The 574,826-nt window shown below is 47.0% G+C and overlaps 2 protein-coding genes, 3 long non-coding RNA genes and 1 other non-coding gene across 45 annotated transcripts; 2 read left to right on the forward strand and 4 right to left on the reverse strand.

The window, feature by feature from the left end:
- The first annotated feature begins 22,535 nt into the window (after nt 1-22,535).
- DOCK8 (dedicator of cytokinesis 8) lies at nt 22,536-275,667 on the forward strand. 4 transcript variants are annotated; one of them, XM_008256091.5, is made up of 48 exons: nt 22,536-22,959; nt 78,567-78,669; nt 88,869-89,044; nt 91,869-91,940; nt 109,262-109,385; nt 116,683-116,895; nt 124,207-124,292; nt 129,048-129,114; nt 131,398-131,547; nt 137,032-137,112; nt 138,017-138,176; nt 140,740-140,876; nt 142,280-142,373; nt 143,792-143,954; nt 174,309-174,426; nt 175,756-175,826; nt 177,196-177,334; nt 183,380-183,481; nt 185,866-185,961; nt 186,618-186,852; nt 187,801-187,965; nt 189,657-189,826; nt 192,637-192,732; nt 196,024-196,119; nt 202,107-202,256; nt 203,889-204,002; nt 208,494-208,649; nt 210,952-211,091; nt 217,791-217,960; nt 223,497-223,642; nt 225,750-225,932; nt 227,002-227,134; nt 227,944-228,031; nt 233,693-233,789; nt 235,138-235,272; nt 236,817-236,969; nt 237,997-238,155; nt 240,156-240,256; nt 241,003-241,195; nt 246,148-246,291; nt 247,520-247,651; nt 248,444-248,578; nt 249,919-250,008; nt 255,757-255,993; nt 259,491-259,634; nt 260,813-260,919; nt 273,945-274,115; nt 274,566-275,667. In XM_008256091.5, exons 1-48 carry the CDS (start codon nt 22,907-22,909, stop codon nt 274,624-274,626), a joined length of 6,306 nt encoding a protein of 2,101 aa, XP_008254313.4. In that variant the 5' UTR covers nt 22,536-22,906; the 3' UTR covers nt 274,627-275,667. The 4 variants fall into 4 exon arrangements, with proteins under 4 accessions (XP_008254313.4, XP_008254322.4, XP_089193230.1 ...); XM_008256100.5 differs by lacking the exon at nt 22,536-22,959 and adding an exon at nt 23,570-23,943; XM_089337104.1 differs by lacking the exon at nt 22,536-22,959 and adding an exon at nt 53,525-53,574.
- Nucleotides 155,334-155,894, reverse strand: LOC149128730 (uncharacterized). Its single transcript, XR_016237212.1, has 2 exons — nt 155,771-155,894; nt 155,334-155,539 (listed from the first exon to the last, which is right to left on the reverse strand). It is a non-coding gene; the product is annotated as an uncharacterized LOC149128730 (long non-coding RNA).
- A 41,813-nt stretch (nt 275,668-317,480) lies between the features above and the next one.
- KANK1 (KN motif and ankyrin repeat domains 1) lies at nt 317,481-535,155 on the forward strand. 36 transcript variants are annotated; one of them, XM_089337121.1, is made up of 14 exons: nt 318,911-319,274; nt 360,464-360,620; nt 396,171-396,294; nt 473,473-473,592; nt 506,029-508,704; nt 520,573-520,761; nt 521,530-521,638; nt 522,755-522,997; nt 524,167-524,254; nt 528,319-528,538; nt 531,258-531,400; nt 531,835-532,035; nt 533,636-533,913; nt 534,257-535,155. In XM_089337121.1, the coding sequence occupies exons 4-13, from the start codon at nt 473,556-473,558 to the stop codon at nt 533,909-533,911; spliced, it is 4,182 nt and encodes a 1,393-aa protein (XP_089193247.1). In that variant the 5' UTR covers nt 318,911-319,274; nt 360,464-360,620; nt 396,171-396,294; nt 473,473-473,555; the 3' UTR covers nt 533,912-533,913; nt 534,257-535,155. The 36 variants fall into 36 exon arrangements, with proteins under 36 accessions (XP_089193259.1, XP_089193258.1, XP_089193247.1 ...); XM_089337140.1 differs by lacking the exon at nt 360,464-360,620 and adding an exon at nt 368,833-368,938; XM_089337133.1 differs by lacking the exons at nt 318,911-319,274; nt 360,464-360,620 and adding an exon at nt 317,481-317,597.
- LOC149128731 (uncharacterized) lies at nt 527,201-533,627 on the reverse strand. Of its 2 annotated transcripts, none has more exons than XR_016237296.1 (2): nt 532,256-533,627; nt 527,201-527,373 (listed from the first exon to the last, which is right to left on the reverse strand). It is a non-coding gene; the product is annotated as an uncharacterized LOC149128731 (long non-coding RNA). The 2 variants fall into 2 exon arrangements; XR_016237295.1 differs by having other exon boundaries at nt 532,219-533,627.
- A 539-nt stretch (nt 535,156-535,694) lies between the features above and the next one.
- On the reverse strand, nt 535,695-539,990 carry LOC149128732 (uncharacterized). The gene is made up of 3 exons (XR_016237297.1): nt 539,786-539,990; nt 539,194-539,273; nt 535,695-535,814 (listed from the first exon to the last, which is right to left on the reverse strand). It is a non-coding gene; the product is annotated as an uncharacterized LOC149128732 (long non-coding RNA).
- A 31,907-nt stretch (nt 539,991-571,897) lies between these two features.
- LOC138847941 (small nucleolar RNA U13) lies at nt 571,898-572,002 on the reverse strand. Its single transcript, XR_011385817.2, has one exon. It is a non-coding gene; the product is annotated as a small nucleolar RNA U13 (small nucleolar RNA).
- Nucleotides 572,003-574,826: the final 2,824 nt, after the last annotated feature.

Consider the following 574,826-nt stretch of genomic DNA (forward strand, 5'->3'; position numbering starts at 1 on the left):
ATGAGAGAGCTTGGATTCGGTCTGTCTGATTAGTAAGACGATAAGCACCTGCTGGCGGCTAGTAGCTTACCTGCTGCAGGTCACCGAAGATAGGCACGTTATCAACATCAATAAGTCTCCCCACAATATGGCAATGAGAAGGCTTGGATTCGGTTTGCCTGATTGGTAGGGCTTGTAAGCACCTGCAGGCAGTTCTAGCAGAGCAGAGCATGCGCTGCAGGGTACCGAACACAGGCACGCATCAGCGCCTAAAAACCTCCTCACAACATGGCGAAGAGAGGACCCGGATTCGGTTTGCCTGATTGGTAGGGCTTGTAAGCACCTGTGGGCAACTCTAGCAAGCAGAGCAGAGTGTGTGCCACGGGGCACCGAAGACAGGCGCGTATCAACGCCAAAAAATAAAAAGAAAGGGGGATCTGTGGGGAGCAACTCGGACTAGACTAAGTTACTGGAATTAAGACTTATTCTATGCATCTGCTCTCCCACAATATGGCGCTGGGAGAGGAGGAAACAGCTTCTACACAGCTGCCTCCAGTTCAACCAATAAACAGCAGGACCTGCTCCTGATTGGAGGAGAGCAGCATACTCGGCGTGTGGGTAGCAGAGTTGGGATTGGTGGAAGAGGACTATAAAGGAGGAGAGAGACAACATGCACCAGGAACATCTATCTGAAGGAACACCTGTGCAGCCCCCGGAGAGCCGGCCAGCAGAGTGCTGCTCCCCTGCGGAAGTGGGGAAAGTGGCAGGGGGAACCGCCCTTCCACGGAGGTGGAAGGGACGGTAGCCAACCCGGGAAGAACCAGCAGCAAACCCGGGAAGGGCCGAGCAGGCGAAAGAACAACGCAGGGTTTAGTGTCGTTCCTCCACAAAGAGGGGGAGCGACATAATGGTGCCGTGACTCGGATATGAAGCCTAGGCAGGGTTTAGTGTTGTTCCTCCATGAAGAGGGGGAGCGACACCAAGTGTGGCATGTATTCTCCAAAAGGTGTCTTTCTCAGTGAGGGGCTGTCGTTTACTGTAAAACAGGACCTCAGAAAGTTCACAGGAAAATAGAATTAAAAGATACATTTACTTTGGTTCAAAAAACTTTTAAATCCACGCATAGTTTTCTATATCTTCCTTTTCTGTGAAGTTTTTGAAGATACTCCCTACATGGTGGAAGAGGGATCTAAGAATCTAACCCCTTCTTGAACAGATTATTACCCACGTTTCTGTTCCAACCCCATCTTTACCCTCATGACATTCCCAAGCCCTTGGGAAGGTCCGTGATGCAAGCAGGTATTTCCCTGCTTTCTCCGAGGCAAGACTAGAGGTCATCTTTCTCAGTCTATTAAATAAGTTACCTGTTTATCTATATGGGCTCTACATTCCACAGTCTTGTCATTCTTGTCCTCCATCCTGATCCCATCATCATTGTAGTTTCTGCCTTAAAAACAGATGTCTTCACTGTCATTTTATTGGGTTTCAGGAGACAGCCAAAGTTAATGCATATGTTTAACCGATGACTTCTGCTCGGAATTCCATTTTGCATTTTCACAATGGAAGGAAAAGCTGGCTCAGGAATGTTTGAAGATGAACAGCACTGCTTTGTAATTTTACCACCAATTCCTGCACTCAGTGTATCTGGTCAACAATTGTGCCCCTGAAGCAGAAATTACAACTCTGACACCTGCTTTTATCCGAGGAGCCACAAGTTCATTCACGTTCATGGCTCACTCGTCATCTGGAAAGGAAACTACCTGCTGGTAGTTCTAACTATAGCTGAGGGAATTTTCCAAAACTCTTCCTATCTTCCTGGATTTAGTCTTTGAAAATGATTCCTGGTTACCGCAAATCCTGAGCCCACTTCACCCCCACAACCCTGATTTTCTTCTCAAACAACAGAATTCAATCAGAATTCTCAGTGTGTGCCTGGGGCTAGCACTTTTACATGCTTTATCTCTTTTCATCTTCCTTACAACTCTATAGCACCCATGTTTTCATTCCCATTTTACAAAGAGGGAAACTGAGACTCTAAAAAGCTAACAGGTTCATTCAGCTCCGCCCACCTATTAAACAATGAAGCTAAGGTTTGAACCCAAGTTGGCCTCACTCCCAACCCCTTTCTCCTTTACTACATTGTCTTAATGATGACTCATCTTCTTAAATGTTCATTTTGATGTCCCAGGCTCATGTAATTATCTTCCCTTCTCCTTTTCTAATCTAGTCCCCAATACTACTCATATATTCCTTGTGTTGATCAGTGGTGTCCAGCGGAACTAGCTTTTGCCAGTATCTAGCCCTGCTTCCATTTCAACATATAAATGGCTACCTTGCTACCCACCTTAAATATCACTTCCTTGGGAAAGAGTCCATGACCTCCCAAGGATTGATTCTGTGCTACTACACAGAACTGTTTTCCCTATCAAAGCAATAATTAATCTGTATAGAGATTACTGATTTGCTTATCTATTCTGTAATTACGTGAAACTACAACTCCTAAGGACTAAGGCAATATTCATTTCATTCATGTGATGATGTGTTTATAGCCTAGTACAGCAGTCAGCTTTTTGTTGCTACAACAACAGTTCAGCTATGAAAGCTTTTGTAAGCTCACAGTTTTGGAGGTTAAAGGCCCAAGATTGAGTGGCCCCATTGGTTTGACCGCTGATGAAGGAGAGAGGACAGAGCTTGTACAGTGGAAGGGTCACATGGCAAACCAGGAAGCAGTGCTGGGATCCACCTGGGCTGTATCAAGCTTCTCAGAGGAACTACCTTCCCAGGGCCCTCAGTGGTCTCAGGGCCTTCCACCAGGCCACATCCTCAACTCTGTTATGAGACAGTCACTCTCCTAGTACCACTCACTTACAACTTTGGGATTTAAACATATACATAGGGTTGGGAGTCAGATCTTATTAAAACCATAGCACATAGTACAAAATTGGGCACATAGGAGGTGCTCAATAAATATTTTATTGAATGAATGAACAATGAGTGAAATTGTACACATTGCTCTGTCTGAATTAAAATACTTCCTCATTTAAAATATGTTCTTAGAACAGGTCTTCAAAGAGGGAGGTGCCTTTCTCTGAAGGGAGGAGAGAACCTCCACTTTGACTATGACCGTGTCTAAACAAGATAAGAATCGGAGAACTCAAGGGGCTTCCATAGCCTTGGAAACTCATAACTGGTGCATAGGGAGATTACTGATGCCATAAACAGGAGTGTCAATTGGTAAAGTCAACAACAGGAGTCACTGTGCACTTACTCCTCATGTAGGATCTCGGTCCTTAACGTGCTGTACACTGAGGCTTAATGCTATAACGAGTACTCAAACAGTATATTTCACTTTGTGTTTCTATGGGGGTGCAAACGACTGAAATCTTTACTTAATGTACACTAAACTGATCTTCTGTAAAAAAAAAAAAAAAAAAAAAAAGAAATTTTCAATTCCCAACTTGACTCTCACTGGGATTAAACATGACAATAGGTCTGATCTGATTTCATCATCATTTAAAAAAAATCATCTATTATTTTTCACTTTATGTTTCTGTGTGGGAGCAAACTGTTGAAATACTTACTTAAGGTATACTAAGCTGATCTTCTGTATATTAAGATAATCGAAAATGAATCTTGATGTGAATGGAAGGGGAGAGGGAGTGGGAAAGGGGAGGGTTGTTGGTGGGAGGGACGGTATGGGAGGGGAAGCCATTGTAACCCATGAGTCGTACTTTGGAAATTTATATTCATTAAATAAAAGATAAAAAAAAAAATAAAATAAAATAAAAAAACAAACTTGAAAAAAAAATAAAATAAAATATGTTCTTAGGATATTTTACTATTTATCAAGTAAGATTTCATAAAAAGAGTTTTAGTGCTTTTCATTTAATATACAAAGCATAGACATTGTTTTAATTTCTATAAAATTGCAGCATGGATATTAATTCATGAGGTAAATTTTAAAAACTTTAAAGTGTCAAGTTCTACTTAAATATTAATTAAGTTATCTTATTCTTAGGTGAAATTCTATCATGTTTTGAAGGCTTTCATTTGAATTGAAAGAATATATCACATAGTTAGAACTTACAATGCAAGAAATACCTTATTTATTTACTTATTTATTTATTTGAAAGCATGACAAAGACAAGGAGAGACATAGAGAGATCTTCCAGCTGCTGGTTTATTCCCCAAATGGCTGCAACGGCCAGGGATGGGCTAGGCTGAAGCCAGGAGCCAGGAGCTTCCTCTGAATTTTCCACATGGAAGACAGGGGCCCAAGGACTTGGGCCATCCTCCGCTGCTTTCCCAGGCACATTAGCAGGGAGCTGGTTCAGAAGTAACAGAGCTGGGACTTGAACCTAGGTCCACATGGGAGGCCAGCACTGCAGCTCAACCCACTGTGGCAGCACTGGCCCCTAGAATAGTATTTCTGATCTCTAGTTGTTACTATAAATAGATCTGTTACAATTTTTCTTAGGGCCTAAGTAACGAAATTTATCATAAGGAAGTAGAAATAAAAAATTCAATAGAAAATTGAAATTCATACATTGTCATCAGAATTTGGATGGGCCCAGAGGCCCATGTGTTAAAGATTTGGTCCCCAGGGTGGCATATTCGGAAATGGTGAACTTTAGGTAGGTGAGGTCTCATGGGAGGTCCTTAGGTCATTAAGGATGTGCCCTTGGAAGGTAGTTTTCTGGAGAGAAGTTTGTTATAAAAACCTGAGCTGGGCTTAACCTCTCTCTCTCTCTCTCTCTCTCACACACACACACACACACACACACACACCGCTTTCTGACTCACCATGTGATCCTCTCTCTGCACATACCCTACCATTGCCATCTGCTGCACTCACAGAGGTCACGTCAATGGTGCCCGCCTGATGTTGGACTTTGAACCTTTGCTACTGCAAGCAGGCTAGTACAGAATGCATGCAAAATACTTCTCAGACAGTAAAGCTTTCTCTGGCTCAAATATCCATTTACTCTAAGCCAAATTTAAAAGGATGGATGACACAAAATAGAAAGAACAAGGAAAAATAGCAACTTCTTTTAAGAGCCTTTTTTTTTTTTTTTTAAGATTTATTTATTTACTTCAAAGGCAGAGTTACAGACAGAGAAACAAATAGACAGAGAGGGAGGTCTTCGATCCGCTGCTTCACTCCCCAGATAGCCACAATGGCCAGAGCTGGGCCAGACCAAAGCCAGGAGCCAGGAGCTTCTTCTGGGTCTCCCAGAGTGGTGCAGGGGCCCAAGCACTTTGGCCACCTTCTGCTGCTCTTCCAGGCCATAGTAGAGAGCTGGATTGGAACAGGAACAGCCGGGACGTGAACTGGCGCCCATACGGGATGCCGGTGCAGCGCAGATATTTGTTTATGCCATGGTGCTATCCCCTATAGTTTTTTTTTTTTTTTTTTTTTTTTTTTGGACAGGCAGAGTGGACAGTGAGAGAGAGAGACAGAGAGAAAGGTCTTCCTTTTTCCATTTTTTCACCCTCCAATGGCCGCCGCAGCCGGCGGGCTAAGGCCGGCACACCGCACTGATCCAAAGCCAGGAGCCAGGTGCTTCTCCTGGTCTTCCATGGGGTGCAGGGCCCAAGTACTTGGGCCATCCTCCACTGCACTCCCTGGCCTGGAAGAGGGGCAACCGGGACAGAATCCGGCACCCCGACCGGGACTAGAGCCCCGTGTGCTGGCGCCACAGGCGGAGGATTAGCCTAGTGAGCCGTGGCGCCGGCCTCCCCCTTAGTTTTTACAAACTGTAAAGAATCCAGTTGCTTTGTCCTGCCATTCAACACAAGCCACAAGAGAGATCTGAGAGTTGTTCTGTGGATTCTTTTGGAATCAGGGATGGCCTGGGAAGAAAGTCGTTGATCAAGTGTTCGCTCTTCAAGTATATTCACACCTTGGCCATCTAGTAATCAGAATGAACTGGCTCCAGCTGGAGGCAACAATAGGGATGAAGTTCACAGACACGATGTTGACTGGACAAAGGCTCCACTTACATAAACTTCCAAAGACAATAAGACTGCTCTATGGTGTGAATAGTCAGGATATTCATTACCTTTAGGTAAACTCAATTGGCAATTCATAGGATAGGGGCTTTTGGAAGCTGGTAGTGTTCTCTTCCTTGATCTCAGCGCTCATTACGTGCGTTTGTTTACTTTCTAAATTAATTCAGAAATTTATGGGGGGGTGACAAAAAAAGGGAAAGCTAACCCTTCCTTCCAGGGATTCTAATGTATTTATCACTAGGTACCTATCTCCAAGTATGTGGTGCACTGAAAAATATTTTACTATTAGAATAAAATAAAGCATAGCTTTAACTGCTCATTCCCAAAAATCTACTCCTTTCTCCAAGAGGTTTCCAATCTAGGGGAGAGAATGCTCCTAAATATGGAAATGGCAGGATATCTAAAGCTATAGCAATAGAATATGGAAATTTAAGTTGGCCTGGGATGACCAGAATAAAAAAAATAGAGCATTCCAAAAACAGATCATGGCAGAATTTGTCAAGGTAATTCTGAGAAGCATTCCATAACTTTCAGATCCCACAGGATTTTTTTTTTTTTAATTTTTAAAGGCAGAATGAGAGAGAGAGAGACAGAGAGAGAGATAGAGGTCATCCATCCACTGGTTCACTTCCCAAATGGCTGCAATAGCTAGGGCTGGGCCAGGCCAAAGGCAGTAGCTAGCAACTCCAACCCAGACTTCTACATGGATGGCAGGGACCCAAGCCCTTGGACCATAATCCTCTACCTTCCCAGGTGCATTAGCAAGAAACAGTATCAGAAGCAGAGCATCTGGTACTGGAACCCACATCATGATATGGGATGTTGATTACAAGTCCCCACGGGAGTTTTGAAGAGATGTTTACTTAGAAGAGTTCTCATTTCTGCTAATGGGGGGGGGGGGCAATAAAAAAGGGAAGGTTAAAACTTCCTTCAGGGATTCTAAAATATGCTTCAGAGAGCTTGAAATGTCCATTTTCCTGTCGATGTGACTTGGAGGAGGCAGCCTGACTCTGGCCTGAGGATGTTAAAAACAGTCTGGGGCACTAGGGCAGAGGCTGTACTGGAATCAACCAGGATTGTTTAGAACAAGGCTTATGAGCATTTTCAATGACCAAACTTAGATCACATGAGACCAGATAAGGGTCATTTCTGACCAGGCCAGTGGGGTTGCTTAGAGGACAGAGGATTCCAGCAGCTAGGTGTGGGGAGCAACTCGGACTAGACTAAGTTACTGGAATTAAGACTTATTCTATGCATCTGCTCTCCCACAATATGGCGCTGAGAAGGGAGTAACAGCTTCTACGCAGCTGCCTCCAGTTCAACCAAGAAACTGTAGGACTTGCTCCTGATTGGAGGAGAGCAGCGTACTCGGCGTGTGGGTAGCAGAGTTGGGATTGGTGGAAGAGGACTATAAAGGAGGAGAGAGACAACATGCACCAGGAACATCTAAGGGGAACACCTGAGCAGCTCCCGAGAGAGCCGGCCGGCGGTGTGCCGCTCCCCCGCGGAAGTGGGGAAAGTGGCAGGGGGAACCGCCCTTCCACGGAGATGGAAGGGACAGTAGCCAACCCGGGAAGAACCAGCAGCAAACCCGGGGAGGGCCAAGCAGACGAAAGAACAGCGCAGGGTCCTGTGTCGTTCCTCCATGAAGAGGGGGAGCGACATAATGGTGCTGTGACTCGGATATGAAGCCTAGGCAGGGCTTAGTGTCGTTCCTCCACAAAGACGGGGAGCGACACTAGGGACTGACGGGGGACTTCATGTGAATCACATGAAGTCACACAACAGAAATGCATGAATCCACTGAAATGACCGAGGGAAAAGAACTCTTCAGGAATGCAGTCTTTCAAAGGTCCCAAGAAAGTCCCAAGAAGAATCGACTTTGAGTATCCACCAGCCACAGAAAGAGCAAAATCTGGACATTTAACTTGTGTCAGCTCTGTAAGAGCTTTCTTAGGTTTTTTTTTTGTTTGTTTTTGTTTGTTTGTTTGTTTGTTTGTTTTGACAGGCAGAGTTAGACAGTGAGAGAGAGAGACAGAAAGGTCTTCCTTTTTCCATTGGTTCACCCCCCTCCAAGTGGCCACTACTGCCGGCGCATTGTGGCTGGCGCGCTGTGCTGATCTGATGGCAGGAGCCAGGTACTTCCTCCTGGTCTCCCATGCAGGTGCAGGGCCCAAGGACCTGGGCCATCCTCCACTGCCTTCCCAGGCCACAGCAGAGAGCTGGACTGGAAGAGGAGCAACCAGGACAGAATCCGGCACCCCAACTGGGACTAGAACCTGGGGTGCCATCGCCGCAGGTGGAGGATAAGCCTAGTGAGCCGTGGCTGCGGCCTAGAGCTTTCTTAGTCTTAACATTTCTGCTATCTCGATGTCACAAACTGCCTAGTCTGCTGGAGCGAGAGAAAAAAAAACATTTGGCAGACCAAGTCGGGAGGAGCCAACCACACACCTTCCCTTTCTTTTCCACCACAGACTGACAGCCTGAAGCACAGCCTAGCTGGGGAAAGATTTTCCATGAAAGATAAGGAGTTTTGGGTAACGTCTGGTTGGACAGCCTGGCCTCAGACTTGAAAGTCTGTTTGTAACTAAGGCCTTACGTAAGAGTATGGGATCTAGCCATATTTCCGTATGAGAAGAGCCAAGGTTACTTCCCTGAATAGACTCCAGTGAGAAACCATAATAAAGGTGTGTTTGTTTGATTTCATCTTCCAGTTATATACATTTACTGCCTGGGTTATGTAGGCTTTCGTACTAGTAAACTCAGCTGTTGTATTTTTTTTTTTTTTAAGATTTATTTATTTATTTGAAAGTCAGAGTTAAACAGAGAAAAAGAGAGAGGTCTTCCATCCGCTGGTTCACTCCCAATTGGCCACAACTGCCGGAGCTGCGCCAATCCAAAGCCAGGAGCCAGGAGCCAGGAGCCTGGAGATTTTTCCGGGTCTCCCATGTGGGTGCAGGGGCCCAAGGACTTGGGCCATCTTCTACTGCTTTCCCAGGCCATAGCAGAGAGCTGGATCGGAAGTGGAGCAGTTGGGTCTTGAACCGGCACCCATATGGGATGCCAGCGCTTCAGGCCAAGGTGTTAACACACAACGCCACGGCTCTGGCCCCTATACTCAGTTTTTTACAAGCCAGTTTTTAAAAGATGACCTAGTGCTGGGAGAGAATCATTTCAGCATCCTGAGTTCACAGTATGACAGCTGTGTTAGCAAAAATTCCTCTTTGGTTCTGTTTCTCCTGTCTCAGCTGTCGTCTCCATTTTAGGTACCCTGCCTCTATTTTATCTGCCATTTATACAAGTTATTCCTCTTAACTCTGTTAAAATGATCCAAGACAAAACTCTAGTGAAAAATGTTTTTAATCACAATCTTAGGAATATTTCAAATTATTTGATAGCTGAAACATTGAGAACAATTGTTGTCAAACTTCGGTATGTAACCGAATTGCTCAGGGAAGTGTTTTTTGTTGTTGTTGTTGTTTTTGTTTGTTTGTTTGTTTGTTTTTGTTTTTTGACAGGCAGAGTGGACAGTGAGAGAGAGACAGAGAGAAAGGTCTTCCTGTTTCCATTGGTTCACCCCCCAATGGCTGCTGTGGCCGGCGCACTGCGACCGGTGCACTGCGCTGATCCAAAACCAGGAGCCAGGCACCTCTCCTGGTCTCCCATGTGAGTGCAGGGCCCAAACACTTGGGCCATCCTCCACTGCACTCCCTGGCCACAGCAGAGAGCTGGACATGAAGAAGAGCAACCGGGACAGAATCCGACCAGGGCTAGAACCCGGTGTGTGCCGGCACCGCAAGGCGGAAGATTAGCCTATTGAGCCGCGGCGCCAGCCCTCTTAGGGAGCTTGATAGAACTAGAGAGATCTATACCTTGCTCTAGTTCAATGGATCTGGGCCTCTGTGTTATCAGCTCTCTAAGTTATTATAATACTCTCAAAATTTGAGAACTTCTGTCTTTTAAGACACAAATTGCTAAGGGGTAGGCCACTGATTTGGGAACTTGACAGTCATGTCTCTTGGATCTAACACTCTAATTCTATCTCTTGGTTTGCACCAGCACCACATTGCTGATTTTTTTAAAATAAGAATCACAGAGACCACACAGTTGGGCTGTACCATGGTATGATGATGAGTCAATTGTTCAGTCCATTGTGTGCTAGGACTAGGAGGGACTGAGCCAGGGAAGTCTGGCCAGAGATCACTACATAGTTTGCTTTTCCATCCTCTATAATTGTCCTAGTGTCTGTCTGTCCTAGACCTTCATTGGTATGGTGATATGTAGGGATGTGAGTTGAGAAGTGAACTGGGAAGACATTGGAGAATTTAGAAAGAGGTGATCCAAGTGCTTGGGTCCCTGCCATCCATGTAGAAGTATGGGTTGAATTAGAAGTCTGGGTTGAATTTGCTAGCTCCTGCTTTTGGCCTGGCCCAGCCCTAGCTATTGCAGCCATTTGGGAAGTGAACCAGTGGATGGAAGACATCTCTCTCTCTCTCTCTTTCTGTCTTTTTTTTTTTTTTTTTTTTTTGACAGGCAGAGTGGACAGTGAGAGAGAGAGACAGAGAGAAAGGTCTTCCTTTTGCCGTTGGTTCACCCTCCAATGGCCGCCGCGGCCGGCGCGCTGCAGCCGGCGCGCTGCGGCCGGCGCACCGCGCTGATCCGAAGCCAGGAGCCAGGTACTTATCCTGGTCTCCCATGGGGTGCAGGGCCCAAGCACTTGGGCCATCCTCCACTGCACTCCCTGGCCACAGCAGAGAGCTGGCCTGGAAGAGGGGCAACCGGGACAGAATCCAGCGCCCCAACCGGGACTAGAACCCGGTGTGCCGGCGCCGCAAGGCGGAGGATTAGCCTAGTGAGCCGCGGCACCGGCTCTTTCTGTCTTTAAAAAGAAAAAAGAGGAAAAAAGGATATAAATTTCTAAAGATTGCACAAACATGTCTGACTTTCATCCTTCTCCAAAGAACTCACATTATTTATGGAGATCTTAGTTGCTTAGAGACATATCTCATAATAGTGCCATACAATTATTCTTAAAAGGTAAATTCAAATGAATAAGAAACACACAAAGACCGTACTAGACTATTAGGAAAAGGAATTAATAGGCACAACAGAAAAATATGATTATGTGTTGGACTAACATGAAAAACACTCAACTCAGCTAATGAACACAAAAAAGGAAAATTTTAAATGTAGTTTTAGCATATTAAAGTTGGAAAATTTAAAACAATATAATATTGTTAGTGAGGGTGTTGTGAAACAGGATGTCATAAATTGGTAGGCATCAACAAAAGCAGAAATTACAATTGTGGTATTTTGTCCAACTTTTTACTGTGAAAATGTATATATAGCATCAACTTCTGCATACTCGTCATCCAAATTCATGAATTGTTTTTTTAATCACCAATTATTTTATTATTATTACTTACAGGTTTATTTTAATGCGATTGATATTACTATCATAATAATGATGATCATCATTGTTGATAATCATCTAACATCATTCCATTCTGTCTTTTTTTATCTTAAGTAATTCATTGTGTGTGTGTATAGCCTAAGAAAAAATATATTTCCTTAATTAATTGCAAGGTACGTATCACATTCAGGAAATATAACTTTCACATAGAACTATTATCAAACACACAGTCCAGATGTAGAGTTTGCCAATTGTCCAGTATTTTTTGTATTACATTTTCTTGATTCAAGACCTAGTCCAGGAGCCCTCATTGCCTATGTTCACTCTGCCTCTTCAGGCAGTCTCCTTTATCTGTACCACTTCCTTACATTTTTTTTGTCTTTCATAGCATTGACATATATGTGTATATATATTTTTCTCCAAGAGTATAATCAGGGGCTAATAAAATGTCCTTCACTTAAACTTGTCTACTATCGCCTCATGATTAGATTGAAGCACTTTTTAACAAGAGTTCACAATGTTTTTTAAAAAATTTATTAATTTATTTGAAAGGCAGAGTTACAGAGAGGCAGAGGTAGAGAGAGTTCTTCCATTTGCCATTCACTCCTCAAATGGCTGCCACGGCCGAAGCTGGGCTGATCTGAATCCAGGAACCAGGAGCTTCTTCTGGGTCTCCTATGTGAGTGCAGGGGCCCAAGCACTGGGGTCATCTTCTACCGCTTTCCCAGGCACATTAGCAGGGAGCTGTACTGGAAGTGGAGCAGCTGGGACTAGAACTGGTGCCCATGAAGTATGTCAGCACTGTAGGCAATGGCTTTACCCTCTACATCATAGTGCTGGCCCCAAGAGTTCATAATTTTTAAAAAAAAAATTATTTATTTATTGGGGCTGGCACTGTGGTATAGCAGAAGGTAAAGCTGCCGCCTGCAGTGCAGGATCCCATATGGGCACCTGTTTGAGTCTTGGCTACTCCTCTTCTGATCCAGCTCTCTGCTATGGCCTGGGAAAGCAGTAGATGATGTCCCAAGTCCTTGGGCCCCTATGCTCACGTGGAAGACCTGGAAGTAGCTCCTGGCTCCTGGCTTTGGATTGGCACAGCTACGGCCATTGCAGCCAATTGGGGAATGAACCAGTGGATGGAAGATCTCTCTCTCTCTCTCTCTCTCTCTCTCTCTCTCTCTCTCTCTGTCTTTCTCTTTCTGCCGATTATGCTGTGGCTGCTTGTAGTCACGGAAGCTGTCTTGTGACCAAGAAGCCATAAGAATGATGACAAGAGACCAGCATTGTGGCAGCAGGATAAACCTCCAATTCCAATGCTTGCATCCTATATAAGAATGCTGGTTCAAGTCCTGACTTCTCAGTTTCCAATCCAGCTTCCTGCTAATGTGTCTGCAAAGGCAGCAGAAGATGGTTTAAGGACTTGGGCCCTTGCCAGCCATGTGGGAGACCCAAATGGAGTTCCTGGATCCTGGTTTCAGTTTGGCCCAGCCCTGGGCTGTTGCAGCCATATGGGGAGCGAACCAGCTAATGGAAGATTTCTCTCCCCACCCCCCTTCACCATCTTTGTCTTCCTTTAAAAAATAATGACAAAAGGCCAGTGTGCTAAGGATGCAGATTGAAGGGACAGAAAGAACTCTAGTTCTTAGTGGCATTACTGAGTTTCTCACCTAGTTCTGGGGCATCCTCCTCTGCTTTCTTTGGATAATAAATTTAGATATTTAAGGCAATTTTAATTGAGGTTTCAGTATCTTACTGCTACAGACATTACTGATGGATACAGATAATAATAATAATAAATTGACATGTCATTCACCGGAAATGCATATATTCTTTCATCTTTATCACAATCTTGTGAAAAATATGTCACTGTTAACCCCATTTTATAGGTGAAGAGGTTGCTCACAGACATTAAGTAACCTTCCAAAATTTCCAGAACTGGAATTCAGGCTATAAATTCAGGTGCTTTGACTTCAGAATTCAAACTCTCATCACTATGTTATCTTGTCTCCTCTCAAGTAAGTATGCCGTTGCTTACATCCTGAGATATGCGAGGCTACTTTGGAGAGCTCCTGGGAAAGTGGGATTAAAAGATAACTTTATTTTAGTGCAAAAAATTTGAAATCATGTACAGGTTTTTCATGATATGTATTTTCTATGAGCTTTCTGAAGACCTCTCACATAATCAACAGAAAATTGGTAACAAAGAGTAAGTTGAAATGCTCACAAGAAAATATCATTCCTTTTAAATTTTTTAAAATTAATTAATTTATTTGAAGGGCAGGGTTACAGAAAGAGAGAGAAAGAAAGAGAAATCTTCCATCCACAGGTTCACTCCCCAAATGACCACAATGACCAGGACTGGGTCAGGCCAAAGCCAGGAGCCTGGAACTCCATCCAGGCCTTCCATGTGAGTGCAGGGGCCCAAGAATTTTGACCATCCTCTGCTGCTTTCCCAGGTGCATTAGCAAGGAGCTGGATCTGAAACAGAGCAGTCAGGACTCGAACAGGAGCCCACACAGGATGATGCCATTGCAATCAGGGAATAATCTATTGTGCCACAATGCTGGCCCTGTCATTTAAAAAAATTTATGTGTTTTTTTTTTCTGTTTCATTTTATTAGTGGAGTCTATTTGCAAGTCACTACCTGAAGAAAAAAAATTATCAAAAGGCAGTGTAGTGTAGTTACTGAAAGGGTTAGCTCCTGTGCATCAATCCTGACACCACTAACTGGCCGCTTTGTAACCCTGGGCACATAACTTTATCCGTGCCTCAATGTTCTCCTTCATAAAATGGAGCTAAAGAGAGTGCCTATTTCATGTTTTTTAAAATGATTAGCAGAAATAACACATTCTTTAACAATACCTGGCATACAGCATCAGTTGACGTTAGCTTTTATTATTTACTCACATAACTGAGATTCCATGTGTGCTCAAGTGGAGTTGATCAAGAGTCTGTCTCTGCTCAGCTCTGTCTCCGCCCCTCAGCTCTGCTTTCTCTCCACCTCAGGCACCTGTCCCTGCCAGTGGGAGGGGCCGCCACAATTCCAGGCTGTCTCCTTCTCAGCAGATTGAGAAGGTCTCTGTTCCAAATGTTTCCCACAAGTGTTCTGGATGTGAGGTCCACCGTCCCTGACTTAAGTGTGGGGTCAGGGCACAATGCTGTGACACGCCAGGCTCCTCTGGGACACCCATAGTTCACACCTAGTGTAGTGGCAGCTTAGCTCAGACCTTGATCTGAACGGGAAGAAAGCCTGTTCCCCATGGAAAACGGAGCTGCTGTTTGCATCAACATGGCAACTTGTCTGCTGTCCCCACCTCATTCCACAGAGCCAGTGGCAACATGTACACTCACACAACAAAAACAAACAAAATAAACATCTGAAGGTGTCAAGATAAAATCAAAGGACACAAAAACCATAAATACAGAAGTAATGTTAACAGAAAAAGGAATAAGTTCAGCAAGTGTAAAAGGCAAAATATGGAATCTTTATAGTGATGTGACCATAACATGAACAATGAACACATTTTCTATAACAAAGAAAAAAAAATTGGAAGGAGATAGTGTAGCACGCTGACTGCTTTGTCATGTTACCAGGAGGGCAGAGGTGGGTGGGCATGAGTTTCTCTATTAGTGTAATGCGGTCCACACTGCTAACTTACCAGTAGTAAGGTCGAAATCAATGAATGGGAAGAACATAGTCTTTTTCTATAGAATTGACAGGGGGATTCAAAAGAAATAGTTTCTTTCCTTAAGAGAATGTCAGGGGCTACCTGGACGAGAAGGAAGCCCACCACCATCCCCAAGAGTGGATCAGAGCTCAACTTTTCCAATTGTAGGGACAGCAGAAACTAGGGGCAGTTGGGGTTCACTGACAATTGGTGAGTTGTCCAGGCCTAAGAACCAACCAAAGATTGGGTAACTTGTTCTTTCTTTATGGAGAAGAAAGTTGACTGATCAGAAAAGCCTTAGGGAAGTGCTGGGAGAAATGGGAGTCATGTGCATCGGCAATTAATGGCAGGAGTAACGGCGCAGAGGGCAAGTGCTGATGGTCTGGTCCCCATAGTCTCCTCTCTGTGATATAGGCTTCGGGAATATTACCTACAACATTCTGCAAAGATCTATCTGTTTCTTCATTAGTGCCCAGCATGTATGCCCAGGTTTCAGAAGGAGGGATTGGCAGGACCAGGTCTCCAAGGCATAATGCCCTCTCCCACTGCACTGGGCTCCTACTATGGACTGCCAGGTGGCAGGGGGCCTCCCCCAAGAGACCGTGACCTAGATACAGAGTCATCCTCTTGTGGTGGTCCTCTATGGCCTGTAAGATCAAGCTGGAAGTCCTTGGTGGGACCCTCACACATAGGCACCGCCTGCCTCCTTGGCTTCACTCTGTGTCCCTGGGCTCCTCTCATACTTCCATTCCCGGGTGGGCTGTGGCAACCCTGTCTCCCTACCTTTGCAGACAGTGCTCCTTCTGCCAGGAATATCCTGATGACACCCTTCTCTGCCTGGTGAGCCTGCGGTTTAGGACCCAGGTTCAATGTCATTGTGTTGGTTAAGTCATTCTTCCTCAGCGTCACCGTCTCCACAAGCATAGATCATTTCCTGTGTGTGCTTCCTCCCTCTCCCAGAGCTCTGTGGGGCAGAATGTTTCTGTGCTGTCATGAGGAGTTCAGGCCTCTTCTTTGCTCCTTTACAAGTGCTTCATTCTTGGACCATGAGGTCTGAGAAGTCAGGAAACCAGGATCATTAATTGTCATGCCCATGCTACGGGGACAGTGCTACTTGGTTAATGTTTGTGGAACGAATAGAAGGCATTTGAATGAACTCACACATTCACTGATGAATTAAGGATGAACTTGTCCTTTTAGTTATAAAATGCTATGACATGAATATTGCTATTGAATATGAAATATCATTTTACACTAGAATATATCCTAAATTCTATACTTAAAATACTAATTGTACATATTAAATCATTCACATGAAAATATACATTGTGAGCGCATATACATAAAACATGATAATTTTTCAAAATTTTTATTTATTCTTTTCATTTTAGAGATGAAGAGAAAGTTCCAAGCATTTGTCCACTCCCCAGATGCTCCTAACAGCCAGGGCTGGCTGGGGCTGGAGCCAGGAGGCAGAAACTCATGGATGGCAAGAACCCAGTTACTTGAGTTTTACTGCTTCCTCCCAGAGTCTACATTGGCAGGAGACTGGAGTCAAGAGCCAGAGCCCAGAATCAAATTCAGACATTCTGACATGTCAGGCAGGTATCTTAACCACGAGGCTACATACCTGCTCCCAACAATAACGTTTAAAAACTTCCTTCATCTTTATTCTTCCCATGTTCACAGATTTCTTGTGACAAAACAAGGAATGAAGTGGATAAAATAAGGAATTCCAAGTTCTGTCTAAACTGTGGCTGGTTTTCAACACAATCAAATCTTTCCGTATCAGCTTCCAACTACAAGATACATACTTGCCTCTTTCTATCCTCCCTCTACCAACCCCTTCCCTCTCTTTCTGCCTCTGAAATAAATGATTATAATAAAAGGAGCAGACAATTAGCTAGTGGTTAAGATGCCCACGTCCTACATTGGAGAACCTGCGTTCCAGAATAGCTCTGGTCTCTTCTCCAGATTCCAGCCAGTGCAGGCTCTGGGAGGCAGCAGTGATGGCTTGAATATTTGGGTTCCAATCCCGCATCTGGATGCCTGGATTGAGTTCTTAACTCCTGGCTCAGGCCACTGCAGGTACGCGGTGAGCGCAACAGCAAATGAGAGCTCTCTGTCACTGTCTGCCTTCCAAACAAAATAATATCAATTCAGAAAGATACATAAGTACTAGTAATAATCTATGTGCTGCTTTTCAACCCAAGAAATAAATACAAAACAGAGCTGGAAGATATTTAAAAGAAAACAACTAAAATATTCAAGGGAATAAAAAATAAAGTTCTTTCTTCTGATTGACATATCAAACATGGCCATTCCTTTTCAAATTCACTGTAACAAATATTTGTTGAATGTCTGCTGTGTGTTCAGTATTGAACCAGTTATTCATTCACTTATTCAATGGATCCTTACTGAGGATCTGCTATGTGCCAGGCATTCTTCTAGGCACCAGAGAAAGATTAGTGAACCAAACAACAACGTCAAGGCTGGCGTTGCATCACAGGGGGTTAATCTGTTGCTAGCAATGCTGGCATCCCGTATTAGAAAATGGCTTTAAAAAAGATTTAGTTATTTATTTGAAAGTCAGAGTTATAGAGAAAAGGGAAGAAAGAGAAAGAGAGGGAGAAGAAGAGAGAGTGTGTGTGTATGTGTGAGAGAGAGATCTATCTATTGGCTCACTCCCCAAAAGGCTGAAATGGCTGGAGTCAAGCCAGGCCAAAGTCAGGAGCCAGGAGCTTCATCTAGGTCTCCCACATGGTGCAGGTGCCCAAATGTAGGACTTGAACCTGTGCCCTTATGGAATGCAGGCATCGCAGGTGATAGCTTGGCCCACTACACCAAAATGCTGTCCCCTGGAGAATGGTTTTGAGTCCCGGCTGCTCCTCTTCCAGTCCAGCTCCCTGTTAATGTGCCTGGAAGATAGCCCAAGTGTATGGACCCCTGCCACCCATGTGGGAGATCCAGATGGAGCTCCAAGCTCCTGGCTTCGATATGGCCCAGAACTGGCCGTTGCAGTCATCTGGGGAGTGAACCAGCAGATGGAAGATCTCTCTCTCTCTGGTCCTCTCTCTCTGTCACTCTGCCTTTCAACCAAATAAAATAAACCTTTTTTAAAGAGTGAAACAGAAAGACCAAAAAATTTCATAGAACCCGTATGCTTAGAGGCATGAGAGATACTAAACAAGGAAATAAGTATAAAATATGCTAGATGATGGTAAGACTATGGAGAAAAACAAATTTGGAAAACAAATTAGGAAGTGTGACTAGGGAAGTGGATATTGTAAGTAGACATTGTTTAATAGGTGGTCATGCAAGGTGACATTGAACAAAGCGTGTAGAGGTTTTGAATGGTTTTTAGGAGGGAAGAGATGTATAAATCATCACACTGCTCCCCCTATAGTCCTGTTCTCATGAATATTACATCCACTGGGTATGTTTATTGGTGATGATTGATACTTCTTGACTAATTAAAGGATGCTTTGAACTGAAAGAGATATTCCTTCCGGGGGAGGTGGGACATGACAAGGTAACTAAAGCTTTGAAGCATGCGGAGAGGTGGCATGTGATCGAGGGAGGGGCCGGCAAGGATAACCCGGGCAGGGAGAGGAGCATTGCCTTCCCTAGAGACGAGTCAGACATGTTTCCTGTTTGCCAGAAAGCTGAGGGATCCATCTGGTGGACCATAGGTCCACCTAGGTCATACTTGGTCCTAGACGCTATGAAGGCCGCCAAGGCTAAGTGAACAGGGGAGAGGCATAAGGAAGTAAACTTAACTCAGCAGTAGGCAGACCAGATCGGAATAAGAAGAGGGCGAGGCATTAGGTGCAGCAGTGAAGCTGCCACTCGGGAAGGCTGCATCCATATCAGAGGGCCTGGGTTGAGTCCTAGCTCCAGTGCCCATTCCAGTTTCCAGCTAATGTGCACCCCGGGAGGGAGAAGGTCATGGCTCAAGTACTTGGGTCACTGCAACCCATGTGAGAGACCCAGATGGAGTTTCTGGCTGCTGAGTTTGGCCTGGCCCAGCCCTGGCTGTTGAAGGCATTTGGGGAGCAAACCAGTGGATTGGAGAACTTCCTCTGTTTCTTTCTCAATCTTTCTTCTTTTCAAGTAGAATGAAAATAAATGCATGCAGATTTTGAAAAAAAGAACAAGGAGAGGCTACAAGCAGAAAAGGCAGCTAAAATCTTATTTCTGTTATCCACACATTAACTTGTAAGGGCTAGATCTGATGGGAGCAGTGCGACTAGTGATATTTATAAGACAGAGGGTTACAAAGAGTGGCAGGCCTTGGTAGGTGATCAGATTTGAGCAGTCAGGCAGACGAAGAAGTTTCAGCTGATATACTCATGAAGTAAAGAGAGATCAGCGGACAGTGCTGCTTCAAGGCTAGACCTCTGTGATCCCAGGAGGGAGTGACTCACCGGTATCACACAGTCAGCCAGAGGTGAAGCCAGAACCCACTTAGTCAATTCCAATGTTTAAATGTAAGAAATGGGGATGTAGCATGAAGCAGGTGATTGTGGAGAGGCAGGTGGCTTCCGACTGAGTGTCAAAGATGCAGTTTTAGTTTTGTATTAGTGGAATTTGAAAATATTCAAATGGGGGCAAGTGCTGTGGCTTAGTAGACTGGGCCTCTGCCTATGGTGCCAGCATCCCATATGGGCACTAGTTCAGTCCCGGATGCTCCACTTCCAATCCAGCTGTCTGCTAACGGCCTGAGAAAGCAGTAGAAGATGGCCCAAGTGCTTGAGCCTCTGCACCCGTGTGGGAGACTCAGAAGAAACTCCTGGCTCCTGGCTTTGGATAGGCCCAGCTCTGGCCATTGTGGCCAGTTGGGGAGTGAACCAGTGGATGGAAGACCTCTCTCTGTCTCTCCTTCTCTTGGTCTGTAACTCTGTCTCTCAAATAAATCAATAATAATAATAAAAGAAAATATTCAAATAGAAATATCTGGGAGATAGGCAAAACTTTAAGATAGGAATTGGCTCTGCCCTTTCTAGTTTGTCATCTTGTACAAGTCATTAAGTTCCTGAGCCTCAGTTTACTTCAGATGCAAAGAGGGTATAATATTATTACTTAACCATTGATATGAATGGATTAATTAATATTTATAAAAGATTTGGGGCAGTACCTGATGTAAAGTAAGTGTTTTTTGGTTGTTTATTTATTTATTTGAAAGGGAGAGCTAGAGAGAGAGATGGAGAGGCAAAGAGAGAGAGCTTCAATTTGGTGCTTCATTCCCCAAATGGCCACAATAGTCCAGGCTGGGCCAGGCTGAAGCCAGGAGCCTTGAACTCCATCTAGGTCTCCCATGTGAGTGGCAGGGTCCCAAGCACTTTCTGCTGCTTTCCCAGGCACATTAACAGGGGACTGGATCAGAAGTGGAACAGCCAAGACTCAATTAAATGCCCAAATACAATGCTGCTATCAGAGGGATGGCTTACCCCTATTTAGTTGTTTATTAAACTGAATAGTTAACATGCAAGAATGAGATTGGTTTTTCATGGAGTAAAGGAAATGTGGAGAAAACTGGGAGAGAATTTAGGATATTGATGTAGATTCTGTCATAGAAAATAGAAGAGTCTTACACAGGTGAAAGACAAAGTCAAATAACACACAGGTGCAGAGAAAGCTGAAGGCTTGAGAGGCCACTAGCCACAGGAAAGAGGGCTCCCAGAGTCCATTTCAGGTGGGGGGAAACGAGTAGTGAAGTCTCACTATTGAGAACCTGGAAGCAAGGCATTTGGGTGGCTCTTTTTGCAAGTTGTCCTATGACCACCTTAATGGGTAACATATTCCTGGTGAATTGTTAAAAGGCCTCTGAGAACCTTGGGGTTACTGTCAAGCAGCACAGGGATGACAGCCCTGAGGACCAAACCTTCACAGCAGGGTGCCTGGTAGTGAGTTGGATGCGATGTGATCTGGGGAAAGACAGAAAAATTTAGGACACCCACCACCCACGCTGGGTTTTCCATCATTGCCAATTCTGAAAATCTGAAATGCTCTCATTACATTGCATTTGTGTTCTATGGTTTTATAAACCAGTATGTTTGCTCTCCACCCGAGTATATGTCATAATCACTCAGAAACTCAGAGAGAAGCCCCTCTGAGAGACCCACTTGCACACAGTGGACTCAGGACTCTGAAATCACAGTCTTGAAGAATTACTCATGTGCTCCCCATTTGAAGAAGTACGCGGAATTGTTTTTCAGTATTTTCCTAGTCAAATGTTTATTCTTAAATTCCAAAATAGTAAATACATTTGGGAGAATTTTCAAAGTCAGACACAATACATTTAAAAAAAAAACTTTCTTTTTTTAGATTTGTTTGTTTTCATAGTCTATGTAAGGTAACTTATGAACTTTGTCATATATGCTTAAAGGCATTGCTACTGGGCAGGGAAGTAAGTTACCTAGCCAGACCTGCAGAGTTACTAAGCCACCTGATGCATCCCAAACTACACAGAGAAAGGACAGTGGAGCAGAGACCAAATTCCGTTCTGGGGAATTTTAGTGTTAGGGTGTAAATTACTTTGTTTGGACTGGCACTATCCCAACAGGAATATAACATGGCCCACAAAGGCTAGCCACATACTTAATAGTACATTTTCTTCATAGCAAGCCAGATTTTACAAACTGAAAAGCCAACAGGTGAAATAGATTCTAATAATAGAGATCTTATTTACTTTATAATATATCCAAAGTATCATTTTAACATGTCATCGACATAAAAATCACTAACAAGTTATTTTTCATCGTCTTTCTCTGTGCTGTCTCTAAAGGGCGGTGTGTGTTTCACACTTCCAACAGTCAGACCAGACTACCCACAATTTCAAGCACTCACAGCCACACGGGGCTAGTGGCTGCCACGGCAGACAGTGGAGCTTTGAGCCAAAAATACACTGCTTCGGTCCTTTTTTTCAAGGGCAGGTAGACAAATAGAGCCCTCCAGCGCTGCACGGCTTGCAAGCAACAACTTGAAACAGTGGCTTTCTACGCCAGTCAGGGCTGGGACTTTTGTGATTTTGGTCTTGAGTTAAGGCTGGGCTTTTAGAAGACCTGTCAACCTGAAACTGAAACGGGGATGCGGTGCACTCTTGAGTTACAGGAATGCTGTGCGCCGTGTTTTCCCAGAGAAAAGCATTTCTTTCAGGTTGCAAAAAAAATTTTTTTTTAAGTAACTCGTAGTATCTCTTCCTTGGATGGATCCATTATACTTATTCAAAGCGTTCGAGCAGGGTGGTGGGCATTATCTTTGGCAAAGGTCATTCGTACGCTCAGGGATTTCACCGATTTTTAAAATTTGCCTTCTCCCAGGAACGCTGTCGACCTTTCCTAAAGAATGCCAGGGTTCGTTTCCCGACCTCGCCAGCTTCGTGCAGCGCGCGGAAGGCGCGGGCTCCCCCCGCTTGCGCCCGTGCCCTGGCAGCTTCGTGGCTCCGGGCAGATGGAGTTTCCGGCCTGCGCTCCGCGGTCGCCGGGTCAGTCGCCCGCTCTCCTCTCTCTCCTGCGGTCGGAGTCCCGGGAAGAGCACGCCGTCGGCGGGAGGATCCGGAGGGCAGTTCAGCGCGGCGTCCACACCCTCCTGGCCCGCCGCTGCTGCGTGCCAGACCGGGCGGCGGGCGTCTGGGCCGGGCGCCGCAGCCCAGAGCGTGGGCCCTCCCCCCGGGGTGGTTTCAGCGCAGAAGGTGGAAATGCGGAAGTTTCCAGGCCGGTCTGACAGATGAGGCTCGCGCCGGGCTCGGCATGCGCTCCAGCGGCTCTGCGGCGCGCCGGGCCCCCGCTCTCCTCACCCCGCGACCCTAGAGGGCACCAAGCCGCCGGCGGCCATGGCCACGCTGCCGAGCGCCGAGCGCCGCGCCTTCGCGCTCAAGATCAACAGGTAAGACGCGCTTCGCTGCGAGGGAGTCCGCGGCCGCACTGCCCGGCCCGCAGAGCGCCAACCTCTAGGCGGCTGCGGAGCGGTAGCCGGCGTGTCCCTGCGAGTCCGCGGCAGGGCGCGCCTGAGCCCCGAGGCTGCCACGGTGGAGCCGCCGAGCGCGCGACGACCCGCGCGCTGCGGGCTCAGCCCCGTCTTGGCTGAGAGTAGCCGCCTTCTCGGTTGTCTTCAGCCATCCGTGTCCCTGCCCGGAACCCTCCACCGCACGTCGTCCGCGCGGCCCTCAGGGCTCTGACAGGTGGCCCGGAGGGTGAGGCGCGCGGGGTTAGCCGGGTTGGGCGCGCCACGCAGGTTCTCAGACGTTGAGAGTGGAGAGAATGAAGTGGCTGCGAGGAGAGCTTTGCTTTGAGAGGCAGCAGCTTCAAGACTTCTGATGTCCTGAGTAGGGCTCTTCCCCCTCCCCACCCCCACCTCGTTTTATTATGCCCGAAAAAAAGTTTGGCTCCTGTAACATCGCTATTTTTAATCCCTGGTCCAGAAAAGCCATGGAGTGGAAAAAGTGATTTTTAAAATAATTCTCCATTTCAATAAACAAAAAGGAATGCCTGTGGCTGGCATTTTTGGAGCTACAGCCCTCCAGCAAGGGACTAAGGTCTCAGGGCTCCCAGCTTCCCGTCCAGTTCGCAGTCAGAATTGCACGTGTATGGAAGCGCAGACACTGTGGAACGTTCTCTGCACAGGTGCTCTCACTGCAGCTTTTCCTCCACTGAAAACTGCCGACAAGCATTTTGGGGCACCTGTGTTTTGCCCGGAGAAGTCCAAGCTATCTGGTTAAAAGATAACGTGAAACTAATCCTGGGTCTGCAGCGCTAGGGTCTGTTAGTCTCCTTTTCGCTGAGTCTGGGGAAGGCTGGTGCCACCTGCTTCGTGCTGCCGGTGTCCAGAGATTTGAGCTGTAACGAACTAGAAGTCCCGCAAAACTAGGCGGTAAGGACTTCCAGGGGGCATACTGAGCTTTACTGGAGCGCTTATTTCCACCTGCTGTGTAGCTGGGAGCAACATCTCCCTCACCTTCGTATTTCTTCATCCACAGCAGGACTTTAATTATTAATGTGTCCTGGATGTTAACGCTGAAGGCCTAAAGGCACTGGTCCGAAGCCATCAAGTGCGTCAGGGAGTTTTTCCCGCGTTGGGTTTCCTGGTGGTTACATGCTAGGAGGGGCAATCCATTTGGGGAACATGGGGAAATCAGACAGAAGTCACTGGTGGTTTCGCCACGTGTCATGGCCACTTCTCCTCCAGGCCTTGTCCCTGTGGATTTGGAGTCCGGAAGTGTGGGTTAGAAGAAGGATGTTGCAGACTGTGGGCTTGATCTGGGGGAGCGAGCAGCACCAGGACTGATCTCTGAGGCAATCTTGCAAGCAACTCGGATTCCTGTGGCCGAAGGGTTAAGGAGAAAGGCCCTGTGTGGAATCAGTTCTGCTTGCAGGTTGGCGCTGCTACCAACTGTGACGCTGGCCATGTCATTTAATTTCTTTAGACTTTCGTTTCTTTGTATGTCAGATGCCTCCTAGGACTGTTTAGAGGATTAAGTGAAATGATAGGTACAAAGTGCTGATAGTGCGTGGCTCACAATGAGTGTTAAAGAAATGTTGGCTTTCACCATCAGTCTCGTCGTCATTTCCATCATCACCGTCTTGGTGCTGTTGTTGAGAGCTGAAGTCAGAGTTCTTTCCCCGGGGAGGCCAGAGTGGACTGGGTTCAGAGACGCCAGTGGCTGGTGGGGCCGATGTGCTGCCTTCCAGTCCGGTGCCAAGAACACCAGCCACACTCCATGAAACAGAATGTGTGATGGAGCCTGACCAAGAAGGACCCACATATGTTCAAGAAGATAAAAAGTGTTCCCTAACCCTCAGCCCTGAATAGAGATGGGCTATTTCTGTTGCTAGAGTTCTATTTTCCCTCTTGAAGCATTGTGTTCTGTATGGAAGAGTTATACTAAGGAGCTTGGCAGAAGTTAGTGTTTAGAGGAATGGATTAATGAAAATTTGTTAATATTAGAATGCATCATTTATTGATCGTTTACTATACCCCAGACACTGTGTTATATCCTTAATGGATTATATCACTAAATTCTCACCAAAGTCCTGTGAGACACAGGTGAAGTTTCATGTGGAAGAGGACAGTGAAGCTTGGAGACATCTGTGCACAAGGCTGGGTGGTTTGTTCAAGGCTATGCAGCCAGCAGTGGCAGAGCTGTGACTGCAAACTGTTCCAAACACTGTGCTCTTAACTGGGCTCCTGCTGGTGTGATCCATGTAGCTGAAAAATTTCCTTTAAAAGCAATTATTATTATTTTTCTAAAGTCATCATTTCAAGAGCAGCACTGACAAAATTGTTCTGTTTCTGATCTATGTTTAAGATAAAACAGGCAAAAAATGTGCTTTGCCATTCTTAAGGTGCAAAAGAAAATATTTTCCTTGCATGCCTATGTAGTAGTTTTTAAATTACTTGTTCATTTCAATTAATTAGATCAAATTACAAAAGTAAGATAGTAATAAAATATGACCATTAGTGCATTAAGTGCGTGTTCATGGCTTCTCACTTTTCTGGTTAGGATGATATAAACAAACCCTTAAAATTAATTAACACCAGTGTGCTTCCTATTAATGAAATAGTCAGAGCTGATATATCTAAAACTGCGCTTACAAAGAGCTCTTTCTACATGAACCTCAAGAAGGAGTGAGCAGACTCTTACAGTCCAGGAAGAGAGCCCCCCACTGTTTGTACATTCTGTGGCTTCCTGCACACAGCATTGCCTGCTTCAGGAGCAGTGCCAAAGCCAAAGAGGAACCTGCCACCGCCTCCATGACTGCCCGTGTTCTCTTGTGCCCCTACAAAACCTACAATCTACTGTTGGAGATCATTGGGTCCACTTGCTTTGATCACCCAGCCTGACTGTGTAACTTGTTACAGTGAAGCATTTCTCTGGAATCCACAACTCAGGAAGATGTAAGAAAAAGACCCACCCCTGAGCTTTTCTGAGTTAGAAAAGTGAAATTTCATTTCTCCTAAGTGTTATGTACTTGTGTTCATTTCAATTTAGTAGTTGGTAAACGACTAGATGTTAATTAGGCAGTTCATAATAACGTCTGTGCTTGGGAGTTCAGGCACTGCTGCATTAAATGTCATATTACAGTCCTTATAGGCACACCTAGTCTTGTTAGTTTCCTTCCTTCCTTCCTTCCTTCCTTCCTTCCTTCCTTCCTTCCTTCCTTCCTTCCTTCCTTCCTCTCTTCCTTTTCTTTCTTTCTTTCTTTTCCTTTTACAGAGGATAAAATACACTACTAATACATTGAAAATTCATTAAATAAAATCTTGGTTTATTTCCAACACAAAATAGGTCTAGGTCTTGATCAAATATTAAAGTAAGAACCTTGGAAAAGTAGAGAGTATAGAAAAAGCATTAATGATTAGTGTTGGAATCCCGGCTGCTCTACTTCCAATCCAGCTCCCTGCTAATGTACCTGGGAAAGCAGTGGAAAATGGCCCAAGAACTTGGCCATCCACGTGGGAGACCCAGATGGCTCCCGGCTTCGCCCTGGCCCAGCCATAGAAGTTGTGTCCAACTAAGGAGTGAACCAGTGGATGGAAGATCTCTCTCTCTGTAAAGCTGCCTTTCAAATAAAGAAATAAATCTTAAAGGAAAAAAAAACAAGGTACTAAGAAAAGAGGATAGAGTTACATAGAGATTGCATTCAAAAGCAACCCTGATAATTTTGGGCATTAAGGGCCAGAATAGGAGGAGGTGTAGAGGCTTCCTGAGAAGTGCTAACTAATTCTGTGTGTGGAGATAATGCACACATGAAAACGTGTGTGCTCACACATACAAATGTGACTCTGCAGTGGAAACAGTGCTGTCTTTTAGCAGCGAGGTTGACAGGTTGGAGGAAGTAGTGGTGCTTTCGGGAATTGCTTCATTTGTGTGATACGTTCTACACCAGAGTCCAACAGAGAGTCACAGGCAATTGAACTCGAAATATTTGGTCTTTCATGCTTGTTTCCTTCTAGAATCTTGGTAAATCTCTATTTGAACTGCATGCACCTAGTGGTACTTCCAGAACACACATATTCTGTGAGGATGAAGTTTTCTTCAGTGGGAGCTTTTTGAGCTTCAGCAGTATTTGTGAAGCTAGTGTTTATTACTTCATGGGCCTGTGGCAAGAAAATATAATAACATCATGTGATTATCTAGGGAAAGAAGTAGAGCTCAGGGGACCAGGTCTCCTGTCTCAATTCCTCATAGAGAGCCAGAGGTGGAATGAGATGGTGTTAGAAACACCTGCAGCGGGTCTTTTTGCATCCCATATCAGAGTACCTGGATTCAATTCTTGGCTCTGGCTCCTGGCTGTAGTTTCCCACCAGTGCAGACCCTGGGAGGCAGCAGTGTTGGTCCAAATAATTGGGGTTAACCCATGTAAGAGACCTGGGTTGAGTTTCCAGCTCTGCACTTCAGAGCATTTGGGAGGGAAGATTTTTTCTCTCTCTTTATCTGCCTTTCTCTGTCACTCTGCCTTTCAAATAAATTAATAAAAACTTTAAAAAAATCATGATCAACTCTCCATGCAAATCAATGTAGCTCTGCCTTACAATTTACCTAGATATATGATGATTCATTGAGTTAATTCTCTATTATTGGATATTTGGAAATGATTCAGTTTTTCACAATAACGTATATAGCTTGATAAAACAGTCTCATATTTATATGTCTGTGCTAGTGCACACACCTCTTTACAAATGTCTTTTTTGTGTTGTTTTTGTTTATTTGAAAGGCAGGGTAACAGAGAGATATAGATAGATAGATAGACAGACAGACAGATCATCCATCCATGGTTTACTCTCCAAGTGGCCACAACAGGAGCCCAGAATTCCATCCAAATTTCCCAAATGGGTGGCAGGGATCCAACTGCTTGAAATATCATCTGCTGCCTTCCAGAGCGTGCATTAGCAAAAGCTGGAATTGGATGCAGAGGTGGGACTTGAACCCAGGCAGAAATGGTAAGTTAATCAGCTGTGCCATAACACTGGCAACCTACAACTTTGTGATGTTCTTCAAGCTTTTGACTGCCAAATTGACTCCTAGAAGCGTTATATGTATTTATGCTCCCACATGACCCTAAGAACACTCATTTCCCCTCATCACCTACTGCCAGACCCTGCCGTGGGCTCTGTCCTCTTTCAAATCCTGACCCCTTTTCTTCAATGTCTCTAACCTCTTCCTGTTTAGCTTTTGTCCTAGGTTGCTGAGTGACCACTGATGTCATTCTTTAGGGATTAAAATAGTTATGCATTCCTCCTTTTTTGTTTGCTTTATATTTGATGGAAGATGGTGATAGCCTCTATCTTTTTTACTGTCTGCCCTGTTCCTTGAACAAACTTACTGATAAAGGTACTAGACTATTCAGACAACTTCTTTCTTTACAGATTCTTTTGTAAAATCTAGTTGTCAGACCTTGAACTTACTTTGCTTAATCCATTCTAACTTTCCTCAGGGGGTGTAATCCCAGTGGCCAATAGAAAACCAGAATCCCATTCTACTCCAACGTGAGGTTCCAGATTACATAAATCACCGTATGTTTTCTCATGTGGATGAGAAAATAGATTATGGGTTTATTTCATACTTTCTTCTGGTATTAGCTTTTGGGGCTAATCTAACACAGTAGGGTCACTGTTCTCAGGAACCTCAAAAAACCTCACAACGTCTGTCTTTCTTATCACTCAAGGGAGAAATTTCATTGTTCTCCTATAGTAGATACCAACAATACCAATAATTAAACTGCACTAGAGAAATACAAAAATCTATTAAACTCCTCTCTCTTTCTCACATATCAAGATAAGTTAGGCTTGTAAACTCGTCCTCGTTGGTTCATCCACTCACTCCAGCTAGTGAGGATTATTATGTGGTGCTATGCAGGGTCCTGTAAATACAAAGACAAGCAAGTAATGGGCATTGCGAGCGTGGAGATTAGGCCACAGTTATGTACTGTTAAAGGAGGGAGTGTTCCCTTGCCTCCTAGCCCTTTAAGCTGGGTGGTTTGTGTCTTCAAAGCAGTCATCAGTTCTCGTCTCCTTTCTGCACCCTCAGAAGTGAGCACTGTCAGAAAGTTGTGCTTTGAGGGTGTGTGTGCATGTGTGCAGGTGCATATCCATGAATAGCATATTGCACAGTTTCTGGAAAAAGACAAAGTCATTAGCATTCAAGCAAGCCTAGTAAGTTAAGCAATATCATTTTGAGTTAAAGATAAATTGTAACAGTAAAATAATGGAGCTGTTTTTTAAAACACTTCTTCAAATAACTCTAAGGGCAGTTGCAAAGAAGAGCTACAAAGTGATTTCAGGAAGACAACTTTATTAGGATAAATTGAATGGTGCTACTCATGTGAAATGATAAGGAACAAGTTGTTTAGATGTGTGCATTCTGGTCATTTTTCCCAATCACTCCAAACATTACAGGCCCCTTACTCACTTCCTGGGACAGGCAGGAAGTCTTTCAAAAAAACAAATTTTCTCCCTTGGATGAATGTACCCAAGATTGGTATTTGACCTGAGATAAGCCCTTGAGTTGGTAAAATGTTTATTTTAAAATAGATGGTTTCATTTATTTTGAATTTTTATTTTTTATTTATTTTCATCTACTTGAAAGGCACACACACACACACACACACAGGGAGATACAGAGACCTTCCATCTGCTACTTCACTCCACAAATGCTACAAAAGCCAGGGCTGGGCCAGGCCAAAGACAGAAGCCTGGAACTCCATCTGGCCTATGTGGGTGGCAGGGTCCCAAGCATTTGAGCCATCATCTGCTTTCTCCAAGTGTGCACATTAGTAGGAAGCTGAATGGGAAGCAGAGTAAGTAGGTGGACTCAAATAGGCATGCTGATGGAATGCAGACATTGCAAGCGGCAGATTAACCTGCTGCACCCCAACTCCCACTCCATATATATGGTTTGAAAAGCATGGAATAAAGATTGTGTCTCATTGCCTGGAGATGTAATTAGGAAGTACATGTATTAGCACAAGAAAGGGTGGCATTTGCTCAAATGTCTTAGTGTGGGCCTTGTGGACTTGGTATGACCAGGTGGCTGGACTTGATTCTCCCCTTTTGTTAAGGGGGCATATCCCCTTATAGCACCATAGCTTGAATCAGACCAGCTGGAAAGAATGGCTGTGGGTAGAAACACTTTTCCTCCACTGTCTGCCTCCCTTTGTTGCTGTACCAGGCCATAGCCAGCACCCAGAAAGCAGCTGCTTTGGTTCGACTGTTCGATCATCTGTACTTGGCTCTCTGCTGTGTAATGGGAGCACGTGAGAGAAGCCAGGCTCTCAACACAAAGTTACTACTGGGCTCCATGATCCACTAGCCAGGCAAAATGGACTTCTTAACAGTTACTACTCATCATACAATCATACTACTCATACATACTACTCATCATACATCATAGTGTATTTTCCATTCACACTAGAATGACATTCTGCTTTGCCTTATGCTAGTAGAAAAAACCAGGTTCAGAGCCCACTGACAGTGCAGGAGTCCTTAAGCAAATGGTGTTTCTCTTTTCTTTTCTTTTCTTTTCTTTTCTTTTCTTTTCTTTCCTTTTCCTTTTTCTTTTCTTTTCTTTTCTTTTCTTTTCTTTTCTTTTCTTTTCTTTTCTTTTTTGACAGGCAGAGTGGACAGTAAGAGAGACAGAGAGAAAGGTCTTCCTTTTGCCGTTGGTTCACCCTCCCATGGCCGCCATGGCCGGCGCACTGCAGCCAGCCCACCGCGCTGATCTGAAAGCAGGGGCCAGGTGCTTCTCCTGGGTCTCCCATGGGGTGCAGGGCCCAAGCACTTGGGCCATCCTCCACTGCACTCCCGGGCCGCAGCAGAGAGCTGGCCTGGAAGAGGGGCAACCGGGACAGAATCTGGCGCCCCGACCGGGACTAGAACCCGGTGTGCCGGTGCCACTAGGCAGAGGATTAGTCTAGTGAGCCGCAGCACTGGCGCAAATGGTGTTTCAAGGCAGGGTGCCCATCTATTCTTGGTGGGGGTAAAACTAATGCCTCCCTGTTGACATTCGGGTGGGCATGCTTCACCTTCTGATATCTTGCTTTCTTTTCAAATCTACCTATTCTCACATATCCCATTAGAAGAGGTGTCTAAGTTATCTGCTGTATTGTGTTCCCTATCCAGTAATTCCATTCAAATCCACAAGATTATTTTAGATTGCCAGGCAGTATGGCAGGTTAGCAAATAGTCTGTGCCCTCAGCATGAAGGCTGAAGAGCACAGGGTAACGTGAGTATACGAGCTAGAGACTCTAGCTGGTGACAGTGGTTGAGTGGCTGCCTGCAGGTTAAGGGCTGGAATGGCAGAACTGAGCGGGGGCAGAAGCTCGCAACCCTGGGGTAGGGACACTGAGGAGGTGAGGCTTCAGCCAGGCCTGGAAGGACAGGGTGGTGGCCGACAGCTGAGACTGATCTGGTGGGAAAGCAAGCTTGCCGTGTGCCGAAGGGACTAGAGGGCGTTCCTTGAGAGCTGCAGTCGTCCTAGTGCCAGGCACTGAGATCTGGGATAAGACCCAGGGGCTGGGGATGCCAGAAAGGGGCCTCCTCTGCACACATTCCCCGGGAAGCAGCTGGATACATCACACGTGTAGATTGCAGCCTACTGTGTGCCCAGCACAGTTCTAACGTGGAAATTGAGCTATGAATCAGACGAGGGTCTTGTTCTAAAAGTTTATTCCAGTAGGGAGACAGTAAAGGAATAACTCAATAAACACATGAGGAAATGGCAGGAAAAACAATTGCTGTGTGGAGTACGAGAAACGGCTGAATAAGGGGCCAGAGGCTTTGGATAGGATGGCCCAGGAAAACACTTGGAGATATAACCTGTGGGCAAGACCAGGCAGGGGGAGCAGTGAGTGCTGTGGCCGAGGCAGGAAGCAGTCTGGCAGGCTGGAGGGCAGTGGGGGGCGGGGGGTTGGTGTGCTCAGTGCATGAGTCGAGAGGAGTTAAAGGGAGAAGTCTGGAGAGACCCAGTCTCACAAAGGCACCACAGGCAAGGGAAAGGTTTAAGTGTTATTCTAATGCAGTGGAGTGGTTTCTGGAGCTGGGGTGTGATGGGACTGACTGGTGTTTAAAAGATCAGGCTGGCTACTACTGTATATAGAAGCAAGGCGAGAGAGTGAGGATGCCAGCTGGGAGGTAGCACTGTATCCCGGGATAGGTGATACAGGTGATGGTGGCAAGACCAGAGAGCTGAATGGAGACACACACGGGGGGCGGGGGGGCAGACAGAGAAAGAGGGAGAGAAGCAGACAGCTGTGGGATACTTTTCGGAGCTAGGGCTGACAGATTAAATGTGGAATGGTGAAAATGAGAGAACAAGAGAAATCAGGGTACCTCCATGGTTGAAGTTGTGAGTGAATATGCCTTTAACAGAAATAGAAAAGACTGGAGGAAGAGCTGCCACCTTTAGGGTGAATTGAGAGGTTAATTGGGGACATATGAAGTCTAAGATACTTACTGACATTCAGATGGAATTACATACTATGCATTGTATTTGGGAATCTGAGACTCAGAGAAATCAAAGTTAGCTACTTAAATTTGCAAGTTATTATCATACAGAGTGCATTTTAAACTCAGAATGAAAGGAAAATATTGAAATGGTAAGTTAACAGCCACAAAGCTATATGTATAGCATAGGATCATTTTTATTAAATATACATGTTCTCACATTGTTCTCAGTAGATGAGTAGAGCAATACATTTGATGGGGAAAGGACCAGAAAGACACAGACACCAACATATTATGAGTGTTTATTTGTATGTGGGGTATGGATATATGCATGCATGTATGTGTATCCTCTAAGTTTTCTTCCAAGAGTATTTTTGTAATTAGGAAAAGTAATAGTTATAATAATGCCAAGATTTCCATCCTAGAAAAGTGGGTTAAAGACATTGTCATGAGAAACTATGAAAATTGGGTATTGAAGTTGGTTTTGGAAGGATAATTTTGTACTTCCTGTATTAAGGTTTTATTTTAGAAAATCTAGTAGACTGCACATTTTTCTTTTAAAGATTTATTTATTTGAGAGGTAGAGTTATTGACAGATACAGGGAGAGACAGAGAGAGAGGTCTTCATCTGCTGGTTCGTACCACAAATGGTTGCAACTGCTGGGGCTGAGCCAATCCAAAGCCAGGAGCCAGAAGCTTCTTCTGAGTCTCCCACATGGATGCAGGGGCCTAAGCACTTGGGCCGTCTTCCACTGTTTTCACGCCATAGCAGAGAGCTGGATCTTAAGTAGACAGCTGGGACTTGAACCGGCACCCATTTGGGATGCCGGTGCCGCAGGCGGAGGTTTCATCTCCACCACAGCGCTGGGCCCAGACTGTACAGTTACAAATATTTACACATAGTTGCTTTCCCTCTCTGGGGCATGATTTTACTTGTCGCCTTGTAGAAGGTAACTGGTCACTTGAAAGAGAGGCTGTAGAGCCAACCCTGGGCCCGGCCTAGTGGTTTCCCTATTCTGTACGAGCAGCAATGTTTCACTCATCTGTCAGCCTGCGTCCTGCAGTAAAGAACTAAAGTAAAGGCCTATGAGGCCTTTCTGTAAACCTCTAAGACTTGGAGGCTCCTTGTGAGCACAGCATACCCTAGCCTAGCCTGACTGATCTGGTGGAGCATAAAATATGTCACATTTCTATTGAGCAGCTTGAGGTGTAGGCTTAGGGTAGAAAACACTAACCAGAAGTCATCTGTGGAGCAGGGGGTGGGGTGGGGGACTGGGGAGTGGACACATTTTCTGGGAGGAACAGCATGGTGGGAAGAGCAAATGAATGGCTTGTGAAAAGGTCACTGCCAAAGGTCACAGTACAAGAGGGAAGAGCTATAAAGAGAGGAGGAAGTGCTTGTCCACAGTGTGGCAGATGGCTGTAGTAGCAGAAAAAGCAGCCAACGGGGCACTTACAAGGGTCAGATGCCTTATTATGTGGGAAAAGAGCCACTGGATTTCTCTTGAAAACGAGTCCTGAGAACTTCGGCCGCAGCAGTTTTGGTGGAGTTGTGGGGAAGGAAGTCGGATTTCTTGAGGTTATGGAGGGAGTTGCTGTAGAGGAAAGAGAGGAAGCTCTTGCAGACCCCTCCTTGAAAAAGTCTCCGTGAGGCAGAAGAGAAGTGGGACAGTGGTAATCAGAGGCTCTCTAAGGTTGTGGCTTTTCCAGAGACTTGGCACACGGTGTTGAACAAGGATGCTCTCCCCTTAGGAAGAGTGGGTTTTAGTCCTATAAAATCTCTCTTAACTTGTGGGTAAAGTTATTTGGAATACGTGGTGCTGTGTAACATGTAAAAGATTTTGCTTTGTACTGGCATTCAGGCATCTAACAGTAGGGGTGGATGTCTGGTGCCGTGGATAGGACACCACTTGGGACACCCATATCTTATATCACAATGTCTGGGTTCAAGTCCTGGCTACACTCCCAATTATAGCTTCCTCCTGCACACCATGGGAGGCAGCAGCTGATGACTCAAGTAGTAGAATCCCTGCCACCTACATGGCAGATTGAATTCCTGGCTCCTGGTTTCAGCCTTGCCCAGGTCTGTCTGTTGTGGGCATTTGGAGAGTGAACCAGCAGAAGGGAGATATCTGTCCATGTTTGTCTCTCTGCCTTCCAAATAAATAAAATTTTAAAAATTTATAACAATAGTAAAAGATTTTATTTAGATACCATCTTCATTGGAGATCTTTTTAAAAAAAAATTATTTGAAAGAATGAGTGACAGAGTAGCAGGGAGGGAGGCAGAGAGAGAGAGAGAGAGAGACATATCTGATCATCTATTGGTTGTTCACTTCCCAAATGTCCAAAACAAGCCAGGCTGGGCCAGGTTGAAGCCAAGAGCTGAGAACTCCACCCAAGTTTCTCATGAGTGTGGCAAGAACCTAAACACTTGGACTATCATCCACTGCCTCTCAGGCAAATTAGCAGGAAGCCGGGTCATAAATGCAAAGTGTCTGGCACTGGAACGAGCATTCTGGAACAGCAGCTCACCTGGCTGCACGGTGACACCTGTGAAGCTCTCAGTCGCACTGTCATATGTTATCTTTAAAGATTTTGTTATTTTTAAACTTATCTTCATATTTGAAACAGAAAAATTATAGGAAAGAATGCTTTTTAAAACATTTTATTTATTTGCTTTATTTGAAAAGCAGAGACAGTGTGTGTGGGAGGGTGTGGGCAGAGAGAGAGAGAATCAATCTCCCATCCACTGGTTCACTTCCCAAGTGCTCACAATAGCCAGGGCTGGGCCAGGCTGACATCAGGAGTCAGAAACTCAATTTGGGTCTCCCATGAGGGTCACAGTGACCCAAGTACTTGAGTCATCATCTGTGGCCTCCCAGGATGTCCGTTAGCAGTAAGCTAGAACGGAGAGCAGAGCTAGGACTCAAAACCAGAGCTCCAGTGAGATGCAGGCATCCCAAGCAGTGTGGTAATCACTGTGCCGGATGCCTGCCTGGGAACAGGTACTTTGATGGCTATATTTTGCTGTTTGAAAACCACTTGTTATGGGCTAAATGGTGTCGCCTCTCAAGATTCCTGTGCCCCTAGTTCTTGTGAATGTGATCATATTTGGAAATAGTTTCTTTGCATATGTCAGCAAGTTAAAATGAGATCACACTGGATTAGAGTGGGCCCCACATTACGTTCCCTGCTGTCCCTATAAAAGAGACACATAGAGACAACCACATGAGGACAGGGGCAGAGTCTGCAGTTAGGCAGCTGTAAATCAAGGGGCATAAGGGACAGCAAGCAGCCGCCAGAGCTAGAAGAGGCAAGGAAGGATTATTCTTAGCACCTTTGGGGGAAACGTGACCATGCTGACATTTTGACTTCCAGATATGTTAGAGAATAAATTTGTGCTTTAGGCCATGCAGTTTGTGGTAATTTGTTGTCGCAGTCCTAGGAAACTAATGTACCATCCACAAGTTATTGATTTAAACAACAGTAATTTGCTGTTTTTCATGATTCCAAGCATTTTGGGTTGGGTCGGGTGGACAGTTCTGGTCTTCCTGTGGTCATTCCCATGGCTGCAGTTAGCTGATGGCTCAAGTGAAGCTGTAGGGTCGACAGTGGCCTCACTCACAGGCCCAGGGCCTTGGTGCTCACTGTCAGCCAGGCCTGATCCTCTTCCCGTGATCTCCCATTATAATGCAGCCTTGCTGTGCTTTTTTACATCCTTTCTCAGAGCATGAAAGTGGAAGTTGCAAGGCTTCTTGAGAGTTGAGCTCTATGAGGTCATGCCCACCATATTCACTGATGAAAGCACGTCATAAAGCTACTCAGCTTCAAGCAGTAGGAAAACAGACTCGACCTGTTGATGGGAGAAGCTGCTAAGTATATGACCACTTAAAATATTTTTTAATTTATTTGAGAGAGAAAGAGAGAGCGAGAAAGAGAGAAAGGAAGTCTGGTTCCTGGTTCACTCGCCAAATGCCTGCCATGGCTGAGACCAAAGCTGGGAGCTGGTGACTTAACCATCGTACTCTGATGTGGGATGCAGGCATCTGAACTGGTAGCTAAGCAGCGTCCCTATTTGGCCATTTTATCTGCCGCAGCATAAGCCGAAGGTCATCTTGTTCCCTGCTCCCATCACAATACCTATTTCATTAGCTGAGAAACTGAGAACAGATTAAACTGCCTCCTTCAAAATTGCCAAGTGAGTCACACTTTGTCCGAGACCAGCCCATGGAAGACAACTCTCAAGTGTCTGGAAGAGCTAAACACGGCCCTGCCTGGAGGCAGGTGAATGGAGTTAATACCTTCTTGAGTTTCTCTTAAATCTCATAATTACATGGATGGAGCCCAGATGGCAGAGCTGTCTGGTCCAGAGATGAAGAAGCAGTTTGAGAGTCTCAGAGAGAAGGTGCCTGAAAATTGCCATGTGTCACTCAAAGGATCAGGACATAGGACGCAATTGATTGACTAGGTAAAAGGCCAGCTAACACATGAATTTCCGGAGTCACCAGATGAGCTTAGAAATTTAATGACTGCTGCAGTCCTGTGTCTGCTCTGGGATGGGAAGAATTAAAAAGGAGTTGAAGAAGCGAAGTGGGTGGGGACATAGACTGACATGCCAGGAAGATGTGTGCTGTGGGCAGTCTCCGGTCACTCCAGTATTAGTTAGCACTGTTTATAGGTGCAGTAAGTAACAGTCAAACCATGTAGTGGCTTGAACAAATTAGGGGTTTATTTATTTTCCCTTACATAATAAGAATTCCAGTGGCTGATAGTTCAGGTCCAAGGTGCCCCTGGAAACTTGGGTTCTCTGTGTCTGTCTGTCTCTTCTTTTGCATGTGGCTTCAACCTCATGGTTGTAAGATGGCTCCTGGAAGTTGGTACATTGAATTCATAGCAGAGACAGAAAGAAGCAGGAAGGCAAAAAGAGACATGCCAGCTGTCTTTGCTCCCTCCAGAAGTTTACATGAGTTTTGTTACCTCTTTGTACAAGGGAGGTTGGCAGATGTGGTTTGTATTAGCCCAGCATGTTATCCCACCCCAGTGCTCCCAGGATTGAGTTACAGTGAAAGGACTCAGGGATCCTGATCACCACTGTGGGTCTCTGAAGGAGCTTCAGCTCCTGCTGCAGCCCCCAACAGTCATTGTGGGTATGAATTGGTGACAGAAGTTGTGTTTTGGCATCATGGCACCTCTACCCTGTTACTACTTGTAGCAGATTGTAGCTCATAGAATCCTAGAAGCCCGACCTAATGAGGTGAAATATTGGGCTGTTCCAATATTAAATCAAGGTAGGCTAATTGTTAAACAATCCCTAGATCTGTTTGTTAACCCAACAAGGACTTATTTCATATTCATATCCCTCTTATGCAAGTCAGGTGGCTCTCTCTCTCTCTCTCTTCTCTTTCTCTCTCTTAAGATTTATTTATTTGAAAGGCAAAGAGAGAGGAATACTTCATCCACTGGTTCACTCCCCAATGGGTTTCAACAGCCAAGGCTGGACCAGGCTGAAGCCAGGAACTCTATCTGGGACTCCCACGTGGGTGGCAGGGACCCAGCTACTTGGCTTATGTTCTTGATTTTCCCAAGTGCTTTGAAGGAACCCAGATACAAAGTGCAGTGGCCAGGACTCAAATCTGCACTCTGAAATTGGATGCCGATATTGCAAAAGGTGGCTGAACCTGCCTTGCTACAATGCTGCCCTCAAGTAGCTCTTTTCTAAGCAGTCACTCAGCGACCAAGGCTGCTTCCATCTCATGGCTCCACCACTGTGTGATGCTCAGGTGACTCTGCAATCATTCAGCCCGTGGCCAGAAAGAAGAAAGAGTGAATGACTGCGGATCCAGTTCTTTAAATTCCTCAACCCCAAAATAGTGCTCATGACTTGCACTCACATTCTGTTGGTGAGGACTACCCACAAGAACCATGGTCTGGAGTCAGTGCTGTGGTATAGCAGGTAAAGCCACTGCCTGCCGTGCCAGCACCCCATATGGGCACTGGTTTGAGTCCTGGCTACTCCACTTTCAATCCAGCTCCCTGCTAATGTGCCTGAGAAAGCAGCAGACAATGGCCCAAGTGCTTGGGCCTCTGTGCTCATGTGGGAGACCCAGAAGAAGCTCCTGGCTCCTGGCTTTGGATCGGCTCACCTCCAGCCATTGTGGCCATTTGGGGAGTGAACCAGCAGATGGAAGACCTCTCTCTCTCTGTCTCTACCTCTCTCTGTAACTCTTTCAAATACATATGCTGAGGGCATATGTGTGGCAGCCACTTTCCAGCAGTGATGCTTCATGGTGACAAGGGAGCATTAGTGTTGAGAGGTCAGCTAGCCTTCTGTGCCACCAAGTCTCAGTCACCTTTAATTGCTGGCCACTAATTTCAGTGCATTCTGTAAGTATGTATAGGCCTGTTTGGTTTGCTTTTGGCAGATAGGTCTAAGTCACTGGGTTATGGGTGACGGGGGTGGGAACTACAAGGGAAGCAAAAGCTAAGAGTCCATCCAAAGCACCTGAGATTTTAGGTGACAGTAAGAATACCCAGGAACTTCAAAAAGTTTGTTGAAACATAGAATTAAAAGGTAAGTTTATCTTATTGCAAATACACCTCAAAATCCATGCATAGTTATTTCTTAGTGTATGTTATCCATGAACTTTTTGAAGACCCCCTTGTACAAGTTATAATTAAACCATAAGGAAGCATAGCATAGCAGCATAGCAGGTTAAGTCACCGCCTGTGATGCCGGCATCCCATGTGGGTACTGGTTTGAGTCCTGGCTGCTATACTTCTGATCCAGCTCCCTGTTAATGTGCCTGGGAAAGCAGTGGGAGATGGTTCAAGTCCTTGGGCCCCTAACCCACTTGGGAGACCCAGATGAAGCTCCGGGCTTTGACCTGGCCCAGTCCTGGCCATTGCGGCCACCTTGGGAGTGAACCAGTGGGTGGAAGCTCTGTCTCTCTGCTGCTTCTCTCTAACTCTACCTTCCAAATAAATAAAGAAATCCAAAAAAAGAGGAAGTAAAACAGTTGGTAGGAGGGAAAAAATTTAAAATCTTATTATAATTAAGGATACCAGAAATATGTGCAATTGGATGTTTTTGGAAATCCTACAAATTGATAAAGATCCGGATTGCTCTTTTTTTTATTAAAACAACCAATGTAAAATATTTTAGGAAAAGCTGGAAGGTTGAGATATTTTTAGACAAGTTCTGTGTGATTAGAATCGGTATTGTATCTGAGAGGAAACAAGAGCTTCTGATCCAAGAGACAGCAGCATTCTCAGAGGTTCACTCCCACGTGGGGAGTAACTGTGTCACAGTCCATGCTCTCCCTGAGAGGGGAATTTATGCAAGAGGCTGACTCACTTTACTTGATGTCGTTGGCTCACTTTGGGTTTGTTGGTGCCTCTTGTTTTATTTGTCTTTTAATCATTTAACAAGCTGTGAAATAGGTCCTTCTTACTGATGTCTGTAGGTGCAGTAACAAGATCATAACCACTCGGTGCAGAGAGGAGCAGTGTAGACAGAGCAGTGTAGCAGTGAGTCAGAGTCGTGGGAGGCACACAAGTCAGATTCCCATCCCAGCTCCACTGACCTCGGTGGGAGGAGCTGTCACAAGTTCTTTAATGTTCCCAAGTCTCGGTTTTCTCATCTGTAAAACAGGAATATTGGCGATAGCCAATCAGAAGAGTCAGTGAATGAATAAATAGGAAAATACTACACAAACGAAAAATCGCTAAACACACAGTGAGGAAACACCTGTACCATGGGGAGAAATGCCAGATTTCTGTCATTATTAAGTAAGGTAACATATAATTCACCTAACATAGGGTCTCATACTTGGTAGGTACTCAAAAAAGAAAAAAAAAACACAAAGTAAAATAAAGTGATTGTGAGAGATGGAGAAGTGTTAGAACAACGGACAGCCCAACAACACAAAGAAGGGTTTCAATTCATTTACAAGTCGCAGGGCTTATATTCAGAATTGACAGAAGCCTGTCCCCCTAAAATGCATACACACACACATTCATACACATACACACATACATACACAAACACACACACGGCACACTCACTCACACATACACACACACACACACCCATGGCACACACTTAATGCTGAGCTTGTAAGAAAAGAGGTATAATAGCAAAAGGAAAATTTGGACCTTAAATTTCACTAAGACCTCAGATTTTCTGAGCGCTTAAAGAGCGGTTGCTTTTTCCAAAAGGTGACTTTTATGGGAAATTCTGACAGTTAAGAAAGATGACAAAGAGGACCTGAAGGAGCCACGTAAGGAATACCTGGGAAGCAAGCATCACAAATGTTCAGATGAGAGATGGGAGAGGGACACAAGTTGAGGAGCAGCAACTGAGCCTGAAGAACAGAACTTCACGTGGGTGTTTGGCCTTGCGGTGTGACTCAACTTAGGAGCCTGCGGCCCATATGGGAGTGCCTGGGCGTGACACTCAGCTCCAGTCCTCACTTCAGTTTCCTGCTAATGCAGACCCTGGGAGGCAATGGTGAGGGTTCAAGTGACTGGGTTCCGGCCACCCACGGGGGAGACTTTGCTGGAGTTCCCCACTCCTGACTTCACCCAGCTCCAGCCTGCTGCCTTTGTGGGCATTTGGAGAGTGAACCAGTGGATGGGAGCTCTCTCTGTCTTTCAAATAGATAGATAGATAGATAGATAAATATTTCAAAAGAATAGCACTATAACTATAGATTGGAGACCTGCAGACATTTTTCCTATTCTTTTCAAACATGAGGGATAGCTTCTTATTATAAAAGCTATCATATTAATTATAGAAAAAGCAGCAGTGTAGATAAGCAATGTTTTGTCAGATACACACACATGCATGCTTATTTTTCTAAATCATTGGAATCATGCTTACATGCAGTTTTATAATGTACTTTGTTTAAAAATATAAATGACTTTTCAAGTCATTAAATAGTCTCATGTTATCTTTATTTTTTTCTTTTTTTTTTAAAGATTTATTTATTTACTTGAAAGTCAGAGTTACACAGAGAAAGAAGGAGAGGCAGAGAGAGAGAGAGAGAGAGAGAGAGAGAGAGGTCTTCCTATCCATCTCCCTGCTGATAATCTGGGGAAAGCAGCACAGGGGGCCCAAATACTAGGGGCCTTGCCACCCATGTGGGAGACCAGGAGGAAGCTCCTGGCTCCTGGCTTGGGCCTGGTCCAGCCCTGGCCTCTGTGACCATCTGGGGAGTGGATCAGTGGATGGAAGATCTCTCCTTCTGTCTCTCCCTATCTCTCTCTGTCTCTGTAACTGTCAAATAAGTAAATAAATCTTTTTTAAAAATTAAAAAATATAGTGATCTGAAATCATTATTAGAATTGAGTCAGGTAAACTAAAGATATATTTGATTTGGACAACTATTATTAATTCCTAAGGTTCCCTGGTGGCCACTGATTTTCAAATGAACAATTTTGTGGGTAATCTTGGTCCTGTTTGAGGCCCCTTCATATGAATTACCAACATTTCCAGCTATACTCAAGAACCTATAATGTAGTTCTTGTCAGGCAATTAAATGTGTATTTTCTTACAGCAAGTAAATTAAATAAGTATACTTAGAAGATAAGAGTGCAGTAAGTGTACCTGAAAGAAACTATTAATTTGTTATACAGAATTTCATTTTCATTGCGTTTACATGCTACCTTCACTTAAATTTATGTTATATTCCCTTATTACTTTATTGATCCATTATATAACACTTATGAGCACTTACTATGTGCCAGGCTTTGGTGAGGTAGAAAGACCCTACTGTTCTGGCTGGTGTCAAGGCACAACAGGTTCAGTCTCCACTCACGATGCTGGCATCCCATATTGGAGTGCCAGTTCAAGTCCACGCTGTTCTGTTTCTGAAACAGTTTACTGCTGTATGTCTGGGAAGGTAGTGGATGACTACTTGGGTCCCTGCCATTCACATGGGAAAACCAGGTGGAGTTCCTGGCTCCTTGCTACAGCCTGGCCAGGCTGTTGTGGCCATTTGAGAAATGAAGCAGTAGTTCAAGATTGTGTGTGTGTGTGTGTGTCTTCCTCTCTCTGTGTCCTCTGCTTTTAAATAAGTAAGAAAAAGAGGGGCCGACACTGTGGCACAACAGGCTAAAGCCCTGGCCTGCAGTGCCAGCATCCCATATGGGCACTGGTTCGAGTCCTGGCTGCTCCACTTCCAATCCAGCTCTCCGCTAATGCGCCCGGGAAAGCAGTGAGGATGGCCCAAGTGTTTGGGCTGGTGCACTCATGTGGAGACCTGGAAGAAGCTCCTGGCTCCTGGCTTCAGACAGGCCAACCTCTAGCCACTGTGGCCATTTGGAGAGTGAACCAGCGGGTGGAAGACCTCTTTTTCTCTCTGTCTGTATCTCTATCTGTAACTTTGCCTTTAAAATAAATAAAATAAATCTCGAAAAAAAAAAAAAAAAAAGGAAAGACCCTACTGTCATGGAAGTTGCATTCTAATGCACAAAACATGTGGTCAATAAATGAATAAAATGTCAGATCAGGCCTTAATTTCCTTATCTGTTCAATTAAAAGATAGTATTTTATTGCAGAGGGCTGTGATGAGTACTAAAAGATTCTGTGGAGATTATTTACCACAGAGGTGTTTAATAAATGTTATTTATCTTTTTTCTTAGGAAATTAGAAAGTGATTTAATATGAAGATATTAATAAATTCTGTATTCCACTATGAGTGGTTTGTATCATTTTCTGAGCCAAATTACGTAGCAGCTGCCACCCTGCAGAGAAGGGCAGCATAAGCCCTCAAGTCAGGGAGTTGTGCTGAGCCAGGTTTTCATGAGCCATTTCTTGCACACAGATGTCTTGTGTTGCTAGGGCCTCGGAAGAATCGTACCTTTGATATCTGGCTCTCAGTTTTCTGCAGAGATAATCTGTTAGGTGGTTTCTAAAGTTCCTTTCAGACCTAAAACACTTTTTCTACTCTTTTTTTTTTTTTTTTTTTTTTTATTTGAAAGTCAGAGTTACACAGAGAGAGGGGAGAGGCAGAGAGAGAGAGAGAGTGGTAATCCATCCGATGATTCACTCCCCAATTGGCCACAACGGCCAGAGCTGTGCTGATCCGAAGCCAGGAGCCAGGAGCCTGGAGCTCCAGGTCTCCTACGTGGGTGCAGGGGCCCAAGGACGTGGGCCATCTTCTACTGCTTTCCCAGGCCATAGCAGAGAGCTGGATCAGAAGTGGAGCAGCCTGGTCTCAAACTGGTGCCCTTAAGGGATGCCAGTACTTCAGGCCAGGGCGTTAACCCACTGTGCTCAATTTGCATTCCCTCTGTGTTCCCAACCCTGGAGCTATGTTTTATCTTGTCTCCTACATTTGCCCCTAAAGCCGCAAGTGGCTCCAGATGAGCGGGAATTGGCTGCATGGTATTCTGTGGATCTCATTGCCTGAGTTGAGAAGACTCTGATTCCCAAATGTGTCTTTGACTTTACCCTCTGGAAGAGGATGTCAGTGCAAGGGACCCTTTGGTCCATAATCCCTTGTTCTCTCTAGAACTCCCTCATCACTACCCTCAAAGACAGTCTGTGGTACTACTACTCCAAATCTTATAAACTTGGTCTTTACCTTTAGCTTTCAGAATTTGTCACTATAATCCATGGAATGAAATATACTTTGCAATATCTCTTGCTGAAACAAAAGTTTCAAGAAACCATCAAGTTAATTGTACACTTGCCAATTCATTTTAGCATTTGCTATTCTATTATATTTTTAAATTTACTGGTTATATCCCACTAACTTCATCTCAGGTCATATGTTAATAAATCAGATCCATTCTTTACACACACGGAGTACTCTACCTACCACCTATCACATCCGTGACCTTTATTTCATGTGATTGCTTCCTGCTGTCCCCTATCAGCTGCCCTGGTGGGCTGTAACCTTTAGGTCTTGCTCACATTAGAGCCTTGCACATTGCAGATGTTTAATAAATATTTATTAAAATAATAAACTAATGCATGTGGCCAGATTTCCCAAGGTCTGCATGTTTCTTCCCCAGAATTCTGTCACAGTTCTCGAAGTCTAAAGTTTTTTCCCAGATGTGTGGAAGTTTGAAGCTCAAACTTGCTGGAAATACTTCCATCCACAGCCCCTGAAGTCTCCACTGGGATTCACTCCCCAGTCCATCTGTAGATGACCCATCAGAGATGGACCAGTACTTTTTAAAACATTTTTAAAAAATATTTTATTTATTTATTTGAAAGAGTTACAGAGAGGCAGTGAGAGAGAGAGAGAGAGAGGTCTTCCATCTAATGGTTCACTCCCCAGATGGCCACAATGACCAGAGCTGTGCCCATCCGAAGCCAGGAGCCAGGAGCCTCCTCCTGGTCTCCCATGTAGGTACAGAGGCCCAAAGACTTGGGCCATCTTCTACTGCTCTCCCAGGCCATAGCAGAGAGCTGGATAGAAAGTAAAGCAGCTGGGACTTGAACCAGCACCCATATGGGATGCCAACACTGCAGGTGGCAGCTTTACCCAGTATACCACAGCGCTGGCCCCCTAAAACATTTTTATTTATTTATTTGAAAGGGAAAGTTACAGAGAAAGAGACACACACACACACACACACACACACACACACAGAGGGATCTTTGATCTACTGGTTCACTCCCAAAATGACTGGAGCTTAGCCACACTGAACCCAGGAGCCAGAAGCTTCATTTGGGTCTCCCACGTCGGTGGCAGGGACCCAAGTCCTTGGGCCATCTTTGGCTGCTTTCTCAAGAACATTAGCAGGGAGCTGGATCAGAAGTGGACCAGCCGGGACTCAAACCGGCCACGTGAGGGATGCTGGCATCACAGTGGATTAATCTGCTGTGCCACAGTGCTGGGCCCAAGGGCATTTTAAAGAAGGCTTACTGCTGCCTTAACAAGTTCTTGGGGCCAGTGCCTCTGTTCAAGGGAGCTGAAGGAAGGGCTCTCCAGGGCACATAGCAGACTCATGGAGGAAACAGAATATCTGGGTTTCATGACTGCTGGCCACTTGAGTTGGCCATGTCAGGCAAGTTTATCATTCCATACAGATACAGAAGACTGAGTTTTCCAAAGGTTTTGAATGCCCTGAATATTTTCCTTTTGACAGTTAATAAAAATATTTTCACTCTTACAGCCAAAATAGAAAAATAGTTCTGCATAAATTGTTATTCACACCTGATATGTGGAAAGAAGTGTGTTTCTGTATTTATCATACTATTAATTTAAATTCAGTATTTTCAATTGTCTATTTAAAGTCAGATAAAAAAATAAATTGCTATTTTATATTTTTTCTGTATTCAAATTTTGTGTTAATCAAATATTTTAAATAAATGAACTCATAGAATTTACTCATCTTTTCACTAAAAAGATTTTTTAATGAATTAATTTTATTTGAAAGGCAGTGTTACAGAGAAATGGATATAGGATATGCAGAGAGAGAGAGAGAGAGAGAGAGAGAGATCTTCATCTCGTTCACTCCCCAGATGGCTGCATCGACCAGAACTAGGCCATATGAAAGCCAGGAGCCAAGAGCTTCTTTCAGGTCTCCCACGTGGTTTCAGGGACTCAAGCACTTGGGCCATCTTCTGCTTACTTCCCAGGCACATCAGCAGGGAGCTGGATCAGAAATGGGACAGCTGGGACTAGAACCAGCACCCATAAGGGATGCTGGTGCTGCAGGCAGCAGCTTAACCTGCTATGCCACATCACTGGCCCCAAAGATACTGTTTTTTTTAAAAAAAGATTTATTTATTTGGAATGCAGAGAGAGGGAGAGACACAAGGAGATCTTCCATCTGCTGGTTCACATATGAAACGGCTGCAATGGCAGGATTGGGCCAGGCCAAAACCAGGAGCCTGGAACTCCATCTGGGTCTCCTGTGTGGGTGGCAGGGGCCAAGTACTTGGACCATCTTCTGCTGCATTCCCAAGTGCATTTAGCAGGGAGCTGGATTGGAAGTGGAGCAGCTGGGACTTGAACCGGCACCCATGTAAAATGCTGGCATTGCAGGTGGTAGCTTAACCTGCTGTGCACAACACTGGACCCCTAAAAAGATATTTTTTGACAGTAAACCTTTTTTGATGTCCATTTGTCAAACTAGTCTCATGGCGAGAAGTCTTTGTTTCAAAAGTGTGGCAGGTTCTGGGGCATAAACATTTCCAGTCAAAGTTCTAAGTATTATTACTTGTAAATTGGCTAAGAGATTTCTAGTTATTTTTCCTTGTTCTAATGCACGTTGTATTAAAACATTCACTTTTCACCTAAACTGTTAAAAAAAAAAAAAAACACAGGTGGTTATGTGGTGCAGCAAGCTAAGGTGCCACTTGGGACGCCCACATCCGACTCACGACTCAGAGTGCTAGTTAAGTGGCTCCTTGGCTTTTTTTTTTTTTTTTTTTTTTTTTTTTTTTTTTTTTTGACAGGCAGAGTGGACAGTGAGAGAGAGAGAGAGAGAAAGGTCTTCCTTTGCCGTTGGTTCACCCTCCAATGGCCGCCGCGGCCGGCGCACGGCGCTGATCCGATGGCAGGAGCCAGGTACTTCTCCTGGTCTCCCGTGGGGTGCAGGGCCCAAGCACTTGGGCCATCCTCCACTGCGCTCCCTGGCCACAGCAGAGAGCTGGCCTGGAAGGGGGGCAACTGGGACAGAATCTGGCGGCCCAACTGGGATTAGAACCTGGTGTGCCGGCACCGCAAAGTGGAGGATTAGCCTAGTGAGCCACGCGCCGGTCGGCTCCTTGGCTTCTGATGCAGCTTCCTACTTATGTGCCTGGAAGGCAGTGGAATATGGTCCAGGTGCTTGGGCCCCTGCACCCATGAGGGAGACCAGGGTGGAGTTCTTGGTTCCTGGCTTCAGCCTGACCCTGGCTTGTCTATTGCAGGCATTTGGGAAGGGAACCAGTGGATGAAATCTCTCTCTTCTGTGTATATTTCTGTATCTCTCTGCCACTCTGCCTTTTAAGTAGATGAAAATATACAAACATAAAAAAAGAAGCAAAGCGGAATAAACTTCGTGTTGCAACTCTGTTACATTGAAGAAAAGGAATGTTATATTAAGCACATGACAGGGTCTGGCCATTGGTGGGGTTGGAGCCCCCTGTGAGGGGAGCTTCCGGAGTACACCCTCACAGAGGTGTCACCCACTGCCACATCCTCCGCCTTGGGCCTAGAGCCCAGGACGGGCTCACTGCTCTTGCCTTGGCTTTTTCCACCAATACCCTTCTTAGCCTGTGCCTTTCACACAGAGCAGATAATACCCTTCTTTAGCGTCTGACATAGAACTTTCCATCATTGTATGGCCTGGCTCATTACCACCATTCTTTGTTCAGTTTTTACTTTTCTTCCTTTCAGAGAAACACCATTCACCTTTGTTGGGTGCTTTCTCCTCCTCCTTCTCATTTCTTATATCTGATTGGACTATCAATGCCTAGAGAAAATTGTGACAAATGTGGTGTTGCCTTTAGATTTTCTCCTTTCTCGCTTCCATTTACCATTTCCAGCATGTCTGAGAGTCTCATTCAGATGTGGTCTTCAGGGGTTCTCCTTGTATCTGTCTGTCTTCTCCCCCCAAACCGCCTTGAATATCAGCCTTCCCTGGGTCCATCTGTCAGTAGGAATCAGCTGTGGCTGGCAGGTGCTCAGTGTGTGATTGCTCATGGACCTAGTGGCATTTTCACTGAGATAACAGCACTGAGAAACATAAGGTCACTGCCAGAGAAAGCAGAACTAACTCTGGAAAACAGGGACTTCCCAGGAATGCAATCATCTTATGGATTCTTTGTGGCTTGCTCTTGTTACCACATGCTAGGTGACAGAGTAAAGTGAGAACGAAACTAAGTATGCGCTCACGGAAAGAGGACTGTGTGGACCACAGGCAGGGAGCAGGATGTGGCCCTCTCCCAGGCTGGAGGCAGCATCCCATCTTCTCACGTCTCTGTACCTGTTACTTCCCTTACCTGAGACCTCTTACAATGGGGTGGAGCTGTAAGCCAAAGACTGCTAGGAAGTGTCCCAGACTCTCGAGTCAATGTTAAGGAATGGCAGGCATCCAGGTCCCACGGCATGACTTTCGGGGACATGACTGCCTTCACCGGAGCATCCACATTGTTCACAACTTGCCACACTGACTCTCCCATCTGGTGACCAAGTCTGTGCTGCATTTCAAAGCAAGTCACATCCAAGGCTCTGCCTGCCCCTTGCTCCATAAGCTAAATGAAGAGAGAAGTTAGTGTGTTTATGCACTGAGAGCACCCATCTGACAGCCTCAGGGACTTTACCTTCCAAAGTTTAATCTCCAGCCTTTCTGCTCTGTTCCTAAGAGTGTATCCCATCTGCCAGGCCACAGCTGGCCTCTCAAAGGATGTCGCATTGTTGTGAATTGCGTCTTGATGGTTCCTCCAGTCTGACAGCCTTCTGAGTGGCCGTGGGCTTTGTCAGAGGCGCTGTGCTGGCGACAGTCTCAACTCTGTGCCTGGGTGCCGCGCACTGAGGAGCTTCCTGCTTGTCATGCTGTCCCGGCACAAGCACTTACCACATTGTAGGAAGCATGTGGGGTTCAAGATGGGGCAGCAAGAGCAGGCTGCGTTGTCTCTTATTAAACTGGCAGGAAGTGGCCAAGGCTCGTGTGCTACTGATTTCAGTCGGGCAGAAGAGGATAAAGTAATTGCTTTATAAGAATTTCTTTCTGCATTTTTTAGGGAGGATTTTTCCATGTGAACTAAATGACCAGAAGGAGTGATTGAGGCTCAAAAATTTTGACATTGTCCCTTGAAGGAATGAGATAATTAAACTGATTTCCTTGGCGGAAAGGCCTTTTTAAATAGTCTATGTTTTCTTCAGAAGATATTTCCAGTAGACTTATCAAAACAGGACACTGTAAGGGCTGGCGTTTGACCTCATGGTTAAGACACTGGTTAGGGTGCCGGCATCTCATATCGAAGTGCTGGGATTAAGTGCTGGCTGCTGACGTTTGCTTCTTAAGTAGTGTGGACTCTGAGAGGCCTCCGTGATGACTTAGACATTTGGATCCTTGCCACCCACATGGGAAACCTGAATTGAGTTCTTGGCTCCTGGCTTCCACCCAGCCCAGCCCTGGCCATTGCAGACATTTTGGGAGTGAATCAGCAGAAGGGAACTCCCACACCCCTCCCCTATCACTGTCCCTATCTCTATCTCTACCCCTTTCTCCCCCTTCACAAAAATAAGTAAATAAACAGTGCCCTCTAATACCGCGGGGCAAGATTGCTCCTTGCGGTCATTCCCCTGCCCTGCCGCATTTTTTCTTGGTTATTTCCCTGTTTTAGGAACAAGAATTCCTTACCTGGAACATTCTACCCTGAATTCCAAATGTATCCAAGTGCTACTATTTGGTAATAAAAACTACATTTAGGAGGACTAAAGGGGATGAAATTCAATTCAAGATACCAAGGGCAATTGTCTAGTAGGGTAGATAGAATATGTATGTATGTATGTATGTATGTGTATATATATATCTATCCCAGTGGGAAGTTTCGTGAAGGAGACAGAAGTTCTACGGTGTCTGGGGCAACAGAAAGTTCAAGTCTGAACAGGACTGGCTAGCAGTCCTTGGCTGTCCAGCAAAAGGACGTTAGTGGCTGTATCGAGAGCAGCTTCCGCAGGGGGTGAGGGTAGAAGCCCAGGAGAGCTGGATTAGGAGAGAGCAGCAGTGGAGGAAGTGAGAAGCATAGACAAGGAGTTCAAAACAGGCCACCTGATGAGGGAAGGTTTTCTTCTCTGATGGGAGTGAAGTAAGCAGTCTTATAGGAAGCAGAGGGGGCATCTGGAAAGGAAGTGTTTTTGTTAAGATAACATATGAGGAACCAGCACTGTGATGTAGCAGGTAAAGCTGCTGCCTGCAGTGCCGGCATCTCATATGGGTGCTGGTTCAAGTCCCGGCTGCTCTACTTCCGATCCAGCTCTCTGCTATGGCCTGGGAAAGCAGTAGAAGATAGATGGCCCAAGTCCTTGGGCCCCTGTACCCACATGGAAAACCCAGAGGAAGCTCCTGGCTCCTGGCTTCAGATCAGTGCAGCTCCTGCTGTTGCGGCCATCTGGGGAGTGAACCATTAGATGGAAGACCTCTCTCTCTCTGTCTCTGCCTCTGCCCCTCTGTAACTCTGCCTTTCAAATAAATAAATAAATCTTAAAAAAATATAATATATGAAATAGGTGACATGGACAAATCTTGAATAACAACTTGAGTAAAATTTCTGCCTTCTTTATCCTGTGTCCTGGAAAAATATTAGACTCATTAACAGATTTTGGACCTCAAAGGGCTCAGCTTTTTTTTTTTTTTTTTTTAAACTTTTATTTAATGCATATAAATTTCCAAAGTACGACTTATGGATTACAATGGCTTTCCCCCCATACCGTCCCTCCCACCCACAACCCTCCCCTTTCCCACTCCCTCTCCCCTTCCATTCACATCAAGATTCATTTTCGATTATCTTAATATACAGAAGATCAGCTTAGTATACATTAAGTATGGATTTCAACAGTTTGCTCCCACACAGAAACATAAAGTGAAAAATAATAGATGATTTTTTTAAATGATGATGAAATCAGAGCAGACCTATTGTCATGTTTAATCCCAGTGAGAGTCAAGTTGGGAATTGATAATTTCTTTCTTTTTTTTTTTTTTTTTTTTTTTTTACAGAGGATCAGTTTAGTATGCATTAAGTAAGGATTTCAACAGTTTGCACCCCCATAGAAACACAAAGTGAAATATATTGTTTGAGTACTCGTTATAGCATTAAATCTCAATGTACAGCACATTAAGGACAGAGATCCTACATGAGGAGTAAGTGCACAGTGACTCCTGTTGTTGACTTTACCAATTGACACTCCTGTCTATGGCATCAGTAATCTCCCTATGCTCCAGTCATGAGTTTCCAAGGCTATGGAAGCCCTCTGAGTTCTCCAACTCTTATCTTGTTTAGACAAGGTCATAGTCAAAGTGGAGGTTCTCTCCTCCCTTCAGAGAAAGGTACCTCCTTCTTTGATGGCCTGTTCTTTCCACTGGGATCTCACTCGCAGAGATCTTTTGCCAGAGTGTCTTGGCTTTCCATGCCTGAAATACTCTCATGAGCTTTTCAGCCAGCTCCGAATGCCTTTAGGGCTGATTCTGAGGCCAGAGTGCTATTTAGGACATCTGCCATTCTATGAGTCTGCTGAGTATCTCACTTCCCATGTTGGATCACTCTCCCCTTTATTTACTCCATCAGTTAGCGTTAGCAGGTACTAGACTTGTCTATGTGCTCCCTTTGACTCCCAGTCCCTTCACCATGACCAACTGTGAACTGAAACTGATCACCTGGAACAGTGAGATGGCATTGGTACATGCCACCTCGATGGGATTGAATTGGAATCCCCTGGTATGCTTCCAACTCCACCACTTGGGGCAAGTCAGCCTGAGCATGTCCCAAATTATACATCTCTTCCCTCTCCCATTCCCACCACCATGTTCAACAGGGATCACATTTCAGTTAATTTTCAACACTTAAGAATAACTGTGCATCAATTACAGATCTAAACCAGTCATATTAAGTAGAACAGATAAAAAAACTACAAAGAGGGATAATGTATTTAGTTGTTCATTAACAGTCAGGGCTATGCTGATCAAGCCACCATTTCCCATAGTGTCCACCTCACTCCAACAGGTTTCCCTCTTGGTGTTCAGTCAGTCGTCACCGATCAGGGAGAACATATGGTATTTGTCCCTTTGGGACTGGCTTATTTCACTCAGCATGATGTGTTCCAGATTCCTCCATTTTGTTGCAAATGACTGGATTTCGTTGTTTCTTACTGCGGTATAGTATTCTAAAGAGTACATATCCCATAATTTCTTTATCCAGTCTATCGTTGATGGGCATTTAGGTTGGTTCCAGGTCTTAGCTATTGTGAATTGAGCTGCAATAAACATTTTTTTTTTTTTTTTTTGACAGGCAGAGTGGACAGTGAGAGAGAGAGACAGAGAGAGAAAGGTCTTCCTTTGCCGTTGGTTCACCCTCCAATGGCCGCCGCTGCAGCCGGCGCACCGCGCTGATCCTGGCAGGAGCCAGGAGCCAGGTGCTTTTCCTGGTCTTCCATGGGGTGCAGGGCCCAAGCACCTGGGCCATCCTCCACTGCACTCCCTGGCCATAGCAGAGAGCTGGCCTGGAAGAGGGGCAACCGGGACAGAATCCGGCGCCCCAACCGGGACTAGAACCCGGTGTGCCGGCGCCGCAAGGTGGAGGATTAGCCTATTGAAGGGCTCAGCTTTTATTGTGCTTCAGATTTGTTCTTTTGTGAAACACAAAGAGGTACAACTCTACTCCAGAAGAGAATTGAGGCAGGTGTTCAGCCTAGCAGTCAAGAAGCCAGTTGCTGTGCCCCTGTCTCCTACTGCAGTGCCTGAGTTCAAGTCTCAGCTCTGCTCTCGATTCCTGCTTCCTGTTAATGCACACCCCAGAGAGAGCCAGTGATGGCTCAGGTACCTGGGTCCTGGCCACCCATATGGGAGACCTGTTTTGTGTTTCTGCCTCCAGGCTTTAGTCCTGCTCAGTCCTGTCTATTGTAGGCATTTGAGGAATGAACCAGAGGATGGGAGCTCTTTCTCAAATAATCAAAGAAAAGAAAAAGAACCGTAATTGATAAAAAAAAAAAATCAATATTCAGCAGTTGCTTCTTAAAATCTTACCCATTGCTAATATGGGTGTTTGGATTACTTTTGGAACATGTTCCAGGACTACTTAATCATGAAGGGATTAAAGATATTGGAGTTGGGTTCAAAGTCTCAGTACCAGGCTAAAACCTGTTCCTGGCAGTAGAGAGGGTAAACCTTAACAGCTTCTCTTTGGAATGCTTTCACGTGCTCGGCTTTCTGCTGTTAAGCTCTCAGGGAAGGAAACCAGCAGCAGCTGAGCTCCATGAGTGACTTTTCCTGAGATGCTCGGAGTGGTGACGGTGTTTGAGCAGAGCTGTCACTTTTCTGTGCTCACCAGCAAAGTCTTGGGCAAATTACTTACCCTTTCTTCACCGCAGTTCCAAGATTCATCAAAGGGAGGTAATAATACCAACTTCACAGGGTTGTTTAGAGCATTAAATGAGCTAATTAGAATAGTCTCAGGCAGTAAGCACTCATGGTGTGTGACTAGCATTGGTAATTGTAGTAATAGTAGTTATGGTAGTAGGCTTTTCCAGGTTATGTGGCTTGTATATACTCTCATTTTGCCTAGTGAATGTGCATTATTTTATTTTTTTAATAGTATTTTTTATTTGGAAGGGAGAGAGGGAGAGATGTCTATGTATGTGTGTATGTATGTCTCTTCCATCTGCTGGCTCACTTCCTAAATGCCTGCAACAGCCAGGCTGAGTCAAATCCAAGAGCTGGGACCTCATTGTGGGACTCCCATGTGGGTGTCAGGGACCCAAATACTTGAACCATCATCTACTGCCTCCCAGGAAACCCATCAGTAGGGGGCTGGATCAGAAGCAGAGCCATTACTCAAACCCATGCACTCTGATAGCGGCTGCAGGTGTCTTGAGCACTGTGCCAAAGGCCTGACCTGGTGCATGGCTGTAAGGATACATCAGGAAGTAAGGAGAGCTGGAAACTACTGAGCCAGCATCTTGGGTCTGTAGACCCCACGGCGATTCTTACAGCCTGACACAGTTAGGACTCTGGGTTTCCCTCTATCTTTCCTTTCTTGATCTGTTCCCCTCCCCTACTCTGCCAGCCCTCCCATGGCTTCTGCTCACTTGTTTCTTCTACTGTTTCATAGCTTCTGCTTCCTGCCTCCTCTCTGCATATCTGTGCTTCTGCCCATGCCAGCTGGGTTTAGCAGGGTCAATTTATTTGCCCAAGATCACACCATTGGTAGATGATGAAGCAGGACTTGAACCATGGTTATTATTGGAAAATGATTTTTATGTGAATTAGCATAGAGATATTAGAGGTAGTTTCTTATTATATATGCCTATTTTTTAAAAAAACAAATTCCTGTGTGTACGTCCTTGTATACATTTGGAGAGGATTTGTTTTTAACTTCTATTGGTAGCCGACATGCATTGCAATGATTTGTTATTTTCTAATATGGAGAGAACTGGGAACCAGACAAAGCTGATCCTGGGGTATCCCAAGGCACAGAGTGTGTAAATCTGTCCTGCGGACGGAGGTTTGATTCAAAGTGACTTTTGTTCCGAGACCGGTCTTTAATACCTGATTTGATCAGTTTTTCTCTCTATGCTTCCTGGATCCCTATTCCCACCATTGCCTTTGGGTACCCATCATCTTCCTTAGCTCTTTATGACTCTACAAAGTGGCCTGGACTTCATTTCTTCAGTGGTTTTGTAATAGATTGAATGAAATACCAGGAGATTGATCTGCCACTGCAATAGGGTTTACTTAGCATATTAGTCTCTCAAGCAACTTATCATCCAACTCAATTTAGCACTTCCTTTGTGCCTTAGGATGGTAGGAATTATAAGCATAGCAATTACAATAGCTCTGGGGTTTCCTTCCCTTTTAAATCATGTTGGAGATTCCTACTCATTGTTCCTACATAAAGCAACATTCTTTAGGGAAAAAAGACCACAGTCTGCTTTCCTGAGCATTAGGAGAACTTCTTTCTTTCTTTTTTTTTTATTAAATTTTTAAAACATCACACTTAAAAAGAAATACAGATTAGTAAAAGTGTATGAACATAGAACACAGAATGTAGTTTTTACTTAAGCACTTACATGAATGAGGCTGTTTTTGTTTCTTCACTGAAAACCCCATTTTAACCATTGACCAAATTGTACTTAAATTAACAGTAAAAATGTAAAAAATCAAATTTAAACATGAAAACATGGAACAATGACAAAAAAAAAAGGACATATCTTCATTACCAGACAGATTAATAAATTCGCAGACACTCAGATACTTTCTGAGGCATATCAGAACACCTACATCAAATGTTGCTGAGACTATTTGTAGCACCTATAGTATATACACACCAGCATTAGACTACTGTGGTTCACATTTGAGAAACACAGATTTAAGCTTTATGCTACAATTTGCCAATTTAACATTATAGCTAATGCAGTGACAATTATTCATTTCATTTTTTCTTCTGAAACTCAATAAGCAAGTTATGATTTAAGCACATGGAGTAATGCCATGTCTTCTCCTTATAATAGTAAATTTTAAAATCCAAATACTTTGTATCATGGAAACTTTACCTAGCTGTACAAAGGCTCCCAAATACAGTCCAGCCATAAGATTTCTTCTTCATAGATTCCATTAACTTCAAGTTATTATAGTACAGATAAATGTAGGATGGTACTCCAGATTATTGGGCAACAAAAAATGTCAGTGTGTCACTACCTGTATTTAAGTATGAACACACTACAACCACAACCATGGCAAGTAAATGCCCCTCACATGTCCTCCACTGCTTCCGGTTCCTTTCCGTATCACAGGAGCTAGTTTAATGGATGCTGTCAGGTCTCGACCTATCTCTGAAAGTTCCTTTGTTAAAAATTTTGAAATTTAGCTACTGGAACATCTACAGTCTCAGTAAGCTAGTTTCTTCCCTTACTCTTCACTCATTCAAATAAATATGTAATGTTTTAAATTTTTATAGATACCTTATTAAAATGATTAAAGGTAACTAAAATGCCATTAGTGGGTAAGATATTAACCAAAAAATGACACTAAGAGTGTTTTTGAAACTTTTTTAAATATTTATTTATTTACTTGAAAGTCAGAGTTAGAGAGAGAGAGAGAGAGAGAGAGAGAAATGTCTTCCATCTGCTGGTTCATTCCCCAACTGGCTGCAATGGCCGGAGCTGTGCCAATCTGAAGCCAGGAGCCAGGAGCTTCTGGTTCTCCCACTTGGGTTCAGGGACCCAAGGACTTGGACCATCTTCTACTGCTTTCCCAGGCCATAGCAGAGAGCTGGATCGGAAGTGCAGAAGCAGGGACTTGAACTGGCACCCATATGGGATGCTGGCACTGCAGGTGGCGGCTTTACCCAGCATGCCACAGCGCCGGCTCTTTTTAGACTATTTTTTTTCCTAACTAGAAAAGCTATAGGATTCATAATGAACACAGATATAATGACACTTTAACCCTGCTGTTTTACAACATCAATCATAAGAGTAAATGCAAGAAGCACAGAGAAGAGCAGGATTTCAGGAGAAAAATCTATAAACACTTGAATTTTGGATGCCTCAAATACAAAAGGGTTCACATGCTTATAAGCACTATTGTCATTTCATCTTTAAGTAGTTCAAATTTTTATTTCATTTCTACTTTTATCCAGAAATAAAAACCCAATTCATTATATAATGTATCTTATCAATCTCAGTTTTCAAGTATTCAAGCAATGCAAACCCAAGTATTTTCTCTGTGGCAACAACGCACTAATGGACTGAGCTTCAAAGACAGGGGAAAATTCATTTAAAATAACTGATACACTCTTCTGCCCAAAGACAGAAGAACTAAGACTTAACACTGTAATCACACAAATGGATGTAATAAGAGAAGGAAAAAAAAAAAAAAAAAAAAGATGGTCCAATATAATCAATGCCTTCTTTTTAAAAAGATTCAAAAACAGATTCCCAGTAACAGGATATTCTGAAGTCTAAGGAACTGCAGAAGAAAAACCAGAGTAAGTTCAATTTCCCTGCTGTTTTCCATAAATGTTCTGGTTGTTTACTTTGGATTTCCTTTGTACTTTTAATGGGAGATTTTCTGCCTTTACATTCTTTCATAGTGATGACTATGTTTCTGGGTGTAGCACATCCTTAAGCATCTTTTGTAAGGCTGGACAAGTGGTGACAAATTATTTCAGTTTATGTTTGTTATGGAAGGTCTTTATTTAACCATTATTCATAAATGAGAGTTTTGCAAAGTACAGTATTCTGGGTTGACTTTTTTTTTCTCTTAAGACTTGGAATATATCTCACCATTCTCTCCTAGCTTGTAGGGTTTCTGATGAGAAGTCAGCTGTGAGTCTAATTGGAGATCCTCTGAAAGTAAACTGGCGTTTCTCTCCTGCACGTTTTAGAATCTTTTTTTTTTTTTTTTTTTTTTTTTTTGACAGGCAGAGTGGACAGTGAGAGGGAGAGACAGAGAGAAAGGTCTTCCTTTGCCGTTGGTTCACCCTCCAATGGCCGCCGCGGCCGACGCGCTGCGGCCGGCGCACTGCGCCGATCCGATGGCAGGAGCCAGGAGCCAGGTGCTTTTCCTGGTCTCCCATTGGGTGCAGGGCCCAAGCACCTGGGCCATCCTCCACTGCACTCCCTGGCCACAGCAGAGAGCTGGCCTGGAAGAGGGGCAACCGGGACAGGATCCGGCGCCCCGACTGGGACTAGAACCCGGTGTGCCGGCGCCGCTAGGCGGAGGATTAGCCTAGTGAGCCGCGGCGCTGGCCTAGAATCTTGTCTTTATGTTTTACTGTGGAGAGTTTGACCGCAGTGTGTTGTGGTGAGGATCTTCTCTGGTCATGTCTACTAGGAGTTCTATGTGCTCCTGTACTTGGATGTCCCTTTCTCCAGATTAGGGAAGTTTTCTGTAATTATTTCACTAAAAAGGCCTTCTGTTTCATTCTCTCTTGCCACAGCTTCAGGAACTCCTAAGACCCATATATTGGGTCATTTGTTAGTATCCCATAAATCTCCAACACTGGTTTTTAGTTTTCTAACTTGAATATTCCTTTTTCTGCTTCACCGAGTCTTTTAAGACTTTCCATTGCATTTTTTATTTGTTCTATTGAATTCTTCATTTCCAAGATTTCATTTTGATTTCTCTTTAAAATCTCAATTTCATGGAAAAGATATTCATTCATGCCATGTATGGATTTCTTTAATTCATGGATTTGCTTCTGATTACTTCTAAGTAATCCTACAATCAATATTTGAATTCTGTTTTTGGGGAGGCAGTCTCTCAGTCTGTGCTTGTTCTCAGAGAGGCTGTAGGTGGGCTGCAGCTGAACTCCCTGGGCTGTCAGGGTGCTTATTCTGGTTCTGCTCAGACCAGGGAAGCAGAATCTCGAGGTGGGGCCCAAAAACCTGCATCAGACTACTTTCTGGCTGATTCTTACGGATCCTGAAGTTGTAGGAAGAAAAAGGATTTCATGACAGGCCTGCAAAGGAGGTGTCCAAAGTTTGCTAAAGTTAGCCTCGGCACAGTACTAGCTTGAGTATCAGTAACGTTTGTGTTTAAAATCTGTTTAAGTGTAAAAAGAAAAAGTCTGATATAGTCTTAATATATAAAAGGAAAGATTGTTGTATATGTGCCAAATTATAAGTATCTTGCATAATTTTCTAGGAATCTCAACAGAATGTCTATAGGTACTCCTTTTAATGATTCCAAGACTCTCTGGGCTGTTTTAAGATGTGGTAAGAAAGAAAAAAATCATGATCAATTCATATAATTTTCATTATATGCCATCTTCGCACTTGCATACGTCTCTCAAAAGAAGTTCATATACATGTACCATTCCCATCCTCTGGTCTCTTACCATTTCTCAGACTTACGAGCAATTTAGACTTCATAGTATAATTTTTGCTATACTTTTACATAATGATTATGTTATTCCAATATTCATATTTCATATGGAGAAAAATGCTTCATAAGATCAATCTTCCCAAAAAGTTAGGAGAATTGCAGTTTTTACTCAGATTCTTGACTTAAAATACTTCTTGGTTCATAATTCAAGACAATTTCTACAAAACAGACACCATGGTAACTGTTATCTTGAATAGCTGTTTAGTGTGCAGAATATACTCTTGTTTAAGGAGTGATTGAAGGGATTTTCACCTCTTCATATGTCACACTAACATGACCAGCACTTTAGTAGAGGATGAGAAAAGGAATTTAGTTTTGCATCTAGATAGAAATTTTTAAAAAATTTTATTCACGGGCTGGTGCTGTGGCCTAGAGGGTAAAGCTGCCACCTGCAGTGCTGGCATCCCATACGGGCATCCCATATTGAGTCCCAGCTGCTCCACTTCTGATCCAGTGCTCTTCCATGGCCTGGGAAAGCAATGGAAGGTGCCCCAAGTCCTGGGCTCCTGTGCCCGCATGGAAAGACCCAGAGGAACCTCCTGGCTCCTGGCTTTGGATTGGCGCAGCTCTGGCCATTGCAGCCAACTGGGGAGTGAACCAGCAGATGGAAGACCCCCCCCTCCCCCGCCTCTCCTTTTCTCTGTGTGTAACTTTGACTTTCAAATAAATAAACCTTTAAAAGTTTTTATTTAAATTATACAAGTTTTATGTGTTTTTTTTTATTTTTTTAAGATTTATTTATTTATTTGAAAGTCAGAGTTAGGAGAGAGGAGAGGCAGAGAGAGAGAGAGTGAGAGAGAGAGAGAGTGAGAAAGAGAGAGAGAGAGTGAGTGAGAGAGAGAGAGAGAGGTCTTACAACTGATGGTTCACTGCCCAGATGGCTACAATGGCCAGAGCTGTGCCAATCCAAAGCCAGGAGCCAAGAGCTTCTTCCCGGCCTCCCACGTGGTTGCAGGGGCCCAAAGACTTGAGCCATCTTCTACTGCTTTCCCAGGCCATAGCAGAGAGTGGGACAGAAAGTGGAGCAGCCAGGTCTCGAACCGGCGCCCATATGGGATGCAGGCGCTTTAGGCCAGGGTGTTAACCCACTGCGCCATAGCGCCGGCCCCTAAGTATTTTATATATATATATACAGATTCAGGAACATAGTGATACTTCTCACTCTACCCTCCCTCCTGCTCATGCTCCAACCCTTCTTCCTCCTCCCTCTCCCACTCCAACTCTTAATTTTTACAAAGATCTACTTTCAGTTAAAGATCATAAAGTTAACTCTATACTAAGTATAAGAATTCAACAAATAGTATGAAGAGAAAAAAAACTGTTCCTCAGCAGGAGAGATAAGGGCTGTAAACAATCGTCGAATCTCAAAATGTCTATTTCACTCCAATACATTACACTTTATATACTCTATTAGTTACCCTGGATCAGGGAAAACATATGGTGTCTGTCTTTTGGGGACTGGCTGTTTCACTAAGTATAATGGTTTCCAGTTGTGCCCATTTTGTTGCAATAGAATTTCTTTTTTATTTTTGCTGCTGAGTTATATTCTATAGTGTATATATAACACAATTTTTTTATCCAGTTATCAGTTGATGGACATCTGGGTTGATTCTGTATCTTAGCCATTGTGAATTGATCTGCAGTGAACATGGGGGTGCAGATTCTTTTTTTTTTTAAGATTTAATTTTATTTATTTGAAAGGCAGAGTTACAGAAGGGCAGAGAAAGAGAGAGAAAGGGAGAGAGGTCTTCCATCAACTGGTTCACTCCCCAGATAGCCACAATGGCAGGAGCTGCGCCAAACTGAAGCCAGGAACCAGGAGCTTCTTCCAGGTCTCCCATGCAGGTGCAGGGGCCCAAGCACTTGGGCCATCTTCTACTGCTTTCCCAGGCCATAGCATAGAGCTGGATTGGAAGTGGAGCAGCAGGGACTGGAAGAAAGCCTCTATGCCACAGCGCTGGCCCCAAGGTTACTCTTTCATACACTGATTTCTTTTGGTTTGGGTAAATTCTCAGAAGTGGGATGGCTGGATCATATTGTATGTCTATATTCAGATTTCTGAGGTATCTCCATACTGTCTTCCACAATGGCTGCACCTAAATAGAAATTTTAAAAAGGATGTGTTCAATTTTTAAAATTTTTTTATTTTAAAAAAATACTCATTTGTTTGAAAGGTAGAGTTACAGAGAAAAAAGGAGAGGTGGAGAGGGAGAGAGACGACTTCCATCTGCTGGTTTACTTCCCAAATGACCACAATGGCCAGGACTGGGCCAGACTGAAGCCAGGAGCCAGGAGCTTCTTCCAGATCTCCCATGTGGGTGCAGGAGCCCAAGCACTTTAGTCATCCTCCACTGCTTTCCCAGGGACATTAGCAGGAAGCTGGATCAGAAGTGGAACAGCTGGGACTCGAACCAGTGCTGATGTGGGATGCTGGCGTTGTAGGCAGTGGCTTAACCTGCTATGTCACAATGCCTGCTTTTGATTTTTTTAAAAAAAGAAACATATATTTTATTTATTTTAAAAGCAGAGACAGGGAGAGTGACACAGAGACAGAGAGCAAGAGATCTCCCGAGCACTGGTTCACTTCCCAGGAGGCCACAACAGCCAAGACTGAGTCAGGCCACAGCCAGGAGCTGGGAACTTAATATCGGTTTTGCACATGGGCAGCAGGGACCCGGCTACTTGAGCCATCTCTGTTGCTTCCCAGGATCTGCATTATAAAGAAGCTGAAATTGGGAGCAGAGCCAAGACTTGAACCTAGGCTGTCCCATATGTGCTGTAGGAATCTCAACCAATGTTTTGATCACTGAGCCACATACATTCCCTGCATCAGGTTTTATATGGCAAGAAGTGGATAGAACACAAGAATGCGGCTCCTTCTGAGCCCAGCAGGAAAGGACATTTGCAGAAATGATAAAGGATGTGGTGGCTTCCTGGAAAATATTGGCAGAGAATAGGGTCTCACTTCCAGAAAAGGGTAAGTACTCCAGTTCAGTGAACATAAATGTGCCTATCTGGGCAAAAACGGTGTGGGAGAGGAAGCCATTAGGTCAAACAGGCTCTGCTGCAGAACCATGTTTCTGCACCTCTGTCCTTTCTGTGAGAAGGAGATACTGTGTATCCCAGGGGAGAGCTCTTGTGTGCTTGGGTTTGGCCTATGCACTACGCATAATTCCTGGGACACATCAAGGTCAAAAATTTGGAATCCCTAGGGAAATTTCCTTTGCAATTGAAGACAATGCTGGACTGGGGTGGCACATGGATATGCAAAGTTTTTGAACAGTTTTCCCTCATGTCAGTGGTGTCTTCCCCTGCTATGAGGGAGCCCATGGCTTCTCTTGCCTCAGCAACCTGCTGTCATGAAATGGCATGAACTGAAAGCTGGCTAGACGGGGCGTTGCTTCACACACCAACACAGAGGCAGCTTGGGCCTCAGTGCACCTGGGGATATGAGGATAAGCTTCCTGGAGGCAAGGGTGTGTCTGTCTTCCCCACTGCAGGATACCCAGAACATTCCAGGCTCATAAATCTCCATTCAGTGTCTGACATCTGGGCTTCATTCTTTCCTTTCTATGCTTCTCAACTAGGAGGTTCTCTATATGACTTTCCTAGCCTTTTGTCTCCAAAACAGTCACCCTTGTAGGCTTTGATTCACCCCATGTTAGAGTTTTTCCCTGAACTATGTTAACCAAAAATAGAAGCAGTGTGATTTTCTTGGTTTAAGAAGCATTGTTGGGGGCCACCACTCGTGTCCCTGCTCCTCCACTTTTGATCCCTCTCCCTGCTTATGCACCTCGGGAAGCAGCAGGGGATGTTCTGAGTGCCTGGGCCACTGCTGCCCACATGTGACACCCGTGGTGTTCTAGGCTCCTGGCTTCAGCCTAATCTAGCTTGGCCATTGCAGCCATTTGGGGGATGAACCAGTGGATGGAAGATTGAGCACTCACTCGCTCTCTATCCCTCTCTGTCACTCTGCTTTTCAAATGAATAAAATAAATTAAAAAAAAGAAAAGAAAGATGAAGCATTGTTTTCATCCTCCAAAAGTAGAATAAATTTTGAGAAAAGAGGCAAGTGATTGTTTTGGGTTACATTAACTATTTGTGTGAAAGTGGGATATCTTAATTAAAACCTAGCTAAGTAGAAAATACAGGCATCATTAAATCTGTTACGATCTTGATCTTCAACTTAAATACCAGGCAGGGTTAGTTAGGTTGAGGAGGGTGATTACACAGCTGAGTCCTAAGTCCCTGAGGGGGATGGGCAGTGGTCCAGGGAGGACTGGCAGGTGGCGCTGGCTTTTATCTGCCAACGATAGACCAGTGGCTCTCTAACTCGAGCGCACATCAGAATGATCTGGGGGCCTTTTAAGACACAGATTGCCAAGCTCCCATTGGCGTTTAGGATTCCACAGGACTGAAGGAGCCCCGATAATTTTTGTTTCTCACTCATGGAGGGGGTGTTGATGAGACTGGCCCTGGGTCACCTTTTGTGAATCATCACAGTTCAGGTGTATGGACCTTTCTGCTGGTCCTCAGCTTAGTCCTCCCGTCACTCACAGACCCAGGGCAAACAAAAGTTGTCTCTCAGCGATCTCAGTAAGTCGTACAATTTAACAAAGCAGACACAAGAAAGGAGCAGGTGAAAACCACTCCACTCCCCTTTCAGGGAGAAGCATTTGTATTGCTCCACTGCAATGAGGGCAGAGGGCTGTGCAGGTCCTGCTGAAAGCACCTGGGCAAGTCCCTCGCGTGCTGCTCCCTGCCTGCCTCGGCCAGTGCCACCAGAATCAGACAGCCTCATTGTGGTGGCCCTTCATGGATGTGTGGCATGTGGCCTCTGAGTGGCCACAGATCTGGCCACGCTGGGACAAACAACTTAGATGAATCACCAGTCAGCGTGGAGAAATAAGATGGTCTTTTTTTAAAAAAGATTGATTTTATTTATTTGAAAGAGTTACAGAGAGAGGTAGAGACAGGTCTTCCATCCACTGGTTCACTCCCCAGATGGCCGCAGCGGCCGGAGCTGAGCTGATCTGAAGCCAGGAGCTTCTTCCAGGTCTCCCAAGTGGGTGCAGGGCCCCAAGGACTTGGGCCATCTTCTACTGCTATCCCAGGCCACAGCAGAGAGCTGGATTGGAAGAGGAGCAACTTGGACTAGAACTGGCGCCCATATGGGATGCCAGTGCTCAGGCCAGGGCTTTAACTTGCTGCGCCACAGCACTGGCCCCAAGATGGTCTTTTAAAAAGATTTATTTGTTTATTTGGAAGAGTTAGAGAGGGAGAGACAGAGGGAGATATCTTCCATCTGATGGTTCACTCCCCAGATGGCCAAGAGCTACTTCCAGGTCTCCCACGGGGGTGGCAAGGCCTCAGATACTCGTGCCATCTGCCATCTTCTGCTGCTTTTCCCCAGGCCATTAGCACGGATGTGCATCAGAAGTAGAACATCCAGGACTTGAACCAGCCCCCATATGGGAAGCTGATGTCGCAGGAAGCAGCTTTACCTGCTGTGCTACAACAGCAGCCCTGGAAAGAAGGTGTTTTTAATGAATGTCATCTAACAATGGGTGCTGAATTTAATTGAACCCAAGTGCATCAGGAAGTGGGTGAAAGGCTGAGAATGTTCCGAGAACAGTTTTCTTGAGCACCTCCAGGAGAGTTAGAAACAAAATCGTAATGATGAAAGAAGCCCTCAGGAGACTCTTAAGATGCTCTTGTGATAGGGTAAAAGTGTGTGCGTGTGTGTGTGTGCATGTGTGAGCACTTGCACATGTGCACACAGTTTCCATCAGTGGTTCTCAAAATCTAGTCCACAGACAGTGACATCAGCATCCCTTGGGCTGGTTGGGAATGTACATTATCACACCTCCACCCACACCTGGTGAATCCTCAGTTTTGGAGGTTGGGCCCGGGCATCTTGTTTTAACAGGCCTCCAGATGATCCTGGCGGGCCCTCAAGTGTGAGACTCTCTGGTCCATCCCTGACAGACACATGCAAGCTGCACAAGAACATCTTCAGAGTCCCCCTGCTTCCTGCTAGTACACCCCTGGGAGCAGCGATAGGATAAATCGTTCCGTCCCTCTCACCCTTGTGGAGACCTGGATTGAGTTCCCATCTCCTCGCTTGGGCCCGATCTGACCCAACTGTTGGAGGCACTTGGGCAGAAAGCCAAATGATGGGAGATCTCTGTCTCTTTGTCTTTCAAATAAATAATTTTTAGAAATGTCTTCTGTAAGCAGTATATTATTTTTTTTAAGATTTATTTTTATTGTTACTTGAAAGGCAGAGTTACAGAGAGGTAGAGGTAGAGGTAGAGAGAGAGAGAGAGAGAGAGGTCTTCCATCTGCTGTTCATTCCCCAGTTGGCCCCAATGGCTGGAGCTGGGCTGGTCTGAAGCCAGGATCCATGTGCTTCTTCCTGATCTCCCACGCAGGTGCAGGGGCCCAAGGACTTGGGCCATCCTCCATTGCTTTCCTAGGCCGTAACAGTGAGCTGGATCAGAAGTGGAGCAGCTGGGCCTTGAACTGGCATTGCAGGCAGTGGCTTTACCTGCTGCGCCACAGCCCCAGCCCCTATATAGTTTTTAAAGTATAATCTGATGATATTTGCCTTTTCTTTGGAGAATTTAATCTACTTACATTTAAGGTAGTCACTGATCTATTTACATTGAAATATACAATCCAACTGTGGGTTTTTTCCTACCTGTCTTTTATTCCCATAGTCATTACAATAATACATGCTTGACTTATCAGAATTCTACTATAGATTAGTACTGTTACCTTATCTCAGATAACACAAGGACTTTCTCTTTTTTTTTTTTAAAGATTTATTTACTTATTTGAAAGTGTTACACAGAGAGATAGGGAGAGGCAGAAAGAGAGAGAGAGAGAGAGAGAGAGAGAGGTCTTCCATCTGCTGGTTCACTCCCCAGTTGGCCGCAGTGGCTGGAGCTGGGCTGGTCTGAAGCCAGGAGTCAGGAGCTTCTTCCAGGTCTCCCATGCAGATGCAGGGCCTAAGGACTTGGGCCATCTTCTACTGCTTTTTTTCCCAGGCCATAGCAGAGAGCTGGATCGGAAGTGGAACAGCCAGGATTTGAACTGGCATCCATACAGGATGCTGGCACTGCAGGCAACAGCTTTACCCGCTATGCCACAGCGCCGGCCCCACAAGTACTTTCAAACATGATCTCTATTTACCCCTCTTGCCTTTTGTGTTATTGTTGACATGTATTTTAGTTCATGTATATTTTGAATTCCACATAATTATCATTACATTTTGAGCCTTCATAGTCTTAAAATACAAAATCCAAATAGTGCTCTAAAATATGAAGTTTTTTGATCAGTGACATGATGCCACACGTGGAAAATTCCACACCTGAACTTTTGTGATGGATTACGAAGTGCAGGTGTACTAAAATATTGTATAATGTTACCTTTGGGCTATATGAATAAGGTGTATATTAAACATAAATGAATTTTATCTTTGTACTTTTATTCCGAGTTATCTCATTCTGTTTATACAAATGTTCTGAAATCTTGAATACTTCTGGTTCCAAGCACTTTGGGTAAGGAGTATACTGTCTATTATATTAATACTGTATAGTCACTTTGATGTAGATTTACCCTCCTGTTTGTTAGTATACTTCATTGACTTCAGCATTTCTGTGCTTCTGTTGGGAATGCTTTCCTTCTGCCTAAGGAACTTCTTCACTGTTTTAGTATGCTTCTGCTGATAATAAATTCAGGGTGTTTTTCATTGCCGGATAGTCTTTACTTCTCCTTTATGTATGAAGGGTATTTCACTCGCAGAAAATTCTGAGTTGGTAGTTGTCTTCTTTTGGCACGTCTTCTTTAAGACATCATTGTATTCGTGTTTGGCCTTCGTTTTATGGATTGAAAAGTCAGTGATCAGTCTACTGTTAACCTTAGAGTTGATGTGTCCTTCCCTTGGGGGTTTTGAAGATTTTTCTTAGGACAGACATTTAGCCTAGTGCCTAAGATGCCAGTGAAGACGCCTGCCTCCCAGGTCAGAGTGGCTGGGTTTAACTTGACCCTTTTCCTGACTCCACCTTCCTGCTAATGCAGACACCAGGAGGCAGCGGTTGTTGATTAAATGACTGGGTTCCTGCTATCCGTGTGGGAGTCTTGGATTCTGTTCCCAGCTCCTGACTTTGGACCTGGCATTTGGGGAGTGAACTAGCAGGTGAGAGCACTTGCACTCTCTCACTCTCTGTCTCTCTGTCTCTCTCCCTCTGACACTCTTAGAAACTAAAACATTAAAGTTGAAGGTTTTCCCCTTTATTTCCAGCATGTTTCTTTTTTTTTTTTTTTGGACAGGCAGAGTGGACAGTGAGAGAGAGAGACAGAGAGAAAGGTCTTCCTTTTTCCATTTTTTCACCCTCCAATGGCCGCCGCGGCTGGCGTGCTGCACTGGTCTGAAGGCAGGAGCCAGGTGCTTCTCCTGGTCTCCCATGGGGTGCAGGGCCCAAGCACTTGGGCTATCCTCCACTGCACTCCCTGGCCACAGCAGAGAGCTGGCCTGGAAGAGGGGCAACTGGGACAGAATCTGGCGCCCCGACCGGGACTAGAACCCGGTGTGCCGGCGCCGCAAGGCAGAGGATTAGCCTAGTGAGCTGCAGCGCCGGACTCCAGCATGTTTCTTATACTGTGTCCAGGTTTGACTTCTGGCTTGATTCTGATGGGTGTTTGCAGAATTTATGAGTCCATATCGTTGGTAATTTTTGCCAGCAGTGGTTCTTTAAATGTCACTTCTGCTCTTGCCTTGTCTCTCTGCTTCTGTTCAGGGACTTCCCTTTACATGGGTTAGATCTGTTTTTCTTGCCACACATTTTCGGGAGAAATTTATTGTTATGATTATTATTCAAACAGTTTTGAACAGAGTGCACTCAGGACTCAGAGGCGTTGTGTTAAATGATTCTGCTGCCTTGTCGGTAGGTGGTGATTCTGCCAGGAGGGACTCTGAGTGCTGCACAGGGAAGCTGTTTTAAACAGACAAGGAACACACTGAGTAATGCGTCTGCTCTAGGCTTCCTGCTGGAACCTTCGAACACTTAGGCCATCTGAAAATATCTGTCTGTTGTCACAGGAATTTTCCCAGTGAAGGGGATTCAGGACTCCCCAGTGAGGAAGAAACTTAAGCTCCACGACTTCTTAATAGGAGGAAACTCCTCTCTCGAGTTGTGTTTCCACCTGCTGAATCAGAAGTTTACATTTATGGTGTATCCGTTTATGGGAAGGCATGGAAAATATGAGGAAAACCCAAAATCATCTATTATGAGGTCTCAGGGTGAAGACCTTTTAGGAGTTCATTACAGCCTTTATTGCTCAGAACATACGTGCATGTGTGTGGATGTAGGTTTGGGTGCACACACACAGATATGTGTGTGTGTGTATGAATAAATGTATACATGGGCAGATGTTTGGGGTGTGAAGCCCCTGGTTTTAATTACTGCCCCTCTGCTTCCAATCCAATTTCCCGCTTTTGTGCACCCTCAGAGGTGGCAAGTGACTGCCCCTACCACCCATGTGGGAGACCCAGATTGAGTTCAGGCCTCCTGGCTTCCGCTCGGTCCAGCCTGGATGTTGTGGGCATTTGGGGAGTGAACTAGCAATGGAAGATCTCTTCCCTCCAGTTTCCTCTCTCTCTCTCTCTCCCTTTCAAATTAAATGAAAAAATCATAAATAATATTATATATATAGTTTGCTACAGAACTCATTTTGTGGCCCTTTAAATTTAAAAGTGTACTTTACTGAAGTTATCTAAGAATGCTTCTGAGAGAAAGCGTTAACTCACTGTTGAATGGTTAACTCAAGGAGCAACTCAGTCTTTGTTTGCAGACTTTATCCAGGCCATGCACTTCAGATTTTCTATGTACGATACATTTCAAAAACTTGCTATTTTAAGAAGTGCATTTCTCTAACTTGGAAATTCAGGAGGTTTGGGGGGTAACATTCTTTCACTATTTATTGTACAAATCGTTTCTTGTCTTAAAACGAGAGCTATTTTGCGAGGTTTAATTATACCATATGCTTAGGGGTGCATCCACATACGTGCCACCCACAAGTGTTATAATTATTAATTATTTGCTCTGTACCTAACCCTTTGCCTTTTTTTTTTTTTTTTTTTTTTTTTTACTGTTTTGAGTGTTTTATAGAGAGAGAGGGAGAGACAGAAACATATTTCATCTGCTGGATCAGTGGCTGCAACAGCCAGCGCTGGGCCAGGCCAAAGTCAAGAGCTACATCTGTGTCTCCCTTATGAGTGGCAGGGTCCCAAACACTTGGGTTGTCTTCTGCTTTCCCCAGGCCACTAGCAGCGGGCTGGATAGGAAGTGTAGTCAGGACACAAATCAGTATCCATATGGGATGCTGGCATTGCAGGTGGAGACTTTACCTGTTATGCCATAACACGAGCCCATTACTATTGTTTCATGCATGCCAGATTCAGGAAAAACCTCAAGGATTCCCCAACATGTTGAAATCCTCATGCACAAGGTTTTTCCATGCAAGAGGTTCATTTTCATTTCACTATGTACCAGCGTGTGGTGAAGCCTGAAAGTCAGAGAGAAGACCTCCTGGGTCAGTCAGGTTTCCTAGCACAGCTGCTGGTGTGGATCATGGTGCTGATTGTTCTGCTGGGAGGTTCTTTGGCATCTTTGCCAGCTGGAGCTAGAGAGGTGCCAGGAGATCAGAGCACCCAGCCCCTTCTGTTTATAAGCAATGAAACACCCAGCCTGTAAACTAATGTTTAACTCAGACACCTGGCAAGTGGCAAAACTGCAGTCTGTGTTGCTGAGTTTTCACTTTTTTTTTTTAATGATTTGTTTATTTATTCGAAAGGCAGAGTTACACAGAGAGGAGAAGATCCTTTATCCATTGATTTACTCCACAAATGACCTCAATGGCCAGGTCTGGGTCAAGCTGAAGCCAGGAGCCTGTAACTCCACCAGGTCTCCCATGTGGGTGGCAAGGGCCTAAGTACTTGGACCATCTTCTGCTACCTTCTGAGGTGCATTAGCAGGAACTGGATCCTAAATGGAGCAGCCAGGACTCGAACCATCACTCACATGGAATGCTGACGTCACAGATTGCAGCTTAACTTGCTGTGCTCCAACACCAGCCCTTGAATTTTCACTCTTAGCCCTTCTAATTTCACGTCCACAGTAAACAAATAGGGCAGAATGGTGGTTAAAATGGTTGAGGTAGGGGACAGTGCTGTGGCATAGAGGGTAAAACTGCCATCTGCAGTGCCAGCATCCCATATGGGCTCTGGTTCAAGCCTCAGCTGCTCTACTTCTGATCCAGCTCTCTGCTGTAGCCTGGGAAAGCAGCAGAAGATGGCCCAAGTCCTTGAGCCCCTGCACCTGTGTGGGAGACTGGGAGGAGGCTCCTGGCTCCTGGCTTCAGATCCTCTGGCCATTGTGGGCATCTGAGGAGTGAACCAGCAGATGGAAGACTCGCTCTCTCTCTCTCTCTGCCTCTGCATAACTGCCTTTCAAATAAATTAATTAATTAAAAAATAATAAAATGGTTGAGGTAGGAATGAAGAAATCTGTCATGAGATAGTAAAAAAATTAATTAATACATTGTCTTATTTTCCATCAGGCTTTCTTCTCCTACTGTTTTTTTCCCCAAAATATGAGTCAAAAGGTGTTTGTGAGGTGGTTTGTTTTTGTTTTTGTTTTTTTTTTTTTGTTTTTGTTTTTTTTTTTTTTTGGGACAGGCAGAGTGGACAGTGAGAGAGACAGAGAAAAAGGTCTTCCTTTTGCCGTTGGTTCACCCTCCAATGGCCACCATGGCCGGCGCACCGTGCTGATCCGATAGCAGGAGCCAGGTACTTCTCCTGGTCTCCCATGGGGTGCAGGGCCCAAGCACTTGGGCCATCCTCCACTGCACTCCCTGGCCACAGCAGAGAGCTGGCCTGGAAGAGGGGCAACTGGGACAGGATCCGGCGCCCCAACTGGGACTAGAACCCGGTGTGCCGGCGCCGCAAGGCGGAGGATTAGCCTAGTGAGCCGCGGCACCGGCTTCAAAAGTTTTATCATTCCAGAACCTTCCTAACTATTACCAGGCTGAATTAGTGACTCCTCTTTGTGCATAAGGAACTGTGCCCATTCCTGTATTCTGATGTTTAGCATGCTGTACTTCTAATTATTATCCACTCCTGCCACTCATCCGCTGTGCCAAACTTCTCGGGAGCAGCAACAGCATCTTCTGCCTCCATCCCTAGTGAAATGGGGAGAGCCTGGTGTTTTTTGTGCCATCAGCATTTGATGAATGAATAATAAACCAACCACTCTCGCACAGTCTGGCAGTTTCAGTAAATGTTGTGTTTTATTGCACATGAAAATCACCTGGAGTTACTGGCCTCAGATGTAGTTTTCCAGGCCACCTCACAAAAGGTGGTAATTCAGGCCTAGGGTAGGGTGTTAGAATCTGCATTTTTGTTAAGTGGCTGAGATCACACTTGGCTAGTTCTGTGTTACTATTAGTTCCACTGATTCTTGGTCCAGCTGGGTATCACAGTTATCTCTTGATCTCACTAAAAACATAGAGCGGCTCTGTCCGCCCCTACCAACAATGCTTCCTCACCATTCTGACTCCCCAATATGGGCACTGGCCTTTTTCATAAGCTCTAAGGCTGCCTTCCTGGAAGACTTGTGAAATGAAGAAGATAATCGTTATAAAACATCTGGAGTTCTTTAGAAGAGGGTATCTCAGCTCATTCAGGGAATATCATCACAGTGTAAATTGAGCCTCTGGGGCTCATCAAATTCACTCTGAGAATCAAACACAGAGGGGAACAAAGCCCACATGGAGTTCCTATGTGGCCACCTGGAGGAGCCTGTGTGAGCTCTCATCCTGGCGCTGTGTAGGCAGATGTCTCTTTCCTGAGGACCAGGGGAGAGAAGAGGGTTGATTTGAGCACTGAGTGTGAAATGTTCTTTTGGGACTGAAGTTCCAGATTTTTAGATTTTTAAATAATATTTACTTATTTGAAAGAGAGAGGGAGAGATAGAGAGAGAGAGAGAAAGAGAAAGAGAAAGAGAAAGAGAAAGAGAAAGAGAAAGAGAAAGAGAAAGAGAAAGAGAAAGAGAAAGAGAAAGAGAAAGAGAAAGAGAAATCTTCCATCCTCTGGTTTACTCCCCAGATGGCCACATTGGCTAGCACTGGGCGAAGTGGAAACCAGGAACCAGGAGCTTCTTCTGGGTCTCCCATATGGCTGGCAGGGGCTCAAGTACTTGGGCCATCATCTGCTGCTTTGCCTAGGCCATTAGCAAGGAACTGTATCAGAAGTGGAACAGCCAGGACTCAAAGTGGAGCCCATATGGAATGCTGGTGTTGAGGGTGACAACCTTATCTGCTATGTCACAATGCCGGCCCCAAATATAAGTAGATTTATTAGCTGATGTTTACATAACTTTTAAGAAATTCTAAGTAGCACATCCTATCTGCATGATATATGTATCCATTTATTAAAATTAGAAACTTAAGTGATTTCGCAGAAGGAAGTTGAATGAAGTGATCATTAAACTCCCTTGAAAAGATTTATGATCCTTGTGCTATGTTTCCATATACATGTGGTCCATGACTTACAAAAGGTTTGATGTAGGAATTTTGGATTTAGCAATGGTGCAAAAATGAAATGCATCCAGTAGCAACCGCATCTCAGATTTTGCATTTGGATCCTTCCCTGGGCCATGGGTTGGCGGTGTGCCCTCTTGAGTTGCGGTGCAGGGTAGCAGCACTGAGCACTGTGCCCAGACAGTCCCACCATCAGGAGGGAGATGCTCAGTGCCCTGCAGTGCACTGTGTTGCCAAGCCAGCTGTTGGGGTAGGGGGCGAAGGCATTTCTGACTTACAGTATTTCCAGGGCACAATGGGTTTGTCAGGATGTTGCCCCATTGTAAGTTGAGGAGCATTTGTGTATTGTTTTGTGTTCATATTCAGTTCCTTATACTGTTTTCACTTGTCGCTTGTTTTGTATGCACATTTCTGTGGGTCAACATTGTGTTATTTTAAATGGTAAAATGATATCCTGTGTGTTTTATGCCCTTATTTGTTCAATGTCCTCCCTAGTGTTGGATGCTTATGTTGTTTTCAGTGATGTGCTATCATGCTGTTATATACAGAGTTCATATGCTCTTTTCTGTTCAAATTATATTTTTATGGGTATGAATTCCAGGGGGTTCTGCTCTCCATATGGGAAGGTTTTATCATTCTTTTTTTTTTTTAACAGGCAGAGTGGATAGTGAGAGAGAGAGACAGAGAGAAAGGTCTTCCTTTTGCTGTTGGTTCACCCTCCAATGGCCGCCACGGCTTGGCGTGCTGCGGCCGGCGCATCACGCTGATCCAATGGCAGGAGCCAGGTGCTTATCCTGGTCTCCCATGGGGTGCAGGGCCCAAGGACTTGGGCCATGCTCCACTGCACTCCCTGGCCACAGCAGAGAGCTGGCCTGGAAGAGGGGCAACCAGGAAAGAATCCGGCGCCCCGACTGGGACTAGAACCTGGTGTGCCGGCGCCGCTAGGTGGAGGATTAGCCTATTGAGCCACGGCACCGGCCTAGTTTTAGCATTCTTGATGCGTATTACATTGTTACTTTCCAGAGACCCTGAGCAAATATATAACCCCACAAGGCGTCTGCGACATGCTAGTGTCCTTGCAGCATGACCAACAGGAAATTGTGTCATTCCAGTTTATTTCTGCCAGCTGATTATGTGCAGGGGCTCACTACAGATAGCTTATTTTGAAGTTCTTTAAGTGATACAAAGTGATTCTTTCCCACATAGGATGACTCACTCTTTTCATATAGGGAGTCAAGTTATTTCATATTTGACAAGGTTTTTTTAATTAATTTTTTTGAAAGGCAGAGAGAGAGAGAGAGAGGTCTTCCATCTGCTGGTTCACTCCCCAGATGGCCACAACAGCTGGAGCTGGGCTGGTCCAAAGCCAGGACCCAGGAACTCTATCTGGGTCTCCCATGTAGGTGTAGGGGCCCAGGCACTTCAGCCATCTTCCACTGCTTTCCCAGGTGCATTAGCAGGGAGCTGGATCAGAAGTAGATCAGCCAGGCCTCAAACCAGCGGTCATATGGGATGCCAGCACTGCAGGCAGCTGCCCCACATGCCACACCACAACTCCAGCACCAACAGTTTTGATATGACAGGCTTCACTGCCTTTTGTGTGGCTGATTGTGTAGATGTTGGGTCAGGCGTGAAGTCTCAGGGGAGGTCAGTTGTATAACTGAATAGGAAACTCCTATGTAGAAGACTGGAGAGTGGAGACATTCTTGATGAAAAACATCCTGGCTCTTCAACAGATTTTGCTGCACATGAAAGCGGGAACCTGTCCCTTTTGCCTCTGAACCGCTGCCAAGGCCACTTCCTTTTGTGATCCTTCTCTGGTTTCCCCATTTCAGACAGGCTGCTCTGGTTTAGGACAGGATGGCCTTTAGGGTGGCCATGAGGAGGGTTGGGGTAGGACCTGGGGACAGGAGTCTCAGGGAAGTCGCTCTTGTCTGTGAACAGGTCAGCGTGAAGGTCAGGAGAGATCAGAATCTGTCCTTTGCCTGGTTGCCTTGGCCCTGTGTGCCTTGTGAGCATCTGCGTAAGTAAACAGATTCTCCTAAATGCTCCTAGCTTTGGCTTGAGTTCCTGTGTTGCCAAATGCAAGATACGTTGTTGTCTATGCAAGTGGGCCTTTTGTTTCAAGCAGTGGTTCAATCTGCTGATTTTTTAGAAACTGTCAAACTTGTAATTAAAATCATTTATCAAATACTTGGAGATGAAATTGGAAGGTTTTCCTCCATTCCTAGTTGTCAGCATAATGTCTGTCTATCTTGAGGCAGGCCATTAAGTGCAGTGGTTATATACTGCTTGGGATGCCCACATCCCATATCTGATTGCCATATCTGAGTCCTAGCTACTCCACTTCTGATCCAGATTTCTGCTAATGGGCACCCGAGGAGGCAGGTTTAGGTCTGGGTCCCTAGCTTTGGCCTGGCTCAGCCCTGACTGACCAGAGAATAGACAATATCTCTGTCTCTCTCCATCTCTTTCTCTCTATGTATGTGTGTGTGTGTGTGTATGTGTATGTGTATATATATATATATTTCTGCCTTTCAAATAAAATGAATTTAAAAAAAAACCCATCTATCTTGTTTAGATATAATCCACAAATGACACATTTTATTCACTTAATGTGTACAATTTGGTGATTTTTAATACATTCAGGGTTGTGTATCCATCAGCGTAATCAAGTTTAGAACATTTTCATCACCCTAAGAAGAAACCTATGCCCATCAGTAGTCACTTCCTGTTTCTCTACTGTAAACCCCTGACCCTAGGCAACCAGTACTCTGCACTCAGTTTCCGTAGCGTCCCGTCCTGGGCATTTCATGTAAGGAGCTCTATCAGGTGTGGTCTTTTGGTTTATGTTGTTTCCTCAGGTTGCTTTCCAGGCTCGTCCCTGTTGTGTGTGCTGGTGCTTCATTCCTTCCTGTTGCTGAGCAGTAATCCGTTGTTTGATACGTTTTTTCTTCATTTGCTCCTCAGTCGATGGTATCTGGGCTCTTCCACTGTTTGGCTGTTGTGAATAGTGCTGCCATGATCACTCAGGGTTCAGTTTTTGTGCTGGAGTTTTCACTGCTCCTAGGTCTCTAAGAGTGGAGCTGCTGGGACATGAGATCTCCCCGGGCTTAGATTTTGCAGATGCAATTGCTTTCCAGATTGAGTACACTGTTTTACATTCATGCCAACAACATGTGAGTGCTCCAGGGTCTCCACAGCCCTGCCAACACTTGCTATGGCCCGTCTCTTTCCTTACAGCCATCCTGGAGTTGTGAACTGGTATGTCCTTGTTGTTTGAGTCACTTTTCCTTGAGGACTAATAGAATACTTCTTTTTTTAAAAAAATTATTATTTATTTATTTGAAAGTCAGAGTTACACAGAGAAAGGAGAAGCAGAGAGAGAGAGAGAGAGAGAGAGAGAGAGAGAGAGAGGTCTTCCATCCAATGGTTCACTCCCCATTGGCCGCAATGGTCCGAGCTGCACTGATCCAAAGCCAAGAGCCAGGAGCTTCTTCCAGGTCTCCCACGCAGGTGCAGGGGCCCAAGCACTTGGACCATCTTCGACTGCTTTCCCAGGACATAGCAGAGAGCTGGATGGGAAGTGGAGCAGCCAGGACTTGAACCAGTGCCCAAATGGGATGCCGGTGCCACAGGTGGAAGATTAACACACTGTGCCACGGCACCGGCCCCAATAGAATACTTCTTATCCTAGTATTTTCTTGTATTTAAAAGAAAGAGAGAAAGAAAGAAAGAGAGAAAGAAAGAAAGAGAGAAAGAAAGAAAGAAAGAAAAGGTTGTAGGAAATTAGGCAATGCATTTCTTGCCGGCGGTGACGACTTCCCCCGGGACTTCACGCTTCACTGCATCCTCCTGGGTGGGCTGCCACAGCATGCTATGTCCCCTCCATTTTCTTCCGTGGTTGCAATGCAGTCATTGCTCAGCACCCTGCGTAGGAGAGACAGCTGTCCTACCTTGGGTCATGTGCCCACTCTTTTATTTATATTTCTGCTTTTGCAGTCCACAGCTTGAGTCTGGGCATCCTGAAAGAAAGGGAGGTGCTCTTGAGGAGAGAGAGTGGGCACCAGAGTTGGGACTAGAATCCAGGTTTCCTGCCTCTCCAGGTATAGCAAATGGCCCAGGATGGGAGTCGATACAACCATGTTAGAAAACTCATCAGGCAGAGTATTTCATAATTATGCCATAGCACACATTACCAAGGAGAAAATGTAAGAATCTGTATATATAGTTATATTTAGTACTATAATTTTATTTATAATATTTAATATTATGCTTAGGGGTAGATGTTGTGGTGCAGCAGATTAAGCTGCCACTTGGGGTGCCTGCCTCCTCTATTTGAGTGAATGGGATTGAATCTTGCCTCTTTTGTTTTTTAAGATTTATTTATTTATTTGAAAGGCAGAGTTATAGAGAGAGGACACACACCCACATACACACTCACATAAACACACAGAGCTGATGTCTTCCATCTGCTGGTTTACTCTCCAAATGGCTTCAACAGCTGGGGCTGGGCCAGGCTGAAGAGTTCAGGAGCCTGGAACTCTATCCTGGTCCCCTACAAAATAGCAGAGGTCCAAGCACTTAGACCATCTTCTGCTGTTTTTCCAGGCACTTTAGCAAGGAGCTAGATCAGAAGCAGAGCAGCCAGAACTTGAACAGGCACTCTCACGTGTGATGCTGGTGAAGCATTGCAAGCTTCAGCTTAACCTGCTGTGTCACAGTGCTGGACCCTCCACCTCCACTTCTGATTCAACTTCCCGCTGATGCACACCCTGGCAGGCAGTAGATGATGGTCCAGATACTTGGGTTCCTGTTATACATGTAGGAAATCCAGATAGAGTTCCTGGCTCTTGGCTTTGCCCTGGCCCAGTTTCGACTGCTGCAGGCATCTGGGGAGTGAACCAGAAGATGGAAGATTCTGTCTGTCTGTCTGTCTGTCTGTTACTCTCTCTTTCTCTCTGTCACTCTGCTTTTCAAATAAATAAATAGATCTTAAAAATACGTAAAATTATGTTTGAAATTTATCTAAGAACTTGTTGTTAGACACGCAACATGTTTCAGATATATGACTCCATTTGATCTTTGGTAATCTCTGTTAGTCTGATTCTATGCACTAGTGGTATTGGTGTTATATGCTGTGGCCTTATTGTGGCTAAATATATTTTTGTAAATGGGCCTCCGAGTCCAACCATGAACATAATGATGTAATAGGAAAATGTGTTGTGAGTTCCAAACCAGTGGCTAACAGATGAGTGCACAGTAGTCAGCCTGTTACTGAGCCAGGGTCATTGGCTAGTAGGCTCATGACAACAGGTGTGAGTAGACAGTGGAAAACAACTTGCTCGCATAAGTGTGGTTCTTGGCTACCAGCATGTTGGCCGAGAACTCAGCAGTGTCAACATGGTGATAGAAGGAATCATTCCACTAGTTCAGTTGGAAAAAACACAGTCCTTGGGAATTCTGGGTAGCACCTGTGATGCCCACAGGAAAGTGTAGTGTTCGTGTATCAGTACTGTGGCATTCTCTGTTAGAGCAGCCAGATGGACTCAGCTGCTTGAAATGGGAGAGGATGGATCGAAATGGCAGCTCAGGACTTAAAGGACTCTTGTCACAGACCAGATGTCCTCACAGAGGGCCAGTGCCCTGGACTGGCCTGGGATCTCTTTCTCGGCCTCAGACTTCATTCTCCTGCCATCCTCTGTCCAGTGTTGAGCAGGAGTCAGATTACATGGCCACTGAAGGCTACCGGGAGCGTTTTAGTCAGTTCTACCACTGTCCAGCCAAGAAATTGGTTTAATACTTGACATCAGAGACTGCATCTATAATTGCAATGATTTTTTTACAAAATTTTTTTTTAAATTCATGTCGATTATTTTCTATTTTAATCCCAGGTATTCTTCAGCAGAAATAAGGAAACAGTTTACCCTTCCACCAAACCTTGGCCAGTACCATCGACAGAGCATAAGCACCTCTGGCTTCCCTTCTCTTCAACTAGTAAGTATGTGTTACAGCACTTTTTAGCAACTGGTAAGGTACACAGATGCCTGGCCTGTGTGCTTGCTTCCTGATTTGTCTTAGGTCTTCTCCCTCCTACCTGAGGCTCTCCAATACCAGTTTATAACTCCTTGCCTGCTTTTTTACAATTTTTCTGTCTCTGCTTTCTTTGACCAGGGCTTAGGGTGCAGACAGGACCTCTCAGGGCTGAAGTTCTGACATCTCTGGACTTAGCTGGTTTCTAAGATGCTCACTTCCCCCTAAATTGTAGTTCATATACAGGGGGGAGGGACTAGCTTGGAAACTTTCCACTATTAGTAGCATTCATTGTTGGAAAAATTTCTATTCCAAAATCTGAAAAGCTAGGGCCAGTGTAGTGGTGTAGCAGGTTAAATTGCCACCTGCAATGGCCATTATCCCATATGAGTGTTGGTTTGAATCCTGGCCACTCCACTTCCAGTCTAGCTTCCTGCTAATGCTACTGGGAAAGCAGCAGAAGAGGCTGAAGTACTTGGGCCCCTGCCACCCACATGAAAGACCCAAATGGAGTTACAAGTTCCTGGCTTCAGCCTGGCCCAGCACCAGCCATTGCAGCCATTTGGGGAGTAAATCAACAAATGGAAGATCGAAGCGCTCTCTCTCTGTCTCTCTCTCTCTCTCTGAATATGTCTTTCAAATAAATAAATCTTTAAAAAACAATCTGAAAATCCAAGTTAAAAATCTTTGTCCTGTAAAGTCATTTTCTTGCAAGTATAAATTAAATATGGTAAAATTTACCCATTTTAGGTATACAATTTGATGCATTTGGTTAATCTGTAGTCTTCTGTCCTCTGCTCAATCAAGACATAAAAACTCCCTTTATCTTAAGAAGTCCCCTCATGCCCTTTCGCAGTGGCTCTACTCTGCCAGCCCCAGACCCTCATCCCCACCCCGACAGCCCCTGTCCCCTTGTTCCCCTTGTCGGTACGGTTTTGTCCTGCAGCCACACAGTTAGGTGCCAGCACAAGCCTTCATTTTTAAGACATCTTCCTCCTTTTTAGGTTGAAGATTGCCTGCATTTGTTTTTATATTGGCACTAATTATTGAGTGTGCATGTATGTGTTATATGATTTGAGGTGAGATCAATCTGACTTGGATGAGATGGTTTATAAAACCAGCAGTTGAGTCCTGACTTCCGCTGTGAGCGAGCCCCAGCCCTCCCTCTGCTCACTTCCTCACGCCCAGCACAGCGGCACTTTCTGGCTCGTTCTAGCGGTTATCTTGAGGAGGTTAGAATACTTTTTGTTTCTGCATATTACTTCAAAACCACTTCTGCTCTTAGAAATTTTGTAACCTTCCCCTCTGTTTCCGGTAACCGCCATTTTGCCTCCTGTAACAATTTACTCGCCGTGTAACTGTAGCTTTTAAAGGTATGTTTTACTGGAGTGATTTGTGGTTATTTCTGAAGGATAATTTCTGTGTTGTATCATTACTGAAACAGCAGTACAAACAATACGTAGCACCTTTTACTGCAAGAAGTAACTTGCAATGACATTTATTCAGAAAAATCTATTTATGACTTCCGTGGCTGGCTAGCTTGCCATTGTTACTTGTACGTTTCCTATCTGTTTCAGAACTGCAGATGACAATAAAAGCACAAGGAGTGCATAATGTCCATGTGTTCAGCTGTGTCAGATGAGATTTAAATCTGCATCAACTAGGTGTGCTTCTTGGTTTCATTGGGTACTAATAAGTATTTCATTGAAAACAAAACCTTTTAAAACATTTATAACTGAAACTATGTTCCGAATTATGAAAATGCAGTTTAAAAGTGACTGGCTACATGTTTAAATTTTAGATAAGGTGGGATGTTTGCTTTTTTGTGAGTCAAGAGTGCAGTGGCTGTCTTGGAAGTAGTGTGGACTGGATTTTGAAGAGACTTTAGGGAAGTTTAGCTAACGATCTTTCACCTCTTCCTTATCACCACAGGAGCATTGTGGTTTTGTTGTTGTTATTTTACTGAAATGCTTTTTTTAATGTAAAGTTACAAAGTTAAAAAATGCTTAATGTTTGCAGGTATTCTTATGATAGTTTGTTGTCTCTTCAGTAAGTTTTGACAAAAGTGAATTTTGATGAGTTTCTTCCTTAACTGGATGGTGGGTTAACACGTGGCTTAGCTATGTATTTTCTAAGAGAAGATATCAATGAAGTAGTGAAAATGTAACACAAGAATCAGTCATGTGTTCTTACCTGTCATCCTTTACCCCTCGCCCTATTTGTACATGAGGATCCTTTAGAATACGTTACTATTGGTTGCTCCAAGTTAGGTTTCTGAATCTCTCTCCCAAATCTCTACTCAGCTACAGCATAGTCTCTTGGCCCTGTTCCTCTGTCAGAAGAGCAGATGTGTGAGGAAGCAGGAGGCCTGGAATCTGTTCTTTTTTTGTATTTTATTTCAATAGATGGTCTGCATAGAACATTCCATCTCCTAATCCTTACGTGCCTGGTATGTTGTACTATCAAAATGCAGCAGCTGTCCTTGTCCTTGAGTCATCTCCTTGAGTCAGGTCTCCCCTAAAGGAATCATAAATTGAAAAAAAAAAAAAAAAGTCCAAGCACATTTTGGCCTTTGTTTCTTACTTTTATTTATGTAGTAACCATTTTAAACAAGTGTACTTGCTAACACAAATTGGTCGTATTTTTAAAATACATAATCAAAGTCAACTTTTTTTTTAAAGATTTATTTATTTATTTGAAAGACAGAGTTACACAGAAAGAGAAGGAGAGGCAGAGAGAGAGAGAGGTCTTCTATCTGCTGGTTCACTCCCCAGATGGCCGCAACAGCTGGAGCTGGGCCTATTTGAAGCCAGGAGCCAGGAGCTTCCTCCAGGTCTCCCACGCAGGTACAGGGGCCCACGTGGACTTGGGCCATCTTCTACTGCTTTCCCAGGCCACAGCAGAGAGCTGGATTGGAAGTGGAGCAGCTGGGTCTCAAACCGGCACCCATTTGGGATGCTGGCGTTTCAGGCCAGGGCGTTAACCTGCTGCGCCACAGCACCGGTCCCAAAGTCAACTTATTTTTAAAGCCAGTTGTTCACATGTTTATTGTTGCTGTTTTTGTAAGAGTGACAAATGAACTTGGATTCAGATGGACCTGAGTGAGGTGTAGCTTGAGACTAACAAGTTAGCTAATTTCTCTGAATGTTTTGGTTTCCCCTTTTGCAAAAATTGGGATAATAATGCTACCTCATTTGGGTCAACATAGGATTGTGCCATAGATCCTGTGTAAAGAAATGCTATCATTGCTGTCATACATGCTTGGCTCAATGGAGACCCTGTGGGAGATGTAAGGAGCAGATGAATAGGGACTGGTTGGGGAATGAAAAGCTGTGTAATCTATTTGGGAGAACAGATGACAGACTGGCTTCACATGGTGGGAGGCATTCAGAAGAGAAAGGAAGAAAACCAAAATAATCATAAACATTCTAAGAAAAAAAATAGTTAGCAAAAAAGATGATAAAAGGATGCCTGCTATGATCAGAGGTAAGGGCCAGACGGAGGAGCTGGGAAGACGTGGAGAGGGACCCTAGTTCTGACTGTATCTTGGCATCACCTGGGACCTGTAAAACACACCTGCAACCTGGCACAGCTTAGAGCAGTTGCATCAGAATCCCTGAGCATGGGGACTAAGCATCAGTGTTTTTAAGTTCCCTGGGTACTTTGTCGTCTGGCTCAGGTTGAGAATCACTTAAAGGACCAATATAGGTAGAAATATTCTAAATAGGAGAAAGAATATAAAGAAAAGTAAAATTTTCTCTTGTTTTGTGTGCTCTGGATTGCAGAATTTGTGGTAGGCAAAGACCACTTGCTAACCCTGTGCATCTCTGCTTATCTACCTGTAGTGGCTTCTCTCATAAATCTGATAAATCAAATGACAGGAAGGGTGTGTGCTTGCTCTTATTTTTGTTGTTGTTTTAGTGTTTTTTTTTTTAATTTAACTCTACTTGTAAATGTTAGATGTGATGATTGTGTGTACACATTTTTTTAAATATTTATTTATTTATTTATTTTTTTGACAGGCAGAGTGGACAGTGAGAGAGAGAGACAGAGAGAAAGGTCTTCCTTTTGCCATTGGTTCACCCTCCAATGGCCGCCGCAGCCGGCGCGCTGCAGATGGCGCACCGCGCTGATCCGATGGCAGGAGCCAGGTGCATATCCTGGTCTCCCATGCGGGTGCAGGGCCCAAGGACTTGGGCCATCCTCCACTGCACTCCCTGACCACAGCAGAGAGCTGGCCTGGAAGAGGGGCAACCGGGACAGAATCCGGCGCCCCGACCGGGACTAGAACCCGGTGTGCTGGCGCCGCAAGGCGGAGGATTAGCCTAGTGAGCTGCGGTGCCAGCCAATGTGTGTACACATTTTTAATGTAGGCAAACAGTTGGGCATTTGACACTGCAGTTAGCACACCACTGGGAATGCCCACATCCCATATCAAAATACCTGGGTTCAGTTCCTGGCTCCATTTCCAATTCCAACCTCTGGCTAATACACCCCCTGGGAAGCAGGAAGCAGCAAGTAATAGCGAAAGTACATGGATCCCTGCCACCCACATTGGAGAACCAGATTGAGGTCTGGCTTCCTGATTTTGGCTTGGCTTACACCTGGCTCTTGCAAGCATTTGAGGAATGAACTAGCAGTTGGAAAAGCTATGTCTCTTCTCTGTCACTCTGCCTTTCAAATACATAAAATAAACTAGTTTTAAATTTTGCCTTTTTGACTATGATGGGATTCTTCATTTAGAGTATTTTCTTTTTTGTTTGTCTGTCTTTTGAAAAAGAGTTAGAGAGGTAGAGACAGAGAGAGATCTTCCATTGCTGGTTCACTCCCCAGATGGCTACAATGGCTGGAGCTAAGCCAATCCTAATGCAGGAGCCAGGAACTTCCTCCAGGTCTCCCACTTGGGTGCAGGGGCTCAAGGACTTGGGCTATCCTCTGCTGCTTTTCCCAGGAACATTAGCAGGGAGCTGGATCAGAAGATGAGCAGCTGGGACTCAAACCAGTGCCTTGAACTGGCACACATATGGCATGCTGGCACTGCAGGCTGGGGCTTTAACCCACTGTGCCACAGCACTGGCCCCTAGAATTGGTTCTCTAAGTACAATGATAAACCCTGCCCTGGGTCTGACACTCGCTCCAAAGTCCTTAGTGAGCAGGACCAGAGAGAGTGGCTCTTGGTGGTGTGTAACCCTGGGTGCAGACTCACCCATTGGCCTTGCCATTCCCCATCGGCATAGCCCTGCAAACACTCTTGCGAGAGACCTTCTGCCAGCCACCTTTAGAGGTAAACAGCTCTCTAATCCATGTTTCTGCTAAAATCGAACAGTAAAATACTAAAACTATCTTATGATCATTGAAAGCAGAAAGGGGAGTGAAACACACAAGAGAAGAAAGGTTGGGATTTATGCTTTAAGATAGTAAGGACTTGAAACAATATGTACATGGTTAATAATGTTAAGCTACATTTTTATGGAGGGAAAAATACTATCTTTAAAAATAAGAATAGAAAATTCTGAGGTGAAATGGAATGAATCAGCTGGACCGTAACGGCTCTGGCTACAGGAAAGGAGGTTGAAAACCACATCCTGGATGAGCACCAAAGCACCATGGTTACATGACATGTTTGTATATGGAACATTTATGTTAAAAAAAAAAAGCCTTATACCTTGGAGGGCATTCGTTCTGATTATGTATATAGGCTTCCCTTTTCTTTTATAGCTAAGAATGACTCACATGATGAATCACTTGATCAATAAGTTATTCCTCTGATACTATTATTCTCTTGCACTTGGTCTTTCAAGGAGCTGGGCTGTCCTGAGGTTGCCTCAGTTGCACCCGAGGGGACCTGATGGAAAATAAAGCTCTCAATATAGTTGTCATGCAAATTCATAATGGAAGGGAAAATGAAAGAGTGGCAGGATTCTGCACACAGAGCAGGTGTCTCCTTGCTGCCATTGTCAAGCAGAGGAATCAGAGCAGTCTTGGCAAATACAGATCAGTGCCCCAGAGGGCGGGTCAGCATCTTCTGCTCTGTGGCATGACTGCCAGGTTGCGATTGGTAGAAGCAGGAAAGCATTGCCTTGTCTAGGCCATGAGGTGTTTCACATCACTGAAGCCAGAATTCTGAACACTATGCCTTCAGCTCTTTCTTCTTTCATGCAGTAGAGAGCCCAGAGGATTGCAGTGTCTGTTGGTTGGGGCTCTCTCGCTGCCTGGGACTTCTCCTGGAGCTGAGGACGCAATAGTGACCATAGCAGAGTGCTCTCATGGAGCTTACAGTCCCAACTCAACAAGGCTGCTGCATGAGGGAGCCAGTCACCCACTTCTCCCTGCTCCTTACACAGTCTCTTTTTGAGACAGAGAGAAAGGTCTTCCTTTTGCCGTTGGTTCACCCTCCAATGGCCACTGCGGCCGGCATGCTGCAGCCGGCGCACCACGCTGATCCGATGGCAGGAGCCAGGTACTTATCCTGGTCTCCCATGGGGTGCAGGGCCCAAGCACTTGGGCCATCCTCCACTGCACTCCCTGGCCACAGCAGAGAGCTGGCCTGGAAGAGGGGCAACCAGGAAAGAATCCGGCGCCCCGACCAGAACTAGAACCCGGTGTGCCGGCGCTGCAAGGTGGAGGATTAGCCTAGTGAGCCGCGGCGCCGGCCACAGTCTCTTCTGTGGATAACAGGTGCTGCTGTCAGCTAGATTGTTCATCATTCATGGCTTTGAGTTTCAGAGACATGACAAATATTATACTTCGGTTGGAACTGAATTTTTTTCTGTCTGATAATTGCACTGGAATGTCAAATGCTTAAGTCACATTGCTTCAACTTGTGCTTCAGTAAAATTTTTAAAAAATATTTATTTATTTATTTATTTGAGAGTTACACAGAGAGAGAAGGAGAGGCAGAGAGAAAGGTCTTCCATCTGCTGGTTCACTCTCCAATTGGCCGCAATGGCTGGAGCTGTGCCAATCTGGAGCCAGGAGCTAGGATCTTCCTCCAGGTCTTCCCACACGAGTGCAGGAGCCCAAGGACTTGGGCCATCTTCTACTGCTTTCCCAGGCTATAACAGAGCTGGATCAAAAGTGAAGCAGCCAAAAAAAAAAAAAAAAGGCCGGCGCTGTGGCTCAATAGGCTAATCCTTCACCTTGCGGCGCCGGCACACTGGGTTCTAGTCCCAGTCGGGGCGCTGGATTCTGTCCCAGTTGCCCTTCTTCCAGGCCAGCTCTCTGCTGTGGCCTGGGAGTGCAGTGGAGGATGGCCCAAGTCGTTGGGCCCTGCACCTGCATGGGAGACCAGGAAAAGCACCTGGCTCCTGCCATCGATCAGCGCGCTGGCCGCAGCGGCCATTGGAGGGTGAACCAACAGCAAAAGGAAGACCTTTCTCTCTGTCTCTCTCTCACTGTCCACTCTGCCTGTCAAAAAAAAAAGTGAAGCAGCCAGGACTCAAACCAGCACCCATATGGAATGCCGGCACTGCAGGCGGCAGATTTACCTACTATGCCATAGTGCTGTCCCCTTCAGTATAATTTTTAAATATGTATTACCAGTGCCTCTGCTTGAAGAATTAATTGATATTCTTCATAATAGATCTACATCTATTGTTACTTTATTTATTTACTATTGCTATTTTGAAAAGTCAATCTTATAAGAAGCTCAGAGCAGATTTTGTGGGTAGCAATAAATGTATTTTTTTACTTACTTCCCATTGCACTTACTATTATCTTATATTTTAATTATTTCAGAAAATACATATTCCCTAAAAGACCTATAAGGGAAAACAATCAAAATTACACTGGTTAAGAACTTGAGCCTGCCTAGGTTTGGTTTCCAGATGGGTTCTCTCTCAGCTGTGTAATCATCGGCAAATTATACAATCCCTAGTCCTCAGTTTCCTTACCTATAAGATGGGAATAATAAGAATGTATACCTTAGAGGGTTTGAGAGAGCATCAAGTGAGATAATGTCATAATTTCTTGGCACATAGTAAGTGATCAGTAATTAGTAGTTCATTGGGTATAAACTGCAGGAAGGAGGTTTGGGGGGCAGGCATTTGGCCTAGTGGGTAAGGTGCCTGTGTTCCACATCTGATGCCTGGGCTGGTGTCCCAGTTCCATTTTTTATTCCAGCTTCCTGCTATTGCAGACCCTGGGAGGCAGCACATGATGGCTCAAGTGATTGGGTGCCTGCCACCCACAGGGAAGATTTTGATTGAGTTCTGGTTCCTGGCTTTGGCTGAGGCTCAGCTCTAGCCATTGCAGACACTTGGGGGAGGAAACAGTAGATGGGAGCTCTCTGAATATCTGTCTGTCTCTGTTTTTCAGCCTCTCAAATAAACAAAAAAGAAAAATAAGTTTGGGGATGCAAAACCCCAGAGTTTTCTTCATTTCCTATAGAAGCCATTTTGATCTCTGTTAACTCTCAGTGCCATGCAGTGGGCGCAGGGGAGTGGGAGAATGGCCTCATCCCGGGTAGGTTTTGTGTCAGTGTCTGCGGCGGACTGGCTTGTTCTGTGCACAGATGAGAGCTGCCGTCCTTTCCTCTGGCAGAGTTCTGCACTCCCACCTGGCTCCCACATAGGTTGCTATCTGGTTCCTTCAGCCCCTGCTGCTTCGTGTTACTTTGTTTTGGGAGATCCTCTTAGGACTAGGGTGCTCTTCTCAGCCAACTGCCTGATCCGCCATCAGAACAGGGGGTGTGGGGGGAAGCTCCTCTGGCCCTTTCACTGCGTCTGGCGTGACCTAGAGGCGCGCTTTGCACTCAGCTACTGAGGAGTGCCCTGTTGCCTTCTCTCCTGCCCACTCCTTCCTTCAGAGCATAGGACGTCAGTAAGTCAGCCACCCTGCGGCATCCCAGACACAAAGTAGAATGGATTGTGCCCAGCTCTCAGCTTCATCTTCACTCCCTACCATGAGTCATTCGCGTCCCTATTGTCATCGGGCCAGCAAGGGTGGAGAGGGGACAGAGCAAGCCGCGCTTCCCTTGCAGTGTTACTTGCTTTTGGCTCTCCAACAGCAACTTTGTTGCTCCACTCCTACTTGCTGCCTTCACTGGTGTGTGGTTTCAAGGAGAGGAAAAACCGGTTTTGTCAGCACTTTGGGATCTGTCCTTGTCTCACAAGACAAGACTCTGGGCTGTTTGTCTGTTGGTCCATGGGAGGGGTCAGAGGGGGGAACAGAACAGAACAGTACTCCTTGGGGTGATGACTCCAGGTAGTCTGCCATAACCGACCACTGCCCACTGCATACCCTTGCAACTGTGCATAGTAGTATTCCTACACAGATAGGCCTATCTAGGTGACTCTTACTTCCTTAAGGCACTGTTTCACCACCGAGAACACCGAATATTAATTTAATTGGGGACTGACAAAGGGTTGCCAACTTTTAATTTTATTGACCAAAGAAAAATATTTTTAAAGTTACCATCTAGTTCTCTCGTTTCTTTGGTTCCCTCCCTCTGCCACTGTGGAAGGCTAAAATTGAAGAGCAAAGGACAGTTTTCTTAAGTGAGTAAACTTTGCCGAAGCAGAACCCAGCAGATTGCCCCAAGTTAGTTCATGTAGCTTCAGTCCAATGAAAATTTCTTGCAGGCCAGCGGCGTTTGGAAATCGCCGCCTTGGAGTGCTTCAGTCACCTCGTCTGGCTCCCTGTCCACTATGATTATGCTCCAAGTGCTTTCAGAAACCCATGTATAGCATAACTCAGGCCAAAGGCGACCCCGTGCCTCCATCCTCAGCCAGAGCGGTGTTGAGTTTGCATGAATTTCTGGAAATGTGCCTCCATTCCCTCCTTTGCTGTATTTGGGCAAATAAAACATGGCCTCAGAGAGCTTTTGCAGGAGAAATTACAAAAATTCAGCAAAACCATGTGATCTCATTTTGGATCTCCTCAGGATTCCTCATCAAGATGCAATTAAGCAGAGAAAAATTCTGCCTTGGGGTGTGATTTTAATTACTCACCATGTTATGACTTGACTTTCCGTGCTGCGTTTCTCTTCCTTGCCCTATCACTGCTTCCGAGTCTGGCAGCTCCTCCAAAGAGTCACTTCATTTTAGGCTGAGAGCAAAGTGCTAGGTTGAAAGGAAAGAGCAGGGCTTACGTCCTCTGCCGCCTTAGCGCTTTCTCCAGGAGAACCCGTGGGAAACTCCTCTTTGTCTTGCTTCCCCCTCCAGCCTCCGTTTTATGACCCCGTGGAGCCAGTGGACTTTGAAGGACTTCTCATGACACACCTCAACAGCCTGGATGCAGACCTGGCCCAGGAGCTGGGAGACCTCACTGATGACGACTTGGATGTGGTGTTCACGCCAAAGGAATGCAGGACGTTGCAGCCGTCTTTGCCGGAGGAAGGGTAAATCGTGGGCTTGGAACATAGATGGGATAGTGACTCGTGACTGTTATCAGTGCGGGGGAGGTGGCCTGAGTCTGCACCTCTTTTAAAAATAAACAAAATTACTGAAGCCATAAGAGGAGCAGATAACCACGTGGTACCATCATGTAGATGTACATAGTTTTTAAACTGATTTGGCCAAAGGCTCTGAAAAGAAGAGATGCGGTGCTCCAGAAGGGGTTCAGTGTGCAGGCCCTGGAGCTGGACTGCACGGGTGCCAGCTCGGTGAGCTGGAGCAAACCACATGACCCCAGGAAGCCTCAGCTCCGAGTGAGCAAGCATCATGTTCAGTGCACACTGATTTGCAGTCTGCTATGTGCTGAGTAGAAAGGTGAATCAGGCAAAGTCTCTTCCCTTAAAGTTTTTTCAAGGGGAAAAACTTCTTGGAGTAAACATGTTTAGAGCTGCAGTCTCTACACTCGGTTTATTTATGTGTTTAGAAGAATGAGCATGAGTTCACTCAAACTATGGACTTTTGTCTAAATGAAACTCCTGTTGCTGCCATGGTGCGAAAATCAATGTTGCCTGTAGAAGCTTAGCCTGAACTTTTATTTGCATTCACTTTAAAAGCTGAACTGAAATTTGCATTCTCTTGGACATTTTCAGCCTTCTCATCTTCCCCAAAAAGTCCCAGTAAGGTGGTCATGAAACAACTCCTTCCATCGTTTCTGTGAAATATTCCAGTTCTGTTTTGGACTGTGTTTCATCACAGTGTCGGGAGGCTGGGTAGCAGTGAGGAGCACTGCTAACAGCCCTTTGCTCCCTTATTCAGACAGTTCTCATTGACACTGGAGGCTGATGAAACGCACAGTTCTTTCCTCCCTGGGACACATTTTTCCCCTGTTGTCCATTTATTCAGGTGTGACGTTAGCATAAATCCCATCTGTTATTCTCACCTTTGGAAAACAATCACAAAATTTGTGTGTAATTGTTCTCAAGTATGGTCAGAATCTTGGAAAACCCCATTTAAAATACTTACAGTAAGTTTAGCGAGAGGAGGATGGGGGGATTTAATAGAGGAGATAATTTTGTTTTTCACATCAGTTTTTGAAATAAGATGTGTCAGAATTTATCCCTGACACATTATCTACATGGTGGCTTTCAAACAGCCTCTACTGTTTTAATTCATGCCAAAAAGTCTTCTATATAACTAAGCAGAGGAAGTTACCGCTGTCACCATGAAGGTCAACAACAGTTGAATCCTGTTGAATCCCTTTGTGCTTAGCCTAGCAGTTTATATGTTGAGCTATAACAGCACAGAGGTTATAAGCCTGGACTCCGCAGGTGAACTGCCTGGGATCAAGTCCTTACCTTTGCACTTGCTGGCTGACTCGTAGCAACACTCTGATCATCTCAGTCTTCAAAAAGAAAGTAACAGCAGTGCTTGCCCTGCAGGGCTGATTGACAAAGTGAATTAATACCTACAGAATTAAAGTGATTGCATCAGACCCTAGTGCACAGTTAACGGCACCCAAGTGTGCACTGTCACTTAGAGGACTTACCGTGAACCAGACACTCTTCTGCGCGCTTTGCACTCTCCCTTATGTAATCTGCATCACAACTCTCTGATGGAGGTACTCTTCTTATTAATATCACCATGTTCAGCTGGAGCAACTGAGTCATAAAAGGGTTGAGTGATTGGCTCAAAGGTCACAGAGGGGCCTGCGCCATGGTGCACTAGGTTAATCCTCCACTTGTGGCACTGGCATCCCGTATGGGTGCCGGATTCTGTCCCAGTTGCCCCTCTTCCAGTCCAGCTCTCTTCTGTGGCCTGGGAGTGCAGTGGAGGATGGCCCAGGTGCTTGGGCTCCTGCATCCACATGGGAAACCAGGAGGAGGCACCTGGCTCCTGGCTTCAGATCGGCATAGCTCTGGCCGTGACGGCCATTTGGGGGAGTGAACCAATGGAAGGAAGAACTTTCTCTCTGTCTCTCTCTCTCACTGTCTATAACTCTACCTGTCAAATAAACTAATAAAAATCTTTAAAAATAAAAAAAAGTCACAGAGATAAGAAGGGGTGAAGCAAGGGTCTGGGGACCAGGGTCCAGAGACTCCACGTTTGGCTTTTACAATGTTTCACCAACTACTATCAGCCAATCTACAGGTGGGTGAGTACTGTTCTCGTACTCTTTCTACAAATGAAAAAAATAAGACTTGCATCACTTGGACCTATTTGTCACTACTAAGAACATGTTTGCAACAACAGCAAAAGCCTTACTACTCAAGACTATCACATACATGAAGAGTATCCTCACAGCACACTCCTGAGCAGGCGTGATGGAACCACCTGAATTAATGATCCCCAACCAAGGCCATTGGCTGCAAGGTCATCAAATCATAAGACAGCTGTTCTTCTTGGCTTTCAGAACAGAGAACACGCATGTCCTAACATGGTTACACCTGAGCTGAAAGTATGTCCAAATTACCTCTGCTAGGAATCGGTATTTATACTTTGTTTTCTTGCTTTGCTTTTGATGACAGCTGGTTCTCCCCATCTTTTGTCAGAATGCCTCCAGGCACCCAGAGATAGATATGGTTTAACATGATTCTCTATAATAAAGAAAACCCACAAAGCATAAAATGCTAGCATGTTTGTCTCATCAAAGTAAAAATGTTATTGCCTCAGGCATACTTCAGATGCTTGAAATGACGGCCAAGAACTCCTTTAGCTTTCTCTTAGGTATGGATTTGAAATCATCTTGTGCTCCTTGCTGATGATAGGGATTGTTCTGTTGTTTTCACCTGGCACTAATTTTTTTTTTTTTTTCATTTTCCACCTCGTTAGGGTTGACCTGGACCCTCATGTCAGGGACTGTGTCCAGACTTACATTCGGGAGTGGCTCATCGTGAACCGGAAGTAAGTTACTTTTCTTTCTTCCTCTTTATAAATATTAAATGTATATTGTTAATTTGTTAATAGGTTTTTGGAACAGTGTTATGTTTACAAAAAAATGTGCGCAGAAAGTACACAGAGTTTCCTCCCCATCACCAGTTTCCTCCTGTTGCTAACATCCTATCCGCAATCATTGATGAGCCAATATTGATACATTCTTTATTGTTACATAAATCCTATAGCTTGCATGAGTGCTGATTTTGTGCGTAGTGGGTTCTGTGGGCTTTAACAAAGGTATAATGCCGCCCACCTGCATGACAGTCTCACACAGCGTGTTTTCAATGAGCTAGAATTCCCTTGGTCCCCTGGTTCATTCCTTCCTCCCTCTCTCTGACAACCACTTAAATTTTTTTACCATTTCTATACTTGCATCTGGTTCTTCTGTGTCTTTTTGTAGTTTGTTGTCTCATTTCCTTTTATTGTTGAATCATCTTCTGTTGTATGGATAAACCACAGTTTATCCAGTTCCTTATTGAAGAAAGTTACATTTTAAACTCAAAGAATAGAGCCTTGTTGTTTTATTTTCATTCTAATGAACTCCAGGGGAAATAAATGAATTGAAACTTGGCCTCAGATTCAAAGGTCTCATTCCAATCAAAAGGGGTCTCCTGTGCTGACCAAATGTTTGGTGACATTGTCCTGAGCTCCAGCCCACTCACCTGGACAGCATTTTCTGATGAGAAGCATCTGTGTATGCTAAAATGCTCAAGCTGTGTGTTTGGGTCTGTTTGGGGCTAGGATGGGGGCTGTTGCAGACTGGGCCCCCCACCCTACTAGCAGCACATCAGAGAACCTTTGACAAAACCAAAGTGTCTTGAAGTTCTCATAGCCACACCTCTCCTATACCTAATAAGAATAATTCTTTTCTGGCACAAATAATGAGTGATTGGAGATTGGATTTTATCCAGTTCCTGGAAGTGTGCCATGGAGTTTGTATTACTTTGGAATAATAACAGTGTGCAAACTATTTGCAAGCAGTATGGGAAACAAAGAGCATCACTTATATAAAGTAAAAGGCAGTTAGATGATAATGCGTCATATGTTTTACTACAAGTTGAAAATGAAGCGTACTAGGCAAATACGGTTGTGCTTTGCTGGGGATGAATAAAAGATTCCAGAACAACTTGTTCTGGAATTTTTAGAATGTTAAAATTAGAGTTATTTTCTGGATGTTAAAGTTCTAAAAAAACCTGAGTGGGAACAATAAATAGAAAGGTCCATTTTATTACATTTGGTTTTCAGATTTATTTTCTGTTTGGGGCACTGCATTTTTTCATTCCCCATGGCAACACAAAGCTCTTGGAGTCTTCTTTTTCCTCTACCTTACACAAACTTAAAAGAAACAAATATTCTTTTTAGAATATTCATTATAGGAAGCTTAGAAATTATGGGAAACAAACTGAAAGTTACTTCCTTTCACTACAGATGGATAGCAACCATAAATATTTGATGTGTAGCCTTTAAATCACATTTCTTTTTTTTTTTTTTTAGATTGATTTGTTTATTTGAAAGGCAGAGTTACAGAGAGCGAGGGAGAGGGCGAGAGAGATAAAGAGAGAGAGAGAGGGAGAGAGAGACACTGATGCTGTGGTGTAGTGGTAAAGCTGCTGCCTGCAGTGCCACCATCCCATATGGGTGCCAGTTTGAGCCCTGGCTGCTCCACTTCCAATCCAGCTCTCTGCTATGGCCTGGGAAAGCAGTAGAAGATGACCCAAGTCTTGGGCCTCTGTACCCACGTGGGAGATCTGGAAGAAGCTCCTGGCTCCTGGCTTGGGATTGGTGCAGCTCCTGGCCACTGTGGCCATCTGGGGAGTGAACCATTGGATGGAAGATGTCTCTCTCTCTCTCTCTCTCTCTCTCTCTCTCTCTCCTTCTGCTTCTCTGTAATTCTGCCTTTCAAATAAATAAATCAATCTTGGGTTGGGGGGAGGAAGGGAGGAAGGGAGAGAGAGAGATATCTTCCATCCACTGGTTCACTCCCTAGGTGGCTATAATGGCCTGTGGGGGCAGGCCAAAGCCAGGAGCTTCTTTCGGGTCTCCTACATGAGTAGCAGGGTCCCCAAGACTTGGGCCATCTTCCACTGCTTTTACCAGGTACATTAGCCAGGAGCTGGATTGGAAGTGGAGCAACCAGGACACAAAACTGGCACCCACATGGGATGCTGGCCTTGCAAGCAGCTTTATCCACTACACCACAGCACCAGCCTAAATCACATATTTTTAAAATTTGTTTATATAAAAAAGAAATCATATTATGATACCATTTTGCAGCATGAATTTTCAGTCTTCACAGAAAGTGGTGATTATCTCTTTCCTACTAAATGTTATTCCTTGATAATATTATGATTGCATTATATATTTATACCAAAATTCATTTAGCCATTTTAAAGCTTGAATGATTCCCTGGTTTTCAGCCTTACAGTTAAAACAGCAGTATCCTTCTCAGTGAGACTTTGTTTGGAATAAATCCCTACACAAGGAAGTTGGGTCTAGGCATATGTGCAAATTTAAGGATCCCAGATGCAATATATGCCTGAGTCCTCAAGAATATTGGATATTATTAGATATTGTAAAAAAGTTCCTTTATTTATATTTCCTGTGGGTGTTAGACTGGGTGTTTTTTTCATAGGTTTATTTTTAGAATTTGCAGTTTGTCCTTGGTGCTACACTTATTCGTGAAGTTTGTGCATCTCTTTTATTTTTGTCTGGTCTTGTTTAGGAACACTGTGATTTGTTACAGGTATTAGCCCTTTGGCTACATACTATAAATTCCTACTATGCCTTTTGTTCTGTCATTGTTTATGTAATTAAATCAAAGTTGATATTTTTCTTATGATTCTACTTTTGGTGTCATGTTTATAATGTAAATCACAAACCTAATATTATTGTCTAGGAGTTTTGGATTGAAGCATCAACCCAGGCCATGAGTCACTTGATTGTTGCTTCTGCTCCCTATGTGTTTCCCTTTATTTGTCTCTCCTCTGTAGAAGCAGCAGGTATCCATGTATTTACTCTATGTCTGTTTTTGCATCTTTTTATTCTTACTAAGCTCAACAGTATCTGTTTTAACTTTCTGTTTGGTGACATACAAGGAGTGAGGGTGACCACTGGCCCCATCCTCTGCACCTTGGTGTAACCGCCCAGTTCCCTTCTCTTCTCTTCCCTTCTCAGTAGTCAGGTAGTGTACAGGTAGAAGTGTTCAGCTTCAAAACTCTTTGTCAGTCTCTGGCAAGCCTTGACTAGTGCTTTAGTGAGGCTGCATTTTCTCTCCCCTACTGCCTGGTTCTCTGAATCTCATACTCTGGACATGAAAACCATACTTCCTTGCGCATATTCCTCGGAAGGATCACTCTGTCTCCGTATGTACCCGTTGTATTTCATTTGTGGGGAGAATCCAATACACTATTTCCAGACACCCTTCATCTCCTGGTCCCACATGCATTTTCAGCTGAGTTTTTTCCAAGTTGCTTCTGTAAGGTTGTAGAATGAAGGCAGAAGGAGGACAAGGGGGTGTGGGTACATGTGAGTGAAAAGGTGCAGCCAGTGGTGCCTGCATAGACAATAAGCTCCTGCCATGCAGAAAGAGGGTTTGAGTTCCTGCGCAGTGTGGACACTGACTGTTCAGGGACTCGCAGGGAGGAAGCTGGACAACATCGTCCTGTCTGATTCAGTGAGTTCCATCTGGGGGAGATGAAATACGTGCATAGAGATTCTGTCCAGATTCAGGCATTAAGTTATCTGTTAGTGGGGAGGAATTTTCATTTCCCTGTGTCTTCATTGGGAATATGCCAGGGAGGCAGAGGACACAGCAGTAGGGGTTGTTGGCCAGAGACAATTATCACTTAGTTCCCAGTGTAGATTTTTATTTTCTGTGATTAACAATACATGCTTATTCTTAAAGCAAGTCATACTGAAGTGTGTTAGGTAAAAAGCAAGTCTCTTGCCAGACTATTTGCGTGTTCTCTGCCTCCCCAGTGGTAGCCATGCCACCTTCCTGACCTTATCCTGCTCTCACAGATATATATGGATATTCATAACATTTACATAAATCTGTATACACGTAAATAGAGTATATAAATACATGCATGCAAATGTTTATGCATTGAAATATAGAGATTATTTTTTAAATAATAACTGACTTTTTATGTCAGAGAACTATATTAGTTTTTTTTTTTTTTTTTTTTTGACAGGCAGAGTGAACAGTGAGAGAGAGAGACAGAGAGAAAGGTCTTCCTTTGCCCTTGGTTCACCCTCCAATGGCTGCCGTGGCCGGCGCGCTGCAGCTGGTGCACTGCACTGATCCGAAGGCAGGAGCCAGGTGCTTCTCCTGGTCTCCCATGGGGTGCAGGGCCCAAGCACTTGGGCCATCCTCCACTGCACTCCCGGGCCACAGCAGAGAGCTTGCCTAGAAGAGGGGCAACCGGGACAGAATCCGGCGCCCTGACCGGGACTAGAACCCGGTGTGCCGGCACCACAGGCGGAGGATTAGCCTATTGAGCCACAGCGCCGGCCACTATATTAGTTTTTAAAAGTGTCACCTAGGTGCCCAAGCGTTAAGGAATGTTCCCTAAGTCATTGAATCTGTATGGACTGGCTTTTCACCAGTCCCCACTTTTCACTGTTCGAAGTAGTACCAGAACAAACCTCTATGTGAGCATTTCTGAAGGCAAAAGTGGAACCAATGCACATTCTGACAAGCATTGCCAAGCTCCTCTTCACAAAAGTTGGGCTGGTTCACTGCACCACCAACAGGGCATGAAACTATCCTTTCCCTCTGTATCTTTGCCAGTATAATCAGTATATTGATGAAAATTAAATTAAATTTTCTCTTATCTCCGTCTACTTATTTTAATCAACTTTCTGAATACTGGTTTATTTTTTTTTTTTCTAATTTTTTGACAGGCAAAGTGGACAGTGAGAGAGAGAGAGACAGAGAGAAAGGTCTTCCTTTGCCCTTTAGTTCACCCTCCAACGGCCGGCGCGACCGGCATGCTGCGGCTGGCGCACTGCGCTGATCCGATGGCAGGAGCCAGGTACTTATCCTGGTCTCCCATGGGGTGCAGGGCCCAAGCACTTGGGCCATCCTCCACTGCACTCCCTGGCCACAGCAGAGAGCTGGCCTGGAAGAGGGGCAACCGGGACAGAATCCGGCGCCCCAACCGGGACTAGAACCCGGTGTGCCGGCGCCACAAGGTGGAGGATTAGCCTAGTGAGCCGCGGCGCCGGCCTGAATACTGTTTTATATCACTAAGTTTTCTTCCCTTCTTATTCTGGTTAAATATACCCTTATACAACCTGAAGTCCTACAACCAGCTATTTATCCAAGTGAAGGGAAAATCTTTGTTCATATAAAAAGCTGTATGCAGATATATACATGTGTATATATATATATATATATCTTTAAAAAGATGTATCTATTTATTTGAAAGTCAGAATTATGAGGGGGTTGAGAATGGGGAGGACAGAGAGAGACCTTCCATCCATTTTTCCACTTCCCAAATGGCAGCAACGGAGCCAGGACCTTCATCCAGGTCTCCCATGTGGGTGTTGGGGCACCTGGGCAATCTTCCACTGCTTTTCCCAGATCATTAGCAGCGATCCGGATCAGAAGTGGAGCAGCCAGAACATGAAGTGGCACTCGTTTGGGATCCTGGCATTGAATGCAGTGGCTTTACCCACTACACCACAAGGCTGGACCCAGTATACAGATATTTGTATCCGTTTTATTTGTAGTTGCCAGAAAAGCTGGAAACAACTCAGACTGTACTCCACTGGGTAACGAGTATCCAAACTCCAGAAAGTCTATGAAGGGGGTACTGATCAGCAATAAATGAAACAAGCTAATGATGTGTTTGGAAACAGACAAATTATGCCAGAAAGAAGCCAAACCAAAAATCAAACTTCATGACTCCCCTTAAATGACATTCTGGAAAAGGCAAAGCCAGTGGTGGTAAGGGTCTGAGTGGGAAGACGTGGACTACAAAAGAGTTGGGAAAATTTGGGGTTTTCTGGAACGGTTGTATAACTGACTGGAGTGGTGCATGTGTCAAAAACTCTCAGAACTGCCTCCAAAAGGGATGAATTGGAATTATACCTCACAGTCAGCGTTGTGGTGCAGTGGGTAAAGCTGCCACCTGTGGTGCTGGCATTCTGTATGAGCACCAGTTTGTGTCCTGGCTGCTTCACTTCTGGTCCATCTCCCTGGTAATGACCTGGGAAACACAACAGAAGATAGCCCATGTGCTTGGACCCCTGCACCCACATGGGAGACCCACATGAACCTCCTGGCTCCTGGCTTCAGCCTGGTTTAGTTCTGGCCTTTGTGGCCATCTTGGAGTGAACAGCAGATGGAAGATCTCTCTCTCTCTCTCTCTCTCTCTCTCTGTGTGTGTGTGTGTGTGTGTTTCTCCCCCTGTCTCTGTAACTCTAACTTCCAAATAAATAAATGAATCTTAAAAAAAAAAAATTGTACCTTAAAAGCAATGATGAGATATCTAGGATAGTATATGACATGGTAAAGACTCATTAAATGTGGCCGGCGCCGCGGCTCACTAGGCTAATCCTCCGCCTAGCGGTGCCGGCGCACCGGGTTCTAGTCCCGGTTGGGGCGCCGGATTCTGTCCCGGTTGCCCCTCTTCCAGGCCAGCTCTCTGCTGTGGCCAGGGAGTGCAGTGGAGGATGGCCCAAGTGCTTGGGCCCTGCACCCCATGGGAGACCAGGAAAAGCACCTGGCTCCTGGCTCCTGCCATCGGATCAGCGCGGTGCGCCGGCCACGGCGGCCATTGGAGGGTGAACCAACGGCAAAGGAAGACCTTTCTCTCTGTCTCTCTCTCACTGTCCACTCTACCTGTCAAAAAAAAAAAAAAAAAAAAGACTCATTAAATGTAAGGTCTGTTACTTTGCTCATTGATTATTCTGGGTTTTTAAAAATATTTATTTATTTATTATTTGAAAGGCAGAGTTACACATAGGCAGAGGCAGAGAGAAAGAGAGAGAAAGCGAGAGAGTCTTCCATCCACTGGTTCACCCTCCAATTGGCCACAACAGCCAGAACTGGGCTGATCCAAAGCCAGGAGCTAGGAGCTTCTTCCACATCTCCCAGGTGGGTACAGGGGCCCAAGGATTTGGGCCGTCTTCCACTGCTTTCCCAGGCACTGGAAGCTGTACTGGAAGTGGAACAGCCAGGACTCAAACCGGTGTCCATGTGAGATGCTGGCACTGCAGGTGGTGGCTTTACCTGCTATACCACAGCACCAACCCCTTATTATCCTGTCTATAGCATGATGGTTTCTCTGGATCAGGAATAAATGGACTGTGGTCCTGATTTCCCTACTTATGGCTATGTGACCCAAGGCAAATCAATTTATTTCTTTGTGCCTTGATTTCCTCATAAGGAAAATAGAAACTTGAACAGTGCCTACCTTATAAATAAATGGACAGTATAAAGTACTTAGAATGTTTCTTGACATATAAATAAATAAATATTAGCTACTATTTATAATATCATTAAGTAATACTACAGAAGGTATCTCAGTTGTGTCTGCCCAACTGACAAATAATTTAAATTAATAATATACAAATATTATACGCAAAGTGGGAAAAAAAGAGGACATCTCAATGTCAGCAAAGATTTCTTTTAATTTAATGATCCATGGAGGCTAGCGTTGTCCAGAGAGCTAATAAGCCTCAGTTGCAATGCTGGCATCCAGTGTCAGGGTGCTCGTTTGAGTCATAGCTTGTCTGCTTCCTATCCAGCTCCCTGCTAGTGTGCCTGGCCCAAGATGGCACAAGGAGTTGGGCTCCTGCCACCCATGTGGGAGACCCAGATGGATTTCCTGGCTCCTGGCTTCCACTTGATCCAGAGCTGGCCATTACAGTCATCTGGGGAGTGAACCAGTAGATGGAAGACCTCTCTATTTCTCTCCCCATCCCCCTCTCTCTGTCACTGTCTTTCAAAAAATAAATCTTTTTAAAAAATAAAACAGGATTGATTTCCCATCATATTACTATAATTAATATATTCATGAAATAAACATTTGGAAAATCCCAAAGCTCGTGCACTGGGGACTATCTAATTCTCATGTAACTTATCCATTTATTCCTTCCAAATGAAATATGCTCTTGTGACGATGTTATAAGCTTATGGTACTTCAATAAATATTAGCTACTATTATAGTATTTATTAAATAGCAAATATCAGAGAAAACACTTACATTAGCACATCAGAGGAATAATGGAGCATCTGCCTTCCTCTGGAGGACCATATTTAATGAAGCCACTTTGCCTTCCATGGGCAAGTCTTTGTCATCCAAAACCATGCAGTCAAACACTGATTTAGTTAGCTCTTTTATTCCTCAATTATCTGCTTGCTGATATTACATTTCTCTTTAACATCTAGAGATAGGCTTTTATGCCCTTGCTATCTCTGATAATGGCTTTGAATCCCACTTAGGGGGCAGAGGAGAGGAGTAATGGCCACTTGTGTTCCCTCCCACTGTCATCATTCTATAGGGCATTTGCCACTCATGCTTAGTAATTGAGATGTTTAAATCAGACAAGTAGTGCTGCCCGTTGAATATAGAGGACAGTTTGAGATTTTCTTTTTAGCTTAACAGGAAAGGATTTAACACAGAGACATAAATGCATGATCTCCTTTTGGGAGAAATATGTTTTTTATGTTACATGTTTGTCTGTGTTACTTACACTGGAAGATTCTTTGAGTGAATTCCTTTCTGTCTCCCATGTCTACAGCACCAAGTGTGGTGTCCTTGTGGTAAAAATAATGAAACTTCTCCGTTTGTGACCTTTGAAAATGACCTTTGGTTTACTAGCTGGATGGTGCTGTTTTGGCTTGTTTACCTCTATTTCTATGTATTTTGATAATTTTTTGAAGATTGATATTTGATAACATTCTTTGGGTGATATTAAGTATTTTGAATGTTATTTTCTTTTTCTCTAAATGAATGTAAGGATGATTAACTGTAGAATGTTTTTGATATCTTGGTGAAGAATTGAACTCTTCAGTGACTAAACTTGTGTACTTGCTATTTATTTTTGGTGTGTTAACACAGCAACAATGAAACATTTCATGAGTGCTGTGGAAAGCATCGTAAGCACCCAGAGACTTTGTCTTCATCCTGGGTGATTAAGGTGATTCTGAAAGAAGGTCATGCTCAAGGAGAGCTGGGACATCAAGTATAGGGTATCATCTGTTTTATTACTCCATATTTTACTCCCAGTGAACTGGTAAACAATTAAAATTCAAACACATCAGTGCATATAATTCAGTTACTCCCAAAACATCATAAAAATGTCTTCCTGATCAATAATTGCTTATTATGACATACATTTGTTGTGCGAGCTGTCAAGGTGCTTAGCATCTGCTTTCTGAAGTATGGAGAGCAAATCAGGATCCATAGCTTATGGGGGAACAAAGCAAACCAGCTGTGGATATCACTGAGCTGTTTCCACCTAGGCCTAAACTCCTGTCCTCCTAAACCCAAATCCATTGAAGCACAACTCACAGACCAAACATTTGAGGAAGCCTGGCCAAGCCAGAAGTACTCACTCCCTCCTCTGAATTTTCAATGTATATTGTTTGTATTTCACTTAGTAGCTTGACTTGTACTCTACTTTAAATTCTAATTACATGTCTAAGTTTTTATCTCTACTGTTGCATATGGGATTCCTCTCACTAGACTATGAATTTGTAGAGTGCAGGAACCGTTACAGAGCTGGAATTGTGGTGTATTCCTTTTTGCATCCTCTGCAGTGTCTTAGTCTTGGAAAACATATTACAAATGATTGTTGAATGGAAGACTGAATGCAGTTCTACAAAGGAAATCTGCATAGCATTTTCCACACCATAGTTGTAGCTCACACCTAGGGAGAGAACTTCGAGGAGACTTCCTGGAAGGGATGGGATGGAACATGTTTAATCAGGGTAACAGTCTTACTCCATTGTTTGTTTATTTGGTAGAGGGGTAAGGGGTAGGGGAGAGAATACTACCTGTAGAATCTCAGGCACTTTTTAGAGCTCTCCTGTTGTTGCTGATAAGTAAATTCCCCCCATGGAAATAATATAAATGTTCAGAGACTTTAAGTTCATGTCCATGAAATAAGGTTGTCTAGACGTATACTATATGCATTGGTATCACATCTAATAGCATTGTCACTGATGCTAGCAATACTAGCTGTCATTTATGGAGCTGGTGTTCGATTATCGTAGTTGAGATGTTCTAGAAGCAGAGCCTGAGACAGAGATTCAGATGCACGAGGGACTGAGGATGCAAGATGGGAAAGTAGCAGTCTAATACAGATGAGATCTCAGATACATTCTAGTCTTCGCCTGATCCATAGGGTGCCCTGGACAGTGAATCATTCTGTAATGTGGCCACACCTCCCCACCTCAAGGCAAGGGGTGAGCTAGTATACCTTATACCAAACAGGCATTGGTCACCACTGAGCCAAGTGGGAGGTTGAGTAGAGAGGTAGCGTGAAGTGCTCAGGTGTCTCTGGGCACAATAGCTGCTGTGTGCACAGCAGTCAGCGAATGCATGCCTGGGTTGGGTAGGGGAGCCTGGGTGGAAGACTCGTAGTCTACTACAATGACAGGCACCTGACCGATTTTCTTTTGCTTTAGTTTTGAAACAATACCAGATTTTTGAAGTTGCAAGTGTATTACAAAGACCTTTCCCCCACTCTCAGTCATCTGAGAGCAAGTTGCTGACCTGATTCTCCACCACCCTGAATACTTCAGTGTGAAATTTTTTTTACACAAGGACATTCTCCATTGTAATCACTGTATAATCATCATACTCAGAAGATTAACATTAATCCATCATTATCGGTTAATCCTCATCCTCATTCAGCTTCCACCAAATATCCCAGGAATGTCCTTTATAGCAGAAGAATTCACTTCGAAGTTTTATGTTGAATTTAGATGTCACCTGTCTTGAATCTTACTTACGCTGGACTCATTCCTCATTATATTTCTGTGACTTTTATGGCCTTGAGATCATAGGCTAGTTATTTTTAGAAAGCTCCTCTATTTGGATTTGATTATTAGATATACCCCATTCTTCATCAAATTTCCAATTTACTGGGTTAATTTATTTATATCAATCTGTAGTTAGTTTTATATTTTATTGAATATACTTGGATAAATTTCTGTCATTTATTTTGATGTGCAAATTTGCTCTGTTTGGCACTCTCAACCTCTTCAACTGAGTGTTTTGTCTTTATTTATTTATTTATTTTTTGACAGGCAGAGTTAGACAGTTAGAGAGAGACAGAGAGAAAGGTCTTTCTTTTCTGTTGGTTCACCCCCCAAATGGCCGCTACGGCCAACGTGTTACGGCCAGCATGTTGCAGCCGGCGTGCTGTGCTGATCTGAAGCCAGGAGCCAGGCGCCTCCTCCTGGTCTCCCATGCGGGTGCAGGGCCTTCCCAGGCCACAGCAGAGAGCTGGACTGGAAGAGGAGCAACTGGGACAGAATCCGGCGCCCCAACCAAGACTAGAACCCTGGGGTGCCGGCGCCGCAGGCGGATTAGCCAATTGAGCCACAGCGCTGGCCTATATATATATATATTTTAAGGAATAGAGATAAAGAAAGAGACAGATAAAGGGTGATCTTTCATCCATTGGTTCATCCTCATACGTCTACAACAGGCAGGGCCATGCCATTAAGAAGCCAAGAGCCAGAAGCTCAATTTGGGCCTCCCACGTGGGTAGCAGGGCTCAAATATTTTAACCATCACTTCTGCCTCCTGGGGTGTGCATTAGCAGGAAGATGGAATTGGGAGCAGAGCCTGGACTTGGACTCACGCACCCTGATATGGGACTCAGGATTTCTGAGTGGCATCGTAACTGCTGCACCAAACTCCTTCCCCTTCTTAGGTCCTTTTTCAAGGCCCCACAGTCTGGTTACAAGCCTGCTTTCTGACACAAGGTGTTCCAGGATGATCTTACCCTGTTTTGCTCAGCCTGAATTTAGTCTTTTCTCCAAGATGCTCTGATTGTGTTTCAGTGGAAACTGGGATCAGGAGCCAGATTGGAATCGTGGACGTGCGGGTTTTTTTAAGGTGCTGCTCCTCCCGTGTCTCTGAGTGAACGGAGCTCTGAAGTTTGTGTTGATGGTTGCAGTTCCAGTCCAGCATCACAAAATTTACTCTGTTTTCTCCTTTCCATATTTGTAACTCCTTACTCAGATAGTCAGCAAGCTGGCTCCCATCATCCTTCTTGCGTTTCCGTACTTGATTAACCCCCCAGATGCAACCAGTGCCAACACCCTTCCTCCATTCTCTTGTAGTCGCCCACCTCCTGCTATCCTGACGCTGACACCCTGCACCAGGCTTGCCCACCTTGCCTGGGAGCTCTTTTCAGCTTGCAGGGACACTTGGTGCCAAGCCACCCTTTCACAAGGACACCCTCGACTCTTGCCTGGTGCCTGGGCTCTGACATCATGGAGCAGGCTTACCCTACGCATGGATGCCCTCATTCTGCTGAGGCTCCATTATTGCATGCCAGGCTGCCCCAGGCCTGGATGCCCTCCTCCTACCATTTGGGTTCTTGTTCTTCATGCCAGGTAGTCCTGTTTACGTGGGAGTTCTCCTTACACTGTTTGGCCTTCAGGTTCCCCTTCTGGACGTTTTCCACCACTGTTGCCCTGAGGCACCGATGGCTGTCTTGTTCCGATGCACCTTGCAGTTTTAGCAACAAACTGTACAGGAAGGAGAGAGTAAGGGCAAAAGGGTGCAGGTTTGGGGAAGAGGGAAAAGAAGAGGAACACCCACTATTTTCTAATCCTCACCAGTGGGCCCTCAAAATGAATAGTTTTCCCTTTTCACACTTGAGGAAACAGTGGCTCCGTAAGATTATGTCACTTATTCAAGGCTCTTAGCCAGTGTGGGAGAAGCCAGCTCTGAACATAGCCTCTTGTGACTCTCAAGCCCAGGTTCTGCTTGTTCTACCATGGTCTCACGCTCTGGAAATCTGGTCCTCAGAGTACCCCCAAATGTGTAGGAAGAGTGCTTTGAGGGAAGGAATGCAGTTCTGGAAGCCACTGGTTGTGCTCCTTCCATGAGCATAGTCTCCTCCTGCTGGTTGCCCTTCCATCTTCTTCCCACCTGCCCTCGGGCTCGGCAGGAACCGGGCTTCATTCGACTCTGTTGCTAGGGTGGGGTGATGAGGCTGGGACACTTGCAGCCAGGGGCCCTGAGCCAGCGGCCTCCCCACCTCCCCAGTGATAGTTCCTCTGCGCCTGGCACGTCTGCAGTGACTCATCTTTCATGCTTGCCAACCCTGGCCTCTCCTCCCCAGCCCATGCTACCCTTGCAGCCATGAGGGAGCTTTGCAACTTGCTGGGATTTTAAAATGGAGTATAAGGAAGGGGAAAAAAGGTTGCTGTGTGTTTAAACACACAGTCATGGAAGATGCTAGTCTTCACGCTTCCCATAGCAAAAGTCCTAGGGGCTGGTGCACACAGTAGGTTAAATGTGTATATTGTGAAATGAGCCTTTAACCATATCCCATAACTGGTTTTTAATGCCCATTTGCCAATGGCCCTGAGGTCCCTGTGAGGAACTCCAGAACACTCTAACAAAATAAGGAAAGCAAACAAGCATTTATTTGTATAAAATGGCAAAAAACAAAGCCAAGCACATTTCATATCCCCAAGAGTTAAGCATCATCTAAGAAGAAAATTTGATTTTATTTTTTTCAGTGATAGTACATATGCTTACATCTTAAAACTAGGGAAAAGGCCTTAGAATTTGCCTCATGCAAATTCCTTTTAAATGGATGCCCTCCTTCTACTGTTCAGCCTTCACTCTATAAAGAAATAGGAGGCAAGCGACTTGAGGGGCAGGGACACAGGCACACATCTGCATGTGTGAGTGAGTGTGATGTTCACTTGTAACTAAGCACACTGTGAAATTGATGCACTTCCTGAGACAAAAACACAGCTAAAGCAGATGCAGTTCTGGTTGCTAAGGCTGCCACATAACAGTTCTTCAGCTGTTGGCTGATTTTTATTTTGTTGGTCCAAGGTTTCTTTATAGGGAGACGTGTGATGTGGACCTCTGGCGTCAGTCCCCTTTGGCACAGACAGGACCTAAAAGAGGGAAGGTGCAGATACCAGTGTGGGAGGTTTGAATTTTATCCCAGTGCTTGCCTTTCATCTGAGAATGAGTTAATGTTAGTTAACGTCTTTGGTAACTTTTCCCTTAAAATTGGATTTCTCAGGAAAAAATAATTACTGATTCAGTGTGTTGTCATTTGGGATAGTGCAGTCTTGGGATACAAATTATTATTTGCCTATATTTGCGATTATTTGACTCCATTTGCCTCTCCCAAGTTGTTGAGTTTTTTTTTAGTTTTTTTTTTAAGTTTTTAATTATTCTTATTTTATTTGGAGGAGAGAGAGAGAGAGAAAAATCTTTCATCTGCTGGTTCACTCCTCAGATGCCAGCAGCCTGGAGTTAGGAGCCAGAAGTCAGTCAGGGTCTCCCATGTGGGTGGCAGGGACCAGAGTACTTGATCCAAGATCTGCTGCCTCTAAAGGTACACACTAGCAGGAAGCTGGATTGCAGGTGGAGGCTCTGGGACTCAAACCAGGCACTGCCATCTGGAATGTGGGTGCTCAGGGCAGCTGGTCACTTAGCTGCTGCACCAGATCCTTCCCTCTCTACCACCCCCTCCAAGATGTTAGAGCACACGTAGCTCTTTAAAAAATCTGAGCCCTTAGGGAAGCCCCAAACAAGTCATGGTTTGTGCTAGGAAAGCCTTCCACCCAGCACACACACAGGTGTCACTGCCTAAATTTATAGAAATCCCATGTAAGGCTGTCTCTCAGAGAACTCAATAGAAAATACATCTCATAAAATAAATTTTTACATGTATTTCTACTGTTTTTAAATGTTAATTTATTTCATTTATTTGAAAGGCAGAGACAAAGAGCATTATCTCCCATCCTCTGGTTCACCGTGCAGATGCTCACAACAGCCTGGGCCGGCCTGCAGCTAGGAGGCAGGGACTCGATCTAGGTCTGTCACCTGGGTGGCAAGGACACCAAGGCTTGAGCTGTCATCTGCTGCTCCCCAGGGTGCGCATTAGTGGGAAGCTGGAATTGGGAGCAGAGGCAGAAGGCAAGCCAGGAACCCTGATGTGGGATGTGGGTGTTCCTAGCTGAGTTTCACTGCTAGGCTGAGCACCTGCCTCTGATTTCTGTTTTAATTGTTTGTTCTGCTGATATTTAAGAATACCCAAATCAGGAGGTATTGTAGATATTTCTCACAAAGCTTTTTCTAAATGTTTACTTGTTTTCTTTATTCGGAGTACACCTTATTCATCTGCTTTATTTTTTCTCAGTTCCCCAATTTGGTCTTTTTTTTTTTTTTTTTTTTTTTTTGACAGGCAGAGTGGACAGTGAAAGAGAGAGACAGAGAGAAAGGTCTTCCTTTGCCGTTGGTTCACCCTCCAGTGGCCGCCACGGCCGGTGCGCTGCGCTGATCGGGCGCTGCGCTGATCCGATGGCAGGAGCCAGGAGCCAGGTGCTTTTCCTGGTCTCCCATGGGGTGCAGGGCCCAAGCACTTGGGCTACCCTCCACTGCACTCCCGGGCCACAGCAGAGAGCTGGCCTGGAAGAGGGGCAACCGGAACAGAATCCGGCGCCCCCGACCGGGACTAGAACCCAGTGTGCCGGCACCGCTAGGTAGAGGATTAGCCTGTTGAGCCGTGGCACCAGCCCAATTTGGTCTATTTTTATGAAGTTTTATCAGTACACGTTAGGGTCAGGGCAGTTCAAGTGGCCAGGAGACAAAGGTGACTGGTCCCGGTAAACTTCCACCTGCATTAGTCACCAAGCTGATCTTGCCTTTGTTCCTAGGCTATTTCTTGTCTCCTTTTGCAAAACAAATCGCCTGCTTCAGAGCAAAATGAATTCCAGGGAAGAGACACTTCTGGTTTCCCTACACATGATGCTGGGCCAGCTCAGCCTTCATGTAATTAAATCAGCTAAAATCTGCTCAGTGCCTGCTCTGTGCCTGCCACCCCCTTTCTCTCCAACACCCTTCCCTCCCAAAGCGTTATGAACTCTGTGTTTGGATCATTCCCGCGGCTCTCCTGCATTTCCTGGTGTTTCAAGTCTGCCATTTGATGCGCTTCACTGATCTAACCTCACTGCATGTCCTTTCTCCAGCTTGCTCAGTGGATTTCCTCCTAGTGCAGGAAATAAACAAAATGGGCGCATGTGGTTTTTTTTTTTTTTTTTTTTAAGATTTATTTATTTACTTGAAAGTCAGAGTTACAGAGAGGAGAGGCAGAGAGAGAGAGACAGGTCTTCCGTCTGTTGGTTCACTCCCCAGATGGCTGCAATGGCTAGAGCTGCACTGATCCGAAGCCAGGAGCCAGGAGCTTCTTCCGGGTCTCCCGCGTGGGGCAGGGGCCCAAGGACTTGGGCCATCCTCCACTGCTTTCCCAGGCCACAGCAGAGACCTGGATTGGAAGTGGAGCAGCTGGGACTCGATCCAGTGCCCATTTGGGATGCTGGCACTGCAGGTGGCGGCTTTACCTGCTACGCCACAGTTTGTAAACTTGATATTGAAGTGTGTCTTCCAAGAATCCTTGAACTAGGGAGTACACTCGTTTGTGTCTGTAGTTATACTGACAAGTTACATCTATTATCCATTTCATGCTGGTCTAATTCCTCCAGAGGCAGTGCTACACACTATTTTGAACCTTTCATTTTTTGAGCACCATTTTATGGAGTTTACTGAGTGGAGATTGAAAATGTTAGAGATTTTTCGTAGCTAAATCATTCATTTCTGTTTTTTTCTTAATATGTCCTTTTTTTCTTCATTATTAGGAGGAGTGCTGTGTCGGGATTAAAAGTTTCTTCTATTTTTTATCTCTAAATGATCTCTATTTGCTGCTCTGTCCACTGCTAGAGTTCTTCCAGTCTCTCACACTAGGGTCATCGTTGGGCTGCAGCTTGGAGCCAAATGCCCCACAGCTGAAGTGACCACACCTCTCTAGTGGATTTTCCCAGGCTGCCCCAGCCTTTAATTACACACCAGCCAGGAGGCGAGTTTGTATCGCATTACAACAGTGCCTTGTGGAAGGCCTGGTACATAATTAGTCGTGAGGAATTACAGCTGCTCCTCTCCCTGGGCGCTCTCTCAGCACCATGCATACACACTTAAGATATTACTTTTATTTTTAATCTCATGGTTTTGCTTCTCTCTCTTTCTCCCTGTCTCCAAATTAAATAACACCAACGATACAAGAAACCAAGGAAGTTCAGAGATTTGCGGCTTTAAGAAGACTGGATCCCGAAAAGATTTTCACAAAACCCTTCAGAAGCAGACTTTTGAGTCCGAAACCTTGGAGAGTGCTGAACCTACTGCTCAGGTATTTCCCATCAGCAAACATGCTTACCTGGTTACAGGGCTGCTCTGCCTGCCCCTGTCAATCCTGTTGTTGTTTTCACTAGATTAAGGTTGCAGTAGGACAGACCCCACCATCTGGGTTAGTGATTTTTGTTTTCAAACTTTTTTTTTGGAGGCTGCAGAAACTAATGTCCAATGAAAACCCAGGAGGAGCTCCATGAATAAGAGTCAAACGTGGAACCGGGCTGTTCCTGCAACGGTTCAGCAAGGCCCAGCAGTGGCCCTAAGACTGGCTGCAGAGTCAGGAGACGCTCCACAGGGAGCCCAGCACGGCCTGGGTTCTCTTACTGATTCTGCCACCTGCTAACTCTGGAGCCTCCAGCAGGATCATCAGTCTCCTGACCTCACCCTGCTCCCTCCTCCCCTGGAAAACCAGGAAGATAGCATTAACTCACTCATGGGACTGAGTCTGAAATCATTTTGTATGCACAAAGAGAGCAGTTCCAGTCACCTGGTTACCGTTACTGTTGTTGTTCCTAGTACTGTAAAGTGTAAAGTGGCCACAGTGCAGGTCAGTGCCCTAAACGCCCATGTTTTCAGCAGCGTCATTCGCAGTGTCTGAATGGTGGGAGCAACCCCAGCACCTGGTGACGAACAAGTGAATGAACCAAATGTGACATCCGGGAGCTGGGCGAGAGAGGAATGGGGAGTTACTAGTTCCCGGGCACAAGGTTTCAGTTCTGCAACTTGAAGGGAGTTGTGGATGTGAGGTTTAGGATTTTTTAGGGTTCTAAGTAGGCGAGGAGGCAGCCACTTAAAAGCAGGAAAGACTTTAGTTGAAGATAGGACAGCCTGTAGTCAGATTCACGCCCTGACAGGGGGCAGGGTCTGAGAAGAGACTCAGCCCCTCAGGCAGTGGGCAACTGCCTATTTCTGCTGTTTGTTGGGAAGGGCCAGGCGGACATGCAGAGACCCACGTCCACTGTGAAAAGCTGTGCTTGAACCGGCAAAAGACCCCTGATTTACAAGGTGTGTGAGCTTGTCAGTTTGGTATGTCCAGGGAGAGGCATGCAGCAGTTGGAACTGGCCCAGCAAGGAACCAGGGAGTAAAATTGTCAGGTCTGAGATGAACTGTTTGTGCCCCATTTTGGAATTAACTATTTGTGTCCCAATGGCCTAGCAAGTCCTAACAGTGGAAATGGATAGTATTAATGGCTGTACTAAAACATGACTGTACTTAACATTACTGTAATGTACTCTAAAGATGGTAACTTTTATATTATACATATTTTACCTAAATTGAATTTTTGAAGTTAGTGTTTTAGTCCAATCTGCCCATTTTATAATTGAGGAAAATGAAACAGAAAAATTTGTGCAAACTTGCCTAAGACTTGCAAAGTCTAATAGCTTTCAATTTCCATGTGTCATAACACAGGCACCTCACCATGTTTAAATACTATCTGTTTTTCAAACAACAAGGTCCCACCAGCCAAGCTAAGTGTCTTTTGGGAGATACACAGAAGAACCAACCTTCTGGTCCAGAGCTGAGTGTGGCAGGTGTGCTGAGGGATGGGAAGCCAGGATGCTTGGCTCTGTGAGGCCTTGTTCACGGGTGATCTCCACCACATTCGGTTTTCACCCTCTCCAGTGGCCAGCTGCATTGTTTTTTATGTTGGTTGGTCAGAAGCTATACTAGGTATTTCAACAGAAGAAGTTTTTAGGGGATTGATTAAACAGGTTGTAGAGACCTGAGAAAAAATACAAGGAAAAAGTTGAGAGCACGGAGAGATGCACACTGGGGCTGGGGGCTAGGGCCTTGGCTTTCACATGGCAGCCTCATCAAAATCCCCTGGAGGGCTGCTGCACACCAGGTGGCTGGGCCCTGCCTGCCGGGTTTCTGCTTCAGTGGACCTGGGGTGGGGCCTCAGAATTTGTATTTGCATTTCTAAGAGTGCTGCTGCTGCTGCTGCTGCTGATCTCAGGACCAATGGGCTAGCAGGAGAGGTTGGCATTGTCAGAATCCAGTAAGCCCAGAGAGGGCCCTCAGAGCAAGGCTTCCTGTCTCCGAGAAGGGGACACTGCCAGCTGCTAGAGGTGTTATGTCGGAATCTCGGAGGAAGGATCTCCTGAGGGAGGAATGGACCTCCATGGAGGTCAGATGGGCTGAAGGCTGGAGCCAGTGGCAAGAACTAGAGGCAGAAAGGAAGGGGCCAGTGCCCACTCCTTCCTCCAGCCTTCCAGGCTCCCTGTGGCTCCCCCTGTCGGCAGAACCTAATGAGAACAGCAGGCCAAGCACAGAGTTTGCTGAGTGCCCAGCCCAGCACCCCAGGGCGGAGTTGACAGGGTGAACCTGCAACTGAGGTCCAGCACACACAGCAGACACCCACTTCTGCAGCGGCTGACAGTGCTCTGGTCAGCCAGTTGGCAGGGTTTGAGAGCCATGCTGTGCGTTTGAAGGAGCGGACAACTCCGCATCGTGGAGGTGCTGTTAGCCTGAGTAAAATGGCGAGGCTGAACACCTGAACTGATATAAGTGAAATACATAAAGTGAGATGACTGTACGGTACACATGCATGAGGGAGGGAGCTTCAGAACAGTCATAGAAAATACACATTACCTCTTATTTGCATTTCTCCATGAACCTTTTGAAGTTCTTTTATATTTTATAAAATTTAGATATTATCCATAATGTTGTATAATTTCATTTTTCATATTAGCAATATAGTATGATTATCTTTCTCTTCCAATAAATATATATTCTTTTTTTTGATGGCCACATGACATTGCATTGCCTAAAAGTTCTGAAATTTCCTAATGCTTCCTCTTTTGGGGTGGCATTTCCCTTGTCTCTCTTACTCTGTTTTTACATGCAGATGCTCCTTACATCCTTGTCCAGTTAGGTACCCTGAGGATAAATTCTTAGAGATGAAATTTCTGTATTAAAAGGTGTAAGTTAATAAGATTTTTGACGTACATATATAGAGAGAAAGAGCAGGCAAGCACACTTGGCATTTTTTGTTTTTAAAAATTATTTACTGGCTGGCACCGTGGCTCACTAGGCTAATCCTCCGCCTTGCGGTGCCATCACACCGGGTTCTAGTCCCGGTTGGGGTGCCGGATTCTGTCCCGGTTGCCCCTCTTCAAGGCCAGCTCTCTGCTGTGGCCCGGGAGTGCAGTGGAGGATGGCCCAAGTGCTTGGGCCCTGCACCCCATGGGAGACCAGGAGAAGCACCTGGCTCCTGGCTTCGTTCAGTGCGGTGTGCTGGCCACAGCGGCCATTGGAGGGTGAACCAACGGCAAAGGAAGACCTTTCTCTCTCTCTCTCTCTCTCTCTCACTGTCCACTCTGCCTGTCAAAAAAAAAAATATTATTTGAGAGATGGAGAGCAAGCTCCCATCTGCTAGTTTATTCCTGAAGTTCCTGCAGTGGCTGGGGCTTGGCCAGGAACTGGGAACTCAATCCAGGTTTCCCCATGTGGGTAGCAGGGACAATTACTTGAGCTGTCACCTGCTGCTGCCTGGGGTCTTTGTTAGCAGGAAGCTGAAATTAGGAGCAAAACCAGGACTCAGATCCAGGTGCTCTTACATGGGCTGTGGGTGTCTTGACCTGAGTCCTAATTCCGAGGCAAAATGACCACTCCTTGATAGCCTTTAAAAAAAGAACTGGAAAGCCATTGTAATCCATAAACTGTACTTTGGAAATTTATATTTACTAAATTAAAAAAAAAAAAAAAGAAAAGGGAAGTGTCGCTCCCCCTCTTCGTGGAGGAACGACACAGAACCCTGCCTAGGCTTCATATCCGAGTCACGGCACCATTATGTCGCTCCCCCTCTTCGTGGAGGAACGACACAGGACCCTGCGCTGTTCTTTCGTCTGCTCGGCCCTCCCCGGGTTTGCTGCTGTCCCTTCCCGGGTTGGCTACCATCCCTTCCACCTCCGTGGAAGGGCGGTTCCCCCTGCCACATTCCCCACTTCCGCGGGGGAGCGGCACACCGCCGGCCGGCTCTCTCGGGGGCTGCACAGGTGTTCCCCTTAGATGTTCCCCTTAGATATTCCTCTTAGATGTTCCCCTTAGATGTTCCTGGTGCATGCCGTCTCTCTCCTCCTTTATAGTCCTCCTCCGCCAATCCTAACTCGGCTGCCCACACGCCGAGTACGCTGCTCTCCTCCAATCAGGAGCAAGTCCTACAGTTTATTGGCTGAACTGGAGGCAGCTGTGTAAAAGCTGTTTTCTTCTCTCCCAGCGCCATATTGTGGGAGAGCAGATGCATAGAATAAGTCTTAATTCCAGTAACTTAGTCCAGTCCGAGCTGCTCCCCACAGGAAGGACTTCAAATGAAGACCATAAATGAAAAGTCTGAGAAATTTGGTTCAAAAATTTCAAGATTTCTGTTCAATAAAGATCATCATGACTAAGGTGGATAAATTAAAAAAAAAAAAAAGAACTGGAAAAAAAAGAAAAACAAAAGAACTGGAAACTAAACTTATTTTCACCAAACTTATATAAATTCAAAGACAAATAGCAGTATTAATAATTAAAGTGTTAATACTAACACATTCAGCTTAGGTGAAATTTATGATGTAGTAGAGTAACCTTTCTATGAGGTGAATACCTGTCACAAAACACGTGAGAATAAAGAACAGAGAGATTGTAGTGTGGTATGTCCAGTTAGAACCCTGGGAATAACATTTCACCATAAGTATTTTTTTTTTGATTTTTTTTTGACAGGCAGAGTGGACAGTGAGAGAGAGAGAGAGAGACAGATAGAAAGGTCTTCCTTTGCCGTTGGTTCACCCTCCAATGGCCGCTGTGGCCGGCGCGCTGCAGCCGGCGTACCGCGCTGATCCGATGGTAGGAGCCAGGAGCCAGGTGCTTTTCCTGGTCTCCCATGGGGTGCAGGGCCCAAGCACTTGGGCCATCCTCCACTGCACTCCTGGGCCACAGCAGAGAGCTGGCCTGGAAGAGGGGCAACCGGGACAGAATCCGGCGCCCTGGCCGGGACTAGAACCCGGTGTGCCGGCGCCACTAGGCGGAGGATTAGCCTAGTGAGCCGCAGCGCCGGCCTTTTTTTTTTTTTTTTTTTTTTTTTTGATTTTTTTAAACTTTTATTTAATGAATATAAATTTCCAAAGTACAGAATATGGATTACAATGGCTTCCCCCCATAACGTCCCTCCAACCCGCAACCCTCCCCTTATCCACTCCCTCTCCCCTTCCATTCATATCAAGATTCATTTTCGATTCTCTTTATATACAGAAGATCAGTTTAGCATACATTAAGTAAAGACTTCAACAGTTTGCTCCCACACAGAAACATAAAGTGAAAAATACTGTTTGAGTACTAGTTATAGCATTAAATCTCAATGTACAGCACATTAAGGACAGAGATCCTACATGAGGAGTAAGTGCACAGTGACTCCTGTTGTTGATTTAACAAATTGACACTCTTGTTTATGGCATCAGTAATCACCCTAGGCTCTTGTCATGAGCTGCCAGAGTGGACAGTGAGAGAGAGAGACAGAGAAAGGTCCTCCTTTTGCCATTGGTTCACCCTCCAATGGCCGCCACGGCTGGCGCACTGTGGCCAGCGCACCGCGCTGATCCAATGGCAGGAGCCAGGTACTTCTCCTGGTCTCCCATGGGTGCAGGGCCCAAGAACTTGGGCCATCCTCCACTGCACTCCTGGGCTACAGCAGAGAGCTGGCCTGGAAGAGGGGCAACCGGGACAGAATCCGGCGCCCCGACCAGGACTAGAACCCGGTGTGCCGGTGCCGCAAGGTGGAGGATTAGCCTAGTGAACCGCGGCGCCAGCCCACCATAGTCTTATAGATGTTTGTCATTGCTCCGCTATAGTCTCTGCACATTATAGGTTCTTTGCCACGTCTTTGGCTGGGCATGTGGTTCCCAGTTACTGAGACATTCCAAATGGAATAAAGTGTCCCCTTTGTGCCTGACAGCTCTTTCAAACACACTGCAGCTAAAAGCGGACTGTGCTTGACTAGCAAATGCTGTCTTTCTTCCTCCCTCCCCCTTTCCTTCCTCCTTCCTCCCTCCCTCCCTTCCATGTGTGTGTGTGTGTGTGTGTGTGTGTGTGTGTGAGGGTGGGTGGGTGTGCTTCTGCTTGTTTCTGTAGCTGTTAACTTCATGTGTTGTAGGAAAATGTTCACGCCTACATCCCTGTCTTTGGAAACAGAACATCTAGCTTTGGGGTTTCACAAAGCTTCGTTTGGAAGGCTCCTCAGAGATCATCTTCTTTTCCAGTTATAATGACCGAGTTCTGCAGTTGGGATTGGGATGCGTCTCTGCTCCCAGCCCTTTCCGTCACACTTTATTCCATCTCTGTTTGGCTTGAGTGTGAGACATGAGTGTGGTCACTTAGAGACTTGGCTCCCAACACCCGGAGGAGAACAAGCCGACTGCCACCAACAGGAACATGGTGCTGCTTTCAGGCCTTTCTTCAGGACTGGTTTAGCTATATCCCTGCTCCCTACTCTCCCCAGCCCCTGGTAACCACCACTGTATGCTCAGCTACTATGGGATCAACTTTTTAAATAACTAAATAAAAGATTTATTTATTTATTCAAAATAAATAAAAAAAGATTTATTTATTTATTCAAAAGGAAGATTGACAGAGATGGGAGGAGAGAGAAGGGGGGAAGAGAGACAGAGATAGAGATACAGAGAAAAATTTTCCATCTGCTGGTTCACTTGCCTAATGGCTGCAACAACCAGGTCTGGGCCTGGCTGAAGCCAGGTGTCAGGAACTGCTCCCACATGGTCTCCCCTATGGATGCCAGGGGCCATGTACTTGGTCCATCATCCACTGCTTTTCCAGACTCATCAGGAGGTTGCTGGATCAGATGTGGAGCAGCCGGGACAGGAACTGACACTTTGTTGATGTGGGATGCTGGCCTTGTAAGCGGTGGCTTACCCCACTGCACCACAGTGGCAGCCCCAGGATGAAACTTATTTAGATTACACATATCAGTGAGGTCATGTAGGGTTTGCCTTTCTGCGCGTGGCTTATTCCCCTTAACAGAATGACCTCCACTGTTACCTGTGTTGTTGCAGATGACAAGAATTCCTCCTTTTTAATGGCTGAGTGTATCACCTTGCGTGTGTGTACCACGCTTTGTCCATTCATCAGCGGGTGGACACTTCAGTTGTTGCCATTTCTAGGCAGTAAATAGAGCTGCAATAAACATGGGAGTGTTGATATCTCTTTAGCAGAGTGGTTTCATTTCCCCTGGATGTGTGTTTCCTCTCATTTTATGCCGCTCTCTTTCTCTCTCCCCGGTACCCACTGTCTTCTCTCATAGGCAGCCCCCCGCCACCTAAACGTGCTGTGTGATGTGTCTGGAAAAGGCCCTCTTGCTTCTTGTGACTTTGACCTCCGCAGCCTGCAGCCTGACGCGCGGCTGGAGAACCTCTTGCAACACGTGAGCTCCGAGGACTTCGAGAAGCAGAACGAGGAGGCCCGGAGGACCAATCGGCAGGCCGAGCTCTTTGCCCTCTACCCGTCGGTGGATGAGGTGGGTGCAGCGGCGTCCGCACCAGAGGATTTCAGAGATGAGAGAGACACAAGCAAGATTTTATGGTTCGCTCTTACTGTAGTGCAGTCCCTGATGGCCCGGTGCTTAACCGTGTGATTGCTGGGGCTAGTTGTTTTTCCCAGGGCAAGCCTATGACATAGCAGACCCAACTGTTCATCATCCAGGTGGATGCTGATAATAACAACAACTAGGATTCTCATCGCACTTTTCAAACCAAGATTATTTGCTTATTTAAAAGGCAGAGCATTAGAGAGAGAAAGAGAGAGGGAGAGAAGGAGAGAGGGATATCTTCCTTCTACTGGAATCAAATAGCCACAACAGGCAGGGCTGGGCCAGGACCAAAGCCAGGAGCCAGGAGCTCCATCCTTGTCTTCTACATGGGTGTCAGGGGCCCAAGCACTTGAGGCACAGTAGCAGGGAGCTGGATGGGATGTGTGGAGCAGCCAGGATTGAACCTTGACTCTGAGAGGGGATGCCGGCATCGCACACAGCAGCTTGACCCCTCTGCCACAACAACAGCCCCTTTATCACTCCTTAGAAATCACATTCACCCAGCTTACGTCTAGGGTCTGCATGCAACAGCCCTGGTCAGTGAGTCAAGCCATTCAGTTCTGCATGGGCATGTTTTGTAACTAATCGATGGAATGTATTCTTGAAACCTTGATGTTCTTTCGTGGTTTGTTGACTGCTCTCAGTGTGCAGCTGGAGAGATCTGCTTTGTGAATGTTTCATGGTAAGATAATCATGGTCATACTCCCAGTCTGTAAGACTTTGGGATCTTGGGTCTAGCGCTGTGGCTTAATGAGTAAAGCTGTTGCCTGCAGTGTCAGCATCCCATATGGGAACTCATTCAAGTCTTGCTGTACCACTTTTTTTTTTTTTAAGATTTATTTGGAAGGCAGAGTTACAGAGAAGCACAGGCAGAGAGAGAGAGAGAGAGAGAGAGAGAGGTCCTCCATCTGCTGGTTCACTCCCCTGATGGCCACAATGGCGGGATCTGTGCCAATTTGAAACCAGGAGCCAGGAGCTTCTTCCAGATCTCCCATGCAGGTGCAGGGGCCCAGGGACTTGGGCCATCTTCTACTGCTTTCCCAGGCCATAGCAGAGAGCTGGATCAGAAGTAGAGCAGCCGAGACTTGAACCACCACACATGTGGGATGCCAGCACTGCAGGCAACAGCTCTGCCTGCTATGCCACAATGCCAGCTTCTGCTCCACTTCTGATACAGCTCCCTGCTGGTGCACATGGGAGATCAGTGGAAGAGGACCCGATTCCTTAGACCCTTGCACCTACTTGGGAGACTTGGATGAAGCTCCCGGTTCCTTGCTTTAGTCTGGCCCAGCCCTGGCTGTTGCAGCTGTTTGGGGAGTGAACCAGCAGATGAAAGACCTCTCTCTCTGTCTCTCTCTGTCTCTCTGTCTCTCTCTCTCTAACTTCACCTTTCAAATACGTAAATAAATAAACTTTGGGATCTTGTTAATCCACTTCCATATGTAAAGAAGCTGGCTCAGAGCCTTTGGTCAGTTCCTGGGGCAGGTGGGCTGGGATGAGAGAGCTGTTCTTCGAGGCCTGGAGTCTCTTTAGGCTGCTAATACTTTATTTGAGACTCACCATCTTCGCTTTCGCGTGTCAGGTCGTGTACACTTTGGGGTTTTACCAGAAGAAATTACCAAACTTTATCTCTGCTGGTCAAATTTCACTAAAAGTCCACTTGCAAGAAGTAGGCTGTGGGGAAATTTTGTATAAAATATGTGCCATCTTTCCATGTCTCTAACATTTGAAACTTGATCTTTGGACGTGGCAAGATGGTCAGGGAGCCTGATGACATCACTACCCCTGTAGGCCGGGTTTGCTGTCCTGCCTTTGATGAGTGTGCTGCTGGTCAGCAGAGAGGACCATAGAAGGAACAGCAGTCCTGGGGTGTGCCATCAGATCCGCCGTGGGAGTCCTGTAGAGGACAAGGGCCTCGCCATCCAGCACCCCTCCTCCGTGAGGGCCCAAGGGGAATTGTCCCCTCCGATGCCATTTGCCAAGGGAGAATGGGGCTCTCACTAAGATAACGTGTACACGTCCTGTCATCCACAATCCTGAATTTTTACTGAGTCAGATTTCTGTTCCTCTCAAGAGTGGCAGCTTCCTGATTGGTGTCCTGAGTTTACGCCAGCTTTCTTCTCTTTGCTTGTCCTTGTTTTCTAAACACCTGGGTTGTCTCATGAGTTGGTTTTATTTTCAATTTTGTATGCAGACTCAAATCATTTTTTTTTAATTTTTTTTTGACAGGCAGAGTGGACAGTGAGATAGAGAGAGAGAGAGAGAAAGGTCTTCCTTTGCAGTTAGTTCACCCTCCAATGGCCGCCGTGCCTGGCACGCTGCGGCCGGCGCACCGCGCTGATCCTATGGCAGGTGCCAGGTGCTTCTCCTGGTCTCCCATGGGGTGCAGGGCCCAAGCATTTGGGGCATCCTCCACTGCACTCCCTGGCCACAGCAGAGAGCTGGCCTGGAAGAGGGGCAACCGGGACAGAATCCGGCGCCCTGACCGGGACTAGAACCCAGTGTGCCGGCACCGCAAGGTGGAGGATTAGCCTAGTGAGCCGCAGCGCCGGCCTCAAATCATTTTTGAGGTAGATTAAAAATATGCCAAGTGGGGGCCAGCGCCATGGCTCACTTGGTTAATCCTCCGCCTGCGGTGCCGGCATCCCATATGGGTGCTGGGTTCTAGTCCTGGTTGCTCCTCTCCAGTCTAGCTCTTTGCTGTGGCCTGGGAGTGCAGTGGAGGATGGCCCAAGTGCTTGGGTCCTGCACCTGCATGGTAGACCAGGAAGAAGCACCTGGCTCCTGGCTTCAGATCAGCGCAGAGTTGTCTGTAGCAGCCTTTTGGGAGTGAACCAATGGAAGGAAGACCTTTCTCTCTCTCTCTCTCACTGTCTATAACTCTATCTGTCAAATAAAATAAAAAAATAATAAGCCAAATGTCTCACTTATATGTGGAATCTGAAAGAGTTGATCTTGTAGAAACAGAAAATGGAAAGGTGGATCCCAAGACTGGAGTTGGCAGGAACTAATGATTGATGGGTTCAAAGTCTTAAACTGGAGGAATACATTTTAGTTATTGATTGGAATGTAAGGTGATTATAGTTAATGATGATGTATTTTATACTTTGAAATTGTTAAAAGAATATAAAATGATAAATTGGTAAAGTGATAGGTATGTTAATTAGCTTGATGGAAACTTCTAGTGTTTACATAGATAAAAGCATCACATGCTACCCCATTAGTAGACACAGTTATCATTTGTCAACTAAGGAATAAATTTTTGAAATTATTAAGTATGCATAATGTAAGCAATATCATCATCTGAATTCTTCAGTTTAGAAACTAAGAACCAGAAAGGATAAATTACTTGTTCAAGGTTCAGTTGGTAAATTATCAAATGGGGACCCTGCCCATTAACTCCAGATTACATGTTTGCTTGTTTATCTGTTGATGATTGCATGGTATATTAACACCCGTAACTGAAATCCAAAGGTGATCATTTACAGAATTAGGTGACCTAACTTCTCAGTTTCCATCCATGACAGTAACACTCTTTGTCAGCTTCTCAAGAATTCTTAAATCAGACTGATTTGACCTTTACTTGCCTTCCTCTTCCTCTCAAGTCCATGACGGAGGTTCTAACGTGCGGCAGAAGACTTAAAGTGGACCCCAATAGGAGGAAGACCATTCAGGCAGGAGAGAGTACGTCCAGTGAGACATTCACTCGCAGTCTTCCAGCGGGATGACATGAGAGGGTGCCCACACTGAACTGTAGCAGAATGAGCTGTAGACTGCTTTCAAAGGAACTCTGTCTTCTGGTCTTTTCTAGTTAGGGATGAAAAGTGTGATTAAGTGAGGTCCTAACAGGCTCTGTGTTGCTTTAGCAGAGAGGAGTGCTTTGAAATCAGGGTATCAGTTGCTGGTAAACTGTGCATCTGAGACACTGGAGGCCCTGTACCAGCCCTCTAGTAGTATTTTCGAACTGTCCTAGCAGAAATTGCATTTAATTTGTACTTTTTCCATGAAACTCCTGTGGGAGAAAGGTAAATTTTTCCCTCACCTGAAATAATTACATAATGCTGGATTTTTTAAAAACCATACATTAGTGAAATTATTTTACCATTACTTCATTTCTCAGTGAGGAAAATAAATAAGCTAAGCTATCCAAATTATGACTAAGTTTATAGCAGAAGCAAAAGCCTATGTAACCACCAAGCTTCCCTGAGACAACCTCTTGCCTGATTCACGGGGATTCAATGCGAGGCATCTTGTGTACTGATGCTAAGGACGGCTGAGACTGTACTGCAAGTCACACAAGAGGTGGCTGAGGGCTCCGTGGCTTAGAAGTGACAGAGCTGAAGTGAAAACTAGTTAGAAAAAATGAGAGTGGGGATGGCATTTGTTGGTTCACATAATGAAATAGCAGGTAGGCAAATGTGAAGGTGATGGGTGCATGCCACCCGCTGGGGAGACCTGGATGGAGTTCCTGGCTTCAGCCTGGCCTAGTCCTGGCTGTTGCAGGCATTGGGAGAGTGAAGCAGAGGACAGGAGCTCATTCTCTCTCTCTCTCTCTCTCTTACTTTAAAATAAAGAAATAAACAAATAAATAATTTTTGAAATGTGGAGTTGACCTTGTTGGGTCAGTAGATGGAAAGACATCATCTCTCTTGTCCTTTCTCTCTCTACCTCTCCCATTCCTTTATCCCCATCTTACTTATGTGCATGTATTTCCAAGCAAGATGAAAGCACCAGGTATCTACTTAAAGCTTCCCATTCTGTCTTTCTGCCTTTTTGGGAATTAGTTCCTATTTTAGATAGCTGTAAGGCTCCAGGCAATCTTACAGATTATCAGAGACTTGGGAAATACATGATCCACATGCAATATATAAACCTTGTTTGGATCCTGATTTAACAGACTAACTGTAAAAAAAAAAAAAAAAAAAACCAACAACTTTAGACTTTTAGGGGAAATTTGAAACTGACAAAATTTTTACTGGCAATAAGGAATCACTGTTGATGTTTTACAACTAATATTAACATTACTGTAGTGTGCTTTTAAACGTCCTCATCTTATGGAAATACTGTACTAACATGTTTACAGATGAGATTTATGGTATCCAGGAGCTTGCTTCTCAGGAATCTAGTCTCGGGTAGGGAGAGGTGGTAGTGCGAATGCAGAAGAAAGCTTGCTCGGCAGTTGCCATTGTTGAAGGTGATGGAATCGTGGTGGTCCATGCTTCTTTTATTAAAAGATTTATTTATTTATTTGAAATGCCGAGTTACAGAGAAGGAAAGGCAGAAGAAGAGGAAGAGAGAGAGAGAGAGAGAGAGAGAGAGAGAATGAATCTTCTGTCCGCTGGTTCACTCCCCAAATGGCCACAACAATCAGGGCTGGGCCAGGCCGAAGCCAGGAGCTTCCTCCAGGATTCCCACATGGGTGCAGGGGACCAAGCACTTGGGTCATCTTCCACTGCTTCCCCAGGCCATAGCACAGAGCTGGATCAAAAGTAGAGCAGCCAGGACTTGAACTGGTGCCCATATGGGATGCCGGCACTGCAGATGGCTGCTTAACCTGCTGTGCCACAACTCTGGCCACTGGTCCATTACTTCATTCTCTCTATTTTTGTATTTGTTTAAAATTTTGCAAATGAAAAGCTCTTTAAAAAGAGATCCCAAATTTTAGAATACAACCCAAAAATAGCCTTAGAAATACAAGAGTAGTTGTAAAATATGTCTTGAGGCTATTTTCAAATTAGAGGTTCTTCCCTTCCATTGCGTTTGTTGTGATTGCCCTGAAACTTCCAGCTTGCCCTGAGGGAGCTGAACTCACTGGAGACATCAGAACCCTGCCTCCTCTGGGAAACCCAGCAGTGCTACCCAGCAGGATGGCCAACTGCAAGTACAAGGACTAGAGCAGCAGTGAGTTTACCACTTCAGTGATTCCACCAACTGAGTACAAGTTGAGCAGGAAAGTGACTTTCCTACTATGTGTAAAAGTCTTACGCTCTCTGTGCAGTATCTTGTGGGACGCTTTCAGCATTTCCAGCCTAGGGGAAGACCACCAGACATGACCCTGTTCTTTGAACTCTTGGGAGCATCAGACCATTGGGTAGTGTTTGGACAACCTGCTTCAAGAGTGGGACTTAAAGTGCTCAAGAATTTGCAGGTTTGTCTTTGCATACATGAATATGCATGAGACATAGTCACAGTTTGTGTGTAAATGTTAAGGTCCCTGGGGCCGGTGCTGTGGTGTAATGGGTAAAGCTGCCACCTGCAGTGCTGGCATCCCATATGGGCACCAATTCGAGTCCTGGCTGCTCCACTTCTGATCCAGCTTTCTTCTGTGGTCTGGGAAAGCAGTAGAAGATGGCCTGAGTCCTTGAGGCCCTGCACCCACATGGGAGACCTGGAGGAATCTCTTGGCTTCTGGCTTCAGATCAGCGCAGCTCTGGCTGCTGCAGTCAATTGGGGAGTAAACCATCAGATGGAAGACCTCTCTCTTTCTCTCCCTCTCTCTCTCTCTTTCTCTTTTTCTCTCTCTCTCTTTGCCTCTCCTTCTCTCTGTGTGGAACTCTGACTTTCAAATAATAAATAAATAAATCTTTTATTTTTAAAATGTTAAGGTTCCTTTCATATTCCTCTGTCTTTAGTCTGTCTGGTAAGATAAGCAGGTATAGCTCTTAATTTTGTCATTATGAAGCTTTCCTTTTCTTAGCACTTTAGCAAGTTCCAGCTGGATATGTAAAGGTGGATCCCGTAAATTCAGCTCCAAATCTCTGTCATCTGTTTAGGAGAGCAGTGGAATGAGAAAGAGACTGTATCAAAGGATTGATGGCAAATAGCCTTAGGTGAACTCTTCTGACTCAAATTTCAAGTCTGAAACCCCTGTGTTTACTAAAGTCCTTGGCAGGAGAAATTTTCCGAGTATGTATTTAGAGCAGGCAAAGAAAAAACAGCCAACAATAGGTATAGGAATTTGTAATGCCATCTGGTGGATATTACTAAGCAGTGTGCATTTCCTTCCTTCCTCCCTCCCTCAGTCTTTGTTTGGGTTTCTGCAGTTGGTGCTGAGTTTGGAGGTTTGGGGGTTGGATGAGAAGTTCTCTGTAAAAGGCACAGTGTCGTTCTGCCACTAGAAATAAAGCAAATGCTTGTGGACTTGAGCCATGGAAGGTGCCTTCCTTCCCTGGGTTAACTCCAAATGGAATTCGTCATGGAAATTTATTAATGATGTCTTTGCAATGTGATTACTAATAGGAGGATGCTGTGGAAATACGTCCAGTACCAGAATGTCCTAAAGAACATATGGGCAACAGAATCCTGGTCAAGGTGCTGACTCTAAAGTAAGTATCAGCTAATACGGTCGTCAACACATTGATGCTTGTTTGGCCTCTAGATTGTATTCCTACCAAGCCTTTGACAGTCACCTCTCAACAACTGGGAAGAAGCACAGGTATCTGCCAAGGTTAGGTGTGTAAGGTGATGGCCAACGGGAAGAAAAGTGGCAGTAATCCAGTGGTGTGCTGGAATTGGCTCGTATGAACTCACAGGAGCTGACACTGCACTCCACTTCCATGTCTGGGTTCAGTAAAGTCACACTGGTAGCCTGGAATTGGTCATGATGAAAGTATTCACACATAGAAATCACCAAGCACTGTAGATGAGAGCCTTTTCTGCCCACAGACCTGTGTGTTAAACATTTGCCAGTACGCCATTGCTGAAACACTGATAAACGCAACTGAAACCCAGTCTCAGTGCAGGGGTCCGTGGGGAGTAGTGGGGACCGTAGCCAACTATGCAAGGGGGAATCCACTGTCCACTGCAACTGCCCAGCAGGCCCAGTTTTGTTCATTTTCTGATTTATTTAAGAGAAACTGGAAATTCGTATTTTTTAGCACAATTTCCCGATTACTTAAATATCTTCTCATTTCTTTTTCAACACCACACAACTCAAAACTTATGTCAGGAGTCTGGTTTCAACTAGTCAGTGATGTACTACATCTGCTTTGAAACACTTGTATATAAACTTCTTGACAGTGTACTTTTTTAGTTAAAAAGGGTCACATGCCCTCTGTGTATGTGTGTTAATTTTGTCCTTGCATATTAAAATAGGAGCTACGATGTGAAGCATGAACTGTACCCATCTAAATCCATTCTAGTATTGTCTTCCTGCAGTCTGATAAATTGTCTAGTGTAATTCCTGGAGTCTTTGCACACTGCTACTTTAGAGAATTAGTCCTTCCATTTGGTTACAGATTTTTTTGGAAGTACTAAAGTTGTAAATGTTCTATCTAGGCAAAAGCTCATAAGCATAACCTTTCTTTACATGCTACCGGGAGGGTCATCCATCTCTTGAAGTTAATTCATGGATCCCTTAATCAGCACCTGGTTTGCAATTAAGCATCTTCATTCTGGATTCAAGGCTGTATTTGAACCCTGAGAACCTCTTAACTTGTAAATGAGGTTGTCAGACTCTAGGTCTCTCTTCTGTGATCCTCAGAACTTAAGCTAGCGTGGTGACTCACAGCTACAGCGCTGACTGTGTGGTAGCCCTTCCTCTGGCTACTTTCACTAGTGGAGGTGTCAGGGCCTTTTGTCTCGTATCCAGAAATGAGTGGCCTACTCACCAGCTGTGCATCAAGTGATGGGCACAGAAAGGCCAAGCCCTGCACTTCCAGCCAAGCCGGAATTGGGAGCCTCCTAACCCATCAGCAGGAGGACTGAGCGGAAGTGGCCGTTCCCCTCTCATTGTTCATGGGCATCACTCACCGGGACAGGATGCACAGCCAGGCCACTTTTAGATGCAGTGAACTGTGCCATTTGGGATCGGAGGAATTTTCCCCTCTGATGTTTGTCACCCAGCCTTCTAGACCTTTCCAGTAAATAAATGCAGCTGTTCTCACAGGTGGGAAAACATGGCCCACTAAGATAGACTTGTTTTATAAACGAATAGTGGGGCCGGCGCCGCGGCTCACTAGGCTAATCCTCCGCCTAGCGGCGCCGGCACACCGGGTTCTAGTCCTGGTTGGGGCGCCGGATTCTGTCCCGGTTGCCCCTCTTCCAGGCCAGCCCTCTGCTGTGGCCCGGGAGTGCAGTGGAGGATGGCCCAGGTGCTTGGGCCCTGCACCCCATGGGAGACCAGGAAAAAGCACCTGGCTCCTGGCTCCTTCCATCGGATCAGCGCGGTGCGCCGGCCGCAGCGCGCCAGCCGTGGCGGCCATTGGAGGGTGAACCAACGGCAAAGGAAGACCTTTCTCTCTGTCTCTCTCTCTCACTGTCCACTCTGCCTGTAAAAAAAAAAAAATAAATAAATAAACGAATAGTGGCTTGGGTCTCTCTTAATCAGAAGTGTGAAGTGCAGTTTCTAATGACTTTTCCAACTGCCAAAGCAGAAATTAAGTAGCATTGACCATTTTATGCAGGGACCTTGGTCTGTTCAAGTGTCTTAAATAGTTCCTGCAGAATTTATACACCTGCAAGAGGAAAGAGGGATGGAAAAAAGGCCCTAGGTATAACTACCTTGAGTAAACTGGATACAATAAGCAAATTCTTACAGTAAATACTAAATATGAAAATATGAGTAGTAAAAATTTAGTGACAGTATCAGAGACACTTTTTTTTGCTGACCCTGATATGCAGAGTTATATTTATACTACAGATTCCAACAGCTAGAAAAAAATGTTTACTTTTGAGAAATAGGCAAAGCTTCATAGATGCAGAAAGAATTAATCTGATGCTAACTCTGCACATGTTTGTAGCAACAAGAAGAGGCTGACAACAAAGTATTTTTCTGTTTTGTGTTTTAGTGGGAGAAATCTTCTAATTTAAAATTTAACATAATCCTATGCAAAATAACCTCAGCTCAGAGGCATCTTCTGGGTGATGAGACTTCAGTGTGCAGGAACTTCCCGATGATAGACTTCAGTAGGTTCAGGTGGAGTCAAGAAACCTGAGTGCTGACAAACCACTCATCTGCCTCAAAATATGTGCTTTGGGGACTAAGCTTAGCAAAACACGAACAGAAAAAGCCTAGGTTCTGTGCTCAGAAAGGGGTTGGCTCAAAACCTGCATGTGCCACTTCCTAACTTTGTGGCCTTTGGCAGATTACTAAACCTCCCTGATCCCGTTTCTGCATGTATGGGGTGGGGATAAGATCTGAATTACACTGTTGTGAGCAGTATAGTAAAACACTTCATACACAATTTGCTCTGTTGAAAACGCATTATTTATTCATCCTCATTTTTCCCTCTGAACCACAGAGAACTTAACACTGGGTACCTACCTGAGTATAGCACATCAGTGTTCTGGCCCTGTGGGTGTCACACAGTTCAATCCATGTTGAGCCTGCTGGGCAGGAGCTGGTGAGCCCAGGCACTGTACAGGCCCAGGTGAATGTGCTGTTACCTAACAAGGGGAAGAATAATCATAGAAATCCTCAACACTCTTTGTGTATGGCAAAACTTGTAACAAAATCTACCATCTTAGCCATTTTTAATGGGCACTGCAGCGGCAGTAAGTCTGTTTTCATTGTGGTGCAATAGTTACCACCATCTGTCTCCAGAAATTTCTTTTCTTTGTTAAACTGCTAAACAACTGTTCCCCACTCCTTCCTTCTCCCACACACCAGCCCTTGGCAACTTCCATTCTACCTGTGCTAGGTATGTCATGTAAGTGGGATCATATAATATTGATGCTTTCATGCCTGGCTTATTTCACTTAACATGAGTTCTTCAATGTTGATCCGTGTATCAGAACAACTTTCCTTTTCAAGGCTGAATAATACTCCTCTGTGTGTGTGTGTGTGTGTGTGTGTATCATTGTTTCTTATCTGTTTTTCTGTCACTGAACACTTGTGTTGCTTCTGCCTTTTAGCTCATGTGAATAATGCTTGGTGCTGGTTTTTGTAAGTCTGTTCACACACATAAGCTTAAGTGGTGATTACAACAACCCTGGAAGATGGGAAGAGCAAATGCCGTTTCCTCGTTTTGCATATAAATAAATGGTACTGGGAAAAGTAGGTGACCTGATTAGGATCCCAGAATTAGCAGGTATGGGAAAGGAAACAGAGCCCAAATCTGCAGTGCCCTGTGTGTCTACTATTATTGCAAACTGCCTCATTTACAAATACACTGTTTGACCAACCAACCCTCTTGTCTAAGCTTCTTACATTCTGTCCAAATATTCTGCTAAAAGGTCCTCTTTAAAGACCAAGCTGTCCAGTGATGAGGCTATCCTCTGACACACACACTGAAACACAATGTGATGTGATTTGTGTGACATCTGGGGTAGGGGTGGTATGGGGCTTCTTTCCCAGTGCTCGCAATGGGCAGTGTCCCAGGTCATGGGTTGTTATGCTGAGAAACTTGGAAGATGGTCATGTATTCCAAGTGCACCTGTAACAGGTGCCAGGATTGTTCTGTGGGGATGTGTTCTTTTCAGACTCACTATGGTAGACTGTCAAGGGGAACTGGCATTGAGGGCCAACACGAGTTCTCCGCTTCCTAGCTCTCTTGGGGTCTAGGTACCTCCAGTGTTTCTCAGTTGTGCCCAACGTCCTCCCCCTTCTTCAACCAGCAGCTCTGCAGCAGAGGAGTTAGGAAGGGCCAGGCATTCATCCACATCGTGACCCCTTCTTCCTCTCATTGTTCTATTGTAAATCTAAGAAAAAAGCACCTGGATTTTTCTTTTCCTACTGTCAGAAATACCCCCGTCCATTAGAACTAGGTAACAGAGATTCCTATCCCAGAAGTAAAACCTAAGTAGGTGCCAAGAGAGATTGCACTGTCTGAAAACACGGCAGCTACAATGGTGGGTGCTTGTTTGGATCAGATCAGTGGCACGTTCAGCCCACCGTCTTGCAGTGCCACCAGCAAGCGTTTTGGGAAGAGGCACCATCCACCATGATTTAAAATAATAAGAAAATTTTCATGACTCTCCTGTATTTCTCCATTAATATTCCAGTGTTGTTCTCATGTGCATGGAGTTATTTGAAAATTTCTGGAAATGGTTTATGTTTTTAACCAGTGTGTAGATCTAGGCAGTGTCAGAAAATTCAAAATTATCGAAGTTAATACTATGTGGCTTTCTCCCTCTGGCAGATTTGAAATTGAAATTGAGCCCCTGTTTGCCAGCATTGCCCTCTATGATGTTAAAGAAAGGAAAAAGGTAAGAAAGCAAAAGTTCCCCTGTCCTTGAGGCACATGTAGTGGTCATGATTCTTTAGGCTTGCTTGCTTTTTAAATTTCACTTCTATGCAGCAAAAAACAAAAACAAAAACAAAAACAAAAAAACCACATCAGATTGAACAACAGATGTCCTTTTGATCACTTTTTCAATTTTTGAAGGAAAGGTCTAGGACTGTTTGTCATTTATATTCTTTGAAGAATCTTTAAGGGAAAGGCCTGCCAGATGTGGTGGCCTGTTTGAGCTAAAGAAATAGAGTGGTCAGCGTTTGGGGTTGTGTGTAAAACAAAACCATTTCAGTAGACTGTGGACAAGCATGACTGTGTACACAGGGCTTCCTCAGGTTGAGAACTTTCACTGGAGGTGAAAGGCATCTTGTGATGTAAAGACAGGCATTTGCCGCAGGATGAAGACTTCCTCAGATGTAGTGTGGTTTTCACCGAAAAGAATTCCGAGACCCAGAGGCTTCTCCATGACTGTCTTATGTTCAGTCATTTTGTAGTTTTGAGAGGAGGACAGTCTCAAAACGAGGGGTGGAGGACTCTTCTGCTGCTTTTTACCAGGGCCACTCGGTGTCTCTTGAGTATATACTAGTGACCACAGGTATTTCTACTAGCTGGGGTAGGTTAACCTCTAAAACAGCTCGATGCCCTGGTTCAGTGCTTTGAAACCATGGTTTTCAAATGGGAGCCTGCGGCAGGATCACCAGGAAGACTTGTGATGAAACGGATGGCTGGGACCCAACCAGGAGTTCCTGGTGCAGAAGTCTGGAGGGGATGAGAACGTGAATTTCTCAGTTTCCTGCTGGTGCTGAAGCTGCTGATCGGGGGACCACACGCCGGGGTGTCGGGGGCGCCAGGCCAGCAGTGCCTCTGCACCACTCAGCCATGCAGGAATTCAGGCTGCTATGGCTCCTGTGTGTTCAAGAAGTGCTTTCCCCAAATTGTTCTTCTCACTGCCATCGATGCCCTCCCCAGAGAAGGGGGAAGCTGGGTGGAGAAGGCCTGGGCGTTGGACACATCACTTCCGCTCACAGCTGAGTGGAGACAATGTAGCCTGATGATCAGTGCTACCTGCAAGGACAGCTGGCAAACAGCATCTGCCTGGCAGCCGCTTCTCACGGCCACTCTGCTGGTGAGGGAAGGGCAGAGTCCCACGCTGAGGCTCTTCAGTGACACTCAGGAAGCCCAGGAACACCGGTCGTGACACGCTCTTGCTCAGACTTCAGACTCTTGAGCGGATCCGCACAATCTAGAACAAGCTCTAGGTTCTAAGCCATGCCCTCATGGATACGACTCTGTCCCCTTTTCCCACTGCAGCCCAAGCAGGGTCAGACTGGACTAGTCACTGTTACCTGTGCTTAGTGCAGCTGTCCCAGCCTCTGAGATACTTAACTGAGCTGTATTCCCTCCCTGGTACACTGTCACCCTCCAGCTCTACCCATCAGAATCCCCTGCTAAGGATCCATCCATTGCCAGAGCCTCTTTACGAAATGCTTTCCTGGTCCCTGCAACTGGATGTGATCTCCCACTCCCTGGAACTTCCATAACACTCCTTTGGATGAACACAGCGACTCACATTTTGCTTTCAATTTTGCTTTTGTCATTCTCAAATGTATACTAATTGAGAAAAGAAGCAATGTCCTTGTACTGTTAAGAAATACAATAGGTTGGCCGGCGCCGCGGCTCACTAGGCTAATCCTCCGCCTAGCGGCGCCGGCACACCGGGTTCTAGTCCCGGTCGGGGCGCCGGATTCTGTCCCGGTTGCCCCTCTTCCAGGCCAGCCCTCTGCTGTGGCCAGGGAGTGCAGTGGAGGATGGCCCAGGTGCTTGGGCCCTGCACCCCATGGGAGACCAGGAAAAGCACCTGGCTCCTGGCTCCTGCCATCGGATCAGCGCGGTGCGCCGGCCGCAGCGCGCTGGCCGCGGCGGCCATTGGAGGGTGAACCAACGGCAAAAGGAAGACCTTTCTCTCTGTCTCTCTCTCACTGTCCACTCTGCCTGTCAAAAAAAAAAAAAAAAAAAAAATACGATAGGTTAACAAAAAATTAAAATGTTTCAAGGAACATCTCCTCAACGGTTCCAATTCATCTTAAAATAGTGACAAAACATTCATCCATTTTTCCAGTAGCCACTTGTCATAAACCGTACTTGTAGGTTTATTCCTTGGGTGAAAGTCCTTTTAGCTCTTTTGCTCTTTCTCAGACGTGTTTAGAATATGCATACAACAGGTCTCATTTATTTTCCCTTTGCTGCTCATTTACAGATCTCTGAAAATTTTCACTGTGACCTGAACTCCGACCAGTTCCGAGGGTTCCTGCGAGCCCACACGCCCTCTGTCGCCCCATCCAGTCAGGCGAGGGCTGCCGTCTTCTCGGTCACCTGCCCCTCCTCTGACGTCTACCTGGTGGTCAAGGTATTCACGCACAGTCTGGCTGCGCATTCTGATGTTGCTGTCGTTGTGTGGCTCCCAGCGCATGTTTGGGGCGAAAGGGATGTCAGGACACGGCCGTGTGCCCTCACTTTGTGTGCCTCTCAACTTGCTCCCTCTTCCCCTGCCAGTAGATTGGGTCGTGGATACTGCAGAAGACCACAAGTTCTTACAGTCACACAATCCTAGGTGTGAATCCTGGCTTTGCCACTTAGTAGCTGGGTGACCTTGGCAATGACCTCACCTTTCCGAGACTTCTTCTCCTCATCTGTAAGGTGGGGCTGATCACCCTGACCTCAGTAAGTTGTCCAGATGACGGGATGAAGCCTGGCACCTCACAGGAAAACGCCCTCGGCTCGGGGCTCTGGGCGGCTGCCATGGAGAAAGGAACAGGGTCTCTGCAGAGGAGCTTCCTTGCTATGTTCATGTTTTCTCTAGAGAGCTGCAGTTAAATGTTCCCAAGTCCAGGCTCTGACAGCTTGAGGGCTTACCCCTCCTTGTTACCATGTCTCGCTCACTGAGTGTGCCTGGCAAGATCAGAGTCTGTTCAGTGTAAGTAGAAGACCCTTTCTTTGCCTTGCTCTTTACACACATGCATACACACACATGGTGGGGGGGGGGCTTTTTCTACACCCTAGAATGATTGGTTAGAAGTTAGAAGCATTGTGGCTGGCATTGTGGTACAATGGGTTAAGCATTGTGGTGTAATGGGTTAAACCCATATGGAGTCCGGCTGCTCCACTTCAGATCCAGCTCCCTACTAATGCACCTGGGAAAGCAATGGGAGATGACCCCAGTGCTTGGGCCCCTGCACCCATGTGGGAGACCTGGATGAAGCTCCTGGCTCCTGATCAGCAGATGGAAGATATGTCTCTCTCTCCTCTTCCTCTTTCCCTCTCTCTCTTTCTTTATCTCTCTGCCTGTCAAATAAAATAAATATTTTAAAAAAAGTTACAAGCATTGGCTATTTTACCTACCTTATGCCAAATAAAGTCTCCTTAAGTCAGTATACCAAAATTGTAAAACAACACAAAGTCAAGTACATGATTCTGGAAACGCTTAGCCTTCCATGTTTGGGACATCTCTAGTTAGCACTGCGTTTTGCGTTTTGTGTCCATGGTGTCTCAGTGATACTCTCGTGGTAGTATTGTGTAGATCCTGAAGAATTCAGGTATTTTAGAGGTCACTCAACAGCTAGCAGGTGTGTTTCTATTCTGTCTTCCATTTTACAAAGATTGTGAGAGGTTATTACAGCTTGAAGAGAACTTACTGGAGTTATGGAAAGTACATAGCTAAAATTCTTCTGTGAAAAGGAAACCTCTGTTGCTGTTAAGTCCTTAATATGCATCATTTTCATTGCAGTGTTACTTAGACATATACAAAATTAGCTTAGCTGAAAGCTCACTTTGGTAGTCTTGTATTTAGATTCCTGTATCTCTGGCATCCTGGGAAACCAAAGAGACCCACGCTAGTTCTACAGCACTACATCTTATTTCAAACTCTGCTTCTCAGAGGGTGACTTCTGATGAATCAGAACTAATTTGCCAAATAACTGTGGTTGCCTGTTGGCTGCTACAACTTATTAATGTGTTCCCAAATTTTCAAATGTGTAAATGCATTCATTTAACAACAACAAACATACTCTAAATTTTCTGAATGTGGAGCCGATGTTGTAGCACAGTGAGTTATGACACTACAGTTTGAATCCCAACTGCTCCATTTCTGGTCCAGCTCCCTGCTAATACCCCTTGGAAAGCAGCAGAAGTGGCCCAAGTACTTGGGCCCTTGCTCTCTTGGCTCCTGTCCTTGGCCTGGCGAAGCTACAGTCATTGTGGCCATTTGGGAAGTCAAATAGTGGACAGAAAATCTATTTCTCTCTCTCTCTCTCTCTCTCTCTCTTTCTCTCTCTTTCTCTCTCTCTCTTTCTCTCTCTCTCTTTCTCTCTCTCTCTTTCTCTCTCTCTCTTTCTCTCTCTCTCTTTCTCTGTAACTCTGCCTTTCAAGTAAATATTTTTGTAAAAATTTTTCTGGATTTAATTGGGAAATTTAAATGTACACAGCACAGCAGTCTTTTACTTGCTCTCTTGTTTGTTTTTCTTAAACCATATGCTGTCATCATTGCTTCTTTTCCTTGAAATACTATATATAGTGGTGCTGTAATATTCTGCACATGCAGACAGATGCCGTTCAGTGAAGAAGAGCTTCTTTCCCTCTGGTCTGTGTTCCCAAACTGGAAACCAGGATTTTACCTGGGCTTTAGTAGAGTCACCTAGTTCATGTATTGCATGTAATATTTAGCTTTAAGGGATTATTTCAAACTGAAAGGTTTCATTGAAAGCTTTGTGAAGTAGGTAAAAGGATTTGTGTCATGATTAAGGAATGTGGAGTGAGAAAAGGAGTTTTAAAAACTGTTTACTAATGTACATGCCCGGCCTTGAACCTGCACCTTCCAAGAAGGTGAAGAAGGCGGCTTCCTCACCTTAAAAACCTCCCACATGGCTCTGAAGCGCTCCTCTGCCCTCCTCCCGCAGTGCGTCAGTCAGCCCTTCACCACTGTGCCCGACACCTGAGAGAATCCACTTAGGGAGGAAGCTTTTCCTTGCTCACAGGCTTTGAGGTTCTCAGTGCAAGTTCCAGTCTGTCGCCTGATGACAGGGTGGCTGGTTGACTATGTGCAGAGCAAGGATCACAGGGAGAGCCCGGAGAGACAGACAGAGTGCTGCTCTCTGCTTAAGCTGCCACACCCAGCTTTCTTGTGAGAACTGCCTTTGGAGGGCACACCCCCCGATGACCTAAAAACTTCCCTATAGCCTACCTCCTGGACTCCATAAATGGGTCAAGTCTCCATCCTTACTCAGTAACCACTAATGGCTAATCCTTAACCATTAACTTAAACTTGGGGGACCAAGCCTTCAACACATGGGTCTTTGAATGGCACCCAAACTAATTTCCAGACTGTAGCACATGGTCATAGAAAGCCCCTGCATTTCATTACCCATGCATCATGCAGGAACATACAATGGGCTCTCATGAAATACCTGATGGTCTCCTTGAATCTGGATTCTCCTGTTTCCAGATTCTGGGGCAGCGTCCTACACACTACTAGTGCATGACGCCAGTTAGCATGCTCTAACTGAAAGGTTCTTCATGTATTCATTGACTTTGAATTTATTCGACAGGCTCCTGACTATGAGCTTCAGGACACTAGGGACCATGTTTACTTTATCATTTTTGCCATTTTATCTCCCCAGCAGCTACCATGTAGATAGCACTCAGCAAATATTTTTTGAACAAATGAATGAGTGAATGACTGTTGACAGGAGTACTAGTCAGTGTCTTGTTCAAGTGCTGTGTGTCTGTGTTTTCAGTGTGGTGCATCCATGAGTGGAACCAACCTTCTCTTTACACTGTGGGCATGGAGTAAGGTTTTTAACTTCTTTTTTGAGAAGAGAGACTTCCTGGTTGGAGTAACATCTGGGGCTTCCCATGAAACATTCCTGCATCTGTAGAGTGTTCTGCTTTAAATCTGTGATGTCAGGGGCCAGCACTGTGGCATAGCACATAAAGCCGCTGCCTGCAGTGCCGACAGCCCATATGGGCACTGGTTCAAGTCCCGGCTGCTCCACTTCCTATCCAGCTCTCTGCTTTGGCCTTGGATAGCAGTGGAAGATGGCCCAAGTCCTTGGGCCCCTGCACCCACATGGGAGACCTGGAAGAATTTCCTGGCTCCTGTCTTCGGATCTGCACAGTTCCGGCCGTTGTGACCAACTGGGGAGTGAAGCAGCAGATGGAAGACCTCTCTCTCTCTCTCTACCTCTCCTTCTCTCTCTGTGTAACTCTAACTTTCAAATAATAAATAAATCTTAAAAAAAAAATCTATGATGCCTGAGGCGAGCATTTGCCACAGCAGTTAAGATGCCCATATCCCATATCATGAGTCCCAGGTTCAAGTCAGTTCTGCTTCCAATTCCAGCTTCCTGCTAATGCACACTGCAAGTGATGCTCAGGAGACTGCAGGTGATGCCTATGAACCTGAGTCCCTGCCACCTATGTGGAATTGAGTTCCAGGCTCCTGGCTTTGTCTTAGCCCAGCCCTGGTTGTTGTGGGCATTTGAGGAGTGAACGAACAGATGGAAGAGCTCTCTCTTTCTATTTGTCTTTCTCTCTTTGCCTTTCAAAGAAATGAGAATGAATGAATGAATGAATGAATGAATAGATAATAAATAAATAAAACCTGATAGTTATTAAGAATGTGTGCCAGAGCTGGTGTTGTGGAACAGTGGGTTAAGCCACTACCTGTGATGCTAGAATCCCACGTGAGTGCTGGTGTGAGGCCTAGTTACTCTACTGCTCATCCAGCTCCCTGCTAATGTGCCTAGGAAAGCAGTGGAAGATGGCCCAAGTACTCAGGCTCCTGTCACCCACATAGTAGACCAGTACAGAGTTCCAGGCTCCTGGCTTCAGCCCATCCCATACCCAGCCATTGTGGCATTTGGGAATTGAACCAGCAGATGGAAGTTCCCTCCCTCCCTCCCTCCCTCCCTCCCCCTCTCTCTCTCTAACTCTGCCTTCAAAATAAAAAAATAAATCTTAAAAATAAAAAGGCTGTTTGCCTGTGGAAAATGGTGACCCAGATTTCATCTTCATGGATTATCTCAACTAATCATACAAGCCAATGAAGCTAAATCCACTTGTTTTTGCCTTTAATATCTAAGTTGAATTAAATTTGGAGGAGACAGAGAGTTAGGAAATTTCAAATTTCTCCTTTTTTCACTTAAACATGGAGGCAGTTGGCCAGCCAGCTCTGTTATCTGATGCAGAATGGAAGGAGACACTTGTCAACAATAGCATTGTTCATATCCCAGCCAGTTAGCAAACTGCATGTCTCATGGCTTCTGAGTTTATTTCCAAGTCTGTTACATCCAGAGAAGCAACCCTAATATGAAAAGCAAGGGACACAATTACAGACAATTTATTGTGTTCATTTATTCATTTTGTGGAAGGTTCTAGTCCCAACCTGACTTTTACAGAGACCATATCTCTTTTTTACATTGTAAGCAATAATAAAGAAAATGAGCTTCTCACTTCCTACATATGTCTCATGGGTTTTGTTTTATAAAATAGCTTTTATTGCATTTTTATTATGGACATAATACATGTTTATTGTTTAAAAATAGAAACTACACGTAAGCAGAAGGAAGAAAATAAAAATCACATATTACCCCATCATGCAAAGATAATTACTGTTAACATATGCTATGTATCCATTATCCTTTTAATATGCCTCAATAATTTTGTTTTACAAAACTGTATATTGCACTGTACATATTAATTTTTACAATCAAATAACACATATTGTGGACATCCTATGTCATGAAATACTGCCACTAACATGATTTTGGGGATTGCAAAGATGTCATTATATGAATGTAATTATTGTGCTGTCTTTTAATATTTTGTTTGTTGGTAGATTGAAAAAGTCCTTCAGCAAGGAGAGATTGGAGAATGTGCAGAACCCTACATGGTTATCAAAGAAAGTGATGGTGGAAAGGTAGGATCATTTGAGTGTTGTTAAGTGGTGTCATCTTAGAATAAGCAGAGATTTTCAAAAATGTCCCACAAAATAGCTCATGTGGTTTAATCTGTAATATGTCTGCATTTCAAACACACAAAAAATGTATTTAAGCAAAATAAAGGGAAACTGGCCATCAGTGATAAAAGAAATCGCTCGTGATGGTCTACACCAGTGTGTGACTGTCAGATTTGGCCGGAAGGTCTGACCCAGCTGATATGACCCTTACAAACCGAGGGGTGCCAGAGCTCCATCGACCCCTGCCAGCAGCACAGGCTGCCGTCCCTTTCTGTCCTGGGGCTGGGAATCGGCTCTGACTGCTGCACCTCAGAAAGTAATTAGCACAGTGTAAGTACCAAGTCATGAAAAGCACATCTGCTCAGCACCATTTTGCAAAGGTTCTCAATATGACTTTAAAATCACAACCTTTCTGGACTACGACTTCCCTAAGCTGTGTCCTGCTATAGACTCAATATTTTTGTTTCTTTAAATTTGCCACTTAGTGTGAACTCAGAACACCTTGGAAGTGTGGTCAACCTTATAAGGAAATTGTTAAGATTCGTTCATAGATCTTTATGGAGTCTTCCCAGATGATAGACTGAACTTTTTGTCCTGGTTTTCTTTCATGAAAATCCAAGTCATGCACCTAGACCCAAAAGCAGTCCTTGTGGATTGGCTGGTGTAGCAAGCTGTGGACACGTTAGTGGCCTTTCTTTAAACTCTTGCTTCTTAGACTCTACTTTCTTATCAGCTGGCCTTGCGGCCTGAATTGAATCATTTTCCTACAGACTCAGATGGCTATCGCATGCATGTCCGAGGGTCCTGCCTGGTGCTGATGCCTTATTGTCTGTTTTGCCTCCTTCTCTTTTCCATTTTCCTCTAGAGTAAAGAAAAGATTGAAAAGCTGAAACTTCAAGCTGAATCCTTCTGCCAGCGCTTGGGGAAATACCGGATGCCCTTTGCCTGGGCTCCCATCAGCTTAGCAAGCTTCTTCAATGTCTCCACCCTCGACAGGGAGGCAGCTGATGTGGAACCCGTGGTTGGTAAGATTTCCATCTGCAGTGGGAAGGGGAGGGCTCCCCAGTTTGCCAACCCTGAGGTCAGAGGCATATGAGTGGGGTTTGGGGTGTGATAAGGTGTGGGGAGTGGGAGGGAGGAAAGAGATAAACAGGACGGAAAACTATCATGGCTGAATTTCATGTGCTTCATTGGACAGTGGTCCCCAAAATGATTACCATGACAATTTGTGGAGCTTAAATGTGCTCTTATAATAAGACTTTTGATTGGGATTTTCTGGATGGTTCGACTCTAAAAAGTTAATTTGCAGTAGCCATCCTCTGCCCCCGCCCCTGTAACTTTCTTAAAAATAAGAGGAAAATGTGATAACCTTGTGTCAAACAAAGACATCGTGGTTGTCTCTTAAACATACAGGGAAGCCACTGTTTATTTGGTTTTTTTTTTAATGATTTTATTTATGTATTTATTTGGGAAAGTCAGAGATACACAGAGAGAGGAGAGGCAGAGAGAGAGAGAGAAAGAGAGAATCTTTCATCCTCTGGTTCACTCCCCAGATAGCTGCAACAGCCAAAGCTGTGCTGATTCTAAGCCAGGAGCCAGGAGCTTCCTTCAGGTCCCCTACATGAGTGCAGGGGCCCAAGGCCCCAGGCCATCCTCCCCTGCCCTTCCATGCCCTCCCATGCCATAGCAGGGAGCTTGATCGGAAGTGGAGCAGCTGGGACTCAAACTGGCGTCCATATGGGATACCAGCACTGCAGTCAGTGGCTTTACCCACTGCTTCACAGTGCAGGTCCCTGGGAAGGCACTGTTACAAAGGCTTCCTAAAGCTGCACTCAGGATTCTCAACAAAATTGCCTGTCTCTTAAAGTTTAGTTTTCCAAATGTGATAGAAAAATAGGCGCTTGGGGCAGGCACTTGGCACAGTGGTGAAGACACTGCTTGGGACACCCACATTCCAGATCAGAGTGCCTGGGTTCGAGTCTTGACTCTGCTGTCAGTTGTAGTTTCCTGCTAATGTGGGTCCCGGAAGGAAGGAGACGATGGCTTGAGTGCTTGTGTCCCTGCCACCCACATGGGAGACCAGCTTATGTTCTGGCTCCTGACTTTGGCCTGATCCAACCCTTGGCTGTTGTGGGCATTTGGGGAGTGAACCAATAGCTGGAAGAGCCTCTCTCTCTGTCTCTCTCTCTCCCCCCACCTTTCAAATAAAATGAAAATAAATGAATTATTTGTTAAAGTAAAAACAGATGTCAAAAGAATAGTTATTGTTCAATTCAGCATATTTCTGTTTCCTATCACCTCACCCTCGGCTAAGTCATGAATTTTAACTGTCCAAGTGGGTTAGAACTTTCAGATAGACCCACCCCAACCACCTGTAGCAGGATTTTTGTTTCCCCAAGCGCCTTTGTACCCAGCTAATATTTAAGTCCGTGTTCACAGTTCTCATGCATTCCTTAGCTCTGCCGCTTGTGAAATGTTGCCTTTAGCAACAACTAGAGGAAAGGGTATTGTGTTATTGCTGCTACTGTTCTGCAGTTCTTACTTCATAATTACTGGTCAGAACTCCAGGGTTATTTCTGGCTTGTCAATAACAAACTTCATTGCATCTGGCCCTCCATGCCACAAATCTTTGTTAACACCATCTTCATGTAGACCCAAGTGGCCTTAGTTGAAAGCTATGTTTGGGGCTAAAAAGGCCCTATAAACTGGGTGATTCAGGCATAGGACTTGCTGAGGCCTCAGTCAGCTCTAGGTCAAGGATAAATTAACGTGACCACAGAAGCTGATTCTTAAAAAGCAGTCATAGATACAGAACGTTATACTGAGGCAGCATGCAAGCTTAAGTGGGTAGGTAGGAAGAAGTTCTAATTCAGCATGATAGTGCAAATGAAGGTTAAGACAACAATCAAAGACAGGAATCTGTCAAGGTTCTAAGCAATCTGAGTGTTCACACCAGAACTCTGCATTTTGCAATATAAAAGCATCAAGGTCCTCACGTGAATCCTAGAAGGGGATGAGAAATAACTAAGCAGAGGATCAGGGTCCCAGCCCCGGTTTGGGTGTCATTTAGGCAGGTCAGCTAAGGCAGAAACTAGGTTTTGCTGCCTCGTCCACACAACCAGAGCAGACGAAAGCCAGGATTCAGAGAGTACACAGGCTGGCCCTTGCATGTTTAGGTCACAATCCCAAATGCCTTCAAGGGCTTCTCAGTACATGCCTCTCCCAGTGGAATGCAAATGTAAAAATAACAAAAGCAAACACTGTGCTGACTAAATAAAGCTTTTCAGGAGACCATGGTCTGACTGTAGCTCTGGGCTCTTGCTGAGTGGCATCTGCCTACCCTGGGCTCCAGGTGGGAGGGACGACCCACTCGGGCTTCTCTACTCTGTGGTCAGGTGAGGACTGTGGATTCCCACAGGGGATTAAGAAAGGGGTCAGAGGAGGGAAGTTTTCCTTCAAAACAAGGATGGCCGTGTTCAGTGTTCTTGTGCAATGACTTTAAAAAGATCTTACAGGTGGTTAAGTTAATAATTGCTGTGTATTCCAAGAGAAACGCATATTTTAGAATATCAATTATTTACTTTAAAGGAAGAAGCTCTGTGGGTGAGCGGAGGACTTTGTCCCAAACTAGAAGACTTTCTGAAAGAGCCCTCTCCTTGGAGGAAAATGGGGTTGGATCCAACTTCAAAACCACCACCATGACTGTTAACAACTTTTTCAAGCAGGTATTTGTCTGTGTCACAGAGTGTCTGGATTTGTCCTCATGTGTAGCACTTAAGAAAGCAAGTTAGCTCGCCTCATCTCAATTCAGTTACCTACCAAACAGTAATACGGACACCTGCTTCGTGTGGCTGCTGGGACAGCTGGACATGAGGCATTTAAGAGTGCCTAGGATACAGTAAGGGCTCAAGTAGTGTAGCTGTGCTCATTGAGAGAAGGATTGGTCCCCATTAATACTAGCTGTCTGATGAACTATTTTGATGGAGTAATTGACAAGGCTGTGACTGAGAGGTCGTTTCCTGCGAGTCTCAGGTGTCCTGGCAAGGCTTTGTCCTCACTCTGCTCCCTGTGCAGCCCTTCCATGGAGCCTGCTTGAGGGTGACCATTCCAGGTAGCTCAGTAAGCATTGTCACTATCTGAAAATGAAAAACCTTTCTAGAGTTGTCAGATGCATACGGACAGAAAGTAGAATGATGATTGCTAGGACCTGTGGGAAATGGGGAAAGGAGTTGTTGTTTAAGGGGTATAGAGTTTCAGACTTTTTTTACAGGATGAAAATGTTCTGAGACTGGGTGTACAACAGTGTGAACATCCTTAACACAACTGAGCCATGTACTGAGAAATGGTTCAGATGATGCTAAAATTTTATTGTATTTGTGTTTTACCTCAATTAAAAAAAAAAAACAAACCTTGACTTAGACTGAATTTGACCCTGTTTTGGAAAATTTTCCTTAGCTTAAACAGTATAGGGCATGTAAAAGGGTTGCATTAACAAACTGAAATGCACCATGCCATAGAACAGAAGTAGGAAGGGACTGTGAGGGTTTCTCTTCAGGGTACACTGCTTCCTGATTGTATTCCCCTGGGGCCAGGTAGTTGACCAGGTCTGACTTTTCTTACTGGGAGTAAGACATATCTTCCTACTTACATCCCTGGCTTGTTAGGAGGAGGAGAGATAGTGCATTTGGGTCCTCTGGCAGACTGCTGGGCACACGGAGGGGAGAGTTTATGTTTAACCTGTCCACCCAAGACAAGTATGAAGAAAATGAGGTGGGGATGATGGAACGATGCATTCCCCATGGTCAAGTCCCCAGTGAAGAAAGTGAAGTCTGTACTGCCCCAGGGTGGTGGCAGTGGGGGGCTAGCATCAGGGGGTTGGAGGTGGGGGAGAGAACTTTGGCATAGATTCCTGAGGGTCAAACAGAGCCCTCTGAGGCATTGGAAGCCCCATCCTGGAAGGACTGACAAGAAGCTGTTTAAGAAGGGATGCTGGACAAGAGGTGGCACTAAATGACTCAGGAGTTGCCTTTTTTGAAAGACTTGTGAAAATCAAGATTACAGGTAAAAATCTTCCCGGAAACCGGAGTCAGTGGCAGCTGTGCACTCACCCTGACGTTTCTCCTTGCAGGAGGGAGATCGTCTCAGTGACGAAGACTTATTCAAGTTTTTAGCGGACTACAAAAGATCCTCATCCTTACAGAGAAGAGTCAAGTCCATCCCAGGTATCCTTGGCTTCTCTTTATCCCTGTTAGCTGTGCCCAGTTCATTTAAGATCAGGCACATGATTTGGCTAATGCTAGAATTCATAAAATCATGTTTGCCAAATAAAAGGAGGGATTTTGCATTAGGAGTTAAGAATGTGGGAGCAGGCATTTGGCCCAGTGGTTAGGATGTTTCTTGAGGCACCTGCATCCCAGAATGGAGTGCCTGGATTCTAGTCCCAGCTCTGCTCCCTATTCCAGCTTCCTGATATTTTGCGTCCTCAGAGACAGCAGGTGATGGATGGCTCAAATACTTGGGTCCCTGCTACCCGTATGGAAGAACTGGATTGAGTTCTGGGCTCCAAGTTTTGACCTGGCCTAGCCTTGACTGTTCAGTGTATTTGGGAAGTCAATCAACAGGTGGGAAATCTCTGGGTCTCTGTCTCTCTACCTATCAATAAAATTAACTAAATAAATAAATAAATAACAGAGTTAAGAATCTGAATTGGTCTATATTTTTGGCCAGTCCCTAGATGTTTTATATTTTTCTTAAAGGATTGCTTCTATAAGCATTGTATTTCAGACATGGTTTCTCAGATTTTCAGCTAATTGCACAGATCAGCCCCTTTATCAAATAAAATATTACATGGAGCCCCTTACTATAAGAAGACTGAATGTGGGGCCAGTGCTGTGGTATAGTGGGCTAAGTATCAGCCCGTGGTGCCGGCATCCCATATGGGTACTGGTTCAAGTCCCAGATGCTCCACTTCCTATCCAGCTCTCTGCTATGGCCTGGGAAAGCAGTGGAGGATGGCCCAAGTGCTTGGGTCCCTGCACCTGTGTGGGAGACCCAGAAGAAGCTCCTGGCTCCTAGCTTCAGATTGGTGTGGCTCTGGCCATTGTAGCCATTTGGGGAGTGAATGAGCAGATGGAAGACCTCTCTCTCTGTCCCCCCCACCCCAGTCTGTAACTCTATCTCTCAAAGAAATATATAAAATATAAAGAATACGAGTGAATGTGAGAAGTTCTGGTAGAAGGTGAAGGCACCCTCCTCGTCCTCAGCCACCCAGCCCCTGCGGTCCTTCTGCTGCATTCCAGGTCCCAGGGAGAACCGCCCATCAATGCTTCCTGCAAGGCAGGGCAGTTACTTCCCTGAGTGTACTGTTGTAGTGCAGTAGCTCTGGGAGGAACATCAGAGACCTTCAAATCCATTCCTACTCACTTTACAATTGCTTGCTTTTTATGGTGTAGAAACCAGGTCTTGAAAGTCATCATGACATTGTTTTCTCAAACTATTGGAAACCAGCTGAGAACTCCCGAACTCTCGCTCTCACTCTCTATCCCTTGTTCCATACAAGAGGTGCGGTACTGAAGTGCTTCTTGGCTCCATCAGAACATGACGAGTTCTTTGCTAACACGATCCTGTCTGCTCTTTGAAGGCTTGCTCAGACTGGAGGTATCGCCAGCTCCAGAGACTATCAGCTGCTGCCTGACTCCTGAGATGTTGCCCGTGAAACCCTTCCCTGAAAACCGGACACGTCCACACAAAGAGATTTTGGAATTTCCAATCCGAGAAGTATATGTCCCTCATACTGTGTACAGGTAAAAAAAAAAAAGAAAAAGAAAAAGAAAAAAAAGACAAGACTCAGGCTCTTGGAAAACTGTTGAACTTGCATTCTGCTTGGGTAATGTTTTCATTGTCTTTCAACCCATCTTCCTAAGTTCAGGGGAAAGTGAAATGTAATGTTTATGTAGCTGTGGACAGTTGGTGGATCTTCTGCTAATGCCTTATCTAATTACCTTTAATAAGAAAATGGTTATTTAATCATAATTCTAATTGAGGATTATAATTGATTCCTAGTCGATACTTTGGCTTTCCTCTGTGCTTTAAGACATACAAGGAAAAGAGCAGTATGACCAGATGTCCTATGAGTCTTAAAGAGAGGTCTCTAGCTCAGGACCCGCTCTGTCCAGTAGAATGTATAGCGACAGAAATGTTCTGTAGGCTTGCCACCCGACGTAGTAGCCACTAGCCCATGAGCCATTCAGTACTTGAAATTCGGCTACTGCCATGGAGGAACAAATGATTTAATCATACTTAACTTTATTTAAATGTAAGTAATTCAGTTAGCAGCATGTGGCTGGGAGCTATTATGCTGGACAGCAGTGAGCTGGACACTCAAGGTCTGAAAGGCTGGGCTGGCTCTGGTTCTTAAAATTGCCACCTGGCCCTTCGCGGGTGCTCGGAATGGTGCTGTCCACACCTCACTGCCAATGGCAGAGCTGCTCAAATTCTTTATTTTCTATTTTGAGCAGGGTTTTTGAAATTCAGTAAAGAATAACAAGTATTTTTCCACCATCCAGAGATGAGATTTTATTGTTTTGCATATTTTATATGAAATGTATAAACTCATACTGATAAGTGATGTACAGTCATAGACTTCTCGCCTTCAAGTTATTACTGGTTTCCTGAATTTATATGTGTCCTTTTTTCCATTTTGTTTGGTTTTACACACACACACACACACACGCACACACAAGGTACGTGTGGGATATATATCTATGAATACTTAATGTTAATCTTTATATTCACTTAAAATTTACGTAATGGATTCACACTATGTATTATGCACTTTGCTTTTTCTCATTCTGCAGTATGAATTTTTCCTTGTATATTGTTTGACTATTCCTATGCAGTCACGGATTTTATTGTTTTAATGCACTAAATTGAGTTGCAGTCATTATTCATTTTAGTTACTCATATTCTTACCAATGTAACCACTGGGAACTTCTGGGGAGCTTGTCTTTTAAAAATATTAACCCATTTATTAAAATACTAAATATATAATATTATTAAATATGTAATAGATATAACATATTTATTAATAGATTAAATATAATTTAGTTCTCAGAGCATGAAATTGTTCATGTTAACTGCTATATAGTATTCCTTCATGTGAAGAGGCCATGCTTTATTTATCCATCTTATTCCTGACACACATGTTGCACATGTCTTCAGTTCTCAGCTCTTAAACACACTGTGCAGAGGGTTTCTCTTGTCTGTGTACTGTGTTAAAGTTTTCCTAAGGAATAAGCCCCAAAGTGAAATCACTGGGTCACAAATGAGACACACTTTCAGTATTCATACTTTTTCCCCAAATTGTACCAGTTTGCTGTCCTGCCCGCAGTGTAAAAGAGTTACCCTCACCCGGTTCTTTACCCACGCTTTCCATTACGATGTATGTGGGACTAACATCAAGAGAGCTTTGGAGCTTACCTGATCCAGGGACCCCACCCCCACATTTCCAGATTTGCAAAGCTGGGGACCAGAGAGAACAAGTGAATGGTTCGTGGCTGTGAATACATATACATGTTATATATATAGTGAGAGAAGCGGACGGCCATGAAGGACTTAGAGGCAGACCTCTTCCCTTCACAGTTGTGACATGCACACTTACCTCTCTGCTTATCCCTTCCTGAAACAGCTCTTTTTTTTTTTTTTTTTTTTTTTTTTTTTTTTTTTTTTTGGACAGGCAGAGTGGATAGTGAGAGAGAGAGACAGAGAGAAAGGTCTTCCTTTGCTGTCGTTTCACCCTCCAATGGCCGCCGCGGCCGGCATGCTGTGGCCAGCGCACCGCGCTGATCCGATGGCAGGAGCCAGGTGCTTCTCCTGGTCTCCCATGGGGTGCAGGGCCCAAGCACTTGGGCCATCCTCCACTGCACTCCCTGGCCACACCAGAGAGCTGGCCTGGAAGAGGGGCAACCGGGACAGAATCCGGCACCCCGACCGGGACTAGAACCCGGTGTGCTGGCACCGCAAGGTGGAGGATTAGCCTAATGAGCCGCGGCAACGGCCCAACAGCTCTTCTTTTAAAAACCTTTTTATTTATTTTCATTTTATTTATTTATTTTTTTTATTTGAAAGAGATGGAGAGAGATCATCCACCTGCTAATTTACTCCCCAAATGCCTACAACAGTCAGGGCTGGGCCGGGCCAAAGCCAGGAACCAGGAACCCAGTCCAGGTCTCCCCTGGAGGTGGCAGGGTCCCAGGTAGTTGAGACATCAATTGCTGCCTCCCGAGAGTGTGTTAGCAGGAAGCTGGATCCGAAGCAGAGGAGCTGGGACTCAAACCAGGCTCTGATAGGGGTGTGAACCTAACTGCTGCGCTGAACGCCTACTCCACAGCTCTTCTTTTCTGTTCTCATTCCTGACATCAGTAGTCCCCAAGTCTTCCCGCTAGATTTCACAAGCATTCCTAGGATGCAATCATTTCAATTCTCCATTCTCCAGAGGAAGAAGGGATGAAACTGTTTGCCTATAGACGCTGTGTTTGTAGCTTTTTAGAACCCTTATTATCTAGATGGGGGTGGGGGGAATGCTTGTGGCATTGGAATAAACTTGCACCAAATGAAATCAATGGTTATTCACCTTCCCCTCAGCATTTACTCACCCATGGGAGTCATTTACAACTCTATTCACTCCTAGCTGCCAATATTATCCCTTAATTACATCACAGTGGGACTTCGAATGCATTAGTGCGCTGAGTGATTCAGAGGTGTAGGAGTGCTGAGGACAAGTCTGGACGGATTACTGTGGACGCCAGGTCACATCCCAAGAAGGGAACCTGCAGCCACAGAGGGAATATTCTTGAGCTGTACTGGACTCCTCAGAAATGCCAAGGTCATCCCATTTGAAACCAGGTTTTTGCTCTTGAGAATCATAGCAGATACCTCCCGGTGGGCTGATGCAGCTTCCCTTGGCTCCCAGGCCAGCATACTTTATAGTTTGATTAAGGAAAGGGAGCTGTGATGAACTGGATTCAGAATCACCACATGAAAACTTGGGAATTTAGAGAGCACTGTGTCTGAATCTCTATTTTTATATTTTTGGTGTGTCTTCTCTAGTCCTGACATGCCTTTTTTTTTTTTTTTAAGATTTATTTATTTGAAAGAGTTACACAGAGGGAGGAGAGGCAGAGAGAAAGAGAAAGGTCTTCCATCCATTGGTTCACTCCCCAATTGGCTGCGACAGCCAGAGCTGTGCTGATCCGAAGCCAGGAGCCAGGAGCTTCTTCTGGGTCTCCCACACGGGAGCAGGGGCGCAAAGACTTGGGCCACCTCTGCTGCTTTCCCAGGCCATAGCAGAGAGCTGGATTGGAAGTGGAGCAGCCGGGTCACGAACCGGTGCCCACATGGGATGCTGGCACTTTAGGTCAGGGCGTTAACCTTCTGTGCCACAGCACCAACCCCCACCTGACATGCTTTATAATGGTTATAAACCAGTCCCAGTGAATTCTCCATTTTCCTATACCTCCATTCCTGGTCACAAGTGGAAATGGTGAGAAGCCAGGTCTGAACACTAGGGAGAATTAGGAAGTGGACCAGGTTTGATTTGGGTGACTTCATTTCTGTCAATTTTCCCCTCTTTTTATTACTTGCCATCTCCCTCTACCTCAGGAAACTCGCAAGCTCCTGGCTTTTCTCTCACTATAAATAAAAGCCTCTTTAAGGGAAGACTGCTAAACTCATTGCTTTGTGGAATCAATAACAGGTATGGTGTAAAACCTCACCTCTCCCAGGAGTATTATAATTTTAGGGGGTACAGCTGATCCTATTTCTTTTGGAAAAGTTTTCCTTTGACTTAACTCAGGAGTTCTGGATGCCATGCTGAGGGTTTGGCATTAGGGTAACTTTCCCTGTTGACACTGCTTTTTCTGTGCTACTAACGCTGGTCACAGCTGCCTTTCCTTCAGGAAATCAAATAAATACAAATGAAGATTTAAGTGCCGATGACTTACATGAATTTGAAGTATGGCTTGACATATAAGATATTCATGTACCAGGAACACGTGGAGACCACATCTGTTGGGCCAATGAATGCCCGCACTGACAAAGCCAGCATTTGAATCTCAAGCTAGTGTATTTTTAACAAGTTGGAAAGCTCCCTTGGGTGCAGGGAAACATCACCTGGTTCTAATGGCAGATGTGTGGCCGAGCGTGAGTCAAGGGCAGAGTCACAGGTTTCAGGAAGCTAATATTGTGAGAGTTCCAGTTCATCTCCATAAGAGTAGAATTCAGGTTAGCTATACCTGTACCTGCCAGAGACCTCAAGTAGAGTTGGCTTGAGATGGGCTCAAATTGCCATCCAGCCCTCAGCCTCCCCTTCCTCCTGTCTCTTCAGGGGCCTGCAGGCAGTGGCCCTCGACATTGCCATGTCCCACTGCTGTAGGATAGAGACAAGGAGCTAAATTAGCGTCCCAATTCAGACCCTGGCAAACGGCTTTGAGAAGTCACAAGCAACTGTGGAAGTAGAGCAGAACAACTGGAAAAATTCACTTAAGAAAAAGGATTATCCAAATCTGAGCTTGGCATTCCTTTCTCTGTGCCCAGATTAAGAAAATACTAGTTGTTTGCCTGGGAACACATTTGAACCAACGCTTGGCTTATTATCCACGTGACCCAGCAGCTGGTAATAGAAACACCAGCTGCCTTGTGTTGGGACCAGAATGACAACAACACAGGTTGGGCCCAAGACCCAGCGAGGCCCTCAAGGGCATTTTATCCCGGGGCTGCCATGGGTGCATGGGCGGAGTTCTCAGGCGCTACAGAAGTAATGAGCTTGTTAAGCTCCTTGCTGTCCCTTTAACTGGTGATTGCATTACAGAAAGCCACATAAAGTGCATTTTCATCTCTCATCCCAGCCCTGAGAGCCTCTGAGGTCTTGTTTATCCAGTTACCAGGCTTGCTGAGAATAAGCCTATCAGTTGGAACAGGATTGCTTTGATGGATAATTAGCCGCTTCCCCAGCCGCCTCCTATTCAGCTGGAAGCTCTCACACCAGAAGTCTGATCTGGCCTAATCAGAAGGTGCCTGCCTTACCTCAGTTATCTCTTAAGGGATGTGACCAGACTCATGTCCTACAGGGGGAAGAATGATAGAATGGAGGTAGGAGCTGATCTTGGATGAGTGTCTGGGAGTTATGATTTAGTGAATAGAATTTCTAGGGAAAGGAATGAAGCGGAGAGAACTCTGGATGAAGAGTGAGGGAGGAGTCTGGGCATGGGACATGTCAGTTCAAGCAAGGCTAGGGAGCCTTTGTTCTGCCAACGGTCATTTGGGAATTTATAACATCATTTGCAGGCCACACAGAATTATCAACTTAAAAATTAGCCTGCTGTAGATGTATTGAATTTTGAGTCTTGCCTGCAGTTGCCTTGGCAGAGCAAAACCAAATGATTCCCAGACCTTATATGGCCCCAAAGCCGGTTGTTCCCCATCACTGCAAAAGGAACTTTATTTTTTAAAAAATTTATTAATTTGAAAGGCTGAGTTATGGGGGGAGGGAAGGAGAGGGAGATAGAGATAGACAGAAGTCTTTCTTCTTTTGCTTCACTCCCCAGATGGTCCCAAAGACCTGCACTGGACCAGGTTAAAGCCAGGAGCCCAGAACTCCATCTGGGTCTCCCATGTGGGTGCAGGGGCCCAAGCACTTGGGCCATCTTCTGCTGTTTTCCTAGGCCATTATAGCAGGGAGCTGGATCACAAGTGGAGCAGCTGGGACTCAAACTGGAACTCCAGTATGTGATACTGGCAACACAGGCAGCAACTTAACCTGCTGCACCACAGTGTCAGCCCCGAGAACTTCGTCCGTCCAAGGAAATGGTTCTGCAGCTTAAACCCTATTAGCTGTGTATCCAGAATGGGTCTTCCCAGTCGTGGGGGAGCCGTGTGCAGAGCAGTTGTGTCTTACAGGAAGTGTGCAGGCCACCCTGGAGATGCCTGTTGCGAGGGCTGGGGTGGGGCTCTGGGGTCTGACGCTCTGCTTTACCAAGAATCAGCGCTTCTGCCTGCTTCTCCTGGAAGAGAAGCTTCCATCGTCCTTTTTTTAAATTTTTTTTTATTTTTTTACAGGCAGAGTGGACAGTGAGAGAGAGAGACAGAGAGAAAGGTCTTCCTTTGCCATTGGTTCACCCTCCAATGGCCGCCGCGGCCGCTGCACTGCGGCCGGTGCACCGCGCTGATCCGATGGCAGGAGCCAGGTGCTTCTCCTGGTCTCCCATGGGGTGCAGGGCCCAAGCACTTGGGCCATCCTCCACTGCACTCCCTGGCCACAGCAGAGAGCTGGCCTGGAAGAGGGGCAACCGGGACAGAATCCGGCGCCCCAACCGGGACTAGAACCTGGTGTGCCGGCGCCGCAAGGCGGAGGATTAGCCTAGTGAGCTGCGGCGCCGGCAAAACTTCTGTCGTCCTTAACGGGTTCTTCTTCTGCATGGAGTCGACCAAGGTGCAGGACGTCCACCTTCATCCAGCTCATTGGGAAGCAACTTCAAGTGTATAGCTGAGTATGGGGTGAGGTGGATTGGGACAAGAGGAAGTGCTTGTCCATCAGAGATCTGTCACAGAGGAGAAAGCCTCTTCGTGTGAGGACAGTGATTTTTGGCAAAGTGCTCCTGAGGTGCTAGAAGTACTCCGGACTTTTGCTAATTAATGATTGGTAGTCTGGGGCCAGTGCTGTGATGTAGTGGGTAAAGGTGCCGCCTGCAGAGCCAGTATCCCATATGGGCACTGGTTTGAATCCTGGCTGCTCCAATTCCCATCCAGCTCTTTGCTGTGGCCTGGGAAAGCAGTGCAAAATGGCCCAAGTTCTTGGGTCCCTGCACCCGCGTGGGAGACCCCGAGGAAGCTCCTGGCTCCTGCCTTTGCAGCCATCTAGGGGGTGAACCAGCGGATGGAAGATTCTCTCTCTCTTTTCTCTCTCTTTCTCTGCCTCTCAAATAAATAAATCTTCAAAAAAAAAAAAAAGAAGATTGGTAGTTTATGATGGACTTGGCCCTTAGCTCTTAAAATCACCATCAAAACCATGCTTTATTTAAATCACTATCAAAATAATAGCTTCCCATTCATTATTGCTTTTTTAGTTATTGGGTTTTTTTTGTTGTTGTTGTTAGGACATGGGTGAACAGATCATGATTGAGAGTCCTAGACTGACAGACATTCAGGCCTCACAATGATGTCACACTGAAGTCTCATATTTAGCTTTCACACAGAGGCATGCCTATTTTGGAGATTAATTGCTGCTTTTCACTATATTTAAAGAAGTATTTAGGGGCCAGCATTGTGGCATAGCAAGTTGGGCCACCACCTGAGATGCGGGCATCCCATATGGATACCGGTTCATGTTCTGCCTGCTCCACTTTCGATCCAGCTCCCTGCTAATGCACCTGGGAAGGCAGCAGATGATGGCCCAAGTACTTGGGACCCTGCCCCAACGTGGGAGACCTGGATGAAGCTCCTGGCTCCTGGCTTCTGCTGGACTCAAGTCTGGCTATTGTGGCCCTCTGGGGAGTGAACCAGGGAATGGAAGATGTCTCTCTTTGTGTCTCTACCTCTCTCTCTCTGTTAACTCTGCCTTTCAAGTAAATAAATAAATCCTAAAAGGGGGGGGTGGGTACTGGAAGAACACTGCCCTAAGTGCAGAACCATTTAGCGCTAGGTTTTACTAGGCTAGCAAGCAGTTGTTTGAGGAACAGAAGCTTCTGTAAACAAGCCACTTGCTAAGGCAGAGCTGTGATAGCCCAGGCAAGATCTAGTCATTTGAGTTAGCCAAGGAATGGGGATACAGACAAAGCGAATTCCTGGTGCTACTGGAAACTTGGTTTCAGTAATAAATCAGGAATGTAATCCCTGTGTTCCCGATGCCTTGTTCCAAAATCCTCCTTTTTACAGGAATGAAAGAATTGAAGTGGCAGCCAGTTACCTAAAGTCACTTAGCAACAGTTGCAAAGGTTTGGGGAGTTATATTTCCAATATAACATTCAGCCACTTGAGGGCACAATTCGCTCACTTTATAGATTTAGACACATTTTTAACTATGTCTCCTTAAAAATAATATGGAGTTATGATTTTTTAAAGGAGAACATGCGTTTTATCTTTGTTCCTTGAAGGGAAAGACCAAGAAAAAGCACAGAATACCCCATTGTCCCAAGAGGTCACCATTGTCATTTTGTGCAGAGGATCTTAATCTAACTTGTCAGCTTCTGCCTCCTTTCCGTAGAAGTCTTAACCTTAGACATCTGGCTCATGTTTTGCAAGGTTATTACAGGGAGCAGCCTGTGTTGTGGAGAGCAAAGTCTCCCTTTTGGGAGAGGTTGTTCACTATCAGTTTTCACATGGTCACCAATCCCGCATCCTATACAAAACTAAAAGAATGTGAAGAATTTATCTAGAACCCATGATCCAGGCAGTTGTGACATAGTACCAAGGAGGTGCTGTAATTCACAGCTCCACATCAGTCTCCTTATTTTACATTCATTCCGTTTGCATCAGCCTTGCTGCGGTTTCCTGAACGTGTCATTTTCTCTGCAGGTTCTTCTTACAGAATTCAGCGGGAAGATTGGTGAGATCTGCCTGTTTTCCTGGGGGAGGGAGTTAAAGCTGGCCAGGGCAGAAGCAACCAAGGAGTCGTGAAAAATAAAGGCAAATCTGGGCTTGCATTTGTGGTGATGATGATGATGAAGAAGAATAGTTTGTCTAGATTAGAAGGAGCACCCTAAAATTCAAAAAATCTTCCCTCTTTGATTTCTGTGCTTTTGTTAGCTTTTAAATTACTTTTTGAAGATCAGTCCTTTGAAGTGGCTTGTTCTCTCCTGCTGGCATAGCCTTCAGGGAACTGTTCGTTCATGTTTCTTTGGCTATTTAGGGAGAAAGTCAACTCTGCTCTTCAGCCTTTTCATCCTTGGCCCTGACTTTGCCATGAGCTCTAAGGAATGCCCTGAGGTCCATATTCATCCTGTGGCTGCATGAAGTGTTTGGCCATTTCCAGAGCAGGGGCTTTTAGAAGTTCTCTGTTAATGGGTGTCCTGTGCTTGCAGGCCTCACACAGGCTGCCCTTGACCCCTCACCCCAGAGGTCAGGATGGCCAGGGTGACACAACAGGTGTGCATCACAGTCTATGAGTCGTGAGTGCACGCAGGCCCCACCGCACAAACACTTCCATGCGTAGGGAAGAGCTGAGTTCTGAGAGCATAAATAGTTTTTTAAAACCATGGCTAATGCATTTATCTTTTATAATCAAAAACTGGTTTGCTTTTACCAGCAAATTTATAAACCTTCCAAAAATGTGCCAGTCCTACCTCTTAAGTTTCATGGCCTTTGTTTGGCAACCTTCAAAATGTAAACACAGATCGATACATCGGTTTGTGGAAATATAAATACAGTGGCTTAATAAGGACCAAATTAGAGGGACTCGAGTTATTGGCTGATGTCCATGATTTCTGGAGGATTTCTATCTGATAAACTCAGACTGTTCTGGGCACGGCTCCAGCCCCCTGTGTACCTGTCACAGGGCTACGATGGCCTTTGTTTGTAGAGGTAGTTGGAGGCATCCAGAAAATGTATCTTATAGACCAACAATTTCCCCAAGTTCTGACACCTTTCCCGCCCAAACCAAACCGAGGCATCTGGCACAATTAAAAGCGTTGGGAATCTTAAAACTAGCATTTTAATAAAAAGCATTGATTTATTCGTTGGCTATTTCTCTGTATGGGTAGAGACTAATAAAAGGTCTGCCTGAAAGCAAAGGAAAAAACAGCTTCAGCAACAGCAAAAATTGGAAAATTTTTGGTATGTGTGCGTGTTTTTGGTCAGTCACTGGACTCATTTTAGAAAACTATTTGCAAAGCCTGGAAAAAATGTGCTGACTCTGTTCCTTAAAGGAACATGCAGGTTGGTTCCTGTGGATCCTCTGTGTGACAGTTCTGTCCAGTAGCCTTTCCAAACTGCAGCCCAGGGACCAGTGTCCTGGTGCAACAGGTTAAGCTACCACCTGTGACACCACCATCCCATATGGGCACCAGTTCATGTCCCAGCTGCTCTGTTTCCAATCCAGCTCCTTGCTATTGTGTCTGGGAATACAGTGGAAGATGGCCCAAGTGCTTGGACCTCTGCAACCATGTGGGAGGCCTGGAAGAAGCTCCTGGCTCCTGTCTTCGACTTGGTCCAGCCCAGGCCATTATGGCCATTTGGGGAGTGAACCCACAGATGGAAGATTTCTCTCTCTGACTCTCTCTCTTTCTCTGTAACCCTGCCTTTCAAATAAATAATTAAATCTCAAAAAGAAAACTGTACCACATTTCAGATTTGGCATTAAAACAGTGTCTTTAACCTTGAATTTTAGTCTTGAATACAGCCAGATGTTGTTGAAATGTTTTGTTATTGTTGCTGTTGTTTTTTAATTTATGAGAGGCTTTCATTCAGAATTTGTTGCTTTAGGAAAGAAAGAAGAAGGTTTCTGGGTAGGGACTTTTTAATATCTTTCTTGTCTTTTATCTGACTTGTGATAGCCTCTTTAGGAGACATTAGTTAATTCAGTTGATAGAATAAAAAAATAAAACCAAATAAAAATTTACTTTCTGAAGAAAATCTCATTTTTAAAAAAGATCTATCTTACTTATTTGAAAGCCAGAGAGTGTCTTCCATCTGCTGGTTCACTCCCCATATGGCCACAACAGCCAGGACTGGGCCAAGCTGAAGCCAGGAGCCTGGACCTCCATCTGGGTCTCACATGTGGGAGGCAGGGGCCTATGTGCTTGGGCCGTCCTCCACTACCTAACCAAGCACACGGGCAGGGAGCTGGATTGGAAGCCGAGCAGCCAGGTCTTAACTGCTCTGATATAGGTTGCTTGTGTCACAGGCAGTGGCTTCACCAGTTGTGCCATAATGCTGACCCTGGGAGCCCTCAAGTTTTTCAACTTATTTGGAAATTGGATTGACTCTGAAGAGGCTATTTTGATGTTGTTTTTCTCTTGGCAGTCATTACATTGTGCTCCTTAGACCAGGAAGATAATTCTGAGAGTCAATGAAGAGGCAAAGATTTTTCCTAAGTCAAGTCATTTATTAAAAAATTAAAGCAAATTAAATTTATTAAACAAATTAATGTTTAAATGTCCTAGAATACCTGACATATACTTTTTTAAAAAAGATTTTATTTATTTATTTGAGAGGTGGAGTTATAGACAGTGAAAGGGAGAGTCAGAGAGAAAGGTCTTCCTTCTGTTGGTTCACTCTCTAGATGGCCACAACGGCTGGAGCCGTGCAGATCTGAAGCCAGGAGCCAGGTGCCTCTTCCAAGTCTCCCATGCGGGGTGCAGGGCCATCTTCTGCTGCTTTCCCAGGCCATAGCAGAGAGCTAGAATGGAGGAGGGGCAGCCGGGACGAGAAACAGCGCCCCAACATGGGATGCCGGTGCCACAAGTGTAGGATTAACATACTGTGCCACGGTGCCAGCCCCCTGACATATACTTTTAAAAATGTTTGTATTTGAATTAGTTGTCTGTTGCTGTTTAACACAATCGTTGTAGCTTACAGCTATGAATGGTCATGACTCACCTCTTACAAGGGTTATCCAGGTGCAGCTTACCTGGGGATCTGCCTTGGGGCCCTCACCAGGCTGAGGCTGAGATGTTGGCCAAGACTGTGGCCGCCTCTAGGTCACTGTGGGAGGATCCTCTTCCAGGCTTGCTGCGTGGTTGTTGGCAGGATTCCGCTGCTCCCGGGTGTCGCTCCCCCTCTTCATGGAGGAACGACACTAAACCCTGCCTAGGCTTCATATCCGAGTCACGGCACCATTATGTCGCTCCCCGTCTTCGTGGAGGAACGACACTGGACCCTGCGCTGTTCTTCTGTCTGCTCGGCCCTCCCCAGGTTTGCTGCTGGTTCTTCCCGGGTTGGCTACCGACCCTTCCACCTCCGTGGAAGGGCGGTTCCCCTTGCCACCTTCCCCACTTCCGCGGGGGAGCAGCACACCGCCAGCCGGCTCTCTCGGGGGCTGCACAGGTGTTCCTCTTAGATGTTCCCCTTAGATGTTCCTGGTGCATGTTGTCTCTCTCCTCCTTTATAGTCCTCTTCCACCAATCCCAACTCTGCTACCCACACGCCGAGTACGCTGCTCTCCTCCAATCAGCAGGAGGTCCTACAGTTTATTGGTTGAACTGGAGGCAGCTGCGTAGAAGCTGTTTCTCCCTTCTCAGCGCCATATTGTGGGAGAGCAGATGCATAGAATAAGTCTTAATTCCAGTAACTTAGTCTAGTCCGGGTTGCTCCCCACACCGGGTTGTGACTAAGGGCCTCGGTTTCTCACTGGTCATTGGCCAGAGGCTTCTTTGAGTTCCTTGCTATGGTGGACCCTTCACAGGGCAGCTTACAGCCTCACAGTACACAAGTGAGAGAGCAAGCAGGGTAACCTGCTTTTTGTAACCTGACCTCAAAAGTGCCACCCCACTGCTTTCATCATACAGTGCCCTCTCCTTATCCATAGTTTTGCTTTCCCCAATTTTAGTTACCAATGGTCAACCACAGTCTGAAATTATTAATGGAAACTTCCAGAAACAAGTACTTCATGCATTTTAATTTTATTAATTTTGTAATTGTTGTTTTATTATTAGTTATTGTTAATCTTGCTCTGCCTAATTTGTAAGTGGAACTTCTATCATGGCCATGTATATATATATAGGACTATGGTATCCATTAGGTGTGGGACTCTCAGAGCTGCCAGGCATCTCGAAGCATCTTGGAACATAATTCTTGCAAATAAGAGGGAACTACTGCATTCTACTTATCAAAAGCAAGTCACTAGCTCTGGCTCTAGGTGAGAGGTGATTCCACAGATACAAAATACCAGGAGGTGGGAATCTTTTTTTTTTTAATATTTATTTATTCATTTGAAAGGCAGGGTTACAGAGAGGCAGAGGCAGAGTGAGAGATATCTTCCATCCACTGGCTTACTCCCCAGATGGCTGTGCAACAAAAGCAGATCCAAAGCCAGGAGCTTCTTCCGGGTCTCCCACGCGGGTGCAGGGGCCCAAGGACTTGGTACATCTTCCACTGCTTTCCCAGGCCACAGCAGAGAGCTGGGTTGGAAGTGGAGCAGCCGTGACTTGAACAGGCGCCATTATGGGATGCAGGCACTGCAGGCAGCGGCTTTACCGCTACACCACAGCACTGGCCTCAGGAGGTGGGAACCTCCAGCAGCTCTCTTGGAAGCTGCTGCCACAGTTCTTTTCTTTTTCTTCTTCTTTTTTATTTTTAGATTTTTCTAAAAAAATTATTTGAAAGGCAGAGTTACAGAGAGAGAGAGAGAGAGATGAGAGAGTTGTCTTCCACCTGCTGCTTTACTCCCCAAATGCCCACAATGGCTAGGCCTGGGTGGGCCAGGCCAAAGCCAGGAGCCAGGAGCTTCTACCTTGTGTGTGCAGGGGCCCAAGCACTTGGGCCATCTTCTACTGCTTTCTCAGGCTATTAGCAGGGAGCTGGATTGAAAGTGGAGCAGCCAGGACTCGAACTGGCACACATATGGGATGCCAGTGTCACAGGCAGAGGTTTAACCTGCTACACCACAGTGCCAGCCCCTGCTGCAGTTCTTAACCAGGCTTCTAAGAGGACAGAGCTCCCGTTGGCTTCAACGGAGTATGAGGGATGGCAGGGTGGAAGAATTCTGCAAATGTTGAGGACAGAGTTCTCAATTCTCAATGTGAAGTGTTACATTTCTGGAATGTCTACTGTACCCTGCTTCTTAATAAAAGAAGAACTTCTTGACAGATTCTCGAAGTTGATAAAGTCCTAGCTCATCCCTCAATCACACTGCAAAGAAGAAAGCCTGCAAAGGATGGAGGATTTTTTTTCCACCTAGGTTAAAGGAGATTCCCCAGTTTTGCTTATATTAAACTAGGGAAGGGCTGCCCTAAGTGGTACATGTTAAACAGTGGGTCATTTCTCCTCTTGCCCATGTCACTCCCCTCTAACCACCTCCCACACACCTCTAGATCTACATGTATGTGTCAGTTGTGTATGAAGTCCTCTGAGTAGTGTGGGAACTGTAGCTACAGAGGACTAAGATTTGCAAGATATTTGAATGTAGGTGGCTGAAGTGTTTCCAATTCCCTCTCCGTTTAGAATACATTTGTAGTAAATGTTTTGTAGGCATTAAAACAAACAAACAAACAAAAAACACTGAAATAAGGTTTTCCTAAACTAACTGGGGCTTGTTCTGCTGACCCCATTGTAAACCACCCCCTTCCGTGTGGAAGTCACAGGGACAAAGAACCTTCAAATCTTGTAGACCCTTAAAGCCACATTATGGATTCCATGGGGAGTTGCTGGAGGATGGGAGCAATGCATTTCTCCAGTGAACCTGTTGATTATTTTGTCAGTCTCAAGTTTAATTGAAAAATTATAGAAAATAAAATTGTGTTTTGGGTACCTTCCCACCTGCTCTTGCCTCCTTATTGTCTTTGGCCCCTAAGCATGCAGCTCTTTCCCAACAGTGCCTCCTGGGCAGTAATTACCCCCTCCTGCTTTTTCTGTTTTCTCCACTCTCACCTTAGTCCACGGTCTGTCCTCTTTGTAAGGACGGATGCTGAGTAAACTTTGATACAAAGGTGAGAAGGAAGATATATAAGCATGAAGTCAGCTAAGCAAGGGCTCCATACGAAATTTGGTAATGTGGGTACCTCAACAGGGAAAATTTCAGTTATTTCAACCAAGTATGGTTTAAAAAGCATCATGTGCAAGCAGAGTTGGAAAGAGGTTGCTATGTTTTATTCCTTAAGGCAGTCAGGTTTCCTTAGCAGGTTTCACAATGGGAATCTAATACAGATAAGACTCACAGCCACAAACATCCAGCTTTCCCTCTGAGTCCTTAGCGATGGGAAGCTGGCTGATCCTAGGTGGGTTGGAAGGGTGCTTCTTTCACCTGTTTTATGAAAACTTGCATTCTTGGGGTTTTGCTTTATGAATGATGGTCTTCCAATCTTTCACTTAAAAGGATTTTTACCTTTCTCTTAAAAGAGTGGAGAAAGAGGGGCCGATGCTGCGCTGTAGTGGGTAAAGCCACCACCTGCAGTGCCAGCATCCCATATGGATGCTGGTTCAAGTCCCGGCTGCTCCACTTCTTATCCAGCTCCCTGCTAATGTGCCTGGGAAAGCAGTGGAAGATGGCCCAAGTTCTTGGGCCACAGCCCTACATGGGAGACCCAGAAGAAGCTCCTGGATCCTAGCTTTGGATCAGCCCATTTCCGGCAGTTGCCGCCATTTGCGGATAAACCAGAGGAAGACCTCTCTCTGTCTCTCTCTCTACCTCTGCTTCTGCCTCTCTGTAATTCTTCTCTTCAAATAAGTAATTATTAAAAAAAAAAAAAGGAAGAGAGAGGAGAAAGGGTAATGATGTCATAGAAAGGGCATGGCACAAAGATCCTAGTTGTGAGCATTTAATTAATGTTCAAAGACAAATTACGAGCTGTAATCATAGTTATTGTGTTTTCATCAGCTGAAAAAGCACGAGTTTTTCTGCATCCAAAAGAAAATCAAAGTGGTGTAATAAGTGGTATTGAGCCTGGCTGTTGTTTTTGGTTTGTTTTTCTCTCCCTGTCTTCTTGTTTCCCATTTGATTTTTGGCTTTTGGTACATCTTCTAAACCAAAAGCTTATATAGAGAATGTTGGATTGTTTCTACAAGTTTGTTGACATTTTGTGTCTGGCTTCTTTACTGCATCTGCTTCTTGTGGGGGAGCAGAGGTCCCTGATGTGCAGACCACATTTATACAAAACATTGCAGCCCAGTGCTTAGAGGACAGGTGTTCCTAAGGGTGAGCTCCTGCTTGCTACCACAGCACTCGTGCCGCCGGCCGATCCTGTGCCGTGTCCCAGGGTGGGCAGCCTCGGGGGACTCTGGTGCTCTGTCATGCTCCTTTCACTGCTCGGACTTCTGGAGATGGAATGTCTTCCTCACCTAACATGTCAGGGATTTTCTTTCCATTTCCACTTTTCATTGATTCCCTTGTGAGTTTGTGATTTGGTCTAAAGCTAAACATTGGCAATGAGAATAAACAAAATTGATGGCCTGAGACCATGGCCATGGAATGAAGAGACAGGACCTGGCAAGTGTTTTGTTTTTTTATTCTTTATTTTTTTTTATTTGACAGGCAGAGTTAGACAGTGAGAGAGATTGACAGAAAGGTCTTCCTTCTGCTGGTTCACCCCCCAAATGGCCACTACGGCTGGCCCGCTGCGCCAGTCTGAAGCTAGGAGCCAGGTGCTTCTTTCTGGTCTCCCATGCAGATGCAGGGTCCCAAGCACTTGGGCCATCCTCCTCTGTGCCTTCCCAGGGCACAGCAGAGAGCTTGCCTGGAAGAGGAGCAACCGGACTATAAATCGGTGCCCATATGGGATGCTGGCGCTGCAGGTAGAGGATTAACCAAGTGAGCCACGGTGCCAGCCCCACAAGTGTTTTATTTTTATGCATTTATTTGTGAACTTTCCCATTCTAAAAAGTCTGGGGCAGTATAAAGGGGTCATATAACAAGGTGTAATATTTCTTGACAGAGAGAAAATACTTAGAAGGAAATCAACCTAAAGTCAGGAAAGGTTACTATACAGAGCAGCCCTGAGGCCTTTACAATTCCTTAAAAAATCTTCTGCAAGTTTGCCTTTGAGCTTCCTAGCTACCAAGAAAATAAAGGAATCACAATGAACTATGAGATTCCTAAATCTGCCAAATTAAAGAGAAGCCAGTTCTCTTGGATCAGTGCTTCTCAAACTTGAATGTGCATTTGAGCCACTGACATGGTTAAACCTCAGACAAACCTGCTTCAGCAGGTCTAGGATGCATTTCTAACTGCTCCAGGGGACGCCGACGCCAGTGCTGCTCCTACACGGGCCATACTTCGAGTAGCAGAGAACTCAGTCACTGACACATGCTTCCACTTGAAAATAGAGCCGTATTAGGTTTGCACAGTTTCTAGGTAAATTCCTGATCATAAAAAGTATTCAGCTTTCTGACTTTAATTTGCTCTTGATATATTCAAAGTATGAAAATCTTTAACATGGAGGGACAGCATTCTCATCCTCTAAGTTCACTGCGCCATTTCAAATCAAAGTTATGAGAGAGAGAGAATGAATGGCCTTACTGCTGGTCTGTTTCCCAAATGCCTGGAGCAGTGGAGAAGCGGAAAGCCAGAGCCAGGAGCTGGCAACTCAATCCAGGTATCCCAAGTGGGTGGCAGGAACCCTCCTACCTGAGCCATCAGCTCTTGTCCCAGGATTCAGGAGCCAGAGCCCGGCACTGAACGCTGGGATGTGGGCAGTGAACCAGGAGCCCAATCGGTGGGCTGAATGTCTGCCTCTACTTCAGACCTTTAGAAAAATTGCATGGTCGGTTTGGGGAAGTGCCCTTTTGTCCTTATAAATATGGTAAGACCTCACTATAAAAAGTAGATCTATAAAGTCCTGGTGAGTTTGGTGATTGAGCAGACAGACTGCTTATTAGGCACTGGGTGTAGCTTCTGAGCACCTGGATTGGCATTTCGGTGCCATTTGCTAGCTGTGTTACCTTGTGCCAGTTAGGCATCCTCTCTGAACCTTTGTTGTATCTGCCAAATGCAACCAGCGGTGGTGCTTTCACAGGCACTTACAACAGAGCCTCCACAGTGTAAGAGTGCTGGTGGTTAAATATAAATGACAAACTGAAATCAGATCCCCTGATGTTTGTCTTGCATAAGTACCTTCAAATAAAGTATCCGGATTTGCAATTTTCTTTTGAATACTTGAGTAAAAGACACTAAGTAGCATAGGATGTTACTGATGTGGGTAGGCACTTGAAGTTCCCTTGCTGGAATCAGCGTGTGGCCAACAAATTGCTGAAGAGGCTGAAAAGCACTGACCTTTTTCTGTGTGTTCAAATAGCAGCATCTCCATTGTCCCATTGGTTTTGCTGCGTTTCTGCTTCAGCAAAGAGTTCATCCATTCTTTGACTCTGTCTTTGCCAAAAAGGCTGGAAAGGAGAGTTATAAAAAGCACAAGAAAAAGGAATTGCTTGGAAATTGCCAAAATTGTTGGCTTGCAAGTGTTTATTTAGAAAAATGGAGACCGTTTTATGTATAACACTGTTACAGTGATGCTGTATCGGGCAGCCAGGAACTAATTTACTAGCCCATCTACCTTAATCCAGTGTATATTGCTAGTAGCTTGCTATTAAGTCAACATATCTCAATCTCTAAGAAAGTTAATAAAATTGAAAAACCAATTTCTCCTGTATTTTATCCCCCTCAGAACACCCCTGTTTAAGGCCTTTTTAAGACCTGGAGCTAGAAGCACCTGACAGCATGTTATTTACAACGTATTGCAATGCCCCCATTTCCCACTCGTTATGTATACTTTATATAAAATTTTACACCCATTTACAAAGTATGAGGAACATTTTTTTACCTTCATATTAAATTCTTGGCTGGCACCGCGGCTCACTAGGCTAATCCTCCTCCTTGCAGCGCCAGCACACCAGGTTCTAGTCCCGGTCGAGGCACTGGATTCTGTCCCGGTTGCCCCTCTTCCAGGCCAGCTCTCTGCTGTGGCCCAGGAGTGCAGTGGAGGATGGCCCAAGTGCTTGGGCCCTGCACCCCATGGGAGACCAGGAGAAGCACCTGGCTCCTGCCATCGGATCAGCGCGGTGCACCGGCCGCAGCGCACCAGCCGCGGTGGCCATTGGAGGGTGAACCAACAGCAAAGGAAGACCTTTCTCTCTGTCTCTCTCACTGTCTACTCTGCCTGTCAAAAAAAAAAAAAAAAAAAAAAAGATTACATTCTTTAGAGTTATCATTGACTTATCAACAAAATTTTGCATATTTAATTTGAAAGTCATTCATTTTGGTTTTGAGGTTTTCTTTTCATATTTTCAGAGCTAATAATTGTGGGGATACTGGCATTTTTGTGGCCCCGCGCTTGTCCTGAGCTTTAGCATGGCCCTGCCCACAGTCCATTCCGGAACTGGAGGAGAGGAGGGCTTCCTAGGAAAGAGCACTTGGCCCTTTGCTGAGAGGCTGTGGGAGAGGCAGAGGGCTGGTAATCAGAGACACAGAGACCTGGGGAGACTTAAAGAGAGGCAGAGAGAGTTACACACATGAAAGACACAGAAAAAACAAAGACGGAGACTAAGAGAGAAAGATGGAGAAGCCCAGAGGGCTTGAGTCTTTGCCCAGGTATGAGATTCACATAGTCATATCTCACAGTCCTGCGGTGTTTAAAGTGGCATTTTAATTTTTTAAATTTTTATGTATTTATTTTCATTTTATCTAAAAAGGCAGACAGAAACAGAGAAAGAGAGATAGCAATCTCGCCACCTCTGGTTCACTCCCCAAATGCCCACAAAAGCTGGGGCTGGGGGCTGGTCCAGGCTGAAGCCTGGGACTCCACCTGGGTGTCTCATGTGAGTGGCAGGGGCACAGGCACTTGGGCCATCTTCTGCTTCCATCCCAGAGTGCTCATTAGCAGGAAGTGGGATCTGAAGTGGGAGAGCAGGAACTTGAGCTAGGCAATCCAATATGGGATACAGGCAACCCAAGCAGTGTCAGCCACATTTTAAAATCTCAGGGGGACGGCACTGTGGTGTTGTGGGTAAAGCCACTGCCTGCAGTGCCAGCATCCCATATGGGTGCCGGTTCAAGTCCTGGCTGCTCCACTTCCAATCCAGCTCTCTGCTGTGGCCTGGGAAAGCAGTGGAGGATGGGCCCCTGCACCCACGTGGGAGACCCAGGAAGCTCCTGGCTCCTGGCTTCTGATTGGCACAGCTCTAGCCATTGTGGCCATCTGGGGAGTGAACCAGCAGATGGAAGACCTCTCTTGCTCTCTCTCTCTTTCTCTCTCTCTCTCTGCCTCTGCCTATCTGTAACTGCCTTCCAAATAAAAAAATAAATCTTAAAAAAGAAAATCTACTCAGCTGTTTGACATAGTGCTATTTATATCATCTTGATTTGTGTTGTATTTTACAGTTTACAAAGCAATTCTCAGGTATCATTGTATGACTTGGCCCTAACCTTTTTATTCCAGGGGAGGAAAATGATTGCTCATCTTACATTTGTAGAGTATTTTTCAACGTTTTAAGAATGCTTCAACCCATTGTCTTACCTGGTAAGAGACACTAGTCCCGTGTCTCGATAACAAATCCATCTACTTGATAGGAACCCCTTAATATGTGTGCACCACTGATATTCAAAAGATGATGGAGATAACCCAGGCTAGCAATTTTTTAAAATTTTTCTTTCTCCATTCTTCTTAAAGAAAAGTATGTATCTGATAACACTGTTTTGTTACAGGAAGAAACAAAAACAAATTTCAATCCCATTTCAAAACCAAATCTTTTTTTAAAAGACTTATTTATGTATTTGAAAGGCAGAGTTACAGAGAGAGAGACAGAGACAGAGAGAGAGCAAGATTTACATCCTCTGGTTCACTCCCCAAATGGTCTCAACGCCAGAGCTGGGCCGTTCTGAAGCCAGGAGCTTCCTGCGGGTCTCCCACGTGGTGCAGGGGCCCAAGCACTTGGGCCATCTTCCACTACTTTCCCAGGCCACTAGCAGAGAACTGGATTGGAAGTGGAACAGCCAGGACTTGAACCCGCACCTATATGGGGTGCCAACACTGCAGTCAGTGGCTTTACCCACTTTGCCACAGTACCTGCCCCCAAATCTATATTTTTCACTTTCCTGCATCATCTTCTAGTTTTTACATATTTATAGTTTTATCAGAGATCAAGTTTTACTTTCAGAATTTTCACTCAATTTTATATACTAAATATTAGCTGTTGAGCATCATTCTCACTTTCAAAGACATACACAAGAAAAGAACCCTTAAGGATTGTTTAACCTTGACAAATGTAGTTCATCCTTGGACTCTATTTGTGGTTTCTCGAGCCCTGTAAGTGAAGCAGGATTCTGTCTTTATGACATGACATGACTGAGGGGTGCTCCCCATATTTCTTGGTGGGTATGGAAGTTAGCAATACAATATTTTTTCATCCAAAACATGACGTGGGTTACCATTGCCAGAAATTGGTAAGCATTTGCATGGTCAAGGGATAATCTGCACCTCCACACTTCTTTTTTTTTTTTTTTTAAGTTTTTCATAGATTAATTTCTTTCTTTTTTTTAATCTTTTTTTTATTTGACAGGTAGAGTTATAGACAGTGAGAGAGAGAGACAGAGAGAAAGGTCTTCCTTTCATTGGTTCACCCCCTAAATGGCCGCTATAGCCAGAGCTACGCTGATCCGAAGCCAGGAGCTGGGTGCTTTCTCCTGGTCTCCCATGTGGGTGCAGGGGCCCAAGCACTTGGGCCATCCTCCACTGCCCTCCCGGGCCACAGCAGAGAGCTGGACTGGAAGAGGAGCAACCGGGACTAGAACCCGGTGTCCATATGGGATGCTGGCGCCATAGGCGGAGGATTAGCCAAATGAATCACGGCGCCAGCCCCAGATTACTTTAATTTCATTGAGGGAGTCTAATACTGAATGTATGTTGAATTTTGCCAAATGTTTTTTTCTGAATCTATTGAGGTTATCATATATTTGATCATAAAAACTTAGCCATAAGAGTACCTACTCAACCCACATGAAGTTCAAGATCAGAAATGATAAAAATTGTGGGCGTTGAAGGTGGGAATGACTGGAAATGGGTACAAGGAAACTGTGTTTAATGGAAATGTTATATACATTATCTTGGTTATGATTATGCAAGTGTGTACATTTGTCAAAATCTAGGAAGCCATAAATGAGACTTATGCATGGTATTACATTATTGCATGCAAATTATACCTCAGTTAAATGCTGTCAATGTACAAAATGCTGGTTGCAACCCGCTGAACTGCCTCCATGCTTCTTAGCACAGGCTTTCCCCAGCAGACATAACCCCAGCTTCGCCACTCGTTCCCTGGTGGCCTGTTTTTCTATCTGCTAAAATACTAGTCAACCCCAGTGATCAAGAATGCTCTGCTCACCCGTGTCACCTGTCACCTCTGCCACAGGAAGCCCACCTGCCCTGAAGCACAAGGCTTAGCCTGCTTCCGCTTTCTTCTCAGATAATCTCTCCCCGGAGCAGCAGGTGGAGGCCGCCTTTGACTTTGTCCACCTGCTTCTGTGTCCTCTCAAGGCCTCTTTCTTTCTCTCCTGCTGGCTGACTTGTGTCAGAAGCTCTGCTGAGGATGTGTCCCAGTGTCCAGTTGTTTAAAGAAGTGGCCGGTGTGCCTTATGCTGTGGCCCACTAGCCCTCTGGGCTTGGCTCCAAGCTATGGCAGCCCCTCGGGAGCACATTGATGTCATCTTGGGCATGACTAACAGGGGACAGTCTTCCTCTTTGTTTTCTTGTCCTGGGTAAAGAATAAGCCAAGTTTAACAGAAGCCAAACTGGTATTTTTTTCACTGTGGCTTTGAAAAATTTCAAAATCTCCTGGGTGAATCTGTTCTTAGCCAAAGAACTGGAAGATAGTCCCAAGATGTAAGAGCAGGCAGTGTTTGGTCCACAATTGGATCTAATAATGACCAAATTCCACAAGTTAACTCCTAGAGCTGCTCTATTGCCACAGTTTAAAGATAAGTTGTCAAGGGGCCATTGCTAAATTAGTGGAACGAATGTGGAGTTTCCGAGGTAGTTTCTAATCAAGGGAAGCCATCCGAAGGGTATTTGGACAGAAAATTTCTGATGAGTGCTAAATGTCTCTCTCTCCTATGTGGTGATGCATATGATTGAAGAAGTCCATTTTTGTCTGCATTCGGGACAGATAAGATTAGACTAAATGCTTTGTGCTTTGCATGTGCACTATACTTGTAGTTACCAATGATGCTTTCAAAATTTACCATGAGAAGTGATTCCTACTTAGGCCGTGGGCTAAACTCTCAAAAACCCTTAGATAAAATAATTTTTAGGATTTTCTTTGGCTAATTCAGGCACTTCATTTATCATGCATAAGACACAGAGGCCTGATTCTGTTTTTTAGTAACTGCTCTTACCTGGTTTGGCTTTGTGGATTATTGATCATGCAGTCAGATCTTCTCTCTGGATACAAGGCACTGCTGTTCACATAGTCACTTCTTCAAAAGCATACTGTTTTAACAAAACTTATCACTGATCATTTTGCCGATAAGATATATGCTGATTCTTGGGAAATGCAATTTCTCAACAACTTTTAGGCAAAATCTATAAACCTCTTTAGGAGATAATTTCCTGGTCTGGAAAAAAGGGACGCTGAATCCCTAGGTTCAGGCTAGAACAGACACTGGGTCATGTGGTGAGATTCCAACACACATGAGTAGCTGTGTGCTCCGTGGAACATGTATGCAGGCTAGAGCAGACACTGGTCATGTGGTGGTGCAGTTCCACCCCTCAGTGAGCAACCGTTTCTAAGCAATGCACAGAATTCTGGGCCAGTCTGGGGCACATGTGGCTCTGTGTGGTGGACAGCATTGCCCCTGTGTTAGAGTAAGAGAGGGTGTGCTAATGGAACCCGATTAACCAGTCTGGCAGGGCTACTACAGTTGTGATTTACACAGCCCCTTTCATCCAGCTACTTCAAAGCATTTTTTTCAAACTCTGGCTCATTATTTCTGCTAGCACAGCACTAAAGAAATGTTGATTGGTGTCTTTTCAATTAAGTCAAAGGTGCAGAAACTAAGCAATACAGACTGTAAAGGGATTCTACAAGCCTATGCTGCATTGCAGAAGAGGGCTGTGTTGGTCATAGCTTTGTAACTGATAAAACAGGAAACGACCTGAGTGCTTATTTGGAGAAGACTTATATAATTGTAATACTTCATATTGTGGGATATCATGTTTATTTAATCACACTGGGAAAATAGTCAAAAATTGAATGACATAAAGTGACAAGAATAAGATAACATTTTACATCTACAGTAGATAAAAACGTTTCATTTGTAGAAGGAAAAAGACTAAATGGAAATATGCTAGACTCATAGGGCGTTGGGATATTTGGTGGATGCTATTTTCTTCTTTTCTATGTTTTTCATATTCAAAATGGGGGAAATGGGCATGTATTTACTCTCTTCTTTAAAGATTTATTTATTTATTTGAGAGACAGAGTTACAGACAGAGAGAAGGAGAGACAGAGAGAGAGGTCTTCCATCATTGGTTCATTCCCCAAATGGCCACAACGGCATCCAGAGTTGGGCTGATCTGAAACCAGGAGCCAGGAGCTTCCTCCAGGTCTCCCATTGGGGTGCAGGGGCCCAGGCATTAGGACAATATTCCACTGCATTTCCAGGTGCATTAGCAGGGAGCTGGATCACAAGTGGAGCAGGCAGACTTTGAACTGGCACTGGTGTGGGATACCAGAGTTGCAGGCTGCATGTTAACTCCTTATGCCACCATGCTGGTCCCACATAGTGCTCTCTTAATCACATGTGTAAATGATACTCATGTGATGAAAGTGGAGTGGACTAATTAAATAGGATAATAGGAAAGACCTCTGAGGAGGTCCTACGTGAGCTAAAACCCAACAGATGAGAAAGAACCTGTCATTTAGAGAGCTGGGGGAACCCTGGGGAACAGGAGGTACAGATACCTTTGATATGGGAGTAAGTTTGAAATCCTCTGGTCTTTGAAAAAAGACTAGTAATGGACAGTGGTAAGAAATAAGGTCAGAAATTGTCAAGGGCAAAATGAGAAGTTTGGAAACTCTTGTAGGGGCCTGACATAATCTGTTGTACATTTTTCAAAGATCCTTTTAACTAATATGTAAGTAGTAGGTTGTCTGGGCAAGTGTAGAAGTCAAGGTCAATCGAGGAAGCACTGCTCTCTGGATGAGGGTGGTTTGTAGTGGAGCGATGGGGCAGCACACTTTGGAGTGTACATCTGACGTAGTATCTGTGTGGAGGAAACAGTTGTCAGAGGAGCTGTCGTTTATTCCATTCTTGCTCACTAGTGCTCACCACAGCTCAGTGAGGCAGTTGCAGTTATTGGCCCTGCTGGAGCTTTGGAAAGGCTAAGAAACTTGCCCTAGGCTGTATAGCTAAAAGATGCAAAAGTTGCATTCAAATCCCTGTTCTCTGGCTACAGAGCCAATAGCACATTCTGACGCAACCACTCTGTAAACTTTAGCTTTACTTGAGTGTTGGCTGTGGCAATGAAAAATAGGCAGTGAGCAGAGGGATGTCTGTGTCCTGCATGCATCCTGCACCCCAATTGTAAACCGTCTTCTGTCCTCCATCACCACATCCAAGTCCACTCCACAGCGTCTGTAGCCCAGCCGGTTCCGGCTGCATTGGAACTGGCCGCCTCGGTTTGAAAGAGCAAGATTTGGGAGGTGCTGCTCAGACAGCCGCGTGGTGGAGTAGAAACAGCTCTGCACTGGGCCTTCTGCATGCTGTTTGGCCAACTCACAGGGTCCAAGTCGCTTATGTCTTGGGGCCTTGACGGTCCTGTCTTTAAAAGTTGGGGTTCATGGCAGCTGGAGCTACTGTTAACATCAAACCGGGAGCCTTCTCCCTTGTCTCCAGCAGTGGAGAAAACCCATTTCTCCAGACTTTTTACCTACTCATTCCCAACAGAGCAAACCTGACAGCTACAAGCTCCAGTTTTGTTGAGAATATTTTTTTTACATTTTTGAGACTAATAATGAGACACTTCACATGTGCCTTGATTAGACTCCATGTAATTACTTCCTTTAAACTATCAGTTGAGTTTAATGTGACTCCCAACTCTAAGCATAATTTAAAGTCTCTGTGTTGGCACAGGGCAGTCTTTATTATCCCTAACTCCTGCCTATATTTAAAACTGATATATTTATGTATTTATAATTTATATATTTTAAAATATTATATTTGTGTAGTATATATTTATATATTTTATCAGAAAGTCAAAAGATAGTTAAATCCTGAGACAGAGTTTAAGTCCTGGTTTAAAAGAGGTGCAATCACTGTATCAGATTTTTTCTCTGCACAAATGAGTTGGTAGTTAAGAACCCTGTGTTATAAGGGCTGAAATGCTCATTAACTGCATCATTGAGGAAAAAGACTGCATGAACCCATGAGAGCCTCACAGCAGCCATTTGGCAAGCTTTGGACAGAGCAGCCATGGAAACAGTGTGTGTTTAAGTCCTGGCCTGAAATAAATGTTTTTTCTTTCCCTCAAAAAATGCTGGAGTTCAGGTGAGGTGTCTCCTAGCTTGAGCACTCCAGAGTCCTGTTCCTCATTGTGCCCTAGCCTGTCATCTTCCTTTTTGGATAGCCCATCCATACCTCGGTGATAGTTGAAGTATTCTGCCCATCTGTATTAATTTCCTCTTGCTGAAGCTGTTGTCTTGGATTTATCTTCTTTTTCATTTGAAGGTAAGAAGTGGCCAATGCAGTGGTCAATAGCCAGTTATGACTCTGGTAAAAGAACTCTGGTAAAAGAAGACCAGGTGGTAGCTAGACAGAGCTGGGAACACAGGCTAACAATCATGGGGAAGACATGCACCAAGTGCCACCAGGCCAGGGTAGTGATACTACTGGGCTAAAGTCAGAGCAGCCTGCAGAAGTCATAGGGTACAGCAGCTCTGATCCCTTCCCAGCCCTGGTTCACACTCATTTTGCCTCCAGGAAGTTCCCCAATATGCAGAGGGTAGGGGAAAGCAAAGTGTAGGGCTGCTATTCATTTGCTTCTCTGGCCTTTGAGTTTGCACACAAAGCAACAATTCCTTGTGTTCTTGACAGTTCCAAATACCATTTTTCTTCTTGAATGCCTGAGATCGTCTACTGGATAGTTGAGTAGAGAATCCTTCGGCTGTAATTTTTCTGTTCTTGATGTGGAATGTTCAGCTGTAGCCAGAAAAGTTTCTTTCAGTGTTTTCCTAACTGATCTGTCATAATATTAAAGTTGAGAAATATGCCACGAGAGGATAAATAAGTGAGTTCTGAGGTCAAACCATTTGGAGAAAGGAGCAGAGACCTCCCTATCAGAGGCGTTTGTGGTGCACTTTAACCTGTTTATCTTGGTTTGCCCCAATCTTCCCAGCTGTGTTTGGTCATCCTCCTACCTCATCCCCAAACCCTTGTTAGTTTTTTGAAGGACACTGGGGTTCTCTGGAGCAAGTGGGGAAATGTGGGTTTGGGGTGCAGCTTTCAGTGACTGTCAGGCTAATGGAATCAGTCCATTTCTGGGATAAGACTAAATGAGGTTTATGACACTCCTAGAAATAAGTGTCTTTGATTTTGGCATGATGAATTGCCCATGAAACATACTGCACTGTAAAAATTTCAAATACACTCTGAAAGTAAAGCCAGACTATGGGATGTGATAAGGAAAAAAAGGCCTGGTTCCCAGTACTAGCCCTTCCAATCTATATGCTTGGATCTAAGGATTGCCCCATCAAAATGGTCAGAAATCTCAATCTCTTACAAGAACAGAACAGAGTCTCAGTATGAATCCAATCCACTCATCTCTAGTGGTCCAAAGGTGTACTATCTCAGTGTCCTGCCTTTTACATTAGCTTATAACATGGCTGTCTCTTTATCTGTACATTTGATAAGAAATGATTTTTTTGGAGCAGTCTGCATGGTCTACTCAAAGCAGGTCCACTGGGTCCATTCAATTGTTTTGTCCAGGCTCGTGATTATTAGTACTGACACTGCTGATATTGCAATAGCAAGGATGAGTGGTGGGAAGATCATGGATTTATCCATCTGCTGGTTCACTCCCCAGATGTCCACAATGGCCAAAGCTGCGCTGATCTGAAGGCAGGAGCCAGGAGCCTCCTGTGGGTCTCCCACATGGGTACAGGAGCCCAAGCACTTGGGCCATCTTCCACTGCCTTCCCAGGCCATAGCAGAGAGCTGGATTGGAAGTAGAGCAGCCAGGACTCGAAACAGTGCCCATATGGGATGCCAGCACTGCTGGCAGTGGCTTTACCCACTCTGCCACAGCCCCAGCCCCAAGAATATGTCTGTTTAGGAAAAGTATATTACCCAGGAATTAGGGTGGTGGGCTAAGAGTGAGGAAGATAAAACATTTTCCCAAATATCATGACACTAACTAATTGAAGCAGCCTTGGCGTACTGTTAATGATAACTGCAAAGTTAAAGCAAACTTGTCACTGAAGGATGTCAGATGACCCACTTGAAAGGACATTCATATTGTAGTGAGCATCTGATCTGAGAGACAGCATAGTGGTAAGGAGCATGGCTCTGGAGCTAGACCTCCTGGGTTCAAATCCTGACTGCTGTTTCCTAACTTTGTAATTTGAGACATCTTAGTGAACTTCCCTGTACCTTTTCTTTTTCCTTATTTGCAACATGGAGATGATGGCAGTGATGATAGCCTGCTTTAGAATAATGATGAAAATTAGACAAATTAGTAAATATGAGTTTTAGGGAACATTTTGTGTCTCAAAGTAAGTGCTTTCTAAATGTGTATCATTATTGTTTATTTTCATGTCGGGAATAAATGTCATCAAAATAATACATATTTCTGTTATCCAACAGACATTTCTTTAGAATCTACCATGTTCCAAACGCTACCCTAGCTGCTAGAGCTATAGCAGTAAATCAGAAACTTCAGATAAAAGTCTCTGTTCTCAAAGCTGATGTTTGTCGCAGGAGTTAAAATGCTACTTGGGATGCCTGTATCCCATAGCAGAGTGCCTGGATTTGAGTCCCAGCTCTGGTTCTAATTCCACCTTCCTGTTAATATGTATCCTAGGAGATGGCAGGTGATGGACCAAGTACTTAAGGTCCTGCCACCCACATAGAAAACCCAGATTGAGTTCCCTGCTCTTGGCTTCAGCCTGTCCCAGCCACAGCTGTTGCAGGCGTTTGTAGACTGAAACAGCAGATGGAAGATATATATATGTCCTCCCCTCATTGCCTTTCCAATAAATAGAACTAAATGAAATTGATTAAAAGCCCCAGGGGTAGGTGTTTGGCACAGCAGTTAAGTTATCTCTTGGGATGCCTGCCTCTCGTATCTGAGTGCTTGACTCAAGTCGCAGCTCCTCTGCTTCTGATCCAGCTACTGCTAATGCATGTTCTGAGGAGGCAGTAGGTGATGGCTTAAGAACCTGGGTCCCTGCCGCCTGTATGAGAGAGTCAGATTGAGTTCTGGTCTCCTGGCTTTGTCCTGGCCCAGTTGCAGCTGTTCCAGGTATTTGAAGAGTGAACCAGTGGATAGAAGATCTCTTCTGTTTGTCATTTTCTTTCTCTGCCTTTCAAGTAGAACAAAAATAAATAAATAATTTTTTAATCTTTGTCACAGAGCTTATATTTTACTAGAATTCATGACTAATACTGCAAATAGAAAAATATATGCTAATTATGCTTAGCCTAGTACCTGTCCTACATGTGTTGAATGAATTGAAATATTTTTCATATTGTTATATAGCAGTTGGGCTAAATAAGAAAACTAAACTAAAACAGAAAACCATGCCAATACAAAATTGAAGCCATAATATAAATATCAGAAAGTAACACAAGAAAACAAAGGAATGAAATTAGACTATGAATTTACTTTCAAATGGGCTGAACCTTTCTTGTTTTCTTTATATCTCAGACATGCAATTAGCTCCTTGCAAATTTGTACATTCCAATAAATTCAGACTTTCTTACTACAGCAGACAGTTCTATTTTTTTAAGATTTATTTTATTTATTTGAAAGAGAGAGAGAGGTCTTCCATTCGCTGGTTCATTCCCCAAATGGCTGCAATGGCTGGAGCTGAGCCAATCTGAAGCCAGGAGCTTCTTCTGGGTCTAACACATGGGTGCAGGGGCCCAAGCACTTGTGCCATCCTCTGCTGCTTTTCCAGCCATATTAGCAGGGAGCTGGATTGGAAGTGGAGCAACTGGGACTCAAACCTGCACCCATATAAGATGCTGGCACTGTAGGCTGGAGCTTTAACCCGCTGCCACAGTGCCTGCCCCAGCAGACACATCTTGATATGCAGTGAAACAGAGAGCACTGTTGGTTATGGTCAGATGTGTGTGGGTGACCAGGAGGAATGCACAGTAGCCCTCCCACTCCTCCCACAGTAATTCATTTCTGAAGGAAACCTTCCTTCATGACAGTCACTCCACAAGTGTAGGCCAGGCATTTGCTCAAGAACTTGCTGAAAGTAAAGTCTAGGCCTTGTTCACTGATCCTGTATCTCTTCTTTTCCAGAAATCTCCTCTATGTCTACCCCCAGAGACTGAACTTCGCTAACAAACTGGCGTCTGCCCGCAACATTACGATAAAGATCCAGTTCATGTGTGGAGAAGATGCCAGCAGCGCTATGCCGGTAGGCTGGAAGTGAACAGTTACCTCAAGTGGGATGGGCTGTGCTTGCCTTGTCAGCACACAAGGGCACACTCCAAGGCTCACCCTAGTGCAGAGTATGCCTGTTCCAGGCCCACACTGTTCCCCATGGGCAAGGCCTGTGTTCCCAGGATCCTGAACTGAAAGTCGCTTAGCTAATCTATTCTCTAGTGAGCTGCAAAAAGTTGGAAATGCAGATCACTTTAGAGGTCTGAAAGATGAAGTTTCTCTATGCTACTCATAGGACCCCACAGTTTTGATCATCTACAGAGTCAACAGATGGGCTCAACCTGTCCAGTGTGTTTGCTGAGCTTCTCCCATGTATGCACGGCATTGCACCCTTACCCAGGCCTCATACCACACCTACTAACAAATGGGAAGTCATGCCTGGTAACGCTAAACACACACTGCCTCAACACCTATTAGGACCAGATCTTTGTCCTGAGACAAAACATCAATCAGATTATATGTATAATACAGTGTTCTCTAAGGAAGCCAAAATGCTGGGATTTGTATTTTCACACCACCTGCTGCTAAGTGGGATGGGCAGTTAGCTTTTACTATTTTCTTTAAGTCATGTAATTCAGTTAATATATCTTTCTACTGAAGTCATTTTTTCCCAGTGCTTCGTAATTCCCTCTTAATATCCTAGCTGTCTGGCAGTAGGTGTCCTTTTAAAACAATGGTGGTGGCTTGTGAACAAACAGTACAGCTGTGGGCAGGCTACCAGGTATTTTTGTGCAGGTCCCATGTACATCTAAGGAACTCAGCCAAGTGGCAAGGGGAGGCCAAATTCCAGCCAGTGTTGTCCTTGCTGAGTCCTGAGACCTGGCACAGGTATTACTGCATCTGGAGGAGAGGGTTTTTTGTTCTTTGCCCCAGTCATCCACTTTAGGGCTGCAGCAGACCTAAGGAAGTGTCTCTTTCTAAATAGCACACATATGTGGGCAACAGGGAAGGTCTGAATCACTCAAGCCTCTATGGAGGGGAAAGAGCCTGGACCAGGCATGCGGGCAAAATTATGTGACTTTGCCCCATCGTGTAGACCTCTCATGAGTGAGGCGGAGTGGAAAGAGCGCTGGCGTTCCGATCTGACACACCTGCAGCCCTTGCTCCCTAGTGTAGCTCTGTGGAATGCCAGTTGACTTTCACAGCCAGTTCCTCTGCATAGGTGTGGTTGGGCCAGTTGTAAAATCTGGAACTCTTAATTTATCAAATGCACCCCTGTAAGACCAGAGCATCCCATTGGCCTGATAATAGGCAATACACCCAAAAGTCACTGCTCATCTGGTCCTTTCTGTGTTGTCAACAGGTCATCTTTGGAAAATCCACTGGGCCAGAATTTCTGCAGGAAGTGTACACAGCCATCACATACCACAATAAGTGAGTATATTTCAGAGTTCTAAGCGCGTGCCAGGATTGTTCTATCTGCTCCTGGCTTTTCTGAATCCCCGAGTGACTCCTCCCAACAGTTTGTCATTCAGGAATCAAGGGTGAGAGGAAATTCATGTCAGTTCCGTGATTCCGTACTGCAAACAGTTTTCTTGTCATTAGCTAAGATTGGGAGAGGAATCTAACATGGATTTGACTTTTTTGGGTCCTGCTGCTCTCAGGACATTATAGAGTGTTGAAGACCGAAATAAATTTTCTAACTTGCTTTGAGACACCAGGAGGAGCCAGAAGCAAAAGCCAGTTTTGCTCTGTCTACACCAGTCTACACCTGCTCCACTACCTACTTAAGCTGACCCAAGGAAAAACGGAACACTCACTACCGTGTCAGCAAATTGAGTCAAGAATAATGTCTAGGCCGGCGCCCCCGCTCAATAGGCTAATCCTCCGCCTTGCGGCGCTGGCACACCGGGTTCTAGTCCCAGTCGGGGCGCCGGATTCTGTCCCGGTTGCCCCTCTTCCAGGCCAGCCCTCTGCTATGGCCCGAAAGTTCAGTGGAGGATGGCCCAAGTGCTTGGGCCCTACACCCACATAGGAGACCAGGAGAAGCACCTGGCTCCTGGCTTTGGATCAGCGTGAAGTGCCGGGCACAGCACGCCAGGCACAGCGGCCATTGGAGGGTGAACCAACAGCAAAAAGGAAGACCTTTCTCTCTGTCTCTCTCTCTCACTATCCACTCTGCCTGTCAAAAAAAAAAAAAAAAAAAAAAAAAAAGAAGAAGAAGAAGAATGTCTAAGCTGTTAACTCAATTCCACAGGTAGCACAGGGACAGTTGTACAATGTCAGACAGAATTGGGCTTGATCCTGGCTTGATAAATGAGGTCCATTTAAGTACTTCATTTAATCACTTTCCAGATTACAGTTGAGGAATAAATGAGGTAATGTGCACGAAGCCTTAGCAGAGTGTCCGGGACTTTGTAATTCAATAGAACCAGGCTCCTTTTCCTTCTTGCTTCACTCATGTGTTTCTCCAGTCATGTGCCAGGCCCTGTCACTGGGAGCAGACATGGAAAAGGAGGTCATTGCAAGACTCCAAATCCAATCCCCTTTTCAAATTAGGCTGTTGGGTTTTTCCATTGTGTATGCAGATTTTTTTTCCTGACAAAGCCTTTAGCTTGTGAGCAGCTTTCTATAAGTGAAGTGCATCCAATAACATAAGCTTAGTCTCAAGGACTTCCAGCTTTGGAGCAGAATAATGTAAAATGAAAAGTCTAAGGAGCAAAGGGTCTGTGGCATTATAGTTGATCATCAGAGAAGTCAATCTTGCTAAAAGTTATCTGTGTCTAATGTGCTTTGGAAACAGGTCCCCTGACTTTTATGAAGAAGTGAAAATTAAGCTTCCAGCTAAGCTGACAATACATCATCACCTCCTGTTCACCTTCTATCATATCAGCTGTCAGCAGAAGCAAGGAGCCGCAGTGGAAAGTCTCCTGGGATACTCTGTGAGTCGTTTTCCACTTGCCTGTTCACCCTGTGATTGTTGGTGCAGCCAAGGTTCCTGCAGAGATAAACAACCAAATGCTATTCAGTGGCCTTTTTCCTGTCAAAAGTAGCAAAATATGCTAAACCAGATTATACCAAAGAGCAGAAATGACTTAGCAAATGATGAATTTCAGGAATGTAAAGTAAGTGGGTAATTCAGACTAAAAAGAATATTCATTTTTTGGCCAGCGCCACGGCTCACTAGGCCAATCCTCCGCCTTGCGGCGCCAGCACACCAGGTTCTAGTCCCGGTCGGGGTGCCAGATTCTGTCCCGGTTGCCCCTCTTCCAGGCCAGCTCTCTGCTGTGGCCAGGGAGTGCAGTGGAGGATGGCCCAAGTGCTTGGGCCCTGCACCCCATGGGAGACCAGGAGAAGCAGCTGGCTCCTGCCATTGGATCAGCGCGGTGCGCCGGCCGCAGCGCGCCAGCTGCGGCAGCCATTGGAGGGTGAACCAATGGCAAAGGAAGACTTTTCTCTCTGTCTCTCTCTCTCACTGTCCACTCTGCCTGTCAAAAAAAAAAAAAAAAAAAGAATATTCATTTTTTATAAAAGCAAAACCTGCAATGCCCATTATTTCCAAATTTAGTATGTGTTTTACGTGTAGAACTAGGTCTTTCTTCCTTAAAGGAGAACAATAATTTCTTTCAAAAATATAAAGGAGTGGGAATTTGGTGCAGCAGTTGCATATCACAACTTGAGACACCCATGTTCTCTCTTAGTGTGTCTGGTTCAAGTCCTGGCTTCTGCACTACCAAGCCAGCTTCCTTCTCATGTGGGTCCCTGCCACACACATGGGAGACCCATATTGAAATCTAGGCTCTGCCTTCAGCCTAGCCCAACCCTGGCTGTCACAGGCATTTGGGGAGTGTGGACCAGCAGATAGAAGACTTTTCTGTCTCTCTGTTTTTCAAATAAAAATGATACATGAATAAAAAAAAATATAAGTAGTGAAGTTAACACTGAGGTTGCTCTGGGAAGACACACACAAACATGGGCTCTAAAGAGAAATGCAACCACTATCGTTCTAAAATCAGTAAATCATTGATATTACCTTCTCAGGAGCTTTCAAGACATTTAAAATGTGAAAGTCTGGACAGAGATTACTGCCAAAAAGGGCTCTGGTCAATATCTAATCATTGTTTAGTTGCATTTGATTGTTGTGAGCTGGATAAATTTTCAGAATGATATGCTAGGAGGGGATTAAGGTGGCAGAGTAGGGAGGGAGCTTACTGCTCCAGTCTAGGAGAAAGTAGTTTTCAAAAGTGGAGAGAGGATAGTCTCCAAGAAGAGTTGGGGAGAAAATGGCAGAGGAAACTATGCAAATTATAGGGATACAGTGGACCTATGTGGAGGGCGTGGATGCCACAACTCAGGACCCCAGCAGCTGAGAGCCTCTACACCAGCTTTGGAGAGTGAGGTAAGACCAGACTGTCGCAGCCCAAGCCACTGGTGATAGAGCTGCTGGAAGACCCTAGAGGGAATCTGGCTTGGAGCCCTGTGGGGGGTAGTGTACTTGCCAAACTAGAGGAGAAAAAAAAAAAGGAGTAGGGACACGTTTCTCTCTCCCTGATCACCCTGCAACAGCATCCTTGTGTGCCAGGACTGTGAAAAAACTGAGGCTGTGTGGGAGGGCTCCAAGGTGTGGCTGGAACTTTGGGCAGTCACTGTGAGAGGCTCCACATGCACAAGGCTCCCTGATTACCTGGTGTGGGACATTGCTGGGAAATTTGAGCTTACACTGAGGACTGCACAGATCCTTTGTGTAGTCCTTGGGGAAGAGCAAACAAATATTATACCCACTGAGGCTAGCGCACAGGCACTGGTCTCCTTTGAAGAGAGAAGTTCAGCTGAGCATAGTAAACCTCCCTCAAAAAAAAAAAATAAATAAAAAAGAGAAGATTTATAGCGCCAAACATGGGTGTGTCACCTTAGACACACCCTTCACCCTGGAGAACTGAACAGAGCTCCCTGGCTACATCCACCACACTGCTCTAGGTATTCCCTGAAAGCAGACACTCAACTGATCTACAGAGGCATAGTACAAAGATAAAAGCCACCACAGCAAACAAAGAAGAAACCAATGAGTTTCTCCACAGATGCTGAGTAAAAAATGCACCAATTCAAGAAACAAGAATAAGGAAGACAACATGACACCGCAAAAGAACACAACTCTTCAATACTAGATTGTGAAGAAGATGAAATTGAAGAAATGCCAGAAATGGAATTCAAAAAATTGATCATAAAATTAAACAGAAGTAATCAGAAGAAAATGCACAAACTAATGAAATCTGTACATGACATGAAAGAAAACTTCTCCCACGAAATTGAGATCTTAAAGGGAAATGAAAATGGGCTGGCGCCGTGGCTCAACAGGCTAATCCTCTGCCTGCGGCGCTGGCATACTGGGTTCTAGTCCTGGTCGGGGCGCCAGATTCTGTCCCAGTTGCCCCTCTTACAAGCCAGCTCTCTGCCATGGCCCAGGAGTGCAGTGGAGGATGGCCCAAGTGTTTGGGCCCTGCACCCGATGGGAGACCAGGAGAAGCATTTGGCTCCTGACTTCAGATCAGCACGATGCGCCGGCCGCAGTGTGCAAGCTGCGGCGGCCATTGGAGGGTGAACCAACGGCAAAGGAAGACCTTTCTCTCTGTCTCTCTCTCACTATCCACTCTGCCTGTCAAAAAATAAATAAATAAATAAATAAATAGAAATGAAAATGAAATCTTGGAAATGAAGAATTCAATAGAACAAATAAAAAATGCGGTGGAAAGCCTTAACAACAGAATCAGTGAAGCAGAAGAAAGAATATCCGACTTGACAAAGCACAGTCAAACCAAACACAAGAAGAAATCAGAAAATTGAAAAACACTGTTGGTAATCAACAGGATACCATCAAACGACCCAAAATATGGGTTCTAGGAGTTCCTGAAGGTGTGAAAAGAGATAAAAGATTAGAAGGCCTTTTTAATGAAATAATACTGAAAACTTCCCAGGTTTGGAGAAATACAGGGACATCTAAGTACAGGAAGCACACAAAACTCCAAATAGACATGACCAGAAAAGATCTTCACCAAGACACATTATAATCAAACTCACCACAGTAAAGCATAAAGAAAAGATGATCTCCAATTAGACACAGCAGACTTCTCATCAGAAGCCCTACAGGCTAGGAGAGAATGGCAAGATATACTCAAAGTCTTGAGAGAAAAAAAACCATCAACCCAGAATACTATACCCTGCAAAAGTCTCATTTATAAATGAAGGTGAGATAAAAACTCTCCATAACAAGCAGAAATTGAAAGAATTTGTTACCACCTATCTAGCTGTGCATAAGGATGTGCTGCACACAGAAACACAGAAACATGATCATCACTATGAAACAATGTGAAGGCAGAAAACCTCCCAGTAAAAGTACAAAGGAAATTCAAAATAAAAATAGAAATATTTTTGGAAAAATGGCAGGGCGAAGTCGTTAGTTGTCAATAGTCACCTAAATGTAAATGGCTTCAACTTTCCAGTTAAAAGACACACCCTGGCTGAATGGGTTAAAAATGGATTAAAAAGCAAAACCAATCTATTTGCTGCCTACAAGAAACACATCTCGCCAACCAAGATGCATGAAGACTGAAAGTGAAGGATGGAAAAAGATATTCCATACCAGCAGAAACCAAAAAGGAGCTGGTGTAACTATAATATTAGACAAATAATATCAGAAAATAATATCAACATTGCCCTAATATCAGACAAAATAGACTTTAACACAAAAACTGTTAAAAGAGACAAAGAAGGGCACTATGTACTGATTGAGGGATCAATTCAATAGGAAGATATAACTATTATAAACACCTAATATATGCACCTAATTACAGGGCACCTGGCTATTTAAAAGAAATGTTAAGGGATCTAAAGGGCAACATAGACTCCAATTCAATAGTAATGGGGGACTTCAGTAGCCTACTTTCAGCAATGGACAGATCAACCAGACAGAAAATTAGCAAGGAAACAGCAGAGTTAATTGACACTATAGACCAAATGGACCTAACAGATATCTACAGAACTTTCCATCCTACAGTTGCAGAACATACATTCTTCTCAGCAGTGTATGGAACCTTCTCTAGGATTGACCACATACGAGGCCATAAAGCAAGTCTCAGCAAATTCAAAAAAATTGAACTGATACCCATGTTTATTGCAGCTCAGTTCACAATAGCTAAGACATGGAATCAACCTAAATGCCCATCAACTGAAGATTGGATAAAGAAATTATGGGATATGTATACTGTGTCTACTATGGAATACTACACAACTACACATTTGTTTTTAAAAAATGAAATATGGTCATTTGCAACAAAATGGGTGAATCTGGAAAACGTCATTCTTAGTGAAATAAGCCAGTCCTAAAGGGACAAATACCATATGTTCTCCCTGATCTATGAGAACTAATAGAGGAAATCTGTGAAAGTGAAATTGACACTTCAAGAAGCAACGACTTGAACAGCCCTTGTCTTGACTGTCGAGGACCAGGTTTTTGTTTTTTTTTTTTTTCCTTCATACTATTTATTGAACTCTTTACTTAACATAGAGTTAATCATATGTGTATATAGTCAATTGAAAATAGAGCTCAGTAAAAAATAATAGTGGGAATAAGAGAGGGAGGAAGAAGTTTATAACTGTTAAACTGTATAGTTCTGCATACAGTACTATGGACTTACTTCTAAGGGTACAGTTTAAAAACTTGCCATGGGACCCCAAAATGAATTAGGCTGGGTGGTAAAAATGCCATCTTAAGTGTTAAAGTAATTATATTAAGTGCTAAAGTGAACATATAGATAGGATTAAGTGTTAAAGTGATCATATAAATCGGATCAAGTGTCTGGTAATAATAATAGAATTAAAAAGGAAAGAATGTTCCAATATGGAAAGCAGGCCACACAGCAGACTCATAGAATGACAATTATTTTAAGTAGTACTCTAACCTCAGAAGCAGCCAGCCCTTAAGGCATCCTGGTCTGGCTGAAAAGCCCATGAGAGCATTTCAGGCATGGAAAGCCAAGACATTGTGGCAAAAAAATGTTCTACGTGAAGGATCTCTTAAGAGTGAGACCCCAGTCGAAAGAAGTGGCCATTAAAGAATGATGTACTTTTTTCTGAAGGGAGGAGAGAACTTCCACCTTGCTTATGACCTTGTCTAAATATAGATGGAGTTTGTGGATTCAAAAGGCTTCCATAGGGGCCAGCGCCATGGCTCCCTTGGTTAATCCTCTGCCTGTGGTGCTGGCATCCCATATGGGCACCAGTTCTAGTCCTGGTTGCTCCTCATCCAGGCCAGCTCTCTGCTGTGGCCTGGGAGGGCAGTGGAGGATGGCCCAGGTGCTTGGGCCCCTTCACCTGCATGGGAAACCAGGAAGAGGCACCTGGCTCTTGGCTTCGGATCAGCACAGCGCCAGCCATAGTGGCCATTTGGGGAGTGAACCAACAGAAGGAAGACCTTTCTCTCTGTCTCTCTCTCTCTCTCACTATCTATAATTCTACATATCAAATAAAAAAAAGGCTTCCATAACCTAGGCAGCTCATGTCAAGAACCTGAGGTGATCATTGACATCATACATAAGAGTGTTAATTGTTAAATTAACAACAGAAGTCATTGTGCACTAACTTCCCATGCAGGACCTCTGTTCTCAATGTGTTGTATTATGAGAGTTAAGTATAAAACTTGTTCTCAAACAAGTTTATGTGTGTGTGAGCAAATTGTTGACATCTTTACATAGTACAGAGTCAGTCTTCTGTGTATAAAGTTAATTGAAAATGAATCTTAAGGGAGAATGGGACTGGAAATGAGAGAGTGAGAAGGAGAAGGGGTAGGAGTGTGGGTGGGAGGGCGGGTATAGTAGGAATAATCACTATTTTTTTTGCTTGCGAAATTTGTATTTTTTTCAGGTTTTTTTGGGGGAAAAAGAATGATATGCTATAATAAATCCCACTTTATGCTTGACACCATCTGTTTTCAGTGGCTGCCAATTCTCTTAAATGAGCGTCTTCAAACTGGATCCTACTGTCTCCCAGTTGCCTTGGAAAAGCTGCCACCCAACTACTCCATGCATTCTGCTGAGGTAACCACAGCCTACCCCTCAGCTGCTTCCTGTACAGCCATGGTCATGGACCACCTTCCCAAACCCACTCCCATCCCTTATGTGCACGGGAGATGTTCATGTTGGCTGCTTAGGCATCTGTCAGCGCACTCTGACACACATCTTCTGAGACCATGAGAGAAATATATAACCGTGAGACCTTGTTCATTTAGATGGAACCAAATCAGAATGCTAAGTAGCTGTAAGCTAGAGGGGCCAGCACTGTGGCACAGCGTGTTAAACCACCGTCTACAACACCAGCATCCCATATGGGAACTGCTGTGAGTCCCTGCTGCTCCACTTCCCATCCAGCTCTGTGCTGGTGCATCAGGGAAAGCCACAGAGGAAGGCTTTGACCTGACCCAGCCCTGGTAGTTGCAGTCAACCAGCAGATGGAAGATCTCTGTCTGCCAAATAAATTGAAAATAAATGCAAATGTTCAAAGAGAGTAGAGATTTATTTTTAAAAATATGACTCTTCATTAAACAACCACAGTACTATTGTCACACCTTAAAAATTGATTGTAGTTCCTAAGGATCCAGTCAGTGATCAAATTTCCTATTAAGATCTTTTTTTTAAAAAAAAATTTGTTTGTTGGAATCAGGATCCAGATGAGACGCACAGTTTGCTGTTGGTTGATCCATACTGTGAGACTCTTTTAATCCATAGGTTCTGCTTCCTCTCTTTTACTTTTCTGTTCTCCTCAGAGCCATCCAAGGGTCAACTTGAGTGGGTTGACCAGTAGCCCCCTTGCTTCCTGTGATCTGAGCTCACAAGCGCTCAAAACCAGCTTTTTACATTCTAGTTTCCTAGAACTCCTAGATACCTTTAAGGTCACAGAACAAACCTGGGTTTGGGAGATAGAGGAGTCTGGATCCAGAAATGCAGATCCTGCCTCTCCGTAGCTGTGTGAACATGGCTGAGCTGCTCACCCTTTCTGAGTCTCCAAGATGAAACAGAGCCCACATCTGCCCAAAGGATTGCTGTGGACTGAATGAGATCACGTACATCAAGCACACACTCAATGCTTGTGTAACTGTTAGTTCCTTTTTCCTACACGCAGTAAGCTATCTTTATAGATCCACCCTTAGCCTCTCCCAGTATCCTTCACATTTGTACTGTCCAACACTTGCACAGTTGACCACTAGCCACATGTAGCTATTGAGAACCTGAAATGTGGCAAATCCAAATGGAGATGTGCTGTTAGCTATAAAATATGCATTGCATTCCCAAAACTGATTGCAAAAGCATGTACAATAACTTGGTATTGATTACATGTTGCAACAATAATCTTTAGACTATGTTAGGTTGAATGAAATATTTGGTTACAGTTACTTTTCTGTGTTCTATTTTCCCTTTTTCCATGAGGCTACTAGACATTTTTAAATGATAGATGCGGCTCACACTAGATTTGTCTTAGTGTAATTTGTTATCACTGAAGGACACTCCAGGTGGAATCTGTTCTCAGGATTGCACAGCTTGGCAGCTTTGGCGCCACGCTGGGATGTGAGGTGTACATTTTCATATCTTCTACTTCTTGAAAGAAAAGCAGGCTTTTGTGAGAAATTAGTTGTGTGGGACAACTGATATAAACAAGCGTCTAACATTCAGTAGGCCCAACAGAACTTGTGCATGGGCTGGAGCCCACCTTGGGACCCAGTCTGTGACTCTGCCCTAGGTAGCTCCAGAGATTGCTATCCCATGCACATGTGCCACCCATGCAAGTACCAGTGCTTCCTTCTGGTAAAAAGAAAGAGCCACAACAACCAGGCCACACCCGCCTTACTCAACCTTAAATGGGTCTCCAAAGGAATATAATTCCAGAAGGAATTTAAGACAAAAATTTGTCTCTAAGGCCCACAAAGGTATTGATATATAAGTGGTATAAGTGAGTCATAAGATATATAAATGGTATAAGTGGGAGTAATTAAATCAGGAGCCAAGCAACATTGTTACTGGGAAGCACTTTGTTAAAAGGGAAAGTAATTTTGGGCACTTGAATATACTTTCATGTCTCATAAAATATTCTACGCTTTCATCCTTACATTCTTAATTAATTAGAAAATGACTGGCCATTATTTTATTTCCTAGAGTCAAGAGTCATCAATGCTGGATGGGAGCTTAGAGATGCATCACTCAGTTCACCCCTGTCTTTGCAGCATGAGAAACCTAAGGCCTAGGGAGTTTAATAAAAATGATAAGCTGGTGCAGAACTGAACTTGAACCCAGGACTCCTGACTCCAAGGCTGAGAATTTTATGTTTTATAACCCTGACCTGTACAGTCAGGTTGCTTTGCATTGCTTGCTAGTAATCAGAAAAGGGAATTCGATTACTAATATTTTTTTTGTCTCTCTCTTTAACACAGAAAGTTCCTTTACAGAATCCTCCCATCAAGTGGGCTGAAGGACATAAGGGAGTGTTTAATATTGAAGTGCAAGCTGTTTCTTCCGTTCACACCCAGGTAAGGAGCGTCAAGGCCAACCTCAAATCAGACCCACAAGATTAGTAATGAAGATGGAAGTGCAGCAGAGAAACCTCTTAAGGACAGATCAATGAAAGTCTTTATCCACAGATAAATGAAAATTAACCTTTAATTCTTTGTGAAGACTTGCAAGCTTTTCGGGTTATGTCTTTAAATAGAAAGACCTTGTAAAAACATTGAGCACCTTAATAAAGGATTCCCGGCACCCGACTTTGGTTGGACACTTTGGGGGTGGACTTGATTGGAAGCACTCATCTGCTGTTACCTCATTTCCTCTGAGTCTGCCATTTGACCAGGATTTTATGAAAGAAATTCCATACTCTCCCATTTGCCTGCCTCTGTTTGCGTTAGGCACCTACCAAGACTACAGTGTGTTTAGCTAGTTTGCGGACCTCTGCTTGCCAGGTGTGTCAGAGCCTCGGTTTAGGTACTAATTATTGAGACGTCCTATTCTGTGCAGCACATTCTACAAACAAGTTCAGAACCTTGGTCTGAAGCACTAGTGTCTTAGACCTTCTGCTCTGAAATACTGGGTAAGAAGCTCCCCGCCCCCGAGAGCTGTTAGATTATGTGTGGGTCCAGAGGTGAACATCAGTGGGGTCAGAGCCCATGGCTCCCGCCTTCTCCCTTCCCAGGATAACCACCTGGAGAAGTTCTTCACCCTCTGCCACTCCCTGGAGAGCCAGGTGACCTTCCCCATCCGCGTGCTGGACCAGAAGATCAGCGAGACGGCGCTGGAGCACGAGCTGAAGCTCAGCATCATCTGCCTGAACTCCTCCCGCCTGGAGCCCCTCGTGCTCTTCCTGCACCTGGTGCTGGACAAGCTCTTCCAGCTGTCCGTGCAGCCCATGGTCATCGCGGGCCAGACAGGTAGGGGCCTGCGGAGCTGGGAGGAGGCACGGGCAGGGGCAGGCGGTGGAAGCAAACATGACTTTCTAGAAGTCCGAATGTGATCTTCCTTTTTTTGATGACATGAATTCAAGGGAGGCCTGGTTCAGTGCCACGTTTTTGAGCCACTCCATGTGCTTAAAAAAAACAAAAGCAAAAACAAAAACCAGGAAAACGAACTCCTCATAAGATTCTTAATATTACAGCTTTTTCCTGTAAGCTTTATTAAATGGTGACAAGCAGTCTTTCAAATCCCATTCCTGCTAATAGGTGGGTTTATTTTAACTCTTAGACATTTTTGCTTTCTTGTCCAACAAGGAAATGGAACAATTGAAAGCAATGAGACAATGCAGATGAATAAGTAGATTAGAACCAAACCGTGGAGGGCTTGGAGCAGCAGAACAGCAGCATAGATGCAGTGAATGGGTAGTTGGCCTGCGTCCACAGTGGCCACTGGTGTAACACACACGTTTTTAGGGGAGTCTGTATGAGAATCTGTGCTCTGTAACCATGGCTTTCAAAGCACAGCGTGTGCTCCGATCCCCTGGGCATCTTGTTCCAATGCAGATTCTGACTCACCATGTCTGCTCTGGGGCCTGGGAGTCTGCATTTATGACGGGCTCCTGGATGAAACTAATAATGTCGGTGTGCAGACACCACTGTGCAGCCTGTTTCCCGCAGGGCTTGGTAAGGAAGCCGTCTGGACAGGCTCAGGTGTTTGTTGTGGGAAACAGTCACGGGCCAGGAGGAGGAGGCTGCACGGAGGGAGTGGGGAAGTCTCTGCAGCAGTGAGAGCCAGCAAGCTGGGATGACCGAAGCTCGCCCCGTCCCGGCCATCACCCTGACTTCCCTGGCTAAGCAGGTCAGGACCCATCGTCACTGTCCTGGAGAATGTTCCAGCTGACCTTCGTTTTTCTCCTGGTTCCTCAGCCAACTTCTCCCAGTTTGCCTTTGAGTCGGTGGTGGCCATCGCCAACAGCCTGCACAACAGCAAGGACCTCAGCAAGGACCAGCATGGGCGGAACTGCCTGCTGGCCTCCTACGTGCACTACGTCTTCCGCCTCCCAGAGCTGCCCAGGGACTTGCCCAGCACAGGTAGTGCAGCCCCGAGGGCAGGGCAGCCCTCCTCCACCCCACGGTAGGGTAATCCCAAGCAGAAGGTTCAGTTTCGTTTTTCAGAATAATATAAAACTTACATGAAGGCTGAAATTAAAAGGTTTTTTTCCCCTAGATTTTTCTTTCTTCCTCCTTCCCTCTTTCTAGGCTCTGAGCACCTTGTCCTCTTACTTTGCCGTTAGGTGATCCCTCACTGGCTAATGTATTATTCAGTTGAGGATCTGTTTTTTAAAAGATAAAGAAATGCCAGCTGATGCCTGAGATTCCAGGATAATAATGATAAAGAAAGTAATAGAGAGCCAATGGCAGTGGTAGTGGTGATCCTTAAACTTTTCCTTATGAGTAAAATTCCTTTGCTCTTTTCCCTCAAACTAAATTTGTGAGTAATAATAATCTGCACTCCCACTCATCTTGATCACATATATAATGGTAATATATATAAATATTAACATTTATAATATATATGCTATACATAATATCATGAATATTATAAATAATACAAATATTACCATTTATAAACAAGGTAATAACCAATATATATATATATATATTTTTTTTTTTGACAGGCAGTGTGGACAGTGAGAGAGAGAGACAGAGAAAGGTCTTCCTTTTTGCCGTTGGTTCACCCTCCAATGGCCGCCGCGGCTGGTGCGCGGCGGCTAGTGCACCGCGCTGATCCAAAGCCAGAAGCCAGGTGCTTCTCCTGGTCTCCCATGGGGTGCAAGGCCCAAGTACTTGGGCCATCCTCCACTGCACTCCCGGGCCACAGCAGAGAGCTGGCCTGGAAGAGGGGCAAATGAGACAGAATCCGGCGCCCTGAATGGGACTAGAACCCAGGGTGCCGGTGCTGCAGGTGGAGGATTAGCCTATTGAGCCATGGCGCCGGCCCCAATATATATTATATGTAGTATTATATTTATTATATATTATATATTGCCTATGTAATATATATTTATATATTATCATTTATATATAAGGCAATAACCAACCCTAAAATCTGGTCTGCATGATTTAACAGATAGCATCAGCGAATTCACAAAATTCCTTATCCAAATATACGTGGCACTTGGTTACATCTGTGAAGCCTCACTTCAAGTGAATCTGCCATCTCTAGTTGAGTCTTAAAAATGCTTGGTATCTCATGGACACACAGTCACCTTGGAGAGCTGTCCATACTTGAAAAGTGAAAGGCAGCCCTCTGAGTACACAGTGTATGCTTGTCCTCCTGAGGTTCACAGACTGTCAGACGATGAATGTTTAAATCTCAGAAGACCTCCCTGTGTGAATTGCAAAGTCACCATCATGGAAATACTGATAAATTTTTAAAATCTACCTTTCCAGCTTCGCATAAGGATCAGAAGCTCTGACAACCCTGGGGTCTGTTTCTCCCTCACAGTGCTCGGCTAGAGCCAAGTAGTAGCCCTTGCCTGGGCTGTGTCTGTAATTCACCTCAGTCCTCACCACTCCCTACTGCCTATGTATCCCCTGTAGCATTGCATCCCTGCTCCACCCAAGCTTTTGATAATGAAGCACTGATTTACAGTCCTCCTCTGGCAGAATTCCTCCCACCCCCACCCCCACCACCTGCCCTTTCTCTCTTCAGTTCCTTAAACTCAGTGAGTGACTCTGGTCCCCTGTCTGTTGACATGCCTCTGCCTCGTGGGGTGCAGGCGGAACCCCTGCCCTGCCCGACCCTCGCTACCACACGTATGGGCGCACGTCTGCTGCTGCCGTGAGCTCAAAGCTGCTTCAGGCCCGGGTGATGAGCAGCAGCAACCCAGACCTGGCCGGGACACACTCCGCGGCGGACGAGGAAGTTAAGAACATCATGTCTTCAAAGGTAGGGAGGCCGTCAGACCCTGCAGGTGACCAGGGCTTTTGTTGTGTTTTGTTTCTAGTTGACACACGATAATTGTACACAGTTACGGAGTACAGGGTGACGTTTCAGTCGTCTTATGTATCTTGGGGCATCAAAGGAGAGAGTGAGCGTATCTGTCACCTCATACATCTGTCATCTCTTAGTAGTGAGAATACTGAGTCCTCTCTTCCCCCTATTTGGAAATTCTCAGTAAAACATTGTTAACTATAGTCAACCTGTACAAGAGAACAGCAGCTCATTCCTCTACCTGTCATTTTGTAAAGGCTGTTTAACTAAAACTGAATTCGTATTTTGTAGAGTGTCTTTCACTTGAAATTTTAGTTATGATAAAATTACCCATTTTAAAGCATATGATCAGTATTTTTTAGAATATTCACAAAGCTACCATGAATTCTTAATCCGAATTTTGCCCCTGTTATCGATGGCCCAGGGTGGCTAAGCTAGTAGAGTAATATCATTTGTGCTTATTCTGATAAATCAAAATCTCCAGGCCTAGTGCATTTTTCCTTTCGCATTCCACCCACATGAGACAGTGTCGTGTGAGCAAGGGATTCTAGAGAGCAGGGTTAGGTTTGGGCTTGGTGCTGATGGAGCCGCCAGCCACGTGGGCACCGGCAAGTCATTTACCTGCCCTCGGCCTCACGTCTTCATTTCCTCAGAGCTTCTGGCCTCTGGCTAAACATAAGAACCACCTATGGGTTTTTAAATTTATTTCTTTATTTTATTTAAAAGGCAGAGAGACAGAGACAGATTGACGTGAAGGTTTCCCATACACGAATTCAGTCCCCAGATGCCTGCAACACACAGGGCTGGGCCAAGTAAAAGCAGGAGCCTAGAACTCTATGTGGGTCTCCCATATGGGTGGCAGGGACCCAAGTTCCAAAGCCATCATCTGCTAACACCCAGGGCATGCACGGGCAGGACGCTGGAACTGGGGACAGAGCTGGGGCTCAACCCCAGGCACTCTGAAACGGGATGCAGTCATCAGTGGCATCCTCATAATACACCAATGCCCACCGCACATGGATCTTTGGCAAGCATTGGGTCTGCCTCCAGAGATTCTGCGGTCTGTCTGCAGGCTGAACCGTGTGAAACTCTAGGCGTTCTACCCTTCTTGACCTACAAATGTCAACCCAATGACAGGCTGAAGCTGGTCCTGAAAACTGACTGCTCAGTTTGAAGGAATTGCCTGAGTTAGTTGTGAAATAGATGCTACTAAAAAGTAAATTATATAAACTCACAGTTAAATAAGTGATATTAAAAAGTAAATAAAATCTAAATGTAATGTGGTAGCCTGGGCTGTATCCTGCAACAGAAGTAGGATGTTAGTGGTAAAAACAGTAAGGGGGCTGGTACTGTGGCACAGCAGGTTAAAGCCACTGCCTGCAGTGCCGGCATCCCATATGGGTGCTGGTTTGAGTCCTGGCTGCTCCACTTCCGTTCCAGCTCTCTGATATGGCCTGGGAAAGCAGTATAAGATGGCCCAACTTTTTGTGCCCCTGTACCCATGTGGGAGACCCGGAAGAAACTCTTGGCTCCTGGCTCCTGGCTTCGGATCAGCTCAGCTCTGGTCATTGAGGTCATTTGGAGACTGAACCAGTGGAATGGAAGATCTCTCTCTCTCTCTCTCTCTCTCTCTCTCTCTCTCTCTGCCTCTCTCTGTAACTCTGTCTTTCAAATAAATAAAATAATTCTTAAAAAAAAAAGTGATAACCAAAGAGCCTCTGATTTAGTTACAGAATGTACAGATGTGAATATCTTAGTTTTATGTACCATACTCTGTGAGATATGAAAATTAATGGAGATGGGGTAAAGAGTACACAGAACACTCTGTACTACTCTTGCAATTTGTAACCTTCCTTGTTATTTTATGACTTTTTGCTATCAGCCATATCCTTGAGTTCTTTATGTTTATTGTGTCTGCACAATGCTGTGTATCAGCTTTCATGTTTCTTCCAAACTGTGTACATCCATGACATCATGTGTGTAAATACAAATCACCCGTCATGGAAATATGAACAACACAAAAATTGGTAGCTGCCACAGATTGTCCCCTCCCTGGAGAGCTGGCTTGCTAGCACGTTGTGGTATCATGTGCTGATTGCCCAGGGGAGAAGTGACCCGCAGAGACTGCTGACAGTCTGCGTCTTGATGATTTCATTTGAGTGCAGTGAAAGTATTTCTGTGTAGACTTGGTTAGCAACTTCCTAATTAGTCTACAGCAAGGGGAGAAAATGTTGCCCAATCAAAAGAATGAAGTTTAGCCTTTCCTTTCAAAAATGGTTTCTGACACTGTATGAGTGTTGGGGAGATTGAGTACTTTCCACACTGAACCACAGAGAGGCACTGTTCCCACACCGTTTTTATGTTCTCCCACTAAAGCCAGAGACTAGAAAATTGAAAGAACTTCAGCACTGCCTGATTCTTGGGAGCCTTGGAATTGGGCATAACTTTACCTTGCTTTGCTTTGTACAGGGTACTTTTAAATGTTTGTGGGAAAATGGAATGAATGCAAAGACAATGAATATTTTACATTAATTTTTTGAAGCTCCTTGTATTTTGATGACAAAAATTTTGAAATTCATGCAGTTTTGCATAAATTTTTTTGAAGACCCTACTATTTATGTATAGCAACTATTTTACCTTTGTTACTAGAGGGGGTGGGAAACAATAGACTAAACATGAATTCCGAGGTTACATTTCAGGGCAATTGGTTCATCCTACTGGGGTACCACTGTCGGCTGACTGCTGAGTCATGGTCTGTGTTTCAGATTGGTGACCGCAACTGCAACCGGATGTCGTACTATTGCTCTGGCAATAATGATGTTCCAAGTTCTCCTGCAGCCCCAAGACCTGCCAGCAAAAAGGTACCACGGAGGGCAGGGTAAAGATGACCACAGAATAGAAAAGGATCCACTTGTGCCCTAGTGCTCTGACTGAAAGTAGACACCATCAAAGTGTTCTCAGGCCCTGCCAGCACACACACACACACACACACACAGACACATACACACATCACACAAACACATACATCACACACATACCACATCATACACCACACACACATCACACACTACACATGCATCATACACATCACACATGACACACACCACACATGACACATATGCACATCACATTTCACACAAACACATATCACATAATACACATCACACACTACACAGACATCACACACACACACACACACACACACATCACAGTTTCATGGCCCTGTCCTTCACCCATTTTTTTGGATCACCTAACTGCCTAACTCGATGATTCTCCAACTTTTCCATGCATGGGAATTAGCCAGAAAGCTTGTGAAACCTTATTGCTGGATCCTACCTCTAGATTTCTGTTCAATATAAGGGTCTTAAAATTCATGGAGAATGAAATTAAAAAATAAGTTCGTTTTGGTGTATGAAAGCTTTGAAATCCATGCATACGTGAAGTCTTCAAAAAATTCATGAAAAATGTGTTTCATGAAAAAAATAGGAATGGATTTCAAAAATTTTTTCACCAAAATAAACTTTTAATTCCACTTTTCCATGAACTTCTGAAGTACCTTTGTAGATCTGAACTGGAGCCCAAGAAGTACAAATTGCATATCTGACAAGTTCCCAACTGACGCTGGCCCAGGGCCCACACTTTGGAAGCTACTGTATAAACCTAATTTTTAGTGGAAGGTGAATGTAGACAATGCCTTTGACAAAAGTGAAAGGCCAATAATGAGTCATCATTTATTTCAGTACTATATAATTTAGTATAAAATGCTTTCTGCATTCTCCATAATCTGTATCCCCGTGAGTTTGGAAACTCACTTAAGCTGTAGAAATCCTTAACAACAAAATTCTCCAATCAGAGTGACAGCTGGTGTAATCTAAGGAATGGGGGGAAAAAGCTGTCCGTCCCAAGTTTTCTCCTCTGTTAGGCACCAAGATTCTCTCCTTTATAGTAGTCTTGAGACCCTGATTAGAATGTTAATTGCAAAGATTCCCACAGGAAGCAGCAGCTAACCCTGCAGGGAGATGTTTATGAAGCAGGCAAGGAGGGAATGAGCTTTCTGCCGTCAGCCTCTGGACTGGAGGGAAAGATCCCACCTGGGATGCCATGCCAGGGCCTGGCTCTGTAGACTTTGCTGTAATCCGGGCACCATATGTTGGGAGAGGGAACAGGGGTAATGAATAAAAGGAAAAGTGGAACAAGACCTGGTTAGGCTTAAAGTTGTCACTTACTCTGAAGTTTTACACTGGGCTGTCACAGCCCCTTTGCAGTGACTGGTTACAAGGACCATTCTCCTGCTTAAAATGAGTATTTGCCTGCAGCCTCACTTTCTTATGCCATGTCCTGTTTGATTTTGCAATTACCTTGTTTTGACCTGAAATGACCAGAAGAGAATTGCTTCTTTTCACAGCGAAGTTGAGCCTGTAGGTTTCCATAATAGCTCAGCAAACACAGTTTGCTGCTTGGCTATTTCATATAACCCTCAGAGCAAGGTGTTCTCGTAACAGTGCTGCCCAGTAAGCGGCATAAATTACTTTAAGAAGCAGCTTATCCTGGTCTAATCTCCTCTTGCCAGAAGAGCCTGGCAGTCGGACTGACCTATTTCCAGAGGCTCCCTTGGAAGCTGGTGGAGTGCGTCTCTCGTACCATGGATAACTTGGCGATGCAGCCGAGTTACATCATGTGCACGGACAGACCACCATGCTCACGCCTCCCCCTGATGGCAGAGCGTCAGCCAAGGCCCTCAACAGCAAACCAGCATGCTGATTTCAGTGTGGCTACCCTGACGGAAGGAAATCAATCGACTGTTAGACTGCGGCGCCTACGCCTTCTCCCTTTGTCCCCATGAACCGACCGGCGCTGCACTTAGAACACAGACATCTGCACAGAGTATCCGTCTGTCTCCTTTTAGTTTGGCTAAAATTTGCACATGGGTCAGACGGAGTAAATGGAGCTGCTTGTGTGCATTTTTCTGTGGGTGACAGAAAGGGCTGTGGGGAGCAATCCTTGTCATAATCAATTTTTATGTTAGAGATTGACTTTAAGACCTAACTCCCTCATAAGGATAGGATATTAGTGTGTTCAAATAGTTGTAGCTTTCTTAACCACTGAATACTAAAAATGAGTTCATCTGCATTTATTCTAGGTTTTGGGGGCATAAGATGAATCAAAGCTATGGGACATTCCTGGACATCACTGTTGCCTTCGGTTAAGCAGCCCACAAGTTTGTCCAGGGCTGAGAGGGTCCCCAGGATGCAGGGCTTTGCATTTTAAGACCAGGACAGTGTTGGGCAAATGGAGATGAGTTGGTCCCCCTACCTTTATCTTGAGCTTCCTTCTCATCAGAACTGTTGTGAAGAATGTTCTGAAGTAGCTGAGTAATTCGGAGAATGGCAGAGGTGAGAAAGGTACCATCTGCTGTGTTTGCTGTTAAGCAAACTCGAAGGAAAGTGAATAGAGAGAGCCAGATGCCTTTCAGACATCTGTCCTTGGGACACAGATGTTGGAGTTCAGGCTTCTGTCACTATGCCTAAACTGAACCAGTTAGAGTTCCCAGAAAGCCATAGTGAGATTTCAGGAATGGTTGTCCATTCTGGAAGGAATTTAGATCCCTTGTAGGCAGCAGTCCTCAAAGAGGGACCCTGGACCAGCAGCGGCAGCATCCCTTGGGAACTTGTTAGAAACGCACACTCTCAGGCCCGATGCAGAAGCCCTGGGTGTGAGGACCAGCAATTGGTGTTTCATGAAGCCCTCTAGAAGCTTCTGATACATTCAAGTTTGAGAACCACTGCTACCAAACGCATGATTTTATGGACCAGAACAACGAGGGCCTGGGGAGGAGTGGCTTGCCTGTGGTCACACAGAGAGTTTGCAGGAGAATCCGAGAGGAAAGGAAGCTACACCTTCCACCCTGGACTGCCCTCCCACCATGGAAGGTGGTCTCCCAGGCTGACTCCTACGCAGCCTCACATCAGCCTTTCCTGGCACCCTAAGCATCCTGCAGTCTCGGGCTCTATCAGCATTGACTTTGCGTTTACCATGCATGGCCTCTGCCGTATCTGACTCACGCCCCAGAACTAGCAGTTCCATAAGGGGGAAGGCCCTGGTGGTGCGTAGTGGAGCTCATCCTCACAGCCTGGTTTTGTGGTTTTGCTCAGCATTTCCATGAGGAGCTTGCCCTGCAGATGGTGGTCAGCACTGGAATGGTGAGAGAGACCGTCTTCAAGTACGCCTGGTTCTTCTTTGAGCTTCTGGTGAGATTTTTATTTGCTTATGTCTGTGATCAATAGGCAAGAGAAGCACGTGAGGCCAAGGCAGTGATGTCTCTGCCATGAGGAGCTGACCTTTGCTTCCTTCATCAAGTTGCTCCTGCCGAAAATCTGGGGTTGCTCTTTGAAATCTAACTCTCGCTCACCCCTCCATCCATCCTCTACCAGTGAAAATTGATCCTACCTTGAAAATCTCTCTGCAGCCTATTGCTTCTCATCACGTTCACCTCTCCCCACCTGTGCAAGCCACCGTCCTCTCGCATGTGCCTTTGCAATAACGTCCTCTTTCTCCTGCCTGTGTCGCTTTTTGCTCATGGCCCACCCGTTACGTCCAAGGGTAGACTGAGGATGTCACTCCCCTTTTCGAAGTTCTTTCGTGATTTTCAGTGTCCTGAGAATAAAGCACAAATTTGTACCGTGACCTGAAGAGCCATTGTACGGTTGTATTGTTTTGCTTGGTCTCTGATCTCCTACCGTAGGTTATTTCCCCTCCCCTCATTCAGCCACATTGTTGCTTGTTTGGTTCTACAGCGAGGCCAGGGCCTTTCAGCTTCAACACTTCTCTCAGATTCTCTCCTTCCTCCCCTGCAGACATACACCTGTTCTCTTTAGGTTTCAGCCTAAATGTCCCAACCTCCAAGAATCCTTCTCTGACCACCATGAGCTGCGTGTCTTCTGCCCTGATAGTACCCATTTGGATGCCCTTAGTTATTTCCTTCTGAGCACTTATCACAGTTCAGAGTTGTTTTACTCTCTCATCTGTTAGATTTTTAGGATTTGGGTCTGTCTGCTTCATTGTCCTGTCTCTACACCTAGCACACTGCTCTGCTTGGTGTCATGCAAGCACCAAATAATATTTGTTGAAAAAAACCTGAAACTTATGAATCTGTTTATCTTACAATTTCTATTACTTCTCCAGTAGAAAAGCCAAAGGTCTAGCTAAAATACCTTAATTTTAAAGTGAGAAGAAGAATAGCAATACTTACTTTTGTTTAATTATTAATAGAAGTGGAGAGATTTTTACCATCAAGCCAGTAAGAATCATTTTGTCAGTATTGATAAATGAGATGATGTTAAATAAGAAGGGTATAATGAGCTGGTGCCGTGGCTCACTAGGCTAATCCTCTGCCTTGCGGCGCTGGCACACCGGGTTCTAGTCCCGGTCGGGGCACCGGATTCTGTCCCAGTTGCCCCTCTTCCAGGCCAGCTCTCTGCTGTGGCCAGGGAATGCAGTGGAGGATGGCCCTAGTATATAAGGGTATAATGGCACAGACACCAGTTATATACGATTTTATAAAAGTAATTTGGAGGACTAGGGGTTGTCTGAGATTGAGTGATAGTGTTGGTTTTGTGTTCACTGGCTTCCTTCCCCTGTGTCATAAAGTAGATTATATTTTAAGAAAGAGAGGTAGGGTAGGGTTTCTACCTATGTGTTAATTGATCTATGTAAGCTGAAGCCTAGAAAAAAGGGAGCAGTGCTAAACAATAGGACATAGAGACCAAGAGGGTCAAAGGAAACAAAAATAAAACATACACTGGGAAGACCTAGGAAGTGCTGTGCAACTGACTTAAAACAAAGGTCATAATCCTTCTTTCTTTCTTTCTTTCTTTCTTTCTTTCTTTCTTTCTTTCTTTCTTTCTTTCCTTCTTTCCTTCTTTCTACAGGCAGAGTGGACAGTGAGAGAGACAGAGAGAAAGGTCTTCCCTTTGCCGTTGGTTCACCCTCCAATGGCCGCCGCGGCTGGCGTGCTGCAGCCGGTACACCGCGCTGATCCAAAGGCAGGAGCCAGGTGCTTCTCCTGGTCTCCCATGGGGTGGGGGCCCAAGGACTTGGGCCATCCTCCACTGCACTCTCGGGCCACAGCAGAGAGCTGGCCTGGAAGAGGGGTGACCGGGACTAGAACCAGGTGTGCCGGCGCCGCTAGGCGGAGGATTAGCCTATTGAGCCGCGGCACCGGCCCCATAATCCATCTTTCCATACTTCACCCAAGTAATCGTGAGTTCAGCTATCACAATTGCAGATTTTAAATGCCAGGGAACAAAAACTAAATTTGATACTGTAGAAACTCAGAGATTCAAATCCCAGAGGAAAGTTTTATCTCAGTTCAAAGCCGTTTTGCATTGTTTACTCATACACATGGACACCACCCCTGTTCTTTACTAGTGATTTGTTAATGTGCTGTTCTTAGACTGGGCAGTCAAGCCCCCAGAAGATGACACCCAGACTGTGGCATGTGCGGGTGCCAGGGCCTCTTTAATATGTCACTGAAACCTCACTGACACTCTGAGCAAGCAGGAGTTATCCTTATTGCACACTCCAGTGTCAAGTAGGCACTTGCCTGGACCTCACCCGGTGAGGGACAGAGTCTCAGTTCTCCAAGCTTCAAGCCTGAGTTGTTGTCTTCCACCATGCTGCTTCTTTGGGAAGCTCAAAGACACAAACCATTTTCTTAACATGTTGACAAATGCAAAATTTGTGTGTGTAGAAGTCTGCTTCAATGCAGTAGTACAATTATGCCTTTCCCATTCATGATGAACTCAGCATTGCTGAGCCAGTGGCTTCCTAGAAATCTCTCTTGAAGCAAACTTGCATTCTCTGCAGGTGTAGTGATGACTCTACCTTTTACATAATCCCAGTAACAGCTGGCATCCCCGAGAAGGGAAAAATAGTAACATCTAAAATGTATGGAGCATCTCACTGTATGTGCCAGGCACTGTTTCAAACATTTTTTTAGCATTATTTATTTAATCCTCATATAACCTTGAGGCAGATGTGTTGTTATTCTCAATTTACAGATGGAATGGGAAGAAGGGTGGTGGCCCTAAGGAGGGTCTCCAGGTCCCTGATGTTACTGTCCCTAACTGCAGGGAGCTAAGAACCACAATGAAGATGAACATTGCTTTGTATCTTGCATAATTTATTACTAGGGCTTGGTGGACCCAGGAGGAAAAGCAAAAGCTAAAGTGGGTAGCCCTGTACACCTCCAGGGGTTCAGTCCCTATGGTACACAGATAAGTTTGGAAAGAAAGTACCTGCTAATCTAAGCATTTTGAAGGGGTTGATCAACAGGCAGAACAAGCTAGACATAGTCTGTGAGGGACCTGGCAGGACACAGCAGGCATCACTCAAAGGGCTAATTGAAAAACGTTTCTAAAAAGGACCCTGCCTAGGGTGTGTGCAACATTAGAGTAGCAAATAAGGACCGGGGAGGCACCCTGGGTGCAGCAACTGCTCCAAGCCTTTGTCCTAGCTTCCAAGGATCAAAGGCAGGGAACAGTGCATTAGGAGGCTAGAGAGTGCTGGAGGCAGAGAGAAGGGAGGCCCCATATGATAGGAGCTGGAGCCCTAGGAAAACACTACTGCTGCCACTGTAGCAGGAGTGAGGGTAATGAGAGTGAATAATACTTGAACTTCTCTATTCTCCCACCCTCTGATCCCCTGCTGAGACATCCCATTGCCCAACTCCATCCAGAGGCCAAAGGGCAAGGCAAGGGGGCCTGAGTCATGCACCCCATAGAGGCTGCCTCTCCAGTGTTCAGAGACAGGAACTCCATCTAGAGAGAGGTAGGGAACATCCAGCCCATGGCCCGTATAAGGGCTGCAAAATCATTTGGTTTGGCCCTGCCACAGCAACCACAGGCAAGACTCAAAATTCAATAAATCTATGGCAGGCTAATTTTTAAGTTGATCATTTTGTATGACTCATGAATGGTATTTTATACACACACACACACACACACACACACACACACAAATGGCCCTTGTCAGAAAAAAAGGTTCCCCACCCCAGATAAAGGCTGGAGTTGATGCATATAGAAATTGTCATTCCCCAGCCAGAACATTGCAAGGAAATTGATCTCAGATTCATGTAATACGTCAGTGCTTCAAGCGTTGTTAATGTTTTCTTGACTGATACCTAGGAAGTCATTTTAAAAATAGGAAGTTTTCCCCACAAAAATAAGCTTTAAGAGACAGAAATCACAGCCTCATTGAGCTTAGCCAACAACCTGGGTGGTTTAACACCATCCACTTTTGTTCGTTGGCCTAGGAGCTAATGAACAATTACTCGGGCAGGAGAGCTGTTGAACACACTCCTATGGTGAATTTTACACTTGCTAATGAATAAATCTCTAAGTTTTTAGAGACTGCTAAACCAAAGCTGGGAGACCCAAAGGCAAATGGGTAAGACCAGATTTATTCACTCAGGACATGAAGTTCTACACTTAGGGGTTCTTTGGATAGGCCATGAATGCCAATACGGGAGAAATGGTTTTTCTGCCTCACCAGGCCCTAACACTACTGGACCAAGCATTTGTAAATCTCTCTACTGGGTGTTCTCTGGAAACCCAGGGGACACAGTAGCCGGCAAAGTGCTGATGGTTTGGAAGGGGGCCATTAGTTGGAATTGTGGTGTTGTGAGAATTATTTATTTGGTTGTAGGGTGGCCAAACTCAGCAGGCAGGAGCTGAATACAGCATCTTGCTCCTGGGATGGAACAGCCAGCAGAGAACCAGGATTGGGGTCACCCAAAACAAAAAGGCTTTGCTTTCCTAGGTCTTTGTTAAGGAACATGGTGAGAGAGACTTATCAGACAAAAATGGGATCTGGATCACGTCCTTCGTTCAGATCCTCCCGCCAGCTGTGTGCAGGTCTGTAGGAGATGGATGCACTCATGTTCCTGAACCAAACAAGATGAGCGGTGCGCAGCCTGGTTCTTACACAGGACTTCAGGTTTTATATTCCTAGGTCTTTACTGAGGCGGCCGTGGCATTGTCAGAAACCATGCAGCCTTGTCTCTCAATTCTTCTTTTCTTATTTTTGCCTTCTCTTTCCTTTTTCTTCCTCTTGGTTTCTGTGCTAACGAAAATTTCCAGTCCTGCACTGTTCAAAATAGAAATCTGCTGGTAGTGCATTAAAGTTCTCCCATAAGCTCCTGGGAATGGAAATCCATTTCCACACGACTGTCCAGCCCTAACCTAGGGGACAAACGTGGGTAGTTCAAATTCCAGCCCGTTCCTTTCTACAAACCCTCCCACTAGCCTGGACCTTCTCATGAATATGACATCAGAGGGTAGGTATCCAACTACAAGAAGTCCGTGACTTTCCCATCCAACTGTTCCTAATATTTCTAAGCAATTTCCACTGAGGACAAAACCTAATGTCAGCTGATATCAAAGGAGGTTGTATTGACTGGTGAAAGAAGTCCAAAAATAGGTACCACTTAAAATTGTGGGAGGTACTGAGCTAGTATTATACGAGTATAATACACATAGTCACCAGTGGATGGAGAGATACAGAGGTAACTACAAGTAAGGCTTCTAGAACTCAAAACATAATTTCCCTGGTGGCAGAGTTCTAAATAGTGTTTAAGTTCCCAGCTAGCAAACAAAATCCTGCTCAACCATAAGGCAACTAAAATGTATGGAAGCATAAAGTAATTCTGTTGGGAACTACAGAATCGTTTCTGGAACTCTGTGCTTCCTGTTTCGACTAGAATCCCACGATAGGAGGCACATTTCTCCCTTGTTCTTACTGCACCTTTTCAGGAGCAGAAAAGACCATGCACACCCAACGACGCAGACAGCTGCTTTGTGGTCATGTGTGCCCTGTCTGACAGAGGCATGGCTCAGTGGTTGGGGGGGGCCTGGCCTTCCAGGATGAAGGCAGTTGAGGAAGAGGGAGTCCTCCCACCCTGCAGTTATTAGAACTGAGCTCCAGCTTTGTCAGCAGCAAGAATGGAGTCCCTGAGCAGGGGTCAAGAAGAGGACAGCCCTCCCACCACCTGCCACCATGGCAACCATTCATGTGTCAGGGACATTTTGTGGTCCAGAGCCAGCTCGGGAACCCCCAGTGCAGATGAAGTATCAGAAAGTCCATTGTGTAAGGGCTTTCCTCTAAGTCTTTCCCACTTTTCCAACTGGACAAGTGGGTCACCATTCTCCGTGTTGACGTTTCCCCACCCCCTCCGCAGGTGAAAAGCATGGCACAGTATGTGCATAACCTGGACAAACGGGACAGCTTTCGGAGGACTCGATTTTCCGACCGTTTCAAAGATGACATAACCACTATTGTTAACGTGGTCACCTCGGAGATTGCTGCCCTTTTAGTCAAACTTCAGAAGGTAACTGCATCTTGCTCTTCACTTTCTGCGTTGCTTAGCTTGAATGTATGTTACTTGCATATCAGAGGAAAAATGAGCATCTTTTTTAGAAAGTAATTAAAATATAACTACACCCAGCAATTGAATGCAATATGTTAGACCGGACCCTGGGGTGGGGCTGGGAGATTGCTATGAAGCAATTGTGACATGGGCTCTCATTTAAGTTATTTTGTCAGTATAGATATGGAAGATAATGTTCTTGCCTTTAAGAAACGCACCCTGAAGTATGATGGGATAAACAAGCATGACATTTGCAACCTGTTATCCAATAGTTAAAAAAAAAAAACATTTTGGGAGGTGGGTGCATAGAGTGATAAAGAAGATGAGGTGAAATGTCAAGATTGATGATTCTGGTTGAAGAGTATATGGGAGTTCTTTGTATTATACTTTCCTGCGAGTTTGAAATCATTTCAAAGTAAAAGTTTAAAAACACATAAAACAAAATAAAGCAAAAAATTTGAAGGTAACTATGAAATTTTAGGGAGTAAGGTTGGTTATTAATACTTTTGTCATTATTAAGAATTTGCTTGGTATCAAGTACTAGGCATGCTTCCATTTGGTTATTTCTGTTGGCACACTTGGTTAGAACAACAATAATATCTTCATATTGGCAGACGTGAAATTACACACAGCGAGTGGCAAAGCCAGTCCTGAGACTGCAGGTCCACGTTTCCAAACAGCCCTGGAAACTCTCAGGAAGAGTGGGCAGGTGGATGCTAGCAAGAGGGCTCCAGGACTTCCCAGGGATGCTGTGGAAACCTCTTCGTCTGGTCTCCATCCATCCTGGATGCTGGTCAGCGCAGCCTGACTTTGCCAACTGTGCATCCAAATAGAGGGAAATAGTTTCAAGTCCAGTTTTCAATAATGTCACAGGAAATTGATTTCTTGTTCTGAGAATAAAGATCATAAACATGAAAAAGTGCATCCCTGATCACCCCGAAGTGCTGTAAAATCCATCATAAACATGAACATTGAGGCATAATAAAGAGGGAAAATTAAAACAAAAAACTGGCTGCAACTCATGTAAGAATTTACTCTACACATATAATTCTGACCTCTCTTAGGCTAGAAATGCTGCCTAATTGAACAACAACAACAAAAAATCTTCAGGTAAAAACAGATTCTTTTAACCTGATGGGGTATTCTATAATACTTCTTCTTATAAATTAAGCTGTTTATGTTTCCTTGAAGACAACAAATATGTTGCAAGTTTCTTTTATAGGAAAAACAAGTTAAGCAAGGTATTAAAAAAAAAGACAAAAGAAAACCCCTGTACATAGAGAATGAGCTCAATTATATATGTGCAAGTGTGCATGTAGAGAATAAGCGACTGGAAGGAAATGCACTCGAACATTAACAGTCCATAAAGAGTTGCTTGATTCAACCTGACAGCCACGCCCTCATTTCAGGGCTGAACTGTATTTGCTACAATTTTGCAGACTTAATCTGCTGTAGCCAGCATCACCCAGAGACAGCGGTTGGAATAACAGGACCTGTCCCTTACAACTTGTCCACAAGGGGCTAGGGAATTTGTGTCCATCCACAAAATTATTTGGATGTTTTTATGTCTGTTTTTGTTTTTTTTTTTTTAAGGAAAATGAGCAGGCAGAGAAGATCAACATCAGCCTGGCTTTCTTCTTGTACGACCTTCTCTCGCTCATGGACCGCGGCTTTGTGTTTAACCTCATCAAGCATTACTGCAACCAGGTACGTGCTCCGAGACGGCCGTTTTGCTGATTGTTGGAGATGCCACTCGCTGCTTCGGTGCGCTAGCCCATTGCTGAGCTGGACACTGGCTCCTGTGCCCCCCAGGTTTTGTGCCACAGTCCTCACCTCTGTGCCGTGGATATCCTTCAAACACACTGGTTTTCTTGGATTCCTGGAGAATTCACCAGCACAGGAGGGTACACAGCTGATTTGTGGGAAATGGAATTTGTGCATGTTTTGATCTAATTTCTTCAGTTCAGCATTTAACAGCAATGACATAACGAGCCCTTCCATCTTTGACCAGGCCAGAGTATGAGGTGACTTTTCACATGTCACAGTGATTAATTCATTTGCTGTTGTGAAGTCCTGACATTAACAAACCCTGATGAAACCAAAGAGATTGGATTTCACCAAGCACAAAGCAAATATTTTATAATCTAAGTGAATCTCATCATTGCCACCCCCCTCCCCAGATTTTGACATGGAATTCTTTCTTTATTCACTGTCCCCTTCAAAGTACCCTAGCAACAGTAGTATAAATAGCAGCCATCGCTGCTTCTCTTCTTCTTCCTTAGTCCTACTTAGGCACCCCTGCTGTGACCACCAAATGCCACTGTTGTCACCACTTCCAATTTCCAATGCCCACTGCCACCCACTTCAGCCGCCATCACCACCACCTACTGTGGTTAGTCACTTACTGACTTCAAGTAAATCCTTCAAATTACGTGGGTTTCAGTTCCCTTACTTTTGAAATAAAAGTGTTCAGTCCTGTAGGGGGTGTGAGTGTAAGGAAAAGAGTACAGATTGGTGCCTCCTCCCGCGGGGCACCAAAGTGGAAGAAAAAAGGGAGCAGACCAGAGAGAAGACAGAGTACAGACTCACAGCCAGACCAAATTTATTCCAAGAAAATAAACTCGAAGAGGTGGACCAACTGCCATCATGCTCACAGACCAAACACGTGGCAGAGGCCCTGACTGGGCCCTTTTATGTCCTAGGGGGGCTAGGGATGGGGTGGGGGGCAGTAGAAGGAGATGAGCTTCCCCATGCTGGGTCTTCAGGTTTGGCCCACTGGCTTCCAAACCTGGGAAGAATGCGAGGGGTACAGGTGTGAGGCTGAACTGGTCTTGAAGACAGGTGCAACAAGAACTATGTCCTTGTTCCATCAGTGAGGGATTTGGGGGCTGATCAAGGAGACAGATGTGACCACAACATACAAGCTCCCCTGTGTGGCACTGGGACAGGACTACAGAGGAGGGGCAAGTCCCTCCTACGGCACAGGGCTACCCCCCCACCCCCCAAGGAGAGAGGGAACTCCCAGAGGAAAGGGGAATGGGGGAGGGGGCTGGTGTATTCCACATTGCTGCTCTGTGGCCCTTCAAGGGTTTTGGGGCCACAAAGCTCCAAAGGGCTATAGCTACTTGAGGCCTTGCAACTAAAGGCTGAATTTTTTTTTTTTTTTTTTTTGACAGAGTCAGACAGTGAGAGAGAGAGAGACAGAGAGAAAGGTCTTCCTTTCCATTGGTTCACCCCCCAAATGGCCACTACGGCCGGTGTGCTGCACCAATCCGAAGCCAGGAGCCAGGTGCTTCCTCCTGGTCTCCCATGTGGGTGCAGGGCCCAAGCACTTGGGCCATCCTCCATTATACTCCCAGGCAACAGCAGAGAGCTGGACTGGAAGAGGAGTGACCGGCACAGAATCCGGCGCCCCAACCAGAACTAGAACCCAGGGTGCTGACGCTGCAGGTGGAGGATTAGCCAAGTGAGCCCCAGTGCCGGCCTAAAGGCTGTATCTTATCAATAGGAAACAGCTGTCCAGTGAGAGGCCCTGGGGTCTGTAAAGCAGGCAAGACTAAAATGCTGAAAATGTGCTTGTTTGGGCTAATTTTTAAATAATTAGATGCGCAAAAATTCCATTTGGGTGTGAGTTAGCCAGGTGCGTGTCTGTCTGCAATGAAGAAATAACCCAGGGCCCAATACACGGAACTGGAGCTCTCTGGCTCATTTACGTAACAACCCTAAAAAAAAAAAAAAAAAAAAGGCCTTGACTTTCCTGATAAGGAATCACACTAATAAAATGAGAATCCTGACACCCCCTTCCTGTGCAGCCTGCCTTCCTGGCCCTGCCTGTCTCTTCTGGCCCAGGATTCACGGGGCTGGTAACAGAGCCTTCCTGGACTCCCGCTGGCCCTTCCTGATGGGTGGGTAGCTTTACAGGTCACTGGATGAGTTTCCAACACAGATCTGTCTGGTTTCATAACTTTAAATTAGATATGGGAAAGAGATACTGGAACACCTCGCTGGCCCCAGGGTTAGCTGCTCACGCATGGGCACTTTCACCACCAAGGGCAGTAGGAGATGAGAGTTTGTATCTCCTCTTCCTCTTTTCCTTTGCTCTCTGTTTTACAGTCCCTCTTGTCCTTTTTGCTGCAGGACTTTCTTTTCCTTCTCCTTTGTCTCAGCTTCCAAAGAGCCCTCGGGCAGCAGTCTGGGCCGGTCTGATACTGATTCCTGTGATGCCATTCACCGGCCTCTGAGATGGGGAGCACTGCCCTCTGCCATGGTCATTTCTGCCTCTGCAAAACTCTAAGGCCAGGTTTGCTCCCCCCCAGGCCAGTGTTTAGCACCGTGAGTGGAACGCAAGCAGGTCCCTGTGCCCGGTCAGTGGTGGTTTCATTCATTGATCCTGGCTCTAGATACGGGGGATCTTCAAGCCTGAGGTTCATCCTGTGTTTGCAGTGTCCTCTGACTTCATCACACTGCATGATCTGATTCTTGTTCTCTGGAGTTACTTCATGCAGATGGGTGTAACCCTGGTCTTTTATGAACAGTCAGTAACAGCAGACAACTCTACTTCTTCAGTTATTCTGTAGCTTACGGTGTGCTGCTGAGTCACCACCCGTGGCTGGGCAGAGAGAGGTTGCACTATGGGCTCCTGGTACCTTACTCCTCTTCTCTAAACACCACTCAAGCTATTTTTGCAATTTCTGTCTCTAATGAAATCTCAAAGAGCCTTCTTTCAAGTGCAACTGTCTTGTGCTTTCCACTCCCAGTGTCTGACTCGGCCCAACAACTCTCTCTGAGTGACCCTAGGTGTAGGTGATGGGCATGTGACCGTGGTCTAATCAGCTTCATTTTCTGGTGGCTTCATGGGTACGAAGTCAGGACAGAAGGTTCTGGCAATTCTTCTTACACAGAACCTGTGTGTCTTAATTTTTTATGTAATGCCTAATGGCATTCATTTACTTTAAGGAATATCTAACTATGGCTTGATTGTATAGGTAAAATGCCCCACAAAATAGGTGTTTCTCCCAAATGCCTGAAAAGCTGTACTCATTTCGCTTACATAGTTTAGGGCACTGCTGTTAAAGTGAATGACGAGGAACTGTTTGCAGGAAGAGATGCTTATGGTGAAGTACTGGCGCTTTCATGGTCCCTTGTGTCCCCCTCCTCCTCCTCCTCTGCCTTTTTTTTTTTTTTTTTAGAATTATTTTATTATTTGAAAGTCAGAGTTAGGCAGAGAGCGAGAGATCTTCCATTCCGCTAGTTCACTCCCCAAATGACCACAATGGCCAGAGCTGAGCTGATCTGAAGCCAGGAGCCCGGAGCTTGTTCCAGGTCTCCCACGTAGGTGCAGGGGTCCAAGCACTTGGGCTATCTTCTACTGCTTTCCCAGGCCATAGCAGAGAGCTGGATCAGAAGAGGAACAGCCGGGACTCGAACTGGAACCCATACGGGATGCCAGCGCTGCAGGTGGGGCTACGCCACAGTGCCGGCCCCACTCCTGCTCTGCCTTTACAGGAGCTGCCTCTGAATCTAGGCCCGCCCGCTGCTCAGCTCACCTAAGGGAAGCAGAGCATCTCCTCCTGGTGTCACCTTTGTCTGCTTTTCACTGCTGGTTTCCTGGTTTATTTTCACAGGAAGGTTTTCCCTGAGAACCCCTCAAACTTTTTCCTCCATTTCCTTCTTTCCCACTCTGGGGCAAAATCTTATGCAGGTGTTGCATAATTTCCTAAGCAGTAAACTGGTTCAAGAACTTTCGATTGTGTCCTTTCATTAGAAACTATAAAAGAACTCCTTTGGCATTAAGTTCATCCAGTCATTTTTATTAGTTTTATATGGTCCCATGTAAGATTAACTCTTCCCATTCCATTTCTTGGACACAGTGGGGTTTTTGTAAAATTAATTATATTACCCTAAAGATATACCTCGGGATTGTTATCATTGCAGGCTTGTCATGGAATCATGGGTTTGACAAAGTGGGGTCAGAGCAAAATTATTATTTTGGACACCTGTTAGACCAGAATCACTTGACAGAAATAATAAATAAGAACTTACTGGGGCTCTTGTAATGCATAATTTGCCATCTCTTGCACTATCTGATTAATTCTTATTAAGGTGATGGTCTTAATCTGGGGAGAAAAGACTTTTTGTCTGTCAGCCTCCTCTCCGTCTGCCTTACAATAAATGCTTGTTTCTTTTCTTTCTTGTCAGCTGTCAGCCAAGCTCAACAGCCTTCCCACACTCATTTCCATGCGGCTGGAGTTCCTGAGAATCCTCTGCAGTCACGAGCATTACCTCAATCTGAACCTCTTCTTCATGAATGCTGATACTGCCCCAACGTCTCCCTGCCCCTCCATATCTTCCCAGGTAATCCGCTAACTGCAACAACTGTTTGAACTGTTTCATTTAATTTTTTTTAATCAGGTATTTCCTGTAAAGGTTGGTCTTTTTAGTTAGAAGAAAACTCAAGTGGTTTGACCCAGAGCGGTTGAACAGTTGTGCTGGAGCAGGAGGGATCAAGAAACCCTCAGTATTTCAGTACTGGACGCCTGTATGTACAAGTAGGCTACCTTGAACTTGCACCTTCTTTAATCATTCACAGGCCAAAAAGTTGGCTTTTTTCTATATTCATACATCCCTGATGCAACCAAGGAGAGCAAAGAAACCGCAACCACTGTGGAAATTCAGGAGCTCATGGAAAAGTCTTCCTCTGTGTGACATTAACCTATTATTGTGTTGGCCGGCGCCGCGGCTCACTAGGCTAATCCTCCGCCTTGCGGCACCTGCACACTGGGTTCTAGTCCCGGTCGGGGCGCCAGATTCTGTCCCAGTTGCCCCTCTTCCAGGCCAGCTCTCTGCTATGGCCAGGGAGCGCAGTGGAGGATGGCCCAAGTGCTTGGGCCCTGCACCCCATGGGAGACCAGGATAAGTACCTGGCTCCTGCCATCGGATCAGCATGGTGCACCGGCCACGGCAGCCATTGGAGGGTGAACCAACGGCAAGAGGAAGACCTTTCTCTCTGTCTCTCTCTCTCTCACTGTCCACTCTGCCTGTCAAAAAACAAAAAACAAAACAAAAAACAAAAAACCTATTATTGTGATAAGCAGATACGGGCTTCCGAAGCCAGAGAAGTATTGGAAGCCGTGTGTTCACTAGGCTTCTTGGTTTCTTTGCAGAAGGCCACCCAAGAGTGTGTAACTTGTTAGCGTAAGTTGTAAATGCACAAGAAAAGGGAAAGCAAATGGCAGAGCATGTGTGTGATAAGCAGTGATTCCCAAAGTTAGTTCACTATGGAACCCTTTTTTTTCCACTATAGATTTATTGAGGAACCAGGGTCTTCTAGACAAACTTTGAGGAATGTTGTTTTATACTCATATTCTGTTTATAAGGGGGTAAATGAGTAGCTTAGAGCAGCAGGCATGATTTCTTAATATTTGACTCTCCTTCTGTTGCATGTTCCTTGATAGAAGCACAAAGGTGAAGCCTTATCTTATTAGTTAAAAGAAAAAAGCAATTTAGTTATTCATGCTGATGACAGGATCTAGGCATTAGCTACATGTCCATCTTAGTGTGACTGGGGAAGGTTGGGCTCCCAAGCAGCAATTCCAAAGTGTAAATTTTCTGCTGCAATTGCCTTACAGGTTGGGCCCCAAGACCACCCTGGGCCAGCCTTGCCCTTGTTCCTCTCCCACGCTCCTCTTCTGACTTCCCCAGGGAGTTGCCAAACCCAGAGGCCAGCCTCCCCAAACCATAAATGATTGACAGAGATGTTTGTCATTTAAAACTTTTAATTAGTTTATTTTCACTTTACTTGAAATGCAGAGAGAGAGAGAGAGAATGAGAGAGAGAGAGAATCTTCCATCTGCTAGTTCTCTCACCAAATGCCTAAAAAGCCAGGCCAAAGCTAGGAGACCAGAACCTAATCTGGGTCTCCCATGTGGGTGACAGGGACTCTAGTACTTGAACCGTCATCTGCTGCCGGCCAGGGTGCGCATTAACAGAAAGCTGGATCAGAGGTGGGGCTGGGACTTGAACCAGGCACTCCCTGTGATACAGAATAAATTTGGGATGCCTATGTCCCAAGCCGTGTCTTAAGCTCTTAGCCAGATGTTCATGCATACGGGGTTATTTAAGATGTTCTTGGTGAAACATAAATTGTATTCCCAGGCTAAGAAGGACAGAAACTGCCTAGGACTGGTAAATCCGACAGTTCCCTTTCTGACACCACTTCTGGTTCCAGACAGGTAAAAGTAGACAGCGTGCTTCACCCCGTTCAGTATGGCTGAAGCAGAGGAAACAGAGACCTTCAACAGGGTGGGCGGTTCGTACAGAGGAATTTCTGTGTACAGCCGCAGGATTAGGTGCAGTTCTCATTCCCGGGACAGATGTTATCCTAGGATGTTAATCCTCAACCGTTGGTTCCAGGTGGGGAAGGAAATGTCTCTGTTTTCAGCGGTCAGGAGCGCTTTGTTTTTGCCTTTCCCCACGGGCAGTCTTCCATCTGTGAGAATGAGAAAGTGGAGTAGCTGTCTGTGCTGCGGTTCCGTCAGCTGTCTCAGGGGATCCTGACAGTGCCCTCGCTGGGGAGTGCTCCCGCAGCCTGGCTGACACAGAAGCTCACTAAATGCTAGCTGAAGCCATGTTAATTCCAGCACTTGTGTTCCTGTAGAACTCGAGCTCCTGCTCCAGTTTCCAGGACCAGAGGATTGCCAGCATGTTCGACCTGACCCCAGAGTACCGCCAGCAACACTTTCTCACCGGGCTCCTCTTTACAGAACTGGCTGCTGCCCTGGACGCCGAAGGGGAAGGGTATGTTTCTGACTTTCAGAATGGGACACGAAGTGAAAAAAAGAGATAACGCTTTAATAAAAAATCTGCAGCCCAACTTCTCACACGTGGCAAAAGCTCTAGCATTGACCAATTCCAAAGAGTAGGAGCGTCTGTGCCTTGAGAAAATGGTGCACCTATGGGTGCAGCGAGTCTGGGGGAGGCAGAGACGCCCCACATGTTTTTTTCCATCCCTTATGTATTGAGTGGAATTTAACAGCTCCACTGTAGTGGGTTACCCAGGGATGCTTTCATCAGTGAACTCGCTAGACACAAAGCTGTGTTTAACAAAGGTGACAGCACATACAGCTTTTGGTTTTGCTGACTTTTCTCTATTTTTCTCTTTCACTTACTTTAGCTGTAATCTTTACATTAGTTCCTATTATCTGATGCCACTTGGCTCAGTGCTGCCCAAGGAAGGAACTGCATTTACTCTGGGTGCAGATCCAGACTTCCCAGGACGAGAGAGATGCCCCAGCCCAGTGCTTATGAATGCTTCCACCTCTCACACTTCTCAGTACCCAGACGGGCACGTGGGCACTGTCTGGCTTTGATGTCAGTGGACAGAGAGAGAGGTAGACCACCCCTTCCTCGCTTCTTCTCTTCCTATGCACCACAGGCCCTTGGGATCAGAAACCAGCAGCCTACCTGATTGGATGGAAGGAAGCAATGCCATCCAAATTGTTACATATTCCATTCAACATCTTCTGAGTGCTTTCTGTGGGACAGACACAGTTGAGCATCGGAGTCCTTAGAGATACATCAGTCTCCAAAACAGACTCAATTCCCTGCCCCCAGAGAGCTCACCATTCAGGGACCCAGATCCAAAGATTGTTAGGTTTGGGAAGTAATTAGGTTGAACCCTTTGGGTGTTTGGATTAGGCAAACAGAATTGAAGAAACTTGCCCAGTGTCAAGCTGTGGTCTTTCAGGCCCTCCCAGATCCATCTCCCTGCCTAAGGAGCCTACGCCTAGGACTTCTGCTAAGAAGTTCTTGGAATAAAGTATGCTGATTGATGGCAGTGTTGCTGTTTTGTTATGGATTTGTGTATTTTTGAGTTCTCTCAAAGTGCTGCCCAAGATTTAGTGAAGAAAACAGGATTCCCTTTATGAATCTGTTACAGAAGCACCTTGAGTTTGTGTCACTGGAATAATAAGTGGCTCCAGGAGGTTTGCCTATACTGACATTTATCTAAGGGGTTGCGTGTCTCTGAGCCTAGTAGGATCATGTGGGAGGCTCTACATTCTGCCTCCTTCCAGAAATTCAGGTCCTGAATACATCCTTAGCTTCATTTCCATGGCTTCAATTCCAGCTTCTTCTTCTTCAACCTTCTCCCAGTTTTTTCAGTAGAGTTTTCTACCCTGCAACTAACATAAATTTCTCCAGCAACCAAAGGTACCCTAACACATTTGCTGATAAGGTGCTGGGGAGAAAGTCTGAACACTAAGAAATTACTTTCACATGCAAGTACCACATTTTCTTTATTTTCCTTTATTAGCACTGCTATGAAGTGGTTTCTAACAGTAATCTTTAGTAATTATGTTAGCAGTAGTTTCTGTTTTTCATTTTCCTTCTGACATCTGTTTTCGATTCATTGTAAAGTTGTTGCTGTCATCTTCCCAACAACAGGCAGAGGTGTGTTCCAAGATCATCATGCAGTTACATTAAATTCGATAGATGCGGTCTTCCAGCACACACACAGTGCTTTTTCTACTCCCACTCCTCCAGAGAGTAGCTAATTAAGTGTCTCTGCTTTGGCAACACAGTCCCCCTTGACTGCAGGGTTGTTGGTCACTGTCCTGGAAAGTCATCAGAACTATGGTCACAATTTGACCATGTGGGCTAAAGCCTCAGCAAATTTTCACCCTTTAGCAATGCTTTCTCACGATCAGTGCTTCCTTTTGCTGCCAACACAATTAAGAGACTTACCAGCTCCTGCCCACCTGTAGGGTGGGGGCCGCTGGGACATATCTCAGTCCCTGGACCCCTGGAAGGAGCCACAACACCAGTTTCTAACAGTTCTCCCCAGAAGCCCTCCATACCTGACATTGTATCTGCAAGTTTTGTGCATCATTAACTCCTCAGTGCTTCTTAAGCATTTGGAAATCGTCTTGCGTCTTTGTGTTCAGCCAGCAAATTGCAGCGCCTTATTCACAACACAGCCCACTGCCAGGACTACCGACTAAGAGACAGTCAAACAAATACTTTTGAGGTGCAATTTCTAATTATCCTACTTTAGCTATAGTCTAAGAATCTGGGACATTTGAAAATTTGGTTAATATTTTCTATATAGCTCTGGATTCTGATATAGTCTTATTTTGTTTGAAAGACAGCAAGTATGTGGCTAAAATGGAACATATTTAATTAGGTTACAGGTACTCTAGATGCTTTATTTTATCGTATTTGCTTTTTTATTTTTACTGAGATACAATACAGAAAAGGGCCCAAAACTTAGATATGAAGTCAAGTTAATTTTTGCCTATGAAAATATTTGGATAACTATCAGCCAGACCAAGATAAAAGCTATTTCTAGCACCTTGACTATTCTCTGCCTTCTCCCACAGATAACCACTAGTCTGGTTTTTGTCACCAAAGGTTGGTGTTGACTGTTATTGAACTTTCACATTCTTTTGCTAAATATTGTGCCTGCAGGCCTCATTGTGGTTGCATGTACAGTAGTTCAGTGTTTTCTTTCAACTGTGTGTAGTAGTCCTTTGTGTTCTTACTATAATTTACTGTAGGTAGACTCTTGGTTTGCTTCCAGTTTGGGACTCTTATGAAAAAAAAGCTCCTATGACCATTTCCTATACATGATTTTTGGTGAACATTAGAACTCACTTCTTTGGGGTATAAATACAGCCAACTTTTAAATTTTGATTTTGATTTACTATTCTTGAATAGGTGAATATGTGCACATAGTTTTAATAAATTGTCAAAAGAATATACACGGAGCTAGGTGAAGAAGAACGAGCTAAATTCAAAGCAAGCAAATATAAGATAATAGGAACTAATGTAAAGATTACAGCTAAAGTAAGTGAAACAGAAAAATAGTAGAGAAAAATCAGCAAAACCAAAAACTTGTTATTTTTTTAAAAATCAACAAGCTTAGTAAATTTTTAGCAAGACTGACCAAGAAAAAGCAAGAAGACTCAGGTGTTGTGGCATTGTGGGTAAAGTCACCACCTATACAGCCGGCAACCTACATGGGTGCCCGTTCAAAGCCAGGTTCCTCCACTTCCAGTGTGGGTCCCTGCTAATAGCCTGGCAAAAACCGTGGAAGATGATGATCCAAGTACTTGGGCTCCTTCCACCCACATGGGAGACTAGATGAAGCTCCTTGCTCCTGGCTTCAGCCTTTGGCTCAGCCTGGACCATTGCAGCCACTTGGGGAGTGAACCAGTGGATGAAGACCTCTGTCTGTCTGTCTGTCTGTCTCTCTTTCTGTAACTTTGATATTCAAATAAATAAATAAGTCTAAAAAAATTTCCCTTACCAAAATTAGGAATGAAAGAGGAGACATCATTATAAGACTCACAGAACCAAAAAAGATACAAACTACTAAAACTAATTCCAAAAAGAAATAGAAAATCTGTATAGATCTGCAACAAAGGGTTTAGTTATAATAATAATAATAATAGTATTAACTTCCCACAAATAAAAGTCCAGAACCAGAGGTTTTATTAATGGATTTTACTAAATTTTTAAATGATTTTATTTTATTTATTTGAAAAGCACAGTTATAGGGGAGAGAGGGAGAGACAGACAGAAAGAGAGACTCTTCGACTAGCTGGTTTACTCCCCAAATGGCTACAACAGCTGGAGCTGGGCCCATTCAAAGCCAGGAGCCAGGAGCTTCTTCCCAGTTTCCCACATGGGTCCAAGCACGAGGGCCATCTTCCACTGCTTGCCCAGGCACATTAGCAGGGAGCTAGATTTGAAGTGGAACAGCTGGACCAGCACCCATATGAGATGCCAGGACCACAGAGGGTGGCTTTACCTGCTATGCCACAGCACCAGCCCCTCTACCAAATATTTGAGGAAAATGCAACTCCAATACTCTACAGACTGTTCCAAAGAATAGAAGAGTGGAAACATCCCACAGTATTCTTTGAAGTTAGAATTACTCTGATAATAAAACCAGACAAAGGCCTCACAGAAGAAAAACAGACCAATATTTGACTAAAGCAGATGTAAAATTCTCAACAAAATACTAACAAACTGAGTCCAACAACATATAAAAAGGATCAAATGCCATGGCTAAGTAGAATTTATCCCAGGAATGCAAGATAGGTTTGACATCTGAAAATCAGTTGTTCTGGTATACCATATTGGAAAAATAAAGAACAAAAACCATACAACCATCTTAATAGATTCAGGGGGGAAAAAGTATTTATTCAAGGACAAGCAATTAGTCTAGCTATTAACACATCACTTGAGACACCCACATCCCATATCAGAGTGCCGAGTTCCAGTCCTGGCTCCACTGGGAGGCAGCAGGTAATGGCTGAGGTTGCTGCATTCCTGCCATTCCTGGGGGAGACCTGGATTGAGCTTCAGGCTCCCAGTTTTGGCCTGGCCCTGCCTTGGCTATTGTAGGCCTTTAGGAAGTGAAGCAGCATGATGGGAGTTGTCTGTCTTGCTCTTTCTCTCTCTATTTCTCTCTGTGTCTCTCTAATTAAAAAACATACACTTTTTTAAAAAGGAAAATAATTTGATACAATTCTAATATGTTTCCTTGATAAGAGTGCTCAGCAACCTTTTGGGAATATAAGAGAATTTGTTCAACTTGATTAAGTATCTCTGTAAAAAACCCACAGCTTATCTGATACTTGTCAGTAAAAGACCGAATGCTTCCCCGCAAGATCAGGAACAGGATAAAAATGTCCAGACTTGCCCTTCTAGTCAGTGTTGTACTAGAAGTTCTATCTCAGGACAATTCGTCAAGACAATTAAAAGAAGAAGCACATTGGAAAGTAATAAGTGAAGCTATCTATCCACAGATGACAGGGTCTTATTTATAGAAAATCCTAAGGAATTTACTGAAAAACTATTAAGACTGATCAGTGAGTTCATCAGGGTTGTAGCGTATTGGATCAATACACAAAAACCAATTGTATTTAGGTATACTTATGAGGAACAAACTGAAAAATGAAATTGAGAAAACAATTTCATTGAAAATAACACCAAAGAGAAAAAAATAGGAATAAATGTATCCAAATATGGTATAAAATTTGTACATGTAAAATGACAAAACACTGTTTAAAGAAATGGAATTGTAAGTGAATAAACCAATAAAACATGTTCTCGCAAGAAGACTTAATAAGTCCCCATGGCAATTCCTATCAAATCCCAGCTGGTTTCTTTGTGGAAATTGACAAGCTGATCCTAAAATCTGTATGGAAATTGGAGGAACCCACCATAGCCAAAATGATCCTGAAAAAGAACACAAATTGGAAGACTCACATGTCCCAATTTCAAAATTTACTCAATGCAAACTGTGGGATTCTAACATAAAGAAAATATATAGATTTATGAAACTTAATTAAGACATAAAACTCCCATTTTTAGGCCATTGATTTCTGATATTGGTGCCAAAACAATTTGTGGGGAAGGGCAGGGCAGGAGGGAATAATGTTTTCAACCAGTGGTGCTGGGACAACCAGATATCCACATTGAAAAGAATGAAGTTGGACTCCTCTCCACCATACAAAAAACAAAAACAAACAAAAATTAACTCAAATAGGTCAATGACATAAATATGAAAGCTAAAATTATAAAACTCTTAACATCAATGAAGTAATCTTCTTGAGCTTCAATTAGGTAATAGTTTGTATTATCTGACACCAAAACTGTGAGCTACAAAAGAAAAAAAATAAAGTGATCTTTGTTGAAATTCAAACTTCTGTGATTCATAGGAAACTATCAGTAAAATGAAGATATAAATCACAGAACAGAGTAGGAGGAAGAATTTGCAAATCATGTGTCTGATAAGGGACTTGTTCCTGGAATGTATATTAAAGTATCTTAAATAATATCTTCATATTAAAAGTATCTTTGAAATACCTTTAAATAATAAAAAGACAATAGTTTTTAAAAGGGCAAAGGATCAATACAGGCATTTCCCCATAGAGGAAATGGTCATAAACACGTGAAAAGATGTTCAGCATCATTAGCCAAAAAACAGATATAGAAATGTTGGTAAGGAGAAGCTGGAACCTTGAGACAGTGCTGGTGGGAATGCCAAATGAGACAGTCACTGCTAAAAACATCACACAGCTCCTCTAAAGGTTAAATGTAGAGTTACCCGCAGTCCAGCAATTCTCTTTGATGTATGTACCCAAGAGAAGTAAAACTATACAAAATATTTGTATTAGCATACATAACTCATAATATCCCCAAAGTGGAAATAATCCAAATGGCCCCCAATTGGTGAACAAATAAAATCTAGTACATCTATATAATGAAACCTACTCAGCAATAAGAACGAATTAAGTAGTACAACATATTGAACTTGAAAACCCTCAGCCAGGGTTAGAGCACAGTGTGTCTCTGTACCCTGCTTTGCTTGATTTCCACGTTGTCATCTCATTCTTTAGGAGTGTTTTGGTCCCTTTTGGCTGATTAATGTTTTGGTCTGTCTCCCTTCACCATAACCTCTAGCATTCTGTGTTTTGCCAACAGAATCAGCAAAGTGCAAAGGAAAGCGGTCAGTGCCATCCACAGCCTGCTGAGTTCTCATGACCTGGACCCGCGCTGTGTCAAACCAGAGGTGAAGGTCAAAATCGCTGCCCTCTACCTACCTTTGGTTGGCATCATTTTGGATGCTTTGCCGCAGCTCTATGACTTCACAGGTAAAAACCCATTGTGTTTCTTTGCTTGGGTTGATGGAGATGCCTGCAAAATACCCCATCAGGAGGAGTTCTGTATCTTTAGTTCTGGTGCTGATACAAGAGGGTATTTTTTTGGTGCAAAAAAAAAATTTTGAAATCCATGTGTGTGAGGAAGTTTCAAAAATTTCATGAAAATGTGTAGTATGGGCCGGCGCCATGGCTCAATAGGCTAATCCTCCACCTTGCAGCGCCGGCACACCGGGTTCTAGTCCTGGTCAGAGTGCCGGATTCTGTCCTGGTTTGCCCCTCTTCCAGGCCAGCTCTCTGCTATGGCCCGGGAGTGCAGTGGAGGATGGCCCAAGTCCTTGGGCCCTGCACCCGCATGGGAAACCAGGAAAAGCACCTGGCTCCTGGCTTCGGATCAGCGCCATGCGCCGGCCGCAGTGGCCATTGAAGGGTGAACCAACGGCAAAAGGAAGACCTTTCTCTCTCTCTCTCTCTCTCTCTCTCTCTCTTTCTCTCTCATTCTCTCACTGTCCACTCTGCCTGTCAAAAAAAAAAAAAATGTGCAGTATGAAAAAACAGTGCATAGATTTCTTCTACTTTGATTTTTTCTTAAATATTTTGAAGTAACCTTGTATGCTTAATTTGAGCAATTCTACACAGCAGTGGTCTTTAAACTTTATTAGCACAGGCCCCAGTGAGTTCAAAAGAAAAAAAAATACAAAGCCTATGTATGTCTTTTTTTTAGAAATTGTTGGTTGATGGGTTCATCTGTTCCATTCATTCATTCATTCATTCATCTTCTGGTATAGATGGACTTTATAAACTTTAACCACAAAGGATGAAATTACTGCCTTTGGAGATCCTTGCTATAATGCCTTGAAATAAAATTGTTCCTTCCCTTTTCCTTTATGAATGTTTGGGCAAAGAACCAGTCTCAAATTAATCCAAACAACTTTCTGTCCCATGCCAAAAAAAAAGAAAAAATCATGATGTCTTTCAATACTAGGAGATTCTGCCACAGAAGAGAGATTTTGCCTTTGGATATGAGGCTGATTCTTAGGTCTAGGTCTCCTGCTTAGCAGCAAGAGAAAAGGGTAAATTGTCTTAGAGGGGTTCGTGCCCATCTTGAGTCTATGTACGTGATACAATGTGGGTTAGAGAAAGTAGGTGGAAAATAAAACAGCCCAAACAGAGGGACCTCTTATGGAGACGTGAGAAAAATGACCTCTCTGCCTACTCTTCCCCCAGCATACATGCACACACACACATACAGTGTTCGCATCATTTTGGAGTGCTTTTTGCTTTTTCCCTAGTTCAAAAGAAGTTTTTAGAAATTTCTGTGCTGTTTTGACAGTGAAGGATGCTGGGGCCTCCAGGAACTTATCTGAGCCCTGCCATCCTGATAGGAAGTTTTCCTTGGGATCCTAGAGCCATCCAGTTTTGCCCACTTCTTCCAAATGCAGTGTTGTATTTAACTGAAGTATTTCTGAAATCATTATGATGACCAGGATTTAGTTCATGAAACTGAGACCAGTCACCTGTGGTCTTCAATTCATATGAATCAAAAAATGAACAGCCAGCTTTCCTCTGAAAGTAATTCTCTCCTTTCTTTTAAAACCACTTCTGCAGCAAATACTTAATGGGGAGATGTGGGAAGAGAGAGTGAGAGGCAGAGTTAGGCTCTGTGGAGTTTGTTGGGCATAAAGGCAAGGTAAGGACAGAATCGAGCTTGGAGCACTGGTGAGCAGGGTGCTCAGGGCATCCTCTAGCAGCACCTGAGGAGAGGGTGGCTGAGAACCAAGCCATCTTCAACATTTAAAAATGGGCAAGTGTTTTACCTAATGTGTAAGATGCCTGTCGGAACACCTGCATCCCATTTCAGAGTGCCTGAGTTTGACACCTGGCTTAGCTCCTGACTCCGCTTTCCTGCTACTGCAGACTCCAGGAGGCAGCAAGAGATGGTTCAAGTAACTGGGTTCCTGCCATTCACATAGGAGACACAATTCAGTTCTGGCCTCCTGCCTTCAGCCTGGCCCCAGGCCATCCATTGCTTGCATTTGGGGAGTGAAGCAACAGATAGGAGTTCTCTCTGTCTCCATCTCTCTGCCTGTCAAAAAATTTAAATATGTACTACAGATCATGGCCTGTATTTTACACTCCATTTCAAGAATCTTTGCTGGAAATTTTCTGCAGAGCTTCATTTTAAGTTGCAACATGGTTGTTCCCAGAGGAGGAAACCTCTTTAGCTCGTATTCTCCAAGACTTCCATGTTAATTAGAATGTTCCAAAGAGGAGGAGGACGTTCGGCACAGCTGTTAAGATGCTGCTTGGGATGCCTGCATGCTGTATCACAGGGTCTGCAGCTTCCTGCAGATGTGTACCCTGGGAGACAACAGGGGGTGGCCCAAGGGCTTGGATCTCTGCCGCCAATATGGGAGACCAGGATGGAGTTTGTGGCTCCTGGCTTTGACCTGGCCCAGCTTTGACTATATTAGGCATGGAAGGATGACCAGTGGATATAAAATCTCTCTGTCTCTGTCTCTCTGCTTTTCAAATAAATATAAATAAATAAATAATAACTTCAAAGATAGAACTTCCTTGTTAAAAATATTTACAAATTGTTGTGGTATAGAAGGTAGGACTGCTGCATGTGATGCTGACATCCCATGTGGGTGCCAGTTTGAGTCCTGGCTGCACCAGTTCCCTGCTAATGGTCTAGGAAAAGCAGCAGAAGATGGGCCAAGTGTTTGGGTCCCTGCCACCTCCTGGCTCAGCCCTGGCTGTTGTGGCCACTTGAGGAGTGAACCAGCAGATGGAAGCTTGTTCTCTCTCTCTCTCTCTGTCTCTATAACTCTGATTTTCAAACGAATGAATAAATATTTTATAAAAATTTACAAATCAGCCACTTGGAATCAGAAATTTTCCACACTTGGCCTTTGAATGTCTTGACAAATGCATTGAAGTTTGTGGTAATGATGTAGCTGACAAGAGAGGAAGCAGTCAAATGTATCTGAAAACCTTTAGATTGATGAACTAATGAGAGCACTGTTTTTCCATATTCATCATCCAGCCTGTTGGTAAAGATGCTGGTTAAGATGCCCATGTCCCACTCCAGAGTGCCTTGGCTTGATCTCCGGCCCCAGCTCCTGACTGCAGCTAATGCAGACCCTGGGAGGCAATGGTGATGGCTTGAGTAGTTGAGTGCCTGCCACCCATGTAAGAGACTGGGATTGGGTTCCCTACTCCCATCTTTGGCCAGGCCTAGTTCCTGGTATTGCATGTTTGGGGAGTGAACCAGTAGATGGGAGCACATGCTTGCTTTCTCTCAAATACATTTCTTTTAAGATTTATTTGTTTATTTGAAAGGTAGAGTTGCAGTGCCACAGAGGCAGAAGTCTTCCATCTGCTGGTTTCACTCCCCAAATGGCCACAACAGCTGGGCCAATCTGAAGCCAGGAGCTTCTTCTTGGTCCCCTACGTGAGTGCAGGGGCCCAAGCACTTGGGCCGTCTTCCACTGTTTTCCCAAGCTATAGCAGAGGAGCAGCAGGGACATGAACCAGTACCCATCTGGGGTGGCAGCACTGCAGGCAGAGGCTTAGCCTACTATGCCACAGTGCCAGCCCTGAGAATGTTTATAAAAATATTTTATACTGGGGCTGGCGCTGTGACATAGCAGGTTAATGCCCTGCCCTGAAGCACCGGCATCCCTTACGGGCGCCAGTTTGAGACCCAGCTGCTCCACTTCTGATCCAGCTCTTTTTTATGGCCTGGGAAAGCAGTGGAAGATGGTCCAAGTCCTGGGGCCCCTGCACCCACGTGGGAAACCCAGAAGAAGCTCCTGGCTCCTGGCTTCAGATCAGCGCAGCTCCAGCCGTTGCAAAAAACTGTGGGGAGTGAACCAGCAGGTGGAAGACCTCTTTCTCTCTCTCTCTCTCTCTCTCTCTCTCTCTCTTACTCTCTTGCCTACCTCTCCTCTCTGTGTGTAACTCTGACTTTCAAATAAATAAATAAATCTTTAAAAAATATTTTATACAGCAAAATGCTTGTATCATTTCCTCTTTTCTCTTGTAACTGACCCTGTAAATATTAAGGAGAGGCAAGAATGTATCATCACATTACTCTTGATAATGTTATCAGGCATTGCATAATTTCCATGTTCTACTTATTTATTTATTTTAAAACCCAACTGCCTTAAAACATAATAGTGAATTATATTTCTAAAAATTTGATTCTGTTTTCAGAACTTGAGCAAATGAAGTACTGTGTACTCTCAAATTTTTTCGAAAAATTGAAGGTTCAAGTGGCTATATTGTTGACAGGTCAAATAAAATATGAGTTTTTAATGAATCGATCAATTGCAAGTGTTTTAACACATATTTCCAAGAACCACTTGAACAAATATTTTGTGTGTATGATTGGTAGAGTTTTACAAACCAGTCTTCTAAGTGATCTTTTGTTTGCATACATTTAGATCTATGTTTAAATTTAAATATATCTCTTATATAGACACAGTAAACTAATATTCATTTCAAACTTTGAAGTTTTCTGTTTAAAATTTTATTTTATTTATTTGAAAGGTAGAATGATAGAGACTAGGTCTGGTCCAGGTAGAAACCAGGAATCTGGAACTCCATCCCTGTCTCCCACATGGGTAGTGGTGGCTCAGGACCCTGGACCATCCTCCACTGCTTTCCCAGGTGCATTAGCAGAGAGCTGGATCAGAAATGGAGCATCTGGAACTCAAACCAGTGTTCAGTATTAGATGCCAGCATCACAGGCAGCAGCTTAAACCTCTACACCACAATGCCAGCCCCTGAAGTTGTTGTTTGTTTTTGTTTTTAAATGTATTTGAAAGGCAGAGTTACAGAGAGAGAGAGAGAGAGAGAGATATCTTCCATCCACTGGTTCACTCCTCAAATGGGTCCAATGGCATGGCTAGGATTGGGCCAGGCCAAAACCAGGAGCCAGGAGCTGCATCCAGGTCTCCCATGTGAGTGCAGGGACCCAAGCTCTTGGTCCATCTTCTGCTACTTTCCCAGGCACTTTAGCAGGGAGCTAGATTGGAAGTGAAGCAGCCGGACTTGATCTGGTGCCCCATGTGGAATGCCAGCATAAGAGGCAGTGGCTTAACCCATTATGCCACAATGCCAGCACCACCTAAAGTTTTATAAATTATTGCTGAACTTGTGATAATAGCTTATTATACTAAGGTACTTTAATTCTATAAATGTAGGGTTTTCTTCTGTTTGATAATTATTTAAAACATATGAATCAAGTGCAAAAATATTAAAGTGTTACGAAAGCTTTGAAAACTTTTATTCTCACAATTTGGAAGAAATAATCTCTAGCCCAATCTTGTGTGTATTGACATTTTGTGTCCTTTATTAGCCTGTCTCCTTTTTGTCCACAGGGAGTAGCAGACAGATTCTAAATGTCATGTTTACAATGACTGTGCTGATGTTAGTGACTCAAAAGTGCCAGTCACTTGGGAAGGGGACAGAAGGGGAGGTCTTCTTTGACTTGCCATCACCAAAGGTGTTGTCCTTGCAGCTGCCGACGCCCGTGGTGGAAAAAGCCGCACCAGCGGCTCAGATGAAGAACAAGAAGGGGCCAGTGCAATCAACCAGAGCGTGGCTCTGGCCATTGCTGGGAATCATCTTAACCTGAAGACAGGTGGAAGCATGCTGTCGTCCTTGGTACGCTGGTGCACCTTTCTGCGACTTGTCTTCCGTGTTGCGTCTCTGGTGGGAGAACCCAGCTTAGAGTACACAGCAGTGGTCTCTGCTTGGTTAGTCTGTGCTGGAAGGAATCCTTGAGGCTGGAAGCTCAGCAGCAGACAGGTCAAACAGCGTCCTGGCAACAGCAAGAGATGTGCACATCAAACTCAGGCAGTCCCGGGTGCTGTGTTCAAGGCCCCAGAAGCCAGGAAAGAGGTGACCTTGGGAAATCTGAGACCTTTGCAAAGGAGAGCAAACCAAGGCTCCCTCAGATGGGGCCTTGGGCTGTGTTTATTTTACATATTTGTTTTCATACCGTGTCTGCCTCCCCTATCCAAAACAAAAGGTTAAAGGGGCCGTGGCTGTGGTTAATGCTTCTCAAGCAACACACTTGAGCTTTTCTAGGTACCTAAGGAACCTAGAAAAAAAATTGTAATTCAGTTATGGTTTTTTCATTCAATACATTTTTTAAATATATTTATTTATTTGAAAGGCAGAGTTACAGAGAGTTAGAAATGGAGAAGGATCTTCCATTTGCTGGTTCACTCTCCAAATGGCCACAACAGTCAGGACTGGGCCAGGCCAAAGCCAGGAGCTTCCTCTGACTCTCCCACATGGGTGCAGGGGCCCAAGCACTTGGACCATCTTCTGCTGCTTTTCCAGGCGCATTAGCAGGGAGCTGGATCAGAAGTAGAGAAGCCGGGATTTGAACTGGCACCTGTGTGGGATCCTGACATTGCAGGCAGCAGCTTAACCTGCTATGCGGCAATGCCAGCCCCATCACCTGCATTTTTTATGAGTTTTTTTTGAGGACCTTCCCATAGGCATGGATTTCAAGGTGTTTTTGTGGCAAAATAACCTTATCTTGTCATTGCATTTCCATGAACGTTTTGCAGTACCTTCGTGTGTCTGCAGAGAATTCAGCTTGGCTGTCTTCTGAGAATGCAGCGTCTCACTCTCACTCTTCTACAGAGTGACTTCCTTCTCTTCCCTCTGGCACTTAGCAATGTCCCAACCCCTTGAGGGCTGGGAGGCAGGGACAGAGAAAGGAGGACTTTAGAGATTGGACATCAATCATCTTACAGTGTGGTAGCTGCGGTGTGTTTTATAATCTCCTCCGCCTTTCAAGTTACCTGTTCGAGGCACCATAAGCCTTTTCCATTATTTACCTCATAGAGAAACTCAGCAGCCCAAAGCTCACCTGTTAGAACACAGTCCCTGTAAAGTTACAGCTAAAGATGTCATTTGTTCTCGTGAACATATTCAGAATAACTAAAGTGAAAGGGATTTCATGACCTCTGTTATTTCCATCCAAAACTAACATTCCCCTTACACATTCCCAAAGACGTCACTGTGTTTCACCACCACATTCCACTGAAGATTAGCAGGGCCGCGTGAACCAAGGGCGCAGCCACGTGTTGTTGTCTGTGTTGATGTGATGACTCACAGAAAGTGTGCTCAGCGCTCTGAAATGAGTACTTCTGGCAAAAGTATCAAAGCAAACAGACGAAGCCCCCACGACCCTGCCGCCAGGCAGACATAAGCTGTGGTTCAAGTCACGTTACAGAGGACGTCACTGACTTATGGGTTGGATTAATTTGGAGAGCAATCCCATGCCCCGCATGTTATAATTTAGACCATGGAACAAGGAAGCTGAATCTGGAACACTTAGGTTATTCATGGCACCCAGCCCAGCTGGTTCTCTTCTGTCAATCCAACCTTCCACTCTCCCACTTCAAGGAGAAATACTGAGAGATCTCAGCAGCACAAAAGCCCTTTTGTATCATTGAGATTATGGAGCATGGTCAAGTTCCAGGGCAGACCACTGGGCCACACTGCTCCTAAAACTGCAGGTGCTCCCTTAGTGAAAACCCTGCTCACATAGTGACCCCCGCCTCCAGCTGAGCCTTTTTGCCGAGCAACCCAGCTCAGAGAACCCTGGGCTCCCCTGCCTAGGAAAGGCATGGTGGCTGGAAATGGATCCCCAGCTTGGAAAAAAATGCAGTCCCCATGCTCTAAGAGGTCAGCCTCCCTGAAGCTGTCGTTTGCATGTTGCTTGACTTCCTCCCCATCCGCCTCCTTCCAGCCCTATAAGCAGTACAACATGCTGAGTGCCGACACCACCCGCAACCTCATGATTTGCTTCCTCTGGATCATGAAGAACGCGGATCAGAGCCTCATCAGGAAGTGGATTGCAGACCTGCCCTCCATGCAGCTGAACAGAATTTTAGACCTCCTTTTCATCTGTGTTTCATGTTTTGAGTACAAGGTAAGTATGGGACGGCTGCATTGGCTGCCAGCTCTTACCTCCCACGTTCAACTCTGCCTCTTCAATCTGGCTATGAGAGGCATCACTAGTTTTTCTCATTTCTGCGCTCGAGTCTGTAGCCTGTTTGCATTTATAGATAACACTGCACAGGAAAAGGATCTCTGCCTTCTTGCAAAGGGAACCCCATCCCATTCTTGTTCACAGGGTTGAAGCTACAAGATCCTGTAGAACGGCATCTTCATGTAAAAACCACTGACACCACTGTGGAGTGCTCTGGTTTTGTTTGTTTGTTAAAGATAAATAAATAAATAAATTTTACTTATTTGAAAGGCAGATTTACAGAGAGAGAGGGAGAGAAAAAGAGACAGAAATCCTCCATCTGCTGGTTCACTCCCTATATGGCCAAAACAGCAAGGGCTGGGCCAGGTCAAAGCAGAAACCAGGAGCTTCTTCTGGTCTCCCACGTGGGTGCAGGGGCCCAAACACTTGGGCCATTTGCTGCTGCTTTCTGAGGCCATTAGCAGGGAGCTGGATCAGAAGCGGGAACAGCCGGGGGGACTCGAACTGGTGCCCATATGGGATGCTAGTATCACAGGTATCAGCTTTACCTGCTACGCCACAAAGCTGGCCCCGAGTGCTCTGTTTGTTTGTTTGTTTGTTTTTTTTTTAAGATTTATTTCTTTATTTGAAAGACAGAGTTACAGAGAGATAGGGAGAGATGGAGAGTGATCTTCCATCTGCTGGTTCACTCCCCCAAGTGGCTGCCACAGCCAGAGCTGAGCTGATCTGAAACCAGGAGCCAGGAGCTTCCTCCAGGTCTTCCCACGTGGGTGCAGGGGCCCAAGGACTTGGGCCATCTTCCACTGCCTTCCCAGGCCATGAGCAGGGAGCTGGATCAGAAGTAGAGCAGCCGGGACTCGAACCAGTGTTTATATGGGATGCCTGTGGCACAGACTGGGGCTTTACCTGCTACACCACAATGCTGACCCCGAGGGCTCTGTTTTGATTACTGTCCGCATTGATGGGGATCTCACCAATCCATCTGTCCTCCTGCCTGTGTCCTCTCCAGGGGAAACAGAGTTCTGACAAAGTCAGCACCCAAGTGCTGCAGAAGTCGCGGGACGTCAAGGCCCGGCTGGAAGAGGCTCTGCTCCGTGGCGAGGGGGCCCGAGGGGAGATGATGCGGCGCTGCCGGGCTCCAGGTGTGTGGGACGTGCGTGTACATGGTAGGATCCTCTACCTCTAAGAAGAGGTTGCGGTTAGGGGTCACAGAAACCCTGCCATGTCTCTACATGGCATCTTGTAAAACTCGGTGGCGGCAAAGAGGGACAGTCCATGAATGTGAGTTGTGGATGAGATGGAAGGGGTCTCTCTCCCTCAAGGCTGAGACTTCGCTAGCGATACATGTAATGAGTCAGTCTTGGGCATGGTCAAGAGACTGGGCAGCCCTAGGCCCCAGATCATCTCCCTAAATCATTCAGGGTTTTATTAGAATGGAACCAGTTCCCCAGAGGGGTCTCAGGGTGTCCCAGGCCTGCAGAGACCCCACCCTACCACCAGAGACAGCCTCTGCCAGGCTGGGCTCATCACTCCAGAAGGTAATGAAATACCTAGCGATCTGGGTGCTCGTCTCTGTGCCCAGAGTAGAACAGACTCACCATTCTCCCTGTTCACCACCGTGGGGGACTTGATAGAGCTTTCAGTGGACCACCCACACCCTTCTTTCCGATAATCCCCACTGATTCCTTGGGCGCCCTCTGAGTTTCACTGGAACCATCTGTTCATGGGAAGTGTGCTCCCTGACGCCCCAGAAAAATAGGGGTTTTCTGCAGCTCTGAACTCTCAGTCAGCCCCGACATAGACATGGCGCCTTCGTCTCCCACCAGCACCCTGCATGGATCTAATCAGAGAGACACTGCTGAGTCTGCTCAGTTGAGCTTGTTAGAACTTCTGGTTATCTCGGAGGGCTTCGTGCTAATCAAATTCCTATCATACATTTCTTCACTCCTAGGGAATGACCGATTTCCGGGCCTCAATGAAAATTTGAGATGGAGGAAAGAGCAGACACATTGGCGGCAAGCTAATGAGAAGCTAGATAAGTGAGTCACTCAGCAACTTTGCGCTGCTTTTACCTAACGTCCAAAGCCATTTTTCCCAGGCTCCTTGTGTTACTGAAACAACTGCCTCCTTCCCAGGGGGAGACGAGGCAGCGTCCCTGTCTGTGTGAACACAGTTCGTCCAGGGACCCGGACAATCACACAGATAGGAGTTGTGGTTTCCAGGCTCAGACATGTATCACAGAAAAAAGAAGATTTACCAACCTCAGATCACTTCATAAAAGCAGCTGTTGGGGAGAGGGGAAACAGAGAATGCACGACTAGGGACCCAAGACCACAGAATTTCAAATCCATAGTTCATTCTAGAATGGAACGTGCACAAAGGTATATGCTCAGAGATATTTCTACCAGCACTAGCTTAAACTGTTAGGCAATGTGAAAACATTCTAAATGGTCAGGAATAGAAAACTACATAACGAAATATTAGTTTTCCATCAAAGTGTTTTGGAATAATTTTAATGACATGAAGAAATGCTTATGAGATAATTTTTAAGTGAACAAAAATAGGCACTTGGATTAAAGAATATAATTAGAATCTCTAATTAATGTGTAATATGTGTGTAAGAGGTTGGAAGGAAATATACCAGCCAGGTCTCTGCATGAGTACTTGGGCCGATATGCACTACCTCCCCAGGTGCATAAGCAGGAAGCTGGATGGGAAGCAGAGTGGCCGGGACTTGAACTCACACTTCGACACAGGATGCTGATGCTGCAAGAGGCAGCTTAGCCCAGTGCACCACCACACCCACCTCTACTTTGCCTGTTTTTATTTTTCTCAGTTCCCTCAACTTATTTATAAGATACTTGGTTCTGAGAGTCCATAAATTCTAACTCAGGCAATGAACAACAACAATAAATACCCATGCAACCTTAGTAGTTAGCTTAAAAGAAGAGCCTGACAAAGCTTGTTTTATCTGGGCTGTACAAGGTGATGTTTTGGGGAACTTTTCCATTTTGCTTGCAGTAACAACACAACCCTTGGCCATACCCCACAGGGCCTATTGGTTCTCTTTAGGTTGGTTTCCAGCACTGAGCTACCTAGCAGGCTGCTCCTGACCACAGCTAAGGAGTCACCTTTGCAAATCTTCAGAGACAACATCCTTTTTTTTTTTTTCTGGTTTTTTAAAGATTTGTATTTCTTTAACAATCAGAATTACAAAGAGAGAAAAGGAGAGACGGAGAGAGAAATCTTCTATCCACTGGTTCACTCCCCAGATGGCCGCAACTGCCAGAGCTGGGCCAGACCAAACCCAGGAGTCAACAGCTTCATCCAAGTTTCCCACATGGGTGCAGGGACCCAAACGCTTGGACCATCTTCTGCTGCTTTTCCCAGGCACATTAGCAGGAAGCTGAGTTGGGAGTGAAGCACCTCAAACTCAAACCAGCACCCATAAGGGATGATTCTGTCATAGGTAGTAGCCTTGCCCAATACACAAAGATGCCAGCCCTGACATTTTCATTTTTTTTAAGATTTGTTTATTTTATTTGGAAGGAAGTTTTTCAGAGAGAGAGAGAGAGAGAGAGGGAGGGAGGGAGAGAGGGAGAGGGAGAGAGAGAGAGAGAGAGCAGTCTTCCACTAGCTGATTCACTCCCTAAATGGCCACAATGGCGGCTGGAACTAGGCCGATTAGAAGCCAGGAACCTCTGGATCTCCTATGTGGGTGCAGAGGCGAAAGCATGTAGACCATCATCCGCTGCTTTCCCAGGCACGTTAGCAGGGAGCTGGATCAGAAGTGGAGCAGCATAGACTAGAATCAGTGCCCATATGAGATGCTGGTGCCAGAAGCAGCAGCTTTACCTGCTATGCCACAGCCCCCTCCTTTTTTTTTTTTTTTTTTTTTTTTAAGGAAACAATAGAAAAATTACAACAGCCCAGCTTAGCTATTTGGGAAACTTTGTAATTATAATAGTGCTGTCTTTCACCTTTATTGTTCAAATCATTTTTCTATTATATTGGTTCGGGTTTTTTTAAAAGCAGTAATTTTCAACCTGGACTACACATTCAAATCCCCTGGGGAGCTTTTAAAACTCCTGATGTCAGAGTGCCCAGATGTACCCCAGACCAATTAAATCATAGTCTCCAGCGGTGGGACCCAGAATCAGTAGTTAGTAAAACTGCCTAGGTGATTCTATTGTACAGCTGAATGTGAGAACCACTGTGTTAAAGGAACAGCTGGTAAGGTTTTTAAAAACCAGATTACTGGGACTGATGTTGGCACAACAATATTAATGTACTTAATGCCACTGAAGTGTACACTTAAATATGGCTAGAATGGCTAATTTTATGTCATGTTTTTTACCATGTTTTAAAAATTTGGGGAGCAAACATTATGGCACAGCAAGTTAAGCCACCATCTGCAACGCCAGAATCCCACATCAGTGCCATTTCGAGCCCCAGCTGCTGTACTTCCTATCCAGTTTCCTACTAATGTGCCTGGGAAAGCAGCAGAAGATGGCTCAAGTACTTGGGCTCCTACCACCCATATGAAAGACCCCTACAGAGTTCCAGGCTCCCAGCTTTGGCCTCGTCCAGTCCTGGCCCTGCCCTGTTTCGGCCATTTGAAGGGTGAACCAGCAGATGGAAGTGGTGAAGGACCCACACTGTATGTCAGAGTGCCTAGGTCTGAGTCCTGGTTCCACTCCTGATTCACACGCTGGACAGTAGCAAAGTGATGGCTCAAGTAGCTGGGCCCCTGCCACTCACTGAGTCCCACTGCTTCACTGTGGGTGTTTGGGGAGTGAACCAGTAAATAGGCGCTCCCTGCACACTTCCTCACTCGCGCGTGCTCTCTTTCTCTGTCTCTGCTTAAATAAATAAATAAAAACATTTTAAAATTAAATACATAAAAAATAAATTTTAACTACTTCGCAAGTTAATTAAAAAAGAGCTTTTGCCAGCGCTGCAGCTCACTAGGCTAATCCTCCGCCTTGCGGTGCCGGCACACCGGGTTCTAGTCCCGGTCGGGGCGCCGGATTCTGTCCCGGTTGCCCCTCTTCCAGTCCAGCTCTCTGCTGTGGCCAGGGAGTGCAGTGGAGGATGGCCCAAGTGCTTGGGCCCTGCAACCATATGTGAGACCAGGAAAAGCACCTGGCTCCTGGCTTCGGATCAGCGCGGTGCGGCCGGCCGCAGCAGCCATTGGAGGATGAACCAACAGTAAAGGAAGACCTTTCTCTCTGTCTCTGTCTCTCTCTCTCTCTCACTGTCCACTCTGCCTATCAAAAATTAAAAAAAAAAAGAGCTTTTTATAAGATTTATTTATTTATTTATTTATTTATTTGAAAGAGTTGCAGGGAGCGTGGGAGAAAGAAAGAGAGATCTTCCATCTGCTGGCTCACAACAAATGGCCAAATGGCCACAACAGACAGGGCTGGTCCAGGCTGAAGCTGGGAGCCAGGAGCTTCACTTGGATCTCATATGGGTGGCAGGAGTTCAAACACTTGGAGCATCTTCTGCTGCTTTCTCAGGTACATTAGCAGAAAGCCGGATCAGAAGTGAGACAGCCAGGACATGAACTGGAGCCCAGATGGGATGCCAATATCGCATGCCTTGACTGTACCACAATGCTAGCCCCAAAAAGAGCTTTTAGATTTCTCTTATTTTATCCAAATATTAACACTTGGAGAATGAGAAAAAAAGTGATGTTGATAAGTTTCAAACCAGAGAACACACAGAAATATTGGCTCTGAGCCCTCTGTGATATATAAGCAACCTCAGTGCCCCATTAGTAGGTTAAGGGGATTGGAGAGCAGCCTGACCTGATTCATGACATCTGAGCTGATGGCTCTTGGCCCCTGGGGTATCTTAGTAAGGTTAATTCTTCATACCTCCTTTTGCTCAGAACTAACTGTGGATGGTGTTACAAACTGCAGTAGTCCCCCTTATCCTAAGGGGGATGCTCCAAGGCTCCCAGTGATTCTGGAACCACAGATCATATCAAACTCTGTGTAGGAGCACTGTGATACTTGGATGGTTGATCTGATAACTACTAAGTGACTAATGGGTGGGTAGCATATACAGTGTGGATACGATGACAAAAGGGGTGAATCCTGGCCCAGGCAGGATGGGCAGGATCGTGTGAGATTTCCCCACACCTCGCAGAATTAGAACTCATTAATTGTTCATTACTGGAATTTTCCATGTAATCTGAGCTGAGGGTATTCAAAGGTAACTGAACCTGTAGACAATGGAGCCACAGGTAAAGGGAGACTCCCCCTTATCCCTTTCCAGCTTCACTTGGTTTTATGAGAATTAGTGCACTAATTCCTAAAAAATGAAACCTACTAGAGAAATAGCACCTGGTAACTTCCCATTTCCCAGTGGCTAATGACCAGTAACGTTAGTAATGTTAGATGCCTCTTGCCCCAGAAATGCTACCTTGCTTCCCAGTGGAAAAAGAAAAAAGGACTTAGGTACTCAGCCGAGCAACCTCAAGGTGGTCTTCGTAAAGTTAAGACACTGACTTTCCCCTCCCAGTTCTGAAGCTTCACCTTGCCTTACCCAGCAGGGTCCTTGTTGCCAATCTCATTCTCTCCAGCATGTTCGGGGGACTTCCCTTTCCTTGGATCTAGAGGCAATTCTCTCTCTCTCTCTCTCTTTTTTTTTTTTTGGACAGGCAGAGTGGACAGTGAGAGAGAGAGAGAGAGAGAGAGAGAAAGGTCTTCCTTTGCCATTGGTTCACCCTCCAATGGCTGCTGTGGCCAGCACGCTGCGGCCTGGCGCACCGCGCTGATCCGAAGCCAGGAGCCAGGTGCTTCTCCTGGTCTTCCATGTGGGTGCAGGGACCAAGGACTTGGGCCATCCTCCACTGCACTCCTGGGCCACAGCAGAGAGCTGGACTGGAAGAAGGGCAACCGGGACAGAATCTGGTGCCCCGACCGGGACTAGAACCCAGGGTGCCAGCGCCGCAGGCGGAGGATTAGCCTAGTGAGCCGCAGCGCTGGCCTAGAGGCAATTCTCATGCATGAAATGCAGGCATGGCCTGAGGCTTTAGGCTGCAATCTCATGGGCTCACCTAATTGCTAGGAGCAACCACAGTTGTCTTTCTACCCATTTGGTTGTTTTATCATTTTCATCCTTATTAATAATAGGAAATGGGACTGGCACTGTGACATAGAGGCTAAAGCTGCTGTCTGCAGTGCCAGCATCCCATATAGACACCAGATTGAGTCCCAGCTGCTCCACTTCTGATCTAGCTCTCTCCTATGACCTGTGGGGAAGCAGTGGAGGATGGCCCAGGTCCTTGGGCCCCTGCACCCACAATGGGAAACCTGGGAGAAGCTCCAGGCTCCTACCTTTGGGTCAGCCCAACTCTGGCCATTGTGGCCATTTTGGGAGTGAACCTGTGATTAGAAGTTTCTCTCTCTCTCTCTGCCTCTGAAACTCTGCCTTTCAAATAAATAATAAATCTTTAAAATAAAATAATAGTGGGGATGACGACGACTTGGAGGGTGTGCCTAGATGATCTTTATACCAGATACAAATCATGGAAGCACCTGTCCTGTGTACTTGCTCATGGCCAGCTACTCTGTTTGCATTCAGTGTTGATCATCCTAAAGATCTCTTTACGCCTTAGTATATAGATCACCAACACGGAACTGGCCAAGTCTGATGCATGCTTTAATTTGACCTCTTTTGTTTCTTAGAACAAAGGCTGAGTTAGATCATGAAGCCCTGCTCAGTGGCAATCTGGCTACAGAAGCAAATTTAATCATCCTGGATATGCAGGAAAACATTATCCAGGTGAGGACGACAAACTCCTGATCTGATCCTTCCAACATGAATATGTTTTCTGAAATTTAAAGAGGAATCCTTCATTCAAAATAGTGAAAGAAGTAAATGCAAACCAAAATGCCTTTTTAAAAATGAAGTTGGGAAGTTTACTGTTTACAGTAGTATCTACTTTGCAAATGCCAGAAATACCAAGCATTCTTCAGGCTTCTTTGCCTGGCTGCTGGCTTGGAAAGAGTCAGGTGCTTAACAAGCTAACCCCTCATGGTAACATCTGCAGAGACTGTACCAAGCTGATAATGTGGATAGAGGGCTGACAGTGCATTCTGAAGATCAGGGCTGCTAACTAGGGTCTTGATCCTGATGGGTCAATGCCAGTTGAATGATGGTCTCTGTTGGGAGTGTGAGCTATGACTGTGACTAGACTAGGTAAAAAAAAAAAAAAAAAAAAAAAGAGTGCTAAGGTGATGAATGATGTCTGTCTTGGTCTCACACTGGTGAAGAAAAACCATTTATGCCATGAATTTGCCAATTGTGCTGTAAACAAGTTTAGTGTAACTGTGAACCTCATGCCATACTAATTTCATCTTCTAATGATATTTCCAAAAATTTCAAAGATGTCTAGGAGATGAGTATTTTAGTTACCCTGAAAATGAATCTTTACGTGTTTCCATTGAGAAGCCGATTGTTAGCACAGATCCAGTATTCCTTTTTCTAGCTGAGAGAAATATGGTTGAAACCCAGTAGAACCTTAAGTATCCAACTTCTTAGTTATTTGAAATCAAAGTAATTATTGTAAAAACACCAAATATATGGTATCCTTGATGACTCTGATATCCTTGTAAGTGCTTAACATCACATTGATTTTATCTTTATCCAGCATGTCTTTGAGTACTGGATGTCTAACAGCAAGCCACAAAATGTATTTGCAGTTTTGTTGTTGGGTTGGTGCTGCTAATCCTGCCATAGCTGATAAATAAAACAAGCTTCTGTTTAGAAATGTCACTGCCACTGTTGGAAAGCCCCTCATTGTGTTTGGAAGCCCACCAGGAAAATTATGTCCTGTATACAAAGAACCTTCCAAGAGCTGTGGGCTATGATAGTTTACCTTCTAACTGCATTTAGGAGCCCAGAATTAGCCATAAATCCCCAGTCAGTTGGGGATTTTGAAATAAAGTCAGTTGGAAATAGATCTTCCACTCTATGATTAATGGATGACATATCTCACCAAAACCTCCAGCCGTTCAACCAAGAGATACGGGGCATCAGCATCACCAGGCTAACCTGCATGAGTGTCTGCTGTGCCTTCGGTTCCCTAGCGCGGCACGGGGATCAGTGATGCTGTTCTTCATTCCCCCAGGCGAGCTCGGCTCTGGACTGTAAAGACAATCTGTTGGGAGGTGTCTTGAGGGTCCTGGTGAATTCCTTGAGCTGTGATCAGAGCACCACCTACCTGACTCACTGCTTTGCGACACTGCGTGCTCTCATCGCCAAGGTAAACACTGGACGCTTGTTTTCTTCACTCTTAATTAAGAGTAAGATTCTCATCTAGCTCCACAATGCTGTCTTCAGGTGGACCAAAACCCACAGTGCAAATTAAGTGGCATTGCAACAAAGATCTTAGGTCTTCCTGGGAGGAGAGCAGGTGGTTTGATTCTGTGAGAAGTTCCCATGGAGAAGACATATGGTGGCTCTCAGACTTGAAACGTGTGCCGAATCCTGGAAACTCAGAAGGGCCACTCATTGGAAGTCCATGACGTGAGAGCAAAGTTCACCAGAGTGACGTTGCTGTTTCCGCCTGTTTCTTCAATACCTCATCTGAGTAGATTGACTCCTGTTCATGGCTCCCTTACTAAGTCTTAGAAAATGTTGTGGCACAAAGTGCCAGAAGGTTCACATTTAGAAATTCGATGATTGTTTACAGCCCTTGTCTCTACTGTTGAGGAGCAGTGTTTTTGTTTGTTTGTTTACTAGTTGTTGCACCCTTTACTTAGTGTAGAGTTAATCTTACAAGTATAAAGTAAAATGAAAGTAGATCTTTATAGAAATTAAGAGAGGGAATAAGAGAAGAAGGAGGAGGAAAGGTGGGAGTATGGGCGGGAGGGAGGACAGGGAAGGAAGTATCACTGTGTTCCTAAATCTGTATATGTAAAATACATAAAATTTGTTTATCTTAAATTTTTTTAAAAAAGAAATTAATTTTTTTTGACAGGCAGAGTTAGACAGTGAGAGAGAAAGAGACAGAGAGAAAGGTCTTCTTTATGTTGGTTCACCCCCCTCAAATGGCTGCTACGGCCGGCGCGCTGCGCCGATCCGAAGCCAGGAGCCAGGTGCTTCCTCCTGGTCTCCTATGTGGGTGCAGGGCCCAAGCACTTGGGCCATCCTCCACTGCCTTCCCGGGCCACAGCAGAGAGCTGGACTGGAAGAGGAGCAACCGGGACAGAATCCGGCGCCCCAACCAGGACTAGAACCTGGAGTACTGGCGCCACAGGTGGAGGATCAGCCAAGGGAGCCGCAGCGCCGGTCAGAAATTTTTTATAGACTAAAGAAAGTAAATTTTTCCTTGGGTAAAAATGGCCTGTGTCAATTTTTTTGTTGTTGTTGGTTTTTTTTTTTTTTTTTTTTTTTTTTCTCTATGGAAAATCTCAGTTGCTACCTTCTGCATGTGGTCCTTAAGATTCAGAAAGTGGAATTCTGCTCTCCTGTATTAGAACCAATAATTTCCAGAGACATCAAGAAACTCACGATTAATTCCTTCGAAGCTGTGACTTCACTAGTGAACACAGCATGGCTAACAGTGCAGTTAATGATGCAGCCATGACCTCAGTTATACATTTCATAATTAAGCCCGAAGTTGACTTCATTGCTCAAATCCATCTTCTGACTCATGTAGCTCATTATCTCTATGGTGCAATGTCTTCCCTCTTCTGGGCTTTTTGCTTGTCCAAGCAGACGTTTGCATATTTCAGCAGGAATCCTGTCCAGAAAGCGTCTGACAGTGCCAAGTGATGCCTAATGGGCCCTTTGTGTCTCTCCTAGTTTGGAGACTTGCTGTTCGAGGAGGAGGTGGAACAGTGTGCGGACCTGTGTCAGCGAGTTCTGCACCACTGCAGCAGCAGCATGGATGTCACCCGGAGCCAGGCCTGCGCCACCCTCTACCTCCTCATGAGGTTCAGCTTCGGAGCCACGAGTGTAAGAGCTCAGACTTGCGGTGACTCGGAATCAGTAGAGAAAGCCAACATGAGGCGTTGGTTGACAGGAAAACATCAGGCAGAGCTTGACTTTTGTGAGATGGAGCAGTTGAGTTTGTAGATGGACAGCAGGTTTCACTGGGATTTGTATCTCAAAGCCAGTCAAGACCGGGGCATGCAGTGCCTTCCATCAGTATGTTTCAGTAAGAAGTGGAAGCATATATGTGACAGTTATCTGTAGAAAAAGTACAGCACACAAGAATTCAGAAGCATGTCCTGTTCCTGAATTCTGACAAGCTGCCAGAGTGACCTGTGGGAGAGAATTTTAAATGATCATTATCATCTGGACCTGAGTAAGAATGGAGGATTTGAAGCTTTTGGAGTTGAGCTTTACGGTAGAATTGTAAACCTTAGCTTTGGTCTGTGTGGATTTGGGTATGTCCTTTTGGAATTTCCATTTGTAGTTATGTACCTGCTGAAGTGATGTTAAAGTTAAGTTGGCCCATGGAAGAAAGGCAAGGTCCTCAGAACACTGATGAAAACTGGGGAAAACTATTTAAAATCTTTAGGACATTCCTGGGGGAGCCTTAGAATTGCCACATTTTTCTGTGGGCCTGGAAGGAAGGGAGGGACAAAGTCGCTGCTTCCCTAGAGTCTAAAATCTCAGAAACTGTGGCTATAGAGGTCACATTCCTTTTTGCAGTTTCATTAAAGTTTCAAGAAGAGAATCTTGGCACAAGAAGATAAATACTGTGACCCAGCTTTGTAAGAATCTTCCAGCTTTGCAGTGCAGAGGCAGCCCAGTCCTCAATGAAAATTTAAAGGGAGCCTGACAGATTTATGTGCAAGCAATATCCATTTAAACAACAGTATGAATCTTGTTCAAAGTATGGCTCTCATTGCATTGAGAGAAAAGGAAGTGATTAAGGTTGAGGTAACAGGAACATTGAAGAATTGCTTGTGTCTGGGGCTGCTGTCTTTATCTCCTAGTTGAGTGTTGCTTGTTCCATCTTTATTCTTTTTCTCAGAACTTTGCAAGAGTGAAGATGCAGGTAACCATGTCTCTGGCGTCCTTGGTGGGCAAAGCCCCAGACTTTAATGAGGTGCACCTGAGAAGATCCCTGAGGACGATCCTGGCCTATTCAGAAGAGGACGTGGCCATGCAGGCGACTCCTTTTCCCACCCAGGTAGACTGAAGAATATTCCCTGTCTCCTGAATGGGTTTGGGATACATTGATTATGAATGTGCGTGTGTGTTATTTGCAAGTATGTATTGCCGGCCCAATATTGCAAATGTTCTCGGTGCTCTAAGAGGTAAAAAAGAGAAAACAAAAACAAAACACATCCACCTCTGTCCTCAACTTAAGATGCCAAGGATCTATTTGGAAAGCTCTGTCTCAAAACGATTAGGAACCTGATACTTAAGTGCCAGCTGTGCAGGAAGAAATGAAACACTGAGGCCAGCACTGTGGGGTAGCGGGTAAAGCCGCCACCTGCAGTGTAGGAATCCCATATGGGCGCCGGTTCAAGTCCCGGCCACTCCACTTCTGATCCAGCTCTCTGCTATTGCCTGGGAAAGCAGTAGAAGATGGCTCAAGTCTTTGGGCCCCTGCATCTACTTGGGAGACCCAGAAGAAGCTCCTGGCTCCTGGCTTCGGATTGGTGCAGCTCTGGCCATTGCAGCCATTGGGGAGTGAATCATCAGATGGAAGACCTCTCTCTCTGCCTCTCCCTCTCTCTCTCTCTCTCTCTGCCTCTCTGTAACTCTGCCTTTCAAATAAATAACTAAATCTTTAAAAAAAAAAAAAAGAAATGAAACTCTATGTGAGGGGTGAAGTAATAAACAATCTAGTGGCCAGGAGACACTTAGGGGAGGGGTAAGCTTAAAAGGCTGAAGTACGCTTCAGGGGGCAGGGGGAAAGTGGGGGAGAGAATGAATTGTGTCTAAGGGGCAGTAAAGGAACCACCTTGACTAGTGTGTACTGAAGGGGAAGGAAAGGCCAAATTAGAGCTTGTAAACAAAATGAGTCCTAAGGAAACTGGTGAAGACAATGAGCTCTTCCATCTCCATTAGAATGCCCATAGAACTCCAGCAAGTCTCATTAGGTTTAGGTACAGCTCCTAGCCTAGTTAGTCTATGGCAGGTTCTCAATTAAGAATGAATGAATGAGGGTCTGGCGCCACGGCGCAGTAAGGTTAATCCTCCACCTGCAGCGCCGGCATCCCATAGAGGTGCTGGTTCCAGTGTTGGCTGCCCTTCTTCTAATCCAGCTCTCTGCTGTGGTCTGGGAGAGCAGTAGAAGATGGCCCAAGTCCTGGGGCCCCTGCACCCTCATGGGAGACCCGAAAGAAGCTCCTGGCTTCTGGCTTTGGATTGGCCCAGGTCCAGCTGTTGGGGCCATTTGGGCAGTAAACCAGCAGCTGGAAGACCTTTCTCTCTGTTTCTCCCTCTCTCTGTCTAACTCTCTCAAATAAATACATAAATCTAAAACAAAAACAAAAACAAAAAAACCAAAAGCAACAACAACAAAAAACCCTGAAGTTCCAGAGTACAGTTTAGAAATTTTGTAAATACCTGAAACCAATTCAAGCTAGTTTTGGGGGAGGAAGATAGCATGAGGACTCAGGGCTAATTCTTGAGTCTCAAGGGCTCTCACATCTTGGGCCCAGAATCACCTGGGATTATGAAGTTGAAGTCACAGCAAATCCAGTCTGGACTTCTCTCACCTCTCCTCTCGGCTTCGCTCTGCTCAAAGCCTTTCCATTGCTTCCCCTGCACTCTCAACGTAATCTTTTTTTTTTTTTTAAGATTTATTTTATTTATTTGAAAGACAAAGTTACAGGGAGAGGTAGAGCCAGAGAGAGAGGTCTTCCATTCTGCTGGTTCTCTCCCCAAATGACCGCAATGGCTGGAGCTGAGCCAATCCGAAGCCAGGAGCCAGGAGCTTCTTCCGGGTCTCCCACACAGGTGCAGGGACCCAAGGACTTGGACCATCTTCTACTGCTTTCCCAGGCCATAGCAGAGAGCTGGATCAGAAGTGGAGCAGCTGGGACTCGAACTGGTGCCCATATGGGATGCCAGCACTGCAGGCTGGGGCTTTAACCCACTGTACCACAGCACCAGCCCCTCAGTGTAATGTTAATGGACTGCAAAGCCAAGATTACTAAGGGGCTTACATTGTTGCAGGTGGAGGAACTTCTGTGCAACCTCAATAGCATCTTATATGACACGGTGAAAATGAGGGAGTTTCAGGAAGACCCTGAGATGCTGATGGACCTCATGTACAGGTAAACTCTTCCTGTTCAGTCTCCTGGGGCCCTAGGATCTGTCACTGACTGGTGAGTTCTTCCTGATGTAATTCTCGCAGGTAGTATGGGTACACTTTTTTGGATGACATCCAAATATTTATACAGGACATACAGAGTAGGTTGATTCATGTATATGTGTTTTTTTTTTTAAAAAAGTCTGCCTAACTTACAGTGAGTTGCCTATTTTACACCACTGTGCTCTACTTAAATGGAATGAGAGGAGAAAATTTCCAACTATTATATGAATTATACTCTATGGTTTTGTTGCATTTGTGTGTGTTCAGTTATCCAGATCCAGTTTTACTTTAGAAATCCTAATTTGTCATTTAAAACTTGACCTTCCATGCTTGTTCAGGAGAAACTACTGACAGAGGCAAAGTTGTTTGCTGCCACACCATAGGAAGGGTAGCATTTTTGCCTTCTGTTCTTATATTGAGTCAAATGGCAGAAAATTGCTTGAGATCCATTGATACAGATATCATTTGGTCAGGTCTTTTTTTTTTTCCTGTGTCTTAGGGTCTAGCATCCTCCAGACAGACTAAAAACAGTTGGGCTAATAAATATTCACCCTTTCTGTGATTCTGAAGATGCCGGCAGAAGTATGAGAGAGTGTGTATGGGGGTTGGGGGAGGGGAGCACTCCTGGGGTCAGCAATGGCCACGCACAGTATAAGGATGCTGTCATTCACCAGTTTCGCTTGAAGCTATTTCCCAATCCGTCTTCAGAATTGCCAAGAGTTACCAGACGTCTCCTGACCTGCGGCTGACCTGGCTCCAGAACATGGCAGAGAAGCACACCAAGAAGAAATGCTACACGGAGGCTGCCATGTGCCTGGTGCACGCGGCCGCACTCGTGGCCGAGTACCTGAGCATGCTGGAGGACCGCAGCTACCTGCCCGTGGGCAGCGTCAGCTTCCAGGTGGGGCAGCGGCAGCTCTTCTCACAGAGCAGTGGTTCCCAGGGGCAGTTGGCAATGTGGGGAAGTATTTGTGGGTGTTACCCATGGACGTGGGCAGGTGGGAACCACTGGTGTCTAATAGGTAGAAGCCAAGGACGGTGCCAAACATTCTACAATGCATAGGAAATCTACCAACAGTTACCTGGCCCCAGTTGTCCACAGTCGCAAGGTTGCACAGCCCTGCCTTCATGTCTTACATTCGCCTGTTCTAATTGCTTTACCCTCTTGTTTGTTTGTTTGTTTTCATTGTTTACTGTGTTCCCTGGGGTTGACTGGTCTTTGGTAGACCTTTGCATACTTTCCCAGGGTTTTTGTGTGTGTGTGTGTGTGTGGTTTTTGTTTGTTTGTTTTTTTTTTTTTTTTTTTTTTTTTTTTTTTTTTTTTTTTTTTTACAGGCAGAATGGATAGTGAGAGAGAGAGACAGAGAGAAAGGTCTTCCTTTTGCCCTTGGTTCACCCTCCAATGGCCGCCATGGCTGGTGCGCTGCGGCCGACACACCCCGCTGATCCGAAGGCAGGAGCCAGGTGCTTCTCCTGGTCTCCCATGGGGTGCAGGGCCCAAGCACTTGGGTCATCCTCCACTGCACTCTCAGGCCACAGCAGAGAGCTGGCCTGGAAGAGGGGCAACCGGGACAGAATCCGGCGCCCTGACCAGGACTAGAACCCAGTGTGCCGGCGCCGCTAGGTGGAGGATTAGCCTATTGAGCCCCGGCGCCAGCCCAGGGTTGTTTGATTTGACCTTCCCACTATGCCTGGGAAGCAGGTGCCTGGAGAGACTGTCAACCCCACTTCACAGACGAAGAAACTGAAAGAGCGATTTTTCTGAGGTTTTGAAAACTCTTCCCCAAAGATTTATGGTTGGTACCATATTCTAACAACCATGAAGGTGTTTCATGACGAGACTATTTCCCTCATGAAATCATTTGTTGGGTTCCACTCTCTGATCCAAAATCAAGAAAGAATCAAATCGTCCTGAGAGTTCTAGGAAATAAAAGGCTGAATCGGTAGTTTCTTAGCATAAGCTGAAAATGACCCACAATCGGCAAGGGGAAATTGTATGCCAGACCTAACACCTAACTCGGACTGGCATGTTCAGGGCCCACCTGGACAGCTTTCCTGATTCATTTAATGCAGCCTGAGAGAAGGGGAAGAGCAGTGTCACGAGTGCTTTTTCCGAGGAGGTGATCTGGAGGGTGACCGTGCCTGGAACTGGGACGACATCACCATCGTGGTGGAACTCTTCCAGCCAGACTCACGAAGTCCAGTGCAAGGGTTTATGTGATTCTTGATTGAACTTACACGAAGTACGCAAGGCTTTATTCTTAATGTTCTTATGCAAAGTTTTGTGATGCTGTGTGAACCTGAAAGAAAACACGATTCAGAGCAGCTTTCCCAGGCTTAGAGAATAAAAAACAACAAACAAACAAATAGTGGTAGAACCAGAGAACCAGGAGCTTCTGGTTTCTTGGATTTCTGTGTATCAGCCAAGCTGAGTTTCTCCTCTTGTTGTTAATTCCCTCTTTCTTATGGTCCTCAATAACACATATTTCCACAGGGATTTCATTCTCGGCCAATAAATTTTATTCTCAACTCAGAGATGTTTTGCAAAAGCAAAAATTAAATTCTCATCCAAATGTTGAAAAATATTATATCTAACTTTGAATCATATGAAAGTGAATAGGATAGTTATAAAAACTGTTTTAGATTTATCTTCTTTCATCAATTTTCTATCTACCTTTTGATATTGTCAAGGATAAATATTATAGTACTCTTCTTATAATTCCCAGAAAATCTTTTCATTTATACTTAACATTGTGTTGTATCATGTACTTTTCATATTTCATTTACTAAACTATTTCTTATAATTCTTTTATGACTTTTCTCAGTTACTATATCTTATTTAATATTTATCATCACATATTAATTGCATTTCATTATTGACTTTTATGTTTAGTATGTCTTACTACCTGAATTGATTTGCTTGTAATGAGCAGGCCAAGGTGAGATGGAAGAATTATTCAAGAACCAACAAGAAAACTCCACATTGTCCTTCCACGGGTGCATACAACTAGATCTTTTTGAATTTTTAGCTGTTCATTCTTTCTTTTAGAGTGTCTTCATTTAAAGGACACTATTCTCTCCTCATGAACTTTACATGGTAGCCACAAAAATATCATGTAACTATTCCATTCTTTATTCAGTTACTATTATGATAAAAACTGTTAGAAAGAGGCTCAAGATGCTGTGAGCACTTATAATATATAATATAGCCCAGCCTGGGGATCAGGGATGAAAAGGCGACAAAGGAAGGCAGAAGAAACTTTGGTATGTGAAGCCTTCATGATGTACATAACATGATGAGTGGGAAAGGTGTGTGGTATATAGCACTTAAGCCACCGTTTGGGGCACCCACGCCCCATATTGCAGGGCCTGAGTTTAAGTCCTATCTTTGCTTCTGATCCAGCAGCACCCTGGGCAGCAGGTGATGGCTCGAGTATTTGGGTCCTGCATTGCCCACATGGGAGACCCAGATGGAATTCCAGGCTCCTGGCTTCAACCTGGCCCAGCCCCAGCTCTTGCAGGCATTTGGGAAATGAACCAGGGAATGGAAGATATGGAAGACTTCTCTCTCTCTCTCTCTCTCTCTCTCTCTCTGTGTGTGTGTGTGTGTGTGTGTGTGTGTGTGTTTCGCTTTCTCTCTCACTGGACCTTTCTAATAAAGAAACACAAATAAATACAAAATAACATAATGAGTTAGGCATTCACAGCTGCAAAAGAGATACCAAATTACACTGATATCTATGAATGCATTCTTATTTCTTCCAAGTGAGACATACCACATCAGATGGAAATGCCTACTCGTAAATGGCAGAACACCCAAATCAGACTGATCTGACGTAAAAATGGAATTTATCGGCCTGCATAGGGGAGATGAACCTGAAGTGGCACCCATTGCACCAGACTTAAATGCCCTAACAATGCTGTCACACCTCAGTGTTATTACCGCTTCCTGCGTCTGCCTTGTGTTGGTCCCCTTTGTTCTCCACAGACTTCCTGCATTGAGTAAGATGTCCGCGTCCGTATCCACATTCAAGTCCGGGGGCAGAGACATGCCTCACTTCTAGCAGATTCAGAGAAGAGTCTGAGTGCATCTCAGTGGTTCTGGTTGAGTCATGTGCTCATGCCCAGATCCGTCACGAAGGCCGGAGACAGGAAACGCCTTACGTGGCTGAGCCAGACTCACAGGCCTGCATGTGGAGTTGTGGGTGGTTCCCCAGATGGAGATCTGGGTGTTTTATGTTAGAGAAGAATGAAGCAATTCTGGGCAGCCTTAACAGCAGATGTCCACTGCTGGTTTCTTTACTTCTCTCTCTCTCTCTCTTTTTTTTTTCATTGTTAATGCTTGTTGCTGTAGTTTTCAACCTTGTTTTGCTCCAAAAATTGAACCTCTATGCAAGACTTATCAACTGGAGAAAAATAAATCTGTGCAAGGGAAATAACTCAGAGGTTGCCAGATTCCAAGAAACTGAGATCACTGAAAGTGCGTGTCCCAGAGTACAATATTCCACAAGTGCAGATATGGACACGTTCTCAGATACTGCTGGGCCTGTTACCTCCCTGAGGCTGACGCCAGGAATGTCTGCCCAGAATCCCTGTCTCCGACTGTAGCTAATAAGGCCACATAGCTTCAGTTCTGTTCCTCCACATGCAGAAAGCAGCGCACAGTTCTAATAGTTTCCTGAGTTACTAGGTTTTTTCAGCTGAGAGATATCCATTACCTTCTGTTGTCTCCAGTACAGAAGCATCACAATAGAGAGGCTGGGCTTGGGAGAGTCTGTTGTAAAACACTCTGATAGTCTCCACCTCATTCCTGAAACCACATTACAGTACTGGATATGAAGGGACAGGACTATACTGAGTCCTCACTGATTGCTGAGGTTGATTCGCATGGTCTTACCAGTCGGGCCAGAAGGCAGGCAGCTTTTCTTTTACACTCTAAATCTGATCAATTGGTAGGGTCTGACTAGAGTGCTGTGGTGAGAAGACATTTGAAACTATCCAAGCTCTGAAGGAGAGTGTTAAAATTGACTAGTTATGCCTGCCTTGAGCTCCTCAGTAGGAAGGAGTGGTATGTGTGTGACCTGTTTGCAGTCCATAAACAAAGAAGCTATCCCATTTCTCCTTTGCTCCAAGTGTATTTCTTTCACAGCTGTGGGCCAAGAAGAAAATGACTCTTGACCTGTCAAGAGTGTGAGTCATGGCCAGGCCCAGGCCCAGGCCCAGGGACAGGGTAAGGTAGGTGGGGCACACAGGGCACAAAATAGAAGGGGGCACTGTATCTCAGGGTCCCCACGTCTGTGACTCTGAGAGTGAGTTCCTCCCTAAAGTTTGTTAGCTGGTTTTAAATCTGGTTCCCTCTAGCGCTGGCCATCTACTTTCTGATAGGGTCTCTTAACTCTGTTGTTGGTGTAAAGGAAGCACGTGCAGAAACAAAACGCTCAGGGAGGCTAACTGCTACAGGCTGTAAAAATGTCCACAAAGAAGGCTCTGTCCTTGGCTGTCATCATGTGTCACGCCTGCTTATCTGAAAGGAGAGGCTGAGGTCCCTCCAACAGGAAACAAGGCAGCGCTGGCCTCCGCCTTGAAGGTCCAGACTCCAGCTGGCTGGCAGTAGGATTGGTGCCCCCAAGATAGCTCAGCTGATGCTGCACAGACCGTTGTCTACCACCCCCTAATGGTTAAGAAGAGACTGGGGAGATCGCAAGACCCATTGCTCAGCGAGGCCTTTCAAACAGCGGCTTTGGGTGGGGATGTCGGCCCGCCAGCCTCCTGGTCCCTGCGTCCTGGTGGTCTCCTGTGTCCTGCTGTTAGCGTGGGCCCTGTTCTCAGGGCATGTCCTGTGCTCACTTACAGAACATTTCTTCCAACGTGCTGGAGGAGTCTGCAGTCTCCGATGACACCCTGTCGCCTGACGAGGACGGGGTGTGCTCCGGCCGGTACTTCACCGAGAGCGGCCTGGTGGGGCTCCTGGAGCAGGCAGCAGAGCTCTTCAGCACGGTCAGTGCCCAGACGGCACCGCAGGGTTGCGGATGCCCGGCCCTAACAGCCCCACTCAACACACCCCAAGGATGCAAAGGGCATGCAGGGGCCCAAGGAGGACATCGATGTCCGCAGATTGCACCTGCCGCGTCCAGGACGTGTGGGAGCCTGTCACGGCTGTACCACGCTGGTCTCGTTGGCTGGGAGCAGTCACAGTATTATTTCCACTTAATAGGGCTAGAAACTAAGCCATGGAGAAGTGAAGCAGCCTGCCCAGGGTTACGCAATAACTGATGTGGAATGTTCTCCCTCCCGCGCACGTGCACGGCTGGGAGGAGAGGGCAGTGCCCCCCTGCTGACAGCCCAGCAGCCCTGGGGAGCAGTACAGACCACGACCAGCTCAGAGAAACGGAGCAGAAACCTCTGAGGCTCCCCTCCTTAACCCTGTCTGCACCTGACCACTCCCAGTAGAAGAAAAATACACCCAGTGGTGGTATCGCGATTCGGGGCCAGAGGCAAAGGCTCATCCATTCTCATGTCAGTAACCTCTCTCTTCCTGGCAATTTCAAGCCAAGGAAGGGTTCAGTACTTTAACGTGTTTACCTGATCTAAGTTTGTTTTTTTTCTCTATATTCTTCTTTATTTTTTACTTTTCAAGTTTCTTCTCTATTGTAATTTAACTATTATTTTAATCTTTTTTTTTTTTTTCATTTTCCTGCCTTCCCTTTTAGAATTAAGTATTCTTTTGGTTTCCCTGAAATTCAAGAGAGTGAATTAGAAAGGAGAGCCCCTCCCCACCTCCCCCCCACACCCCACTCCTGGAGCATCCGGGTACCACAGCCCCTCCCCCCCCCGCCCCGAGGCACTCCTGGAGCATCCGGGTACCACAGCGCCCCCCCCCCGCCCCGAGGCACTCCTGGAACATCCGGGTAGTGCTGGCCCCTGAGGAGGTTCAAGTGCTCCAAAGCTGCCTTCCTGCCCTGCCCCTGCTGCCCATCAAGAGATGGGGAGTACCCCTGAGGCCCTCTCTCTCAGCATCGCCACGCAGGCTGCGTAGCCGTGCGTCTGGTTCTGCTTGAACGCTGTCGTTGCCCAGAGATGCCCACACGCATTCCTGCTTCGTCTAGCGCAGCGGTGCAGCAGTGAATCCCTCCGCCCGTGCTTCGTTTGCATCGTGAATGTGAGCTGCTCCTCTTAGGTTTCTGGTAGATTAAATTCTCCTTGGTCCTCTTCTCGTCTTTCCAAGGGAGGCTTGTACGAGACGGTTAATGAGGTCTACAAGCTGGTCATCCCCATCCTGGAAGCACACCGCGACTTCCGGAAGCTCACCTCCACTCACGACAAGCTGCAGAAGGCCTTCGACAACATCATCAGCAAGGTAGCTGGGGGGCTGCTCTCCGCTCCTGGTTCCTCGCCCACCCCCACCCCCACTTCCTTTCTCAGCAGAGGTTTACCTTGGCCAGTTTATTACTAAAGTTCTCACCTATCCCATGTAAAAGGACTGGAGATGGGCAGAGAACCAGAATGCAAAGTCCAGGAGAAGGCAGCAGGGCTGGCTCTGTGGCATAGTGGGTAAGGCCACTGCCTGCAGTACAGTACTGGCATCCCATATGGGCGCTGGTTCTAGTCCCGGCTGATCCTTTTCTTATCCAGCTCTCTGCTGTGGCTTGGGAAAGCAATAGAAGATGGCCCAAAGCCTTGGGCCCCTGCACTCGTGTGGGAGACTCAGAGGAAGCTCCTGGCTCCAGATTGGCACAGTTCCAGCTGTTGCAGCCATCTGGGGAGTGAACCCACAGATGGAATACCACCACCACCACTACCCCACCTCTGCCTCTCTGTAACTCTACCTTCAAATAAATAAATAAAATAAATCTTAAAAAAAAAAAATAGAGGGAGAGAGAAGGCAGATTGAATTACCTAATAACCAGGAAATGTGAGAATCTTAAATTCATGTGAATGGCATCTTAGAACTATCTTTCATGAGATTTCTTTTAGTAAATTCCATAGCTCATTCCATAAACATTCAATTTTTTTAAAGGAATGATTTCTATTTACATCAGCTGTGAGAAGAAAATGCTTTGTAACACAATTCATGCCTCCTGTCCTTCGCAACCTAAAGGCGTCTGGGAGTTGCATGGCTAAGGAGAGGTTTTCTCATTTTGTCCATCAGGATCATAAGAGAATGTTTGGGACCTACTTCCGAGTTGGCTTCTATGGATCCAAATTTGGGGATTTGGATGAGCAGGAGTTTGTTTACAAAGAACCTGCAATTACCAAGCTTCCTGAGATCTCACATAGACTAGAGGTAAGAAAAGTCATTCCATGCACTTGATACTATGTTCTTTACAAAACCATTATAGTGGGTCATTACAAAAAAAAAAAAAAAAAAAAAAAAAAATCACAGGTTCACTCTTAATGTCTCCATAGATTTTTCCACTTTTCATTTGTAATTTGAAGGTGAAGGTGAGATCATATCATGAAGAAAAGCAAGATTCTGATCATTTTCCCTTAAACTCCTGTGTCGTGAATATTTATTTTCAAGTGTATGCAAAATTGATATCATATGCTTTCTATAATCCTTTCCAAATGTTAACAATAAAAGGCTTGTGAGTAGGGTAGTAGGGATTTTTTTTAGAAAATGATCATCTTGACTTTGAAGTAATCTGGTCAAATTACTGAATCACCCCTAGGCATGGTGTGTCCATGCTCTGGGTGTCACTGACAGCACGTTCCATGCAGATGCAGACGTATTTGAACCAGCCACGGCTACAACTTGCCATCTACCTTCCATCTAAAATGCAACAGGAAATAGCAGGGTGTTCTTGGAGGAACGACTGAAACGGTGGCGAGAAAGAGAAGCAGGGTAGAGAAAAGTCAGGAAAAAAGAAACACACTGAAAGGGCCAAGCACCAAGGACTTGCGAAGGAAGTCCAGGGGAGCCCCAGAACAAAACCTTCCATGCGCGGACCGGGGATCCCCAGACCTGCTGGTGACCGCCTGGTGCTTCTGTGCTCTTGCTCAGAACGTGTGCCTTCTTAGCTCGGTCGAGCTGGCACCACTGTGTTGCCTCATTGCTCCTTACACCACGCATCCACGCCAAGCGAGACAGTGCTTTTATCATGACTTCGCTCAAAGGAGTCATTGTCCAGAGTGGCTGGGTGACTCACCCAAAGTGATCTTCTCCTAAGAACAAACCAGCGACTGACTCCAGGCCACTTGCTTCCTGAATATTATTTCTCCTACTCAGGATTAGAGGTCTGTGTTTTGTCTTCTTGTGCACTGGATTTTTGTTTTTGTTTTGCCACATTGTGGGAATTCTAGTGACCTCCAAGTTCCCAGGGTCCAAAAGGTGAGAAGTAAATGGTGTGATGCCATGGAGCTGTCTCAGGAAATCAGCTGATACTGGTTGAATTGAGCCAAGCACCCACGTTGCGGGAAGGCAGGATCAATGACAGTGCTGGACTTCTTTATATTTTTATTTATGTCTCAGGAAATGCTGAACTTGCTCATTAGCTCAGAGGGCCTCGCAAGAATCAGTGAGCAGATTCTGCCTTGTTCTTAGCCAAACTTACTCTATTTCTGGGAAGACATAGGCTCACACCGTATTAAAATAACCCTTATGAACTGTTGATTCCTCTTACCTAGGGGTTTTACAGCCAGTGTTTTGGTGCAGAGTTTGTGGAAGTGATAAAAGACTCTACTCCTGTGGACAAAACCAAGTTGGATCCTAACAAGGTATGGGGGAAAATGACAAAAAATGAGCTCTGAATCCCATTCTTCTACTACAAGAACACAAAACGACCTCCTCTATCTGAACTCTCCAGGTCATTTAAATACAGCTAAAGATTTTGCCTACGGTTCGACTACTAATTGATAATCATAGAGCTTAAGGAAAACATACTTAAAGGCAGGAATCATGGTGAAAGTTACCATTGAATAAACACCAGCCGTACGCCAGGCACTGTGATAGATCCTATACACACATCATTTCATCTCTTCATCCAGCAGTCCTTCCAAGTAGGTTTTATTTTTCCTGTTTTGCACATTAGAAGACCGAGGCAGGCGTGTGGCCTAGCAGTTACGATGCCAGTTAGACGCCTTCATCCCATATGGGAGTACCCAGGTTTGATACCCGGCTCCAGCTCCTTGCTAATGCAGACTCTGGGAGGCAGAAAGTGAGTCATGGATTGAGTTTCCAGTTTATGGCTTTAGCTTAGAGCTTAGACCAGTGCTGACTGCAGTGGGCATTTGGGTAATGAACAAGTGGATAGGAGTTTTATCTGTCAGTCTCTGTCTCTGTGCCTCTCAAATAAATTAATGTATTTTTAAAAGATTTACTTATTTATTTATTTGAGAGGTAGAGTAACAGATAATGAGAGGGAGAGACATAGAGAAAGGTCTTCCACCCGCTGGTTCACTCCCCGAATAGCCTCAGCCAGGAGCCAGGAACTTCTTCTGGGTCTCCCACGTGGGTGCAGAGCCCCAAGGACTTGGACCATCTTCTACTGATTTCCCAGGCATAGCGGAAAGCTGGGTGGGAAGTGGAGCAGCTGAGACTTGAACTGGCGCCCACAGGGGACGCTGGTGCTGCAGGGGGAGGATTAACCCACTGTGCCACAGCACCGGCCCCTAAATTAATGTCTTAAAGAAGAAAGATGAAGCAGCTTTCCAAGACCGCGCAAGTAGCCCAGCAGTCCTCAGTCTTGGGGTCTGCCATCCCCAAATCCATACTCTTACTGCTCTTAGCCTTTTTTCTGTAAAACCTTTAAACTCCCAATGGAAAACATATTTAAAAGCTTCAGGGGCCGGTGTCGTGGCACAGCAGTTTTAAGCCGCCTCCTCAGGAGTACACGTCCCACATCAGGGGGCTGCTTCTAGTCCTGGGTGTTCTGCCTCTCACCTAGCTCCCTGCATATGTGCACTTAGCAGGAGCAGCTGATGGCCCAAGTACTTGAGTCCCTGCCACCCCCATAGGACACCCAGATGGATTTGCTGGCCCTTGGCTTTAACATAGCCCAGCCCTGGCTCTTACAGCTATTTGAGGAGTGAACCAACAGATGGAATATCTCTCTGTCACTCTGCCTTTCAAATAATAAATCATTTTTTAAAGGTACAGGCTTGGCCAGCGCCACGGCTCAATAGGCTAATCCTCCACCTGCGGCGCCGGCACACCGGGTTCTAGTCCCGGTCGGGGCGCCGGATTCTGTCCCGGTTACCCCTCTTCCAGGCCAGCTCTCTGCTGTGGCCAGGGAGTGCAGTGGAGGATGGCCCAAGTGCTTGGGCCCTGCACCCTTATGGGAGACCAGGAGAAGCACCTGGCTCCTGACTTCGGATCAGCACGGTGTGCCGGCCACAGCGCACCGGCCGCGGCGGGCATTGGAGGGTGAACCAACGGCAAAGGAAGACCTTTCTCTCTCTCTCTCTCTCACTGTCCACTCTGCCTGTCGGGAAAAAAAAAAAAGCACAGGCTTGCCACTGTCAGCACTTAGTGGCACTCTTCTTTGGGACGCAGTGTTCCTTCCAGCCAAGTGCAGGTCCCACTGTGTGCTGGGGAAGGGTATAAACGCCTGGGCTTCACACCGCAGTGTGTTCCCTTCACCCCACAGGGGCTACTGCATGCAGCTGTGATGCCACCTGCAAGGTGTCCGGCGCATAACAAATCTTCCCAGGCAGACAAATCGATTAATTCACAGGCTTTTATTGGGGTTCCGCTCCCGGGCGAGGTTCCCCAGTCCCAACAGAGCAACAGAGCGGGGGCCGGGGAATTCGCGCGTCAGAGATTGGGAGGGCTCCTTTTATAGAATCAGGGCGTGGGGGTTAAAGGTTGAGGCAGGTCTGATCCTCATTGGTTGACCTTTAGGCACCCGCAGGGACCTTGACAAGGACTTTCTTCCCTGGAAGTAGGCCTCTCCATTCCTAGAAGTGTAGGCCTTCCCTCCTTGCGGATCCCAAAGCTACCACCACCCACCCAAGTTAGCCTCAGACTCTGATCTGAAGGCCCAGTCCTCCACAAGATGCCCTTAGTTCAGACACCAGCCTCAAGTGGAGCCCTCAGGCTGCCCCCACTTCTGACCAGCTAGCTGCAGGTTCCAGGGTTCCCATCGGCAACCCCCAGAATTTGCAGTACTCTACTTGTCATCATAGTTTTATGGCAAAGAGCATACACACGCAGGACAAGATCCAGGAAGAGGCACATGGCTTCTGGCCCTGTCCTTGGGGAATCCAGACTTAGACCTCTCCCCCGTGCAATCCCCACATCTGTGCACTCGCCAACCAGGAAGTTCCATTGAGCTCAGAGTCCAGTTTTACTGGAGTCTCACTACATAGCATGACTGACTGACAGTGGCCTTGTGCTTGAACATAAACTTCAGCCCCTCTCCCCTCTCCAGAAATCAGACCGGCCCAAAGTTCCAACCCTCTAATTACCTGATGGGAGTTTTCGGTGACTACTTCTTGGAGCACTTGCTGACTTAGCATAGCACACAATAGATATAGATACAGATGCAGAGAGGCAGAGAGAGAATGCTTCCAACCTCTCACTTACTCACCAAATGCTCACAATGGCCAGGGAGCCAGGAGCTCAATATGAGTCTCCCACATGGGTGACAGGAACCCAACCACTGGAGCCATCAGAGCTGCCTCCAAGAGTCCAGTTGCCAGGAAGCTGGAATCAGGAGACAGAGGCACTTGGAAGGGGGACTGTGGCCTCACCACGAACACCTGCCCCAGGCCCACTGTGAGTTACCTCATTAACATAACAAAGACATGCAGGGAATTCCAAGTTTTAGAAGATGCGTGGGAGGACCCAGGTGCAAAGACAGAGTCTTTGTTGTAGTGCAGTGGGATACTGATTGCCCCCCACCCCACCCCCGGCACCTCGGCACCTCCCGTACCTCCTGCACCTCCACCTCCATGGCCAGGGATGCTCAGGATTGAGCTTTCTGAGCTGCTGGAGAACATGCAAGTGCCAGGTGTTATTAAGGGCCAGGGGACTGAGGGCCAGTCGCCATCTGCCTGACCTGTGAAAGGGAAGATTCGAAACCCTGCCCTGCATCTGTCTCTCAGAATGTTATGAAGATGATGCACAGAGGGAGGAATTGGCCAAATATAAGGGTTTGTTTTTCTGTGTGTCTCTGGGCACCTGCTCGTTTAGTACACATTCCCTCGCCTGGGCTTGAAAGCAGGAACCGCGGAAAGCGTTGCACCAAGCTTCAGACAGCAGCACTTGGCGTCCTTGGAGGACAGGATGGCTGTGCCCATGGGGACCTGTGCACAGCGCAGGCTCTGCACCACCGCCCGAGCCCTCCCTCACACAGGGGCCTGGTCTCTCACTTTTACAATCCCCGCAGTGGGTTGGGAGAGCTGGGACTCCAGAATTACAGCCATATTTCATGATCACAAGCAGCGGTTGAGTCTGAGGTCAGCGACCCCGCCCGTTCACGTCAGTGGGTGGGTGTCCCTGTGACTGCTCCTTGCCATTTTTTCTAAAGAGACCTTTTTCCTTAACGAGCGCCTTTCTTCACAATATGTGCGTGTGTGGATGAGGCGTGTGCAGTAAGCTTCACAGTTGTACTGTTTCTTTCTGTGCAGTTTGGTAACACGTGTAAGCATCACCACAAGCAGGATACAGGAGACTTCCCTCATCCATAGTATCTCTAGGCGTCTGGCACGGTGGTGCAGACATGGCTTGGGATGCCTACACCCAATATTGTACTGCCTGGGTTCAGCTTCCTGCTCTGCCCCCAATTCTGGCCTATTGCTAATGGACCTGGGAGGCAGCAGATGGTGACCCAAGTGCCTGGGTCCTGGCCGTCCAGGTGGGAGATTGAGTTCCTGGCTCCTGGCTTTGGCTGGGCCCAGCACCAGCTGTTGCAGGACTTTAGGGAATAACCCAATAGAAGACGTGTGTGTGTGTGTGTGTGTGTGTGTGTCTGTCTGTCTCTGTCTCTCTGTTTCTCTGCCTTGCAAAATAAAGAAATATTTCAGTTGAAACACCCACAAAATATTTGCCCATGTTCCTGTGTAGTCAATCTCTACTTTTGCCCTGTGGCAGTCACTGATCTGTGTCCTGTCTCTGTAGGTTTGCCTTTTCCAGCATGTATGTAAACCAAATCCTGCAGTAAATGGAGATAATCCTACAGCCTTTTGAGTCTGGCGTCTCTCATGTGTCGTAATCTGTTTGGGATTCCCCTGTGTGGCAGAATTATTGCTGCACAGCATTCTTTGTGAAAGTGAACGTCGTTGTTTGTCCTTTCCCTACTTAAGGGACTTGTGGGTTCTTTCCAGTCTTTGTTCTGAATAATGTTTCTTTAGACATTTGTGGACAGCTTTTTGTGTCAGCATAAGTTTCTCTTGGGTACACATGTGGAGTGGGATTGCCAGATTATATGGGCAGTATAATTTAACTGTACCAGAAGACTTCAAAAAGTTTATGAAAATGGAATTAGAAGTTAGGAGTTCAGGGGCAGGTATTTGGTGCAGTAGATAAGATACCTCTTGGGATACCCATGTCCCATATTGATGTAACTGGTGCCACTTTTTTTTTTTTTTTAAGATGTATTTATTTATTTGAAAGGCAAAGTTACAGAGAGACAAAGGCGGAGGGGGAGGCTCTTCCATCCGCTAGTTCATTCCCCAGATGGCTGCAACCACCGGAGCTGTGCTGATCCAGAGCCAGGAGCCAGAAGCTTCTTCCTGGTCTCCCCTGCAGTTGCAGGGGCCCAAGCACTTGGACCATCTTCTGCTGCTTTCCCAGGCCATAGCAGAGAGCTGGATCGGAAGTGGAGCAGCCAGGACTAGAACTGGTGCCAATATGGGATGCCAGTGCTGCAGGCAGCGGCTTTACGCCACAGCGCCAGCCCCCTGGCTCCACTTCTGTTTCTAGCTTCTCTGCTGCACACCAGAGGTGATGGCTCAAGTATTTAGGTCCCTGTGACCCACATAAGAGAGTTGGGTTTAATTCTGGGCTCTTAGCTTCAGCCTGGCACTGCCCTAGCAGTTGTAGACATTTGATGATTTTACTAGTAGATAAAAGATATCTGTCTGTCTCTGTCTCTGTTACTCTGCCTTTCAAATAAATGAAAATGAATAGGGATCGGCATTGCGGCATTGCAGATAAGACGGCCTGCTGCGATGCTGGCATCCCATATGGCAACACAGCATCCCATATGACGCTTGTTTGAGTCCTGTCTGCTCCAGTTCTGATGCAGCTGCCTGCTGGTGGCCTGGGAAAGCAGTAGAGGATGGCCCAGGTGCTTGGACCCTTGTCACCCAAGTGGGAGACGCAGGTGAAGCTCCTGACTTCTGGCTTCAGCCTAGCTCAGCCTTGGATATTGTGTCCACTTGGGTAGAGGACCAATGAATGGAAGATCTGTCGCTCTCTCTGCCTCTCCCTCTCTGTAACTATGACTTTCAAATAAATACGTCCAGTGCTGCTGAAATTCCAGGTAAGCTCATCCTCTCCCTGCTTTGCCTCCCCGTCAGGCCTACATACAGATCACCTTTGTGGAGCCCTACTTCGATGAGTATGAGATGAAAGACAGGGTCACCCACTTTGAGAAGAACTTCAACCTGCGGCGGTTCATGTTCACCACCCCCTTCACCCTGGAGGGCCGTCCCCGGGGAGAGCTGCATGAGCAGTACAGGAGGAACACAGTGCTGACCACCACGCATGCCTTCCCCTACGTCAAGACCCGCATCCGCGTGGCCCACAAGGAGGAGGTAACAGCGCCCCCAGAGTGTGACCCAGAGGGTGACACAGCCCTGAGCTCTCCTGGTGGCAGACAAAACACATGAATTATTATTATGATGGTGGCTATGCCTTGCTCTCAGTGGGCCAGAGGATCCCAGGCAGGCAGCTACATGTCATATTGTAGAGCACTTTTTTCTTTAATTTTCTGTACTTATTTATTTACTTAATTATTTCAGAGGTGGACACCCAAGCATTCAGAAGCCTCCTATCTGCTGGTTCATTCTTCAGATGCCCACGACAGCCAGGGCTGGGCTGGGGCCATTGTCAGGAACCTGGAATTCAGTGCAGGTCTCCCACATGGATGTTAGGGACCCAGCTGCTTGAGGCGTCATCGTCATCCACTGCCTCCCAGGGTGCACCACAGCAGGAGGCTGGATCAGGTCTCTGATATGGGATGCACGTATCCCAAGCAGGGACTTAACCACTATGCCCAACACCTGCTGGTAACACTTTTTTTTTTTTTTTTTTTTTACTAATTTGGGCTCAGGCAATATGGCCTCACAGGTTAAACAACTGCTTGGGATGCCTCCATCCCATGTTAGAGTGCCTAGGATTGAGTCCCATCTCCATTTCCTATCCAGCTTCCTGCTCACATACCCGGGGGACAGCAGGTAATTGCTCAAGTACTGGATTCCTGCCTCCCACATGGGAGATCAGAATGGAGTTGCTTCTGCCTGGCTTTGCCCTGGCTCAACAACACTGGCTATTGCAGCCGTGTGGAAAGTGAACCAGCAGATAGAAGCTATCTCTCTGTCTCTCCTCCTCTCTGTCACTCTGTCTTTCAAATAAATACATAAATAAATATCATAAAAATTTGCATCTGTACTGAACATGTATAGACATTTTACCTTGTCTTTATTCCCTAAACAATACAGTATCACAAGTATTTCTTTATATTGCATTAGATATTATAAATAATTTAGAGATGATTGAAGTATATAGGAGTAAGTACATAGGTTATATGCAAATACCATGCCATTTTATATAAGGGTATGGAGCATTCACATGTTTGTATCTATGGAGGGTCCCCACAGATGCTAAGGGATAGCTGTATTAGAAAGTTCATAAGTGGGGCCGGCGCCACGGCTCACTAGGCTAATCCTCCGCCTTGCAGCGCCAGCACACCGGGTTCTAGTCCCGGTCGGGGCGCCAGATTCTGTCCCGGTTGCCCCTCTTCCAGGCCAGCTCTCTGCTGTGGCCAGGGAGTGCAGTGGAGGATGGCCCAGGTGCTTGGGCCCTGCACCCCATGGGAGACCAGGAGAAGCACCTGGCTCCTGTCATCGGATCAGTGTGGTGCGCTGGCCGCGGTGCGCTGGCCGCAGTGCGCCAGCCACGGCAGCCATTGGCAGCAAAGGAAGACCTTTCTCTCTGTCTCTCTCTCTCACTGTCCACTCTGCCTGTCAAAAAAAAAAAAAAAAAAAAAAAAAAAAGTTCATAAGTGATTCAAGCATGGTTGTGTTCCTAGAGGTAAGACCAGTCCTGCTAAGCCACAGCGTGCCGTGGACAGGGATCCCACAAGTTGGCTGACCTCCAGTCCCAGCTTCCTCCTGAGCTACTTGCCTTCAGTGTTTTTACTGCTGGATTGGCAAGAAAGACCTTTATATACAGTAGGAGATTATAACCCATCTTAATAGGACTGATCAGGAAAGTCTCTCAAATCAAAACATTGTTCAGAATTACATGTGCCAAGAAAAAAAAAAAGAATTACATGTGCCATACTCATTTAATTTTCCTTTAAAATACACCCAAGTACATTTACGTGTCATCCTTTGTGTACAGAGCCACAGGTTTCTCTGTGATTATGGGATTATGATTATTATGATTATCACAATTGCGCATTGTCTTGGTTGTATAAACCACACTCAGAGTGCACTACCCATGATTTCAGTTTTGCTCTCTGTAGAGCAGGAGAGCTTAGGATCCCTGTAAGCCACATGAGGACAGAAAGCTTCTGGGTTTTTATTATTCCCCTCCACCCCAGCCTTTTACAGCTGTCTCGTTCACACCTAATGACAGGAACTTTTATAACAACTCACTTTCATAGTATCTTGCCAAGCATTCAGCTTGGTTTTCATAGAAACAACTTTCTTTCCACACCCATAGTTCATCAGTTGCACATCATTTAATTAGATTAGATCATTAAAATAACAAGTGTAGCAGGCAGAACCAAGTTGGCGAACAGCCTCGTGGTGAGCACACCCTTCACTGGGCAGGGTCAGGAGTAACTGAGCTGGCTGGAAGACAACCTGCCAGCCAGCATTCAGGGAGGCAGCTGCACCGAGAGAGGACTTCAGAGGGCCTAGCAAGCCTGAAAGTGCCGACTCGGTCCCGAGGACGTTGCTTTCAAAGGCATCTGCTGTCTTTCCGACTGCAACACTAAGCCACTCCAGGCAGAGCACAGAAATAAATCCGTGCTCCCCGGAAGTCTTCTCGCAGCTTGTCTTGGTCACCTGTAGTTCCCTGAGGACCTCAGTGTGTTGTTGGTTCGCGTGGCTGCCTAATAGAGTACCACAACTTGATTACCTTCAACCACGGAACGGTGCTGAGTCACGGTTCTTGAGCCTAGACCTCTAAGACCAAGGTACAGACAGGATTGGTTCCTCCTGAGAGTTAAGAGGGAAGGGCTGTCCCAGACCTGCCGCCCACCCCCGCACCCCGCTCATGGTTTGCACATGGACATCTCCCTGTGTCTTCATATCGTCTTCTCCCAAGGTCAGGGCTTGTGTTGAATTAGGGTCCACCCTGGTGAGATCAATTTCACTTGATCACCTCAGTGAAAACCTGTCTCCAAATAACATCTCACTGTGAGGACTGGAGGTTAGGCCTTCAACATACAAATTGGAAGGGGACACAGTTCTACCCGAAACACTCGGCAGGGACCCTACCCTAAACGGCAGAACTGGGCAACCAGATGGCCTTTATGAGCATCCCAGTCACTAGGAATTCACCTTCGGAGTGAGTTGGAGAAGGCACAGAGGATGCCGGAAACTTGGTGGCAAGCTTGATGGGGGGAACATCTTGAGTGCTGTGCTTTCACAGTGTAAGTCAAAGATCCCATTTAGTAACAGAGAAAAAGCACCTAACAGTGCAAAAAGAGTATGGATTTTGATTGCAGACATATTTATGATTCAATCATAACCTCCCTGCTTATTGCCTTTGTCACTCTGTGGAACTCATCTCACCTTACAAATCCTCCTTTGACTATTAAATGCAAAGAGTATTTATTAAGGCTGTTTAATGGAGTAAATGCTAAATGCATGCAAAGTTTCTAGAATATGCTAAGTGCACAAGAAATGTTAGGCCTTTCCTTCTTCTTGGCCTGATCGTATTATTTTAAATTGCACTGCTGATCTTCCCTTAGCTGCTACTTCAAAGACAGGTGCCCTGCTGTCCTGGCTCCAGATCTGTCCATGGCTTAGGAGCCCACACCATGACATCCCTACATTTATGTCTTTTTCATGTTCAGTTTGTGCTGACCCCAATTGAAGTGGCCATTGAAGATATGAAGAAGAAGACCCTACAGCTGGCAGTTGCCACTAACCAGGAGCCCCCCGATGCAAAGATGCTACAGATGGTACTGCAAGGCTCCGTGGGCGCGACTGTGAACCAGGTGAGCAAGCCAGCTGCTGGCAGCCCCTCGGATTCTCGGTACTGTGGTTACCACGTCTGTGAGCTCCTCCTCTGGGGTCAAGACAGAGTTTGACCCACACACCGGTGTCCCTGAGCTGAGCCTGAGCACCTGAGAGAAGGCTGGGGCAGGACTCTCCTTCCTGGAGCAGAAAGGGAGAGAAGAGATCCTAGAGAGAAGTGCACTGGGTTGAAGGAGTACCATTTTCTCAAAGGCCTCTCCACTTGGGACCGCATCTGGCTCTGTGACCCAGATCTGGGGTAACTGTGGCACAGTGCTTAGTCCTGCTCAGCTTCAGGAAAATCGTCGGAGGGCTTGAGACTAATCTAAGAGAGGGGGAAGGGCCCAGCTAATGGCCCAGTCACCATGTGAACCCCGCATGCAAGAGCCCTGCCAATCAGAAATGACCTAGGACCAGACTCCCTGGGCCACTTCAACCTGGATTGGATTCTCAGGCCTATTAGAATTCTAACTCCCAAGAACAGCCTGGAATTAAACCAGTCCGAGATGGAGGGCAGTATTAGCCTCGGATCCTCTGCCTGGGGGCCTCCTTCATTTCAGTTCTAGAGCCACTCTCGTCCTTACTTCCACACTCAAAACATCAATGAGCATTGTGACTCTGTCCTCACCCAGCACAACTGGATTCCGCCACAAAAATTCTGAGTCCACTGAGCATCGGGAAGCAAAATAGCAGAGAGGGGAAAATGACTGTTGTATGTCTGAGACCAGAGAAAGTTAGCAAGCCGTGTTTTTGTTGGTGCCAATCCTTGGATGGAAATGGAAGATGTAGAAGCCCACCACCGAGGGCTGCAGGTGTACGATGGCCGTCTTGGCCTCAGGCCAGCAGTTACATAAAGGGTGCTGACCGCTAGGACTGTAACTGAATATGAATGGCTGGGATCAAGGCAGTCCCCAAAGCCTATACCTGTGATATAGACATATTACCTTGATGTGTGAAGGAAAAACTGTTAGTGACTGTATTTGAGAGAATACACTTGTGCTTGCGAGTGTTCTAGAACTCCAGACTTGACTTTTTGGTTTGGTCAAGCCAAATACAAAATTGACTATTCAAACTAAGAAGCAGCTACTCCACAACATTTTCTTCCAAGTAATTTAATTTTCTTTCCAATATCAGTACTGTTTTTTGCTTCTTCCATCAGGGACCTTTGGAAGTAGCCCAAGTGTTCTTGGCCGAAATTCCAGCTGACCCAAAACTCTATCGACATCACAACAAGTTGAGGTTATGCTTTAAGGAATTCATAATGCGGTAAGGAGGAAAAATGGTTGGGAATTTCAAAAAAGCAGTGGTTCTCAAAGTGTGGTGTGCAGACCAGCAGCCTCAGAATCACCTGGGAACTTTCTAGAAAGAGAAGATCTCAGGCACCACCCAGATCCACTGAATTAGCTATCCTTCGGAGGAGCCCAGCGATCTGCATTGTAATCAGCCTTCCGGGTGATTCTGACACTGCTAAAGTTTGAGAACCCCTGCAACAGGGCAACACTGCCTGTGCTACTCCTAAGTCCCTAGCACCTAAACCGTAAAGTGGTGTAGCGTCCGTCTCACATGTGCCTCGTAATCATGTCGCACAGCGGGTAGCATCCTCATCCTTCTGTTACCAAAGTGGAAGTGCACATTCAGACAAGGGGGGTGATTTTACTCAGATCACACAGTAGTAGCAGAGCCGAGTTCAAGCCCACGTAACTAGCCCACACTTCCTTCAGTGTGCTGATGCATTGGAGTTTCATAAGTTCTTGATATTGGTCACCTTTGTCATTTCCCAAATCATAACAATAACTTACTTTTAGAAACTTAAACAGACGTTGCCTCAAATTGAGAGACAGAAGCAAGATTCTAAAACTGGGCTTTTTCAAGGTATCATCTGGACAGTTCTCTGTATGTGACAGGGCTCCTCTCTGCTCCTGAATTCTGCGGTAGACCTGGCTCCTGGAGCAGACAGCTCAGCCTGGAAAGGAGGCAGGCCTTGGGAAAGTTAGAATTTGCCAGGGTGGGTGTTGTGATGCAGCCAGTTAAGTTAGGATGCCCACATCCAGTGGCTGGGTGTCTGATTCAGGTCCTGGCCACCCATCCTGCTAGTGCACCTGGGAAGGCAGGGGATGCTGAATCAACTACCTGTGTCCCTGCCTCCTACCTGGGAGACCCAGATGGAGTTCCTAGCTCTTGGCTTCAGCCTGGCCCAGCACTACCTGTTGTGAACATTTGGGTAATAAAATAATGGATGGAAGATCGATCTCTCTCTCTCTCTCTCTCTCTCTCTGCCTTTCAAATAAATCTCTTTTAAAATATTTGTTAGAATTTGCCTAATTCAGTGAAAACTCGCTGGGATGCTAGTGAGCTCAGCAGGGTTGGAGATAGCTCCTTACAGGCTCTTGTGAGAGCCCCAGCCTCTTGCTCTGCAGCAAGGAGACTCATTGGTCCTGCAGTGAAGCACACTGCTTGGTACAGGATGTTTGTGTGTAGCTCTGTGTGTGTGTGTGTGTGCGCGTGTGCACACTCGTAAGTGTGGGGAGCAGCTCAGACTAGACTGTTACTCGAATTAAGACTTATTCTATGCATCTGCTCTCCCACAATATGGCGCTGGGAGAGGAGGAAACAGCTTCTACACAGCTGCCTCCAGTTCAACCAATAAACTGTAGGACCTGCTCCTGATTGGAGGAGAGCAGCGTACTCGGCGTGTGGGTAGCAGAGTTGGGATTGGCGGAAGAGGACTATAAAGGAGGAGAGAGACAACATGCACCAGGAACATCTATCTGAAGGAACACCTGAGCAGCCCCCGAGAGAGCCGGCCGGCGGTGTGCCGCTCCCCCGCGGAAGTGGGGAAAGTGGCAGGGGGAACCGCCCTTCCACGGAGGTGGAAGGGACGGTAGCCAACCCGGGAAGAACCAGCAGCAAACCCGGGGAGGGCCGAGCAGACAAAAGAACAGCACAGGGTCCTGTGTCGTTCCTCCACGAAGAGGGGGAGCGACATAATGGTGCCGTGACTCGGATATGAAGCCTAGGCAGGGTTCAGTGTCGTTCCTCCACGAAGAGGGGGAGCGACAATAAGAGTACATCAAAAAGAACCAGGAAAAATGAAATTCAAAGATAAGGCATGTTTTTCATGAACCTTATGAAGGCCTCCCCCACACATGCATATCCTGAAGGGTTGCATTTAATAATGTTTCAGCATTTGAGTTGCTTTCTGTATTTGACAGCAAATCCAACTTTACAAAACAGACCTTCCTCAACACCTAGTACTGTTTGTATAACAAGGCTAGAAAACTCTGTGAGAGATATTTTAGATCCATTTAGTTTTCATTTTTAATTAATTGTGGTTGAAGACCTCCAGAGTTGGCAGGAGTCCAGCCCCAGGGACCTCCGTGAGAGTACCAGAGAAATGTCTCAGGATGTTGGCTGGGTGTTCCTGTGCCCTTGATGACAGGCCCTCTCTCCGCATGGATACCTGGTGGCACCATGCAGCATGCGCTGAGGACTCTGGGTAGTGTAGGACTGTAGTGATCAGAACACAGGGATCAGGAGTTCCAGGCTGGAGTGCCTAGGGGAAGCTTTGTGTTAACACCACTTAGCCCTCACCTCCAATAGGCGGATGGAAGAAAGCGTGGTAGGGAAAGAGAGCCATTTCTGGTGAACGGACCAACAAGAGCGCCAGACTCTGAGTCAGGAATGCCCAGGATGCACCTGGGCACCACTGGGTCCTGCCAAAGCAGCGTGATCTCGCCAGCAAGCCAGGACAAGAAGGGCTGGAAAGACGGTGCTGTTAGTGAATGGAGTTTGGAAGCCTATTAAAACAAAAGTTGAATTTTTAAAAGATTTATTTATTTGAAAGGCAGAGTAACAGAGAGAGAGAGGGGTCTTCCATCTGCTGCTTCACTCCTGATAGCCACAGCAGTCAGGGCTGGGCCAGGTCAAAGCCAGGAGCCTGCAATTCCATCCGAATCTCTCAAGGTGGGTGACAGGAGCCCAGACATTCAGGTCAGCTGCTGCTGCTTTCCCAGGTTCATTGGCAGGGAGCTGGATTGGAAGCTGAGCAACCAGGACTCAAACCAGTGCTCCAGTATGGAATGCCTGCATTGCAAGTGGTGGTTTAACCTGCTGTGCCACAAAGCTAGCTCCAAGAATTATTTTTTTTAGTAGTTCATCCTACTTTCCTCTACTGGTTACTGATCTTGGAACCCAGTATCTCATGGGTGTGATCCTCTGTGGCTCCACCTGGTTAAAATGTCCTCATCAAATCTCTGCTGAACATGCATCATCCCTAATTAGCTCCCAGCCCCGGGAAACATTCCTAGGAAGGGAGCCAGGGCTGAGTTAAAGGAGACCCAGGCAAGAGATACAGAAGGAAATGGCTTTTCTAGGGCCAGTCATAAGCTAGGCTTTCCAAGACAATTCTCTCTTTCTCCTCAACTTGCCTGTAGAAAGCCTGGGTTTTCAAAATCAAAATCACCATTTAAAATGTCCTCCGACCCTTCTCGCGGGGAACAAGGCTGCCGTGCTACCTTGGGCTACTGCAGTGTTCTCGGAATGCCACAAGACGACGAGTGCTCCCCGCTCTGCCCTGTGCTCCCACCTCACCCAGGCTTCTCAGGATGCAGATTCAGATTCAGCAGGTCAGGAGTGGGGCTTGAGACTGCATTTGTTTTCTTTTTTTTTAATTAATTAATTTATTTGCGAGGCAGAGTTACAGAGCAGGAGAGAGACAGAGAGAGAGGTCTTCCATCTGCTGGTTCACTCCCCAGATGGCTGCAACAGCTAGAGCTGCACCAATCCGAAGCCAGGAGCTGAGCTGATCCAAAGCCAGAAGCCAGGAGTTTCTTCTGGGTCTCGTACATGGGTGCAGAGGCCCGAGCACTTGGGCCATCATCTTTCACTGCTTTCCCAGGCCATAAGAAGAGAGCTAGATTGGAAGTGGAACTGCTGGGACACGAACTGGTACCCATATGGGATGCTGGCGCTGCAGGTAGAGGCTTAGCCTATAACACTAGTTTCAGCGCCCTGAGACTGCATTGCTAACCAGCTCCCGGGTGCTGCTCTTGGTGCTGCCAGCTTGGACCGAAAGCTGTAGAGGTTTCCTGATGGTTTTCTGTCCACATTTCTTTGCCCACCTTCCCCTGGACTGCCTTTCTCAGGCCATGTCTAGCATCATTCTCATCCTCTGCCTTCTCTTTCTTCCCACCAAAAAGGTAAGCGAGGGACCTAATGGTTAAGACACTGCATGGTTTTGCTTAGCAGTTAAGATGCCACTTGGGATACCCACATCCCACCTTAGGGTGCCTGGTTCAAGTCCTGGTTTTGCTTTCACTTCCTGCTAGCATGCACCTGAGGAGGCAGCAGGTAATGGCTAAAATTATTGGCCTGGCCCAGCCATTGTGGACATTTGGGGAGTGAACCAGCAGATGGGAGCCATCTCTGTCAAATAATAAAGTGGGAAAGAGAGAGAGAAAATGTGCTCCAAGTTCTATGCTTGGAAGCAACTGTAGATGGCACTTCATTCACTTAGTCAGCAAAGGCTTACTGAGACTTTGTGCCCAGCATGGCACCTCAATACCCAGGTGGAAAGATGAAGTCCCAACACACGTGGGGCATGGCTACAGGCAGGGCAATGCATGCGCTGCTCCGAGCCTCGTCTCTGTGTGTGAGCAGCAGTTGGCTTTCCCTCCACTTCATTTCACAGAGATCTAAAGCAGTGGGTGCAGTGGTGACGGCTCCCCAACTGTACACAGTTATTAAAACTCATCCACCTGGACAATTAAAATGGGCCAATGTTACCATTTGTAAATCATAGCCTCCATCCAAGTGGCAGACGTGGAAACCTTCCTTTTCCCCATGGCTTAATTGCTGTTCAGGTGCAATCAGGAAGTTTGAATGAAGGGAGCACTGTGTTGCCAAGTTGTTTGCACTGGTGTGTCGTTTGCCTCCAGCCTGCTGTCAGTTGACAGAACTGATTCAAGAGTGGAAAGTGTTTGCGGCTCTCAGGGTTGTGCATTTGGAAGCTCTAGCTTCTCAGCAGACTTGGGCTGAGATTAGAGAGCCCAGCTTCCCCCGTGACCCTAAGGGAGTCTTGCAATGCAGAGAGCTCACAGTGGAAACCTACACCTGCCAGGTCCTGGGCCAGCAGTTCCCTCCTGGGCAGCTGTGTCGGAACCAGAGGCAGCCATAGCCGCTGAAGCTGGGCTCATCCAGCCAGTCCTGCAACTTTTCACATCCTGGCCACTTGAGACCTTGATCTGCCTCTGCCTTTTCCGCAATAAGAAAAAGTGCCTTGTGGGGTTAATAGGGCAAGACACAGAGATCCAGTGTTCTCTCTCCCTCCTCCACTCTGTAAAGCACTCAGGCCATTTTAGGTGCTGCAATCTTTTAAAGTTTTTTTTTTTTTCCTTCTTAAGAAAAAAAGACAAAGTGATTCCAGACAGGTTTTATATTAAAGATAGCAGGACACAGGGCACCAGTGACAAATCGCCTTTAGGGCAAGGCATTTCACATGTACCCTGGGTTCTGCTGTGTGTAGGCGGTCAGGGACTTGGGAAGAAAGTGTTGAATGGCAGTGGTATTTTGTTTGTAATTCTTATTTATTTATTGGAGAGGCAGAAAAACAAGGAAAGAGAGACACAGAGAAAGAGAGCTCTTACCTGCTGGCTCACTCCCCATTTGTCTGTCATGCTTTCAACACCATGAGACTTGGCTCAGAAGGCGGCCGAGAGTGGGGACGTGTGAATGACCTGTGTCGATCTCCCAGTGTCAGACACCTGTATTATAGTGGGCCGCAGATGTCAGAAGGAAGAATGAGAGCCAAATGGCAGAGGCAGGATTTAAACTGGGCGTGGAGACAGCTTTCCACTGGGACAGGCTGTCCTTGATGTCTGGGGACTGAGAGGAAGGAATGGAAGGGGGGTTAGCCACAAAAAGCCACCGAGATGCACCCCGTGCAGGGGGCTATGCTGTGGGGAGAGGCCAGATAACCCTTCTTTACCTTAAAGGGGCTCGATGACCTGTTCCCCCAGCCAGGAAGGACAGTGGCAGCCACTCCCTCCGCTTCCCTGTCAGATTCTCCCCGAGGCTCCCCTCAGGGCTGTGTCTTTTCACTGGGCCCTGAGAGGAGATCTGCTAGCAGGAGGAATCTGAGAAAAACAGAATGCTGCAGCCTGGGACCCAAGAGAGTGCGAGGGTGAGAGCAAGGGCACGTGCCTGCGTTCTAGCTGGAAACGGCGGTGTCTTTCCCAGGCAGCACATGAGGGTGCTTCAAAAAGCTCATGGAAAATGGAGTTGAGATAAGCTGCTTTAGGTGCAGAAAAAAAAATTGAAATCCATGCACACAGGACTCTGCAAAGTGTTCATTGGAAAGTACATATTATGAAGAAACCATGTCTGGTTTTAAAAAATGTTTGCACCGAAATAAACATTTCTTTTAATTTCATTTTTCCATGGACTTTCTTCTAGTTTGCTTTTGTCTCTTTAAGCTTTTATATATTTGTTATTTGAAATGCAGAGGGAGAGAGAGGGGAGGGAGGAAGGGAGAGGGAGAGGGAGAGGGAGAGATCTTCTATCTGCTGGTTCACTCCCCTAAAGGCCCTCAACAGCTGGGGGCAGGCCAGGAGCTGGAGCCCAGCCAGGGTCTCCCATGTGGATTGCATGGACCCAAGTACTTGAACCATCACCCGCTCTCTCCCAAGATACACATTAACCAGAAGTTGGAGTCAGGAGCAGAGCCAGGATGTGAACCAAGCACTCTAATATGGGATGCAGGCTTTATAAGCAGCATCTTTTTTTTCTTTTTAAAGACTTATTTTATTTGAAAGACAGAATCACAGAGAAAGGAAGAGAGAGGCCTTCCATTTGCTGTTTTGTTCACTCTCTAAATGGCCACAACCACCTGAGGCTGAGTCAGGCTGAAGCCAGGAGCCAGGAGCTTCATCTGGGTCTCCCACATGGGTGGTAGGGAGCCAGGTACTTGCACCATCTTCCCCTGCTTTCCCAGGCACATTAGCAGAGCTGGATTGGAAGTGGCAACTGGGACTTGAACCAGCGCTCATACAGAATGCAGCATTGGAGGCAGAGGTTTAACCCACTCTGCCACAACACTGGCCCTTCAGGCAGCCTCTTAACCATCAGGCCAGACCCCATTCCTCCATGAACTTTCTGATATACCTTGGTATGTGGTATTGGGGTTCAGAGATGGGCACTTGAACCAAAATGCCTGGTTCAGATACTCAGTCTGCCTTCACTGGCTGAGTCGCCTCAGAAGAGTTACCCATCCTTAGTCTCCCCAAATGTAAAATGGGAATCCCAGTATTAACTACAGCTTGGGGTTAGGTGGTAGATCTGTGTACCTAGGCAGTGGGGTGAACATGAAACTGCCCAGTTAGAAACAGAGACTTAGCCTGCCTTAGGAGAGAATGTCTGCCTTGACAAAGCTTGTACCGTCAGACACAGAGGGGCTGATGGGACCCTGGCCTGGAAGCAGAGAATCCCGGCTTTGTGTCCGGCTCTGTTGTCCCCACAGGGCTGTGACTCCTGGGCGCTTCCACTGTTTACCTCTCAGTTACATCAACTATGGAATAAAGAACTGGACAATGACGTCATTAAGGTCCAGCCATGTCATATTGTATACATACTGTACCCAGACTGAACTCATGCCGGATAATAACAGTAACAGCAGTAAGCAGTCTGGATTGATCTGTGTGCCAGCACCGTCCTGTGCATTGTGTGTTTAAACTGATTAGGTTTTGCATGAATTTAGGAAGCAGGCTGTCATCGCCTTCCTGTCCCAGGTGAAGACGCAAAGGCAGAGAGAGGCTGAGGGACTTGCTGAATATTGCAGAGCCAGCAAGCAGCAAAGCAGGAGTCAGAGTCGCACAGTCACACACTCTGGCTCAGTCAGTCCTCTTTTTTTTTTTTAAGATTTATTTATTGGAAAGACAGAGTTACAGAGAGAGGTAGAGACAGAGAGAGAGGTCTTCCATCCACTGGTTCACTCCCCAGATGGCCGCAATGGTCATAGCTGCATCGATCCGAAGCCAGGAGCCAGGTGCTTCTTCCGGGTCTCCCACGTGGGTACAGGGGCCCAAGGACTTGGGCCATCTTGTTCAGTCAGTCCTCTTAACTACTGTGCTGCGCTGTCCTGCTTGCTCTAGGCACTGTATTAAGTTGCTAGCAACAGAGAATAGAAGCCAAAGTAGCTTAAATAAGAAACGTTTTTTATCACAGAGGTAGTCACCATAGACTGAGGGCATCACAAAGTCATCGGAGACCCTAGCTCTTCCCTTTCTTTGGCTCTGCCATCCTGATTATAGTACACCCACTCTCATGATCACAGTATGACTGCTGGGACTCCAGCCATCATGACCACAGCCTAGACTAGTGTTGGGAGTAGAGGTGAGGAAAGAATAAAAGGACATGTCCATTTAAAGACTTTTCCCAGTGACTTCATCTCCTAGCTCATCAGCCATTCCTACCTTCAAGGGTGGCTAGAAGATGGAATTTTCCATTTGGGCACACTGTCGGGAGCTCCATTACCAAGAGAGAAAGAAAATGGGTATCCGGGACACAGAGAGGGACTGTGGAGCAGGATGTGGAAGGAGCATCCCAGGGCAGGAGGGTCTGGGGATGCGTGACCACCTCCCTGTGAGATACACTAACTCCTTACACAGAAGTCACTCTCAGCGAGAGACAGCAGCCACCAGGGCAGGCACAGCTTCCTGAGTCTGGTTTCTGGGGGCTCTGACTGCTGGGGAACTGGAGGCACACAGGGTGTGAGGAAATGGGACTTTTCAACAAAGGGGAGGGGGCAGGGGGAGTGAGAGTCATGGGGGCGTCCTCGTCCTGGGGAGGGCAGCGCACGCAGGTGCCTGGGTGCCTAAGGAAAATGGGAGAGAAAGCGCCGTTCAGAACAGTTATCTCCCTGGGGCCCTCCGATCCTGTACTCATTGCCCAGGAGCCACCTTCAGCACGTGGCCATCCCTTGTTTATGATTTTAAATGGACATAGTAGAAGGCATTTTAATAAAGGAATCTAGAGAATAAAGTCAAGATGGCAGAAAAAAGGAAATACAGAAAATATATGTAAAAGAATTTCATAAATTATAAAAGTTGTTGAAATGCGAAGCAATATGATTACCATAAAATCGAGTATGTTTCTATCTAAGCTACTAATACATTTGTCTTCGTAAAATGCTGTTTGTCTATTGCTGTGTAAGAAACTACCTTGTAATCCAGTGGCTTTAAACAACATGTAATTGTTGAGCACCAGTTCTGGGAGTTGGCTGGGCTGGGCGAGGTGGCTTTCCTTGGAGTCTCACTCCCTGCACTTGGGCAGTGGCTGGGGCTTGAGTCACCCGGAGGCTTTGTCACTCGCATGAGTGTGTCTCGGGTCTGGGCTGAGAAGTCTCCAGCAGAAGGGTCTCCTCCCCCTCCGACTCTCTCCCTGTGTGGTCTCTCCTGCCTGGCAGCTTCAGGGTAAGCAGATTTTCCAGAGGGCAGCTGGAGAGACAGACGCCGTACTTGGCTAATCCTCCACCAGCATCCCATATGGGCACCAGGTTCTAGTCCCAGTTGGTCCTCTTCCAGGCCAGCTCTCTGCTGTGGCCCAGGAAGGCAGTGGAGGATGGCCCAAGTGCTTGGGCCCTACATCCACATGGGAGAGTAGGAGAAGCACCTGGCTCCTGGCTTCAGATCAGCGCAGCGCTGGCCATAGTGGCCATTTGGGGGTGGTGAACCAATGGAAGGAAGACCTTTCTCTCTGTCTCTCTCTCACTGTCTAACTCTGCCTGTCAAATAAGTAAGTAAGTAAGAAGGAAGGAAGGAAGGAAGGAAGGAAGGAAGGAAGGAAGGAAGGAAAGAGAAAAAAGAAAATAATGCATTTAAATGATCCACAAATCACAAGGCCACTGGGTATATTCAGGAGTTTCTGTCTTGGTGCTGTGTGGTTATGCCATGTTGGGGGCTGGGTTCAGGTCTGTTCGTGTTTGTCAGAGGGTTGTGTTCACTTCCAGCTCTGCCCCTTCCTCATCTTCCGTCCCTACAGTGGTCTTGGTAGATGCGGGCTGGGCCTCTCCACTTACATCTCCGTGTCTCTTCAGCATTTTTTTTTAGATTTGTTTTTCTCTGCGGGGTGATTTCCTCAGATCTGTTATGTATTTCATTGTGTGTAGTCTCTTATTTAACCTGCTCATTGAGATTTTCCTCTTTATATTAGAGACTGCCTTTTTCTTTTTGGAAGTTCTGTTTGCTGCTTTTCTTTAATGTACTCTCCCGTCATTTGAGAGGCAGAGAAACACACAGAAAGAGAGAAAGCTCTCCTATTCCCCAGCCAGGGCCCAGGGCAAAGCCAGGCACCAGGAACGCAATGCAGGTCTTGTTGGTGTGAGTCAAGAATCCAGCTGTCCGCTGCCTCTCAGGATCTGCATGGGCAGAGAGCTGGAGCCAGGAGCCAGAGCAGGGGACCAGCCCCAGGCACTCCAATTTGGAACATGGGCATCTTAGCCACTAGGCTGAGTGCGTGCGCTGGCCCTTGTTTTCCTCTAATCATAGAGTTTAGCCTCTTATTGCCTCTCTATTTAACTTTTCTGTATCTCCAATTCTTTTTTTTTATTTTTTTGAAGATTTATTTATTTCAAAGTCAGAGCTACAGAGAGGCAGAGGCAGAGAGAGAAAGAGAGTGAGAGAGAGAGAGAGGGAGGGAGGGAGGGAGGTCTTCCATTTGCTGGTTCACTTTCCAAATGGCGGCAATGGCCAGAGCTTCGCCAATCCAAAGCCAGGAGCCAGGAGCTTCTTCCAGGTCTCCCACATGGGTGTAGGAGCCCAAGGACTTGGGCCATCTTGTACTGCTTTCCCAGGCCACAGCAGAGAGCTGGATTGGAAGTAGAGCAGCTGGGTCTCAAACCGGCACCCATATGGGATGCTGACACTGCAGGCAGTAGTTTTACCTGCTATCCCACAGTGCCAGCCCCTGTATCTCCAATTCTTACCGAACTCATTCTTCTGCTCTTTACAGCTGTCAGTTCTCCCTCTTGGTGCCTGTTTCCTGGTATGGCCTTTTTCATTGTGTAATATTTCACTGTGAGCTCATCTTGGTGGGAGTCACTCTTGCTGTGGGTGGTCCGTGTGCCCCCGCTGAGAAAGTGCTCCTCTAGTCCAGCTGTACGGTGGTGTCTTAGCCCCAGGTATTTCAGTAACCTTGGATCAGATTTTAAGTGAATGTCTTACCTTGGAGAGTATACAATGGAGGAACATAAATGTGTAACTGATATTCACATGTGGTGCAAACTCAAGAATTTCCATTTCTCAAGGTGACTTTCTTTCCCTGTGCGTATAGAAAATTTCCATTCCACCTTTCTGAAGAGCTTACAGCATGTTTTTAACCCCTTTTTCATAGATAGGGTATCCTCTCAAGACTGAACTATGTGCAGATGGCATATCCGGAGTCCCCCTTGGCCATTGCCAAGACTGGATCACTCACTGATCCTGTTTGGGGTTTGAACCCTCTTGCACCCAACCACTGGGAGATTTGTTTGCAGTCTTCAGTTCCTAGTGGCTGGTCCTAGTGGCAGCTGCCATGGCACCGGCTCCTGCTAGCACGCTGGCTTTGATTTTCTCTTCCTTTCTGACACCTGGGGTTTCCCTTTCTCTTTTGGCCATGTTTTCCCAGCACTTCCGTATGTATGTGGCAGGAGGGGGCCGAGTAGCATCTGCAGCATCTGCCCTGTTGCCACACATCACAGTGAGTTTGTACAAGCACAGCAGGTACCATTCTGCAATGTGCTGGTCAGATATTTTGTTACTGCAACAAAATACCTGACATGGGCTACTTACCTTGGAAGTTTGCTGAGCTCACAGGTTTGGAGGCTGGAAATCTAAATGGAATGATATGGACTCTCTCGAAGGCCCATTGTCCATGGCACGTATGGAGGAAGGATCACATGCAGAGCCAGCAAGCAGAGGGAGAGTGGGTGGGGCTAGCCCTCTTGGCTTTTATAACAATATTCCTGGGAGAACACAGTAGGTCAGGTAAGAGGGGCTGGCATTGTAGCTCAGCAGGTTAAATCACTTCTTGCAATGCTGGCATCTCATATCCAAGTGCCAGTTTGAGTCCTGGCTGCTCTGCTTCCAACCCAACATCCTGCTATTGTACCTAGGAAAGCAGCAGGTGATGGTCCGAGTAATCGGATCCCTTTCAATCACATTGTTTTACAATTTTTTTTAAAAGATTTATTTATTTATTTGAAAGGTAGAATTACAGAGAGCCAGAGGCAGAGAGAGAGAGAGGTCTTCCATCCTCTGGTTTACTCCCCAAATGGCCTCAACAGCTGGAGCTGGGCTGATCTGAAGCCAGGAACCAGGAGCTTCCTCTAGGTCCCTGACACGAGTGCAGGAGCCTAAGCACCTGGGTCATCCTCCACTGCTCTCCCAAGGCCATAGAAGAGAGCTGGATCACAATTTGAGCAGCCAGGACCCATATGGGATGCCAGCACTGCAGTTGGCAGCTTTACCTGCTACACCACAGCACCAGCCCCCCTTTCTCTCACATTGTAGACCCAGATGGGTTTCCTGTCTCCTGGCTTTGGACTGGCCCAGCCTTGACTATTGGGCACTTGTGGAATGAGCCATCAGAAGAGATTCTCTCTCTCCCTCTCTCCCTCCCCCTCCTCCCTCCCTCTCTGCCTTTCAAATAAGTGAATAAGTCTTACAGTAAAATGCAAGTGGAACATCAGAACTTTCTCCTGAGGCATGTCTCCAGTGAGCTAAGGACCTCTCACTCGGCCTTACTTCCTAAGGGTAGCACCAAGCCTGTAGCACAGGGGACTTTGGGAGATCCTGAACATGCAAACCATAGCTTGCAGTGATGAGTTTGAATCTTGGAGGTGTGGTGTTATCTTGGGAAGGGTCCTAGGATTTCTGAACATCAGGGATGAATGGAGATACATCCCAGCTTTCTAGGTCATTGGGGAAAATGGTCCATGCACGTGAAACTGCTTGCACAAGGCCTGGCACATTGCAAGAATGAGGGTCTGCATTCTGGCTCCTTAGGCATTAGTATACTGCCCTGGAGGGGGCAGCTTTTCAAACATAGACACTTCTGGATGCTCCTACAGAGATCCTGACTCATAGAGGCCCAGGTGGGGCCTGCATTGGAAAAGCCCCGCAGGTGGTCCCTACATGCTACCAAGTTGCAAACACTGTTGGAGATGCTCAAGAAGTGTCAAAGGGTATCAAGTCTAAGCCCTCCAAACTTGTTTGAAATGAAGCCGCCTTTTCTTCACCACCCTGACGTTTTCCCCTCAGATGTGGTGAGGCCGTGGAGAAGAACAAGCGTCTCATTACGGCAGACCAGAGGGAGTATCAGCAGGAACTCAAGAAGAACTACAACAAGCTGAGAGAGAGCCTCAGGCCCATGATCGAGCGGAAAATCCCAGAGCTCTACAAGCCGATTTTCCAAGTTGAAAGTCAAAAGAGGTAAGAGCAGGGGAGAGGAAGCTTCCACAGTGTGCGAGGCCCGACGGATCGGGGCCTGCTCTGCTGCCTTGGGGAGCTGGGGCACCTCCGATGATGGCTGGAGCGGGACCGGGTGTCATGGCCACCGGGTGTGATCCCTTCGGCTTTCATCCTCCTGGGAACTTCCCCTTGACCTCTTAGAAGCCTTTGGCATTGGCCTTATGCCAGTGGTCATCCTGGGGCTGCACCATAGTCTGAGCTGGTTTTTTTGATTTGTTGGCCTTGGCTCAGTGTCAAGGGCTCCCAGACCCTCCCCTGGGTAACTTGGTTAAGCAATCCACTGAGTTGCCTGGATTCACCTTTTCTGGGTGGTGATCCACCTGCAAAGGTTCATTGGTCTTTTTATGTGTGGTCTCTCTCTGACACACACACACACACACACACTCATTCTCTCTCTTTTCTTAATTTCAGGGACTCTTTCCACAGATCAAGTTTCAGGAAATGTGAGACCCAGTTGTCACAGGGCAGCTAAGAAAAGCCATCTTCACTCGTGGAGACTGAGACCTTGAGACACCTGAAAAGGACTTGTTGGTACTTAAAAAAAAAAAAAAAAAAAAGACATTTGCCACCCAGGACTGAATGTACACTCCCTGACCAGCCTGTGCCCTGAAAGCTCTGGGACCCAAGGGACCATGGAATCACTCCCAAGTGAACTGTGACCAGACTGGGAACATTACAGGGGGTTGGGGCGGGATGGGGTGGAGGATGGGTAACCAGGGGTGACCCTGTATTTATTAAAGTGTAGGGTGTTTTTATTCAGCATATTGTACAAAACAAGCAAAATTAACTTCTGCTCATGCAGTGACTTCCTCTGGCCTGTACTGGAATTTGCAGGATAAACTCAAATTGCCTGAGGAAAAAAATGGAAGAGTTGTCCACCATCCTGTTCAGAGTGACCCTCACTCACCCTTTATGGGATGGCAGGGTGAGCGTGTAAGGGGGTAGAACATCTCCATGAGTCTGTGAGGGGGAGCCTTACTCAAAATTTGAAAATCACGGTGACTGGAAATTCAGGAATAGATGGTTTGTGAATGTATTCTCCATCGGGTAATGGTGGACTAATTGTTGTACAGTTCTTTTTGCTGTATTGTTCCTGTTATGTTAATTTAAAATGCATTTATTTGAGGCACACACTCAAAGCACTGATTTAGGAGATACACGGTACTCGGGAAAGTCAGCCCCAAGCCTTGTACGCCGCCTTCACGTCGGTGGAAGCAGTAATGCAGAGCTCCGCTTGCTTGCTGACGCTCATCCTCCTTCCCTGTTCTGCTCTCCGGGCCCAAGCTTGTTTTTGTTAAAGGACGGTATCTCTGCTTCCATTTCAGAGCACTGTGCTCCCACCCAGCACATCCTTCAGCTGCAACACTTACTGAGTTTTGGCTTATTTTGAGGATGTACCTAAGGAGAAAGATGAACAAAGTTATTGAGAATTAAATTATATATTTTAATATGACTAATGACCCTAATACTAAACATGTAATAAGAACTACAAATAAAATGTTTCTTTTTGTAACTGTTTTTTGTTTGTGTGTGTGTGCACGTGTGTGTGTGTGTTGTGTTTTGAGAAGTCCAACTTTTACAAAGCACTTCCAGGAAGAAAGACTGGCTAATCCTGGCCTTGGTCAACAGTACCATCTAGGGTGGCAACTCTTAGTCACTGTTTAATCTTGGTGATCACAAAAAAGAATTCAGATAAGATATTCCCAAACTTTTTTATACTATCAGCTGGGTACAAATTTATATTCTGAAAAAGGACTTTTTTTTTTTTTTTTTTTTTTTTTTTGGACAGGCAGAGTGGACAGTGAGAGACAGAGACAGAGAGAAAGGTCTTCCTTTACCATTGGTTCACCCTCCAATGGCTGCTGCGGCCAGTGCTCCGTGCTGATCCAAAGCCAGGAGCCAGGTGCTTCTCCTGGTCTCCCATGCGGGTGCAGGGCCCAAGCACTTGGGCCATCCTCCACTGCACTCCCTGGCCACAGCAGAGAGCTGGCCTGGAAGAGGGGTAACCAGGACAGAATCCGGCCCCGACCGGGACTAGAACCCGGTGTGCCAGCGCCACAGGCGGAGGATTAGCCTATTGAGCCCGGCGCAAGCCAAAAGGACTTTTATTTTAAAAATCATTGCTTTGTTAGTTTAAGTGCTAATTTTTAATTTTTTAGGCATTTGGGGCAGAATTCTTTCTAAAGAATCTTAAACACCAATTGTTTTCTTAAACAAGTACACAATGACATATTAATTCCATATGGATTCAGCATGGTCTGTATGGGAGACACCAGGTGAGACTGCGGTTAAAAAAAAAAAAAAACACCTTGTCCCTGCCCTCCAAAGTCTCTCAGTGTAGTGGGGAGGGTCCTGCACACTGGTAGACAGCCACAGCATAAAACAGGACAGCGGAGGCTCCAGGAGGTCACCTCCTCTGACATGGCAATCATTTTCAACACCCAACACCTATTCTCTTCAGCCTTCCTACGGAAGAGTTGGCTGTTAAATTATGCAGGGCCAGCTTGTAACTCTAAGAGCCCTGGGGTATTCCTGGGTAAATGTCCAGGGTGCAGTCATCACCATCACATCAGGGAAGTGAGACATGAAAATATCCCTTAGACCCGATCTGTAGTTCGGGTATCTCCTACGCTCTGTAGTTCTGTTAAGAGGTGTTCCATGGCAATAGGTATCTTCCAAAAAAATGGACTTTTAGAGCTGTCACTGGTAATGGTGGCTGCAAGTATGTTTTCAAAGACAGGAAGCCATGGTCTTGCCTTGAATGCATTTTTAAATGCTTGTATCTCAAATGTAAAGCTGCTTTTGATTGTGTATCGTTTTCAAAAGCTGAACAACACAACAAATCTCGAAGGGTTGGACTGTACTCCCGTGGTGCTGGGTATGTCCAACCATGAATTTCCTGTGTATTTTTGGGGGACCTCAGGCACTGCTTCCCAGTCTTTCCCATCTTGGCTATCAGTGTTACCGAATGAGGCATAACAGAGAGCCCTCAACCTCATCAGCTTAAAACCACCATAGACAGTTTCTGTGCATGAAGAATTAATAATTCAGGGGAGGCTGAGCCTAGCAGTCTGACTTGAGTCTTGCATGAGGCTGCAGTGGAGATGTTGACCTGAGCTGCCTCATCTGGAGGCTTAACTGGGGCTGGAGCATCCCACTCCAAGTGGCCCATCCACATTGGAAAGGTGATGCTGGTGACAGACGGGAGACCTCTGTTCCTCTCCACGTGGACCCCTCTCCAGAATATTTGGTGGGCTCACATCAGGGCAGCTGACTTCCCCCTGGGTTAGCAATTCAAGAGAAGCAGGGCCAAAGTGGCCTTGCCCTAGCCACCAAAGTCTTACACCCTAATGTCCTCCACATTGTGGTTTAAGGTGCAAGTCACCAGGCTCAGCCCACATTTCCAGGAGCGGAGTTAGGCTCTCCATTTTACATAAGGAGCACTAAGGAATTTTTGAATATATTCTAAAATCCCCATAAATGGAACACATTAAAACTTTGTGTGTTTCATCTCACTCGGGTAAGTGAATAAGATGTACTTGCTGCGGGAGAAGACCAGCTCCAGAGCTCTGGCTGCCCCAAGTCCCTCGCCGAGGGCTGAGGTGATCAACGTGTGTGCCTGGGTGCACCATGGCACACCTCTTGGGAAGCTCCGCCCCAGGGTTTAAGCCTCAGTTGACACTCTGGTAAGGGACAGAAATCGGAGGCCCTTAGCAGAATAACTCAGAGGTAGTGCTCGTCCAGACTCAGTTTCACTCAGCACTCTGAGTCCACTGTCCGTCTCAACTTCCTCTTGGCTGGCAGCACCCTCAGGTTTTGGGTAGTGGCCCCGAAATTGCAGGTTCATCCGTTGTGGCAAAGGCAGTCCTGAGCCTCACAGCCTCATACCACAACTCCACAAAGAAGACAGCCTCCGTGTCCCAGAAGGCCAGTGGAGTGCCTTGCGCTTACTCTGGAGAAGGTGATGGCTAACCAAGGCATTTCCCCCAAGCTGGAAAGGCAGGCAGTCCCAGCCAAACCTGAGAGCACCAGAAAGAAAGGGGAGAGACAGTCAAACCACGGGGCTCGCGACAGGGGCTGCTGCTGTACGGCAGGTGTATCCAGAAGCAGCAAGTCTTGTGGAGACCAGGACTACGGTCTCACGCATGGCGTATTCCTGACCTGGCCTGGCGCGGATGTGCCCTCCGGGATCTGAACAAGTGTGGATCCTGCAACAGATGGGGGTGAGATGTTTTGTTGTACAGTAATTCATCTCATGGAGTGTCTTGCCAAAAATGACATAAATGCTCAGGGACCAGAACTAGAGTGCTAGGGGTGGGCAGTGGGAGAAGAGTGAAGGGCAACAGGGAGAAGGAATAAAGCTAAGAGCTGAGTAGAAAAAGCCAAGCATCAGATTGTGTCCTTGGCTCATCACTGTGTCCCAGTACCTTTTTATAAATGCCCAAAGTGATGCTTTCTGCCAAGTTGTTCCTTTTCTATAGCTCTAGGCTAAAAACAGCCCTGAGAGGACAGGCTGGGGTGGTGCTGTGACACTGCAGGTTAGGCTGCTGCCTACAACACCAGCATCCCAGACAGACTCCAGTTTGGGTCCTGGTTGTTCCGCTTCTGAACCAGCCCCTGCTAATGCGCCTGGGAAGGCAGTGGAAAATGGCCCAAGTGCTTGGGCCCCTACCACCCAGTCCAGGAGGTCTGGATGGAGGTCCAGACTCCTGGCTTCAGCCTGGCCCAGTCATACCATTGCAGCCAGTTAGGGAGTGAACCAGCAAATGGAAGATCTCTTTCAGTCTTTCCCTCGCTTTCTGTAACCCTTTATTTCAAATACATAAATAAATCTTTTAAAAAACAAAAGAGCACAGCACCCAGGATCTTTGATCCCAGAGGAATGGCTTGACTTGACCTGTTATTTATGCAGGGGCAAGAATTAAAAGGACTTTTCCTTTTTGTACTGCTTTCCCTTGAGCCATCCTAGATACTGACTTTAGTCATCTGAAACCCCATCTCAGAGAAACTTAGTTTTAAAAAAAACTAACTCTCTGACAGTCACTAAGTCTTCAGTGACAAGCCACTGGAGGAAATTCAGAAGTGGTTGGTTAAAAACCGTGTGGAAAGCTGCACTGCATTCTTGCTGTATTTGTTTCTTTTTAGTTATTTTGTTTGTTTGCTGACAGAGAGGCAGAGGCAGAGACAGTTCCCATCTACCGGTTCACTCCCCAAATACCAGCAATGAGCTGGTCTGGGCCAGATGGAAACCAGGAGCCAGGAACTCAATCCCGCCCTCCCACCTGGGTGATGGAAACCCAGTCACTGCAGCTGTCACCACTGCCTCTCGGGGGGCTGCCTTAGCAGGAAGCTGGCGTCGGGAGCCACAGCCCCAGATCCAACCCAGACGTTCCGGAGTCCTAACCCCAGTCCTAACCGCTAGGCCCACTGCCTGCCCATCTCCGCTCTTGACCCCTAAGTCCTGGTGCTGCAGCACCTCTCCGGAATCCCCTCCGCGGCTGCTCTGCTGACACTCTGGGACGTCAGCTTGACAGCTGAGGGGTTTGCACCTTTATTACCCTTCCCACACACCAGAAGATGGAGACCCACTGGTACAAGCATAAGGGAATGATTTAAAGGCATTACAGCTATAAGAAGAAAAAAAAAAAAAAAACAGGTAAGAAATCAGTAAATCAGTGCCCCGACCTCAGTTCCTTTATGCAGCAAGAGAACACGACACGGACAAACTGGAGGACTTTCGGGTTATTAGTGAGAGAATACTAAGTGTGCCTGCCCGAAGTCCCGCTTTCTTCTTCCACGGCACAGTCCTGTGACTCTGGCCAAGACACTGCGTGGCTCTGAGTGACAGCAGTGGCTCCTCCGTGGGCCGGCCTCCTCAGAAAATACAAGATGATTCCTGCACCGGGAAGGGCACTGGAAACACATCAGTGCCGCCCAAAATATAAGGCAGCACCACTTAGCGCTGACCCCTCCGGAAGGCTTAGCCAGCTCCTCACACAGCACCCACAGCCGGCCACGTTCGGCAAAAATCAGGCCAGAGGTGCGGGCAGGACAGGGGCCTGGCCGACCGGAAAAAGAGGTGCCCGGCCTATTCCACTCGCTGTGCCAGCTGACTTTGGCAACAGCAGGGGCCCCGGGGTAGAAGGAAGAAAGGTATCAATGGCCTCACGAGGGCATACAGTGGCGCCCGGTAACCCAACCTGACCAGGCGTCCCTGTCTGCTCGCGCACCGCATGTTTCCAGAACATTCCTCAGGGAAGGTAAATACATGGATAGCGACAACCCACCTGTGTCAGCGGCCCCGGGGGATATCAAAGCACAGAGCCTGGCGCTTGAAACAAAGCCACGGGGCAGCACGACTCCCAGTTACTAACAAGGACAAAGGAGAGGCCCTGGCAGCCATGCCGGATCGGCAGTAACTAAACTGAGGCTGCTCAGGAGATGTGGCGCGGGCGCGGGCTCCGCCGGCGGGACGGAAATGCTCGTAGACTCAGCTGTAGCAGTTCCTAGGGGGCCGCATGGAACTGAGCAGTTCTTAGGAACGGCCCTCCGCCCCCCCAGAGTTGCAGGAAGAGCTCCCAGCCCCGGCAGCAGCTCCTCTTCCAGGCCAGCTCTCTGCTGTGGCCAGGGAGTGCAGTGGAGGATGGCCCAGGTGCTTGGGCCCTGCACCCCATGGGAGACCAGGAGAAGCACTTGGCTCCTGCCAACGGATCAGCGCGGTGCGCCGGCCTCAGTGCTCTGGCCGCGGCGGCCATTGGAGGGTGAACCAATGGCAAAGGAAGACCTTTCTCTCTAGCTCTCTCTCTCTCTTACTGTCCACTCTGCCTGTCCAAAAAAAAAAAAAAAAGAAGAAGAAGAAGAAGCAAGGTCCAGCCTGTCGCAAGAGAACAGCCCACTGCCCCGTGTGCCTGCAGCTCTGGCTGAGGTTGGAGAGGGGCCCCACCCTCCATTGCCTCGGTGCTCCAACTCTGGATCCAGCCACACAGGGGAGTCCCCGTTTCCGCCCTTGCTTCTGGAAACTTCCTTCTCTTTCCCTTTTCCCTGCCACCATTCACTCACCTTTCACCCTCCAGGTTCGTGTGCATACAGGACCGTCCCCTCTCCTGAACTGGACGTCCCTGCAGGGCGAGGGCTAGCGCTCTTCTTGCCAGGTAAGAGATGTGAAGATTGGCAAGTCCTTGGCCAAGTAGATCCTGACTCCGCTGGCTAATCAGAGCATCGCTAAGGCCTGGCAGAGCTGGGCAGAGGGAAGTCACATGGTCCACAGGGCCGGAAGTGGAGTTTAGAAAAGGAGCCAAGGAGGGGGCCTGTGCCGGCGGGGAAAGGGCTGCGCTGAGGGTGTGAAGGAGGAAGTTGTAAAGAGGCAGGGGCGGGGAGATGGGTGCGCTGAGAGGTCGAGAGAGGGGCTGTCCACACAGGACTCCCTCGTTCTGAGGGCCTAGCTCCGCCATCTTCCCTGGAGGGGGACTGAACCACGTTACGGTCTTTCCTCGCTCAGTGGTCGTGTGATGCTCATGGACTTTCTAGTAGAAGGAGGCATTCCCTGGTGCCACCATGGCAGGTGGGTGAGCCCCTAGCAAGGACTGGGTGGGACTCCCTGACTCCTCCCCTGGCCCCACCTCCATGGCCAGCAGATTGAATGAGAGAGACCCTCGTGTGACAGGCAAGAGGGTGCCCACCTCTCCTAGGGTGTCTCCCAGATACTTGGGTCTTGCCTAGAATTATCGGTGCTTCATAAATGGTGGATAAAGAAAAGCATTTCCCTGCTTGGAAAGTCTGTGGCCACCCTGTGCGTAGCCCCTTGTATAGACCTGCCCTGTCCACAGCTGTGTTTTTTAAAAAGTTGATTTATTTGAAAGTCGGAGTTACACAGTGAGCGGAGAGAGGGAAGGAGAGCTTCCATCTGCTGGTTCACTCCCCGAATGGCCTCAATAGCCAGGGCTGGGCCAGGCCAAAGCCAGGAGCCGGGAGCTTCATCCAGGTCTCCCATGTGGCTGGCAGGGGCCCAAGCACTTGGGCTATGTTCTGCTGCTTCTCCCAGGCCATTAGCAGGGAGGTGGATCGGAACCGGCAGCCATGTGGGACGCTAGCATCACAGGTGGCAGTGTTACCTGCTGCACCACAACGCCAGCCCCCACAGGTGTCGGTTGTTAATTCTGAGTGACCAGTTGCACCTTCAGCCATGACTGGCTGACTAGGGAAGCTGTCGTGACCCCTGAGAGCAAGCCACAGGCCTCAGTAAGTTTCTAACGCTCCTTTCACGGTCCTGGGTGTGGTGACTCCTCTGCTCTAGGAGAGTTCTGACTTTCCATGAGGCAGCTAAGGAGGCACCTGCTTCGCAGCGCCAAACAAGCTCTGTCGGGACCCGGCCGCTCGTGGGAATGCTGGGCGGGGGAAGTGAACGCAGGGTGGTGGCGTTCTCTGCCGCTTACCTACCATCAGTGGCGGCCTTGTGCCTGGCTTCAGCTCACAGAGTGTGGGGAAGTGAGGCCATGCCAGTTCCAGCCTAGGTCTGAAGAAGCCTGGTAGGGGCAGTGTTTGGCACTGCTATGAAGACAATTTTGGGGATGCCCATATCTGATATCAGAGTGCCTGAGTTTCAGTTCTGGCTCCACTCCCAATCCAGTCTCCTGCTAATGTGTGTCCTAGGAAACAAAGGTGGTAGCTCAAGTACTTGGGTCCCTGACACCCACATGGGGAACTTAGCTTGAATTCCAACCTCCTGACTTTGACCTTTCCCTGCCCTAGCTGGTGTGGTATTTAGTGAGTGAACCAGCAGACGGAAGATCTCTCGCTCCTGTTCTTGCTCTGTGTGTGTGTGTCTTTGTGTCTCTTTCTTTCTACCTCTTTTTCAAATAAATAAAAATAAATATTATAGATAGCCTGACAACGTTTACTTTCTTCTTCTTGGAGCCCTGAACAACTGTAGAACAAGATCTTGCCTACAAGACGATACATATCTTGCAAGGCCCAATGTGAAATGAAAATACAGGAACCCTTGTTTTAAAATTAAGAGGTTCAAGGCAGTGGCAACAGAACTTTATTCTAAGCAGGAGACCTTTCTGAATATGGGGCCCTTTGTGATTATGCATTTTGCTTGCATCTGAGGTTAGCCCTACTGGCCACACTTACCATGTAACCCCATAGAAAGAGGTCCCTGGCCAGGTCCCCCCTGTTCCAGCCAAGGCACCAGCCAAGGTGCCTTGACATATGGATGAATCCATCGTGGGCTTCCAGCCACAGCTGAACCTTCTCATGAGAGAAATGAGAGCATGAGCAGCCCCAGGTGAGAAGCAGAACCAGTCAGCTGAGCCCTGCCCGGATTGCGGAACGTAAGTGGAGGAATGGTTGTTATTCAAGAAAAGCTCAGTAAAACTCTTCATGGCCAGTGGGCATAGTCCTTAAAACCACTGATGTTCAGGATGGTGTTGCGTACACAATAGGTAACTGAACCAGGAAGGCTATGTTGCAGACTCTGTGCTGGTGCTCTGCAGAGGCCCTCCCACCTGCTCCTCGCAACACCCTGGAGTGTGGTTCCTTTTTTACAAGATTCTGAGGACAAGGGACTGGTTCCCTGTCTGCAGTCACAGAAGCACAGTTTCAACCTGAGCCTGACAGATTGCAAGACCTGTATAACATCCCTGCATTGAGACAGTGTGAGATCCAGGGAGGTGCATCTCCCGGGAGACCGAGGAGGGATCTGATGCTGGCTTTTCCAGGTGTCTTCACAAATCCTGTGGTTAAAAGATCAGGAAAATGCTACCATGTCTGAGACCATGATGGGCACCATCATTGTCTTCCCTGAGCCTTCCTGAGTGTCATTAAGGGTGAGTGGTATGAAGGTGGGTGCCTGCTTGTCCGGGTGCTTGCCTGCGGGTGGTGAGCTCCTCACTCGAGGTCAGCCATGAGAGCGGGTGAACACCCAGGTGACTGCAAGTGAAACTGTGGCATTCCCTCGCTCAGAGGAGACGCTGGCTAAGAGGGACCAAACACAGGATGGACGTGTGGATGGGCATGAGCTCTGACGTTGAGGAGACTGAGTGAGGTTGAAGCCCTAGCCTTGCCTAGCTTCTGATGCTGGGCTGATTAACTTTCTCTCTTATCTGTAAAGTGAGATGCTGTGAGGGCTAAATGAGATGAGTTGTCATGCTCAGTACAGGGCTTAATTAGTGTCGGTTATTTTATTTGATAAACAACAGAAGGGAAATATTATGTCTTTGCTGCCCACTGCATTTTCCTCGTGTCTTTTCTGTAAAGCATACACAGCATTTCTGCCTCTTCCCTCCCCTTGCCCGGCATCGGCCGCCCTATCGTCCTGTCCCCTCCGTCCTCCCTGTTTCTCTCCCTCTCTTTCCTGTGCTCCTCCTTCCTTCCTGGTGTTGGCATTGAGCAGAGGGGAGAATGGAAGACAACAAAAGGCAGACTGGTGGCAGGCAGGGGGACAGGGAAGCTCCGTGGCGCTATCTGGGCTCTCTGGACTTTGCCATCTCCAAGGATACCATTTCTGCAGGACTCCTTGCATGGGGAAAAACCTCAGCAATTGCTTGATGATATCCAGATCCATCAGTTTATGAGTAAGGAAACTGGGCCGTACAGAGGACCTCAGCTGGCCTCTTCCCAGTGCCGGGCACACTTAAGGTCCCAGGTGTGCCGCGTTCCCTTCCAAAGGGAAGAGGAAGCCCAACTCCATGCTTCTACCTTCACCAGGGTCTCCTCTTCCAAGGCACTTAGTCTGCTTTCCTGCTCAGATGTGGAGACCAAACTGTACCAGGCACTTGGGTGATAGACCCTCTTTGCCGACTCAGATACGTATCTCCCTGGCCAGCAGCAGAAATACCACTAATAACTAAGAACTGCTGCCTTGCATGGAGAACTCACTGCTTCCTCAACAGTGTGTTAAGCATCAGCACATTGTATTTAAAGAATTTTTTTTAATCCCGGTGTGTTTTAACTGTGCAGCATTTGAACAGATGCCTCATTTCTGAGCCAAGGTGAGCAAAAGCAAAATAGATGCAAATGAGTTTTCTAAAGGTACGCCCTTAATTAGCTCCCATTTGCTAAGCTTCAGCTCTGTTCAGTGGGGATGTCAACACCTACAAGTTTAAAAGCCCATTTGTGGGGCAGCTGTTGTAGTGTATGTTTAAGCCGACACTCGGATGTCCACATCCCATATCAGAGCACAAGTTTGAGTCCTGGCTGCTCTGCTTCTGATCCAGCTTCCTGCTGGTGCATCCTAGGAGGATGCAGCAGAGGATGACCCAAGTGCTTGGGCTCCTGCCACCCACAGTGACCCAGATGGAGTTCTGGGTTCCTAGCTTTGGCATGACCCAGCCCTGACTGTTGCAGACATTTGGAAAGTGATCCAGTGAATGGAGGGTTTCTTTTTCTCTCTGTCACTCTGCCTTTCAGGCAAATAAAAATAGGTAGATAAAAAAAAAAACACATTGGCTGACACTAGTATTCAATAAGCAATGATGATTACTATTAGTTCATTTGCATTTGGGGCAAGCATTGACAGAGAGTAGCAGTGATAGAAGAGAAGGGGAAGTTGGGAGGGGTGAAATAACTATAATATATTTTTCTTTTATTTTGTGACTTTTTCCCTGGTTATCATGAGGTATCTTTAGGCTTTCAAGATGTTTGAGATTTTTATAGCAGGAATGCAAATAAGGGGGCGGGGAGGATAGATCTAACATTTGACTTCTAAATTTGAATTCCTAGAAAGACGGTCTTCAAAAGTCAAAGGTAGTAGAAAAAGGAAAGAGTTTCCTAACTTCCTGTGGCTCCTGTTAACACTTCAAGCATCAGAACCCTGAGTCTGACCTCAGAAGCTACTGGTGGGGACACTGAGGTTTGACCTAAAGAATGTCCCTGCTGTACAAAAGCAAATGGGACTCCTTCCCTCTCTGAACCTGGGGAAGCCAGGGAAGGGAAGGTGGAGGTTGGAGGGAAATGAGGTTTGTGTGTCCTGGCTTCTGCATTCAGGGCTGAGGTCCCACGTGGAAGATCCACAGAGGGAAAGGAAGCCCACGGGAGAAGGAACTGCCTCCCGCTGCTCTCCTGATGCTAGGTGAAGGGACCCTGCACACAGTGGTCCCTGCCAACACATAGCACTGAGGGAGAACCTTTGTCATGAAGGAGCCATGTAGGTCTTGGCATTCGGAGTGAATTGGAGTGCTGTCTTCAGTTGTCCCGAGTCTGGGTTCTTCCAGCCCCAGCCACTGTTACAGCCCACTGAGATCCAGCGTGTACCTGAGACCCACTGGTGGGGAAGCTGGTGCCTGGCCCCCAGGATGAGTCCCCTTGGCCTGTATACAAGAAAACTATCTGGTGATGATGTTGCCAAGCCAACGGGCAGGTCAGAAGATTACTGTGAACCTGACCTTTCAGAACTGGCAGGCTCAGACTGACATGGCCCCTTTGGCTTCCGCCCTCATCATCAAAAAACCAGAGAGAGAAGGAAGCATGGTGGAAATACCACTTTGAAGAGGTTGTCGACACTGCCTGATAAATGCAGAATCAATCCTTGGCCAGAGAAAACTCGGGAACCATTAAAGAGAAACAGCTTCAGCAGCTGCCATCTGCATGGCATTGTAGGTGACATCCATAGTGCTGCAGTGGAACGCCCAGCTACCTCTGAACCACAGAGATATTTCAGTGAAGGGTCTTTTTTTTTTTTTTTTTTTTTGACAGGTAGAGTAGACATGGAGAGAGACAGAGAGACAGAGAGAAAGGTCTTCCTTCCATTGGTTCACCCCCGAAATGGCCACTGCGGCTGGCGCTGTGCTGATCCAAAGCCAGGAGCCAGCTGCCTCCTCCTGGTCTCCCATGCAGGTGCAGGGCCCAAGCACTTGGGCCATCCTCCACTGCCTTCCCGGGCCACAGCAGAGAGCTGGCCTGGAAGAGGAGCAACCGGGACTAGAACCTGGTGCCCATATGGAATGCCGGCGCTGCAAGGCGGAGGACTAACCAAGTGAGCCACGGCGCCAGCCCAATATGAAGGATCTTTTTGACAACAAAGACAAAACCACACAGCACGGTTATCAGACAGAGGGTCTGCATGAGTGCGCTTGAGGTTCCTTTGCCAGGAGTCGAGGAGGAGCTGGGAGCACATCACAGAGGAAAACCGCTGGGCCCTGACAGCCAGAAAAGGCAACCAGGATCCCAGACACCCAGAACCCTTGCTGACAACATCAGCACCGACCCTGATCTCTTGCTGACTCCTATTGCCTGCCATGAAGTCACTCACCTGCCACCCCAGGACACTATTTGGAAAGCAGGGCCAGAAACATCAAAAGCATAACCAGTCTTTTGTACAAACCACAGCTCTTCAAGCCGAAACCTCTTTCATATGCAGAGAGCAAGGTACAGTTCTTGGTGACTGAGGCATAGAACCAGTGAGTGAGATTTAGATGTGGGGGATGAATGAGGCACTTCTGCTTTGCCCAGGTGAATGTCATTTGAAGGGGAAAACTCATTCATCACTCTCCTGTGCTAAACATCCTTTAAAATTTCCAGGTACTTCTTTTCACTTCGTCCACACAGGCATCATTATTTTAAATGGCTGCAGCCCATCTCGTGCACGTAACTTTGTCTTGTTATTATAACATTCCTCAAAATCATGGTTCCATCCTGCTAGATGGTCTTGCTAATTATGAATACTAATGGATACGTGAAGTAGTTCTTAGTCAAAATTCTTGCAGTTGCAAATAACATAAAGCCAACCCCAAGTAACTTAAGGAAAAGGAGAATGTAAAGGAAAATTGCTGGGGCTGCTGATGGAACTGCAGGAGCCAGACGATACTGAGCATCAGAGGCTTGATGTCACCTGCGCTCTTCACGCTCTAGATTTCTCCACATGGTGAGAACCGTGCCATCAGCAACTCTGGGCTGTCCATCATGTGTAACCCCGATGAAAAGGAGGACAGGGGCTTGTGCCATGACTCACTTGGTTAATCCTCCATCTGTAGCACCAGCATCCCATATGGGCGCTGGTTCTAGTCCCGGTTACTCCTCTTCCAGTCCAGCTCTCTGCTGTGGCCTGGGAAAGCAGTGGAGGATGGCCCAAGTCCTTGGGCCCCTGCACTGGTATGGGAGACCAGGAGGAGGCACCTGGCTCCTGGCTTCGGATCGGCATAGCTCCAGCCGTTGCAGCTATTTGGGGAGTGAACCAACGGAAGGAAGACCTTTCTCTGTCTCTCCCTCTCACTGTCTGTAACTCTACCTCTCAAATAAATAAATAAATAAATAAAAATCTTAAAAAAAAAAAAAAAAGGGAGAGGACAAATTGTTTTCTTTCTTTTTTAAAGATTTATTTTATTGGGCCGGCGCCGCGGCTCAATAGGCTAATCCTCTGCCTAGCGGCGCCGGTACACCAGGTTCTACTCCCGGTTGGGGCGCCGGATTCTGTCCCGGTTGCCCCTCTTCCAGGCCAGCTCTCTGCTGTGGCCAGGGAGTGCAGTGGAGGATGGCCCAGGTGCTTGGGCCCTGCACCCCATGGGAGACCAGGAAAAGCACCTGGCTCCTGGCTCCTGCCATCGGATCAGCGCGGTGCGCCAGCTGCAGCACGCCGGCCGCGGTGGCCATTGGAGGGTGAACCAACGGCAAAAGGAAGACCTTTCTCTCTGTCTCTCTCTCTCACTGTCCACTCTGCCTGTCAAAAAAAAAAAGATTTATTTTATTTTATTTGAAAGACAGAGTTACAGAGAGAGGTAGAGACAGAGAGAGAGGTCTTCCATCCGCTGGTCTACTCCCCAGATGGCTGCAATGGCCGTAGCTGTGTCAATCCGAAGCCAGGAGCCAGGAGCTTCTTCTGGGTCTGGGCGCAGGAGCCCAAGGACTTGGGCCATCTTCTGCTATCCCAGGCCATAGCAGAGAGCTGGATTGGAAGAGGAGCAGCTGGGACTAGAACCAGCGCCCATATGGGATACTGGTGTTTCGGGCCGGGGCGTTCACCTGCTGCGCCACAGTGCTGGCCCTGACAAATTGTTTTCAATAGAAAAAGAAAATCTAAGAGAGGAGACTGGATCTAGATTGGATCACATGGGCATTCTGAACCAATCACTATGATTGAAGAGATGAGATGCAGCAGTCCTTTCTGGTTTGGCTTTCCACCCTTCGAAGGGGAGAATGAGAGGGTAGAATGTAATAGAATAAGGGCAATTCAGACAGCGTATAATTGATTTAAATAACCCATGGTTTAACATACAGGTCATATGTAATTATTTTGCTTTTAAAATTGTGTGTATATAGATGTTCTCTTCTGTTGGATTTTTTTCTTACAAGAGAAGGGAATTCTTATTGTTTATCTCTGTACCAAGTGTTTTGCTGGGTTAAATCATTTCCATTAGTCACAGTTTCCAAATGGGCCCAAGAGCTAAATGGAGTCAAATGACTCAGTGAAGGTGATTCAGGGACTAAGAGACATTGGCTTCAAAACCTGTACCTTGAGGCCTGGCATTGTGGCACAGCAGGTGTAGCCACCACATGCAACAATAGCATCCCATATCAGGGCCAGTTCGTGTCCCAGCTGCTCTACTTCCAATCCAGCTCCCTGCTAATGGCATGAGAAAAGCAGAAGATGGGCCAAGTACTTAGGCCCCTGCCCCGACCTGGGAGACCCAGAAGAAGCACCTGGCTCCTCCTCCCTTCAGACAGGTCCAGCTCTGGCCGTTGTGGCCATTTGGGGAGTGAACCAGCAGATGGAAGAGCTCTCTCTCTGTCTCCTTCTCTCTGTGTAATTCTACCTTTCAAATAAATAACTAGGGGCTGGCGCTGTGGTGCTGGCCTCCCGTATGGGTGCAGGTTCAAGTCTCAGCTGCTCCACATCCAATCCAGCTCCTTGCTGATGTGCCTGAAGAAGAAGTGACAGATGGCCCAAGTCCTTGGGCCTCTAAACCCACTTGGGAGACCTGAAACAAACTCCTGGCTCCTGGCTTCTGACTGGCTCAGCTCCAGCTGTTGTGGCCATTTGGAGAGTGAACCAGCAGATCTTTCTCTATAACTCTGCCTTTCAAGTTAAATAAATCATTAAAACATAAATACAATTTTTAAAAACATGCTTTAAAAATTTTTAAACCTATACCTTGATTACTGTCAGGGGATCAGTTCAAATTTCAAAGGATAATTTTTTTTTAACTTTTATTTAATGAATATAAATTTCCAAAGTACGATTTATGGATTACAATGGCTTCCCCCCCATACCGTCCCTCCCACCCACAACCCTCCCCTTTCCCACTCCCTCTCCCCTTCCATTCACATCAAGATTCATTTTTGATTATCTTAATATACAGAAGATCAGCTTAGTATACATTAAGTAAGGATTTCAACAGTTTGCTCCCACACAGAAACATAAAGTGAAAAATAATAGATGATTTTTTTTAAATGATGATGAAATCAGATCAGACCTATTGTCATGTTTAATCCCAGTGAGAGTCAAGTTGGGAGTTGATAATTTCTTTTTTTTTTTTTTTTTTTTTTACAGAGGATCAGTTTAGTATAGATTAAGTAAAGATTTCAACAGTTTGCACCCCCATAGAAACACAAAGTGAAATATATTGTTTGAGTACTCGTTATAGCATTAAATCTCAATGTACAGCACATTAAGGACAGAGATCCTACATGAGGAGTAAGTGCACAGTGACTCCTGTTGTTGACTTTACCAATTGACACTCCTGTCTATGGCTTCAGTAATCTCCCTATGCTCCAGTCATGAGTTTCCAAGGCTATGGAAGCCCTCTGAGTTCTCCGATTCTTATCTTGTTTAGACAAGGTCATAGTCAAAGTGGAGGTTCTCTCCTCCCTTCAGAGAAAGGTACCTCCTTCTTTGAAGACCTGTTCTTTCCACTGGGATCTCACTCACAGAGATCTTTTGCCAGAGTGTCTTGGCTTTCCATGCCTGAAATACTCTCTTGGGCTTTTCAGCCAGATCCAAATGCCTTTAGGGCTGATTCTGAGGCCAGAGTGCTATTTAGGACATCTGCCATTCTATGAGTCTGCTGAGTATCTCACTTCCCATGTTGGATCACTCTCCCCTTTATTTATTCCATCGGTTAGTGTTAGCAGGTACTAGACTTGTTTATGTGCTCCCTTTGACTCTTAGTCCTTTCATTATGATCAATTGTGAACTGAAATTGATCACTTGGACTAGTGAGATGGCATTGGTACATGCCACCTTGATGGGATTGAATTGGAATCCCCTGGTATGTTTCTAACTCTACCAATTGGGGCAAGTCAGCTTGAGCATGTCCCAAATTATACATCTCTTCCCTCTCTTATTCCCACTCTTATGTTTAACAGAGATCACATTTCAGTTAATTTTCAACACTTAAGAATAACTGTGTATTAATTACAGAATTAAACCAGTCATATTAAGTAGAACAGACAAAAAAAACTACTAAGAGGGATAATGTATTAAGTTGTTCATTAACAGTCAGGGCTATGCTGATCAAGTCACCGTTTCCCATAGTGTCCATTTCACTTCAGGAGGTTTCCTTTTTGGTGTTCAGTCAGTTGTCACCGATCAGGGAGAACATATGGTATTTGTCCCTTTGGGATTGGCTTATTTCACTCAGCATGATGTGTTCCAGATTCCTCCATTTTGTTGCAAATGACTGGATTTCGTTGTTTCTTACTGCGGTATAGTATTCTAAAGAGTACATATCCCATAATTTCTTTATCCAGTCTATCGTTGATGGGCATTTAGGTTGGTTCCAGGTCTTAGCTATTGTGAATTGAGCTGCAATAAACATTAGGCTGCAGACCGCTTTTTTGTTTGCCAATTTAAATTCCTTTGGGTAAATTCCAAGGAGTGGGATGGCTGGGTCGAACGGTAGGGTTATCTTCAGGTTTCTGAGGAATCTCCAGACTGACTTCCATAGTGGCTTGACCAGTTTGCATTCCCACCAACAGTGGGTTAGTGTCCCTTTTTCCCCACATCCTCGCCAGCATCTGTTGGTGGTAGATTTCTGAATGTGAGCCATTCTAACCGGGTTGAGGTGAAACCTCATTGTGGTTTTGATTTGCATTTCCCTGATTGCTAATGACCTTGAACATTTTTTCATGTGCCTGTTGGCCATTTGGATTTCCTCTTTTGAAAAATGTCTATTGAGGTCCTTGGCCCATCTCTTAAGTGGGTTGTTGGTTTTGTTTTTGTGGAGTTTCTTGATCTCTTTGTAGATTCTGGTTATTAACCCTTTATCTGTTGCATAGTTTGCAAATATTTTTTCCCATTCTGTCGGTTGTCTCTTCACTCTCCTGACTGTTTCTTTTGCAGTGCAGAAACTTCTCAATTTGAAATACAACACCCTTTCATGATGAAAACTAAGCAAACTGGGTATGGAAGGAACATTCCTCAATACAATCAAAGCAATCTATGAAAAACCCACGGCCAACATCCTATTGAATGGGGAAAAGTTGGAAGCATTTCCACTGAGATCTGGTACCAGACAGGGATGTCCACTCTCACCACTGCTATTCAATATAGTTCTGGAGGTTCTAGCCAGAGCTATTAGGCAAGAAAAAGAAATTAAAGGGATACAAATTGGGAAGGAAGAACTCAAACTATCCCTCTTTGCAGATGACATGATTCTTTATTTAGGGGACCCAAAGAACTCTACTAAGAGACTATTGGAACTCATAGAAGATTTTGGCAAAGTAGCAGGATATAAAATCAATGCACAAAAATCAACAGCCTTTGTATACACAGACAATGCCATGGCTGAGGAAGAACTTCTAAGATCAATCCCATTCACAATAGCTACAAAAACAATCAAATACCTTGGAATAAATTTAACCAAGGACGTTAAAGATCTCTACGATGAAAATTACAAAACCTTAAAGAAAGAAATAGAAGAGGATACCAAGAAATGGAAAAATCTTCCATGCTCATGGATTGGAAGAATCAATATCATCAAAATGTCCATTCTCCCAAAAGCAATTTATAAATTCAATGCAATACCAATCAAGATACCGAAGACCTTCTTCTCAGATCTGGAAAAAATGGTGCTGAAATTTATATGGAGGCACAAGAGACCTCGAATAGCTAAAGCAATCTTGTACAACAAAAACAAAGCCGGAGGCATCACAATGCCCGATTTCAGGACATACTACAGGGCAGTTGTAATCAAAACAGCATGGTACTGGTACAGAAACAGATGGATAGACAAATGGAACAGAATAGAAACACCAGAAATCCATCCAAACATCTACAGCCAACTTATATTTGATCAAGGATCCAAAACCAATCCCTGGAGTAAGGATAGTCTATTCAATAAATGGTGCTGGGAAAATTGGATTTCCACGTGCAGAATCATGAAGCAAGACCCCTACCTTACACCTTACACAAAAATCCACACTCAACATGGATTAAAGACCTAAATCTACGACCTGACACCATCAAGTTACTAGAGAACATTGGAGAAACCCTTCAAGATATTGGCACAGGCAAAGAATTTCTGGAAAAGACCCGGGAGGCACAGGCAGTCAAAGCAAAAGGATAATTTTTTAAAGATTTATTTATTTATTTGAAGGCAGAGTTACAGAGAGGCAGAGGTGGGGAGAGAGAAAGAGAGAGAGAGAGAGAGAGAGAGAGGTCTTCCAAACACTGATCCATTCCCCAGATGACTGCAACAGCCAGAACTGTGCCGATCTGAAGCCAGGAGCCAGGAGCTTCTTCAGGTCTCCCATGCGGGTGCAGGGGCCCAAGCACTTGGGCCATCTTCTGCTGCTTTCCCAGGCCACACCAGAGAGCTGGATCGGAAGTGGGGCAGCTGGGACTTGAATCGGCGTCCATATGGGATGCTGGCACTGCAGGCAGCGACCTCAAAGGATAACATTTTTAAAAAGTGTTAAAGAATTTCCACATAGGACAAAAACATTTGGTTTTTGTGAGGATTGCAGTCAAAGGGGAAGAGAAAAATTGGACTGGCCTTCCATGCCCCCTATGAGGAGCAGCCCCTTTCTTCTCAGATGGACGGGCTGGGGTCTCCCTGACCCCTGGCTCTCCCCCAACAAAGCTCAAGAGAGCATTGTTTCTCTTGTCACTACTTGCACAGAAATGACTGGGCCCAGTAGGTGCAGTTGGTGCTAACCGTGATTTATTGTAATCCAGCTCTCCAGCGGCCCTTCTTCTGTAGATTATTTTTCCTAAAAACAGAAAAATACGGGATTTTTTTTCCCCTACTCAGGTTACAACAGGTTTGCCATTCCATTCCATCAAAACTGGAACCAGAAATTTTGACAGAGTTCCCTTAAGACAAAAAGAAATGCAAAAAACACGTTCCATCTGGTAAATAATTGCTGGGCTTGCATTCCTGTGCATTCAGGCAAGAGCGCACTTCTGTAAGCGCGGAGCTGTGAAAATGATTGGACCTAATGGGCAGTGAGAGATAAGATCTTCTTAGATCTATCATCTGCTCAAATTACAGCCTCGTGGGACACCAGGGCAGCCAGGACTCTCACATCTCCCGCAGTCTGATGAGCTAGGCAGATGTAAGATTATTCCCAGTAGCTGAGAAATCGCCCTCTTCAGTACAGAAGGGCAGGTGGACATGCCAGCCCTCATTCTATAGGAACACGGGGACGGTGCTGGCCAAGAATGTGGTTTTTAAAAGACCACAGTCGCAGAGCAAAATCACCTGGTGTGGGGCGGTGTTAAGTTACCGGCCTTCTTCCTAAAGAACAGCTTGGGAAATGGATCAGAAAGGTCGCACCCATCCGCCTTGGTTTGGAATGCTTGGGCACCAGGGAAGCAGTCGGCAGTTAACAGCCAGCTACCACAAGAATTCAAAGCAGTTAATGTGTAGCAGGTTAATTTCAACAGCTGAGTCAAAGTTGTGGTTTTTTTTCATCCAAGAAGGATTATCTGAGTCAGAGCTTTCCACCAATGGAACTCGCTTCCTCTGAAAACATAGGAGAACCACGGCACGACTTAGGGATGTGCGGCAGATGGGTTCATTTAGGGTCCCTAAACTCCAAAGCCTTCCGGGGCTGGGCGGGTTAATGACGTGTGTGCAACGTGAGACATCAGAGCGTGACTGACCTTGACAGCACTGCACAGGCACATCCCCCTACAGGCACTCAAACTCCTTATTTAAAAACAAGAAGGGTGCGGCCTGGCTACAGAGGACCGCTCTGGAGGACGTTGTCTCTGGTTCAGGGGACATCTGCCACTCCCGGCCTGGAAGATCCCTCAGCCTGTTTCACTCATGCACCCTGTGATGCTGTGCATGAAAATAACGCCCTTCACCTCTGAGGAGTCCAGGTCTTTGGTGAACCTGTGGGGCGGGAGGAGGGGAAGTTGACCAGGCGGAGCCACTGTGATCGCCATTCTCTCAGACATAAGACAGTTTTGAAGAAGGAATCCTTGTGCAAAGACAACCGGCAGGGAGGGTCTGGCTAAAAGCCTTCAGTCGCTCAGAGGATGCATTGGGAGCTGGGGCTAAGTGTGTCCCCAGGGAGTCACAAGACAGGCGAGGCTGGAGCTGGGCTTCCAAGGACAGTTCAGATACCCAGAGAGTGGAGCTGTTAGGTGGCGATGGACAAACAGCGCAAGGCATGGGGGTGGGGAAGCTTCTGCCTGGATCCTTGTCGACCTCCTAAATCCTTCCCAGATCCTGAAATTGGCTTCCGGTCGCCTGTTCTGTGCATGGCCTCCTCCTCCTCCTCCTCAGCGACTCTGCCTCTCCCTTCTCAGCACCAAAAAGCTCTTCCGCAGCCACCTTTCCCAGCGGGGGCCCGCCTGCGGCAGGCAGAGCCCTCAGTTAGTGGCTTCACTTAGTTACTCTCGATGCTAAACTGCCAAGGCGGACGAAATCAGTGCTCAGGAGCAGAGGGCCGTTGTAAACACGGGATGATCAGCCGGGAGGAGGTGGGCAGCCCTGACAGAGTTTGTGAGCCTGCCTTTGGGGGTGCGCGGGTGGCCACCACCGCCGGCCTCTCGCTGCTTACAGCCTGCCGCAGTCTGTGCAGAGCCGGTACATGCATGTCCTCGCTCACCTCCTCGAATAGCCTCTAAGGTGGAGACCGTCATTATCCCCGCTTTAGAGACAAGCAAACTGAGGCTCGGAGGGCTTCCATGACACGCCCAGAACTGACAGAGGGGCAGGGGTTCAAACCCAAGTGCTGTGTGTTTGGAAACCCAGCCCGGCCATTATGCACGGTGCTTCTCCACGGCAGAGCACCGTTCCCCACGGACACACAAGCATGCTGGGCAGCCCAGGGCCTCTGCAGGCTGTAGCATTCCACACCTGCCAAACAAAGCACCCATTTCCTGTGTGATTTTCCGTCTCAGGCTCTTCAAATAGTACGGCATCCTCACCACATTGGAATTGTCTGGGGGCACGGAAAACACGGAAGGAAACAACAACAAACAGAGCAGGGAGGCCTCAGCCCCGCCCCCTGGAGAGGCAGGCTTACCGGATTGGGTCGGAATCAGACGCTGCAATGCAGCCAGAGCTCTCGGGGGATCTGGAAGTGCCAGCAGGGTGAACACACAGACAGTGAGAGCGGCTGGAAGTGAGCACTTAGGGTCTGCTTTCAGGAACGATGGGCCACCTATGGCATCTCTGTGAGTTTTAACCACCTGTACAATGGGAATTACAGAATTGTGTCCTTTGTAGGGTTGCTGCGAGAGTTAAATCAGAAACAATGCATGGCAGGAATGGCTAGGTCTCTGGTCCCACTCCTAAAATCCTCGTTGATCATAGTGAGACAGAAGTGGCAACAGGGACATGAAACAGTATGTTCTTGTTTCTACCTCTGATAGCACTCTGGCTAATGCTCTTCAGAGGCAGACAGCTTCCAGGTGGGAAGTGATGGGATAAAGCTCCCAGGGTTATGTTTTATTTTTTCTTAAGTGCAGTTGCAAGTTGCAGACATGACACACCTTGAAGTGATTTCAAGTTCATTACAAACAACAGCAACTGCTACCACCAACATGATGTGTGCCCGCGTGCCCACGTGGGGTGGCAGTTTGCACCACTAGGACTCAGACCTTCAGCTTTCCTGAAGTCAGTAGCTCTGAGCACAGCAGCCTCGCCTTGGGCTGGAAGGCTTCCAGAGACACAGCTGCCGCGGTGGGGGAGCCTGCAAGCCATCGGAGATTTGTTAGAAGTGGGAAAGCAGCGGGCGGTTTAAGTCCTGCCTTACAGAGAGCCCAGCACTGCCTCTGACCAGCCGTGCGGCCTTCCCTGACTCTTCTCGTCCAGTTTCCCTGTGGATGGACTGTGGAGAAGCTGCCCCACTCCTGGGTTCCGGGGAGGGAGTGAAAGGACAGTGGGTGCAGCGCGTCCAGCACGGAGCCTGGGAAGCTCTCTGGATAGGCCCACTTGTGTTGTGATGTTGCCATGCTTCACCAAAGCAGAAAGAGCCCCAAGCACTGTTCTCCATGCCCTGGAAAATCACTTAAAAGTCACAGTTCACTCTGCTCCATTACCTCATCCCTCCTTTGAGCCCAGTCACAAGCCCTGAGAATCAAGTTTGAGATAGTGGAAGGTGAGATAAAGGGTATAAAGTGACCAGCAAGGCGGGAGGTGTTTGTTCCTAGTCTGCTCTCAGGAAGCGCTGGGCTGGTGGCTTGCTGCGTGGGGCAGAGAGAAGCCACACAGCACACTCGCCACATCTCTGGCCTGTGGCAGGGCAGCACTCAGGCCTACCCAACACGGCCGGGAGTGAAGATGTGCTTGAGCCAGGGGGAAAGGACTTCTGGGTTTACCCAGGAACGGCTACTCTCAGTATTTCTGACAGAGAGAATCCAGCAGGTGACTCGTTCCCATTCATTATGTTTTGCCTTTCTTTGACTTCTGTCATGGAGAGGGCAAGACATACAAAAGCTGGTCCCCAGGAGGCTGGAATGTCCTGGTTGGAGTTCTGAGAGGCTCTGGAATCCTGGACCAGGCCTGGACCAACCTTGTTCCTGGAGCCTATGCAGCAGCATCCATGCCACTGTTTCTGTGCTGCGGAGCCACCTGGTCCCCACCTTTACTCACTGTGTGTTGGGTGAAAGTGACCTCATTCCTATCACCAGAGAGGGGGAATGGGATTCAGGCCTGGCCATTGGCCAATCAGCTGGCTGCATTCCTCTGATGCAGTGACAAGTTCAGAAATGGTCATGAGACACGAGGAAACTGTTTCTATGCTTTGATGGATACAATGTACATATCATAAAATTCACCCATTTGAAGGACAGATGCTGCTAGACCTACAGGGAGGTTCTGTCCCAACGAACCTACTGGGAATTGAAAATATCCGAGGTTGAAAGTGCATTTAACCCACCTGTCCTACCAGATGCCCTGGCTCAGGAGCCCAGCACTCCAGAGAGTTCCACAGTTTCCCTTGGTGACGGTGGGGCTCCCTGGGGCCCGCAGCTCATGGCTCCAGCCCAGGGTCACGAGGCAGGACCTCATCCCAGAGATGACCAAACCTCAGAAGTATGGTTTCTCTTCAATTTGTGTTGCCTCCATACTGTTGTAAAACTGAAAATTCCTAAGTCAAAACCTTGTGAACAATTCGATGATTTTTCAGTAAATTTACAGGGTATCCATCACAACCGTCTGGTTTCAGAACATTCTGTCATAAAGATCTCTCATGCCCGTGTGCAGTATAAAACGATTTTAGCAGAGTTGTGGGGGAGATTGACAAATCCTTCTGGCAGGACCTATTTGCAGTAAGGATGCCAGGAGCCTGGAGCTCTAAGGAGGACCTGGGAGTAGGGCAAAATCTGCAGAAGGCAGTCCAGGGCTGGAGGGAACCGAGTTCACAGGCCTTGATGAAAGCAAGCCTGACTCTTTGGTGATATTACCTACATGACCATTTGTCTTCTGCCACTTTGGCTTGGGTCTTCCATCTCTTTCCATGGGAAGAATCTCAACTGAGCCCCAGATTGTAAGAACAGGAGTTGAAAGAGAGGAGGGCCCATCTCCACACAGCTATGATCGCAGAAATATGCCACCTACGAACAAAGAGGGCATTTTACAAATGAAATTCCTTAACCCAGGGCCAAGAAAAATCTGGACAAAATGTTGGCTCTGTGCAACCCTAAATTTGGTCCAGTATTTCCACTTCAACTAGCCATCATCACCATCACCATAGCCATTACCTCCTACAAAATGTTTTCTCCATACCAGTTCCTATGCTAAGTATCATGCAAATATTAGTTCATGTCATCTTCACAACCATGCTCTGCAGTAGTGTAGCAGGGTACTTAAACAGAGACAAGACACCAAGGCTTTAGCACAAAAATATTTATTTTCATGCCAGCATGAGGCTCAGTGCGATTCATAGCCAAAAAAAATTGAGCCTGGAACAAAGAGGCATTTCCCTAGATACCTTTTCATTTCTTCATCTCCCTTATCTGGCTACATACGTTTTGGTTGAATGTTCTAATGTTACATGGCGGGTATGGGGATGGCTATAAGGGTGCCTGTGGGTAGTTACTGATAATGTTAACTAGTTTCCCTTAATAGGTCCAATGCTCCTCTCCACCCCCAACCCCATAGAGAGCGAACTGTATGTTGACTGGCTAACACTGATTAATGCTACAGCACTGTGCTGACAGGCAGACAAGGAAGCTGTCACAGGCAGGTTGGCTGCATTCTTTCCCCCAGGATAAGTCCTTTTTCTTTCTCTATTTCTGGAAGGCTCCTCTCACAGTAGGTACTGATATTGTTTCCGCTTTACAGATGAGGAAACTGACGTGTGAAAAGGTGAACCAACTGCTCCAGGGTAACTTGGATACAGGCGCGCTGGCTGCAGAGGGGACAGCACTGAACTGTCTCTTGTAAATAAAAATCTAATATCAGCTTTTATTTATTTTTAAAGATTTATGAATATATTTATTTGAAAGGCAGAGTTACAGAGAGAGAAAGAGACAGATCTTTCATCTGCTGGTTCAGTCCCCAAATGGCTACAATGGCTGCGGTTTGGCCAGTCCAAAGCCAGGAGCTTCTTCTGGGTCTCCCATGTTGGTGGCAGGAGCCTAAACATTTGGGCCATCCTCCGCTGCTTTTCCCAGGCCTTTAGCAGGGAGCTGGATTCGAAGTGGAGCAACTGGGACTGGAACCAGTGCACACAGTGTAGCAGGCATCCCTACACTACAATGCTGGCCCTAACAACAGCTTTTAAACAGTTCCTTTGGTCTTTCATCCAGAAGTACTGCCTTTTTCCAAAATTCTGATGTATTCCTTATATATATATATATAATATATATATGATTATAAATTATATATATTATATAAAATATATAATATAAAAATACATCTATATACATATAGATACAAAAAAAATGCAGTACCAGCATCCCACATGGGCACCCATTTGAGTCCCAACTGCTCCCTTTCCAATCCAGCTCTCTGCTATGGCCTGGAAAAGCAGTAGAAGATGGCCCAAGTCTTTAGGCTCCTGCACCCATGTGGAAGACCTCTCTCTCTCTCTCTCTCTCTCTCTCTCTCTCTCTCTCTCTGCCTCTGTCTCTGTCTCTCTGTAACTCTGGCTTTCAAATAAATAAATAAATCTTAAAAATAATAATAAATATATCTTTAAAAAAGGTCTAACTAGTTATGGCAAACTTTTTTTGCATCCTTATGATGAAAAACTGGAATACTGCTCTGCCTTAGTAATTTTAATTGCAATCTAATGTATGGTCGTGTGTCGCTCCCCCTCTTCGTGGAGGAACGACACAGGATCCTGCCTAGGCTTCATATCCGAGTCACGGCACCATTATGTCGCTCCCCCTCTTCGTGGAGGAACGACACAAGACCCTGCGCTGTTCTTTCGTCTGCTCGGCCCTTCCCGGGTTTGCTGCTGGTTCTTCCCGGGTTGGCTACCGTCCCTTCCACCTCCGTGGAAGGGCGGTTCCCCCTGCCACATTCCCCACTTCCGCGGGGGAGCGGCACACCGCCGGCTGGCTCTCTCGGGGGCTGCACAGGTGTTCCTTCAGATAGATGTTCCCCTTAGATGTTCCTGGTGCATGCCGTCTCTCTCCTTTTTTATAGTCCTCCTCCGCCAATCCCAACTCGGCTGCCCACACGCCGAGTACGCTGCTCTCCTCCAATCAGGAGCAGGATCAGCTCCTGGAGGTCATCACTCAAGTTGGCAAGAGGCAGCTGCGTAGAAGCTGTTTTCTCCTCTCCCAACGCCATATTGTGGGAGAGCAGATGCATAGAATAAGTCTTAATTCCAGTAACTCAGTCCAGTCCGAGTTGCTCCCCACAGTCGTGATATGCAATATCATGGTCAAATCTGAAATTTTACGTTTTGTCAGTCATCTGGTAGTGAACAGCTGACTTCCCTGACACTATTCCCAGACTAAGAGGAACTTAAATCTGTCTTTTAAAATTTCTTGTCATAAAATGAGATGTGCGAAGTCCTTGAAAAGCCCTGAGATGCTGTGGGAATGCAATGTCCCGTGCTCTCTGGGTTATTTTCATGTACATTGTCCATCTGATCCTTCCCTAAGCCTGATGGTTGAGCAGGGATTATCAGGCCAAAGCACTGTTTTTAGAGTGGTGCAGTGGAAGCCTTTGGTTTTTTGTAGACAAAGTGAAAGTGGTCTTTTAGAGCATTCATTTGGCACATATATATATATAGAACTGCTGGGGAGGCCAGAGACCGGTAAGGAGTGAGAACAGCTGGAAGGCTGACTCCCATCTTTTTGCTTAATATAGGGGCTCTGGGGGCCGGTGCTGTGGTATAGCCAGTAAAGCCACTGCCTGCAGTGCTGACAACCTGTATGGGTGCTGGTTCGAGTCCAGGTGGCTCCACTCTCTGCTAGACCTGGGAAAGCAGTAAAAGATGGCCCAAGTCCTTGGGCCCGTGCACCCACGTGGGAGACTGGAAGAAGCTCCTGGCTCCTGGCTTTGGATTGGCGCAGCTCCAGCCATTGCAGCCATTTGGGGAGTGAACCAATGGATGGAAGACCTCTCTCTCTCTCTCTCTCTCTAACTCTGCCTTTTAAGGGGCCCTGTGCCAGTGCCTGAGACTCACTTGAATTGGGGCATCAGAACTTTTTCTCCAAGTCTGCCACTGCTAAAATCCATGGGGCCTCAACAGGACCCTGGGGACATCTGAGCTAAAGGCAATGGCAAGGTGACCGTGAACAGCAGCAGTCAGGTGGGGAGAGGGGTTTGGAATGCGGCTGGAGGGACCCCTCGGTGGAAGCTGGGCGGGCTCTTCCTGGCCTGAACGCTCAGACCTCAAGTGATGGAGGTGGGGTGCAGTCAGGCTTTCGGAGCCTTCCATCAACAACCCCTCTCCATTAGATTCTCGGGCACATCAGCGGCAGCCTACCCTTTTTACTTTCTTTTTTTAGATTTATTTGTTTGAAAGGCAGAGTAATGGAGAAAAGGAGAGAGAGAGAGAGAGAGAGAGAGAGAGAGAGAGAGAGAGAGAGATTCCAACCACTGGTGCATTCTGCACGTGCCTGTATTACCCAGGGCTGGGCCAACCCAAAGCCAGGAGCCAGGAACTCCATCCAGGTGCCCTATGTGGGTGGCAGGGGCTCAGGCACTTGAGCTGTTATCTGCCATACCCCTGACTCCCCCCAGCACAATAGCAGGAGGCTGAATTGGAAACAGAGCAGTCAGAACTCAAACTGGCACTGATATAGGATGCAGGTGCCCCAAGTGGTGGCTTAAGCTGCTGTGCCTTGTGTACCCCATAGTTGTATCTTGAAAATGTTTATGGCATGTGTTTTACTCCCTCAGAAAGGGCGTGCTTGAGGGCTGGTGCTGTGGTGTAGTAGGTAAGCCACTGCCTATGACGCTGGCTTCCCATTGGGTGCCAGTCTGCGTCCTGGCTGCTCCACTTCCAATCCAGCTGCTCGCTCCTGGCCTGGGAAAACCAACGGCCCAAGTACTTGGGCTGCCACAAGAAGACCTGGAAGACCTGGAAGAAGATCCTGGCTACTGGCTTCGGCCTGGGTCATCCCCGGTTGTTGTGGCCATCTGGGAAGTGAACCAGTGGATGGAAGACTCTCCCTGCTCCCTGCCCCCCCCATCTCTCCCTTTCTCTTTTTAACTCTTCAAAAAGGAAAAAGAAAGGGTGTGCCTGCCTTAGGGAAACATGCAAATTTGACAAGGTGTAAACACCTTTCCTTTTGAACCCATGCCCCACCTTTCCAAGCTCCCATTTGAAGGTTTTTTCTAACCCCCTTGGCCAGTATGATGTCATGTTTATCCTGTAGGGAGACAGTGCATCATGACCATGAACTTATCTGTTCTATGAACCCCTACAAATCCAGGAGCAGTGCTGGGGCAGTGTCCCTGCGCAAGGTGTGTGCATTTCGTTTGCTGGTTTTTTCCTGCGCTCCATCGACCATGCTCGCCGTGTGCAGCTGGTGGGAATGCGTAGCTTAAGGGAGAGGAGGGCTGAGCCTCTGGGAGGGAACGGCTTTGCACCAGGGTGGATATTGGTGTCTCCCAGGAGCAGTCAATCCTGGATCCCTTGGTGTCTGGGGGGATTGGTTCCGGGATCTCCTATGGATGTTAACTTCCATGAATGCTTGAGCCCCTCACTTGGAATAGGATTTGGATGTAACCTGCACCTGTCCCATCATAGTTTAAGTCACCTCTAGATGATTTGTGGTACCTGATGCCACATAAATCGTTTTTATGTTGGATTGTCTAGTGAATGATGACAAGGAAATCATGTGTGTGTTCAGTACAGACCCAAGTTTGCTTCTGGAACGTGTGTGGTTGCGTGACTGTGGGATGAGGACCCACAGGGAGGGGGCACCGACTGCAGCAGCAGGTGTCTCCCAACTTTGCAGCTGGCATCCATGCTGAGAGAAAAGGAAAAAAGCAAGCTCAGATTTTCACTGGCTCTGATTGTTTTATTGCAACTTAGAGACCGAAAGCCTGGATTTCAGCCTGTTTGTGCCATGTATGAGTTGTTTGAACTGGAGCATGTCAGTTAATCTCAGTTAACCTCAACAGCAGAAGGGAGGTTACCATAACTTCCTTCCTGTCCTGGTGACAGGATTACTGAAAGGATGAATGTGTTGATGCCCGTGAACAACACTGCATACGTAACAGTACCGACGGACCATCTCATCAGAGGAACGTGCCACGGGCGACTGCCGCGTTCATCTGGGGTCACGTTCTCTGCCACTGCTGGCTGCTAGCATCTGTCCTCCCCAGCAGTATTAAGTTTACTAGAGAAAAGGGAATATTATGGGAAACTGAGGACTTCAGGGATGGAGTTGCAGGCTTCTGGCTTCAACGTGGCCCAGCCGTGGCTGCTGCAGGCATTTGGGCCATGAACCTTTGCATGGGAGATAACTCTCTTTGCTTTTCAAATAAATAAAAATCACCTTTTAAAAAGCCTACCCCTCCTTTGAGGGAGGGCTGGAGTACTGAACCAGGAGTGAGGAGCCTGACCTGGGGCCTGTTCTTAGCGATCTTGGGGCATCAGGCACCATTCTGTGCTTTAGTTTCCCTACTCTGTAAAATCCATCAACTCTTTCTTCTTTGGAATGAGTTTTGGGAACATCAGGGAAGAACCTCAACAGTAGAATTTTTGCTCTGTTTCTTCCCCTGTTTTCAAGGCCTAGAAAAGTACTTGGCATGGAGTAGATTCTTTCTCTCTATAAATATATGTATCGACATATATATATATGTAGTATATTTTATGAATGAATAAATAAAACTTATTCAAAATTTGCAGGTCTAGATCCACTCTGGAATCTTCATGTAGTGAGGGCCTGTACTAGTGTGTGTGTGTGTGTGTGTGTGTATAAATACGTATATATATATATATGTACACACACACAACTTTATTTATTTATTTGAAAGGCAGACTAACAGAGAAAGAGGTCTTCTATCTGCTGGTTCACTCCCCAAATGGCCAGATCTGGGCCCATCCAAAACCAGGAGCCAGAAGCTTCTTCTGGGTCTCCCATGTGGGTACAGGAGCCCAGGCACTTGGGCCATCCTCTGCTGCTTTTCCAAGCGCATTATCAGGGATCTGGATTGGAAGTGGAGCATCCAGGACTCGAACAGGTGCCCATGTGGGATGCTGACGCTGCAGGTGGCGGCTCTACTTACTATCCCACAGTGCTGGCCCCTGTATGTATATTTTGGAAAAATCCTCCAGTCATTTTGCTAAGCATCTCTGGCTAATAATCACTAAGAAACATGAAACTCAACAGTCTCCAATGTTTCACATAGAACTGCTTGATTTACCCAATAAAAATATGGGACATCCAGTTACATTTGAATTTCAGATAAGCAATGAATAGCTTTTAGTGTAAGTATGCCTCATGCAGTATCTGGTTGCTATAACTTATATAAAGATAACCAGGTAAGGCTACTGCTGAGGTTCATGGTTAGGGCTAGAGAATAGCACTGTGACACTGGCCCAGATTTGGGAACCAGACGGATAATTTTGTTTGGAGTCTCTGTCCTGACTGTGTCATCTTAGCCAACTGCTTAACTTCCCTGGACTCCATAACTATCACATCTACCCTGTAGAGTTGGTCGAAGAGATTATTAGAGATAATACAGGTGTGATACCTACCACTTAGGAATCATTTATTAGGTTTAGCTGTTATTACTGTTGTTGATCTCTTCAGTGGGTTTGAAGAAGTCGGCATCCATGAGCCTTTTATTGGCCACTCTGGACACTTGTCAAGTTGGCACTCTGAAACAACCAAGGTGTGGTTAATGGTTCTAGGGAGAGCAGAGCAGAGTTAGACCCAATGGGGAGCTTCTATCAAACAGTACCTCTATGTCTGGATGAACAAAACCGTACGAAAGATTAATAGATTATCCAGAATAAATAAAGGAAGGAACTGCTCTCATTTCGTTCATTGTGAAATGTCATTTGCTAACAGACTTCTTCTGATGTTGAAGGTAAATATTTGCTGAGGTTTTACCGGGTCACTGTACAGAGGACAGGCTAAGGCTGGGGCACGGGCACGCTTCAGTGCTGGCCTGGCGGGATCTCACATCTGGATGAAAGATTCTTCTGTGTTTGCAGCTTTGGTTGTTTCTAGACACTTTTGATATTGCTCCTCTGGGCACACAAACAGACACACATGGTGGTGAACGTAAAATGTTTACTAAAGGGAAACAGTTCACACAAAATCTTCAGAGACTTTCATTATTGAAATAGAAATATGGCTAGAAAATAGATTGACAGTAAATGTTCAACTTTGTGACTCAGATATCCACAAAAGTACTGAAGCCTCATGTTGCTTCCATTGTTTACCCCGCAGTCTGCTGAGGGCGCATGGACCAGACTCAGCTGTGAGTGTGGGGACTGTCAGTGAACAAAAGAGATCAAAGTGCCTGCCCTGGAGGAGCCCCCGTTCTCCTGCTGGAGAGCACATCGAATCCGAGCTAAATCAGTGGTTCTGAAGGACGTAGGTGGTGGTCAGGGCCATGGGGCACATGGGAATGGGTTAAGGTCTGGGATGGCAATTTTCTAAAAGAGACTTATTTATCTGAAAGGCAGAGCTGGGGTGGGTGGGGAGAGAGAGAGAGAGAGAGAGAGAGAGAGAGAGAAGAAAGAGAGAGATCTGTCTTGCATCCTCTGGTTCATTCCCCAAATGCCTGCAATAGCCAGGGCTGGGCAGGGCTGCAGCCAGGAGGCAGGAACTCCATGCAGGCCTCCCATGCGGGTGGCAAGAACCCAAGTACTTGAGTCATCACCTGCTGCCTCCCAGGCGCATTCTTGGAGACTTAGATCCTAAACAGCGCCGCTGGGACTTGAACCTTCACTCCAATAGGGGGTGGGGGCATCCCAGCACTGGCTTACCCTGCTGCACTACAGCACCCATTCCTGGAGTGGCAGTTTTAAGTGGTATGGCAGAGGGCCACTCTGGGGGAGGTGACATTTTAGGACAGGAGGGGAAGGAAGGAGATGCCTGGGGGAATGTCAGGCACGATGACCTGAGGCAGGAGCATGTTTACAGCTTAGCTGGAGTGTTTACAAACAGCTGGGAGGCCAGGGTGGCTGCAAAGGACAGAGCGGACAGGGGAGTAGGACAGAGATTCATAATCACGATAAGGACTCCATAAACCCAACTTCCAAGGTGAGTCTTGGTTTTCTGATTCTGAGACTATAGGAAAATCCTAAACTAAACTACTTAAGGGAAACATTCCTTGACCAACAACCATGTGAACCACAGCCGTCTTGGAAGTGGATCTGCCAGCGCTGGTCAGGCCTTCAGATGACAGAAGCCACCACTGGCGTGCTGACTGCACCATCGAGAGAGACTAACCCACAGCCATGCAAATAACCAGCTCAGATTCCCAGCGCTCACAAACTGTCAGGAGGGTGGTTGGGTCAAGCTGCCAAATTCAAAGATAACTCTTTTAAAAACCTATTTATGTTTGTTTATTTGAAAGGCAGAAAAACTGAAAGATAGATAAAGAGACCGTCTACCCACTGGTTCACCTCCCAAGTGCCTGCAATAGCCAGGGCTGGACCAGGCTGAAAGCCAAGAGCCTAGAAATCCATCTAGGTCTCCCACGTGGGTGGGAGCTGTCAAACTGCTGCCTCCCTGGGTGCATCTTAGCAGGAAGGTGGATGAGAAGCAGAGGAGCTAAGGCTTAAACCAGGCATCCTGATATGAGATGCAAGTGTCCCAAGCAGTGGCTTAACCTGCTCTGCCATAGCAACTACTCTGGGGATAATTTTTTAATGCAATAATAGATAATTAATAGTTTCAACTAACTGTTTTTAAAAGATTTATTTTATTTATTTGAAAGACAGAGTTGCAGAGAGAGGTAGAGACAGAGAGAGAGGTCTTCCATCCGCTTCACTCCCCAGATGGCCTCAACGGCAGGAGCTGAGCTGATCTGAAGCCAGGAGCCAGGAGCTTCTTCTGGGTCTCCCACGTGGGTGCAGGGGCCCAAGGACTTGGACCATGTACTACTGCTTTCCCCGGTCACAACAGAGAGCTGGATGGAAGTGGAGTAGCTGGGACTAGAACTGGCATCCGTACAGGTTGTCGGCACTGCAGGCGGCAGCTTCACCTGCTACGCCACAGCGCCAGCCCCTCAGTTAACTTCTGAATATAAGTGATTTATGAGTCTAAGCCTTTCTCTTACACTTTTAATTTTTTAAAGATTTATTTATTTTAGGCCGGCGCTGTGACTCACTAGGCTAATCCTCCACCTGCGGCACCAGTACCCCAGGTTCTAGTCCTGGTTGGGGCACTGGATTCTGTCCCGGTCACTCCTTTTCCAGGCCAGCTCTCCGCTGTGGCCCAGGAAGGCAGTGGAGGATGGCCCAAGTGCTTGGGTCCTGCACCCGCGTGGGAGACCAGGAGGAAGTACCTGGCTCCTGGCTTCGGATCGGCGCAGTGCGCCGGCTGTGGTGGCCATTTGAGGGGTGAGCCAATAGAAGGAAGACCTTTCTCTCTGTCTCTCTCCCACTGTCTAACTCTGCCTGTCAAAAAAAAAAAAAAAAAAGATTTATTTATTTTAAAGAGTTACAGAGAGAGAGGGAGAGAGAGAGAGAGATTTTATATCTTCTGGTTCACTCCCCAAATGACCACAACTGCCAGTTGTTATCACAGTGGATGCACTCTGTATCTGGTTTTTCTCCTTAGAATTACTTCCTGTGTACCAATGGAAGGCAAAATTCTTAGCACCTGTACTGGGCGTATGGCTTTCTGCCTTATTGCTCTGTCATGCCATCTCAACCATTCTGTATTGTAGAACATTTGAATTATTTCTAGTTTTTCAAAAATAGTAGCAGGCACAGAAAAACTAGTACAAATGAGTGGAGCAATGAGAGTTAAGCAGACATGGTCTCTCACTTAGGTGAAATTCAACACAGAGGGAGCCAGCCCTCCTACAGGACACAGACTGTGAACCAACATGGAGTGCATGCATTGGTTAGGTAAGTGAATGACCTTCAGAATGACCTAGGACAGTGAGTACAAAAAAGCTGGGTAACTTTGTTTGTTTAGATCATAACACCAGCTTTCTAGGTTTCTCTGTGTTTCCTAGAGAAATAAAAGAGTTACAACAGACAATAAAACCGTGGGGCTGAGTTTTCCAACTGCTGTGGCTCTGGGCGTCAAAGCAGAATTTCAGAGAGGATACCCCTGAAGTCAAGTCACTGTCACCAGACTCTGAGTACACACTAAGGCTGGAGGAGAAGAGGCAACAGCCCTGCCTTGCAGAAATCCAGCACTGCCTGGGACACACCAGTTTCACCTGAACACAGCCTTCATTAAAAGGTTCTTATCGGCCAGCGCCGCGGCTCACTAGGCTAATCCTCAGCCTTGTGGTGCCAGCACACCGGGTTCTAGTCCCGGTCGGGGCGCCGGATTCTGTCCCGGTTGCCCCTCTTCCAGGTCAGCTCTCTGCTGTGGCCAGGGAAGGCAGTGGAGGATGGCCCAAGTGCTTGGGCCCTGCACCCCATGGGAGACCAGGATAGGTACCTGGCTCCTGCCATCGGATCAGCGTGGTGCGCCGGCCGTGGCGGCCATTGGAGGGTGAACCAACGGCAAAAGGAAGATCTTTAGATCTTTCTCTCTGTCTCTCTCTCACTGTCCACTCTGCCTGTCAAAAAAAAAAAAAAAAAAAGGTTCTTACCAAATCACTTCATTCCTTTGGCTGGGTTTCCTCACATCGATTGGTTTGGGCACTCAACCTTTGACTTTACCCAACTTCCTAACAAGGTTTGGAGGGCCACTATGCAAGACAGGCATCTTTAAAAATTTTAAAATAATTAGTAGTGGCCAGCACTGTGGCATAGCAGGTTAAGCTGCAGCCTTCAGTGCCAACATCCCATATAGGCGCTGGTGCGAGTCCGGGCTGTTCCACTTCCAATCCAGCTCCCTGCTAATGCACCTGAGAAAGAAGCAGAGAATGACCCAAGTCCTTGGGGCCCTGCATCCACATGGAATTCCCAGAAGAAGCTCCTGCCTTTGGCCTGTCCCAGCCCCAGCTGTTGTGGCCATTTGAGGAGTCAACAAGTAGATGGAAAACCTTTGTCTCTCCCTCTCTTTCTCTCTGTAACTCTGCTTTTCAAGATAAATAAAATAAATCTTTAAAAAAATTTGAGTATGTGTGGCATTTGGCTCTGCAGCTAAGACGCCACTTGGGACACCCGCGTCCCATATGGAGTGCCACGGGGGTACCTGGGGTCAAGTCCTGGCTGAGTTGTCCATCAGCTTCCTGCTCATGTGCGCCCTGGGAGGCAACAAATGGCAGCTCCAGTAGTTGGACGCCTGCACCCACATGGGAGACCCAGATTGACCCCTGCACCCACATGGGAGACCCAGATTGACCCCTGCACCCACATGGGAGACCCAGATTGAGTTTCAGGCTCCTGCTTTAAGCCTGGTCCCAGCCTTGGAGAGTCAGCCAGAGGATGGCAGATCTCTCTGTGGCTGTCTCTCTGTCTTTCTGCCTCTTAAATAAGTTGTAAAAAGAAGTTAAATGAAAATTAAAAATAATTAGTGATTAAAGGGTGCTGGACTGAAAGTACCAAGGAGCATTAAGCATGACTCATTCTCAAACTTCATTAGGCCCATGCCCGTAATTATCCAACCAGATACAGCCCTGCCACAGGGCAGAGGCTGGGGAGGTAGCACTTGTTGAGTGGTGAGGCTGAGGTTTTATTGCGATCAGCATTGCTTATTAGGTTTCCCTGAGACAATCACAGCCGAATGTGGGGTAGCCTGCTTCCCTCCCCAAAACTCCCCGGCCCCTCCCCTACCCCCATCCAGCTTAGCACCTTCCATTGCAAGTTTGTTTGCTGAAAAAACTCTTGAGGCACAAAAGACAGTCGAGTTGTTTGAAAACGACTGGGTTAGAGAACGGTGCTAGGAGGTCAAGGTCAAAAGGTCACAAGTCAGGATTTCTTTGCCAAAGGAGAACAAACTTCAGCAATAATGTCTCAGTGCAAAGTTACCACCAGTAATTAAAGAAAGAAAAAAGGCAAAAACAGTTCACAGTACCCTGCTAGGAAGTGATCAAGACCATGTTCTGGCTTCTGTGCTCTGGGTTCAAATCCCACTGCCCCGAGGCACCTCGTCCCCCTGCAGACTTTGGAATCTTCCTGAGACTCTTCCTTTCTGCAGCTGTGGGTGGTCATAGTGACCACGTCAGGGGATAAGGGAGTTGTTCAGGGGGTGCACGTGGGACAGGCCAAGCACAGAGCAAGCTCTCACTATGTGTGATCAGTTACAAAGTGATATTCTTGTGTGTTTTTTTGTTTTTTTTTTTTGTTTTGTTTTGTTTTGTTTTTTACAGGCAGAGTGGACAGTGAGAGAGAGAGACAGAGAGAAAGGTCTTCCTTTGCCGTTGGTTCACCCTCCAATGGCCGCCACGGCCAGCGCACTGCGCTGATCTGATGGCAGGAGCAGGGTGCTTCTCCTGGTCTCCCATGGGGTGCAGGGCCCAAGCACCTGGGCCATCCTCCACTGCCTTCCCGGGCCACAGCTGAGAGCTGGCCTGGAAGAGGGGCAACCAGGACAGAATCCAGCGCCCCAACCGGACTAGAACCCGGTGTGCCGGCGCCGCTAGGCGGAAGATTAGCCTAGTGAGCCGTGGCGCCGGCCAATATTGTTGTTTTAATCACAACATTTTCCACATCTTTCAAACTGGAGTCTATTGGCACAGTGGTTATTTTGGGGCATGCATTTTGTCTTAAAGAGCAGCCAGTTTCTTGGAATTACTTTTCCTTGTGTCCTTTATAAACCTAACAGCATTTTGGGCACAGTAGGCCCTCAGTCATTATTTGGTAAATAAAGAAATGTTGTAAGTAAAATATGTGTGTGGGGACAAGCGTATACACATAATCCCTCTACTTAGAATCCTGGTAGAGTGTCACACACCTTTTGAATGCAGTATAAATATTTTATAATAGCAGCAGACATGACTGTAATAAGGAATAAAGGTTACACTCAGCCCAAATCTCCTGAACCATGGACACATCCATTAGCAACGTAGAAAACTGATTCATACAGGGGTTCAGCTTGATGGACACTGAATCCTGAGTTGCTTTTCAGAACAACCAAAGCAGATGCATCAAGATATACTTGACCTTTCAAACAGTTGTTTCCAGGGAGCTGGGGTATGGCACCATTGCACTGTAGGCTGCGATAAATTAGATCCTCTTTTCTCCCTACATGCATATAATAATTATCTTATGTCCTCTCTGATGCGGTCAGCAGCTGTATTATTTTCCATACACTTCATAAGCTTTGTAATGTGTATGACTAAGTGGCAAACCAACTAGTGAAATCTGAGTTAGAAGTTTTAGAATACAGAAAAGAGCAGTGTAGGTCAGATGGGCCATGCTTTCTCTATTTTAGCTCCTTCCTCCTTCCCTCCCTCCCTCCCTCCCTCCCTTCCTTTTTTAGATTTATTTATTTTTATTTGAAAGGCAGAATTACAGAGAGGCAGAGGCAGAGAGAGAAAGATCTTCCATCTGCTAGTTTACTCCCCAAATGGCTACAACAGCCAGAGCTGGGCCAGGAGCTGCTTCTGGGTCTCCCAGATGGGCCATCTTCTACTGCTTTCCCAGGCCATAGCAAGAGCTGGATCAGAAGTGGAGTAGCTGGGACTTGAACTGGCGCCCATATGGGATGCTGGCACTGCAGGCAGCGGCTTTACCCACTATGCTACAGTGCTGGCCCCTATATTAGCTTTTTCTTTCTTTCTTTTTTTTTATTTTGACAGGTAGTTATAGACAGTGAGAGAGAAAGAGAGAAAGGTCTTCCTTCCGTTGGTTCACTCCCCAAATGGCTGCCATGGCTGGAGCACTGTGCCGATCTAAAGCCAGGAGCCAGGTGCTTCTTCCTGGTCTCCCATGCAGGTACAGGGGCCCAAACACTTGGGCCATCCTCCACTGCCCTCCCGGGCCACAGCAGAGAGCTGGACTGGAAGAGGAGCAACCAGGACTAGAATCTGGCGCCCATATGGGACGCCAGTGCAGCAGGCGGAGGATTAACCAAGTGAGCCATGGCGCCTGCCCCCACCTATATTAGCTTTTTTAAGAGAGGGAGACTAAAGCAGGGATTTGGACAAGTAAATCACAGAGCCACCTGCCTGATTGTCTTCTACACTGTGATTTACAGATACATACATATATGTATTATACATATGTGTGTTTACTTATATATATAATTTTATAATTTATAAAAATGTATTTAAAATAAATTTATACTTTTTATACATACTTTTAAATTTAAAAATATATTGTTATTATAATTAACAGGCATAAAAACAAAGATAAAAAGAGATACTCGCAATGACCAGGGCTAGGTTGGGTACAAGCAGAGAGATGGGAATTCAGTCTAGATCTTCCATGTGGGTGGCAGGCACCCAGTCACCGAACTATCACGGCTGCCTCCCCAGGTCTGCATTGGGGGGAAGCTGGAGTCAGGAACCTGAGCCAGGAATGGAACCCAGGTATTATGTCTTCCCATTTTACAGATGAGGTGCTTGAGGCCTTGGGACGTTCAAGAGCTGGCTGCTGCCACTTGCAGGCGTTTCCTAGCCTATCACAGATGAGTAGTGCAGTTTGTGAATGTGCACTGCACAGATGGGCTGATGCTGTACAGCTCAGAGCCAGACAGATGCCCGTTAACTGCGGTCATGTCCGTAACTAGTAAGCTAGGTTACCTGAACCTTGAGGGACTGGGCACAACAACAGTTAGTTTTATAGGAAAGAAGGAAAGGGAGAAGCTTCTGAGCCTGGGGATGCTGTCCACGGGACAGTCCCCATTATGATCAGCTGTAGGGGCCACACAATGTCCTTGGGGTGAAGTTGAACAAATTTATATCTTTCTTTCAAAAGATTTATTTATTTGAAAGGCAGGTGACAGAGAAGAGATATCTTCCCTGCTGGTTCACTCCCAAATAGATGCAGCAGTGTGGGCCGGGCCAGGCCAAAGCTTGGTCTCCCATGTGTTTTGCACCAATCTAAGCACTTGGACCATCTTCTGCTGCCTTCCCAGGTGCACTAGAAGGGAGCTGGATGAGAAGCAGAGCAGCTGGAGCTTGAACCAGCACTCATATGGGATGCTGGCATCGCAGGCTGCAGTGTAACCTCTGTGAAACAACGCTGGCCCTGAAATTTGCTGTAATCATGACAGCTAAATCTGGTTGTTGGAGCCATCAGTGATCAGTATTCTACCTCGATCCTTTTTATGTTTTCCAAAGTCATTTTCTTAGAATGGTATGCATTACTTGGAAGTCTGAGAGACCTCACTGTTAGCTTATGTGATATTGTAAAAACATATTCCTATCAACAAGGTGAAAAACAACACAGAAGGGAAAAAAATATTTACAAATCACCAGCTATGAATAAAGACTTTTTACAACCCAACATTAGGGCTGGCGCCGCGGCTCACTAGGCTAATCCTCCTCCTTGTGGCGCCGGCACCCCGGGTTTAGTCCCGGTTGGGGCACCGGATTCTGTCCCGGTTGCTCCTCTTTCAGTCCGGCTCTCTGCTGTGGCCTGGGAAGACAGTGGAGGATGGCCCAGGTCCTTGGGCCCTGCACCCGCATGGGAGACCAGGAGGAAGCACCTGGCTCCTAGCTTCGGATCAGCGCGGTGCGCCAGCCAGAGCGCACCAGCCACGGCAGCCATTGGAGGGTGAACCAATGGCAAAAGAAGACCTTTCTCTCTCTCTCTCTCTCTCTCTCTCACTGTTCACTCTGCCTGTCAAAAAAACAAAAAACAAAAAACAAAAAAAACAACAATAAAAACACAAACACACAAAAACCAGTTGTAAAATAGGCAAAGGATGTGAACAGACATTTCTCCAAAGAAGATAGGACATGCAGCAAAGATTTGGAAAGATACTCATTGTTAGTCTGCAAGTTAAATCCAGTATGAAGGAACATTTCATACTAGGCTATTTCTAAACAGAAAGACGACATGGGTGGGCATTTGGCACAGCAGTTAAGATGCCAGTCGGGATGCACACATCCCGTACTGTAGTGCTTGGGTTTGGTTCTGAGATTCCAGCTTCCTGCTGGTGTACACCTTGGGAGGCAGTAATGATAGCTCATATAGCTGGATCCCAGCCACCCATGGAGGAAACTTGGGCTGAGTTCCAGGCTTCTGGCTTCAGCCTGGCCCAGCTCCAGGTGTTGTGGGCATTTGGACAGCGAACCAGCAGGTGGGCAATTGCTCTCTCTCTCTCTCTCTTTCTCTTGCTCTTGCTCTCTCTCAAATAAGTAAGTATATAAACATATTTTTAAAAGAGGACAATAACTACTGGCAAAGTTTGGCCGCTGACCCATTGTTAAAGGGAACATGAAGGAGTGTGGTAACTGCAGAAGAGCTTGGTAGTTCCTCACAAAGGTAAACATAGTATCGTATAACCTGGATCTATACCCAAGAGACACAAAAAACGTGTTCTCAAAGACTCAGGTACATGGATGTTCATAGCAGCACCATTCATAAGAGCCAAGAGTAGAAAGAACCCAAGTGCCCATCAAAGGATAGACAAAATGTGGGATGCATGTGAAGTGGAATATTATCCAACGGTAAAAAGGCATGAAGTGCTGATGCCCTTTGAGGCTGGCATCCCCTGGGCCCCAGTGCCAGCCCAGCAGGCTCCAGACCCTCTCCTGCTGAGGGAACTCCCACCCCTGCCTTCCTGTGCAGAGGGCTCCTGCAAGCTGAGGTCCTGTACTCAGAGGAAAGTGTCAAGGGACAGGACACTGAGGGAGGACACATGTGCCTGTGACACGTTCGGAGTTTCAAGGCGGCAGGGGGACACATGGGGGAGGCCGAATTTTATCTTTAACTTTTCAGGAGTTTTTGATTCAGCTTGCAAATTAAGCCCTAAGACATACCGAGAGCAGTAAACTACTTAACACTTGTTTTACAGGCACTGGAGCCTTCAGAGGAACCGAAGACCCACAGCTGCAATGAGCGATGATCACAGGTATCCGATTAAGAAAACGTGACAAGGCCAAGAAGCTTGGGAGAGGGCCGTTAACTGGGTTCGAGAAGTGGCTGAGGGAAGAAGGCTGGGTCTAACAAGGTTTATTTTCGCCTGTTTCCCTTGGCCTCATCTTCCTATCTGTGATAAGAATATTTTTCCTTCTGGTGTAGGTAGCACATCTCTCACATGAGAGTTTCATCTGAAATAGAAGGAAGGTCAGAGTGATCTTGTAGCAGCTGCTTTAAAAATGCCTTTAACTCAAAATAGCCAAAGAGGTACAAAGAGGTGCCAGAGAGGTACTTAAAAAAACACCCAGATTTGTTTACTTATTTGAAATGCAGAGTTCCAGAGACAGAAAGGAGAGAAGTCTTCCATCTGCTGGTTCCCTCCCCAAATGGCTGCAATGACCAGGGGCCTGGAACTCCATTCGGCTCTCCTACATGGGTTCGGGGGCCTAAGTGGTTGGGCCATCCTCCATTGCTTTCTCAGGCACCTTAGCAGGGAGCTGGATCAGAAGTGGAGCAGCCAGGATTGGAAGCAGCGCCTAAATGGGATGCCGGCACTGCAGGTGGCTTACTCGCTGCGCCACAGCCCTAGCTCCAAGAGGGGGAGGCACTTTGTAAAACTCCTTCAAGCAGATGCAACAAAATGAGGAGACAAAGGTGAGAATGGTGGCAGCAAGCTCAGTGTGTCAAGTCTCTCTCAGGAGGCAGCAGTAACAGGAAGGTAACCAAGCGGTATTTCTGTCATGGAGTTATCCTCTTAATTAAAAAAGTACCATGGAGTAAAGGGATTTCCAAAAACCTTTCATGGAAACTGGCTTAGTGTGAGTGATAATCCCTCAAGGCTCTTCACTCTGAGCCACCCACAGTGAGGCTTGGGTTCACGAGCAAGTTGGTGCTTACCTCGGACTTTAGATGCTGCTGTGTCTTTGCTGTCCCTATGCTCACAGAGCCTTTTTTTATTTTTAAATTTTTTTCTTTTAATTTATTTGGCAGGTAGAGTTACAGACAGTGAGAGAGAGAGAGAGACAGAGAGAAGGTCTTCCTTCTGTTGGTTCACTCCCGAAGTGGCTGCTACGGCTGGAGCTGCGCCGATCCGAAGCCAGGAGCTTCCTCCTGGTCTCCCATGTGGGTGCAGGGCCCAAGCACTTGGGCCATCCTCCACTGCCCTCCTGGGCCACAGCAGAGAGCTGGACTGGAAGAGGAGCAAGTGGGACTAGAACTGGCGCCCATATGGGATGCTGGCGCCGCAGGTGGAGTAACTAAGTGAGCCACGGCGCCGGCCCTCACGGAGCCTTTAAAAAAAAAATACTTATTTGAGGCCAGGTCTGGGGAAGGGAATGCAGAGAGTCAACCTACCTGCTGATTCATTCCCCAAAACTCTACCCCAATGGCAGGAACTATGCTGGGCCTCCCTGCCAAAGCTGGTAACACAAAGCAGGTGTCCCATGTGGGTGGCAGGAGCCCAATCATTTGAGCCATCAGTGCTGCCTCCCAGGGTCTGCATTAGCTGGAAGCTGGAGCTGGGAAGTGAACCAGGCTTTCTGGTGTGGGATGCAAGCCTGGTAGATGGTAGGCCAAATGCATGCCTCTCCCCATACTTGTGATTGATTACATTTGCCTGCTTTTGAGGACCTGTAATATGAATACTTGGTGGCTGAACGTAAAAAGGAGTAAGAAGAGATTAAAGCTGGAAATTCTGGGGGTCCGGGGCCTTTTTTGAAAGACTTATTCGAAAGGCAGAGTTACAGAGCAAGAGAGAGGGAGAGACAGAGAGAGATCTTCCATCCACTGGTTCACTCCGCAAATGGTCGCAACAGCCAGAGCTGGGCCAATTGGAGCCCAGGAGCTTCTTCCAGGTCTCCCATGTGGGTGCAAGGGCCGAAGCACTTGGGCCACCTCCACTGCTTTCCTGGGTGCGTAAGCAAGGAGCTGGATCAGAAGTGAAGTAGCCTGGACTCACAGGCACAGGGCTGTTTTAAAATGCAGGAGCCACAAGCCTCTCATGGCCACTCCTATCACCATGGGATTAAGTCTCTTTTTCACAGTCAGACATGCAGCTGGAGGGAGAGGGGTTTTAGAGAAAACCTAATGAATTCAAGAGCCATTTTTCTACAGGGGAAGAAACAGGCTCAGAGGAGGAGGAAAGGGTTTGCTTACTGTCACTGAGCTGGTAAAGGGGCAGGGAATTAAAGTCGGATTTCCTGCACCTGGGATCCTGGGCTGCGCTTGCCCAGCCTCCTAACAGTGAGGGGTACAGACTTCAGCAATTTGCAGAACGCCCGCTGGTTGTGACTGTGTTGGGGGCAGTGGTTGGGGAGCCGGCGTAGGTTTCTTGTCCCCGCGAGACCTGGCTGTAGGTTCATCGTCTCCAGTTTGAAAGAAGCCAACCGCCACAACAGCTCAGTCCTTACTCCTCTCTGGGATTTACTGTGATTGCTCCGAATCCAGTGTTCAGCTGACCCCCTCCTTCGGGCCTAACCCCTAGTGGCAGGCACTTCCTCGGAACACCTGCCCCCCGCGGACGCCTGCAAGCCCCAGCCCACCGAGGACTGGGTCCTGAAGCCCGGCCGGGGTAAATATATGGAGGCCACAGCCCCTCCCCCCCGCCCCCCTCCCTCCCGCCATAGTTCTGCTGTGGCACCTGCAGGAGGCAAGAGCCCTGTTCGCTCCAGAGGGCCCTCAGAACCCGGCCAGAAATCGATTTCTCAGCGAGGTACTGGGAGGGGCCAGTAAAAAGGCGTCGTGCCACTTCGCGCATCCAGATCCCCTCCCAGCCGGAGGTGCCAGAACCGATCTTCTAGGGGCTGGGGGTGGGAGGAAAGCACAGGTGGGCGGAGGTGCGTGCAGGTCCGCGTGGGCCGGTGGAGTTGGGCGGCGCGCAGGCGCACTGGGCCCCCTGGCCGGCTCCGGGCTCGCGGGTACAAAGAGCGCCGCGCAGTGCGGGGGCCGCCTTCGAGTCTCCGGGAGCTGCCCTGGGCTCCTCCGGTGCGCGCCGGCTCTCCGGTGCGCTTCCGTAGGGTTTTTGGGGCCCGCCCTCCTCCCCGAACTTCTCCGCCCTGGCGGTGGCCGCATTGCCTGGCGGCGCCTTGCGTTTCGGGGTTTAATTCTGGCGCTCGCCAGCCGGGCCGACTCCACCCCCTGCGCCCCGCCCCTGCCGAGCCCCGGAGCTGCAGCCGAGCTCCGGAGCAGCAGCCGAGCCTGGAGCGAGCGTCCGGCGCACCCGCAAGTTGGGAGCAGCGGTTGGAGGTGAGTGCCTCTCGGGACTGCGCTGCACCCCTTTCCCCGGCGGGGCCGGCCCGGGCAGGCATTACGGCTTGTGAGCTCCCCGGCCGGTCCCGGCAAACTTGGCGCACGGCGGCCGTGGCGGTGCCGGAGTTCAGCCCCTGCGGGCTCCTAGCGTCCGCGTTCCCCCGGCGGTTTCGGCGGCCCTCGGGAGGGGTTCGAGACGTTGCTTCTGCCCCGCTTCTGAGGACGCGAGCGCGGCGTATTCGGATCCCGGAGGCTGGCGGGAGGGTGCGGCGCCTGACGACCCCAAGCCGGGGCGCGCAGGTCCCTGGGTGCTTCTGGGCCCTTTTCAAGCCCGGCGTGGGTTGGGGCACCCTCTCTGAGGCGTCTCCGCTAAGTTGGATGCTTTGCTCTGCGGGAAGAGTGGCGGTCCCGATCCCTTTATGCTGCGTCCCAGAGCGGCAGGTGGCCTCGGGTCGCACTCAGCCAACCCCGGGATGGCTCCGACCCAAGTTGCAGGGGTCTGGAGGTGGGGGAGGGGTGCGGGAGCAACTGTGCCCGGTGCCTTTTGGGGACCGCGCAGCCCACTGGGCCGGCGTACGTTTCCGGAGGCTCCTTGGGGTCAGGGCAGGGCTGCACGCGTCTTGAGGTGGACGTGGTCTCTGAATGCCGCCGCGTCCCTGGCCCCCTCGCAAACACGCAGGGAGCCCCGTGTTCCCCGCAGCCGCCCCCCTTGACTCTCCATCCGCCTCCAGCCAAGTTCCCTGGGAACTTTGAGAGGCGCCTCTTGATGGCTGCGGCAGGTCGGCAGGAGCTGCGCCGCCGCGCGCACTGGTGACCTAGGGAGGCCTTGGCCGTGCTAGCGCTGCAGCGATCTATGGCGTCCCCCAGCGCTCGTCTGACTAACGAATTGTCTCTGAGACAGCAGGAAGGTGAGTCCGCCACGTTTGTAATCTTAAGCCCTTTAGCCCGTCTTCATGCCCTCACCACCTGAGCTGGGTGGAAATGGGGATCTGTTTGTTGACTTTTAAGTCCTGAGTTTATTCCATCTCCTCGTTTCGCCTTCCATCCAACTTTGCTAGGATGTGGAGTATTCCTACCTCTTACATATTGGTAAAATTGAAGAGGTTGGCTTTGTCGCTGTGGGTTAAAGTGTCTTATAACGGATGCTTACCTCCCAGATTGGGGTGTGTGGGCTTGATTCCCAGCTCTGGTTCCTGATGCAGCTTTCTGCCAGTGCGGACCCTGGGAGACAGTAGTGATGGCACAAGGACTTGGGTCCCTGCCAGCCACGTGGCAGATCTGGATTGAGTTCCTGGCACCGTCTTCAACCAGTCCCAGATACTGCAGGCATTGGGGGGTGAACCAGCAGATGGAGGAGCTCTCTTGCACTCTCAAATAAGTCCATCAAAGTTTAAAAAAAAATAAGGTGTAATACATATACATAAATTTACTCTTTGATTCAGTGACTTTTACTATAGTCACACAATGATGCCATCATCACCACCATCTAATTCCTGAATGCTTTCATCACCTCCCCCCAAAACCATCCCGATCAGTGGTCCTTCCCCATTCCACCTCCTCCAGCCCTACTTCCACATTTGAATTTGGCCCCTTGGGACGTTTTTCCATGGTGTAGGTTGAATGAGACAGTAGAGATGATTAACTTGAGTCCTTTTTCTGTAGACAGATTTGGGAAAGAAAAATTCAGCCTGGACTGTTGTTTGGGGGAGGTGAGGAGGATGAAGAGGATGAAGGCAGAGCTGCTGGCAGGGGAATAATCATTGCCTTCAAAGACACAGATGGGGAATGCGTTTCATTCCCTTAGGGCACAGGTGTGCTTTTGGGCTCCTCAGCGCTCCTTGCCTGGTCCTCAGATCACCAGATTGGGGTTCTGCCTCAGCGACAGTGAGTTCTGGAGTGTGAGGATGTGCTGGGAATGAGGCTGTGCTGTTAGAGGAGTTGTGGGCTTTTAGAAAGTATTTGTAAAAATCGTTCAGACTAGGCCGGCGCTGCGGCTCACTAGGCTAATCCTCCGTCTAGCGGCGCCGGCACACCGGGTTCTAGTCCCGGTTGGGGCACTGGATTCTGTCCCGGTTGCCCCTCTTCCAGGCCAGCCCTCTGCTGTGGCCAGGGAGTGCAGTGGAGGATGGCCCAGGTGCTTGGGCCCTGTACCCCATGGGAGACCAGGAAAAGCACCTGGCTCCTGGCTCCTGCCATCGGATCAGCGCGGTGCGCCGGCCGCAGCGCGCCGGCCGCGGTGGCCATTGGAGGGTGAACCAACGGCAAAGGAAGACCTTTCTCTCTGTCTCTCTCTCTCACTGTCCACTCTGCCTGTCAAAAAAAAAAAAAATCGTTCAGACTGGCCCCGAGGAACGAACCCCTTGACAGCTGGCCACAGAAGCTGGTATGTTCAGGAGTAGGTTCCTTTCGTGGGCATCACCGTTTGTGCACATGTAGCTCTGTGAGTTGGTGTGGGGAGATATTATTAGCCCCGGGAGGAGGGAGCGGATGGGACAGGGTCTTATTGGAGGAAATGCCAGGGGTTAGGGAAGGTGCGGGGGGATGGCTGAAAGGGGCAGTGCCCATGGGTGCTGTTGCTAAGTAACTAAAGTAACTACAGTGCTAGCAGATTCGGAAGCAGTGTGTGGGTCTCAGGTGCACTTGATGTAGCCTTTGCATTACTTATAGAATTGTGTACGTTATAAAAATCCTAGTGAGCAGAATTGAAGTTATCCAAATGATGAATTAATTGCCACACTTCTCATTCATTCTGTAGTCAAAAACTCATGTTGGTTTCATAGTTCCAGGAAATGTTAGATCTGTTCTATGGGAAGCTTGGTTTATGCTATCAATTTTTTTAAAAAAATATTGATTTACTTGAAAGTCAGAGTTACACAGAGAATGTGAGGCAGAGAGGGCTTCCGTCCACTAGTTCACTCCCCAATTGGTGTCAACAGCCAGAGCTGCACCGATCCGAAACTAGGATCCAGGAGCTTCTTCTGGGTCTTTCCACGTGAGTGCAGGGGCCCAAGGACTTGGGCCATCTTCTACTGCTTTTCCAGGCCATAGCAGAGAGCTGGATTGGAAGTGGAGCAGCCGGGACTCGAACAGTCACCCATATGGGATGCTGGCACTGCAGGAGGTGGCTTTACCTGCTCCACCACAGCACTGGCACCAGTGATAACAATTTTTAAAAGTTTTTTTTAAACTTGATCATATTTGCACATCTTCAGTTTATACCTTCCCACATTGTTAAAGTAAATATGAACACATACCCAGTGTCCAGATCAAGGAACGGAACGTGGCCAGTGTGTAGCATCTACCCTCACTGCCATGTGTCACTTCATACTATTTTCCAGTCATCACTCCTCCATAGGATAACTGTAAGCCAAGCATAGGTTAGTTATGCATTTTTATGGACTTTATATATGCATGAAATGGTACACTGTGTATTTTGCATATAATTTTCTTCTCTCAACTAGGTTTTTTTTTTTTCCTTTTTAAAGATTTACTTATTTGAAAGTCAGAGTTAGAGAAGGAGAGGCAGAGAGAGAGAGGTCTTCCATCTGCTGGTTCACTCCCCAATTGGCTGCAATGACCTGAGCTGTGCTGATCCAAAGCCAGGAGCTTTTTCTGGGTCTCCGATGCAGGTTATGGGGAACTGAGGACTTGGGCCATCTTCCACTGCTTTCCCAGGCCATAGCAGAGAGCTGCATGGGAAGTGGAGCAGCCAGGACTAGAACCGGCACCCAATTGGGATGCTGGCACTGCAGGTGGTGGCTTTACTCACTACGCCACAGCGCCAGCCCCTCAAGTAGGTTTATAAGACTTAGTTTTGTGGTTGATTATGGCTATAGTTCCATCATTTTCTTTGTATAATATTTTATTTGATACCATGCCACAATTTATCCAGTCTAGAGTTGAAGGGGATCTGAGTAGTTTTCAGGTTTATCTATGACAGATCACATAATTTTGGACACTCTGGTACATGTCTTGATATATGTGAGCACATTTACATGGAGTATATAGTCAAGAGAATTTTAAACCAGTATTCAGTTTAGGAGATACTATCAAATAGAGGAGTTGGTTGGTTAGTGTGTACTTCTAGCTGTAGTATATTAGAATTCTTCCCTATCCTTTTTAAATTATAGAGACACTGGGGTTGACGTTGTCGCATAGCAGGTTAAACCACAGTCTGCAATGCCAACATCCCTTGTGGACACCAGTTTGAGTCCCAGCTGCTCCACTTCTGATCCAATTCCCTGCTAATGGCCTGGGAAAAGCAGCAGATGATGGCCCAACTCCTTGAGCTCCTGCCCCCATGGGGGAGAACTGGAAGAAGCTCTTGGCTCCTGCCTTCATCCTGGTCCAACCCTGGCCGATGTACCCATCTAGGGAGTGAACCAGCAGATGGAAGACCTCTCTCTCTGTTTCTATAACTATGACTTTCAGATAAATATAAAATTTAAAAAAAGTCTGTGGAAACAGATATAGTGAGAATTGGATAAATAGACAATGAAACCCACCTTTATCTCCCTGTTAACAGAATATAACTTGCAGTGCCTTTGTGTGTTCATATTTTTATGGAATGCCAATTATAATATTGAATTTTGTTATGTTTCTTAACATGGTATCTTAATATTGCTTTAGTTTCTGTGACTTTTTAAAAAGATTTATTTGAAAGGCAGAGCAACAGAGCGTGAGGGAGAGACAGAAAAAGAAAAGGAAATCTTTCACTCGCTGATCACATCTGCAAGGGATGGGGCCGTGTTGAAGCCCAGAACTCCATGCAGGTCTGCCATGTGGGATGATAAGAGTCCAAGAATTTGGGCAATTTTCCTCTTCCTTGCCAGGAACATAAGTGGGAAGCTTGATTGGAAATAGAGCAGCTAGGACTCAAACTAGACACTTGAGTAAGGGATGCCACTTTTGGGAGCTGTGGCTGACCCACTATGCCACACTGTCAGCCCCTTCTTGACTTTTTAATCCTTGCACTCATTTGCATGGTTGTGTTTTTAAGATTTTATTTACTTAAGGTAAAGTTACAGGGAGAAACAGAAAGGTCTTCCATTTGTTGATTCACTCCCCAAATGGCTGCAACAGCTGGAGCTGGGCCAATCCGAAGCCAGAAGCCAGGAGCTGCTTCCAGGTCTCATACCCGGGTACAGGGGCCCAAGCACTTATGCCATCTTCTGCTGCTTTCCTAGGCCACAGCAGAGAGCTGAGTCGTGAGAGGAGCAGCCAGGACTAGAACTGGTACCCATATGTGATGCTGGCACCACAGGAGGAGGATTAACCTACTGTACCACGGCGCCAGCCCTGTGCTTTCTTTTAATCATGATCATCACATTGTTGGAATGGTGTATTAATTTTTGGAATTTTACTGGAATATGTTTGCAAAAATAATCTTTGTGTAGTTTTCCCCTCTTTTTTAGGGGGTATTTAATAAGTTAGAGTTTTCCATTTTTATGGCCCTGGACCCTTCCTGTAAAGCTGGTGCCTACAGAGCTGAATTGTCCTTGGACCTATTATGCACTTGATTGAAGAAATCTTTAAGTTGCTAACATATTACCTGTTGGGTTTCATTTGCAATTTTGAAAGTAATAATAAGGTTGACCTTGATATCTTCTTTATAAATAGCATAAATTGAGCCTCTGTTGCAATTTCATTTACATTCACATACTGTATTTCTTCATGTGATACATTTTTCACATGTAATGAGCTAGGAGCTTTAGAGGATATAAGAGGGATCCTAGGGGCTGGTGCTGCGGCATAGTAGGCTAAGCCTCTGCCTGCCATGCCAGCATCCCATATGAGTGCTGGCTCGTGTCCTGGCTACTCCAGTTCTGATCCAGCTCCCTGCTGGTGGGAGAGCAGTTGAGGATGGTCCAAGTGCTTGGGCCCCTTTATGGACGTGGGAGACCCAGAGGAAGCTCCTGGCTGCTGACCTTGGTTCAGCCTGGCTCTGGCTTTTGCAGTCATTTCAGGAGTGAACCAATGGATGAAGACCTCTGTGTCTATAACTCGGCCTCTCAAACAAGTAACTAAATAAATCTTTAAGAGGGGATCATAGTATTAGTCTTTTTGGTTGTGGAAATGATGTATAAAAATCTAAAGTATCAGTTTATATACCTGGCAAAGGAGTGCTTAGTTTACTGAATAGATGTGAGGTGTGTTTTAAGATTGATTTACTTAAAAGGCAGAGGGATAGAGGGAAGGAGGGACAGGAGAGAGAGATTCTTCATCTTCTGGTTGGCTCCTTAAATGGCCATCGTGGATGGGGCTGGGCCAGGCTGAAGCCAGAAGCCCAGGAGCTCCATCCATGTCTCCCGTGTGGGTGGCAGGGAACCAAGGGCTTGGACCATCATCTGCTGCTTTCCCAGGTGCGTTAATAGGGAGCTGGATCAGAAACAGAGTAGTCGGGACTGGAACTGGCCCTGGGATATAGGTTGTGGGTGTTGTAAGCAGCACCTTAACCCACTGTGCCACGGTGCCAGCCTGTTTGTTTGGATTCTGTGGCAGAAGAGGTTTCTCTTGGCTGTGTGGTTAGGAGTGGCTTGCTCAAAAAGCATTCTCGTGTCAGGATGCACACCTCCTGCATCCGAGTCCCCAGGTGCAGTTCCCAGCGCAGGCTCCCGACTCCCATCCCCTGGCAGTGCAGGCTCTGGGAGGCAGACGGTGATGGCTGTAGTAATTGAATCCCTGCCACCCATATGGGAGACCTGGATTGAGATCCTGGCTTTGGTCCCTATACATCCCTGGTCATTGTGGGCATTTGGGGAGTGAACCAGTGGATGGAATCTCTGTCAAATAAATGAAGTCAGTTTTGTTTTCTATTTTTAAGTAAGCCTTGGGCTGGGCTTTATGGGGTCTTTAGTAATTGGCTAGGAGGCTACTACCTCAGCAGATAGAGAGGCTGCTGTACCATCTCAAGGGAAGACGGGAGCAGTGAGCAGGGCGAGTCCCGGTTGGCTATTCTGGAAAATAGGGGTGATGTGGGCTATGTTTCTGTTCTTGTCCTGGAAAATAAGTTAATGAAAATGCAGACCAACAGTTAGAGCTTTCTGGGGAGAAGGGTGTTTGATGCGTGCCAGTCAGCATCATGGGGTTTGATTGGGGACACTTGCCAAAGGTTAACATGCCATGGACTGCTTTTCTGGCCACATACAGCTCTTATTACTTCCCAGATATTACTACTTACTATTATTTCTTATTACTGCCTCAGATAGAATGCAGTGAGAATTTCTCTAAGGTGAGGGTTGCTACACCAGCTTTCATTTAGAATAAGCCAGTGTCGTTCAACTTTAGTTGTAAACAATAATTAAATTTCTGTTCCCAGATACAGTGCTCTCGTGGGGGAAATTCAGAGGCTTTCAGAGTTCATAGCGTGTGGGGAGGCCAAAGGATGGGACTACTGTGTACCTGGCTCATTCCGGGAAGGTAGGGGATGTCGAAACGAATGCTGAGTAGAGAGATCTGGGCGACCTGTGACCTTGGCCTTGCAGAATGTGCAGACGGGCATTAGAGTGGAGGACCTCGCTTTCAGCTCCGAGCTTTTGCAAAAGTCGGGCAGTAGGCAGTGCTGGTTGTGTGCTTGGAGACCCAGGTGAATGGCAGTTTGAGATTGTGTCCTTGTGCAGTCACTTGGGACTGTCAGACCAGCCTGTGATCCTTTTGGACACTGGAGCTCTGGACCCAGAGGGGCTGGTGAGAATCCTGCTTGGTGGCATGCTGTGTGACCTTTGGCACAGCTACTGAACCTTTCTGTGCCTCATTTTCCCATCTATGAAACAAGCATAATTAAAGCACCTCCCTTTTAGGGTTATTGTCAGCATTAAAAGAGTTACTACAAACTGTAATTGAGACGGCCATAAAAACTTCTCAGCCTAAACAAACTTAGAGTGGCTGGCCACAGCGAGTTCTAAACATGTTGCCTTTTGTGTCCTTACCTTTTAAATTTCTGAATTTAAACATTTCCAATATTCATATGTAGCCTGTTGGCATAATGCAAACAAAGACAGGGTTTTATTTTTTTTTTTAAAGAGTTATGTATTTATTTGAAAGTCAAAGTTACACAGAGAAGGAGAGGCAGAGAGAGGTCTTTTATCCGCTGGTTCACTCGCCATTGGCTGCAGCTGTTGGAGCTGTGCAGATCCAAAGCCAGGGGCTAGGAGCTTCCTCTGGGTCTCCCACCTGGGTACAGGGGCCCAAGGACTTGGGCCATCTTCTGTTGCTTTCCCAGGCCATAGCAGAGAGCTGGATGGGAAGTGGAGCAGCCGGGACTCGAACTGGCTCTCATATGGGATGCCGGCACTGCAGGAGGTGGCTTTACCTGCTATGCCACAGCGCCAGCCCCAAAATAAATGAAAGCTTAGATCCGTCACTCCTCTGATTCCAGTTACGCCACAGTTCCTTCTTGGGGTGATGACTGCTGTTTATTTTTAGTTCCCGGTGTTTTTTAGTGTCATACATTACTCCAACATTTAGTGGCTTAAAATTTTCCTGCTGTTAACAAATTCTGTGGCTCTGGGAATTCAGGCATAGCGTGGCTGGCTGGTTCTGTTCCTTGTGGTGTGGAGTGACGTTCCATGGAGGCAGCCAGCAGCGGAATGGGTGCATGTGGAGGGTTCAAGAAGGCTTTGCCCCCTCGTGTCTATGTGGCCATAGCTGGAAGCCTGGGCTCGGCACTCAACGTCGGCCACATTGGTGACTTCCTTTGGCCTCAGGGCAGCTTGAGCATGGTGGCTTCAGCTAGTTGGACTGCTGATGGGCGGGAGGCTTCCTCCATGTGTTCGTGAGGACTCTGCAGAGATGCAGCCAGCAAGATGTGTGTGTATGCAAATTGATGCAAGGAATTGGCTCGCAGAGTTCTGGGAGCCAGCTCGTCTGAAATGTGCAGTGTGGGCCCGCAGGTGGGGGCCACAGGCAGGCGATGGTATGGGTGCAGACTGAGACTGTCCTTTGGAGAGTTCCCTGCTGCTGAGGGAGGCCTGTCCTGATTGGAGGAGACCACCCGTGTGACATGTTGATGGTATCTGAAAATGACCTGTAAGCCAACACGTAAATTAACCGTCACCCTCCATGATGAGGACAATCAAAGGAACCCGCTGGGTGCACCATGGCCTTGTGTAATGTAGCCTCAGAAATGACCTGACTTGCTCTTTAACCACACTGTTGAGTTGGAGCAGTTGCCATGCCTGCTCAGAAGAAAGGGAAGGTTGTAGAACTGCTACCTGGAGGAGCGATGCCAGAGGGTTGCAAGAGTAGTACTTCCTGAATTACTTATTGGAAAGCCAGAATCACTGAGAGAAAGAGGTCTTCCACTCACTGGTTCACTCCTCAAATGGCCACAGTAGCCAGGGCTGGACCAGGCTGAGGCCAGGAGCCTGGAACTCGATCCCGGTATCCCACTTGGGCCATCTTCGGCTGCTTTCCCAGGTGCGTTAGCAGGGAGCTGGATTGGAAGGGGAGCTGCCGGGACTTGAAACAGCGCCCATATGGGATGGTGGCAGCAACTTAATCTGCCGAGCCACAATGCTGACCCCTAGACTTCTTTTAATAGAGCACAATCTGTACTTTATTTCACAAATTTGACAATAGCTTCCTGCTAAGGAAGAAATGGAATTTGTTACCTCACACCATTGTGACAAGTACTCATCAAGAACAGTTTTGTGTTTTATGAATAGAAGACTAATACACAGGCATGGGGCCGGCGCTGTGGCACAGCGGGTGGAGCCGCTGCCTGCAGTTCCGACATCCCATATGGGCGTCGGTTCAAGGCCCTGCTGCTCCACTTCTGAACGCTCTCTGCTGTGGCCTGGCAAGGTAGTGGAAGATGGTCCAAGTCCTTGGGCACCTGCACCGCAGGGGGACCTGGAAGAGGCTCCTGGCTTCAGATTGGCACAACTCTGGCCGTTGCAGCCACCTGGTGAGTGAACCAGTGGATGGAAGACCTCTCTCTCTCTCTCTCTCTCTCTCTCTCTGCCTCTCCTTCTCTCTATGTGTAACTCTGACTTTCAAATAAATCTTTAGTGAGTTTATATGTTGGATATTGGTCTTGGAATAGGATAGTTGGACCCTCAAGTTCCCTCAGGCTCGGTACTGCTGAAGGGTTTAATCGGCTTGTACTCTGAGCAGCGCTATGTCGAGTTCGTTGGTCCACATTCTCACCAGTGCTTGTTACTGTCTGTCTTTGTCCAATCTGGTGGATGTGTATGTAATTCCTCGGATGTCTAACGAAAACGCTTTAAGAAGGGCTGTCCTCTATGTGTTGTAGTACAGTGACGTAGAAAAGCTAAGCCAGTTAAATAACTCACCTGGAGACTTTGTTAGTTCTTCATGTGGTCTAGCATTTCTCTTTCTCCGTACTCTAAAGCTTCTTGTTTGTTTTTTTTCCCTTTTGTTGGGGGATGTATTTTGAGGTATTTACTTGTAATAAAATTTAAAGCATGGGATTTTTTGAGCAAATGCTACTGAGAATTAAGGTGTGGAGTGTAATTGAAGGCTGAAATCCTTCTCCCACTGTTCCAACTTTTAGGACTTGTAAAATCAAATGATGGATTTTTGTCTTTGTTACATTGGATAGGGGAATTTGTCAGTCATGCTCTGTGGTTGGCCAGGAATTAAATTTCTACATGAAAATGTAAAAAAATTGGCGATCCTGATGTGTACTCTTTAAAGGGAAATGGACTTCTCAGCCCAGGAGTAAGTAGGAAGTTGTGAAGTGTCAGTTGCAGAGCTGTGAGTTTGCCTTGTTTCTTGGAAAATGAAGGGAGGAGTCCTAGGAGGCTTCATAAACAGTGGAATAAGCGGTGTGTTTATTTCTGGTTGGGCTTTTGCAGTTTATTCCTTCAGTTTCTGTTCAGTGCACCTGTTTTGTCTGGCCGTTTTTAAGGATTCTAAGCATCTTTAATATGCAGCGTGTACCTGTCACCTCGCTGTGTCTTTGCATATGTGCTCTCTTCCCTTTGGTATTACTAAGGGCATTGTTAATCAAGGTGTAGACACCTTGTGTAGATTTTATTTTTCTAAGATTTATTTATTTATTTGAAAGGCACAGTTAAAGAGAGGCAGAGGCAGAGAGATAGAGAAGTCTTCCATGCACTGGTTCACTCCCCAAATGGCTGCAACTGTCCAAAGCCAGGAGCTTCTTCCAGGTTTCCCATGTGAGTGCAGGGGCCCAAGCACTTGGGCCATCCTCTGCTGCTTTCCTAGACCATAGCAGAGAGCTGGATTGGAAGTGGAGCAGCCAGGACTGGAACTGACGTAGCTTTGCCACAGTGCCAGCCCCACACCGTGTAGTTTTGAGTACCTGTCTGGTGCCTGTGGATGCTGTGTGGGCCTATTGGTTAGAAGGTGGAATCCAGGGTCACATAATGCTAATAGGCTTGGCAGAATCCAGGCTTCTGTCCTTGCAGGCAAAGTGAGATTTCTCTGCCTTCAGAGACACTGCACTTGAGAGCCCCTTTTAGAAGTTCAGTTCAGGGCTGGCGCCGCGGCTCACTAGGCTAATCCTCCGCCTTACAGCGCCGGCACACCGGGTTCTAGTCCCGGTCGGGGCGCCGGATTCTGTCCCGGTTGCCCCTCTTCCAGTCCAGCTCTCTGCTGTGCCTGGGAGTGCAGTGGAGGATGGCCCAAGTCCTTGGGCCCTGCACCCCATGGGAGACCAGGATAAGTACCTGGCTCCTGCCATCAGATCAGCATGGTGCGCCGGCCGCGGCAGCCATTGGAGGGTGAACCAACAGCAAAAGGAAGACCTTTCTCTCTGTCTCTCTCACTGTCCACTCTGCCTGTCCAAAAAAAAAAAAAGTCCAGTTCAGGATTGGGAAGAGGAGGGCTTGCTGAATCCCCATCAAGGCAAGGAGGTGGGGACAGGGATGATTTGAAGCTTACTTAGTTCAATACCAAGTTTCTCAGCCTTGGCACATAGTTCAGTGACACTTGAGAGAAGCAGTGCAGGTACCTGCCTGCCAATGAAAGTTATTGTATGCATTGTTTTTACTTCTTACATAAAAGGAGCTCAAGGCTAGTTCCCTCATCAAGTCAGGTGAACTTGGTTGTGTATTGATGGTGGGGATGGCAGAGGACAGGGGTGTCCCCAAGGTGAGATCTGTGAGTGTTCCCAAGGCTTGGGATGTTCCCTGTTGGGTGGGAGTTGCAGGGTCGGGACTCTGGCTTGATGAGCAGCAGAGAGCTTTCTGTGACAAGGTCAGGTGGGAGGAGAGCAAATGGCTTGTACTTCCTAGGCATCCACAAGTGTGTTGAATGAATGTGTGTTATTTTATTGGTAGGGTCTGGAGGCTGTCAGTTGCTGTTGAAGTGGTTTAGGTGCCTTCTGTGTGGCACCTGTGCTTTAGGGGATAAGGAATTTTGTGTTTCTATTTATTTTTAGCCCTAGTGAGGTTTGACACCACTGCCAAGTGCGCACCTGAGTCTGGTTTGTGTTCTGGGTCACTTTCCCCCTGTTTTTCCTCTGAATGGAGAGCCAGGAGAGACCTAGAAGTTAGCTCCCAAGATTCGGTAGACCTGTTGTGTCAGGACAGCCTTGATCACCCTAGGCCAGTAGAGAAATAGTTTCTTTTTGTTTCCCTTTAGGTTGACGGGTAGCCAACCTCAGGAAGCAAAGGCTACTGTTGGGAGGCTCATGGGAAAGTAGGCGAGCTGAATCCAAAAGGCCTTTGTCCACCGTGCTCACTGTGCTCCTCACGCCTTCTGGAGAACACAGGTGTCGCCCAGAGACGGAAGTGAGAGTGCGGGCTCTGTTTTGCCTGTTTTGCAGAAGGGTGCCTGTGCCAGTTCACCTCTTGAGCTGGAGAATGAGGGCTAAGACCCTGGGGACTCTGAGAAGCCCAAAATAATTTGATAGAGTCTCTCAGTACGGTAGAAAAGCTGTCACTTTTCCCAGCTCTGACAACTTTGGTAGCCAGAGGAGGATACGCTACTTAAGGGCATTGGAGTTTATGTAGTTTCTAATCATTTTCTTGGGAGATTTATTCAAGGGAAAGTGTCACACACCCCTGGCCTCACAACCCATGTGACCAGGTAACGGAGCTCACCTGTGGACCAGGCTGTCTGTCTTCAGTGTTGACTCACGGCTGCGAGTCTCCTGTTGGCACCTGTGTTTAAGCTTGGGGGTAGGGGCACCGAACTGGCAGCTGCTGCACCCTGAGCATCTGCTTCTGTGACCCGGGGCAGCTGTTCCTTTCTCATTTCTAATTATTACTTTTTTAAAAGATTTTATTTTATTTATTGGAGAGGCATAGTTACGGACAGAGATAGAGACAGAGAGAAAGGTCATCCAACTAGTTCACTCTCCAAATGGCTAAGACTGCAGGGCTAGGAGCCAGGAATCTCCTCTGGGTCTCCCACATGGGTGCAGGGGCCCAAGCACCTGGACCATCTTCTACTGCTTGCCCAGGCCAGAGCAGAGAGCAGGATCGGAGGTAGTGTAGCCGGCACTTGAACTGGTGCCTATATAGGATGCTTTTACCATTTTTGTTTGAGCAAAGTAATCTCTTTCTGCCTGCAGAATGGGGAGAATGAGAGCGATAGCACAGAGAAACCGAGGATCAATGAGGTGATGGATGGGGGATACTTCAGTGAGCTTTATTGAAACTGGAATCACTCCAGAAGTACAGAATGACTTCCATTGGTTGTTTAGAAGGAAAGGGTTCTGGGGGCTGATGCTGTGGGGTAGTAGGTTAGGCCGCTGTCTGCTGCACTAGCATCCTATATGGGCACTGGTTCAAGTCTTGGCTGCTCCAGTTCCAATTCACCTCCCTGCTAATGGCCTGGGAAAGCAGTGGAAGGTGGCCGAAGTGCTTGGGTCCCTGCACTGACATGAGAAACCTAGAGGAAACTCTTGGATCCTGGCTTCCCCTGGCCATCTTCTGGCCATTGTGGCTGTGTGGGGAGTGAACCAGCGGATGGAAGACCTCTCTATTTCTCACTCTGTCTGTAACTCTGCCTCTCAAATAAAGAAATAATTTATTTTGAAAAAGGAGGGAGGGATTCTTGGTAATTGCTTGGCATGAGTCCAGGTTGGGGCACTTGTTGGAGGGACTGCGGTGGAGAAAGGTGAGATCATTCTTGGGATCCCAAAGTGGTGCCGTGAACATTCCCGGTGGGAAGTATCCAGAAGCACTGCTGATTTTTGCAGAGCTGTGGGGGAGCCTGCTCTGGAACTTATAATGGCTGATGGTGCAGACTGCTGGCCATTGGTAACAGTGTTTGCAAGGCACAGAGTGTGAATTCCCATGATAAACTATGGGCATGCTATTGGTTGTTCAGGTGGTCATTCCTTGCATCTGAAACTTGGAAGTAAGTGTAGTAACAGTGTATTAACTTATTCGGGGCTTACAGGAGTCTGCAAAGACATGGTTTCATTCATTTGATGTGGCTTACATGATTGGGCTGGGTAGACTCAGAGGGTTGGACCTGTGTCTCATAGCCATGTGTGCACACAGTAGCTCTTGTTCTCATATTCAGTGAAAGAACTTTGATTCAACAGTACAAGTTAAGAGTTAAAATGGCAAGACACAAAGAAGATATTTGTTGTATATGTCCAACAAGCAGCTTGTCCAGAAAATGTAGGGAACAACTAAATCAGTGAGTAAAGCAGAAAACCCCATTTTTTAAAAGTTCATTTATATGAAAGGTAGGGTTACACACAGACAGAGGAAGACAGATCTTTGAACCATTGGTTTGCTCTCCAAGTGTCTGCAGCAGCCAGGCCAGGCAGAAGCTAGGAGCTTCTTCTGGGTCTCACACGTGGGTGCAGGACCCAAGCACTTCTGCCGTCTTCCCTGCTTTTCCAGACACATCAGCAGGGAGCTGGATTGAAGTGGAGCAGCCGGGACTTGAACTGGCGCACACATGGGATGCTGGCGCTGCAGGCAGTGCTTTACCTGCTGCGCCACAGCACTGGCCCCAGAAATCCGTATTTTAAAACTGAGTGAAGGCCGGTGCCGCGGCTCAACAGGCTAATCCTCCGCCTAGCGGCGCCGGCACACTGGGTTCTAGTCCCGGTCGGGGCGCCGGATTCTGTCCCGGTTGCCCCTCTTCCAGGCCAGCTCTCTGCTGTGGCCCGGGAGTGTGGTGGAGGATGGCCCAAGTGCTTGGGCCCTGCACCCCATGGGAGACCAGGAGAAGCACCTGGCTCCTGCCATCGGATCAGCGCGGTGCACCGGCCGCGGCAGCCATTGGAGGGTGAACCAACGGCAGTGGAAAACCTTTCTCTCTGTCTCTCTCTCTCTGTCTCTCTCTCACTGTCCACTCTGTCAAAAAAAAAAAAAAAAAAAAAAAAAGTGAAAATGCGTTCAGCAGTCTTCAGGCAAAATACAAATCAAAACTGTAAAGTATTTATATATAACCACTTGAATGGCTAAAAATAAGACACAACAAAAGCTGATAACCAAATATCAGAGAGATGGAAAAGGTCAAATAGGTCAATTTCTCTCTCTCTCTCTCTCTTTTTTTTTTTTTTTTTTGAGATTTACTTGAAAGTCAGAATTACACACAGAGAGGAAAGACAGGGAGGGAGGGAGGTGTTCCATCTGCTGGTTCACTCCCCAATTGGCCGCAACCGCTGGAGCTGCTTCCATCCTGGCTTCGGAGCTTCTTCTGGGTCTTCCCATGCGGGTGCAGGGGCCCAAGGACTTGGGCCATCTTCCATTGCTTTCCCAGGCCGTAGCAGAGAGCTGGATCGGAAGTGGAGCAGCTGGGTCTCAAACTGGTGCCCATATGGGATGCTGGCACTGGAGGTGGCGGCTTTACCCGCTCTGCCACAGTGCCGGCCAAGGTCAAATTCTAATTTACTGCTGGTGGAAGTGTAAATTGGTTTAAGCACTTTGGAAAACTGTTTGGAATTACCTGTTCATCCAGAGCAAACATTTCCTACTACTTAGCAGTTATATTCGTGAGTATACAAAGGTACTTCAAAAAGTTATTGGATTAAAAAAAAAGGATCAAAAGTAAGTTTATTTTGGTGCTAAAAACTTGAGAAACCCATACATAGTTTTTTCATAGTAGACCTTTTCCATGTCCTTTTTAAAGACCCTTTGGAACACTTGTGTCATTTGGGAATTATGGAAGAATTCTGTGAATGAGTGAAGACTCGCACCTTCTAGTCATACCCTGTGCCAAATCATAGGTAATGTCTCCAAGTTGGTATAAATTGGGCCATGCGATAGCCTTTCTGACGTGTTATGGTGTGGCTGACCTGTGGTGGAGAGAGCTGTGGGTCCCCACACTCGGAGCTTGTCAAGGCAGAGCCTAGCTTCACCATGTCTGTGTTCTGGGTGAGCTGTGGCCTGTGCTTCCATGGGGTTTTCCAGTGTTCTTTTGAACTGTTACTGGACACCTAGTAACTGTGCTCTTGTTACATTGGTTCCCTCTCTGGTAAAACCCTAACCCATTTCAATTCATAGTCTTTGCATGTAGCAAAATGGCAGCTTCATCCTAGCAAGGATTTTCGGTGTCTCTGAACTTCCAGCCTTGCCAAAACTTGCCACAAGTTGGTCAGAACTGATACTCAATAATTTTCCTTCAGAAATTAATGTTTTTCATTTTATTTATTTGAGAGTTGGAATTATAGTCAGAACGAGGGAGAAACAGATTCTCCACGTGGCCACGACGGCCAGAGCTGGGCCAACCCAATGCCAGGAGCTTCTTCCAGGTCTCACGTGCCAGTGCGGGGCCCCCAGGTACTTGGGCTGTCTTTCACTGCTTTGCCAGGCATGTTTGAAGGGAGCTGGACTGAAAGTGGAGAAGCCGGAACGTGAATGGTCCCCATACGGGATGCCAGCAACGCAGGCAGAGGCTTAGCCCACTACACCACAGCGTTGGCCCCTCCTTCAGAAATTAAGTAAATTCATGTATATATTCATCACAGTAATCGTGAGAGATGTCTTTAACTTTGGGTGGTATTTTTCTGTGGCTTCTTGGAAAAAGTTTAAGAGGCCTAGTAATTTCCTCAAGTTGTGTTTTAATTGATCCTGTGAGGAACTATTGACATCATCAAATCTTGGTAAGGTTTCAGGGACAGACTAATAATAAAAAAAAACCTGGAACGTTTTTTTCCCCCCCTTCTAAATGGGTTGTACATCCCATAAAATCTCAGACAATTACATTTCCTTATTTTGCCAGGAGACTGGTATGCCGGTTAGGTTTATAACCTTGATCTTGTTTGATCCCTGTCGGCTAGAGATTAATTACATGCTTGAGGAAGGGTGAGCTGTTGGACCTTGCCTGCTTTGAACCTACCATTGTTCTCCCCAAGGTCTTCTAAAGGTCAGCCACACAAGTAGCTCACACTGTCCCCCTCCCCTAAAGCAGATACTTGTAAGGTAATGCCTTTAATTAGAAAAGCAGAAGGCATATTCAGTTTATTGTATTTGTTATACAGGAGGTCAGCATGATCATTGACTCACTGACTGGGAGATTGGCACATCTGTGTGCCTTCTTTATAGTGTCCTAGGCACAAATGACAGCACTGATTGTTAGTCTTATTTATTTATTTGAAAGTCAGAGTTATGGGGGGAGGGAGACAGAGAGAGAGGGAGAGATCGATCTTGTACCTGCTGGTTCACTCCTCAGATGGCCACAGCAGCTGAGCTTCGTCCAGGCCCAAGCCAGGAGTCAGGAACTTTATCCAGGTCTCCCATATGGGTTCAGGAGTCAAAGGACGTGGGGCCATCCTTTGCCGCTTTCCCAGGCGTATTAGCAGGGAGCTGGATCAGAAGTGGAGCGGCCAGGACTCGAACTGGTGCCCATATGCTTTACCCGCTGAGCCACAGCTCCAGCCCCATAAATTAATATGGTTTTGACAGCCCATCAGAGGTGGGTGGTGCTGACGAGAAGGGTCGAGATGGAGCCTTTTGACACAAATAAAATTGACTGAGGTGTAGTCAACCTGCTATTTTCTTTTAAATCAAAGTTGCTGAGTTGCTGATAATATCCTTACTTGGAAACTTCCATTTCATAATTTAAAAAGTACAAAATCAGTGGCCAATTAGAATTGCATTATCTGTGAGGTCCAGAAGTTCAGTGCCTCGGCTGGTCGTTCACGATGTCCGTGTTGGCAGAGATTGACAGCGCTGGTGGCGAATCTTGATTGTTCCTGCAGGTCCCCCACACGCCCCTTCATCCGAGGTAGGAAGCTGTATGTTTGGGCAAGAGCCTTGAATAGACCTTGCAGCTTTTAGGAGAAGGTTGAAATCTTTGCTGCCTGGTTGCCTTTTAGCTGTCAGTTGGTAAAGAGAATGTTACCCTCCGGATAGTTCGCAAGTCCTTGACCTGCCCCCAGAAACAGGATTCATTGTAAAGGATTTTCCACACTGGTTTCATCAGCGTATTAGATAGCTGGAATCCTGCACTTACTTTACCTCTAATTTCTTTTATTGATTTAGCATATATCATGTCCTCAGCTTATATTTGGGAAGAATAGGGAATCATTTTCTAAGATTTATTTTTTGATAGAAAGGCAGAGCAGCAGGGAGAGAGCAGAGATTGATCCCCCACCTACCAGCTCACTCCCCAAACGGATGCAGCAGCCAGACGTGGGCCCTTTTGAAGTCAGGAGCCGGAACTTGCATGCTGGCCTCCCACATGGGGCACAGATACTTGGGGCATCTTCAGCTGCCTTCCTGGGGGCATTTAGCAGGAAGTTGAATGGGAAGCCAAGCAGCAGGGACTCCAGCCAGTGCTCGGGGATGCTGCTTGCAAGCAAGCAGGGGTTTAGTTTGCTGCACCACAGCTGGCCCTGGGAATAATAAAAAGCCGTGATTAAGATGTTGCTTGGCATGCCTGCATCCCATGTGGAAGGGCCTGATTTGAGTCCTGGTTCCTTCACTTTGGATTGAGCTTCCTGTTGAATTCCTGCAAGCAGCAGATGACGGCTTAAGTACTTGGATCTGTGCCACCCATGTGGGAGACCCAGATTGAATTCAGTCTCCTGGCCTCTGCCTGGCCCAGTGCTGGCTGTTGCAGGCTTTTGGGGAGATAGCCAGTGGAATGGAAGATCTGTATTCCTTTGCCTCTCTCTGCCTATCAAGTAAGTAAAAATAAAAGGAGCGGTCACTGGAGACTCTTGACACATTTGTTCTCTTTGTCATGTCTCAGTGGTTGCTTTTTGAGGGACTATTAGAAATATTGCCTGAGGCTTGTATATTAGGAAATACTGAGACCATTTGATGTATTGAATAATGCAGTTCTTGTAAGAGATGGTGATTTCCTCATTGCTTTGGCCAAATTTATATCCCACTGTAAAAACACCACATTTAACTTTATGATGGTCATTTCTACTAACTTAGACCTCATTTTACTGTTTCATTGTGGTTTTCCTAGTTCTGAGTTTAGTACTTACTTATGTTTTTTTGATTAAGGTAAATGTAATAACTGCCAGTTTTGAAAGTTGCCTCAAGTGTTTTGGGAACAGTGTCAAGCACATGTACACATGTGTGCTGGCTTCATGCAGTTAGTAGTGTGCATATGAAGTGTGCCTGCACGCACAGTCAGGTGACACTCCTAACGCTCTGTTCTTGCTAAGTTTCCTCTGTTGCTCTCACGTGCCCAGGGGCCACTGGGACAGGAGGCTCCGTCTCCTCCTTTTTGGCTAATGAGGAGGGAGCACCTGGGGTGCCCCGGGGTCTGCTACCAGGCCCAGGACGCAGACTGGGATCGGACTGGCAGAAGGCAAATCCGTAATGAGCACTTGAGCAGGTCCGATCTGAGACTCCCCCTTCCTTGGGGTTTGGGGTCGGTGTTTGCTTAGAAACTCCGTTGGTGTCTGATGGAACTCGCTCTCCCGCCTCTCCTGTGCTACGTGGAGAAGACTCGGTGTGTGCCTGCCCACACGCCGTGGTCAGCCGCCTCTGGCCTACCCTGGCTTCCGCTTCTCTGCACGCCTCCCTTGGTGCTGCCTGGAGTCCAGCCGGAACTGGCCAGAAGCCACGCAGCTGTTGCGCAGCTTCCCCTAGAGGCTCCTTCTTGAGCTTTTGACGTAGGTTACGCATTCTGCTTTTCTTGGTGGATATTAAAGTCCTCTACATCTTCTGGGTGTCCGCATTGCTTACCGGTCAGTCCTTGGCAGTCTCTGTTTGCTGGTTCCTCATCTTTCCTCAGCCTTGATTTTGGGAGGTCCCGTGGCTCAGACTTTGGACTTCTCTTCTCCGCAGACATCCCGAGCCTTGGTGACGTCACCATGTCTCATTGCTGTAGGTGGTGTTGGTTTTTTGTTCGTTCTCACATTTACGTGTCTAGCTCTGGCTTGCCCTACCAGCCACCTCTCAGTGTCTCCACCTGGATGCCTGGTGAAGTTTTCAAAGCAGAATTCCTGATCTCTGCTAAACTCAGTCCTCCTGCAAGTCTTCTCTGCCTTGATGGATGGCAAAACTCAAACTTCATGGCCATGTTACTCCCCTTCCTTGCAGACCACATATCCAGGCTAGCAGAGATGCTCTCGGCCCCACCTCCAGAATCCATGCAGAATCTGCCGCCTCCCCCAACTCCCACCTGACTTACTGCAGTAGCCTGGAAACAGGTCTCCCTGCTGATACCATTGCAGTCCATTCTGAGCGCTGTCCCTTGAAAACACAGGTCAGAAATGTTTTTACAGTATCTCAGGCTGATGTTGGGGTGTAGCGGGTTAAACCACCTCTCTTGTGGCACCGGCATCATGTATCTGAGTGCTAGTTTGAGTCCCGGCTACTGTGATTCTGATCCTGTTCCCTGCTGATGCACCTGGGAAAGCAATGGATGATGGCCCAAGTTTTTGGGCCCCTGTCACCCATTTGGGAGAACAGGATGAGCCTGGCTTCGTTGTGGTCATTGAGGGGAGTGGACCCGTGGATGGAAGATCTCTCCCTGTCAGTCTGCCTGTGAAATAAGTAAATCCTTTAGAAGTGCCCTCCTGAGAGAGACCTGACTGTGCTGACCTGGCCTTGAGACTCTGACCTGTTCTGGCCTGGCCTGCCTTGCCCCTCCTCCCAGGTGTCCCTGTAGGGCGCGGTGCTGAGGGCTGTGCCGGAGGTGCTCCTGCCCTCAGTGGTCTCCGTGTTCTCACCTGGACACTGTTCAGAGTTGCAGTCCGTCTGCAGCTGACACTTGTGATCCACCTTAGGTAAGCCCTGCTGTTGTTTTTTTCCCCATAGCACGAATCGGTAGCACTTGGCATCGTCTGTGTGTCCCAGTGGAACGTGGGCTTCCTGCAGGCAGGGGTCTTTTTATTTATTTATTTATTTTTATTTGACAGGTAGTCATAGACAGTGAGAGAGGGAGACAGAGAAAGGTCTTACTTCCGTTGGTTCACCCCCCAAATGGCCGCCATGGCCGGCGCTGCACGAGTCTGAAGCCAGGAGCCAGATGCTTCTTCCTGGTCTCCCAAGTGGGTGGAGGAGCCCAAGCACTTGGGCCATCCTTCACTGCCTTCCTGGGCCACAGCAGAGAGCTGGACTGGAAGAGGAGCAACCGGGACTAGAACTCGGCTCCCATATGGGACGCCATTGCTGCAGGCGTAGGATTGACCAAGTGAGCCACGGCGCCAGCCCCAGGCAGGGGTCTTTATCTGGCTCTGGACTGAGGTACTTAGGGCTCCTGGAGCAGAGCCTGGGGTCACAGAAGGCACGTGAGGGGCTGTTTGCTGAACGACCAGCTGGAGAGGTTTTCTCTGCGGTGAGACTCCTCCTGGGGGGAAGGGGTCACCGTTATTACCCTGGTGACCAGGGACTCCCCTGCCCTACGCCATAAGCACAGTTGTGGAACTCGGCGTGTTTGCTCTTCCGCTTCGGCATCCTGGGAACTGAGTGTGACTGTGGTTCTCGTCAGTGTGCTGGGACACCCCACCGCCTGGCCCCTCCCCTCTCTCAGCCTTGCTGGATGACAGCTGTCTGCAGTTCCTCTTGTTTGTGTTTTGACAGTAACTCAGCCTTTCCGTCAGACCCTTGGCGTAACTTCTGGGAGTGTGTGGCGCACAGGAATTGAACTCTGGTTGACAAAGCGGAAGAGGTCGTTGGGTAGCAGATCTGTCTTCACTCGGAGCTGGTTTTCTTTGATCTCGGCCTGGTCAGCTCCATCGGTTCGGCACTGTGCTGTCATCTGGTTTGATGGATGTTCTGAAATAGGCGTTTTGGATGTCCCATCTCTGCAGGCATCTGTTTGAGTTGTATTTATACAAGTATTAGCTTGCTTACGAGCTGCTGTCGGCTTCTTGGGTCAATCGGTCCCAAACTCTTGGTACAGCTCAGTAAAGGGAATTGTTAGCAAAAACGTGAAAGGACTCAATGAACAGTAGGGTATTCAACCTGGACACATTCACACAGATCCCAACACATGGTTTTCAAAAGGGAGGTTTTGGGGTGTACCTAAAAACCGCAAGGTAAACATCTTCCTAGAACTTTGATTTTGCTTGAAAGTCTTGGCATTTGGCAGTCTTAGCCAATTCTGTCTGATACATGCTGAGATGCTTTAGATAAAGGTACTGGTGGCTTGTGATGTAGCAGGTAAAGCTGCCCCCCAGACACCAGCATCCCATGTGAGCACAGGTTCGAGACCCGGCTGCTCCACTTCAGATCCAGCTAATGTGCCTGGGAAAGCAGCAGAAAATGCCCAAGTTCTTCAGTCTCTGCACCTACATAGATGAAGCTCCCGGCTCCTGCCTTCAGCCCGGCCATTGTGGCCACTTGGAGAGTGAAGCAGCGGATAAAAGTTCTCTCTTTGTCCTTCGCTCTCTGTAACTCTTTCAGATAAATAAATCTTTTAAGAAAAATAAAAAATAAAGTCACTAGAATTTCATATTTCTGAGTTGGCCAAATTTGGCAGGATGATTGGCAAGTGGTGACGTTGCTCCTGTTGGGGAGGGGGGGAGCATCAGCTACACAGGGCTGTGCCCAATTCCCTTTACCTCCAGGCTGCTCCTGTTCCAATCAATCTGACTACGCAGTGACTCCTTAGAAACTGCACAGTGTGTTCTTCAACAAATAGAATTTGTCACCCAAAAGATGCATTGTTTGTTTTTAAAATTTGATCACCTAATGAGCCGTTGGTTCTCGCAGGTAGCTGAGTTTGCTAATGCAAGTGGCTTGTCATGACGTTCTGCACGTGAGCCCCCGGGTCCCTCACCGCACCTCTCTGGTGAGTGAGGACTTGACAAGCACAGCCACGTTGTCATTTTAGAAATAGAAGAATTACGGGGTTCACAGGAGGACCTGAAGTCTTCAGGGAGAGGGGCTGTCCTGGCGTGGCTCCCGCTGAAGGGACCCCAGTGATGACTGTGTTCCGAGCCACAGGTGGGAGTTGGTAGGCAGGAAACCCTGGGCGATTCTTAGATGCTGTTTGAAATGCTACTTCTGTTATTAGGACAGTACAGATAAGCCCATTGTTGCTTCTGTGGAAAAACCCTTGAATATGACTCCCTGAAAAATTTTAACAATGTTTTATACACACGTACTTGAGTTGGTCTATAACAACCTGTAGGGGAAACACCAGCTCTCAATTTGGCCTTCCCACCCATTCCTCCCCGTCAGAGGTAACTGTTCCCAAACCTTGAGCCGTGCCACAAATGTTGTTGAACACAAGAAGGGGCTGACACTTGGCTGAGTAGGCCTCTGCAAATGGCAGTATCTTGAGAAAGTTTGCTTATAATTGTCATTTCTTGATTTTTAAAAACATCCACTTTTGGATGTTAATTACTGTTTTTCTGCTCTTAAGAATGAAGGTGAAATTTTATATCTGCCCCCAACACCTTGCTTCTCTCATCCTCCCAATAAAGGATTTTTTCCATTTGATTAATGTGTAATATTTACATTGGTATGTGTATGAAGGTAATTCACAGTTGAGACCTGCCATTTAAATGACATTCCCTTCTTAGCGTTTTCTCACACGGTACTTGTTTTTACACAGCACTTCCTTGTGAACTTTGATAAACATTTTAAAATTTATTAGTGAGAAGCAGAGACAGCCCTGTCTCTTCTGTCCCCAAATGCCAGCAATAGCTGGGGGTGGGCCAGCCGGGAGCTGGAACGCAGTCCAGGACTCCTAGTAGCAAAAGCCCTAGTGTGGGCCATCACGGCTGCCTTCTCGGATGTGCATTAGCGGGAAGTTGGAGTCGGGAGCCACAGCGAAGAATTGAACCCAAGTACTCCAGTGTTTTAACTGCCTTTCCCCCTCTTTTTTAAAATTAATTTATTTAAAAGGTAGAGTTACAGAGAAGAAGAGGCTGAGAGAGAGAGAGAGAGAGCTTCCATCTGCTGGTTCACTCCCCAAATGGCCACAGTGGCCAGAGCTGTGCTGATCCAAAGCCAGGAGCCAGGAGCTTCTTCCAGGTCTCCCATGCAGTTGCAGGAACCCAAGCTCTTGGGTCATCATCTACTGCTTTCCTGGTCCATAGTGGAGAGCTGGATCGGAAGTGGAGCCGCTGGGACTTGAACTGGCGCCCATATGGGATGCTGGCACGGCAGGCCGAGGCTTTACCCGCTACGCCACAGCACTAGCCACTCGCCCTCTTTTAAAATCACAGATGGTAACATACTTGACGTATTACTGTGTACCTTGCTTTCTCTATGTAACCATATGTCTTAAAATTCTTCAGCATGGGTACTGTTTGCCCTGCATTACATTTTTATAAACAGAGCAGCATGGTATTTTTTCGTTAATACTCTGTATTTTATTAATCAGTTTCCTGTTGCTGTGTGTAACCAGGGTGTAACATGCACATTCTTATGCTCACGTGGGATGATGGCACACGAGATGCATGTGGACTTCCTGTTGAAAGGCTGTGTGCATTGTGATGGACAGTGTCCCCACTGCCTGCCGTAGGTGTGCTTAGCTCATACGCTGTCACTAGCAAGGTACACAAGTATCTGTTTCTCAGGTACTTGCCAACTCAGTGTTATGAAATTTCTTAATCTTTGGCAATCTGTGAAGTGAAAAATAATGTCTCAGGTGGTTTTGATTTATATTTCTCTTTGGCTGAGTATGTTTTCATAAATCTGTAGAAGCTGTCTGTATCTGCCATTGTGTTGACTGCTCATATCCTGTCGGGCAGTTAGTTGTCAACTTGTATCACTTTATGTATAAGGGAAATAAGCTCCTTATCTGTGGTAAGAGCTGGAGTTGCTCCCAGTTTACTGTGCATCTTTCAAGTTAGATTAGATTGCATTTTTTCATGTAAATGGATTTATCAGCAGCTTATTTTAAGGCTTTTCTGTTTAGTGTCCTAAAAAAAGGCCTTCAGTACTGTAAAGTTTTACTGTTTTTGAATATCCAGGGTTTCTTTTGCTACTGCTTCAGTGTTTTTTTTTTCTTTTTAATTTATTAATTTTTTTTTTCTTGACAGACAGTGGACAGTGAGAGAGAGAGAAAGGCCTTCCTTTTTTGCCATTGGTTCACCCTCCAATGGCCGCCACGGCTGGCGTGCTGCGGCCAGCGCACCGTGCTGATCTGATGGCAGGAGCCAGGTGCTTCTCCTAGTCTCCCATGGGGTGCAGGGCCCAAGTACCTGGGCCATCCTCCACTGCACTCCCTGGCCACAGCAGAGAGCTGGCCTGAAAGAGGGGCAACTGGGACAGAATCCGGCGCCCCGACTGGGACTAGAACCCGGTGTGCCGGCACCGCAAGGCGGAGAATGAGCCTAGTGAGCCGCGCCGGCCCTGCTTCAGTGTTTTTGTATTTAAATTCTCCTTATTGAATTTATTTAAGTAAGTATGGGTCCCTATTTACATTTTTAAAATCCCAGATGGCTAATGGTGTTCCTAACCATTTATCTAATAGCTTTTCCTGTTTGGCTGGAAATTCTATCTTTATGATATACTAAATCCTGTGTGCTTCTGTATCCATTTCTTGACTTTCCTTATCTGTTGCTCTGCTTTACATTTTGGTTTTAATATTTTAATTGTTAAGAATATTTTTGGGCTGGCACCGTGGCTCAATAGACTAATCCTCCGCCTGCGGCGTGGGCACCCCAAGTTCTAGTCCCGGTCAGGGTGCCGGATTCTGTCCCGGTTGCTCCTCTTCCGGTCCAGCTCTCTGCTGTGGCCAGGGAGTGCAGTGGAGGATGGCCCAAGTGCTTGGGCCGTGCACCCTCATAGGAGACCAGGATAAGTACCTGGCTCCTGGCTTCGGATCAGCGTGGTGCGCCAGCAGTACTGGCCGCGGCGGCCATTGGAGGGTGAACCAACGGCAAAGGAAGACCTTTCTCTCTGTCTCTCTCTCACTGTCCACTCTTCCTGTCAAAAAAAAAAAGAGAATATTTTTGTATTGGGGAGGATTGTTTATTGTAGACATTTTCATGTTGATGTCAACCATCAAGATTGCAATGACATTTAAAAATGTATCATGTAGTTTTTAAAGGAAATCCATCAGAATTTTTTAAAGATTTATTTATTTGAAAGAGAGATGGGGCCAGCACTGTGGCACAACGGGTTAATGCTCTGGCCTGAAGCACTGGCATCCCATATGGGCACTGGTTCGAGACCCAGCTGCTACACTTCCAATCCAGCTCTCTGCTAATGGCCTGGGAAAGCAGTAGAAGATTGCCCAAGTGTTTGGGCCCCTGCACCCTGGTGGAAGACCCAGCGGAAGCTCCTGGCTTTGGATCGGCACAGCTCTGGCCATTGCGGCCATCTGGGAAGTGAACCAGTGGATGGAAGACCTCAGTCTCTCTCTGCCTGTCTCTCTCTCTCTCTCTGCCTGTCTCTCTCTCTCTCTCTGCCTGTCTCTCTCTCTCTGCCTGTCTCTCTCTCTGCCTGTCTCTCTCTCTGCCTGTCTCTCTCTCTGCCTGTCTCTGTGTCTCTCTGTCTCTGTGTCTCTCTGTCTCTCTGTCTCCCTCTGTCTCTCTGTCTCCCTCTGTCTCTCTTTCTGTCTCTGTCTCTCTGTCTCTGTCTCTCTTTCTGTCTCTGTCTCTCTTTCTGTCTCTGTCTCTCTTTCTGTCTCTCTTTCTCTCTGTCTCTTTCTCTCTGTCTCTCCTCTCTCTAGGTCAAAGCATCCAGTGCATATATAGATTAGAAAGTAGCTTGTAGGGGCCAATATTGTGGTATAGGGGTTACTGTGTGGTGGAATGAGAAGGCCATGCCAAGATGGCCACTGGCAAACGAGCATCAGTTACTCAGGAATGGCTTTGAAACCCACCTGGCAACGGAGCCTGCCTGGCAACAGGCTGTGATTGGATGGCTTTGGATACCACATGGCAACAGAGCCTGCCTGGCAACAGGCTGTGATTGGATGGCTTCGGATACTTCCTTGGCAACAGGCTGTGACTGGTTAGGGCATAAACCGCCCCTTGACTGGATTGGCTGCCTTGGCTATTTAAGCTGCTGTACCAACTGAAATAAACAAGTATGCGGGCTGCTCGCCTCTGACCCACTTTCACCCGACTCCCGGGGTCTGTGTGGTGACTCCGCGCCTCTTGCCCCCACCACACTCCTCCTCTCAGAACGAATCCACCTCAACAGTACTGCTCCAGTTTTTTTTTTTTTTTTTAAGATTTATTTATTTGTTTGAAAGAGTTACAGAGAGGCAGAGAAAGAGAGTCTTCCATCCTCTGGTTCACTCCCCAGATGGCCACAACAGGCAGAGCTGCGCCAATTTGAAGCCAGGAGCTAGGAGCTTCTTTAAGATCTCCCACATAGGGACAGGGGCGCAAGGACTTGGGCCATCTTCTACTGCTTTCCCAGGCCATAGCAGAGAGCTGAGAAATGGAGCAGCTGGAACCTGAACCTCGGGCCATATGCATGTTGACACTGCAGGTGGCAGCTTTATCTGCTACATCTCAGTGCTGGCCCTGGCTGCTCCATTTCTGATCCAGCTCCCTGCTAATGCACCTGCAAAAGCAGTGGAAGATGGCCCAAGTCCTTGGGCCCCTGCACCCATGTGGGAGACTGAGAAGAAGCTCCTGGCTTTGGATCGGCTCATCCTTTAACCAACAGGTGAAAGACCTCTCTCGCTCTCTAACTCTGCCTGTTGAATAAATGTTAAAAAAAAAAAATAGCTTGAGAGCAGTCATGTATTTTAGGGTCATTTTCTTTAACAATTTTTGCCTTTTAAATGTACAGTTCAGTAGAGTTAAGTACACTTAACCTTGTTGTGCATCCATCACCAGCATCATCTTGAGAGCTCTCTCATCTTGCGGAGAAACTCTGTGCTCATTCAACATGATGCCCTGTGTGCTCATCTTGTGCCAGCCTCTAGCAGCGTTATTCTTCTTTCTGTGCAGTGGTTTTGTTTTTAGGTTTAGGTATGTGTTTGATAGTTAGAAGCTGAAGATCTCTTCTGTGAAAGTCTTCACCAAGCCTGTTGGCTTGAGCATTGGGTTTGCCAGCTATGCCTTATCCTGGGATTAAAATACAGTGTTTCTGGGGCCAGTGCTATGGTGTAGCAGGCAGGTAAAGCTGCCACCTGTGATGCTGGCCTCCCATATGGGTTCCCGTTTGTGTCCCGGCTGCTCCACTGCTAATGGCCTGAGAAAGCTGTGGAAGGTGACCCAGAAGTTCCTGGCGCATGGCTTTAGTCTGGCCCAGCCCTGGTCATTGTGGCCGTTTGGGGAGTGAACCAGTGGATGGAAATCTCTCTCTCTCTCTCTCTTACTCTGACTTTTAGATAATTTTTTTTTTTAAATTCCAGTCTTTTGCATGACTTCAGGACACCTGATAGTAGGTGCAGTCACCTGAGTTTATTGTGAAGAAAGGCGCTTGCAGGTTTTTGAAGTGTGGCTCCAAGGTTTCCTTACCAACAGTAGCATCTGCATCGATCTTGTTTTTCTTATCAATTGGCCAGAAAGCAACACTGGCCATTGTGCTGTAATGACCCTTGTGTGCACAACTGCTGGAGGGAGCAGAGAGCTGGCCATACTTGTAGCCTGGGGGGCTTGCAGAAGCCACTGGGGCCTGTGGCACCATGGGGTTGCTGGGCAGTACAGTTTAGGGGTTTTGCCTACAGTGACTGAGTCTATGAGAGGAAGGCCCTTTGAATACCTGCACGGCTGTGAAGCTGGCGCCCTGGAGATGCTGTGACGCCTCGGCAGACAGACTTGGGTGCATGTGACTTTCTTCAGCACAACAAATGGTGGACGGAGAAGGAGATAATTGCTTGTTTGGTCAGCAATATTTTTTGAGCCTCCAAGGCCGTTTTGGAGGAGTCATGGCTGTGTTTCGAATCCATGGCCCATCACCGTGTGTCAGAGACGTCAATCCTGCCTGAAGAGCTCTTTGGTCCTGGGCTTAGATCTGCCGATCGGTGCCTTCAGGCATGTTGTTGAACTCTGCTGAGCCTCACTTTGCTCATCTGAGGGATGGGAGCGGCAGAGAAGATCTCTGTAGGAACAGATGGGAGATGGATTTCAGTGCCTGACAGCATACACACTCAGCATGTGAAACTCCTATGTCCCTGGCCAGGGCGGAGAAATGGGAAATCTCTGTCCTGTCCTCTAAAACACTTCTCAGATATTCCCACTGGATGTTGGACTCTTGAATGTTGAGTACTTTCTAACCAGATCGCGTTTGGGTGTCCAGACCCTCCCGGTTGAAGCTTTATGCTCCTTGATGAGAAGCCACAGATGAGCATCTGGTCCTCTCCGCCCAGTCAGTCAAAACTGGGCTGGGGGCGGGATTGTGGAGCAGCAGGTTGCACAGCTCAGAATGCCATATTGGAGTGCTTGGTTCAAGCCCCAGCTACTCTGCACTTCCAGTTCAGCTTCCTCCATTGTGCTTGGGAGGCAGTCCAAGTACTTGGCTTCCTGCCACCCATGTGGGAGACCCAGATGGAGTTCCTGGCTCCTGGTTTCTGCAAGGAACTGCCCTGGCTGTTGTGGGTATTTGGGGTTTGAACCAGTAGTTGGAAGATAACTATCACTCTTTCAAATAATCTTGAAAACCAAACCAAACCAAACTAGCGTGGCAACTTTAGTTCCTCATGGATAGAATGAGAGGGATGCAGAAGTTATGGGAGCTTTACTTCCTACACATTATGTTTTGTTCATCTAGAAGGAGATGGAATTTGTTATCAGTAGCTAAGTTCCTTATCTAATTGTCTCCAAGCCATGCCTCCGCTTTGCCATGTTTTTAAACAACAAAACAGTCTCCAGGCATAGCATCTTCTGAGGAGGAGCTGGAGACTAGCAGCGCACTCCCACATTCCACAGTTAGAAATCACCCAGCCTTGTCCCTCTGCACTTTGGTTTTTACCCACAGGGGTTAGCGGAGGATTGCAGCATGGGGAGCAGGGAAGAGCGGGGGGCTGGGATGAGAGCCACGTCTGTTGTCTCATGCACTCAAATAACACATCTGCTTTGCTGCCTGTCTTAGTTAGCTGGAAGAGGGCTTTGAGTAATAAGTGGTGGGAGTGTCAAGAATGAGCTTTTTGACCTACCCAGGCCGAGGAAATTCAGAAAATGTAGTGCAGAAATGCCTGCAGTTCCACAACAATGGAGTTGTTGGAGGAGCTTTGGAAACTTGTTCAGTTTTAAAAGCATTATTGTGCTCAAGCCAGTACGTGTGCTTTGGTCACGGAAAGTTGTGCCTTAATCACATGGCGGGGAGGCTGGGTGTTTGGCTGTCAACATCACATGAGATGCAATGTCCTCTTAGCCATCACTGGGTGACTTTCGGGGAAGAGAGAAGAGAAAATGCTGCTCTTAGAAGATGCTGGCTTGTTGGCAAGTGTATGTATGTCTTTTAACAATAGCAGAGGAGAATGCTTTAATTCCGTGTCACTTTGTTTTATTGTAATTGTTCCCAGGGTGTTTTTTCTGCCTTTGGGTTGCACTGACCGCCATTTCTCTGCTAACTCACCATCTCAGGCAGCGAACTCCTGGCATCCACAGGCAAGGGTGTGCGTGTAGAGAGGGCCACGTGTTTTTTGTCCTTGCTTTGTTCCTCTGATGCTTTCTCCCAGAAACTTTATGAATACATCATAACTAAATGATTTTTACAATAGGAAAAGAACTTTCTCTTCAAGCAGAAGATTCTGTAACTTTCTGTGAAGTTTTGCTTCGTCTTGGCTGTGGACAGTTGCTACTAATTGGAGTTGCATGTTGCCCTCTGTGAATGGAAATGGATAGAGGCAGGGAGAGGGGAGGCTGACAGAGGAAGCCAGGCCAAGGAGTTAGAAATGATGTCTTTCTTTGGGGAGCCCCCTGTGCCCCTCCTGCTGGCTCCATGGCCGTGGGACTCAGTGCCTGACTTCCTGTCCAAGTTGGCACCGACAGTGGCACAGTGACTCTGCCCAGTGTTCTCACAGTGCACTTGGCAAGTTTCCAGTGATCAAGTCATCCAGAGAAACAACTTGACCTCCTTTTTTTCCTTCTCTTCTGCCCTGGACAGCTTTTCCAGGCCTCATGAATGATGTCCCTTGCATTTTGGAATAGCCACATGAGTCCCTAAACCTCGCCTTTTTTTTTTTTTTTTCACCATCAGCTTCCTGACCGTCCACTATTTGTCCAAGTCCTAGTTTTATGCTTAGACCTTAGGTCTTTGCAGGTGGGAGGATTCATCGGGTGCTTTCCTTGGGGAGACAGGAGGGATATACGTTCCTGTCCAGCCACTTTCTCTTATGGCCTAGTCAGCCTACTATGCACAAGGCCTGAGTGCTGCATTTATCCCGAGAGGTTTTTGGCCCTGGGCCTTCCAAGGAAAACAGCTTTCCTCATCGTAAAACCAGACAGACTGCGCAAAGTGCTCGGAGACAGAGTCCTTCCTGAGTTGTTAGGAGTTTTTCCCTTGCTGCTTTCTCAGTGGGCTGCACGGGGGCTGTAGACTCAGTGCTGTGATTTCTCCTGTGTGCTCTGCCATGCTCCCTGCTTCCTTCTGAGTCTGCACAGATCGCCCTTAAGGCTCATTTTTTTGAAATATGTATTTATTTGAAAGGTAGAGTGAGAGGGAGAGAGAGCACGCACTTCAATCTCCTGATTCACTGTCCTAATGGCCTCAACAGCTAGGGCTGGGCCAGGCAGAAGCCAGGAGCTTATTGCAGGTCTCCCACCTGGGTGCAGGGGCCCAAGCACTTGGACCATCTCCCACTGCTTTCCTAGGCCATTAGCAGGGAGCTAGATCAGAAATGGAGGAGCTAGAACTTGAACTTGCACCCATATAGGATGCCAGCACTGCTGGAGAGGCGATAACACTGTCCCCTCTTATGTCTGCTAATAGGTCTGTTCAAGGCAAGTTGGCTTTCTCTACTGTTTTACTCACACTTGTTCTAGCCTCCCTCCACTGTGTAGTTCCCAGGATCACATTGTTTTTGGTGTTTGCTACAGTGTAGCCTGCTTCCATGTCTTTGTTTTCTGTTCCTGCTGTAATAAAATCCACTGATTTGATTCTTCGAGTAAACCTACTCTACCCTAGTTGCATAGGTCAGAACATCAAGCCGGGACTTGGTGGAGTACAAGCAGGGTGTGGCAGGGCTGGTGCCTTGTGAATGTCCTTGAAGGGCCTGTTGTCCTCCTGTGCTCAACATCTAGTGCAGGGGTGCACTAGTCCCCGGCTGCTGCGTGCGCCCCAGGAAATCATTTGGTCTGGCCCTGCCACGGCAACTGCAGGAGGGACTTGAAGTCCAGCAAACCTACAGCAGGCTAATTTTTAAGTTGATAATTTTGTATGGCCCACAGATGATGCTGTCAATATCCAAATGGTCCTTGACAGAAGAAAGGTTCCCCATGCCTGGTCTGAGGCCGCCTGTGTTCCTTGGCTGCGATTCCCTTTCTCCATCTTTAACTCTACCAGTATCTGGTTGAGCCCTTTCTTTCCATATTTTTCCTGCCTCTTTTTCTTTTAAATTCTATTTCTTTAAAAATTTTATTTGAAAGGCACAGATACAGAGGGGAGAGGGAGAGAAATACAGAGATCTTTGACCTGCAAATGCCCATTGCGGCTGGGGCTGGAACAGGCTGCAGGCGGGAGCTGAGCACGGAGTTGGGACTGCCTGTGTGCTAGGCTTGGACCAACTACTTGATCCATCACCTGCTGCCTCCCAGAAGGTGTGTTAGCGGGAAGGTGCATCAGAAGCAAAGCTTAGACTTGAATGGGATGCAGTGTCCCAGCTGGTGTTGGAGCCATTGTATCAAGTCTTTTGCCTCTTCTGTCATCCCTTCTCTCTGACCACAGAGCAAAAAGACTCTGCTTTGAAAGATTCATGGTTAGATTGGGCCCTTGTAGATAATGCAGGAAAATCACCCTATTTCATTGTCCTTAACCAAACCTCATGTGCAGTCACTCTTGGCACGTACATAACACTGCCCCAGGTTTGGGACTGGGAGTCGGGTGGGTTATTCTGCCCACCACACGAGGGAAGGTGTAACTCCATAGTGCAGTCACCTCTCTGGTCTTATTTTGTAGTTGGTGCTCCTGTAGGTGAAACAAGTGCTTTCCAGTACACCAAGCATTTGATTCAGGGTCCATCTGTCTCTCCTGGCTGGCAACACAAACTTTGCGGGACAGGTAGGGGTGGGATGAGTGAGGGCCGTTAGAAGATTGGAAGCTACCTCCTTAGCCTTTTTGGTACAAGGCAGCGAGCTGGGAAGCTACTTAGGCTGGGACTGTCCTCCTTATTGGGAAGTCATTAACTAAAGCAACAACAAAGACCCTTTCATAACTGAAATACTAGTGCTGGTCTGGAACGTTGAACCACCTCCTAAAGGGGTCTTTCCGCCCTGAAGACAAAGCTGAGTGACATTGTCATTGCAGCCCGTGCTCCTTCACTGGAAGGTCGGACCCCCCGTGGCATTTGGTGTGCTGCTGAGCAGGGCTCCCCTATCTGCTCACGCCTGCAATTTGATGCCAGTTCCGCTCTGACAGCTGGTTAGCCTGTCGGGCCATCACAAGTTAAATCTTGTCTCAGGAAATAATTTGCTAGGAGATCAAAGCATGGATGGGATAAATTAATTTTTCAACAAACCACAGGTTTGGGAGAATGTAAACAGTGTCTCTTAAGTACGCTGATGTGAAATAATGTAGGGGGCTTTTTTTGTTTCATTTTAAGATGATATGTCTATGTTTGATAGAAAAAGAACTTTGAAAACGTGTATCAAGATGGGGCCTTGAAACAGCTTGAGATAACAGTGGGTGTATTTCAGCACCAGTCTCATTTTGAGCACTGGTTCTGACCAGGTTGGCTGGGCAGCAGGGGGAACATTGGGCATTGCCTGGAGACATTTTCATCATGGTTCAGGAGAAGGTGCCTACTGGTGTCTAGAGAGTGGAGGCTGCAGTGGCTAGGACAGCCTTCCAACAAGGCATTACCCAGCCCAAAATGTCAGTCGTGTGGAGACTGAGAAATGTTGAGATGTGGTTTTCTATTGGTCACTTCCCAGGATGTGTCTGAACACTTCTGGACTTAATTTCTTTGTATATAGTGACCATTCCTCTTCTCACTCAGCTCAGCGATCTGTACTTGGCGGGTACAGGGGTCTGTTGCCAGATGTTAGATTTTTGTGAGTTGGAGTAGATGTGTTTCGGCAGTGCCTTGACAAGCAGGTGGGACAGCTGGTAGGGAGAGGGAAAAGAACACAGGCTGCAGACTTCTTGTCTGCCTCTGCCTCTCTCCCTGTCTCCCTCCATTCCTTCTTTCTATCTAGTTAACACATACAAACAGTGCAGCTTGGGGCCAGTGTTGTGGTATAGTGGGTAAAGCCATTGTTTGCAGCCCTGGTGTCCCATATGGGTGCTGGTTCATTTCCCAGCTGCTCCACTTCCAATCCAGACCTCTGCTAATGGCCTGGGAAGAGCAGCCGAAGATGGCCCAAGTGTTAAGGCCTCTGCCAGGAGGGAGATAACTCTTTGTCTCTGTCACTCTCTCTCTCTCTGTAGCTCTTGTTTTGAAAACAAATCTTTTTAAACAATTTTGCCTATTCATAGGTATCGTGTAATGTTTAGGTAAATGTATACATTATATAATGTCCAAGCAGGGTGAACACACCTAGATCTTCAAAGATTTATCATTTCTTGATGGTAGAAATACTCAATCTTTTCTTCTAGCTTTTTGTTTTAAAAAATATGTATTTTCATTTACTTGAAAGGCAGCATGACAGAGAGGCAGAGAGAGAGAGCTTCTATCCACTGGTTAACTCCCCAGACGGCTGCAATGACCAGGACTGGGCCCGGCCAAGGCCAGGAGCCTGGAACTCCATCCAGGTCTCTGACTTAGATGGCAGGGACCCATGTACTCGAGCCATCTGCTGCTGTTACCCAGGTTCATTCCCAGGCAGGTGGATCAGAAGTGGAGCAGCTGGGACTGGAAGCAGTGCTCCAGTGTGGGATGCCTGTGTCACAGGTGGCAGTTTAACCTGCTGCGCCACAGCACCAGCCTGTTTTGTTGGTTCAAAAAAATAGGTAGTCTGTGGTTGTGATCTGTAGTCCCCCTGCTGTGCCATACAACACCAGAATTTCTTTGTCCTATCAAGCTGTAACTTAGTAGCTGTTAATCAGCCCCTCCCTGTGGCTGCAGCCTCCGCTCTTATCTGTCCAGCAGAGGTAACTGTAGCACTCACCTCAGGGCTCTGTGAGTGTGTAGGAGCGGAGCTGTGTGTGCTGCTGAGGTGCTGAGTGCCCAAGAGGCTGTGCAGGGGCCTGAGTGTCTGGTGTTTCATATAAAAAGTTGCATAAAAGAGAACCAGAGATCATGTGCTTCTGGGATTGTTCTCAGCTCTCCAGGAAAGGGAGGAGAATCCCTAACTTCTGAGTAAAGGTTATTCCATGGCTGACAGCACAGTCTTAAGTACCTGAGTGGCACATTTTGCCTCCGGCCAGAGCTATTTTTAAAACTCAGTTGACAGCCCCTAGTTCAAGTTGGAGCATTGCTGGCTTAACTATAGATACCTGCACAGCTTCCTTCAAATCGGTGGGCTTCCGCAGGTGGGTACTGCTTGACAGAAGTTGTGTTTTGCTTGGTTACTTGTTTGAGATTTAGCTCAGAACCTAAGGTCAGGAGTCAGGTTTGGATGTGAGTTCTGTTGGAGTGGCCCTGAACGTTGATCTTTACATTTCTAAGGTGGAATTAATAATACCCCCTTCAAGGATGGTTAAAAGAATGAAAGTGGGAGAAAAAAATGAAAGTGACATGTCTTTGTGGACAGCTGGCACAGTATTTCATAAATGATAGCTTGTACAGGTTATTGGCTGAAAATTTCCTAGTTTTTAAAAGTCATATTTTTTTTTCTGCTCAAGATAGCTTTGGTTATTAGGGGTTTCCTGTGGTTCCTTATGAGGTTTAGGAAGATACACATGAAAATATAATGAAATACCACGTTACACCATCAGAATGGTTACTCTCAAAAAAAAAATCAGAAATGAACAAGTGTTAAGAATGTAGAGAAAGTGGAACCCTTGTAGACTGCTGGTGGGAATGTAATTGTAAAACAGTGTGGAGCTCCTCAGAAAATTTGAAATAGAACTACTGTATCATCCAGCAAACCCACTACTGGGTCAGTATCAAAAAAATGAAAATGAGTAGGTCACAGAGATGCCTGTACCTTGTGTCTACTACAGCATTAGTCACAACAGCCAAGGTAGGAATCCTTCTCTATGCATCAGGGGATGAGTGGGTAAAGGAAATGTGACACACGGGCCACATGTGTGCACACACACGTGAGCAAATACACACTCTAAGTGTTCAGCCCCAAAAGGAAAGAACTCCTGTTGTTCATGAAAAAAATGAGTTAGAGGATAGCATACTATGTGAAATAAGCCAGGCATAGAAACACAAATACCGCTTGGTCTCACTTCCACATGAAACCCAAAAAAGACATAGTTATCGAAGCTGAGAGCAGCGTGGTGGTTGCCAGGTGCTGATTCCAGGGTGCCAAGTTTCAGTTAGGAGGAATAAGGTCTGAAGACGTGCAGCGTGGTTACTGTAGTTAACAGTGTCTTGTATGCTTGACGATTAGTACGAGGTTAGCTCTGAAATGGTCTCCCTGCCCAAAAGCAAAGTTACAGCTATCTTAATGACCTTGATCTAATCATGTCACAGTATATGCATATATCAACACACGTTGTATGTCATGTACAACTTTTATTTGATAATATAGCTTTATAAACTGGGAAAGAGAAAATGATAAAAACATGACAAATATAAGAATGACCTTAGAGATCTTAAGTTAATTTTCTACCTGATCAGTTGATTAGTTCTTGCTTGAAATTTCTGTGTTGTGTGAAGACTGATGTTTGAGAAGCTCAGGCCTTGAGCACGCTGTCGCTGGCTTGGAGTTTCATGGAGATGAGCACAGATCCCCTGACTGGTCCTCCTCCCACAGCAGAAGGGAGTCCTGCTGTCAGTGCATGGGAAAGCCAGCAAGGGACCACTGACAGAGGGCCACCTTGAAATCCATGCTCTGTTCCACTGTTTAAAAAAAAGTAGTTGATGTTGTAGAGTTTGACGTTTCTTGAATTAATTTCTGTGCCTGTTGATTTGCCCTCACCCTCTTTAAAAATCCACACCCATGGCTTCTTTAGAAGGAGGCTCCATATCATTTCTACTTAATCTTGCTAATTTCTCAATTTTATGTCCCCTATTTTCTTGGGCTACCTTTCTTACTTTGCATTTGTAGAAGATACCCCATAAATGCAGGTTGAGTATCTTTTATCCAAAATGCTTGGGACAAGAAGTGTTTTGGATTTACACGGGGGGGGGGGGGGTTTGGGATATTTGCATATCCATAATGAGAGATTGTTGGGATGAGACCCAAGTCTAAACAGAAAATGGATCTGTTTCATAATACCCTATGTTCACAGCCCAGGGTGATTTTACACAGTAGTCTTTGTGTGCCTGGATTTTGACTGGGACCTGTCCCATGAGGTCAGGCATGGAATTTTCAGATTGCAGTGGTCACATTGTTACTCAAAGTTTTGAGTTTTGGAGCATTCTGGATTTCTGATGTTTGCATTAGCAGTGTTCAACCAGTGTAACATTTCTTGTTAAGTATTTTTTCCCTGCCATGCTACATTTCTTGAGGGCTGGTCCCATGTCCTGTTTGTATGTTGGCATCAGTGTAACATCTGCTACAGAGAAAGGTACTCTGCAGTCTCACTGCTTACCATACCCACTGTTGGTGATGAGCTATATCAGACTTAGGATGAGCAGTTGGTGGAGGGCTTGGCCAACAAGAGAAGTAAATGGGGCTGAAGCTCTTGGGTGGCAAAAAGAGGAAACATACTATGTATGGTTGGAAGATTGGACAAATGGGGAAGTTCAGTGCTTGCATAGGAGAGTGCAGCCTGGGGTGGATTCAGAGTACTGATAGCATGAGCGGGAGGTGCCCAGCCTCAACGAAGTTGAAGCCGAAAGCTGTGCAGGAAGCTGCAGTGGAGTGGTGGATTTGGGGAAGAGGATGTTCCAGAGAGAGGATGGGGAACCAAAGAGAGTTGAATTTGTGATTTCACATTGCAGGGAGGACAGGCTCGGTGTAGGTCATAGAGGGTCTGGAAAACTTATTAGGAGACTGAACTTGATCTCAAGGGTGGTAGGACATCACTGATGAGCTTTGAGCAGATGAGTGATGGTTGTCGAAGTGCAGGTTGGGAAACTCCCTCCAGCTTGGGTTTGTGAGGATGGCCTGAAGACCGAGGCAGCTGTAGGAACATCCATGTGAGAGACGTTGTAGCCTGGGTTAAGGCTTCGGCCATGGGACTGGAGAAAGGCGGACAGACTGGAGCCTGGGATCAGCAGCTCTGTGAGCTGATTGCGTGGTGACAGGGATGAGTCGAGCTCAGGGAAGTCAGTGACAGTCAGTCTGAGAGGTCCATGAGGGAAGGTGATGAGTTTGTTGATTGGCAGACGGAGCTCGGGGCTGGTGGGGTCCTGCAGATGGAGTGCAGTGGGGCTCTGCACCCAGACTTCAGAGAAGGGAGAAAGGACGCTATGACTTACGTGAGTCTCTCCCATGTCGGTGGTCGCTGCAGCTTGACACAACGAGATCACCAAGTTAGAGGTTGGGATGTGGAGGAGGTCTCAGGGCAGAATCCCTGAGAGCACCTGCGAAGGAAGCCCAGGAGGAGCCTCCAGAGAGGACGGGGTAGACACCAGAGTCTGAGCCTACTGTGCTGTGCTGCTACGTAAGATTCTGGTCTGGGGCTGGTGCTGTGGCATAGTGGGTAAAGCCACCACCTGCAGTGCCAGCATCCCATATGGGCACCAGTTCGAGACCCAGCCACTCTACTTCTCCTACGAGCAGGCAGAAATGAGTCATTTCTGCAGGGTTTGCCAGCAGGAGCAGTGTCAGGGGCTTGATGGCTGTGGGACCTGAGCAGATGGATGAGGGGTGACCGGGTAGGGAGGAAGGCCTGACAGCACAAAGAGATGGAGGCCCCTGGGCTCCATCAGCAACTCGGAGTTGCTGAGGGCAGAAGAAATGGTCTCCCTTTGGGTGGACAGAGACCCTGGGTGTATGGCTTGGTGAGTGGACTGTGTGGGGGGTTTTATCCAGTCTGCTGCCTTAGCCGGTGCACTTGCTCAGTGTGCAGATTGGATGCCTCCCTGCGTGGTGGCCTAGCATACATCAGCTCTCAGCTTGGTCCTCCTGGAGACATCTAGCCATGTCTGAGAACTTTTTTGGTTGTTACCACTGAATCCGGGAGTGTGGCTGCTACTATCAGTTAGCTAGGGGAGGCCAGAGACTCTGCTAAACGCTGTGTGGCTCACAGCACAACCCCCGGCAGCAGAGAACTGCCCAGCCCCAAATGCCAGCTGTGCAGAGATGGAGAAACCTTGGTGTAGGCGAACCTTTGGCTTGGAAGAGGAGGGTGAGAGAGTGATTGATTGATAGCTGTGGGTGCGCCTGGGAGGCGTAACATGGCAGACTTCTGTAGTAGGAGTACATTCTAAAATAATAAAAAGCACAGCCGCAAATACATAAACTAGAACCAGAGTTGCTTATTTCATACTGAGTATTGTGTGCTGTGCTTTTGCATAACTGGCAGCACAGTAGGTGCCTCCCCTCTAACACCAAGCAGAGTGCTGTGTCACCCTAACGGATTTTTCACTCCCGTGGTAATCTTAAATCTTAAAATTTAGTCTTCTTTTTTTTTTTTTTTTTTTTTTTTTTTTTAAGATTTTTTATTTGAAAGGGTTACACAGAGAGGAAAGGCAGAGGGAGGGAGGGAGAGAGAGAGAGAGAGATCTTCCATCCGATGGTTCACTGCCCAGTTGACCGCAATGGCTGGAACTGTGCTGATCTGAAGCCAGGAGCTTCTTCCGGGTCTCCACGCGGGTGCGTGCAGGGGCCCAAGGACTTGGCCCATCCTCTACTGCTTTCCCAGGCCATGGCAGAGACCTGGACCGGAAGTAGAGTGGCTGGGTCTCGAACTGGTGCCCATATGGGATGCTGGCACGGCAGGTGGCAGCTTTACCCACTACGCCACAGCCCCAGCCCCTGACCAGATATACAGAAGGTATTTCTGTAACCTGGCCACAGCTGCCTCTGCAGGTTTCCATCTGGCCTCCCCCATCTGTTGGCCCTGTAACTCCTTCTCCTCAAGGTTGGAGTTCCTCCCCTGTTTATTCGCCTCCAGCTGGTTTCACTCCCCATCACCCCCCACCGTAAAGTGCGTAAAGTGCGGCAACCTGGTGTCCTCGTCTTTGCTTCTGGGCACCTTGTATTTAACAGAGTCGGTCAGGAAGTTCTGTCGCGGCCTGGCGAGATGGACCTGGCTTTGGCTAACCTAAAGTAGCCGGTGGTTGAGTGCCGGGTTGGTGGGGCTTTAGTGCATGGTCAGCGAGCCCCTTGACCGTCAGGCTTGGAAGAAAGACAAGAGGTGCTCCTGGCCCGGAAGCAGGCCTCCCTTCTGGCTTGGGGAAGAGGAGAGTCCAAGTGGTTCTCAGCAGATAGGGTTGCAGCAGCGCTGAGCGTGTTGGGATCCAATCAAGTCATTCTCTCAACAATGTCAAAACTGGGCGCGCAGATCCGTTGCCCTTGGGAACCTTTGGGGCTGATGGCAAGGAGAACAATTAATGAGCAGCTCCCTGGCTTGGTGTCCTTTTTCAGCCGGCTCAGGTTGCAGCCTGAGAGTCCCTTAGATGTGCTGGCTGCTCCTGTGATGATCCCTGTTGTGCTTGGGACAAAAGGTTGCTGGCTAACTTTTGTGAGTCCCTCTGATGTGAGAGTGACAGTGTCTTGGGTCCAATGAATAAGAAACTTTACTGTAACTTTTTTGTATGGGGCAAGACTGGAATTCACAGGACGGTCTTGGCAAGTCCTGGGTAAGTCTGAAGAGCAGAGCTGCCTTCTCTCTCGGCAGGGATAATTTAGCCTGCAACAGTGTGTGTCTGAAGGCCTTGAAAGAAGGAAGACGAGCCGGCGTTCTAAGGTTTGCCACAGAGTGTGTGCCAGAAAAGGAGAGTGACGGCCAGGAACAGGAAGCATCTGCATTGGAAACTGGCCGTGCGGAGCGTAAGGTGGGCCCTGGCTGTGGGTGTGCTGTGTGGAAGTGTTCGCTGTTGGGATGGATGTGTTTCGGGCATCTTGCTGCTGAGTGCTCTCTCCCGTGGTTTAAAAGACAGTGAGCGCTGGTGGTGATGGGTCCTTTCCTGCGAGGTGAGGGTCGTTGGGCTGGTGGTCTCTGTGTGCTTTTTGTGTGTCTGTGTATGAATAGCCTGACCTGAACCTGCCGCTCCTGCCACCCCCCCCCCCCCAAATAAAACACACTGAGGTTTGATGTCCCTGAAGTGGACTAGCTGGCAGCAGGCTGCAAGTGGGGAGTTTGAGGCTAGAGAATGTTGGCATAAAGTGTACTTCTCAGTTCTGACCCAGCGTCTTTGATGCACCTTGGGCGGGGCGGGGCGGGGGGGGGGGCACGAGTACATAGTTAGGAGTAATGTATTTTAAGAGATTTGTTGTGGTTGATGAGTTATTTTCTTGAAACTGTAAAGAGTGGATGTTTGGTGCTCTCACCATAAAAAATGTTAGCTATGGGAGGTCAAACATTTGTTAATTCGCTAGACTTAAGCCTTCCACCATGGTGTATGTCAGAACATCGTGTTATCTGTGTTAAAGGTATACAGTATTCTCTGTCAGTTAAAAAGTAAACAACAGGACTTAGGTCATCTAGCAGTGTTTCCTTAGGAATGTAGAAAATGTTGATAATCATCTGTTTTTACACTCCTGTGTACCATCAAATTCACAGCCTTCCTTCATAGCTGGGCTAGCGTGTGGTTTTGTGTAGTTAGGAAAATGATTTCTCGCGGGTTTTTTGTCTGGCCAAATTCTTTTATTATGGGTACTGAAATTCTTGATGAAATACTCCCGAGAAAGGGATATATATTCCGGGTAAATAGTTAAGGGAAAGGGTAGTTAAGATGGTCTTTATGCCTGAGGAACACCGCACGCAGTCAGTGTGAACGGTATTTCAAGCCCTCGGTGAACATGAATATTAAACATTTTTTTCACTTGGGGCAACCAACGGAGGATTCTCAGGGAAAGGATCGCAGGGCCTCTCCTTGGGGGGCTGTGGTTATGAACCCCGAAGGGTGAGAGGTCTGGCATTGATGGATGGGGTTCCCCAGCTGGCACTGCTGCAGGTGAACTTGGAGCTCGCTCGTCTGTGAAACCTTCAGCAGCTCTCTGGTTCCCAGGACTGCTTCAACAGTCAGTAGCAGGGGTATCTGCCACGGACGCTGGAGGAGAGAATGCTAACAAGTCTAGACCTATTTGTGCAGACAGTATTCATGACTTCAGTGAAGAGCATCCAATAGGGGTGGGGTGAGGAAACCTCGATGAACAAGCCTCCCCTCCCCAGCTCACCCCGCATACCTTGTGTGAACAAGAATATGGTGGCCTCGAAAAAAATGACACAAAATGTGAGAGTATTAACAGTGGCAGAGTTATTCTGGGAGCTGCGATAATTTCAATACATTTTTTTTCCTGACCAGGGTTTTTAGAAAGCTTCATGGGGCCTGCACTGTGGCATAGTGGCTTAAAGTCCTGGCTTGCAGTGCCCGTGTCCCATATGGGTGCTGGTTTGAGTTCCGGCTGCTCTGCTTCTGATGCAGCTCCCTGCGAATGCACCTGGAAAAGTAGCGGAAGATGGCCCAAGTCCTTGGGCCCCTGCACCCACATTGGAGACCCGGAAGAAGCTCCAGGTTTTGGATTGGCTCAGTTCTGACCATTGCGGCCATTTGGGGAGTGAACCAGCAGATGGAAGACATTTCTTTCTTTCTTTCCCCCCTCCCCCACTCTCCTCCCTCCCTCGCTGTCTTTCAAATACATAAGATAAATCTTTAAAAATTAAAAAAAAAGCTTTATAATGACCTCATTATGTGGGTGCTTCAAAAAGTTCATGGAAAGTGGAATTAAAAAAATAGGTTTCTTTTGATGCCAAAAATCTGTGCATAGTTTTTTCATAATATATGTTTTCAAGAACTTTGCAAAGTCACCTTGAGGATGAATTAGTGAAATTTTAAAATTTTAATCCTGCCTGTAATTCAAGAGACATTTCTTTTTCCTTTCTTTATTTTTGACATCCTCCTCAGGAAAACAGGAAGGAAGCATATGTGAATTTTCATCTCTCTGATTTTATTTCTTCCCCCTCTTCACTGTAATAGTTCATCTTCCAGGCCTTTTATCCCAAAGCTTTCTAGAGGGAGAAGAGAGTGCCCAGTGCAAACCCTCCACTCTGCTGCAGGCTGGCCGCCCCCTGAGTCAGGCTGTGCCCTTTGGGACAGGAGTGCCTTTCTTAGCTACCAGTGGTGGCTGTCGTGGCCTGGCTGGCTTAGTTCCTCCTAAGCTCCGCAGCTTGCTAAGGGGAGTAAGGACTGAGGAGTTGTTCCCTGCAGGACAGCCTCCACCGTGGGATTTCCAGGCAGGCTCCACCCACCGCAGCACATAGGCCATGCTTAGAAAGGACGATATTGTCCCTGATACCACTTCTAACAGCTGCCTCCCCTCGCAGCTTGAGACGGGAGCAGCCCACCTTCCTCGGGCCCCCTGCACAGTGGGGGCATGAAACAGACGCCACCTCAGCCTCCCCTGCCCGGCCAGCTGGCCCCTTTGTTCTTTCTCCCCCTCGCTCCCTGGGATCCAGGTGGCCTTGACTTAGTGACACAGGAACTCAGTCCCCGCGCAGGTGGCTTGGCTATTTTCTGTCTGCAGGAAGGAAGCCCAGTTCTCGCTGGGACTGCTTTCATCTCCCCGAGGGCTCCCTGAGGATAAGCTGACCCTTCATTGGGGGTGGGGGAATGTCACACACGGAGTTCTGGGGTCAGACCTTCCCTAGGGTAATGGGCTAAGTAGATTCCAATTTGGGGAACTCCTGAGGGATTTTAGTCTTTCCACATATCTGAGACTTTAACAAGCAAGGGCTTGGTTTCTGGTGTGGGTGTCTGTGACATGCCAGTAGTGTCAGTTCCGTTGGATTGGATTTGGGCCACTCCCAATCCCAGGTGCCTTGTGAGTGACACACACTGCAGGTGCAGTTACCAAGCAAGCTTCATATCAGTAGGAGTAGCTCATATGTGTGAGTGTAGTTTCAGGTGCTGCTAACTCTGAAGAGCAGCTCCGATCTTAAACTGGGTTTTAGGAAAGCTGTTCGGGTGGTTCTTGTAAAAACATTCTTAGCATTTAATAACCTGGTGGTGGCCACTCCTTGCTCCTCACATCCGCACCTCTGCCCAGTTGCAGAGCTGAAAGGTATTTTCCTTAGGGCTGAGCAGCGAAAACAGATAGGACATCTTCTCAAAACACTGTGGAGAGCAGCTTGGCCGCCTTGATGGGGTTAAATTCTCTCCCAAGGGGGCGGCAACAGGCAGCAGCTAGCCGCCTGTCAGGGCTAGGGCTTAGGAGTCATGGGAGGAGGGGGCTGGTTAGGAGCCAGAGGCCCAGCAGTCTTTTCCTCCTGTCCTTATTTTTCCTGTTTCCATTCTTTGCTTGCACCATCCACCTTCTTTCTGTATGTAACCCTTTTCCTTTTCCCAGGCGCCAGGAGAATTTCCCCTCCAAGGCAGTGTAGCCACTGGGGTCTTAAAATCCAGCCCTCTTCATGCTGTGTCACTGGGCCTCAGATCTTGAGAGAGTCCGAGAGAGCTAGAGAAAGAAGAAAGCCACGGTGGAAGGCAGCCATGTCCAAAGCCCAGGACAAGGAGGGGATGGCACTTTGTGGTCAGTATGGGTGTGCAGCTTTGAAGAACTGAAACTGCGCTGAGAATCCCAGGCAGCTCTGCCCCTGCAGCCCCTGGGGCTCTTCCCATCTGCAGTACAGGTAGATTAGAGGAGAAGAATGAGCACAAGTGGGAAAATAGACCAATCTACCTGTTTCCCTCTTTGATGGGAGATAGAGCTGTAAGCCACGTGATACCAGTTTCACCAGGTTATTTGGTTTTGTAGGCAACATTCCCAGAAGTTTAAATCTGAAGACAGCTGTCTAAGTTTGGAGGGTCCACCGTTGTTGTTAAGTTTTTTTTTTTTTTTCTTCCTGGATTCTGCTTTTGAAAACCAGGAAGATGTTGAAAGAATTGATTTTTCTTATCTGACAATGTTGCATGATGGAGAATCCACCTGATCCAAAAGTGTGTTTACCTCCCAACCCTGTGAAAGGAGGTGGTACCCTGCTTTGCTGGGACAGTGCCAGACCTGGTGCTCGGTGATAGGAATACAGCACTGGACAGCTGTGGTCCCTGCTTCCACGCAGGATGCAGTCCAGTGGACCAGATTCACATGAAACAAAGTTCCAAAAGAACAGTGCTATTACAGTGCTGCCTTGAGTTACCAAAAGCAGTAAAGGGAACATGTAACAGGAGGATCTAACCTAGTTTAGGTATGAAGGCTTTCCCAAGAAGTGCCATGAGCCCTGGAAAGCCAGTAAAATCAGCCGAGTCCAAGTTGGGAGCAGGTGCTCTGAGGGCTGTAGGGAGAACAGACGCCAAGGCCCTGAGCTAGGAAGGGGCTGTAGCCCACTGAAGGAACAAATGAGGGCGCTGAAATTGCTATGGGGAGATGCACAGGAGGAGAATGGTGAACAGAAGCAAGGTGGCCAAGTGGCGAGCTCAGGGACTTGCTAAGGTGAGTTAGCTGGTGAGTGGCGAGGCACAGAGTCAAACGCGGATCTGTAACAGGATGGAGGCAGCATGCCCCTTTTCGCCCCATCTTTTCCCCAATGTGCGTTAAACTGTATTTGCTAAAAACAGGCCTGTCGACCCAGTGCATTTTAAGACATTCTTAAGTGAGCTGGTTCTTTTTCCATGTGGCTTTTTGATCTTTTCATTATAAAATAAAATCTTTCAGTATTATCAGCTCTAAAAAGGAAAGGGAGTACTTAATTGAATGAACCAAAGGAGGCTTGGAATTTTGCCTGCCTTCTACTTCAGCCTTGCCAAAATGTAATTTCTTTAATACATTCAATCACCTTCTTTAATCTGCTCGCATTCTTGCTGTGCCGTGGCTTTTTGTGCGATGACACTATAGGGATCTTTGGAAGACAATGTTACAAAATACTCTCCCTGGGTTTGTGGTGAGATGTTGCATGCACTGGTTTTGTTTGCAGAATGCAGCTATTTTCCAGTGTAGGATCCTTTGTTAGGAGTGAGTACAATTACCTTGTCACTTTTATTTAAAAGAATTGTTTTTACCATGCTTTCTGTAGAAACCATGTCTGTGGTTATAATCTCTGCCTTCTAGGATGAGAGAAGTTCCTAAATGTTTTAGCAGTGAATAGTCCTGTTAGTGATGATAAAATTGATGTTGTGCATTAAGGGCTACTTGGTGTAAGCACTGGACTTCACTTCTTGTCTTTTTCTTTAAGATAATTTATTTGAAAGTCGGAGTTATACAGAGAGAAGGAGAGGCAGAGAGAGAGAGAGAGAGGTCTTCCATTCACTGCTTTATTCCCCAGCTGGCCGCAATGGCTGGAGCTGCGCCAATCCGAAGCCAGGACACTGGAGTGTCTTCCAGGTCTCCCATGCGGGTACAGGGGCCCAACGACTTGGGCCATCTTCTACTGCTTTCCCAGGCCATAGTAGGGAGCTGCATGGGAAGTGGAGCAGCCAGGACTTGAACCAGCAGCCACAGGGGATGCCAGCGCTGCAGGCAGAGGCCTTACCTGCTAAGCCACAGTGCTAGCCCCTGAATTTTCTTTCTGTTTTTCAGCAGTAAGCATGCTAGCAAAGTTTAATGAAGAGAAACAATGGAGAGAGCACACCTGACAGACCAGGCAGGCCTCTCAGCCAAGAACCGGACCATCTTGGATGTTCAGTTTGGGAGATTGTGCTGTAATTTTCATCTTGGGGGGAAATGAAGGCCTCAAGTGGAGAAGTGAGCTTTCCAAGGGCACCGGGTGGGGTGTGGTGAGGCTGGGGCCCTCGCTGTGCCCTGTGAGTCTGGTTGGAGAGTCCCCTTCACGCTGGGCAGCTGTTGGGAGTCCGTGAGGACTGAGGCCGAGTGTCCTGGAGGAGACACTGGGAACCTGAGCAGTGTGGGCTGGACAAGTTGAGCGTCTGAGTGAGTATGTAAGTACAGAGGACGCCCCTCAGCAGGGCGGGTGGGCATCTCCAACTCGCCAAGGGACCAGATACAACAGAAAGGTTTAGGAAAAGCAAACCTCCTCTCTGGCTGAGCTGGGACCTTCATCTTCCGCCCCAGACGCCAGCGCTCCTTGGTCTCGGGTCCATAGGCTTGGGCTGGGGCTCAGGCCACTGGCTCGCCCCCGATTCTCAGCTCTTGAACTTGGACTGAATCATATCAGCACTGGTTTAACAGCTTTTCTTCATTTTTAATATTAGTTTTATGCTGTATTTGCCAGTCTGTTGTCAGAGTTTTGTTACATAGACGAAGTGTGAGAAAAATAGAATCCAGCTGCCAAATTTCATGTTAGTCATTTGCTTCTACTGAGCTTTGGTTTGATTCAAAACTTCCCTCTGTTTGAATGCACTTTCATGGATAGATAAGGAAATTAATAAAGTACACTTGATAGGTTTGGAAATTAAGCCCAATCCAATGACAATGAGTGACTGCTTTAAAAATATAGTTTATTGCAGGGCCGGTGGTGTGGTGTAGTAGGCTAAGCCTCTGCCTGTGGTTCTGTCATCGCATATGGCTACCATCTCGTTTCCTGGCTGCTCCTCTTCTGATCTAGCTCTCTGCTATGGCCTTGGAAAACAGTGGAGGGTGGCTCAAGTGATTGGGCCCCTGCACCTGCGTGGGAGACCCGGAAGAAGCTCCTGGCTTTGGATCAGCCTAGCTCTAGCCGTTGTGGCCATTTGGGGAGTGACCCTGTGAATCAAAGACCTTTCTCTCTGTCTCTACATTTCTCTGTAACTCTACCTTACAAGTAAATAAATAAAATATTTAAAAATATATATAGTTTGGGGCTGTCTCTGTGGCAGGGTAGGTTAATCCTCTGCCTGTGGAGCTGGCATCCCATATGGGCGCCAGTTCTAGTCCTGGCTGCTCCTCTTTTGATCCAGCTCTCTGCTGTGGCCTGGGAAAGCAGTGGAGGATGGCCTAAGTGCTTGGGCCCCTGCGCCTGCATCAGAGACCTGGAAGAAGCTCTTGGCTCTTGGCTTTGGATTGACCCACCTCTGGCCATTGCAGCCATTTGGGGAGTGAACCAGAGAATGGAAGACCTTTCTCTCTCCCTCTCACTGTCTGTAATTCTGTCAAATAAATAAAATCTTAAAAATATATATGTGTATACATATAGTTTAAGATGGTGGTTCTGAAACTATACTGTGCATCTGAGTCCCCTGGAGGGCTATATTAAAACACAGACGGGGGGTCCCCACCCCAGACTTTGATTTGGGGGATATGGCACTGGCCTATGAGTTTGTATCTCTTATAGATTCCTAGGTGCGTTAGGATTCTCCAGAGAAACAGAACCAATTGGGTATATAGCAGTGTATATAAGAAAAACTCATTACAGGAGCTGGCTCATACCAGGAAGTCCCAGGAAGCCATTGCAAGCTAGTAAACCAGCACTGATGTAAAATCAGTCTGAGTCCAAGAGCTGAGCACCAGGGGAACCACAGGTGTGAATCCCAACTCAGAAAGCAGGGAAGTTGGCTTTTTTTTTTTTACCTTTCTGCTTCATTTGGACCCTCGGTGAATTGGAGATGTCTGCCTACCTTGGTGAGGGCAGTCTTCTTTATTTACACACTAATTCAGATACTCAGCTCTGCCAGCAGTACCCTGACAGATGCATCCAGAAATGATGTTTTACCAGCTACCTGGTTATCCCTTAGCCCAGTGAAGTTAGTACATAAAATTAAGCTTTGGGGAATCACTAGTAAGTTGTAAGACAGTGGAATCAGGAGGCAGTAATGAGTGCTAATGAAATTAGATGGCTTAGTCACTGGGAAAGCCATTTCCCAGTTTGAGACCACATCTGCTAGCCAGAGCAGAAGGGGATCTGATGCCTTGTACCACCAGGGCACCACGATTTCCCGAGGATTGTTGCACTATTGGGAAGACATGGGGGGTACCTGCCACCCCTGCCTCCTACACATGTACATGATGGCCCCTGACTGAGCTGTGCAAACGTACTCGGTCAGCCCTCTGAGTGAAGTCTTCCACACTGCTAGGGGTACGGCTAGTCCCCCCACTCTGCTAAGGAAACTCTGACTCCAGTGAATAAATCAGCGTGCAGATGCCAGTTCAGTAAGACACCTGGTTTTTGTATTGCAGGTTTTGCTGTCCCTCGGGAATGTCTTCGTGCCCAAAGTTGTGTGGGGTTTTCTCCTCCTCTCCTTGCAGTGGCTGTGAATTAGTGGCAGTGACCAGAAAGTGTAAGGTTCGTGCTTGGCTGGGAGTTAGATCACAGGGGCGGGCTTAGTAAGCCTTGTGGAATTCTCTGATTTGATGTGCTCAGACTTGTACTGGAATATAAAATATTTGATTTGACAAGATCTGTGGGTTCACAGTGCATACGTGTTGTTAAAAATGCGTTTCTCAAAATACAATTAGGAAAAAATTCCTTTGAAATGCTACAATTATCCTGTGGTGGTGATAAAGATGCTGACAACCCTTCTGCTTCTAACCTTCGTAATGTTAAAATAACATCATTAACTTGTGTGTAGACAAACACCAGTGGTCATATTTAAAGCAATCATTAAACTTTTCCAGAGCTATACTTAAGAGAACTACTTTCTAATCCTACTGCTCTAATTAAAATATTACTGCAGGGGCTGGCAGTGGTTAAGTCGCCACTTGGGACATTTCCAGCCCCTGTCAGAGGGCCTGGTTTGAGTCCTGGCTCTGCTCTTGGTTCTTTCTGCTGATGCGCACCCTGGAAGGCACAGGTGATGGCTCAAGTATTCACATCCCTGTCACCCATGTGGGAGACCCAGGCTGAGTTCTGGAATCCTGGCTTCGACCTGACCTCAGCCCTTGCTATTGTACACATTTAGGAAAAGAACCAGCAGATGAAATTCTCTCTCCAGCCTTCTGTCTCATTGCCTTTCCAAGTAGAATGAGACTAGATAAATAAAGCTCATGGACAATGTAATTAAAAAAGTAAGTTTATTTCCAAACTATAAAGTTGTTGGGGGGGTGAGAAATTGCAGTTCTTTCTCTAGAATCTGTCTTGACTTCACTTGGAAGGAAAAACAAAAACAATACAACTGAACACAAGCATGTTTAAAAATATTTTAAGGAGGAAGAGAAATTTTGGAGCTGCTTCTGATAATGAACCTGAAAACTCTGAAAAGTATTTGAATTTATTGATTTACTTCTTAAAAAATCAATGTGATTATTACATTTGAAATTCCTGTGTGTGTGCATCTGTGTATTGAGGCAGAGGGAAGTTCAATGTGAGCTTACTCTTGGGTTTTTGATAGTGGTCTCCTCTGAGAAGGGGTTGACTCTCAGTCTCAGGAGTAAGCCAGGCCAGTTGTATATTCCCAGTGTTTCTGATTATTGGATGTGACTCTGACAGTATTGCTTAGCCACAAGGACTCAGTTTTCACTTCTGTAAAATAGGTATAATGATAAGCATCTTATATGATAATAAGCATCTTATACTAACTTAGTAAGTAACTTGTGATGTTAGCCATCATCCTGATAAATTGTCAATCCATATGTATTTCATTTTTTTGCAGGAGAAATTGAGGTAGAGATAAGGACAGACAAGAATCTAGGAAGTAGAGATCCTCAGTTGTACCAGTGTTACCTTCCTTATGTGGCATTTTAGGCTTACTTCATTTTGGTCTCTAGAATGAAATAAAATATAACCTTGTACCCTTGATTATTTTAACCTTACTATATACTTATTTTTAAAAAGTGCCATGATATACAAGAGTGTTTATGAAAGTCAGGTTTGAGAAATGAAATAAACTGGATACAGTGACTATAAGGTTTCCTATTTAATTATTGTTATCCATTACTCAATTGATCCAAAATGGACCTTTTTCCATTGAGGTAATTCATTTACTTCTCCTAGTCTTCTTACCAAAATGAAGTTCTAGTCCCTTTGGTGCCTTTACTCTGGCTGTTGCTTTGCCTTCTGATGTTCCTGAATAGGTGTAGTTTTCTTTGTTCCTTTTCACTTTCTTGGGCCAGGCCTCTAATTTAATTACCTTAATTGAATGAGCTGCTCCCTGTCACCAGCTCATTTAGGGCTCATCCCTCTGCCTTAGCCTCACCGTGATCCCAGCTAACAAGATGCAATGGGGTGACCTTGTTGGTATTGTCTTTTGAATGCACCCCCTGTGTGAGACAATAACAGAATATGCGCTGTGTTCTTCACAAGAAATTGATAGTGGCATAGTGCTATTGTTAAAAACAAGTTTCCTGGTCAGTTGTAAATGGACCCTGAAAGCCTTGCAGGAGAAATGTACATATTGTCTTGGTTTTTCTTTAATATAGGTCCAGAATAATAAAAATAGGAGGGGGGCTACATAAAAAAGACTGGAAAAATATTGATAAGTTCAATGATAGGTACACTGGTTTCACTTTAGTATGTTCTTCACTTTTACATATATTTGAGGTTTTTCATAATATAGGGTTTAAAAATATTAGACCAAAAGTGAATGAAGAGTTTCATTTTCTGAAGGCTCTGTTTAAACATTGTTGAAATGTATTTATTCAATGTATTTGAAAGGCAGGCAGAGTTCTCCTGTCTACTGTATCCCTTCCCAAGTGCCCACAGTGGCCAGGGCTGTGCTGAGGCCCCAGGTGGGAGCCAGGTACTCAGGCTTGCTCTTCCATATGGGTGGTAGGAACCAAAATACTTGAGCCATCACCACCACCTCCCAGAATTGGCATTTGCAGGAACTGGAACTCAGTACTCTGATGTGGAGTAAGAGGGTCCCACCCCTGAGTCAACTCCTCCAACAAACGTCTGCCCAGTAATTTGTTTTCTTGTATGCATCTGTTTGAAGACATTTTGTGTAGTATATGTTGTTCATTCACTGATGCACAGCCTAACTGCATGTGGGTGTGAAGGTCTGTGATAGTGGGTTTTTCCATGAAGCATGCCTTGTCACTTTTAGGTCACAGCCTTTCACATTTCAGAAAACTTCACAGCACTGCTGTATCGTGCTTGGCAGCTGTTTTTATTTTTTAAAATATTTATTTATTTGAAAGTCAGTTACACAGAGAGAAGGAGAGGCAGAGAGAGAGGTCTTCCATCAGCTGGTTCACTCCCCAACTGGCCGCAACAGTCAGAGCTGCACCCAAAGCCAGGAGCCAGGAGCTTCTTCCAGGTCTCCCACACGGGTGAAGGGCACAAGGACTTGGGCCATCTTCTGCTTTCCCAGGCCGTGGCTGGATCGGAAGTGGAGCAGCTGGGTCTCGAACTGGGTCTCGCCCATATAGGATGCCGGCCCTTCAGGCCAGGGCGTTAACCCACTGTGCCACAGCACAGGCCCCTTGGCAGTTGTTTTAAAAACATGAATGGTAGAGTAATAGAGAGGAGACAAAAGAGACAGAGTTCTTCTGTCTACTGGCTTATGCTCCCAACTGCCTCCACCAGCCAAGGCTGAGCCGGGACAAACCTAGGAGCCCAGAACTCCATCTGGGTCTCTGCCATGGGCGGCCTGGACTCAAGTACTGAGCCATCCCCTGCCACCTCCCTGGATCTCATTAGCAGGAAGCCAAATCAAGTGGAGGAGCTGGTACTCTGATATGGGACTCAGGGGTCTGAAGTGGTGGCTTGACCCCCTGCACCACGGTGCCCACCCTGATGTGTTGATTTCCACTGACAATGCTAGAGGACAGGATAAAGGCCAAAGAGACTGAAAAGATGGGCAGGTGTTTCTCAGAAATTGAAATCTGTTTGCTGAAACAGAAAATGATAGGTTTTCTTTTTTAAACTGTTATTTATTTGAAGGACAAAATGATAGAAGAGAGGGAGAGACAGTGAGATCTTCTATCTGCTGGTTCCCTCCCCTATTGTGTACGATGACTGAGTCTCACACTTGGTGGCAGGGGTCCAAGTACTTGGTCCATCTTCTACTGCTTTCCCAGGTGTGTTAGCGTGGAGCTGGATCAGAAGCTGAGCAGCCAGTACTAGAACCATTGCTGGTGGGGGCTTTACCTGCTGTGCCACAGTGCTAGCCCCTGGTGGATTTTTCTAAGTGTGACCTAGAAAGTTGAAAGTTGATTCCCTAGCAAAATTTGAGTGTTCTCAGAATAAATAAAAGCTTTTTCAGAAGGTTCTTGGAAAATGTGTATTATGAGAAAATTGTGGATCTCAAACTGTTTTTTGCACCAAGATAGTTATCTTTAATTGCCATTTGTCCACCTGCTTTTTGAAGTACTTTCTGTCATTGTGGCTTTCCTACCATATGTGCTAGTCCTAACATTCTCACTCCATTTCACATACATGGTGTGCCAACCAGGTAGCGCTGTTCATTCTTGCAGACCAGTGTGTTCGTGTTTCTGGAACTTTCCTACGGCATGTGTGTCATCGTTTTTTCATCCTAGAACACAAGCTCTGTCTTACTCACTGTTCTGTCATCGACCTTGCTAACAAGTAAGTGTGACCTCATCCCCTAATGGGATACATGGAAGAAGATATGAGGGTTTTGTTTCCTTTGGACATAGTCATGGCTAGGTCAGCATGGGTTTCCCAAGAACATGCCTTTAGTAGACACCCCTCGATAGCGCAGTGTTGCTACGAGGGGATATCAGAATAAAGCAGGGTGTTTGATTGCAGTTTCTTAGGATATTTTATGGGTAAGTTGGATTTTTGGAGGCATTGCAGGCTGAGTTGTTTGTGCATTCATGTCTCTGCCTTGCCATGGCTACCCAGATTTTTCTATCCAGGTATCACAAAGGAAGAAGACAGTTGATGTCTTTTGGATGATACAAAGGGGTGAAGGTGCAGGGGTACGTTGTGGGCAAGATAGAAGGAGACTTTGAGAGTATAACCAGAAACTAAATGGCTTTGAACTTCCAGGTTTTCACATAAATACACTTGGTATTTTATTTTATTTATTTATTTTTTGGCAGGCAAAGTGGACAGTGAGAAAGAGAGAGAGAGAGAGAGAAAGGTCTTCCTTTGCCGTTGGTTCACCCTCCAATGGCTGGCACGCTGCGGCCAGCGCACTGCGCTGATCCGATGGAAGGAGCCAGGTACTTATCCTGGTCTCCCATGGGGTGCAGGGCCCAAGCACTTGGGCCATCCTCCACTGCACTCCCAAGCCACAGCAGAGAGCTGGCCTGGAAGAGGGGCAACCGGGACAGAACCCGGTGTGCCGGCGCCACAGGCAGAGGATCAGCCTATTGAGCTGTGGTGCCGGCCTGTATTTTATTTTTTAAATGTGTTTGTGTTTGTTTCAACTTACAGTTGTTTTCCAGTTGTCTCACATAAAACAGTTTGACAAGTGTTTTACAAATGTAATGGTATCCTAGTTTGGGTAGAGTGGTCTTGGATAAACAATAGGTGCTGGGACTAACCTTGACATACAGCTGGTTAAGTCTCTGCCTTCGATGCCAGCATCCCATCTGAGCACCAGTTCAACTCTTGGCTGCTCCAGTTCCAATCCAGCTCCCTGCTACTGTGTCTGGGAAAGCAGTGAAAGATGCCCCAAATGCTTGGGCCCCTGCATCCACACAGGAAACCCTGATGGAGGTTCAGGCTCCTGGCCTCAGCCTGGCCCAGCCTCAACCTTTGCAGCCATTTGGGGAGTAAACCAGTGGATGGAAGATCTGTTTATCTCTCTATAACTCTGCCCTTCAAATTAATAAGTAAATTTAAAGAAAAGGTAAAGAAAGGTGCATCAGATTTGTGTCTGTCCTAGTGTGGGGCCGGAAGCCAACCAGTTGGCTGTCAGCAGTCAGGATAGAAGAAGGCTTTGGAAACCTGAAGACGATCGACATGAGCAAGTGCACAATTACAGTCTACTGAATGCAGTTTCCCAGAGTGGGGAAAAAAAGGGCTTCATGTTTATAGAGTAGGGAAACCCAGATCTGTGGCTGTGCTTGTTAAAAAGACTGACGATTCTGGCCAAGTGTTTGACATTGTTGGCCATCTCCGGCTGCATTAGTGGCACAGTATTCACAGTGAAGGACATAATCATCCCGTTGTTTCCTGCCTTGATTTGGCTGCCTCCAAGGGCTTGTTTTCAGACCAGATCTACATTTTAAGAGGGCAACCCAGGGAGGTAAATGGACTGGAAACCATGCCCTACCAGGAATTGTTGAAAGGCTGTTGGAAGGAGAGCAAATTTAATTCTCGGCTTTGGGGAGAGGATTGGAACTTTCAGATGGATATAGGAGATCATGTTTTTCTCTTTCAATAGTTGGCGAGTTTTCTTTTGTTTGCTCGCATAACATGGAGGTCATATGTATCCTATTATGAGTGCATTTTTCATTGCACAGAAAGCACATGTATCTTTTCATGTTAATATTTGTAGACGTGTATTTTTGGTGGCTGCCTAGCATACCTTTTTGTGGGTACAGTTAAAATTTTTTGAGCAGGCATCAACATTTTTTTTAAGATTTATTTATTTATTTAAAAGTCAGAGTTAGAGCAAAGAGGGAGAGACAGAGGAAAGAGATCTTCCATCCTCTGGTTCCTCCCCAAAAAGCCACAACGACCAAGGCTGGATCAAACCAGAGCCAGGAGCTTCATCCGGGTCTCTCACTAGGTGCAGGGCTCCATGCACTTGGGCCATCTTCTTCTGCTTTCTCAGGCATATTAGCAGGGAGCTGGATTGGAAATGGAGCAGCCAGGATTGAACTGGTGCCCATATGGGATGCCAGTGCTGCAGATAGTAACTTAATCTGCTGTGCCACAGTGCCCCTCTGCCCCCCTGTTAAAAATGAGGGAAATAGACACAGAGAATGCTGCTCTCTGCTGATTCACTCCCCCAAATGCCGGTGATGGGCTTTGGGGAACTGGGAACTCAATCCAGGTCTCCCACGTTAGGTGGCGGGAACACAGTTACTTGAGCCATCACTGCTTCCTCCCAGGGCCTCTATTAGCGGGAAGCTGGAATCGGGAGTGCAGGCGGGAACAGAATCCAAACATTCCATGTTGGTTGAGGATATCCTAGCCTGTGTTGTACCCTGTAGTCCAAATGCCCGCCCCCACTTATATCTGCTAAAACCATCTCTGACAATTACTTTGGTTGCTTCCAATTTTGTATTATCATAAATAACATTACATTGAGAATCATTGAAATCACTTAATAATGTGTGCTTATCAAGTTATTTCCATAGGACAAATTCCCAGAAGTGGAATAGCTGGGTCAAAGTTAGTACTTTTTATTTATTTCATGCTGTGGGTATTTACTGCCAGACTGCCTTAATTGCTGTTTGAATGGGATGTGTTAAAGTCAGGTCACCCCAAGTCATAATGTTGCAGAAGGGGTTTTGACAGTGGATTGAATATTGAAAAATAACCTAAGGTTCTTGGTAGAATGTCATGGAGGTTTTACACAGCAGCAGGTGATAGTTTCATCTGAGCTTTCCTGTTTCAGTCTTGTGTGAGCCGTGCTGCCGTAGCACACAGATGGTTAAGAGTCTGTAACAAGGAAGGCAGTAAGGACGAGTCGTGCTTTCAGGAAACAATGGAAATGGCGCAGTGAAGAGAGCTGTATGGTGGGCTGCAGTCCAGGCTGTCGGTTAAGTTGCATGTGGAGTAGAAATGGCAAAAGGATCTCTTGCAAATGACCCATTTTATATCTTTCTGAAGTTAGGCTTGTTCAAACTAAGTAAATTGCATTTTCTACAGGTACTAGAACTGAATGACCTTGGCTTTTGGGGAGGATGGGAACAGGCAAAAAGCTGCTCTGGATCCTGTTCCTAATGAAGGGCTCAGAGTGATTGTGCACGTCTCCCACCCCCGGGGAGATGGTGTGGTGAGCTGAGATCAGCAGCGCCCTCGGTTCCAGCTGCCTCTCCAAGCTCCAGTTTCATAACCTGTCAGTGGGATGAGTAACGATCACTTGTCCATTCTTGGAGTTAGCGTGAGGATGACGTGAGGTGATGCTCAGGATAGTGCCTTGTTCTCTGTAAGACACTGGACCACATCAGCTCACGGAACAAGAGCCTTAAGTCTCACTACTGAAGAGAGGAGCTTGGAGCCTTCTTCCAGGAAAAAGTTGGGCCTCTCTCTCTCTCTCTCTTTTTTTTTTTTTTTTTTTTTTTTCTGCCTTCTTGATGTTTGGCTCTTAGTTGGAATTCACTAAATATTTGTTCGATGAGTGCAAGAAAATCTTTGTGGAATACAGCATGAACTGGCGAGGATCTGTTTTCCCCTTGAAAATGTGTGCTTTTCATTTTTGTGCAGTGAGTCCTGCTGTTCATATCTTACACATGGGAAAACATTTGAGCTCCACACTGATAGCCAAATCCTACTTAGGAGAAAAGGGGGATCCAGGCTATAGTGTGTAGCTCTGTGCAAAGTCATGGTCTTTGATTTGTTCACTTTATCAGACTTTATTTTACTTACTGACCCTCGGTGGAAGATAATTTTGTTTTATATATATAGCCCTCACCACATCTCTGTTGCCAGGAAGCCAGTTCTCTTATCATGTCCCTAAGATGACAACTTTGTCTATATTTCTGTTCTTTGTGCTTTGTGTTTGGTCCTAAACTGTGAGTATTCCATTAACTGGGAACTCTGAATAGCCCTTGTGTATGTGGAGTGATGTATTCTGTGTCAGCTCTAGGCATTGTGTTTGAGAATAAATGTGCAGTTTATTTCTTGTGGGACTTCTCTCATTGCCACTGATAATGTGATGTTACTGCAGAGATAAGCCTGTGGGTACAGCTCACCAGTACTTGGCATTGCTAAAACAAGCAGAGTTTCAGTTTCAGACTCGTGATTATACTTACGTGTCTATTTTCCAGCAGGAGGTGAAACTGTTAGTCTCTTATCCATGAGCTCTAGGTGAGCAGTGTCGTTGAAACTAAATCCAGAGTTGTTGATGTGTTTTCCCTGGGAGACGTTGCATTGTTCTAAAAAATCAGAATCTTGTGGCCTGCGTTGTGACATGCTAACATCTCATATGGGTGCTGGTTCACATCTCAGCTGTTCCACTTCTGGTCTCACTCTTGCTGATGCACCTGGAGTGCAGTGCATGATGGACCAAGTGCTTGGGTCCCTGCACCCATGTGGGAGATCCAGGAAGAAGTTCCTGGCTTTAGCCTGGCCAAGCTGCAGCCATTTGGGGAGTGAACCAGCAGATGGAAGAGCCTCTCCCTCTCCCTCTCCCTCTAACTCTGACTTTCAAATAAATAAGTAAATCTTTAAAAAAAAAAAAAGCAAAATAAAGTATACTGATAGCATGATGGCTTGCTATTACTGTTAGCCAATATCTGCAGGCCCAGAGTATGCTTATTACTGCTCTTGTCTGCTTTTGGCCTCCGCATGATCTGAGTGTGGACGCAGCTGTACACCTTTACAGCTGATACGCTGTTAACTGCTTAGTCTGTATGCGGCTTAAGTGAGATTCTCGAGGGCCCAGATCTGGTTATGCCAGTTCACCCTCTCACATTGGTGAAACGCATGTGACTGTCTTTGGTAATCTGTTACTTTGGGCTTCTCTTGGGAAGGCCACTTGTTTCCACACTGGCGATGATGCTCAGTGGGAGACAAAGTCACCTGGCACAAACGTGGCTGCTGTGGGGACCGCTTCACTGAGTGCAGCCTCCGAGGCTAGGATGGTGATTGGCTGCACCGTGTGCAAACCTGCCTGTGGCCAGGGTAGGGGGAACCAAGGTCTGACTTCCTCTGTTTTTCCTTTGCTGACCCATGCCCACATCCTTTTGAAGATCCCTAGGTGTGTGGAGCAAGCTGAGTGTAATTTCAGTAAACCTGTGGCCTGGAGACCATTTATTCCCATGAGGCTCTTCACCTGTCCCCTTTCTCAACTGCTTACTACTGGACAGAAAATGGCGACAGCGTCATCTTCAAGCCTTTTCTTTGAAGGACTTACTTATTTGAAAAGCAGAGTGACACAGAGAGAAACGGATCTTCCATCTGATGCCTCACTCTCCAAATGCCCACACCTAACCAGGAGCCAGGAGCTCCATCCTGGTCTCCCACTCGGGAGGCAAAGGCACAGGTACTTGGGGCCATCCTTTGCTGCCTTCCCAGGCACATTGGTGGGAAGCTGGGTTGGGGACAGAGCCATCTGGGATTCAACTAGGACTCCGATATGGAATGTTGGCATTGTGAGTGGCAGCTTAACCCACCAGGCCCCAAAGTTCTGTGCCTGTAGCTCTTACGTTGGGAAAGTCCGCCTTGCAGCATGGCTGTGTGCGTGCTTCCATGTAGCCTGTGCAAACACGAGCTTGAAAGTTTCTTCCACAGAACACAACTCGTTGTTTGAGTCTGTCCTGCATGGATTGGAGCCAGCCAGGATTGTCACAGCATTCCCTGGTTGCGAAGTGCCATATAGATGAAGCATGTGTTTGGGAATACGAAACCTACTTATGTATCCGTGGGAATCTTTTGAAAAGCAAAGCTTCTCCAAGTTCCTTCCTCGTGGAACTTGAGTGTGGTGCTGGCGCATTTGCAAGTTTGTTGGCCAACTTGAAGAGACGGCTGAGCTGGTCAGTGTGAGACTTTCTCATCTGAGTGTGCTCCTGCAGTGCACACCGCACAACCTCAAGGGGTCCGCTGATAGTGAATTCAGAGTTAAGTTGAGGAACTGGCTCAGAACTGTCCAGAATGGACAAAATTTATAGTCAGAGAGCCAGCGCCAAAGTTCAGCACTTAACATTCTTTGTTTTATTTTTCCTTTGTGCCCCTGTCTGGTCACTATTATTGTTCCTGTCTTCCATAGAAATAAAAACAAAGCTTGGAAGTTAAGTAATTGGACTAAGGCCCCCAACTAGGCAGGTATGAGCTGGAAATGGCCCTGTGGGAGAAGAGCTTCCATTTCTGCTAAAGATTTGGCAGGAGGCATTTGAACATGCATTGTCTGTGTCACTCTCACCAAGTTTAAGCCTTAGAGAATTAAAAATCAGTCTCCCAGGAGTTTTCAGATCAAACCATTCAAATGCTAATACATTTGTATTCCCTTAGTCATTTGTGTATTTGTATTTAATCTCTTCAATTTCATACCCTGTTTTAGATTGTTTGTAAACTAAACATTTCTTCAGTTTAATAAAATCTTCAAAACCATGTGTAATGTCTGTATAATAATTTTAAGTTTCTGAAATTTTGCAGTTGTAATAGTAAAGCAGTGTATGTATTTTTGTCCAAATCTCTGTTTTTTTTTTTTTAATTTTTTTTTATTTGATAGAAAGAGAAAGGTCTTCCTTCCATTGGTTCAACCCCCAAATGGCTGCTGCACTGAACCAAAGCCAGGAGTTTCCTGTTGGTCTCCCATGCAGGTTCAAGGCCCAAGCACTTGGGCCATCCTCCACTGCCTTCCCAGGCCACAGCAGAGAGCTGGACTGGAAGAGGAGCAACCAGGATTAGAACCTAGAGCCCATATGGGATGCCGGCGCCGCAGGTGGAGAATTAACCAAGTGAACCACGGTGCTGGCCTAAAAAAATTTTTTAAGAAGATTTATTTGAGAGATACAGTTAGAGAGGGGGGAAGAAATGGAGAGAGAGAGAGATCGTCCATCCACTGGGTCATTCCCCAAATGGCAGCAACAGCTAGGGCTGGACCAATCTGAAGCCAGGAGCCAGGGGCTGCTTCTGGTCTCCCACATGGATGCAGGGGCCCAAGCACTTAGGCCATCTTCTGCTTCCCTAGGCGAATTAGCAGGGAGCTAGAGCAGAAGTAGAGCAGCAGGGACTCAAAGTGGCGCCCGTTTGGGATGCTGACACTATAGGCAGCAGTGTTACCCGCCCCTGTTACAGCACTTTTAAAACATTTATGGAGGCTGGCAGTGTGGCATAGTAGGCTAAGCCTCTACCCGCAGCACTGACATCCCATATGGGCGCCAGTTCGTGTCCCAACTGCTCCTGTTACCATCCAGCTCTCTACTATGGCCCAGGAAGCCATGGAAGATGGCCCACGTACTTGGGCTCCTGCACCTGCCTGGGAGACCAGGAAGAAGCTGCTGGCTTCAGATCAGCTCAGGTTGGCCCATTGCAGCCATTTGGGGAATGAACCAGCAGATGGAAAATCTTTTTCTCTTTCTCTCTCTCTAACTGCCTCTCAAATAAAATCTTCTAAAAAAATTTTCTACTTGTATTCATTGTTCTCTCATGTAAACTTTAAGAGATTTACCTCTTTGGATTTTAAAGACTGTTGTTCTTGGGTTTACCATTTCTATGGTTTTGTTTTCTATTTTTTGATGCATTTCTAATTACTAAATTATTTTGTGGCATTTTGGGAACAAATTGAATGGTCTTTTTTTTTTTTTTTTTTTAAGGGAAAGGGTTTATTGGGGGAAACCTGACAGACCGGAGGGAAGGGGCGAAGAAGAATAGAGTGTAAGAGAGAAAGGGAGAGCGAGAGACAGAAAGAGCCAAGTGTTCAGGAACAGGTCCTCTTAAAACTTGGCCAGGGGGTGGGCAAAGAAGAGCAGCAAATCCCATTAGGATGGGGGTGGAGCTGACACCTGTGATTGGGCCATGTGGCTGCCAGGCTTCCAGCAATGGCAGTGGGGGCTAGAACCTAGGATGGTGTCCACGGTATAGATGGCACCATAGATTAAGACTGCATTATTTTACTAACATTCCCCCCTTTTGTTTATAAAGCAAGAGTTGTATGGGATTACCTTAGTCCCAGAAGTCCAGCAGGGGTAGAGGCACGATGATGTGTGTTTAGAGCTACTTCCTGCTGACATGGGGCGATGATGTACTCTTCGCTGGCACGGGGCGATGTCTCAAGCCGCTGTCTCCTGGGTGGGGAGCCGAGTATATCCCTGTAGCAGCACTTGGTTATTCAGGTATGAAATTCACTTATTTTAATTACTTGCAGTTTGCATTTATCTTTGTTCTCACCTTCACAAGATCCCATAGGGTTTGACAAGTAAGCTTTCTGTTTTCTGTTTCTTCTCTACCTTTTTGTTGTTTTCCAGATAGCTTATTTTAGGATTTGTGTCTCTTGGAAATAATTATTGGGAGAATTAAGTTTTCCCATGTGTATTTTTAGTAAATGCCTGTTACCTCTGATTATTTTGTTTTACTCTCTGGAGTATCATCTTTCATCACTACTTTGCATAATTTATCGAATTCTTTTTTGGCTTTGTGTATGGTGTGTGTGTATGTGTGTGCGTGCTTTTAAAAACTGCCATCTCTAAAGAGAAATGAGGCTTAGTTTTCAAAATCTGCAGTAGTAGTTTCATTGCCATGAAAATGAGATGTCCTTCACCTGCCCTGACTATGAAGCCTTGACATCTGTGCTTTGCCAGCGTGGTATCAGTTTTGAGATAAGCCAGTCTTGTGATGTGGCTGCACAGGGCCGAGTGGGCCCAGCTGGGCATACAGGCTGCAGTACAGAGAAAAATCCCAACACGGGTCCCCAGAAGCCTGACCTGTGACCTTGACCCTGTCCCTGGGGTGCTTTTAGCAGAGAGTTAATCTCTTAGAGGAACTTTCATCGTCATAAAAGCAGAAGTAATTTTCCTAATGCTGTTGATAAAATCTGGCTGTGCCTACTTGATACTGTTTATTATGGAAACTCAGCATTGGGCGCTTCTGTTTTCCTTGTCAAAACTCCCTGCCCCCATTAGATAAATTGTGTATATCAAGCATTTGAAAATTTGTACTTTTTGTAAGTTTTTTTTTTTGAGATATACATGGGTACACACACAAACACACACACGCGCACGCGTACTGATGATTTTATTTAAAATTTTTATTTACTTACTTGGAAGAGTTACACAGGGAAAGGGAGAGACCTGGATCTTCCATCCACTGATTCATTCCCCAGATGGTCACCACTGCTGGGGCTGGGCCAGGCCGAAGCCAGGAGCCAAGCAGTTCATCGGGTCTCCTGTGTGGGTGGCAGGGCCCAAGTACTTGGCCCATCTTCTGCTTTTCTCATGCCATTAGCAGGGAGCTGGATTGGAAGTGGAGTGGCTGGGACGAATCAGCACCCACATGGGATGCTGGCATCACATGAGAGGTGGCTTTACCTGCTGCACCACATGATGGCCCCTCATGTACTAAATTAGTGACTAAGTTGTTACTTTTCATTGAATTTAAAAGTCATTTAAGACCCCTTAGCTTAGTTCTAAGAATTTGTAAGCATGTTTAATGGCTGCATAATAATTTCTTGCTATCTATTTGCTGTTAACAGTCGGGACAGTGAGTGGGTTTGTGCCTAACTGTATGTGATTAGAGGTAAATGACAGCGTCAGAAGGTGCCAGTTTATGTATTTTCTTTTTTTAACATTGAGGTGGCATTGTAGCACAGCTGGCGAGGCCCTGCTTGAAATACCTCCATCAGGTATTGGAGCGCCTAACATGTGCTTCTTTCTGGCCCAGCTTCTTGCTAATACGCACCCTGGGGGGCAGCAGATGATGGCTCAGTTACTTAGGTTCCTGTTACCCATGTGGGAGACCCATTTGGAAATCCTAGCTCCCAGCTTTGGCCTGGCCCAGTCCCTGCTGTTACTAGAATTTGGGAAGTAAACAGGTTGATAGGGGACTAAGTCTCTGTCTTGTTCTACCTTTCAGATAAATAAAAACGAACAAACTAAAAAAAAAAAAAAAAAACTACCCATGCTAAAGACTCCTTATACAATTTGTACCCCCACTCAATGTGTTGGTGCCTGCCTGCTGTAGACATAGCCTTGGGGGGTGGGATGGGGGGATGGGTGGTTCCTGCTCTCCATTCAGGACTAGCTTGCTGTGGGTTGTTTGTGTGACAAGGGGTGTCATGTGTCTTCTCTACAAGAAAAGGCATTGTTACCAAGGCAAACAGTGATATTTGATACAGCTCTGTGGACGCAGGCCTGGAAAACCTTCACCACAGGTTGTTGACAGTTGCTAGAGGTTGTGATAATGCTGAAGTTACACAGTGTTCCTTCGGCAGCACGTGTTAATTGGTTTGTTCAAATGCTGGAGCCTTTCTTAAATGATACTTAGGAACACCTTCCCTGGAAAACATATAGCAATAAAATAAACAGCCTTAGGAATGCATTGCTTGTTAAGAGTTGGCAAGGGAGATCACATGTCTTTAAACAAGGTAGGTTACTGTTTTTAAATAGGCAAGGAAGTAGCTGTGCTCCACCTATAAATGAAAAAGTTTTAGAAGTGAATGTTTTGAAGGAAACAGTAAGCAAGATCCATTCTCTGGTCCCTAGATGCTTTCAGTCCCTTATAAATTCATATTTTGTGTTAGAGACCAACTCACTGCAGCTTTCTTGAAAGAGTTGCCAGAACTGCACGTGAAACAGTGTCAGCTGAGAAACAGACACATGAGGGGGTGTACTCCATAATGCATCAGAAAAATTAAAGGCAATTCATTTTGCTTAAAGGGTAGTATGTAGTTTGTTCAGAGAGAAATAGGAGTTGGTGGGAAGATGGGTGAGTATTTTGTAAGGACCCAAGTTGTGTTGCTTTCCTTGGAGTCTCGTAAGCCACAGCCTCAGTTCCCTACGCAGTGTGTTCTTCCCAGTTTGCCTGTGTGTGCAGAGCAACGTGGGGATGTCTGTGCTCACCACAGAGGCAGTCCCTGGGACCCTGCCTTTTTGCCATTTTCTGGCATTTCAATCTCAACTTGAAACTGAAGAGCTGTCGTTACCCCTTCACTAATAACATCCTAGTGTGTATTTTTCATAAGCTGATATAAAATGTATTTGTAGTTTTTAAAAGGACATGTGTCAAAAGCTGTAATTTCTAATGTCAGTGCATTCTTTGTGTCAGGACATTCTGTAAGTGTATAGAGATTATTTCTGGCCAAATGGTCTATTAGAAGATTTCCAAAATATATTTTTTATTGGGATTAGGATATAGTGAGATTGGATCAAATGGTAAATGGTATATCTATAGGACCTGGTTTTTTTTTGAACAGGCAGAGTGGACAGTGAGAAACAGAGAGAAAGGTCTTCTTTTCCGTTGGTTCACCCTCCAGTGGCTGCCGTGACCGGTGCACCGTGCTGATCTGAAGGCAGGAGCCAGGTGCTTCTCCTGGTCTCCCATGGGGTGCAGGGCCCAAGCACTTGGGCCATCCTCCACTGCACTCCCTGGCCACAGCAGAGAGCTGGCCTGGAAGAGGGGCAACCGGGACAGAATCCGGCGCCCCGACCGGGACTAGAACCCGGTGTGCCGGCGCCACAAGGCGGAGGATTAGCCTATTGAGCCGCGGCGCTGGCCAGGACCTGGTTTTTCATACTTGACACTCTCCTCAAACATGACCATACATGTGTCCTAATCCAACAAAGTTTAACAGGAAATGCTGTTATTTATTTATTTGAAAGAATTAGAGGAAGAGACAGAGTGACAAAGAGAGCTTCCATCTGCTGGTTCACTCCCCAAATGACCACAAGAGCCAGTGCTGGGCCAGGCCAAAGCCAGGAGCCAGGAACTTCTTCCAGATCTCCCACATGAGTGCAGGGGCCCATTTTCTGCTGCTTTCCTGGCCTCATTAGCTGATTAGTTGGATCAAAAGTGGAGCAGTTGGGACTCCAACCAGTGGCTTGCTGGTTTGTGGGATGATGACATTGCAGACCGTGGCTTAACCTGTGCTGCAGCGCTGGCCCCAGGAAATTGTTTGCTTTGAGCATGACTTGAAAAAAAGATACCTGGGCTTCTATCAGAAGTAGGTCTGACTCCGGGGAGTGATGATGTTACTATGTTGCTACAGTAATCACCCAAAGACAGCATTGATAAACACAGAATAAAAAGTGGATGGTCTAGATGAAAAGTCAGTGCCTTGCTGGCCTCTTAACTTAGCTAATAAAAACGAAGATCCTAATTGATGTTTAAGAGCCAGAAGTAACACAAGCCCTATTCAGTGAGAAAAGGTAGTGAGGGTAGCAGGGGTGAAGGAAGTCATAGGCTTTGTTTTATTATAAGGGAAATGTTAAAATACGTGGCAGAGCTCTGTAACTCGGCACTCCCCCTCACCTCATTTTGCTCCGAAATCCAGAGTGAAAAGATCTTGGAGTCAGGTCGTTGCGGTAAGTTGCCGATTTAGGAAGGCTGGTTACTGGACGCATGCGCACGGCCACAGGGCTTGCTGTTGGGTTGGGTTGGCAGTAGATGAACAATGTGCTGCTTGTTTCTGTGGCTGCAGTCAGCTTTCCTTAGCGGCTTAGAGCAGAAAGCCGAGTTGTTCGGAGGAGCCAGGCAGGGGATTCGTGGGCTGTGCCCGTGCCCTGCGGCTCTGTGCGTCCAGGATGTTTGCTAGGATTGCCTGGGTTTGTCGTCACCCTGGAAGGACCCTGGTCCTGCAGGTGTGGGAGTCACTGGTGCTTCAGGAGCCTTGCGCCGCTGGGGTTGGGTGGCTGGGGCTGTATGGAGGGCCTGCCGGAGTGCTGTATGGTTCTGTGAAGGGAGTGGGCAGCGCGGCAGCTGTCTGTGGGAATGCCAGGGTCTGAGCCCTGGTATTCATGAGTCTCAGGAGAACATTTCCTTGGCATCCTTTCCTGCTTGGCCTGGTTGACTGGGGTGTTCCGGGAAAATGGGCCTCTCTCTTGTTCTTTGCTCCAGAGATTGAAACACGGCATTTATGTAATTGCTAATATTGAACCTCACCATGGATCACTTTATTCTCAACAAGGGAAGCCCGTGTGTTTTTAGCCTTTAGTGTATTGGAAGTGCTCTCTTCTTAAGTGCACGTGTATTTTTTTTAAAGATTTATTTATTTATTTGAAAGAGTTACAGAGGGAGGGGGAGAGATGGAGAGAGACCTTCCATCTGGTGGTTCACTCCCCAATGACCTTAATGGTCAGCCCTGGGCCAGCCCGAAGCCAGGAGCTTCTTCTAGGTCTCCCATGTGAGCACAGGGGGCCCAAACATTTGGGCTAATTCCTGCTGCTTTCTCAGGCCTTTAGCAGGGAGCTGGATCGGAAGTGGAGCAGCCGGGGCACGAGCTGCTGCCCATATGGGACCCCCATATGGGATGCTGGTGTCATGGGTGGTAGCCTTACCCTGCACACCACAGTGCCAGCCCCTGGCAGCCTGTATTTATTTATTTTAAATATTTATTTTGTATTTAGTTGAAATAGAGGTAGAGACAGAAAGGTCTTCCATCCGCTAGTTCACGCCCCAAATGACCACAGCGGCTGGAGCTGAGCTGTTCCGGAGCCAGGAGCCAGGAGCTTCTTCCAGGTCTCCCACATGGGTCCAGCACTTCTGCCATTCTCCACTTCTTTCCCAGGTGCATCAGCAGGGAGCTAGATCAGAAGTGGGACCGACGCCCATATGGGCTGCTGGCTCTGCAGGCCAGGGCATTAACAAGCTGAGCCACAGCATCAGCCCCCAGTCTGTTTTTAGAAAGCCCTGCACATAATTCTGCTGCATGGTAAGGCCTCATACAGGCTTGCTCTGATGTGCCCCTTTAAACCCTCAGGGTTGCAGAGGTGATCGACCCCCTTGGGGTTTGGGTGAATACTGGAGCGGAAGCAGCAGGCAGTCTCCTGGGAGGCCCCTCGAAACCTACTTCCAGGTGCAGGGAGAAGAACAGTAAGGAAGCAGAGGAGGAGCAGGGTTAGCGTTGCCTCTGCCCTACCAGGTACAGTGCCTCTCTGTAGTGGATCTCACGGTCATGCCTCGAGTGTACCCCTGTGTGTCCTGGGCACGCCCTTCTCTTCCCATTGTCATCTCCAGTGCAGAAGCAGTGCTGGACCTTTGCTTCGGCTCTTTGACGGCAGCTCATTGAAGCCTGATACTCTGTTCCACGTTGGGGGCTATACATTCCCTCCTTTGTGTTAGAGGTAGATGAATCTTCCTGCTAAACTTGGCGCTTCTTCCTGGAAGTCCTTCTATTTCAGGTTATGGGAGAGGAGAGGAGGGCCCTGCAGGTGGCGGGTGCCAGGTGCGTGATAAAGAGCTGAGTGAGTTTCAGTTCTTGGACACAGTTTGTGCCATTTCCTAATGGTGGTGTCATCCGTACATACTCATTTCCTTATTCGTTTAAGGCAGTGGTTCTCAAATGTGGCAACATCTCCTGGGGACTTTTTCAAAATCCATATTCTTGGACTGGTGTTGTGGCGCAGCGAGTTAGACCACCGCCTCTGATGAAGCATCTCGTATGCATGCTGGTGAGACTCAGCTCCCCTTCCCATCCAGCTCCCTGCTGATGCACCTGGGAAAGCAGCGAAAGGTAGCCCAAGTGCTTGGGACCCTGCAGCCTTGTGTGAGAGCCAGATGGAGCTCCTGGCTTTGGCCTGGCTGTTTGGGGAGTGAACCAGCCGAAAGAAGACTTCTCTGTCTCTGGCCTTCTCTGTAGCTCTGCCTTTCAAATAAATAATTCTTAAAAAAAAAAAAATGCAAGTAGGAAACCTTTGTCCTCTTCTACCTGGAGGAAGAAAGTGTGCTTTGGGGGACTGGTACCCCTAAATCTTTATGTATCTCTCAGTGGTGACTTTTCCTGACCTTTGCTTAGCCTTGGAGAATAAAAACAATTACTCATATTTGTAGCAATTCACATGGAGAGCAGCCAGTTAAATGTTTGATTTATGATTAATCCTGAAAGAGAAAAGCCTATTTTCTTGAGCCCTCTAGGCTCATTTTCCTCTTTGCCCCTGGACAACATCACAGTTAAGAGTGCATCTCGCCATCGATTATAAAAACAGAATATAGATGTATAATTAGCTGGATTTAGACATTGTTAACTCATCAGTGCAAGCTTTAAAAGTCTAGTATGATGATTGAAAATGCCCGTTACCAAGCTGGACTTTTTCTTTGACGTGGTAAAAAAAAAAAAAAATTATACTTGAATGTTTCTGGAAGAAAGAAATTATTTGGAGTCCACCAGTTCTCTTGGCAATTAAGAAAACCATTTTCTCCCACTTCTGTATAACGTTTAACTTTTATTGGAAATGTAGTCTTTAGGAATGCTAAAAATGCCATCTGTAAGATGAAATGCCTGTGGGGCGGGGGGGAAGGCTGGGAGCAGAGCACCCCTCCCTCCAGGGGTTTTGCTCTTACCTCTGAATTTAATGGCATGCCTGTGGCTAAAGTCAGCAGGAGCAATGGCCTATACACAGGAGTGAATATACAGACATAAAAATGTCAGCCAAGGTCTTGGATTCACCACACGAGGCTAGAAAAGCAGAGTTCAGCAAGGCAGCGTTTGGCAGAGGCGGCGCTCGGAGGCTGCAGTGACACGGGTGCTGTCCCCCGGGAGGTGTTCGCAGTGCGGGCTGGTTGTGAACCAGCACCCTGGATCTGCTTTGCTCTAATCTGCTCTAGGGTCCCCGGCACACTGAGTTTCAGCTCGATGGTGCGGCAACAGAGAAATGATCGTGTTTACTGGGAGTCTACAGCTGCAGGGCCAAAACCAACCAAGGGAGGATTTTAACAGAATCCTGAATTACTCGGGAGAGCCCTGGATCCTTACAGGCACCCTGAACTCAGGAAGAGGACAGCACAGGAAGTTGAGGCACTGTGTTATCATCCCTACTTCTCTTGGCTTCACTCTCGCACTTCTGCAGGCGCCTGTGTGTCTCTGGTGCTCTCCATAGGAACACGGCACAGGCCCAGCTATATCCAGGCCTGGCAGCTCCTCAACCCTGTAGGGGGGAAGCACCTGCTCAGCCTGAGTCTGATGTACTCCCATGACCCCATAATCTGTGACTGGGAGGGATGAGTGTGTGGCTGCCTCAGCAGGCTCCGAAGTGGGGAATGGCTTGCATCGCAGGCATACAAGCCTTCTCCTGACACGTGCCATTACCACATTGCTGGGAGTCTCTTCATTATTCCCACACTCTGGGGAGTAGTTACCTTGGGTTCCAAGAAAATCTGGCTGTTGGGCCTGAAGTACCTCAATCCAGGCAGTGAATCAGAGTCGGGTGTGGTGGTGAGTTTTTAAAGTGGCTCTACCTTATGAGTCCCCTTGGCCATCAATGCTAGATGTCTGCACACAGACCAGTTGGTGTAGACCCTTTCAACAGCAGTGGTGCCAGGCGAGGCTAAAGGTCTTGGTGAAATGTGTGCATGATGTAAAAACCTTTCCATGAATCATACTCTGAAAGTATCCTTTATTCTAAGTGCCATTCTGATCCATTGATGGAAGCTAGTGGCGTTGAACTAACACACGTGTGTAGGCTGATATATCTTAGCTCCTCCTCCTCTGTTAGTTTGTGTGTTCATTCATTTGTGAAACCGAATTGGGTATCTCAGCCCAGAAACTGTGGGTACAAGGAATACTGGATTTTTGTAAATCGATCGGTTTTTAACTCTGAAAATCTGCCTGGCAGCAGAAAGTTTAACCACTGTTCTTGTGTCTCTTGGGCCACATCACCTTCCTGGCCTTGCAGCAGGGATCCAGGCCTTACTGCATGCCCTGGTATCTGTCAGGCCCCCGGGTGTTGCATTCACACTGGTCCCTGCCACTGTGGGCCCTTTCAGGCTGGGGAGGAAGGAGCCCGTGTCTCAGCCTGGAGTCCAGGCTCAGCATCTTGCCAGTCCCTGGGGGCTCCTGCATATCTGATGGCGCAGGGGTCGCCAGAGAGCAGGTGTGGCTGAACTTAAGGTCCCTCTGCACCAACAATCTCCTCTTCATCTGTGGGGTGTCATTCTCTTCTCAGATCCTTTTCTCCTTAAGGAGGTCCTTGTAGTGGTCTCCCCGACGCAGGGCAGCCAGAGCCCTCCTCCTGTGTGCATGAGTAAAATTCAGAGAGGATCATCTAGGGGAAAGCCTCCTGCCTCAGCGTGGGCAGCAGCTGTCCCAATGCTGGCTGCAGCCAGGAGCTGGGTGGGCTGTGCATGCCCTGTAGACTGCTGGCAGCAGCCTGCTGGGGATGACTGAGCTTCCTGCTACCTGCTGAGCTGTAGAGGGTCTCTACTGTCCCAGACTGGCAGGTACATGTGAGTGTTTTATCATGATTGTTGCTGTTTGGCTGCTTCAAAGCCAACGGGGAAACCTGTCTGTCACACAAGAGCAGTCTTCAGATTCCTGTGTGTTTTGTAGAAATCCTCAAAGAATTATGCAGGTGTGGGTACAAGTTTTCCTTCCCCTCTTTCTGGCAGTGGTAATTTAGTTCTATTAATACTCCTGTAAAGAAACTCATTACCAGACTCGCACACACTATGCACTTTTGCCCTCCGAGTCCTTGGTGACTAAACTGTGAGTGCAACCAGTTTCAATTATCAGCTATCTTCATTTGCCATTATTTCAGATGCTGCCTTGAAAAATAAACTGAAAACATTTGGGGGAAAGTCATTAGGATTAAATCAAGGATACTCCTGTAAGGATGGCAGAGCCTGCACGCATTAATAAAGAACTGTGTATCTGGGACAAGTAGCATGCTACAGACGCTCGGGAGGGCTCTTCATCTAGAATTTCAGTGCAAGCTGTACATAAAATATTTATATAGCATGGTGTGCTTTGGCCCTGGGTTCAGGTGAATGCTGTTGCTATAGACATCACTAAGTATAAGCAGCTGAAGAACCCAAGAGAATTTCGAACGTTAAAAAGTAATGTTCTGTTGTGGCCTTGAACTTAGAGTGACTAATGAAGTAGTCTTGGTTCCTAGGCAAAAATACTTAGGTTGTTATGAAGATGGCACTTCATAGTACAGGTGTGTCAGAGGAAGGAGAGGAAGAAGAGGAAGAGGAAAGAATGAAGAGGGCGAAACCAGTAACTTAGTTTAGTGCTGGTAGAGAACTTGGAGGAGTCCCCAGGATTACTTCTAAGAAGAAATGTTACTAAAGTACTGCTGGAAATAGTAATTTTTGGATAAGTACAAACATTACTTATAAAAATAAAATTCTGGGCCGGTGCCGTGGCTCACTAGGCTAATCCTCCGCCTTGCGGCACCGGCACACCGGGTTCTAGTCCCGGTCGGGGCGCCAGATTCTGTCCCGGTTGCCCCTCTTCCAGGCCAGCTCTCTGCTGTGGCCAGGGAGTGCAGTGGAGGATGGCCCAAGTACTTGGGCCCTGCACCCCATGGGAGACCAGGAGAAGCACCTGGCTCCTGCCATCAGATCAGCGCGGTGCACCGGCCGCAGTGGCCATTGGAGAGTGAACCAACGGCAAAAGGAAGACCTTTCTCTCTGTCTGTCTCTCTCATTGTCCACTCTGCCTGTCCAAAAAAAAAGACAAAAATAAAATTCTGATGACCACTTTACTATGTATGGATGTGTATTTTCTCTGTAAAAAGAGAATGATAGTACTTATCCAAGAGACTAATTTCATTGTAAGGACTAAAGAATAAGGACTCTGTTAAGTGCCTAGTAAGTAGCAGCAATTTCTCTTTTTTTTTTCCCCCAGTGGTTCTCTGCTCATGAGTTGATGTGTGTTTTCTTCAGTCCATGAACTAGACCAGTGAAATAGTGACATTTCCATTTTAGAGATAAAATCGGCTGGGAGAACTATTTGCAACACATATGACAAAGCTCATACAAATGTGTTAGTATTATGTAGGAAGCGTACCTTAGTATTTTTATGATAAAGATCCTTTCTGGTTCTCACAGGCTGGAATGACCTTTGCTCCTTATGGCCAGAAGTTGCCCGTTAATCACCACTTTCTCCATTGACAGAGTCCCAGGTTCATGGTATCCTTGATAGCTGCAGAGGCGTTACCCATCAGTAAGATGATTGCTCTAGCCCACAACAAAACAAAGGACATGAGCAAGAGATAAAAAATAAACTGTTCAACCTCAAAGGTACGCTAACTAAACAGTAAACATTTATGTGATACGGTATTAAAAAAGTGCTACCCCATGATGTAGAGCTGTGCTGGAGTAGGTAGGGTTGGTTGTGTGCCTATGGGCCCAGTGTTGTGTGGGGCAGGTTACCTGTGTTAGTAGATCCTTGCGTGTTTCCAGACATTTGAACTTGGACCTTATCCTTGGCCAATGTCCATCTCAGTCTTTCTTAGGTAATTGGAAATTTTATATGTCTTGAATACTTCGGGGGGATGTGTTAAAATTTATTGTTGTATAGTCATTAAAAATACCTGTATAAAAGAGCAGTCAATAACATACTACTTCTTTCAGATAAAACAGATTGCAAATAATGCCATACTACTCATTGGAGCAAAAACCATATGTATTTATGCATCTGTGTATTAATTTGTAAATCTATTCATTTCAAAGTAGAAAGAGTCAACCAAATGCTAAGTTTGCTTGGGACTTTTATTCTTTATTCTTACTTGACTTTTTCTAAACTCATAGTAAAGAACAAGCATTACTGGCCGGAACCGCGGCTCAATAGGCTAATCCTCCGCCTAGCGGCGCCGGCACACCGGGTTCTAGTCCTGGTCGGGGCGCCGGGTTCTGTCCCGGTTGCCCCTCTTCCAGGCCAGCTCTCTGCTATGGCCCGGGGTGCAGTGGAGGATGGCCCAAGTGCTTGGGCCCTGCACCCGCATGGGAGACCAGGAGAGGCACCTGGCTCCTGGCTTCGGATCAGCGTGGTGCGCCGGCTGCAGCGCACTGGCCGCGGCGGCCATTGGAGGGTGAACCAACGGCAAAGGAAGACCTTTCTCAAGCATTACTCTGAAGCAAGAAAAATTAACTATCTTTGTAGTGGTTTGGTGTAAATTATACTTGTGTAGGTGGACCAGCAATGGTGATAGTATGTTTGACCTGAGCCTGGACTTCGGCTCTGTTGATGTGACACATTTTATCTTTTTCTTTTTTGCCTAAGATTTATTCATTTGCAAGGCAGAGGGAGAGGAAAAAGGAAAAGAGGGAGGGAGGAAGACTTCTTCCATCCTCTGGGTCCCTCCTCAAATGGCTGCAACAGCCATAGTTGTGCCAGGCTGAAGCTGGGAGCCAGGAACTCCTTTGTGTCTTTCACGTAGGTGGGAGGAACGGAGGTCCTTAAGCCATCAGATTCTGCTTCCAAGACAGATTAGCAGGGAGCTGGACTGGAAGTGGAGTTGCCAGTGCTCCAGCCAAGGCTCTGAGATGGATACAGGTGTGCCAACTGGCGGCTTTCCCTCTGCACCACAGTGACCACCCCGCTGTCTGCTTTTTGTCTATTGAATAAGTGAGGATCATTTACCTAAATGAAGCCCAACGAGAATATAATTCAGCCATTCAGACGTGGGAGCATGGAGCTGGCGAATGGTCTGTGAGATTTCCAAAGGCCTGCTAGGCTGTTGGGAGGAGAGTGAGACTTGGGGCGGTGGGGTGGGGGATTCCGCTGATGACCTGCAGCAGTCAGGCTCTGTGTGTGTGTGGAGGGGAGAGGAGCGGAGCACGCTTGGGTGTCTGTGTTGGGCTCAGTCAGGTAAACAGCCCGGTTAGAACGTGACCAGCACAAACCTTTGGGCTTGATGAGCAGAGCTGTTGACAGGAAGTCTGCTGGTTTCCATTTGTTGTCTTCCTGTTTCCCTCAATGCCCTGCGGCCAGCATCCTGCGTCAGCCACGTTGACAGTTGTGGGCAGGGGCCACGGTATCCTGCTTCCTTGTAGGGAGGTCCAGTGACTCCCCTCGCTGCCCGTCCACAGCTTCCGCCATGCAGCTTACTCACCTGTCTCTGGGGTGTTCTCCTGCCTCTGCACCCACTGTACCTGCCCCCTGCATCGGTCTCCGCCGCCGCCTCTCCTGGCCCTTTGCTGTTCCCCAGGGCTTCACTCATCATCCTTGAGGTCAGTGTCTCGTAACTGCCTGTGCCCACTGTGAGCATCCTCAGTGCTGCTTGGAGTTTGGTCACCAGATGGCACACGAGTCGGCAACAGGTTCGCACTGGCACAGAGTCGGACGTTGGGCCTTTGCCGAGCTCGTCTCCTGGCCCCGTGGGCAGGCCACACGTTGTCTCCTGGACCCTGGAACAAGTTCCTTCCGTGAGCCTCTCCACCCTAAGAACTCTGATGGACTTAATAAGAATCTTACCTCAAGGCCTTGTGGCCCCATCCGTTTCAGAGCTGATCCCCCCAAAACCTCCTCATTTATAAGAGTTCTCACGTAAGCTTCACTGAAGTGCAAAGTCTTAAATACTTATAGCTAAGCTCAAAAATCATGAAGGAGGCGGGGGGGCCAGTGCTGTGGCATAGTGGGTAAAGCTGCCGCCTACAGTGGCAGGATCCCATATGGGCACCGTTCAAGTCTCGGCTGCTCTACTTGCCATCCAGCTCTCTGCTGTGTCCTGGGAAAGCAGTGGAAGATGGTCCAAGTCCTTGGGCCCCTGCATCCACATAGGAGACCCAGAGGAAGCTCCTGGCTTTGGATCGGCGCAGCTCCGGCCATAGTGGGGAGTGAGCCAATGGATAGAAGATTTCTTTCTCTCCCTCTCTCCCTCTCTCTCTCTCCCCCTCTCCTTCTCTCTCTCTGTAACTCTTTCAAATAAATGAATTAATTAAAAAAAAAAAACATGAAGGAGTAGGCAGTAATGGTAGGATGGTGTGTGAGTTGCTTGGGAGGTGGTCGTCGCCAGGGCCATGGGATGCAGCCCAGCTTTCTCAGAGGGGCTAGGAAAGACCTTGTCTGTGCAGGAATGGTAGGTGCATGGGCAGGCTGTCATTCATTACAGGGTGTGTTTTTTTGGAAAATGTGATCAGACTGATGTGACCAGCACAGAAAGTACTTACTGAAAAATGAAGGCAAATGAGTGAAAGTAGTAGTGGGTCACAGCAGACTGAAAATGAGCAGGAGTGTATACGTGGTGGAAGAGAAGAGCATTGCCATGAGGATTCTGGACACAGAACATTTGGCTTGGGAGTTCTAAGGCTGGGGAACATTGGAGCTGTGGGATTGTGTCCTGTGGGACGGGAATGTCGAATACTGTGGACAACTTGCTGTGTGATCCATGGGGCACCAGGACTCATCATGCCTGTGCAGCGACTGCAGGGGTAGACACTGCTCCCACTTGATCCACAGCAGAGTCCGACTCATGGCTAGACTAGGATTCAGGCCCAGAGAAATCTGACTGAGGATGGAGACCTCGAAGCATCAGTTCTTCACTTTACGGCCAAGAAAGCAGAGAGCCGGGAGACAGCGGCCCTGTCCATAGCCATGCAGATTGTGAGGTCCTGCAGGAGAGTGCACAGGTGGTGGTCATTGAAAGGCCAGGTCCGAGGCTGCTGTGAAGCTGAATTTGGGTGTAGCAGTGGTGTGGGAGAGGAGAAGATGGGGCAGACACACGCAGGCCCTTCCACGGAACATGGTAGTGGACTCATCGTGGAACGGGAGATGACGGACAAGGACTACTGGAAAACCATCTCAAGGTTTTAATGCTAGGGAGCTGAGATTTAAAGTTTTAAGAGAAAGGCAGTAGGGCCAGCGCTGTGGCTAAGTAGGTTAAGCCTCTGCTCGCGGTGCCAGCATCCCATGTGGGTGCCAGTTCTAGTCCTGGCTGCCCTCTTCCCATCCCGCTCTCTGCTTATGGCCTGGGAAAGCAGTGGAAGATGGCCTACGTGCTTGGACCCCCTGCACCCACACGGGAGACCCAGAAGAAGCTTCTGGCTCCTGGCTTCAGATCAGTTCAGCAGCAGCCATGGTGGAAAGTGAACCCGTGGATGGAAGACCTTTTTCTCTCCCTCTCTCTCTGTGTCGTTCCCTCCCAGTTGCCTCAACCCAATTCTTTTTTTCTTTCAGAATGGTTGTCACTGCCCTGGATGGACCGCTGGCCTCTTGAGTTACTTCCATCTTCTGCCCACACCAGGAAATTACCCATGGAGTTGAAATATGTTATAGTCTCTTAGAGCCTTGGATAATTAAGGTAATTAAGGTAACCTTAAAACGATCATGAGGTTGTCTTGTTTTTCTGCTTTAACTTTGATTTTTGAGACGTTAACCCATTCTCTTCCCTTCCCTTTTACGCTCTCATAATCTATTCAGAGTGATTTTTAGCCTGCAATTGCATAACAATGCAGGACAGTCTTCTAGGATGAAATATGAGCAGGCTGCTTGAAGAATGGAGGTGCAATGTGTTCCTCTTCAGATGAAATCAGTAAAAGGACCCGATTGCCATAAACACGATACGCATAGACTGGATTATGCTAGAATTGATGGATCAACAAGGGCAATTTGGGCTACTTGGAAAAAAGGGGAGATATACAAATATTAAAGAATTGCTGAATTCAAGTAAAGAAAATCTAGAAAATGCAGGAAATTTAAAAAATGTGAGAGTGAACGTGCAGGTGCTATCCAATCCACTGGTTCGCTTCCCAAATGTCCACAACAGCCAGGAACTCAATCTTGGGCGCCTGTGTGATTGCAAAACTGAATTATTTGAACCTTGATTTTCACTGTCCAGAATCTGTATTAGCTGAAAGCTGGGATTGGGAACCAGAGCCGACACTCAAACCCAAGCACTTAGGATGTGGGCATCTTAACTGCTAGTCTAAATGTCAGTCTCTAGAAAATACAGAGAATTTTTAAACAAATCTATTTGACTTTAAGAAATAATCAGTGTTAAAACGTTCATCATCTTCCTAGTTGTCACTTGTGGGGTGTGTGTGTGTTTGTGTGTCTGTGTACACACACACATGTGTGTGCATGTGTGGTCACTGGGTAGATTTTTTGTAAATGAATAGCCTTTGTTGCATGCTTGGCACGTGCCAGGCTCTGTTCTAAGCACTTTAAATATACAGATCTTTTAATTCTCACAAGTCTGAAGTTGATAGTTTTATCCTCCCCTTTTTACACACAAGACAGTTGCTGTTTTGAGAAAGTCAGTGACTTGCCCATGCTCTCACAGCTGGTAAACCCACCCAGGACCTGGACTGCTGGTACCAAGGCCTAGACCACCTCACTCTTTTACATACTTAACAAAATGCTTATTCCCTTGAGCATCATTTTCTTTGACTGTTCTAAGATTGATTGATTTGAAAAAGAGAGCAAGAGAGAGAGAGACCCCTTCACTGATTTACTTCCCAAATGGCTGCAGTGGCCAAGCTAAAGCCAGGAGCTCCATCCTAGTCTTGTGAGAGCCAGGGTTACAAGTACATGGATTATGCTAGACTGGATTATTATCTCCATCTTCCACTGCTTTCCCAGGCACATTAGCAGGAAACTGGACTGGAAGTGGAGCGGCCGGGACTCAAATCGGCACTAATATTGGTTGCCAGAGTCACAGGCAGTGGCTTAATCTCCTCTGCCATGAAGCCAGCTCCATGTTTTTTTAAGATCTATGTGTTTCAGTACAGGTCCATGTTGCCTCAAATGCTAGCAGCCTTTGTAGTTTTCCTCTCTGTCTAGAACCCACTTAATCACTGAAGGAGGCCTGGGTGCAAACCCTGGCTGTGCTGTTCTGACTCAGGTTTTCTAACAGTAAATGGAAATAATAATAAAATCTTTATAGTTTTTTAGTACAGTGCCTAACTTGGTTCAGGCTCCATACCCATGGTCTCGTACTGTTAACTTCCAGAACTTGATGTTCATGCAATAGAACAATCAAAGGTTATACTTGAGGTTTAAAAAGTTTTTTTATTATTCACTTGAGAGAGAGACAAGAAGAAGGAACAAGAAAGAAAGAGAGAGAGCTCCCATCTGCTGATCGACTCCGCAAATGGCCACAGTAGCCCAGAGCTGACACTGGGAGCTGAGAACTCAGTCCAGGTCTTCCATGTGGATAGCAGGGGCCCAAATACTTGAGCCTCACCTGTTGCCACCCAGGGTGTGCATTAGCAGGAAGCTGAATCAGGAGCAAGAGAGGCAGAACCTGAATGCCAGGCATTGTGCTACTGGATACAGGTGTCGCACCTGCAGCTTGACTGACAGGCCAAATGCCCGCCTCTTGAACTGTTTTGAGTGAAACAAACTGGTAATTCACAGTAGCCATGAGAGTGCCAACAGCATGGGGTTGTTCCTGTCCACACCAAGGCCACGCTCCCTGCACACTCCCCGCCTGCGTTGATGCAGAGTCGGGGAGGACGAGGAGCAGCGTCAGGATAACTGGAGAGCTGCATAGCTGGCTGCACACTTTCACAGGCACCATCTTGCTGGATCCCAGCCACGTGCCTGCCAGGGAGGTGGGGCAGGTGTGCGTGAGCTCGTTTACGGTGGAGGAAGCTGACTTGGAGGATGAAGTAATATGTTCACGTAGTGTCCTGAGAGTGGCCCATGGCAAGGCTGCGGTGCACCCCAGGTCTCATTCTTGATGACTTCATGCTAAACTGGGGAGGTGCAGGTGTAGACACCCAGGCCTGGAGATCACTGAAGAAGCAACAAAAGGAGGCGGCACCTTGGAGAAGGTGGCAGGAGGGGGTAAGGAAAGTGGACATACTGAAAGGGAGGGACTCAGTGGGAGAGTTGGGAGGAGGAAGGCAGAGGGGGACATTGAAGGGCCAGGAGCTTGGTACCCATGAGGCTGGCTGAGCAGGCTGGGGCGCAGGGCTTCATCTTGGGGATAGAGGGCGTTCCCTGAGTCTGGAGGAGAGGGGAAGAGTGGAGGCCAGAGACACAGGTGCCTTGAGATGGAAAGGAACACTGAGAGGGCTGGAGACTTAGCTGCTGAATAGAGACAGAGGAAAGTGTGTGAGAGTGGGAGTGCTTAGGTTCGGGGTTTTAGATTGGAGAAAGGGGAACAGTTTAGAGAGTATCTGTCGTGGAACGTGGGCCAGAGAATTAGGAAAGGCTGCCAAAGCCCTCTGCTGGGCAGGGGCAGGATAATGCCTGGACTCCAACTAGGCAGCTTTAGTGCACCTGACGACCCTGCTTTAGAACTGCTGGGGATCTGCTTGCCATGTGTTTGCAGCTGTCTCAGGCTGTTCATTCGTGAGCTCAGTGCAAGCAAGGTGCAGGTCAGTGTTAGAACGGATTCCTTCGTTGTCTGTGGGAAGGAGGGAAGGAAATGGTGCTGCACATTGTTTCCAGATCCCTGTCTGGGATACCTTTGGATCAGGAGTGAAGTCCTCCAGGGAGAGGTGGTTTGTTTTTTTTGTTTGTTTGTTTTTTGTTTTTTTAGCTTAATTTGTTTATTAGAGAGGCAGAGGAAGAAAGAGAGGTCTTCCATCCTCTTGTTCATTCCCCCAAATGGCCGCTGTGGCCAGAGCTGGACAGACAGAAAGCCAGGAGCCAGGAGCTGCTTCTGGGTGTCCCTCATGGGTGCACAGTCCCAAGGATTTGGACCATCTTCGAGTGCTTTCCCTGGGCGCATTAGTCGGGAGCTGGATTGGAAGTGGAGCAGCCAGGACTTGAACCGGTGCCCACAAGGGATTCTGACACTGCAGGCAGAGGCTCTCCCCAGTATACCACAGCTCCAGCCCCAGGAGGGTGTTGATACCTGCTTGTGGGAATCGGCGCTTTGTGCTGGTCAGGGAGGTGGTGGGAAGACGAGGGGTGACTTCTGAGACTTCTGAGACGGTGAGGTCAGGAGCTGGACTCTGCCAGTTGTTAGTCCATCTGCTGTCAAGATTTCTGCTGCAGCTGCGCTGAGCCTGTCCATGACTTTCCCTGCATCGTTTGACAGGTCTCCATTTTTGTTCTGTGATGTTCTAGATGGCTTTCACCTAGAGATGGTGCTTCTTAGTAAAAACAATATGTATCAACTGGAGAAATTAAAGATATATCAATAAATAAAACAGACCTCCTAAAAATGCATAGTTCTGCTGCCATTAAATAGCCACCCTTAGTTTTCTCCCAGGGGTTTTTCTACATAGATATGTGTCTAAATGAGATTTTTGCACATAAAATGCAACCTGCTTTTCTCAATTGTTAAATTGGATACCTCTGTCCATGTCAGGTCACCACTATGTCATTGTGAGTGGTTGATGATTGTAGGACTATACCGTATTCACCAAAACTCACCTTGGACTTGAAAATAGGTATCTTTCTATATAATTTTAAGACCATTCTTAATTGTGTCCTTAATATAAAGCCAGGAAAAAGGTTTTGAAATCTATTACCTGGAAGACCAGACCAGAGGTCTCCTCTTTCACACCCTAAATAACATTAAATAATGGAATTAAAAAAAAAAAAAAAAGAACTTACCCAGTTTTATGAACTAATGAACGTTTTTCAAATACCTTTTATATTTCCTCCTTTTGTGGACTTTCCATGTGCTTTGTTGATCTCTCTAGAGGAGCCTTAGCTTCGTCTGTTACTGCCTTGTAAGAGTGTTCCTATCTTTAAGCATCTTTTATTCTGAAACCATTATGAATCTTTGTTACTTCTCTTGTGCTTGGAGGTGTCTGCAAGTACTCACTGTTAGGGGGTCAGGTCTGCCCGTGGCCCCATGTAGACTGATGAGGCAGCGGGAATGCCTGTGCCCTGCAGGCTGCCCCCCACATGGCACAGAGGAAGCTCTCTGGGGTGTGATCGCATCTGGCCAGCCGCACCTCCGCCTGAGCCCATCAGGGCGTTCTCCTCACCGCAGCCTGCAACGCCCAGCTTGATCTGGCTGTGCCTGCACTCCAGCCCCACCTCCTCTCCCTCGCCCTTGAACACTGTGTTCCCCCATCCCTGGCCGCCTCTCCATTCCAGGAACTTGCCAGCTCTGTCCTGCCCCTGGGATCCTGCGGGTGTGTTGCATACACACACACACACTCATAGCCAGGTCTTGGGGCTGACCCCTCATTCACAGAGACCGGCTGCAGAGCAAGCAGGGTGGGCCCCATGGCTCCCCTCCTCACTAGCCCCGTGTGCTTTGGCTCTGACCTCCTCCTCAGCAGAACAGTTGGAATCATGAGATAGTAATTTCTAGCTCGGATGCATTGGTAGGATTAAGGTGGCTTTGGGAATGTGTGAAGCCTCTGTTTTTGGATGGCAGCATCCAGTGTTTTGTCAGACTGTTAGGCACCAAGCCCCCCTGTAGTTTGTGAGAGTGCCTGGGTATAGTCCTCCTGGGGCAGGGGCGTGGGCACTTTAAGGAACTTGGTGGGAACTTGATGGAACTTGATGGTCTGCATCCCCCTGCAGAGGGAAGTTGGGGACTTGACAGGGAATGCAGGCAGCAGGAGAGAAGTGAATTTCGCCAAGTTCTAGAGATTGAGCATTTAGTTAGTCTGTTTTCACTGTAGTTAGATTTCCAGGGAACAGGGTGACAGATGGGGACTTTGTCGTGGTCTTCTGCTCCCTGCTGGCCTCCACCACTCCACCAGAGTGGAAGACAGAGGTGGGTGATGGGAAAGAGCAGGTGGCTCCCTGGCTGTGCCCTTCACACCGGCTGTAGAAGGCATGCAGTTGACTGCCCTGGGGTCTGATCGATGGTGCTGCAGCCCCGGGAGCCGCAGGGCTGGCTGTAAGTGATGGGGGCTGTGGACTTGGGCAGAATTGCGCCTGTCGGGATTTTTCACAGTGCCCACCTTATTACACTGGAGAGGCGCGTTTCATTGCTTAAGGGCACAATTTACGGCAATGGGCTTATCCCCTTGTTTTGGCTCTTTAGGTTTTTCTGCCTCTTAATAAAATGTGAAGTCACAAAGCAATTAAATAGTAGTGCAGGTTTCAGGCAGAAGGTGGGAAAGGCTGAGTAGGGGGGAAAGGCTTGCATGATTGACAGAGGCTGGCTGGAGATTTACATTGAGAATAACTCGTTCTTCAAAAACTTTCTTCATATTCTGGTGGGAATTATGGGGTAAATCATCCACCAGGAGGATGGATGATTAAAAATGCAGGAGTTATGATTTCTTTTTGACTTTGTAAGTCTCTAAATCCTCCACCTTAACATAGACTTCTCATTTCAAGCCGGGAGCCAGGCCTGCCATGGAATAAAGTGATCTAGAAAAACTCTTCAATAGTTCATAAGCTTGAGATTGTTTGTTTTGTAAAATGTTTTAAAATGTACTGAAATGAAGCTGAGAATGCATGAGTACTTTTTTGTTACCTAAACATGTGAACCTGTATTTAGGAAACAGTATTTTTGAATGTTCAAAATATTGGAGTTTCACTTGTTAGGTTCTAGAACTTTAAAAAATAGCATGAGTGATTTTTAATTATGACACTTGGAATGAAGAAACATTTTTAAAAGCTGACCATAAAAATCTGGTCCTCTAAATGCTAGTTCTCTAACATGTAAAATAAGCCCTTTTGATTTTGCCACTTTGTATTGATTATTGCCTATTTATTCCAGAGGCAGTGTTCCAGATGCAAGGTCAGGATGTCCACTTCTCACACCAGAGTACTTGTCTCTGAGTTCCTGAGTCCTGACTCTGCCTTTTATTCTGGCCTCCTGCTCATGTGTGCCCTGGCATCCAGCAGGGGGTGGCTCACATACTTGGGTCCCTGCCACCCACGTGGGAGACCCAGCTTGAGGACTGGGCTGCTGCTCTCAGCCTGGCCTAGCCTTGCTATTGTGGACGAGTGGGAGAGTGAAACAGTTGCTGGAAGATCTGTGTCACTCTGCCTTTCCAGTAAAGTGAAATAAATGAATTTTAAAAAGAGAACTGCAGGAATAAGCTGCAGAGTATAGGTCGTGCTCCTGGCTGGACTCCTGGTCAGAAGATAGGGGACAAGAGAACAGGGAGCTTGGTGCGAGGGTGATAGACAGCTGTTGTACCAAATCAGGAAATAGTTTCCGGCTCTTCCCCAGGGCCTGAGTAGGGGCCCCGGCAGCAGCCAGGGTTGTTTCCTTCTCTGTAAAGGAGGGTGTGTTCCTTACTTGGATGGGCGGCACTGTGGAGCTCCTTTGGGTGGTGGAGAAACCAGGTGGCTGGGGCTGACTTTCCCTGCAGTTCTTCCCCCGAGCAGAGCTGGCCCTTGTTTCTTGGGCGGTGGATTGTGCTGCTGCGTGGCCAGTGATGACTTACTGTCCCTGCTGTTGAGTTTCTTCCCTTTTCCCTTTGTCCACAGTCTCCTCGGAGAGGCCACAGGATGCACACTGGCACTCTGGTTCATAATGAATGACAGGGACACTGGTGTTGTGTTCCTAACCTATGCATTGTTTTTAAAACCTTGTATGTATTTTTAGTGAGATGAAGTTGACATAACATAAAAATCAGGAATTTAAAAATTAACGATTGCATGGCATTTAGTAGATTCACAGTGTTACGATTCTGCCTTCTCTGGCCACCAGGAAAGAAAATCTTGTGCCCATTAAAGAGTAACTGCCTATTCCCACCTGCCCTTGTCCCCTGACAATCATTAATCTGCTCTGTGTGAATTTTCCAGTTCTGGGTATCTTATATAAATGGTATCGCGCATTAGGTGCCTTTTTGTCTGGCTGTGTTGAGCATGTTCATGTTTTATGGCTGGATAATGTTCCACTGTATAGGGATACCATAATCTGTGTAACATTCATGTGTTGATGGGCGTTTGTCTAACCCTCCCCCAGCATACCATCTTTTTGCTTTTATAAATGATGCCACTGTTAACAGAAGTGTGCTAGCACTTGACATTCTGGGTTTAGGTTTTATTTTCCATGTATTTGCTCATTGGTCATATGGCAGTTGTTAACCTTGTTGATCAACTGTCACGCTGCTTTCCACGGTGGCTTTCCACAGGGTTCCAGTTTATTGACAGCCTTGCTTGCGCTCTTCCTTTCTGAATACATGATAGACATCCTTGAGGGTGTAAAGAGGTGTTTACTCATGATTTTGATTTGTATTTCCCTGCTGGCTAATGGCCATCTTGTCATGCTCTTTGTGTATCTTGAGAGAAAGGACACATACTGTGGGCTTCTGATCATCAGCAGCTGGCCAGGAAGCCAACGATGAAGACTGAGAAGACTCGGGTACACACCTTTATTATGGCATCTAGAGGGAGAGATTGCTCAGCCAAACTGCTGCGGGCACAAGGCACTGCGGACTGGGGAGAGAGGCTGAGCAACCTCTGCTTTACAGTGTCTGAGGGTCAACTTATGTACAGTTTTGGAAGGCCAACCCTGCCCCTGCACCGCCCTCCCAGGGTCTTGTAGTCATAGCAATGCCGCCCTCCTAGGCCCCTTAGTCCTAGTAGAAGGGTTACATAGTTGTAACAACAGGGTGCCGTTAGGCCATTTCCTCTTGCAGGGCAGCTTAGAGTGCAGCTTCTCCTATGCAATTCCCTGATACATACAAGTCATTTTTTTTTTTTAATTAGTTTGTCATTTTGATGTTGAGTGGTGAGAATTCTTTTTTTAGATGTGTTCCAAATATTTTTTTCTGAGAAACCTTTTATTTAATGTATATAAACTTCATGCATTTCATAAATACAGCTTTAGATCATTAATTTGTTTTAAGTTAATTATTCATATGCTGTGAGGTAGAAGGAAGGTTCCAGCTTCATTCTTTTACATGTAGATACCCAGTTTTCCTAGCACCATTAATTGAAGAAACCAACTTTCCCCAATGAATGTGCCCTCATAAGAAATAAGTTGATTATATATGTGAGGGTTTATTTCTGATTCTTTGTTCTCTTTCATCCATCTTTGTCCTGATGCACTACCACGCTGTTTCTGACTGTTGGGGCTTTGTAGTAACTTCAGGTGTCTGGAAGTATCACTCTTCCAACTTCGTTCTTCTTTCTCAGTATTGTTGTGGTTGTTAGGATTCCTTGCAGTTTCCTATGAATTTCATGATTAGTGTTCGCATTTCTACAAAAAGTGCTGGTGGAATGTTAGTAGAGTTCACTGAGTATGCACACTTAGGACATTACTACCATCTCAACAGTATTAAGACTTAAAGTCCATGAACATGGAATGTCTTTATTTAAGACTGAATTTCTTTAGGCAATATTTTGTTCTTTCCAGTGTATAAGTATTTCACCTCCCTTATCAAATTTTTTCCTACATATTTTATTCTTACTGTGCAGTTGTAAATTGAGTTTTCTTGATTTTTTTGTTTTGTTGTTCATTACTGGGATATAATTGTTCTCTATTTAACTTTTAAAGAAAATGATCTTTATTGGTTATGTAAAAAAAAAATCAGATGAAGACCCACAGTATCTTTTCAAATGTTCCTTAGAGTGGCCCTTATTAGGTTTTATATAGATATATTTTCTGTGCTTATACTTACAAATGAACACTTAATAAGTGATAATGAGTATCTTTCTGTGTCAGTCCATCTGAATTTGTTTTATTCCTCAAGTACTGCAGAGCAGCACATTATGTAGGTAATACTTGAAAGGATTTTCTTTCCATGAACACTTAGCATATGTTTTCTTTCCTTTTATAAAATGTGACACCTGTACCAGTATCAACGTTTGATGTGCAGGTATTAAGAATTGCTGAGGCACAATAGCACATATTACCGTAATTTTTTTCAATTTCAGATTAACATCAAAATTACCATTTTAGCCGTGTGTGTGTGTGTGTGTGTGTGTGTGTATTTCAGCAATGTTAGGGACATTCACACTGTGATGTCAACAATCTCACACTCTTTCATCTTGAAAAACAAAAGCTCTGTACCCATTCAACAACTGTCTTCCACTCCTGTCTCTGTCAGCCATTCTCCTTTCTGCCTGTGATTTTTATGCTTGTGTGCCTGGCTTACCTTAGTTAGCATCATGGCCTCGAGGGTCATCCATGTCCTGACATGCGTATGAATTGCCTTTCTTTTTAAGGCTGAATAGTATTCCATTGTGGCTGTACTGCCTTTGATGGACCTTAAGTGATCTTTCTTTAAGTACCTGTTTACCAAGGGCAGAGATGCTGCCCTCTGATACCTGAGAGGCTCACATTGAGTAATTACATGCTTGGGACAAAAGAAGAAGGTGTGTCTAAGTCTTTCTATTCTGATACATTGTGGTAACATACAGTAAACTAATCCACGACCAATACCGAAGTCTCTTTGGGTATGGGTAGGAGCTGTGTAAGCAGGGGCATTGTTGATCCTGCCTGATGGTGTTAGGTGAGGAGTCAGCAGGAAGCTCATTTGTGCTTCGTGGGCTGCTCTTGCTCTTAGCCTCTGTGTACCTCAGCTCCGTTCTCAACACATTTGTCAGTATCCTTCCACCTGTGGCTGGCCGTCAGTCTTAAATGGCTTTGGATTTTATGCCAAAAGATCTGCTTGGTGACAGATTCCATGAACACCCAGCATTCTTTTTTGACAGCATCCAGGAAAGACCAGTTTGAGAATTGGCCCACGTCCTGAAGTGCAGGGTTGTAGTTTGTTTAGGGCTGCCTGCGGAGGTCAGTTCTCACCAGAAAGCGGCCGGGAAGGACCCTGGCGTTCGGTGGGAGTCTGGCATCGAGTACCTTTCCTTGCCTTTTTTTTTTTTTTTTTTTTTTTTTTTTTTTTTTGACAGGCAGAGTGGACAGTGAGAGAGAGAGACAGAGAGAAATGTCTTCCTTTGCCGTTGGTTCACCCTCCAATGGCCGCCGTGGCCGGCACACTGTGGCCGGCGCACTGCGCTGATCCGAAGGCAGGAGCCAGGTGCTTCTCCTGGTCTCCCATGGGGTGCAGGGCCCAAGCACTTAGGCCATCCTCCACTGTACTCCCGGGCCACAGCAGAGAGTTGGCCTGGAAGAGGGGCAACCGGGACAGAATCTGGCACCCCGACCGGGACTAGAACCCGGTGTGCCAGCGCTGCAAGGCAGAGGATTAGCCTAGTGAGCCGCAGTGCCGGCCCTTTCCTTGCTTTTGCATAATTAAGTAGGAAAGCAGAGGAAGATGCTCTTGTAAAGTGCCCCGAGGAAGGCGAGCCAGATGGAAACGCAGGGGAGCAGTGACCGCAGTTGCTTAGTCTTTCACCATCTTTGCATCTTTTGTTTTGAAATGATGTTAGATTTAGAGCAAAGTTCCCGAGGTAGTCCAGAGTTCTCATAGGCATTCGCCAGGTTTCCTCTGACATCACGTCTCACAGCCACTGTTTAACTGTCAAACTCAGGGGACTTACGTTGTAGGATCCTTCTATGAAGGTAGATGTGTATAAATTCCATCTAGTTTCCTACTGGTGTCCTTTTCCTGTTCCAGGTTCCAGTGCACAATCAGCATGCTGAGTTGCTCTGAGGCCTACAGCGTGTGATAGGTCCTCAGTCCTTACTAGTCCGTATGTCCTGCTACTTAAAAAAAAAAAAAAAGATTTTATTTATTTATTTGAAAGAGGTGGGGGAGGAGAGAGGAGGAAAGAGAGCAGGATAGATCTTCTATCTGCTGGTTCACTCCCCATATGGCTTCAATCCATGGCTAACCAGGCTGAAACCAGTAGCCAGGAGCTGTATCCAGGTCTCCCGTGAGACTGGCAGGCGCCCAAGCACTTGGGTCATCTTCCACTACTCTCCTCAGGCCATAGCAGGGAGCTTGGATTGGGAGCAGAGCAGCTAAGATGTCAGCACTGAAGGCGGCAGCTTTACCTGCTACGCCACAAAGCCAGCCCTGAGCTTGATACTTCTGGATGGTACTAGTGAGCTATGTAGCTTTAGGCTTGTCTTACGTTTGCTTCCAAGTTGAGCATTTTGGGGAGGAACACCTCAAAAGGAATCATGTCTCTCTCTCTCTGCCCTTGGCAGTCAGTTTTCTTACTACTGGTGATGGTGACCTTCAGCCCCTGATTCAGGTAGTAACAGCCAGGTTTCTGCATTACCAAGTGACTGCTGTTCCCTCTGTTTGATGAATATGTTGAGGGAGATTCTCTGAGACCATGCAGATTTCCTGTTTCTCCCCAGGCTTGCTTTCACTACTGAGTTGTGCATCCATTGGCGGGTCTTGCCTACAATGATGATTACTGTATTGTTGGCCTGATCGTGATTTTATGTCTCCTTCCTTAGCTGTACATTTACTAATTCTATGTGAGGAAGGGCTGTTCCTTCTTCATACTTATATACGAATGCTTGTGTTTAAATGTGTGTCAGTGTGACTTGTGCAGAGTTTCTACTCTGTAGAAGATAACCCAGTATTGTTATTGTTCATTGTGTTGCTCAAATTGTTCCAGCTTTGGCAGCTGGGGGCCCGTTCAGGCTGACTCTGCTGTCGTTTTGGCATGGTCCCCCTTAGGTGACACGCCCAGACGTTCCAGGCTTACCTGAGATTTTCCTTGCCCTATTCCTGGGATCAGTCACTTCTTTTTTTTTTTTTTTTTTTTTTTTTTGACAGGCAGAGTGGACAGTGAGAGAGAGAGATAGAGAGAAAGGTCTTCCTTTTGCCGTTGGTTCACCCTCCAATGGCCGCCGCGGCCGGCGCGCTGCGGCCGGCGCACCGCGCTGATCCGATGGCAGGAACCAGGAGCCAGGTGCTTTTCCTGGTCTCCCATGGGGTGCAGGGCCCAAGCACCTGGGCCATCCTCCACTGCACTCCCTGGCCACAGCAGAGGGCTGGCCTGGAAGAGGGGCAACCGGGACAGAATCCGGCGCCCCAACCGGGACTAGAACCCGGTGTGCCGGCGCCGCTAGGCAGAGGATTAGCCTAGTGAGCCGCGGCGCCGGCCTCTGGGATCAGTCACTTCTTCAGGAAGCCTGGCTGCTTTTGTTGGACAGTCTGTCTAGAACCAGTATCTAGGTGTTAGGTATGTACATTTCAACTGGGATGTCATTGCTTGCGTCTCTAATCAGTTTTTTTTTTTTTTTAATTTATTTATTTGAAAGAGTTACACACAGAAAGAGAAGCAGAGAGAGACAGAGGCCTTCCCTCTGATGGTTCACTCCCCAATTGGCCACAACAGCTGCAGCTGCGCCGATCCAAAGCCAGGAGCCAGGAGCTTTTTCCAGGTCTCCCACGTGGGTGCAGGGGCCCAAAGACTTGGGCCATCTTATACTGCTTTCCCAGGCCATAGCAGAGAGCTGGATCGGAAGTGGAGCAGCCGGGACTAGAACCGGCATCCATATGGGATGCCAGTGCTTCAGGCCAGGGCATTAACCTGCGGTACCACAGCGCCGGCCCCATTCTCAACAGTTTTAAATTGAGCTCTTTCCTGTGAGCATGGGCATAGAAGCTCTGGAACTTGCCCTTGACAGTGCTAGGTTGTAAATCGCTTGGATGTCAAACCATTTTGATCAGGTCACATTAAGGATAGACTGAAAATCCGTACACATTGAAAAGACGATAGATGAATAGGTATTTTGGTTATAAATGGAATGGATTATTTTGTTCTTGTGGAAAAGTACTTTTTCATTGTAAGTAGCACCCAGATATGTCTCATATGCCTTGCATAATGTTTCATTGATTTTTGACTCACATTTTTAGCTCATTCTCTATTTTGAGGTAATGAGAATAGTTTTTGGTTAGTTACAGGAGTAAAAATACTTGAGGTATTCCTGTTAGGCTATTTGAGACAGTGGCTTATTACAGATCATCATATAATAAAATAACAATTTTTGAAAGACTTATTATTTGAAAGTCAGAGAGAAAGACACAGAGAGAGATCTGTTCCATCTCCTGGTTCATGCCCCAGATGGCCACAATGGCCAGGGCTGGGCCAGGCTGAAGCCAAGGGCCAGGAGCTTCATCTAGGTCTCCCACGTGAGAGGCAGGGGACCAAGCACATGGGCCATCTTTTGCTGCTCTCCCACATTACTAGCAAGGAGCTGAATCAGAAGTGGAGCAGCCAGGGCTCGAACTGGTGCCTTTTGGGGATGCCGGCATTAGAGGTGGTGACTTTACCTGCTGTGCCACAATGCTGGCCCCCAAAATAATGTTTGCATGAACTTTTGATAATTTTTTTTTCATGAAAGCTTGTCAGAATATTGATAAAACATTTTTATGAATTGTAAGCCCTAAGGACTTCTTTTGAGGGAATCTAATATGATTTCTTTGGACTACTGGTTTTAATTCTTAAAATACATCTGGCTAAGATGAGACTGCAGTATGACCACCCTTTTCCTTTGTCATTTGCCAGGTTTCTCTTACTGTATCTTGCCCTTTGGAGTAGCAGCTTCTGTGAAAACAAAGCCCAAGCCCTTGCAGCTGGGGCTTGTAATAGCCATGTGGTGTACTTCCGTAGTGAGAATTCTCTCCCTAAGCATTTTGGTCTGTTTCATGACTTATTCTTGGGCTTTATCACCTGCTTATTACTTGTGAGGAAAGATGTCTTGTTCCTCTTTTCAGAATTTGATGAAAAAGAGCGTTTATGTCAGCATTTAAAAGATGAATTTTGGGGCTGGCGTTATGACATAGTGGGTTAAGCCAGCACTTATGATACCACATCCTGTATCAGAGGGTCAGCTCGAGTCCTGGCTACTCCACTTCTAATCTGGCTTCCCATTAGTGCCCCTGTGAAGGCAGTGGAAAATGGCTCAAGTACTTAGACCCCTATTATCCATGTTGGCGACCAGGATGGAGTTCTAGGCTCCTGGCTTTGGCCTGGCCTAGACCTGGCTGTTGGGGCTGTTTGGGAAGTGAGCCAGCAGAATAAAGATACCTCTCCTCCTACCTCAACCCTGTCCCTATGCCTTTCAAATAAATAAATGAATGACAAGCAAACAGACTTTTCAAGGACATCTTTCCTTGGGATCATGAGACCATAACATTTTGTAAGGAGTTCTCATATTCTCCAGGATTACTTTAACCAGGGGCTGAGATAAAGTGTGTCCATATGGTACAAGTGCTAGCTGGCAGATACAGCTTGCTGTCCACTTGGTGGACATTCAGAAACATGGCCGGCTCACCCTGAGCTCTGAATGTGTAAGTTACCTTGGTAGCAATAAGATATTGAAGAGTTTGAATAGATGTGAACACTGAGAATTTATCGAATAGTTTGAATGTCTTATATTGAATTTATTTATTTATTTATTTTTGGACAGGCAGAGTGGACAGTGAGAGAGAGAGACAGAGAGAAAGGTCTTCCTTTTGCCATTGGTTCACCCTCCAATGGCCGCCGCGGCCGGCGCACCGCGCTGATTCGAAGGCAGGAGCCAGGTGCTTCTCCTGGTTTCCCATGGGGTGCAGGGCCCAAGGACTTGGGCCATCCTCCACTGCACTCCCTGGCCACAGCAGAGAGCTGGCCTGGAAGAGGGGCAACCGGGACAGAATCCGGTGCCCCGACCAGGACTAGAACCTGGTGTGCTGGTGCCGCAAGGTGGAGGATTAGCCTAGTGAGCCGCGGTGCCAGCCCCATTACTTGTTTCTTAATAAGCTTCGTGGAGTGCCTGGCTGATGGGACTGATGTAGAGAAAGGCTGTGACTGCGCAGTCTGCCTCTCAGTCGGAATCTCCAATGGGAACTCTGGCTCGTGGGAAATCGGAGAGCAAGTCAGGATCTAGTGGTCCATCAAGAGTTTCCAAATGCTGTGAATCCCATTCCCAGTCAAGGTCAGACTCCAGAAGGCCATCTCAGAGTAGGTCATATACACTGGAGTACTGAAGTTATTCTCCAGGATCTAACCACAAAAGATACACAGCAAGCAGGGTGGATCCAGATCCCAGCACTGAGGTTGGAGGATTGACTTCAGTTTGTATGCCACAGAGAGGGATCTTTGTGAAGTACTTTCTCAGTATGGGACATGGAGTGTTGTCAGTGTAGTTAATGATAACAGGCACGTTTCCTCCTTCAAAGACAACAGTGGGGCCAGCATTGTGGAGCAGTGGATAGAGCTGCTGCCTGCAGTGCTGGCATCCTGTATGGGTGCCGGTTCAAGTCCTGGCTGCTCCACTTCCAATCTAGCTCTCTGCTCATGTGCCTGGGAGAGCAGTGGAGGGTAGCCAAGTGCTTGGGCCACTGCACCCACATAGGAGACCCAGAGGAAGCTCCAGGCTCCTAGCTACAACCGGGCCCAGCCGTGTCTGTTGCAGCCATTTAGGGAGTGTACCAGCAGCAGATGGGAGATCTTTCCGTCTCTGCCTCTTTCTCTAACTCTGCCTTTCAAAAAAAAAAAAAAAAAAAAAAAAACACAGGGAGAGAAAATCCAGAGTTTTCCCCTAGGATAGAGAATTCAACATATACATATATAAAATAGTCATGCCTTTATGTATCTAACATGGGGTTGTTTAAAGCTAGAAGTTGCAGTGCAGATCAGGGCTTTTTATGACAACTGCAGCTGGGAAGGGGGCCCAGAGTCAGTGTGGTGGAATGAGAAGGTGAGAAGGTCATGCCAAGGTGGCTGCTGACCACAGAGCCTGACTGACAACAGGCCGTGATTGGATGGTTTCCAATGATGGAAAATGACGGTGAAAATGACATGACAGCAGACAATGCAGCAGTGCCTAGTCAGCCACCCCCCAAATACTCGTGGGATGAACTTAGATGACCTAGAGGCAATAACCCATGCGAGGTCATCTCATCCGCACCCAGTGAGGATCCCCACATTTGTGGCAGTTCCCAGGTACCCCAGGCTCTCAGGGCAGCCACTAGACCCCATCCCACCTGCATATTTGCCGTAAATGTAGGAGCGGACGCAGAATTCAGGCCCTGGATTCCAAAGCCTGTAGAAAGGCTTCTGCTAACGAAGGGCCGAGGATATGCTTGTGTCTTTGCAGAGAATGTGGGACAGCGCATTTGGGTACCAGCCAGAAACATCAAGCCCGCAACTGACAGCCAACCAGAACCAGCTGAACAAGACTGAGAGTCTGCCTTGTTAGTGGACACACCTGCCCTATCATCCTACCCTGAGAAGCTGCCCATAGCCACATCCATTACTGTTTTATACCCCACTAGCTCTGGTCAGCCACTCAAACGGCCCATAGCCTGCGTGTGGTCATGCCATTCCTGATTACCATTGTTCCTCATTCCTACCCCCATCTGAGCAAGCACTCCTGTGGTCTCCCGTTTTGAGCGCTGGTTAGTCGATGACGGGTAAGATCCCCTGGGGGACAACCTAAGACAGGCACAACTGTGTACGGAGACCACATGAAACTGGATCAACAATGGTATGGCCAAGAATCATGCCTCCCGTTGCTCAAAAATAAATGAAAAGGGGGAAATGTGGTGGAATGAGAAGGCCATGCCAAGATGGCCGCTGGCAACAGAAACTGCCTGGAACAGGCTGTGATTGGATGGCTTCAGAAACCACATGACAACAGAGCCTGACAACAGGCCGTGATTGGATGGTTTTGGAAACTCCCTGGCAACAGAGCCTGACTGGCAACAGGCTGTGATTGGATGGCTTTGGAAACGGCCTGGCAACAGGCTGTAACTGGTTAGAGCATAGACCGCCCCTTGACTGGATTGGCTGCCTTGGCTATATAAACAGCTGTAGCAACTGAAATAAATGAGTCTCAGGCCTGCTTTCACCCGGCTCCCGGGGTCTGTGTGGTGACTCCACGCCTCTTGCCCCCACCACGCTCTTCCTCTCAGAATGAATCCACAGCAACAAGTCAGGTCTTAAAATGTGTTTGTCCATCCACAGGGAAGTGTTGAGGCTGTGCTGTACCCCAGGCTGTGTTCTGAGCACAGGTGAGGCACCCCTCATCCAGACATCGGGAGTGTGGAATGCTCCATATTTCAGAATTTAAAAACTTCACGTGAATGTAAAAATGTGAGGGTGTTTGGGCAGTTTGGATTTAATATTTTGAGATTATGGGATTAGGAATGTTTAACTGGTAAATCCTGCAAATATTCCATAACTCAAAACAAAACCTAAAACACTCCGGTCTGAGCATTTTTAAAAAAGAGATACTTAAGCTATACTGTGGAAATGGCAGAAGGAGAAAAAAAGAAAAAAACCGCCCAAAGTCCCTGGTGGGCAGGAGTTGATGTTCTAATGACATAAACAGAGGATACTGGTGAGGTGCAGTTGTTCACTCAGATTTTCATTTTTATGCACCCCGGGAAAACTCTGCGGCAGGGACTTGAATTCTCATTGAGTTGTCATGGTTCTTGAAAACAGGACCTTGGTGAGTCATTAGTGCGGGACACCCTCTTGCATGTTCCTTAGCCCCTTTGCGTGCTGCTGGGTCATTTAGAATGGCACTAAGGTTAAGCCTGGCTTATCCTAATCCGCGAGAGAACAGGGTCAGAGCAGCTAAACACAGCTAGGTTCGGGCCGTCTGCCCTGGGCTTGTTGGTACCCGTGCAGATTCTTGCTCCTGCCCTGTTCCAGGATCAGCTGCACATACCTGTGTGTGTGCCTCGCCCAGGCCGGGAGAACTGGCCTTGTTGCCTTCGCCCAGCTCAGCGCTGCAGGTCTGGGAAAAGATGCTGCCAGGGCTGTAAAACCGTTGTTGATTCTCGCTTGTTTTCCTTACTTCCTGTGCTGGGAGGAAGTATTGGGGGGGAGGGATTGACAAGGACAGAACATGACCCACCTGTGGCTCTTCGAAGCTCCTGAGCCACTTTTGGTTCTGTTCCTTCCCTGGTTGTCTTTGTTGTAACATTTGTTTTTACTTGTGATAGTGTGTGTGTGTGTGTGTGTGTGTGTGCACGCGCGCGCACAGTGACTTATCAGTTCCGTGGAATCTTGAAGGAAGTAAATAATTTTCAGAATTAGAACGTCAGTGATTTGATTTGTCGGTCATGGTTCAGTTCTCCTTTATCAGTATTTGTGTGTTCTCAAGAAAGGGCACTAATGGGGTCCTCAGGTTCAGGGGCTGCTGTGACTCGCGTGGCTCAGCAGGGAAGCGTGGCTGCCCTGCCCATGGTGGTGGTCGTCCCCGCCGTGGCCAAGGTGAGCTCAGCCAGTGGGATTGGTGCTGGGCGCCGCTGAAGAATGATAGCTGTTTTAGTCCTGCAGGTGGAATTTGGTCTTTTCAGATTCAAAGCCAGGAGCAGAAAGTGGGACTAAGGAAGCAGAGTTTATACACACAGTGGAAATGCTTACAATAAAGAGCAGGTAAAACAGGGCAAAAATCCAGTGGCAATACTCATCATCAGTAAAAAGATGTGACGCCTGCACCTGTTTTTGTTGAAGAGTTGAGAGAAACGTGGAAGTCGTCGACCATGCAGTTGATTCTTTGAAAGAAGAGCTGAAGTTCACATATGCAGAGGTAATTAGGAAGAGAAAATGGCTAGTAACAAATTGAGTGCCGTGTCAAAGACACTGGCATCTAGGCTTTGGCTGAGTCCGACTCGGAGGACGTCCTCAGAGCTGGCTCAAGCCCAGGGTCTTCCCAGAGAAGCTGAAGATTTTTTTTAAGATTTATTTATTGGAAAGAATTACGCAGAGAGAGGGAGAGAGAGGGAGGTCTTCCATCTGATGGTTCACTCACCAGTTGGCTGCAATGGCTGGAGCTGTGCCGATCTGGAGCCAGGAGCCAGGAGCTTCTTCCGAGTCTCCCACATGGGTGCAGAGGCCCAAGGACTTGGGCCATCCTCCACTGCCTTCCCGGGCCATAGCAGAGAACTGGATTGGAAGTAGAGCAGTCAGGACTAGAACCGGTGCCCATATGGGATGCTGGTGCCTCAGGCCAGGGTGTTAACCCGTCATGCCACAGTGCTAGCTCTGCTGAAGATTTTGAAAAGTGCCTTCAGCAACCAGGAGGGCGGCCAGGCAGCGGGATGATCATGGTCACCAGATCTTGGTAAAGGTGAGAAACGGACATGAAGGGAAGCCGTGGTGTCTGGAAGAAGTTCTAGAACACCTCCCTGGAGAACCAGGAGCAACTGCAGGGTATCACATGTGTCTGGCTCTGAAGGGAAGAAAACCAGAGCGTGTTCAGAGTTGGAAAACTAAAAGGCTGCAGGGAAAAAATAAAAAGAGGACATTGTCAAGGTAAAGGCAGACAACTTGCCTGTGCGTTTCCTTAGTAAATAAGAAGATAATCAAAAGCAGAAAGGAATGAAGAAGGAAGCAAAAAGAAGATAATCAAAAGCAGAAAGGAACGAAGAAGGAAGCAGTAAAGTGTAAAACTGTCAGTGAAATGCACATCCCAGTGAATGGAAGAGGCAAAGAGAAAGTCAAGTAAGTCACTGTCAGAAGTTAACGCGCAGGAGAACAAAGAGCAGGAAGACTGATTTCTGGGGTCTGAGAAGGAGGGAATTTTTGGGAAAAGGCAGAAGAAAGGGAAACTGCTGCTCATGACAGGCTTCAAGAAAGAGATGTACGGAAACTGAACTCTGCAGTTTAGGATAGTCGGGTGAATGAAGAGCCAGGGCAGGAAAACAAAGGCTGGCTAAATTCAGAGGGAGGGTTGGAAGCGCTGTGGGTGGAGATCCTCCAGGCTTCACACATCTGACAGAGTTTGGGGAGAAGAAATCTCAAACGGGGCTCGCAGGCTACGGGCCACTTCGGTGCATCCCACACATCTCACATGGATCCATTCCAGCCGGAGATAAGGAGTCTGGAGGGAAGTAGGAGATAAAGGAGGGGCGTCTAGTTGTTGAGGACGTCAGCACACTAGTGCTGGCAGGGGAGAGTGACTGCCCATGGCCTGGTGAGGCTGATGGAGCTGTACGCCTGTGAGCCGGCAAGTAGGACATTTTGCTGCGCTGTTGTCATTAGCACCCCTGTCTGTGCTAAGAGGGTGTTCATGTGTGTCAGTCTGTTCTTGATGTGAAAGTCACTTAAATGAGTTTGTTACAGACATTCTTCCATTTAAACACTCAATAGTTCAAAGAGACTTTGTGTCATAACAAAGCAAAATGAGGGCCAGCACCGTGGCTTACTTGGCTAATCCTCCGCCTGCGGTGCCGGCATCCCATATGGGCGCCCAGTTCTAGTTCCAGTTGCCCCTCTTCCAGTCCAGCTCTCTGCTGTGGCCTGGGAGTGCAGTGGAGGATGGCCCAAGTGCTTGGGCCCCGCACCCGCATGGGAGACCAGGGGGAAGCACCTGGCTCCTGGCTTCGGAACCGCGCAGCGCCAGCCATGATGGCCATTTGGGTAGTGAACTAACAGAAGGAAGACCTTTCTCTCTGTCTCTCACTGTCTATAACTCCACCTGTCAAATAAAAAAAAATAAAATAAAAAAAAAAACAGCAAAATGAATTAGAGCAATTATGGATGGGCACTTTTAAGTCAAAATTTTATAAAGTTTTAGAACTTGGAGGTAGGTTAACTTGAGCAACAAAAATATAAAGTGGTTTTCTCTTTAAGACGAATCAATACATTTGTTTATCTTTGAAGCAAGTTAATACATTTTATGAGTTTAGCATTAATTTGTGGATTTTTGAGTAATACTTATTCTAAACAAAATAATTCTTTAAATTTCAAAAAGCAGACCTTTGAAGAAGACTGCAGCATGCTAGCACGTTGTACTTTCCCTCCACATATTTGTTTGTGTTGGGCTTAGAGTGTTACTCTGTGACTACTTAGTCACATTAATTACATTTTTATTTTGGATTTTGTTAAGTGACTTAAAATGGTAAATAGCTATTACTGGTAACAACTTTAATTTAGGTTTTAGTGTATGTTGTTCCCATTTTCTGTGGTTACTTTTGTTTGTTTTTCAAGTGAGTGCAGGTGGTAACAATGACCTCTCTCCTGCTCTTTGCTAGGAAGACAATTTGGAAAACTCTTAGGCTCCTGTTACTCACCCAGGAGTGCTTATGGGACCTCTGACCATCTCACGGTGCTTTTAGAGTGCTTGGACTTTGCAGAGCTCCAGCATATAATTTAATACCTTTTTAAAAAATATTTATTTGAAAGAGTTACACAGAGTAAAGGAGAAGCAGAGAGAGCGAGCGAGCGAGCTTCCATCTGCTGCTTGATATCCCAGTTGGCCGCAATAGTTGGTGCTGTGCTGTTACGGAGCCAGGAACTTCTTCCAGGTCTCCCACATGGGTGCAGGGGCCCAAGGTCTTAGACCATCTTCTACTGCTTTCCCAGGCCATAGCAGAGAGCTGGATTTGGAAGTGGAGCAGCCGGGACTCAAACCAGTGCCCATATGGGATGCTGGCACTGCAGGCGGCAGCTTTACCTGCTACGTCACAGCGCCAGCCCCCTTTAATATCTTTTTAATAGGAAAAAATTGTATATCCTCTTAAAGATGTAAAAAATAATTTAAAAAAATCTATTGGCTAGTTAGAAATTTTATTTTGTTTTTATTGGTTTGGGAAGCGAGAGGAACAGACAGAGGGAGGATTTCTGTCCAAATGCCTGAAAAGGCCTGGGCTGGACCAGGCTGAAACCAGGAGCCTGGAACTCGGTCCAGATCTCCCATGTGCATGACAGGGACGCAAGTCTTTGAGCCATTACCTGCTGCCTTCTAGGTGCACATTAGCAGGAAGCTGGAATCCAGAGCAGAGGTGGGACCTCTGACCCAGGAACTCCAGCATGCCACACGAGTGTCCCAGCAGCCGCGGCCACTCCTGGCTGACGTTTTAAATAATGGTCAAGCCACTGCTTGGGACACCTGCATCCCGTGTCTGAGTGTCTGGGTTCATGTCCCAGCTTCCTGTTAATGCACACCTTGGGAAGGTGGCAATTCGTGGCTCAAGTGCACGGGTCGCTGCCACCTACCTGGGAGACCTGGATGGAGTTCTGAGCTGCTGACTGCAGCGTGGCCTAGTCCTGGCTGCTGTAGCAATTGTTGAGAGAACCAGTGGATGGAAGTTGCACCTTTCACATAAATTTAAATACATGAACTTAATTTTGAAAAAAGTATTTGCTGGCCTATATAGAAACATTTAGCTTTGGTGCGTGTGGGGTGAAGATGGTTAGCTTGAGGACATGTGCATGTGGGAACCATGGAGGCAGTTGAGGGTGAGCTCCATCTGCACCCCTTACATCAGGAATAATGCAGTCATCACCCAGGCCGATTGGGTCATTCTGTCTATCAAGCCAAGGGCATAAACAGAACTGAAAGCTTGTTCCCAAAGATTGTCAGTTACTAGGGTGTGGCTGGTGAACCACACCTGAGAAGCTACCTAGATGAAGCCAACTCATAAAGTTGCTTAAGAGTCTCCACCCCAGTTGATAGTCCACATTGCATCCAAGGGAGGTGAACCAAGCCAGCGTCACGACTTCCAGTGGGATAAGGCAGTGCTGATATGCATAACAGAAGCATTCATCCGCGTTGTTTCAATGCAGCACTTTCTTGGATGGAAGCATGGGAAATGACACACGAGCGCGCACTCACGCCTCTTGTTAGCTCTTGGGTCACTGCTGGCCGCCTACTCTCTTCCTTGCCCAGTTACTCTTTGGTACTTGAGCCCTTGTTGAATCTTGGATGAAAATCCTCAAACTCTGAGAACCCAAAGAGAAGAAAATTTGACCTGTGGCCCCTTAGACAGCTGATTAGAAAAAGAAAAAAAGCAAAGACCGTTCACATAGCAGTTGACTTTAAGTGATATCATTCACCCTGTTACTGCACAGATAATCATACTGCTATTTTTATGGTGCTACCACAGTACTTGTTTAGGACACATTTGATTAGTTTGCTTGTGAGTTAAATGAATTTGTCAGTTTTTTTTTTTTTTTTTTTTTGACAGGCAGAGTGGACAGTGAGAGACAGACAGAGAGAAAGGTCTTCCTTTTGCCGTTGGTTCACCCTCCAATGGCCGCTGCGGCTGGCGCATCACGGTGATCTGAAGGCAGGAGCCAGGTGCTTCTCCTGGTCTCCCATGGGGTGCAGGGCCCAAGGACTTGGGCCATCCTCCACTGCACTCCCTGGCCACAGCAGAGAGCTGGCCTGGAAGAGGGGCAACCGGGACAGAATCCGGTGCCCTGACCGGGACTAGAACCCGGTGTGCCGGCGCCACAAGGCGGAGGATTAGCCTAGTGAGCCGCGGCACTGGCCTAATTTGTCAGTTCTTTGGGAATTACTTAAAGTAAGCTCAATAGATACTAACAAATTTAGCCTTTTAATCCATAGCAGTTCTTTTGTTTTATTCATTGAACATCAATAAAATAGAAAGCTGATGCAAGAATTTCAGTAAAGTTAATTCTAAATAAAGAGGAGATATTCTAGTTTGATCAGTATTTCAGTTGGGAACTATGGCAAAATTAATTTTCCTTAGACCACTGATTAGCAAGTAATTTATATTAAGGAAAATCAACACATTTCCATATTATCTATAAGTACTCCCACATTATTATAGCAGATGTTTTTTATTTTATAGATTTAGTTTATATTTTCTTCATGTGGCTTGATTTTTACTTGGAGCGCTGCTTTTACTTCAGTGTAAGGGCTTTCCACTCACTACAGAGCTTCTGCAGCTGTAGCTCATATTTAATCACATCAGTGTACCGTAGTCATAGTCCATAAACTGTCTTCCTAACGTGAAAAAGGCAGACTGGTGTACTTCTTTGCCAGTTTAGGCATCATTGCAGTGAAATCTTCAAACCATAATATCTTAACTCCTTGCAATAAATTCACAAGAATAATTAGACATGTGTTTATATTTTTTAAACATTTTATACTTAAACTCTTAAAATATGAAAGTAGTACACAGCTATTCTAAATTAACATAGCATAGCAGTTTTAAAGTTAAAAACATTTCTGCCAGCTCTGAGTTCCTCTTCCCATAGTCATGGTGAGCCTGTAAGCAAATGTTGAGGAGGAAAAACGTGGTTATGATGAGTGCAGTGCTATGGAAGAGATGACTGTGAACTACGGAGTTAATAAAATAGAGTTCTGGGGTAGTAGCGTGAATTTAAAAATGCTATACAAGTGTTCCTTCTCTGGACAAGATGTAGGGGTGTTGCTTTAATTTAGTACCGGGTTTGACAAAGTGCAGTCTCCGGTGTCAGTGATGTTGAGTGAGGTCCATGCCCCTGGACACTGATCTAGAGGTGGCTGGAGGTGACAGGCCCCAGCTTTCTGGAGTGTACAGTCACTGAAGAGTCCTTGGAGATAAGAGAGGACTTGTATATTCCAGGCCCTGGATGTACAACTAGTGGATGAAAGCCAGGCAGATAAATTGAGACGGTTTCTAGCTTGTGTCTCTGTGACCTGAGTCTTCGAGATTTGATTTCACCTTCTAGATCCGTAGGCAGAAATCAATATGTGGTCTCTCTGCTTTGTCTGGAAATTGCAGCTTGGCAAAGAGGTGGAGGCCAGTGCCTAAGACTGCTCTTTACAAATGGTTAACTTCTTCCCTGAGCCCATAAAAGAAGGAAAGGGTGTTCTTGCGTTTGGTTGTTTTTTGTTTTTGTTTTGTTTTGTTTTGTTTTTTGATTCTTTGGCTCCATGTGTGTTTGCTTCCTTGATTACTCTGGCCTGTTTATATAGCTTGGTGACCTTAGCATTGTGCCTGCCAGCCCTGTCTCTATCCCCACTATGAAGAGACGGTTGGCCTGGCGTGGACGTTGGGTCTTTAGAGATGTCACTATCAGCCCCAGAGTTGCATTGGCTGCCGTCAGGCCAGTCCATAGCCTCCCTAATAAAAACTATAGGCAAACTAAGTGATCTTGTAGTAAGTCACAGACAGTTGTCCAACAAAAGGTCTGCTCACAGGGGCTACTTAATCCTCACTGTCTCTGCATTTATTTCCGTTTTGAGAAAGTGGGTAACTAGACTTCCTTCCGTGATTCTATTCGGTGTGTGCATGGGAAGAAGTGGAGGCCTCACGAGATGATGGAATGAAAACCAGGAGACCCATGTTCCCTCTCTATTTCCAGACACACCTTAGGGCTTGTAGCCTGCATGAAAGATGAATTCCACATAGAGAAGCCTAAGGAAGTTGTTTCAATTCATTAAAAAAAAAATTATTAGGGAGGGAGAGAGGAGTCTCTCCCATCCGCATCTTCCCAAATGTCTACAGCAGTAAGATCTGGGCTGGGGCTGTAGCCAGGAGCTGGGAACTAGATCCAGGTCTCCCACCTGAGTGGCAGGGACCTCGCCATTGAGCCCTTACTGCTGCCTCCCGGGGTCTACATTAGCAGGAAGCTGGAGTTAGGAGCCGGAGCTGGGTGTTTAACACAGGCGCTTCAGTGTGGAATGCAGGCATCTGAACCAGTGTTTATTCTCACAGTTAAAACACTGGCCCCTTTCAAAAGATCTATCTCATTAGATAAGAGGGTATCTAAAATGTGGCACCTTGAATGCCAGTTATTAGATCTTCAGATGATGCTGTCATTCAGTTTTTCAGGCATTTTTTACAGTTTATCTTTCTAGTTATCTTTGTCATTGATAAATCTATTGTGTGCACAAGCCTGTTTTTAAACACATTAGTGTTTTAAAATAAATCTCTTTAATTTGCATAATGAACACACACGTTTCCTTTAGTATCTGCCACAAAACCCACACTGAGTTCCTCAGTATACTTTACTAATAGGAATCCGTCAGCCGTGGTGTGTGCACAGAGACAAGCATTGTGGCTCTCAGGTAGGATTGAGAATGTGATTTTTGCAATCTGTTTTTTTAAAAAATAGCTGATCCCTAGAGATAAGAAAGGGAATTTTGATGCAAAGTTGAGATTTCCTGTGATGAGCTTTTGGCATTGTTACCTGAATACGTACGCAGGCTGACTTTGCAGATAAGCGTGGTGTGTGCAGCTGGTGTTGGAGGGAGAGCCTTAAGGGTTTCAGTCTGGTCATCCTCATGCCTTTTGCTGTAACTGTGCATATTCTGGCTTGGGACAAACCTTTACATGAAAGCAATCTTGACATTAAAAAAATAAACTTGATAATTTGAAATACATGAGTCTGCTACCCAGAAGCGGGGTGGCATGTAGGAACACTGAGACCGTGGATTTGTGGGATGGAAGTGAAGAAGCAGTGACTCCAGTTGCAGAAACTTCAGGGATTCCAGGCGGCCTTCTTGGGAGTCTATCTGGTACGTCAAGGAAAACAGTGGTTATTAGTGGGTAATGGCTGTGATGCTGAGGCTAGTTGGAGATCCCAGTCCAGACAGTTCTGCCACTGGGGAGATACTAGATGTACAGAGACCCTAAGAATCACTAAGGCAGGATTCACCTATGCCTGTGATGTTTGCTGTCCATATGCCTGTGGTTACACCATCACAATGCAGCAGATAACACTCAGGTATTTTGTTTGTATGTGCCCAGTCTTGTTTTTTAAAAGAATGTATGATGGCTTTAAAAATCAGTGGGTGAGGGAAGGATTGGGACAGAGGAAAAATAGCAAGAAAGGGACACGTGGAGTGAAACTAAAGATAGCGTGTTCTGTGTCAGGTCTTACAAATACAACGGGAGTGGACCACCAGTTTGGCTCCATACTCCCAGCAGCCAAGACAGAGAAGCGATTCAGTCGGCTGGTAAGTCGGGAAAGCACAAGTCCTCAGCATGCATGGACAGGTGGGTGAGGCTGTGGGCAGGGCCCTGGTAGCGGGCATGGCTGTCAGTCACTGCTGGAGGCAGAGCAGAGCCATGAGCCTTTGTGGCAAAATAGAATTTGCCTGTGTGTCCCTTTTGTACCAACTGCTGAAGTTTTGCTAATGCTTAAGGGGAATAATCCAGACTACCAACTTTTTGTTGCTTTTTCCTGTTTCAGAGTAATACTTCAGACTACCTGGATCTGTATATTATGAAAAAATGTAAATGGAGTTCAAGATTTTTTTGTTGAGCACCAAAATAAACTCACACTTAACAATTCCATTTTCCTGTGAACTTTTAAAAATCCGCTGGTAGGCCCGTGAACTCTTCCATGTATGTGACTTTTTCTGGTGTGGAAAGGGCTGTGTTCACTAGATGGCAGCATCAACAGCCTTTTGGAAGTTAACTGTGCTCATGACAAGAAGGACACTTCATGGAACATGCGGCGTCTCATTCCTGCACTGTCAAAGAGTGTTTTTCCACTTCCTCTTGCCCTTGCATGTGGGCGTGGGGGGAGGTGCTCCCCGCAGCTGCCCCCAGCATCTCTGTGAGGTGCTGGGCTCTGGGGCAGCCAGGAGCGGCCAGCTCCCCAGCCACCTCTCGTGCTGCTTTTTCTTTGCACCTTCAGACAGGGGCAAGAGCTCTTATGAGAGTTGAGGATTGAGGATGCAGCTATGGGATAAGAGTGTCTTGCTAAGGCACAGGCATGCTCTAAGAGAGGATGGTTTTTAGATCCTCAGTGTTCAGATACGGCTTCTAGCATGAACGTGCTGTGATCTTGCAGGAAATGAGCTGGTTTTCCCTAATTGTGTAAAATCTTTCTCTTGTTTCCATCTCTGTGTATTTTTTTTTTCATCATAATGGCATTCGCTTCACCATGTGTGATTGAATTTTAAGATTTTTTTTAGCATGTGTTTCAAGTAGCACTGGGGAAAAATTCCTCTCTTTTGATTCTCAGTGGCAGTTTCGTATCGGCAGTGTTCTTGGTGCCTGGGAGCAGTGTGCAGCTGTGCTCTGTGCTACAGGTCTGCATCCCTGGTCACTGTTAAATGCCTGGAGTGCTGCTCAGACCGGAGTGCCCAGTAACACGCCCACACACTGCCATGGCAGGGAGCTACTAAGCAGGGCTGAAAGCTGCTGCACTAAAGGCTTGGGTGTCAGTACCAGGGCCTGTGGAATGGAGTGGGTGTGATCTTTGAGTGTTTATATTAATCTGCTTTATAGATTATAAATACCACAGCCTCTGCCTATCACCTTAAACTTCTGTGTGTTTGTACTTATTTATGTATTGTGATTAACACTGTGCAAACACATTTTTACAGAGTAAAAAGTGTACACATTTTATGTTTTCCCCATACTCCTTATTCTGTCTAACCTACACATCCTATCACATCAAGGTAGCCCATTCTCCTCCTCTCTGCTCACTCCTTCTCGTTTCACATAGCTTTCTTGGAAAGTTATGACCATTTCTGTTCTTTTGTTTTTAAATATGTATTTATTTGAAAGAAAGAGTTACAGAGAGGTACAAAGAGAAGGGGCAGAGAGAGAGAGAGAGAGATCTTCCATCTGCTGGTTCACTCTGCAAATGGTGCAATGGTTGGGACTGGGCCAAGCCAAAGTCAGAAGCCAGGAGTTTTTTCCAGTTCTCCCACATGAGTATAGGGGCCCAAGCGCTTGAGCCATCTTCCACTGATTTCCCAGGCACAGTAGCACGGAGCTGAATTAGAAGTGGAGCAGACAGGATATGAACCAGCACTCATGTGGGATGCTGGTGTCACAGGTGGTGGCTTAACCTGAAATGACCATTTATTTTTTTTCTCATGAATTTTATATCATTTTCTTAATCTATAAAAGGCCATTTATGGCTGGCGCCGCAGCTCACTAGGCTAATCCTCTGCCTTGCAGCGCCGGCACACCGGGTTCTAGTCCCGGTCGGGGCGCCGGTTCTGTCCCGGTTGCCCCTCTTCCAGGCCAGCTCTCTGCTGTGTCCAGGGAGTGCAGTGGAGGATGGCCCAAGTGCTTGGGCCCTGCACCCCATGGGAGACCAGGAGAAGTACCTGGCTCCTGCCTTCGGATCAGCGCGGTGCGCTGGCCGCAGCGCGCTGGCCGGGGCGGCCATTGGAGGGTGAACCAACGGCAAAAGGAAGACCTTTCTCTCTGTCTCTCTCTCTCACTGTCTACTCTGCCTGTCAAAAAAAAAAAAAAAAAAAAGCCATTTATTAGATTTTGACTGAAACTGTTAGTAGACAAATAGCCTGATAAGCTGTGGGTTTTTCTGCTTTAGCCCATCTGGCATCCTATGGTCTTCCTTTTTGCTAGGTTTGCCTTTTTTTTCTTTCCATCAAAGTGTTCGTGGATGAGAGAAGCCTTACCAGTGATGGTTTGTATTTCCATGTGCTATTCCTTTCTCAGTTGTTAAGAAGAGGAGTAAACGTGTTTCCTCTCCCTTTGTTTTCTCATCATTTAGGTGAAAACGACTGCTTGAGGTTAAGAGTGAAAGTTTAAGGCTCTGGCTTGTTCTTGTGGTACCTAGCACAAGGCCACATGGCGTAGTCTGCCCCCTAGGTGAAGACGCAGGTAACGAGTGCGTTCTCAATTTACTTTCCCTATTGGTCATTTTTTTTTTTTAAGATTTATTTATTTTAGAGGTAGAGTTACAGAGAGAGGGAGGGACAGAGAGAAAGGTCTTCCATCAGCTGGTTCAATCCCCAAATGGCCGCAACAGCTGGAGCTGGGGCAATCAGGAGCCAGGAGCTTCCTCTGGGTCTCTCACATGGGTACGGGGGCCCAGCACTTGGGCCATCTTCGGTTGCTTTCCCAGGCCATAGCAGAGAGCTGAGCTGGGTAAGAAGTGGAGCAGCCGGGACTCAAACCAGTGCCCATATGGGATTCCAGCACTATAGGTAGAGGCCCAGCCTGCTTCGCCACAGCGCCAGCCACCTCCATTGGTCTTTTAGTTGGTGCAGTTAACACCAGCTTCTAGATAGAGGTTAGATCACACAAAGCACATCTGAGACACTAGGAGCAAATCAGGTGTGTTCTCTTTGACGTTTAAAGACAGAAGATAGTGGTGGAGCAGATACCAAGTGACGTCTGAGCTCCCTGAAGACCCCGGAGGAGTGAACAAGCAAGGAAAACAACCGCGGGGTCCAGTTGTGAAAATCCTGGCCTGCCTCAGGTCCTGCTGGGACAAGAATCAAAGATGACAGCGGCTGATAGCATCTCAGCACCTGAGTCAGTGCCCCTGGCCCACCCAGGCAAGCCTCTTCAGGCACAAAGGCCCAGGGAACTTCTCTCCTCCATGGGGTCCTGGAGAGCCCTTCTGCAGCCATGCAGCCAGCGCTAGCTCCCACCCAGGGTCAGCCCTGCACCACCCCCTACCGGAGGCTCAGTCAAGAACGCTGTTGCATGTTGAGAGTCTCAGTCCATTGCATGGGATTTGCAGGTTTAGATGAGCTTGAGAACTTGCTTAGGCGCCTGGGCTTTTAACTTTCTGCTGATGCCTTGAACTCCCTTGCTGCAAGACAGAACCGTGGTGACAAAACGAAGCCCCTGTGGCAGTCCCCTCAGTGACTCTTTGGGGCCTCATTGACATTCTGTCAGCTCATGTCTGGGGCAACTTGGGTTAAAGATGGTAGCTCTTGTTCTAGTGGTTAAAGCAGATACTTTAGGCTGGCGCCGCGGCTCACTAGGCTAATCCTCCGCCTTGCGGTGCCGGCACACCGGGTTCTAGTCCCAGTCGGGGTGCCGGATTCTGTCCCGGTTGCCCCTCTTCCAGTCCAGCTCTCTGCTGTGGCCAGGGAGTGCAGTGGAGGATGGCCCAAGTGCTTGGGCCCTGCACCCCATGGGAGACCAGGAGAAGTACCTGGCTCCTGCCATCAGATCAGCGCGGTGCACCGGTGGCCATTGGAGGGTGAACCAACGGCAAAAGGAAGATCTTTCTCTCTGTCTCTCTCTCTCACTGTCTACTCTGCCTGTCAAAAAAAAAAAAAACAAAAAACAAAACAAAAACAAAAAAAAAAAAAAAAAAACAGTACTCTAAGAAATGGTGGACCAGTTAGGTTGATTTTTTTTTTTTTCAAATCATTCTTGAAAAGCTTCTATTATATCTAATAAAGTAGAATGAACAGTTCATTATGCATTTGAGCTATCTTTAAAGTTGTTCTCTTATGTCCAGATCTTTTATCAGCGGCATGATTTCTTTAACAATTTGTATTCCTGCATTGTTACTTGTTGGCTTTGTTGTTAAAATTTTATTTTTCAAAACCAGACATGGGCTGGCGCCGTGGCTCAATAGGCTAATCCTCCGCCTTGCGGCGCCGGCACACCGGGTTCTAGCCCCGGTCAGGGTGCCGGATTCTGTCCCGGTTGCCCCCCTTCCAGGCCAGCTCTCTGCTATGGCCCGGGAGTGCAGTGGAGGATGGCCCAAGTACTTGGGCCCTGCACCCCATGGGAGACCAGGAGAAGCACCTGGCTCCTGCCATCGGATCAGTGCGGTGTGCCGGCCGCAGCGGCCATTGGAGGGTGAACCAACGGCAAAGGAAGACCTTTCTCTCTGTCTCTCTCTCACTGTCCACTCTGCCTGTCAAAAAAAAAAGGGGGGGGGGATTGGAACAAAGGAATGAGGGGCGGTAGCAAATGTCTAGTATTTGCTTTTTCATTTTCTCAAATGCTAGCCCTTATTCCCGTGGGTTTATCTGTTTAGTCTGGGAAGCAGTTTCCTCTGCTGTCTGGCCGGAGGCCCTCGACCCTGCAGCTTTGCCCTGTCTCTTTGATCCTGAAGCTGGCCTGGCAGGCAGAGCCTAGTGCCACCTTTGCAGCCTCTTGATGGAGATAAGAAGCCACTTCTCCCCTTTCTCCTGGGGGGGCGGGGGAGCCAAGCCATAGGGGTGATAGGAAAGTGACTTCCTGGCGGAGAAGTTCCCACGTCTCCTGGGGGCAGAGAGGCTGACACTCTGGCCCTATCTGCCCTGGCAGCAGCTCAGATCAGCAGGCTGCTCCTCCCAGGGCTGTGCGCCCACTTCCGATGGCCTCTTGTGCTTTCCTCCTTCCTGCTCAGGTTTCTCCCGGGAGTTAGGCTCCACTTAAGACTTATCACTTTCGTAAAGAAGAGAACCTATGTTTATGGAGTGGACTATCTCACGGAAAGAGGGTGTGGGCGGGGTGACTGCCGACTGTGTTCATGGAGCCTCCCTCAGGATGCCGGACTGATTGTGGGCAGTTATCAAAGAAGTAAGTGCGGCCCACCTGCCTGCCGCTGTCACCCACCCCACATCCAAGGCAACTGCCGGAAGAGCAGTTCTGGTGCTCCCTGGGGAGCTGAGCTAGCCTGGGGGAATGAACAGCACTTCCAAGAATAACATACGCGGCCTGTAATGTAAAACTGATTATCCTTGAGAAGAAGGTGGAGTGTTCTCTGTTCCGGATCACATTTTTAAGTTTAGGAAACAGGTATTGGCTCCTTGTCAGACTGTTTATTGTGACATAATTTGTTTTACGCAAAGACTAAATTTTCTTAAAAAAGCAACACTCACTCCTAGGTATCTGATTCATTGCTGTGCACACACAGTGGGCGTGCACTGACAGTGGTTTTAAACGATGATGAATACCAGGGCTCATACAGCAGGCGGATTGGTCATCTGGGAAGTGTGCTTGGCTCCTGCGTGCTGGGTGTGGACCCGGTCTTGCAGCTCTGTGCTTGACAGCTGATATCTGTCCTGAGGCACAGCCTGGCTCCACGCTGTAATCCCAGTAGTCTGAACAAGCTCACTGGGACCTTAAACAGAGAATAGGCTTACAGAGGAAAAGAGACGGAGAATTTTTCCTTATCTTTCCTTATTCAAATACTTTCTGACTTGGGAAAGTGTTGTTTTGAAATGTGAACTCTTTTCTGAACTTCAATTTGTCATCTGTGGGTGGAAACCCATAGCATCCTTAGGAGGAAAGTTGCCACAACTAAGGGCCAGCCTCACTTCCTAAACACAACGCTTAGGTCAGTTCAAGGCGCCCTGGTGGGCTAAGCCTTCAGTTTTCACTTCAGAGTCGGTGAGTAGGGGAGATGGACAGGGCTCCTGAGCTGCAGGAAGGCCTCTGGTCCATGCTTCCAGAGCAATTTGTGTGAATGTCTTTGAGCCAAGCAGTCCTTTGAAGCATCATGCTGTTAATTTTACCTTGTTGGGTGGAAGAGAAGACGAGAGGGACAAGCAGGTAGGGGGGCAGGTTCTTCCCTGGGGCAGGTGCCATGGATAAGTGCCCCTTTGAGTGTCATCAGATTCGACTGGCCCAGCTGCTCTCAGCTGGAAAATGTCTGTGCCGGGAAGAGCTGACGTGAGTTTAGCACAGCAGCATCTGTCTTTGTTTTAGCACTGGAGGAGCTGCTGTGCAGTCGCAGTAGCTCTCTGGCGTTCACTTGGTGGCAGGGACGGTGAGGATCGAGAGTAATTTTACCTTTGGTTTATGATGCCATACAGGTTGTAAAACTCAGATTTTCTCAAGTCAGCTTACTATGATTTTCAAGGGTTCCAAAAACAGTACCTTCTCTTAAGATATGGATCTCATTAAAATATGGGCAATTTGCTGTAATTAAACATACTTTAAATAGACCTTTCTTAGGTGAGACTGTTTTTTTCCAAGTGTTTTTAGCTGGCTGAGATTTCTCTTGCTGTATTCTCAGTTTGGGTCTAGGCAGATCAGTTCTGCCACTCTGGTGTCTTCCAAAATGTTCTTTCACTCAGTTTCATTAACCACATCCATTCCTTTCCCACCTTGGAATGTGAACTCTTAAACACCATCACCTAAAACCTCCTTTTTTGTGGGTCAAAGTGAGAAATAAAAACTTTTTTTCAAGAAATGCAGAATTATAGTAACTTCTAAAAATTGCATTTTAAAATAAAATAGAATTTAGCACTGTAAGGTTTGATGAAATAAGAAATAACATCTTTCTCCATTGACTATAGCCCTATTAATTTTACTGTTAACTGATAAGATTGTTGGTAAAAATTTATTAACTGAGTTGGTTACATACCATTTTGGAATTTAGTGGTTGGTTGTTTAGCCAGAGTCATGCCTCTTGAGTCAAGTTGTCTAACTTACTATCTCCCTTTAGTTAAAAGCCTCTGTTATGGTCTCAGTAGCCACAGTGCTTTCACAAGACGCAGCACCAGACATCTAAGACACTGATTCAATCCCTGCTGTGTTTTCGGGTTTCTTACCTGAAGTCCATCTGACCTTTGGGGACCCCCAGATACTTAGCTAAACATTTTACTTCAGGGCCTCATCAATAAATGTTACCAGATAACTGGCAGCTGTCAGATAATATGCTGGTAGACTGGTTCATAATTGCAACTAAAGATAAATTATTAATTTTGAGGTATTCGTCCTAGCTCGTTAAAAATTTTAACATAGAATTTGGAATTTATGAAACGTGACTGACCACAGTAAAACAATGCGAGTGAGCAAAGCCTCCCTATGCCCTTTGGTCAAGTTTTAGTTCCATGGGATGACTCAGCATTCATGGGAATTCTCAAGTGATCATTATCCGAAATGGTCTGTGTGGACAGTTTTCTGAGCACGTGGCTCGTTGCAGGGGTAAACACACATAACCTAAGGCCTTAGACTTCATTTTTAAAAAAGATTTATTTATTTATTTATTTGAAAGAGTTACACAGAGAAGAGGCAAAGAGAGAGAGAGAGAGAGAGTCTCCCATCCGCTGCTTCACTCTCCAGTCGGTCACAACAGCCGGAGCTGTACCAATCCGGAGCCAGGAGTTTCTTCTGGGTCTCCCATGTGGGTGCAGGGGCCCAAGGACTTGGGCCATCTTCCACTACTTTCTCAGGCTGTAGCAGAGAGCTGGATCAGAAGTGGAGCAGCCGAGACTTGAACTTGTGCCCATGTGGGATGCTGGCACTGCAGGTGGCGGCTCAACCCACTACGCCACAGCACCTGTCACGTTAGACCTCATTTTGTAATGGTGGGTCTGCCCTGTTCTTCAGTCTACACAGAGCAGAGATTCTAGGCAAGGAGAGACAACACGTCTGTAACTCATGCTAACCCATGACTAACTGACTTCCCTGCAGCCAGAGGGACCTCCTCTGCCCTCTCCTCTTAGCGTAGCAAGGGCTGCCCTCCCAGCCCTTCAGCAGAGCCACCACGAGAGCTGTTCAAGTTCCGGTTTCAGACCTTACCACCTACTTGGTTGTGAACTTGTACGCTATGGAGCACCCTCCCATTGACCCTTTGGCGTGGACTGTGCTCTTCGCCAGTGGAGAGGGGGGCTGAAGTCCATCTGCTCTGCCAGCTGACTGTGCTTTGTCCAGGGAGTCTCTGGGGATGCTGAGGGAAGGAAGGAGGGAAAGAAGGAAGAAAGAATTCCCAGCCCTCTCTAAGTTTTGTAGGTTAAGGATGTTTCTTTCACATCCGGTGTGCTGTTGGAGCTTTTGCTGCTCTGTTGTGTCGAGGGAGCTTGCAAGGGATGGAGAGGAAAACAGGATTAGGAGTTGTCGTGTTGGGTCAGTCAAGAACTATCTGAGACCTAGTTAAACTTATTTCATGCTGGTGGCTTAGGATTTTAGTCTCGGTGAAAAACTTTCCTAGGTGCACCAAGAGGCTGTGACCAGTGGGTCTCATCACGGCCTGCTCTGCTCAGGCTCTGCGTGATGTGGTGGTGGAGGGTGGCCCAAGAACAAAGCAGGAGTGGCCCTGTCCTGGGAGAACTGTAACATCCACTGGGAGCAAGTGCTGCATGCACAAATGTTACCTAAGTGTCAAGAAGCTGGGATAGGCCTGGAGAGGGAACGGGTTTCTTCTTCACTGGTAGTGCAAGGAAAATGGAATGGCCACAAGCGGAAGCATGAAACCAGGCCCTGACTGTGCACCAAACAAAATCAGCCTGAAATGGATTAAAAATGGACATATAAGACCTGAACCCTAAGAGTCCTGGAAGAAAAGCGAGACGTTGGCCTTGACATGACAGTTTGGATGTGACCTCAAAAGTATGAGCTGCAAAGGTAAAACCAAGGGGAGGAAGCTCTGCCCAGAAGAGACAACAGCCAATAAGATGAAAAAGTAACCTACAAAATGGGAGAAAATATTTGTAAACCATTCATCTAATAAGTGGTTAATGTCCAAAAGACTGAAGGAGCTGATATAGTGTACTTGAAAAAGTTTCTGGAAAATGCAATCGACAGCTAGGTTCAGGCCAGGTGTTTGGAGCTGCAGTTAGGATGCCACTTGGGACACTCATGTCTCATATCGCAAGGCCAGGGTTTGAGTCCTAGCTGTGCCTCTGACTCCAGCGTCCTGTTAGTGCACACTCTGGGAGGCAGCAGGTGCTGGGTTCCTGCCACCCACATGGAAGACCCAGACTAAGTTCCAGGCTCCTGGCTGTAGCCTGGTCCAGCCCTGGCTATTTCAGGCATTTGGAAGTGAACCAGTACATGCAAGTGCTCTCTCTCTTTGTTTCTTTGCCTTTTTGTTAAATTTATTTTGGTATAAAATACTCTGAAATACATGTGTAGTTTTCTCATAATACGGTTTCTTTTGTGAACTGTTGGAAGATCTCTTCTGTGGATTTTAAGATCCCTAGATTTTCAAAAACTTTCCACTAAAGTAAATTTACCCTTTGAGTCCTTTTTCTGTGAACTTTTTGCAGTCCTCTAATATAACTCAACAGCAGAAATACAAACACCCCGATTGTAAAAGTTCAGGGGACCTGAATACACATGTTTACACATCCAGGTGGCCAGTATGTATATAAAAAGTTGCCCAACTTCGCTAATCATCAGGGAAATGCCAGCCAGGATCACAGTCAGATGGCCCACACCTGTTAGGATGACTGTAATTAAAAGATAAGTGTTGGCAAAGATGTAGAGAAAAGGGAACCATTGTGTGCTATTCGTGGGAATGAAAATAGGCACAGTCATCCTGGAAAATAGTATGGAATTTCCCTTAAAAGGTAAAAATAGAGCTACCATGGGATCTGTGATCCAGCCGTCCCATTTCTGGGTATATTTGCAAGGAGGTGGAATCAGCGTATAGAGCAGATAGCTGCACCCCCATGTTCATCACGGTATTACTCAAATAGCTAAGATACAGAATCAGCCTAAGTGTCAAAGGACAGATGAATGGATACAGAAAATGTGATACATACATATATAGAAAGAAATACTATTTAGCCATTAAAAAAGTTACCCTGCTTTTAGATCCAAAATGAATGACCCTGGAGGACATTATGAAAAATGAAATAACTCAGACATAGGAAGACACATGTGTGATTGGAACTGTGTATGAAATCTGAAGAACTCAGAGCAGTAGAGAGTAGAATGATGGTGGTGGGGGCCTGCGGCACACGGGAAATAGGAAGGTGATAAAGTGTACAAATGCCCCATTTTAACGTGTAAGTTCCAAAGATCTCTTATGCAATACGCTGATTCCAGTTAATGGTACTGGGTTATTTACATACCATTTATAAGAGTAGTTCCTAAGAATTCTCATTACCACCCCTCCCCCTACATAGAGAAGGTAATGGTGTGTGGTGATCAGTATACAATATATATATATATCAGGTCATTGCATTGCATATTTTGCCTTTATGCAGTTTTTTGTCACAGAGATCAGAGAAGCTTGGGAAAAAACCAACAGTCCTGAGAGCTCTATTCAAAAACCGCAACAAAGCAATGATTTCTTTAAAAATGTTGAGAAAAGCTACATTTCCAAGCCATCAGTAAGAGCATGGGGTGTGCAGCCGACAGTCTTAAATCTCAACAGTCTGACTTTTAACTTTTCCTCTTTGCTAATTTGGAAATGACCAAGGGGCAGCATAACTGTGGTGAAATTGTGTGTGTGAGATGCCCTGGGGTCTGCACATGCTCCTCATATCTGGGGCTGACCCCAAAGACCCACAAAGGCATTTAGCAGTGAGTCCCTGCAGATGAGCTGAGAGCCAGATATCCTCATGGAGACAAAGTCGGCAACTATCAGGAGAGACTTGTTGAAGTGTATTTTTTAGTGCATTTTCCTCAGCCCTTAGCAAGAACCTTGTAAGCCCTTAGCTGTAAAGCGAAGGTTAAGAATAGGAAGTGTTAAAGTCTCTTAAGAACATGAGTCCAACAAAAATCTTGGCTGATAGCCTGATGGACGTCAAATAAACCTTGTTTCAAAGTTTCCCAGAAAACCTGTTCATTACTGGCAAACCTCAGGCTTCCATGTTTTCGTTTTTCTCTTCCCTTTTAATCTACAGGAAGCTTGTGGGCTGGGCCTTCCCACAGACATCCATTGTTAAGTTCCATATTTCCACCTACCTTCTTGGGTAAGAAATGCCTGGAGGAGACCAGACTACAGATTGTTTATCAGTAAAAATCAGTGCTTTGGGCAGGTTTCTGCCTTTTCCTTATTTGTTAACTAAAACAACACCTTTAGAAAGGGTTGCTCAAACAAGTGCTCAGAGTGAAATGAATGAAAACAGCTTTCAGGCCAGATCTGGACCTGTGCTTTAAGATGATCAAGTCAGTGGGGTTGTTTGATAGAGCAGTGAAGGGGCCACTTGGGACACCAGCATCCCATACCAGAGTGCCAGGGTTCGATCCCAGCTCCCAATTCCAGCCTCCTGCACACACCCTTGGAGGTGGCAACTGATGACACAGGTCCGTGGGTTCTTGCCACCCATGTAGGAGACCTGAAGTGAGCTCTTAGCTTCAGCCTTGCCCAGCCCCAGCTCTTGTGGGCATTTGGGGGGTGAAGCAGCAATCCTCTCATTTTGAAGCTGGTTTCTGTCCTCTGGATCCCGTCATCAGGTTGTTCCCTGACATCTGGCTTCACTCTGTTGTTGTGTAAACATCATGTCACCTCCATCTCTCTGCCTTTCAAATAATAAAATTAATTGACTAATTAAAATGATCAATTCCTGGATGTATTGGCTTTGGGGTTGATGCTGAATACACCTCCCTAGCTTCTTGGATTCTGCATTTACACTCGGGTTTCTCAGTTTCTTTACTTTCCAACTTAATGCTCCTGCTGTTGTAGAACTGTTTTTTTGACTTTATTTGTTCTTTCTTAAGCATCCTTTATCCCCAGCCAGGAAGGGGAGTGCAGCAGAGAACGCAGCCAGCACAGAGCTCTTATTTATCCTGAATCATGTGAGTACAGACAGGCCTGAGATCATCCTGCCCTCCTCTCTCTCTTATGGACAGCAAGTCCAGGCAGAGCAAGTGATAGATGAGGGTGGAGCCCGGAAGGACCCAAGTCTCCATCCCTTCCTGTTCTTTGCCTTGAATCGGAAGCCGCACTTAGCATGCACAGGGGCTCACCCAGGTTGGCCGTGGAGGCCCTCGTCTGTCACCCCCGGTTTCTCGTCTCAGCCATACTTTCTTTTCCCTAATGCTTCATGCATTGTGCCTTGTTGAGGACCTGCTTTCCCTGTCTGGCCCTGTTCACGGGCTTGTCCAGCAGGTTCTAGAATGTTCCAGGAGACTCACATTGGTCTCCTCTCCCAGAACCACTCTTGGGTGATGCCCAGGGTCCTTTTGCCAGGAATGAACAATCCTCTCATTTTGAAGCTGCTTTCTGTCCTCTGGATCCCGTTGTCAGGTTGGTCCCTGGCATCTGGCTTCAGTCTGTTGTGCAAACATCATGTCATTTGTCTTCTGGTTTTGTTGTAGGTGTGACTTCCAGGGAGTGCAGGGGCGGGTGTGTGAGCACTTGCTTAAGCACAAATACATCCTGTCTTGGTGGCTTTTGTGTTTGTTGTTTTTCCCCTTAGTACATTCAGCAGCGGTGGGAGCCAGCCCTCAGGAATTTGGGGCCAAACAGGGCTGAGGCCAAAACGTTGGCAGTGTTAGGCACTTAATAAGGATTTATTAGGGGTCTGATTTATGCACAGCCTTGTACTAAAGGAAAGTCAGGGAAATGCTGACTAAAGGAGCATTCAGAGTATTTATGTCAGGAGTATAATTTCCCTGGCACCGCACTTCAAAAACACGTTTGTTTCTTTTCCTCAGTGGTTTGGGAGAAGGTACGTTCTGTGCATTAGTGATGAGGAAGTGAAGCTGGTTCTGGCTGCCGAAGCCAGGGAACCAACGGGCAGAGCTGTGGCCTGGGCTCCAGCCTGCTCGTCCCTGCCTGCTCCTGGCTGCAGAGTGCTCGTGGGCTCTGTGTGTCTCCTCTGCGCCTTAGTTCCCTGCAGTGGTCTCCTGTTGGATCTCATCTTGCTCTTGGAACTTTGCTTTCTGTCTTGCCTTCTTCCTGACTTAGGAGTTATTCAGGTATCTTCCATTCCAAACCCTAAGATGGACCTCACAGCGGGCGGGGGTCCTGCATTGTTCTTTCCAGATGCACTTAGTTTCCTGGGTTCATGGGTTTGAAATTGGGATGTGGAATTGCCGTGGAAGTCCATTTCTTCTAGAAGGTGCACCTTTGCTGTTCTCTTAGGGCACTTCCATCAAGTACCCACATTGAGATTCCTTGTCTGAGGGCGTTTGGGTCTCTCATGGTGCGAATTGAGAGTGCCATAGTACTGTAGTGAGTACTATGAGTACTGACTTGCTGGTCCCGGAGGCGACCCTCTGTCCCTCTGCCCAGTTCCCAGGTAGGAACCTTCTGGACGGTGGAGTGAGTTCTGTGTGGCCTTCTGTGCCTTGGCTTCATGTGGGGCTGCCCCATTCACCTCCCCGTCTCAGGTGCATTTGCTCTTCAGTGGTGCATGAAATCGTCCCCAGTGTGATCTTTGGCACTGCACATGCGGGTTAATACGCTGCATTTAGTTCTGAGAGACGCCCCCACCACTGACAGGGAGCCGTCTTAGCTCTTTTTGACCTTAGGGGCATAACTGGGCATTCCATGCCCCTGGGGCTGAGTCTGGCTTGCTCACCTGGGTACACAAAAGCCAGAGCAGATCACCATCAGCACCATGACTTGGTTCCTTGCTGGCTGCACACATGCGACAGAAATACCACATTAATAAATATTTCTACATGGAATGGGGAAACAAGCCATAAAAATAGTTGTTTGTCCTCTGCTCAGATGAGTTGCTAGGAAAAGCCGTGACATTTTCTGATTCAGTAACCTAACTATTCTCGGGCCCCCTCCATGGCCCGTTGTATACAAACAGATTATAAATATCCAAACACATGTCTTCAGAGAAATTCGCTGGTGTCTGAGGGACATAAAAATAACCAGAGAGTCCTGGTTGTCCCGTCTCCCTGTGAGGGGCCCAGACAGCTTGGGTAGAAGACATCATTGCTGTTGTCTGTAGAGCGAATGTGGAGATACAAAACCTTGTGCACCGGTGGGGAGTGAGTACAGCCACGTGCAGAGGAGGATTGGCTAGTGGACTTCCCAGCCTGCGATCTGGGGAGAAGAAAGGGGTTCAAACAGCAGACGTGTTAATAACGTACTTCCTGAATGCCTTTCCCGTGTGTGGCTCTGTCCTAGGCACTTTGCATGCAGTAGTGCATCTGTCAGTGCTTGAGAATAACAAAGGGACTACTGATAGGAATAAAAGGCAATCAAATGCATAGACACCCTTGACGAAGGTGAGAGGCTGTAGAAAGCTTGGTCAAGAGTCGGCTGCTGGAGATGGCTTAACAAAAAGGCAAAGTCGGGCTGTGATTGTTGGTAGGAGCAAGTGTCTGGTATAAACAGTTCAAGGAGTGATCAGTATCTTTTGTTCTTTCTGTTCAGTGTTTGGTTTAAGATTTATTTATTTGAAAGGCAGAGCAACAGAGAAATAGTGAGAATGATGGAGAGATGGAGGTAGGAAGAGACAGAGAGAGAAACAGACAGACATACATATCCACTGGTTCACTTCCCCGTTGGCTGCAACAGCCAGGGCTGAGGCTAAAGCCAGGAGCCTGGAAATCCATCCAAGTCTCCCACCTGGGTGGCAGGGGCCCAAGCACTTAGGCCAGCATACACTGCCTTCCCAGGCTCATCAGCAGGAAGCTGGGTCAAGGGCAGAGCAGCTGGGACTTGCACCAGATGCCAGTATGGGCTGCAGGCACTGGAAATGGTGGACAAGCCTGCTGCGCCTCTGTGCCGGCCCTCTCTTCAGGGTTACTATGTTTTGCATTACACACATCCACAGGTATTTTCATATTCCTTTGTCGTGGAGGATGGGAATTTGCGAGTTGGGAATAGAGTAAGTATGTGGTCTGTGTCCAGCAGACAGAATTATCTGTGCAAGTGAAATAACCCAAAACAAGTGAGATGCTGTATATAGACTTATTAGTACCCCAGGATTTGTCCAGCTTTCTTTGTAGGCAGTCTTAACTGGGAGAATGCTGGGGTCAACCTGTGTTCCAGTCTGGATTCAAGATTTCTCCTTGCCTCACTGTGGTGAACATCAGCTGCACCCTTGGCTCACCCATCCCGCACTGGGACCCCTCGGCCTGGGCCACCTTCCTAACTGCTGCCCTGCACCCTGGTGCTGGAACAACCCATCAGGGTCCCCTAACTTCCATGTTCCCCTTCTCTTGTTTCAGTCAGAGCAGCAATTCCTGAGAGCTGACCCCGTCCTGTGGCTTCTGCGCACGGCTGAGCTCAGTGGCTTCTATTGCTTTCAACATGCAATCTGAACTCCTTAGCTAGGCATCCAAAGCCCTTAGTCATGCTTCCCTTGCGCATGTGATTTCCCACATTTCCCTCACACACACCCCATGCTGCCATCTCCTAGTCCCTGTTCTCTCTGAAGACAGTGCTCCCTCCCTTTCAGGGCCAGCTTTCTTGTCTTCAAGAAGTGTGTAGGGACGGTGGCCTCTCAGAGTTCTTCCCCACAGCGCTCCTGCTGCTTGGTGGGTCTGTAGCTCTCACTTGCACCAGTGGGATAAAGAAGTAGCCCGCAGTTAAATCACTTAAGAACTGTCTTGGCATCACTTGGTTTCGTGAGTATGAAGGTTGTGTCGTGAACCCTCCCTCCTCAGGTTGAGCACAGTGTCTGGTCTTTAATAGCCCTTGTGAATGAAGGCAAGGGACCCTCATTTGTGGACGACTGGGTGTTGGTCAGACCTTTAGAAGGTCGCGATGAACTTGTGTTGGAGTCAGAATTCACATTTCCCTTTAGCATCAGGTATAGCAGCCAGCTTTCCCAGGGTTTCCTGGTCAGAAATAATACTGAGACTCCATGCTCCTAGATTTGATCTCTGGGATGATACATGCAGGGTGTGTCACCATTTGTCTGCATAATTGGGCTTTACCTTGGGGCTCTAAGAAGAGGTTAAAGGAATCAATGGTTTAGTAATTGTATTGTTAATCTTGAAAGGTGAATGGAAAGTATTTTAAAAACTGGTTAGAGAAGATAATTATTGGGAGCATGAAAAATAATTACGTGTTCCTTGTGCTGTCATGGGTGCATGTGAAGGTTACAGGCGGGGTAAAACAGCTCGTCATTTTTTTGTTTTACAACTTACACTTTCATATGTAGGTTTAGCAACCTTCAGGACACAGGGCAAGGACTTCCTCTTGGATGGTGTTTTACACTAATTACGCAGATGCCCACTGACTGCCTCTGTGTCTGTGAGAGGGGGAGGGAGGGGTGTTTCCATTCCTGTGGGCTGTGTTCAGGATGTAGCTGAATTTGTTTTGTTTTATATATATATATATTAGTTACATATATAGTTATATAACAAAACAAATTATATATGGTGCCATAGGTGACTTTATATATATATAAAATATATATATAAATAGATATTGATACAATATCCATTTGCTGGTTCATTCCCCAAATGGCTGAAATGGCTCCTGCTGGGTCAGGCTGAAGCCAGGATTGCATCCAGGTGTCCTGTGTAGGTGGCAGGGACCCAAGCACTTGATCCACCTTCCCTCTTTTCCCAAACACATTAGCAGGGATCTGGATTGGAAGTGTGGCAGCCGAAACTCAAAACAGAGCTCAAATGGGATGCCGGTTTCACAGGCAGCAGCCTAACTTGCTATGCCACGATACCAACCACACCTATGACTTTTTAAAAATATTATTTGAAGGGCCGGCGCTGTGGCTCACTTGGTTAATCCTGCGGCACCAGCATCCTGTATGGGCACCAGGTTCTTGTCCTGGTTGCTCCTCTTCCAGGCCAGCTCTCTGCTGTGGCCCGAGAGTGCAGTGGAGGATGGCCCAAGTACTTGGGCCCCTGCACCAGCATAGGAGACCAGGAGGAAGCACCTGGCTCCTGGCTTTGGATCAGCGCAGTGCTGGCTGTAGCGGCCGTTTGGGGAGTGAACCAAGGGAAAGAAGACCTTTCTCTCTGTCTCTGTCTATAACTCTACCTGTGAAATTTTTAAAATATATTATTTGAGAGGCTTATAGAAAACAGAGAAAGAGAACTCTCTCATCTGCTGGTTCACTTCCTAAATGCTCACAGCAGCCAGGGGTCCCATGTGGGTGATGTGAACCCAATTACTTGAATCATCACCTGCTGCTTCCCAGGGTCTGCACTTGCAGGAAGCAGGAGTCGGGAGCCTGAACTGGAAATCGAACCCAGGCACTCCAGTGTGCGATGCAGGCCTCTTAGTGCTGGGCCTGACTCCTACCCTAGAATTTAGTTTTGTTTTGTTTTGTTTTGTTTTGTTTTCAACAAAGTCCTGCCCCAGGTTGTTTTTGCTGTGTGGGGGTTGCCGTGCCCCGTCTGTGTTCTGCTCCTCTGGCACCTGTGTGAAGGTTCCCTCTCTGTGGTTGGATTCTGAGTCTTCTCGGTCTTGTATCTGCTTCTTTCTATTCCCCAGTGCGTTTTTCAGAGAGCCACAAATTCAGAGTTATTTGTGCAACCCTTTGCTTGAAAATATTAAGACCAATGTAACCCACAGATGTTCCTACATCTCCCTCACAAATCCCTTTGAGACTAAAACTGGCCATTAGTCTAAAAGTGATCCCTTTCCATTATTAGAATGTAAGAATTTGAAGTGGGTGGAAACAGTACCAGTGACATTCACAGTTTATTAGTATTCTGTCATCTGTTCATTCGCATACTTTTGTATCTCTTTGTAAAAAAAAAAAATCGCCAACTGGATTTCTGCATGGTGTGTATAGGCTTGAGATTTTCCTGATCTCCTTGTTGTTCTGATATTCTGGGACAATTGGTTATGCATAAGAATTGTCAAGGTAGCTTTTTTAAATTGACATTTTAAGATGTAATGACTTTGAACAGACCTGTTGAGGGATAGTTGTTTTTTTTTTTTTTTTAAATACTATTTGTTGAACTCTTTACTTAGTATACAGTTAATATTACATGCATGAAGTTAATTGAAAATAGATGTTAGTAAAAAATAAGAATGGGAATAGGAGAGGGAGGAGGAGGAAGGGTGGCAGGGCTGGTACCGTGGGAAGAATCTCTATGTTCCTAAAGTTGTATTTATGAAACGCATGAAGTTTGTGTGCCTTACATAAAGGGTTTCTGGGAAAGAAAAAAAAAGCACACTGATTCATATACCGTTCAAAGATTTGGTGTCGCCGGGTCTGGGGTGGAGCCCAGTCTCTATTCATAAAAGTTGCCCAGGCCAGTTGGCCAGGTTATGAACTCTGCTTTTAGATCTCTATCTGTAAAACCTCTCTTGCTGAGAATTAGTAGGATATATTTTTTTAACTATTTATTTATTTATTTGAAAGTCAAATAGAGGAAGGGGGGGGAAGCTTGCATGCAAGTTATTCTATCCGCTGGTTCACTCCCCAAATGGCCGCAACAGCCAGGGCTGGGCCAAGCCACAGCCAGGAGCCAGGAGCTTCATCCAGATCTCCCACGTGGGTGCAGAGGTCCCAGGGCTTGGGCCAGCCTCCACTGTTTTCCCAGGCACATTAGCAGGAAGCTGGATCGGAAGTGGAGCAGCCAGGACTCACACCAGCAACCATCTGGGATTCTGGCATCATAGGTGGCAGCTTAACTGGCTATGCCATAGTGCTGACCCCAAGGATAACTTCAGACCTCTCAGTGTTCTTGTCCAGGCTGTTGGCATGGGTTACTATTTGTCATCATTAGCACATCTACTCCTGCCAGGTCTGCACTGATTCTTGTGTGGTCAATGGCTAAACATCTACCTTCCCTCTTTCTTGTCCCTGGTTTGTGAACATCTCGTTTCTCTCTGCACAGCACGCAGGGCAGTTTCAGGGATATAATGGAGGCTCTCTGAGTTCTCATCAGCAGAGGAGATAGAGCGCGGATCCTGAGCGTCTCTCCTCAGCCTCATACTTGCTGGGCGTTCTGGTCCCCCTTAGACACTTCATTTGAGCCTGGAAGGCAGCTCTCTGCAGAGCCCCTTCCCACGCCACTTCACGGGGCCTTCCCTTGTCCTGTCTCTGTACCTCTGCACCTCTTGGGAATATTTTAGCCAGTGCTTTGTCTTACCCAGTACATGCCCTTACCCTTGCTCCCTGCTTTTTGACAATTTCTGCATTCCACTCTTGCAACATCTCCTTAAGTTTTACTGTATCAGGAAAATTTCTGTGTGATGGGGAGACATATCAGAAGTGCACTCACTGCTGTCTCATGTTTGCTATTCCTAGGTCTTCTGCTTCCTTCAGAGACTACTGGGTATTATCATCTATATCCAGTAATGGCGTGAACACATTTGTGGAGTGTTGATGACTTTCTCTGGCTTGTGCTGTGTATTTCACTACTCCTTGTATGTAGAAACGGGAGGGTTGGGGAGGTGGCACTTAGCCCATTTTGTATGGTTCAATATTCATTTGATTGTGACTGACGATGACTCTTGCCTGTCTTCTTAAGTGGTGTTTCTTGAAGCAGAGGTGCTTACATTTTCACACATCAGGTTCACTTGGGAATTATTCCAACCGAGATTTAGACTGTGCCTTCAGGGATTTCTGATTCATCAGGTGTGGGGTGAGGCCTGAGAATTGGTGTGTCCACTGAGTTCCCTGGTGATGATAATGCTGCTGTGTCTAGGGACCACACTTTGAGAACCGCTGACCTGTGGGACCGAGAAACAACCCGTGGGCGACAGAGGGGAAAATGTTTGGCAAATTAGCTAAGACAGTACTGGGGAAGTTACGCATAGCAGAAGGCCTAGATTCCGGTCCAGACTCCACGTTCAGTTCCAGCTTCCTGCTAGTGTGTGCACCCTGGGGGGCAGCAGGTGATGGCCCAAGTACTTGAGTCTTTGCCACCCATGTGGGTGACCTGGATCGAGTACCCAGCTCCTGAGATCCATCTGGCCACAGCAGGTGTGGGCCTTTCAAACAAATAATAATAATAATAATAAAAGAAACTACCCGGGAACGACTACATTTTTCCCAGGGAAATAGTTCATGTTAAATATGTTGAGAATTTAAGTGCCTTTCAGAGACTTTTTTTCCTAGTGATGGTTACTCAGAATAATTTACGTGAGACTCCCCACTGTATCAGATTTATAAAGAAACTGTTCAATTGTATCATATGCAAATCTCCTTAAGCACTAAGTATTTTCCAAAACATAAGGTCTGGAAAGTAGTTCTTGAGGATGATTGGATCAGTGGCCATTATCAATAGAGACCCCAGTTCTACCCTGTGAGGTGTGTACTGCCTACCATGAGCTGGTGTGTCTTCAGACTGGCCTTGCATGGTGGCAGAATGGCCATGGAGATGCCATATCCACGTGCTCCCTGTTTGGTATCCCAGCTTACGTACTGTCAGCAACTATTGGGGTAAGTGAAATGGAAGATCCCTACATTCTTAGTAGGGATAGTAGTTAACACAGAAGCAACACTGAGGGCTGGTTGGTTCAGCTGTGTGTCTCCGTGATGAGAGGTGGGCTAAGACATGACTCACCGAGAAGTACTGCTGTGCTGCTTTTCTGCCTACTCTGTAATTACTGGAGGCTTCTCATCAACTTTCTAAACATCTTCATACGTTCAGAGTACCTCATGGAATCTTGCAATTCCAAGGATTCTTTCGACAGACCTCTAACTTGAAGAAATATCTGGGGACTTCAAAACTTCTGTAGAGAGTGGAATTGAAAGATAAGTTTATTGGGGCAGGCGCTGTAGCACAGTGGGTTAATAAAGCCCTGGCCTGAAATGCCGGCATCCCATATGGATGCTGGTTCTAGTCTCAGCTGTTCCTCTTCTGACCCAGCTCTCTGCTATGGCTTGGGAAAAGTAGTAGTAGATGGCCCAAGTCCTTGGGCCCCTGCATCCGTGTGGGAGACCCAGAAGAAGCTCCTGGCCTCAGATTGGCACAGCTCCAGCTGTTGCGGCCATCTGGGGATTGAACCAGTGGATGGAAGAGCTCTATCTTTGGCTCTCCCTCTCTCTCTTTCTAATAAATAAATATTTTTTAAAAAGTTTATTTTGATGCAGAAAATTTTGAAATTCATACATAGCTTTTTCACAGTATACTTTAAGATTTATTTATTTATTTGAAAGAGTTAGGCAAAGAGAGAGGAGAAAAAGAGAGGGAGAGAGCGAAGTCTTTGATCCGCTGGTTCACTTCCCAGATGGCCACAATGGCCGGAGCTATGCCAATCTGAAGCCAGGAGCCAGGAGCTTCTTCCAGGTCTCCCACATGGATGCAGGGGCCCAACGACTTGGACTATCTTATACTGCTTTCCCAGGCCATAGCAGAGAGCTGTATTGGAATTGGAGCAGCCGAGACTCGAACAGGCACCTATGTGGGATGCCAGCACTGAAAGTGGTGGCTTAACCCACTATGCCACAGCGCCGGCCCCATCACAATATACTTTCTCATGAACTTTTTGAAGACTCCTCATCTGTATGAGTTTCAGATTGTTTTGCTCTCAAATAAACTTACCTTCAGTTCCATTTCTCCATGAACTTTCACAGTACTCTCATGTCTCAGTCTCCTATCACTGTCTGGGTTTCTGTGTGCTGTCCATAACAACATCATGAAGCCACAGGTGAACTGAGCACCTAGGCACAACAGCACTCATCGAACGGAATAGGCAGTGAGTTGACTCGCTTGAGTTGCCCTGTTCCTGCTGCGTTGCTGCACCTGACACCAAGAAACCGTATAAGCTGGAGTCTGCTTAAACTGTGCCAGCCGCTGCTGCTTTCTCCTCTCTCCCCATCTTCTCTCAGGCCTTGGTCTGTTGGTCACCAACTTGTCCTTCAGCAGGGTGACTGTAACTTTGCCCCTCTGCTGTGCGGGGGGTGAGTGAGTGATCAGTACAGGCTACATGCAGAGGCTCAGGTAAGTCTCAGTTTCTTGGCCATTAGAGGGTTACAAGGTTGGCACCAGCTCTGTAATGTGTCCCTGTGCATCCTGTCAAGTAGGGGCAGAATAACTGGCAAAGAACATGCTGATTCATCACTCATATTTGGGGCAAACTGTGAGTTGTCTAATTCTTTTCGGATAGGGTAGCTTTCTTGTCTTTCGGAAACTTGTTATATTTTAGGTATAGTAATTGCAGCTTTCCCAATAGGAAGTGATAGAACAAGAAAGCTCTTGGTATCAGTCTCTACTGTAGGTTTCTCTCTCAGTGTAATGAAATTTCCTCCTCTGACCCCCCTCCACGGAGTGAGTCCTCTGTCACATACTATGACTGTCCTTGCCAGGAACAGGCAGAGAAAGGGACACCACACTGTCCTTAACCAAAGGCTGAGCAATTAATTTTACTGCATTTGTTTTTATGTATTTTAACATATTTACATAAACAAAATTAATAAATTAGAAGCCTCATAAAATGTGTAGCACCTAAACGTTTTGGTAGAAGTTCTGCATTCCTGCAAGAACCTCATAGAAACACTCTTCAGAAAGCTGATGCTGGCCTGTCTCACAAGGCTTCTACAGGTCTCTCCCACTGTCATTTTCACCTTGGCTGGAATTACATTCCACCCTATTTCCCTTAAATAGACACCTTCCCTTTAATTTTCTCTTGCTTATCGCTAGCAGTAATCAGTGTGTCAGGAGCCCACTTTGCTTCTGCAGGGAGATTGGATCTTGAACGGTTACCAAGCAGGCCACACCTTTCCCCTTGCCATGAGTGTCTTGGGCTCTAAGTAAGGCCTCTGTCTTCGTCTGCTTGGGCTGCTGTGCACAGTGCCGTGGACTGGGTAATTTATAAACAGTGTAAATGGATCACTCATAGTTCTGAAGGCTGGGGCACCCAAGATCCAGGTACCAGAATTTTGGGTGTCTGGTGAGAGCTGGATCCTTGCTAATGGCACTTTCTCTGTCCTCACATGGTGGAGGGCAGAAGAAGCCGTTCATACAGGCATTACGCCCAGTCATGACAGCTCTACTCGCATGCCCTAGTCACTCTCCAAATGCCCTGCTCTTAACACCATCATGTTTGCTGTTAGTTTGGGGAGGGGGCTGTCTCCTAGATTTCACTGTTGATTGCTGTGGGCAATCAGTCTGTCAGTTTGGAAACTGCTCTTTTGGGGGCAAGGGGTGCACGTCAGTGTGTTGTAGTGTCTGCCTGTGTTGCAATGAAATTTTAGAACGGAGTGCTGAGTTTTTATATCAGTTTTTAAATGGATGTTGTCAAGGACCGTGTTGATATAAAATCAATTTTGCATTTACCAGAAGTAAAACTTGAAGCTTGACAAATGTGTGGCAGGAAAGTGCCATGATGTTGAGAAACTCAGCCGTAAGAAACCAGGTTCCCCATGGAAGTGATAATTAATGCAATTAGGTGTGTATAGTGTATTTAAAGGAAGTCTGAGCATGTATGTGTATATTGTCTTTATCAGATAAACAAATGAAAGTCATTTCTAATTGTCATTTCCTGAGTGAGAATCTCCCTGTTGTCGTGGGTTAACTACTGGAGCCCAGTCTCTGTAACCCTCCTTGTTTGCGGCTGTCCTGGGTATCCCTTGTGAGAGGTGGGTTTCCTTTGTGAAATCACCCATAAAATCATTTCCACCAACAGCATCACATAAATGGAACAGCTGATAAAGATCAGGGTGTTGTACTAAGCATTGGGATTCCAAAGAGGTCCCCCCCCCACAAAAATTTATCTATTTGAAAGACAGTTACACAGGGAGAGAGAGAGAGAGGTCTTCAATCCACTGATTCACTCCCCAAATGGCTGCAGTGGCTGAAGCTGTGCTAATCTAAAGCCAGGAGCTTCTTCCAGGTCTCCCACATGGGTACAGGGGCCCAAGGACTTGGGCCATCTTTCACCATCATCATCCTCTACTGTTTTCCCAGGCCACAGCAGAAAGCTGAATCAGAAGTGGAACAACCAGGACTTGAACTAGCACCCACATGAGATGCCAGAGCTGCAGGCTAGGGCTTTAACCCGCTGTGCCACAGCACTGGCCCCAGGGTTTGTTTTTGTTTTCGTTTTGTTGTCAAGGACTGTGTTGATATAAAGTCAATTTTGCATTTACCAGAAGTAAAACTTGAAGTTTGACAAATGTGTGGCAGGAAAGTGCCATAATGTTGAGAATCTCAGCCGTAAGAAACCAGGTTCCCCGTGGAAGTGATAATTAATGCTGTTGTTGTTTAAGATTTATATTTTTTTATTTGAAGGTAGAGTTACAGAGAGAGAAAAAACACAGACAGACACACACACACAGATGGAGACAGAGAGGTGTTCCATCCACTGGTTCACTTCCCAGATTGCCGTAATGGCCAGGGCTGGGCCAAACCAAAGCCAGGAGCCAGGGGTTTCTTCCAGGTCTCCCCCATGGGTTTGGGGGCCCAAATGCTTGGGTCATCTGCTGCTTTCCCAGGCACATTAGCAGGGAGCTGTACTAGAAATGGAGCAGCTGAGTTTGGAACCAGCACCCAAGTGATGCTGGTGTTGCAGGCAGCAGCTTTACCCCCAACACCACAACACTGGCCCCTAGGGATCCTAAAGTGTTTTAGGGCTTGTGAGCCCACCTGTGGAGAACTTGTGACAGAGGCTTAACCTGTGTGCTGGTTGATGGGAGGATTCCACGGGAGAGGCCCCGTGATGCTTTGTCTACCTGCGTCTTCATCTCTTGCCATTTCTTCCAGGACCATTTCATTGTATCTTTTTTTTTTTTTTTTTTTTTTTTTTTTAAGATTTATTTTTATGTATTTGAAAGAGTTACAGAGAGGTAGAGACAGAGAGGTCCTCCATCCACTGGTTCACTCCCCAGATGGCCGCAACAGCCAGAGCTGAGCTGATCTGAAGCCAGGAGCTTGGAGCCTCTTCTGGGTTTCCCACGTGGGTGCAGGGATCCAAGGACTTGGGCCATCTTTCACTGATTTCCCAGGCCCATAGCTGAGAGCTGGATCGGAAGAGGAGCAGCCAGGACTAGAACCTGCGCCTATATGGGATGCCAGTGCCTCAGGCCAGGGAGTTAACCCACTGCGCCACAGCACCGGCCCCTCGTATCTTAACCTTCCCCTGCTCACTCATGCTGGTATTAATGAGCAAGGAAATGCAAACATTATGGTTTTGTTAATAACAGCTTTACTGATGTATGACTTGCAGAACATAAAGTTTTTTCATTAAAAGAATCCTATTTAATGGTTTTGAGTAAGTTGGCATCACTGGTAGCCACCACCACAAGCAGCATTAGGACATTTTCATGACAACCACAACAGAACCCATACCCACTGTGTCTGTTTCCTCCCAGCCTCCCTACTCCCAGTCTCCGACATCTGCTAATCTGCTTTCTGTCTGTGGCTGTCCCTGGTTTTTATTGAGGTTGTGATCTGGAAAGCTGAACTCAGCTGAACTGTTAGCTTGGATTTCTTGGTGGTTCAAACTGGCTGCCTTGGGATGCAGCGCTTGCTGGGTTTCTACCTCTTTTCCTCCTTGTGTGTCCTGACTTGTTACCACTGTGCAGTCACGGCTGGAAAGGCCCTGAGACAGTGGCTCCCAGACACCCTCCCTGTTAAGTCACCCAGTATGTGTTTTGCAGAGGTAGTAGAGGGGGATAGCCTTCTCTTTGACACCACCTGCAGGGGTCGTGTCTTTATCCCCCATACTCTTTAAGAAAGACATTATTTTTCGGAGCAACTTCTCCAAATGGATTCGCACGTGACCAAACTAAGCCTTGGAACGAGGAGAGTGGAGCTTAGTTGGCAGTGCTGCTTTTGAACGAGTATTTGACATCACAGATTTCAGGGGCACTTGAGCTCACTTCTGGAAATTTCCTACCCTACATTTTTGGGTCTTAGGCACACTCGGACACCAGAACCAAGAGATGCTTACGTTTCCATGCATTGCCAGCTGGTAGGATTCTCCACCTTTGAGTGGGAGAAAAATTCAAGCCAGACCAAAACTTTTGTGACTGTATTTGAAATTTATTTTAATTTCTAGAGGCAAACTAATTTCTGTATCCTTCATGATAAATGGGTTCATGTTATCTTTTATTTTTTCCCCCTATCATCTGGTGACCTTCTACTATGGATGGAACAAAGTCAGTGCTTCCTTTTGGTATTTTCAGAGTTTTATTTTTATGCCTTTCCTTGGCAGCTCTTCCTCTCAGTGAAGTCAGTGCTGAGGCGATGGTGATGGTAAGTATTCTGAGTGTTCTAGGTATTTTTTGTAGTGCATGTTTAAGATTGAGTAAATTTATATTTTCTAGTTTATATTTAATAACTTAGATACCTTGTTAGAGGATGCCTATTAGGAAACACATCAGAATACCTCAGAGATCATTTTTAAGCAGCTGATTAGATCATAACTGGGAAAGATCTTGTTTCAAAATAAACTTTCATTTTATTTTTAAATTTGATAAAATATTGATGTACATTTTGTGAAACATGAGTTTTGAACCAAGGAACAGTGGAGAATGGGGGCATGCTACCCTCGTCTCTGTCTTCTTTTGCAATCTTAGGAAGATTTTTTTGGTGGGTTGGTATCTGTCTCTGTCTGCATTTCCTCATGAGAAAGTCCATAACTTTCGTAAGCTTTTTAAAACCATTGCCCTCAAATGTGTTTTGAAGACTAAATTTTACTGTAGTTACTGAAGATTTGCCCTCTGTTAATTAAAAACAACTTCGAGGATTAGTTAACTCTGACTTCACTTTTGCAGAATAAAAATTTTTGGCAATACATTTTGTTTCTTCTTTGATTGTCCACCCGAAATTTTGGTTTAAACTCTGGACTTCTTTCATGGGAATGTGGTTTACCAACATAGCATTTTTAACATAAACTGAGTTTAGTTTTGATTGGTTTGCATGTGGAAAGATACTTTCCAGTGCTGTGTGTGCTGTGTCATTGCATGGATCACACGGGATTCTTGAACACGATTGTGTTGGTTGTTCCACATGCAACGTCTGGGGTCTCACCAGTCTAAGAAACCAAGCAGGGTGGGTCCTGACCTCGCAGGCCTGGGGCCTGAGCTCTGTCGTCTTCTGGGAAAGCAATTAAACAAACCATAAAGTATTCAGTCAATGTGGTGAGTGAGGTTTCAATCAGGATGATAAACACCTGTGATTTGTGTGTGCACGCTACTGTTTCACAAAGAGACATCAATTTCCGTTAACCTGGATTAAAAGGAATTGAGTTCTACTCTGAAATATTTGGGAGTTTCAGTATTTGGATCTTAAGTTAATAAGCAGTGAAATAAGAGAAGTCACACTTTTGAAAAATGAGATTTCTCGTGTTTAAAAATGAATGTATCTGTTAATTGACACAACATAAACAAGGTGAAGGACTCGAAAGTCTTCTCCTGATTTAGACATGAAATTGAAAGATTTAGTCCAACAAACACTGCTTGACTGCTTAGCATGTGTGGAGTACTAGACTAGCAGGTGTTCAGGAATAACCAGGGGTCCCAGGTGTGGCAGAGGACGGCAGAGCTCACAGCTCAGGGCAGAGCAGACACCGTGTAAAGTTACTGCTCCGTGCTTTGTTTTCCTCCTTTGAGTTTTTCTGGTTTTGTTCATGTTATCTGTTTTGACAGTCAGGTGAATTTGAATATCACCAGACACTGTAAGGACAAAAAAGAAAAAAAGATTTAAAACTAAATTGTAGAAGTCTAGGTTATATTTCCTATCAGAGAATGCTCTTCTGGATCCTGGAAAGCTGAGTTTCTCAAGTGGCACAGGATTTATCCTCCTCTTTCTCGTTTTCCTGTCCTCCTTTTACTTTTGATCAGTATATTATACGTAATTTAATCTTAGTAACTTAGGGCTGTCATTCTCAATTATTATTATTGAATTGGCTGAAATGACGGCAGTGTCCCTAGGAACTATGGAGTTTATAGAGCTTGCACAATATTCCTGCCTTGAAAATTATTTTTAATTTTGTTGATTTGAGAGGCAGAGGAATACAGAGTAAGCTGCCACCTGCTGGTTCACATCCCAAATGCCGACGCTGGGCAGAGTTGGGCCAGGCTGCAGCTGGGAGTCGGGAATTCAGTCGGGATCTCTCACACAGGTAGCAGCGCTACCTTCCAGGGTGTGCACTAGCAGGAAGCTGGGATCAGGAGCCAGAGCCAGCTGTTGAACCCACGCATTATGATATGGGGTGTAGGTATGCCGAGCGGTGTCTTACCCTTACACTGATCTCCACTGCAGCTTTGTAAACACTGTAATAAAACCACTTTGCACGCTCTAGGATTTTCCACTGGGTTGTTATGACTCTGTGTAGCAAGTCCTGGACCTTGTCATCTGACCTAAGCTGGAGAGGGAAACAACCAAAGTTAACAGAATCATCTGTGGATTAGCCGTGGGCTTAGGCCTTCTGTATAAGCTAAGTTCATAGGTGCTGTTTTTGATAGTTTACGTAGTTACATGATTATTTTCTGTTCTTAACTGGTACTCCAAATACTTTGGCTAGACAACTAAGTTCTGGGTAAGAGATGTCCTTTTTTTTTATTTATTTGAGAGGTAGAGTTCCAGATCGGGGGCGCGGTCGGGGTCGGGGTCGTGGGTGTCCTACATCCACTGGTTCACTCTCCAGATAACGGCGAAGGCTGGAGCTGTGCCCTTCCAGAGCCAGGAGCTTCCTCCGGGTCTCCCACACAGGTTCAGGGACCCAAGCACTTGGTTCATCTTCTACTGCTTTCCCAGGCCATAAGCAGAGAGCTGGATTGGAAGAGGAGCAGCTGGGACACGAGCTGGCACCCACATGGGATGCTGGTGCTGAAAGCAGAGGCTTAGCCAACTATGCCACAGTGCCGGCCCCAAGATATGTCCTTATTACCTATTGCTGTTTTACAAATTTCCTGGCATTATAATTAACTATGCTGTGTTCTACTTTCATTATATCTATGAATGTGACAAGTAATAGAGTTAAAGAAGAACTTATCTCTTTATGCCTCTTTGGTTTCTTTCTCTGCTTTTCCATAAAAATATTTTATAACAATTTACCTTTGAAAACTACAGAAAAAAGGCTTTTTTTAGTGTTCAGACTCTTGTTTTTCAAATTTTTTTTAAAGATTTATTTATTTGAGAGGCAAAGTTACAGAGAGGCAAAGAGAGAGAGGTCTTTGATCTGCTGGTTCACTCCTCAAATGGCCGCAATGGCTGGAGCTGCACTGATCTGAAGGCAGCAAATAGGAGCTGCTTCTGGGTCTCTCATGTGGGTACAGGGGCCCAAGGACTTGGGCCATCTTCCACTGCTTTCCCAGGCCATAGCAGAGAGCTGGATCAGAAAAGGAGCAGCTGAGACTCGAACCAGCAACCATGTGGGATGCTTTACCTGCTACACCACAAATTTGTTTTTAATCCCAACCCTTTTTATTAATCATTTGGTTTATGTTAAGGAGTTTTTGCTGGCATGGAGAGACTGACTGCTCGTAGAACTGCGTGCATCTGCAGTGTCAGATAAGGCAAGCACTGGAAGAAAAGTGTTAGCAGCACAAGTCCTCACCACCAAGTGCTCCAAGCTGTTTTTTCCTTGTTGACTGTGAACGACAAATGCTGACATTGGAACTGCCTCTGTGTTCTTGTCCATGCTTACATATAGGAGAGATGTAAAATGCTAGCCCCATCCACGAGCTTTGGGGGGCCATTTTGGAAAAGCATTGCTCATGGAGCTGTTGGTGCAGCCCAAGGAAATTGGGCAGATGATCAAGGATCTAGTGTCTCCAGTGCATTCTAGCCCTCTGCTTTCACATGCACGTCACACAGCCGATGTGGGGGTGCCTCACCACCCTTCTGGGTGCTTCTCCTTTAAGCTGTGCTAAGTACACACTAGTAAGTTCTGGTTCTCTTTTGCATTTTTAGTAGGATTATGTCAGTATTTTTAAAAAATATGCCAGCTATGTAAGATTGGCCGTTTCTGGGTCATAAATTAAGAACATAGACATAGAAATAGATGAAGCCATTGCATGGGCTTCCCACATGCCATGTTGGAGCTCCTGTTCAAGTTCTGGCTTCTCTGCTCCCAACCCATAGTCCTGCTAATGCACCTGGGGAGGCAGTGGATATTGGCCTAAGTACTGGAATTCCTGCCACCCACGGAAAGACCATGATGGCGTTCCTGGCTCCTGGCTTTGACCTGGTCCAGTCCCCACTGTTGTGGGTATTTGGGGAGTAAGCCCGTGAATGGAAAATTGATCTCTCTCTCTCTCTCTCTCTCTCTCTCTCTCTCTCTTTCTCCCCCACTCTTGCTATTCTGCCTTTCAAATAAAAATCTTTAATAAATAAGTATGTATAAATCCTTCTGTCACAGATTTTATCCTTTCATTAAAAATACAATTTTTAATTAATGAAGAATGATTTTGAGCCATGGTTATCTGAGGCTCTGGGTGCTATGTCCTCAGAAAATGGAGATGATGTATCATGCACTTGCAAAGCCTGAATCCCAGGAGGGGCAAGCCTGGCAGGAGGAACAAAAGTGGACCAGGGCAAGAGCTGCTGCCGTCACTCGTCAAGTGATACCCAGTCCTTTCAGCTGCCATCTTAGATCTGTCAGGGGCAGAGCTTCTCTGGAAGCTGCCTTGATGCTTGGCCGGGGTAACAGCTATGCCTAGCAGATTGTGGATTGTCTGCAATCGTGGTTTTTTTTTTTTTTTTTTTTTTTTAATATTTATTATTTGAAAGGCCGAGTTACAGAGAGTGAGTGAGTTGCAGGAGCCCACAAGAGCGAGCATACTGTTCCATCTGCTGGTCTATTCCTTAAATGGCTGCAATGGCCAGGGCTGGTCCAGGCTGAAGCCAGGAGCCAGGAGCTCCATCCAAGTCGCCCATGTGGTTGGCATGGCGCCAAGCACTTGGGCCATCTTCTGCTGCTTTTCCCAGGCTCGTTAGCAGTAAGCTGCTGGATTGGAGGGGCAACAGCCAGGACTCGAACCAGCGCTTACATAGGATGCTAGAGTAGTAGGCAGCAGTTTAACCCAGCGCACCAAATGCCGGCCCCCATGTTTGGTTTAAAGTAGAAGCCGGGAAGAGCTTTTCTCCTCAAACATGTAGATAATCCAGTCAAGAGACTCTGGTCACAGTGATGGAGACGGTGCACCTCAAGGTCAAATGCAGTTCCCAAGAGAGTGTCTGAGAAGCCTGTCATTCCAGAAATCATGTTATTGGCATTGATGCTAAATAAGGATGGTGCAGAGAATAGCAGTTTCTCTAGATGTTGTGCATTATGGTTAGCCTTTCTTAGTACCTGCTGTGTGTTTGTTACTGTGTCTCATTAATAAGAATGCTTGTGTCTCATGGTGTAAGGGTACATTTAAAATGCCTGTTTTAGGGGGACAGAGGGTTAAGCTACCAGCTATGGTGCCAACATCCCATGTGGGCACCTGGCTTCTACACTTCCAATCCAGTTCCCTGCTAATGCACCTGGGAAAGCAGCTTGGGGTAGCCAAAGTACTTGACTCTTACCACTCAGGCCCGAGACCCAGAAGAGGCTCTTGGCTCTTGGCTTTGGCCTGGCCCAACCCCACCTGTTGCAGCCATTTGAGGAGTAAACCAGTGGTAGAAGACCTTCCCCCTCCCCGCCCTCTCTGGGTCTCTCCTTCTCTTTCCTGCCTTTCAAATGATCAATAAATCTTTGTTAAAAATGCCTGTTTTATAGTTGGTTTCCACAGTCTCTTGATAGCAGCCTCCCAGTATTACAGTTTTCCCCAGCCCTCAGCTTTTTTCCATTGGTTCTTTAAAGGTAGGAAGATGATATGTCCCACTTCGCTGGGGCAGCCCTAATTTTTGCCTGTTGTCCCAGCAGCCTCTTTGTTTGCCATTTATCACTCTCAAGAGTGTCCCAGTATGGACTTTAAGTTGTCTGGACACCCTGGCTCAAGGCATGGAAGAAATGAAACAAGGAGTCCACAGATTAGTGGGATTCCAAAGATTGGTGCTGACTCACTTCAGCCTCTGAGCTGACTTAGAGTGAGGATTTGGTACAGTAATACCCTGGAAAGCAACTGAAAGATTTAAGACGGTGGTCTCTGATTATAGCTCTTGCAGTTAAGACTGCAGCCGTGGTGGGGGATGGGGTGGCAGGGAGGAGGTAAGGAAGACTGAAGCAGTGTTGGGGGTTGGGTGGCTGGGGGAAAGGTGGCACACTGGTTTAAGCCCTGGCCTGCATTGCTGGTATCCCATTTGGGTACTGATGCTCCACTTCCGATCTAGCTTCCTGCTAATGCCCTGGGAAGCAGCAGAAGATGGCCCAAGTGCTTGTGTCCCTGAACCCACATGGGAGACCCAGAAGAAGCTCCTGGCTTCAGACCAGCCCAGCTCTGGCCCTTGCAGCCATTTGGGGAGTGAACCAGCAGATAGAAGATTGATTTCTCTCTGATTCTCCCTCCCTCTCTCTCTGTAACTCTGACTTTCAGATAAATAAGTAAATAAATCTCTGATTTACAAAAAAAAAAAAATTAAGTGGGTATTTGTCACACTGGCACAGAGCAGTGGATTTGAGACTTTGGCAGTTTTCTCTGTAGTCTAACTTATTGGTGCTTGAAGTCTTAGGTTCCTTCTTGAGGGTCCACTGTAGTTCTCATTCCCTGTGAGCATATGCATTAGGAGGCTATTGATCCTGTTTCTGACCATCATTCACCCATGGCAGCTGCCAAGGAGGGTGTAAAATGGTCCTGTCACCCACTCCCCACCAGGGCAGCTCCCCTGGGGTGACTCAAGGGGACGGGGGGAGGATGCAGCCTAGAGGGGCTGCCTTCCATTGCAACCTATATTACAGCTTCCCTGTTGCACCTGCCACCCTCTTTTAGAATGAGAAATCAGGACTGAAAGGTCCAGAAGCTTAAGGCGAGGAAATTGTGAGGCCCTGTGTTTTTGTAGCATAGGGGAAGGCGCCCCTTGGTGTGACCGTTCGTGATCTCTGCCATCATGGAATGAAGTGATTTCTTCCTGCCCGTGTGCATGCAAAGTCTGTGAAAGGTCCGGGATACTTTACTATTGGATTATGTGCAGTCCCAGTATTTTTATTACAGGGCAATTCGAGAAAAGTTTAATGCAAGTTACGCTTGGTTAAAATCAAATGCATAACTCTGCCTTTCTCTGTTGACAGCTATATTGGAGTTTGGGGTTGATCTCCGTGCTTCTGAGCCCCAAAGAAATGTGAATAAAGAAAAATCAATGGAATGGGACGTTTTTAGTGCTATCCCCATTTTGCTCCCTGGCAAGGGGAAAGTGGTGTAAAAATTTCTGTTGAGCACTGCTTCTCAGGCTTTCATTTGGGGCTCCGTTGAAATACAGCTTCTGTCTCAGTTGGTGTGGGAGTGGGGCTCCTGGGTGTGCCAGTGTAGCTGAGTCTCGCGCACTGGGCCCCGGCTGAGGAGGGTGCTGTCAGGACACGGGTGGTCGACTGGCTCTGGCACCATGTGCAAGTTACTGTGGCCCAGGTGGGTTGCCGACTGCCAGGAGTAGCTGTGTGCCAGGCTGTTAGGGCACACATGGTTTTCCATGCCTTTGAAAATCTCAAGGCCCCTTGTTCTTACTAATGAAAAGAATGAAGGAATACTCATTCTGTGGGTTTGGAACTTATTAACTGCTGCTCTTATTATGTCCATCAAAAGTTACGAGGAAAAGAGTGGAGGGGCGGAGTGGAAGACAGAAAATAAAAAGGAGATTGGGGAAAAGTCAGAAAGGAAAGTTGTACTCACTCCCGTTTCCGTTTCCATTACAGGAACATAGCAGTTAAATGTCTTCCTGTCTGTGCACCTCTAGAGCAGGCGATAGAATCGCCCCTGGGCAGCTTCTGTGGCTGTACTCTGCCTGTTTAGCCTCTGTGCTTTCCCACATTTGCCTGGTCTGCAGAAAGAGAGCTTGAGATTTCAATGACTCTCAGAGCCCCTTCGCCTGAAAGCCTAGCAGCCGAGAGCCTGAGGGTCTCACAGCGTCCTGTAGAAGACCTTGCACTTAACTTTGAGGATGGGCTTTTTTACTGCAGCGAGAGCACTTCCAAAATAACTCTTGTCTATGTATTCACACATTTTCTTATTTCCCTTATATTTCTTGCTTTGTTTAAAAGATCTTTTTCGTAACTTCACAGTTTCTAAAAGCTGTTCTCTCTGTGTGTATGTAGTCTGTACTCGGCTGTATGTATTTCTGCTTCCCTGACACTAATTTAAAAAATCCGTCCTCACAGCAGGAGCAGTAGCAAGAACTGTCTTCTGTGGTTTACCTGCAGTTTACCTGAGCGTCTGCTTGGTTGTGTGTGTGTGTGTGTGTGTGAGAGAGAGAGAGAGAGCTCGCACAGAGGGGAGAGGGGGAGAGTCCTGTGTGTTAGAAACTCCTCTCTTGGCAGGATGAAGGAGTGCTTGTTCTGGAATGTACTGTGGGGCTGACTTTGTGTTCTCCTGTGTCAGCATAGGAACCTCTTCATCTTAGGGCTCAAGTCTGGAATTTGCTGATTCACGTCTGTCTTGACTCCCTGTTACTGGTCAAGCCCTGTGTGATGTAGAGAGTAATGAAGAACCCCAGATAAGTCATGGCTCCCAAGACTTCTCGATGAGTTGCTTAAAGATGATTTATGAATTCACCACCAGAAACAATGTTCACAGTATATACAGGAGTTGAGTTTTAAAAAACTTACTTGTTCTAAGCCAATTTGAACTACTACAATTGCTACATTAAATCCAAACTTAATGAAAGCACGTTAACTGCAGAGAATTTTGACATTGTTTTGGCATACATGTTTGTGTACAAAGCAATACATTTCAGAATGTCCCTCCCAGGAAATTTTGGTGAGAATGTAGATTGATACCTCCTTGCTGGAAGACAAGCTAACATTATCCATGAGAAAATGCAGGCTCTGTCTTTTCCTCTGCAAACACACCTCTTGGAATTTACTGGAAAAAATATACACAGCAGCTTATGAAAGTGTGTTCATTAAGGTGTTTGTGAAAACAGTAGAGATGATCTAATAATAAAGGAAGGTGAAATAAAATATGGCACAAATGTAAGAGGCAGCACTATGCAGCTGTTAAAACGAGACAGTGTCATCTTAGAAAGCCGGCAATAATAAAATGGTAACAGTTAAAAAGTAAGACAGGTGTTTGGCCTGGTGGTTAAGACGTCGTGTCCCGTGTCAGAGTGCCTGGGTTCAGTAGCCAGCTGCTGCTCCCGATGCCAGCTTTGTGCTACTGCAGACACTAGGGAGCAGCAGGTGATGCTCAGTATTCAGGTCCCTGCCACTCTGTGGGAGATCTAGATTCAGCATGGTCCACCCTGCGTGTTGCAGGCATGTGGGGAGTCAACCAGCAAGTGGGATTTTCTCTTTCACCCTCTCCCCTATGCCCCACCCCACCCTTGTCCTCCCAACCCTACATCTCTCTCTCTGCCTTTTTGCCTCTCAAAAAAAAAAAAAAAAAAATTAACACAGTTGGAAACGTGTGTGTGTATATATATGTTTACTCATGTGTACAAGGCCAGGGAAGAAGTGAGAAGCTGTATGCTACAATGTTGATAGTAGTGAAATTACAGCTTTTTAAAAAAATCTGTTACACTTTATTAATGAACATTTAGTGCTGTCAGATACAGGGAGGACAGAAGACTTAATTGGGAAGAAGTAGAACAAAAGCCACCCGCCCCTCTGGGGACTGGTAGCAGAGAAGCCAGAGCCCCAGCGTGTCAGCGTCTTCAGCTGTCTAACTGATGGGCGTTCCCCGGCCTCTGTTGTGCCCGAGGAGCTTCTGTCCGGCAAGCCGTGTGTGCTGCCCACCCATCCGCAGCACCCCACACAGCCTGACCTTAGTTGGCGAGGTTGCCCAGGCCAGTGTGCGTTCAGAGTGTGGTTCTCCAGTGTCTGCTAGGCCTGGAAGTGTCATTAGGGTTGTCTTAGTCCAGCCGTGAAAATCTGATCCTCGGGGCATCTAAGTGGCTTTCCCAGAGTCCAGGAGGCAGTAGGAGGCCAAACTTAACTGGGAACATAGCTCCCAGGCCCTTGGATCTCATGCTGCTGTTGTGTGTGTCCATGGGCCATGCTGTGGCACAGGAGCCCCAAGTTGAAGCCCACAGAGGAAGGCCTCCAGGGACGAGAGTGGTTTCGCGCGTATTGTAGAACATGGCGTTGTAGGGTTTTCGTCTAGACCTGGGTCATGGGAGGACATGGAAATGCAGAGGGTGCTGGGCTTCCTTGGGCCTGGCCTCTTGGAGGTATCTAATAAAAGCTGTGAGACCTCTCCAGCAGCAGGGCGTGGCTGTGACACACACGGAGCTTTGCTGCGATTTAGAGGTTTCACAAACCCTCCAAAGCCTCTTTGTGTTGTGATGGACTTAACAAGTCTGCCTCTTATACTGGCAGGCAGTGCATCTGTGAACTGGTGATCTCATCTTTGTGGTGAAATTGGCTTTCTTGCCAGAACAGTAGTGTGAGACGAGGGCAGGGAAGGAGGGAAAGGAGCAAGATGGAAGCAGGGCTCGTCTCCTTAGACACGTGGGGTTCCTTTGTTAACTGTTGCTGTTAGATTGTGCAGCCCAAGTACACTTTTATCCTGCAGTTAAACACTCCCACCACTTTTGTTTTAGGCAACTTTTTTTAAATAGAAATAGTCTTTATAAAAAGAATTTTTTATTTGAAAGGCAAAGAGACAGAACGAGAGGGAGAAACAGAGAGAGATCATCCATCCTCTGGTTCACTCCCCAAATGGCTGCAACAGCCAGGTCTGGACTAGGCTAAAGCAAGAGTCAGGAATTCTGTCCTGGTCTCCCACATGGGTGCAGGGGCCCATAAGCTCGGGCCGTCTTCTATTGCCTTCTCAGGTGCATTGGCAGGGAGCTGGATTGGAAGCAGAGCACCCCGGAGCCAAAACAGACTCCAATATGGGATGCTGGTATCACAACCAGTGGCTTAACCTGCTTTGCCACAGCACTGGCATTGGCCTTCTCTTTATCTGTGAATGTGGATATTTCATAGTTGCCACCCTAGACTGTCTGCATCACATCCCTTCGCCCTGTTCCCTGGAAGAAAAAAGCCCTTACATGTGAACAGATAAAGGTGCAAGATGAGAGCATACCAGTATTTCTTTGTGCTTCCCAACAAAAAGTACATGTATGACTAAATTAGAGCCTGTGGTTTGCACTTAAAAGTTGTAAGAGTTCTGAGAACGGCCTTGTGCAGCTGGAGGGCTTGTTAACACACCAAGTACTGGACTCGCCTGAAGGCTTGCTGGCTGAGGTCCAGAGCTAACACCTGAGAATAGGTGTTACTTCGAGTTCCCAGGTGATGCCGATACTGCTGCCCCAGGGCCACACGAGGAAGATGACCCCCTGAGTCAGTGGGTTTTCCAAACTTCTCTGATAACATGAGTTGCCTGGGGAGGTGTGTTACAAATATAAATTTTAAGTGCATTCCATTCAGGAAACTGGATTCTCTGGGGATAGCATGGGTGCTGTTACCAAATTGGGGTCAACACTTGCTGCCAGCTTCACCCCAAGAGCATCCCATGCTTCCAGACCACCCATGGGGCAGCAGATGTTATTTGCCCCTCAAAGCTGTAGTTGCTGCATTTGTCACGTGCGCTGACCCTGTGGCCCCCTCGGCCCCAAGATTCCCACCCTGGGAGCCTTCTCATTTTTAAGTGAATTTTAAGTTGTTATCAAACATGAATAAGGCCCAGTGTTGTGGTGCAGCAGGTTAAGCTGCCATCTGCTGCGCCATCATCCATCCCCTATGGGTTCCAGTTTGGGTCCCGGCTGCTCCACTTCTGATCCAGCTCCCTACTAATGCACCTAGGAAAGGAGTGTAAGATGGCCCAAGTGCCTGGGCTCGTGCCACCCGTGTGGAAGACCCAGAAGATGCTCCTGGCTTCTGCCTGGCCCAGCCCTGGCTGTTGCAGCCATTTGGAGAGTGAATTGGCAGATGGAAGATTCCCACACACCCCCCAAAACTCTGGCTTTAAAAATAAATATTTAAAAAAAATTCTTATTTCAGACGCCAAATACATTATGCAAAAAAAGGGACCAGAATGCTTGCCCTCTGAGAATTTCCTAGCGGTTTTGCGAGTTCCCTTTTGATAGGGAGCCCAGTCTGGGTGTGCAGGGGTGGCAGGGAAAGGAAGTGTGCCCTGCTGCTGTAGGGAGAACCAGCAGAATGCATGCTCACACCTAGCAAATGCATGCTTCTCAGGGAGCTTCAGAAAAGACATCCATCCGGGGCTCCTCCCTAGACAGTCATTGAATTGATCTGTGGAAGGACCTGGATAGGAATTCCAGTGATCTCCCCAGGCAGTGAGTCATTGCTCCAGATCCCTTAGGACAGGAAGCGATGGGTTAGGAAGCTTAAGACCTGACAAGGACATAAGGGCTCAACCCATGCTTCTCAGAGAGCACACAGGTCACCTGGAGATCTTGCTACACTGCGGGTTCTGATCCTGTGGGCCAGAGGTGAGTCAGTCAGTCTCTCTCTCTCTTTCTCTCTGTCTCTCTCGCTCGCTCACTCTCTTTTTTTAAGATGAAGAGATCTAGAGCTCCCCAAGTACACTCAACAGCCAAGGCTGAACCAGTGTGAAGCTGGGAGCCTGGAACTTTATTCAGTTCTCCCAAGTGGGTGGAAGGAATCAAAGTACTTGAACCATCACTGGTGGCTTCCAGGGTCTGCACTGGCAGGAAGTTGGAGACAGGAGCAAGAGTTAGGACTGAAGCCTGGCACTCTGGGATGCCAAACATTGCCCCAAGATTCTAGTTTTTAACAGGTCAAGTAGATGCTGCTACTCCTGGCCTGGAGTCCACAGCCCAGTAGCAGAGGCGTTGAAGGTATTAATCACCCTGTGAGGACCTCTCAGCACAGGTGTATTTTACAGGCAGAGCAGGAGAACCAAAAGCAATGGCATCGAGATTCAGACACCTTAAGTTACAGGTGATGGATGTTTTGTCATTAATGAACAGCTACCCTCCCTTGGTGGCTAGACATGTTTGTTTTTGCTTCCTTTGGCCTGCTCACCCATAGTCTGAACGACTGTCCGTGACTTTTGCTCTAGAATGGCACATTAACAGCTTTCCCCGTTCCTGCACCCCTGTGTTCCCTGGATCCTGCCTTTTAGCTTCCTCCTGCTGCAGACCCTGCCTCTTAGGCATCGCATGCCTATACGGCTGGGAGGCCTCCCTTCAGGGGCCGATTGCCTTCTGGCTGTCCAGGGCTGTCAGGTTGCACACTCAGGGAGCTGGCTCCCTTGGGACACTGCTCCAGCCTGTTTCTGGTTTGTGCCCAGCCTTCCCAGCCTGGGTCAGAGGTGAGGCTTTTTTTTTTTGGCGGGTCCTCCACCCCCCTGGCATTTTTCCTGGTGTGCATGGGTAGAAACATTGCGGCAGTACCTTGCAGAAGAGGGGAAAAGGGAGGCAGGGCGCCCGTGTGAGGAGGAAGGGCAAGCCCCCGCTGTGGAGCTGCTTCCCCAGCTGAGTGGGCAGAAGGCGCTGGTGGCATTGGAGTTGCACCATCTGAAATTGTCCGGGATGACCTGATGATCCTCACCTCTGCTTCCTCTGCTGAGCAGGTCCCAAGGCTCTCCCTCCTGGACGTGGCCTGCCGCCGGTCAGTCCATCACCAAACTACTGGCTTCCAGAGCATCTCTCCGCAGGAAATGGGGTTTCAGCCATTTCTTCTTTTAAATGGCATTTCTACTGCAGATGCCCCGCCTCCCTCTCCCTCCCTGCACCCCAGTGTTTGTCTGCTCAGCTTAAGTAGCCTGAGAAGAACTCTGGAATCATGAAAGCCCTGAGCTTGTCCCAGCCTGTGACCGTGAAAAAAGTGGAGAATGTTCTGAGCTTCCTGTGTTCCAGAGGGGCAAGCTCGAGTGAGACGTTCACCAGGAGCGGAGTTCAGGGTCGGCTGCCGCGGCCTGCAGGGCGTGTGGAGAGCAGCCTGACTCAGGTGTCCCGGGGGCACCGTGGACGCTGCTTTGGCTTTTTTTTTTTTTTTTTTTTTGACAGGCAGAGTGGACAGTGAGAGAGAGAGACAGAGAAAGGTCTTCCTTTGCCGTTGGTTCACCCTCCAATGGCCGCCGCGGCTGGTGCGCTGCGGCCGGCACACCGCGCTGATCCGATGGCAGGAACCAGGTGCTTTTCCTGGTCTCCCATGGGGTGCAGGGCCCAAGCACCTGGGCCATCCTCCACTGCACTCCCTGGCCACAGCAGAGAGCTGGCCTGGAAGAGGGGCAACCGGGACAGAATCCGGCGCCCCAACCAGGACTAGAACCTGGTGTGCCAGAGCCGCTAGGCGGAGGATTAGCCTAGTGAGCCGCGGCGCCGGCCTGCTTTGGCTTTTGTTATTACAACAAAAAACACAAGAAAGCCATGCTAACCATGTGCTCGCCCTGAGACAACACATCTCTTGGGACTTCATCTTGAATGACAGACAACTCAGTGTTCCCCAGCCCCTGGCACTGCTGTTGCATTTTCTCTAAGTTTGATTACTTTCATAAGTGGCATTTGGCTTTTTGCCTTCAACCTGTTTGACTTAGCCTAGCACCCTCAGGTTCATCCGTGTTGCAGCCTGTGATGGCATTGCCTGTTTTAAAGGCTGAGTAGTGCTCCACAGTACGTATTCCTCGTGCTTTCGTCTCTCAGGTACTTGTACATCTTGGCTGTCATCAATACTTGTGTCATGAACAAGGGGGTAAAAATACTTCCTCGGGTTTCAGTTTTCCCGTTCTGGATATGTACCCAGAAGTTGGACTGCTGGGCAATAGGATCGTTTTGTTGTGATTTTTAAGGGAACCTTAACCTTGTTCCTGTTTTCCGTAGCAGTTGCACCACTGGACGCTCCCAACAGTGCACAAGGGTTCTTGTTTCTCCACATGCTGTCATCACTTGTTCCTTTCTGGTTGTTTGAAAGTGGCCCTGGCCTGACGGGGTGTCTCGGGGGGTATTAATTTACTTCTGCCCTTTGCATTTTCTGACTTCAGTCTCTTGCTTTTCCCACGCAAGTTTTCAGTTGAAGTATATGCGAGTATTGGAAGCACAGTAAAGTATTGTAAGCATTTTCTCAGGCAGCAAATTATACAGTATGTCCTGGTCCAGGCACTTAACCTTTTTATGTTTCTCTTAAATAGTTGGGAATCTGTATGTTCTTGGGTAAACAACAGGAAATCTGGAAAGTTTCTGCTTAGCATGGCTGAGCCTATTAACAAAGGAACATCCAAAACATTTCAAAGCAAGGTGAAATTAAAGAGCTGGGTATATCCTCAAGAAGAAATCTGTTATGTGTGTAGTCCACATAAACCATGCTTTGAATGCCCGTGGTCCTTCCCCCTTGATAAAATCACTTTCAGAACGGAGTCTGTCTTGTTCACTGTTGTAGTGCCCAGTACTGTGACTGATCACAGAACCACCGGGCAGCTGTGGTTCAGCTTAAAACATTTTTTTTATCTGAAAGGCGAATTACCGAGAGAGGGAGACACACACGCTGGGAGCTTCATTCATGTCTCCCTGGATGAGTGGCAGGGGCTCAAGAACTTGGGCCGTTTGCTGCTGCTTTCCCAGGCACAGTAGCAGGGAGCTGGATCAGAAGTAGAACCGCCTGCACGAAAATGGGTGCCCTTATCAGATGCGGTGTCACAGGTGATGGCTTAAACCCCTGCATCACAACACCTGCCCTAGTTAAAACTTTTAAGATAAATGAATGGAACAGAGTCAGGTGTTCAACGGGATATTTTCTAAAAATCAATGGATATCAGCTTCTTAAGAGAACATTCCTGATGCTTAGAGCCTAAGTACTTAATTTTTTTCTAATTAATCCAACTTTTAAGGCAGTGGTTTTGAGAACATTTGACCTACATCAGAGTCACCTTGAAAGTTGTCAAAATACAGATTTCTGCACCCTACCTCCAGAGGTTTTTAAGCAGCAAGTAGGAGGTGAGCTTGAGAATTTGCATTTCTAAAAGTTTCCAGAAAATAGTCCTAATACTTTTGTTCTGGGTGCCAGGCTTTAAGAACCATTGTTTTAAAGATGGGAAGTATTAAGGTTCCGCTTTACACAGTGGTAGTCCCAGGCACTTCTCATTAATAATATTGATCAGTTAAGAATACCTGTTGAGAAAATCACATCGGAACCAGTGCCATAAGGAATTAAAGTTTCTGCTGAAACAATAAATAAATAAGAACTGTACCTTTTTAATATCTTTAGAAATGCACACAGTCTTTTAAGCTGCACTAAATTAATTCTTGTACATCTGTGGCAGTTACGTTCTGGGTCTTTAATATTTGTGTAGGCAAGAACACTGATAATATAACTGAAACTACTACCACCAGGAATCCCTGCTGAGTTACGTGTTGTAGCACAGCAGGTACAGGTGCTGCCCAAGACACTTGCATCCCATATGGGGGCCGATTTGTGTCCCAGCTGCTTCACTTCTGATCCAGCTTCCTGCTAATGGCCTGGGAAAAACAGCGGGAGATGACCCAAGTGACTGGGCCCCTGACACCCATGTGGGAGACCTGGATGAAGCTCCTGACTCCTGGCTTTGGCCTGGCCTAGCCTTGGTTTTGTGGCCATCTGTGCAGTAAACCAGCAGATCGAAGACTAATCTCTCTCTCTCTCTCTCTCTCTCTATTTCTCTCTCTCTCTCTGGCTTTCAAATAAATAAATCATTAGAAAAAAAACAAAACAAAAACAAAAGAACAAGAGTTTGCTAATATAGTCTTATTTACAAAATCCAGGCTTGGTTCTCTGTTAGTGTGTGTTTCCTCCAAACCTGTTAGAGGTGAACTAGAGCAAATCAGTCAGTAGTGTTTCATTGTACCTCTACTGTGAATGAAATTACTGTCTTCTGATGCCAACTGAACCCATCAAGGCAGTGACTAAAAGCAGAAATAGCACCTTTAACAATGCCCATTTTAATTGGGGCCCTCTTGTTAACTTTATTGCCGTGTGCTAGCTGGTTTTCAACCTCCGTTGTCTGTCGTGATCTATAACCTTTCACTGCAGAAGATTTACTGGCAAGAAGCTTTGCAAGCATTCAGGAGGCTGTGTGGGTCCTGGTGACCCAGCTGGAGCAGAGCCAGTGCCATCTCGCAGGGCATCTGCAGGCACCAGGAGGGCTTCCGCCTGCTGCTTCCTGCCTGCTGGCTGTACAGCCTTTGCGTGTGTCCGTGAGCATGGAGGAGCTCTCCTGACACAGGAGCTAGGAGAGTCTCCAGGAGGGCTCGATGCACCCATGTCCACATTGGGGCCCAAGGGCAGATCTTAGAAGGGGACCCATTTGCAAATAAGGCAGCAAAGGTCAGTGTGGACTTGGCTTTTAGTGTAGCTAATCTGTTAAGCACCCTGTGAACCTAGATTTTCTTTGAGTCCAAAATACCATTGACTAATCAGATTATTTTGAGAGAGGAGGACTTGGGGGCCACTTAGTTAACTGCTGGATCCTAAATGAAAAGCAGTGCCTAGCATATAATGAGCACTCATTAGTTATATGAATGAATATATTTAGTTATGATGATTCTATATTTTTCCTTTGTTGTCTGCATTTTTATTTGTTTCTGTAATCAAAGTGCCTCCTCCAGCTTTTTTTTTTTTTAATTCATTTTTTGAGGGGCTGTTGCTGTAGTATATTCAGGTAAGACCACTGCCTGCAGTGCCAGCATCCCATACGGGTGCAAGTTTGATCCCAGCTGTTCCACTTCAGATCATGCTCTCTGTTACGGCCTGGGAAAGCAGTGAAAGATGGCCCAAGTCCTTGGTTCCCTGCACCCACATGGGAGACCTAGAAGAAGCTCCTGGCTTCAGATGGGCACAACTCTGGCCATTGTGGCCAGTTAAGGAGTGAACCAGCGGATGGAAGACCTCTCTCTCTTGCGCTCGCTCTCACTCGCTCGCTCTCTCTGCCTCTCCTTTTCTGTCTCTCACTTTCAAATAAAGAAATCTTTTGTAAAAGGTTATTTGAAAGGCAGAAATAAAAGAGAGAGATGGATCTTCTCTCTGCTTGTTTGCTCCCCAAGTGACTGCAACAGCCAGATCTGAGCCAGGCTGAAGCCAGGAGCTTCATCCAGTTCTCCCATGTGGGTGCAGGGGCCCAAGCACTTGGGCCATGTTCTGCTGCTTTCCCAAATGCATTAGCAGGAAGCTGATCAGAAGCAGAGCAGCCAGGACTCGAACCGGCACCCATATGGGATGCCAGCATTTCACAGTGCTGGCCCCTCCTCCAGCTTCTTAACTGTGCTACTCCAAGGAATAAAGCTACAACTAGGAGTATGACTGTTGGGACATGCATGACGGAAAACATTTTCCTAATTGGTGAACCCTAGCTTTTTCTGGATGTTATAAATGCAGACCAGTTGTAGCTCTGATGCTAATTTAGATCTAGACCTGTAATTGAGATTGTCTTCCCCAGCTTTACCCCACTCACACCAAGAAAACTCTGCTGTGTTGGGGAGGCCGACTGCAGTAATTGGGTTACAAAACAACCAAGACTGGGTTGACATTACCCCCACTCTTCCTGTGGAAGGAGCCAATATTGGAAATCACAGGAAGATAAGATAATCTGATGATGAGCTATGGCCAGGAATTACACTTCAACACACTTGTAATTGTTGAATTTAATTAGATCCTGACTATGTTTGTATAATCCACAGGAATACGTGGACTGTCATACTTGATGTATAATAAATGAAACAGGAAATTGAATGCCTGTTTGAAGGACTGACGTAGTTAAAGAAATAAATGAGCTCTGCGTTTTTTATTAGGGTGAAGCTATTTATGTGTGTGTGTGTTTCAGTTTGGCTCTTGTAGACTCTCCTTCCGTAGGTCCTCCTTTAGCCTCCATTTCCTGTGGCATCTTTGTGTCCGGCAGTTTGCTTCATTTACAGTGATGTTCCCGTGAACAGGCAGCACTGCAGCCGCACCAGCTACCTGCTGTGTGCTTTCTCACTGCCGGTCTTTGCGTGTTCTGTTCCTGCAGCTCAGGATGCTTTTCCACCGCTCTTACCTTGATTCTTCAAGGCTTTTGCCCATTACTCTATTAATATGAATACATTTTTGGCCATTCCCACTCCTTTCAGACACAGTGAGACCAGCCAGCTGTGGACTAGAGGTGAACTGTGTATATGCCATGATTTTATTTGTATCTGCTTCCAGCAATGGTGTGTAGACGTGTCTTTGGGGAGAGTACAGGGCTTTAGTCTGTTTTATGCCTCCAAAATAGAAACAAAGTAGTACCTGGTACAAATTCTAGGATAAAATGTTGATAATAAATTAATGTATTTATATAGTTATATGAAATGTTGAAAAGAAATAGCCTCTTGTAATAGCAATGGTTACGTTAGGGAGGCAAGATGGAATTTTTTTGCATGTTCTGTCTTTTCCAGATTTTCAGTTACTATATTGCTTTTTTAATTCTATTGTTAAGTGATACAAAATATGATTACATGTTATAATAAAGAGCATCTAGAACTTTGACATCAAAATGGTTATTTCTTATTTTGTAATTGTCATTTTAGGTGCAAGGTTTTGTTTCCAGTTTTACTGCCCTAGTTGTTTCCGTTTATGAAATTCCACTCCAGCTAGAGCTTCCCAGCTGTTTTCAGAGGTGAAAAGTGTTTGTGTGTGTGTGTGTGTGTGTGTGTGTTGTGTCAAGTGACATTCATATAAAGTCTAAAGAGCAAGGAACACTAGCCACGTTGACTAACAGCGTGTACAGTCTAGATTAGAGTGGGGCTGACATGAGAGACTTCGCTGTGTGTCATGTAAGTTCCTCCTCAAGCCCTGATATGTGTGAGCCCAAAGAATATGATTGCAAATGAAGTTGCTTTAAACACATCCTACATTAAACTCGAAGCCAAAACTGTCTGCCTTCGAGAAGCGGGGCATAGCATCCTTGCCTGTGCATACGCATCCCCAAGCGGCTGGTTGGAAGAGCCACCCCTCATATGTCCTGTCAGTTTTCCTCTGTTGGAAAACAGTGCCCTCCCTCTAAATGACATAATCCCAGAACACAAACTGCGGGGTTTAACTGCTTGGATTGAGTGTCACCTCTGTCCTAGGAGCCATGTGACTGGTCAAGTTCCAGACTTCCCTGTGCGTCAGTTGCCTGTGTGGGGAATCAGGAGGGGATTTCAGTCATGGGACTGTGGGTGGGTTTCAGCTAGGTCAGAACGGCAAGGTGCTTCAGAGAGCACCGTGCCTGTAACGTTGTCTCCTCAGTTCTGACATGCACGTCTCCAACAACTCTAAAATGAGGATGTGTCTTGCAGTTAGGGTAGTGGCTAATAAGCATTTTATCTTGATTGACTTGGTAACATCAGTTTTCAGTCAGTAAACATGAGCCTTTGAGCTGGTGAGACTTCAGATTTCAGGACTAAAGGTGGTAAGGGCTTGATGAATGGGCGCTGTCCTCAGCCGTACCCTCATCATCTTGGTTCTAACGAGACAGTGGCTGTGGATGGGTGTTCCTGTGCTAGCACAGAGCGTGTATCAAATCTCAGCTTCATCTGGCTCCTTGTTTTGATTGGTGTGCCCCTAGGAGAGATCTAGTGAGCACTTTCTTGTGGTTGTTCCATTCCAGCTGATGCACAGTGTGTGGGGGGGTCAGCTTGTGCAGCGTTTGCGTTGTTTGCTGTACCCTACTTAAGGAGTGCTGAGACATTCATCAGTGTATTGCTTCTCTTGAAACAGAGAAAGTACATTTCTGTTTTTTGTTGGTGTATTTTCCTAAATCCTTTTGAAGAAGTGCTTTTTTTTTCCCTTGGCTAGCAGAACTGAACTACCATTGTACCCCTAAGATTTACTGCTTTGTGCTGTGCTCTGAGGGAGACAAGAAACAGTCTATTGATCTGTAACAGCCATGGCCAAAGCTGGCTTGTACCATGCACTGACATACACATCTGCATATCATTCAGAAGAATGAGTCGTCACAATTGGAGGCCACCTGTCAGACCTGAACAGTAACTGCGAAAAATTGATCCGCAGCTGTTCCCTTGGCATACCCAGTGCCAGGATCCACGCCTGCTGACACTGCCTCGGCGGTTAACCAGTGATAAGCTTGCAGTTCTCAGTTTGAGTCTCCTCCTTGTTATACTTTCATTGTTCAGTTTAGGGGAGAGTGTGGGACCAATTTGGATCTGAGAGAAAGATCTTGAAAGAGGTTCAAGAACAGGAGGGAACCTTGGGCCAAAGTGTCTCGGGTCTGACGAGGAGGATTCTGGGCACATCTCCATCCAAATACCTCCCCACATACTTCCTTCACCCCTAACACGCACAGCCTGTCTCTTCTTGTCTTCCATTTGCCCGCATGGTTGTGAGTGGTGGAATTTGCAGGCCCTTATGAAGCAAGAGAGCCAGCACACAAGGCTGGGAAGGGGCCAGTAAACAGGGTTTGGGCTGAGGTCTTTCTTGTTGTTGGCTCTTAAAAGTATCATTAGTTAATAATTCCAGAAGCTGGGCTCTGTCCTTTGCTCCTGCCTTCCTCTAGTCTTTTAGACTCTGTGTGTTCTTTTATGAAACTGGCATGTGTTGGGCATTGCTAAATACTCACTCCTGTTCATTAACAGATAATGCTTGCTGTCTCCCGGAAGCCTGTCTTTGGGCTAGCCCTGACTGTGCCCAGAGGGTATTGCTCTCCAGGTTCAATGCTGTTGACCTGAGCCAGTGCCTCTGTATCCTGGAGAATGTTGGGTGATGGCCCGTTGGTCTGAGCCTGTTGAGCCATCTGTCCTCCTGATGTGTTGCCATCCAGAAAGCAAGGAGCAGCACAGAGTGGCAGGTTCAGATTTGGGTATCTCTGGAGGTTCTGGAAAAGCCACACCGGGCAGGGGGGTCCTTGTCAGAGGCAGGCTTTTGACTCAAACAAAAACCAACCTGGGCCAGTGCTGCGGCTCAATAGGCTAATCCTCCGCCTGCGGCGCCGGCACACCAGGTTCTAGTCCCGGTCGGGGCACCGGATTCTGTCCCGGTTGCCCCTCTTCCAGGCCAGCCCTCTGCTATGGCCCGGGAGTGCAGTGGAGGATGGCCCAAGTCCTTGAGCCCTGCACCCCATGGGAGACCAGGAGAAGCACCTGGCTCCTGGCTTCGGATCAGCGCGGTGCACTGGCCGCAGTGCGCCAGCTGCGGTGGCCATTGGAGGGTGAACGAACGGCAAAAGGAAGACCTCTCTCTCTCTCTCTCTCTGTCCACTCTGCCTGTCAAAAAATAAAATTAAAAAAAAAAAAACCAACCTGGGTCCTTGTGAGTTTGCATAGCGGTGTTTCATGGCAGTTAGCTTTGAACTGTGGTGCAGGAGGAATTCGGCAGTGAAGAGCATTGCGCTGGTGAATCAGCAGGAAATTCTCACGCTCAGCGATTGCAGCCATCTTCCATTGCTTTTTATTTGCTTTTCATTTACTTTTCCCTCTGACTTCTTGTAATCTCCATGACCCAACCTAACTGTTTTCTTTTGCATAGCTTTTTTTTTTTAAAGAGAGGAAGAGAGAGAGAGATCTTCCATCCACTGGTTCACTCCCCAAATGGCTGTAACAGCCAGAGCTGGGCCAGACTGAAGCCAGGAGCTTCATCTGGGTCTCCCACATGGGTGTAGGGGCCCAAGGACTTGAGCCGTCTTTGGCTGCTTTCCCAACTGCGTTGGCAGGGGGCTGGATGGAAGTGGAGCAGCCAGTACTCGAACCAACACCCATATGGGATGCCGGTGTCCAAAGGCAGTGGCTTAATCTGCTAAGCCACAGTACTGGCCCCTTCTGCATAGCTTTTAATATACTTTTTCCTTTTGCAGATAATATTAAAACAACTAAAAGCAAAATGAACAGCAATGGTCTAAATATTTTTCTTGAATAATTATGACTACAAAAGTACTTGGGGCAAGTATTTGGTCTAGTATTTGAGATGCTGGTCAAGATACCCACATGTTGGTTCCTGGATTTGATGTCCAGCTCTGCTTCTGTCTCCAACATCCTGCTAATACCTAAAATGTTCCATAATTACATCTCCTGGGGGAATTATAGAGAACACTTTGGTTCATTTATTTCTAATTGTGTGGAAATATGCACATACATATTTATGGAAAAATTGATTTAGCATTGAATTTAGTCTTTTCATCAACTTGGAGTATTTATTGTGTTATGAAAAACTCTGGATGCAGTTGTTTTGTGCAGTGGTTGAAACACTGCCTGGACAGCAGGTATTAAAGCATGGTGGTTGTCAACCTGGAGGGCTGCCCGCATCATCTGCTGGAGTGCCTGGCTGCAAGTCCCAGCTCCACTTCTGATCCAGCTCCCTGCCAGTGCGCACCGTGGGAGGCAGCAGGTGATGGCTCAGGTTTCTGCATCCATGCCCCATCTACATGGGGACCTGTATGAATTCCTGGCTCCCAACTTCAACCTGGCCCAGTCCTGTCTGTCTGTCTGTCGGTCTGTCCGTCTCTGTGTCTCCTGCTCTGCCTTTCACAAACACACACACAGAAAAAAGGCATTTGCAAAGCCTACATCCTGTATCAGAGTCCTGGCTCCTGGGTTTGGCTGTCCCAAACCCCTGGCTGTGGTGGGCTTTTGAGGAGTCATGAATCAATGGACAGAACATATCTTTCTCTGCCTTCCAAATAAAGAAAAATGAATAAACATTTAAAACCCAACGTAATTCGGGCAGAATAGCACACATTCTGAGGGTGTTTGTATTTGAAGGTCACCTTCCTGAAGTAGTTTTTGGAGAGCCAGTTTTGTCTCCCATGAGTGCTGCCTTCAGAGGCCTTCTCTCAGCACTGTGCCCCCTGCGTGTGTTCTGTCTGTCTCTTTGTCTCCCACCCCATACTGAGTGGCTGGAGCCAGTATGGCTGCCTGATCCATTCCAATTTGCTTTCTCCATTAGCAGTCGTCTTTGTAAGCAGAATTCTGAGATTTAGTGTTGGGTGTGCTTTGAGTGACCCATGTTGATGGGGCTGTCTTTGTCATTTCAGGTTGAAGGCGTTTCGGAACTTCATGCATGAACTTTGCATGACTCCTCACTCCTTTCTGCACCTGTCACTGGATTCATGCCAGCATGGCTCAGACCACAAAGGTTAACGGCTGTGCCTCAGGTAATGCTGGGCTCTGGAGCGTGCACGGGTGTGTATGTGTGTGTGTTTGGGGTATCTCTTCAACTGATTTTTATTTCTTTTTAAATTATGGATAGATAATAGCAAGTTCCTTGATAACTAAGATTTCAAAGCAGCTTTCTATGGATTGAAGTTGTATTGTTTTTTAATCTGGAAAATTCACTGTTATCTTTAGATTTTTATTATGTACTGGAATCACGTAGGCAAATTATTGCTTAAATCAATTGTATTGAAGTGTTGAAAGATAAATGCAAAATCCGGAATGCTGAGGCAAGTACAGCACATCCTGTTGCACTTCTTTCTGAGAGATTGAGGAGAGAGGAAATGAGTTGGGATGCTTACAGCCAATTCCTGGTATCCACTCCCAGGCGCTTCTGTTTGATGTTGCTGAATGAACAAAGGGAAGGGGGAGAGCAGGGCGCGTTCTGCAAGGTGACTCGGCCAGGGAGGAGCGTGCCCAGGGCTCATCATGGATCATAAAGACTGCTTCTCTGATTCCTACCCTGCTCAGAGCAGAGACTGTGTAGTTGGAAGATGTGTTCCAATACTGCTTGTGGAGGAATTGGGGGAAATTTGTAGAATAAATGCAGAGAAATCCTAAGACATGGCTCATGACCAGAGATGACAACGTGTCCAGAACAACATGCCAAGTGTTCATTCCTGTTTTGAGTTATTTGCCAAGCAGCCGAATGAATGAGAGCTGTAGTTGGTGTGGGAATTCTTTCCAAGTCCCAGTGCCTCTGGCTCTGGGCATCCGTGAGTGGTAATAGCGTGTCCTGGGGGGAGTGTGCAACTGGAGCCAGCAGACCTGCATTAACACCTGGCTCTAACCACGAAATAACGTACAGGTCTGTTCGTACAGGTTTGAAACGTGGGTATGGGTTAGGGTCAACGAGAGCACCAGAAGCGTACTTACGAGTGCTAGGAAGCTGTAAGGTGCTTTTAAAGACAGCAGCAGGAGAAGAATACCTGTAAAATGGGTTTTCCCAACTCATGTCTGTGACTTTGTTCTGGCAATCCTCGCCATGCAAGTATCCCTTCTGGCACAAACACTGTAGCTTGCCCAGGCCCTCTTAAACTCAGTTGTCTATTCTGGGACAACTGGTCTTTGTCTGTCCATCCTTTCTTTTTCAGATTGAGATTATTTTTTGTTGATCACCTTTAAAATGTTTGTTTATTTGTATTTTACTTGAAAGGCAGAGAGAGAGAGTCATATCTTCCATTTGCTGATTCACCCCACAATGGCCCCACAATGTTCGCAGCAGCCAGGGCTGGGCCCGGCTGAAGCCAGGAGCCCAGAGCTCTATCCAGGTCTCCCGTGTGGGTGGCGAGTACTCGAAAACTTGAGCCGTCATCTCCCAGGTGCAGAGGAGCCAGGACTTGAACCAGGCACTTTCTTAGGGAATGGGAGCATTCCAAGTTGTGACTCAAGCTACTGCACCACAATGCCCACCCTTCCCTGTCCATTCTTTTGTGTATCCTTCCCACTGCCCAGCTTCTTGGGACTTTCATAGGTTCTGCACAGGGATTACTGTTGCAATACAAATATGAATGACAGTATCTGCCATTCACTAAACACTTACTCGGCACCATAATGCCTGCAGTGCTTTGTCTGCATTTTCATTCCTAATCCTCACAGTAATCCTAAGAGCTTATATAGCATCCCTGCCTTCCCCTCCTCCCTGTGTGATGCCACAGAAGAGTCAGTGACTAACACACGTGAAGTAAGAAGAAGCAGGCTTCTTGCTTGTTTCTCTGATAAAATGTCTGGGGAGGGAGGAGGCTGAAGCACTGGAACTGTCTCCACAGTAGGGAGGTGGGTTTCCGCTTCCTCCTCATGGCTCTCCCTGCCCAACACACACACACACCTGCCCCAGGTAGTCTGTGCCTCCGGACGCCCCCCTCGCCCAGGTATCTCTGGCATGTTCCTGTGTTCAGAGATCTGCCCTGTTGGCCCCTGATTCCATGCCCGTTTTGGCCTGCTCTGTACCTCCCTTTTCTCTCTTGCTGAGGGCTCAGGATCCAGCTGCAAGTTCTCCTCTTCCCCATCTCCTGCCTCACAGGTGTGGGCCTTGCGTGTGGAAGCAGCAGGAAGCTGTCTGACTTGTGACTGCAGAGAGGTGTCTGAACGCTGATTTTGATCACTGTGACCCGCTTTGAGTATGTAAGCAAATCTGTGTAGGGGCTCGGTCACAAAACAGCTTTTTTGTATGAGATGGGACTTTATGGAAAATGGAATTAAGAGATGTGTTTATTTTGGTGTAAAGATTTTTTGAGATTCATACACAGAGAGCCCTTCAAAGAATTCACAAAAAAATGAATATCATAAAAATGCATATTATGAAAAAGTATGCATAAATTTCAAAATCCTTTACACCAAAACATGCATTATGAAAATGGATAGTGTGAAAAAACTATGCATGAATTTCAAAACCATTTTGGGCCTTCTTTGACAAATCTTTGAACGTACCATTGAATATATGTGTGTGTGTGTGTGTGTGTACGCTCACGAACGTGTGTGCTTTTTACACATTATAAAATTTTAACAAAATAAAAATGTGTTAAAAAAAATCAAGCAAGAACTGCTGGTAATACCATGACTCAGAAATAAATGTTTTGTTTCTCATGTAGTCTTCACATTTTATGTAACATTTACAGTTTAGAATCTGCCTCTAAAAATCATGTTTTGGCCTTTTCTTTGCCCACTTTGTGTTAGAGAAGAAATACTTGCCAGTGTTTAAAACACTGCTGAATGCGGAGTGTGTGTTGGTTATGAATACACTGTTCTGTAATGTAGTTAATGTAAGAGCATTCACAGGCTCCAGATGAAGATGGGGCACAGAGGGCTCTCTGACAGCTCTGGAGGCCCTGGCCTCTCCTGTGAGAAAAAGAACAATTGTTTTGCTTGTCTGGTAGGAGTTGTGAGTGTGGAGTAAATTACATACTCTTTTCTCTCCTGGGGATCTACTGTGCTAAGTGCTTGTTAAAAGTGTATGTCCCCTGGGGCCAGCGTTGTGGCACAGCTGGCCTGCAGTGCCGGCATCCCATATGGGCGCCGGTTTGAGACCCAACTGCTCCACTTCCGATCCAGCTCTCTGCTGTGGCCTGGGAAAGCAGTAGACCTGCACCTGCCTGGGAGACCCAGAAGAAGCTCCTGGCTCCTGGCTTCAGATCGGTGCAGCTGTGGCCATTGCAGCTACCCGGGGAGTGAACCAGCGGATGGAATACCTCTCTCTGTGTCTCTCCTCCTCTCTCTGTGTAACTCTGAGTTTCAAATAAATAAATCTTAAAAAATAAAGAAGTGGATGTCCCCTAGGTGAGCTGTGCCCAGAGGGGGTTCCCCCCACACCCCGATCCTTCCCCAGGCGCTTGCTGCTTTTGGCCTGCCTACAACACAGGGAGAAATCTTGTGTGTAGGTTGAGTCAGGGCCTTGGCAAAAAGAAACATTTTTTGTGGTCTTAGGAGTAAAACACACAAAGGCACAGCAGCCGAGAACAGAGCACCACAAGGTCTTGCTGTGCCCACAGTGCAAAATCCACATGAGATTGAGCCTCTGTGGTGACACCCGGTGAGGGTTTAAATGGGGTAAGGGAGAATTCTGCCTTCCCAGGTGCATTAGCAGGGACCTGGATCGCAAGTGGAGCAGCCAGGATTTGAATTGGTGCCCGTTTGGGATGCCGGTGTTGTAGTATATTTTTTCATTGTACATGTAACAGGAATTTTCCATGAAGTCCTCTCATACATTCTGGTGGAAGTGGAGGTCTCCTGTGTACAAAGTTTCAGAATAAAATAGAGAACAGAAACTAAATAAATAGGTCTTACTGTCCATCTGAAATTCAGATCTAAGACTATTCTAGTTTTTTTGAAATGCGGAGACAGACTGGTCCACTTCCCACATGCCTGTAACAGCTGGGATTGGGCCAGAAGTCAGGATGGGTCTGAAACCAGGAGCCCAGAAATCCATCTGAGTCTCCCACACAGGTGGCAGGGACCCAAGTACTTGTGCCATCACTGGCTGCCTCCTGGGTATACATTAGCAGAAAGCTGGATTTGGAAGTGGAACTGGGTCTCAAACCAAGGTGCTCTGGTAAGGAATGTCGGCACCTCAAGCATCACCTTTATGTCTACACCAGATGCCTGCCCAGCGTTCTACTTTGGTTTGCTAAATCTGGCAACCTTACATGAACACGCCTTCTGTATTCCGTCTCCTCCAGCAGGAGCAATCATTCCTCATCGTGTTTCTTATTTTTCTGCAGGGTCTCCATCCTACTGTTGTTGACTGGTAGAACTGTGCATTCATTAATGTAAAACATTTTGTTACATTATCACCAACACTGCTGTATTGACTTTTGTTGATGTAATGAAATAGCAGCATCCTGAGTTGCTCTTGACTGGTCTGACTGCTGGCCAGGACATAAATGGGGATCCTGGGCTGGCCAGAGCTGTCATTCTTTGGGGTCTGGGAGTAGGGACAGTCTGCTTTTTTCCCACTTCTTAAATCATGTTGTGAACTGAATGCACTGATTGATACCTCCTAAACACTAATTAATGTTGTGAAACTTTAATTAGAGCTTACAACAAGTGGCCTATTTGTCTGGTGAAAATAATGATACCTGTTCTACCTTCTTCACCAGATTGTTTTGAGAAAAAAAAAAAAGTAGCTGTGTAGTTTTTAAGCTGCGAAGTGCAAGCCAGACATTGGGGAACAGCCCTGGTCTCTTGATAATTTGTGCCTTGACATGAACTCCTGATGGAATCAACTCCTGCTCAAGTGCCAAGTGACCCTGGGGCTGGAACTATAGTGCTCTCCTCATCCGACAGTGAAATGAACAGAGGAGCGTTGAGAGGAGACTGCTTTGGCTTGCAGTGCCATCTTTATTTTTGCTGATGGTTTCCTTTTGCAGTTTGTTCCAGCTTTCTCCCATGCTTTTTCATAACCTGAACATGTTTTTTTGGGGAGGCAGATACATGCTTATTTAAGGTAGCTATAGAATTTGCATTCAAGTGTGAGTTGTTATTTTCTACTAATGTAGTAATGTTTTTAAAACTTCATAGGGAAACAGAAAATGACTCACAGTTCCACAGTCGGCTTATGCTTGTTAGGTGAACCAGCTCAAACACAGTTGCACTAGTGTTCATGTATTTGGTCCTCACTGGTTGACTGCAACGTTCCTTGCAGTTTTCCAAGTCTTCATAGCAACCATGGTTTTCAGGTTGCTGTTTTCAGTGGCGGTAGAGCGTTCTTAGTAGCTGGTCAAACTCTTGTTTTGGCTTGGACGTGTGGGCTGTTCCCAGGTTCTCCCCTGTTGTAGTAAGGTTGTAGAGCACATCCTCTGGCCTGGTCATTTTATCTTCCTTTTTGATTATTTCCTGAGGATAATTTCAGAGAAACAGGACAACTAGGTTGAAGGGCGTGGCTGTTTTCATGGCTCCAGTAACCCTTACAGAGCTGGAATCTTGTTATGCTGGCCAGTTACTTGGCTCTGGGTTTATTCTCTGTGCTGACCTCAAACGAGGTACAAAGGCCACTGATAAGGCTGGGCCAGGCAGACACAGCCGAAGACTCGGAGAGCTCGCAGTGCGCTGCCGCCGCCGCGTACTGCAGCCCACTCTCGGCTGTGTAAATATTTTTCCTGGGCAGGAGCATTTCTCAAACAGAACTCTGAGCCCACTGCAGTGAGCCTGACAGCAGGAGCTGCATGCTGTTTGTCAAGCGTCAAGTCCCCAGGGACTGGGGCCACCCCGGTGTGTGCTGAGATCCCCTGCGAGGAAAGGCGTGGAGCAAGGCTGAGGCGCTGCATTCCTGGTGGTGAGTCCGAGCCCGGTGGGGGTGTCCGCACCGCCCCACAGCAGAGGGCAAGCCGATTAGAGACTGGGGCTGCTTTCTTTCTCTTTCCCTCCTGGACTTCCCAGGGTCTCCTGACTCAGGCTGCAAGGGATTAAAATGTGCATTCTGAGTGGTGCTCTGTGTTGGGCCCTGAGCCAGGTGGTCAGGACTACCAGAGGAGCTGAGAGCCTGACCCCAGGCGGAGGTGGGGGTCGGGGGTCTTTGCCATTTCCTTGTTCAGCCTCCCTCCCCCGTCCTCAGATGGCAAAACATCACAGTCAGTGAAGAAGGGTGAAAGCAGAAGCTGCTTGGGGAGACTTTTTTTCCTTTATTCATGTTGACATCTAAAGTCAGAAGTGTGGCATCTCAGAAGTGTGATTAAACACATCAAGGGAAAAGTGTGTGTTTCAGAAAACTTCCTAAAACCTGACAGTGACATGGTTAAAAGTATTATGTGCTCCCTGATAGAGCTGATGCTGATGAGTTATTTTTTTTAGTGCGAATTGTTATGTGGAGTCCAATTAATAAACCTGATGTCTTGAGTTTATTTGTTGCATCATACAGTTTCATCCCAGTACTAGATGCATTTTAATAATTATATTTAATTAGATTATGCGTTTCAGCTTAATATGAAACTGTTAACTGTGGGTCTGTTGACGGCTCTTTTCACACCGAAGCTTATAAATAAATGAAATCATCTATTTTCTTTGAGCGGTGGTATTTGAGAAGATAGTTCTTTATTAAAGTCAGAAGTAGTCATATCTGGGTTTTACAACTGCTAGACCTCTGGGGCCACCAACGGAGAGGAGCCTCTGGGTTTGGAGTCTTGCCTGCGTGGTTCTGCAGGACCAGAACCCGTCCCGCGCCCAGAGAGGGTTTGCGAAGTCCCTCCCGTGCCGCCAGGGCTTGCCTGGTTTTAACCTGTAGCCGGTTTAAGCTTCCTCGCTCCAAGGCTTGGGCGAGTCACAATGGGTTAAGCGTCAGCTCTCAGCCAGGCGATGATTCGCTCTCCAGCTAAGCCGAGGAGGGGTGACTCGCCTTCCAGGGAGGACCGGCCTGTCCCGGGCTGGAAAGGCTAGACTCCAGGGCTCCTTCCCTTCCCGGAGGCTGGGCAAAGGAACCCTGCTGGAGGATATTTCTGCCCGGATGCCCTGGAGGGAACAACAAGAAAGAAAGAACCCAAAATAAAAACGCAGCAGGGAGAGAGCCGCTGAGTTGGGAACTTGAGCCCTTGCTGGTTGCTGTTATTCTCAGAGTACTCAGGACCCAGACCAGGATCTGCATCTGCGGGGCGCAGCGTGAGTACCGGCCTTTACTTCTGATTGTGCGCTTCCCTCTGTCTCCCAGGACCTGGGTGGGCTCTGCGCCCATCCACAGGGTAGCTCCTCTGCTTCCTCTCCCAGGCTGTGCCTTCTTCCTGTGCCCTGCATAACTGAAATTTCTCTCCGTGGTGCTGCTGCTGAGAAACCTCTGAATGGGCTTGGAGGAGATGAGTGATTGAACCTCACGCTTTGTGCCTTGGGATCCTCTCTACAAAAGGCAGTTTGGTTCCATCTGGCATGAAAAGATGTTAGTGTAGTTTTGAGAGTCACAGGAGCAGTAAGTTCTTACTCTTATTTTTTTTTTTCCTGGCAAAATTTTATAACATTCCACTGAGCGGTCCCATATACGGATAATCTGAAAGAAGGCACAACTAGGAAATCAGGTTTGGTAAGGCTCATACAAACATTAGTAGAAATCCTAAGTCCAAGTTCAAGTTATTTTCCTGCTCCTCTTGTGACTTCTCTATGGGGTGTTTTTGGAGTGAGCTGTTAACTGATTTACTCATTTCCATATGCTTCAGGAAAAGTATGCTCATGTTGCAAGGCCAAGCCTGATTCTACTTTTGGGCTGCAGTTCATTCTGCAGCCCGAAAACAGAAGAACTTGTGAAGTATGTGGTCCATGTGGACACAGAGCTTTAGGGATTTTAGCTGGTATTTCTACACACAAGTGAGCGCACCACTTTAAAAATAACTGTGCTGCTATTTTGAGGGTTTTAAAAAATATGGACAGTGGCAAGATTTCTTATATCCTAGCAGTTCTTAGAACAAGCCGTAGCTGAAGTTCAGATGAAGTAATGTTCTCTAACATTAAGAAGGCGTTTTTAGTCATCATATAGACATGAGAGAGAGAGAGAGAGAGAGGAGAGAGAGAGAGGAGAGCTGTGCCAAAGGGCAAATTGTTGGATTCATGTGATTTGTTCTTGTCTTGAAAGTTACATCTTCGGACACTTCCTTTCTCCATTTAATTTGAGGCAAACCAGGTTTGAGTAATCGGACGTTATTCCCAGCTGGACCAGAGCTTGTGGACTGAATTAGCGTTTCACCATATAAGCCCTTATTTCAAGCAGGTGGCACTGAGAAGCTGTTTATGGAAGCAATTTGCTATTAACAGTGACGAGCGCTGTGATTATTTCAGTTCCTTTTTCATGAGTTCATTTAATTGGAAAAAGTTTTCTCTCCCAGGGATTGTATTTTGGACCTGGTCTCTGCTGGGTAGAATCTGAATTATAGTGGTTTGGTTTGGTGAGTTTAATCTCACAATATTTGGCTTGGTTGATAGTGGCTTTGTAAATTTTGTGAAAACATTGATTCAGCTCATCCTGTCAGTTCCCCTCCCTGCCCACTTTTCTGAGTGCCTTTCCCCTAACATCAGTGGCCACTGGGCCGAGGCACTCCACATGTCTCTGAGTGGCAGGTACATTTAAAGTCCCCTGAAAGAAAGTGGGGAAGCATTCCAAGCCAGAAATCGGAGAGGGAGCATGAGACACTGCCAGCAATTTATAAGCTGAGTGCTTAATTTCTTTAAAACGCAGGTCACGTGCAGCAACTCTTAATCTCTTCTAATGAAAACCAGGAAAAGTTCTCTTCTGCCGCTCTTGCTCTTCCTACAGCCACCAAAGTCCAGCTGATTTTTTCCCCCTTCTTCTGGGCCTTTTAGGGTTGATGGGCTGGAATGCATTGCGTTACTCACATCAGAGGCACACCATGGAAGTGTTTTAGGGGTGGCCTGTTTGGCAGGTTCCCCGCCACCCGTGAGGACAGAGGCCGACCTGTCTTCCCGAGGCTTGGCAGGGACTGGACGGGTGTGCCCTGACCAGTGCCCCGCCCTGCCAGGGGGTGAATCAGCGTGATGAGACACTGATTTTCAAAACCCACTAGGGTGGAGCCCTGCCAGCCTGAAGGCCACTCAGGGAGGTGGGATGGCTTGCAGGGCAGGCCGTTCCAACAGTGCCGCTTACGGGAAAAAATTGCAAAATGCCAAAGTACTGTGCCACCAGATTTTTCCATTAGCACCACACTTTGCTCAGCTTCCCGGTGTGACCCAGGGACATCTGTTTGGCTGAGTGCGGGAAAGTGGCTAGCATCGCCTCCTAAGCTCTGTGCATGTGGAGGGCGGGACCCGGCAGGCCTGCGCACTGCCTCCCCTGCTCCCACGTGCCCCCACACACATGCCCTGGGCTTTCTCCAGGGGCAGGTGCTAGGATGTGAGTTGAACTCTCAGCAGCTCGGGATGCTGGCTTTCTATGAGGAAACCTGAGAGAACACCTTCCAGAAAGCTACAGGAGACTGAGGCTGTAGCCTTCTCTTCCAGGGTGGTAGTACTCGGTGAGGTTGGAAAGCGAACTTCCCACCTAGTGGCGCGTTCACACTGGGGTCACACAGGGCCTTCCAGGAGGAGTGACACAAAGCTCAGGAGAAAGATGTGGTTCCTGCGTCCCGGCTGCAGCCTCTCGCCCCATGGTGGCCACGCTCCTGTCTTGATAGTGGACCAGCCTCCAGGCCCTGTGAACGCTGGTCTGCCCCTGCCCTCTTTTGACAGGCAGAGTGGACAGTGAGAGAGACAGAGAGAAAGGTCTTCCTTTTGCTGTTGGTTTACCCTCCAATGGCCGCCGCGGCCAGCGCGCTGCAGCCGGCGCACCATGCTGATCCGATGGCAGGAGCCAGGAGCCAGGTGCTTTTCCTGGTCTCCCATGGGGTGCAGGGCCCAAGCACCTGGGACATCCTCCACTGCACTCCCTGGCCATAGCAGAGAGCTGGCCTGGAAGAGGGGCAACCGGGACAGAATCCGGCGCCCCAACCGGGACTAGAACCCAGTGTGTTGGCGCCGCTAGGCGGAGGATTAGCCTAGTGAGCCGCGGCGCCGGCCCTGCCCCTGTCCTCTTTTGGTGAGGGTGGCTGGTGGGATTAAGAGCTTTGTAGTAGGCTGTTGCTGTTCTGACTCCCTGCTTTCACTGTCACTGACTTGCATCTCTGCTTTTTCCCCTAACCCTGTACCCTCGTTGTGGGCCGTGTTCTGACAGGACCCCTGGTGAACAGTCCTGGTGCCTGCAAACGTGGTGGGCTTGCCCAGTCCTTTGTGGCTCCATTTAGTAAGAGCCGAGCCGTCCTGGGAGTTGTATTAGTAGGGGCGCTGCCCCTTCTGGATGCTGATCCCCAGTTCTGCCCTTCCCTCTTCCCCAGTCGGTGGCTCTGCTCAGAGCCCACTTCTCTCGATCTGGGTGTCTTTTCTGTATCTGTTACTATAAGGTCTTCTCACTCCTCGTGTCCTGCTAGCTAGCTCTCATCCATCTCCCAGCAAATACACGCAGAGACACTCCCAGTGGGAGTCCATGTCTCCTTCCTCTTATTTATTTATTTAGTGCTTTGTGTTTCTATCAGATGATTACCATCACCCACTTCCAGTTGGGAATAAGGCTTCTGCCTCACTGGTATGCAAGCTTTAAGGTTTTAAGAGGCAAGAATCCTTATATCATCCTGTGCTTTGGATGCCCATCTCGCCTTGCTCAGCACCGTTGTCAGGTCAGCAGCCCTGCTGTTCAACCAGCAAGTGTTCATAGAACACCTGCTTTGAGTCCACAGCCTGATGCTGGGGTTATAACACAGAGAAGGCAGGCCCAGTGCCTGCCTGAGGATTTGTGCGATGGAGTTGAGCCCTGCCAGTTGACGGCCTGGTAGTGCTCTACGCCAGCTTGTTCTCTGCAGTTCCCAGGTGAATGCTCTGTGAGGTCATGCTCTGGTTACCGGGACATTTTTCACAAGTGAACAGGTGGCTTTCACTGTGCCACACACACTCGTGTGGAGGTGAAAATGGTACCATCTGCTAAATGCGTTGGGTTCCAGGGAGGAGGGGACTGGGTATAAATGGCTGTCCAAAGAAAGGTCATTGCCAGAGGCCATCTGGAAAGTTCCTTCTAATTCCCATTGCCTCTCGTTTCTTTCCTTGTGTACTGGGGGCATAGGAGAAAGGCGAGCTGCTCTTAGTATTGAGTCTGGTTTGCTGGGCTGGACTCTGTTATTTCTGGGTGTGGATAAGCAGAGCTGTAGGTAAGATGGTTGCCTCTGGGTGCATGCCGAACCGGTCTACCTTTGTTCTGCCCCACTGTTTTCTCGGGAAGGTGTCTACAGACATCATTTCTCTAAGATGGGAGGAAAGGAGCTAGTCCTTGTTTTCTCGTATTTAGTTCTGTGACCTCCAATTTTTTGTCACTTGACTTTTTTAAATTTGGTGAAAATCATCATTGCGAGTGCAAGCCAGGCTGTGATGAAAGCCTCTGGTGTGAGCACGCGGCATGATCTGAGATCTGTGCCTGTGCACGTGTGGAGGGAAACGGGCTTCACTGAGCCGGGGCGTGGGGAGGAATGCAGGGCACCTTTTCTTGCCTTCTAAGATTGGGTTGTGGAGTGGCTTCCTCCTCCTCGTGTCTGTGTGTGTGTGTCTGTCTCTCTCTCACACACACACACACACCTCTGCTGCAGGAGAAGTCACACACCCACTGCGGCGTACTCCTCACAGGAGAGGATGAGCCCAGGGCCTTTTACTCCCCCTGCAGGTTCTGCCAGCCCTGTCACAGAGGTGGGTGGAGAAGGCATCCTGCACTGTGGGGAGGGGCCGCACCCACCTTCTTCCCCACTGGGGCTTCACAGACACTCGGGACCATTGGCTATCGAGCTCAGCTCTGTGTCAAGGCTGAGAGAAGACTGGGACAAATGGTGTGCTAAGGGGCTGCTGTTTGGTTCAGCGGTTAAAATGCCCACGTCTGGGTTGCATTCCCAGTTCCAGGTTCCTGCTGTTGTAAACCTTGGGAGGCAGCAGGTGATGGCTCAAGTACTAGTGTCCCCACCACTCCCGTGGGAGACCCAGATTGGATTCTCAGCTTCTAGCTTCAACCTGGCCCAGCCCTGGCTGTGTGGGAGTGAACCAGCAGATGGGAAGAGTTCCCAGATGAGGCAGAGGATCAGCGACAGAGCGGTGACTCTGAGAGTCCAGAGGGAGCTGTGGCTAATGGAAAAGGGGCAGCTGCAGACAGCTGGTTTGCAGATGGCCTTTGCAAACAAGGGCAGTTTTGCCTGAGGAGATTGGGCGGCAGCACATTAGACAAAGAATGAATGCTACAGCAAGAGCATTGAAAGAGGAGGGTGGTTTTCCCCTGCCCCACTTTGCTCCCCTTTCTTGAGTTCCCTGAGGGCTCCAGGAAAGGAGGAGCCTGGGTGGTGGCTGTGTTAGGGCAGCAGCAGAATGAGTAGTATCAGTGGAAGAGCAGTAAGCTTACAGGTGACATACGCATCACTGTACAGTCCCAGGTCATCATGCTGCCATCATAGGCTTCTTGTGAAAACTGCACGAGTTCATGAATGTGTAAACATTGAAACGCTGCCGTGCAGAAGTGTGCACAGGGCTGTGGAAGGTTGGAGACAGGGAGGCCTAGGGAAGACTGAAGACCAGATGCATTTGTGCTGTAGCCACGAGCCTAGGGGGCGTTATGAGATGGACAAGCCAGGAGGAGAGGAACACCTGGGGAAGGAGGTGAATTCAGGGTTTGTCAGCACACACACATCTTGGGGTGTGCACGGTGTGACTCACATCGCCGCTCACTGCTTAGCTGAACCATACAAGGAGGCCGTGATCCTGTTGGGCCTCACAGCCGCAGGTTCAGAAATGTTCTGTTGCAGCCCAAGGTTCTGGGGCCGCCCTCTGGGAACCCAGGCTGCGCTCTCTGTGGTCGACCTGGGGTGGCAGAAGTCTTCTGTCTGTAGCCTGTTGCCTTTTCTGCTTGCTCCCTGCCCTTCAGAAGAGAAGCCTGGACTGTATCCTCATCACACACCACATTTGGCTTCTTCCTTTGTATGTGCAGTAAGAGAGTATAGGCAGACAGGTCTGTCTTTCCACGGTGGGAACCTTTATGATGGATGGTTTCCTTGCCCCAGAAGCTCCTACTTGTAATTTGTTTGCCTTGTCAACCTTTGGCATCCTCTGTTAAAGGATTAGTTGTTTATTTGCATACAGTGACTTTTTTCTGCAGGACCCGCCTTCATAGAAGCATAGAGGCACACACCCACAGGATCAGCTATAATTACCTGCAAGTACTGTATGTAATAAGCTGTGTTCTTACCAGAATACACTATTTATGAATAAAAATTGAACACTTTGTTCACATGTTTTCCTCACTGTAACTCTGGGAACAAATACTTCGATGTTGATGCTTGGTTCAGAATATAATGTGATGAAGTAATACCAGATTTTTTTCTCTATCAAAAACATGACAAGTCCAAGGGAATTTTTACGTACCACCGTACGTTATTGACTGGAACTTATCAAACTGTGTACTTACAGTGAGTAGATTATATAAAATTTCTTTCTTTCTTTTTTAAAAGATTAATTTGCTTGAAAGGCTGAGTAGAGTTAGAGAGATTTTCCATCTGCTGGTTCACTCCTCAAGTGGCTGCAACACCCAGGGCTAGGCCAGGTCAAAGCCAGGAGCTCCCTCTGGTCTCCCTAGTGGGTGGCAGGGACCCAAATATTTGGGCCATCTTCTGCTGCTTTTCCAGGCTCATTAGCAGGGAGCTGAGTTGGAAATGGGGAAGACAGGACTTGAACTGACGCCGTATAGGATGTTGGCTTTGCAGGTGACAACTTGACCTGCTGCACCACAGCACTGACCCCATGTTTAACTCTCAAAAGGGGAAGTAATAGTCCTAATGGAAATCTCATCAAATTGATGGGTTATTGTTAAAATAATGTGGAAATATTTGGACCTGATAATGCAAAAGATCTGGAGGTGGAAGCATTCTCTTAGTTGGTCATTTCTTGTCCAACAAGTGGGTTTCCTTGGTATAAAACAAACCCAAATGAGTACCCAGAAAGATGTCTGTCTTAAGCATGGCCACTGTGATGCCATCCAGAGGGAATGGAAGGGGAAAGTATGAGGAGTGAGGTCAGGAGTGTGCAGGCACCAAGCAAAGCTGTGAAACTAGGTGAAGCTAGCTCCGCGGTGAGCTGCCGCTGTTCTGAATTCTGTAAAGCAGGCTGTCTCAAGGCATCCCTAATCCTTGTTGATCTCTGTTACTGTTTAGAACTGGCTTTGCTTGTTAGCCTCATGACAGAATTCTGCAGATCTTGTTCCACTGGAACTGCCTTTACCCAGCGTACCTAGGCACAGAGGAAGCAAATGTTGAAAGAACCTGTGTTGTTGTTGTCTTTTTTCTTTTTTTAAATTGAGGTGACGAATTTTAAACATCAGAGGGACAAACCATTCTTAACTAACTTTAAAAAATAGAAATAGAGGGCCGGCGCCGCGGCTCACTAGGCTAATCCTCCGCCTAGCGGCGCCGGCACACCGGGTTCTAGTCCTGGTCGGGGCGCCGGATTCTGTCCCGGTTGCCCCTCTTCCAGGCCAGCCCTCTGCTGTGGCCAGGGAGTGCAGTGGAGGATGGCCCAGGTGCTTGGGCCCTGCACCCCATGGGAGACCAGGAAAAGCACCTGGCTCCTGGCTCCTGCCATCGGATCGGCGCGGCGGCCATTGGAGGGTGAACCAACGGCAAAGGAAGACCTTTCTCTCTGTCTCTCTCTCACTGTCCACTCTGCCTGTCAAAAAAAAAAAGAAAAAAAAATAGAAATAGAGAGCCAGCGCTGTGGTATAGCTCATAAAGCCACTGCCTGTAATGCTGGCATCCCATATGGGCACCAGTTTGAGTCCCAGATGCTCCATATCCAATCCAGCTCTCTACTAATGTGCCTGGGAAAGCAGTGGAAGATGTCCTAAGTGCTTGGGTCCCTGCACCCACATGGAAGACCTGGAAGAAGTTCCTGGCTCCTGGCTTTGACCTGGCCCACCCTGGCCATTGCAGCCACTTGGGGAGTGAACCAGCAGATGGAAGATATCTCTCTCTCTCTCTCTCTCTCTCTCTGCCTTTCAAATAAATAAGTAAATCTTTCAGGAAAAAAAAAAACCAACAGAATTAGGGGGTTACTCAGTGGTGTTATCACCCCAAAACTGAATGCACTTAGTTTGAAACTATTTCTGCCCTTTGCAAGTTGCATGGCCTTGATTTGAATAAAATGTTGAAGGGAATGGGGACAGGAGAAGGGCTTGGCTCTGCGGTTTATGTGTGGCGTTTTTAGTCTTCAAATTGCATGTTGCAGTAAATAAGAATAAACCCAGATGAGCCACCCCGGCCTCCAGTCCAGCCTGGCCTTGGCATGAGACGAGGCATTGCCGCTGTCAGCCAGCAGCTGCCCGGAGCTCAGGCTGTAGCAGGCAGCCCTCTGGACACCGAGGGTTGCAGGCCGAGGAGTTAGTCAGGGGGCAGGATGAGGAAACACTGGCTGCCTTGCTGTCTGAGTTCTCGTAGAATGAAACGTTGACAGCTGCATTTCTAGCCTGGCATTTCACACCTCTGAAGGGAAGGAGGATGACTGGTTTGAAAAATTAGGAAAATGGGAGAGGTCTCGGCCTTTTATGGTGGTGTTTGTTGTTAAGACCCCTGCTAGGGGTTCTGTCGCGCGCTAATTTTTGCTGTCTCACTGATGCTCAGTCCTGGCATCGCACCCGTGGCCAGCAGCGGCTGTTAGCCGGGCAGGAAATTCCAGATGGGTATAAATAAATCCCCGCACCAGCTCCTGGGCGCTCTGCCTTCTCCTGTGTGGAGCCTCTTGAACGCCCAGGGAAGTGGGCCTGGGACGTGGCTTCCTGCTTGCTCAGTCACCGTTATTTTCTTTCTAGGTGGGTAAGTAAGAAGGTCCAAACAGAAGGGCGCGCGTGCCGTTTGGGTGGAGGTGGCAGAAATATAAACTCAGTCTGCAGGTTGTGGACAATATTTACTTGTGTTACAGGCTGGAAAGGATAACTCGGTGTTCGATCGTGGGGTCAGTGAAAATCTCCGCTTTTGCTAGGGCTTTCACATAGAGCTGTCATTGTTGCAGGAGGGAAAGTGTGTATAGGTTAAGGTTTGAATATTTACATGTACGCTTTATTCAGATTACAGGATTTCCTTCTCTGTTGCTAAATCCATCCTTAGTCGTTTTTCAGCTCTTCCCTGAGCTTTTTCCTCATCACCCATAGGGAATTGCTCAGTTTGCATTAAATCTGGTTGATTTTTTTTATATATAAACACTGTGAAACAATATAATGACTGAGATTCATAAAAATACTATAGCTTTCTACAGCCTTCCTCTCCTACCCCAAACAACTATACTGGTTTTGTAAGCAAAGCCCTTTATCTCCTGGAGCCTTGCCTTGCACTGCTTTTCTGCTCTTTAGAAAATTGCCCTTGAACTGGCACATTTCCTATATGCACCACAGCGTGTGTTAGGAAGAAAATCTGGAAAACAGCAGTCAGTCCCCAAGCCAGTTCTCTCCTGTGCGTGCCCCACGAGTTTGGGCCGGATTTCTGCAGTAATTCTCGGGCTTAGACAGTGGGTGGTAGAGAGCCACCTGGCCTCAGGGGATGCACAGCACGTGCTGAGGTAACAACATCGTGGCTACTCCAAGGCAGGTTCTGGGTAAAGTGCCACTGCCTCTTGTAAATGGCACAGAGCACTGCTATGAGGGCCGCCGTGTAAAGCCAAGGTCACTGTTACTGTCACAGGCCTCCTTAACACTTGGATATGCCCCCTCCATAAGACCATAGGCTGATTCCTTCCTAGGACAGTCACTCTTCCTGCTTTTGTCCCCTCGCAGCCTGGCGTCTGGCTTCTGACGTCAACCCAGTGGAGGTGATGATGCAGCCAAGGGGACCCTGACTGGGGATGGCCAGGTCAGGCCTGTTAGGAGAGGTGTTGCTGCAGAGAGCAAGGCTGCAGGCTCCACCCACCAAGCTCATCTGGTCCCACAGCTGCTGCAGCTGATGTCTGTCTATGCTGGATCTCCACCCTGCCATGCTGGGAACTCTGTGCCTGGTACAGTCACTGCTGACTGAGCAGAGTTGGCTGTTGTAAGTCCCGCTGATCCCCTTATTTCATGCATAGACATCTTAGGACTGCGTTGAAGGATCCCAGGCCTCTGCCACCCATTGCTCACCCATAGACTAGGAAACGTTTGTAGCTCCTGTTTTTGCTCTGTGACGGGAAGGGGTTGGGTACCCTCCCACACAGGCAGGCCATGTGGGTGACTGCTGGGAGGATGCACTGCCTGGTTCTGGGTGTGGCGGTTGCACAGCGGGTAACACAGGGCAGTGCTCTGAGCACATCCCAAGATGCCCCCTGGGGATCGGTGCATGCCACCCGCTTCCTTGGTGAGAAGGAAATATTTTAAACATAGCAAGGTGCTCATTGACTTCTGTGTGCTTCGGTCTTGCCTCCTTCCTGGACGTTTGGGTGTTGGACTAGGGCACTGCATGTCTCACATGTGCACTTGCACAGCCCCTGTGGTTTCCACCGCAGCTCCCTCCACCACTCTGGAAGCAGAACCACGTCCAGGTTTTAGCAGACTGCGGTGACTTTCAATAAGTATCTCAGGGGCCGACACCGAGGCTCACTTAGTTAATCCTCCGCCTGCGGCGCCAGCATCCCATATGGGTGCCGGTTCTAGTCCCAGTTGCTCCTCTTCCAGTCCAGCTCTCTGCTGTGACCTGGGAAGTCAGTGGAGGATGGCCCAAGGGCTTGGGCCCCTTCAGCCGCATGGGAGACCAGGAGGAAGCTCCTGGCTTCAGATCTGCATAGCTCTGGCTGTAGCGGCCATTTGGAGGGTGAACCAATGGAAGAAAGACCTTTCTTTCTGTCTCTCTCGCACTAACTCTGTCAAATAAAAAAAAAGTATCCCAGACACCTCACACCCAGTCTTCACAGGTGGAGGCGGGCGGGGGTGTCAATGGGGAGGAGGAGGTCTGGACTATCTGTGGGCCACCAGGGTTGTGTGCTCTACTAAAACACATAGGGTGATCAGGTGGTGCCAACAGTCCGTCACTACAGGGCGGCTGACGTGACAGCTGGCAGAGGCCCTGGAAGGGTGTGCTGGGTGCAGGGAACAGAAGGAGCAAAGGCAGGTGGACTTGAAAATGGCTCAGTACAGGGAGGCTCAGGATGTGGAGGAGAAGGAGGGAAGTGCCAGATTGGGGAAAAAGCAGGGACGACTTTGGGTGCCATGGAAAGGAGCGTTTAGGCTTCATTCTTTGCAGTCAGCCTCCTGGCACATCCATCTCAGGATTCATCATGGAGAGTCTACACGTTTCCCAGGCAACCTCAAACAAAGGTGAAATTCCTCCAGGAGTGTGTAATACAGGGCGCCCAGACCACCGCGCGGACAGCAGGCCGCCTCACCGGCAGCTGGAGCGACCGCAGAGTCTTGGCTGTGCTCCCTGCTGCCCGGATGCCTGCGCACGGAAGCATGGGGGTGGGGAGGGGAGGTAGGAAAATGTCGTCTTAAATTTCAGGCCGACATAGCATCTGTGAAAACTCCCATAGCTCCTGCGCCAGCTTCTGCTGCCTGTCTCTTCAGTCTGCTTTAGTCTAAAGCAGTCCTTCCTTATGACACTGACAGTTTTAAAAACAGAGGCCTTTCCTGCAGCCCAGTGTCTTCAGGTGGGTCCGTCCATGGTTGGTCCCCGGGCTCGGGTCTCCCAGCTTCTCGGCAGGAACTTGAGGCAGCAATGCTGTGCTCCTCGGGCTGCACCTCACCGGGGCTCCCGGTGGCAGCTGTGGTCGGCTGGCCAAGATGGTTCTCTCGCCTTGCTTTCCACGGAGTCCCTGTTTCCCCTTTGCGCCTGATGAGTGAGCGTGTGGGAGGTCCTCAGACCACACACGTCCTATTCTTTGGTAGCCAGTCTCCGCCAGCTAGCCTCAGCGTCCATGGGTGATGCCTGCTGTGAGGAATGCCACGTGGACACTGTCTATTTCCTCCTATACCAGAGTCTTAAAAAGCTCATGGAAGGTGCCTATCATAAAAAACTCTATAGACAGGGACCTCAAAAAATCTGTCAAGTCGTGGGTGTCATACATGGCAAAGCAGGTTAAACGTCTACTTGAGACACCTGCATCCCGCTTTGGAGTGCTAGTTCGAGTCTTAGCTCCTCCATTTCCAGTGCAGCTTCCCACATGTGTGCCTGGGACAGTAGCAATGATAGCTCAAGTTCTTGGGTTCCTGCGGCCCATGTGGGAGACGTGGATGCAGTTCTGGGCTCCTGGCTTCATTCTAACCCCGCCCTGGCTGTTGGGGGCATTTGGGGAGTGAACCAGGGGATGGAAGGTCTCTCTCTGTCTCTCCCTCTCTCTCTCATTCTGCCTTTCAAATAAATAACTAATCTTTCAAAAATAAAAGCAAAGCAAATAGGCTTTAGTCACAAGACTGTGGTTGTTAGCATTCCTGTGCACTGAGTCAGGCCCATGGTGATGGTGGGAACAGGTGCCAAGGGCTGGAGGCACGCGCTGCCATCTCCCCATCTACCCCCCTCCCCCCACCCTCCACCACATCCGATGTCCATTGGGAGCAGAAATTGAGCCCTTCCTTGCTTGTCCCCTCCCAGAGTCCCGAATAAGGAGCTCATCTGCATTATGTCTCCACTACTAAATCGCAGCCCCTGTGGCCCCTCGTCCTCCTGCTGTCACCCACGGCCCAGGAGACTGTTTGTCATACTTTCATGAAAAGGAAATCCTATCATTTTCCTCTACGGTGAGTCATCCATGGGTTTAAGGAGAAATATTTTCAGTTTTAACAGCAGACTGAGGAAATGGTTTCCAGCTCAGCCCAGTGTAACTGAAATTCGTCGGAACTCCTCAGCGACCTCCTAAATCTCCAGGGGTACAGGCTGTGGCCACGGACCAGTCAGCTCGCGTGTGGGCAGTGTCCAAGTTGTGCTGGTTGCGTCCATGGCCAGCATTTACTGTCTGGTTTAGTAGATAAAACTCAGGCAATGCAAAGGAATTTGTGATTGCAAGAGAAAAGTTCCTGGGGCCTGCAGCACTGCACACAGCGCCTCCTGGAGGATGCCCAAGAGGATTTTAGTGTCAACTCAAGCATCATTTACTCCCTTCTCTAAAGCCCTGTGGTAGTTTGCCAGTGCACCCCAGAATCAGGAGGGTGACCTGACACCCAGGGCCCTGGCAGTCTGGGGCTCAGGCTTTGCAAGGCCCCCTTTGCAGTTTTTAAAAATAAAGTGGTGGATTTTGCATATGGTGGTTCTTCTGTCTGGTGCTTCACCCATCTTCTCCTTATCCCCGTACCCTGCACACTGCCCAGGGGATCCTACACGTAGGATCTCCGTGAAGAAAACTTGCAGTCCTCTGCCCAGGGCGAGTCCCTGCTCTGTCCTGACACAGCTACTGCATTTTACTTTCCCCAGACTTACATGTGACCATGTCTGTATCTCTGGTCTCTGTGTTCTGCCCAGACAAGCTGTGTCTCTCTTGCTTTGTACCTTGCAGTGTCTGACACGTGGTAGAGACTTAATATTTACTGGCTGGAAGAATAAATCCATTCTTCAGTGTGACAGTTGCGTCTTATTTAGATCAGCATTGCGTGTAGGAGTGTGGGAATAGATGACCTTGGAATATGGAGCTGGGAGCTGGTCGAGGATAGGGAAAGACACAGGGATCGTGTGCAGGTGGAGAAGAGGTAAGGTCGTTTCTGAGAGGGAACCTGAAGATGTAGGGAGCAGCCAAGAGGCGTTCAGAGCAGTTAGGAATGAAAAAAGCAGTGCCACGCTCAAACAGCCACATCGGCAAAGCAAGCCTGTGGCGATGCAGCTGTGCCTCATGTGACTTGTCACTTGGACTGGTCTTTCGTATGAACCTGATGGCATATGCTTTGGCTTTCTATCACGTTACCATGCAGTTTGCTTGAAGTGTTTGGGTAGCTATTTAAACTGCTCTAACCGGATGAGAAGGTATTGGTGATAGTGAGATGTGTGGTATCAGCTCCAAGAAAGAGGGATTCTGGCTTCTTAGAGCCTGACGCGGGAGGTGCCCATCCTCTGAATGAAGGAATGCATTTCAGTTGGGAGGAGAAAGATCAGGTGTAAGGATAACTCTGGTAAGTGTAAGCCAGGAGAGGATCGCACCAGGGCAACATTCTTTTAAAGCCAAACGAGGGGCTAGCATTGTGGCGCAGTGAGTTCGGTGGCTGCCTGCGACGCAGGTATCCCGTATGAACGCTGGCTCATGTCCCACTGCTCCACTTCTGATCCAGCTCCCTGCTAATGAACCTGGGAAAGCAGCCGAGGACACTCAGGTGCTTAGGCCGCTGCCACCCACGTGAGAGACACAGGAGGAGTTCTGGGCTCCTGGCTTTCGTTGCAGCCATTTGAGGAATGAACCAGCAGGTGGAAGATCTCCTTCTGTCTGCCTTTCAAATAAGCAAGGAAATCTTCAACACCAGTGAGGCCTGCTAACATGGCTCCTGGTGTCCCTCTGTGGATTGGGTCCAGGGAAGGGAGTCCTGGGCTCTGCCGGAGCTTCATGCCAACAGCGCCCTGCAGCTCAACCCATTCGGAAGGACCCAGCTGCACGGGCGGTGGTCTCCACGTCGCTGGTGCCTTGCTGGGGAAGCCGCGTTGCTGAGTCAGCCCCATGAGGACGTGCCTCTCTGCCTGCCTTCCTGCCTCTGGTTTTCCTTCCTGCCCCCAGGCCTTAGCCGCGCTGGAATCTTTCCTCCTGCTCCAGACAGCAGGCTGCTTGCATTGGCTACTTCGAGGGATGCACATGTGTGCCAGTGACACCAGCTCTTCAGCCCGTCTTTGTCCACCCATGGGGGTACGCATGGTGCTGGAAATGAGCCAAGCCTTCAGCATCGGCAGTTCTGCCGAACATGCAGCGAGGACAAGCTCAGCACGGGGTGTGACAGCTGTGGCTGTAATTCTTTCTCCCAGCACCATTAGTCAGTCATTGGGCCTGGAGCGTGCCGCGGTGAGGCCAGAACAAAGCAGCCAGTGTATCCTAACTAATAAATGAGGCATAATGTCGAAGCCTGGCCATGGCAGTTAGTTCAGCAACCTCAGGTGCTTTTCACTCGTGCTGAAAGAAAGGCTCGTTGTGGTCGTGTATGGAGAAAAGCACCGAGGACGGTCGTGCTCAGACGTGGCTTGTTGCACTGCTTCTCGCTTGAGCCAGGTGTCATGGTCCCCCTGAGAAACGAAGACTTGAAAACGACAGCTGCCACGGTGCACATCTTCACAGTTGGAGGTGAAGTGTTCAGCCTGCTCACTGTGTCCAACATAGGCTTTCCTTAGGATGGTGCGAGTGGTGTCTGGGGCTATGCGATTCTCCACTGGGGCAGAGAGGGGCTTCCTGGTATTGCAGAAGGTTTGCAGGCGACCCCAACTCTATCCTTGGATGCCCCTAGTGTTGACAACCGGAGATGTCTCCAGATACTGCCAGAGGCCTCCCAGGGAGACAAAATAGCCCTCTGCTGAGAATCGCTGGAACCAGGCCGGCACTGCCACACGAGTGTTCGATCTTCTAGCCTTCTGCTTCCTGGGAATCACACTCATTTTTAGGTCTTCCCAAGCCAAATATTATTTGGACAGAGAATTCAGTATCACTGAAATGGTGTTTGGAATGTTCCCATTTCCATTTCATTAATGCAGAAAAGCTGCAAGGAAATAGCATTTAAAAAAAAAGATTTATTTATATATTTGAAAGGCAGAGTTAGAGGGAGAGAGACAGAGAGGTCTTCAAACCGCTGGTTCACTCCCCAAATGGCTGCAATGGCCAGAGCTGGGCTGATACAGGGCCAGGAGCCTCATCTGGGTCTCCCACGTAGGTACAGGGGCCCAAGGACTTGGGCCAACCTCCACTGCCTTCCCAGGCACATTAGCTGGGAGCTGGACCAGAAGTGAAGCAGCAGGGACTTGAGTTGGCACCCCTATGGGATGCTGACATTGCAGATGGTGGCTTGACCCATTATGCCACAATGCCAGCCCTGAACCATCCCATTTTTTAAGAGATAAATATGCAGGTACTTTAAAAAGTTTGTGAAAAATGGAATTAAAAGATGAGAATATTTTGGCAGAAAATTTATACATAAGAGAAGTCTTGAAAACGTTCATGGAAAATGTGTACTATGTAAATTTTTTACATCAAAATAAACTTTTAATTCCATTTTCCACTAACTTCTTGAAATAGCCTCATATGCAAATAAAAAGTAGACTTACCATTGGTTTGTTATTTTCAGCTGCTCTGTGAACAATGTGGGGATTTGGCCTGTGCTGGGAGAGTTGTCTAATTGATGCTGTCACGTTGGTACTGGGTTACCCCAAATTGCAGACTATGCAGAGTGGGATGAGAGAGGGCCAAAGGAAAGAGGACTCGGTGACCCACGTCTGGGAGGTGGGTCAGCTCCGAGAAGTGGCAGGTCAAGGAGCACTTTACAGAACACTGGTACACATTCTGATGATGCCCCCTCATGTGTGATCCTTGCTTCACATCTGCCTTGCATCTTTATTTATTTAAAGTCAGAGTTATAGAGAGCCAGGGAGAGGCAGAGAGAGAAAGATCTGCCATCCACTGGTTTACTCCCAAGGTGGCTGCAATGGCCTGGGGCTGGGCCAAGCCAGGAGCCAGGAGCTTCATCCAGGTCTCCCACATGGATGCAGGAGCCCAAACACTTGAGCCATCTTCCACTGCTTTTCCCAGGCCACTAGGCAGCTGGATCAGAAATGGAGCAGCAAAGACTCAGCCAGCCCCCATATGGAATGCCAGCGGCGCAGGCAGTGGCTTTACTTGCTGTGTCGCAACTCCAGCCCTTACATAGCCCTCTCTCTCTCTCTCTCTGCTATGCTGTAAGCCTTGTGAGAGAAGAGGTCTTACCTCATTCCTTTACTCTATGTCCCTGGCTCCCAGAACAGGGCTTGGTAAGTAGCAGGCGAAGATGGATAGATGGATGGATGTCAGTAAGCACATCGATGACAGATGTTGCTATGCCTGTAGTAATCAGTATTGCTGCTAAGTTGAGCATACAAGTAAATTTTCCCTTTGCTTCCCACTGTACATGAGCATATCATGGGATGAGTATTCCTTTGCTGAAAATGCTTGGGTCCAGATGTGTTTAGGGTCTTGGATTTTGGAAAATCTGCATATCTTCATACAAAATGAGATATCTTAGTGATGGGCCCCAAGTCCAAACAGGAAATTCTTTTGTGTTTCAGGTCACCTCTCACACAGAGCTTGACAATTTTTTTTAAAGATTTATTTATTTGAAAGAGTTCCACAGAGAGAGAGAGAGAAGGAGAGGCAGAGAGAGGGAGGGGTGTCTTTCACCCGCTGGTTCACTCCCCAGTTGGCCACAACAGCTGGAGCTGAGCTGATCGGAAACCTGGAGCCAGGAGCTTCTTCTGGGTCTCCCACGTGGGTGCAGGGACCCAAGGACTTGGGCCATCTTCCACTGCTTTCCCAGGCCATAGTAGAGAGCTGGATCGGGAGCAGAGCAGCCGGGATACAAACTGGCACCCATATGGGATGCTGGCACTGTAGGCGGCGTCTTTACCTGCTACACCATAGCCTACAATAATTTCCTAGAATATTCTGAGTGTGCGTGTTTGGACTGCTACCTGGCAGGTGAGATCAGTGTGGAATTTTCCACTCGTGGTGCTCAGAAAGTTTGAGTTTTAGAACATTTCAGGTTGCAGATATTTGGATTATGGATACTGAGTTTTATAGCATCTGACCTGCTCCCCCTGAATTTCATTCATTCTTTGCCTACCGCAGTGTGATCCACACGGTTGTGAAGGTGAACTTTATACGCCTTTAGGCCCTGGCAGTGACTCTGGTGGACAGATTGCCATGCCTCGGACCCTGACACTCCCCAGTCTCACTGCTTCCGTCTCCTCTAAGCTCCCCTGTCCCGCAGCTGCAGGAGCAGGCTCTGCCCGCTCTTCCCTGCCACCTACCTCTCTTTGCTTACCTGATCCGCACAGCGCACCTCCTGGGCACCTCCATTCTGTCTGGCTCACTTGTTCCCATGTGTCCTTACAACTGACCTCAGTTAGTGCCTGTTTAGGGTGTTTGGGCCTCTCTTCCCTGTTAGACTGGGTCTCATTTTATGTCTTATAAGTTCCTCCTCCCACCCTCTCCACTGAATAGGACCATTTTCTGCATTTAATTAAGCTTTCAGTAAACATTCTATAATGAGGGGAGCGTGGTGCCAGGAGCAGTCTCCGCCACAAGATTTCCAGACGTTCAGAAAATTCTTTAAACACCAGGGACAGCCCTGCAGTCTGAGTGCTGTGTTGGGAGCTGTTACTCTCCGATTGCAGTGGCAGATTCGGCCGGTGGATTTCTGGCCCTGGGCACGCAGGCGTGGTTCTGTGAGTCCACAAAGGCTTTTACAGTCACGGGTCTCCTTGTAGCCCACCTAGGATCGGCCTTTAAAATGTTGTTTTTCACTTCCTTTGTGAATCTTGAATTCCAATTTTGTAACAAAGTTTTATTTCAACATGCAGCGTTTTTCTTGTTTTTAAGATCTCCTCTTACTCTGGGGGTGGGGGTATGAGGAGAAACTCCTATGATTCAGTTTGGCGCCAGTGAAAAAGACCCAAAACGAACAAAAGCTGAATGAGATCAAAGTTTCTGTCCTTGGAACTGGGCTTTCCAACGGTCTTAGAGTAACTCTGACCACAAACCCTTGAGACCCAGGCTCCTCCGAGTGGGTCGTGCCTCCATCCCTAGGTGTGCACTCGTGGTCTGAGGTAGCCGCATTCCAGGCAGCAGGGTGGAAGAAGGAGTAAGTACGAAATGAGGCTGGAGAACTGTTCCTGTGTCTTTTGAGGGAGGTTCCCGCCGTTTGCAGTGTGACATTCTTGCTTTTAACCGCACTAACAGCAAAAGAGGCTGGGGAAACAGACTTCCTGTGTGTGTACCTAACACTGGGAGCTCTGTAGGTGTGGAAGACTGGAGCACCCACACTGAGGGCCGTCCACTGGCTTTGCCTTGGCTGCCCATTCATGCCACTCCGAGTGCGCTTTCTAAGTGTTGCCTTCAGTACCCTGCTGCAGCTTTGCCAACTGTGACTTAGAATGCTTTCCGAAAGACAAACACACATGTGTTGTAAAACTTTATAAAGAATAAAATTTAAATCGCCATAATTCCACAGCCTAAAAATAACAGTTACGACAGCATCATAGGAAAAATGTCTTTAACACTAATATTTAGCAAATGACTTCTCTATTCAGATTGGGAGGCTGCTCCTCAAAGTGTGCTGTGTTACACTGAATATTCAACTATTTATTCCTTCCATAAACACTTCTAAACATCTCCTTCATTCCTAAGGCCTTGTTCATTGATTTGTGTGTGGAGGAGGGAGGTGGAGAGAAATAAAGGAAATTTAAAAAGTTGTCCAGCACCAGGAGACAAAGGGCTTCAGAAAGTTCACAGAAAATTCCCATTATCTTTTAATTCCACCATTCCACAAACTTTTTGAGGCTCTTCTGAAAAATTTGAGAAAATTGGGAAATAAATCAGGAATCCATAAGTGCCATGTTCACGTTCATGTGCCAAAGGAAAAGCCAGAAAGCAGAAGATAAATAACGCAGAGTAAATTGTACCGTCAGCAGTTGTGAGAAAACGACACATTGAGAACGCACGCATCTCACTTTTTGGGTTGCTAGAGAGTGAAGTTTGGGTGACGGGTTCTCTGGGCGGTGTGGAAACAAGGAGAGCTGAGGGTGGTTAAATTCTAACCAGTCCTGACTCCCAGAGGGAGAAGTCCAAAGTGCGTCGGGAGGCTTGAGCGTGACCCGTGTCTTTTGTGCTTTTTACTCGGAACTAACTGAAGGCGCACCTGCTAATAAGGTTTTGCTGCTTCGTGTCACTGGTGTTGTGGAGTTCTCAGCAGTGAGTCAGTGCGCCTTCCCTGTTGTACATGCGCAAACGGGAAAAGTAGCTGTGTTGAGAGATTAAAACACACACCTCCCCCCCCCCCCCCCCGGAGTTCAGCACATTGTTAACACCTACCACTAGATGGTGAGATAGGAATAACTATTTTTTTCTCCCTCCTTTAAATGGTCTTTTGGACTTTTATTTATTTTTTTAATTTCCAAGCAAGTACTATATTGACAACTGGAAAAAAAGGTTTTGTTTTGATGTGGCTGTTCATTGGCGGTGTGCGAGGGGGGCGCCCGCAGTGCTCTGGAGCCCATGAGGGTGGAGGGTGCCCCCAGCACCCAGGAACAGAGGCGCCGTGCGCATGCCTCTCAGCTGCCTCAGGTGGCAAGGCTGAGGCTGCTCGGCTTCCACGCCACAACGCAGACCCTTTCCTGGTAAGGTGCCTGCTCTAGCCAGGAGACAGAGCCTCTCTGTGGCGACACGACTGTCTGCCCACTCTGGTTATTCTCCTGGCACAGCTGCATCAGAGAGCATGTGCTTCCAAAAGGATCCTGGTTTCCTGTTTTCATTAACAAAACAGGAAAAAAAAGGAATGCCTGTGCTTCCGGGGTCTTTTCCAAGAAGTCTTTGCCAGTACCTATATCTTGCAGGGTTTCTCCAATGTTCTCTAATAATTGGATGGTGTCGGTTCGTAGATTTAGGTCTTTAATCCATGTTGAGTGGATTTTTGTGTAAGGTGAAAGGTAGGGGTCTTGCTTCATGCTTCTGCACGTGGAAATCCAGTTTTTCCAGCACTATTTATTGAATAGACTGTCCTTGCTCCAGGAATTGGTTTTGGACCCTTGATCAAATATAAGTTGGCTGTAGATGTTTGGATTGATTTCTGGTGTTTCTATTCTGTTCCATTGGTCTATCCATCTGTTTCTGTACCAGTACCATGCTGTTTTGATTACAACTGCCCTGTAGTATGTCCTGAAATCTGGTATTGTGATGCCTCCAGCTTTGTTTTTGTTGTACAAGATTGCTTTAGCTATTCGAGGTCTCCTGTGTCTCCATATGAATTTCAGCATCATTTTGTCCAGATCTGAGAAGAATGCCTTTGGTATTTTGATTGGTATCACATTGAATCTATAAATTGCTTTTGGGAGAATGAACATTTTGATGATATTGATTCTTCCAATCCATGAGCTTGGGAGATTTTTCCATTTTTTGGTATCCTCTTCTATTTCTTTCTTTAAGATTTTGTAATTCTCATCGTAGAGATCTTTAACGTCCTTAGTTAAGTTTATTCCAAGGTATTTGATTGTTTTTGTGGCTATTGTGAATGGGATTGATCTTAGAAGTTCTTTCTCAGCCATGGCATTGTCTGTGTATACAAAGGCTGTTGATTTTTGTGCATTAATTTTATATCCTGCTACTTTGACAAACTCTTCTATTCCAATAGTCTCTTAGTAGAATTCTTTGGATCCCCCTAAATAATGAATCATATCATCTTCCTTCCCAATTTGTATCCCTTTAATTTCTTTTTCTTGCCTAATGGCTCTGGCTAAAACTTCTAGAACTATATTGAATAGCAGTGGTGAGAGTGGGCATCCCTGTCTGGTACCAGATCTCAGTGGAAATGCTTCCAACTTTTCTCCATTCAATAGGATGCTAGCCTTTTAGTATTTTTTTTTTTTTGTCCTACTTAATACTATTGGTTGAACTCTGTAAATAACACACAATTATTCTTAGGTGTTTAAATTTAACTGAAAAGTGATCTCTGTTAAATATAAGAGTGGGAATAAGAGAGGGAGGAGAGGTACAGTTTGGGACATGCTCAATCGGACTTGCCCCAAATGGTAGAGTTAGAAACGTGCCAGGGGATTCTAATTCAATCCCATCAAGGTGGCATGTACCAATGCCATCTCACTAATCAAAGTGATTAATTTCAATTCACAGTTGATCATAATGATAGGACTAAGAGTCAAAGGGATCACATAAACAAGACTAGTGTCTGCTAATACTAACTGATAGAATCAAAAAGGGAGAGAATGATCCAACATGGGAAGCAGGATACACAGCAGACTCATAGAATGGCAGGTGTCCTAAACAGCACTCTGGCCTCAGAATTAGCCCTTAAGGCATTCGGATCTGGCTGAAGAGCCCATGAGAGTATTTTAGGCATGGAAAGCCAAGACACTCTGGGAAAAAAAAAAAAAAAAAAAAAAAAAAAAAAAAAAAAAAGACTTAAATGAAAGATCTCTACGAGTGAGATCCCAATAGAAAGAACAGGCCATCAAAGAAGGAGATACCTTTCTCTGAAGGGAGGAGAGAACTTCCACTTTGACTATGACCTTGTCTAAATAAGATTGGAGTTGGCAAACTCAAAAGGCTTCCATAGCTTTGGCAACTCATGACAACAGCCTAGGGTGATTACTGATGCCAAAAACAAGAGTGTCAAATTGTTAAGTCAACAACAGGAGTCACTGTACACTTAGTCCTCATGTGGGATCTCTGTCCTTAATGTGTTGTTCAATATGATTAATGCTATAACTAGTACTGAAACAGTACTTTACACTTTGTGTTTCTGTGTGGGTACAAACTGTTGAAATCTTAATATATACTGAATTGATCTGTATACAAAGAGGATTGAAAATGAATCTTGATGTGAATGGAATGGGAAAGGGAGCGGGAGAGGGGAGGGTTGTGGGTGGGAGGGAAGTTGGGGGGGGGAGCCACTGTAATCCATAAACTGTACTTTGGAAATTTATATTTATTAAATAAAAGTTAAAAAAAAAACAGGGAATGCCAAAGTGTTGAGCGTGTTGGGGGGGGGTGCCGAAGCCCAGCCGACTTCATCGGTGAAAACGCTGCTTAGGGTGTTTTTGCATGGCCTGTTGGAGCAGAGTTTGTGCAAAAGTTGTAGGTCTCCTTAAGGGGCGTGGACCCAGGGCTGTCGGGCGGGGTCAAGCAGCGGGAGCCAGCTGGAGAGCTGTGTGGGGGGAGCGCCGAGCTGAGCAGTTTTGCGGACCCCTCTTGCCTGGGGCTGGGACCCCACAGCGACCCCACGGGGGTGCAGGGGGGTTCCGGGTGTGACACCGGAGCCTGCACTTTCTCTTTGCTCGCGGGTTTCAGACAGCGCTGGAAACAGGTCTGGCGGCATGCTTTGCGTGAGTGCTTTCTCCCTGTGGAGTTGGAAGTTGAAAGGAAGGGCGGAAAGACAGGTTTTGTGAGCGGTGCTCTTGGGTCAGCTCTCCCGAGCCTGGGGCTGTGAAAGGATGGATGCAGACCCTTCCTTCAAGTCCAGTCCACCCCGCGCTGGTGCCTGCCTTCTAACAGCCAGAGCAGTTTCATATTGCTTTAGATCGAGACGCTAGGAAAACCTGCCCCTTTTCCTTCTTTGGGACTAGGTTTTTCTACTTGACTTTCCAGTCTTTTGGAAGAAAGGGCAAATGGGGGCAAAAGGGTTATTCTGAGAATTTTGCTATGAATGGGGCAGTGTATATAGCCTCAGGAGTGCAGACCGGCAGCCCTGGCTGGCCTGGGGGTGGGGGTCCTTAGGCTTGTTTTCCTGAAATGGTGGTTTGAAAAACAATGCATGGATTGAAAAGGTTTTTGCACCAAAATACACTTACCTTAGATTTATTTTTTTAAATGTTTGGGAACAGAGACACGGGGAGCTCACATCTGCTGGTTCTCTCCTGAAATTCTGGCAAGAGCCAGTGTCGGGCCAGGCTGAGGCCAGCAGCTGGGGATGCAGTCCAGGTCTCCCATGGGGGTGTTAGGGGCAGTGATGGAACCAGGACAGAAGCCTCAGCCATGCTTGCTCATTGCCCAAAAGAGATAAACATTGGAAGGTCTTCCTTGCCCTTGAATCTCAGTTGGGTCCCACACCCTATTGCCTTCATACCCCACCCCCCAGGGAAGACCAGTTCCAGGAATTCCCCTCTGCCTTCTGCCCCCTGCCTCACCCCCATCCCTAGCCCTCCTAAAATATAAAAAGGTCCCAGGCCTTGGGGGTCGGGGCCTTCTGCCAGGTGCTCCTTCAAGGTGCTCGTGGGCAGTTGGTCGCCCACCTCTATGAATTTATTTTCTCTGAATAAATTTGGTCTGGCTGTAAATCATACACTGCCTCCTCTGTTCTGCACCTCTTTTTTCCTACATTTTGCTGCCCTGTTTGAAGAGGCACCAATCTGCAACTCTTTTCCTAACAGGTACCACTGCTTGAGCCATCACCTGCTGCTTCCCCAGGTACATAGGAGCAGGAATCAGTAACCAGAGCCAGAGTGGGGCATCAAACCCAGGTGCTCTGATATGAGATGCAGGCTTCTTATTTGCCAGGCACCGAACTTTTATCTTTTAATTCAGTTTTCCGTGAACTTTTTGAAGTACTTTTTGATGTACTTGAACCTTGACATTAATCAGGTGGGTTTGTGTACCCAGCCTAGAGGCAGGAATGCAAATGGCTTACATTTTCACACACTGCTTTGGGGTCCTTTCCATAGCTCTAAACTGCGGAGCTTGTTAGTATGGCTTGAGAAAAATAACGTTCTTTGACCTTACAATCCAAACAGATAAAAATGGCCTTGCTTTTAAATTTGAAACGTGTAGCTCAGGTCAGCAGTGCAAGGTCTCTGCTCTGAAAGGTTCTTGTGTTTCCTTTTTAAAATGTTTGGTTTAGCTGCAAGTGGCATTTACTGAATGCCACGTGACCCAGTAGTTGGAGTCTGGGTTTGCCCTTTGTTTTGATTCTCCTTTGCAACTCTGTGGATTCATCATAAGGACAGAAGAAGTGTCCTTGAGATCATAAATGTTTTGTCCAGAGGGGAGACAACTTGGCTGTAGTTGGAGGAGAGTTTGGCTGTGGTTTTACATGGTGAGAAATTGGGAAGTGGAAGATACAAAGTAGAACAGCGGCTGTCCTCTGTTTGTGCTCTTGCACCTGTGCTGCAGGAGCCGGGCACCGACATCCTGCGTCCTGGCCTTCTTAGCCAGGAAGGCATCAAGGCCAGGTGTGAGCTTGTGGGGGTGGTCGGGGTCCAACAGACCTGTGCCAGGACTAGCGGGGAGAACAGGCCCGCTGGATCTGCTCTGCCTCTGCCACTCTGCCGCTGGCCTCCAGCTTTCTGGGCCCTGGGCAACGCTTGGTAAATAGGGATCGTAGTGTTTGCTTGCCATACTGCAGGGACCTGCAGAGGACAAATGTGCCCTATCTGACCGTGCTTTCAAGTTCTGAAAATGCATTCTTTTAAAAATAAGGTATCAAGGGTTTGCTTTGTTTTTAGCTGTTGAAAATTGTCATCCCATATATTCTTTATGAATGAAATATGCATCTCTATTTTTACTCATGGGGAAACTCAAGTTCAGAGAGGTTTAGTAACTGGCTTGCCCAGCTCAGCAGATGGCAAGATGAGAACGTGTGTCTGTCAACTCTTAAAATCGTGCCTGCTTGCCGCGTTGCAGCATACTCAGCTGCTAGTTCTTACCACGAAGTGTGTGAGACAAAACGGTGATGTCCTCTTTGCTCTCTCTGCCAGGAACAGCAGATGATGTCCTGAATGGAGACCATGACAAGGAGCAGAAAGACCCCTACTTTGTGGAGACCCCTTATGGTTACCAGCTAGACCTGGATTTTCTCAAATACGTGGACGACATACAGAAGGGCAACACCATCAAGAAACTGAACATCCAGAAGAGGCGGAAGCCGTCCGTGCCATGTTCGGAAGCCAGGGCCGCACCTGGTCAGCAAGCTGTGTGGACTTCCACCGACTCCTTGTCGTCCTCCAACAGTGATGACAGCAAGCAGTGCCCCAGCTTCCTCCTAGCCAGAAGCCAAGTCACGTCGACTCCAGTCTCAAGGCCGCCTGCCCCTCTGGAGAGCTCACCTGCCTTTCTTACCATCCCAGAAAATCGGCAGCTGCCACCGCCGTCGCCACAGCTCCCAAAGCACAATCTTCATGTCACCAAGACGCTGATGGAGACCCGGAGGAGACTTGAGCAGGAGAGAGTCACCATGCAGGTGACCCCGGGTGAGTTCAGAAGGCCCAGGCTGGCCAGTTTCGGAGGCCTGGGCTCCACCAGCTCCCTCCCCTCCTACATGGGCTCTGCAAACCACAATTCCGCCATGCACCAGCTTCAGAATGGATACCAAGGCAATGGGGATTATGGTGGCTATGCTCCGGTAGCCGCCACCACTTCCTCCATGGGGAGCTCCATCCGCCACAGCCCCCTGAGCTCAGGAATCTCCACCCCAGTGACCAACGTGAGCCCCATGCACCTGCAGCACATCCGTGAGCAGATGGCCATTGCCCTGAAACGCCTGAAGGAGCTCGAGGAGCAGGTGCGAACCATCCCTGTGCTCCAGGTTAAGATCTCCGTCTTACAAGAGGAGAAAAGGCAGTTGGCCTCACAGCTCAAAGACCAAAGGGCTGCATCGCAGAACGATGCCTGGGGGGTGAGGAAGCGGTCGTACAGCGCGGGGAATGCCTCCCAGCTGGACCAGCTGTCCCGGACCCGGAGAGGTGGCGGGGAGCTGTACATTGACTATGAGGAGGGCGAGATGGAGAGCGCAGAGCAGAGCACCCAGAGGATAAGGGAGTTCCGGCAACTCACCGCAGACATGCAGGCCCTGGAGCAGAAGATCCAGGACAGCAGCGGCGACGCCTCGTGGGAGCCCATGGAGAACGGGCAGTGCCGGCCGCGGGAGTGCCGCTCGGTGGCGGTGGGTGCCGATGAGGACATGAACGCCACCGTGGTCTACCACCGGGGCTCCCGGGGCTGCAGAGATGCCGCCGTGGGGACAGTCACTGAAACGAGGAATTCTGGGGTCAGCGTGACAGAGGCCATGCTTGGAGTGACTACTGAGGCTGACAAAGAAATTGAGCTGCAACAGCAGACCATAGACGCCCTCAAGGAGAAGATCTACCGCCTGGAAGTGCAGCTGAAGGAAACCACGCACGACCGTGAGATGACGAAGCTCAAACAGGAACTGCAGGCTGCCGGATCCAGGAAGAGAGCTGACAAAGCCACCATGGCCCAGCCCCTGGTTTTCAGCCAGATGGTGGAGGCAGTGGTGCAGACGAGAGACCAGATGGTTGGCCGGCACGTGGACATGGTAAACGCGTGTGTCGGGACCTCCGTGCAGACGAAGAGCGTGGGCATCTCCTGCCAGCCTGAAGGTAAGGATCAAGACGCCGGGCCTGAGCTGCCCATGAGCTGCTGGGTTGTTAAGGAGAGGGTGGAAACCCGTGACCAGTGCACCGGGAGGACCCTGGACACCTGTGACAAGAGCGTGGGTGTGGAAGTCAGTGTCTGCGAAACGGGGAGCAACACGGAGGAGTCTGTGAACGACCTGACACTCCTCAAGACAAACCTGCATCTCAAAGACGTGAGGTCCATCGGCTGCGGAGACTGCTCCGTCGACGTCATGGTCTGCTCCCCGACGGAGCGCGCCTCCCGGAGCGTGAACACCGAGGCCGTGGGCCGGGTGGAAGTTGCTGTCACGGCGGCGCCACACACCACAGACCGGCACACCAGCACCGCTTTGCAGCAGGCCAGCCAGTCCACCAACACCGAGACGGCCTCCTTTGCTGAGGCCAGCACCAACACCTGCCTTAGTACTTTAGACAAGCAGACCAGCACGCAGACCGTGGAGACACGGACAGTGGCCGTAGGAGAAGGCCGCGTCAGGGACGTCAACTCCTCCACCAAGACTCGGTCTGTCGGGGTGGGAACGGTGCTCTCCGGCAATTCTGGGCTTGACAGGCCGTCTGCTGTGAAGACCAAAGAGTCGGGCGTGGGGCAGATCAATATTAACGACAGCTATCTGGTGGGACTCAAAATGAGGACCATAGCGTGTGGGCCTCCACAGCTGACGGTGGGACCGGTGGCCAGCAGGAGGAGCGTGGGGGTTGGGGATGAGCCGGTAGGGGAGTTCCTGGAGAACCCCCAGGCCCAGGCTCCGTCTGGGGTGATGACCAGCTTGGATCACTACATTGAGCGCGTCCAGAAGCTCCTGGCAGAGCAGCAGACGCTGCTGGCCGAGAACTACAGTGAACTGGCAGAGGCTTTTGGGGAACCTCACTCGCAGATTGGCTCCCTCAACTCCCAGCTCATCAGCACCCTGTCGTCCATCAACTCTGTCATGAAGTCTGCAAGCACCGAAGAGCTGAGGAACCCCGACCTGCAGAAAATCCGTCTGGGTGACATGACAGGTAGGTGGCACCCGCAGGGGCCTGGGCGTGGGAACGTGGCTTGGTCCATTTTCTGTTGCTGTGTGTGGACTGCCAGGGCCTGTGTCATTTATAAAGAACACAGGCTTCTTTGGGTCACTGTTCTGGAGGTGAGGAGGGCCTAAGAGCATGGCACCAGCGTCTGCGTGGTGTCTGGCGAGGGCTTTCTTGCTGAGGCATCACGTGGCACGGGGCCTCGCATGCTGAGACCAAGCAAGCTCACTTTATCCCGCGGGAACTCCCACGGTAGCCACAGTGATCTACAGCCCAAATTAACACAGCGAGGCCACTCACGAGGGCAGGCGGAGTAAGCTTCCAGCTCCTGAACTTAAACGGGGCTGCAGGCAGGACCGCGGAGGCTATCTTTCCAGGGAGTTCTGCTTGTTTCTGACGGCTGGGGCTGTTTTTTGAAACCACGGAGTAAGTTTCAGAGGGGGTAATGGGCAGAATGAAAACCAGGAATCAAACTCCATAAGCAACTCTGGATTCCAGTATCTGGTAGCTTTGTTGGCTTCTGGCTGAAGACTCGAGCTGTGAGAAAGATGAGCCAGTGTTGCCTGGCCTAGAAGTTGTCTTTGAGCGCTGCCAGTGGTTTTGTGATTTTGGTTTTGTTTGTTTGTTTAATTACTAAGAGGGATAGTGGGAGAGAGACACACACACAGTAGAGAGAGATTTTTGATCCACTAGTTCACTCTGCAAATTCCAGGGCTGAGCCAGGCTGAAGCTTGGAGTCCAGAACTCTATCCAGGTCTTCTGCATGGCCAGCAGGGACCCAAGAACGTGAGCCGTCACCTGCTGCCTCCCAGGGTGTGCATTAGCAGGAAGTTGGAAGTAGAGAAGTAGAGAAGTTGGGGCTGAAACCAGGCACTGCGATCATGGGATGCTGGCATCCCAAGCAGAGATGGAAGCTCTGTGCCACCTGCCCATCCCAGGGGCTGCCAGTGTGTTACGATGTTTTATTCTTGATCTTCCAGTTACATACTTAGCATACTCACCCATTTTACACAGCATTGCCTGGGGGAAGGAATCCTATACTGTCTGTACCCACAGCTGTCAGTATATTGCCAATTCAAAGTACTGGTATAACATGTTTGCAGTTAAAGTTTTATGAGCAGAAAGACACCCCATTAATTCCCTAACACAGCAGGTGACTGCTGACTTCCTGCTGTGTGTGAAGCGTGGGGACAGGCTCTGAGGATGCTGCAGTTGTCCTTATGGTGCCCACCTGCTAGTTACGGGTTCGTAACTCGAGGGTGCGTCAACACTTTCATGAAAAAAACTGTGTGGATTTCAGGGTTTATGTACAGTAGAATAAGCTTACCTTTTAGTTCCATTTTTCTGCAAACAGTTTGAAGCCTCCTTGAATGGCAGGATGTGATAGGTGCTGAGGGGACAGTGACCAGAGGGTGGCAGTGGTCAGGGGTCCAGCTCTTTGAGCTGTGAGGCGGTCAAAGCAGGAGTCTCTGACTAGGGAGCCTGGAGCCGCAACTCTGGAGTCTTTCCCCACTTTTCCTTATTACGGTGCTTCCATGTTTTGTGTGTCTCACTCTTCCTCCTTTGTATTTATTCTTGCTCATCTCTTCTTTATTTTTTTTTATTATTGTTATTTTTTTTTGACAGGCAGAGTGGACAGTGAGAGAGAGACAGAGAGAAAGGTCTTCCTTTGCCGTTGGTTCACCCTCCAATGGCCGCCGCGGCCGGCGCGCTGCGGCTAGCGCACCACGCTGATCCGATGGCAGGAGCCAGGTGCTTATCCTGGTCTCCCATGGGGTGCAGGGCCCAAGCACCTGGGCCATCCTCCACTGCACTCCCTGGCCACAGCAGAGAGCTGGCCTGGAAGAGGGGCAACCGGGACAGAATCCGGCGCCCCAACCGGGACTAGAACCCGGTGTGCCGGCGCCGCAAGGTGGAGGATTAGCCTAGTGAGCCGCGGCGCCGGCGCTCACCTCTTCTTTAAACGGAAGCCGATGATCCAGAAGTTACACTGAGGTCCTGGGCCTCACTGCCTGGCTCCTCCTGGTCCTGTTCCTCTGTCCCAGGGCTCACTCACCTCACCCGGGGGCAACGCTGTGCAGTAAGTTAATCCTGTGACAGTGTGCAGCATGGACTTAGGCACGCTATCCACAAACACTCCTTCTGTTGCCCTTTATAGCCTGAGATTGAATGAAATGGACTGAAATAGATTATTACTTAGCATTGGCTTTTGGTATCTGTGCTGTGGGACAGTTTCTTGTGGAAAAGAAAATAATAAACCTGACAACTGAGGTGTAGATTTGTGCCCCTTAGTATCCAAAGACTTTACTAGCGTTATAGGGGGCATTTCCAAATTTGCAGAATTAAAACGTTAAGGGGAGTGAAGCAAACTCTTAAGGAACTAATGCTGTGTCTGCTTCCACGTGCTTTCAAAATTAGGTCAGATGTTAGTCAAAATACAATTCTTCCAGACGCGGAAGGCACAGGATCATCGCTGTGAAAGCAGTTTCTTCCTGGCCTTCCTGAACTCCTCAGACTGGGGTTTCTGTTTCACATTCCTGCTGAAAAAACCCAGCTGCAACACTGAGGGCCACGCACTGAGCACCGAGGCCAGGAAGGTGTGCTGGGATCTGCTTGCAGCCCTGCTGATGTCCCACACATCACCACAGGGATCTGACCCTGAACATGAATCCCTCATTAATTGGCTAAAACACAGGAGACTACAGCATTTGTGGCCTGAGGAGCAGATGGGTTTAGTAGCACTCTGTCGTTGGAGTGGCGGCCCACACTCAGGGCATGCCAGCATGTCTTAGGATGCTGACTTCCTGTTTGTACTTGAACCATTTGACTCTCAAGTTCTGTTGAGGAAGGGATCAAGTTGGGAACTCAACCAAGCAGAGCATTTGATTTCTGTGACTTGGTGATTGGCAATACGGGGTGATTGAGGAAGCAGCTTGGTGTAGTCAGGTGGAGAGATTCTCAAGTCCCCCGTGGCTGTGGGGTGAGGCTGTGTCCAAAGGCATGCGGGCTCACTGTGCACACCCCACAGTGCACAGAGCTGCTCACATAGACTAGAACACCTGTCTCTGCTGGAAGACTGTGCAGTACAGAAAGGCATTCATTTCAAACTTGTTGCCGAAACAGAGAAATTGGGCTCGATAACTGCCCAAAAGCACATGCAGCTAATCCCTTCCATGAGCCTGATCCCTTGTTTTTTAATTGCTGTGAAGTGTGCACTCTGAAGCCACACAGCCTGTTCAGCTGTGCTCTCTGCCACCAGCACACGTTGTCTTTGTTCCCTCGCAGGGTGGTCGTGAAGACTGAGCTGGTGGCAGGGACACACGGCAGCAGCTGGCAGCCCGGAGCAGAAGTGCTCAGCAGAAGTTGGCCGTCGCTGTCGCCCTGTGAGGCCTTGCCGAAGCGGGGATGTGGATGAGCAGAGCTTGCCAAACAAAAATCACCCAGAGGTCTTTTAGGTCCTCATACTTCTAGAGACTAATGCCCCCCCCCCGCCCGCCCCATTATTATGCCTCCCCACCTAACTATGTTATCAAGATAATTACGTAGATAAAAATAGGAAAACTTGAAATTAACACGATAAATTTTCTATCCAGAGCCATTCAGAATCCACATCAAAGGCAAAAATAAAGTGTGTTTAAACAAAATTTGAATCACAGTTTACCTATTTTGCACGTGCACACACACACACACACCCCTAAAAAGTCATAGACATTTTTCTCAGACTTGAAAGACAGTGTCGGGCTGGTGCGTGACTCACTTGGTTAATCTAACTCCACCTGCGGCACCGGCATCCCATATGGGCGCCGGGTTCTAGTCCCAGTTGCTCCTCTTCCAGTCCAGGTCTCTGCTGTGGCCTGGGAAGGCAGTACTTGGGCCCCTGCATAGGAGACCAGGAGGAAGAAACTGGCTCCTGGCTTCAGATCAGTGTAGCTCCGGCTGTAGTGGCCATTTTGAGGGTGAACCAATGGAAGGAAGACCTTTCTCTCTGTCTCTATCTCTCCCTAACTCTATCTGTCAAATAAAACAATAAATAAATAAAAATTTTAAAAAGACAGTGTCACTGCTTTGATGCACCTATAATTTGGTAGTGACCAAAGGTGTTCTGTGGAGTGTTTTAAAATTCCTGGTAGTATAAATTTAATGTATTTTTTATGGAATAAAAACTTAAGAGGTAATAAGTTTCTTCTGTCAAGAAAAACTTCAAGAAAAAAATGTTTTTCCTGTAAATCAGTTGAATTCTTTTGGTATAAGGAGTGGCTCATGTTTCTTTTTGTTCCCACCCCCTTATTTTTCATCTGGGAAAAGGGAGAGGAAAAAGAAGAGTCTATACCAACAACTTACAGCTACAGATACTCTAAACATTTATGATTGTGTCTGAGCAATTACAAACTGTAGCCTTCACTGTAATTTCCAGAAAATTCATCGCTCATGTTCAGATACCAGGACTGCTTTGTAATTCAGCTTCTGTATTTGTACTCTCAGTTACCTTGGAATTAGTGAAGAGTTTATGAACTTGAAGTCATCCTCCTGGCTGTGGAGTAAGTTTGTAGGTAGAACTGAGCCAAGGCAGAAAGGGGGAAGTGGTGGCTACAGAAGCTCATCTCTGGTTAACTCTCTCCTGTTCCTTGGCCTAGTGTCTGTTGTTGAATCACTTTGAGAATAAACGCTACAGCAGCAGCATCAAAGTAATCCAAAGCAGGTGTTTCTGGAGCTGTGCGGTGGTGCAGTGGAGCCTGCTGGCCTGCAGTTCCAGAGCTCACTTCTGGCACTGGCTGACCGCAGGATCCTGTGCGAGATGATAGAGTTGGATCAGGGTTCTGCACTGGGGTCTGTTTCAGCAGGATTGGTGTGTAAAGGCAGCTCTTCACAGGGCTGCCCATCAAATTCACCCAAGAGCATTTCTTTCCAAAATGCATGAGTTGCCCTGTGGCTGCCCCACTCCCACTACCACCACCTAGCAGGCACCCCAAGGGACATTTTAGTAAACAAGGCTGCTTAGTCTGGGGTCCAGAGCTTCATGAATAACTGTGTTTGGGCCTTATGTGAAGAAAAGCAGAGTTTTCTTAAGATTCTCTGAAGGGATCGTGGGCCCTCAGAGAGACTGACCGTGCAGACCTTGGGCAGGCATTGCTCAAAGGTGTCATTCTGTCCACCACCTTTGTGAGTCCCTTAGGTGACAGTTGACTGACAGTCTTGCTCTGATGCTTTCTGGTTGCAAATGGTTGTTCGTGGAGAGCAGGTGTGCTCTTGGCAAAGACGCAGGTTTGCTGCAGCACTCTTAGCCTGAGTGAATCCACTTCAGGCTCAAGCATGGAGAAGGGCAGCTGCAGAGAACTCGAGTGGCTTCGAGTACAGGGATGTCCAGTTGTACACCACACAGGTAGTCATTGGCACTGGAGGACGGCAATGGGCATCCGTTCTGAGCCGCAGGGCATCCATGCTTGGGGAAAGATGGCTCAGTCTGCCCTGTCCCATCTACGGTTGGATCAGTCGACAGCTGTGTGTTAAACAACAACTTCAGGCAAAATGGGATACCGCAGTGGAGAGAGAAAGGGGTGGGCAGCTTGAAGAACTTGCCAGTCAATTGGGAATCCAGGACGTGTGCACCAGAAGTGTGAGTCGTCATCTCTGGTGGTATATTTCACCTACCAAATAATGTGCAAATAGAACAGGCTCAGAGTCTCACGGTCGAACTGCCCGACTTGGGCAGAGAGGCGGGCCTTCGCCGTACTGGGAAGACGGAGCACATTTTAACCTGAATAACTGCAGCCTGTCCATCTGGGTTTTCCGGGTCCAGTCTTGGGGACAGCGTGTCATTAAATGTAGGTGGGGTTGTACTGAGCGAAGATCTAATCGTTAATCCCCACTGTGGCATTTTGAGTGAGTGCCACCTTTTAGATGCTCAGAGGGTCATGACAGATGCGTGGTATGTTCTCAGGAAAACAGCAGACTGGCCCTAAAAATGGTTAGACAGCAGCTCTGACTGTGTGCGTTTTCCGACTCCACTTGGAGTTGACTGTTGAGGTTGGCAACCAGGCAGGGTTCTGAGAAGGGAGCTAGAAACAGGAAGGCATTGTGCTTTCTCCTCCACCAGAGCTGCATGCTGGTGGCCTGTGGGCACAAAAGGTGGCCCTTCGTGAGCAGTTGCTACTGACTGCTCCCCAGGCGGGCACTGGGGCTGAAGGCCGTGCCCAAGCCCTTTTTCTTTATGAAAAAGTAGAAGTATTATTTCAGATTGCTTTGAATTCATGCTTTGGGAAAATACCTAAATGATTAAGTGGCCTTCTTATTCAACCAGAAATGTCTGTCCTGTCTATCCTGGACAAGTAATCTAGATGTTACTTAAAAAGCAAATTAGAGGGGCTGGTGCTGTGGTGCAGTGGGTTAACACCCTGGCCTGAAGCGCCAGCATCACATATGGGCACCAGTTCATATCCCGGCTGTTCCACTTCTGAGCCTGCTCTCTGCTATGGCCTGGGAAAGCAGTGGAAGATGGCCCAAGTCCTTGGGCCCCTGCACCCGCATGGGAGACCCAGAAGAAGCTCCTGGCTTCGGATCAGCGCAGCTCCTGCCATTACAGCCAGTTGGGGAGTGAACCGCCGGATAGAAAACCTCTCTTTCTGTGTAACTCTTATTTCAAATAAATAAATAAATCTTTAAAAAAGCAAACTAGAATGCCTAGCTACAAATGGTTAAGTACTGGTCACACTCTTGATAGGTTAGTTTTCAGAAAGTACTTGACATTAAAAATACAGATAGGGATTACCATGTTAGAATACCTGAAATATATGAACAGAGCCACTTTTAAAGTCCGTTTTTTTTATTATTATTTATTTATTTGAAAGGTGGAGTTAGAGATAAGAGAAAGAGATCTTCCATCCACTGGTTCATTCTCCAGATGGCATTCTCCAAATGGCCACAATGACCAGGGCTGGCCCAGGCTGAAGCCAGGAGTTTTTTTCTGGTCTCCCATGTGGGTGCAAAGACCCAAGGATGGAACCGTCTTCCACTGCTTTCTCAGGTGCATTAGCAGGGAGCTGGATCAGAAGTGGAACAGCCGAGGCTTGAACCTGCACCCATATATGGGATGCCGGCACTGCAGACTGTGGCTTAACCCACAGCACCATAGCACCAGCCCCTTAAAATCCATTTTCGGGAACTTCTTTTCTAACAAGTTTTGAAACCCACTGCTACATGACAACTACTACTGCCTATTCCATATGAATAAGTGTCTAAGTGTCACTGAGGGAACCAGGAACGGGGGTCTTGCAACTCTTCCTGCTCTAGTTTACATCAGATTATCTTGCTTATAAAACAGTTTGCTTTGAAGGTGCCTAAATCAAGGACATAATTAAGTTAGTTATTTTTCCGTACCGTTTGCCTTAGCTGTTCTGAGCGCATGTTAAATTTGGAGCACACTTGAGAATTGGAATTAATGCATCAGAGGTGCTCTGTAGTTCCCGGAACACTGCGATTTCTGTCGCTGGCTGTTTGCCAGTCAGCACCAATCTGGCCAAGTTGTAAAACGAGGCTCACGCTATATGGATATTTATGACCATTGAAAGTCCGAGTTAATGACAGAAGACTGCCCACAGTGGCCCGCTCCACCGTGACTAACTCCCCACCGCACCCGTGGGACCTGTGGCCCTGGTAGGAACGTGAAGCAGATAGGCCAGAGTGACAGAGTTCCGAAGGCGGTGTGGAATTACTCCTGTTGGGTTCTCCCTATTTGGGCAGCATTTAACGCCCCGGGCTGTTAATTAAATTCCCAATAATTCCTAGGAATTCATGTGGATCCAGGTAGATGAGTTGGAGTCAGAGGGGAGTCTAAACCCTTTGATTTTCAGTAGTAGGTTTTATTTTGGTTAATTTAATTCAGCGGTCTCAACCTTGGCTGCATGATGGAATCGCCTGAAAAGAGGTTTCTGGTGTTTGTTTGTTTTTGACAGGCAAAGCGGACACTGAGAGAGAGACAGAGAGAAAGGTCTTCCTTTTGCTGTTGGTACACCCTCCAATGGCCGCCGCGGCTGGCGCGCTGCGGCCAGCGCACCGCGCTGATCCGAAGCCAGGAGCCAGGTGCTTCTCCTGGTCTCCCATGGGGTGCAGGGCCCAAGCACTTGGGCCATCCTCCACTGCACTCCCTGGCCACAGCAGAGAGCTGGCCTGGAAGAGGGGCGGCCGGGACTAGAACCTGGTGTGCCTGCGCCGCAGGCGGAGGATTAGCCTACTGAGCTGTGGAGCCGGCCGAAAAGAGGTTTCAAAGCCTAGTTGTGGACAGTTCATTTTGAACCAGTGTTTTTAAAACTTGCCACCCAATTCAGGGCATTCTGATGGGGAGCCAGCGTTTGCTTGTTGGCCCCTGGTTTTTGGCTTTCTCGGCTGCACCCTTCCTTTGCTTTGTGTGAAGGCAGTGCTCACTTGTTAGGCTCGTAGGCCGGTGCAGGCGTCCTCTGCGGTGCCATAGCTGCAGATGGGTTCTTACCGCGTTCAGACAGTTGTTTTGGTGCCATCCAAGCCCAGCCGGAATTAGAAACCATCCAGAAAAGATTGCCTGGCGGTGCTGCTGACAGATTCCCTCTGGCTTGGTGAGGGAGAGCTACTTTGATGCTTTCTGATGGGCTCCGCCTTTGCAGCTAGCTTAGCAGACTCTGCCTGAGTTTCCCCTGAGTTCCCTGGGCACTCATGCATGGTGTTCTGTCACCTGGCGCTGGAGGAAGGAACTCCGGGAGCTGCCCTCCATCCGGGAGACACCAGGGAAGCTGAGCCAAGAGATGGCAGCGCACAGTTTAGTCTGGACAGTGAGTGCTGTGGGACAGTGCTGGAGAAGAGACCCCTGTGCTGTGGTACCCGGGACAAAGACTCAAGGGGAAAGAGCCATGGAATGTGGCTGAGCCTGGAGAAGAGTAGGGGGTGGGATTTAATTGGCGAAGGAGTACTATCCGAAGATGCAGACACAGATTGGGATTCGTGAAGTCACAGCACCACTCTGCACATAGGGGAGGGTAGTAGCTGAGCAGTGAAACTCCCTGGGCCAGGGGAAGCGTCCACATGCATTCTGAAGGACCCCCGAATGCCTCCACCCTGACTGGAGAAACTACGGCGTCCCAGTTCACAAACCTAAGCCATGGGTACAGCAAGCACAGCATCAGTGCCTCTTGGGGGGTGGGGGACAGATGATCTGACCTGCACTGGAAAGTCTGCATTTTAGAGGATACAGATTATACTTGAACATAAAAAGGCCGGCGCTGCAGCTCACTAGGCTAATCCTCCGCCTTGCAGCGCCGGCACACCAGGTTCTAGTCCCGGTCGGGGCGCCAGATTCTTTCCCGGTTGCCCCTCTCCCAGGCCAGCTCTCTGCTGTGGCCAGGGAGTGCAGTGGAGGATGGCGCAAGTGCTTGGGCCCTGCACCCCATGGGAGATCAGGAGAAGCACCTGGCTCCTGGCTCCAGATCAGCGCGGTGCACCGGCTGCGGCGGCCATTGGAGGGTGAACCAACGGCAAAGGAAGACCTTTCTCTCTGTCTCTCTCTCTCACTGTCCACTCTGCCTGTCAAAAAAAAAAAAAAAAAAAAAAAAAAGGCATAAAAGTACTTCTGGGGCCAGCATTGTGGTGAAGCAGGTTAAGCTGCTGCCTGCAACACCAGCATCCCATACGGGCACTGGTTTGTGTTCCGGCTGCTCCCCACTAATGCACTTGGGAAAGCAGCAGGGAATGGCCCAAGTACCTACGCTCCTGCCACCCGCGTTGGGAGACCTGAATAGATTTCCAGTCTCTTGGCTTAAGCCTGGCCCAGCCCTGGCTGTTGTGGCAATTTGAAGAGTAAACCAGCAGATGAACGATCTCGCTCTCTGTATCTCCCTCTCTGTAACCCTGCCTTTCAAATCAATAAATCTTTTATAAAAAGTACTTTTAAAAGCCATGTTTACAAAGGAAAGAGTACCCATGTATCACAAGAGTCAAAAACCATAGCAGCCAGTAGAAATGTGTGACTTGTTCCCAGACCGTTAGAAAAATCTAAACGCTGACTAGATGTGTGATGAGCATAAGAAATAATCTTTTGTTTATTTACTGAGAGGCGATTAGAGACAGTTTCCATTTGCTGGTGCACTCCTGAAATGCTGGCAATGGCCAGAACTGGGCTGGGTCAAAACTGAGAAGCAAGAACTTAGCCCAGGGTCTCCTATGTGTGTGGCAGCAATGCAACTGTCTGCGCCATCACCGCTGCCTCCCAGTGTCTACAATAGCAGCAAGCTGGAATCTGGAGCCAGAGCTGGGTATCGAACTCAGATATCCTTACGCTGGGCGCAAAAGTCCTGACAGGCATTGTAACAGCTGGGCCAGGTGCCTACCCCTACACTAACATTTCTAATTACTGCATGCGGTTCTTTCAAGTAAATGTATGAAAGCTTATTTACCAATTTCTTAGGGGCAGACTATGATGTGTTCCTCTTTTCATTGTTTCAAATATGTAAACAATGACCATCCCTGCATATCTTTAGGATGAAATTTCTGGAGATCAAATTACTGAGTCATTAAAAAAATATATGTATTTTAAAGAGTTACAGAAAGGGAGGGAGAGACAGAGAGAGAAAGAGAGATCTTTCATATGCTCATTGATTTCCCAGATGGCCATAGCTGAGCCCAGCTAAAGCCAGGAACCAGGAGCTTCATCTGGGTCTCTTACATGGGTGTAGGGTCCCAAACATGTGGGCCATCTTCCACTGCTTTTCCTAGGCAGTTGGCAGGAAGCTGGATCAAAAGTGGAGCTGCCAGGACACAAACTCGTGCCAATATGGGATGCAGGCATCACAAGTGGTGGCTTTACCCGCTACACCATAGCGCTGGCCCCATAACAGTGATTTTTGAGAGCACTTAATCCGTATTAATGTTAGAAGCAATGGCAAATACAGGGGAAAATTAGGATCACCATAGCTGCTTAATTTTGGTAAGTAAAGTCTTCTAGATAAAACTTTTCTCCTATTTGTGTCTGTACTGTACATTAATGTATTTTAATAGGGTCACACTATACGTGATGTTTTATTATCTTTTTTATTTAACCATATATCGTAAACTTCTTTCCATGCCAGCGACATTAATAACAGAGTATTATTGAACCTAATTTTCTGCATCACTCAGTGAACAGATGAGTGTCTGACAGAAGCAGCTGCACTTCAGCAGATGTGAGCGGAGCAAAGTTGACCTCAGCTACTGCATGCCCTGAAAACAGCTGGAGTCATGTACCTTGCATTACCAAAACCGGGAGAGGTTATGAAAGGCAGGCTGAGAGGGTGCTGGCCAGCTCTGCTGACAGTGATTTGACTGACAGGGTCTGGCCATGGGGAGACAAGCCTGGCAGGTGCAAGAGCCCTGTGGTCCCATGTGCCGTGACAGTGCTGTCCCAGCAGGACCATGAGAACACTGAAGTAGTGCAGCTGGACAGGTCAGCTGGTGCCAGTTTCTGGGTGGTTCAGAATCTGTGCCTAAGCAGTCTGGGCTGTGTTTCTGGCTCTTTCTAGGTGGTGGTAGGTTTTGTTGTAGACGCAGTAACTGTGGCATTGGAGCTGAGTGGGCACGCAGGGCCAGGGAAACAGAGAAGCCAGGGGAGTCCGTGGAGTTCAAACGAGAAGCCTGGCAGATCCAGATGTGGTCTTTGGAAGAAGGGCTGAGAGTCAGAGGCGGCCTTGGGGGCCTGGGTTTAAGTAGCTTGTGCAGTGGCTGCCACTCCTCCAGAAAGCAAACACAGGAGGAAACCACTTGAGAAAATGATGAGCTACAAGGCACTAAAAAGCCCAGTTTTTAAGTCTATCTTGTTGCATCCTTGCATCACACACTCTATACCCTTCTCCTTGTTCACAGGAAATACCTTGGAATGCACCTGTAAGTGCCGAGGCCTTGTGTCAGGAGGACACCTGACATCCCAGACGGACCAGGAGGTGGGGACCACAGAAGGGAGGCCCATCAGCAGCCGGGTTGCCTTCCCCGCTCAGGAAAGTTCATCATCGCCCGTGAACCTGACAGATGATCAGATAGCTGCTGGCCTCTACGGTAAACAACTCTCTCACGGCCCCCCTCATCAGGAATCTAGGACCAGTGGCCAGCATTCCAGTTTAATATCAGTGTGCCTAATAAGTTGACCTGGAAAGAAAGATTGTACCTATTAGGAAAGTAGGCCTAGACTATCTTTGAAGATTGCCAAAGGACCCACCTCAGCGCCCCTCAGGAAATGTATCTGATATTGCAGATTGTGTTCTATTTTAAATAGCATTTCATGCTGTCACATTTCAGCAGACATATGTTTTCCCCAGGTTACCTCAATTGAAGAAAACAGAGTAACAGTAATAATCATTATCTTGGTGCCTAAGTGGTTTTGGGGATCAGATGAGATACAGCATCACTCTGTAAACAGTGGAGCCTGATAGAAATACCAGTTGTCACTGGTTTTGTTATTTCTGGAAGTACCAGTAGATTTTCTTTCCTATTTAGAGAATGTTATTAGTGGAACAGTGGATTACTTCCTTTGCATGCGCACACTTTTCCAGTGGATTTTGTGCGATTTTCTCATAAATAGATGCCAAGATCTACATTTACATGTGAGGGAACTTCAATAAGTTCATAGAAAATGCAAGTGAAAGATAAGTTTATGTTGGTGAAAAAAATTTGAAACCCAAACATGCTTTTTTCATAAAATGTGTTTTCCATGAACTTTCTGAATACCCATTGTACGGGAGAAAAAAATGATGGTACAGGAGGAAAGATTACGTATTCGTTTGGTAAGGGTTCAAGTTCATTCTGCTCACCTTCACGTTTTCACAGTAGGGACAAATAATGAAAATACATTGAAGTCCATCATGAAGAAGAAAGATGGCAACAAAGATTCAAATGGCACAAAGAAGAACCTTCAGTTTGTTGGCATTAATGGAGGGTAAGGAATGATGGTGGGTCTTGCGCTGGACACTGCCTGTCTGTCTCCCAAGTTACAGTCAAGGTGCCTAGCTTGGGATGCTGCTACAGCTGGGTGATGGAAGATTCCCTGCTCACGAAGGTGCACTTGGCCTCTGTCTTCTCCTCTTGCTGTCTTTAAGGATATGTCACTCTTAAGGATAGCTGATGACACAGAGCAGTTGACATCTCACCTCTGACCTGAAAAACATAGTCTTCAGCAAAAAGGGAGCAGGGTTCCTGCGCTCTGTTGGACAACTTGTACTTATCTATGTTAGAACTTGCCAATGAGCAGAAAGAGACCGGGAGCATCACTCCATGGGCCTGTGGCAGTCATCCACATGCAGAGAGGGCTGCTTGCCTAGCCTGCGCAAGACTGCAAACAAAAGTGCAGGGCCTCTCACCTGAAGAGTCACCTGGCCATGCCGTCAGCCCTTTGCTTTCTCAACAGGATGTTTATTAGTTGTTTGTTCTTCCTCTTCCAGTTGGCCCAGGGAAATGGTTAAGCCTGTTTGTCCTCCTACAATTAAATGCTAACTTATTAATCAATTACTACATGGCCTCAGCCAGAAAACAATAGTGCAGAAATAATTCAGATATATTTATAGTAAAGCACACCACCAAGGCTTAATGTCATGGTGCCTGTTTTCCAAGTCTTCAAAGTTTTATTAGGTGATAATGACCCAGGAGATTGTGGAGGGCATTAACCAGATGAACTACTGGTTACTTCTTGGGTTTGTTCACCTTGAACATGATGAATGAATGGTGCAAAATAGGGAAAAATGGGGAAAGATTTAAAATGAACAACTCAGATCTGGTTTCCATGAAGTAAATGTCCTCTTGATTTAAACCAAGGTAGAGGTGCTGTAATTTTTTTAATAAGTAGTATGTGATGCCTGGTGGCAACCCAGGTTGTCTCTCTTAAATCAGAATCTGTCCCAAACCACTGGGCCCTTAAAAAGACCTAACTTTGAACTTCCAAGTAGAGGGTCTGGTGAAGTTTCTAGATTCAGTAGGCAGTTCTTCCCTCCTAGAAAGCTCTGTCACTGGGTCTGTATGGGCACACTTTGCATCTCCTGAACTCCCAATTGCCACCTAGGTATGAGACAACTTCAAGTGATGATTCCAGCTCAGATGAAAGCTCCTCTTCCGAGTCAGATGACGAGTGTGATGCCCTTGAGTATCCTCCTGAAGAAGAGGAGGAGGAAGAGAAGGAGGAAGACACTCGGGGAATGGCCGAAGGGCACCATGCAGTTAATGTTGAAGGTTTCAAGTCTGCCAGGGTGGAAGATGAAATGCAGGTTCAAGAATGTGAACCTGAGAAGGTGGAAATCAGAGAGAGGTGTGGTACACTCCCCTTCCCTCCCCGCCCGCTCCCACGTGTATTGTACCTCGGCAGTGCAGTTGTCCAGCTCAGAGGCCTTGCAGTTGTGTCTGGTCTAACCTGTACACACATCTCGTTGGGGTACTAATAAATAGAAGTACAGAGCCTCGTAACTCCTCCCTCTTGTGGTAGCAAAGAGAATGGCTTATTATCTAGTCCCCTTTGTTTCCCCAAGCTACCATCCCTTGAAGCTGCCATCATTTGAACACCTTGCTTATATTTAGAGAAATACTTGAGTTTTTTGGTGGCTAACATAGTTTTTAATTTCACATTTCATCTTGAGCCATTGTGTACATTTTATTGCAGGACCACTGTGTGTGTGAGGAACAGTGGTGTGGCCTTTACCAGTGGTCACGGTTACTGTAAAGGTGATGGGTGTCAGTCAGCTGGCTGTACTGTCTTGCTCACTGAGTACTGACAACACTGCACGAATAGATTTGGGAGGGTATCATCAACAGCAGTTGAAATAAAATATCAAACACTCTGGTTGGCTGAGAACATGAACCTAACAACGTCGTAAGTGGATGTGATACTTAGAAAACAGGAGAGAGAATAGAAAAGATGGACACTTCTGTGGTTTTCCACTGTGAGAGATACAAATAGAACATTTCAGAAAACTTATCTAATTTGGCAAATGAAACTTTACATTAAACACAAGGTAAGTGTATTTCCAAGTGTTCTCAAATGCTTACCTATCTTTGTCACACGGGTTAAAGAAGCGCCAGCTTGGGTTCAGATCTGTGATGAATTCACCAGCCTAATGGATCTCTGGTAATTTGTACCTCTTCACCCCCGTTAAGAGTAAGAACATTTTTCAGAACTTGGAGCAAAAAAAAAAAAAAAAAAAAAAAAAAACATCATTCCATCAGGTCATAAAGGCCAGACTGTGGAAGCTCAAAGTTTCCCTCATGAGAAGACCTTGAGCTCTGGCTGCAGGCACTGGCGGGCTAGAGCAGCATCGGTCCTCGGTTGCCTGTGGGCAGCTATGCCAACTCTGAGCGCCGAGTATTGCCGTGACCTGCCTGTGCTGCTGCGTGGACACTTGTCCTTGGACAGGGCGTAGGGACTGAATAGAAACAACTTTGCTTTTGTGACCAGTCATGAGCTTGCTTGCCTTCCCCTTTTAGGTATGAATTAAGTGAAAAGATGTTGTCTGCTTGCAACTTACTCAAGAATAATATCAATGACCCCAAGGCTCTGACCAGCAAAGATATGGTGAGTAACCAGCAGACCCTGTCCCAGCTTGTACAAATTTCCTATGTGGGCACCACCATGGCAGCCAGCTTGGACCTGCCCCCACCCACTGTTGCTTGCACACCTCCCCCTGAATGACTCCTGGCACGCGTGCTATACTGCCTGGCCCCCTGGATGCACTGGGAGCATTCCCGTCGGGTGTGGCCTTGGATGTCCTTTACCTGCCCCTGGACTTCTCGGGGGACGGAGGCATCTGTGAGGTAGACTCCCGCAGACAGAAGTGAAGGTTCAGTGTCGGCACGCGCCTTTTTCCTGCACGTTCCACTTTTGTTCACAGAAACTTGTGATCCAAGGAGCAGCATCCTGTTTTTCTGCTTAACATGTGTGTTTAAAAGAAACCCATCCGGGCTGAGGTCAGCATTCCTCTTGATTATGAAACTGCATACTACGTTTGGATGTGGAATGCAGGCAGCCAGGGTTTTTAAGCAGAAAAGTGACTGCACTTGTCATTTCACAGTTTGAGAGGTTGAGAAGCCAGTAGCATGGACGTTTTGGTTGCTTTAGCAGAAGTGAATGGCATAATACAGGATACATAAGTACCTCCATAACAGTGTTCATCTCCCACCACTCGCACCACTGTCACTTTCTCCTGTTTGTTTTGATGTGCAGGTTCTTTTCTAGGCCTGACCAACCCTCCAGGGGATAGCAATGTCTTTAGTACATTGTGAAAATGTAGCTTCTTGTTAATTTAGATAGGAATGTGCATGTCAGTCTGTGCATGTCACCAGATTTATAATATTTTATGCTGAATAAAATGCTGACAGCTGGAGAAAACAGTAGATGCTGACAAAGTTACTAGAAGTATAGAATCAAGATGTTAGGACTAAAAGCAAGAGAAGGAATTGTGTAACCTTGGAAATTACCTAGTTTTTTTGTTTTGTTTTAAAATATTGATTTGAAAGGGAGAAGAAGAGATCGATCTTCCTTCCACTGGTTCACTCCCCAAATGGCTACAATGGCAGGGCCCAGCCAGGAGCTTCATCCTGGTCTTTCACGTGGGTGCAGGGGCCTAAATACTTGAGCCAGCTTTAGCTACTCTCTCAGGTGTGTTAGCAGGGAGCTAAATTGGAAGTGGAACAGCCAGGACTTAAGCCAGTGCCCATAGGGGATGCCAGCATTGCAGACAGCAGCTTAACCCATTACACTGCAACACTGGCCCCTGAAAATTACCTAATTTTATAATGTGAAGGCCGCAGCTTCAGTGTAGTGTGTTGAAATGTACTAGTGATGGCTGTCACAGCATTGTGCTCTCCCGCCCTGCTCTCATCGAGTCCTGAAAGAGCACCTGTGTCTGTGCAGCAGCAGCTGCTGGTCAGTGCTGGGACTAGATGCTACTTAGCTGGAGGGCCAGTCCACTCTTTTTTCTGGTTAAATATATGCTTATGATGTGGCATCCTTTCTTAAAAATTGTGGTGTCCTGTCATACTTTTTACTATTGTAGAAACTTAGATTCATGAGAAATAGCTAAATCTTGACATTGAATTAGTGTACTGAAAAAGGAACATGGCAGTGACATATACAGCAGGAAGCACCAAATAAAACTCCTGGTTGAGGGGAAACAGAACTGCATGTTGAAATTCATCACTACGAGCCAAATGCTTGGTTTGGGCTATACCCTGGTCACAAACAGTAAAGCCGTGAAATTCAATGCATTTCACTCTTTCCCACTAAGGTTAACATGCATCTGAAATTGGAGCTTTAGGACACAGGATTTCATAGCCACAGTAAAAAATTTTTTCATTCAGAAGGGATGTTATTACATTTTTTACATCTCCAAATTGCCAAGTATGGTGTCAGTGTAACACGTACACACTCCGTGCTTGCTACAGATTCTGTTGATTGAATTCCTCAATGCAAAGGTTCTTCTTCTTTTCTTATTTAGTTACTTAGAAGTCAGAGTCACGGAGAACTCCTCTAAAGGGGTGCAACAGCCTGGACCAGGGCTGTGCCAGGCCGAAGCCAGGAGCCTGGTGCTGCTTCTGGGTCTCCCACATGGTTGCAGGGGCCCATGGACTTGGGCTGTCTTCCACTTCTTTCCCAGGTGCATTAGCAGGGGGCTGGATCAGAAGTGGAGTAGCTGGGACTCGAACTGGTGCCCAGTTGGGATGCCGTGTTGCAGGTGGTAGCTTTACCTATACTACACCACAACACCAGGCCTGGTTGTAAAGGTTTTTAAAGTATTGTGCTGTGCAAATAAGACCAGTGTCTGCAAATAATGGACAGAACTAAAAGGGAGAGAATGAACCGTGTGGGGGAAGCAGGGGAAGCAGGACACACAGCAGACTCGTAGAAAAGCAAATGCCCTAAACAGCACTCTGGCCTCAGAATCAATCAGAATCAACCCTTGGGGCATTCGGATCTGACTAAAAGGTCCATGAGAGTCTCACAGGCATGGAAAGCCAAGACACTGTGGCAAAAACGACCTGAATGAAAGATCTCGGTGAACAAGATCCCAGCAGAAAGAATGGGCCATCAAAGGAGGAGGCACCTTTCTCGGAAAGGAGGAAAAAACTTCCACTGTGATATGGCCTTGACTAAATAAGTTCAGAGTTGGTGAACTCAAGGGGCTTCCATAGCCTTGGCAATTCATGGCAAGAGCCTCGGGTGATCACTGACGTCATAAATAAGAGTGTCAGTTGTTAAATCAACAACAGGAGTCACTGTGCACCTGCTCCCCATGTAGGATCTCTGTCCTTAATGTGTTGCACTATGAGAGTTAACGACAACACTACTAGTCGAACAGTACTCTATATCTTGTGTGGGTGTGTGGGTGCAGCCTGTTGAAATCTTTGCTTAGTATATACTAAGTTGATCTTCTGTATATAACGATAATTGAGAATGAATCTTGATGAAGAGTGGGATGGGAGGGCTGTGGAGGGGGGGAAAGCCACAACAATGCAAAAGTTGTACATTGTAAATTTACATTTATTAAATAAAAAGTTTAAAAAAAGACAAGGAAAAAAGTATTATGCTGTGAAGTATGGACAGTGGGGTGGTTCCAGTGCCTGGACCAGATGACGCAGCTTAGCAGAGTTAAGACCGCTGGAGGTTGTCGTTTCTCTTCTTTCTGTATGGTAAGGCTGAAGCAACAAAACTGTGTGAAAGACTAAGCAGAAGGAAGGAATCAGACTCATTTTTTGCTCAGCAGAACCCTTTTTGAGTGACCCAAACTATGACTGAGTGGGTGTAATCACCAGTACCAGGGAGATAAAAAGATGCAAGTTCTGTGACCTCACCCCCTCCCTTCTCTGTAGAACAAAGACATTGTGGGTTCTGATGTGTTGAAGATGGGCTTGCCACACTTTGATACATGTTTACACTTTGAAAGAGCAAATAAAGGACGAGAGAATGCTAAAGGTCTATAAAAGGCAGCCCATGAAGCAAGCTTTGGAGACATCTCCGTCAGCCGGGCTGCCTGTGCCCAGTGTGTACTGAACTTCACGTTGTGCAAGGTTGACCGGACCATCCGTGAAGCAAGTGCCACTTCTGTGTGCCAGCAGCCCAGGGAGGTCAGAGTGGTGCCGGTGAGCCTCATGAGCACTCTAATTCCTTCCTGATTTCTATGAAAATGGGAAGGTCGGCACATCTACATAATAAAGAGCTCCAGAAATCAAGCCAGGGCTAACTAAACATTTTATTCTCTTTACAAACACTGTGAAGGAAAGACATTATTCCCACTTCTCTGACTTGGAAGCGGCGAGAATCAGAATTTCCCCGAGATCCCATGTTTTCTATGTGGCAGGGCCCAGCTGGAACCTTGGTGGGGGGACTGCAGCCCCAATGCTCTGGGACAGTGCAGTGCGGCCTCCCGTACAGATATTAGACTAAACTGGACGTGGCTTCAGCTCAGGATGGATGTCCCAATTTGGTGTTTTTGAGAGTGAGCCAAGGGCTCTGGGCGGTTTGTGAGAGCGGATTCTGACAGCCTTTACTTTGACTATAAAAGGCCCGCTTTCTGGACTGTGAGCGAGGTCTCAGAAAGGGCTATAAATAGCAGCACTAATGCCTACTCGGTGTTTTGGCAGCGGTTCTGTCTGAACACCCTCCAGCATGAGTGGTTCCGCGTGTCCAGCCAGAAGTCGGCCATCCCGGCCATGGTGGGCGACTACATCGCGGCCTTTGCCTCCATCTCCCCGGAAGTGCTGCGCTACGTCATCAACATGGCAGACGGCAACGGCAACACGGCCCTGCACTACAGCGTGTCCCACTCCAACTTCGAGATCGTGAAGCTGCTCTTGGAAGCAGGTGCGCTGGCTGTCCCCTCGGGAACAAAACGTGTGACACGCAGTGCAGGTCCCCTTCAGGAGGAGGTCTGGAGCACGTGCCCCCTGCACAGTGGCCGACTTCAAGTGTAGCATAGTCCTAGGAGTTGCATTCTCCTTCCTGACGCCGGTCTGCCGAGTGGGGTTGGTGGGCCAGAGGCCTAGCTTCCTCCCGTGTGGTCCTCTCCCAGCCCAGCATGCCGTGGTCTTGCAGCAGTGCCTGGCCACTCAAGATGAGCAAAGCCACAGTCCAGCATGGTCCCCGAGGAAGCACCACAGCACCGGGAGTGTTGGTGTCCTGTCTGAACTGTAATAACATGAGCAGAGGACAGTCTCCCCATCACTCCCATGTCTGAAGCCCTTTGTCAAGGGTGTGACTGGTAGGAAGTCAGCTGCTCGGTCTGCTTGCACCAGTGACTCTCCATTCCGATGCCCCGTTAGCGTATGTGGTAGATGCTGTTCCTCTCCCATCTCCTGAGCCCACTGAGTGACTTCTACTCTGCTATGGTGATGTTGGATTAGCTCAGTGAGGAAATCCTCTTCCCTCCTCTTCTCAGTTTGCCCCTTTAGGGGCTTCCTTGTAGGCGAGGGCAGTTCCAGCCTGGTCCCGACCAGGAACAGAGCTGGTGACGGTGTTGTCCACAGTTGGAATGACACAGAGAACTGCATGATACCCAGGAAGGCTGAAGGCCAGGTCTCAGGAAGGACTACCCCTGAGAAGAAAAGCTTAGGCTGTGGGAAAATCGGGGTGGAGGCGCCATCCAGGCAAGGGGAATGGGATTTTGTCAGGGAATGGTTTTGTTCATTGCCTCATCCGTGGCTTTTTTTTTTTTTTTTTTTTTTGACAGGCAGAGTGGACAGTGAGAGAGAGAGACAGAGAGAAAGGTCTTCCTTTGCCGTTGGTTCACCCTCCAATGGCCGCCGCGGCCGGCGCGCTGCGGCCGGCGCACTGCGCTGATCCGATGGCAGGAGCCAGGAGCCAGGTGCCTCTCCTGGTCTCCCATGGGGTGCAGGGCCCAAGCACCTGGGCCATCCTCCACTGCACTCCCTGGCCACAGCAGAGAGCTGGCCTGGAAGAGGGGCAACCGGGACAGAATCCGGCGCCCCGACCAGGACTAGAACCCGGTGTGCCGGAGCCGCTAGGCGGAGGATTAGCCTAGTGAGCCGCGGCGCCGGCCCATTCGTGGCATTTTTTACTGCTGACGATAGTAGGTGAAAATTCTGGCTCCGTCCAACGTGAACGTAGGGTGTGTCGGCATCAGTGGCGCCCGGGAGAGCACTCGTGCTCAGCCACTTCTCTGCACGCAGCCTTTCCTATGCAGACGTGTGTACTTCTGTGAACGCCATCGCAGAGCTGTGTGGAACCTCAAAGAGTTTTCCTGTGACTTTCTCTTCTTGCTCTTTATTGATAGAAACATCCTAAACATTCCGAGTTAATTCTTAGTCACTTAAGAAAGCTGCTTCCAGGCAGTCACCATTGCTGGCTTTTCATCAGAAGCTACTAAAAAAGGACTTTTGTTTTTAAGTATTTGAATGGCAGAGTTAGAGAGAGAGCATGCATTTCCATCTGCTGGTTCACTCCACAAATGGCTGCCACGGCTAGGATGGGGCCAGGCTCAAGCCAGGAGCTTCTTCCGGGTCTCCCACATGGGCGCAGGGCCCAACAACTGGCACCATCTTCTGTTACTATTCCAGGTGCATTAGCAGGGAACTGAATCCAAAGTGGAGCAGCTGGGACACAAACCTGCTCCCATTTGGAATGCCAACGTCAGAAGCAGCGACTTAACTCACTGCACCACAGTGCCGGCCTGAGGGATGTCTTGAATGCAGGGGGATCACTTCGCCCCTGAAGAGTCCTTCAGAACTACAGGACGAGGGCAGGCCCGGTCACTGGGCCTGCTAATCCTGTTGGAGGACTGATGGCTTTGGCTCTCAGATGCTGAGTGTGGCATTGGACTGTGCTTCTGCCACTCCCACTCTCTCAGCACAGGGCACAGGGCCTGAGAACTGAGTAGTGTTTGCAGAAGTGAGGAACCACACACACAGCGTCTCTGGCTCTCAGCCTTGCCGAACCTTTTGCATGTGGCTCCATCTGTCTGCTCCACTCCCTAACAGCCATTTCGTCAACACTGCTGCATGTGTAGCATCTGTAATCCTGTCAATTCTCTGAAGCAGCCGGTACTCAGGACAACCTCCCAGAGCTCCCAGCTGTTGCATTCCCACCCTGAGTTGTAACAAGACAGCTGGAGAAATTCTCTCACTTTCAGACCTTGGGAACTATGAAGTAATTCTGTTGTTCAGCAAAAACACACTTCCTTAAAAACGCTCCCACTTCCTTCCAACTTATTCGCTTTGATTGATTTGAAAACGTGAGAGACACCTTCCATCTGATGTTTAACTCCCCAGATCACAGCAAGGCTGGGGCTGGGGCAGGCCAAAGCCAGGAGCTTCTTCCAGGTCTCCCATACAGGTGTAGGGGCCCAACCACTTGGGCCATCTTCTGCTGCTTTTCCCAGGCACAAGAGCAGGGAGCTGGATTCCAAGTGGAATAGACGGGGCATAAACTGGCACCCATAGCAGATGCCAGCATTGCAGGCAACAGCGTTATGCACTGTACCACAGTTCCACCTCCAACCATTCTTGGTCTCTGACCACCTGGTGCTGCTTCACTGGCCTCTCCCTGAAGGAACCGTTTCTTGCAGATGTGTGCAACGTGGATCACCAGAACAAGGCGGGCTACACGCCCATCATGCTGGCAGCCCTTGCCGCGGTGGAGGCGGAGAAGGACATGCAAGTCGTGGAGGAGCTGTTTGGCTGCGGGGACGTCAACGCCAAAGCCAGTCAGGTGGGCGAGCTTGCGTCCGGGGTTTGTGCTGCACGCGGGCTTGTTGCAACCATGCACAGGCACCACTGTGTACTGGCTGGCCCACCCCGAGTCTGTGTGCCGCCTGGTGGTCCCAGCTGACCAAACACGCCAGTAAGATAAGGGCGTGTTTTCTGTAGAGCTGGCAAGGAAACAGGAGTGTCCCCGACCTACACCAGTGCCAGCTGCTCCCAGCTTGACTTCCAAATGCCTTCTCAGCTCTCTAGCCCTTGTTGAGACGAGACCAGTCCTTGGCCTAATGTGTACATTCAGTGATCTTCCGTAGCTCTCAGGAAGCAGGTTTCTTGCAGCCTGCCCCCAGCCCACCCCAAATCATCCCAGGTCCCGTTTCCCCTCGGTCATCACGCTCCTGTCTGCCCACAGCGTGTCTCATGGCTGTGTTCGCTCTTCCACAGGCGGGGCAGACGGCCCTTATGCTGGCCGTCAGTCATGGGCGGATAGACATGGTCAAGGGCCTGCTGGCCTGTGGGGCTGATGTCAACATCCAGGACGACGAGGGCTCCACAGCCCTGATGTGTGCCAGTGAGCACGGGCACGTGGAGATCGTCAAGTTGCTCCTGGCCCAGCCGGGCTGCAACGGGCACCTGGAGGACAACGTAAGCCACCAGTGTCGGCGGGGGGAGGGGAGCACAGCTGCCTCTGGCTCCTGGGGGAGCGGTCTTCCCATGCCGGCCACCTTCATTGTGTGTAGTGGAGCCCGCCCATGGGCCAAGGCCAAAGGCAGGGAGAGAAACAGACCTCACCCTAAAAGCTATAAAAGGTCATTTATAGTTTAGTACCTTTTAATAGTGTGGTTCTCAGATTCAGAGAAGGTACCTTTTAAATTTGAAAGACCAAGTGACATCGAACTGTCCCCTCTGCTGGTTCACTCCATGAATGGCTGCAATAGGGCCCAGCCAGGCCAAAGCCAGCAGCTTTGTCCAGGTCTCCGCTGTGGGTAGCAGGGTCCCAAATACTTGGACCATCATCTGCTGCTTCCCCAGGTGCATTAGCCAAGTGGCCAGATCTCCAGTCCCGTGGCTTGAGTCTGCGGGGACAAGATAAGCAGGTTACTGGTCTGTTTAGAAATGCAGGTGCTGGGCGGCGGCATGCGGTCACCGAGGGGTCTCTGCTCTCAGATCACCCCTTGACTAGGAAACATTCAGAAAAAGACCCCTCTGCGTGTGTCCAGGCTTTGTGAGCAGAGAGGCAGAGAGCACGGGAGCAGGCGGGTTGTTTTTGAAAGTTTATCTCTGTGGTCCACAAGTTTGCGCCACAGCTTAAGCCTGGCTGAGGTAACGGGGAAAACCTCCTGCTGGGCCCTACCCAGCCAAGGGAGTTCCTGGCAGCCCGGCCCCCAGGGGACAGAGCACTGTGCCCTGGAGGGAAAGGGAGTGCCAGATGAGTTTTGGTCTTTGCATGTTTGCTTTTACCTCTCTCTTGCCACAGGCCGGCTTAGACAGAGCAGACCAAGCGGTCACAGAGCCGCAGTGGCTAACATAACCTGGCTGCCCCAGATCATTTGCCAACTTCTTCCCCGGAAAGGCCCCCATCTGTGGGCCTCCAGAGGCAAAGCAGCTCCCAGAATTCAGTGTGGGAGAGGACAGTGTGGTTCGAGCCACCTCCCGCTGCTCGTGGCATGGGGTCTCGCGCTGCACAGATGACGGCAGATCTGTCCCAGGCCGCCTGGGGCCTCAGTGTTCCTTTACATCCATCCGACTCCCTGCCCATTTGTGTGCCTCAGAAGCAGTTTCAGTGAAGGGCTCAGTGTTTCTCCCCATATATTGCACAGATTACAGGGATGCGAGCCACGCGCCGCGCTAGCACTTACGTACGCGTCCCTGTAGCAGGCAGCAGAGGCAGTCAGGGCCACAGGGTCGCAGCTCAGTCTCCAAGAGCAAGGGGAAGAGGTCCTTGGTCAAGGGCAGGTTCTTCATTCCCACAGCACGGTACTTGCCTGGCGCTCTGTAATTAAAGAAGGAAAGCACATGAATGTACGCTTCCACCCCATCGTTTCCCACCGCCCCTTCTGGTGAGCGGGATGGCCGAGGACACCCTTGTCACGTGCAGCCACATCACTGAGGACCCAGGGGATTGGCCCCTCAGACCCCATCTCTGGAGATCTGCCGGCCCCCCCTGTGGAGGGCTGCGCGGTGTCACCTTCTGGCTGGGTGCCCGTTTGACCAGCCCACCCTGACTTGTTCTTTCCGTCCTAAGGATGGCAGCACCGCGCTCTCCATCGCCCTGGAAGCAGGCCACAAGGACATCGCCGTTCTTCTCTATGCCCACGTCAACTTCGCCAAGGCCCAGTCTCCGGTCAGTGTTGTGCACCTGGCCCTTGGAACTAGGCGGAAGTGCACCAGGCCAGCGGGCCCCCTGCCTCGGGGAGTTGGCAGGAGACGCAGGTTTTATGTTGGTGCTGAAAATGGAAGTTTCAGTCTGGAGCTTAAGAGTGCATCCTGTCAGCCCCGCCCCGGAGGCCAGGAGAGCTGAGGGTGGGCTCACTTGTGTTCGAAAGTCAGATGCCTGAACCTCCTCCCACGCCCGCTTCTCCTCTGTGAGGTTACTCACAGGACACACGCTGAGCCCAGGGATACGGGGCAGCCTGTTCCTGGTGTTGCTCCTTACGCACGCAGTGGGCACCCTGTAGACTCAGAGTTCACTCAGCACGAACAGCACTTCCCAGGCTCTGACGGGCCCTGCTGCGGGTGGACCCCTGTCCTTGACTGTGGCTCATGGGTGGCTATCAGCAGTAGTGCACGCATGCAGTGCCTGCATCCCAAGTGACATCTGAGGTCGTTTATTAACCGCCGGTTGTTTTCCTTTCCTGGTCTCCAGGGCACCCCCAGGCTTGGAAGGAAGACGTCCCCTGGTCCCGCCCACCGCGGCTCATTTGACTGATTACATGCAAAAAGCCCTCCACTTCCATGCCACCAGTAAGCTGCTAATCGTCCTGTTGGGGTGACAGATTCTGAATGTACGTGTCTTGTGCCTGAGCTCACCAGCACCCGGAAGCGTGAAGCTGAAGGAGGAGACGGAAGCTTTCGCAGCACGCCGGAGGCCGCCCTCTCTCGGTGCAGGTCACACGGCCGCGCTCTGTTGCTGCTCAGTGTCTGCTCTGTTACGTACGGTAACCTGGATGGGCGACTTCCCTTCCTTCTCTCCCCACTCCCCTCTGCAGAGATGTGGCAGGTTCCCCTGGAAGTTCTCCACCAATATTTATACTTACTAACTGTGCAGCCGCTGCGAGGCTCTTCAGCAATGCCGTTCCAGCATGAACTGGGGGACTCTGCTTTTGCCTTCATGATTTTGAACTTGAGATGACGTGGATCATCCACACTGCGGGTCGGCGCTGGTAGTTTCTGCTTCGAAAATAAAATTTACAAAAGGAAATGTTCTCAGTCGGTTTTATCGAGGTGGAGGTATTCTGTGACTTTTTATATAAAAGCTATATATGACATTGACACAGTATTTTCAATTTTATATTTCATAGTAACACAAGTCATGAAGAAGTACCTGTAACGTGACCATATTTTTATTAATAAACACAGTATCTCATGACAAATGCTGAATTGCATCAGAGTTGGCTCTGAGTTGCCAGAGCAGCACGGTGTAGGTCTCTGTATTTATACATTTCTTTATACCATGTCACATGGACTTTGGTTCTGTATGTATTTAAACGTTTGAAGTGCCTTAGACTCTTGCCATATTTTCCAAATAAAACTTGCTGAAGCCCCTTTGCTGGCCCGTGCCTGATCTCTGGCAGCCGGCAGCCCGGCAGCAGTGAGCGCCGATACCAGGCGAGCAGGAGGGGAGGGGCTGGCCTGCTGGCCTGGGGCTGGAACACAGCTGGGCTGAGATGCTTTTCCATTTCCACAGTGTGGCTGCTGACCTGGGCTGTGTGTCGGGGGCTGAGAATTAAGACCTTACTAGACAGACAGGTCATCTCCCAGGGGAGCACTGACGTCATGCTTTTTAGGAGCAGAAGTGCCAGTCCAGGATACCAATTTTGGGCACACCCATTGGCTGACAGTTTGAAATGTGACAGAAAAGGGCAGCATGAAGCTGGGTACTTTCTACAAAATATCAGCATGCTGGTCAGATGGTTCGTGTTTCCGAGTCCTGTTTAAAGAACTGGAACCATCTCGTTAAAATGAAGCAGCGCAGTGGGGCAGGCATGCGGCACAGCTGTTAGGACGCTGCTTGGGACCCCACATTACATACCAGTCCCTGGATGCGAGTCCTGCCTCTGATGCAGCTTCCTACCAATGCGTACCTTGTTCCTTGGGAGACAGCTGGTGAGGCAGAAGTGCTGGGATCCCTGCTACCCACATTGAGTTCCAGACGCCTGGCCTAGCGCCAGCTGTTGTCAGCATCTGGGGGGAGGCTCTGTCTCCTTCAAATAAAAATAAATGTGTGAAAAGCAGCATGGAAACCAACATTCCGACTGGGTATTTTGGCCACCATTGCTGGCAGCAAAGTTTAACCAAAGGCCATGTGTGAGAGCCAGGTGCACTGCAAAACTAGCAACGAGGTTTCTCCTTAAATATCCCTTCCTTCTCTAATTTTAGAGGAAGGAAATAAACTTCATGCTCAGCAAAGAGTAGACGTGTGTGTCACCATAACGCTGGTCACCCGGTGGCAGGTTCACGTCTGCTCAAAATGAGCTTGGCTGAAAGCAGTACTGGTGAGCCGGTAACTGACCACCCTCCCAGCACCGCATCTGGGGCCTCTGGGACACAAAGACTATCCTCTTCCATGAACCTCAAAGAGAGGTCACAGCACCTGGCTCATCAGTCGTTCCCTCCCGAGACAGATCTGCCAGCTCTGGGACTTGGATTTGAAAAACTACCTGAACTAAAAATTAACCCAAGTTCCTGCAGACCTAAAATCCCACAGTAAATTAAACCGGGAAAGTGTGCATGTGGGAAGAGAAGTGGAGGCATGTGTTATGTGCCCCTTAATGGCGAAACATGCCTCTTGAGCACAAAAGGGGCTGCATCTCAGGTGGGAAATTTCTTGGTTCCACCAGAAAAAACAAGGGCATTAATTATATAAATGCATGGGAAATCAGTTCCTACCTCTGCATGCTTTGAAATTTCTCGGGCTGTATTTTGACAAATGAGTGCTTGTTTTATCTTTGGGCCAGGTCTCATACAGTATGGATCCAGCCCCTGGGGAATGTGCACTGGCATGTGCCCCATTTGCTGTCACAACACGGGGCCCTTGGAAGACTTTCTGTCTCGGGATGTTGGCACACTGTGTAAACCAGCCCGATTAACCCCCTTGCTGCAGTTTTGAGATAAAATTCTGTAGAGGGATTTGTGACAGATGGCTCAGGCAAGGTCCCCAAGTGAGGCCAGCGGAGAGCCAGGAATTCCGGACTTTTTCCCAGAGCTGAAGTTAGGCTACGTGTTTGCATGACAGCCAGGCGATTTCCCAGAAACCCTTGCCCTGGAAATTGAGCAGCTACAAAACTGGAATCCGTCTGAATCCATGAAGAGAACAAAGTGGAGACTGAGACAGCTTGTTCTGCTACCATTAAGACCAAAGTGGTAACCTGTCACCACAGGAGCTGGGCGCGTGATTCTGCAGAAGCCTACGGAGAACACACTGCCTAGGCTGCTCCCCAGCATGATATAGCGCCCTCTCCTGTCTGCTGTCAGAACAGCTTATCCCTGACTTGTCGTCCTGAGATCCTGCCGACAGGTGGTAAACCTTGCAGACAGGAAACGGCTGTTTTTCCCTACAAGGAAGTAAAGAGCAGCTCCTCAGCACCTCTCTTGAAACCCTGATGGTTCCTTTCTGCAGGGGGAAGCCTGAAGTAGGAGACCCCACACACACCCCCTGCTACAAAGAAACAGGGCAGCTGCCTGGAGCCATGCAAAAGCAACACGTTTCAGCTTTGACACAGCAAGGGGCTGTCCTCCCTGTGGACCCAGACACCACAGCCTTTGGGGTTGCCATTTGTCCATGAGGAGCAGCAAGTGTGCATCTCCTGAAGGAGGCGTTTCTAGAAAGCCAAGCGCCATGGCTGTCACAGATCCATTTTTCTGTGCTTGTGGGGACACAAGGAGGCAGGGTCTCGGGATAATATGATGAAATCCAGGCAGGCAGACAGCTTAGAGTTTGTTTTCCAAAGTTCCTCTTTTTCTCCCCACTTCCTCACGCAGCTGAGCCGTTACTGCTTGGGAGGGTGGTCGTGAGCCACTGCCCTGGCTTTGGAACAAAGGCAGTTTTCTATTTTTTTTTTTAACTAAAAGCACAATTATTTTAGACCCTGGGCCTTAGCCAGAATCTATTTAATGCTACTTACTACATAAGGAAATCACTAATCATATGTTTACTCTGCTCTTACTCACCATGGCTGTAATTTAGAAACCAACTGATTTTAAAAATACATCGAAAGTCTATTTTATGACCACAAAAGGATGTGGCTGTCGCCCTGGCCACAGTGTTCCAAGCTCCCTCCCACTAGAGTCACTGGCTGTTTCCTATGGAGTGCAATTTGAGTCTCACCATCTTAGTTCTTTGAGTATGAAAGACACAGTTGGATTTTTTCATGTATCTTCCACATTCATATCCTGAATTCTGGCAAGGATTTTGCAGTTATGTTGGAAAGCAAAACTTTTTTTCTGAAAGATTTATTTGTAAGGCAGAGTCCGAGAGAGAGTGAGTCATTGATCTTGCATCCGCTGATTCACTCTCCAAATGGCCACAGTAGTGGGGCCTGGGGCAGGCTGAAGTTAGAAGCCTGGGAGTCCCTCTGGGTCTCCCACATGGGTGGTAGGAGCCAAGTTCTTGAGCCACACTGCACCACTTTCTCAGGCACATTAGCAGGAAACTGAATCAGAAGTAGAGCAGCCAGGATTCAAGAGCTGGTGCTTGGAGCCAGCATTGTAGCATTAACAGGTTAAGCCGCTGCCTGCAACACTGGCATCCCTTAAGAATGCCGGCTCAAGTGTCAGCTAATACACCTGGGAAAGCAGTGGATGCTGGCCCAAGCCACTGCCACCTACTGGGAGACCCAGATGGAGTTCCAGCTCCTAGCTTGACCTGGTCCAGCACCAGCCATTGCAGCCATCTGGGGAACTGAACTAGTAGATGGAAGATCTCCATCTCTCCCTAACTCTGCCTTTCAAATAAATAAATATGTCAAAGCCAAATTTTTTTACAAATTGAATGAACTGGAGCTCATATGGGGTGCCAGTATCACAGGCAGTGGCTTAACCTGCTGTGCAATGCCAGCCCCAGAAAGCAAAATGTTTATGGGTACATTCTTGTACAGAAATGTCTGACTCAGGGGACACTGGGAAGGCGCTGGCATTGTAGAAAACTGGCTGCCCGCTGCCTCTTCTTTAAGACCCTAGAGCCAGAGTGGGGGAAATAGACCCCTAATTTTCAGGTCATGCAACTTGCTGAAGACATTCCTATTTCTAGGACCAATTCCCAGTCTTGTATTGGAGCCAAAATAAGCTGTACGGCTGTTCTTTGTTCCCCAATCCAGAAAGCCCCAGTTTACGCAGCCTGAGAACTGCCTGGAAGGTGCGGCTGTATGGAGAGGGAGCGCCCCAGCTCAGACTCAGACTGGCAGGTGCTGCTTTGCCCGCTGCAGTGCCAGGCAGCTCAGTGCTGTGCAGAGCTTGCCTAGGAGACCATGGGGCAGCTGGGCGGGTCAGCTATCCCTCAACGATCTGACTGCAGTCTTGTCTGCCCTGTTAAGAAATAACTGGATATGCTTAAATAAGCAGGCAATAGAGACAACATTCACTCACCGAGCCGAGTGTCTCCAAGTTCAGGAAGCTCGGCCACGCCGAATCCTGCTGCACACACACACATCACCAGAAGGGCCGGCCTGAGACGAGCAGCACACAGGATCGGCTTTTATGCTCCTGTCTGCTGAGACAGAGGCGTTCCCCTGCCTGCTTCTTAGCAGCTGAAAGAATCCATGTGGAATCCCAACCACAGCATGGTGCTGGAGGTCCGGGAGCATCACAAGGAGCAGGTGACTAGCAGGGAGCCAGGGAGGGGCCGGGGAGCTCCTGGGCAAGATGGGGGGGGGGGCTGGGAGGTCGGTGCACTTTTCTGCTCACTCGGCGATCATCCAGCAGGCCATGCACGCACCATCTGTGTGCTTTCCTGTATATACTGCAAGTTCCATTTTGAAGTCTGAAAACCATACTAACATTTGGTCAGAAAAGAACTTGGGAGGGAGCATGGAGATAGGAATGCCAACAGGAACAAAGAGACAGCGATGCATGTGAGAACCAGGAACTCCACTGTAGTGTCAGTACACAGCTCTGCACACGCTGAGTCCTGCGGCCCACTCAGAACCCTGGGAACAGGTCCTAGGGGCTTGTCACTTACCCAGCTCTTCTGGACACAACAGAGTAAGGCACACTTGCCATCCACTGCCGAACCTGGCCTCGGCCATGTGGCGAGCTTCAAGAAGGAGGCACTAATGGCAGTGGCATGTGGATTCCAGATGGAAGATTTCACAGCCAGTGTGTAGCTCCCCACACTCTGTTCAGACAAGAGTATGGAGATGGGCGTCCCATCTGCCTTGGTTCCTCGGTGACTGTGGGCCCTTGCTAGCCTATATCACATGCACGTTCCTATTATGGGTAAGAAAAAGGCCTGTCTCATGTTAGGGAAGTCTGGGAGTTCTTTGTTCCCACTGCACAACTGATACGTTCTTTATCGGAACAGAAACTGGCTCTGGGAAGTGGGACTCTGCTGAGTCGCAGACAGAAATGAAACTGTCAGTGGGGAATCCATCATGGAACACTGAAAACTAGCTGAATGGCTAATTTTTAAAAACATCATTTAAAAGGCAGAGGGATACAGGGAGACAAAGAGATCTTTGTTCTTCTGCTGGTTTGCTCTCCAAATGGCCACTATGGCCCAGTCTGGCCCAGAATTCCAGAGCACCACTGCGGTCTCCCATATGGGGAGGGGTGGGGGCCAAGCACTCGGGCCATTGTGCTGCTCTCTCAGGTGCATCAGCAGGGAGGTGGATGGGAAGCGGAGCAGCCAGGACCCACAGCAGCTCTGATAGGGGGATGCTGGCCCACCGTCTACCATGCTGGCCTTGAGTGACTATTTCTTAATGATCGCAAGGCCAGCTTGCCCAGTACCATCCCAGGTGCACAGGAAGGAGCTCACCTTTTGTATATGATGGATGCCTCACCCCATTTCTGAAGGCAGCCATTTCCTGTGTAGCTGGGGGAGCAGCTGCATTCTACAGTCTTGTCACTCTCTGCCATGGGAGGGCCTGTGAGCACACATCACTGGGCCCTACCCTCCAGGTGCCAGGGAAGAGGCCCAAGAACTGGCATCTGTAAGACGTCCCCTGGTGGTGCTGACGGTGCCCTGCGGTCTGGAGGAGAGGGCTGCTCTCAGGACACCTGCCCTGCCCTGCCCTGCTCCAAGTCCCTGGTGGGCAGGATGCTATGCTTCCTATTGTCTGCTGTCCTCGCAGTTTTCTGGTGCCCACGCCTCACGTACATCTCTTCTCTGTGGAATTCGCAGTTCCCAATTTTAAAATGATTTTTGTAAAGCAGCCGTTGCCTCTTCTCTCCACAGATTGTACAAGGTCTTGGGGGTCCACATATCTGTGTTCACCAGGATTGGGTTTGAGAATTTGCCCCCAAGAACTTGAATCCCAGGGGTCTTCTGAGAACCCCACCACCACCACCATTCCCCTCAGAAAGCATCCTTTCGGCTGGCACCGCGGCTCACTAGGCTAATCCTCCGCCTGTGGCGCCAGCACCCCAGGTTCTAGTTCCGGTTGGGGCGCCGGATTCTGTCCCGGTTGCCCCTCTTCCAGGCCAGCTCTCTGCTATGGTCCAGGAAGGCAGTGGAGGATGGCCCAAGTACTTGGGCCCTGCACCCGCATGGGAGATCAGGAGAAGCACCTGGCTCTTGACTTCAGATCAGCGCGGTGCGCCGGCTGTAGCGGCCACTGGGGGGTGAACCAATGGAAAAGAAAGACCTTTCTCTCTGTCTCTCTCTGTCCACTCTGCCTGTCAAAATAAATAAATAAATGAATAAATAAATAAATAATTTAAAAAAAAAGAAAGCATCCTTTCTCTGGGCGAATCTCACCGAGTCCCTCTTTGTGCTGGCTCACTCCATCACAAATGCTCACCTAAATACAACGGTCCCCTCTCGCCACGCTGGCAACACAGAGCCACGTGCTTACTGCCAGGCCATCTTCTCAGCTCCTGCCTCTGAAGTGTGTCCTTGTCCCCAATCGGCCAGCGCAGTGCTCACTCGCATGCACACGCCAAGGTCTGAGACACGCAAGCACACACGACAGAAAGCTGCAGGACCAAGAATCAACTCCAGGGATCCTCCTTCCTGGGGTCAGAGGCTGTGTTGAGATGAGTAAGAAGCAGGGAAGAGGGGCTGGCGCTGTGGTGTAGTGGGTAAGCTGCCGCCTGCAGTGTCAATCCCATATGGGTGCCAGTGTGAGTCCAGGCTCCACTTCTGATCCACCTCCCTGCTAATGCACTGGGAAAGCAGAAGATGGCTCAAGTGCCTGGCCCCTGCACCCATGTGGGAACTGGGGAAGAAGCTCCTGGCTCCTGCCTGATGACTTTAAAATAAACAAATCTTAAAAAAAAAAAAAAAAATTCAGGGAAGAAATCAGTGTTCCACTCCAAAACTGGAGGCAATTTGGTTATTCCTCCCCTGCAGATAAATTAACCTCTGAGAGATAGGACTCACTCTTACAATGTCCACTGGGGCTGACTGACGCAAGGCCTTGACTGACCAAGGGAACAGTAATGAAATTCTCCATGTGCGTCTCTCCATTACTGGCAGAACACATGGCCGAACACATGGCCACACACATCACCAGAAGTGACGCGGAAACTGCTATAGGCTCTGGACTCTGTCGTATTTTACGAGGAGGAACAGAGTCCTTGCACACTCTTCCGTGTGTCACCATTTAGGGACTCCCGCTGAGGAGAATAATCCAACTGCTGCAGCACCAGGGGCACAGCTGCAGGAAGTGCTTTGCCGGATTCTTGTCTGTGCTTGTGATCCGCACTGAAGAGAGGGGGCCCAACACCGCCACCCACCAGGGAGCCTTGTGATGGCGGCCTATCTGCGATCCATACACAACCCCCCTGCCTGTGCAAGACTCATCCGCTCACCAGCGGGGCGAGTCTGAAGCGCTGCAATGGGGCAGCTGGGCCACGAGCCGCCCATGGCAAAGGCATCTGCTTGCCTCTGCTTCCCCCCTCTCGCCCTGGTCAAGAAGTCAGCTCCTTCACTTCTTGGCTCGCTCTCTGGTTTCTACAAAGACACTGGACACTGCTACAGAGAGGAGGAGCAAAGAGATTCAGCTCAGGGCAGTGCCAGGGAAGAAGCCAGGGGCAGTGAGCACTGAGGGGCCATCAGGTTTGTGGAAGATGGAATTAAAAGTTTACTTTGGTGCAAAGAGAGGAGGACGCCTTTACTGAAGGTAAAACTTGCTTCTCGTAATTCTTCAGGGAGCACATCACTGTCTGGTTTGTAAGCAGGTGTGTCAGTTATCTATGACCACAATAAAGCTATGTAACAAACAGCCCTCCAAGCCTCAGCGGCCAAGAACAATAAACATGTCAGATGGTCTGCGGAGCGGCTCTGCTGACCTTGGCCGGCCCCCTCCGACAGCTGTCAGCTCATCCAGGCTGACTGTGATCCAACACTGACAGCATTCAGCTCTGTTCCAGCTGCAAACCCAAGCATGTTCTCCTGGCCCTAACAACGGTTCCAGAAAACACATGAGCAAGGGTTCTTGAGGCATACTCACAGTGGCAGCATTTCTATGGTGTTCTGCTGGCCTAGGCAAGTTGCAAGACCAGTCTGGATTCGAGGAGGTTGGGAAACCAGTTCTCCAATGAAAAGAACCACAAAGCCACAGGCCACGGTGTTTGGCTACAAGGTTTGAAGCCGCAAAATACAGTATATCTATCACATGGGATCCCCTCTCACTAACAGTTCTGGCTGGGATTTCGCAAGTTGATCCAGAGGCTCCGGTGACCCACTCAGATACCTGTGGGAAAGGGTGGAGACAGCACAGCAGGTCCACCCTTGTGATGTGTGCAGAGCTTTTTCCGTGGGGCAGGGGCCTGCTTCCATTCTCAGCCACACCCTTATCATTGCCACGGTCACTGCCATGTGGGAGCCCTTAACTGGTTTCCTGTCTCAAAGCACCCAGGGACCAGGAGTCTCAGTGGAAGACAGAACATGGTAGCTTCTTGGGTTTTACAGGGGTGGTAATCCCAAAACTGTGATAAGAGAAGAAGGTTTTGGAGCTGGCGCCATGGTGTAGTAGGCTAAGCCTCCGCCTGTGGTACCAGCATCCTATATGGGCGCTGGTTCATGTCTTGGCTGCTCCTCTTCTGATCCAGCTCTCCGCTTATGGCCTGGGAAAGCAGCTGAAGGTGGCCCAAGTGCTTGGGCCTCTGCACCAATGGGGGAAAACCAGAAGAAGCTCCTGGCTTCAGATCAGCCCAGCTCTCAGCCATTTGAGGAGTGAACCAGTGGATGAAAGACCTTTCTCTCAGTCTCTCCCTCTGTATCTCTGCCTCGCAAATAAATAAATAAATAAATAAACAGATAGATAAATAGATAAATAAATAAAATCTTTAAAAGACGGGGTAGGGAGTAGGAAAGAGAGAGACGGTTTCCATGGCAGAGTCTTGGGAGCTAGTTTCAAATGGTTTTTTTCAAGAGGCCCAGGGTGAGGCACAACTGAGGGAAGACCCCAACTTCCCCAGCCCATTCTCATCTCACGGAGGGGCCCAGGCCACAGCACGTCACGGAGACCTGATCTCCACTGCCTTTCACGTGCCACGGGCAGAGTCAGAGCAGGGACTGGCCTGAGTCACGTTAGAGACCTGAGGCTGAGTCACCGTCACCCCAAACCAGGGCTGCTTCCCGCCCCCAGCAGGGGAAGGGCCCACCACCATTTCTGAACTCTGGTCCGGAAAACTGCTCTGAGGCAGTCTTGCCAAGACCCGGGTCCTTAGACAGTGCATCCGAGCCTGGCGTGCCACGAGGGGGCTGTGTGAACGCTGAGGTTGGGTGGGAGAGGGGCGGAAAAGAGAGCTTCACTGCTTGCTAATGAATTTCAAAGGACTCTCACTTAGGGACACATCAGCCCACAGCACACTGCAGTCATCACCTTGGTCTAACACAGGCAACACCCTTCTAGGAGAGCAGGGGTAAGGATCATGTTCACCATCAAACTCCGCAGAATGTCTAACACTTTAGATGGTGCATCGGGCCACGCTCTGGCCCTCGCTGCCCTGGCTGAGGAGGGTCTGAACACCTGCCAGCCCCGGGCCTCTCTGCTGATGGATGATGACTGCAGATTGCCTGGAGCAGAGACAGATGCTTCAGTGAGAACGAGCTTGGGGCGGGCAGATGAGCCCCCACCGTGGCGGCTGCCTTGGGTGTCATGCAGGGGTACTTCTCGGGACACAGGTTCCAGAATCTGCAGGACCCGTGTTGCCACTTCACCTCCTTCCACATCATTTCCCCAACATCCTAAGTGACAAGCAGGCTCCATCTCCCTTGCTGAGGCTGCAGGAGGGTGCCTGGCGCACAGCACGGCACAGAACCTGCCCAGCCCTGCAGGTTGTTCACCGCAAGCCTCCCACAGCCTGCCACCCATCTGAAGGGCAGCTGGGCTCAAAGGGAAGGGGCAAGTCCTGTGCTTCTCAAGGAGGAAGACGCGTTGAGTCCTGAGCCAAAAAGCCAACAATTAGTGCACGGCACACTCAAATGGGCTCCCTGGGGAGGGAATGAGTCAGGCAGAGTGGATTCCGCAGTCAACTTGATGGCTGCTCTGTCAATTAAATACACTCCAAATCAGCACCACTGGCGAGAGCCATTTTAAGGGTATAGAAGATGGTGGGCATCCTTCCCACCCAGTCAGTGCAGAAACTACCTACACCTCCAAGCCCACCAGTTCATGATACTTCAGTGCAGCCTGACCTATGAGTGCCCCCTTGTGGCCAGTGAAGGAGACACAGACACGCGTGCACGCATGCACGTGCCCACACACACATACATACATACACACACAGAGGCACACAAGTGGCTGCCAATCTCCTGATGACAATGTTTTTGTCAGTAGGACACAATGGATAACAAAATCAAAGTAACTATAAGCACTTTCAAAAACTACAGGGGCCAACATTGTGCCATAGAGGATTCAGCTGCTGGCTGCCATCCTATGTGAGCACCAATTTGTGTCCCAGCTCCTACACTTCTGATCCAGCTCCCTGCTAATGCACCTGGGAAAACATGGGAAGATGGCCCATGGGCTTGGGCCTATGCCACTGATGTGGGAGACCTGGGTGGAGTTCTAGGTTCCTGGTTTTCACCTAGCTCAGCCCTGGCTGTTGCCTCCATTTGGGGAGTGAACCAGCAGATAGAGGGGAGAGCTCATGCCAGCACTGTGGCATAGTGGGTAAAGTGGCAGCCTGCAGTGCTGACATCCCATATGGGCTCCGGTTTGAGACCCGGCTGTTCCACTTCTGATCCAGCTGTCTACCATGCCCTGGGAAAGCAGAAGATAGCCCAAGCCTTTGGGACCCTGTACCACATGGGAGACCTGGAAGAAGTTCCTGGCTTTGGATTGGCACAGCTCTGGCTGTTGCAGCCAACTGGGGAGTGGACCAGCAGATGGAAGACCCCTCTGTCTCTGTCTCTCCTACTCTCTGTGTAACTCTTTCAATTAAATAAATCTTTAAGGGAGGGGGGAGTCTGTCTCTTTCTCCCTCTGCATTTCAAATAAGTAAATGAATCATATATTTGGGGTGGGCACCAGAGATTAAGCAGATGCTTGGGATGCCCACATCCCATTTCAGAGTGCTAGTTTTGAGTGCTGGCTACTCAGATTCTAATCCAGCTTTCTGCTAATGTGTCTTGGGAGACAGCAGATGATGGCTCAAGTACTTGAGCCCCTGCCACTCATGTGGGAGACCCAGATGGAGCTGTGTCTCTCTTTCAAATACAAATAAAAAAATTTAAAAGAATAAATCTGAAATCTTAGATTTTGCTACATACAGAATAAGTCAACATCACTTAATGAAGCTTTATATGTATGTATATGTTTAAGGGATTTTCCAAAAGTTCATGGAGAATGCATATCATGAAACCCCACACGTGGATTCTAAAAGTTTCTGTATCAGGATCCAGCACTGTGACGTGGTAGGCTAAGCCTCCACCGCATCCCATATGGTACTGGTTCGTGTTCTGGCTGCTCCACTTCCAATCCATCTCCCTGCTGATGGCCTGGGAAAGCAGTGGAAGACAGCCCAAGTGCTTGGGCCCCTTCACCCACATGGGAGACCAGGAAGAAGTTCCTGGCTCCGGGTTTCAGACTAGCTCAGCTCCGACTATTGTGGCCATATGGGAGTGAACCAGCAGATGGAAGACACACCCTCCGCCCCCGGTCTATAACTCTGCGTCTCAGATAAACAAATATTTTGTAAAGATTTATATGCTGGGGCCAGCACTGTGGCACAGCAGGTCCCATATGGGAGCCAGTTCAAGTCCCGGCTGCTCCACTTCTGATCTAGCTCTCTGCTATGGCCTGGGAAAGCAGTGGAAGACGGCCCAATTGCTTGGGCCCCTGCACCCGCGTGGGAGACCCAGAAGCAGCTCCTGACTTCGGATTGGTGCAGCTCTGGCCTTTGCAGCCAACTGGGGAGTGAACCAGCAGATGGAAGACCTCTCTCTCTCTCTCTCTGCCTCTCTTCTCTGTGTAACTCTTTCAAATAAATAATCTTTAAAAAAATAAATTTAAAAAAAGATAAATAAAAAATTTTTATGCCAAAAATAAATTTATCTTTTCATCTCATTTTTCCACAAACTTTTTGGTATGCCCTCATAAGTATGTTCTGGGTCACAAAGGAAGATGTATCTGTCACAGTGGTTGGGACAGATCCTGTCCCTGCACAAGGCCTCTGGGGAGAAATCCTCTCCAAGTACCCTTTAGATTCACTTTGGAGTCAGGGACCTGGAGTTGGGGGTAAGACACAAGCAAGAGAAGATACCATCCCTGCCTGTCACGGGCTCAGCAGGGTCCACAAGCAAGCACAGGTCCATGCAACAAGGCAGGGGCAGCACGCACCCTAGACAGGACAAGGCCAGTGGAGCCGAGGACCTGCGGGAGTGCAGTGGGAGCGACCAGGGGGCCTTGGAAGGCCTGGATCGAGCTGTGCTGTGAAGAAGCTGATGGCCTCAAACTAGAAAGGGAAGGAAACAGTGTTTAACTCCTTACACACCGGAGCAGCAAAGGACAGACTGGCAGGCTAACATCACCACCAAGTTCTCCCCCGCCCCCGGAACCTGTATTTGTAGCCTCTTAAAGTTATAAAAGCGTCAAAGTTTATGCCAAGTGTCAACTTATTTCTCTTTCAGGGTCAATCTGTTTCTTTTTCCTCTATTTTTTTTTTCTTTTTTTGAAAGAGAGCGAGTGTGCTCCCGTCCCCCAAATGTGACAGCCAGGGCCACGCTGAGGCTGAAGCCATAAACTGGGAACTCACATAGGCCTCCTACCTGGATGTCAGGAGCCCAGTTCCTTGAGTCATAACCACGGCTTCTCAGGGTTCTGTATTAGCAAGGAGTGGGAGGCAGGAAATAACCCAGGTCCTCCCTGTGAGATACGGGCAGCCTACCCCACATCCTAACCTCCTGGCTAACTGCCCAGCCCGGTGGTCCCTGTCCATCCACATCCTGCTATGGCTTCACATCATGGAAAATCACAAGCCCCTGTTCAGCTCTCCCTCACACGGCAGGCACTGTTCTGCAGGCTCCGCCCGTGTTAGTTCAGTTTCTGCTTCCCGGAGCTAGGAGATGGGTGATGTCGGGGCTACCCCCTTGTTCCAGACACGGCAGGAAAGCACAGGAAGCAGAAGGAACTCATCCGACTTCACACAGCTAGGAAACAACAAAGCCAGGCCCATCTGGCCCCGGAGTCCCTGCCCATAACCATTCCACCACACTGCCCCTTGCAGAGAAAACCATTCTTGGCCAAAGTGAGTGTGAAGCAACTCAAGTTCCAGACAGGAAATCAACTACAGTGCCCTTTATCTGAGATGGATCAGAGATGAGTTTATCCCAGCAAGACTGCAGGGGGAGTTACACTTGCCCCTTACACAACCATCCGTGGCCCCAGTTCCGCACAGGATCTGAGAACTACAAGGCAAATGAAAATCCTTTTGGCCCACAACCAGCTCTGTGACACATTCCAAACACTGCTTAAAGACACAGGATTCTGACTGTGGGGATGCCCTCGCTTCCGGAAGCAAAAGGCCCAGTACTACCTGCTGAGTCTCACGCTCCAGCCCACCACAGCCACGCTAGGCTAGGGCTTACAACCTGCAGAGCCCAGGAGCATCAAGTAAGCACCCAAGAACCCTGTCCTAATCATTTTTAGGTCATGCAACTCAACTAGAAAGAAACTTCTAGAACAAAAGCCAAAAGGAATCCATAGCTGCCTTCTCCAAGTCGGCTCCCTCAGAAAAGCAAGTCTCATGAGGCCAGCACTCCTACCCTAAGGAGGGGGAAAGCAGAGGCAGGCCGCTTAATCTCCAGGCTTTGCAGAGAAAACGTGCCATTAGGAAGTCTGAGCTTACGGGACTCCATGTCCTTGCAGCGTGGTTGTCTGAGTCCCTGGGCCAGCGAGCCTGAGACCCTCAGGATCAGTCAACAAGAACAGGGCTTATTTACCTGCCACAGTACGTTGTGCTGCAGGTTTGAGATAAGGCTCCCTCTAGGTGCCCCTCCGCTGCCACCAGCTAGCTCACTTTTACTCACTCTAGGGAAGCTGCCAGCTGCTAACGTAGCAAGACACAGCCCACGTGCAATTTTATGGCTCCAGATGTTCCAGTGCTTTTGCTTCAACTCTACTCACCCAGCGGTGCGGACCAGCATCTCCTATATCAGAGGAGAGCCACCCCAGGACGATGCACAGCACTGGGTGTGTGCATGGAGCAGGGCTGGGCACAGAGAGGGACCTGCTTTTTCTGCCACAAGTAGGAGGCTGCCACTCCAGCCCTGTCCCTGGTGCTCAGTAAGAAACCTTCCAGGAGCCAGAGCTGTGACACTGTAGGCTAAGCCTCCGCCTGCGGTGCCGGCATCCCGTATGGGCGCCGGTTCATGTCTTGGATGCTCCTCTTTCTATCCAGCTCTCTGCTATGGCCTGGGAAAGCAGAAGATGGCCCAGTGCTTGGGCCCCTGCACCCGTATGGAAGTCCTGGAAGAAGCTCCTGGCTCCTCCTGGCTTTGGATCAGCCCAGCTCCAGCCACTGCAGCCATCTGGGGAGTGAACCAGCAGATGGAAGACCTCTGTCTTTCTCTCTGTGACTCTGCCTCTCATAAATGAATAAAATCTTAAAAAAAAAAAAGACAAGAAACTTTCTAACGTCGACTGTGGACATCACTCCTGTGCTACCTCCTTGTATTAATGAGGGTCTCTCTGAGAAACACAACCAGCAAGAACCAAAACATGAACAACCAGAAAGCAGAAGCTTCTGAGGAATTCCATGCTCACTGAGGGCACAGAGACCACAGTGTGCTATCTCTATCTGCACCCCGGAAGCCCAGGTGTAGCCAGTGGCGTAGATCCAGTCCCAATGCAAAGGCCTGAGATGCAGGTGAGCCATGGCCAAGGGCAGGAGGAGTCAGAGGCCCCCAGCCCAAGCGGACAGTGACTTCACCGTCCTGTATCTCCACACACTGAGGTTCACTATGCATCGGAGGATGCCCTCCCACATCGGTGAGGATGCAGCTGGTTTCCTAACAATACAAATGCTCATCTCTTCCAGAAACATGCTCACAGGCACACCCAGAAATCATGTCTTACCAGGTATCTGGACTAACTCAATAAAACTAAGCATGCGCCTCTTGCCTGCACATCTTCACAAACGAGCATCTTCGAGAGCAAATAAAGCCTGGAATCCCAAGCAGACTGAGAACAAGAGAAACAATCCCTCCATGCGGGAATCCAGCAAAAACGTGCAAGTCGAGCACCCTGCTGGTAACCTGCAGACCCCAGAGGAGTCCCAAGACTTCCCCCAAAACCCTGTCCTAGTTCCACTCCGATCATTTGATCAAGAAGATGGAAACTTCCACAAAGATTGCACAGCTGTTTTCTCCAAGCCCATCCTGGTGGGAAAAGCAAGTGAAGAGGCAACCACGTGAGCTCACGCTCAGAAGAGCACTCTGTAAACCTGTACAGGCACTGTGGAGGAATTAGCTACACCGTGGATGGCAGGCAATTTTGTCCTTGAGGTCAGGTTGGTTCTCACTCCAAGGTTCACCCACTGGCATCCCCCCCGGCAGAGCTTGCAGGCGCTCACACATCAACAGGAGCTTTCCAAGTGACCCCATGAACATGGACAACCGACGGGCCAAGCAGTACCCAAGGATGGTATGGATGTTCACGTTCAGACGAGACTCTCCACTGCGGACTGAGGCCAGGCAGGCCGCTCTGACAGGGAACAAAGCAAACAGCAGGGCCCATTGGTCAATGGTGGTTTGCCGAGGAACCTGTAGGTTGTCGGCTGGTGGCTGCGAGGTGTGCATAGGCAAAGGGCCCTCCCAGGAAACAGGACCCACACTGAGGAGGCGCCCAGGGCTTCAGCCTCATGGGCATTCTTCTCGGGGTGCACCTGTGTTACCTTGGGCTCCTCTCCTCTGTAACAGCTCCCCCACTCGGCCCCCAGACAAGAGCAGCAGGTGTCTGTCAGCTCAGTCCAGTGTGCCTGAGCCTCTGCTCACCAGGGCACTGCTTCAAATCCCATTAGCTCGGTGGTGGCCAAGCCCATCCATCCCTCCTCTTCACCAGCTCATGTGTCCTTCACACCCCCCACCAAGCCACTCAAAGGCTCACTCCCTGCCCCCCTGTGCTGGCCTGATGAAGCTTCCCCGTCATCTGGAGTCGGCCCCTCCAACACAGCCAAACCAAACCACCACAGATCTCCAGCACAACACCCGCATTGGTCACTTTGTCACTTTATTATTTACTGTGTTGAGTACCCAGCACAGGTGCCTTGGGTGCAGTGTTCTCACTTCTTCCATCAAATACTGGTCTCCTTGGCCAAAGACTTGTGTCTGCGTGGTTCAGAGAAACACCACAGCAAGGGTCACAGTGGATGGCTGTACCGGCAGACAATCGGGATTGATCAGGACCATGTGTTCCTAACATGCATCCATTGCAGGAAAAGCAATGAACATGGAAGGTAACTAACTCAATAAGCAGTGACAGCCAAACACCAGCCCCCTGGCAAGGTCCTGTGTGACAGGGCAGGAAGGGAAGTCAGTGCATAGCACCCACCTTCCCCCGTGGGGCCCAATTCTCACTATTCTGTGTCCTTTCTCACTAATGGGGCTTACACGATCACTGATTCTGTCAGGCAAAATAGAACACTTCAGGCCTCTTATGATTACAGGGAGGGGTTCTTCTGGGTTCGTTTTTTTGTCCTTAATTTTATTTACTTTTTTTTTTTTTTTTTCATTTTATTTGAAAGCCAGACAGAGAAACAGAGAGGACGATTTTCCATCTACTGGTTCACTCCCCAAATGCCCACAACAGCCAGAGCTGAGCCAGGCTGAAGCCAGGAGGCAGGAATCCCCTCCCAGTCGCCCATATGGGTGGCAGGGAGCCAGGTACTTGAGTTTCATCTGCTGTCTCCCAGGAAGCTGGAGCAGAAGCAGAGGAGCTGGGACCAGAAAGCAGCCTGGTATGGGATGTGGTTGTCCCAAGCTGTGACCTAAGCTCTGGCACGAAGAGTTCCTTTGTTTTGGGAATGATATTGCAGGCTGCTTTGTAAAAGGCGAAATCCTCTGTTCTCAACGGCCCCCAGACACCCCTGCTTCATCTGAAAGTAACATGCAGGCTAAAGTGGGCTTCCAGGACCAGCCAAATCCAACCTAGCTTTTGCCTTAGTGTGAGTCCCTCTGTGGGCAGCCTCAGATGACCCCACTGCCCGTGCAGAAAGGTGATTTGGGTTTGGTTCTAACACTCGGAAGTAATATAAAGCACCACCAAGTTGAACTTCTGTCTTAGAAATGAGGTCACAATCATTCCCTTTCCATATTAGGAGATATTTTTCCTCCAGTAAATCGAAGCAAATGAGAATTTTAAAATACCTTCATTACAAAACTAGGTTGGGGTGGGGCAGGAGGCGTAGCAGGTGAAGCTGCAGGTTGCATCCCACATGGGCTCCATTTGTGTCCTGGCTGCTCTACTTCCAATCCAGCTCCCTGCGTATGTCCTGGGAAAAAACAGTGGAAGATGGCCAAGTGCTTAGGCCTTGGCTAACAAGGGGGAGACCCAAATGAAGCTCTTGGCTTCAGCCTAGCCCAGCCCTGGAGGTTGTGGCCATCTGTGGAATACACCAGTGGATTGAAAAGCTCTCTGTCTCTTCCTCTCTCTGCCTTTCAAATAAATAAAACTGAAAAGCAAAGTGGGAATTAAAAAAAAAGTACCATGAATATTTTAAATGAAATAATCCAATAATTTATTGCTAAAATTCTTTAACACCGTATTAAAATATCTCTCAGGAAGAGCTATTTTAATGGAATCCATCTTTTACAGTGTTGACACATCACTGCTTTCCAGTTTTGTTTTTCATTCTTTAATGCCCCCTTTATGTCTTAACGTATCAAACACTTCTATAAGTGAAGGTACATATTTAATAGTCACAGATATTTAATAGGCGCACAAATATTTTCTTCATGTCAGAGGATATAGGAGCTGGATTACACAGTGCAGTTCTTTACTTCATCTTGAAAGAATGCAGGAAGCAAGTGGAGAGAAGCACGCAGGGCAGATCCAGGCCTGGGCAGGTGCCTGCCCTGGGGCATTCTGCCACCTGGTGTCCACATCTGGACACTGCACCCTCCTCAGAATCCCATGGTCTGAGCATTGATGTCCTCCCTCCCTCCAGTCATCACCACACCATACAAGGGACCTCAGCACTCTGCAGTGGAGAAGAAGCGCCACCTGCTGTGGGGTTCAGGGGCAATGTGCAGGGGCTCTGGAATGGGACAGAACTCCAGCTCCAAACCCCCAGCCACGACTTGGGGCAAATGGCTTTATCTGTCAAGCCTTAGTTTGTAAATGGTAGAACATTTGAGACCACCGACCTTCCAGAAGGTCACATAGGTGCCATGCTGCCAAGACGGAAACATCAGATAAAGTGCCTGCAGATCACAGACACACGAACGCTTCAAGCAGGATGAAAGAACAAGTGCATCATGGAACAGTCTTGGGAAGAGGCCTGGCTCATCAGCACAACTTCCTCCCGACAGCCATGTCCCTTATCCTGAGGAGCCCAGAGCGACGAGAAGCAGGATGGGGCTGTGACTGATGGGGCTGCTCCTGCAGTCCAGGCCCAAGCACAGGAAGCCAAGAGGCTGAGAGGCCTGACCAGAGGCCAGCTCTGTGAGGGAGTGCGACCACAGAGGGCTGGGTGTGCACACGAGCACAGGGACCCAGCAGCAGGGGTGGCAGATGGAGAAGGAGGCCTTGAAAGTTGAATGCTGCGAGGGGTCAGAACACCCAGATCTTTAGACTGTGTGTGGGCTGAATGGTCTCATCAGTTTGCCTCCACAAAGTCAACTCACGCAAGCACCATTTTTTATTCCCATTTTAAGTAAAAGAAAGTTGTGGGGTCAGTGCTTGGCACAGTAGGTTAAAGCCCTGGCCTGCAGTGCTGGCATCCCATCCAGGCACCAGTTCAAGCCCTGGCTGCTCCACTTCTGATTGAGCTCCCTGCTATGTCCTGGGAAAGCAGAAGATGGCCAAAGTGCTTGGGCCCCTACGTGGGAGCCTCAGAAGAAGCTCCTGACTCCTGGCTTCGGATCGACTCAGCTCTGGCCATTGCAGTCATTTGGGGAGTGAACCAGCGGATGGAAGACCTCTCTTAATATTTATAAAATAAATCTTTAAAAAAAAAACAAATAAATAAAGTTGGGGACTTCCGTTTTGATGTAGCAGATTAAGCCACCACTTGTGATGATGCTGGCATCATTATCTGAGCACTAGTTCAGTTCCCAGCTGCTCCCCTTCCAATCTATCTCCCCACTGATGTGCATAGGAGAGCAGCAGGAGATGGTCCCAGTAGCTGGGCCCCTGCCACCCACATGGGAAACCACAATAGAGTTCTGGGTTCCCGGCTTCAGACCTGGCTATTGAGGCCATTTGGAGAGTGAATTGGCAGACAGGATCTCTCTCTCTCTCTGTTACTATGCATTTCAAATAAATAAATAAATCCTTTTATTTAAAAAAAAAAAAAAAAAGCAGGGGGGAGATGGCATTTTGGCATGGCAGGTTGAAGGCTGCCTGCATGCTGGCGTCCTATATGGATACCAGTTCATGTCCCAGCTGCTCCACTGCTCAGCCAGCTCCTTATTAACGGTACCCACGTGGGAGATCTGGAAGAAGCTCCTGGCTTTGGATGGTCCAGCCTTAGCCATTACAGCCATCTGGAGAGTGAACCAAAAGATGGAATCTCTCTCTCTCTCTCCCACCCTACCTCCCTCCCTCTGTCTTTGAAACACTACCTTTCAAAATAAATAGATAAATCTTTAGGAAAAAATAAAAGAGAAAAAAGAAAATCCAAGCACAGTGAAGGCAACAGGTCGTTACTTCTGTGATGTTTCTGCAAGGCCTGCCTCGCAGAGACTCCTCTTTACCATCTTTAAGGAAGCAGCCGTCATGTTGGGAAGACCCACACAGCACTGAGCTGGGGTGGCCTCCGGTTAACGGCCTACAAGAGAGGCCCTCAGCACCAGAGACCGAATGCAGCTAACAACAGTGTGAGCAAAGCAGCAGCTAATTGCCCACTCAAGCCCAGGTGAGGCCTCACGGTGGCCTTGCAGGCCCACCCCCACATGGTGCATATGGCCTTGAGCCTACAACCAGAACCAAGGGTCCCAGCAGGAGTCACCCATTCTGGGTACCATGGTGGAAAGGCTCACCTGCCTGCAGATGTCAGCCGTGGCAGTGGCCCCAACCGCTGCCCAGGAGCTTGGCTCCAGCCCTGCCCGGCTGTGGTCCCAGCTCAGCTCTGCTTGTACTAGGGCCCACATGGAGGCTCCCCATATCCTACAGCCTGAGGTGTCCCTGCTTGTCTGGGCAACAGGCCACCTCCCAGGCCTCTATCCCACAGCGCTGAGGGGGCCTGGCCTTGGCTCAGGTCCACCTCCCTGATGTCAAGGAGCTCTCCCGCACATGCACCCCTGTGGGCTGCCAGGTAGACCCGCCAGCCTCTGTCTCACAGCACATCCTTAGGGGGCCCAACCTTGGCTCTGGCCCCTCGTACTGAGCTTGGGGAATGCTTTCCTGTGCACAAAAGTGCTGGGAGGCTCACTCCTCTGGACCCCTCTAACAAGCTTCTAGACTCGGGTCCCTGGAGAGGTACCCTCACCCAAATCTTCACCAGGGCATCACAGCAACCTCACAGCCCTTGTGAACTGAACTTCACAGCCAACCTAGGCGTAGGACATCCCTCAGTGCTGAAGCAGCTGCAGTGGAATGCAGGTCAGTCTACTTAGAACTTCTGGGCAGGCCCACTGAAGCTGGAAGGACACTGATAAACCCAGACTGCCCAGACTGCAACAGAGACCTGCTTCACTGAGATCGGGCCCAGGACATGCCCACAGCACCAAGAACAAGCAGGGAAATACGATCCCACCAAATGCAGCAGATACAGTGCTAGTGCCTAGCCCTGCATGCAAGAAGAGGTTATGACTGGTCAGTGAGATAGGGATTCCAAAACAGCTGTTCTAACACAGCCAGGCAAACCTAAAGAACACATAGAAAACAAATTCAGAAGTTGATCAGAGAAATTAAACACTGATAGAAACTTCTAGAAGAAAACACAGGAGGAAAGATTCATGACTTTCATCTACACAACAAGTTTTTAGATAAAGACCCCAAAAGCACAGACAACAAAACACAAAAACAGATAAATGGAATTATACCAAACTGAAAAGCTCCTGTACCCCACAGGAAAGATTCAAGAGAGTGAAAAAGACAACGTGCAGAATGGGAGAATCAATGTGCTAACTATACAACTGATCATGGTTAAATTCCAAAATAGATTTGGAACTCAACAGCAAAAAGGAAAAAAAAAAAAAAAGGAAGAGTCAAATTTTAAAACATGTGAAAGACTTGAATAGGTATTTCTGAAAATATATAAGTGGCCAACCAGCACATGAGAAAATGAGAAGTATCTCTAGTCATCAGGGAAAAGCAAACAAAACCACCATTGGCTCTCTTCTGCAGATAGTGTGGTTACCACAAAGACGAAATCCAAGTGTCGGTGAGGATGTGGAGAAAAGGGAACCCTTACACACTGCTGATGTGAATGTCTGTCGCTCCCCCACTTCATGGAGGAACGACACTAAGCCCTGCCTAGGCTTCATATCCGAGTCACGGCACCATTATGTCGCTCCCCCTCTTCGTGGAGGAACGACACAGGACCCTGCGCTGTTCTTTCGTCTGCTCGGCCCTCCCCGGGTTTGCTGCTGGTTCTTCCCGGGTTGGCTACTATCCCTTCCACCTCCGTGGAAGGGCAGTTCCCCCTGGCCACATTCCCCACTTCCGCAGGGGAGCGGCACACCGCCGGCCGGCTCTCTCGGGGGCTGCACAGGTGTTCCTTCAGATAGATGTTCCCCTTAGATGTTCCTGGTGCATGCCGTCTCTCTCCTCCTTTATAGTCCTCCTCCGCCAATCCCAACTCGGCTGCCCACACGCCGAGTACGCTGCTCTCCTCCAATCAGTAGCAAGTCCTACAGTTTATTGGTTGAACTGGAGGCAGCTGTGCGGAAGCTGTTTACTTCTCTCCCAGCGCCATATTGTGGGAGAGCAGATGCATAGAATAAGTCCTAATTCCAGTAACTCAGTCTAGTCCGGTTTGCTCCCCACAAATGTCAGCTAGCTCAGTCATAGAGAAAACAGTGTGGAGTTTCCTCAACAACCCAAAAAACTGCTTCATCCCACTACTGGGTACACAGCAAGTATATTCAAAGGCAAGGAAATTAGTATGCTGAAGATACACCAGCACTACCCGGAGTACTGCAGCACTATTCACAACAGGCGAGATGGGGAATCACTTCAGAGTTCATCAGCAGATGAGTGGGTACAGAAAATGCACACCCAACACCACACACACAGAACACCATGCACACAGAACACCATAAGAAAGAAGGAAGGACTGTCATTTGAAACTGCATCAGAGATGCTAAGTGAAACAAGGCAGAGAAATACAACTGCTGCCTGACCTCACTCCTAGGTGGAATCCACAAAAACTGATCTCATGGAGGCTGGCCAGAGCAGGCGCAAGTATGGACAGGGAGAGGCTTGTCAGCAGGTGCAATGCTGAAGGAGGAATAAATGCTGGTGTTCTTTTACAGTAAGTGACTACAGTTACCAACGATGTATCACATACTACCAAATAACTACCAAAGATTTTCAAAGTTCTCACCACAAAAACATGATAAATGCTTTGAGATGATAGAAATGCTAATTGCCCTAATCTAATCATTGTGCTATGTGTACACGTACTAAAATACTGTAGACATTTCATAAATAAGTATAACCATATGTCAATCAAAAGTAAAATAGGGGTGGGGAGCTGGTGCTGTGGTGTAATGGGTAATGCCACCACCTGCAGTGCCAGCAACCCATATGGGTGCCAGTTCAAGTACGGGCTGCTCCACTTCCAATCCAGCTCCCTGCTGATGTGCCTGGGAAGACAGCAGAGGATCGCCCAAGTGCTTAGGCCCTTGCACCCACACAGAAGATCCAGAAGGAGTTTCTGGCTTTGGATTAGCTCAGCTCTGGCCACTGCAGGCATTTGGGGAGTGAACAAGCAGATAGAAGACCTCTCTTTCTGCCTCTCTGTAACTGTGACTTGCAAATAAATAAATAAATCTTAAATAAAACAGGAGTAATCATTCACTCTTGTGGCAAAGACACCAGTTGAGACCCATGCATTCCACATCCGAGTGCCCGCCTGGGTTCAATGCTCAACTCTGGTTCCTGACTCCAGCTTTGTGCTACTGTAGATACTGGTGGCAGCAGGAAAGGCAAAAGAAGTTGAGCTCCTGCCACCCACATGGAGACACGGAGTTTCTTGCATTTGGAGAGTCAATCAATGGGATGGAAGCTATCTCTTGTCTCTCAAATAAGTAATAATAATAATAAGAAGAAGCCAGGCCATCAGCAAGATGGGTGAACAGAGGTGCCTGGCATACTTCTTTTGATTAAAAAAAAAGTTGGAGAGACAAAAACAAAATAACGGCAAATCCACCGGAGCATTTGAGAGAGATCACCAGAGTGCAGCAGGGCTGTGAGAGACAGCGCAGAGCTTGGAGATCAAGATGCCCTTAACATGCCGGGAATGCTCAGGCCTGCTACAGTGGTCCAGCACCCACGCAGCACTGGCCATGCCATGTGGCATCTAGCCAGGCCCACCAGGGCAGCTCACCCCTACACAGCCCTTGGAAACTGTGCCACCCAGCTCTTGCCTTGGCCCTCTAAAGTGGCCCTGCCCCCACACAACCCACAGAAAACAATGGGTACCTTCCCCCAACCCCGCCATGAACAACTACATGTGCCACATCCAAAGCCACCAGCAAATGCACTCTACCTAACAAGGCTAAAGCTTAGGCAGAACAATCCCTCAAACTTCTGTAGCCTGGGCCGCTGATACCCACAGACACTGCAACATTGGCTATAGCTGAAAACACTACATGGAAATTACACCTGGCACCAAAGCCACCACAGCTTACCCAACCAACACCATAAGACACATCACCAAGACAAAGTGGTCACTGTGAAACCCACCCTCTCAAACTTCCAGAGGCAACACATGCCCCAGATGTGTAACAATAAACATTAGGACGGGAGAAGCATGAACAAGCAAGGTGATACCACGTCTCCAAGGGAACACAATGAATTTCCAGCAACAGACTCCAAACGAAAAACTGATGCATTGCCTGAAGGACTCAAAATAAGAGTTTTAAGGAGCTCCTGGCTTCGGATTGATGCAGCGTGCCGGTAGCGATGCACCTGCCATGGTGGCCACTTGGCGGGGTGAACCAACAGAAAAAGGAAGACTTTTCTCTCTGTCTCTCACTGTCTAATTCTGCCTATTTAAAAAAAAAGTTTTAAGGAAAGTCAATGAGATGTGAAAGAACACAGAATACAACAAAATTAGGAAAACAATCCACAATCTAAATGAGAAATTCATCAGACAATGAAAACAAAAACAAAACAATTTAGTTATCTTGGAGCTAAAGAACTCATCGAAATAAAATATACATTTGAGATCTTCAACAACAAAATAGATAAGGCAGCACAAGAATTTCCCAACCTGAAGACAGGTTTTTAAAATAACCATGTTGGTGTACATAATGTCATATTTATGAAATACAAATTAAAAAATAAAAAAGCAATAGGTTAATACTGCCTGTGGCCATATGGTGCCAGGTCTAGTCCCAGCTGCTCCTCTTCCAATCCAGCTCTCTCCTATGGCCTGGGAAAGCAGCAGAAGATGGCCCAAGCATTTGAGCCCCTGCACCCGTGTGGGAGACCCAAAAGAAGCTCCTGGCTCCTGGCTTTGGATCACCTCAGCACTGGCTATTGTGGCCATTTGGAGAGTGAACCAGTGGATGGAAGACCTTTCTCTCTGTCTCTCCCTCTGTCTATAATTCTGCCTCTCAAATAAATAAAATCTTTTTAAAAATAAAATAAAATAATGTTAAAAAACTAGCTAGAAGAAATAAAAAAGGAATGAAGGAATTCTATGACACATGTGGGACATCATTGAGTGAACTGAATAAACATCTATAGAATGGAGGTTAAGAATGTTAACAGAGGGGGCCAGCACTTGGTGCAGTGGGTTAAGCCTCTGCCCTTGGAGCCAGCATCCCACATGGGCACTGGTTTGAGTCCCAGCTGCTCTACTTCCCTTCCAGTTCTCTGCTAATGGCCTGGGAAAGTGGCAAAAGACGGCCCAAGTGCTTGGGCCCCTGCACCCATGTAGGAGATCTGGAAGAAGCTCCTGGCTCCTGGCATCAGATCAGCCCAGCTCCAGCCATTGCGGCCATTTGGGGAGTGAACCAGCGATGAAAGACCTCTCTGTCTCTCCCTCTCCCTGTCTCTAACTCTGCTTCTCAAATAATCTTAAAAATAAAAGAATGGTAAGAGAAAGGCTACACATAGAAAACCTATTTAACAAAATAATAGCTGAAACATCCCAAACCTTGGGCAAGATGTAAACATACAGGGCCAGGAAATTCAAAGGACCCCAACCTGATTCAGTCACAAAAGGTCTTGTCTGAGGCATATTACAAACTGTCAGAACTCCACGATAGAGAAAGAACTGTAAAAACAGTAAAAGGAAAGCATCAAACTCACATTTAAGTGAGTTTCCATTAGACTAACAGCAGATTTCTCAGCAGAAAGCTTACAGGACAAAAGATAAAGGGATAATACATTCAAATTCCTACGAGAAAAAAAAACTGGCAATTCTATGCTCAGCAAAGCTGTTCTTCAAATATTGAAGGAGATGCAAAAATTTTCCAAGACAAACAACAACTCAGAAAATTTGTCACCACCAGACTAGCCTTAGAAGAAACGCACAAGGGAGTGTCACATTCGGAAATGAAAGGGTGGTAACACCGCAGTGAAAACACATGAAAATGGTAACACTCACTCACAGGGCACATACACAAAGACAAGGGAAAAGGAACCAAACCTCATCAATACAGAAAAGCACCATGTCACCAAGATGGATACACAGAGAGGAAGACAGGAACAAGGGATATACAAAATAAGCGGGAAAATTAACAAAATGCCTGGAGTAAGTCCTTACCTATCAGAAACTTTAAACATAAACACAGTAAACTTCTAATTATAAGATTTTCACTAATTGAATACATTAAAAAGCAAGAACTGGAGATAAGCTGTCAGCCAATCACTTCACCAGTAGAGACACACAACGAATGAAAACGGAGGGATGGAGTAAGACACTCCACACAGAGAGGAACCAAAGGTCAGCAGAAGTAGCCACACTTAGATCAACACCCGTTAAGTCAGAAACTGACATGTGAGACAGAGATCACAAACAATGATAAAGGGAGCCTTTCAACAAGAGGAAATAATGATTGTACATATTTAAGCACTGATTGTCTGAGCAGCCAATTATATAACGCAAATATTATGAAATGTAAAGGGTGAGGTAGACTCCAGGACAATGATTATTAGGGACTTCTTCAGTGGACAGCTCAGCCACACAGCAAATCAGCAGAGAAACACCAGAGCTAAACTACAGTAAGGCGCAGAGGGCCAGACAGACATCTACGGAACATTTCATACAATGGCTGCAGAACGCACACTTCCCTCATCAGCACATGGAGCATTTTCCAAGGCTGACCATAAGTCAGGCCACTAAACAAGTCCCAACAAATTTAAAAACAATCAAAATTAAATTATTTATTTTCTCTAATAATGGATAAAAAGAGCAATTAAGAACAAGGGGCACTTTATAAATTTTACAAATGCATAGAAATTGAACAGCATGCTCTATAATGACCAATGGGGTCAACAAAGAAACCAAAAGGAGAAATGAAAAATTTCTTAAAACAGTGAAAATGGAGGTCAGTGGTGTGGCTTAGTATGTTAAGCCTCTGGCTGTGGTGCCAGCATCCCACATGGGAGTCCTGGCTGCTCCACTTCTGATCCAGCTCCCTCCTGATAGCCTGGGAAAGCAGTGGAAGATGGCTGAAGTGTTTGGGATCCTGCACCCATGTGGGAGACCTGGAAGAAGCTCCTGGCATCAGATTGGCGCAGCTCCAGCCATTGCGGCCATTTAGGGAGTGAACCAGTGGATGGAAGACCTCTGTCTCTCCCTCTGTCTATAACTCTGTTTCTCAAATAAATAAATCAATCTTAAAAAAGAAAAAAAAACACACACACACACACACAATGAAAACAGGGCTGGCGCTGTGGCTCACTTGGCTAATCCTCCACCTGCGGCGCCAGCATCCCATATGGGCGCCAGGTTCTAGTCCCAGTTGCTCCTCTTCCAGTCCAGCTCTCTGCTGTGGCCTGGGAAGGTAGTGGAGGATGGCCCAAGTGCTTGGGCCCTGCACCTGCATGGGAGACCAGGAGGAAGCACCTGGCTCCTGGCTTCGGATTGGCATAGCACACCGGCCATAGCGGCCATTTGTGGGGTGAACCAATGGAAGGAAGACCTTTCTTTGTCTCTCTCTCACTGTCTAACTCTGCCTGTCAAAAAAAAAAAAAAAAAAAAAGAAAGAAAGAAAAAGAAAAAAAAGAAAAAAAAAACACAGCACACCAGAGCATGCAGAATGTAGTGATAGCAGTACTAACAGGGAAGTTTGTAGCATAAAGTAACTGCATCATGAAAAAGAAAAAAAAGAAGGATCTCAAACACACAAATTAACTGTACTGCTCAAGGAGAAAAATGGATACAAACGAAAAGCAGAATTAAAAGGGAAAAAAACAAAGATCAAGACAGAAATAAAAGGGCTTAAAATACAAAAGATCAACAAAAATGAAGTTAGGTTTTTTAAAAAATAAATTATTTTCTCATTTGTATTTTTATTTTTTATTATTTATTATTTTTGACAGGCAGAGTGGACAGTGAGAGAGAGAGACAGAGAGAAAGGTCTTCCTTTGCCATTGGTTCACCCTCCAATGGCCGCCATGGCCAGCGCACTGCACTGATCTGATGGCAGGAGCCAGGTACTTATTCTGGTCTCCCATGGGGTACAGGGCCCAAGCACTTGGGCCATCCTCCACTGCACTCCCTGGCCACAGCAGAGAGCTGGCCTGGAAGAGGGGCAACCGGGACAGAATCAGGCGCCCCGACTGGGACTAGAACCCGGTGTGCCAGCGCCACAAGGTGGAGGATTAGCCTAGTGAGCCGCGGCGCCGGCCCTCTCATTTGTATTTTTAAATGTTTATTCATTTTTATTTATTTAAAAGGCAGAATAACAGAGAGAGAGGAGGAAGAGAGATCTTCCGTTTGCTGTTTCATGCCCCTAAATGCCCACAACAATTGGGGCAGGGCTATGCTTAAGCCAGGAGTCAGGAACTCCATCCAGAGTGGGTGGCAAGGGACTCAAGTACTTGAACCATTATAAGCTACTTCCTAGGACAAGCATTAGCAGGAAGGCAGATGGCTGGAGTTAATCCCAGACACTCCAATGTAGGATAGTGGCTTCCCAAGTAGCTATTTGACCTGCTGCACCAGAACACCTCTTGCGGTTAATTTATTCTGAGAGGAGGAGCGTGGTGGGGGCAAGAGGCGTGGAGTCACCACACAGACCCCGGGAGTCAGGTGAAAGCGGGCCTGAGACGAGCAGCCTGCAGACTCCTGTATTTCAGTTGCTACAGCAGCTTATATAGCCAAGGCAGCCAATCCGGTCAAGGGGCAGTTTATGCCCTAACCAGTCACAGCCTGTTGCCAGGCAGTTTCTGTTGCCAGCGGCCATCTTGGCATGGCCTTCTCATTCCACCACATTTCCCCCTTTTCATTTATTTTTGAGCAACGGGAGGCATGATCCTTGGCCATACCATTGTTGACCCCGTTTCCATGTGGTCTCCGTACGTGGCTGTGCCTGTCTTAGGTTGCCCCCCAGGGGGTCTTACCCGTCATTGACTAACCAGCGCTCAAAACAGGAGACCACAGGAGTGCTTGCTCAGATGGGGGTAGGAATGAGGAACAATGGTAATCAGGAATGGCATGACCGCACACAGGCTGTGGGCCATTTGAGTGGCTGACCAGAGCTAGTGGGGTATAAAACAGTAATGGATGTGGCTATGGGCAGCTTCTCAGGGTAGGATGATAGGGCAGGTGCATCCGCTAACAAGGCGGACTCTCAGTCTTGTTCAGCTGGTTCTGGTTGACTGTCAGTTGCAGGCTTGATGTTCCTGGCTGGTACCCAAATGGGCTGTCCCTCATTCTCTGCAAAGACACAAGCATATCCTTGGCCCTTCGTTAGCAGAAGCCTTTCTACAGGCGTTGGAATCCAGGGCCTTAATTCTGTGTTCACTTCGACATTAACAGCAAATGTGCAGGTGGCATGTGGTCTAGTGGCTGCTCTGAGAGCCTGGGGTGCCCAAGGACTGCCACAAATGTGCAGATCCTCACTGGGTATGGATGGGATGACCTCACATGGGTTATTGCCTCGAGGTCATCTAAGTTCATCCCAAGGGTACTTGGGGGGTGGCTGGCTAGGTATTGCTACCTTGTTTGGCTACCTTGTTTGCTGTCATGTCATTTTCACTGTCAGAGCTCTCTCTCCCTAAGTCATCAACTGTTGCCTCTGAGGCAGCGGCCTAGAGTGTCAGGCTCTTATCACTCACAGATTCACTATAGAAATCTGTGTGGGCTTCTGAGAGGGGGCTATCTTTCCCATGTTGGAGTGTTTAAGAGCGGCGCACCACACCAACTCTAGCCAAAGGAAAGACACGCACAGCACTGTTGCCCTAACAAAACAAATTCCTAGCACCTCAGCTGCTGATGGCATTATTCAGGGGATTCCCTACATTAGAGGAACAGACAGTGGTGTATCATATCATAAGTATGTCCTGTGCTTAGTGGGGGCTTCCTTGATTCATTAGGTCAAGGCCATATGCCCACATGGTGTCTCCTGAGCGTCACCTCTCTCAAGTGAGGGAAGATGACTTGGTTCCGAATTCTGGGATGATCGGTCCCTTATGTGAATTCGGCAGGTGAACCGAAAGTAAAAGGAGGAGTCGAGAAGCGGCGTTATGCTTCTGGGCAGCGTGTGCCTAACCTGGGGTCACTTTGAGGACAAGGACAAGGAAAGGGGCTTAGGAGGGGGCTCTGTGCTTCACAGAACCGAACAGCACACAAAACACGAAGTGGCCTACTTGCCGAAATCAAGGGGGGACCTCGCCGAGTCTGACACGCTGTCTCTCTCGCAGTCACATTGGTGCGCCACTCCCGAAGTTAGTTTTTTGAAAACATAAGATCAACAGGGGCCGGTGTTGTGGCATAGCAAATAAGGCCACAGCCTGTGATGCCAGCCTCCCATATGTGCACCTGTTCATGTCCCACCTCCAATTCAGACCCAGCTTTCAGCTACTAGCCTGGGAGAACAGCAAAAAGTGGCCCAAGTGATTGGGCCTCCACCACTCATTTGGGAGACCTAGATGAAGCTCCTGACGTGGCTTTGGTCTGTCCCAGCCCTGGCTGTTGCAGCCATTTAGGAAGTGAACCAGCAGATGGAATAAATTTCTCTCTCTCTCTCTCAGATAAATGAATAAATAGTCTTTTTTTTTTAACAAAAAAGTAGAAATCAACAAACCTTTAGCCAGAATAACTAAGGAAAAAAGACCCAAATAAACACAATTGAAAAAAGGAAACATTACAACTGATACTACAGAAATGCAAAGGATCACCAAGAACTAATATGCCAATTAACTGAATAATCTAAAAGAAATGGATAAATTTCTAGACAGAGATAACCACCAAAACTGAATCACAAAGACACTGAAAATATGAACAGACCAATAACAAGTAAGATTGAATGGTAATTATAAGCCTCCAAACAAAGAAAAGCCCAGGATTTAACGTCTTTGCTGAATTTTGCCAAACATTTAAAGAAGAACTAACACCAATTCTCTTCAAACTACCCCAAAAGAACTCAAAGGGAAGCAATTCTTGTAAACCCATTGAATGAGGCCAGTATGACCCTTATACCAGAACCAAACAAGGACACAACAACAACACAAAACTACAGGCTAAAATCCCTGACGAATATGGATACACAAGTTCTCAACAAAATATTAGGAAACTGAAGGTCTGGCATTGTGACAGAAAGGGTTAAGCAATACCTATGGTGCCAGCATCTTAAAAGGGAGTTACAATTAGTCCTGCCTGCTGTGCTTCTAACCCTCCCACTGATGCAGCTGGGAAGGCAGTGGAAGATGGCCCACATGCTTGGGTCCCCATTCCCCGCGTGGGAGACCTGGACAGAGTTTCTGACTCCTGGCATCAGCCAGGTCCAGCTCTGGCTGTTACAAGCATTTGAGGAATAAAAAAGTAGATGGAAAGTCTCTACCTGCATTTCAAATAAATAAATAAATCTTTTTTTGGTAATTATTAGCAAGCTGAATCTCACAGTACATCAAAAAGATTATACGCCATGGCTAAGTGTGATTTATCCCAGGAATGCAAGAATGCTAATTCACATAACACATCAGATCAACAGAAAAGACCAAAACCATAAAATCACCATTACAGATACAGAAAAAGCATTTGACAACATGCAACAGCCTCTCACAATTACAAGGAGTCCTCAACAAATTATCTGTAAAAAGAATGAATTCTAACACAGTGAAGACTTTGAGTAATGCACAGCAAACATCACACTGAATCACAGAGCTGAAAGCATTCCCTCCATGACGTGCAACAAAGCAAGGATGCCTACTTCCACCGCTATCTTTTTGTTTGAAGATTTATTTATTGGGACTAGTTTTGTGGCCTAGTGGGTTAAGCAATAGCCTGTGATATGGGCATTCCATATGGGAACTAGTTCAATTCTCAGCTGTTTCATCTCAGATCCAGCTCCCTGCTAATGGCCAGGGAAAGTAGCAAAAGACTGCCCAATTACTTGGGCCCCTGCCACCCACACTGGAGACCCAGAAGCAGCTCCTTGGTCCTGGTTTTGGTCTAGTCCAGCTTTGGCCATTGTGGCTATCTGGGAAGTGGACTAAAAGATGGACGACTGGCCAGTGCTGCAGCTAACTAGGCTAATTCTCTGCCTGCAGTGCCGGCACCCTGGGTTCTAGTCCCAGTTGGAGCGCTGGTTCTGTCCTGGTTGCTCCTCTTCCAGTCCAGCTCTCTGCTGTGGCCCAGGAAGGCAGTGGAGGATGGCCCAAGTGCTTAGGCCTTGAACTTGCATGGGAGACCAGGAGGAAGCTCCTGGCTTCGGTTCGGTGCAGCAGCCATTTGGGGGTTGAATCAATGGAAGGAAGACCTTTCTCTCTGTCTCTAACTCTGTCAAAAAAAAAAAAAAAAAAAAAAGATGGAAGATTGATCTCTCTCCCTCTCTGTAACTCTTTCTTTCAAATACATAAATAAATCTTGTAAAAAATTTACTTACGTATTTAAAACACCCACAAAAAAAAAAAAAAAGAAAAAAACACAAGAAACAACCAGTAGCATTTTATACACCAATACTGAACTTGATTTTCATTTTAAAAAATGATTTACTGGGGCCGGCGCTGTGGCATAGTAGGCTAAGCCTCTGCCTGCAGCACCAGCATCCCATATGGCACCAGTTTGTGTTCCAGCTGCTCCTCTTCTGATCTGGTTCTCTGCTATGGCCTGGGAAAGCAGCAGAGGATGGCCCAAGTGCTCAGGCACCTGCACCAATGTGGGAGACCCAAGGAAGGCTCCTGGCTCCAGATTGGCCCAACTGCTGCAGTCATTTGGGGAGTAAGCCAGCAGATGGAAGACCTTTCTCTCTGTCGCTCTGTACTCTGCCTCTCCAAAACAAACAAACAAACAAACAAACAAAAAGCTAACAAAATTTTAAAAATAAAAAAGGTTTATTTATTTGAATGTCAGTTACAGATAGAGAGAGTGAGAAACAGAGATGAGAGAGAAAGAGAGATCTTTCATCTGCTGACTCAGTCCTCAGTTGGTCCCAACGATCAGCTTTGGGCTAGGCCAAAGCCAGGAACCAGGAGCTTCCTCTGGGTCTCCCACATGGGTGCAGGGGTCCAAGGATTTCGGCCATCCTCCACTGCTTTCCCAGATGCATTAGCAGAGAGTTAGATGGGAAGTACAGCAGCCAAGAACAGAACAGGCACACACAGTGGATATCTGCATCACAGGTGGCAGCTTTACCCTCTATGCTATGACATCAGCTCTGGAATTTGCTTTTTAAAAACCAAGACAACAGTTCCATTCTTGGTAGCCATATGGGTACCAGTTTGAGTCCCAGCTGTTCTGCTTATTTTCCAGCTCCCTGCGAATGGCCTAGGAAAACAGTGGAAGATGGCCCAGATGTACTGTGTCATCTAGCAATTCTTCCAGTGTGCATACAAAGGAAATCACTGCACCAGAGTTCACTCTTTGCTTATTGCACTAGTATTCACACTAGTCAAGACAATCAACCAAGAGTCCAGTGACTGATGACCAAGGGATAAAGGAAATGCAGTAATGAGTGGGCATTTCCCTCTGGACACTAGATACCTGCATTCCACACGTGTGTCTGATGCCCATCTCCAGCTTCCTGCTAACACACACCCTGGGAGGCAGCAGTGACAGCTCCAGTGGTTGGGTTCCTGCCACTGACATGGGAGAACTGGACTGAGTTTCCAGCTCCTGGCTTCAGCCTGGTCCATGCCAGTCCCTAACCCCTGTGGGCATGTGGAGTGTTAGCCAGCAAGTCAAAGTGTGATTCTACTCTCTCTGCCTCTCAAATAAATGAACATTTTATAAAATTTGCAGGCTTAAAAATTAAAAATGTTTAATTCTTCCACCTGTTTTTATTTTCCTTTATGAAACTGTGAATGTATTTTTTAAAAGATTTATTTATTTTATTTGAAAGGTAGCATGAGAGACACACAAAATGGTCACAATGGCAGGAGCTAAGCCAATCTGAAGCCAGGAACTTCTTCCGGGTCTTCCATATGGATACAGGGGCCCAAGGACTTGGCCCACCCTCTGCTGCTTTCCCAGACGCATTAGCATGGAGCCAGATCAGAAATGGAGTCATGAACCAGTACCCACAGGGGATGCTGGCATTGCAGGCAGAGACTTTACCCACTTTGCCACAATGTTGGCCCCAAAACTGTAAATGTCTTCAGATGTGAATCTATTCTTTTTTATTTTATTTTTATTTTTTTTACAGGCAGAGTGGACAGTGAGAGAGAGAGAGACAGAGAGAAAGGTCTTCCTTTGCCATTGGTTCACCCTCCAATGGCCGCCGCTGCCGGCGCACTGCGGCCGGCGCACCGCGCTGATCTGATGGCAGGAGCCAGGTACTTATCCTGGTCTCCCATGGGGTGCAGGGCCCAAGCACTTGGGTCATCCTCCACTGCACTCCCTGGCCACAGCAGAGAGCTGGCCTGGAAGAGGGGCAACCGGGACAGAATCTGACGCCCCGACCGGGACTAGAACCTGGTGTGCCGGTGCCGCAAGGTGGAGGATTAGCCTAGTGAGCCGCGGCACCGGCGTGAATCTATTCTTAATCTACATACTGCCTTAAACTCAGAAAGTTCTCTGAATAAATTAATTATACTCAGTTACCGAAACTGGACTTCTTTCTCAGCATGATAAACTGCTTATGCAGAGTTTTCTTTAAAAGCTTTCTCTTACATGTCCAGAATATCTCTACAATATCTTCCAAGGTTCCCAGCATAGTAGACAGATTTGTCTACTGTCTCCACTGGTCTGATAGGGTGGAGCGGCAGACTGTCAAGGTCCCAGTAGGAAACAAGTACCATATTCAAAATGGGAAACTCCACAAAGCCTTTGTAAGACCAACTCAGGCTGAGGTTTGAAAAGCCACAGGGAACACTGCAGAATCCAGGGCTAGCAAAGCTAGAGTCACATGCACGGGCCGCTTCATCCGAGGAGCATGGGCGGCCTGAGAGTCAGGAGGGGACGAGCCAGGGGAGTCGATTCCCACTGTCCATCCTAAGAAGGGGTCCCTGCTGGCTGAAGCAGTGCCAGAGAACAAGGAGCCTGTGGCCGTGGTCTGGGACAGTGGAGTGGACTGGGAGGACCACTGGGAGCCATCCAGCCCCTGTATGCCTCTCAAGCCTCGCACAGTCTTCAGGGAAGATGTACACCCGCAGTGATCAGTAAAGCCCTGATGCTGGGGGAGGGGAATGTAGTCAAGTTTCAGCTGTGTTACCTGGCACTAAAGAAACCAGCATAAATGTCGGCCTCCACCTGGCTGGAAGCAGAGCACCATGGGTGAGTGAAAGAGGAAGACGAAAACTCAGTTTTCAAAGTTGTATTTGATTACTTGAAAGGCAGAGTGACAGGGAGGGAGGAGGAAAATGAGATGAGAGGATAGAGGGGGAGAGGGAGGGAGGCGGAGGGAAAGAGGGAGGGGGAGAGAGGGGGGAGAGAGGGAGGGAGAGAGGGGGAGGAGGGAGGGAGGTGAGGGAGGGGAGAAGCGGGAGGGGAGAGGGGGAGGGAGATGGGAAAGTGAGACAGAGGGGAGAAAGGGAGGAGGCGGGGGAGGGAGGAGGCGGGGGAGGGAGGGAGGGAGTGGGAGGGGAGAAAGTGAGGCAGAGGGGAGAGAGAGAGGGAGGAGGAGGGAGAGGGGGAGAGAGGGAGGGAGAAAAGGAAGAGGAGGGAGAGAGGGGGAAGAGAGAGAGCAGAAAGGGCAGAAAGAGGGAGGGAGGGGGAGGGAGGGAGGGAGGGGAGAGAGGATGGGGAGGGGCACTGGTTCAAGTTCCAGCTGCTCTACTTTGCATCCTGCTCCATGCTAATCTGCCCGGGAGTGCAGTGGAGGATGGCCCGAGTGCTTGGGCCCTGCACCCGCATGGGAGACCAGGAGAAGCGCCTGGCTCCTGACTTCAGTTCGGCGCAGCGCGCAGCCATAGCAGCCATTTGGGGGGTGAACCAACGGAAAGAAGACCTTTCTCTCTCTTAAAAAAAAAAAAGTGAATAAAAATCATATGATCAATATGATCATAACAAAAGATACTGGAAAGCATTCGATAAAGATCCTTCACAGTAAAAACTCTGTACAGATTAGATATGGAAGGAGAAGACTTCAACACAATAAAGGCTATGTGCAACAAACCCACAGAGAACATCACACTGAATGGGGGGCAAGCTAAAAGCATTTCCTCTCGGATCTGGAATAAGACAAGGAAGCCCACTTTCACACCTCTGTCCAACACAGTTTTTGAAATCTCACCCATAGCAATTTGGTAACAGAAAGAAATGAATGTCATCCAGGGTGGAGATTTAGCATAGTGGTTAAGATGCCCATGTCCCACGTCAGGCTATCTGGGTTTGATTCCCAACTCTGGCTCCTGATTCTAACTTCCTTCTTCTTCCTCTTCTTTTTAAAGATTTCTTTTGGGGCCAGCTCCATGGCGCACTAGGTTAATCCTCTGCCTGTGGCGCTGGCATCCCATATGGGCACCAGGTTCTAGTCCCAGTTGCTCCTCTTCCAGTCCAGCTCTCTTCTGTGGCCTGGGAGGGCAGTGGAGGATGGCCTGAATGCTTGGGACCCTGCACCCGCAGGGGAGACCAGGAGGAAGCACCTGGCTCCTGGCTTCGGATCAGCATAGCTCTGGCCATTGCAGCCATTTGGGGAGTGAACCAACAGAAGGAAGACCTTTCTCTCTCTCTCTCTACCTGTCAAATAAATAAATAAAAATATTTTTTTTTTAAAGTTTTTTTTTCTTTACGTCAGACAGGTCATGTGCCGCGTCGTAACAAGTTTTAGAGGGAGGCACATCTCACACAGCCACATGAGCAACCCAGTCATCATGCTTATGAACCACAAGCACCTGGCTCTTGGCTTCAGATCGTCACAGCGCTGGCCATGGCGGCCATTTGGGGAGTGAACCAACGGAAGGAAGACCTTTCTCTCTGTCTCTCTCACTGTCTGTAACTCTGTCAAATGAAAAAGTCCAACTACTAAAAGCAATTGACAGATATAATACAATCCTCATTAAAATACCAATGACATTCTTCACAGAATTAGCAAAAGCACTCAACAAATTCTTATTGAACTACAGAAGACATGGAAAATGCAAAGCAACCCTGAGCAAAAAGACCAAAGCTGGAGGCATCACAACACTGGACTTCAAAACATAATACAAAGCTATAGTAACAAAACAGCATGGTACTGCACAAAAAAGGAACTCACAACAATGAACAGAATAGAGAATTCAAAATAAAAAAATCAAATAAAACCACACATCTTTTTTCACAAAGATGTCAAAGATGTACAATGAAGAAAAAACAGTTTCTTCAATACATGGTACTGGAAAAACTGTAAATCCATACATAGAAGAATGAAATTAGATCTCTTTCTCTCTTACCAATATACAAAAATCAACTCAAAATGGATCAAATTCCTAAATTTAAGACTTGAAACTACTAGAAGAAAATAGAGAGTAAACATATTAAGAAGACATTGATGTGCCGGCGCCGCGGCTCACTAGGCTAATCCTCCACCTTGCGGCACTGGCACACCAGGTTCTACTCCCGGTCGGGGCGCCAGATTCTGTCCCGGTTGCCCCTCTTCTAGGCCAGCTCTCTGCTGTGGCCAGGGAGCACAGTGGAGGATGGCCCAAGTCCTTGGGCCCTGCACCCCATGGGAGACCAGGATAAGTACCTGGCTCCTGCCTTCGGATCAGCGCGGTGCGCTGGCCGCAGCGCGCTGGCCGCGGCGGCCATTGGAGGGTGAACCAACGGCAAAGGAAGACCTTTCTCTCTGTCTCTCTCTCTCTCACTGTCCACTCTGCCTGTCAAAAAAAAAAAAAAAAAAAGAGAGAGAGAGAGAGATTTAGAGACGATTGGAGACAGTTATGTGGCAGATACTAGACAGCTGGGTTTCAAGGACCCCAAGAAAATTCTAGGATCCACAGGCTACACGCTGAAAATCCAGAAGCCCAGAAAACTCAGATGAATCTGAAAACTCAATTTTGAGTTAGCTGGTAAGTTCTAGTATAAACTTATAGGTTGGCCCATGCTGCAGCTCACTAGGCTAATCCTCCGCCTGCGGCGCCGGTACTCCGGGTTCTAGTCCCGGGTGGGGCACCGGTTCTGTCCCAGTTGCTCCTCTTCCAGTCCAGCTCTCTGCTGTGGCCCGGGAAGGTAGTGGAGGATGGCCCAAGTGCTTGGGCCCTACACCTGCATGGGAGACCAGGAGAAGCACCTGGCTCCTGGCTTCAGATGGGCGCAGCGTGCCAGCCGTAGCAACCATTTGGGGGTGAACCAACTGAAGGAAGACCTTTCTCTCTGTCTCTAATTCTACCTGTCAATAAATAAATAAATAAATAAACTTACAGATTACACAGTAACACAAGTTAAACCCAGCAACCCAGGGCCATAACTCACCGTCTACACAGTGAAAATCCTGAAGACTAAGGATGGCAGAGATGTCTGCCACAACTTCTCCTTTAAGTCAGGCTTAGATATAAGTAAGCACTGGTTAAAACACCAGTTAAATCTAACAGCCCAGGAATTCAGGCTAAGCCATCAGGGAGGCCTGACTCGCTGCCTCATTTCTCCTCTTTTCCAGAAGGGAAGCTGACTGTTCCACAGGACTCTCCACTGTGATGTACGGTTTGATCCAGACCTTACAGGAGGAATGACTGAACTTTTCTGTAATAGTGCCTAGTACTATTACTACTAGTACAGAGTACTATTACTAGTACAGAGGACCACACAACATAGCCAGAAAATGACAGTTTCAACTATGAGATGATTTCACAGTTAGAGTTGTTCTCCTGTGAGCATGGCAAATGGGCAGAACTCCCCTCTTAAACCAAATTGAGGGGGACATAGAACATTTTAATGATGACTTCAAACTATATAGACAGGTCACCACATTGGATCTTACCTGAAAGGTCAGAGTTCTCCTCATGGGCACGGTTTTAAGTCACAGGGAAACACTAAGTATCGGAATTTGCCCATGACCATAGCTTTCTAACTCATCCTCATGGTATTAAAAGAAATCTTCAAAAATTAGGAATGGGACTGAACGTCCCCTTGACTTACATCGTAAAGGCTGCCTCCGTGGTCTACTTCAGTAGAGACCAGGACAAACAGGAGTGAGCTAGCAGAAGCAGCAATGTAAGGATAGGTGGCAGGCCAATTACAAGGAGACCCAACAAGGCCAGGCCACTCCAAAATGGCCTGTGTTTTCAACATAAGGAGTCAGGGCATGGGGCAAGCAGCTGTCTGGACAGAATCTGGTTTCTGAACAGCCCTGTCAGCTCTGCCAAGAGCCACGTCACTGGAAACAGAACTGCCCTGGGGGTCAAGGTCTCCTGGGTCAGAACCGCCGACCCTGTTGGCCCAAAGCTAAAAGGCCCTTCATTCCGCCCAGTTTCCAAAGTAACGATTGCTATTGCAGGGATGACCTAGGGTCAGTGATGCTGCAGGTCAGACTGTACATTTCCATTTAGAAACACTGCCTATTCTGTCCTAGCCTCCTGTTCACACCAGCTCTCCTCCTAGTCCAGCCATGTAACAGGACTAACTGGATGCCTTCCTTAAGGAGGTTCCCACCTCCCCTGGAATGTCTTGTCCAGCACCCCATGGATGGGTCTGGGCCTCACACATACCTGGCCAGGGCTTAAAGCCCACCCAGTTATTATTAA

Source organism: Oryctolagus cuniculus, chromosome 1 (assembly GCF_051225735.1).
Source record: "Oryctolagus cuniculus isolate XC-2025 breed Fujian yellow rabbit chromosome 1, ASM5122573v1, whole genome shotgun sequence".
Taxonomy (NCBI): Eukaryota; Metazoa; Chordata; class Mammalia; order Lagomorpha; family Leporidae; genus Oryctolagus; species Oryctolagus cuniculus.

Excerpts from the sequence above, each read along its gene's own strand:
- DOCK8 (XM_008256091.5), top strand. The coding sequence starts at position 22,907 with ATGGCCACGCTGCCGAGCGCCGAGCGCCGCGCCTTCGCGCTCAAGATC. Across the intron at positions 22,960-78,566 it reads TTCGCGCTCAAGATCAACAG|GTATTCTTCAGCAGAAATAA; the intron begins GTAAGACGCGCT and ends TTTTAATCCCAG. Across the intron at positions 248,579-249,918 it reads AGATCTCACATAGACTAGAG|GGGTTTTACAGCCAGTGTTT; the intron begins GTAAGAAAAGTC and ends CCTCTTACCTAG.
- KANK1 (XM_089337133.1), top strand. The coding sequence starts at position 473,556 with ATGGCTCAGACCACAAAGGTTAACGGCTGTGCCTCAG. Across the intron at positions 520,762-521,529 it reads GATAGCTGCTGGCCTCTACG|TAGGGACAAATAATGAAAAT; the intron begins GTAAACAACTCT and ends ACGTTTTCACAG. Across the intron at positions 528,539-531,257 it reads GAAGCTGCTCTTGGAAGCAG|ATGTGTGCAACGTGGATCAC; the intron begins GTGCGCTGGCTG and ends CGTTTCTTGCAG.